The sequence below is a fragment of the Mauremys mutica genome, chromosome 7, assembly GCF_020497125.1.
Source record: "Mauremys mutica isolate MM-2020 ecotype Southern chromosome 7, ASM2049712v1, whole genome shotgun sequence".
Classification (NCBI taxonomy): domain Eukaryota; kingdom Metazoa; phylum Chordata; order Testudines; family Geoemydidae; genus Mauremys; species Mauremys mutica.
Genome location: NC_059078.1, coordinates 102,412,903 through 102,954,141, shown reverse-complemented (window position 1 = coordinate 102,954,141; position 541,239 = coordinate 102,412,903). Strand labels below are relative to the sequence as shown.

Sequence of the window (541,239 nt, the reverse complement as noted above, 5' to 3'; positions counted from 1 at the left end):
GGAAAAATTCTTCCATCGACCTAGTGCTGTTTACACAGGGACTTGCATCAGCTTGACATGACTTGGGTATGGATTTCTCCCACCCTTGACCAATGTAGTTAAACCAAACTCATTTTCTAGTATAGACCGGGACTACGTGTTCGTAAGGTCAGATCCTTAATTCAGAAGGACATCTCACCATATTGGATGACTGTAAATACAGTTGGGCTCTTATTATAGAGCCATTGTAGTTGTGCCCAGCAAACACTAAACCATAGGTGCGATTAGGAAAAAACTAAAGGATTTTGTAAGAGACATTATATTTGGCTACTTCATATAAAAAAAATTTTTTTTTTAATTCTTTGGTTAGACAGCTGGTGATTCAAGAAAAGCTTTCAACACGCATCTTACTTGGAAACAATTTTTCTTGTCCTTTTTTGGTGGGTGGGATTCTTCCACTCCAATTTTCAAATATTTGCATGAAAATAAAATGTGATTAATAAAATCAATTGTTTGGTGTCTGAAATCAGTTTGTAACACCACATTACTCTTTTCAAGTTAAATAGTCTTGATCCTGACCCAGTTGAAGTCAGGATGAAAACTTCCGTTGGGGCTGGTGGGAGCGAGATTTCTATTGTCTGTTTTCTAGGGAGGTTGTTATACTGCACCCAACACCATGGTATCTTAAGTACTTAAGGAGACAGGATTTCAAGTGGGAGGTATAAACAGGGGAACTATTGTTAGCATTAGATATGTGTAGCACTGGATGGATTGAAGTATTTATCAGTAAAAGCTGATAAATGTTGATTTCAGTGTGTACACCCAAACTGATTTAAAAAAAAAATCGATGATAGAAATTTACAGATAGGTAAAGTTAGAAAAATGCTCCTTGAACTTTTTAGTTGTTTTTTTTTTAAGGCTATTTACTTTGTGTGTGTTGGCAATTTTAACTTTTAACTTTTTGAATTTCAATAGTCTGACACCCCCCGTTGTGAAAATTTAAATTGATAAATTGAAAAATGCTTACAAATACATCAATAAAATGGGTCAACTTTTTTTTTAATTGAATTCTTCAAGCCTAGATGTGCTGTCTACAACTAGTGCAAGAGAAATTAAGTCCCAAGCTCTCATCTTGGCAGGTAAAAATGTTCAGTTTAGGAAAATAAGGATCCTTATTTTATGAAAACATTTCTGAGGAGGAGGATAAATCTTTAGGAGGGAGTAATTTTCAATTATGTGAGGAAATGAGAAGTGTAACTCCTGAATCTTTGTATCAATTTACAGATGTCAAAATTTCCCTTTTTGATCTATCCTTTGATACTTTCCCCATATAATGTATTGATGTTTAAATGCACCAAGCATATCCAAGAGGATCCTCCCTTTAGAACATTTGAAGATTTGTATGCTGTAATCAGTTGTATAAAATTCCATTTAATAAGGGAAGGCAATGTTGTCTAGTGGCTAGAGCACTGGACTGGGATTCAGGAGATCTAGGTTCTAATCCTGGCTCAGCCTGCTGGGTGACCTTAACAAGTCATTTCACCCTCTGTGCCTCTGTTTCCCCATTGTAAAACAGGGATAAAGTGCTTTTGAGAGCTATAGATGAAATGGAAAATTTCTTACTGATAATTTTCTTTCAGATAGCAGTGTCTTCTACAGTTCTGAACATCTGGGGTTACTTTGCTCTGTCTGCAGCTCACAGAGGCAGATCAATATGGTGCCATACGGTGTGGCTACACCTTCTCAACTCATCTGGCAGCAAGCAGGAGCAATTTCCAAGCTGTAAAGCTTGCATAATACAAATTATCAGAAAATTTCTGTTCTGCAGCCCAGTGTTTTTACAATTCTGGATTTCTGGGAAGTTATGAAACAAAAGTTCAATAGGAAAGAAGTACTATCTACTGTGCCCACCCACCGTCCCCCTTTTTGTGAGCTCAGTTAGAAGTCGGTTTTATTTCTGGGCATTACCTTCCTGCCAAAGGAGGCCTCTGCAGAAGATAGAAGGCCCACGCTGTAGTGCTTAATGAAGCTGGAGACCAAGTGGCCACTTTGCAAATTTCCAGGTGAATACATTTTGTTCATTCCACCCATGAAGTTGCTAAAGATTTCATGGAGTGCACTGTGATCCCTTCTGGGACAGGAACCTCTGAGTTTATAGGCTTGCATGCTACATAGTGGAATTCACCTAGAAATGGAGGACTTGGAAGCTCTGAGTCCCTGGCATTTCAGGTGGAAGGACACAAATAGGGAGTCCAATCTTCACATAGATTCTGTATGCTTGAGAGATTTTCAGCGCTCTTCTGACATGTGTGCGCCACACCTTTTCAGTTCGATGTGATTTTGGAAGGAAACAACCTCTTGGGAAGCGTGGCAGGGCAGTCTACCTTTGGAAGAAAGGATTCTTGTGCCAAAAGCACCACCTTGTCCTCATGGAACACACAGTAAGGCTCCTGTTTAGATAAGGCTACCAGCTCCAATGCTCATCTGGCAGATGTGACAGCTACTAAGAATCAAGTCATAATGGCTAAATAAAAGGCTGACTTTGAAGTCAGAGGTTTGAAGGGGATGGCTTGTCAGAGCCCTCAAAACTAGCAGAAGGTCTCATTTTGGGACGAGCTGCCTAACCCCCTGGTCTGGCTAATCGGACTGCTTGAAGGAAACTGGCTCCCTGTGGATTGTCTGTCAGGGAGCCAGAAAATCCTGCGAATAGCACACAACTAAGAGCAGACACAATGGTACTGGGCTGGAAGCCTCTGTCCGCTTTCTTGGAGAAAATCCCAGAATGGTTAGAATTCCTGGATTTCTGGAATTCACGTTCTCTTGGCAACAGTTGCTGAATCTGGCCTAGATAGAGTGTTTTTAGTCTGGATACTCTCTTAGAAAAAAGTGATGTCTTAACACTGGAGGACAGACTGAGACTGTCTAGTGTTTCTTCCTCACTAGCCAGGCAGTTAGTTGAAGCCACTTTGGATCTGGATGAAAGGAGGACCTTGAGAGACGATGTCTGGTCTCCCAGGATGCTAGAGTGGGGGCTCCAGTTTCAGCTCTATCAGGTCTGAGAACCAAGATTGCCTCGGCCATTGAGAAATAGCCAGTATTACCATCACCTATTCTCATTTTATTTTCTGGACAGTATTTGAAAGGGTGGAAAAGTATAAAGTATACCCTGTGGCCAACTGTGATAAGGCATTTGTACCCATGGATCTGGAGGTGATGATCAGGGTCCAGACCCCGTGATGGGAGATCGGGGGTCTGAACCCCAAAGAATAAGCAATTGAATCAGCTGGTTGTACACACTGTTAATATGTATAAAAATGTAAAGAAAGGTCTTTCATGAAAGCTTTTAATGTTCTGAACTAGATGGTCCTTAATGTTCATACATCAATAACCATAACATATACACTTGTGTGTATACATATGTTGAAAATTGTGATTGTAAACTGGTGCAACTTCATCACCTCAGAACAGTGAAGTAGTCAGGCAGGAAGGGGAACACCTAGTGTTGTACAACCCACAAAAAGCCTTTAGGGTTAATGGGAAAACACTGAGACATCCCAGCTAGAACTTCCCACTGCCCAATGTAACCATGAGTGTCCATGCCAGAAGGGAGGGAAAGGTTGGTTGGTTTAAATAAATAAATAAATAAATAAACTTTTAAAGGAGACTTAAAATTGAAGTCTTCATCCGGAAACTGAGGGACAGCCTCTCTCTACTATGAAACTGTTCAGAGGGAATAGGTAACTTTTTTATATTAGAAAAGTGAATGTCAGATATAGAAGTGTAAAGTCTGAAATAGCATCTTTGTTTTTTTGTGTAACTTGTATGTTTGCTTTACCATATTTCATATTTGAATCTGATTTTTCTGTTTGCTCTTTTTATTTTTACCCAAAACAGGTCTCTCGTGTGCAAACCGTGGAGTGTGTGCGCCAAAGTGAATTATAATGGGGGGCTGTTTTCACACGTTCAGGGGCGATGAACCAGAGGGAAAAGTCTGAGAGGCTGGTAGCTAAGAACTCTGGATAGTCAGAGTTGGGGAGACCTGTGACGGAAAGGGCTGTTGGGATCAGCTCGCAAGAAGAAACTAGGCTGGTGGAAGCCAAGGTGAAAGCTTTGCTTGTGGGCTGGCTACTGGTGTCGGGATTCTGAGCCATGGCAGTACAGCATTAAGGCACCCAGACTTACAGTGACAGAACCCCTCACTGGTCTGAGTGATCCCCAAAACCTTACAGTAGGGTCTGCCTCCTTTGTGAAATATTTTGACTTCTGCATTTTTATGATTTGCAAACAGTTTGGTGGGAGGGAGGCCAAACATCTGAACGATGAGATCAAAAACCTCCTGATTCAGGCTCCACTCGGTGTTTTTGTCCCTCCACCTGCTGAGCCACTCTGCCTTTTGATTCAGGTCCTCTTTGATGTGGATAGCTCTGAGGGAAAGGAGGAACTGCTCTGCCCACCTCATTATTTCTATTGCTTCCGTGTGTAGTGCTGGACTCCTTGTTCTCCCTTGGTGGTTTAGTCATACTGTGTTCTTGAAACAGGATGCAGTTTCTCCTTAGGATGGGAGGGAATCTTTACTGTGCTTGCTTGACTATTCTCAGCTCTAAGAGGTTTATGCTATGGCTCCACAGATCTTGGGCTAAGGTCACCAAGTGAGCTCCCCAGCCCTCCAGGCTGGCACTGACTGCAGGGACTAAAGGATCTGGAAGGCAGATGGGCATGCCTTTGTGGTCATTGTCATGGGCAGGCCACCACTGTAAGGAGCTGAACACCTGCATTCAAACCTGTACTTATCTTTCATGTGTTCCATGCAGCGATCCCACACCTTTAATATAATGGCTTGAAGACTTCTGATGTGTGATTGTGCCCATGGAGTGATGCACGACACCAGGCGTCCTGGCAGTTGGAGGCATAGTGCTGTGGTAGGCCTCATGTGGTTCTGAAGCAAGAAAATAACTTTATGTATTGAACAGGAGAGCTTTCCTTGGCCTTGATGATGAAGCTGTGCACCTGGAGAAGATTCCAATGTCCAAGATGTGGCCCTTTGCGCTGCTGACTGCGATGGAACTCTGATCATGTTGTCATTTCAGAAGGGGTACATGTGAGTTCCCTGCAACCTGAGTCTGGCTGTTACCATCACCACCACCACCACCACCATCTTTCTAAAATCCCCCGGAGCCGAGGATAGGCTGAATTGGAATGTTCGGTACTGGATTTGCTGCCAGGGTGAACTTCAGAAGTCTGGGGGAGGGAACCAGGAGCAGCTTTCTTCTGTGGGAACACTCTGACTCCTATATCTAGAGGATGACAAATTTTGTTCAGTCAGGTTGTTCGATGGGGTCATCGGAGCTGATTTTGTGAAGAACAGGTGAGGTGGAGCCCCCAGCTCGAGGAAGTATCCCTGGCTTGTTATCTCACTGACCCACTTGTCTGTGGTTGATGAAAACCATTCCTTTTGGAAATGGGAAATCCTGCCTCCTAGATTCAGTTCTGGGTGGAGGCCTCTGCAGTCTTTGTTAGGAAATGAATTGGGGTGGGGGTGGGGGGGAAGGGGAGGGACTGAGGTCCTTCTAGAGACTTCCCCTCACACCTGGACCTCGATTCTTCTGTTTTCCTTTGGAGAATCTGCTGGTACCTCTGTGCTAATGAGTGAAAGAAGCATCTCTCTTTGAAGGCCAATCTATATCCTCTCCAGAGGACTTTTTGGTGGGGAAGGCAAGGTTGTTTGGGTTTTTCTGTATTTTTTGCCACCACCTTATCCTGCTTTTCTCCAAAAACAAAGGAGCTTAGCACAGGACTTACTTAGAGTGAATATCTATCTTCCAGGGTTGAAGCCATAGACGATGCCTGGCTACTAAGCTGGAAGCCATGGCCTGGGCTGTGAGGACCTCATTGCATCCATTGAGGTGTCAGCTACAAACTGTTGCTATGGAGATTTTCTTTAAAGTGGAGCCAAAGTCAGGGTATCTGTCTTTAAGAGCTTTGAGATCTTTCAGGAAGGAGATGCTCCTGCAATGCAGGTAGCTGCAAAGGATGCTGAGAGGGTGGTGGTGGAGGCTTTAAATCCCTTCTTGAGAGTGGCTTCCATCTTTCTATCCATGGGTTCCTGAGGGGGAGAACTCCTCCTTTGCTATCAGCAATAGAGTCCTTGGATGTTGTAGAGCCTGAGATTGCTCTTGTTCATATACTTCCCATTATCAGTCTTGTTCCATTTATCTCTAATCACCTCCTCAAAGGACGAGTGAAGGGGTATGGCAGCCTCGGGAGGATTTTGAGAGGAGAAATTTATTCTGAGGCTTACTCACAGGAGCCTGCTCAAGTTTGAGAGCCAGACAGCTCACCTTCCTCACAGAAGGAGTCGTCATCAGAGAACTCATGACTCCTGGATTTTCGTGCTTTTTCTTTCCCTTTTTGACCCTTTTTAGATTTTTTTTTAACCTTTATTGCTTTAGGAATGTAGAAGTTCTGCTGCAATTTTGGTGAGTCCTTTTGTGGCTTGCCTTCCTTACAGCCTGCAGCCCTCTCGAGACAGCTGCCTCAGAACCTTCCAACTGGCTCCCATTCCCTCTGGGAGGGGGAAACTCATTTTCAGAGCTCTCCTGGTTGGCTGATTTGAAGCCCTGCTTCTCCAGGGTGCTGTGGACCTACTTTGACTTGAGTGGGGGACTTGTGGCCCCATAAGCCTCCTCTCTTTGTTATGCAGCTGTCTCCTGGAAGTTGCCCCCTGAGTTCATTGGTCAGGGTTCTCCTCGCTTTTGGAGCTTCTCTCTACTCTGCACTGGTGTTTCGGTCCATTTTCCCCCTCTTGGAGTCATGGCTGCCTCAGTGGATAGGGGACTCCATCTGCCTGTCCAACTCGCAGACCCAGGATCTACTGCAGTTTGGGACAGAAGGCTTGGGTGGAGCTGGGAAAAAATCGCCATTTGAAAAGCCCCCAAAAAGGTGGAAAAGTTAAAATAGGAGGAAGGGCGGCAGCAAAACACTGTCACTATCTGCTGCTGCAGTGGTAGAGAAACTGGCAGCAAGTAGAAGCAGAGAGGGCATGGCTGGACTGTGTAGTGCCAAAATGCTGACCTGACTCAGTGACTTACAAGAGGGGAAAGCAGCTCCAGACATTCAGAATTGTGGGAGATGCTGGACTGCAGAAAGCACTGTATGAACAGATATTTGTGTGGATCCAGAATGTGTATGCAGTGCTTAAATTTTCAAGTGATTTTGTATGCTTAAATTGAGGGCCTGATTTTCAGAAGGCTGCTGTTCAGCACTGAATGAAAAGCAGCCCCCTTGAAGGGGTCTCAAGTTGGTCACCTAAAAACGGAGGCAACTAAAATCTTTAGACCCTTTTGAAAAAGATAGGCCATAGTCTTCAGTTTGGAAGTGTGGTTGGAAGGATAAAAAGGACAGAGAGGAGGAGTTGGGTTTAGTCTCAACCATTTCTAATCACTACATGGAGAGAATCCAGCTACAAGTCGAAGAGTTGGTAAATAAGTTAATGGTGGGGAAAAAAAATCAATGGAAAACTATGGAGCTGAGCACGAGAGTAAGCTTGAGAATGAAAATCAATGAATTTCCTTTTGTATCTTTCTCCCGTAAGTCTAAGTAATATATATATATGTATATGTATATGTATATGTATATATATAAATATAAATATAAAAAACAGGGAGTGCTTCACTTTGTTGAAGATGCAGAGTATGATTCCTTGAAACATAAAGGTCATGCTCATGCAGTGTGCACTTTAAACTTCTAAAAATAGCTACATTTTCAGATAGGTGATTTTGAGTAAAGAGTTGTATCTTAGACTAATTGGTAGTATTGGTACTTTCTATTGCTAGGACAGACAGAGTAGAGAGAAAAAGACTATCACATTTTCATATAACTTGCAAAATGTGAAATTACGGTGTGCTAAAGTCATCTAGGAATCCTTGCAGCTAGATTGATAAAATATAGTATGAAGAGAGGATGAAAGCACTTGTGCTAAAAAGTTATATTAATGGTATTGACTGTGGAATTCTCAAATATTTAATTTCATGTCTTAATTAAAATACAAATTATGCATGATGCAATTATGCAGCTTTTCTGTGCTTCTCCATGAAGATATCCATAATTCAAACTGTATGAGATGTACCTAACTTTCTCTACTAGACCATGTCATTTCTTGACTTCCTCTTATCATTTCTATAAAAGTGTGAAAAGTGAAAATGTCAATTTTCTGTTGCCTAGCTTCTCTCCTCATCCACCACTAATCAGGAATACCTCCCACCTGTGAAATGTGGATGTAGTCCAGCATTGCTGGAGGCTCCAGGACTCAGCTCAGGTCACCAGATTTTCCTTCTCCAGCAATGGAACAAGTTAGCAGTTCAGTTTTTCCAGGCTGTTTTTATTTTATAACTTAATTTTTTATTTGTTTTCATGGAATATTAATTTATCTCAGCTGATAACTCCCCTCTCTCTCTCTCCTGAGGTTAGGAATTACCAGAATATTGATGCTCTAACCATCTGGCTTCTCTGGTACTGCACCTATTGAGTGGGCTCCCTTTGCCTTCCACCACTGCAGAAAGGAAGCTCTAGAAGCATTGAGCTAAGTCGAAGAGGTGCTGTAGGCAGCTTTTCAGGAGTATCAGAAGCCGAGCTGTGTCCTGTCCACCAGCCATCCACGCTCACTTTGCCAGGGCCTGGCTTGAGACAGCAAGCTATGCCCTGCTGCCACAAGCTGCTGACCCTCACTCTGCTGGGGAATGGGGCTTTGAGCTGGACAGCTGCGTAGGCCTCAACTCCACCTGAAGCTGAATCCCATAGGAGAGTTAACCAAGAACAGAGGATTCTCATGGAGAGGGGAATCCTCCACAGCTGGCTCATGGGTAAATCTTGCCAACTCAAGCAAGCACCCCCTTCCAAAGGCCATAGCTCATATTGTTAATGAGCATTGTTAAATCGGTTTAAACCCCTTGTCTTCTCCCTTGAGAGTCTCTCTGCTGGGGCTTTTCTCTTCAAAGAGGCTATCGCAGTATTCAGGGACAGGCTCACTACCTTTCCTTCACCTGCAGCATGTCTGGGTCTGCAGAGAAGTCTGTCATTCCTGTGACGCTCTGTCACAGGCTGCAGTGTAATGGAATATACTGGTCTGGTTTTCGGCCTGTGGACCCTCACTTTGCCAGGGAAAGGGGCTCTGAGTCTGACCAGTGGGAAGGGGGAGTCTCTTTGCACTTCCCTCTCTCCACAGGATGGCTCCACACTTAAGCACTGTTAGCACTTCATGCAGTCTGTGACCAGAACAGAGACAGGTGAGGACTCCATTCCTCACACGGCTGAACCATCACTTACAGAGAGGTAAGTGAAAAATCCCTTCCTCCTTTCATGAATCCTGTTTTTAATGAGTAAAGCCCAGAGAGGTGTCCCCTACAGTACTTACAGGTGTTCTAGGATCCTGGGGGAATAGACAGGCATCCTTTCAGGCTCCTGGGGCCATCACACAGGCTATTCCTCACAGTCAAGGTATTTGTACCATACCCCTTCTTGGCTGAATGGGTCCCCAGACCAGGATGAGCAGTGTGCTATCTCCCTCCTGTAAACAGCAACCCAATGTGGGTAAAGCAGCTACCCACCAATGAAAGACACAAGTCACAGCTTCAGCAGAGTACTTCCTTCCAAAAGACCCTATAGAAAATAAGATCAAGGATACACTACACACACATTTCAAGACTCAGCTGTAGCCATTCAAACCAAAAATTTGTCCTGTACTTGATAAGGAAAACCAACTGGGTGACAAGCAAGTGGGCTTATCAACTAGAGCTATAATCTTTGCCTGGATGAGAAGTCTCTGGGTTCTCTTTGAGTCAGATCCTGGCTATGACTTGTGATGATTTATTGCTCCTAACTTAGTGCACTATATGTTACTGTAAGGTAAGTAACCATTTGCTTTTTGTTTATTTTTTAATTCCCAGGATGTAATGAGTTCTATACCCATAATATATACACTAGCTGTCCACTAGTTATACTTGTATATTTGTAGTGTATTCTGAGCTCTCTAGGCTTGTATAAATGAACTCATAGTTGAAACAGGAAATCCATGTAGGAACTGCATATACGAAAAGCACTTAATTTGACCACAAGATAGAGCTAGTCTAGTACTTCATACAGTATATACCATATAATATTGTTAAATGCTCATATAGTAATAATAGTGCTAGATTAATACTGCTGTGATAATATGGTTACATTTATCCATCAACTTTTGCCTTTTTCTCAATCATGTGAAAAGGTCTGTGAATCTTTACTTAGTCAAGTTGATCTTCATTTTTCATTAATACATATTTCAGGTGCAGTATGAATGACCTCACTACAATCGCTGATCTTCTGCCAGCTAAGGATTTTATCTAGCAGAAATTTTGTGGCTGTGGTGCAGACTTCAGAAGGCTATGGGGTGGTCTTTGTGCAGCTGGCAAACTTAACACTCTGATACGACTACAAATTTAGAGTCTGGGGTGAGCCTGAAATCTTGGTCCTACAATCACTTGTCTATAACACTAGAAGTTGCCTGTAAGATGTCTTTTAAAATGACCTCCAAGTTTTTTCTTCGGAATACTTTTCGTGATTTGTATAGCATGTCAGAACAGTGAATACAAGTTTACTGAGTGAGGATCCTGAAATTGGGGGAAAACTGAAGTAGTAACATCTCTCATTTGACACTTAAAGTAATAAGTAATATAAGGATCTCCAATTATTTTGAACCCTTTATTATCATGGTTTTTACTCCTTGCCAAAGATCGTTGAATTGGTGGCCTAGTGTCCTGGATTAGCTACAAATAAAAATATATTTAATTATGCAGTTTGGTTTTTTTCTGTTGGCTTATTAGCTAGGTATATTTGGATCTCTTCTCTGTGGTAAGACTGGATTTTATTTTAATGAACCCACTAGTCTTGGCAAATATAGAGTACAACTTTCTTTTAATATTAATTGGAGATGGAAATTATTTAAACCCAGTCCTCTGCTGGCACAGGACTGTTCCCACAGAGTGTATTCTCATGCTGTTTCCCTGTGTTAGGTTTCTTTACTTCTGTTGTTAATATAAGAAAATGAAGCAAAACGTATTTCCTTCCTTTTATTAATGGTTAGTATTTTTCTTACAAGTGATATGTCACAATCTACTATGGTAATGTTTAATTGAGTATTACTTCAATGGTACCAGGAAGTCTCTCTTAAATGCATTTCACAGCTTCTGTTAAACTTCTTAAAAATATTGCTCTAATTATACCAGAATATATTTAAAAACAAGGAACTTCCAATGCACTACATTTTTAACAAGAAATATCAATCTAACACAATTGAAAAAGGGTAGTTCTACAAGCTTGTTACATAAAAATGTGACACACGTGCACACACTGATTATAGGGGGGGAAAAGCCAACCCTACAATTTGAAGAATATAAACATATTTGATATTTACTACTAAAAATTAAACCAAACCCTATTGGTGCTCACTTCTGTTTTTAAAAATTACAAAAAAAAAAATTGGTGTTTTACACTAAAATGTATGTTTTTCTTGTACACTTGATCTGACAGCCACTCAAACATCGAAATAATGGTCTATAATATTTGCCTGGGGGAAAGATGTTAAATAAAAAACATCAGTTATTACTCCTCATTACTCTGGCTCCCAGTCATGGAATGAACTCTGCATGGGTGCAGGCGTCAGCCAACGCAAAACTCATCTGGGGCTATATAGAGTAAAATTGTATAAGGATTTTTAGGCTTCAAACCGAATCTATTTTCAAATGCTTACAGTTTGATGGGAAAGATTATTCTGAAAATAAAGAAATCCTAGAAATCCACAGTTGAAAAACGTAAAAAATAAATACAGTACAAAACAGGTCTTGATCCTGCACGTACTTAACTTCATACACATGTAGAATCTCACCGATCCCCAAAGGACTACTCATGTATAAAGATAAACATGTGTCACTATCTGCAAGATCAGGGGCTAGGTGATGAGTGCCACTTCCTGCCTTTGCTGCAGCAAACTATCCCCATAACTGTGATGACATTGTTGGTGACGGGGCATAAACATAGTGAGATTTCACAGGTGCCCACTGTGTACAGTCATGGAGCTGCTGTAAACAGCCATGTTCAGTTCAGTTCCATTCCAAGAATAAAAGATAAGTCTATGTTTGCCAAATGATAAGGAGAAAATCAATGCTCAAAGCAAATTTATTTTTAAACAATGATGTTATCACAAAGCAACGTCAAATCTATGTACAGATATCATCTGTGTAAAATGAGACTGTGCTTTTCAATTGTTTCTACTTGAAAATTTCTTTTAATCACTTAATAGTTCAGACTTATTCATATCTAGGGATGAATCATGAAATCATTTTAAGCAAACCTTTCTTTGCTATTTGTGGTAAGACAGATGAATTAGGTATGAAAAAAACAGTGAAATGTTCCAAAAGAGAGCCCTTACCTTTTAAACAGCTTTCAGAAATTGGTTTTAAACATTTTTTTTAAAAGGGGAAACAACTGTGAATGCACAAATTTTATTAAAAAATACATAAGACCTCCTATGAATTTGGCAAAAAATAAAATCCTCCTTTTTCGTTATTATGATAAGATAAAATTCCTGAATCAAAATGAGTTCCATTAGTATACATAAGTAAGCAAGTTATGCTGTTCCTTCAGATTTATAATGGAAATAAGTAGGCCAATTTAGGATGGAAATGTACTTTTTTTTTGTCAAATCAAAAAACACTTAGTTTTAAAGCGATATTTTGCAAGAACAAGAGGAAGTTTAATTAAGCGACAAACAAAGAGCACTGCAAAAGGAAATCATTCGTTAGGCACTGAGGTCCAAATTTTAATTGAGGCTCTTGTAGGCCAAATTCTGAGCTGCTGTAAGTCAGCACAGTTCCACTGAAGCTACACTGTATGTACCAGCTGAGCATCTAGAACGTGTCTTAACATTTCGTGTCTCCCCTATGCAAAACTGCTAATCAAAATCTTAAGAAAATGATGAGTCACCTCAAATCAAGTCTCAGGATTCTCTAAAAGCATATATAAGGCCACACTTCAATAATGACAATACTCACTTTTTCAGAAATATAAAGAAATAATGGTTTAGATGAATTCCTAGCTGCATCACAACCAGTACGTGAAAGCGAAGAGTTTATTTTTTAACACTGAGGGGTTTTTAATGCTACCAAGCATTACAGCAGATATTAATCAATCTGAAACATGCTTTATAATTTGATCTAAAAAATTATTTATGATAGCTTGGCTTCAGTATTTCTTGTCCCCCATCTACTACTAAAGTAGGAACATGTTTACAGAACAAACAGCAAGGACATGTAGCTATCACAAGCTCAGAAGTTCCTGCCATTCACCATTTGTACTCCTAGATGGATATTCTCATTGCTTTGAGCCTGACCAAATTTTATTCTCCCTTTAAAAGGTGCTGGTTGTAGTTGTGGTTGTCAGACGTCTTCCGATATAAATCCTTGGGGAAGAGAATACATGTGAATAAGTGTTTCATTTTAAAAGGAATGTACAGCATGTAAGGAACGCTTTTTCCCCTCATCAGATTACTAGTATGTAATTTATAGAAGCAGTCGCAGCACCTGCTATAGTTAAGATTGCAAAAGAGTTTGTTATAAACACTTGCTTTCAGTTGCTCCTGATTTTGTGTGTACTCTTGACCCATAATTCACACCAGATTAAGAGGCAAAATAATGTGCTCAGTGTTAGCTGAGCTGTTTACACACCCACTCAGTTATTTGACTTAGTGTTTTCATCAATCACTTTTTATTTGTCTGTTCCTTATTTTTCACCTCAATATGATTTCACTATTGTTCTATGTTTTCATGTATTTGTTTGCTTTTCTCAGATGAAAGAAACGACCACTATGAAAATTAACCATTGTGACCACATTTAAAGGTAGCACTTCCTGAAGGTGTTGCAAGTTGTGATCTTGTGCTACTGTACCCATAAATCAGCTAGAATGTTGCAAGGTCAGAGAAATTATGGTGAGTCATTAATGAAGTACATATAATGTTAGGGTATTCTTGTTTGTACTTCAAAGGAAAACTTCAGTGTGTTTCTATCAAATCTTGAACAGTCAGGTTTTTTTTCATTTCTATTTATATAATCAACTTTGTAGACTTATTTTAAGTGAGTTTAAACATATTTAAGATTTGGTGGAAAGTAAAGATTGGTTTGTTTAAAATCACTTATTTTATTAGGTGGTTGGGGTCTGGGACTTGTATATGAAGATAGCTAATCTGTGCCCTCACACACTTAGGAGTGTGTGCCTTTCAGATGGTTCTCCCTTATCTGCAGTCTGATCTAAACCAATTGGATTGGGTGTGTGAACAGAGAGGAAATAAGGGACTCTCCATCAGGGAAGGAACACTGAAAACAAGCCTATGAGATAATTGTAAACAGCACTGGCAAGTTATTAAGCCTGATTCTTATCTCATGTTCAATAGTTTTACAATGGTCGAACCCCTTGGATCTACTGCTGATTTATGCTGGTATGAGACCACAGCAAGTCAAGCTGCCCTGTGGAATGAGCAAGCTTCACCTTGTTTGTTTATAATCCAGTGGCCTGCAACATATGGCAAACCTTCCCCTGCCCCCTGGAACTTCCAGAGGCCTTTTCAGAGGTCCAGGACCTACAGAGGTGAGAGGGCAGAGGCTGGGCAGATCAGGGAGAAAGGAAGAGTGGGGCTGGTGGGGGAAGCGGATCATCCCCCTTTAACATCACAGAGATTCCTAGGAAAAAACACGACAATCCAGAATTCTTTATCCTCTCCACAAAGCTCACTCATCTAGGGTTGTGGGAAGTCCCTAGTAAACCTCCATGGGGCCTTGATGTGGATGGGCCTGGCCTCCCACAGATTCCCTAACATCTGTGGGGATACATGGGGATCTTCTGGGTTTAGGGATGGGCTCTGAAGCACCCTCTACAGGTAGGGAAACCCCAGCCCCTGAATGGATGGAGTTGAGAGATTCTCTTCCTCCAGTCCCTTTCCTACTGGTGCGGTTGAAGGTCAGTATGGTCTGGCTCAATGCTAATTTGAAAAATACCCCTCCCATTGTTTTTATAGATGCTCACGTTTCCGAAACATGCAGAATAAAACCCAGTAACTTTTTTCCCTTTAAAGTTAAAATCCAGTCATGACAACAGAACTGAATGCTATGTCTGATGTATAATTCCTAACTTCAGCTTTTGACAGTTTTTTAGGTAAATCCTCAAGTAGTGAGAAAAACACCGAGGAAAGCTGACCCATGCCGCAATGCCACAAGCAACAGGTAGGATACTTGCAAAACAAGATTTCTGGTCACGTTTGGCCATGTTTTGCTTTGCTTCTGTGGTAAAATAGCTTCTAAGTAGTGGATACTAGTTACTGAATAACTGGTCAGTGTGGCAAAATAGTTGTACCATTTAAATTGTAGGCATATGAAGAACTACAGGTTGAAATGACACTAATCAGATAATAGATGAGAGAAAGCTACAGTAAAAAGACTTTTTTTTTTTTAAATAAAAGAACTTACCCTAGCCCTATGGCAAGCAAATGAGAAAGAAGCAGAGATGGGAGAAAAACCTTTAAAAATTCTGCTGAGAATATGCCTCCTTTCTTCATCATGCTTGTGTTTCTCATGCTGAGAGATGCAGTACGCTTAGGGTGTTTAAAGAGAAATTCCCTAATTTAGGAGAGGAAAACAAACATCACGTTAGCAAATATACATTTACCACCCATACAAATAAAAGCCCCAGTTGAAGGACTGCAGGATGCTGAGGACACTCACTTTGGTGGGATGTTCTCAGGCCTGCTGGACCAATCCCATATCCAGTCTGAATTTTTCTGCAAGAGCCTTTCTATTTCTTTTCTTCTTTCAAGAAAATCTTCTTCAGACTAAAACAAAAAGAGTCTTCATCAAACAGTGCACTGGATGGTTATCACTACACAAACCACCACCACCACCCTCCTTATAGAAACTGGACTGACTGACAGAACTTGGGACTTTCTCTGACTTTGCCCAACGTAAGCCCTTTTGGGTTGTACTGCCACAATGCGGCCCTCTCATCTGTCCCCCATGCTAATTCTCCACTTCATTTGGGGTATCCAAATGTTCCTGCAGCCCAGTATTCAATGCCTTCCCTCTATGCAGGGTGTTTACCTCAGGCTGCTTTATTTTATTTTATTTTATTAAATTTAAGTCAAAATGGTTCAATCACTTCCAAGAACAGGGCTAGGGAATAAATGTGGTGGTTTGCCCCTGACAAACAATGTGAAAAGCTCTCCTGACTCCATGCTTTGGCACAGGGATGTGATATTTGGCAAAGGGTGGCCTTTGTATCAGGGATGTGGCTTTGGCCATCCCTGTGAAAATGGGCATTGAGAAACCTGAGGAACAGAGACTGGGACTGAGATGAGGAGCCAGGGATGGGGAAGAGACAAGACTCTGACAGAGACAGACTGGCTGGAGGTGGATGGTTTAGAAGGTGTCAGACTTGGGGGGAATAGCAGAAGTGTCCATGAGCACCAGAGTACGCTCCGCTCCAGAGGGAACCCAAGATTCTCAGTCTCACCATTCCACAGCTGTCAGCAAATAACTGAAATCCCTGGCAAAACCTCTCATCTTCCTCTACTGATACTCCATATAGAGGATGAGAACCTGCAATCAGTTACTCGCTTAGCTCAATTGGCAGAAGTCTGTGTGCTGGATCTACAGGTTCCAAGCCTGTTGATGACCCATGTGGGTTTCAATATAATGCCACATAATGGAAGACTTGTGTTTTTAGTTTGTTTTTTTTTAACACATAAGCAGCCACACACAAACACTCACATCACTATGTTAAAAAAAACACCACCACATTATAAAGGTTACAAAATCAAGCACTCAAAAGTTAAGAAATACCTGTTTACTTCCTAACTTTTGAGTGCTCAGAAACTTAAAGGTTGCCTCTGAAATCTTAATTTGGTCCCCTTGTGCACATGCATTATGATACAACCTTTTAATTACATGTCCCATTCTAATTTTTCCATAGGATCCCCACTTCATTCAGTACATAGGGTGGACTTGCTTTGAAGATTAATCAGGGCTGAATAGAGAAGGTGGCTATTGTCTGTAGGATCCCTGCCTTGTATGTTGCAGAAGTTGGAAGGTATGTAGTAAATGAAGCAGGGGACTGCAGGAAAAAAACAACTGTATTGGTTGTCAGCAGTCTTCACAAGTATTTAAAAAGTAATATGTAAAAATGTTTTAATATATTTAACACACATAATATTAAGGGTAAATTATCTAAGTATCATGTAGAAATATACCTGCTCAACCCCAGTTATTACAGTGAATAGGGATCATATGGCTAAATACCAGATCATTGCTTTTAAAATTTACCTTTTGAAGCTATAATTTCTGTCAGACAAAATGAAGGTTTTGTTAGGCCTGAAGTTACTACTTTTAAATTCATGATACGCTCATTGCAGCACATTATTATTTAAAAATAAAACCAACAGCATAACATAAGAATGGCCATACTGGGTCAGACCAAAGGTCCACCTAGCCCAGTATCCTGGCTTCTGACAGTGGCCAATGCCAGGTACCCTGAGGGAATGAAGAGAACAGGTTATCATCAAGTGATCCATTCCCCGTCACCCATTCACAGCTTCTGGAAAACAGAGGCTAGGGATACTCTCTCTGTCCATCTTGGCTAACAGCCATTGATGGACCTATCCTTCATGAATTTATCTAGGTTTTTTTTGGCTTTCACAACATCTTCTGGTAAGAAGTTCCACAGGCTGACTGGGTGCTGTGAAGAAATATTTCCTTTTGCTTGTTTTAAACCTGCTGCCTATTATTTTCATTTGATGACCCCTACCTCTTATGTTATGAGGAGTAAATAACACTTCTTTATTTACTTTCTCCACACCAGTCATGATTTTATAGACCTATCATATCCCTTCTTAGTTGTCTCTTTCCCAAGCTGAAAAGTCCTAGTCTTATTAGTCTCTGTTCATATGGAAGCTGTTCCATACCCCTAACCATTTTTGTTGCCCTTTTTTTAACCTTTCCTAATTCCAGTGTATCTTTTTTGAGATGGGGCGATCACATCTGCATGCAGTATTCAAGATGTGGGCATACCATGGACTTATATAGAGGCAATATGATATTTTCTGTCTTATTATCTACCCTTTTCTTAATGATTCCCAACACACACCTGCTGGTGTAAGCCTGAGCAACGCAAAGGGGTGACAGTCATGTCAGGAGGAGGAAATTTCGGCCTTGCAGTTCTTTGACATTAGTGAATATCAATAATATTTGTATATCTACTGACCCTATTTTTGTAATATTTGAGTACCTCACAATCTTTAATGGCTTTTATTCTTCTAAGACCCCTGTGAGGTAGGGCAGTATTACCCCCATTTTAGAGATGGGCAATAGAGACCATGAGTAGATTGTATGACCTTGGGCAAGGTCACACATGATGTAGGTGGCTGTGCTGGGAATCAAACCCAGGTCTCCTGAGTCCCAATCCTGTAGCCTATTTAGTGAACCATCCTTCCTAATCACTACTGTAAATTCAGACGATGAACATTTTGACCTACATGTATGGGATTTTCAAAGAGGCCTAAGGGAGTCAGGCACTAAACTGCCATTAAAATATAATTGAGCACCTGACTCCCTTAGGCCCTTTGAAAGTTCCAGCTCATGTTTTCAAAAAAAGTGACTCTGCAACTCAGTGGCTTAGAACTGTCCAAACAATGGGGCCCGATCCTGCGAAAACTTAGGGTAATACTTAGTTGGGGTAATACACTGCAGTAAAACACCTGCAGCTGGCCCGGGTCAGCTGGCTCAGAATGCAGAGCTATAAAATTGCTGCGCAGATGGCTGGGCTCAGGGACCCAGGAGCCCAAGTTAGCCGATACTGGCCAGCTGTGGGTGTTTTATGCGTAGGCCCACCTTTAAATAAGTATCTTGACTCCAGAGAGAAATCCCTTTTACTCTCAGGATTAAAATTACTCAGTTGTTTAATCTTTGCAGGATCAGTCTCATCCTTTCTATGTATGTTTTCTTAGGCTAGTCTTGGAACTGTGATAGTCAAACACGTTCTCAAAGGAGAGGTGATTCGGCTTTTACCTGAGAGCTATTCTTTTCTCCACTGCTGTGAGTCTCCACTTCAGAAGCTCTGTTAATGTCCTGAGGTGTCTGGGAACGAGGAGGGCTTTGTAAACAGCACAAGGAGGGAAAAATCTCATTAAATTTTTCATGCTGATATTCTCTATATATGGAACTAAAAGTGTGCAAACAAACTTTGTTGGAGCAGTTGCAGTTTCTTCTACTGGACAGTTACAGCATGGGCAGCAACAGCATAGGCTTCTCCACTGCAACCCTGCCCTAATGGAACTACCTGTAGGGTTGCAGCATAACCCATCCTCCATGCTCATTTGATTACATCTGCCAAGAAGGAAGCCAGTTTAATGCGTGGTATAACCTTTTGCACATGTGGACATCTGTTTACAGGGTTACTGGACTTCCCCCACAACTTAGTTCATAAATATCACTGAGGAACAGCAGATAGATGATAATGGCTTTTGGCCTTATTCAAACCAGCCACCTAGAAATGGGAGCTCCCACATCCCCTTGCCCATTCCATTAGCCTTCCAGTTCCTTCAATCAAATTAAACTTTATAGTGCAGATCCTCCACTGGTGTAAACTGTCACAGCCCCAATGAAATCAGTCAATTTACGAGAGCTGCCTCTTATGGAAATTGTTTTTAATGCTGCTACTAGAAAGCTCTATGGTCCATAAATTAGATATAAGCTAAAATATCATTTTAGCAATTACCTAAGGTCACAAGCACACATTTTGTTTTTATCATCCCTTTTTTACCATTACTTTTCCATAAAGCTAATAAAGTAACACCTTACACCCTAAGAATGGCATTGTTTCCGCACAGACTGATCGTACAGTCTTAGGATGGCAGCCACCATGTGCAAGCCCAGGTTGTGAAAACATCAGATTTTCTTTTATTAGAGCAGGAATGTTGCCAGTGATTTAGCACTATATCTGCGCAAAGTGCAGCTGATGCTGATACGCTTCCCCTACAAAGTCACAGCATGTCAAAAACTTTGAAAAGACCCATTTACAATGTGTGATTAAAATTTTCCATGGCTTTTTCCCTTATAATTTGTTTATGGTTTCAGGATGGGCTGCTTCAGAAACAGTGTTCCTATTTTTAGCTATATTAAAAAAAAAAGTTATTTTTTATACAGATATAAATGTGTGTTTATATAAATAATCACACACACATTGTGTGTGTGTATTTACACACAAACACACACACACACACACACACACACACCAGGAAAACTGCACTATAGTAAGCACTTCTGTGTTTGTAATAATGTATTTATAGCTACCTATCACAGCGTGAGCTTTCTCTTGAACTGCTTCTCCCGGATTCATGCTGGGCATCTAGGAGTATTTTCTCCATGTCACCATTGTAAATAGAAATAGAGTCTGGTACTTGCTCTTGGCTTGATGGCTGGACAGGGTTACCATTGCCATTGCTGCTGAAGTGCAGCTCCACCCAGGAACCTGCTTGGCACAATTTAAAAACAAAACAGGAAAAAGCCACAAAGACAAATATTGAAAGTTGAAAAACAGACTAACACCCACTTAACATTTTCAGGTTAGGTCTGATACCTCACTCCTGCCTTCTACAACATGACTACACCTGGTACACACAGGTTATTGCTGGTAAAACTCTATTCTAACAAGACTTTCAAAGGGGTAAAAGTTGTAACCCTTTCAGTTACTTCCAAAATAGTTGTCTGAAGACCTTCGTCCCCCAGGGTAAATATACTGATACTAAGTATCAGAGGGGTAGCCGTGTTGGTCTGAATCTGTAAAAGCAGCAAAGAGTCCTGTGGCACCTTATAGACTAACAGACTATAAGTCTATAAGGTGCCATAGGGCTCTTTGCTGCTTATATTGATACTGTTCATATTGTTTGTTCTTTTTATTCCACTTTATCTGTTAAGGGCTCGATCTAAAGCCCATTAAAGTCAACGGGAGTCTCTGAATTGAGTTTAATGGGCTTTAGATCAGGCCCCCCCCCCCCTCAGACATTTGTGTAACATGGTTTGTTTTATAGCAACTGCACACTTGTGGACAAGCGACTCTGTGTAAAAGTTGCTGCAAGAGCTCGAATGTCAGACCTCCACCATGGGCGACTCTTCAGTGTGATGTAAAATGTACCAGAAAGTACTGGCTCGATGCCTTTAGTATTCCAGCTAATGACCGGGGGAAGAATGGCTACCAAAATGCTTAGATGCTTTTCTTAGAAAGCTAATTTGTCATGCAGTTCTGATTCACAGGAAACACGTGAAAGTACAAAGTGTCTGTATCGATACTCAGCTACAGAAACTTTTATTTTAATTCAGTGAGATAGGCCAGTTTACATCTTAATGGCTCAATGCGGTTGAAAAATATGGATTCTAATCTCGAGGATTGACTTCCTCTGCCAGTGTTCTCACTGTTAATTTATTCAATGTTCTAGGATCATCACTCCATAAAAAAAGTGCTTGTTGTTTAACTTCTTCATTAAGCACATTTTAAAGCATCACTGTTGGGCAATATAGGATGTTTGGCAATTGCTAGATCAGCTAGTATGTCCTAAAATATATGTAAGATCAGCTGACAGTGACATGTTTATTTGTCTTATCAAAATGTGTTCAGTGACAACTAACTTCTATGTTAAAAGCACCACCAGTATTTCAAAGGACCTAGAGTTGGTTCTTCATTTATAAAATCAGCTAAGTGGATAACACTTAAATACATATATACACAAAAAAAAATCAATGGAGCTTATTTATATAAAATGTTCATGTACACAAAGTTTTACAATAGTAAATATTGACATAAATAGTATCCCTACCCTGAACAGTTTATAATCTAAAGTCGAGGTTCTCAAACTGGTCCGTGGACCACCAGTGGTCTGCAAACTCCATTCAGGTGGTTTGTGGCTAGTTCCCTCTAAGGTGTGCGCCTGGGTGGCCGCACACAAGAGAAATAAAGGGCCACCCCCTTAATTAGTGAAGCTGCGCAGGCATGACTCCACTAATTAAGTGACAGGACACCGGAGAAAACACATGTAAGGTGAGGTGGTGGCTTTGAGGGGGAATAGTGGGGAAGGTGGGAGGGGGCAGGAGGTTGGGGAAATTTGGGATGTGCAGCTGCCAAAGAAAGACGCAACCTTCCCCAGCTCCAGGGCTGTGGCTGCCGGGCAGAGACGGCCCTCCTTCCCAGCCCCAGCTTGGGGGCTGCCGCGGTGAGGGAGAGAGGGAACCTCCATTGCATTACTGATATTAAAATATGAGTTGTGTGCTTTTATTTGTAAAATAAAAAAAAGTTTGTTTTTTTTATATTGCACTTTTATCCAAAGCGCTTTACAATACTTAGCTAACAGTACAAACAACATTTGGAAAGACCATTAAGTGGTCCACTGAGACACATGGCAATTTTCAAGTGGTCCGCGGGGGAAAAAAGCTTGAGAACCACTGAACTAAAGGCATTCCAGGTACAGTACAATTAGGTAAAAGATGACAGTATTTGCATTTTGGTGAAGATAATAGGTGCGACTTTTAATGAGAGAATGTGGAAAGGGGAGGGACCATTCTTACAAGAGATTTAAAAGAAGCCAATAAATCAGGACTAGGAAAAGGAACAGTTAAGAGAGAGGCTTGAGCAGAGTGTACGGAGCATGGCATACACAAAGAAATGAAATCAAAATAAATAATGCAGTAGCTTTAATAGAATGCAGAAAGAATGGAGCCAATACAGAGATTTGTGAGGTATGAAATGTAATCAGAGCCACAGGACAGAGAGGATTCTTGCTGGCTATGTTCTGAGTGGACAGAATGTTCATGAGATAAGAACAGGAATCCAATCAAGCCAATTTGTGTTGTGGTTGACTAAATGGACAATTTAATAACCTTCCTCTAAAATCTGAACTCCGTATGATCCTTTGCATGAAAATGACTTGGGATAACAAAGTTGGGGAAAAACACTTTACTTCACCACCACCTCTTGCCTTCCTACCTTTTCATCTGTCTGATTGTCTATATAAAAACTTTTCTTCGTCCTTCTGATAGAAATCCTGAACAGGCTCAGAAGAGTCATTAGTGTGGATGTTTAAGTAGATGTGGCCTGACTGTGGCCCTCGCTTTTGCACCTTCAGCAGTTTTGAGCCTACCATCTGGCTCCCATCCTGCCCTGCCTTGCTCCAAATGCCTCTTTCCAGCCCTCGCTCACCTTCTGCTCCTCCATTTACTAGGTGTAGGATATGAAAGAAATTAAATTGAAACTATGCCTGTCTGTTGTATACACCTTTACAGGAAAAAAATTATCTTGTCACTGGATGGTGCGTTGGTGATATCACATAACTCAGCCAACTGTCATACAGTACAGACTATATTTGCATGCTGCAATCCTGTTGGTGAAAGTACCATATGTTGACTTTTAAATAATTATAAGCCAAATATTTGATTTTTGCTAGCATGCCAGATACATATGAATCAAAAAACTCTTGTCCAAACCACACCAGAAATATAGAGGTAGCTTTTGTACATACATGCAGTGTACTGATTACTACCTTACATGCTTTATACCAAAATAATTTAACATGCTTTACTATTGTGAATCTGGACATGATTTTTTATAGAATTATTATTTGATTATTTAAATAATGTTTAAAGTGCTTTGAATTTGAAAAATGTTCTCTTAATACAAGGTTAATGTATGAACAGGTAACCTTATGTCTTTTAATCACAGTAATTACTCAGCATTTTATCCCTGTTGCAAATGGCTACTCATTGTCTCTGAGTTCTAGCAATGTCAGAATACTTATTCAAATTAAAGACAAGATAAACAGTGATTAAGTGCTCTCAGGACTGATTTTAGACTTTAAAGTATTCTGTATTCCTGCCATTATTAGAATGCACAATAATATGGGATTAGAGTAAATGGTTATATTAGGCCATCTTAAACAAGTGGAAATTACAAGTAATGCTCTGACACCTTAAAGACTAGCAGATGTATTGGTTAGTCTTTAAGGTGCCACAGGACACTCTGTCGCTTTTTACAGATCCAGACTAACACGGCTACCCCTCTGATACTTAAGTAATACTCGGTTTGCTCTATTAGCATGCTATGCTAACACCTAAGCGCTGTTTTATTTCTGCAGCCTTTAAGGGTCCATCTACACTACAGATGCAAGTGTCAGGAGCCTCCAGTTGCAACTGAGTTAAATCACAGTTCCATCTTTTACTCTTTGAACAAAATCAAACTATGTTCTTATGAGACCTGGACCTGATTTGTATGTGCTGTACAGAGAGAACCTCTGATAATGGCTAGTGCTGGTAAAGTGTCAAAATCCCAGTTCTCAAACCCATTATTAATGATCATTTCCTATTTATACAGTTCCACAGACATTTAAAACTGCTTCACATAACAAACTAAAGACAGTCTCTGGTTTAACACACAATTCAGACATAACACAGCATGTATGAGAGAATATGGAGAGGACAAGATTGACTTTAAAAGATCATGAGCTAAACACACATTACATATACATCATGTTTGTTTGTTTTTACATTGTATATTCTGGTGATTGGGGCTATAGCTAGATTACTATAAATCAGCTGTTGCAATAGTGATTAGATACTGAAGGTGTATGGTTTTTATAAAGAACAGGAACATAAACAGATAAGAGGGTGGGAGCTGGAAGGCAACCTGAATGGAATGAGTCATGGGGTGGGGGGGGGCGCTGAAGGAAAAAAATAAGGTTAACTGGTTCAGTGGACCAGGCAGGATTATGCAAAAAATAAGGACCAGCATGAGAAAAGGCATGGATGGAGTAACTAGTGGGATAGTATTGTATTTGTGAATATCTTTAGTATGATACAGTACTTTCAAAATTAGTCAGTGCCCCCAGAACATTTGCACAAAATTCTGATGTCTGAAATGACACATTGCTCAGAGAGCAGGCACGATTCAATTTGTACAGAGTAGAAGTCTCTCTCTGTATATCACAAATATATCAGTGAAAACCCCCTTTAAAACAACACATGCCTTAATGCTCAATCACAGTCTTACCACCTCCCCAACAAATTCCTTTGCACTTCCAACATATCATATACAAGGAAGATGTACAATAACACTGGAGCCTATTTGAATGCACAATCTCTTAACTCTGATTTAGTACTTTTTGGTTTGCAAATAACATATTCTATACTTTACCAGGGAGCCCATGTCTCTTGAGGATCTATCCTTGGCGGTGAAGCTGTGTGCGATTGAGATTTCAGTGCTTTTTGAATGTGTTCCATTCTTTCACGCTATTCAGAATTTCTTTCATCTCTATTGTCACCTAGACACTGAGCCAGCCTTGACTTCCCGGGTCTCTTCATGAGCTTTCTAAGAATTTCCTGCCAGAACTGCTATACAATTACAACTCACGATACATAAAATGGAACCTTATTTCCTAAGAAAACCTGATATTTATATCCCAGGTGTAAGTATGGGTTTATCAGGCAAACTTGTCTTAGTGTCCCATTCTAGATGTGGCACCCATATAAATGTTTGTATATAGTGTTTAACATCATTACCTTTCCAACCACACAAAGGATAAGAGACATACCAGGCAAAGTCCCTTTATGCAATGTGTGTCCTATCTGCATGTATCAGTGATAAAGAAATAAGACCATCTGAGTCTCTTTAAAAAAAAAAACGCACCACCACCACCAACAAAACCCTTCCAAGGCTCTGAGAGTTATGAAACATCCTCGTGTGGTTTTGCTACGTGCAAAACTCCTAAACTGGCATATATACCCTGGGCAATCAACCAAACCAAATTGCTCTGTCTGTCACATTGGCACAAAGGGAAATCCCAGAGAAGAGTGGGAATGTAAAGTAGATTTTTTTTAATCTTTATTTCCAAAACTCCCATATATACAGGAAATACCCACTTTCTCCAATTTGAGGTGAATAAGGGAGGATTTATTTCATATTTTCTGCAAACTGATTTCCATATTTAAGTATGGCAAATACATGCTGTGATTTCACTTCCTTTTTCAAGCTCAGTAAAACATGCATATCTATTATAATCCTAACTCACTTTGTTCCATTTCCATGCTGCCGAAGTATTTTGAAACAAATGTATATTCAGTCAAAGTATTATAGTTTACTGCAAGGGGTGGAGATGTCAAAACTAGAATAAGTAAATTTGAACTTAAAAAAGATGTTAAATGATAGATTATTATTAATTTCCAGTAGAAAATCAGTGTGTTAGGTACTTCCAAATAGACTCAAAGCCACCTTTCCTGCCCCATGGATTCTCAATCTAAGGAACTTGAATTGTATCAGGGAGATGGCAAGAATGTGTTTTTCTTTCTTAAACACACAGCTAGCCATCCATGCAGCCATAACTGAACCTGCCATGTTCCCATAACTGGATTGCTGCTAATGGCAACCTCACTGCTGGGGGAGTGGGGAGGAAGGCGGTGCGTGTAACGAGATCCCGCACTGACTTTGTGATTTTTAAATTGCTCACATTAACCCTGTATCTAGGCAAGCTACAATAAGCCCACACCCACTCACACACTAATTTGTGGCGTTAAGAACAGCCCTGCCTGTCTATTCCCTGCGCATGCAGTACTGATCACCATTCGCAAGTGCTGACATTTGCCCCTGGCTTGTCAAGTTTCATGTTTACTGCATGATTATTACTGAGCGTAACGGCAGACCTTGACTTGGGAAGACGTCACATGCCAGAAACAAAGGGAACCTGGGTCTAAACCAGCCCCCGTTCGGTGCAGCAAGTCCTTAGGTGAGAGCGGGCTGGTGGGGCTTTCCCCAGCAAGGCCTGCGAACTAGGGGGCCCGGGCACTGCTAGGAAAGGGGGGAAGGGCTGGCTCTTACCGTGCAAATTCTCCTCTTGGAGGCCGAGTCCCTCGCCCTGCGACATTGTCTCCGGTTTCTTGTAGGCAGGAGCGTTGCTATTCTCAGCCTGCCCTCGCTGCCCGCTCTCTCCCGACGCTGCTGGCGGGAGCAGCTGCTGCTGCTGACCGCGGCCACGTACGCACCGCCGACTGGCCAGCCGCTGGCACGGGCTGTTATTGTTATTGCTGCTGCCGCAGGTTCGGGGCTTTGTTTGCGATTATGACGTCTCGAGGGAACGGGCCACCCTGATTGGTTGTCATCACATTCCTCCCCCCTTTGCTCCTGTAACGCTGGCTGCTGCGCTGGCTGCCCGGCCAGCTCGGGAGCTGCTGGGAACAAAACGCAGACCCTGGGTGCCACGAGCGAGCGACAGCAGCTGCAGGTATTGCTCGATTCGAGCAGTCGCTGTCCTCTGGGTCCCAGTGGCGCCCGATCGCCACTGCAATCTGGGGGAACGCTGTTACTAAGCCCTTATGCAGCCCCAGAGTTTAACACCCGCTCCCCTCCCCTGGGCTTGCCTCGCCTCCTGATTGGCTAAAAATATGGTCAACAATGACTAGTTTGACTTTGCATTGGACACTTAAGTGTAGCTGGCCTCATTTCAGATTGGATGGGAAATGGGGAAGGTCAAAATGCTCGGTTCCTAGCACACTAATGGGCGTTGATTTCTAGGCATACATGCATGACCTCATGTTCTAGCACTAATGTCTGGATCACTTATTCATTCCTCCACTTGCTGTGTGTAAGCGGGGGAATGGTCCCGCTATCGTAGGGAACTTTCCTGGCTTATACACTACCCCGGTGAAGTGGGCTAGCGAAATGATCTGAGTCCTCGCTCTCACTCCCTTTACCCAGAAGCCTGCCTGACCTCGAGGGGTTCCCTTCCACTCTCCTGTGTAACCCCAACAAGGCTGGGTCCAAGAGTCCTAGGGGCTCGACCCCTACCCTTTTTGTGGTCACTTAGGGCAGGGGATAGGGTGTCCCCACTCCGGGATGCTCTCGCTGCACTGGACACTTCCCTGACCCACTGAGAATTACATACAGTTCAAAGCAAACACAATTTATTAAACAGCAATCAATTTTAAAAAAAAAAGGAAAACATGGGAAAAGTTAAAGGAAAACACATAACCCTGCTCCGTGGCACAGGGACATCACAACCAGCATCTCTGGAATGTAAGGGAAGTTCAATCTGTTCCTCACAAGTCCCAGGCCGCCTTTCTCAGGCCCTGGCTGTGCTGCAGGGATGCTGCGGGTCAGACACTTGCTCTGGCGGTGGCCACACACCTTCAGGCTCTGGGTGGCAGGACCCTTCTTCCCAGTGTCGCCCCCGCCCTGTCAGGGTTACGATCCCCCTCCAAGTCTGGCCTGCAAGGCCTCTTGGCTGGGGGCGTCTCCCTGCACTGGGCCCGCTGGCCAGGGTCCCCCTCGCTCTTCCCAGCTGCTCACTATACCCAGCTCTGGACAGCTCCAGCTCCCCTCTGCCTCCAGCTCTCTGGCCTGCTTTTCTGGCCCCTCTGGCTCTGTGGCTGCAGCCCTCCTCCCAGCACTGACCTGCTCCCTGGGCTGCTTCTCTGGCTTTTGTTGCTGTGACTTTGCTCCCCAGCTCAGCTTGGGCTCCTGCTTTCTCCTTAGCTTGGTCCCACTCTGTCTCAGGCAATTCCAGCTCACATGGAGGACGGGAACCGCCCCCCTGACTCCCTGATTAGCTTGCCTGCCCTGGATCATTGGCCTCCCGCCATTGTTCCTGGAGACTGTCAGTCTCAGCATCCTGATTTCCCATCAACTCTTCCCCTTTCTTTTGATACTGGGAGCTAGCCAACCCCCCCCCCCCCCGAGTTTTAGTCCCTTTACATATGCAACTTGTTACTGACCTTTGTGCCTAGAAGTATTACCTTTCTCTACTCTACTAATTGTAGTGGCCTTTAGCCACTGTGGGGCCTGGTTTACACCTAAAACTTGGGTCAACCTAGCTATCTCACTCAGCGTTGTGAAAAATTTCACACCCTGTGACACATAGTTAGGTCAACCTAATCCACATTATACACACTGCTAGGTCAAAAGAAAAATTATTCTGTCAACCTAGCTATTTCCTCTCAAGGAGGTGGATTTACTACAGCAATGGGGGGAAAAAACCCTTCTGTTGCTACAAGAAATCTCTGCACTACAGTGCTTCAGACATTTCTGATCAGAAGGGCCACAGTCAAATTTCAGGTTGTTGTTGTAAATTGCTTTTGAACCATCTTTGGTAAATAAACAAAATTCTATATTGATTTTTTTAAACTTTCTCTTTCAACACATTCTTGTTTTATTGGTGGCAAAAAGGGTTCATAATTATATGCAGTTACAACACCCTGTGAGCACACATTTAATAAATGCAATGTAATAAGAACTAGACCACTGCATCTCTGTGAAAACGCTGGTGTGTTGCATAGAAAAATTAGAAACATAGGTACACCTCTGATTTCAAGGCTTCTCCATGCACTTTCCTGGTACCATCATCTGAAACTCTTTTCAGAAATTCCAGGACCAGTTGAAAATAAAAATGATTTTAAAATTGAGTCTGAAACTGCTGCTCTTAACAAGCTCTTCTATTTTAACATAGATTTTAGCTATAAAATTGATAAAAGAAAAAGGTTAACCTTTTGCAAAAGTTCTATTGTGGCTAATAGGGATTAAACCAATAGTGTTCTATAGAAATTATTCTAAAATCTTATTAAGTGTAATAGGTTTTTTTCTTACCATCCTATCAAATTCTATAGGAAGGATATATTTCATTATTAAAGAAATGGGCATTGAAAAACCTATAGAAAGATTATCATTTTCTCTTAAATTCCATATAATCTTTCTCAGAGAAAACAGGAACCGTCTTGACTCATATTTTATCACTTTTATATAGGGCCTTTTGAGCTGATGCAATATGAATTGAGTGGTTACAATGCATTCCCTAATGACATAAGGAGCAATTCATGGTGTTCACTTGCTCACTTTTTAAAGAGACAACACCCTATTTTTTTGGGACACTTTAATTAGTAAATCATGGGATTACATCCCTTGCTATTCTATGAATGACATTAACAATAATGGCTTTATACAATTTCTGAATCAGGTAATTAGACTCCACCTTTTTCAATCTAGTTTAAACGTGTCAAACATGAAGCTTCTCCCACTTTATTTAGCATACTTTTCTGCAGGCTAATAGATCTCAGTGTCAGGAAATTTCCTCTCAACCTTAACTTGACTTTCAACCCATTATTCTTAAGTATATACCCATTTACTATGCCAAGTAAATTTTCTCTGTCACCCCAAGACCTCTTGATGTCAATTGGCAAATGGCACAGGGATAGGTAGGGGATCCTTGTACTCCTGGGTTCACCAAAAGAATGCCATGAAAGACCTCTAATAAAGCTTGTGACACACTGGTCATCATAACCACTGCAAGATTTATGTACAGAAAATATGTGAGGAGTTATGTATATATGTACAAAGGTCTGGTCTGGTCTAACTGGAGTGCAAATGAATCCCTAGGCATCCTTCAATTTGTGAAGCCAAGCCACCTGCAGGCTATATCTTATGAAAGGGGGGTTTTAGCCAGCCTGGCTGAAAACCCTGGGGAAAGGACTTGGGGTAAGCTATAGGAGATGAGGGAATTTCTTGTGAGTTAAATTTAGGCTCTAGAAAGCATGTTATGATGTTTTTATATTTTCCCAATATTCTGACTTACCATCACTTGAATCTCGATTCTTTGATGATAGAGTTATTCTTGTTTTCACTGTACATATATCTAAGTTCTCTGTGTTAAATGGAGTGGTGATCCTGAGTTAAAACTAGTTCGTTGGTGCATACTATCCCTTTGGGAGTAGCAAATCTGAGACTTGTGTGAGTTTTCAGTGGAAGCAGGGACGCTCAGAGGACTCTGAGGTTGGTGTGTGCCTATTGCTAACCTGCAGAGAGAAGATGAGAGCTGCAGAAGCGAGTGCTTGTGGTGCCACAGGCAGGTGGAGTCAGAGAGCTAATCCACAACAGGCACAGACAAGATTTCCTCACATTAAGGGCAGGTGATAGAGAGGTGCCTCACAACCCTGGGTACCCTGGCACTTGTGATGTTCTCCTTCATTGCAAATGTTGCAGTGTATTATGTTCCCCTGCGTATAGATAAATTATTTCCATGAAATCTCAACTCCATTGACATCAATGGCAAAAGACCCATTGACTTCAAGAAGGCCAGGATTTCACCCTTACGTATTTAACTCATAGATAGTGCTGGTTGGGAATTTTTCGACAAAATGTTTGTCAAAAACAAAACTTTCTGTGATAACATATCATTTCTGGTCAAAGTGTGGGTGTGTGTCCTGGGCTATCTCTGTGGTTAGGACATTCACCTGCCTGGTGAGTGACCCAGCTTCAAGTCACTCACCTGGCATGTGAGAGACACAGGGACTTGAACCTGGGCCTCTCATATCCCAGGTGAGTGCCCTAACCACTGGATTTCTTTCTTTGTGCTTTTTTGTTTGTTTGCAAAACTGTCAATGTCCCTAAGTGGAATGAGAATTGTTTGAAACCTTGGAAAATTTTCATGGGACAGGAAGACTACTTCATGCTCAGCTCTTCTCTTGTAATCTTTCCTTATCAGTCATTTACTCCAGCCTTCTAGTCATCTTTGTAATACTTCTCTTCTCCAGTTTGTCATTAACTTTCTGGGAAAGAGGTCCCCAGAACTGTTTGTGATGATATTCCAGGTACAAGGGAGCTTTAACCTCCTTATTGTTTGATGGAACAGCCCTGCATGTGCATCTCAAAATGTCCCTGGCCTTTTTCTGAAGCCATATCAAATTAAGAACTCATGTGTAATGTGTTCCTCACTATCATTTCCCAAGTCACTTTCAGTAGTTCTGATTTCCAGGTTTCTCCCTCTCATTAAATATCTGTGTTTTCCGATGTTTTCCCCAGATGGTTTGCATTGTTCTGTTCAGCCTCATTTTGTTGTTTCTAATCCCTCTAAGAATGCTTCTGTGGTGGGTTGGATCACAGAAACCCCCTTGGGATCTGCCACCCGATGGGCCAAGACTACTTCTACCCCTGCCTTCCCTGCCAGCTTGGGACCTCAGCACCCTGTTTTGCTGAGCCAGACACTCCTGTCTGCTCCAAGAAAGACCCAGGGTCTGAATTACTTGCCCCAGAAGCTGCAGGCTTACCTGAAAGCAGCTCACAGAAGTGTGCTTGTTTTTAACACCCAGATGCCCAATGGGGTCTAAACCCAGATAAATCCGTTTTACCCTGTATAAAGCTTATACAGGGTAAACTCATAAATTGTTCGCCCTCTGTAACACTGATAGAGAGATATGCACAGTTGTTTGCTCCCCCCAGGTATTAATACATACTCTGAGTTAATCAATAAGTAAAAAGTGATTTTATTAAATACAGAAAGTAGGATTTAAGTGGTTCCAAGTAGTAACAGACAGAACGAAGTAAGGCCTGGTCTACACTAGCCTGTTATTTCGGAATTAGCCGAGTTATTTTGAAAAAAAAAAGATTCCATCCACATGATCAAACATTTTTTTCGTTTTAAAAGGCTCTTTAATTTGATTTCTGTACTCCACCTCGGCAAGCGCTTAAATCAAGATCACAATCCTGGGTTAAAGGTACTGTGGATGCAATTCGACGTTTTGGCCTCCGGGAGCTATCCCAGAATGCTCCCTTGTGACCGCTCGGGTCAACACTCCCAAATCCAATGCACTAGCCAGGTGAGTAGGAAAAGCCCCGGGAACTTTTGAATTTAATTTCCTGTTTGGTCACCAGCAGCACAGGTGACCATCAGCACAGTCCACCATCACAGGCGACTATGCAGAGTCCACCATCACAGGACATCACGCAGTTCTGGATTCGCAGATGAGCCCCAACATGGTCCGAACGGGAGGTACTGGCTCTCGTTGCATGCTGGGGAGATGAGTCTTTTATGACAGAACTCCATTCCAAAAAAAAGGAACACAAATACCTATACTAAAGTCTCCAGGGTCATGACGGAAAGAGGCTACTCCAGGGACACAGAGCAGTGTTGTACAAAAATCAAGGAGCTCAGGCAAACGTACCAAAAAGTCAGGGAAGCAAACGGGGGTTCTGGGTCACAGCCCCATACATTCCACTTTTACCGTGAGCTCCATGCAATTATGGGGGGGGTGATTCCACCACTACCCCACCATTGTCTGTGGACACCTGCAAGGGGGGAGTTGCATGGAGTGAGGAGGAAGAGACATTGGAGGACGAAGAGGAGGAGGAGGAGGACAGTGCACAGGCGGCAAGTAGGGAATCCGTTTCCCCCCCCAGCCAGGAACTAATCTTAATGCTGGATCCAATAGCCTTCCCCGACTCCCAAGGCAGGCTCCTCTTCCATGACCCTGGAGAAGGTACTTCTGGTGAGTGAGAGCCTGATCGGAGCCACGCGGTGGGGGCAGGGAACCCAGTTGTGCTGGGTTGTTCGCGTTTAGAGTCAATGGCTCAGCTCATCCCTGCTCTGAGCCTGACCAGAGTCACGCGGTGGGGGGGGGTTGTTGTGTGCAGTGATCATCCCAGAGAGCCCGCAGCCCCTCCTTTTATATAGCAAACCCACCAGGCATTGCTTGCTGTGGGAAAGAGGGCCCAGCACTGAAATGAAGTAGAAGAAGCAGAACGCCGCATGCCCCTAGGGGCTGCCTGAAAGATGAATTCTGTTGCTCAGCCGTGTGTGATGGCCCCTTTATCCTCTGCAATGTATCTTTTAAAATACTACCCTCCCTTTTTCTCCTCCCGCAGGTGCAAATGTTTCAACAGGGCCCCTATCTACTCCGTCCCAGAGACTGGTCCAGATTAGAAGGCGGAAAAAACGAACTCGGGAGGACATGTTTGCCGAGCTCATGAAGCCCTCCCACACTGATAGGGCCCAGCTGAATGCATGGAGGCAAACAATTGCGGAGTCCCGTAAAGCATTACAGGAACATGAAGAGAGGAGGGAGGATGGTGGATCTAATGCGGGAAAGGCAGCAAGACCACAGACTTCCACTGCAGCCCCTGTATAATCAAACTCCCTCCTCCCCAGGTTCCATAGCCTCCTCACCCAGACGCCCAAGAACACGAGGGGGGAGGCTATGGGGACCCACCCAGAGGATCGCCCAAGCCACCAGAAAGCTGGCATATGCAAACTTTTGATTTGGTTTCGGGACTTGTCCTTCCCTCCTCCTCCCCTCTCACTCCCCCCAGTCTACCTTCTGATTTCTCTCAATTCATTGTGCATCAAATAATAAAGAACAGTTTTTAAACAATTTTGACTTTATGTCCTTTCATATATATAGGGTGCGAGTAACTTCAGGAGAAACAAACACAACTGTCACACCGTACCCTGGCTTTCAACTCTTCTATGATGAGCAGTGCACCCTGCTGCGTTCTTCTAATCGCCCTGTTGTCTGGCTGTGCGAAATTGGCAGCCAGGTGAGTTGCCTCAACCTCCCACCCCGCCATAAAAGTCTCCCCCTTACTCTCACAGATATTGTGGAGCACACAACAAGCAGCAATTACAATTGGAATATTGGTTGTACTGAGATCTAACCGAGTCAGTAAACTGCGCCAGCGTGCTTTCAAACGTCCAAAAGCACATTCTATCACCATTCTGCACTTGCTCAGCCCATAGTTGAACTTCTCCTTACTACTGTCCAGGCTGCCTGTGTATGGCTTCATGAGCCATGGCATTAAGGGGTAGGCTGGGTCCCCAAGGATAACTATAGGCATTTCAATGTCCCCAACAGTAATTTTCTGGTCTGGGAAGTAAGTCCCTTCCTACAGCTGTTCAAACAGACCAGAGTTCCGGAAGATGCAAGCGTCATGCACCTTTCCCAGCCATCCCATCTTGATGTCGGTGAAATGGCCCTTGTGATCCACCAGTGCGTGCAGCATCATGGAAAAGTACCCCTTGCGATTTATGTACTGGCTGCCATGGTGTGCTGGGGCCAAAATGGGGTATGCGTTCTGTCTATCGCCCCACCACAGTTAGGGAACCCCAGCGCATTAAAGCCATCCACAGTGGTCTGCACATTTCCCAAAGTCACTACCCTTGATAGCAGCTGGTCAATGATTGTGTTGGCTACTTGCAGCACAGCAGCCACTACTGTAGATTTGCCCACTCCAAACTGATTCCCCACTGATTAGTAGCTGTTGGTCGTTGCAAGCTTCCACAGTGCTATGGCCACTCGTTTCTCAACTGAGAGGGCTGCTCTCATTTTGGTGTCTTTGCACTTCAGGGCAGGGGACAGCAAGTCACAAAGTTCCATGTAGGTGGCCTTACGCATATGAAAGTTTCGCAGCCACCGGAAATCATCCCAGACCTGCAACACTATGCGATCCCACCAGTCTGTGCTTGTTTCCCGGGCCCAGAATTGGCGTTCCACTGCATGAACCTGGCCCAATGCCACCATGATCTCCCAATCGCCACATGCCGTGCTTCTAGAAACATCTGTGTCCGTGTCCTCATCAGTATAGTAATCGCACTGTCATTGCTTCCTCGCCTGGTTTTGCAGGTACTGAAGATGCTGCTGGATAATGCGTGAGGTATTTACAATGGTCAAAACTGCAGCAGAAATCTGAGCGGGGTTCATGTTTGCCACGCAATGGCGCCTGCATGGGTAATCCTTGAAAAAGAGCGCAAAATGAGCTGTTTGGTTCAAGATGGACGATAAAAGGCGGTAAATGGTTGTCTTCTGTAGCTTGCTTGGTGTCAAAGTTAGGCTTTGGCTACACTTACACTTCAAAGCGCTGCCGTGGCAGCGTTTTGAAGCGCCTAAGTGTAGTCAAAGCGCCAGCACTGGGAGAAAGCTCTCCCAGCGCTGTCCGTACTCCACCTCCCTGTGGGGAATAACGGACTTTGACTACACTGGCGCTTTGCAGCGCCGCAATTTGCAGCGCTGGAGAGGGTGTGTTTTCACACCCTGCTGCAGCGCTGCAAATTTGTAAGTGTAGCCAAGCCCTTAGACTCAGGACTCACAGTTTGTCAGACCACTCTGTTTTATTAGCACAGCGCTCTGCTAATAACACCCAGATAATGTGAGCACCATGCAAGACACAAACTATCTTATTTATACAGATAAAGGGTGAGAACTTAACAAGATAACAAAGGAAGCAGAATCAGATAAGTTTACCTGGGCTAGGCATGCATATCTTATTTCCTTACTAACTATTACCCATCTTCTGTTAATGTTTCGCCATTAGCACCATTGTTTATGCCTAATGTTTCTTTTCCTGGCACCTGTATTTCAACATTTCTTATTTCTGCTTAAAGGTACATACAACTTTTCTTTAATCCATTCTTATTTTTACAATATAATTCATTCTGCTTGTACAATGGGAGCCCAGGACAGCTTCTGCCGCTTTCTCCAGATTGTCTGTGTGGCTCTGTTCATGATGGCCGAGAAACAGCAGGGAATTGTTGCCTTCTGTAGCTTCAACGGGACCCCAGGACCAACAACATGGAAAAAGTGGTGAGAGCAGAGTTTGCGGTGGAAGCTGTGCAGCTCTGTTCACAATGGCCAAGAAATGGTGGGGAATTGTTGCCTTCTGTAGCTTCCATGGGAGCCCAGGACAGACAACATGGAAAAAACAGTGGAAACTGTGTGGCTCTGTTCACGATGGCTGAGAAATGGTGGGGAATTGTTGCCTTCTGTAGCTTCCACGGGAGCCCAGGACAGACAATCTGGAGAAAGCGGTAGAAACTGTGTGGCTCTGTTCACGATGGCCAAGAAACAGCGGGAAATGGTTAGATGAAAGAGTAGATAGAAAGAGGAGAGGACATTTGAAGTGGATTCAACATACTAGGAGACAGGTGGTGCACCGTGCTGCACAGTCTGCTGGCAGCATGGTGTCTGCCATAGCTTTCCCGGAGGGAGGAGCGAGTGACGGCACACACCCAGAAAAACCCGCGAGAATGTTTTTGCCCTATCATGCACTGGGAGCTTAACCCACAATTCCAATGGGCGGCAGAAACTGCAGGAACTGTGGAATAGCTACCACAGTGCAACGCTCCGCCATTCAATGCTAACCTCAGTACTGTGGACGCTCTCCGATGAATTCACGCGCTTTAGTGGGGACACATAACATGGAATGTATGAACTCGATTTAGGAAATTCGAATAAAATAACTTTGAATTAATTTCATACTATAGGTGTACCCTAAGTCACCAAGCAAAATAAAATAAAATGCGCAAATCTATGTCTAATCAAACTGAATACAGATAATCTCGCCCTCAGAGATGCTTCGGTAAGTTTTTTTCCTCAGACTGGACACCTTCTAGGCCTGGGCACAATTCTTTCCCCTGGTACAGCTCTTGTTCCAGCTCAGGTGGTAGGTAGGGGATTCTTCATGATGGCTCCTTTCTCCTCTTTGTTCTGTTCCACCCCTTTATATATCTTTCGCATAAGGCGGGAATCCTTTGTCCCTCTCTGGGTTTCCACCCCCTCCTTCTCAATGGAAAGACACCAGGTTAAAGATGGATTCCAGTTCAGGTGACATGATCACATGTCACTGCAAGACTTCATTGTCCTCTTGCCAGCACACATGTATACAGGAAGACTTACAGGTAAAACACACCCATCTGCAGTCAATTGTCCTGGTTAATGGGAGACATCAAGATTCCAAACCACCATTAATGGCCCACACTTTGCATAATTACAATAGGCCCTCAGAGTTATATTTCATATTTCTAGTTTCAGATACAAGAGTGGTATATTTATACAAATAGGATGATCACACTCAGTAGATAATAAGCTTTGTAATGATACCTTACAAGAGACCTTTTGCATGAAGCATATTCCAGTTACGTTATATTCACTCATTATCAATTTTTTATAAAATCATATAGACTGCAACATCACAGCTTCTATTTCTCTGTCTTCACTGGTGTTCCCAGCTTCTGGTACTGAACAGACTGGCATGGGGCTTCCATTCTGCAAGGGAAAGATTAAATAATGGGAAGAATAAGAATGCTCAGAACCAAAGCGAAGAAACATCTGCAGCACAGATAGACTTTAGCATCCTGATTTGGGCAATGACTCACATAACCTACAGGATCATGTAGGCTATGGGGATTAGATGAGTTGTAGACTGAAAGAGTTAACTCTGACCAATCAGCTATTAGACTTCTTAATTGTATTTATATACCCACATTATTATTTCTTCATATATTTCTTAATGCTCTTTACTGTAACCCCTTTAACTGAAGTAGCCAGTGTTCTAACTAACCTCTGCCTTTTCTCTCGTCTTACACCTTTTATCTCTGCCAGAAAAGGTCCTTTTATATGGCTCCTGAAGTGTCATTCTTGGGGGATGCCACACAATGGCGACTATATTGCTCTGATACTAGAAGTATCTATCACACTTGCCTCCAGGATTTGTAGTGTGGTGTGGTTGCCATGGCTATCAAAAGGAACAAATCTCTGTGTATGACTGCTTACACGGGCTCAAGATCCAGCCTACCTCAGACAAAAGAGGGTGAGTTACAATATTTTGCTCGTGTCACCTGTGAGACACCTGTGCAAAGTACAAATTAGCAGAAGAAGCCAAAGATCAGAAAGGTTGGAGGAAAAGATTTCCTCATAATAATGACATTGTTTGTGATTTTAAAATGTTGCAAGATGATGAAAGAATGAAAGAGCAAATAGATATACTTTAATGATAACACTAGATTCTGAAATTACATATTGCTCAAAAAATCACTTTTAGATCTAGCCCAACTAAAGTCTTGTAACAACTAATTTGGTGACTTTCATTTTTGTAATGATGTTAGAGTGGGGAAAGAGGTAATGTTCTCAGGATGATATAGTCTAAAAAAATAGATTAGCTCTGTATCTACTACAGCTGAATTAGAGCTGGTCAAAACAAACACCGTTTTCTCCATAGTGGATAAATCTCCATCCAATTTAGACATGACTGTGGGTACCTCATAGGAAACTTTATAAAACAAAAGAATCTGAAAAATAACCCAGACTCTTGTCCGATCACTATCTATTAATCTGTGTAAGTCAATTGACATGCCACTATCCCACAGGTACAGGTATTTGCTGATGCAATCAACTCCAATACTGATGCTTTCAAATGAGCCATTTACACAGGGGACGTGACTCAGTATGTATGTTGAAGCCTTGAAGGCTTTCGTAACAGGCTTTTTAACTGGTTACTCAAACAACTAAAAAAGGGGAGGGGGATGGAGAACCCTTGACAGATTTAGATCTAGAAGCTGAACTGTTTCACTATTATTCCTTGGAAACAGAAGAAGCAATCTGCATTGGACGGACTTTGTTAATGTTAAGAGCTAAATCAGACTGCTTATATCTCAAAGGGATAATAGACATGGGGACAAAGCAACCTTCCAATGAATATGAATAATAAATAAACTCCCTATTAGCTTGGCTCATATTAGCAAACCTCATTAGATTGTAAATTGTCTGAGGCAAGGATTAGGTCTTTCTTTGGGTTTCTGTGTGTCCTAGCAGAATGAGACACCAATCCTAATTTGGGACCTGTGAGCATTAATAACAATAGACTGCTCCTCTGTGAAATTAATAGACTGGATCCTAAGCCCATGGAATCTTTCCATTGACTTTAGGCTTTGGATCAGGCCCTAATACCTCATGCTAGTGACACACAGGGACAACGCTTTTTCATAGATTGAAAGATTAACAAAGTATTTGTCACTATTACTCAGGTGCATACACTTCTGAATAAATACAGAATTAGGAAGCCATAAGTAAAACTTGCTTAGGGCAGGTCTACACTAAGAATGGGGGTCGAACTAGGGTACGCAAATTCAGCTACGTGAATAGCGTAGCTGAATTCGAACTACCCTAGTTCGAACTACGTACCCGTCCAGACGCCGCGGAACCGAACTCCGCGGCTCCAAGGTCGACTCTGCTAACTCCAGCTGCCGAGGTGGAGTACCGGAGTTCGAACTAGCGCTTCCGGAGTTCGAACTATCGCGTCTAGATCAGACGCGATAGTTCGAACTCCGGAAAGTCGAACTCACCGCGTCGACCCGCGCGGTAAGTGTAGACTAGCCCTTATTGAGCTACACTGTTTGGTCAGTAAGCAATTAGAGTGATTCACAGTGCAACAATCTGTGATCTAACTGGCGTGTTTGCTTTGGAAACAAGGTACTAGGATCTGATAAATTTCCCATTGTTCCCCCTTGTATTTAAAAAATTAGCAACCAAATGCTTCCCTTTGCTGTTGGCAATGTACAGGGAATGTTTTGATAGGAACAAACCACCAAACTTCATGAATAAGGCTATGATCTCAGTAATAGTTAAACCAAATCAAGGTCCACTACAGTTTTCATTTTATTGACCAGTATCATTCCTAAATGATAAATTTAAGATAATTTCTAAATCATTAGCCAAAAGGAAAGAGTACCCTTATTTGGGATACGATACAGAGATTAATCAGGTTTAGTGAAGTCACCTGTATTTGAATCTGAGAAGTTGGTGACCTATAGATAGTGGCCTCACTTAAAGTGGAAAGCATCTTTGACTACATTGACTCTGCGCTTCCTAAACAGGATCAGATGAGTTTTAGTAACAGTTTTAGCGAATGTATTTCCACATTATATAGTGAAACTTCAGCCTGATTAATACAATTTGGTGATGGCTGGTTGAGACCTTCTTGTTTTCTAAGGGGGTTGAAGAGGACATAACATTACTATCCTTTTTTTTTCTGAAAAATTGTGTACCTTGACTGGGTGGTAGCAATAATGGAAGCACTGGTGTAGAGAAGGCATCAAGACCCGCTGACATTTTTACTAGCATATTGTGTAAACCTGCATTGTGCGGGTTTAGATCAAACAGTGGCCACACTGTTGTTAGCAAAACTGGAAAATCTTTCAGAAAAAAGGCTAGGCTAGACAGTCTAAAAGCCACAAGTGTGTTATCTACTATAATTAAAGCTGAACTGGAAGACCCTACCAATGATGCAATTCACTTAGCTTTTATAATCTGATGCAAATTCTTTAAATTCTGCAAGGTAACCCAGGGCAAAGCCTCATTCCAGTCACTGGTCTATAACTCCACAGAGTGTTGCAAGTTTTCTGGGTATCTGTGAAGGGGAAACTCATACGTTTTCTGAGAAGCCCACAGGTAGTTAGCATATCCCTAAATCACAGCTGTGCAGAGATATATTCTGCAATTTAAGCACTATATAAGGCATTAACCAACCCCAGACCAGATTCATGTAAAGCAGAATAGTCCTATTGAAAGCAGTGGAGCTATGCCACTTTGCACCAGCTCAGGATCTGGCCTGTATTTGTCCTTCAAATGTTGCTTATCAATTTTGCCAGATGAACACTAGGGAAGCCCAAGTGAGAAGGAGATATAGGAATTAAATATTCCAATGATTAATTAGTAAATGTGCTGTGAGTGATCAGATCAGAAATAAGTCTATAAACTCCTGGCATAGACTTGTGTATCTACATCTGTTAAATGTAACTAATCTACATCAGCTGAGGTTTTGGCCCAGAGCATACCTAAATCCTTGATAGAGGCATAAAATAAATTATATCATTGATATTGATGACAAATGTATATCGGCGTAAGATGTTGGCAAACTGGCATATCATTTGACATTGTTGGGCTGAGGAAACGATAGAATTCTTGGACACCTAGAATCTTCATCAGCTACAAGCATACCTCACAAGTGTCCTGCACTGTGCAGGACATCCTGCATCTGGCTACGATTTATAAAGTTGTCCCTCCATCCTACATTGCTATAGCAAATTCCTGATTCAGCTGCCCCAGTGCAGGTCATCGTGGCTGCTGAGTGAGCTCCAACCCACACGAATAGGGCCCTACCAAATTCACAGCCATGAAAAATGTGTCACGGACTGTGAAATCTGGGCTTTTGTGGGCTTTTACCCTATACTATACAGATTTCATGGGCAAGACCAGCGTTTCTGAAATTAGGGGTCCTGACCCAAAAGGGAGTTGCAGGGAGGAGGGGGTCGCAAGATTATTTTGGGTGGGGGGGGCTGCAGTATTGTCACCGTTACTTCTGCGCTGCTCTCAGAGCTGGGTGGCTGGAGAGTGGTGGCTGGAGAGTGGCGGCTGGTGGCTGGGCATCCAGCTCTGAAGGCAGCACCCCTCCAGCAGCAGTGCAGAAGTAAGGGTGGCAATACCATACCATGCCACCCTTACTTCTGTGCTGCTGCCTTCAGAGCTGGGCAGCCAGAGAGTGGCGGGTGCTGACTGAAGGCCCAGCTCTGCAGGCAGCAGTGCAGAAATAAGAATAGCAGTACCGCAACCCCACTAAAATAACCTTGCAACCCTCCCCTCCCCAACAATTCCTTTTTGGGTCAGGACCCCTAAAATTGCAACACTCTGTAATTTCAGATTTAAATAGCCGAAATCATGAAATTTACAATTTTAAAAATCCTATTACTGTGAAATTCACCAAAATGGACTGTGAATTGGGTAGGACCCCATGCATGAAGCAGTACCTGTTCTGAAGTGCGTTCCAGCACTGCACTTCAGGAAGCCTGCCATAAACGCCAGGAGCACCAGTGCCTATGGTAAGGTGCAGCTGCTGCTGCAGCAGGAAGAGGGGCAGACTCCAGCTCCTCTAAACCTGCTCCCAGAGTTGGTCCGGATTCCCCCTGTGGACACCTCTCAAGCTACCCCTCCTGCCAGCCCAGCCCAGCCCCCCGCCCCCCACCTGCCATTCTCATTCCTGCCAGGCTCAGAGGAATCACATCACATTCCTGCCATCTTCAGGGATCCTTCTGGCAATCCCAGGGACCCTTGTTGCATCCTTGCCAGATATATTCAGTAAAAAAATTGATGTCCTTCATTTGGAGGATCACTGCCCTCATTTCAGAGTCTGGGGGTTGACAGGTATGGCTGTAAGTCTGAGTGCTTAATGGTTTCCCTCAAGCTGAATAGAAGAAATATAACAACAGGTTGTGGTGTTTGGGGGTTTCTTGTTTTGTTTTCTTTCAATCACAGCTAAGAACTGTTTCATGCAGCACTAGAGATGTGAAATGGACTAACGGGATCAATAGATCCCTGCCACTTGTAAGGTTAGTTACAGGCCAGCATGTGAATTGGCCTAATTCAAAACTAGGGAGAGCCTGTTCTAACTCTGCAGAATGGAAAGAGCCACTTGTGGATGGGATTCCTTGCTTTCCCACAAAACATGCCTCCTGTTACTCCTGCCACGGCCCACATTTGCTTGCTCGGTGTTATTTGCTACTCTGTACGTCAAACTCTCGTTTGATCATATTGCTCATGTTAAGGTCTTAATGTTTTATGGAAGCCAATAATAATCCTTTAAAAAAAGATTATGCACAGCTAGTGGGAAGGTTGTGCTTTAATTTCAAAAGATATTGCACATCTGAATTTAAAAACACAAGCTCTGGCCTTGAGACCAATCCACAGCAACCCTGAGATGAACTGCCGTGGAAAGTCTTAACATTGTCAGACAGTGTGATCTCTTTCAAATATTGACGGAGGGTTTAATGCCATCAGTCTAGAAAATGAGCGGTCTCCAAAGATAGATCACTAATTAAAAAGGAGTGTAACCATCTGACAGCAGGTAACAGGTTACTGCAGTAACCAAGAAGAACAAATGAAGTATCTTTTGTGTGTGTGGTGGGGGGGGGTCTATATTTTGCTTGTTTTAAACAATATAATTCACTCTAGGTGAAAATCTTCATTTCAGATCTACAGCACAGCCAAATTTTCACTGAAACGCTCTGCTGGGAGTAGAAGACCAATCTGTGGCCTTCCTTTCAGCTTAAAGCCCTTAGGCCCTGATCCTGCCCAGACAAAGCCTGGCACTGATGCAGAGCTCCAGTGAATGGGGCTCCTGGAGGGTACAAGATTAGGGCCTTATTAGTTGTTCTGTTGTATTCAGAGTACACCACAAAGATGACAACACAAGTATTTATCTCAAGTATCAGATATTGGTTATTGCCAGAAACAGGCTATTGAACTCACAGTTGTGCTGAGTTTACCCTCTGAGCCATCTTTCCACTTTCCCAATCCTGGGCCTGCAGCACAGACTAACATGGGGTGTTATAGTAGAAGGTGGTTGCACCTTTAACTATGAAGAGGCTATTGTCCTTCCATAATATGTCACGTCTGATATGAATACCCAACAGGTGAGCTTAAAATTCAATTTAAATATCCATTCATGTGAGAAAAACTCATTCATTTTAATATTTAAGAAAAGGGAACACATAAGGGATACAATCTTTTAAAAAAAAAAAATCAAGCAAATACCACAAAAACATTGTTGTGTTATTTGCCCAGATCCTCACAGACTGAAGGCATTTCATGTTCCTTCATGCTGATAGATCTCTGGTGCAGCTACATGTGCTAGAGAGAAATACCAAGATAAATAGTAATGTACCATAAAGCAAAGATGCTTTGGGATCTGTATATATATATGTGTGTGTTAATCATTAGCACTCATTATGTAATGACCAAATTACTCTTAAATTATGCTGGTTTGTAATAAAAGTAGGTTAATTCATCATCTTGATGTATGCCTTCGGTTAGATCAAGAATCAGTATGCATATCTTTACAATGTTGCAGATATGTCAAACTACCTACCAGGTTTTTTACAAAACACTGATTATTCAGCTCTTTTGTAACAGATATCTGGCAAATGTTGCAATAAAAGTGGCACATTTGATGCAACACTTTCCCCTATGCTGGAATCATCACCTCCACTCTGAAAGTTATCCTCTCTGGTCTCAACCCTAGATGCTGTTCCACACAGGCGTATCTTGCAGCCCCTGTGGAGCCCTATTGATGGCAAGTGGTGAGAAAATCAGGTGTCTTGAGCTGGGTACCCAAATACTGAGGCACCTTAAATCATTTTGAAAAGCTTTCCATAGAAACTAAATTCTCCTCTCATTGACTCCAGATCACAGGTGAGGCACAGAGGTGGTTAGTGATGTGGAGAAACTTGTATTGAGGCAGACCATCTTCTGCATGTCAGTGGGTAAACAGAAGATGTTAGTCTCCAGGTGTTATTAATCTAACTCCAGCACTAATTCATTAAAAAAATAGAGGGGAAAAGTATTGTTAACTTTCCAGTGGGGAAAATGGAATCAAAGATATGGACCCAAGAGAAGCAAAAACTCCTAGATAGAACAAATGGAAGCTTTTATAATTTAACTTTTTAAGAAACAATCTTATCATTATTATAGATCCGTGTGCTGGTCACAATAGTGATTCAGATATTTTCCTCCTAAGAACTGAATATGCACGTAGCCCTGAACATGATAGTATTCTAAGGGTTAATGTACTCTGTGATTTACTGTATTAAGCCTATAGCTCTCCATTGCCCTCTACTGTTCATTAAGTCTGATACTAATATCTAGATGGGAAAAATATCCTCAGGAAATCTAAGATAAAACCCACAGCACTGATATGAAAAATATGTTTGAAAACATTCAAAATAGCAGAAATGTGTTAGTCCTGCTTAGCTGCAGATTATGTATTGACCATGACTCAGAATGAATGTGCCAGTGTTTCAAGAACCAAAGGCTAAATATGATAGCATGGAGGACGTGCTCCAACTGGTTCATTTGACTTGGGGGAAAAGAAGGACCATTAATGCTTTGTTTCACCTTTTCAATCCCCATGCCTACCAATGACTCTATGGGGGAGAAGACATTAGCTCTTATCTGTTTATTCACATCAACAGCCAATACCTGCACTGTGCTCACCCTGCAATCTTAATTCTGGGAACAAGCAATAATGTACTTCACGCTGTAGAAGAACGTGGAAAAATCAAACAGAAATGGGCACTAAAGCTTTTAAAAATCTGTCTTCTAATAAGAAAATCTGATAAATATTTTATACTTCAGAGCTAGTGAAACACCAAGCATATTCTGTATAAAACACAGTGCAGTCAGAATGTATTTCCTGTCTCACTAGCACATATATTACATTGTTTTAGAGCTGACTTCTTATGCTATCAGTGTTTAAGCCCCTATGGAAGGAGAGCTAGATATTTTCTTGTGAAACTCCTTTGTTATTCCAGTGGAGGGGAAAGGAGGCAGGGTGTTGCCCTTACCTGGCAGAATAGGACATGGTGCGCACTCCATAATTTGGCAGCAGCTCTCAAGGAATCTAAGCAGAAGTCTTGTGCTCTGGTGCCAATGAGGCTCTCCTTCCCCAGCCCCTTGGCAGCATGGTGTCATTGGACACTTCTGTTGTCCTAGGATGCTGGGTGGGGAAAGGTTTCTCAGCACAAAATATAATACAGACCTCTGCTCTATTATCTTTTCCAGAGCATCTATGTGGAGCTAGGAAAATAATCCGAGTCCTGCCTAGTGCTTCCGCTAGCTCATTCTGTCCCCTCCCTTACCCAGACCTGTAGAAGCCCTTCAAAGGAGAGGAGTAGGGGAATGGTGCTACAGAAATGTCTGAATATCTGTTCCATTCACCTGTGAGCAAATCTGAGTGGCCAATACAATTACAGAGAATTGTCCAAACATGCCCAGCCACTGTCACTCTCACACACTGCCTCTTGCCCTCCCCCCTTTTCTACATAGACTCTTCCATCCGTTTTATCCTACAGCAAAAGTTTTTACTACGCAGCTTTTATTTTACTTGTCCACACTTTTAGATAAAATCAAGTTGAGTATCAGATATGACTTTGGTGGTGGGGGGATATTTTCCATCTTTAAATTCTATTATCACTCTGTCCATTGGTGCAAACAAAACATTTAATGTTGATCCAAAATTCCTGTAGCTCACATGGTATGCTTAACTTTAAAATACAGCATAAAGAACTAAAATGTTAGACAAGGAAAGCAGAGGGAAATTACTCTGAAAAATCAAATTCTGAAAAAGGAAACTTAATCCTTTCAGCTGAAAACAGGGAGTAGCTGGTGTGGCCATAATGCTAATTTTACATAAATTCCAGGTGAGACTAAACTCTGTGGTAGCTATGGCTGTGTTATAAACTGTGACCTATGATGCAGAGGGGTTTTATTTATACAGGTTTATATACATTTTGAAATGAGACTTCATAGTCCACTGTCTTCTAATGTAGGGATTTAATTTATCCATTCTTTCTAGTTGCAGTATGAACAAAGTTTAATATTTATACATATGCTTGAGAATTTGTCATCGTCTCACTTCTTATTACATAGATCCATAAGAGAACAACAGGGATAGGTGTACATGTTTAGTGACTTAATATGCCTTCCTACAGGAAGTGATTTTACAGCCTTACACTGTGACTGAAAATACCATTTGATCATTAATTTGAATTCAAACATGATTCAATCATATGGAGAAAAAAATCACAAGTTGCCACAAATGGGATTTTATGTGTAATAAACTTTGAAAGGTTAAAACTAAATGCCTCTTCCTCATTAGTGAAATTTGCCAAAGTGAGCCAAGACATTCAGGAAAGGTTATAATTTAGCTGTCAAAATTTCCCTCAGTTTAAAGGTAATTTGTTTTGCAACCCATTGGCCAGATTCTGCTCTGACTTGTGCCCTCTGTAACTTATTGATTTCAAATTGATGGGGCAAATTCACTACTGTACAGCAGGCGTAATTACTTTCGTAGGTGCAGTGGTGCCTAAAATGTGGCATGAATATTCAAGAGACATTCAGTGATAGCACAAGGTGAGTGTCACCATTTCTGTGCTATGGAGGTGGAAGAAAGCATGTCAGGCAGTGAAGACAGACGTGTATCCAACAGTAGGGCAAGTAACCACAAGTGTGACTAAGGTGGGTGTAAACTGAGGCAGCTTGCCTGCCTCCTCCCATCTTCCACATGGTGTACAACTGACCTAAAATCCAGCAAGCAACTGACAGCAGGAGGACAACTCATACCCACCAACCTCTGTCCTTCCACTTGTGAAAAGTGTTGTTACACCCCACTGCTCAGATTGCTCACCATCAGTAGGATAAGAGTGTGATGGGCTGCAGGCACTGGGGTTCAGAAACCACTCCCGGTAGGTGTCAGTGGTGGTGGGTATTGGTAAAGGAACTTTGTTAATGACTGGATGGTGAACCTGTGTGAATGCAATCCATCAGCCTGTCCTTGGAAAGGAAGATATTAAAATGGCAAGTTGCAAGTTCTCAACCAGGGGTATGTGTGCCCCTCTGGATACTCAGAGTTGCATCAACTCATCTAGATATTTGCCCAGTTTTACAACAGGCTACATAAAAAGAATTAGTGGAGTCAGTACAAACTAAAATGTCATAGACAATGAGTTGTTTATACTGCTCTGTATACTATATACTGAAATGTAAGTACAATATTTATATTCCAATTGATTTCTTTTATAATTATATGGTAAAAATGAGAACACACACACTTTTTCAGTAATAGTGTGCTGTGCCGCTGTTGTATTTTTATGTCTGATTTTGTAAGTTTTAAGTGAGGTGAAACTTGGGGTATGCAAGACAAATCAAACTCTTGAAAGGGGTACAGTTGTCTGAAAAGGTTGAGAGCCACTGCCCTAGAAAATAAGCAGCTATGGGGCCACTATGTCACTATGGGGCCACTATGCCAACCGACAGCGGTGCTTTCCATTGCTCTGCAGTTAGGCAATGGCAAGGAGTAGCTCTGTGTAGCTCCCACACAGACACACTGATATGTGCCATGTGCCAGGCAGAGGGCCAGATATTTAGTTGGTGTAAAGAGATATGTTCATGGTCTTCAGCCTACTGTGCTGATTTACACCAGCTGAAGATCTGACTCATAAAATTGCTGCTTTTTCATTTCTGAAATCCACTTTCCTTTTACATCCTGTTCATCTCCTACTTGGGATGTAAAGATGTAATTTACACATTTCTTTTTAACATGGCCTAACAACTGAGTTCCAGAGTTGCCTGGGAGGAGAGAGGAGAATCTAACGATACGTCTACAGTACGAAATTAATTCGAAATACATCTATTTGAATTTTTGGAATCGATTTTATATGTTCAGTGTTGTGTGTCCCTACTAGTCAGGGTATAGTCCTGAATGGCAGAAGTCTCTGAAATGGGCAGAATAGAAGTTCTTTTGATGGCCGAACATTAATTCAGGAAATAGATAGATTATAAAATGGCCTTTCTCAGTTGGTCTTAAGACTGATTGAAATAAAAACATGTCAAATTAATTTTCACATGCACTAGGAAGAGTCACAGTACTGATATGTGAGAGGTTGCTTGTCTCTGGAGCCTTTTGTTAGCAATTGGAAGTCTGTATTTATTTTCATGTAAATCTTCATGGTTAATGCCCACAAGATAATGACACAGAAGCACCTTGCTGTTATCTCTCCCACTTGTACATTATATTGGACTAAATCCTTTACAAGCCTATTGATCTGTTAACCTGTGATCCTGCCTCATGCTGTAATCCATTAAAAATTCTTTACTTGCACGTCAACACAAACACCACGTGTTGTTTTTTTCCATTTAAATCTGAGACATTGACCCACCTCCTCCAGTTAGACCAACTAGATGAAAGGTGCAACATTTCAAATATTTTAAAGCCACAATTTTTTGTTTCAGATTCACTTTATTTGGTATTTAGTTTAAAGCGCATTTTTATTCTTGTTTTATTACAGACGTACCTATGGGGCTCTGATCAGAGATCCTTCATGCTGTGCACTGTACAAAGACTGTTCATAGTCTAAGATTTAGATACAATGGAATAAGTGAATAAATAAACCAATGGGAGAGGGAGGGAGGACAACGTTATATCATAAACATGACCAAATACTCAACACAGTGGTCTTAGGAGTCATAACATAGGGGGCGGGGGAGAAAGCCTGGTCACTTCGACTGGTCTCCATTGAAATTGTGCAGCTCAGACACTTCACACTTGCCTAAAAGATGGTCCCTGAATGGGTCTGAAATCTTTCATTCTCCCTCTGTTTCGTACAGCACATAAGTTGGCTCCATTGTTAAGCTTTTTTGTTGTTGTCAAACACTTACCTTGCCTCTCCAAATCGGTATAATTACTGACTACTTCCATGGCTGTGCAGTTCACAGAACAGTGTTCACACGTTAGCTGTCTAAATTGTCATTGATTGTGGTTCCTTTGAGTTATTCATTGATGAAAAGATCATGCATGTCTCTTACACATCTTATCTAGACAGTTGGGTTGCTCATAAGATATGGAAGACAATCTGTTGTTGTTTGTCTCCTTTATATCTGCAAATTAAAAACCAAAACAGCACTGCCACAGTAGGGTTACTGGTCTGATTTTACACCTACTCTGCAGAAATAAGAAAATGAAGGGGTTTGGTCTATACAAAAAAAATGGTACCTGTGAAACTAAATTTGTTTCTAAATTGATTTAGTTATATTGGTGCAGCCCCCTTGGTTTAACGGTGGTTAATATTGATTTAGCTTAATTTGGTTTGCTACTGCTTTAAGTCATTATCAGTAATCTACACCCACCTTGAGGTCCCATTACACTGCCAGAACTGTGTACCAGGGTCCTGGTGTAAATGACAATCAGACCCTTAGAGTTCAAATCATATTAATATAAAAATAAATAAATAACACATCTTGGCACCAACCAGATGTGTGCCAAACACAAGGAAACCAATTTGCATATAGTTCTGTTTTAGTGGTTTTATTTTAGTCTCTTGTACTCCTGGAAGCCCCATGTTAAAATTTTGCTACCACATTGAATGGGGATTCAGGATGATCTCCATGACTCAGAGAGTCAGCCCCTCTCTGGATATTAAATCATCCTGACAGAGAAGATTTACTTCAGAAGGGCTATATATTTATTTATTTACATTTGTGCTCACTAGAATGCACGAAGTCTCGTGTATTTACCAGGAATGTACCTGGGGAGGATGCACTTGCACAGTTTTCACACTCAGTTGAGCAATGTGTATAAACACACATTCATAGGGAACAGTCCTGAATATACTCGTTTGCCCAGTATACTGGTGGCTGTAATCGTGTTTTTAATTAAATGGAAAAACAAACAAACAGATTTGTCAGTCCTTGACTCTTCTTCTTTGCATAGCACTCTGTGCACTTGGTGTTTAATACAGACAGAGGAGGTAGGGGTTTTGTGGGAACTCCCCATACAATAATGTAGTACAACCTTCCCCACTTTCCTTTGCCTATATTAGAGCTGGTCAGAAAATGTCCATGTTATCGCCCCACCCCCGATGGAAAATATTGACAAAAATAGGGAAATATTTTTGTTGAACATTTTCCACTGAAATTTTCAGTTTTTTTCAAGAACGCCAGTGTTGCCAACTCTCACGATTTAATCACAAGTAATAATTTTGACGTCTGCTGGAGCTAGTTTTGTGACGGGACAAGAAACTTCTGCATTCATGAGAGTTTCAGTCTTGCCTGGGGGAACCCCTCTGATTGGCTGCCTTCCCTACTTCCCCATCTCCTGGGGAACAGCAGTCAGTTAGATCTGCTGCAAAAAGCAGGTAGGAGCTTTCCTCCTTTCCCTACCTAAAAACTTCACTGGCACCTGAGGGGAGTGGAGGACAGGGAGCAGTGGATAGAAGGAAGGAGGGAGCAGAAAGACCATGGTTGTACCCTCTTGTCTCCATCCCCATAATGCCAGACCTGGGAAGGCAGAAAGGTGGTGAAGAACCCTGGAGCTGTCCCCTCTGTCTGGGAAGATGGCAAGGGGGTTGAGGACCACTTGAGCTGCCCTTCCTCCTAGGCATAGAAAGGGGGAGAAGAGGACCCCACTGCAGCTGCCCCCACACCTGGGAAAAGGAATGAAGGACCCCTAGACCTGCAGCAGAAGCAGAGGTACACTGTAGGGAGGGGGGCAAGGGGCAGATGGGGAGAGTCACAATTGATGTGTGGCTGGTGGGGCAAACTTGATGTGGGAGTGAGGTGGTGCATAAAAAATAGTTGCGCTGGGGTCGGACAGATGTAGGGAAGAGAGGGCATAGAATGGGTTTGCAAAGCAACTGGAAGCTCTGCACCATCAGGCAACATGTTTTACAAAGCTGTGTCATTTGATTTTAGTTAGGTTTTCCAGTGAGAGCTCCAGTAGCAGGGCCCAAAATAAACTTACTGTATAGATGTGGAAGAGTTAGCAACACAAACAGGATGGGCAAGGGCAGTTCAATAGTCAAAACAGACCAAAAGGCATGATATACTGTCTTTGTTTTTTAACTCATTTTTTTTGGTGGGGGGGGGGGGCGCGGTTCTGATTCATAAGTTTTGTACTTTGGGGGTTGGCAATACTGGAAACCTAAAGCTCCAAAACTTTCAGCTGAAAACTGTAGGTTTCCAAAAGGAAAATCAAAATGAAATACTTGGTTTTGTGTCTGGTTGACCTGAATTGGACTCTTTTGGTTTGTCAAACTCCATTGAAATGTTTTGGTTTTGGGTCACTTGGACATTAAAATGATGCCTACATACATTTCTGTGGTGCCGCAAGGGAGTTATATTTTGGATGCCTCATGCCCCCTGTTCTCTCCATTGGCTGGGCACCCTTGCTGGACATATCCCATGATGCACCATGGTCTCCCCTTTTACAGACCTCTGTGGTATAAAATGGGAGTCATGTGGCTATGATGTATCATGGGAGATATAGTCCAGGTTCACCCTAAGGGCTCAGAAACTGGAAGGCTAATAATATAAATAACTCTGAATAGTCTCATGATTTTTAAGCCAAAATGATTTTGGAGGGCCTCACTTTGAATGTTTGGAGTTGCCAATACTGCAGACTGAAGAGTAGGCAACTGTGAGGCAAAAGGGAGGGAAAACAGAGGGGACATGAGAATTTAGGGGTAGATTGGAGATGTGACTGAGCAGCTATCCTGTCTAATTAGGGAGAAGGATACAGAGGAGGAGAATGGGAGTTCCCCACACCCCAGGGGATAGTAGAGAGCAAGGAGCATCTCCTTTGATCAGTGAACTGGGAAGCTTGCATTTGTGCATATGTATTTAAGGTTGAATTTTGAGATAATCTCACATCAGTTGAAGGGGGCTTCTGGTTAAAAGTGAAATAAAATCAAAAGGTGGATGGAAAACAATATGGTTTATTATATTTAAGCCAATCTCATGCATTTTTAGATTCTGTCTCATGATCCTTGAATGTTTGTGGTTATCAGTACTTTAACATCAACACTGAGTGTGGGTGTTTGCCTTTGTGTGAGTGTTATTTTTTGATTGCATCAATTTTTGGAGGTCTGGTGATGGTAATCTGGTGACTATCATCATCTATTCCTAAAACACCATAGGTGTGCTTTGCACTCTACAGAAGAGCAAGGCAACACGGCTCATCAACTCTAATTAAGAGTAAATTGTTTTAAAGATAAGATAATCTATTTTAAAGGATACAATACCTCAGGAGCTCCAAAGCAATGACAGACAGAAACCTCTACTCCTCTCCTTACTGGCAAGAAACTATATATATTTCAAAATGCAGAAGAGAGCATATCTGAAATACAAATAAAGGAAAACTCCTTTAGGACTACGTCGTATTAACTTGTTATAGCCTCCAGATGCTGTGATAGTGTTCCCTGGAAAGATGTGCAAAAGAGTCTATCTTGGCAGAAAAAACCTGTAAAAATAATAGCCATTAACTGTTCCCACTTTTTTTTTTGTTCTCCTTAACAGAGGACTTTTATCACTGTTCCTAAAAGTTATGTTGAGTTTTATACCCCTGTATTACAAAGTGTCATATCACAGCAATATTCTCTTGGCCAAGGGATCTAGATTTAAGTTGGGGAGACAAAAAGCTGCTCCTGGCTTGGCCACAGTAGTTCTGGCACAGTAATATGGGGTGCTCCTTCCTATAGGTTGTCTGTGCTACCTTTACAAGGATCTGAGTCCTTACTGGACAAGAGACCGGGAAAGGTGTTTATACCCAGGGACAGCAGAATGCTATCCACACAGCCACCAGCATGGCTTTCTGGTCTTCATCAAGGCTACATAGTAAATGGTGAAATAGTATAGAGAGAAGGGCTTAAAGATGATAACTTTAAAAAACAACTACTATTTTTTTGTCTAATATTTGAAAAATTTTGACCAGTTCTAGGGTTTATCAAAAACGTGGAAAAATACTATGGAAGTTTCATCAGCTTTCCTTTCCCCCAATCAGGGGCGGCTCTAGGAATTGCACAGCCCCAAGCAGGGCGGCGTGCTGCTTGGCGCGCTGGGGTCTGGAGCCGGCCCTGCCCCCAATATATTTTAAAATTTTCATTCAACTCTAATAGTAAGATTTCTGGTATGCTCGCTAAAGCTTACACAGAGTTGAAGTATAGATTGTGAGCCTTGTCACCAACTAGAAAAGCATGGCTGGAGTTCACTAAGTAACATGAATTGCCCAAATAAAGTTTTTCAGTGCAGTTAGCCAGCTGACAAGCCTAGAGTGATGCTTTCTGAGTGATGTAAATTTATGATGGCTTCTTGCTTTACACCAGTTTAAACAACTTCCCTCGTGTACATCTCTGCATTTTTCTCACTTTTCCCTATAGATTTTTCTGCGGGTCATCAGGTGAGGAGTTTTTCCTCAATATATTCCTCTTCTGATAGATAAAATGTAAAAGTGTTTGGATTATATATGAAAAGTTGGCAATATACCTCTGTCATAGGTCTCACCCCCACTTGGAGCTGTTGGGTTCACAAGATGGGGACCTGCATGGCTCCCCTAAACTAAAATCCTAGTTTAGATCTGGTAAAAGCTGCCACCACCCAATAAGGTATGTGTATTGGGACACAGTCCTTCCCCAAAATCCTTGGGGATCCCAAGAGCCCCAAATCCATGGAGTTCTTACACCCAGGAGAAATAAACCATTCCCCCCTGCTTCCTCCCCCCTCCCTTTTCCTAGGAGAGATACCGGGATCCAACTACAGAGGGATGCCTCCCTCCTCCCGTTTCCACCCAAGGAAAGATCAACCAAGTTCTTAACAGAAAAGATTTATTAAAGAATAAAAAGAAAGTAACTTGTCTCTGTAATTCAAGATGGAACAATACACAGGGTCTAAACTTATTAATCTCTGGAGAGAATCCCCCCCTCCTTTCTTTCTCAGTAAAAGCAAAGTAACAGCAAACAGGAATAAAGAATTTCCTTCAGCAAACACACCATTGCAAATGTAGAAATCAAATTATAAGACTAATCCGCCTTTCTAATTAATACTCACTATTGAATAGTAGGAACTACTCCAGGAGAACTTGGAGACATGTCTGGCCTCTCTTAGATCCAAAAAGAGAACAATCCAACAAAGAACACAGACAAAGGCTTCCCTCCACAGAGATTTGAAATTATCTTGTCTCTGATTGGTCCTCTGGTCAGGTGGTCATCAGGTACTGCATGTTAACCCTTTACAGGTAAAAGAGACCGTAACCCTTAACTATCTGTTTATGACAACCTCTAACTTCATGGAGGGGCTTGTCTTATGTCACCAAATCCTGCAGTCTCATCTCAGATTTCTATATAAGCAATTTCCATTATGTTTTGCTCGCTCACTTGTGATGTTCTGAGGTAGTTAAGGGTATTATCAAGACATATGTCAGAGGCGGAAAAATACCACCTGCATTTATGGTGACTGTAATCACGTCATTAACTGGTTTCCCAAACCCCCTCCAGGAATCTACCTCATGTTCCTGAGTGCTGGATTGTGCTGAATATGGTTATCATACTGGAGACCAATACCAAGCTTCTGAGGAGGCTTAAGCATATATTGTTCCTTCCAAAGTCAATCTTACTTACGCTCATTAAAATGACTCCCAATCTTCTTAAGAAACTAGCCCCCCTTTGTGCAACTACAGACTCAGACAATATGCGAACAGGAAGAACTGCACTTTTTGGAGAACAGCAGAATATCTATGGATTGTAAATTGAGCAAAGGGGTTTCTGTCAATCCTTCTAACGTGCACAATATTAACCTTTACTAACTACATGACAGATCATACTGGCACTAATGGATCAGATATTACAGCCTGAATTTCACAAAGTCCTCAAAGATTTATTTATATAAGCTAAGGCCTTATTTAAAGTGATTTCAGTGCTAGGGAAATATGCTGGTTTGCCATCCCTCCATACTAAAGGTCACCTTACTGCTATACCAGTGTTCCTCAGATCTTTTCTGAAGGGTTCTAGTTTAGGAGTTCTCAGTGTGGGAGTCATGACAGGTGTCAGAAGTCACAACCAACCTACCCCTCACATACTGACAGATCAGAGGAGGGTCCATGTCTAGACTGGGTAGGTGTGGGGCAGGGCAGTATGGGAAAAGTTGAGTTGTACTGTTGAGGAAGGATGAGCCACATTAAGCTATATTTGCATGATGAAGTGTAGGAAGAGCTGGGCAAAGCATCTAGGTTTTTTGTATGTAAAATCTTTTTTTGCCAAATCTAAAAAAAACTGTAGAATTTTCTGAAGTTTGCAACACTTTTTTCTGCTCTCAATATTATATGTAACAGCTTTAGTGTGTGAGTTTAAGGCACCGTTCCTACAATATGCTTCTTTTTGTATCCCACATGAGACCCATTGGCTTCAAAGTGACTCTGAACAGAGAGTCCATTTGCACAGAACTCATTGCTGGATTGGGGCTTATGACAAAACACTGCTTTCTTTGTGGTAGAACAGTGAGTGAGCAAGAGGTTAGGTCCTTCAATTGGATGGTCATCACTTAACTACTGTATGCAGTGTACAAAGGAATGGGGGGAATAGCTTCCAAAGGGTATCATAGCTTCCATCAGGCTTTTTCATTAGCAAAGAGTGCAGGGTAAGTTGAACAAGTGGATCTTTATTAAACCCTGTGGCCTGCTCTGTCCAGGTGGCTGAGTTGCTTCCAACCTAAGTCCACCCATTCCCTGTTCCTCTGGTTTCCCCTAATAACAGTCCCTCCAGTTCCACTGATCATAATACAAGGTTCAAGATCTGAGCCATTTTCTGTATATTTTCTGGATAGCTTTAATTTGATCTTTCATTTGGTCTCAGTGGGCTCTCATTTAATCTTTCATTTATTCATGGCTGTCCTCTTTTTTCATTAAAGTTGGTTTTAATTTGTTTTGTTTTGTGATATAAATCTAATCCTTACTGGATTTAATTCTGGCTACTTTTTGCTTCCAATCTAAGAAGAGGCTTGACAAAACTGAGAAAGAGGTAGAGTCAGGAGAGAAAAAGAATTAAAGTAATACCTTCCTCTGGAACAGATAGGTTATCTGGCCATTTGTCCTGCAAACCTCCTCCCAAAACCTGGTAGACACAGAGGGAGAATGGGTAGGGCACAAAGCCATATGAGCTGGTAGTTCATCATTAGACTTGTATGTAGTTTGGCTATAGTGAGATTGGTTTATGGTATGCTTTGATTTTATGTGTAGTTTGGTTGTGGTGTGGCTGCCTAATGCGTTTAGATGTAGTTGACTTGATACCCATGGGGTTGGTCTGTTTTATAGTGTTCCTCTTGGGCAGGCAACAGGAGTCTTTAAGGCTTTGGGGGCTGTGATGCTTTGGGATTCAATCAGGCCACTAAAGGCTTTATTCAACATCTGCCTTGCAACTCTGGCTCACAGCCTTGACACCAGCAGTAAGCACAAAAGCAAGAAGGTTTCACCCTGGCTTCCGCTGCTCAGTTACTCTTTGCAGGAGGACTTTAGCAACTCTTCCAGCCCCAAGTTTTCCCTTAGAATGTTTTTCTTGACTGAAACGCTCACAATCACTTGGTGGTGGCAGCGTCACTTAATCCTAGATATAAAAAAGAATTGGTGCCTTAGGATTTTTTAACCTAAGCTGGTAGAAATAAGCTTATGAGGTCTTCATGCAGGACCCCATGTCTGTAAAGTTCAAAATGGGAAGGGAACCCTGACAGCTTATATCTCCCCAAGTTCATTGACCATGTTGCAAGAGTCAGGAAGGCTTCCTGCTGTTCTTCTCTTTTTGTTGACTTCCCATCCCCCTGCTGATTTGTATGTATACAGGACTTCCATTGTTTTGTTTCTATAATGTTTAATTTACATTGGAGACAGGTAGATAGCTGCCTTCCCTCCCGTTTGAGAGAAAAATTGTTTCTCCCTTTATTTGGTCACAGACTTTAAAGTCTAGTATCAGTGAGTATTAATAATTTAGCATATAGTGTTAATATCTACATTTCACAATGGTATTAATCACCAGTGGGTCACCGGCTTTCATAAAATACCTCACTCAATACACTTTTATTATTACACTTTTATTACAGTAATGTTGTATATAATCAGTCAATCCAATTATTTATTCTTTTGAGGTTTAGGCCTCCTGTTCTCCTTTGCAGTGTCTGGGCCCTGATTGTCAGAGGGACACTATGGGATTCTGGTGGGAAACAGGACAGCTTACCTTCTTCCATACCAAATGAATAATACAATTGTACCCTCCACCTTTAATCTGCTTCATTTGCCTTGGCTCTCCCAAATTTTGGATTAAATTCAGAGTCTTCCTCAACTGGCTCCTCTCATGGTTTCCTGTTGCACTCCCAAGGACTGGGGGAAAGAGGAACTCACAGTGACAGGGCTACAGGAGGATTCTGTTGATGGTGATGAAGCAGAAATGGTGCCCTCATTGTCTGACTCCATTCCCAGAGTCACACCAGCCTCCTGCAGTGCCACCTGTTTGCACAGTGGTGGAATGACCCTGTGTCACATGGATAATGGTCATCAACCAGAACCATGGGTGAACAGTTGGCCTCTATATTAATAGTATTTTGCAGTCATTTTTCATCTTCAGAGCAGTTTACAAGCTAACCAGTCCTCACAATGTCTCTTTGCAGAATGTAATATTATACACCTTTTTCAGATAGGGAAATGGAGATCAAGAGTTTATGTGATTTGGCCAACGTTGCAAAAGGTCAGTGTCAGAGCAGGCATTAAAGCATGGGATTTCCTGGCTCCCAATCCTGTATTCAGTCCACTAAGCCCCGCCTCTATATGATATGGAATCTTTGCTTAAGTAAAGGTTTTACTTGGAATGTTAAATCTAAAAAACCTTGAACATTTTGAATCAATTTATGACCAGGGATTGAACAATTGTCAGAAAGAAAAAGTCTACCTTAAATCTTGCAAAGTTCTGATGCGGATCAAAATGTCTTGTGACCAAATCCACCTTTCCTAAGAGAGATTGAAACCTAAAAGGCACCCAAAATACAATTCATGCCACTCATTGGCCCACTTGTCTTTATTTGTTTGTTAGCATAGAAATAATGGGGGGAATGTTAGCATTGTGAGTGTGATTGCTGAAAATGCTCAGCTAGCAAGAGGCAGTAAATAAGGGGTTAATGACAGTTTTTTTCTGTCTGCAGTGCTTTAATTCTCAAATAATACCTTACAGGAGCTCAGGAAAGCACCTGCTTTTTTGCCAGTAAATTTTCATGTTCACATAATTGCAGAATGAAGAAATACTCAGTAATGACATTCTGAGCAAAGTTAAGTTGCTAGTACCTGGCCCTGCACTGGGGTGTGTGAGGATTTCTGTTTAACATTATGCACTTGAAGTGTCCCCTTTGCTATCATCAAGCTACCAGTTATAGTTAAATGTGACTATCCTTTAAATCGTGCGTATCCTGTTCAAAACCACAACCCTTGCAAGAGGAAGAGTTAAATCCAGATTCACACTGTACAGAATGCAAACTGTAGGCTTAATAAAAACAACAACAAAACAGGCGAGCGAGCCTTTATGATTTCTTCCTCTTTTCTAGGGACTTTTGATTGGGCTAGTTGTGAGATGCTCTAATATTACATCCCCGATTGTGTGTTTGACTTAGATTTCTAAAAGGGAGGGTTGTCAGTTTTATAAGTGAGCTCCTTTGATGACGTTCCTGCACTCAGCTGCTAGCTGCAGTGACACTGCAATGGCTGAGGGGCGGCTGTTGGATGTTCGCAATGAGCTCATTCTCCCAGGAGGGAGCAGGGCTTACAGTGCTTCACCCGGCAACTGCAGCCTTCCTGTGAAATTCATCTTTAGCTTCTCCTCAGTTAGGCTGGTCTGATTCTTCACTTTGGGGGTGTGAACATGGTGAGCAGATTTTACTGTATGGTTGATTCCTTTCCCCCACCCTTCTTCTAAATGCTTCCCTGGACTGATTGATGAATCATTCCTCATCTGGTCCCACTATTCAGAGGATAAAAATGGAAAATGTAATCTCATGCAGCAGGGATGGATTTTTTTTAAAAAGTCTTTTGCAATATGAATCGTGAAAAAATCCTTTAAAATCTGTCTGCTACGAACTGCCCACAGTTTTTAGAATGAAGTGCACTGCATACAAGGAATGGTACTATCCTCAGGTAAAGCAGACAAGCAGTGTGCATCATGATGGAGCGTGCCTGTAAGGTTAGTTTCTCTACATGTTTGTCAATATATATGTATGTAATAAATATACGGCTTCATATGTACAATTACATAAGAATGATCTATTTATATGTTTTGTCTAATCCATTTTCAGACATCCTGTTTTGCATGCTGTTTTGGGCATAATTTTTCTAAATATCTAACAGCTTTGGTATGATTAATAAATGCAGCTATGATTCCCAGCAGCTTTCACTTAGGAAGCGTGTAGGCCTTCCTAATAATGTAATGCCATTATATTTTATTATATAAGTAGCTGCACCTTCTTGTTGTAGCTACTAAATCAAAGAGACTTCATGGAGTCTGAATCAAATGTGGTTGAACTGAAATGCCAGAAACTGTTTGTAAATTCCGATCCCTTCTGCATTTGTGTATGTAGATGTTCCATTATTTTCTGGGCCTTGCAAGTTATGGATTATTGTAGCAGGGTACTTCTTATGTTCACTAAATTAATGATTTTGACATTTCCTATTTTCTAAACTCTGATAGGTGCACATACTGCATGTAATGAGAACCATTTCCTATTCTGTGATGTTTAACCTGTTAGATTAAAAGGGAAGCTGCCTTTTTCCAAATGTCTCCTCCTTTTTGGCTATAAATGTTGTTTATTCCCATTAAGCTTCTTTTCCTTTCAATAAATGTGTCTACCTCTGCCTGGACACTGTTTAAAATGCAGACAGAATCTATGCAGCAAAAACATTAGATCTGAGTCAGATTGGTTTTTGTCTCTTATTTCTCACATCAGGATACTTTCAGAGAATCCATGTACTGTACAACAGAGTCTACATTTATGGTATTATTCCTGTGCACCAGTCATTCACTTGAAAGATATAGCTGCATATTGCTACCAGCAGTTTGGACTCACTTCTCTTGGTTTACATACAGTGGGTAATATGTTGTCATAAATGCTGGGCTTTGTTTTACAGTGTAGGACTGTGAGTGTATTACAGGTGTTTGAAGTACATAGTACAGGAGAATTTAGGATGGGAGCTGTCTTAGTACTTTATTCTCAAAGTTTAAGTTCTGCTTATTTCATATTAGCTCTATTAGCCTTCTGGATTGGAAACCGATGACTATTCTCTGGAGTAAAATATCAATTGCAAGATGATACAAGAATTAATTCTGAGCAGGTCTTGAATTAAAAAAAATGTTAACAAGTCTACCAAGATAGGGACAGGCACATTCTTGGAACAGGAGAAACCTGCATTTCTAACTAAGACCCTGATTCAGGAAAGCATCCTTATTCAGGACAGCTCTTCAGCATAAGCTTAATTTTAAGCACATGCTTAAATCCCACTAATTGTTCTGAATAGGAAACAGACTTAAACATGTTTCCTGAATCAAGGTCTATCTCTGTTTCTTATTAAATATTTAGAAAGTGATAGTTGCTAACATCTCCTGCACTGTAAAACTTTCTAAAAAGTTTCTACATGTATTACCCATTTATGTGAGCAAGAGCACAATTTGGCTTTGCTCTTGTAAAAATATAATTTTTAAACATTGCCTTGTACTGCAGTGGTTCCAGATTCAAAACTAATTGGCAAATTAGTACTTACAGATGAATGCTTATTTCAATAACAGAATGCTTTTGAATAATGATTCCTTCATTTTAACACCTTCCTTCAAAACATCTGTGTTTATCCTTTTGAAGGAAGGTGACAAACATCTCAAAAGTTTGTAGGTGTGAATCTTATTTTACTATATAAGTAATTAACCACCCTGGTTCAAGATTTCCTTTCATGGAAGGTGAAAAGAAGAAATGCTCAGAAAGTCTTGCACAAGCTAATTGACTTGAATCTGGGATTTGAACACATCTTGATTCAATAAAGTAGCCGAAATCAGTCTGTCAAATAGTCATAACATAGTTGGATTTTAACAGGACTGGATAACTTTATGACAAATAGTAACATTTGTAGTCATGGATCTTGTGATAAGAATAAGCCAGATATAAGCTAATCGCTGTAAGGGACACTAGGGAATCAGTTTTGCCTTTGACCCTCATATCCATCTCTGTAGAACTGGCTAGGAACATAATATGTGATGAGGGCTGAAAGGAAAGGGGAGTTCACCTTCTTCTGAAGCATCAAGTGTTGGCCATCACTGGAGGCAGGATACTGAACCTGATAAATCAATAGTCTATCCTGGAATGGCAAATCTTATTTTCCTGTGTTGTCTCCTATGGTAAAGTCCCATAGGAGTGGATAGCGACAAGCCAAAAGTCAAAAGAAATTAGATAAGGTTCTATACAAATTACTCTTTAATAGGAATGGCGTCCTTCCTTTTGAACCATCCTATCCAATTCTAGAGCAGGGTCATAATTGTCTATTATGTTCTATAGATGGTCAAAAAATCACATTATCTTGCACTCTTAATTTGTCCAGGACCATTTCATAAGGGGTTCCTTATTAACTGATGACACTGAAGAAAGGCAACAGGTTCAGTAGAGTCCAGCAGTTATCCAGCAATTCAATTATTCCAGCAATACTCTTTAGTCTCCAAATGCAGCTCTCACTTTTGTACTCTGTACAAAAAGTATTAATAATTGAAGTGAAAGGGTTAATTAAAACATGAGAAAAATAGTTTGGGGGCAAATGATATTTCTTTAAATAAGTGCTTATGCTTTTTTTGGGGGGGGGAGTATGTTGGCATACTTTAAAACAACACAAATGGATGTTCTTTTATATTGTAATTGCCACGTTGTTCCACCAACCCCAAAATCAAGGGACCTTGACCAAGAGAATATGCAAAAAAGGGGAATTATCTTTCATAGGAACTGGCGTAAGATAATAGGTCAGTTTAAATTGGGAAATGTATGGATATTATTACTTAACTTGTTTTTTTCTGGATTCCCATTTTCTCCTTTTTTTAGGTCCCACCCAAAATCCTCATATTGTAATACCAACTATAAAGGCTGAATTGCTTTACTGATGAGACTGCTGGTTACTTGACAGCCTGTAAACTTGGGGCTACTTCGAGGTGCTCCAGAACAGTGCCCTCTGTGACTCTCCTACGCTTTCCCAGGCTAAGATGCGAGTGTCCTGAGATTTAATTCAAATATGGGTGACCCATGTAAAGCTAGTAACCAAGTCACATCTGTTGTTTCATGAGGATTATTTTATCATAAGTCATGGCTAGAATGTGCTTCATGTATTGCTGAGGTTGCTATGGAAGTAATCTAATATTAATTGAACGGCAGACCATTAGCTATGCAAACCTGATATGCTATTCAGTGATATTTAGACCTGCCATCTGTTTATGGTAGCCCTGACTTCTATTTCAACCCTTTGTGCAAATCTGTATAAATGTAATTAGCTGATGGAACTGGTACTTTGGATACACAAAAACTTCTCTTATTTTTGCTGATGCCGCTCTCTTTTGCCTCGCCTGTCCCTTGGTTTCATAATGGATGTGTCCCTTGGCACATGCCAGAAATAAAGAGCAGCACTAATAAACTCAAAATGGTATTACTGTACATTACTAGGATGTAAATCTGAATGAGATTCCACATTAATGGTGCTTAATTTTCTTTTAACAATTAAGCTTGAATGGCCTGATCCTACCTCCTCCCATTTGAGCCAATGGCAAAACTTCTATTACTTCAAAGGGAACATGATTGAACCCTAAAGGTGAGATTTTTTTCCCCCCCAAAAAACACCTAAGGCATTTATGAGCACAAGACTCACTGACTTTAAATGAGACTTGTGATCTTAAATCCCTCTGTCACTTTTAGAAATCTCCCTCTAATTTAACATTAAACTTATTTTATCAACATGGTCTTATTAGTTCCTGATGAATAATACTAAATAGTTTGAAAATATATTATTTTTTTTCCTTTCACTTGGATAGTGCCTTAAAAAGAAACTTTTACATTTAGAAAATAATGTTTCATATTTATTATTATTACCTGTATTAGTGTTTGTAATCGTAGTGTTTGGAAGGGTAATTAAGATGGTAAAAGATGCAAAGATAAAGATATTCCCTCTCCCAAAGAGTGTACAATCCAAGCCCTGATACTGCAAGGTGTGCAACACAGACAGATCCCTGTGCCCATGCAGAGCCCTGTTGATTCCATCCACATAGAGTTAGGGCAAGGAGAGTGCTTTTTCTTAGGTCCATGAAATTTCATTTAATTTTTGCTGAGATATAAGTTATTAAAATTTGCTATTTTCTTTCTCTTGCTTGTGTTCCTCAGGAATATTTTGCTTATGCCATTTCCAAAGCACCACCACCAGCTGACACTGAGAACTCCATTGAGCTGCCAGACCATTTGTAGTAGAAGAGGGCAGGGGGAGGACAGCTGCACTCACCCGGGCCCCAGGATAATTGCACAAGGGGGCAGAATCAAGGTTGCATGGGGAACTGTAAATCTGGTATTTCCCAACTTTCAAGTGCTTGATTTTGCAACCTAAATGATATTTTTAATATCCTTTTTTGGTATGTATTCTACAGCTGTAGCTAGCATTTCAGCTGTACAAAGGCCCACATCTGTAAGAGGACTTAGGCACCTAAGTCAAACATCTAGGGGCCTCTGAGATCCTCAAAACCCCTACTCAGCTGCCACCTAACTCTTGAGGTCCCCAAGGTGCCAAAGTTTCTGCCACTGGGCCTGCCACAGCCACTTCAGTCCCAACTCTCACGCTAGTCTCATGCTGAAACCCCTGCAGAATTCTCACACTAGGTGTACTCACTGCACACCGAACTCCTCACAAAATGGGAGCTGGAGGCAACCACCCTTATAATCTTTAGCCAAGTGGTTATAGTACCCAACAGGGATATGGGAAACCCAGGTTCAATCCCCCACCTTCTGACTGACATGGATGGGTCTTGACCTGAGGTTCCCCCTCCCCTGTGACTTGACCCCGCAGATGAGTGCCCTAACCCCTGGGCTATGGATATCCTGGTGTGGGTCTTTCTCAGTCTCTGCTGTTGAAGCTGTTCCACTGGGTATAAATAATGAAATATGTGAGAGAGAATGAAAATGACTCTATAGTCCGGTGGTTAGGTATAGAGTACTTAACCACTGGGTAAAGAATACGGGAGTCCGCTGTTTTGTGGGGAGTTAGGTGTGCTCTGCTGCCTTTCTTGCAAAAAATGGCTTAGGCACCCGACTTCAGGAGAGGGGTCTGGATGTGAATCCCAAGGGGAGATAGGGCCCTCCCTTCAGCCCAGATTAACTAGGAGAAACATTATCTGCTCCCGCAGTGGGTGTACTTACGCTTTGCATCAGGATGAAAGTCCCTCATTTCTTTTTATGATTACTATAGCATTTAGAGGCCCTAACTGTGTTTAGGACCTCATTGTGCAAGGCACTGTGCAAAAAGTGAGAGAGCGTCCCTGTCCTGAAGATCTGCCGTCTAATTAGACAACAGGGTGGAAGGGAAAGTAGATGTACGGAGAGAAGAAGTGACTTACCCAACTGAGAATAGGATCTAGATCTGCTGGCTCCCTGTCCGCACTCCATCCCCAGACCATGCTGCCTCTCCACTTTTTAAAGCTATTTAGTTGTATATCTGTGGAAAAAAACATTGAAAAATATCTTGAGGCTATACTCTTCTACAGTAACTGGACACACATTCCTTAAAGAACAAAACAACAAATGGATGTGAGATTTAAAAGGGGGAAAACGATATAGGGATGAATGATATAACCGTACTTAAAGCATGGGGACTGTGGCTTAAAGGTTTTAACTTGTCACTCTGGATAGATCACATTCTAAATAATGAACTCAGAAATTACTGGCCAGGATGGGATATTATTTTCTATGCAATATTAACAGGAGTAAAAATATTTTAAAATTACATTTTCCAGTATGCCACGGCAATAGATTAAAGCAATCCTCTTGTCAAATACTGCCATAAAAATAAAATATCAATATTAAAAGCTAATTTCAGTTGTTGGGTTCAGTGTGTGGTGCTGGCTGGTGTTGGTGACCTGTGATATATGTGAGGTCAGACTAGATGATCTGGTGGCTCCTTCTTGCCTTAAACTCTATAATTGAATGAAAAGCCTAAATATTTTTTATATAGAAACCTACATAAGTTGGTTCACTTAAAGCTGAGCATTTTACTAGCCCATTTGTTTATTTTTCATTGCTTATTAAATGCTTTCTTTTTCATAGAACTAGACAAAATAGCTCAAATTAAATAGGACATTTGGATGTTTTCTTACATTTTCTAATTTAGCAGAGAACATTTCTGAGAATGTTGAAAGCATATTTTAGGGGTCTAATCTCACTGGACAAAGATGTAATGAAAGAACTATTAGGACTCAAGCAATTTTTTTACTTTCATAACTGATGTGGCAAGCCCAGAGGTGCCAGGGCTATGAACTGCCAACCCTAGCGGTGCCAGGGCTCAGCCCTGGCAAGCCCTGGCACAAATTAAGCACTATCTTTCAAGTATCACTTGAGTTGGAAATGAGATTGTTTGTTTGTTTTCGCTTAGGTCCTCATAAGCAGTTGATATCCACATACTGTGCGCTTCAACATACAGTCATTTTTTGCAAACTAGTAGCCTCTGACAATTGTGTGAAGAATTGGGATGATTGATTGACAATAACTTGGATATACTGACCCTAGATATGAATTTGGTCCTAAATTCACTCTTGCCACCAACAAGGAAGAAGGGCCAACCTGAGAATAAGTGATCTAGTCCTAGGATAAGGGAAGCTATTACTAAGCACTGTAGGAAATGTCCTTTGGCTTAAGGGGTAGAAGCCTGTGCTTTCTGGAGTTGAAGGACCAGGACTCTGTCCTTGGCTCCACAGTGGTGGAAGTGATTTATTACTTATGTTGTTTGAAGACAGATTAATTACAGTAGGGTTTGATTATTATTGTCTTTTGCATCCTCAGTATTTTACATGAGGCCCTAGAAATATTGTTCCACCCTTTTCCGTTCTCTGGCATTATCCTGCTCATCTACTTACAGGAAGCACATATTTTGGGGTTTTGGTACCTTGTTCAGTGGGTTAGTCTACCTCTCTGCCAGACCATTTATTTATTTGCTTTTTTCCTATCATCAAGTGTACTTTAAGTGCTTTTGTTCCTTGATATTAGTTGCTAGCTCAAATAAGTGTATTCTGAATATAGAGAAAGATGAGCTGACTTAAAACTTCCAGAAAATCAGTATGGAACTTTCTCATTCCCACTTGTGAGATTGCAGAGTTAGAAGATTCTAGCTGTGTAGTTCCAATTCTACAGAAGATTCTGAAATCGCTCTACTTAGCTCTGTATTTTGCGAATGTACTAAATATGCATGGTTGGAACCTGCATTTGCACATGCATACTGAGCAATTAGTTATCTGATTATACGAACTATGCATGTAGATGCCCATTTGTATGTGTAAATGAATACAAGCACCGTGTTCATGTGTTCTCAAGACAGAGGCCTGCTGAAGACGTATCCCCAAAAGTCTGTCTGACAGGGTATCCACTAACCCATCAGGGATCAGGGGGAGACCCTAGCTGCTTCAAAATGTCATTGAATGGAAATCTCATTATCCTTAACTACTCCTGTGATACATTCAGGTTCAGCGGGGAATAGTTGAGTTTGCTGCCAGGTGTTCCTCATTATGCTATCAATTAACCCAGCAGGCTGAAACCTGCTGACCTCTTCTTAGGCAGAGGTCTCACATAATCGCACCAGAGAACCTGCAGAAAGGATTCTTCCAAAAATGGCTTGCTTGGTCTGTCTTGTAGATTTTTCACAAAAAGATCTGAGTGCACTTAAGATCTGGCCAATGGTTTTAGCCCCAGGATGTTTACAATCCTGATTGAGAGAGAAAAACACAGCAGATGGGAAAGCAATCTAGAAAAATAGCAAATGAAATCATCATTGGAAGACTTCATTAAATAAGTAGATTTTAAAGAGGAATTAAAAGCAGAAGAGTGCTTGAAGACACAGGAGATTTTTCTCAGAAGAAAGGTGGCAGGAAAAGGGGGTTTGAAGCCGAGAGTAAAGGAAGACAAGTAGAGCAGAAAGGAGCAGGGGCCAAATGAGAGTGCAGATGTAGGTGTGGACAAAATTATTATATATTCAGATTCAGGCTGCTTGCCCTCTTCATTAGGCAAAATACATAGTTATAAGGATAAATACATTAAAGCTTCTGAAGGTCTTTGAGATCTACTGATGACAAGCACTGTATAGGTATTATCATTATCATTATCTTATTATCATCATCAAGAGGTCAAGAAGCTGGAACCCAGATAGAAGCCTCTATTTTTTAATAGAAGCCTCTATTTTTGAGACTGTTTGTGAAAAGGAAAAAATATGTAAACAGAAAAGAAACTTCGCTAATGTGTGTGAAACTACTTTCTTCAGAGCTGTCTTGCAATCAGTAAGATCATATCAGATGGGTGAGATGGAATTTGGTATTGGGACAGGGAACGCATCCAAAGCAACAAAAGAGTAAATAAGAAAAAAAGAGAGTATTTTTCAGAACCTAAAATCTTCAAAATATATACATATCTATGTTGACTTGATTTCTCTTGCTTTACATTGAAATATTTTAATGAAAGATTTACAACACTTTGGGGGCAGAGTACTTGTATCCGATTATTTTTCCCTACTTTCTGTGGAAAAAAAAAGTCAAAATAACATAACATAAAAAATCAAGATATAGCAGAAAAAATCAGAATATATCTTATTTTAGAGACTGTTGGCTTGAAACTGGACTCTTGCACTGTAATAAATGTAGGGCACAAGAATAGATATGTATTTTTACTTTTGTATGCACGTGCATTTATTTAAAAAAATCTACATAGATCTGATTCAGATCTCCAGAGCTGGAGACTTTTCCAAGATGAGTCTTTAAGACTAAATGTAACATGGGCTGGTGATCTTCCAGTTCCTATTTCAGAAAACCAGCCACAGCAGTAGTCATCAACTGGCAGCCTCTTATCATGGTCAATGGATATGAGAGCGAATTATCATATTTTTTCATAAAGGGGGGCCCACTGCATCTGTCCACACTATAATCTCTTTTGTAAAAAAGCAGTGATGCCAACTGGGTATTTTTCAGATGCACTAAACTCACTTGAAAGAACAGAGAGAGAGAGATTATTACATCTCATTTACTAACAGTTCCAATAATAATTTCTTCCATTTGCCATTAAATGTGGGATTTTTCAAAAGTGCTCAGCAGAGTACAACAGGAGCAGATTTAGACCAAAGCTGAGTGTTTTTGAAAACACTCCCTAACGAGACAAAAAAGATGCCCACTAACTTAGTGACATTGAAAAACATGCAACAAAAGCAAATTAAGTATCATTAGTAAACAAACTAGACCAACACTGGTATCCCTTAAAAACAGGCCACTGAAAAGCTGCATTTGACATTTTGAGACAAAAATGTCAGAAATGTGCTTCTTTCTTTCCAAATCACGAGTGAAAGGTGGAAGTAACAAACAAAAGGATTTACTAAAACAGAGGCATCTTTAAAACAGAATTCAGAGGAAAATCTCTCAACGTTAATGCATTAACACATAGCAGCACTATACAGAAATCCAATCACTCAACCACTAATGGAAACTGGCCTGGAAATTCTGAAATGTACTGCTATCGCCCCCAGCCAAACCCACTTGTTCAAAGCCTCATCTTTTCATTGCATTTTAGCATTCATTGTTGTATTTTTATCACTGTCTCTGGGAATGTGACCCATAAGTGTAGCCTGAGATTTGTCAACATCTAAGGATGTCTTCAGTTCTCTCTAGTTTAGTTGCTAGTCATTTAAAGCCCCCTTTGAGTGTCACCACCTCAGGTCCACCTAGGTCTATGCCTTCTAGTATGGACAAATTCATATGATCAATTAACTGGCATTTTTCATTATAATTAATGGACATGGGAGTCCTAGAGGCCATATAAGTGTTCTTTAACAGCAGTCCTTTTGATAGCTGTCTTTGGCATACAAGAGATGCAGGTTTGAATCTCTGCCCAGGAGCAGGGATTGGAACTCAGGTCTCTCCCCTCTCACGAGAGTGCTCCAATCACTGGACTATGGGGTGGGTCTCTCTCAATCTCTCCTGTTGAAGCTGTTCCATTCTGTGTGAATAATTAAATAATCATTGGGCTAGAGACAGAGATTGAGAATGACTCTATAGACTAAGGGTTTGGGCACTCAGGGACCTGCATCCAGTCTCTGCTCCAATAACTGTCTAATTAGTTATACAAAGCAGAACAGCTTTAACAGGGAAGACTGAGAGAGATGACCCCCTCTACCAAGAATAGCCTATAGTTGGTAGTGAGGTATGCTCATGGGAGAGGGAAGACCTGGGGTCCAGTCTGTGCTCCAAAGTGGGGGATTCAGACATCTCTGGTGAGTGCCCTAATCACTGGGCTAAAGTTATAAGCAGAGCTCCACCTTGTCCTCCAATGTATAAAATCAGAATGAGACATTTATTAATGTGGACATGTTTTGTTTCAACATTTCCAGGTTTTTTGGTTTTGTTTTAACTGAAAAAATTCACCAAAATCAACACAAACTCAGAAATGTTTCAGTTGACCTAAATCTGCATTTTTCAGCAGCAAAAAATTTCATTCAGCCCAACTGTTTAGAGTTTAGAAGAAGGGTTAAAGTAAAGGAGGAAACTGGAGGAAACCACAGCTTTCCTTCTACTGGTAATAGCATAGGAAGACCGCTCATCTCCTCTCCATGAACATAAAAGCAGCTCTCCTCCTCTTCCTTGACTGGCACTGTGAGAGCTGTCACTCCTGTTTCAATGTACCATATCTGCTGAGTTAGAACATGTGACTGGTTGTTACTCCTGGCCATTCCACTAACTTCCCGTGTGCCTTAGGCCAGTTACTTAACTCTTTGAACTTTGGGTTATTAAAGTGTATAACAGAAATAACTACTACTGTTGCTACTTGAAGGGGTTGTTGTGGTTTCATTAATTGCCTGCAAAGTGATTTGTGATCATCAGTTGAAAGTTACTATCTAAACGCAAAGTGTGATTGTTAATGATTTTTACTTAGCATTCTCTCCCTGTCTCTGATACTGTCTAGGGCATTCGTTTTGTGTATGTCTACACTTAAAATGTTACAGCGGCACAACTGGACCACTTCAGTGTAATCACTCACTACGGCAGTGAGGAGTTTTTCCCATCGCTTCGTGAATCCACCTCTCCTAGAGGTGGTAGCTAGGTCAACAGAAGAATTATTCCATTAGCCTAGTGATGTCTACCATAGGCGCCGACTTCTGCTTGCACCAGTGGGTGCTCGACCCCCCCTCTGCCCCAGCCCCTGCCCCGATGCCATTCCAACCCCTTCCCCAAAGTCCCCACCAATTCCGCCCCCTCCTTGCCCATATTCCGACTCCTTCTTTAAATCCCCATCCTGGCTCTGCCTCTTCCCTGCCTCCTCCCCTGAGCGTGCCATGTTCCCGCTCTTCCCCCCACCCTCCCGGAGCTTGCCACGCTGCCAAACAGCTGTTTGGTGGTGGCAGGCGTTGGGAGGTAGGCGGAGGAGTGGGGACGCGGCACACTCAGAGGAGGAGGCAGAGGAGGAGGTGAGGTGGGACGGGGAGGGGAACTTGGCTGCTGGTGAGTGCAGAGCACCCACTAATTTTTCCCCATGGGTGCTCCAGCCCCAGAGCACCCACGGAATCGGTGCCTATGCTGTCTACACCAGGGTTTAGGTCAGCATAGCTGCATCTCTCAGGGGTGTGGATTTCACACATCTGAGAGATGTAGCTATGCCAATGTAAGTTCCCAGTGTAGACCAGCCTTCAGATACTGATCTTCCTCAATTCCTATTGCATCTAGTGAGAGTTGAGAGCCCTTAGCACCTCATGGAATCATGTTGCATAGTTGCCTACAGACCCTTGGAATCATTTTTTTAACACAAGGAAGCCTATACCGTGGTAAACTGAGTTTCTGAACTGCTTGCCACCATGGAAGGATTCCCCATTCATGCTTAATCAGTGAACTATACACAGCAATGTTTATGTGCTTTGGATGCCTTCCTCTAACTCTCCCCACAGTCCTCTGAGGTTCTAGTGTATGTGGAACTTATTCTTCTAACAAAAAATTACATATTCATCTAACAAAAAATTAAATATTTAACATTACAATACAAAAATCAGCCTAATATACAGTCATGGCTGGCTATAAAACATATACCAAGATTTTCTAAAATAAAGTAGAACACATCACAGCAAAGGACACTTCCGTATATGTGGTCCATGTTGCCTAGCAACTGCAGCCATTTAGATGAAGAAAGCTTTAAATATTCAGCAATTTTCATTTTTTAAGCCACTGCAAGTTCTCTGTAGATTTGTTTAAAAATCTTTGGTTCCAAGCCCTTTTGGGTGAACTTCTTTTTAAAAAGTAAATGGGCTGCAAATACACTAATCATACTGAAGAATGTGTTGTCATCTTTAAATCCAGGCAGCAACAAGTACCAGGTCAGTCCAAACAGTCTGAATACAGCTAATTCATCCCTTGCAAATAGTATTGTCTGGGTCTTGTCTTTAAATAAATGAATTAGCAAAGAACACAATACTGCTTTGTTTTATTGTAGTTGAGAAGAATGGGGGCTGTTGACATTCTTAGCTCTGAAGTGGGAAGTGGAGAGGGATGGAATAGGCATTCTAAACCAAGGATAATCCACAAACACTGGTGTTTTCAGCAGCCTGTGATTAAGTCAGTTACTGGGACAATCTGAGTGCTTGAGTCATATCACTTCAAATATTCTTAAATCCCTCCTCCCCCCAATATGTATACAGTTAATAAGGCAGAGAACAACTGGGTATAATTTTAAAAACAGGAGCAATCACTGATATGAAGTCTAAAGTATCAGAGGGGGAGCCATGTTAGTCTGGATCTGTAAAAAGCGACAGAGTCCTGTGGCACCTTATAGACTAACAGACGAATTGGAGCATGAGCTTGCGTGGGTGACACATCCTACCCTACATAGCATGGGTACTCCCTCTATAAATTTAAGTACTTTAGTATTCTGCTCTAGTGGTCCAAAGGGCTGCTACAGACAGTAGTGATATTTTAGTGTTTCAAACTATTGCTGTATTTCTTGATTAAAGGTTTCTAAATGCATAAGCATGAAATAGTCTGATATTCTATTGCAGTGTTTTCTTTTAAAGTCATTCATGTTCAAATTGTTCTTAAACCATACTGGTCCTGTTTTTTCTTTCATTAGCACCAATTACTTCATTAATTTCAGCAGATTTATCTCTGCTTTACACCAGTATAAGGGAGAAGGGAATCAGGGATTTGCATAAAGCCCTCAAACTATATGTAATTGTAAAATTCTGCAGTAGAATCAGTGATTTACATTTGAAATAGGCAGGTGTTGGAACACTCTAGACACCAGCTGTCAGCAGATGTTCTCTCTTCCCGTCCAAACCTGGCCTACACATATATACACTGGGCAACAGTGAGATGCAATGTTATGTTACCTCTAACAGACAGACATTAGTAGATGCAATAAGGCTGTTATGGGCACTTCTTCTGTTTTCCTTATTATTACTTGACCACTAAACCAGTGGTCCCCAAATTTTTTATCTTATGCCCCCCTTGCCTCTGTAACTCCCCCGTCCTCATGGAGCCAGGAGCCGGACCCCAGTTCTGGGAGGGGGGGATGCAGACAAGAGTAAGGGGTCTGAGGCTGGGGCCATGGCTGGGTGTGGGAACGACCTTCAGCTGCAGGCCGAGACCTATAGCCACGGCTGGGTGCAGAGCCCCGGGGCTGGGGCCAGGAGCAGATTTGGGCAGTGCTCTCTCCCCACCTGCTGTAGTGGCAGGTCTGGGCCTCAGCTGCGCACCCCCAAATGTTACTCCGTGTCTCCACAGAATGAAGACCTCTGCACTAGACTAATAAACATTTGAGCTTGGTGGTGTGTAGTGTGTGTGTCAATTAACCTAGAATTGGAATATGTCTGCTTCTAGCAATGCGAAAGGAGTGCTCCAGTACTCTGTTGCCATGTTAATCTATTAGCTGATAAGCTCCTCCTATCTGACAGTGAGAGTCTTTGTCAAGTGCTGTGAAAAGCATCCAGTATTCTCTCTCCTGATCCTTCTTCCTCCTGTTCATTTTAGCTGACCAGATCAAACCTTTTGATGTCTCTTCCCAAAGGGAGGGTTAAATGGCCTTTGTTTGATAGACCTCTGGCCACCTTGTTGCATTACACTTAATCTATTTTTTCGAAGGCCACCTATCACTGCCCTGGTCTGTCTGCAGTGCCTGGTGGCATTGAGTTGTCATCTCCACAAGTAATAGCTGATGTGGGTGATTGAGAGGAAGTACTGACTTTGAAAATGCTAAGTCCCTATAGTGGGAGATGGGCAGCAGGAGGAGGCTTTTGAAATCCATGGAGTTCTGTGAGGTTGTGTCCAGTCTCCGCCATGTGCTTTCTACTGTGCATTCAGGGGACGAGGTCCTTTCTTAGAACCTTTATTGAAGCTCACACTGGCAGCCATCTTCTTGCCAGGTCACTGTTGATGATCTTAAATATTGTAATTATTTTTAAAATATGTAATATGTGGTTATAGGAGTCACATAGGCATCTATTACGCACTTCTGAAGGCTGAAAATGGGTGTACTGTCCCATCATGGTGTTATAATGACTCTGTGATGGGTTTGGTCACAGAGACCCTTGTGGAACTGTCACCTGATGTGCTGAGACTACCTCTGAGCCCATTTTCTCTGCCAGTTTCGGCCTCCAGAACCCTGCCTTGTTGAGCCAGATACTTCAATCTGCTCCTACCCAGACCCAGGGTCTGAACCACGCACCTCAAAGCTGCAGACTTAATTGAAAACCACTTAGCAAGTGCTCTTGTCTCTAGCATCCAGACACCCAGCTCCCAATGGGATCCAAACCCCAAATAAATCTGTTTTACTCTGTATAAAGCTTATACAGGGTAAACTCATAAATTGTCCGCTCTCTATAACACATATATAGAGAAATGCACAGCTGTTTCCTCCCCCAGGAATTAATTACTATATTCTGGGTTAATTAATAAGCAAAGGTGATTTTATTAAGTATAAAAAGTAAGATTTAAGTGGTTTCAAGTAATAACAGACAGAACAAAGTAAGTTACCAAGCAAAATAAAACAAAACACACAAGTCTAAGTCTAATACATTTAAGAAACTGAATACAGGTAAATCTCACCCTCAGAGATGTTTCAATAAGCTTCTTACACAGACTAGACTCCTTTCTAGTCTTGGTCCAACAATCACTCACACCCCCATAGTTACTGTCCTTTGTTCCAGTTTCTTTCAGGCATCTCTTTGGGATGGAGAGGCCATTTCTTAAGCCAGCTGAAGACAAAATGGAGCAGCGTCCAGGGCCTTTTATATTCTTTCTCTTGTGGGTGGAAACCCCTCTGTTCTTCTGTACAAAGTCACAGCAACAAGATGGAGTTTGTTACATGTCCGTGAATGATTCAGCTTTTTGCAGGCCGACACCATTGTTTACATGTTAGTTTGAACGTTCCTGGGAAATCTCAGATGTGGATTGGCATTTCTCAAAGTCCATTGTCAGTTAAGTGTTTCTTGATTGGCGCTCTTGCTGAGAATAGTCCTTTCTCAAGAAGCTGGCCAAATACTTCACTGAGGCTACTTAGAATCAAACACATTGAGATACAAGTACATAGCCAATTCCTAACTTCAAATACAAAAATGATACACACAGCATAATCATAACCGGCAAATTACAACCTTTCCATAGACACCCCACTTGTCCTCCTCTGTACAACACCTGGTGCAACCATAGTACCCTGGTTGCAATAATGATCTATATGGTCGCAATTCATGTCAATAAGGTCACAGACTCATCATTGCATCTGTTGGATTCAGACATCCTTGGTTTCCTTGCATCTTAAAACATGCAGGCTTTAGCTTTAGCAATAAATAAAAAGATGAGACAAGACTAGATTTGTAACCTGTGGGACTATATTGATCACCATGTGCAATGTGCAAACTTCCAATGTGGAAAAAGTAAGGCAGTTATAACAATGATGCACCTCAGCAAAAGTTAGAGAGGAAACATGTATTGATGCAACTAGCCAGGAAAACAGGCACAACATGGTCCTTACAGTATATCATAGGGACAGTATTTTTTAAATTAATCCTAAAGCTGAGGAGGGAAATTATTTAAAAGGATATATAATACCCCAACATGGCCAGCATGTTTGCTATCTTGCCGCCAGCAGAGCTCTGGCACATTCTGGATCTGGGCCTTTCAGCCACCTTCTCCATAGTCTGAGTTTATGGACAGTAATAGTGATTTGTTATATTTTGATCAGTCTTTATGATGGCATATTTCCTCATTCACTGGTTTACATGTGAACTGGAAATCTACAACTGACCTTGCAAGGTGCAGAGCAACTCCGAAGTGCAGACCTCCGTAGGCTCTCATTGACTTCCACTCCATGCAGGATTGGGATCTTTGCGAAATCATGTTAGTGGTTACTGTAATATTAAACAGCATAAAAGAGTGAACATAGTTTATTTCAGGGTTGCATTTGGACAGCTAAGAGTTCTTCATTTCTAATCATTCATTGTAGAGGAAGTCTGAATCCTGATTTCAAATGTTTGATTTATTTATTTATTTTGAGACACAGATTTACATTTCTGGCTTGATTTTATGTTGGGTTTAATAAGCTAGTCAAATATTAGCCTAGACTTCCTTCTGTCCTTCAAGGCACCTACGTGATATCAAAAGTTAAAGGGGACAAAACTGCTTCATTTCAGAATCAAGTGTAAGTATGATATTTAATCTCACTTTATTAATAAGCTAAAAAATGACAGCAAGCAAAGAGGCTACAAAGTGGCAAGGAGGTTGTGGGGAAGGCACAGGAAAGCTAGATTAGAGACTGCTCTTCTGGCAACAGGGGAGAGTATTCTTTATGTAGCTGCTCTTTGTATTTTATGGTCCTGTGAATTTCAGCATAGTGTTTACATCAAATCAAGTTCTCACTTTACTAGGAAAATAAAGAAAGAAAGGAAAGGTTGTATTTCATGGGTCAGCAAGCCCATGTAGCTTATCTGTGGTTACTGGAGCTCAGACTTTCGCTTTATTATTCAGTTATTTGACACAGATACAAACTTGCAAATTATCCTAATTTAAACTGAAGGCAACTGCAGCTGGGAAAATACCAAGTCTGATTAATAATTAAGCCTCTTTCATGTTTTTAAAATACAAAGGGGCAAATCCTCAGCTGGTGGAAATTGACACAGCTCCAATTTAAACCAGCTGAGGATCTGGCTCTACATTCTGAAATGTTTGCGTAAACTGTTGGCAGAGTAAAAAGAGCTATAGGACTCAATATAGTAGGGTTAAAAGAACAGGAGTATAGTAGGGTTGGATTTTGAGAGCTCCTGAGCACCCATTGTTTCCACTGACTTGAAGTTGTGGAGTCTTGACACCTCTGAAAATCAGGCCTATAATGTCTAAATACAGTATTGTCAACCCCAGAGGTTAATGATTCAGTACCCAAAATATCATGACATTGCCTTAAATATTAAGAGATTAAAAAAAAACAATATGTTTTAGGTTCTCTTTCTTTGCCTTCAGGTTTCTGAGCCTTTAGGGTGCACTCAGGTCACATTTTCAAACTCTTCTCCACAATCACAAGGGCTAGAAACTTATTTGTTTTAAGTGAACACTGAGATTCATATGCAATCTCTTGATTCCAGAAGCTGGGTCATTAAGAAAAACACCAAATACCACAAGTCTCACAATAAATTTCAAGTGTTTTTCTTCACATGGATTCAGATGAATATAAAAATAATAATGTGACATCAAAGTATGCAGCAGTTTAACACAAGAAACAGCAAACAAAAGAATGTGCTTAAAGTTTTCCTGCCTTCCTTAACTTTCATATTATTTTTCTTTCTTAAATAAAAATGTTTGGTGCCATCAAAAGGATCCTCATTGGAAATATCGATCTGACATTTGTTTAGCAGTAACAAGCTAATTTTGCTAATGATAAAATTATGGAAAATATGGACATGTTTATAACACACCATGAGGGTCGGATGAAGAAGAAGAGTTAAGATTTTACAAAATAATTAAAAGTTTCAGGGCCAGATTCTTTTCTCTGATTGTCCTCTTTGCATTGCCTTGGCAGCACAAAGGGGCCAGAAATCAGCTAGATCTGGCCTGCTAAGAATCCCCTTGGCATGGGGAAGTTCTCAGCTGGAGTACCCAGCTACTGTGCCACTCTACATCCAGCCTTGTTGGTGGGGGGAAGGGAGGTGTTGTCAGAGTGTGGTGTGATTTGGCAATCACCGGCTGGAATAGATTCCCTTAGGGAAAGTTTTCAGTGGGAGCAGGTAAGAACAGTGCCAGGAGCAGAGACAGCTAACTGGGTCTCTAACTACATCATGCCTCTTCCCCATGCTTTGAGAGTATCTTGGTGCAAGAGAGAATTTAGGCCACTATTTTTATTTGCTTTAACTGTATCACAAACACTCACAAATCCAGACTGTCTGAATTTGCAGCATAACTCCTTAGACTATGATTTTCCCTTGGAGTTATAAGACTCTACCTTTTCTCTCGATACAGTGCAGATAAATGTTAGAAAAATATTATTTCTTAGACAATACTCTTTCCAAACAGGCTTACGTTTTAGTTTTCTGAAAGAAACTCTTCCCAGTTGTCATAATGTAACTGGATTGGGAGGGTTTAGTGAAGATGTCTCAGAGGACAGCAGAGAAATGGATCGTGGAAAGAGATCCTCCCCTTGATATAGTGACAGTTTGGTAAATTCCATCTGAAAAATAAAAGCTGATCTCTTTGCTGAGTCATAGACCCTTCGGAGCTGAAGTGCAATAGCTGGAGTTTAGACAAGAAAGGAAATACTTATGTTCTTAAATTAAAGCAAAGGTGAGGAAAACTTTATTCTGTAAATTTTTTATAGGTTAGCTTACTTTTGTCTTTAAAACCTTATTGTCAAACTGGTTGTCAAATAATATTATAAGGCTAATTCAATCTGTATAACTTCACATTGATTTTGATGTATAACAGAGCTTTGGAGTGCATAGCTCTTCTAAGGCAAATGTAGGAGGAATATTTGAATCATGATAGCTGGCTCCTAGGGTATGTCTACACTGCAGTTAAAAACCTGTTGCTAGCCTGTGCCAGCTGACTTGGGGTTGCGGGGCTTGGGCTATGGTGCTGTTTAATTGCAGTGGAGATGACCAGGCTCCTGGGCTGTAGGCCTTGCGAGATGGCAAGTTCCCAGATCTTCGGCTGCAGCTGCTGGAACATCTACATCACAATTAAACAGCCCCACAGCCTGAGTCCCGCGAGCCCAAGTCATAGAATCATAGAACATTAGGGTTGGAAGAGACCTCAGGAGGTCAACTAGTCCAACCCCCTGCTCAAAGCAGGACCAACCCCAACTAAATCATCCCAGCCAGGGCTTTGTCAAGCCAGGCCTTAAAAACCTCTAAGGATGAAGATTCCACCACTTCCCTAGTTAACCCATTCCAGTCAGCTGGCATGGGCCAGCTGTGATGTCTAAATGCAGTGTAAACGTACCTATGGACTTCATCCCTTTGCTAAGGCAGAATATAGTGCTACAACTGGAAATATCAAAAATTAAATTGCTACTAAACCTGATCCTGGGTACATTGAACACTGTTTTATTTGTGCTTATTTTATACTGTACCATTCTAGCCATTGATTGATATATAAGTTAGAGACTTGGTACAGAATAATATGGTTCCTAAAGATGGAAAATCTATCTAAGAGGCAGCTGCAGACGGAAAATGGGTACTTTGCCAACTGGGCAGACTGGGTAATTAGAGGAAATTTTGACAGAAGACATAGTTAATGTTTTTTGTTTTCTTACCAGATCTAGTAACCAGACTGAAGGGTCAAGTGGATAGTTTCCCCAGTGGTGGAATTCGCTAATACCAGAGGAACTGTCTATTCTATGCCTGTATTTTGCTTTTGGTTTACAATCGACTTCCTCAGTTTCTGTGAACTCTCCATGCCTTCCTTAACTCTACAAGTGTCTGTTTCAATCTAGTTGTCCTAGGGGTTTCTCCAGCCTTTGGAGCAGGTTTTCAGGATCTGCAGGTGCAATAGCTATATTTGTGCTTGAAGTTATGCTGTAGCAGTTCAGATAAGCATTTGACCTGTCTTATCTGAAGCTTGTCCATCTCCTTAAGCCTACAGAATGGGGTTTGAAATCGAAAGAAAAGGCTTGTTAACAGTATTTTTGGATCCATTTGAGTAATAAATTCAGGAACCAAACATTCAACCAGTGGAGTATAAAGATGGAAGGAGGGAGTTAAATTACTCGGTAGAGGGCATGTTTAAGCTACTTACTGAAAGGAAATTGTACACATTCAGAGTATGTCTACACAGGGATAAAAGCCCTGTGTTGGCACAGCTGTAGCTGGCCCAGGTCAGCTGACTCGGGCTTGTGAGGCTTGGGCTGTGGAGCTAAAAATCACTGTGTGGACATTTGAGCATGGGTGGAACCTAAGCTCTGGGACCCTTCACCCTTGCAGGGTCCCAGAGAGCAGACTCCAGCCTGAGTTCAAACATCTACACAATGATTTTCCAGCCTCAGAGCCTGAGCTCCATGAGCCCAAGTCAGCTGGCCAGAGCTAACTGCGGGTTTTTTATTCCTGTCTAAACATATCTATAATTTACAAGCACCTATTGATCACAATTAAAATGTGACAGTTACCATTTGAAATTTAACTAGCATTTTTGTCGATCTGCAGCTCTACCCTATGCTATATATAAAGAAATATTTGTCATGGTGAATACTTTCAAAAGAAAAATGTCAACCTTTTAAATTAAATGGTGATCACTTGTCTTTTGCAACCTTAATAATGTTCAAACTTCGTTAAAAGAACATTATTAAGGTTGCAAAAGACAAATATGCAAAAGATAGGAAATGCCAGAATTAAGGTTGCACAGTAGGTTTCTCTGGGGGTTTTTTGGTGTGTAATTTCTTGAAGTTTTAAAAAAGCAAACTGAATTAACAGACAATTCCCTCAGGTGTTGTCATGCTGACATTCACATGGTTGTCAGCAGGGTTGGAACCTTTAGCTCCTCTGCATAGACCTTTGTGCCTTGAGATAACAGAATCACTGATAGTAATAGGTTGTCATCCTCAGTGTTGGCCTGCACTAGAAAGCAATGGGGGACATATTTTGAGATTGGGTTTCATAGATATTTGCTGGCAGCAGAGGAGTATGTCTCAGGAATCTTGGGTGCCTTTCCATGGTGTGATCTAGTGGACATAGACTCTTCTGACCATTTCCCCCAAGCTTGAGCCATTCTGCCCTGGCCTCTCCAACCTGTCTCCACAGCATGTCTCTTCCCCACTCCTAGCTCCTTATCCTGGTTCCCTTCTCCTCTACTCGGTCCTGGTCTCCGTTCCGGAGGCTCTCATCCCAGTCCCAATCTCCTTGCCCGGCTAGTCCTAGTCTGCCCCTCTGGCTCACTGTCTAGTCCCAATCTTCCCCTTCCCACTGCCACTCTCTCTTCTCCCCACACCCCGTCCTAGTCTCCTTGCCAGTACTCCCAGTTCCCTCCTCTCAGCTCCTCATGTGACCTGTCTCTCTTCCCTCCCAGTCCTACTCTCCCTCCCCAGTCTCATTCTCCCACCCCCCTCCAAAGCTCTTTATCCCAGTATCTCCCTCCATACAAAGCTCCTTGTCAAACCTCTCTCTCTCCTCCTTGTCTCTGTTTCCCCCATATTGTTCCTAATCCCAGTCTCCTCCCTTGTGTGATCTCATATCTCCCTTGCCCTCCAGTTCTAGAACCATTAGACTTCTTGTCCCAATCAACTGCTTTCCCTCTCCTTTGGTCTGGCCTTTGTCTCCTCTTCATTCAATCAGGTGGCTTTCTCCTCCTTGCTGCCAGCAAAGGGCGGGGGAGGGATGTCATTGAGAGCACAGGAGAGACAGGATCCCTGCTCTCAGTTCTAGTGCTTGGCCCCACTCTGGCCTGGAGCAGCCATTACCGTGAAGGTCTGGCTTGGCCCCTATAGCTTGGGGCTGGAGCATACTCAGTTACTCTGTGGAAATCATGCATGCACAATCCATTCATCTTGAAAGCTGTGAGGGGATGGAGCATGCTCAATAAGGATTGAATCGTCAGAGATTTTAGTTGCTAAAATCAAAGAAGTATCTCCTGAGGATGTGTGAACTGTAATTGTTTTCAAATTGGCCAAATCTGGGTGGATTTTCACAAGAATAACAAAAGGCACATTCTTGATACAAAGGCTAACTCTGGCAAATTTGACGTCCTGCTAGATGCTAGAATATTTATAATAAACGATACAAAGTGTTTGAAGCGTCAGTTATTGTGTCATTGGAGGTAATATACAGGTTGTGGGGGGATGTTAACGTTTTGGTGTTAGGCAGCATATACATATACACAGTCTGTCATGTCCCCAATGCGGGGTATACGGTGGGTGAGTTCAAGGTACAGCCAGTAAACGGTGAGGGTACATCATTCATACAAACAGGTTACAGATAGTCATGGGCATGAATAAGCGGACTGAATAATGGGGCTAGGACGGCCCTCACATGGTGGAGTACGGTTTGGTGGGTTCATGGCTTAGGGGATAGAGTCCAACGGGGGGTCCACAGGTCTTGTCCCCCCTGCGGGTGCACAGAGTCACGCCCGATCACTCCTGGTATTGGCGGTGGCCGGTGACGTGCTCCGTGTAAATGTCTCTGGACCAGCGAATAGTGTCCGAGACCATTAAGCGTCTCATGAGCTGCGCGTAGCGACGGCCCACCCCACAGGTCCGAAGCACACGTTCGTTGCAAGGGTCCCAGGCGTCCAGGGCCCCCACAATCAGGGCCTCGGTGCAGACCTCGTAGCCCTTTGACTGCAAGGTGTCCGCCAAGGGGGCGTATTTCTCAAGCTTGCGGGCTTGGGCCTCGCGGAAGGCCGGGGTCCTGTTTTCGAATGGGATCGTCACGTCGACGAGGATGATCTTTTCCGATCCTCGTCCGTGACGACGATGTCCGGGCGCAGCAGGCTGTCGGTGCCGGGAATGGCGCGATTGACAGCGATCTTTCCCAGGTGCGGGGCGATGGCCTTCACCAGGCGGTCCTGGACGGCGTTGTGGCGCAGCTGCCAGGCTCTGGCGTGGGGCTTGCAGCTGCATAGGACGTGGGGCAAGGTCTCCATGGCGTACCCACACTTCCGGCAGCATTTGTCGGGGTTCCCGTGGCGGACGGCTCCGTTGAGAGGGACACAGTTCAGCCGGGCGCGGTGTATGAACCGCCAGTCAGCGAATCGGGTGAAGCTGCCTGCGGGGAGGAAGTGGTTGCTGGAGTCCCACTTGCTGGTCACCTCGAAGGCCTTGCCCTGGTCGGGTTTTTTCCTCAGGGTGTCCACATAGAGCGCGTGGACGGCGGCCTTCAGGGACTTCTCCAGCGCACCTCTGGCTCCAGTGTTGATGAAGGTGTTGCCCTCTGTCTCGATCCGCGGTACCAGGACTCCCAGCTCCCGCCGATCCTCGCTCCATACCCAGCGGCAGCCCAGTCGCTTTCCCAGCCGGCGTGTGGCGTTGCGGGTGCGGGACCACAGCGAGGCGATGTCGCCCCCGTCCCGGGCGAATTCTCCGTCCATGGAGCCGCTCAGGAAGGTGGCCACATCTTGGTCGGAGGGGGGTCTGCCGATTAGCTTCTTGACGATGTCACGCAGGGCAGTCATCGCGATGTTCTTAACCGTGGCGTCCGGGCACGTCAGGAGGCAGAAGGCGTGCGTGACGACCGCGATGTCGCAGAGGTCTCCCATGCGGGGGACGTTGGCGCCCCCGTGCCGGTGGGCGATGTAGACGAGCTCGTTGCTGGCTTTCTGGGGTAGGGACAGCCACTTCTTCACCAGCTTCTGGATGGTGTTGTCCGCTTTGTTGAGGGGCACCTTTGCCACGGCGGACCCTCTCAGGACAAAGGCGATGCGGGGGATCAGGAAGGTGTTGAGGGCGTTGATTTTCTGCCAAGACGCCAGCAGGGACGCGTCGATCTTGGCGGCGTCCTGCAGGATCTCCCGGATGGTGTCCTCGGGGGTCTGCCGGACGCGGAAGCCCGTCGGCGTGCCGAGGTGCTGGTAGGCCTGACCCTCGGCTAGGGGAACGACGGGCTCGCCCTGGACGAGGAACTCCGTCGTCAGCACCAAGTCCCCTAGATGCTAGAATTGTTCAAATAAAAGGTTATCAGAATTTTTAACATGGGCAAAGCAACATATTTTTCTCTACTCTTGTTCTTAGAAATGGCTGAACCATTTAGACTGGAATTTTTAAAAAGATTCAACTTGTGGCACACTCCCAGCGTGGAAGGAATTCAGCCCAAACTGTTAACATTTGGCAAAGTTATAAGCAACTGAAAGCAGATCTTATAATGGGAAGTATCGGGCAACCTTAATAATAGGCAGCACTGCCAGCCCCGCCTATACTGTGTTGGATATGCATTAATTAAGTCTTAGGGGGGTAAGATGAACTCAGAAAGTCATGGTAATGTTAATTCAGTGTAGTTTATTCAATATGTGTTGCACATTCTATGCGTTTTATGATATACACTTAAGTCAACAGGAGTTTTGTCATTGACTCAGATAGAAGCAGAATCAAGCCCTTAATGAAAACCATAGTAATATGTGACCTGACAGTTTCTAAAGAAAACAGGAAGAGGAAATACTGCATACCTGCAAAGTGGCTAAGTTAACATTGCCATTCAAACCTTTTGCATATCCTGGCTTTTGTGATTTATATCACTGTGTAACATTAATGTTGCATGAACACAGGGATTTTTTACATTTAATTTCTTAGATATTTAAAGAATAAAAAGGAGAAGCCAGGAAGAACAGAACAGAGAAATAACCATTTAAAATAAAAGGGGGGGGGACTGCACTAACTTTGCTTTAAACAAGGTGACTTCATTAACTAGTGATGCCATGAAAAAACTGCCTGTAATGCCAAAGAGAGGATGGGACTGGACTTGGACCCAAGATATCCAGTTCAGTTCCTGGCTCTGCCACTGAATTTCTCTATCACTCTGTGCTTCAAAGCCCCATTTTACAAATGGGGATAATATTTTCTTTCTCTCACCCTGGACTAGGATTCAGAGAAACACTTAAGTACATGCTTGGGCCACTACAGGTGTTTTACATCAGTCTGTGAGTATAAAAGGGCTTTAACATTAGTGTAAATTACATTTGAATTCATGTGTAAGCATGATCTGAATGAATGCTTCCCTGACAGCTAGCTGGGAGGGAGAGAGACTTTGGGTGCGTTTACGTAAATACAGTTTGCTACTGGCCTGCTTAGATATTTAGCAGATAGAGTGGTGTCAAAGAAATCAACTTTGGCTGGTGTTGGGTTACAAATCACTTAAGTACTGAATGTAAGGGTAGTGAAATACGGTTACCTATCCTGTAATTAATACAGGAAAGTAAGACTGTGCGTAATCTGTCCCAAATAAGGGGGTCACCCTCAGTTGAAAGAACCTCGTTAAGCCAGGGCTCGAATGCCAGAGCCCTGTGAAAGTAAGAGAGGTGGGGCCATATGTTCTACTCAAGAGACTGTGATCCTTCCCCAACTGTCCGCCCTGGACTGGTTAAACCTGTTCCTCCCCACTGATCAAAGAAAGAGCTAGATAGGTTTCATTAGGAGCCTCTTTGTTATTTTAAATACTCAATCCAAGCTGAAACTATGTTGTGGTAGGACCGTGTTTCTGCCCTGTCTGCTAAGAGCTAAAAATCACTTGAGATGGAGCTGTGTTTCTGTACAACTTGCAAAGAGCTGAAAATTACCAAGAGCTTGATGTGTAGAGGTCACAGCAGAGAGGCAGATATCAGCAGAAGGTGACTGACGGCTGGTGAATGAGTGGCTGGTGAGGTGGAGAGGCGCACCATGTGGCCAGCAGGGCGGCTGGCAGAGAGGGGAGGTGAGTGAGTGCTCAAGCAGTGGAGCGAGTAAGGTGCCTCTTTACCGCCTCCACCACCCAGGGTTGGAGGTGAACTCTGCAGATGCACCTCTGAACTCTGGGTCTGCACTGACCAAGGACAGCAACTGTGAGTGGGGTGAAGATAAGGGTCAGGCACTTGAAAGGGACGTTTGGGTTGCTGGACTTAAGAACCTCAGGGGAAAAGGACACTGCCCAACTTATTTTGGGGTGGGTCTTTTGCTCATGGTTTATGTTTATGAACCCTGTTTGTGGTGTTTTACCAAATTAACGCCCAGTTACTTCCAGGGCCGGCTCCAGGCACCAGCGCAGCAAGCAGGTCCTTGGGGCGGCCAACGGAAAGGGGCGGCACGTCAGGCTCTTCGGTGGCAATTCAGGGGCGGGTCCCTCACTTTTTTTTTTTTTTTTTTTTGCTGCTTGGGGTGGCAAAAATGCTGGAGCCGTCCCTGGTTACTTCCCTCCTTTTATTAAAAGTTTCTTTCCTACACTCAGAGACTGTGCTTGCGAGTGGGGAAGTATTGCCTCTCAGAGGCGCCCGGGGTGGTGTGTAATTTTCCCAGGTTACTGGGTAGGGGCTCAAGATGGTTTTGTGTTGTATCGATGGAAAGGAACCCTTAAATATTGAACCTGGCCCTGGTTGCTGCTGGCTCCACCTGGCAGAAGGGTTACACATGTTAATACCACTTTGCACTGCCAAAGTGATGGAAAGCACCTATCATGTAAATGAGAATCAGGCCCACTTAAGACCATCCCTTTTCAGCACAACACTTAAGAACTCAATTATTGCAAGGGAGTTTAAGCCTAAATTTAAAGTTAAGCACATGCTTAAATGCTGTCCTGAATAGGGATTCTGTCCTGAATTTGGGCCTTAGATTGTAAACTCTTCAATGTAGGGATTGTTCTTACTATGTGTTTGAAAAGTGTGAAGCACAATGAGGCCTCAATCTCAGTTGAGATTTAAGGGGCTACTGTGATACAGATTAATAATAATACGTATGAAGACACTCTAATGAATCTTAAAAATATATGATTTTGCTATTGATAATCTATAGTGGCATGTTAGCGCTAGACCTTACTGTTTAAATGATGCAAGTCTGGGGTTGATGTGAGACATCAGTAGAGGTAAGGACCGTCACAGAAATGCCTTTTCATTTTAGTGTGGGTGGACTCCAGAATACTATTATAGAACATATTATAGTTGAATATTACCTAGCAGCAGGCCCACAGACTAATATTAACTTGAGATGGAAAGGGCCAATTATCTGTACCCATGCATGCAGGGAAGTCTGTGGTTAATGTTCAGTGAAGAGTGGAAGTAGGAGTGAAAAAAAAAGCAAACAATGATAGTCCTGATAGAGAAGGAAAGTGAATACCCAGCTATGGCGCCTAGGTGAACCTAACATTCTGACTTATTTCCTTGTAGGAGAGTGCTATGTTTTAAGAAAAATCTGTGACCAATGATAGTGGAGAAATCAGGGTTCAACCTGACAATTGAGACTGGGCCTTACAAATTATTATTATGAAAGAAATGATCTTGCAAGCTCTGCAACTATTTTCTTGGTAAATGTCATTGAGGAAATTATGAACTACAAAGACATAGATTCTGTGACAGAAACCATGGCTGGCGGCTATCTTAGGCACAGGAAGGCTTTGCCTTCTCAAATAGCCTGATGTCCCCCACCCATGGTCCACCCCTAGGCCCCATCCTGTCTGCTGTTTCCTTTGTGCCAGAGGCTGGGGCAGGCAGGCTGCAATGCACTCCCAGGGCCACACCATGCCACTCGTCCTTTGGGGCTGCTCCAGCCGGGGGGCACCTTCAGAGGCAGGGCAGACGAGGGTCAGGACAGGCAGTGTGGCCCGGGGAGGCTGGGGCCAGGCTGCCTGGCTCTCTGGCGCTCCAGGGCAGGGGGTGGGAGGGTGCTGGGGCCATGCTGCCTGGCTCTCCGGGGCTGCAGGGGGCACTAGCCTGGGGCAGGGGTCAGCGGCCACAGTAGTGGGGGAGCTGGGAGCGCTGGGCAGGGGCCAGAGGCACAGTAGGGGCTGGGATCCAGTGGGCGTGGAAGGAGGCGGGGCCTCAGGTGGAAGGGGCAGGGCTGGGAGGCTAGTCTCCCCAAGCCAGGGGTTCACCCATCACCCATGACAGAAACCACAAAACAAACCTTTTAGAACTTTCCTTTGGTCAGTAGTCAAAGCACACACTAATGGGGATGAGAGGCGGAAGGAAAGCTCAGGTATTTTGGAGGAGGTGCCTGAGCTGTATTTGAAAATTCAGATATTTGCCTTGCTTCAATACTGTTAGTTCAGTTCATAGCAGCAGGACTTCTTGCCATCTTTAGAGTTTAGATTTTGAAATGTCTTATCTTCAACATAAAATGGCAAAGGCCAAAAATGATTGTGAAAATTCTGTTGCCAACAGCACATTGATCCATAGAATATAGTGTTCCTGACATGCAAAGGATATATGTAATGTACAATCAAAGCAAGGCTTTCTTTCTGATTAATTATTTACTATCGGTTTGCACTTGACAACACTTGGGAGCCATGTACAGCAACAACTAAAATAGGTGCTTTCAGCTTTGCTGGTTGTTGTTACTGAAATTGGACCCACTGTATAGCATTTTGATAGCATTTAGACATAATGCTGCCTCAGGCTATGTGCTGACTATTCCTGTCAGTGACGAGAGCAGTGGGCCTGCTTCTCTGATGTTCTGCACCTTGTGAACTCATTTACACCAGTGCAAAGTAGGTTTACCAATCAGAATGGTAGCATTTTACTCCCACTTTGCTCTCAGTTTGCAGTGCTGTAAATGACTGCATTAGGAGCAGGGCAGTGGAGAATCAGGCCCAGTATCTTTAAAGAAGTAGAGCAGAGTGTAATATTTCAGATCCTCGTTATGGAACAGGAGAGCAAAGCACAGTGGAATGAAGATCAATAGCCATACCAATTTGAGAACTTCGTTGGGTTGCCAACTTTCTGCGTGCACAAAATGGAACACCCTTGCCCTGCCCCCTGCCCTGCACCTCCTCGGAGATCCTGCCCCTTTTCCAAGGCCCCTCACTCACTCCGTCCCCACTCCTTCTATTGCTCGCTCTCCCCACCCTCACTCACTTGCTCATTTTCACCGGACTGAGGCAAGGGGTTGGGGTGTGGGAGGGGGTGAGGGCTCTGGCTGAGGGTATGGGCTCCAGGGTGGGGCCAGAAATGAGGAGTTCAGGATGCAGGAAGGGTGTTGTGTATTTGGTTGTCATGGTTTTGTTGCTATGGCAACTGAGTTAGATTATTATGGGTTAGCTCAACCGGTTTCAACCGGCTGAGGAGCTCTCTGTATATATGTAAATAAAATGGAGGTTTTGGTTAGTTGTCTGCTCTCTGCCCTCAAGTGATTGCTTCCTACACCGGCTGCCCCAAGGATATAACACTGGCGACGAGGGTGAGACTCCGGTGCTGCTCCAGTAACAGAAGGAAGTAGAAGTTAAGGTAAAGAACAAACAAACAAAAAAGCTGCTTGTTGCACTGACTGTGAAAGTGAAACTAAAAATCATGGCTACTCTGACCAGGCCCCTGGAGCCTTTTGATGAGAATACAGAGCAGTGGCATGTGTATACTGAGCGTTTTGAACTTTTTGGTATTGCAAATGACATTACAGAAGCAAAGAAGGTGCCAATATTCTTAACTGTTGTAGGGGCTAAAACCTACTCTCTGCTACGCAGCTTACTACACCCTGTTAAGCCTGAGACTAAATCTTACAGTGACATTGTGGAAATCCTGGGGTCTCATTTCTCCCCAAAACCACTGGTAATTGCTGAAAGATATAGGTTCCACAAAAGAGACCAAAAGGAAGATGAAACAGTTGTACAATTTGTAGCCATTTTAAAAAAGCTAGCAGAACACTATGAATTTAAAGAAATGTTACATGATGCCCTGCGTGACAGGTTAGTGTGTGGCCTGTACAGTGAAGCTATACGGAAGCGCCTACTGACAGAGGCTCAGCTTACCTTACAGAAAGGCTGTTGATATTGCTGTCTCCATGGAACTGGCTACAAGGGAGGCACAATACATCGGTGCACCCCCTAGGGTGCAAAAAGTGTCACAAGAACCGACCCACAAAAACTGTGCAGAGTCAAGAATGTTACCGCTGTGGTAAGCCGGGTCACCAGGCATCAGAATGCTGGTGTAAGGACCTGGTGTGTCGACACTGTGGCAAAAAGGGACACATTGAGTGTGCCTGTAAACAAAAGAAAAAGAGGCCTGTGGTCTGGCCGACAAAAAGAGGAACCCTGCATACCCTAGAGCAGACCCAGGATGATCAAGGTGACACCTCATCGCAAGAGGAAGTGCCACTGCATGTTTTGTCTTTGGCAATGGGCTCACATGAATACTGGGTAACCCTGTTATTGGATGGCAAACATATACACATGGAACTGGACACCGGTGCAGCCGTCTCACTGATCTCCGAGACTGTGTATAAAGAAAAGCTACAGCATCTTCCGCTTAAGGCAACAAAACTTGTTCTGAAGACGTATACGGGAGAAGCTGTGCCTATGTTGGGCACTATTGATGTTAAGGTGGAGCTCAATGGACAGGCTGCTAAATTGCCACTGTTTTTGTGGTGAGAGGGTAACTACCCAGCCTTAATGGGTAGGTCTTGGCTTGGGAAGATTCAACTGAACTGGGCAGAAGTGCACCGGATGACTAAAGAAGAAACCAGTCTAACCCCTATACTAAGGAAACATGCTGCTGTTTTTGGAGATGATTTGGGAAGTATGAAGGGAATCACTGTGACATTGAACATTAAACCTGGCAGTCCACCAAAATATCTGAAAGCCCGAACTGTGCCATATGCCATCAGGCCAAAGGTTGAAGCAGACCTGGAGCGCCTGGTCACCAATGGAGTCCTAATACCAGTTACCCATAAGCTCATGGGCCACTCCTATCGTTCCAATCGTGAAGAAAGATGGCTCTCTCCGGATTTGCGGTGATTTTAAAGTCACTGTCAACCCAGTGTTGTGTGCAGAGCAATACCCGCTTCCCCGCATCGATGACCTCTTCGCAGGCCTGGCTGGGGGACAAAAGTTCAGTAAGATTGATCTGAGTCAAGCATATTTACAGATGCACGTCGATGAAAAGTCCCAAGAGCTGTTGACTATTGTGACTCATAAGGGGCTTTATCGATACTGTCGTCTACCCTTCGGAATAACATCTGCTCCCGCCCTGTTCCAGAGGGCTATGGACCAGATCTTGTGTGGCTTGTCAGGAGTTCAGTGCTATCTGGATGATATCCTGGTCACTGGAAGAAATGAAGAGGATCACTTAAAGAATTTAGAGGCTACCCTACAAAGACTGGAAGAGTATGGCCTACGAGTTCGCAAAGACAAGTGTGAATTCTTCAAGCCCTCTGTTGAATAATTTGGGACATATCATTGATTCTGCAGGTCTTCATAAGGCCCCTGAAAAAGTTAAAGCTATTGTGGAGGCTCCCCCACCTCGAAATGTAAGCCCAGCTGCGCTCGTTTTCTAGGACTCCTGAACTATTATGGAAAGTTCATCTCACAGTTAGCCACACTGCTAAAACCACTTCATGAGCTCCTTGGGCAGAACAAGGCCTGGAAGTGGACTGAAGCCTGTGATGTTGCGTTTAACAAAGCTAAGGATGCATTGCTAAATTCTGAAGTTCAACGCACTTTGATCCATCCTTACCACTGCAATTGGCCTGCGATGCCTCCCCTTATGGAGTGGGAGCAGTCGTGTCACATATTATGCCTTCAGGAGAAGAGAGACCTATTGCTTTGCTTCATGCACTCTAAGCAAAGCAGAAACTAACTACGCCCAAATCGAACGTGAGGCATTAGGAATTGTTTTTGGAATTCGGAAGTTTCATCAGTACCTGTTTGGGCGAAAATTTACTCTTCTCACAGACCATCGACCTCTGACATCAATTTTTGGACCTTACACAGGCATTCCCCCATTAGCTGCTAGTCGTATGCAACGTTGGGCATTGTTACTTTCAGCACACACATATGAAATCAAATACCGGAAATCCACTCTACACGGCAATGCAGATGGCCTCTCAAGGTTGCCTTTGCCGGTCAAACACCAAGATAGTGCCCACAAGGAAATCTTCTACTTTGAACAGGTAGAGAATACACCCATCACTGCTACTCAGATAAAGAAGGCAATTCGCGTTGACCCAGTATTGTCCCACGTTATGGACCTGGTGATGCATGGAACATCTCGACAAACCTCTCCGGTCTCATCCGACCTTGTTCCCTACATGTCCAAGCGGACGGAGTTATCGGTCCAATCTGGTTGTTTGTTGTGGGGGAGACGTGTCATTATTCCACCACCACTGAGATCACAGATGTTAGAACAGCTACATTCCGGTCACTGTGGAATAGTGCGCATGAAGGAAATTGCACGAAGCTATTTTTGGTGGCCTGGACTGGACAGCGCTATTGAAGAGAAGGCAAAAGCTTGTATGTCATGTCAGGGTGTGAGGAATGCACCCCAGTGGGCACCCCTACACCCATGGGACTGGCCTGAAAAACCCGTGGCAACGTATTCACGTTGACTTTGCTGGCCCCCTTGAAGGAAGCATGTTCTTGGTGGCAATAGATGCCCATTCTAAATGGCCAGAAGTCCTCTATAATGCAGTCCACTTCTGCAGAGAGTACTATCCAAAAACTACGAGGACTCTTTAGTCGTTTTGGTCTGCCAGAACAACTTGTGAGCGACAACGGACCGCAGTTCGTTTCTCAGGAGTTTCAAAATTTTATGAAAGCAAATGGGATACACCACATCATGTCAGCACCACATCATCCGTCCACCAACGGATTAGCTGAAAGATTTGTGCAGAAAATGAAAAACGCTTTGAAATCAGCAAGGGGACAACACTCCATTCAAAAGCGTCTGGATACCTTTTTACTTTCCTACAGAAACACACCTCATGCTACGACCCACGCATCTCCGGCCTTTCTAATGATGGGACGACAGCTGCGCACTTGCTTTGATCTGCTGAAACCTTCTGAACCCCGACAAATTGTGCAACATCAGCAGCAATATCAAGTCATCAGACGGGCACCCAGAGCAAAAGACCGAACCTTTAGCCCGGGACAGCCAGTTTTGGCTCGGAATTATACTTCCAGAGCTAAATGGGTTCCGGCCACAGTCATCACTCAAACAGGACCTGTTTCCTACACAGTCCGGACTGCAGGGAATCTTACCTGGCGGCGACATGTAGATCAGCTGTTGCCAGGTCATGCCAGTCCTCAGGACCCATCTGCAGTTGAGGGGTCTGACTTCACCTCTTCTGGTGAGGGATCGAATCACGAGTCACCTGTTTCTGACTGTTCTCCTCCATTACTGCCGGCGGCTGAGATACCCCTTTGCCCAGCACAAGCTGATACCACCTCCTCACCTGTTCGTGCTGCGGACCCTGAGCCCCTAGTGCTTTCGGGTGCAATAACACCAGTAGTTCGCCGTAATCCACCTAGAGACAGAAGGCCTCCTCATCGGCTAGACCTTTAGCTAGGGCGAACCCATGGTTATGGGGCAAAATAATCCCCAGGGTTTAGCCGGGAATGGAGGCAGTCTACCCTCCTTCTCTAGTCTAGTGTGTGTTTTATTTAGGGGATGTTCTTATTAGGGGGGGAGGAATATGTTGTGTATTTGGTTGTCATGGTTTTGTTGCTATGGCAACTGAGTTAGATTATTATGGGTTAGCTCAACTGGTTTCAACCGGCTGAGGAGCTCTCTGTATATATGTAAATAAAATGGAGGTTTTGGTTAGCTGTCTGCTCTCTGCCCTCAAGTGATTGCTTCCTACACCGGCTGCCCCAAGGATATAACAAAGGGGCTCCAGGCTGAGGCAGTTGGTTGGGATGCAGGAGGGTGAGGGCTCTGGCTGAGGGTGCGGGCTCTGCCGTGGGGCTGGGGATGAGAGATTTGGGGCAGAAGGGTGCTCCAGGCTGGGATTGAAGGGTTTGGAGGGTGGGAGGGGGATCAGGGCTGGGGAAGGGTGTTGGGGCATGGGAAGGGGGTTAGGGGGCAGGCTCTGGGTGGCCCTTACCTTAAGCAGCTCCTGGAAACAGCAGCATATCCCGCCTCCAGCTCCTACCCAGAGGTGCGACCAGGTGGCTTTGTGCAGTGCCCAGTCCACAGGCACTGCCCCTGCATCTCCCATTTGCCACGCTTCCTGGCCAATGGGAGCTGCAGAGCTGGTGCTTGGGGCGGGGACAGCGTGCAGAGACCTTAGCTGCCCTTACCCATAGGAGTTGGAGGTAGGACATGCCTCTGCTTCCAGGAGACGCTGTGCTGCCGACTGGACTTTTAATGGTCCAGTCCGCGGTGCTGACCAGAACCACCAGGGTCCCTTTTCGACCGGGCATTCCCATCGAAAACCGGACACCTAGCAACCCTAGGTCTTTGTCAAAGAGGAAGTACTTCTGCTTTCATAGTAGGAATGGCATAGTGTATCTGAGAATCTGTAAACAGGAGTGACTACATGGGTAGGTATCATAACAAAGGCTACTGAAGGGACCAAAGTCAAATGTGAAGACTGTAGAGCAGGGATTGGCAACCTTTGGCGCGCAGCCCACCAGGGTAAGCCCCTTGACGGGCCGGGCTGGTTTGTTTACTTGCCGCATCTGCAGGTTCGGCCAATTGCGGCTCCCACTGGCTGCGGTTCACCACTCCAGGCTAATGGGGGCTGCAGGAAGCGGTGAGGGCCGAGGGATGTGCTGGCTGCTGCTTCCCGCAGCCCCCATTAGCCTGGAACGGCAAACCGCGGCCTGTGGGAGCCACGATCGGCCGAACATGTGGATGCGGCAGGTAAACAAACCAGCCCAGCCCACCAGGGGGCTTACCCTGGCGGGCCGTGTGCCAAATGTTGCCGATCCCTGGTGTAGAGGTTGCTTAAAATGCTGAATGAAGACTGATAGTTGTAGGAAATACATTTTTAAAAACCTGATTTAAAAGTTAAACAAACCAGAAGTCAAAATGTAAGTGGTGGCTACAGATTAGTAGAATGTTTTTCCCACAGCCTGATGTAGCCAGTTGGCTTGTCAGTTTAAGTGTTTTGTTAAAACAAAATTAGGAACATTAAGCAGGTGATTCAGACTCATGGCATTGATCTCTAGAGCTTCATAGCTGTGATTTCAGTGCACAGAACTGCACATCAGGAAGGGTTTTGCTGGAGTTGTTAGGGTTCTAATCTATTCTTGGAGTAAATATGTTGAGCCAAATTCTTCCCCCATGTCATAGCAGCAGGAGGAGGAGGATAGGAAAAACTATAAAGAATGAAGTGGGTGTGTGAAGAGGAAATAAACATCAGCAAAGGGGAAAATGAGCAACAATTCTATGTATTGGAAGAGGAAATAGATCTGGAAAGGCACAATCACATGCACATGATCCTTCTTTCCCTCTTTTCCTGTCCACTTCTATCTTGGTTGATTGGAAGTGGCATATATTTTATCAACAAAAAGAATATCATCTTTTGCATGAACTGCCATATGAAATCAGACCATCTGCAATGATCTAACTCAGTGGTCCCAACCTTTTTCATCTGGCAGGCGCCAGATGACGAGCCACCGAGGACCGTGGCAGCGGACAAGCATCCGCGGAAATGCCGCCGAATTTCAGCGGCATTTCAGCGGCGATGCCTCTGGATGACGCTGTTTGTCGGCGGCAAGCAGCGTCATCCAGAAGCGTCACCGCTGAAATGCCGTGTGATAGAGATAGGACACCGCGTTGGGGACCCCTGGTCAAACTAATCTAGCACATATTCTTTCAAAGCAGCAAATGCTGCATAGGGAGGAGGAAAACTTGTGAAATACTCTCCCAGATTATTTATTTTGGGGACAGAGAGAGAAAGAGCGGGAAAGGGTGAAGAAGGGATTTAATTCTAGCCTGCCGTTAGTGATTAGCTTATACCTAAAGCACAAGGATTGATATTGCTAGGTTAATTATGCATTTCATTTTAAATTTTCTTTTCTCTTTTTAAAATGTGTTGTCTTTTAGAGTCATTAGATTGTACCTTGGTCTTGTAAATGGGAACATTCTGTTGACCTGTACATCACTTATTAATTTATGTACCTCTGTCATCCATCTTTTTTCATCTTCTCTATCACATCCCCTATCTTTCCCCCACCCCATTGTTCTATTTATAATATAGTTCTTTCAAAAGCATGCAATATTAATATTGAGTATATAACATTTATTTTACTGTGGTATTATAATGTTTTTCTTCTCATTTCCTATCTCCTGCTCAATACAGCTTAACATCTTATTCATCTGTTAGGCTGCATATCCAACAGATGTTCACAATGATGGCTTGCTCTTTTCCCTACAAGTTTACAGATACCCTACACACAAAGGTTTTGGAGTATATCAAATTGTGCCTTCTAATTCATATTGTCTTGTACTAGTCAATACAGAATTACATATTGCCTAATTAGTTTCTTTTGCTAGTGTTTGTTTGACACTCCTACCTAGTCCTCACTGGCCTACATAATTCTGTGTTCCCAGCAAATTTTGACACCTTACTATTCATTCTCCCTTCCAGGTGACCAATAAATAGTTCATACACCACCACTCTTACTGCTGAGCCTTGAAGTTCTCTGTTATTAATTTCCTTGCACACAAATTGGCCATTTATTCCTACTGCTTGCTTCTACTCCAAGACAATTTCTCATCATATTACTCTTTCTTTAATAACCAATTAAGTACATATGCACCCAGCCTGTGAAATTTAGACCTGAATGAGAATTTCACAGCATCATGGTTTAGGATTATTTGGGTCTGCGGGTTGGTTAAAGATTATCTCTGTTAGTGATGAATTCCACCAAGGACCACAATGTGACCTCCTTACACCCATTAGTGAGCAGCTATTCATATAAGCTAGTCTCAGTGACATTACTGGATTTACTTGTGAATGTAGATGCTCACCAGTGGGAGGGGAGATTCACAGTACTTTACCTGTTTTAGAAATGTATTGTGAATGGTTTTCTGAACTATTGCTTCTTTTACTGGTAAAAAAAATTAAAAAGAGGCTTAGCTGTGGTATAATTCTTAAAACCATTTAAAAGGTGGACACAGCGTTCATTGTTCTCCACTATGGATGCTGGTTTTCATAATTAAAAACATATTTGTTCAGGTGCTTAAATATTAACTGGCAAAGCAGCTTGAAAATTGGCCTTTGCAGATTGGAGCCATTCCATACAAAGCAACCCGAAAAGTAATATAAAAATGAACTATCCTCCAAGATATTAATGGGTATTTAATGTTTACTGATAGAGTAATCAGTCAAGAAAATAAGAAGATGGGATGGAGATTTCCTTATGAGCCATACAATAGATAGATCAATTCTCCAATCTGGAATGAATGCAACTAATTTGCAATTACACATAGATAAGAAGATTTTCTATTGTAAAAACTCTATAGAACGACAATTGGGCAGTCAAGACTTCTTGGAATTTTTGGCCAGGCATTTTTAATGATACAGTTACACATCCCTTTTTCATGTAAGTAGTAATAAATCTAGGGGTGGGTCTTACTGTGTTTGTCTGTGGCTTTAAAATAATGGAGTATGCACTCTGCCTAAGGCTAATATACTATTCTTGATCTACACATGAACCTATTATTAATGTCACTGCAAATTCCATGCATAGTTCTAGGATAGTAGAGGGCCCTAAATGTGTTGGTATGTTAGCAAGACTGAAATATAGGCTGGAAACTTTTCAGTTGGTTGATCTTGTTCAGAAGAAATAATGGGTCAAATACAACACATGTAAGTGGGTGAAGCTCTTTTGAAGCTAATAGAGTTGCAGCTCCTAACATGGGGGCAGGATTTGGCTCAATGTATTCACTCCAAGAATCAATTAGAACACTAACAACTTCAGCAAATTCTTCTGGATATGCAGTAATTCTTTTGTGCACTGAAATCAAGCCAGACTTTGCTTTCACAAATGGAATTTAGTGTCCACTCCTTCACTCCACTGCCTGCTGTTCAGAGGAACAAATGAATGATTGCGGGTGAAAATAATGAACCAATCTGATATGTGCTCTCAGTTAAAGAGAAGACTGGCACACAATGATGCACATGAAAGACAGGGTAGTCTGGAGCAGGGGTGGCAAACCTATGGCCCTGGAGCCATGTGCGGCTGTTCAGAAGTTAATATGCAGCTCCTTGTATAGGCACTGACTCCGGGGCTGGTGCTTCAGGTGCCAACTTTCCAATGTGCCGGGGTGGGGGGCTCACTGCTCAACCCCTGGCTTTGCCACAGGACCTGCCCCTACTCCACCCCTCCCCTGAGCCTGCCATGCCCTCGCTCCTTCCCATTCCCCCCTCCGAAGCCTCCTGCGCATCACAAAACAGCTGATCGGGAGGGCGAGGGAAACGCTGATCGATCGGCAGTTCTGCCAGTGGGTGGGAGGCACTGGGAGCAGGGCGGTGCGGGGGAGCTGAGGAGGGGCTGCTGACGTATTACTGTGGTTCTTTGGCAATGTACATTGGTAAATTCTGGCTCCTTCTCAGGCTCAGGTTAGCCACCCCTGGTCTAGAGGAATTGGTATCAGATTAGGGGCCAGGAAATAGACATTCTAATCCCAAACCTGCCAATTACTTGTTGTAAGACTTTGGGCAAGGAACAGCTCCTTTGTGACTGTTTCCAGTCTGTAAAATGGAGATAATACCTACTTGGCTCCCAGATGCTTATGAGAATTAGTTAATGTTTGTACAGTGATTTGTGAAGTGCAACATGCTATCTAAAGGGGATCTACTGTTACAAGAGTGATTTATAAATATGATGTCTGAATATGTGAAAATAGTTAATAGATAAGGTGCTGGTAGATGTCACTCAAGAATATGTAGCATAGATCTTGGGTTTTGTAGGACAAATAAAACATGTTGTGTACTGCAAATGGCTTCCCTTTTATATTGGGCTCTTTCCCTTTACAACCCTGTGCAATGGATTAAGTGGCATAAAGCTTCCATTACACAGATGTCCTGGATCATCATTCTGTGCTTTGAGGAAAGAGCAGGCTGCATGGGGCCTTGGCTTATGCCAGCATAGGAGAGTGGAGAGAGGTGGTTAATGAGCTGAGCCAATGGAAGCGGGAGGTTAGGATGCGGGACTGGGGGGGCGAGGGAGGAATAAACATCCTGTAAATGGCTGTTGCAGATTACTTCCAACTCTGATACCACTTCCTTCCCTGGGCCATTCTTGTGACAGCACAGCTATACATAGTCACGTGTAGTCTTGCCCTAAGTGCATAATACACTGATACCCCGCTATAACGTGACCCGATATAACACGGGTTCGCATATAGCGCGGTAGCAGCGGGGCTCCGGCGGTGCTTTAAAGGGTCTGGGGCTCCGGCTGCTGTGGGGAGCCCTGGGCCCTTTAAATCACTGCTGGAGCCCTGCCCCCGCTACCCCAGGGCTGCAGCAGCGGGGCTTGGCAGTGCTTTAAAGGGTCTGGGGCTCCGGCTGCTGCGGGGAGCCCTGGGCCCTTTAAGTCACCGCCAGAGCCCTGCTGCTGCTACCCCCGGGCTGCAGCAGCGGGGCTGGGCTGGCAATTTAAAGGGTCCTGGCTCCCCGCAGTGGCCAGAGCACGGAGCTCTTTAAATCACCACCAGAGTCCTGGTATCCCGGGGCTGCAGCAGCAGGGCTCGGCCTGCAATTTAAAGGGCCTGGGGCTCCCCGCGTCCGGAGCCCTGGGCTCTTTAAATTAACCGCTGCAGCCCTGCCATCGCTACCCCAATATAATGGCGTTTCACTTATAACACAGTAGGGATTTTTGGCACCCCATTACCACGTTATAACAGGGTAGCGGTGTACTATTGCATATTATCTTTGGGGGGAGATAGCTCAGTGGTTTGCGCATTGACCTGCTAAACCAAGCATTGTGAGTTCAATCCTTGAGGGGGCCATTTGGGGAAAAAATCTGTCTGGGGATTGGTCCTGCTTTGAGAAGGAGGTTGGACTAGATGACCTCCTGAGGTTCCTTCCAACCCTGATATTCTATGAGTCATGCATAGGAACAATTTTAAGAATAAATAACTGTTGAAGAAGTTGAGGCAGACTCTGCAAGTTGTTTGTACCAGGATGCACCAACATGTGCAGAAAATAAAAAATGAAGTGGGAAAATTTGACAATCAGGGCAAGCCTGATTATGACATGGAAATAGTCAGCAGTTGGTGAGTATCTTCAATTAAATTATGCAGAAAGCAGGAAGTCAAGTTTATTGCAGTCACTTAGACCCTACTCCAATGAAAAGCACTTTAAAACCATAGTTTTTCATTCACATACACACTGAGATCTGGCAAGTAGTGCAGTTTTTCTTTTATTTCCATGACACACCATTGCTGATATGCAACTTCCTTCTCTGAGGTGTAGGTGAAGTTGGTTTTCTGTAAGAGGCCAACATACTACAGTCATGTAGTTCTTTTTATTCAATTATATCTTTATTTAAATATTAATTGTATGTGGCATAGACTAGTACTTTGGCTTATACTAAACATTATAAAACATAATATGAACTTTCCAATAACAACAAAATTAAACTGAAATTTGGAGAGAATACATAAATTGTCTTCTGACCTTTGCTGTCTAAAGACCCTGATAGAGAAAAAGTTTGCAGTTGATTGCAGGATTTTAAAAAATTATTTGATTTTTTTTTCCTGGTAACCCAGAAAATACAGGTACAGTCAAACTAAATGCAGTGGTGTTTTATGTCCTCATATGAATAGCAAAGATTATTGTAACTAAGGTTAAAGAATATTTTTAGGTGTGTGTGTGTGTGTGTGTGTGTACACACATGCCCTCAGATTTGCCTGCTCCCTGACAATCTGTTTTCTGGCCTTCTCTCTGACTGCTCTGTTGTGTTAGCTAACCATCTCCTTCCAATGGAAAAAGACCAGATGTCCATGCATATTCTTTTTGATTTGTCACTACCATTTAATTTAATTGGTCATGTGACTTTGTTGCCTTTGACTGGAATTGATGGGACCATTAGAAGGAGTTGATGGGATCACTCTTGAGTACCTAAATTCATTCCTGTCAGACTAGTGTTGGCTAATTGCTCATCAACCCGAAGGCACTTCTGTGAAGGCTACAAAAGGTTCTAATCTGTCTCCTTTCCTGCTCAACATGAATGTGAGGCTGCTGAGAAAGATAATGAGATAATCTGGTCTGTGTTGCCATCAGCATGTTGCTGACATACAGAACTACATCTAGTTTTCATTGGACCCGGAGTATGTGGTATCCTTGCTTTCGTGGTGCTTGGCTGAGATAGGAACTTAGATAAAAATGAGCTGAAGATGCTTAGTAATAGATAAGATGGAAGGATACTGGAGAGTTTAACTGAAATGGTGTCTGCCCCCATTCAGGTGTTGTGCCCGTCCTTCAGAAATTAGGCTTTCATTGTGGGGGTTCTTTGGGCCCCTTGTTTGATTCCAGAGACCCAGGGAACTTAAAGGGCTAGAAATGACTTTTTTTCATCTGCATTTGGTGCAACATTCACACCCATTTCTCATTCATACGGACATTGTTATAACAGTCCATGCTTTTGTGACATCTAGATTAGAGCACTGTTGACTCATATTTAGCTTGTGATCCACTATGACCCCCAGATCCCTTTCTGCAGCACTCCATCCTAGGCAGTCATTTCCTATTTGTATGTGTGCAATTGATTGTTCCTTCCTAAGTGGAATACTTTGCATTTGTCCTTACTGAATTTCATATATTTTCTTCAGACTATTTCTCCAGAACATTTTGAATTTTAATTCTAACCTCCAAAGCACGTGCAACCCCTCCCAGCTTGGTATCATTCACATGCTTCGCAAGTGTACTCCCTGTGCCATTACCTAAATCATTGTTGAAGATATTGAACAGAACTGGTCTCAGAACAGATCCCTGTGGGACCCCACTTGATATGTCCGTCCAGCTTGTCTGTGAACCACTGATAACTACTTTCTGTGAACAGTTTTCCAACCAGTTATGCACCTACCTCATAGTAGCTCCATCAAGGTTGTATTTCCCTAGTTTGATTATGAGAAGGTCATGCAAGACAGTATCAAAAGCCTTACTAAAGTCAAGATTTACCACATCTACCACTTCCTCCCTATCCGCAAGGCTTGTTACCCTGTCAAAGGAAGCTATTAGGTTAGTTTGATATGATTTGTTCATGACAAATCCATGCTGATTGTTTCTTATCACTTTATTATTTTCCAGGGGTTTGCATATTGATTGCTTAATTATTTGCTCCTTTATCTTTCTGGGTACTGAAGTTAAGGTGATTGGTTTGCAATTCCCTGGATTGACCTTATTTCCCTTCTTGTAGATGGGCACTATATTTTCCCGTTTCCAGTCCTCTGGAATCTCTCCTGTCTTCCATTATTTTCTAAGATAATTGCTAATGGCTCAGATTGCTAATGGCTCAGTCAAGTCCTTGAGTATTCTAGGATGTATTTCATCAGGCCCTGGTGACTTAAAGACATCTAACTAGTTTTAGTAATTTTTAACTTGTTCTTTCCCTATTTTAGTCTCTGATCCTACCTCATTTTCACTGGCATTCACTACGTTAGACGTACAATCGTTACTAACCTTTTTGGTGAAAACTGAAACAAAAAAGTCATTTAACACTTCTGCCATTTCCACATTTTTTGTTATTGTTTTTACCCCCTCATTGAGTAATGAGCCTACCGTGTCCCTTCCTCTTGCTTCTGATGTTCTTGATCAAGATCTTCATCAATGATTTCTTGTTACCCTTTATGTCTCTAGCTAGTTTAATGTTTTGTGCCTTGGCCTTTTAAATTTTGTCCCTACATACTTGTGTTATTTGTTTATATTCATCCTTTGTAATTTGACCTAGTTTCCACTTTTTGTTGGACTCATTTCTGATTGTCAGATCATTGAAGATCTCCTGGATAAGCCAGGATGGTCTCTTTCCATACTTCCTGTCTTTCCTATGCTGTGGGATAGTTTGCTCTTGTGCCTTTATAATGTCTCTGAAAACCTGCTAACTCTCTTGAACTGTTTTTCCCCTTAGACTTGCTTCCCATGGGATCTTACCTACCAACTCCCTGAATTTTCTAAAGTCTGCCTTCTTAATCCATTATCTTTATTGTATTGTATTCCCTCCTAACATTCCTTAGAATCCTAAGCTCTAACATTTCATGATCTTTTTCACTTCAGCTGTCCTCCACTTTCATATTCTCAACCAGTTCCTCCCTATTTGTCAAAATCAAATCTAGACCAGCCTTCCCCCCTAGTAGTTTTCTCCACCTTCTGAACTAAAAAATTGTCTCCAAAACATTCCAAGAACTTGTTGGGTAAGCTGTGCCCTGCTGTATTATTTTCCCAACAGATGTCTGGGCAGTTGAAGTTCCCCACCACCGCCAACTCCTGTGCTTTGGATGATTTTGTTAGTTGTTTAAAAAAAGTCTCATCCACTTCTTCCTGGTTAATCTTCTGTGTGATAGTTCTAGACAGAAATCTGTAGTGGTCTAGTTTCTTGTTTTTTATTTGTTCTTCCCCTCGACTCTTATATTGTTGCTTAAGGTGAAAATTTAGCAACTTTGGCTTTGGTTTGTTTGCTCCACTTCCCAGGGGGTTAGAGCTGTTGAGCCTGGGGAATGGTGAGCGTGTTTCCATTTGGAAACTCAACCTTCAACCCCCAACCCTGTCTCTTGCTAGTCCTTGGCTTAATGAAAGCATTAAACAAAACATGGCTCAAAAAAGGGATCATTGCATTTGGAAATTTGTGAGACCACAATGTTAAAGATGAGTTAAAATTGCCCTGAGACATAGTCTTTTTGTTCCTTTTGAAAACCTAGAATGTTTTAACCATGGATTTTTAGACTGGTTTCTGTGTTATGGACAGGAAGTGTTAAACCTGCTTATTGCTCTGCTGCTTGAAATTGCACAGAAGTTGGTATCTGAATATCAGCAAATTGACTAGAAAGGATGAAGCAGCCTCCAAAATCAGATCAGCTTTAAAAAAAATCAGATTATAGCTTTGAAATGTTCAGCTCTCTAGGTCTGGATATTGCACAGCCACCTACACAGAATAAAAATTACCCTGACAAGGTCAATAGTGACAAAACAATGCATCTACATATCCCCAGCCTAACAATAACTTCAGTTATGTGCTTCAGACATAAGAAGGCTCTGTTTCATACCTCACTGAGCATTTCTTGTTCTTCTTTTTTACTTGCTTTGAGCATTTTTCTCATTTTTTGTGGAAGCTTTCCACTACTGGCAATATCAGCTCCATCACAGCAAGAGATATCAGCCTCTCTGCTTTGTCTCTTGGAGGAGGTTTATCATCTACCTTTTAAAAAAAAAGTCTTTTCTCTATGGGTAAAACACACATTAAGAAACCTAACCAAATGAAAGGGACAGGGCATTCATATGCAAATATTGAGATTTTGGTGTGAAATAAGGGAGCAGTAAATGTGGACCATTACTTACTCAATTTATATAATATGGAATTATAGGAAGGATGGGCTCAAAATTCCTTTGGAATCAATAAGAGTTTTTCTGTTGACTACATTGGGCTTTGGATCAGTCCCGTTGTTTGCAGGACTATGCTTCCCTTCTTTTAAACAATTCCTCAGTTATGCTCTGTGTCTGAATATTATTAATCCAAACGAATGTTTTAAATGCGCAGCTACTTATTGGCATATGGCTGAGTATTGGCCAAACATGGATTAGTGTGTATATTTAAACTACTATCACAATACACAACCTGCAACCCTGTAAGAAAACTTCAGATCTTCTGGAAAAAGCACAACTTATATGATCTTCTTTAGCGTAATAAATACTTAGCCCTCTCATAGTGCTTTACATTTTTCAAAGCACAGTATCTATTTATATACAATGTCTGGCTCTCTGAATAAGAAACAGAGATAAATTTTAGCCTTCACAGCCCTTGTGCAGAAGGCTAATGCATGTTTGGAAAGTGTTTTTGTATACTCTGGAAATCCTAAGGAAAATATTTACTATTGAAATGCAATCAAAATTAGTAGAAGCCTAACTGATTTGCTGCATAAGCGCTTTGTGCAAATTGTCGCAGGCAGTGGATTAGCCCAGTTTGATAACACTGTTTTTTCAGAACAAGTTCATACTTTAATGTTCACATCCATGCTACCAAGCTCTGTCCCAAATTCCTCTCTTTTTTGTTTTGTTCACTTTATTTCTAGATTTTAAGAATACATTTTACATTTGAATGACATATAATAAAGAATCAAGGTGAGTGAGGTAATATCTTTGATTGGACCAACTTCTGTTGGTGTGAGAGACAAACTTTCAAGCTTACTCATAGCTCTTCTTTAGGTCTGGGAAACTTGAGTGTCACTGCTAAACACAAGTTTGAACAGATGGCTTAGAATGAGTAGTCAAGGGACTGGTTAAGGGGAAGTGGCCCATTAACACCCCTCCAGTCATAGGGAGGAATGGAAGTGAGGGGGGTGAAAAAGCAGCCGGGGGGGGGGCATTGTTAGTGAGTTACAGCCATAAATCCCTGAGTGAGAACAAGGTGGGTAGCAGGCACCAATATAGTACTGCTAGCAGCACTGAACTCCAACAGGGGCACATCTGGGAAGGTTGTAGTCACAGAGGTTGTAGTCACAGCTGTGTTCCCACCCCTACTCCTGCATACTAGCAAAATCCTTAAGAGCCATTCTTCTGCTCTATGCAGGCATAATGCCTCCAGCCACTGGCACTCAAGCAGTGCATGTCCTTTTCCTTTCCTTTCCCCCAATGCAGCTCTGGTGCAAGGGCAGGTCTACACTACGGCAGGGATGATGCTCAGAGACTGATCCACCGGCGGTTGATTTAGTGGATCTAGTAAAGACCTGCCAGATCAACTGCAGATCGCTCTCCAGCCGACCCCTGTACTCTACCCCCAACAAGAAGAGTAAGGTAAGTCCCCTCGACCCCCGCAGTAACTTGACGTAAGGTACATCAACTCTAGCTATGTTGTTCACGAAGCTGGAGTTGTGTAACATAGGTTGACTTACCGTGGTAGACATAGCCTAAGAGCCTTAATGGAGCCCAATATTTCCCAGTACACAAAAGCACTGGTATTAGCTTATACTTTTTACAGCTCTAAATACATTCTGTTTTTGAAGATGCAAACTCTGGCTATTCAGCTAAGGCTCCTGAGGAATTTTCCTTTTGGCTTACTAATAGACATATTAATGGTCTGATCCAAATCCTATTATACTCAAAAGTCTCCCATTGACTTGGATGGGAATTCACTCAGGCCTTAAGGCAAAAGTGGCTAATTCAAAGGAAAAGATGAGGACCTCAATGAGCTTTGAATCAGACTGCAAAGGAACACTGCTGTTCAAAGTCACATCACTGCCTTCAACTAATTCACACCCCTAGTTCTTTCACAAATGGACCATTCTCTGAACATATGCATTAGTGGTGGTTAAATTATGTGTTGTGAATAAGTTATCCAACAAAGCTAGCTCATTTCCCCACCATTCACAAATTGTTTGCAGATTCTGATTTCTATAGAGTATTCACTATTTAAAGGGTTTTACTAAATAGTTTATGCAAACAAATTTCAGCCTGGTTGTGAGTTGTTTGCTCTGATTGTGTCTACTTCTGTTCAATATTTATTATTCATGATGTGTGATTGGTTACCTAAGAATATGACCTCCATGAATAACAGTGAAGCAAATTCAGCAGCTTTTCCCACGCGCACACACCCACAGAGAGAGAGAAAATTAGGACAACTCTAATATGTATTCAGTACGCCACAGTTGTAGTGTATAACGTTGCATTTGATTCCTATATTAGCCATCCTGAATGAAGTCCAGGAAGTTGTAAAAAGTATTTTCTGTTGTATGATACTAAAAAGAATGCCTTCAGGTTTCTATTAAATCTTTGTCATAATGTGAAATATATATAACAGGTATAGGTGTTCTATGTATTTGTAACCTTTCCAGTGAAAATGTAGTAGCACATTGTAATAAACTAACTATTGATGAAGTTTTCTATATCCTTAGTATGGTTTATAAGTATTCAAAAAATAACAGCTTGCCTGGGATATCATTGCTTGTGATGTGAAGTTTAGGCTCAGCTGTAAATATTGGCAGTGATTCTTTTTTCTATGGCTGCTCTTTTCTGTTAGCGACGAGAACGTATAATACTATAATGCTCCCCTTTCTGTGTCCAGTTTGGGATTTGTACACAACACCTTGATGAAATGCAGAAGCATTACTCTCAGGAAGAAGTATTGTATTGTGAGTACAGAACTGGGAGCCAGACAACCTGGGTTATATTTCTAGTTCTACCACACGCTACCTGTGTGACCTTGGGTGAGGTACTTAGCCACTCGTTGCCTCAGTTCATTGTCAACGGGACTTAGGCTTCCAAGTCACTTAAGTGCTACTGAAAATGTTATCTAATGTGTTTAGCGACAGGGAGAAAAAGGTTTTAATGAACTTTGTTTGGTCAGACCCTTGTATGCTATCATGAAAACATATATGTAAGTGTTCAGAAAATCAGTGTCATTGTTTAATTATTAGCCCGATTATATAACAGAAGTAACTAGGTATAATTCATAAATGAAATATGTGAAACCTTGATGGAGGGTTAATCAATTAATGTAGTGAGCAATCTTGAACTTTGAGAGACCAAGACAGAAATCAAGCTCAGCAATCTATGTGCCAATGACTTGAACACCACAGTTTTTTTCCTACCTATTCTCATTTTGGTGTGTTAATCTCGAGGGCAGGAACTGGTCCGATATCAGTAGCTAGTCACTTAAATTAGCAATTAGACATAGTGACATATCAGAATCTTTGCATACCTGAACCTATAATGTAGAGATCTTTCAGTATTTCTGCAAAACCTATGGGATTTATACCAGTTTGCTTAGTTGCTTCTCATGTGGCTTTGCTCCTGATCCGTCTATCCACTTGAAAAACATCTTAATTCTTCATCTTCATTTCCTAGGGTAATAATAACGTAACTTTTTACTCACATGTAATTTCTATAATAGTGCCTTATGATAACTAACCTTGTTTGTATAAAATGTAATAAATGTAAGTTTTACTGTTGATTTCTGCTCAGTACCATTGAGGATGCTGGTAGATCCTAAGGTACACGTGTCATAAACAGATAGTTAAGGGTTAATGCCTCTTTTACCTGTAAAGGGTTAAAAAGTTCACCTAGCCTAGCTGACACCTGACCAGAGGAACCAATGGGGGAACAAGATGTTTCAAAAGGAAGGAGGTAAGTTTTCCTTTGTTTAGAGTTTCAGTTTCAGCCGGAGTGAAAAAGATCAAGGAACCAGCCTCTTATCAGAGTAGTAAGTTTTAGAAAGGGAAAAATAGGTTTATGTTTATTTTCTTTGTAACTTGTCTTGCTACCATTAAGGGAATTATCAAAATTTGGGTATTCTTATGTGTATTAAGTTTTTGCCCAGGGGAACATCCTCTGTGTTTTGAATCTGTTGTCTGTGAGAGTAGCTGATATGCTAATCTCTCCCAGAGGGTTTTCTTTTACCTTTCTTTTCTTTAATTATAAGCCTTTTTTCTTAATACCTGATTGATTTTTTCCTTGTTTTTAGATCCAAGCGGGTTGGATCTGGATCCACCAGGAGTTGGTGGGAGAAAGGAGGGGGAATGGTTAATTTCTCCTTGTTTTAAGATCCAAGGGGTTTGGATCTGTGTTCACCAGGGAATTGGTGAAGAGTCTGTCAAGGCTATCCAGGGAAGGGAATTAGTGCTCGGGAGTGGTGGCAGCGATACCAGATCTAAGCTTATAATTAAGCTTAGAAGTGTCCATGCAGGTCCCCACATCTGTACCCTAAAGTTCAGAGTGGGGAAGGAACCTTGACAACACGGTGCTCAGGAGAAGTTGTTGATATGACTTTGAATTGCTTATGATATGTTGGATTGCCATCATATCTTATTCTTGGCTTCTGAAATTGTTGACAATAATAACATGCTTATTTTCGTCTGTTGTGGTGACTATATGTTGTATCACTATCATTCATCTTTCCTTGCTCAGGTATTTTCTCTCCAGGCTTTATTTCCTTTGAAATAACAAAACCCTTTAAGTTGTTCATTGTGCCCCTGTCATCACCTTCCCAGTTTGTCTTGAAAGAACAGTATGAGTAGCTCATGGATCTGACCTAGTGATAACAAGAATTGCTTTTACTGAACTGTGTGCATCTCTGTTATATTCCTTTTGACATTTCATCCCCAGCTTCCTGGTAAGGTTTTATGGACAAGTTATTAACCCCACAAACATGTATATGAAAACTGCAGGTTGTTTACTTCTGCCTGTTGTAAAGCTGCTGTTTAAATACTCTGTAACAGTATGTATAAATGATCCTCTTGATATAGTCTATTGTGCTTCTGCTATGTAACATCTAGTTTTCTGTCAAATGTTCCAAATTCTTTTGGTTTATGATCTATTTTCCAGGCTTTTTAAAGTTGTGATATGGTTTTTTAAAAATATTTATACTGTCTGAGATCTTTGAATGACAGAGGAAAGATTCATAGATTTTTAAGGCCAGATGGGACCATTAGGATCATCTAGTCTGATCTCCTGCATAGCACAGGCCACAGAAGTTCACCTAGTGATTCCTGCTTCATTTCCAATGTTCATTAACCTCGCTGATGATGGACTGGGCTCATTATTCACTTCCTATACCAAAAATCAGTTGTATTTTGTTAACTGAAGGTCAACTATTGATATACTGGCTTTAAGCAAATATTATTTATGAGGTTGAGTTGATTAGAGGTCAGATGAAATCATCTGAAGTTAGTTTGGGTCTTGATATGTCCATCTACCTAACCACCTTTTTCCTCATCCAGTTTAAAATCCATCCCAAACTCTACTCCCTCAGTTTTATCACATTATAAAGTGGAATTACGTGCACAACAGAGATGCATCAGCAAAGCGCTTTGCTGGAGTACAGTTAAATGCAGATATTTAATCTTGATTTATGAGCTCCCAGTTGCTCCCAGTTGTGTGAGCTGATGCCATCCCCTGATTGCGATACATTTTCTGATTGTTATAAATGGGGCTCAAGGTAGAATTGCAGTGCTTATAAAGTGTGCTTGGTTGAAAGAGTGACATCAAGCACAACTATGCTGGAATAATTGAAGACCATTAAATTATTTTTTACAGGGAAATACAGTATAGTTCTACTGGTTTTGTTTTGTTTCTGCCTCCCATTAAAATAAAAAAACAAAGTAATTGCAAACTCTTAACAAAGGTACTAATATTTTCATAACACTTCCATTTACATGTTCATGAGAAATTGCAGAAGTTTGAATGTTGACCATTGAAAGAAACCATGAGCTTGGTAAATGAAGAACTATATTATGAGTCTTGACTCTGAACTAAGCACTGAAGATAAAAAAAGAACCTGGTGTTGGTATTGTGGAGGGACATAAAGTTGATTTTGTACATTATGCAATAATACAAGGCTTGAAAAAAAATGAAGATGGTATTTAACAATCCTTTCACACTCACTCAAAGTAGCAGATTAATAGCTCTGGAGTTTGTAATCCTTTAAACCCAAAGCAGGTATATTTTGTTGCACAGGCAGGAGCAATGTAGGCTTCCTCATATAGTCCCATCAATATGCTTCATTCCTGAATTGGAAAGGTCACTGGAACAGAGGAGAGGGGTCCTTTTGTTTTCCCAGCCTTTTAGCAGTTGCTGGAACCACGGCCAGCTCTAGGTTTTTTGCCGCCCCAAGCAAAAATTTTTTGGATGCCCCCCCACCCCATCCCTGGGCTCTCACCCCCCATCCGCACCGCCTGCCGCCCCAGCCCTGGGCTATCTCTTCCCCCCCCTCCACCCGCCCCCCGCTGCTGCCCTAGCCCTGGGCTCTCTCTTCCCCCCCACATCCCCTGCTGCCCCAGCCCTGGGCTCTCTCTTCTCCCCCCACCCACACCTCCCGCCACCCAAGCCCTGGGCTCTCTCTTCCCCCCCACATCCCCTGGCGCCCCAGCCCTGGGCTCCCCCACACCAGTGCTGACTCCGCCCATTGTCCCCTCGCCTCCAGCTGGTCCAGCGCTGGCAGGGTCAGGGTAAGCAGCGGGGCTCCCGGGCCGCACCTCGGCCCAGAGTCCCTCCAGCCAGGGCTCCTGCCTCCAGGTCCGTCCGGGACCCGGGAGGGCAGAACCGGGGGACCGGCCCGGCAGGGGGCTGAGGAGCCCCAGAGGGAGCGGAGCCCCGGAGAGCGGGACGCGGGCCCTGCACAGCAGCACCCTCACTCTATGGCCCCGCTGCTGCTGCTGCTTCTGGCCGCCCTGCCGCAGTCCCTGGGCAGCTCGGGCCACTTTGCCCAGCCCCGGCTGCTGCCACCCTGCAGCACCTGCCTGAGGCTCCATGCGCCCCGTGGGGCGGCCCCCAAACCCAAGTATCCCCCACTCAGATCCTGCCTGGCCCAGCCACAAAGTGCAGCGCTGCTCCCCCATGGAGCGAACCACAGCAGCCCCAAGGCACCCCCCACACAGACGCGCTGCAGCTGCCAGGGCCAGCTCTAGGCTTTTGCCACCAGAAGTAAAAAAAAAAAAAAAAAAAAGATGGCCAGAATGCCACCCTTGAAAATGTGCCGCCACAAGCACGTGCTTGTTTTGCTGGTGCCTAGAGCCGGCCCTGGCTGGAACCCTGCTTAGGAGCAGCAGGAAGATTACTGCTGTCTGACTGGGACAGATGTGGTTGGTTAGACACACTGATAGCGGGGACATGAGAATAGCCATGTAGAGAAAAGAGCTAGGGTTTTGGATAGTCAGAGCTAGAGAGAAGAAGGCCATAGACAACCATACAGAGATGATTTAGGTAGGGGACTATTTAGATGCATGGCCTGTTACTTTGGAATAAGATTTTTATTAATAAACCAAGCCCCAAGGGGAAGAGTTTTTGCCTGAGTGTGTAGCTTTTCATTCACAGGTGGGTGAAGACTTTAGCAATTTATATCTACTTTGGGGATTGGGAGGTTAGTTCGCTCTCTATGTCCATTCAAATTCTTGGCCTTTCTTCTGAGACTTTCAAGTGTGAAAACTGTGATGCTAGTTTATAAATGTGGTATTTGTCTACTAAGAAGTGGACTGAGCATACCCCAAAATCTGTCAAACAGCAATGGCTTTCATTACTCCCAATTTCAGCAAAAAAAAAATATTGCCAGTAACACTCCCCTGAGCCATCCAGTTCTTCAATGTCCAATTTTCAGGATGAGTCATTTGGGAAAGTATTATTATTATGGAATAGATCTAAAAACAAATGCTTTTTTAGCCACACTAAGGAGATCATTATTTATAAGCTCTTTCATAAATTGAATACATCCAAAGTACTGAAATTCTATAGATAATGTTCTGCTAAATCCTGTCTTCAGTGTTCTGAAATTCAGCTGTGTTGTGTGTTCATGCTGAAAGGGGTTGGGGAGGTAAATTTAAATAGTTATTTAGGCCTGTTAATAACATGCTTAAGAACAATGTCATAAAGAGCTTTTGGATCATCTAATGCCATCTGTGTTAAAGTTGATTATAGTTAATTATACAGGCATGAATTCCACAGTAAAATGGATGTCATTGCTAGAACAGTTTGTTTGTGTTCAAGACAACAGGCTGACATAAAGTTAAACAGATGGAATTAGAGTCGGAGACACAGTCTGCTCTGAATTAATCTAATGTAAATGAAAGAATCAATTGCATTTCCTTCCTTTTTACTGTTCCGAGGGAGGGGCATATTGAAACTGCTGAAAAGTTTAAGTAATGTTATATTTTCAGTCTCAGAATCTCAGTTTTTCTGTACATTATTCAAATGTGGCAATAACCACCACATCTTCCACTTGCATTTAATTTATTTGTGTAGTATATGCAAAATTCTATTAATATTTTCCATTTCCTTGATTCTGTGTTGATTAGAATGAGTAACTATGTAGGCTATACCTCCATCTGAGTTACATAAAAAGCAACATTTGTTCTATGTTGGAAACTCATGCTCTTGTATAAAACACAGAATAAATATATAAAGAATTTGTTATAAGAATTAAAATTATGCTCATGATTTCATTAACAGTCTGACCAGGAAGGGTTAATCTGAACTATCTCTGGGGGATTATTCTTTTGAGTAAAATCCAGGTCATCTAGGATTGAGCATGTCTCTGTTCAAGCTGTTGCTGAAATTGTACTAATCCAACACAAAAACTTTGGCTAGACTTTCATCAGAGGAAAATGACTACCATGTATCATTATATTAACAATGCTTACGCAGATCTACCCAGGAAATGGGCATGGCAAATTTATTTCCTTTCTCTTCCATCCCCAATCAGAACTTTCGGGGGTTGAGGGGTTGGGGTGTTACATACTTAATGTTGCACTGATTAGGCCATTTCCATCTGATCTTCACCTACTAATATTTCTTAGGTATTTCCAAAAAACCTAGAGCTAATATCATTTCCCTAATACAACGCCACTGTGCCCACCTCTCCATGGTCCAGGCATTTTTTTAAGGCACAGGGGGTTCTTGTGACATATGAAATCACGTTTCTTCATGAACAAAAGGTGCTTATTCAAGAAAACAACTATAAACTACAGACACTCAAATGGACTTCCATACATCTTGCCTCCTGGAGGAATATTGATGTGACAAGGGCCGAATATTTTTGTTCAGCAATGTTTTGAGTAATTGGTGAAGGGAGAAGAAGTTAGACATCATTTGAGCTATGAAATAAAGCCTTTTTTGTTTTTACTCTTCCATAACTCAGAAAGGTTCAAAGGATTTTCCTCAAATATGGAAAGCTTCAGCCCAAAAGGAGAATTTTTGAGACATTTCAGAGCATTTTAAAATGGAAGACTATAACAGCATGGATAGCCCTACCTAAAAGCAATAATAAGGTGTATATCTAGTGTATCTAGCTAGGTAAAAATAGCCAATCAGACTTTCACTTATCCATGAATTAATTTGATCCTAACATAGCTCGGTGGTTTGAGCATTGGTCTGCTAAACCCAGAGTTGTGAGTTCAATCCTTGAGGGGGACACTTAGGGATCTGGGGCAAAAATTGGTCCTGCTAGTGAAGGCAGGGGGCTGGACTCGATGGTCCCTTCCAGTTCTAGGAGATTGGTATATCTCCAGTTATCTTATCTAACAAAATACAGTCAAACATCAGGATAAAGGTTCATGAATCTCTCTTTCACAGCACACACGCTTACTCACATTCACTCCTGAAATAAAAACCTTTTTTTTTTTTCTTCCAAGCATACTGAACTTGGAGCCATCTCCACCCCAAAATAGCTTTCACTGGGGCACTGTTCTCACAGACCATCTCAGTGACAGTGCAGGTCATGTCTGCTAAGAAGTTCATTGTGCTGTCCTTGTGTTTTGCACAAGCACATACAAAATTTGTTCTCAACCTGAATGTTGTCTCCTGTAACTTAGCTGCTCTCTTATGCTTTAAACAGGTTGGATTAATAACAGGTGTAGGAAGGTTTGGACACTTTTGTTTGCCAGAGTTCATGTCCCAAGTGAGCAGCTCATTTTAACTACAGTCATGCCAGCTTTCTCATGTCAGAATCCATTAACCAAATTTGTATTGATTTTCGTTCAGTTGGAGCCAGATAAACTAATTTACAATTCAAATTCTAAGAGTTGCACAGTAATGTATTTTCTCTGAGAAATATGTGCACAAAAATAGCACACGATTACATTAGCAGAACCTTTGGTCTAATGTAAAACACACCCCCATAAGAAAACTCATTTTCTTGTGCTGGGATGTGCAGACTGTAAGGCAATCTTAAATGAAGAATTGAGATTACTCAAGAAGAAATCGCCCATGTGTAGCATCCTGGAAGTGAGGACTCAGCCATCGGCAATGCTGCCAGTCAGTTTTTATGAGAGATTTTTCATGCAAAAGACAAACATTTGTGAGTAAACCTAAAATTATAAACAAATTCTTCAGTAAAAAGGATGGAGGAAAAATATCTCACAATCCTTTGTCATGGTACTTGAAATTGCTAAACATTAATGGCGTGGGGTCTCTGAGACATATTTGTACTGTAGACACTGTTTTTTATTTTTTTTTAAAGTAATGTTGGAGTATTGATTTCAGACACTTCAATCTCAAAAACACATTTTCCAATGAAGCTTGATCTTGAATAACAAGTCAGGAGGCAAAATGAGTGATGAGTCTGACTAAAGATTGCCTATGGTGCATTATTAATGCCATCTTTAACATAATACATGCCAGGCATCGTATGCATAATATATTCTCCCAGTATCAGAAATATGAAGCGTTTACTATTCTATTTAGATGAGGTAAGCTGACTTGCCCCATTTGACTTGCATAATTCATTCTTATTGCAATAGGAAATTATAATAGCAGAAAAAAGCCATTTAAAATAAAGGCTATTAATGGACTGCCTCAGATAATCTCCCCCATACTGCCCATGTCTATGTATATGTGCTGTTCTGCTATGTTTTAATGTCATTCCTCAAAGAATTTCTTCTGAAAGGCTATTTCCAAGAGCGGCAAGTGAGCACCAGCTACTGTAACCAGACTATTGGGGCAAATGATGAACTACTTTTACTTTTTCGTGCATGCAAGTGCGTCTCAGGCCAGAGTTCTGCCTGTTAGGGACTTTTCAGAAAGTGATACACAGATTCAAAGCTCAGCTATTGCATTTTAACCAGTGTATCCTTATACAGACTTCCATAAAGACTGTTCTTGCCACAGAGTACTCTACAAAGTGTACATAATGGTGGAGGGTACGTTATTCCCTTTATAGTACCCACACGCACACACATACAACCAAATTCTTTCTACTATGATCTTTATCAATGATTTCTTTGTCTAGCAGGTTGCCTAAATGATAATGTTTTACCTGAAATGATAACTGCAGTGTTGCTCAGTTCACATATATATTATTCTATTTTGTTGGCAAACAGAAAAGTCTGGCCTGTGAATCCTTTTTGCTGGGAGCATCCAGTCTTCTCTGAGTAGCTGACACACTCTTAGTTTGTTTAATCGTTTCTATAGCCATTATGGCATAAGTATGAGATATCTGCAGATAAAATAATGCATTCTCAAGATTTCTACAGTTCTGTACCTCAGAGGACACTGAGTAGGTCCCACTGAATCAGATAAGAGATTTATAGCCTCTCATCTCATTAAGCATTACTGTTGTTGTTGTGTTCATTAACTAAGAGAAAATCCTAACTTTAAAGCATCTGAAATATCTAAATGTGCCTTTCCCAGCCTAAGGGGAACAATTCCCCCTGAAACCATTCCCTCCATGGTAAACCACAAAATCTTTGTACAAGGGCATCCCTAATAAGTAAAGGTTTAAAGTAACACTTAATTAGACTCAAAATATTGCAGGTATGTGATACAGCCATGTTTTCCTGGCTTTAATCTCCCAGCTAAGACTGATTGGAACTCACAGATGCTCCTGTATAAAACCACTCAGCAGCTCCCCTTCAGCTTTGATTGGTTCATCTCCTGTGCTGAGAATGTGCAAGACTTGCAAAATTGCCTGATGCTTCCTCTTCTAGATTTCTGTGGTCACTTGTAGCAGTGCGGTCTACTCTGCTTTGTACATGTACAAAGGGAAAAGCCACGCAAATTATTCAAGGGCTGGAAAAAATCCTTTACAGTAAGAGACTTAATGAGCTCAATTTGATTAACTTATCAAAAAGACCAATAGGTATCGTGTTTGTGGTATACCAACACAGGGAGAAAATATCAGGTGAAGGGCTCTTTAACCTAGAAGAGAAATGCATAACAATGGCTGGAAGTTAAAGTCATACAAATTCAAATTAGAATAAGGGAAATGTTTTAGCAATGAAGGTGATTAACCATTGGTACAAACTAGCAAGGGCAGCAGCGAATTCCACATCTCTTGATGGCTTCAAATCAAAACTAGATGCCTTTCCGAAAGATGTGCTCTAGTGAAACACAAGTTATTGGTCTTAATACAGGGATCACTTGTGAAATTCCATGGCCTGTGTTATACAGGAGGTTAGATTAGGTGACCTATTGGTCCCTTCTGGCTTTAAGATCTGTGAACAAATCCATTGCTCTCCCTTTGTCAGGCCATAGCGGAAGACAGATAGAAGGCAATGGATGTGTTTTAATTAGGCCACAACTTTATTCACTCAAATATCTGGTGACAAATTGTACAGTGCCAGTCGTTATCTCTTCCTTAATCTTTTCCACATAATCCCCAGCCAGGAGGGGCCTGCTCTGCTGCTGAAAGCCCACCACCCTTCCTTTCCATGAGGTGAAAGGGAGGCTATAAAAGGATGGGGTCAGCTCCTTGCTGTTCCAAACTTGGGACCCTCAAACTCTTGTCCTCAGCTCCCTTACTGGGTGCATTCCTTTAAATCCTGTTCCAATCCATGTCATCTGATAACTGTATCCTTTACATACTGAGTACCTGCACTGGCCATCAACCACAAGGAGGCACCAGCAAAATGCCTGGCTGCCTCCTCTCTCCCACATCCCACCAGTTCCCAGATATTCACTGATTCCTTCCTTTTTATTTTAATTGAGGTGAACCATATTTGCATCTAGTGTCCGCTCCCAAGCTGCCAAAGAGTGTACGAGGGGCATCAGCTAGTTCTTCCATGCCAATTCAGGATTGCCTCAGGCAGAGATGTGAGCTGGCTAATGACCTGGAAACAGGGGCGGCTCTAGGCATTTTGCCGCCACAAGCACGGCAGGCAGGCTGCCTTCGGCGGCTTGCCTGCGGGAGGTCCCCGGTCCTGCGGATTCGGCGGCACGCCTGCGGGAGGTCTGCCGAAGCCGCGGGACCAGTGGATCCTCTGCAGGCATGCCGCCAAAGGCAACCTGCCTGCCGCCCTCACAGCGACCAGCAGAGCACCCCCCGTGGCTTGCCGCCCCGGGCACGCGCTTGGCGTGCTGGTGCCAGGAGCCGCCCCTGGTAGCAATATTTATTAGGATAGAAATTATAGTGCAGGGGTGGACAAAGTGTGGCTCTTGAGCCAAATGCAGCTCTTTTACCATTAAAGTGTAGCTCGTGGAGTCCCCCCGCCCCACTCCCTCCATTCTCCACCTACCAGACTGGGGTGGGGGGAGCTCGGGACCTCTGCCTTGCAGTGGGGTGGTGGGTTAGGGGAGGGGAGTCTTGGGGCTTCAGCCCCACAGATCACACTGGCTGGAGCTTGGGGCTTCAGCAGGAGCGGGGCAGAAGCCCTGAGCCCTGACAGGCACCTCCACAGGGCTGAAACTCCGAGCCCTGGCAGGTGCACCCTGGCTCTCGAACCTCTGAAGATTGCTGTATGCGGCTCAGAGGATCAGTAAGTTTGGCCATCCCTGTTATAGTGGAAAGGGAGTTTATTTGTTAGTTTTATAAAGAAATATCAATACACAATGTTCTAATAAAATGCTACCAAGTTATTGAAGCTACAAAATTGATAACAATGCTAAATGTAGCAATGAAAATAAAACAAAAGCATTGAAACAAAATTAGTTTTTATAAATTGCTGAAATATATAAAGAGCAAGCATGTTCATTACATTTGTTAGATAACAGATATGTCTTTGGGTTTTATTAACTTCTTGGTCACCTTCTTGTTGCTTTTGTAGCAACAATTTTTTGATCTCAGTAAAATTTCACCAAGTGTAGAGTAACCCACACTAGGGGAAGTGTGAGTCTTTGGCCCCCTCTAGTGTCTGGTTCACATAAAATAAGAGACTACTACAGCTACCAGCTAGTGGAATTTTCCTTTTGCTCAAGTAGATATCTCATACCTTTCAGTGCTGAAGATCCTGGGTTCAAACCCTGCCGACAGCAAAAGAGGGCGTGTTATAAACAGACAGGTTTAAATATGGCCGGCTCCATGTGAAGTGGTAGTTTGAAAATGTAGGCCCAGATTCTGAGCGGCACAGTATAACTTTGCATCTCACCATTGGTGTGAACGCTGGTCCTGGAAATATCTCCCTCAAAGTAAGGGGCTTTTCTGATGATGTAGAGAGCTCCTATACCATCACCGTGTGGATAGTGTATAGAGGCTATGGCAGGGGCAAAGGGGAATGCCTGGGGCATCACGATGTCCTGCTGATTCCCAGCTGCCAGATGTCTTTGGGGGCATTGGCAGCTGGCACATTCTAGAGCATTAAAACAGAACCTGCCTGGTGCACAACCAATTCAGGATTGAGGGAGCAAAAACATGGTTTAAACCTGAGGTGCACTGTGCACTCCTGAGCTGCAGTTCAGCAGCAGGATCTGAATTCCCGCTAGTCAAATCAATATGTTGAACTGAAAACCTTTCCATACGCTTACATCAAAGCTGATTAATAGCCAGACTTCTAGTGATGTTTGAGGATCATAAAGGGAACAGATCTGTTTATTTAGTGAATGATGTGAGGCGGGATAAGAAGAAAGGGACTGCAGGGGGTAAGATTGGCATGGCAAGAGGAAAAAGGAGTGAAAGGAAGAGAATGGGGCAGAAGGGCTGGGAATGAAATAGAATGCAAGAGAGCAAAGAGTAAGAAAGACGCGGGAAAGGGATGGCTCCCTAAAACTATGTCTCAAATGTGAATTTTAGTGAATTTTTTTTTCACAAAGGAGAATTCAGTAAAGACCATGCTGCAGAATATAAGAATTATGTCCTTAAAAAAATAAAAATAAATAAAAGTGTATGTCTGTCAGCCTGGGGCACTCTAGGAGCTTTAAAAGAGAGAATGGGATTTAAGGACTGTAGATTGATCATTTGTGATGTGTTCCTTAATTATATAAATTCTAGGATTACATTCGTGCTCTTTGCTAAAACTACATCATTATCAAAGCAAAATATAGTTGTATTGCTCCAACCTACCATTGATGGCTTCATTCAAATGAGGAGCTGGCAAATGAGCTGCTCTTCATGTAAACTCTGTAATACTTGTATCAGAATTTTGTTCTATGGAGCTGAGCAATATGTTTCTGGAGTTTGATCATGGTAGGTCCTATCCTCTGGAGTTTGGAAGCAATATTCTTTTAAGACTGGTATTTATCCACTAATCCCCAGATGGTTTTAATTAATCAGCTGTGTGCACAGACATGCACCAATAGACAACACTCTTTTTCTTCGTATATTACAAAGCTATGACTCTTTAATACAAACCCAACAAATCTTTCATGATTTCCAACAGCAATGCTTTTCCTAGTACATACAAAGAATGTCATGGACATCACTAGAAAGCTGCCTTAATCTAGCCAGTATAACTTCCTGTTATTATCCCTAGGAATAAAGGCCTAGTGCACACCAGATGGACCCATTTCTGAGCAGTCTGGTGATGCATTTTTGTGCATCCTCTCTGTATTAGCATCTCTCAATACCGAAAACTACTTAATATGGATCTCCTCCTTGTTCGTTGTATTATATGCTGTATACTGATCTAGCCAGTCAGAGTTTTGGTTAGGGTCCTGAACTCTGGAGTTCACTTCCTCATATAATCCACCAGAACCCAAGTTTAGCCATTTTTAGTCAGCAATGTCTACTTTGACTTATTTTTGTCATTTAGACCTGCAGCCAAAGGCTATTATTTCCATTTTGTTTGTGTAGGAATAGAGCTGGGATTGTATTGGGCCCTGTCTCCATTCTGTGCTAGTCAATATTTTCCCTTTTATTCTTGGTAACATACCCAGATACCCCAGAGAGAGAGGTGCCGTGGACGGGCTAGATTGTCACAGCCCTCACGTGGTCGCACAATGGTAGAAGAGGAAGTAAGGCTCCACTTATTCTCCTACTTGGCCCTGCTCAGATTGTGACTCTGGCTGCAGCGTTGGCAACGCGGCTGCCTGCTATGAACATGTGGAAGGGGAGGGGCAAACTAGGAGGATAATTGGTTCAGCCCCTCCCCATTTGTTGATCAGAGTAGCGGAATGGGGCATTAGGGAAGGAGTAAGCTGCTCCATGAAAAGAGGTGAAATGATTTACTCCCCGCACTTGAGCAAGGGAGGAATTTAGACTCTGAATTACAGTTCATTCTCTGATCTGCTCCTGAGACAGAGGAGCTATGTACTGCCTCTTACTCTAGGCAGATTGTTAAATTAAAATCTATCCCTAATTAAATAAATAATTGTATTACAAAAAGCTGTTTTTCTTTCATCTATTTATTATTTCTGTAGCTTCTTAGCTCTGTAAAACATGTAGGGATACTAACATCTGTAAGATGCAATATCAAATGCTTATTGCTGCTTCTTTATTGTTTCTGATATAAACTCACTGATGGTTTTCAGCTAAACCCTGTTGGAGTCACCTGATGCTTCTATTTAGCTCCCAAAATATATTCTTGCAGATGAACATCAACTGATTATGTTTCTTGAATTGTCAGGAAAAAATAAACTTATCCCGTAGAAGTGCACGTTTTACAAAAAGCCACTTTTAAGCTTTTCAGCTTTCAAAATTCTCAGATAGATCCTCCGTTAGTGTAAATTGGTGGAGCATCATTGAAGTCAATGGAGCTACATCAGTTTATATCAGCTAAGGATCTGGCCCTCTCCCTTGAGTCTTCACATCATCCAGTCAATTTACAAAGAATAAGGTAAACTCAGAGCCGGGATTTAGTAATTGTGGAACTTTGAGTCCTCAAACCCAGGTGCTTTTTTCCATAATAGTGCATAACTAACTGCTTTGAAAGAAGGCTGATATTGCAAGGAAATTGCAATTAGCGCTCTTTGGAAATCCCAGTTCCCAAAGTTTCTATTCATATGATAGAATTATAAAACCACTGCAACCTATAGTTCAACCTGTGACTCCAGTATAGCATACTGACTCACTGATTATCCTTTGTAGTTCTTCAGAATTTGCTTCATTATAATGGAGCCTATTTATTCCCACTGGAGTTTCAACAAGTAAACCTGTTTTTAAAGGTTTATAAATCAGCTGTAAAAAAATCACTCATTATTATTATATTAGAGGGGAAGAAAAGTTTGAGATTAGAATAGTCCTATACGGTCAAAGGCTGATTGAACCATATGTGATATATTTTTGCTGTGCAGGAGTCCACCATTTTTACTGATTTCATAAAATGTTTGCCAGTGCTATCTGAATGCCATACAAATAAACAAATTACTGTGCAAACTTACTAAACTTCAAGGGCTTGACTCTACATCTTTATTAGCATTCTTCTATCATATGTGTATATAGACAGATAGAAAGGGGGGTGGGGGAACTGTTAAAAGAACAGGTCTTGAACTTGTCTCCTCTGCATTTGAATCAGGCAGCTTTCTCCTCCATGCGGCCATGGCCCAGCAAGGACATTATGGCTGTCGCAGAGAGATAGGCTCCCTGCTCTCAGTTCTGATGCTGGGTCCTGGCCGCAGCTGCACAGAGCTGCAATTTCAGGGAAAGTCTTGTTTGGCCACGGGCTGGAGCATGCCCAGTACAGACAAAATCTTTGGGGGATAGCTGTGAAATTCAGCAAGGATCAACGGTGCACGTTGGAACTGCAATTTTTTCAAAGGCTTAGAACTGGACAGATTTTTCATGGGGATGGCAAAAGGCACATCTCCGATACAAAGGGCAACCCCTGCCAAATTTCTAGTCCCTGCTCCAAAGAATGGGGACACTAGAGCTATCCAAAGAAAATGTCACCAGAATTTAACATGGGCAAAACAACATATTTTCCCCTAGCCTCATTCTCAGAAACAGCTGAACTATTTTGGCTGCTATTTAAATAAACAAATAATCAGCCTGAGACAGACACGTGCTATGGAAATTTTCAGCCCAAATGGGTTAACTTTTGGCAAAATTATAAGCAACTGAAAAAAGGTCTTATAATGAGACATATCAGGCAGTTTTAATAACAGGGGGTGCTACCATATATTTGGTTACAAAAAAACAATGTTTATTTAAGAATCATTAGCTTTCTTTTGCCAGGGGCGACTCTGTTTTTTGCCGCCCCAAGCATGGCAGTCAGGAAGCCTTTGGCAGCGTTTCTGCGAGAGGTCTGCCGGTCATGCGGATTCAGTGGCTGCTCTGCGGGTGATCTGCCGGTCCCGCGCCTTCAGCCACTGAATTGCCACCGAAGCCACGAGACTGGCGGACCTCCTGCAGAAATGCCGCCAAAGGCTACTTGACTGCCGCCTTCACGACAACCGGCACCCCCCACCCCACTCCTGGCTTGCCGCCTCAGGCACGCACTTGCTGCGCTGGTGCCTGGAGCCACCCCTGTCTTTTGCACAGGAGAGAGGCTGGAATTTGAGAGCCTGTACAGGGATGTACTCCCCTGTGTGACATGAAACCCAGCTTCACAGTGGCTCCCTTTGCAACACTTAGCAGCAGCTCTTTGGGTTCAAAACTGACAGGGGTTTGTGAGCTGGGGCTGTGCTGCTACATAGATTAACTATTCACGCCGAGGTACTGATTGTGGAATGGGTTTGGCTACATAGCCCCCATCATCACCTATAGTGTCCCACAGCTGTTAGGTTAGTCTGTAGTGCTCCTAGTAACATACAGTTTACAGTTTTATGTTTTATGTTTAGCTCATTGTATCAATTATTTGATTTTGTATCCAGGACCTAATTTTTAAAAAATTGAGTCTTTCACAGTCTGTCAGAAAAATATACCCAGCTGAATAAAGCTAATCTCATAAATACTAGTTTTCTTCAGATTGTTACATATTTGATATTCAAATTTAAACTGCTATAAGGTTGTTTTATATGCCTCTAATCTGCTCAGGATCTAAAACAACCCATGACCACACCTACTGTGTCCATCTTTGCAACATATGGCTTAAGCAAATTACAGTAATATGCATGAATACTTTGTTATTACAGTAGAATTCAGTGCCTGTGGCTACAGACTGTCCCAGTTTTGGTCTATATGAACTGAAGTTTTTCATAATGCAAATCCTCTGGCATATGACAATCACTACAGTAATAGATCTCATTAATGAAAGAAGCAAAAATTTTGAATGCTAAAGAAGGCTAGGTTTATCAAATTGTAGAATTTTCTTACAATATCAGCAGCTTTTGTTTGCTTTTTCTGTAAATTGTATTCAACCAAAAATATATTAAAAGAGCTTTAAGGTTGCAGAATCAAGTACTCAAAAGTTAGGAAATGCCATAATTAAGGTTGCTCGTACAATCTTAATTCAGCTCTCTAGTGCAGGGGTCGGCAATCTTTCAGAAGCGGTGTGCCGAGCCTTCATTTATTCACTCTGATTTAAGGTTTCGCGTGCCGGTAATACATTTTAATGTTTTTAGTAGGTCTCTTTCTATAAGTCTATAATATGTAACTAAACTATTGTTGTATGTTAAGTAAATAAGGTTTTTAAAATGTTTAAGAAGCTTCATTTAAATTAAATTAAAATGCAGAGCCTCTCAGATTGGTGGCCAGGACCCGGGCAGTGTGAGTGCCACTGAAAATCAGCTCACGTGCCGCCTTCGGCACCCGTGCCATAGGTTGCCTACCCCTGTTCTAGTGCATATGCAGTCTTTCATTACATGATCACATGCTATTTTTTCCAGTCTTCCACATCTCCCTCCAAGTTCCAGTCTCTCTCTGCAGCCAGTCCCAGTCTGTATACACACCATTCTTTCTCCAAGCTATTTTCCACTGCATCCAGTAGCTCCCAGTCCTGCCCCCAAGCCTTTTCTGCTCTCACAATCTCCTAAACCCAGTTTCCTTGCCAGCCCTATTAACTCATGTGCAATGAGTTGAAAGGTCCTGCAAACAATTACATGTGCTTAACTTTAAGCAGATGAGTTGTTCCATTCAAGTCTGTTGGACTACTCACATGTTTAAAGTTAAGCACGTATATAACTATTTGCAGGAGTGGAGCCCTAAAGCTGAACTACAAACAAAACAAAAGCAGTCTTTGTTTCTGCCCTTTATGTATAAAGATCTCCCCAGAAAGCTTTACAAAAAATCTGTTTGTGTTTTTCCCCATAGAAATATTGGAAATAATGGAACATTGTAATTGAAAAGCCCTTGCCTTCCAAGAGAGTTGGGAGAGAATGTTGAATCTTTCTTCTACATCCCAGGTAAAAGTCTGACCAGCTGCAGCTCAGGTTTCAGCCTGGAAACAAGATGTCATTATTCAGATTTCTAAGAGTTTTTGAAGTCCTTCAGGGGAAAATAAGGAAATCGGGAAATAAAATTATTGATATTTCTATTATAAAGAAGAAAAACAATTTAAAGAAATCTTTGTCATCTTTATGTATAAAGGAGCAGTAAAGATAGATAATGGGGTTGTTGCTTTGTGTGTGTGTGTTGTGGTTCACCTTTAAAGAAAGAAGGAAATGGGCTTCCTCACCCATAGTCCAAAGAGAGTGCAGAAAGAAGCATCCATTTCTTCTCTTTAAGACGCTATCTTGATCTCTCTGTCATTAACATTCCCCCATGGAGATCAAGTTGAACCACTAATACTCAGTAATAGATTGCTTGCTGCCAGGTTGTTGGCATTCTGCTGCAAACCTATCTGAGGGCCCTACCAAATTCAGGGTCCATTTTGGTCAATTCACAGGCATAGGATTTTAAAAATAATAAATTTCATGATTTCAGCTATGTAAATCTGAAATTTCACAGTGCTGTAATTGTAGGCATGCTCAACCAAAAAGGAAATGTGGGGGATCAGGTTGCAAGGTTAATGTAGGGGGGGTTGCAGTACTGCTACCTTACTTCTGTGCCACTGCTGGTGGTGGCGCTGCCTTCAGAGATGGGCAACTGAAGAGCTCCAGCTGCTGGTCGGGAGCCCAGCTCTCAAGGCATTTCTGCGCTTATTTCTGCGCTGCTGCCTGCAGAGCTGGGCCCTCAGTCAGCAATCGCCGCTTTCCGGCCACCCAGCTCTGAAGGCAGCACAGAAGTACGGGTGACAATACCGCAACCCCCCTAAAATAACCTGGTGACCCCCCCTGGAACTCCCTTTTGGGTCAGGATCCCCGTGAAATCTGTATAGTGTATAGTAAAAACACGCAAAAGACCAGATTTCATGGGAGGGGGGACCAGATTTCACAGTCTGTGATGTGTTTTTCATGGCCGAGAATTTGGTAGGGCCCTACCTATCAGCTATTACAGTGGGCCTCAGGTTCTTCAGGGCAGGACTTTCTAATCCAGCCCCACCCATTCTGGGGTGTGGGGTCCTCTGACCTTGTCCTAATGAGACTGAAAGTTACAGCCATATAATATCTGTTGTTGTTGCTGACCATGCTGCTAGAGAAAACAACTTTGATTCAAAACAACCTTTCATTGTGAAATTTTAATTAACTTATACTAAAAAGGGTTACATTTTAAAAGGTCAGAATCCAAATACAGTGTTTTGAAATTATCAAACATTTTGCCTGACCTGCTCCAAAATGTTTATTCTTTTCCGATTTTCATTTTGTGGGAACATTTGAGATTTTTGACTTTTTGTTCTGTTTCAAGATGAAAAAACAATTTTGAATCTCAAAAACTCTCCTGGGATGAAAACAAATGATTCCTGCCCAGCTCTATTAAAGTGGCAAGAGATATGAAGTACAATGGGGATTTGGCAATATTCAGACATGATTCTCACATCTAAGCAGCAGAGTGAAAGAGGAATAAAAGGAAACCTTGGCAGCAGTCAGGATAATTAGGAATCTTTAGTTCACACATAAATGTGGAATGGCTACAGTGTTTTAACAAGATACTTTTGTTATAAAAACAGCAGTTTCAGAAAATTTTACCTTGAGTGAAAGAAGAAACAGACAAACAGGGGCATTGACTTATAAGATCACACAATGTGTCCACATCCTCCTGACTTAATAAAAGACCATAAGTGGACTGAGTTCAACATTCTGAATAGTCTTTCCTGACAACTTTTTGTTGTTATGAAATGACATATGCTCAAGCTACTGAAAAATAGAACTGTAATTATAGATCATGGGGAAGAAATGAGGCACTTTGAGTGACTCGTTGATAACTTGTGTAGCACAGAGTTTTGTTCCCATGGCTAGATAAATAATTTTCATGGATTGTCTGTAAACTAAGAGTTGTGTGAAATTGGATCACATACAGACAAATCCTAATAACTGCTCTCCTTGGGTAAAATTTACCTTTGTACAGAAAGCACAAGGCTTATTCATCATGTAAGCTTGACGTCAGCCCCCAAAAGAGGGTATTGTACATAGGCTTTATGCTGTACCTTTCTGCACAGAGGTGAATTTCATCCAGTTTGACAAATATGTTTATTTTAGCTTTATTTTTCTTTGCCAGGAACATAGAAAAGAAATAATCCTACCAAATCTCTGACATGAAGAATGTGTTCAGCATTTCCCTGCCCTCCACCCCCCCAAAAAAGTGGGTGGTAACTGTTATTTTCAGTAACTCTACTGACCTTACCTCAAGAGTATTGACTTATAAGATCTTTTATTTTCATTGACAATTTGGCATCCTAATTTCTACACATACTCTATTGTACATTCTGAGTATGCTTAATTATGCTTTCCCCAATTTAGAAGTTTTATTATGGAACAATCTTGGGCCACACTACTGCCGGTGGGTGACATTAAAGTAGTGGAGAGACAAGGTGGGTGAGGTAATATCTTTTATTGGACTAGCTTGTGTTGGTGAGAGATACAAGCTTTCAAGCTTACACAGAGCTTGTCTTCAGGTCTCTTCTTCTATAGTTTAACATACAGTCCATATTACCTTTAAGGGGACTCTCCAAGGCACTGCCTGTCTTTATAATATCATTGTTGTAGTCTGTTATTTGAAACTTAATTCATCCTCATAAATAGATGAAAATTAAAAATTTTGTTCACGGTTGTTTATTATAATCTTACTGAGTTGTGTAAGTTGATACACTAGGGGAAAACTGCGGGCCACTAGTCACTGTGACAGATTTTATTACTCTGAAGTAACTTCTCATGAACTGCTTTGAAATCTTGTCTGAAGTCACTACAATGAATCTTGCATTAGTCTTATTTGCTAATTGTGGAGCCCGCTAAACTCTGGCACTTTCACGGCAGTTGTGATTTCCCTCTTTCTAGGTGAATAAGAAAATGTAGTGGACAGAAGCAAGGAAGAGAAACCTCAAGTGGTGGAACAGAGGGTTCTCTCTGCTTGGGATTTCACCCTCCCCATCACGCTTCCTCACAATGTCAAAGAAGAGTGCTAGCAGCCGAGCTAAGGGAGAAAAACCTGATGCCTTAGCTGCCTTACAAGCTGCCAATGAAGAGCTCAGGACAAAACTCACAGACATTCAAATAGAGCTCCAACAAGAAAAGAGTAAGGTGTGCATCTTTTTTCCCATTAATTAAAGAAAAGAATATCTTGTTATTTTCTAAACACCCCTCCTTCCCAGCCCTACACAATGGCGGGTGAGGAACAGTGTTATTTGATAGCCACTGTATAGCATTTTTTCATACACAGGGTCAGAACTAGCCATGTACTGCTGTGTTTTGTTGCTGTGCATTGTGTGCGCTCATCATCTGGGAAAAATTCATAATCTGAGTAAATTAGATTCAAGATTTGCAATACATCTCAATAAAATGTTGAGCATTTTTGTTAGAAGGTTGCTCATGAAATAGTGCAGTAAATTTTACATGGAGTTCCTTTAATTTTTACTTTTGGTATGAAACCTGCACTATATTTTTGCACAAATCCATGTCTGGATTAATTATTTAGTAGCCTCTCTAATTGGCCCCCCTGGTGGCGGAAGAAGCTGTATTATCAGCGGTACTATACATCAGAAAAAGAAGGGAGGATACCATCATTAATTTGTTAAAGGTACACATCAAACAAGCAGGTATGGTAATTTCTGCTCAGGACAATTTGTTCTTTAATTCTGAGCAATGGTAGCAAATTAGACTAAATGGTTGTGTATTCAGAAGCATGAAGCTTGAATTTGCTTTTAGAATAATTTACTGAAAACTATTTGTGACCTTTTTTAGGAGTGGTAAATGTATTTTGTGCCTTACATGGCAAAATTCTGAAAGAGATTCTGCATATAGCAAATTGTTAGAATATATGTAATTTACCAACTTTACTAGCATTCTGTGCAAGGCAGACAGAGAAGATCATGATTTTAAAAACTGCATCAGTTGTAATTCAAGGTGCGATATGAGCTAAAAGACTGTATTCCCTACACATGTTAGAATCCATCAGTTCATCATATTCATCTGGTACTTTCAGGGTTACAGCCTTTTGGTGGAAAAGCAAAGGAGTATAAATATCAAATTCCTTAGCAACCAGTGTCTCAGATGCATACTGAATGCTTGATACAGAAGGAAATGAAGTTGCAAAACAGTATAGCTAAATGCCAGCAAAAGCTACATGAAAATAAGCATCTATCCCAAACCCGACAGATGGGATGTTGGTAGCAGTAGGCTCAATGCTGTCCAAATCTTTTGTCTCTCTCGTGAATACTTTTCCACTAAATGTTTACATTTTTTATCTTCCTTGCAGATAATGTGCATGATACAGGGATTATTCTCATCCTTTACTTTTTCACAATTATAGCAATTGTGTCTGGGTTTTCCGCTAACAACCCATCAAGCCGGATGCACGTTACTATTCTAGATCAAGCTCCAAGATTTCCAATCCCCAGTCCCAAAACCAAGCCAGTTTTGATTTGTGCCTCTATAGACCAACAAGCCACGAAGTCTGGATCTGAATTTCAAGATATAAGGGTGTTTTGGAGCCAGGATTTGGCCAATCTGTTAATTATGGTTTAATGAATTTGCTACAACTAAATTCCCCCATCTCAATTAATTGGGTGTTAGTATTTACAAAGAATTAAATTTTTCAGAAGAGCTAAGATGCAATGTAAAGTACACCTACTTCAGCAGGAACAGATACGCACGTTGCATTTTACCATAATTTGCATCATTACTTGGCCATGTCGAATACAGACCTTATTCTCAAGGTGGTTTCAAGAGCCTGGTCTACACTAGGCGTTTAAATCGGTTTTAGGAGCGTAAAACCGATTTAACGCCACAACCGTCCACACTAGGAGGCACCTTATATCGATTTTAATGGCTCTTTAAACCGGTTTTTGTACTCCTCCCTAACGAGAGGAGTAGCGCTAGTATCGGTATTACCATATCGGATTAGGGTTAGTGTGGCTGCTGATCGACGGTATTGGCCTCCGGGCGGTATCCCACAGTGCACCACTGACCGCTCTGGACAGCATTCTGAACTCGGATGCAGTGGCCAGGTAGACAGGAAAAGCCCCGCGAACTTTTGAATATTTCCTGTTTGCCCAGCATGGAGCTCCGATCAGCACGTGTGGCGATGCAGTTAAAAATCAAAATAAAGAAAGAGCTCCCGCATGGACCATGCGGACGTGATCGCTGTAAGGGCAGGCAAATCTGTTCTATCAGCGCTCCGTTACAGAAGACAAAATTCAAAATCATTTTTTTAAAATCTCCAGACAGACGCCATAGCAGGGGCTCAGCGCACTGCTGCATGACAAGCGTAACGGAAAGCCAAAGAATCAAATGGACGCTCATGGACTGGAGGACTCAAGCTATCCCACAGTTCCTGCAGTCTCCGAAAAGCATTTGCATTCTTGGCTGAGCTCCAAATGCTTCTAGGGTCAAACACCGTGTCCGCGGTGGGTCAGGGCATAGCTCGGCAATTTACGCACCCCCCTACCCACCCCCAGAAGTGAAAGGGAAAACAATCCTCTCTTGACTCTTTTACATGTCACCCTATCTTTACTGAATGCTGCAGATAGACGCGATGCTGCAGCCGTCAACACTAACATCCTCACTCCCCCCCCCACCATGGGTGGCTGATGGTGCAATACGACTGATACCCGTCCTCGTCATCAGTCTATTGGCACATGGGGCAGTGCAAAAGGGCTGGTAACCATGCCGACTAGCATCAGTGAGGTCAATCAAGGGCGCCTGGCCCTAATTTTTCCTTGTAGATGGTGCAGTATGGCTGGTAACCATCCTCATAATAGCAACAGGGGGCTGAGCTCCATCAGCCCCCACCCTTCATGTGTAAAGAAAAGATTCAATTGCCCCTGGACTAGCAGAGGGATGCTGGGCTCCTCTTCTCCACACTCCTTACTGTCCTGTCTGGACAATCATAGCAGCTGGAAGCTGCCTTCCACTCATTTCTCACTAACAAGTCACTGTGTCTTATTCCTGCATTCTTTATTAATTCATCACACAAGTGGGGGTGCAATGCTATGGTAGCCCAGGAAGGCTGGGGAAAGAACGGAATCAACAGGTGGGGTTGTTGCAGGAGCACCCCCTGTGAATAGCATACAGCTCATAATTTCTGTGGTACTGACACAGAGCAGCTATGCTCTCTGGCTCTATGATACAGCGGTTCTCTAGTACACTTGCCCATATTCTAGGCAGGACTGATTCTATTTTTAGATACCAAAAAGGAGGGATTGACTCAGGGAGTCATTCCCAATTTTGGCTTTTGCGCCCCTGGCTGATCGGCCAGGGGCACTTATGACAGCAGCAAATGGCACAGTGCAAAAGGACTGGTAACCATGACCATCTTATTACCAATTTATGGTATGGTAGATGGTGCAGTATGGCTAGTAACCATCTCTGCTATCATGCAAAAGCAAAAGCATGCTTCTGTGTAGCGCTGCTGAATCGCCTCTGTGAGCGGCATCTATTACACATACGGTGACAGTCACAAAAGGCAAAACAGGCTCAATGATTGCCATGCTATGGCATCTGCCAGGGCAATCCAGGGAAAAAAGCCGCAAAATGCTTGTCTGCCGTTGCTTTCCCAGAGGAAGGAGTGACTGACGACATTTACCCAGAACAATGATTTACCCGCGACAATGATTTTTGCCCCATCAGGCACTGGGATCTCAACCCGGAAGTTCCAAGGGGCGGGGGAGGCTGCGGGAACTATGGGATAGCTACGGAATAGCTACCCACAGTGCAACGCTCCAGAAATCGACACTAGCCTCGAACCGTGGACGCACACCACCGATTTAATGTGTTTAGTGTGGCCGCGTGCACTCGATTTTATAAAATCTGTTTTACAAAACCGGTTTATGCAAATTCGGAATAGTCCCGTAGTGTAGACGTACCCCAAGATTATACATTGATTGAAAAACACATCTGTTCATCATTCTGTTGTGGACAGGAAAGCTCAGATAATTCAGACTGAGTACGGCTTTGTCCGCTTTCACTGTTTAATACATCTCTTTCAGCTAGGAGATCTGGTGAGTTCATACTGAATTTTTGAAGTGAAATACAATTTGGCTCTGTTTAGGCTCTTATGTGCTCACGGTATTTGAAAGCATTTTTCAATAATAGCTTAGTTGTTTGAGCATTAGCCTGCTAAACCCAGGGTTGTGAGTTTAATCCTTGAGGGGGCCATTTAGGGATCTGGGGCAAAAATCTGTCTGGGGATTGGTCCTGCTTTGAGCAGGAGGTTGGACTAGATGACCTCCTGAGGTCCCTTCCAACCCTGATATTCTATGATTCTATGAATTATATATTACAGTGACTGACCATGTAGGATAGCATGACAGTTACGTGTTCAACAGTTGTACACATACACACACACACACTCCCCTGTATTACTGAGAGAATAAATGCACTGTTGGACAGAAAATCTGGAGTATCCCCTGTGATTTTTGAAATGTGCCATGAAATCTTTCATTTCAGCTGGACATCCACAAAAGATGGGCAGAAAGGGCTTTAGTTTAACCACTAACGAACTGGCTAATTCCTAAATATTTAACACCTTGGACACTAGTTAATTTCCAAGGATTAAGAGGTGGTCACTGTGAGCTCTGAGGAGAGAGGGAGTGTTTCTTGTGTTGAGGCCAGTTTTGGAATCTTACCTTCATTAAGTCCTGACTAGTCCTGGCCCCATCTGCTAGAAGCATCTTCTTCCAATCCTGGCCTATTCTCCTATGTGCCTCACTTCCCTTCCCCTGCAGCCAATTTGTGTCCCTTCAGTTCGAGAATAAGCAGGAAGAGTTGGAATCATTTCAGAGTCAAATCAGGCATCTGGAGAGCACAAGTTCTTTTCATTTAGACACACCTCCATTTTCCAGTGTCATGACTTATTTTCATCTACTGCACTAGGACTGTGTGTATCCTTTGTTCTATTCCTATTGCCCTCTGCTGTGTACATAGCCAACAGTCTTTTCTTTGTAGCACGTGCCTCAAAATGGATGGGACAACTGAGGCCAAAATTTTCTGAAACTCTTCAGAAATTATGTTTTCACTGGCACTTAAGTTTGAGACAACAGAAAAATAGTTTGAAGGTTCGGATGGGAACAGAGAGAGGAAAATGATTTAAGAATGACAGGAGAGATGACTTGGAAGAGAGATGGAGAGGGAGAGAATACGCTGAGAGAGTGTTTGTAGGGGCCATACCTCTGAGATCTTCAGCTTTCTTCCTGTAACCCCAGGTGTAATGGAGCCAGAGTTTGTTGACTTTCAAGCATGGTGCAAAGCCTATTTGTTTATCCAAGACTTTTTTTCAGAGAGACAGGGTTGATTAGGAGATTTTCAGGTTAGGAGGGAAGATCTTACATTTTAGAATAAGAACAATGTTGGTGTTGGCAATGGGTAAACTATATAGATGTACTGTGTGAGTATAATGTAAATCGTTGACACTCAGAGCATTGCATAAGTATATTTTATGAAATAATCTGGTGGAAGCGTGTCTTTGGCCAAGTCACTTAACCTCTATTTTCTTCAGTGTGCCTGTCTATTCAATGTGGATGATAATACTTACCTATATATTTACATTGTATTAATTAATGTTTATAAGGCACTTAGAGATCTGTGGATGAAAGGTTCCTAGAATTGCAAAGGATTATTATTTGTTTGATTGATTGTGCTAAAATCAAGACAAAATCAGGATGTTGTCTTTCAGGCTTTTATCTTCATTACTGATCATTTACAAAGGGCTGTTAATTTTGTTTCTGTTTTTCCAAGCCTAATTATGTTTCATGTTGTGTTGACCTTTAGAGATGTTTGGTCTTTTCCTTTGGTTTACTGGTGTCCTTTCTCTTATTTTCATAAATTACCTTCTCCAATGAGGAATTATCCTATTTATAATACCACATGGCTATTTCTCAAGAGAGATGTATACATCTATCTGATGCAGATCTCCTATCTTCAGAGTTTCCTCCTTTATGAACTAGTTTTAGGGTCAACACAGTTACAACAACACTGTGAAGTATAGCAGTGTTTTCTCTACTGCTTTGGGGAGAATCTAGATCCCAAGAATCTAGTCTAGTTTACTTTGGAGAAGGGTAGATTCAGAGTGCAGACAGCTAATATATATGCTTTGGGTAATGTGGGCATATGTCACAAATGCTGTTGGATGGTCTTGTTTCATAGCCTTCAGGCTATTGGTGGGAACTTTGTAATAGGAACAGTGTAGTTTTGGAGTTAGAGTTTAAACATTCAATACAATTATATTTATGAGCGCTGCTGAAGGAAATTTGTTTTTTGGGGTTTTTTTTTGCAAAAATGAAAAATGCGAGTTTCCTTATCACCAAACAGCTCCTGGAGTCTGATCCAGCTCCCATTGAAACAAATAGGAGTCTATTGATTTCAATGAAAGTTGGATCAGGCCCTTGTTGAGAAATTGTAAAGATTGTTCTGAACGATTCAGTGACTTACCCGTATCACAAGGACACTTGCAGAAGCATGTCAGTTGGATTTAAACACCTACGTAAGTGTTATCCTAGATAGGAATCCTTTTTTGAACCTGAGCTATGGAGAGATGGTTGGGGTAATTGAACTCCCCTAATTTCATGTATATTTTAGTCTCCTGTTTCTTCATTCAGGCTCTTTTGTTAAATAAAAAGCTCTTCCATCACTGCTGACGCCTCTGGCATTCTACAGTTATTGTGGAGATGTGTGCCTCAGCTATCACGGAGCCCTTAGAGGTACTGCAGTTGTCACAAATTACTGTAGCTGTATAGTTGTGTAAAATTAATTTCAAAATGAAATTGGTCAAAACCAATTTAAATCAAATTTGATTTTTTTTTAGAAGTGTGGCCAGGTTAACTGTGTGTGGGGAAACTGCAGCCCAGGGTAATTTTTCATGCTATGTTATAATACTGAAAATCATGATTTACAGCAGTGGTTCTCAACCTTTTTGGGCTCAGGACCCATTTGTAAATGTCTAGGGCCTGTCATGATCAGTAAATAGTCTGGGGGTGGAGGCCCTGGGGTGGTTTCAGTCAGACTCTCCCCCACTCCCCTCTGAGGTTGGGTCCTGCCTGGCACTCACCCCACAGTGGCAGTTCCTGCAGCTCCTGTGCTGTGGGGCTGGCTGGGCTTGGCTCTCTGCTCTGGCCGTTGCAACCTCTGGGGCTACAGCACCACTCAGGTTGGCCCTGGCCCTCCTGACTGGACCAAATTTGTGTGAGTGGAGTTGTAACCTGGCTCTTGGGGTTGCAATGCCACTCACTCTAATTTGGCCTACCCAGAGTCCCATCATCATGACGGCTGGGCTAAACCTGAGTGGTGCTGGGACCCCAGAGACTGCAATGTCTGAAGCAGGGAGTTGAGCCCCGCCAGCCTTATGGGACTGGAGTGCACCCCACCACTGGCATGTCCCCGCATAGCTGGGCATGGTGTTGCAGGTTCTTTCTCCATCTGGCATCCTCCAGCAGTCTCTTTTCCTGTAAGAGAGACAATGTGGGTGAGGTAATATCCTTTATGGACCAACTTCCATTGGTGAGAGAGACAAGTTTTTGAGCTGCACAGAGCTCTTCTTCAGGTCTGGGAAAAGTACTCCAACCTGAAGAAGAGCTCTGGGTGGCTTGAAAGCTTGTCTTTCTCAACAAAAGAAGTTGGTCCAATAAAAAATATCACCTCACCCTCCTTGTCTCTCTAATATTCTGGGACCAACATGGCTACAACTACACTCTTTCCTGTAACTGAGCCCTCTAGCCCGGTCATATTTAAATCCACCCCATGGTCCATACAAAAATGTCTTTGGCCCTACTGCTAAGCCAAATGCTCCTCATGCCCTTAGTCTCAGGGTTCTCTGTCATCCTTGTTCTCTTCTCCTGCCTCATGGCACTTTACCAGTGGCTGGGAGAAGAACCCTGGTCAAGAAGATGTTCTGAGTTCAAGCCCAGGAACCCTATAACCAGCAGTCAGGGTCTTATCTGCATAACTCCTTGCTGCTATCTCCCTGGACTGCTTTCAATCTAGTCTTTCTTAGGCCTCCTCCCCCACAATGTTTCTAGCTTCACCCTTCTTTTAGGGGTGGGAATCACAGGACCCTCCCGTGGAATCACCCAGCAAACTCCAAAACATAAACATAAACTCACTTCTGCCCTCCTTGGTCTTGTCTTTACATCCATCTTTGCTTTCCCCTGCTCTGTTCCCCAACTGAGTGCATCCCAGATATGACATGACCTGATGGTAATGTAGTTTACACAGTGTTATTAGAGATGCATTATGGTTGCTCGTTGACTTGCAGGAAGATTTCTTCTCAATATGTAATAAATCAATAAAGAACAATGAACTGGGATTTTTCAGTTACTACTCATGCTAATCTTTAGAAAGCTTTTAAGATGTGGAAAAATAGGGAACCCCATCCACAGTTTAGTTTTGCAGTAATATTAATCTAAAATTAATAATGAAATAATATCAAAACCCCAGCATAAATATGCAAAAGAGAAGAAATTCATAGTTACCTTTCTAATCTTCAATGGAAGGTGCATACACAGCAGAAAACTGAGGGATAGCTGTGGGAACAACTGGCAGCAGTTGGTCACCCTAATTCTGAATGTTCTAGAAATTTGTATTGACACCATTGCATAGGTCTTCCATGACTGACAAAACAGACAGCTGATAGAAGTATCATGAGTATGGTCATGAGCATGGTTTAATGTATATGTGCACATGTGCAACTGTTTGGACTAAGGTAGGAGCCTATTAACACTGCTTCACTGCCTCTATAGCATTCCAGTTCATGGAAAGTGGTGTAGGCCATCTTCCTCACATTAGCCAGAACTTCATAATATCTAGTTGCAGTCCTGGAAGAGAAAGAGACTCCTGTTAGGTGTAGTGTAGTGTAGTGCTATTAGGATATCATTGATTTTGAAGGCATAGATTTACTTTTGTACACACTTCAGGTGAAATCACTGCTCTAAGCACAAGTAAATGAGCTAAGTGCAGGGAACTCCATGGAAGTTTAGGGAAATAGACTTCACCTTTCTCCACCTGGGAGCAGGCTACATGCCATTCTGTGCACTAGAATAGCAGCCACTGCTTCCCCACTCTTGTTACAGCATCTTGTTGGGCTGCTGGATTTGAAGAATCCATGGATTGACTTCCCCCTTCCTGGCTCACAGAGCATATGGAGGCCTCTCTGCTCTATATATCCGTGGGGCTTAAGTAGCATGGAGATCATTGCACAGGCCCTGCACGCTAGTCATTTCCCCCCTCTGTGAATATAATGTAAGCACTGAACCAGTGCAGTAAGGATAATATGGTGAAGCTGCAGCATTAACACCTCTTTTTCCTAGATCAACAAAGAAAACTCTTGTTTACAGAACTAGGGTACTTCTTATTAAGTGTTGCCAAAGTGATTTGATTGCCCATGAGAGGAGAGTTGCTTATTCTCCTTAAATATGGCTAACTCATTTTGCTCAAGAACTGCCTTGAAGTTACTAAAATAGACTTCATTTCAATCTGTATTTGTGGAATAAACTTCAGAAATAAGAAGCAGTTTTTAATTGAGAGAGAATTTTCAAGTACTTTATTTTTTGCTCTGTAAACATTTCTCATTTTGATGTGTTTCTTAGGGCTACTTATGTGTGCTGCAGTGATAGTCCATTGGCATTTCAAAACCTCTTGCTATCTCAAAATCTAAAGCACAGTGAGCTCGAGGCTTTTTTTGTTTTTTTCTTTAAATAGAAAAAAGAACAACTTTTGAAGTGAGGTGTTAAACCTGAGCTATTTTAAAAGGTTAGGATCAATTCCTCATCTGACGTAAATCAGAGTAGCTCCTTTGCAGTCAATGGAGCTATGCTGATTTACACCAGTTCAGGATCTAGCCCAGGGACAGGGCCGGCTCCAGACCCCAGCGCGCCAAGTGTGCGCTTGGGGCGGCGTCCCGCGGGAGGATGGCAGGCGGCTCCGGTGGACCTCCCGCAGGCATGCCTGTGGAGGGTCCGCTGGTCCCGCGGCTCCGGTGGACCTCCCGCAGACGTGCCTGCAGAGGGTCCGCTGGTCCCGAGGCATGGCTGTGTGAGATCCACCGGAGCCGTGGGACCGGCGACCTCCAGAGCGCCCCCCCGTGGCGTGCCGCCCTGCTTGGGGCAGCGCAAATCCTAGAGCTGCCCCTGCCCAGGGATCGGCAACCTTTGGCACGCAGCCCATCAGGGAAATCCGCTGGTGCCCGGAACGGTTTGTTTACCTGCAGCATCCGCAGGTTCGGCCGATCGCAGCTCCCACTGGCGGCGGTTCGCCGTTCTAGGCCAATAGGGGCTGGGGGAAGCGGCGGCCAGTACATCCCTCAGCCCACGCCGCTTCCCACATCCCCTATTGGCCTAGAATGGTGAACCGCCTCCAGTGGGAGCCGTGATCGGCCGAACATGCGGACGCTGCAGGTAAACAAACTGTTTCGGCCTGCCAGCGGATTTCCCTGATGGGCCGCGTGCTGAAGGTTGCCAGTCCCTGATCTAGCCTAACAAGCTAATGTCATTGGAGAAGGTATGTAATCACATCTCTGGAACAATGAACTCACAGAGGTCTTTAAATAGTTAAGAAATCGACAACTGTGTGCTAAACTAGTGTACTAGACTATATATCCTCCCTGTAGTTTTTAAGTGTAAGTTTATTTTCTAAATCATAACTGATCTGACAACCCAGCAGTACAAAGCATATTTATATTTATCCTCTTCCTCTTTGCAGCCTTTACAAGCCCTCATAGGAATGTGTTTCCACTCCTCCCTAATGAATATCCATTGTCATTGCAGGTGGTATTTACTGGCCATTTCTTCTTCCTTCCATGATAACACCAGTCATGACAAGATACTTTTCTTAACGGTTGAAATATACACGTATGCAAGGCAACAAAACCAGTAATCACTAATTAAAAAATAAGAGATTTTTGGCAGATGTAAGTGGTATAAATAAAAGATGTCTGCTATGGATGAGCAATTATATTCCAGAGTTTTGAATAGACAGCATATTTGTAATTCATTGCCATTTAAAATACATGTAGCCTATATTTAACGCTTGCTCCAATACGCTCTTGCAAATTAGGTGTTCAACCAGTTCAACATTGTTGCAGCATTGAATCATTTATGTAACACAGCAGCATTCCTGGAATGACATTATTAAAAACAAACTATTTGTGTGTTGTGTTAGGAAGTGTTTAAGTGCTAGGTACTATAGAACAGTGCTTCTACCTTCAATAATTTCATACCGGATGAATCTCCAAAACAGACAGCCAGATAGTCAGTAAAATGGCTTACATTTATTTTAATTTAACTGTTATTTTATCATTGTAATTGTAACTATTTTTTTAACCTAGAGAATCTTTATTTTCTTGCAACCAGTTTGTCAGTGTGTGTGCATTGATGTCCTCAATGACCTGGTTCTTTGTCAGGAGTGTTGTGGTGTATTTCATAGAATCATAGAATATCAGGGATGGAAGGGACCTCAGGAGGTCATCTAGTCTAACCCCCTGCTCAAAGCAGGACCAACCTCAACTAAATCAAAACTATTTAAAAGTGTGTTAAAATTATAGGCTGTCATTTTAAATTTCAGGTTTTTTGTTTTTTCTAATCCTGTTTGCAGGCTAGGGGGCTCTGTAGGGAAGTGTGTGATCTGGACCTAGCAACAGTCAGTTAAGTTTGCAGCCAGCCAGCCTGCCTAGAGTAAGGTGGAATGAGTTTTTTCTCACTGCTTTACAGAGAAGCTTATTTTGTCTCCTTCTGTTTTGGGTAGGGTTGCCAGGCATCCAGTTTTCGACTGGAACGCCCAGTCGAAAAGGGATCCTGGCGGCTCTGGTCAGCACTGCTTAAGTCTGGTTGGCGGTGCAGTGGGGCTAAGGCAGGCTCCCTGCCTGCCCTGGCTCTGCACATCTACTGGAAGTGACCGGCATATCCCTGCAGCCCCTAGGTGGGAGGCAAGCAGGGAAGCTTCACGCGTAGCCCCTGCCCCCTGTGCCAGCTCCACAGTTCCCATTGGCCGAGAACCGTGGCCAGTGTGAGCCATGGAGGCAGCGCGTGCAGGCCCAGGCAGCATGCAGAGCCCCCTGACCTGCTTCCAAGCCTGTTGTAGCCCTGCTGTGCTGCCAACCAGGAGCTGCCTGAGGTAAGCACTGGCCAGCTGGAGCCCATGCCTTGATCCCCCTCCTATACCTCAACCCCCTGCTCCAGGTCAGAACCCCCTCCCACACTCCAACCCCCAGCCCCAGGTTGGACCCCCCTCTCACACCTCAACCCTCTGCCCCAGACCTGAACCCCAACTCCCACTCAGAGCCCGCACCCCTGCCCCAGCCATGAGCCCCCTCCTGCACCCCAAACCCTTCATCCCCAGCCCCAGCCCAGAGCCCTTACCCATTCCATGCCCCAGCCCAGACCCCCTCCTGCACACTGAACTCCTCATTTCTGGCCCCATTCCAGAGCCTGCACCCCCAGCCAGAGCCCTCACCCTCTCCCACACCCCAACTACCTGCCTCAGCCCAGAGAAAGTGAGTGAGGGTGGGGGAGAGCGAGCAATGGTGGGAGGGGGGATGGAATGAGTGGGGGTGGGGCCTCTGAGAAGGGGTGGGGTGGGGCACAGTGTTCAGTTTTGTGTGACTAGAAAGTTGGCAACCCTAGCTTTGGGGCTCATGTGTGTTATCATTGTGAATTCTAAGAAATAAAGTACTGTTATGCTGCAACCTTCCAGCAAGTGTATTGTATGTTTATATTTAATTTCTCTGTTTGTATGCTGTGCTGTGAAACTTAACAGGTGCAGTAAATATCCAATACAGATACAATATCATTATTATTTGTATTACGGTAGTGATTGGTAGCCCCACTCAGATATCAGGGCTCTTTTGTGGTAGGCAGTGTATCAACAAATAACAAAGAAGTCCCTGCCCCAGAGCTCCCACAATCTGCATGTCAGACAGGACTCAGCACCAGGTGGAGGATGCAAGCAACAGAGTCAGAATGGATTAGGAGGGTAAAATAACCACTTATCTAACTAATGCCAGACAGGTTGGATTTGTAGGTATTGCAGCAGAAATAAGTTTTGAGGTGGGATTTAAAGAGGCTAAGATGGCAGCTTGATATATGTTGTTATTGCAATACATATTATTTTATGTGTAGGCATTTGGCAAAATGGGGCTTACATTCAACTTCCTGAAAGTACACATAGATAAGAGGAAAACATTCTACACATGAAACACATGCACAATATACGAACTGCTCTAGATGAGAGCTTTTGGTCATTTTATAACATGTATTAATATACTTCCATTTAACGTGTGTTAATTAACATGATTATTATACATGCTAATGTAGACACTTCAGAAACATTTGTTCCTGGAAACTTACATTTTTTCCCAGTTGTGGTTTATCCCTGTAATACTCATCCTGTCTACTAGAAGGGGACACAGTTAGGATACCTCTATGCCACACCAACCTTAAGCTTTGTTTTTTGGCTCCTTGTGGTCATTACCCACCAATAGAATTTATAATAGCCCCCAGACTGTTCTAAAACAACATCTAGTGGAAGAAATGCAGAAAGCAACACTAGGTTCAGTATAGTGCAGAGGTTGGCAACCTTTCAGAAGTGGTGTGCTGAATCTTCATTTATTCACTGTAATTTAAGGTTTTGGGTGCCAGTAATACATTTTAACGTTTTTAGAAGGTCTCTTTCTCTAAGTCTATAATATATGATTAAACTATTGTTGTATGCAAAGTAAATAAGGTTTTTAACATGTTTAAGAAGCTTCATTTAAAATTAAATTAAAATGCAGAGACCCCGGACCGGTGGCCAGGACCCGGGCAGTGTGTGTGCCACTGAAAATTAGCTTGCGTACCGCCTTCGGCATGTGTGCCATAGGTTGCCTACCCCTGATATAGTGCTTAATGCCACCTTCACACCCACCTTGAGCTGTATGTGTTTCTAGAGCTCTAGAGAATCTGGCCTATTATTTAATGGAGGGTGTGTCTCCATGATTCTGCAATGTACACTACGGGGGTGTGAGTTGCAGTGTGCACTATAGTATTGTGCTGTAACTGCCCTATTTAGGTACCTAGTTAGTTTTAACATCGTCCCATTTCTGTTAACGGTAACTAGATACATTTTAGTTTGCATTTGCAGAGTCTACACAGGGCAGTTGCAGTGCAATGCCTTAGTCCGTGCTGCAACTCATACCCCCATAGTCTGCACTGCAGTGCCATGTAGGCAACATTAGATATTAATACATTTTTTCTAAGATACATCCTGCTACATTAGACATGTGGCTATCCCCTGGATTTATGGGCATTTTGCCTTTAATTTCCCAAGAAATGTGTTCAAGTATCCAGTATTGTCGCTACACTTATTTAGTAAGTAGACTGGATATAATATAAACGAACACATCAAGAATACTACACAGTGCCTTGAGAGGATTTAGACACTTTTCTTTCTCCTTGAGTTCCTCTGCCAGAAGACACAATTGATTATAGGCTGGATTAATGACATACTACTAATAACTTGCACTGTTTTCAAGTTGCAGTAAGCCAAAATCCCCAATTTTAAATGGCACAATTAGTACCTGTACAGTAGTTGAGAAAATCTCTTAACTTTTGAGATAATTCATTGCAACTTGTAGCTGAATAAATGCAACCACCATAAATTGGGCTCAGTTATTGCTTACGATGAATTGTGCCTTGTTTATATATATATTTTACCAAAAATATTTTATAATTAGTTTGGTGGGGGAGAGAGGGGATATAGTGAAGTAACAAGCTGATTATTCTAGGTACCTTAATTTATTCCAGCAATTTTCGTAAGTGTTGCTGGTGGACCAAATACTATGATTCATGCTGTAGCTAACAAATATGTCAAATATGTCAAAGTAAGATTAATTACAAAGTAAGATTAAAAGGCTGACACAAAATAAAAATAGTGTATGATAGGAAATTCAGATATATAGCTTGTCCTCTGCTGAGGTCCCTTTGTGCTGCTGGAATGGAGCTAAAGCAGCCTTGTGCGACTGTTGAGAATCCCCTTAGCATAGCTGGCTCAACACTACATTTGCTCAGTAGTTAGTATTCAACAGTTTTGAATCCAAACTTTTTAATCCAACCAGTTTCGCTGCTTGCTAACTCTGCAAGTGTTGTCTAATGCTGTGGAGCAATAGCAGTTTCCCTTTCTAGGTCCAAGCATGCATTTAAGTGCTTTGTTGAATGAGGTCCCTAGATTGCAGACATAGTGCTTCTTCGGTGATCCAGACTCAATATGCTTGACCCTGTTCAGTTACTGTTTCACCCAAGCTAATGACAGTTCTGAGGAAAGCAGGTATGTACGTGTAGGGAAAACAAATTAAAGAATGTAGAGCCTGATTCAAAGCCCACTGAAGTCAACAAGAGTCTTCCCATTAGCCTTAGTGGGTTTTGGCTCCAGCCCATACTAAGCAGCAGTGTAAAATGCCTTTGCAGCCAAATCCTGGTAGCTTTCAGTGGAAATACTTATGTGAGAGAGGCCAGTGGGATTTGGTCTTTGATCTTATATATAGCAAAAGGTTTGCCTAAAGCACTGGTAATTCTCAACATGGAAGCATTTAGCTACTGATTTCTCTATAGATGTCTGACCCAGATGACTTTTTAATACTTTCTTCACAGAGTGAAAAATACTTTTCAAATGTGTTTCTTTATCATTTGATCACATATAATGTTTAATTAGCCTCCATACTAAATCTAAACTTTTTAATTGCCTTACTTAGGGTATGTCTACACTACCAGATTAGTTCGATTTAACTTAATTCGAATTTGTGGAATCGACCTTACAAAGTCGAATTTGTGTGTCCACACTAAGGACACTAATTCGACTTTGTGAGTCCACACTAACGGGGCAAGCGTCGACATTGGAAGCGGTGCACTGTGGGAAGCTATCCCACAGTTCCCGCAGTCCCCGCTTCCCTTTGGAATTCTGGGATTTCCCCACAATGCATGCTGGGGGGAAATATGTGTCGAGGGTGGTCTTGGGTAACTGTCATCATTCAACGTGCTTTCGGACGTCTCAAGGGGAGATGGAGGAGCTTACTGACTCGCTCGGATCTCAGCGAAACCAATATCCCCATTGTTATTGCAGCTTGCTGTGTGCTCCACAATCTCTGTGAGAGCAAGGGAGAGACCTTTATGGCGGGATGGGAGGTTGAGGCAAATCGCCTGGCTGCTGATTACGCTCAGCCAGACAGCCGTGCAATTAGAAGAGCCCACCGGGAAGCGCTGTGCATCCGGGAGGCTTTGAAAGCTAGGTTCCTCAGGGAGCAGGGTAACCTGTGACTGTTCAGTTTCTTTACAGAGAAGCTGAACCTGCCCCTGCTTCAGTTACTGTTGACTTTCTTCTGCGGTTACATACCCTGTTCACCACGTTTCCCCCCTTCCAACACACGTTTAAAAATAAAGTTAATGGAACATTGTTAATTAACAACGTTTTCTTTATTAATGAATTCGCGTTAAAGGGTTGAAACAGGGATGCAGACTGTGGTGGGTAGGGTGTGCAGTGATGTTAACACCGCTTCTACACTCGAGGAATGACAGGCTCCTGCTCCTAGAGCAGTCTGCAGTGCCGGACTGGTTGTTTCAACAGAGCCTGCCATCCCTCCTTTTCGGGACTCTGTGTGCGGGGGCTACGTGACCTTGTGGCGGGGGACGACGGTTACAGATTCCCCTGCTGCGTGGTTCTGTGGTCCGGGACAAGGACCGCTGCATAAGTTCTGTAACCACCTGTAACGGGTCGACTCACCCCTGCGGCGCCTCCTGCTGGTCGCCTTGGGGAATTTGCTCAATCCAGCCTTCAGAGCGCCCTCTGCAGGCCGGTGATCCACCTGTCTTCTCCTGGCCCCCGTGTCCCTCCCAGGACCCCGGTGCCCTCTTACATGGGGTGCTGCCCCCTAGCAGTAACCCCTTTCTCTCTGGGTTTCCCCTCCCCAGGAAACCCCCACCTTCTATCCCCACTTCGCCTCAGTAGTGGCTACTGACCCAGTCTCTATCTAGCCCCTGTTTGCTGGGGCAGACTGCAGTATCCAGTACTCATCATCAGCAAAGGGGGTTTGGACCTGCTGCCTTGGCCTACCCCTAGATTGCCCCCTGCAACCCCCAGTACCTTTTGCCCTATACTAGGCCGCAGCCTGGGGTTTTCTAGGCTGGAGCTTCCCCAGCTCCTCAGCCTTTCCCCAGCCCTGCTTCACCCTAGGTACCTTGTCTCAATTCCCTGCAGCCAGGCCCTTCTCTCTCTGAAGGCAGAGAGAGAGACTGTCTGGGCTTCTGGCCTCCAGCCTTTTATAGGGGCCAGCTGCAGCCACTTCCCCAATCAGCCCAGCTTAGAGCAGCAGCTCTCAAGCCCTGCCAGGCTGCTTTTAAACCCCTTAAAACCAGGAGCAGAGGTCCACCCTGCTACACCGCCCTCCCATGCCACAAAGTCACGTACTCCCCACCCACACAGAACATGGAAAACACCTCCCAGACCGACCAGGGTGCTACTGACTGCACTGTGTGTGTGACCTGATGTTGATCCTGCCCCCGTGTCTGTACCCTGGTAAAGGTGACTGTCCTATGCAATTAACAACCCCCTTCCCCGCCCCCTTCACAGACAGTCTTCTGTAGAAAAACTTGACAGAAATAGTAATTAACAGCAAACTACTTTTAATAATCAACTACACAGTTAGGGGATGAAACTGGGATTGGGGCTTCAGTGAGCCAGGAAGGGAAGGACTTCTCAACATTTAGAGAATGAGAGCCTTCTTGTATTTGTGCACTCTGCAGGGGTGCAGTGACAGTTTTCACGGCCCCTGTCGCCCCTCCTTCTTGTTACTTTGGGTGAGGGGGGGTTGGGACTTTGTGGCGGGGGAGGGCGGTTGCAGATACAGTGCAGTGGGGGCTCTGTCCTCCTGCCTGCGGTCCTGCAGAACATCCACAAGGCACCGGAGCGTGTCAAATTTTCCCTGGGCATTTCCTGTGTGGCTGGTCAGAACATCCAAGCTCGGACTGCTGTCCAGAGCGTCAACAGAGTGGTGCACTGTGGGATAGCTCCCGGAGCTACTAATGTCGATTTCCGTCCACACATAGCCTAATTCAACATAGCCATGTCGAATTTAGCGCTACTTCCCTCATCGGGGAGGAGTACAGAATTCGAACTAAAGAGCCCTCTAGGTCGAACTAATTAGCTTCCTGGTGTGGACGGGTGCACAGTTAAGTCGAATTAACGCTGCTAAATTCAACATAAACTCCTAGTGTAGACCAGGCCTTAGACTTCAGTGTTTCTTTGACAAGCATCTTCATTTATTTTTTAACCACCCCCCACTTTCTAAAATGTCACAAGGCTGGTTTCTGATGCAATTCCTGCTAGTAGGATGTTGAACTTAATTAGATTGTGATCACTACTACCTGTTGGTTGCACTTTTGTTAATTTTGAAACTAACTCCTGTGTGTTACCTAGCCCTAAGGGTTTGTCTCTATAGAGATGTTGCATTGTTTTAACTAAAGCTGTGATATTAAACCAGTTTAGTTAAATCCAAGCAATTTCTGTACGTAGGCCAGGCCTAAACTGAGAATAGCCTCTGCTCTTTTTTGCTCTACAACTAGATATGCCAAGAAGCACTCATTTAAGGTATGAAATTGCTTCTCTACAATTCGTTGTACTTGTCAATTTATATGTAGGTAGCTTGCTTTGTATGTTTGAGAACAAGCTAACTGAACATTCTTGTAGGGTAATTTGACCAAAGTAAGACACTAAGGTTAAGTAAACAATGTTGAATCCATTTTGTTTGCAGGTGAGTACTGAGGCAGTATTTAAAAGCAGTAATTGTAATTTCAGAGTGTTGTTTATGGGGATCTGTTAAGGGTAGCCTGCTGTCAATTCAAATTACTACAAACTGATTTCACAAGCTTTTTATTACAGCCTGCACTATGCCTACCAATGGGAGCACTGCAGAAAAAATACAAGCCACAAACTGTTTTATTTTTACTGTTTTTTAAATGGATTGCTAACATTTTAAAAAATCCTAGTTTTTAGTTAATTAATATTTTACCCACAGTGTGCTGTTTAGTCACCAGCCTTATATTTTTTGTCCAGATAATAAGCCATAACGTACATGCTCACATAATAATTTATTAATAAAAATAATTGATAATACTTCATTTTTAATGCCTTGTCATTAAATTTTTGCATTCAGTGGAGTGTGAATCATGTAACAGTTTAATGGATCATAACAAATGTATGTCATTTCTGTATAGTCTACTTCTCTAAAATTGTATTGTAATGCACCATTTATTAATGCATGGAAATCAAGGGCAATAGCTGACAATTAATGGATAATTATTACCAGTACAGTTCTAATTCTGTTGGTACTTCCTTGTATTAACTTAATCATTAGTATTAATCGTTAAATTACCCTCAAAGGCAGGTTAATAGAGTAACCTTTTATTTTTATTATTGTGATTTGTTTTAGTCATTTTCTGCTGGGATTCTTTCCTCTATTTCTACCTATGAAAAAAAATGACGCAGAGGCTTGAGTTAATAATTGCTGTAAAAATATTCTGATCCCTGTTCCTCAAAGCTATAATAGTAAATATTTATTATTATTATTACTTCTTTATGTTCACATGTAGAGACCCAACATTTTGCTTGTGTGTTGTCTGTCTATCACTGTTTGTTTGTCTTGCCCATGTAAGGTAATGGAAGTCTTTCAATAGATTTCAGTGGTGTTTGGTATTGAGACTGTAAGGTTTTCAGTACAGAAACCATCTAATATTCTGTGTTTGCACACTGGGCTACAATCCATTGAGATCTCTTAAACTAAGCCTAATTACTATGTGATAGGAATCCTTCTAGGAACCTCCTTTCTTCCTTAGCAACTCTTTGCTAGGAGAAGCCTCTCTTTTGTTTGCTAGGAAACTGCTAGTATTAAAGATTCTGGGATGCTTCCAGGCCCCTTAGTTACTAAGTTGATAACAGCAAGTCTGTTTCCTGACCTTATGTAATTTTAGACAGGGCCTAAACAGGCCTATATGAAAATTATTTTCAACCTCTAAGCTGGGAATTTTTAAAATGATGATGATGATAAACTCTGGCGTGATGCCTCGCTTTTGTGGGTATTATCTATTACTTATTACTCACAACCATAATTTTTTTACCCCAAAGCATGTCTGGTTACTGGTTTTAACAGAAATGACTATATGAACTGTAGTCCCTCTTCCAATTGCTCTCTTGTGACCTCCAGTAAAATAGGATTGAACTCAGCAGGTCTGCAAAGGTGAAAGGTTTGGTTCAGATAAACACTCCGCAGTTTGGGCTGCTAGCTGAATATTATCTCTTTGGGCTATGAAACTGGGCTGGAAATCTAGTTAGAATATGCTTTCTTGTGCAATCTCCAGCCCTTCCACCTAGAAACCAGAAATGCAGTGATATGCAATCTTGAAAACAGCAGGGAAAAAGAGAACAACCTTTTTGGTTAACCTCAAAATTGGTTGGGTCATGTTCTGGGTGGAAAGACTGTGCTTGAAATGGAGAAGTTGTTGCAGAAGTTTATGCCATGTCTGCATTTCGCACTCCTGATAGTTGGGAAAGTTGTTGATTCAGATCACCATGCTTGCAGGTTCGTGGGGATAATGCCATAACTCTTTGTTCAGTTTGATCACTGGCACTTTGGGAAGCAAGCGGATTTATTTTATGTGATGCAGTTTGTCCATTTCTACTCATAACAGAGTTTGTTGGTATCCCTGCAAACTTTTTAATAACGGGGCATTACCATTTTAACAATAGGAAGGAAATATTGTACTCTTAGAGTAAATATAGTTTTCGCTTTTATCAGCAGTTTATCACTTATAATCTGCATCAGTTTACCATATTTTAGTAGGCTGAGGGGAATGGAATACAAAGAGACCGTAAGAGCTTTTACAGTTTCTTTTCATACATCTAAGGATGAAATATTGCTCTTTAAAATTTTTGAATTTAGCATGAAGATCCAGCAAATCTTTAACATCACAATGTGCATCAGATATAATTTCTGTTCTGTAGCAGCAAGTTGGAATGCATTTTCTAAGGAATTAAGATATGATCCAACGAAGTGGGTATTCACCCACAAAAGCTCATGCTCCAAAACGTCTGTTAGTCTATAAGGTGCCACAAGACTCTTTGCTAAGATATGATTATGACATTTCCTCTTATTTGTTGTTTTTTATGTATTATTGGGTACACTTATGCCCACTGACATCACAGCTGAAAAACAAAAAGAAATCATTAGAATAGTTGCGGAGAAATTCACAGTGCAAGAAGCTAGTGTTGTTTTTTCTTGGGCTCTTTCTCCTTGTAAAAGCAGCACAATATAGAGGATGATGATAATTCTTTGCTCTTCTACAGATCCTATTATTTAAAGTGTTTAACAAACACTAGGGTGACCAGACAGCAAGTGTGAAAAATCAGGACAGTGGGTGGGGGGGGTAATAGGATCCTATATAAGAAAAAGACCCAAAAATCGGGACTGTCACTATAAAATCGGGACATCTGGTCACCCTAACAAACACTAACATGTCTGTGTCACAGTCCAGGGCAACTTCCCCTGTGTTTCCTCTAAGTGGTCCAGCAGGGGCAGGCACTCTCAGGCTTTCAGCTCCCCAGCTGTTGCCTTTCTTGAGTAGAGACCTAGGCCTCACTCCCTTCTGACCGGGGTATTTCCAGACTGTACAGTTCCTTGCCTTCAATGTGTTATTCCCAGCAGAGAGTGGCTGCCCAGCACACCTTCTTGCTTCCTCTTCAGAGATGGGGGGGGGGGGGCTTGTCTACACTAGCGAATTTACAGCAGCACAGCTATACCAATGCATCTGCGCTGCTGTAAGATCTCTCTTGTAGCCACTCTATGCAGACAGGAGAAAGCTCTCTCACTGACACAATAAAACCACCTCCACCAATGGCGGTAGCTATGTAGGCGGGAGAAGCTCTCCCGCCGACACATAGCGCTGTCTACACCCGCGCTTCTGTCAATGTAACTTATGTCGCTCGTGGGTATGTGTTTTTTCACACCCCAGAGTGACATAGGTTATACTGACAAAAGTGGTAGTGTAGACAAGCCCTAACAGAGTGATTGTCAACAGGTATAAGTTATCCACACAGCACTTCTTATGCAAGGCTACTTCATCTTAAGGTAAAAGCACTGAAGACAAAACCTATTTAAAGCAATGAATAAAAGAACCTGCATACGTGCTATGAAACTTACCAGACAGCATCCCAACTCTAACGTGGGCTCTGGCAGGAGCAGTCCTTCAGCACCCACCCCCGGGCTTTCCTTTGTGGTCACAGGTTCATCACAGGTTTGGCTTAGAGCAAGCACACTCATAACATGTTTAGTCCATTCTTTATACAGTTCAGGGATTGATCTGGAGTTTCTTGGAGCAGGTAATTAGTAGACAATGGGTTTTTTCTCTCCAGGGCATAGCTTCAAAAGGGTGAATTCAAAGGGGCCATTTGCATTTCCCTCACTCCCAAGGTATTTCCTTTACATGCATTGTCCCTAAAAAGTCCATTGACGTTCCTAACATTTACAAAAAGAACAGGAGTACTTGTGGCACCTTAGAGACTAACAAATTTATTTGAGCATAAGCTAAATTTGTTAGTCTCTAAGGTGCCACAAGTACTCCTGTTCTTTTTGCGGATATAGACTAACACGGCTGCTACTCTGAAACCTGACATTTACATTGGTCAAGTCCCTAGAAAAGTTGCATACAATCCTACAATAACACACAAACAATTACATGTTCAGTGCAATGGATCCCAGAGGCACCAAACCCAATTCAACATGGTTTAACTTAATTCTATAAAGTTTTATCTTAATTCCATAAGGTTTGTTCAGGATATAGCAGGATACTGTCAGTCTATCACAGTCAGCAACTAGTGAAAGGGAGCTATATCTCAAATGGAATACTGAGCTGTTCAGTAGTCCATTACAAGACTACACAACGTGTTAGGACCGGAGGTGAAAAATACTGTATCCAAACCGTGAAGGAAATGTAGATAGTATTTTAATTATATGAAGTTTGAATTTCACTACAACATCCCCCCACCCCACACACATTAATGATATTTGAAAATGTCCATGAAAATTGTTTTTGCAGACTATTGGGTTTTTGATAAAATGAATTTTTTTTTGGCTAAAAGTGTTTGTTTCTGAGAAAATTTAGACATTTTGATGAAAAACCAAACCCCCCAAACCCCAGAAGTTTTCAGTTTTTGGCTGCAAATTTTTGGCCAAACCCACAAACTTTTCAGTTCAGGAATGTTGACATGTTTTGACATTTCTGAATTAAGGTTTTGCTTCAGGTCTGTTCAACATTAAACCTATTCTCCTAAGCTTCTGGGAGAGAGTCATGGGATTTGTAGTTCAGATGTTTCATGTCTCTATTCTCCTCTATAGGCCTGGCTCCCCACTCATACTACATCTCACATGATGCACCACAGCCATGTGACTCCCATGATGCGCTGTGACAGGTCAGTAAGAGAGAGGCTGTGGTGTGTCATGGGGGATGTTGACCAGCCAAGAAGCCACAGCCCATAGGGGAGAATAGGGAGTCAAAGATCATGGAGAGCACCCCCTCCTGGTCACCCACTAGGACTGCTGTGAGCGGAATCCAAGCCTCTGAGCTAAGGATCCCCTGGGGTGTGATAAGCTTCTAGGGCTTCAGCCTTGCTGCTTTCCCTTTGCCTCTCTGGCACATTTCCTGGGCATTGAATCCCAGTTTGCTACTTCGTCTATGAAATGGGGCTCCTCAGCCCACCTGGCCTAGGCCCAGGACCAGGACCAATATTGACTTCTGAGATACCTCAATTACTTAAACACACCCCTTTCCCAGAAATTTACCACAAAGGTGTGAAAATTCTGGTTTAGTTTTAACTCTATCAAGGGCATGCGGCAGTTGTGAAGCAGTTAACATACAGAGAAACACTTTGCTCAGAGTCTAACCCAGTGGTCCCCAACCTTTTTCATCTGGCGAGCACCAGAGGACGAGCCATGGACGACCGTGGCGGCGGATGAGCATCCGCTGAAATTCCACCAACAAGCAGCAACGTCAATAGGCCACCGAAATGCCACCAACAAGCTGCATCATCCAGAGGCATCGCCACCAAAATATCGCCGAAAATCAGCAGCATTTCAGCGGCAACACCTCTGGATGACACAGCTTGTCAGTGGCATTTCGGCAGATGCTCATCCGCCGGCCAGTACGAAGGCGCACTTAGACACCCCGGCGGGCGCCATGGCACCTGCGGGCACCGCGTTGGGGACCCCTGGTCTAACCCCTTTATGCTCTTCATTACTTTATTGTGCAAAGCATAGGAGAATACAGATCATACAAAACAATAAACATCTGTCAAGTATCAGAGGGGTAGCCGTGTTAGTCTGGTTCTGTAGAAGCAGCAAAGAATCCTGTGGCACCTTATAGACTAACAGACGTTTTGCAGCATGAGCTTTCGTGGGTGAATACCCACTTCTTCGGATGCAAGTGGTGGAAATTTCCTGGGGCTGGTATATATAAGCAAGCAAGAAGCAAGCTAGAGATAACGAGGTTAGATCAATCAGGGTGGATGAGGCCCTGTTCTAGCAGTTGAGGTGTGAAAACCAAGGGAGGAGAAACTGGTTCTGTAATTGGCAAGCCATTCACAGTCTTTGTTTAGTCCTGAGCTGATGGTGTCAAATTTGCAGATGAACTGGAGCTCAGCAGTTTCTCTTTGAAGTCTGGTCCTAACGTTTTTTTGCTGTAGGATGGCCACCTTAAGATCTGCTATTGTGTGGCCAGGGAGGTTGAAGTGTTCTCCTACAGGTTTTTGTATATTGCCATTCCTAATGTCTGATTTGTGTCCATTTATCCTTTTCCTTAGAGACTGTCCAGTTTGGCCGATGTACATAGCAGAGGGGCATTGCTGGCATATGATGGCATATATTACATTGGTGGAAGTGCAGGTGAATGAACTGGTGATGTTGTGGCTGATCTGGTTTGGTCCTGTGATGGTGTTGCTGGTGTAGATATGTGGGCAGAGTTGGCATCGAGGTTTGTTGCATGGATTGGTTCCTGAGCTAGAGTTACTATGGTGCGGTGTGCAGTTGCTGGTGAGAATATGCTTCAGGTTGGCAGGTTGTCTGTGGGCGAGAACTGGTCTGCCACCCAAGGCCTGTGAAAGTGTGGGATCATTGTCCAGGATGGGTTGTAGATCCCTGATGATGCGTTGTAGGGGTTTTAGGGGGGAGGGATAGCTCAGTGGTTTGAGCATTGGCCTGCTAAACCCAGGGTTGTGAGTTCAATCCTTGAGGAGGCCATTTGGGGCAAAAATTGGTACTGCTAGTGAAGGCAGGGGGCTGGACCCAAGGTCCCTTCCAGTTCTAGGAGATTGGTATATCTCTTATTTTTTTTTTAGGGTGGTGAAGAACTGGAATGGGTTACCTAGGGAGGTAGTGGAATCTCCGTCCTTAGAGGTTTTTAAGGTCAGGCTTGACAAAGCCCTGGCTGGGATGATTTAGTTGGGTTTGGTCCTGCTTTGAGCAGGGGGTTGGACTAGATGACCTCCTGAGGTCCCTTCCAACCCTGAGATTCTATGATTCTATGACTGTATGTGATGGCCAGTGGAGTCCTGTTGGTTTCTTTCTTGGGTTTGTCTTCCAGTAGGAGGCTTCTGGGTACACGTCTGGCTCTGTTGATCTGTTTCCTTATTTCCTCGTGTGGGTACTGTAGTCTTGAGAATGCTTGGTGGAGATTTTCTAGGTGTTGGTCTCTGTCTGTGGGGTTAGAGCAGATACGGTTGTACCTCAGTGCTTGGCTGTAGACAATGGATCTTGTGGTGTGTCCGGGATGGAAGCTGGAGGCATGAAGGTAGGCATAGCGGTCGGTAGGTTTTCGGTATAGGGTGGTGTTGATGTGACCATCACTTATTTGCACCGTGGTGTCTAGGAAGTGGACCTCCCGTGTAGATTGGTCCAGGCTGAGGTTGATGGAGGGGTGGAAGCTGTTGAAATCGTGGTGGAATTTTTCCAGAGTCTCCTTCCCATGGGTCCAGATGATGAAGATGTCATCGATGTAGCGTAGGTAGAGAAGGGGCGTGAGTGGACGGGAGCTGAGGAAGCGTTGTTCCAGGTCGGCCATAAAAATATTGGCATATTGTGGGGCCATACGGGTGCCCATAGCGGTGCCACTGATCTGGAGATATATATTGTCAGCAAATTTGAAATAGTTGTGTGTGAGGATAAAGCCACAGAGCTCAGCAACCAGGTGTGCTATGGCATCATCAGGGATACTGTTCCTGACAGCTTGTATTCCATCAGTATGTGGGATGTTTGTGTAGAGAGCTTCTACATCCATGGTGGCCAGGATGGTGTTTTCTGGAAGGTCACCAATGCATTGTAGTTTCCTCAGGAAATCAGTGGTGTCACGGAGATAGCTGGGAGTGCTGGTAGCATAGGGTCTGAGTAGAGAGTCTACATATCCAGACAGTCCTTCAGTGAGAGTTCCAATGCCCGAGATGATGGGGCGTCCAGGATTTCCGGGTTTGTGGATCTTGGGTAGTAGATAGAATAACCCTGGTCGGGGCTCTAAGGGTATGTTGATTAGTTCTGGTGTTAGTGTAGGGAGTGTCCTGAGTAGATGGTGCAGTTTCTTAGTGTATAAACATCTGAAATCCCAATGTCTTTTATTTTCTATCTCACCCTTTTCTTGGGAGCCCTTGGGGAACTGTCTGGGTTTGGGAAGGCAGGCAGGCGAGATGTCCCCTCCTCACACAGGCTGTTGCATGCTAGCTGGTCTCTCTCCCTCCTGGAGCCCTTCTCAACTTCCGTGACTTTGCTTTGTCCTGATCCAGGCTTCCTCTTTCTGTTTGTTCCCCTATACCAGTGTGTTTCTTTATTTTAAACCCATCCTGGTTACCTGGCCTCTTTTTGTTCTCCCGGTAACTTTCCATTGCTTCTACCTTCCCCGCTCCCTCAGGGGAATCAGCTTAAGCATTCAAAGGATGCAAGTCATCCATTGTCCCAAATGTTTGACCCTGAATATGTTCAATAAGTCCCAAGCACCTTCTGTTGAATCTGTCTGGGGCATACACGCTACAGAACTTGTCAGCAGTAGTGGACCCACATACATATAGGCACTCATGACACAGCAGTTTTTCATAATACAACTTCATAATGTCAATCAGAATGCATAAGTTGTACAGACATAGCCCCAGTTTCATCACCAGGGGCACGAACTAAAACTCCCGTGAGGCACCTCAGCAGTGTAGGTGAACACAGTTTAATGTCAAGAAATGTTTTGATTCAGTTTCACATACTGAAATATTTTGACTTGGGTCTACCTGACCTGAAATAACATGTTTCATTTAGATTTTCCTGATGGAAACTTTCCATTTTCATCCAAACTCATCAGTTTTCAGGTTTTTGACAAAAAGTAAAAATTTTCCACTGGGGGAAAAAAAGAAGTGTTTTCCAACCAGCTTGTCACACCTGTCAAAAGTTTTAAATGTGCAAAAGTAATCAGCAGCCTGGAGTTTTCATATAATTTAAAAATAGTGGATGCCCTTTCAAAGATTTGTGGTCAATTTTAACTGTGCAGCTTCCATTGACTTTCACCAAGGGTAAGATTAGGGATGATTGAGTTCATGAATCAGAACCATTCCAAATATTCACCCAAAACTTGAACAGAAACCAAATTTAACTTAGTTTTTAAAGAAATGGGATATTTTCAAACACATATTTGTTTTTCTGTTCTTGGTTCCAGCTGGGACCAGTAGTGAAAATGCCAAGATCATACAAGAAAGGCTGTTTGCATGTTTCCAGCCCAATTTTGGAGAATAAAGATGTTTGGATAATTTAAATAAGATTCAGATTTTTAGATTCCTTATCTAAATTGAACCTCTAAACCATGAGGTTCACCCATCAGTAGTGTGTGTGCACACTCACAGAAACAACTCAATAGCACATTAGCATAAACTTAAGAGAAGGGGGGAAGAATGAAAGGAAGGAGGTTTTTAGCCAGTGCTTACTTCAGTGTGAGGACCAATCTCATTAGAAAGTACTGGTCATGCTATTAGCGGTCATATTCCTTATCACAACTGATTGCGATGATGATGTTAGATGAATATATAGGAATTACAAAGTAGACACAACACTTATCTGGGCTTCTGGATCATCTGCATGAGACAATGGATCTATGTGGTACTAAGATTAGAAGTGTTCACAAAGAAGTGTTTATGTTGCAAATAGAATTGACTATTATTAGCTGAGAGTCCCACTGACTAAGTCATCTGTCTGAATTTCAAAACTAGGACTGATTGCAATAAGCTCTTAAAACTCCTTAAAAGGATCGGCTATATTTTTAACCAAAGATTATGACACCGAAATAAAACATTTTCCTAAAATTCTGAAAAAGCCTTTTCCTCCCCAGGAAAATATTGTAGTGTAGATTTTGTTTAACATTATGAACAATTAGCTTGTGTCTAACCATTCTAAATATATTGTATTCCCTCATTTTAAGGCTATTTCTTGCATAAAGGTGTTTGGTGCAGTGAAGTCTATAGTAAACTAGTGGATATTTCTTCTGGACATCAAAGGAGTTAAGTACCTGAGTTCAGTAATCTGATTTTCATATGGAACCATTGGAGAAGGGAACATTCACCACATAATAGAGTGATGGATCATGAAATATGAACCAAATACCAAATAAAGTCTAATTCTATGTATGATCTATCACACTGCAGTAGGTTTGTGTTTTGAGCTAATAAACAATTATATAACTCTAAGTTACAAAATTATGAAATGACAACTCTCATTATATGTTGCCCCACATTAGAATACAGACTCTCCCACTGGAAGAATTATTTTGTTTGCAAAAACCTGTATCTTTTTTTTTTATTCTCTTTTTAGATCAGCAAGTTGGAAAGAGAGAAAAACCAAGAAGTTAAACAGATCAAAGAGCACGAACAGCATAAAAACACAGTGTTGGTAACGGAACTTAAGGCCAAACTTCATGAAGAGAAAATGAAGGAACTCCAGGCTGTTCGAGAAGCACTTTTGAGACAGCATGAATCTGAGCTTCTTAGAGTCATAAAGATTAAAGATAATGAAAACCAGAGATTACAGGGCCTTCTTAATGCTGTAAGAGACGGGGCTCCTGATAAGGTTAAAACAGTGCTTTTCACAGAAGCGAAAGAGGAGGCCAAGAAAGGGTTTGAATCTGAGAAAATAAAAATGCAGCAAGAAATTTCAGAACTTAAGGGGGCTAAGAGACAAGTGGAGGAAGCCTTAACTTTGGTCATTCAAGCTGACAAAATTAAAGCAGCAGAGATAAGGAGTGTGTATCACTTACACCAAGAGGAAATCAGCAGGATCAAGAGAGAGTGTGAAAGAGAAATTCGCAGACTGGTATGTGTCGATGTAAATATATATGCTTTTTGGTTTTGGTTTTTTGGCCGTTAAAAAAGAGCTCTGGGCTGGAGTAATGGTTCAGATGCACATGATTGATCATCAACATTTGGGTGCTTATTTAAGCAGGATCTCTGACTTTTTTTTGAGGTTCACCCATCACAATGACAATATCTAAAATGAGGTTTTCTAAATACATAGGCTAAATTTTTAACATGTTTTTACAGCATTCTTTCTGCCACTAAGGTGAGTGCTGCACAAAGTTGGTCAAATGCTTGGAACAAACATTCTGTTAATAAGATAGATAAGGGAAATCCTGCAAGATGATTGTTTCTCAGCTCTCAGAAATTTAGTTCAAGGCTTTTCCTTGTTGTGCTGCAGCATCATGTGTTTAAATTATAATTTCTGTTCCAGAAGGAAAGCTGCTCCTTATCACTGGTGAGCAATATATGGTGGCTTTGAAAACAGTAAGTTTCACAAAGCTGTGAACAGAAATGGGCTGAAATCCTAATACCATCTGTCTAAATTCACCCTTGTTATCTTTGTTTGGTGTAGATTTAACTACTCGGTGCTTGCAGAATGGATAATGGGTACATAAAAGAAAAGGGAAAAGCGTTATGCAAATTTCCTTGCACCGATCCACATTGCAAATCTTATCCACAATGTGGTTCTCTTATCTACTGAGTAAATGTCTGTTCTATTGAATAGTCTGCACTTCTTCCTCTTATGAAAGTCCCACTTATGTGAATGGGAGCTCTGTGCATGGAACAGAGGTGGTTATTATTATTATTTTATTATTTATTATTATTATAATGAGTATTAGCACTTAGGTCTGGTCTACACTGGGGGGAGGTGGGGATCGATCTAAGATACGCAACTTCAGCTATGAGAATAGTGTAGCTGAAGTTGACATATCTTAGATCGACTTAGATTGACTTACTTCGCGTCCTTGCAGCGTGAGATTGACGGCCGCCACTCCCTCGTCAACTCCACTTCTGCCTCTCGCCCTGGTGGAGTTCCGGAGTTGACATGGAGCGTGTTCGGAGATCGATGTATCGTGTCTAGACGAGACACGATATATTGATCCCCGATAGATCAATCACTACCCGATAGTGTAGACATACCTTTAGCCTCTAGAGCCCCCAGTATAGGTGGAGGACCCATTTTGCTAAACATTGTGTAGACATATGCAATATTCACAGTGCAGGTTAAAGATGCAATTGTTTTCAGAAGCAAACACATTTGCATTAATTAATTTTGTACTCTGATTCTCTTAATCACTTTTCCTCAGAAAAGCTCTTTTTGAGTCCCTTTATTATGTGATTAGCACTGGGTGGAATGAAGTAATTGCAGTTGATCAACTCATGGTATAGAAGCTCGGAATATTTCAATAGGTAAAAATATTAATCCCAGGTAGCAAAGTATGTATCTTTCTTCTCACAGTGTTGGAAGCACATCTCTAAAATATCTGTTTAATACAGCTGCAAAATGTGTTACTTTCCCCTGAAGAAAATCAGAGTTGAAGCCAAGTTGACTTCCAAAGGAGTTTGTGGAAAGAGAATGCTAACAACTAAGGAAAAATACAGGACCATTGCAATTATAGACAGATAACAATGAATTTATAAATTGCTAATAGCCAATGGGTGATATGGTAGAAAAATAAGAATTTCCTACTCCTTTTGAAGTTCTTGCAGTTATCCCACTAAACTTCAAATTGGGTTGAAAAATAAAGCACGGTCAGAGTAGTTTCAATACAAGGGTAAGTTTAGTGTCAATCCTTTTGAGGATCTCTTCATGTCAGTAGAGCCACAGCATGGTTACTTTGTAATAACAGACCATTTCTCCATCTTGTGTAACATAGAGTTTAAGTAGCTTGTTATGCATTATCAAATTTGTGCAAAGTTTCTTACATTGTCTGTGTCATTGTAGAGTACCTAAACACTATACCCATATGTTAGGTTAGTATTGTATTACCCAGGATCCTTTGAAACACCTACTTATGTGCCAGGTAGCTCAGATTTGCCATCTGAGCCCATCTCAATGAATTGTGACAGATCTAAAACTCATTTTTAATAATGATTGTTGAATTGATAGACTGTTGAATTAATACCTGAGACTATTGAATTAATACCTGAGACTGGGTATTAAAATGCTTTACCACTTTTAAAATGTGGTGGCTAGGTCAGATCTGACATAGATGGGTGATTCATTGGATTTTTTCAGTCTTTTAAAATTAGAAATTTTGAAATGAAAGTCAAATATAATGAAAATCAAATATTTTCATGTAATTAATGCATTTCACCTAACTTGGTGTAGTTAGTGTGCCCTCAGACTCAATCTTGTCTTTTTATTTATTTGCTATAATGTTGATAATGAATCCGAGTCAGCAAAGCAATTAAGCATGGGGCTAGATTGAGCATCTGGTTTAGTCCCATTGAAGTCAATTCTTAAATTTAAGCATAAAACTAGTGTTTTGCTGCATTGGAACCAATATTCTTAGCATTGTACAAGACACAAAAAAGGCATAGTCTTTGCCCTGACAAGCTCGTAGTAAGAAGTTAATGGGACTTTGAATGGAATTCTCATTCCTCAATACTGGAATAGAGATTTTTCCATGAAGTCTACTTTCTCTGCTATTCCTTGTGTCATGTGTCTAGATTACCCCATTGTAAGAAGGGCACCTTTCATGTGCTCCAAATATGGATTCCACAACAACAGATCCTCAAAACTCTCTAAAGGAAACAAAATCCCAATTCATCTTGTGCCATTCATCTCTGTCTGATTGTATGTTTGCACTATTGCTGATCAGCAGTATATGTCACATGCCAGCTTCCTCATTTGTGGTCAACTGGAAAGGAGGGTTTGTTTGTTTTTTGAGGGAAAGTAAAATGTTTCTAAATTTGTTATCAGACAGTGTAGGAAATATTTGCCGTAAAAATGGAGAGAGGTAAATAACGGCGTCCCCCAAGGATCTGTACTTGATGTATATATTTACGTTTAGCCAGATTAAAATGCAAGTGCTCTGTGTCAATGACCTGTCCTCATGGGTGAAAGCAACTTAAATGACTTACCTGTACGCAGGGCAGCTGGGGTCCTGGGAAAGGTGCAGGGAGGTTCTGGGCCCCCGGAAGGTGCGGGGCCTTGGGCAGAAGAGGCGGGGCCAAAGTACCCCAGCCAGCCCTTCAGCGCTGCCTGGCACATGCCACCCGGGGATTTGGCAGCGATTTAAAAATTCCTGGGGCTCCAGCCGCAGGCACGGTGGCAGCCCTTTAAATCACTGGGCCCCAGGACAGCCGCCCCTTTTACCCTTCCCCCCCACCATCAGCGGCCCTGCCAGTACGGTCGACTATGTACCGGCAGCCACTTTCTTACCAGTACGCTGGACCGGACTGGACCGACTTACTTTCACCTCTGCCTATCCTCTTAATCATTTACCATTCTCCCAATTTTTTTCCTGGGTGCAAAGTTTATCAATGATTATTTTTATGTTTTCTTCCAAGTCATTAGTAAAAATGTTAAATAGTGTAAGACAAACAGGGGCGGCTCTAGCCATTTCGCCGCCCCAAGCACGGCGGCACACCGCGGGGGGCGCTCTGCTGGTCGCCAATCCTGCGGCTCCGGTGGACATCCTGCAGACGTGCCTGCGGAGGGTCCGCTGGTCCCACGGCTCCGGTGGACCTCCCGCAGGCGTGCCTGCGGATGCTCCACCAAAGCCGCGGGATCAGCGGACCCTCCGCAGGCACTCCTGTGGGAGGTCCACCGGAGCTGCCTGCCGCCCTCCCGGCGACCGGCAGAGCGCCCCCCCTTGGCATGCCACCCCAAGCACGTGCTTGGTGTGCTGGGGCCTGGAGCCGCCCCTGAAGGCAAAGAACAAATCCCTGTGGGACCCTACTAGAAAAACCATACTCATTTGATAATGATTCCCTGTTACAATTACATTTTGAGACCTATTGGTTAGCCAGCTTTTAATCCATTTAATGTATGCTATTTTAATTCTGTTACTTTCTAGTTGTTGTTTTTTTCCAAATCAGACTGTTGTGTGGTCAAGTCAAATGCTTTACCAAAGTCTAAGGATACCACATCAGCAGTATTACCATTATCAATCAAAATTGTATTCTCATCAAAAAAGTTATCAAGCCAGTTTAACAGGATCAATTTTCTATAAACCCATGTTGACTGGCATTAATTACATTACCCTCCTTTAATTCTTTATTAATATACTCCCTTATCAGCTGCTCCATTATCTTGTCCAGGATCAACATCCAGCTGACAGGCCTGCTGTTACCCTGGTCATCTCATTTACATATTTTAAATATTGGCAAAACATTAACTTTCTTTCTGTCTTCTGGAAGTTCCCTAGTGTTTCAAGACTTTCTGAAAATCAACATTAATGGCCCAGAGAGCTCCTCAACCAGCTCTTTTAAAACTTTTGGATACAAGTTATCCAGATCTGCTTATTTTAAAATATCTAACTTTAGTAGCTGGTGTTTAACATCTTCCTGAGATACTAGTGGACTGTTATCATATGATATGAATATGTCTGTTTTTTTCCCCAAATGAAGAACAGAAATATTTATTAAACACTTCTGCCTTTTCTGTATTATCATTGATAATTCTACCATATTTAATAGCATTGTTAGGATTCTGTTTGTTCCTAATATACTTCTTCTTATTGTCCTTAACTCTGCTGGCCATAGATTCTGCCCTTTTGCTTTTCTTATCAATTTTTCCACAATTTCTAACTTCTGATTAATATTCATTACCATCAACTTACCCTATCTTCCATTTGGGGTGTGTGTGTGTGTGTGTGTATAATTTTTATAGCTGCCTTCACTTTCCCTCTAACATGGGTCATTTTTTAAATCAAGTCAGCCTTCTTCCTTGATTGTGGCTTTTTGGGCATCTAATAAAGTGTTTTAAACAAGTTTCTGATTAAATTTGACCTCCCAGCTGCCATGGCTCACAATTGTTTTCAGCTTTGTAAAACTGTCCCCTTTAAAGCGCCAAGTGTATGTACCACTGGTCTGGACTTGATTCTGTTTTTTACATTATAAATATGGTCAAGTCATGATCACTTGTACCTAAGTTACCATTACCGCCGAAGCGGGACCCGCCGCCGAAGTGCAGCCCGGTCTTCGGCGGTAATTCGGCTGCGGGGGGGGGGGTCCCCGCCGCGGGTCTTCGGGGCACTTCGGCGGCGGGTCCCGGAATGGAAGGGCCCCCCGCTGCCGAATTGCCGCCGAAGACCTGGCTGCACATCAGCGGCGGGTCCCGCTTCGGCGGTAATTCGCCACTGGGGGGTCCTTCCGCTCCGGAGCGGAAGGATCCCCCGCCGGCGAAGACCGGGAACGAAGACGCTCCTGCACCCTCTTGCCCCGCCCCCTCTGGGCGGCCCTGACCCTATCCACCCCCCCCCAGAACACCCACAATCCAACCCCCCCATTCCCTGCCCCCCGACCGCTCCCCCAACTTCTGCCCCCTCCCTGTGCCCTGACTGTCCCCAGGACTCCCTGCCCCTTAGCCAACCCCTCCGGCCCCGGCCCCAGCCCCAGCCTCTTACCCCCGGCTCCCTCCTCACCCGGAGTCTCAGCGCCTCGCCTGACAGCCGCAGCGTGTCTCCGCCGGGGCCCCTGAGCCCCGTCCCGCTCAGAGCTGCGTGGTGAGGGGGCGGGGCTGGGAGCTCCACGCCAAGCGGAGGCAGCTGAGCTCAGCCCGGAGCTCCCAGCCCCGTCCCCTCCCCACGCGGCTCGGAACGGGGCGGGGCTCAGGGGCCCTGGCGGAGACACGCTGCGGCGCTGTCTGAGGACAGCGCTTGATGCGCTGAGGCTCCAGGAGATGGGCGGAGGTGGGAGCCTCAGCTGTTCTCTTGGGGGCCCCTGCGGAGCCCGGGGCAAATTGCCCCCTTTGCCCCCCACTCTGGGCGGCCCTGAGACATTGTATGCTATATTATGAGCTGGATTTTTCACTGCTGTAAGTCAACAGATCTAGAGATTTCTGTGGAGCTATGCCACTTTACACCTGCTGAGGATGTGGGCCTATAAGTTTCAAGATTTTAAAACTAATACACATTTGTTCTGAAGGGTGTCCTATGGTGCAGGAAGCTATTGGTAGTTTGCTGTGATGGCATATGTTGCTTTACTGAAATAAGCCATGCATCATATTTAGGCATGGTTTCAATTCACCAATGAATAAGTATACATGTATTTTCTAATGCAATTCCTAGGTGATATTTTTCAATTGTTTTTAAGGGCTTGGTCCTGTTTAGTACTGACCAACCACAGCACTCACTGGAGTCAGTGTGCCATATTAAATTCTCAGCATCTAAATTGTGATTTAAAATAGATCAGTGTGTCAAAACAAGACTCCAGGGAAAGTATAACTTGAGAAGCACTCATCAGTGAAAGAATAGAATTCCCATAAGTCATGAAGGATGATGTTAAATGTGTATGCCATATTCTCTCAGCATTTCTTCCTCCAAGGGTTATATCCTGATTTTTCAGAGGCGCCACATACTAATCATTCCTGTCAATGTGAGATGAAGGTAACTGGACTTCAGAAAATTATGCAATTCGTGTATTAACAATATAAATAGCTAAGAAAATGAGAGTGTGAAGGCAGAATGTAGGTAGTTGTGGGGGTTAGAGGTACCAGCAGGGCTGCCCAGAGGGGGGGGGCAAGTGGGGCAATTTGCCCCAGGCCCCCACGAGACTTTTTCAGGGGCCCTGGAGCGGAGTCCTTCACTTGCTCCGGGAGCCCCGGAAAACTCTCGCGGGGCCTGGGCCCCTGGAGCTTCTTCCGCTCCGGGTCTTTGGTGGCAATTCGGCAGTGGGGGGTCCTTCCTTTCCGGGACCCGCTGCCGAAGTGCCCCGAAAACCTGCGGCGGGGGGTCCTTCCGCCCTGGGACCCGCCGCCGAAGTGCCGCCGAAGAAGTGCTGGGTCTTCGGCAGTGGGGGCCCCCTGCCGCTGAAGACCCCAGGCCCTCTGAATCCTCTGGGCAGCCCTGGGTATCAGGCAAATATTATTTATGATTTTGAAGCACTTGGAGGAGAGGAAGGTGATCCGGAACAGTCAACATGGATTCACCAAGGGTAAGTCATGCTTGACCAACCTGATTGCCTTCTATGATGAGATAACTGGGTCTGGATATGGGGAAAGCGGTGAACATGGTATATCTTGACTTTAGCAAAACTTTTGATATGGTGTCCCACAGTATTCTTGCCAGCAAGTTAAAAAAGTATGGCTTGGATGAATGGACTATAAGGTGAATAGAAAGCTGGCTAGATCGTGGGGCTCAATGGATAGTGATCAACAGCTCGATGTCTGGGTGGCAGCCCGTATCAAACAGAGTGCCCCAGAGGTCTGTCCTGGGGCCAGTTTTGTTCAACATCTTCATTAATGATCTGGATGATGGAATGGCTTGCACCCTCGGCAAGTTTATGAATGACACTAAGCTGGGGGGAGTGGTAGATACACTGGAGGGTAGGGATAGGATCCAGAGTGACCTAGACAAATTGGAGTATTGGGCCAAAAGAAATCTGATGAGGTTCAACAAGGGCAAGTGCAGAGTCCTGCACTTAGGACGGAAGAATCCCATGCACTGGGGACCGACTGGCTAAGCAGCAGTTCTGCAGAAAAGGACCTGGGGATTACAGTGGACGAGAAGTTGGATATGAGTCAACTGTATGCCCTTGTTGTCAAGAAGGCTAATGGCATATTGGGCTGCATTAGTAGGAGTATTGCCAGCAGATCAAGGGAACTGATTATTCCCCTCTATTTGGCACTGGTGAGGCCATATCCTGGAGTATTGCATCCAGTTTTGGGCTCCCCACTACAGAAAGGATGTGGACAAGTTGGAGACAGTCCAGCGGAGGGCAATGAAAATGATTAGGGGGATGGGGCACATGATTTATGAGGAGAGGCTGAGGGAACAGGACTTATTTAGTCTGCAGAAGAGAAGAGTGAGGGGGGATTTGATAGCAGCCTTCAACTATTTGAAGGGCGGTTCCAAAGAGGATGGAGCTAGGCTGTTCTCAGGGGTGGCAGATGACCGAACAAGGAGCAATGGTTTCAAGTTGCAGTAGGGGAGCTCCAGGTTGGATATTAGGAAAAACTATTTCACTAAGAGGAGGATGAAGCACTGGAATGGATTACCTAGGGAAGTAATGGAATCTCCATCCTTAGAGGTTTTAAGACCCAGCTTGACAAAGCCCTGGCTGGGATGATTTAGTTGGTGTTGGTCCTGCTTTGGACAGGGGGTTGGACTAGATGACGTCCTGAGGTCTCTTCCAACCCTAATCTTCTATGATTCTATTATTTGACTTTCCATAAGTAATTAGTTATGCAGCTGATTACTTTTTCAGTCTGACACTTTCCTCACTCTCATTTGGGTGAATAGATGGTACGGTGTGGCTGTCATCACTGATTTTAGTCTCAAATGCTATCCATGTCGTCATGGGTGTTCCACTCTCATACAGGGTGGATTATTCCTTACTTCACATATTGGATTATCCAGTTACACTTGCTCCAAATGTTTGTTTGATTTAGCACTGAGTATATTCAGAAAATGTAGAACTAGCAGATAACAGTCCCACAGTCCAGAGCAGCCCACAGCTGTGGAAGGAACAGACAGGATCATAGGATGCTCCACTGACACATATTTAATGTGTGGTTTTGTGTATGTGTGTATGAGTATGTCTACACTACAATTCAACACCTGCAGCTGGCCCAAGTCACCTGACCCTAGCTCATAGGGGCTTGGGCTGCAGGGCTGTGAAATTGCAGTGTAGGCATTCGGTCTCAGTCTTGTTTTTAATATGTTTTTTTTTCTGTAATGCTTTTTTACCTTCAGAATAAAGTAGGCTTGCATATGAAGAGCTGTGTGGTAATTTATAACTGTAGCAATTATAACTGTTAGCCGTCTCTGAAGAGAAAACAAACAAATGTCCTTGGGCACCCTGTCTGTGCTGGGAAATACAGTGAGGGCAGGGAACTGTGTATCCTGGAAATATCCTGCTCAGAAGGGAGAGAAACACACGTTCCACCCAAGAGAGGCAACAGCTAGGGAACTGAAGCCAGAGAGTGGGTGCCCTTGCTGGACCACTGAGGGGGAATATAGATGCTGCAGTTCCCCTGAACTGTGACAACTGCGTAAATGTGTGTATGGTAAAAGGCATGACCCTGTTGGAAGGGAGATGTCTCCTCTCTGCCAGTATGAGTACTAACGAGCTCCTCTGGGCCTGTTCAATACTAACGAGGTGCTCTGCCAGGTTTTTTCTGGCTGGAGTTTCAAAGAGAAAACCTGCCACAGCAAGTGGTGGTGAGCAGGAAGAGGGTTGCCCCACCTCAGACAGCAGAGACAGTTTAAACGAAGCCCAAAGGACTAACTCAGGAAGACTACCTGATATCCAGGTCACCCTTCCCTCTCTTTGTTTTCCTACAGACGCCCCTCTCTCATGAGGGAAGGAAGAGGCACGAGAACTTTTGTTTGTTTAAAGAACCCTTCCACCCCGGGCATCCACTCATGGGGAAGGGGGCGGGGAGGGGGTGAGAAAGACATTGTAAAGGAATGGAAGTGGGGTCTGGAGAAGACTTGAGGGAGCCCTTACCCCACACCCAGTTTGCATTTACTATGCACCCTTCTCTAACTGTACCCCCACACACACCTCCAGCTACAAGTTGGGTTCAAAAGACACTTATAGTACAGTTGTACACTCTCGTCCCTTGTACCTCCACAGTGAATTAGTTTCCAATGTATAAGTATTTGTCATATAGCAAGAGGGGTATATTCACTGGAGCTCATTTAGAAGTTATGGGAAAGTTTAGAAGGCTATTCAAAAATCCATTGTACCTGTGACTGTTCCTGGGGTTACAAATTAGCTATTCTAAGTGATGCTGAGTTGGGGAAGTCCTCCAGCTGTCTGACTTGTGTGACACTAGCACTGATTTTGTAAGCTAACATATTTTGCTTCAGGCAAGTCATAGCTAAGTCTCAGGCTGGATATCTGCACAATGTTCCTGCTGATCTTCTTCCCAAATAGCATATAAGTGGCTTCTCTGACCTCCACTGATTTATACCAGCTGGGGATCTGGCCCATAATTCATAAACATTGCAAATGCCCTGTTGCACATTTAGGGACTACATGTTTTTGTAAAGGGCATGGCAGGCATCCAGTTCTACATTGTTAATGGAATCATGACAGGACATTAAAAGCTCCTCAGTTTATGTGCAATTCATTGTTTAGTAATTTTAACAAAGGCGGTGTGATAAACCACACCAACAAACAACTATTTCACCCTTTGAAAAAATACTGTTTTTTGTAATTGTGGATGAGAATAGGTTCTACCCACAGACCAGTCAATAATTTTGCAAAGATATTAAGCCTTTTTAAATAAAAACCCTTTGAAGCTATTTATTGCTGAGATGTATACTTTTTAATTTCTAAGTCAAATTATTCATCTTTACAATTACTCACAGAAGACATCCTGCTGCATCATGGCAGGCTTAGCTGCAGAATGGAAAATAGATCCATACATAATCAGCTAAAATGTGCCTTAAAATGATAATTTTGTATTGTTCCTATATTCTCTTTTCAAATTAAGATTGATGTTATTTTCCTTTTTCATTATATGTAGATACGATATAGAAGATGATCACATCTCACTTTAGACCTGCAGAAAAATATAAAATAACCTTTTAAGCAATAAATATTATACAGCAACCTCAAGTTGAATAAATAATATATGACTAATTCAATAGTTTTAAACTGTGATCTGCAGGGTAAGCACTAGTTAATCAACCAAAGAGCAGCATTATGTGAAAGGGGAATCTCCAGAGGTTCAACTTAACCCTGAGGGGATGGGAATTAATTCTGGTCATGATCCAGTAAAGCATTTCACTGTGTGCTTAACTTTAAGCACCAGGAATATACCATTCTTGTGTAATTTCTTACCATAGGTGCTTAAATATTACATAGTCCTGCAAATAATAAAAGCAAATGGAACAAAGAGTTTCTGATCTCATAAATTTCACAGTTAATATTTACCACAGGGGAGTTCCAACCTATTACAGAGTGCGACAGGTTACTTACCAAGTGACAGGGGGGACATTTATATGTTAATACCAGTGATCCATGAAATCATAAACTTTGGACTCATTTGGATTCATCTGCCTTCATCTATGAACATTGCAGGAAAGAAAATTTTGGATTGAAAATGGGTATATTTGTCTTCTAACAGTGTATGTAAAAACATTCCACTTAATAGACTTCTCAGGCATTTTATATGAAAGAGTCATGAAGTTATGACTTTTATCTCTTGTATTTGAGCACTTCTAATTAGATCAGATGTTAATAAACCAGTGCTCATCACCTGCAGGCAAATTGTGCCCATAAAACAATATTGCTAGAATATAATGTATACGTTACTTTGCACACACAGTCAAAATGTTTCTTAAACATTTAATTTCAGAGTTTTACACTAGTAACATGTAATATAATTTTATTTTTCAGAAGCCAGTAGCAACTAGAGATGGATCAGACCTAGCAGCTTTCTTTTCTATCCCCATGTGATGGATTTTCAAATGGGCATTTTCTGATCTACTATTAAATGTCCTAAGTGAGCAGTCTTTTTTACTGCTTCTTTTGGGAGATTATTACAATTTCCACAACATAGCCATACTGTTAGAAATTTTTCCTTTACTCAACAACATCCCATTACTCTTACTTATACTTTCTTAGACCATGCTAAAAAATGATTTTCTCTTTTGTTTACTTCTTTGATATTTGTATATGCCCAGGGTTATCACATCACCTTTAATCATTGTTTTGCCAAGCTACAACTGATTCATAGATTAATATCCTTTATGGCCAGAAAGGACCATCATGATTAGGCCTGCGAGTTTGTCATGGAGGTCACAGAAGTCACAGATTCCATAACTTTCTGGGACTTCTGCAGTGGTCAGTGCGGCTGGCCCAGAGGCCACCTGAGCAGCTGGGGTGAGGGCTCTGTGCAGTGCTTACCTTGGGGAGCTCCTCAGACATGGCAACATCCCCCTCCCTCAGCTCCTAGCAGCCTGCTCTGCGCACTTCCTTCTCCCACAGGCACCACCCCCGCAGCTCCCCTTGGTCATGGTTCCCAGCCAATGGGAGCTGCAGAGCTGGCACTTGGGGCAGAGGCAGCGCATGCAGCCAGGTAGGGATCCTGCCAACCCCGCCCTCCAGGACCTGCGGGGTTCCTGGGCCGCATGACGCCCGCCCTCCCTATCACCAGCAGGAGTCCCAGGCCACAGTCCGCTGCCCACTACCCCCATGAGGACCCGCGGTGCCCCAGGCTGCTCCCGCCATGAGCACCTGCAGCACCCCCTGGAGTACCCCCGCCAGCACCCGCGACACCCTGGGCCGCCCCCGCCTCCAAGATTTAGTCAGGGGTATATAGTAAAGCCATGGACAGGTCATGGGCAGTAAACAAAAATTCATGGCTCGTGACCTGTCCATGAATTTTACTAAAAATACCCGTGACTAAAACATAGCCTTAATCATGATCATCTAGTCTAACCTCTTGCCTTGCACAGGTCTTAGAACATCACTTTGTAATTTGAGCATCAAGGTGACCTTCCTTTGCAACCTAACCATGCTTCACCTGGTGTGCTACTTTCTACTCATACAAAGAGTACAATTAGGCTCATAGGGTTAGGAACAATTAAATGTGTCTAGTATATAGCCTAAAATTGCCCTGGCTATTTTTCCCTCTTATCACTATATAAGTAATGGATTTTTCATGGAGGACCCAAACCCAGGATTTACCAGCATTGTTTAGCTTGTGAGACTAAATGAGATCACAGCCTTGATGGCATGGTGCAGACGTACATAAATCCAATATAAATTCCATGGTCACGTAAAAGAGATTCCATTTACAGCTGAAATAAGATTGAGCTCACAAGTGCATTTCAACATCAAAGGGCAAACACAGACTGGAAAATAAAAATTTTCTTTGTAAGTGTTGAACTTAAATTGAGTATTTTAGAAGAAAAGCATTTGCTGGAGGCAGAAGTCTTCAGAGAGCAGATGATGACATTGACTCCATTTCTTGTGTCAAGGAAGTTCAAATGCACAGGGCTTATTGTTTTTAAAATGTGACATCTGTTTTGAAAATAATACAAAATGTGATTTTGTAAGACTGGGATTTTACATATGGTTTTACAAATCATCCCTCAGTAACTTCTCTTTCCTGCTGGATACGACAGAATTTAAAGTAGCTTTTATCACCCCAACTTAGCATCTGGTATGTGATCTCTGATCACACTTCTGGTTTCTGTGATTTTTCATGTCTGTCATAATGCATTTCATCAAAGTCCTCCTCTATTGTCTGTCCTTATGAAAAATGTTAAAAGACTGTGTCCCACATTTAAAGAAATGGGAAGAGGTTTAGGTCACATGGAACATTATCTGTTTAATCAAGAGTGAAAATTGGAGCTCCTAAACCCAAGACATTTTTTTTTCTTTTTGCACATATGGCATGAGCTATTTATGTCTAGAAGGTTTGTATGTGGTGATCTCCGGAGAAGCACAACTTTAGCACAGTCAAGCTGTCCCTGGTTCACTAGCTTAAGTACAGTTATGAAAGATGAAAATCACATGTCATATTGTAACAAGTAGGCATATGAACAATGTCCTCTTAAATAGCTTGTAATTATTTAATAAACTTGATTTTTATTTTTTATTTTGTGGCTCTCTAAATATCATAAAACACTACCAAGGTGGCTTCAATTACATTTTTAGGGTCTAGTTTCCTTCCAGTACATGCACATTTTCTGTTAACATTAATGGGAGTTGTACATGCATGGTGCATATCAAGGAAAAATGGGCCCATTAGTCATGTTAGCATTATCAGATTAGTTGGACTGCAGTTTATGCACAGTGGGGACTAAAATCCAAGATAATGTAATATCAGTGTAGGTTTCATATAAGATGTATGTTGGTCAGAAAAGATAAACGATAAACAATAGGATAGACTATACTATGGACCAGATTTTTAAAAAGTACTGTTGTTGACAGTGACCATTTAAAAGATTAATAGCCCACCAGTGTAGGATCATGCAGTGTTCCAAATATCCCTGCTTCTTATAGAGATGCGTTAGCAACATAGGCAAAAATCTTGTTGATTACCAGGCACTACATGTTTACAGACACATGAGTCTGACACTTCTCACTTTCCCTAGGAAGCGATAACATATTGAAGAAATGTGGGCGTTAAAGCAAAGTGTCAGGTGAGAAGAGTAGGAAGCAAAAATCCTTCAATTGCCCATTTTACTGTTGATTGACTCAGTCCTTTATTTGTAAGTAAGAAAAGAATGGAAAATATGCTGGTTAAAAATTCCCATGTGCAGTAGTAAAGGTGATTTCTCAGTTTAATGGCATCTCCATCAGGTTTTGTATAGTCAGAGCAGGTCAAATTATTAATTATGAATAATATTAATTGAAAATATAGCTCATCTTTCCTGTTTGCAGTTTGATCCATATTTCTACTAACGTATTTGTTGTTCACATCTATCTATTGGATAGTTCAGATGAACGATTATCAGCTTATGGTTTGTTCTCAAACTAAGTTTTGGCCATTCATTATTTCTCTGTGAGGGTCACTTAAATCACATGAAGAACAGGAGTACTTGTGGCACCTTAGAGACTAACAAATTTATTTGAGCACAAGCTTTTCATTATGCTCAAATAAATTTGTTAGTCCCTAAGGTGCCACAAGTACTCCTGTTCTTTTTGCAGATACAGACTAACATGGCTGCTACTCTGAAACCTTAAATCACATGGTAAATAATAATAGGATGACTTAAACATTGTAAAATTCAAATGATGAGTAGTGAATAACAAATAGTGATACCAGTTCTTGTGTGTGTGTCTGTAAATGTGAACATTGTTGTTTGCTTGTAGATTTTCTCCCATCATTCAAACATTTTCTCCCCTTTCATGTGGGTGTTCCCAAATAGTGAATTACAAAGGAACAAAACATGATCTAATTGAATAGCAGTTTCAACAAGTGGTCACAAACACTGTTTTGTAATATTTACCTAGCTCTGATAGTTAAGAGTCTGTTGGTATCAATACTGGGCCAGATCCTGGCCCCTGCTACATTCCCTTTCCATCATTTTGGCAACACAAAGGGAATGGAAAACTGCCCTGTATAAAGCTTATGCAGGGTAAACTCATAAATTGTTCGCCCTCTATAACACTGATAGACAGATATGCACAGTTGTTTGCTCCCTCAGGTATTAATACGTACTCTGAGTTAATTAATAAGTAAAAAGTAATTTTATTAAATACAGAAAGTAGGATTTAAGTGGTTCCAAGTAGTAACAGACAGAACAAAGTAAGTCACCAAGCAAAATAAAATAAAATGCGCAAATCTATGTCTAATCAAACTGAATACAGATAAGATCCTCACCAGTTCCAGAATGCTCTCTTTTACAGACTAATCTCCTTTTAGCCTGAGTCCAGCAATCACTCACACCCCCATAGTTACTGTCCTTTGTTCCAGTTTCTTTCAAGTATTCTGGGGGATGGAGAGGCTCCCTCTTTAGCCAACTGAAGACCAAAAAATGGAGGGGTCTCTCATGGGTTTAAATAGACTTTCTCTTGTGGGTGGAGACCTCCCTCCTCACTCCTATGCAAAATCCAGCTCCACGATGGAGTTCTGGAGTCACCTGGGCAAGTCACATGTCTATGCATGACTCACAGTCTTTACAGGCAGAAGCCATTGTCCACATGGTATCTTGTATGTGTCCAGGAAGACTTCTTATGTGGATTGGAGCATTCCAAGATGCATTGTTCCCCAAGTGCTTCCTGATCAGGTACTTAACCTTGCAAATTCCTTCCTAAAGAAGATGACCAAATGCATCACAAAGCTTACTTAGAAATCAAGCAAGTATACAACCAATATTCCTAACCTCAAGTACAAAATGATATATGAATACAAATAGGGTGAATAGATATAGTAGACCGTAACCTTTAAAGAGATATGTTACATGGCATATGTAGCAAAACCCTATTCCAATTATATCACACATACATTTATAAGCACACCCCCATAAAGCCTTATAGGGGTGCACTGTCACAAAGGGATTGGCAACCTTTTGCATGTGGCCCACCAGGGTAAGCCCCCTGGCGGGCTGGGCTGGTTTGTTTACCTGCCATGTCTGCAGGTTTGGCAGATTGCAGCTCCTACTGGCTGCGGTTCGCCGCTCCAGGCCAATGGGGGCTGCGGGAAGTGGCGGCCAACACATCCCCCAGCTCACTCTGCTTCCCGCAGCTGCCATTGGTCTGGAGCGGTGAACCGCGGCCAGTGGGAGCTGCGATTGGCCAAACCTGCGGACACGGCAGGTAAACAAATCGGCCCGGCCCACCAGGGGCTTTCCCTGGTTGGCCATGTGCCAAAGGTTGCCGATTCCTGTACTACGTGTATAAAAATATTTCCCAAGGACCCAAATACATAAAGCAATCTTTTTTTCCCCTTCTCTTCTGAATAAGAGTTAACTTCTGCTTTACAAAATTATTTTTTTCTGTAAATGCATTTTACTTTTTAAAATATAACAGTCTTACAGTTGCTTTTGCTACAAATTCAGACTAAACTTTAGCATTTAGGGCCACATGTTCAAAGTGGACTTTATCTTGCCCTCTTCATCAGCGCCTGTAATTCTTCACACAGAAGGCCATACCCTCAAATGGTGTAAATTGGACTCATCTTCTGAATCTATGTCAATTCAGTTTTGAGAATCTGGCCCACAGATTTTTGTGAGTACAAAGGAAAAACTATCCCTTGTATTTATGTATGCAAATGGGCTTTCCACGTGTGCATGGACAAATGTAGGGTTTTAGGCATGAAAGATTCTCCACCCCCAGGGTTACCTTTTATTGCAGTTGAAGTATGCCACATTTAACAGTCTGTGGGAGAGCCTGTCGTTGCTCTCCCCATGGTCATGGAGAGCCTGGCTTCAGGCAGACAGGTGGCCTTTCATTTTTCTGCTATCTTTGCTTACTGTAGCATGGAGCCTTCAGGGAGCAAGGGAAGGTGGTGATGGCTGGTAGGGAAATGACGGGGAGAGTGAGGGACAGGCTTGGAGTAGGGGCAGAGAGGAATAGAATCGGGGAGGAGATTCTGGAAAGGGACAAAGGGACAAAATTTCAGAGGCCAATAGGCATAGGGGCAGAATAAGAGGCTGCCCATGATTCTTCCAACAATCGTAGTATGCTAACACCAAGAGGTCCCTGCTGTGATCAGAGACCCATTATGCTATGTACTATATAAACATTGGAAGAACAGTTCCAGCTCTGAAGAGCTTACAATCAAAATTGATGAGAGAGAATGGAGGGATTATTATCCCCATTTTACAGGGAACTGAGACACCAAGAAAGTTGGCCAAGGGCTCACAGAACTAGCAGAACTGGGAACCCAGATCACCCAAGTCCCAGTCCAGTGCCTTAATCATTACTACCTTGGTCATCCCTGGTTTCCCCAGCATACGTATCTGCCCCTTGTTCTCTCCAACTCCCCCTGGCTTCTGGAGTCTGCAGGCAATATGTTCCTGCCTCCTCCAAGCCTGCTGCTATTGATAGGGGCACCTGGGAGAGAAATCTGACATTTTTCACTGTTGAGAAATGTCACATACAAAGATGCACAAAACTTAGCAGCTGTGAATTGCAGGCACAAATTTAGTCTGTTTTACAAAGTGTAACCTATGATGTTTGAGTGCTTTTGCTCACATTCCCCAGATGTGCACTTCAGCGATAGTGGCTAGAGTGTTTCTGGTAAATTTTCACTAGAAGTTTATTTACCTTGAGAGTGAACTTTGTCCATTTGGCATTTGCTTGCTCATGGACCATCTCTGAGTTACATATAATTGGTTAGGACAGTTGAGGAAGGGGTGCTGTTCATCCAGCACCAGTATGATTTAATTCAATTTTGCATTAACATATGGATTGTCTGCAGATGCTACATGGATGGATGCCAGGCAAAATAAATACATACGAAAAATGAAATCAGTAAACAGAGACTATAGTTCTTTTTGTTGTTTCTGTATTGGATCTGGAGTGTGAATTGTTCAAGCTATTTAGGAAGATGGAAGGATATTTCATCATCAACAACAACAGAATCACCCTTTCACTGCTTGTCCTCCACTGCATCTGATGTGTTGCTATCATCTATTCATAACTGAATGACTGAAATCAATGTTGGGTTGATACAGCCCATATGCTCAGCTTAGATGTGCTTGGAATATTTAGCAGGAGTTAATTAACATTTTGGACTTTGACTAGTTGACAGTGTCCCTTCACTGGGAGACTGTCATACCCAATCTATTTATAAAATATAAAACATAGTATCTATACAATTGTGTAATACTGGTACAATGTTCTGAGTTCTTCCCTCCAGTGCAATTAGTTTGATAAGGACACAAAGTGGTTAGCTACTCCTCTGTAGTGACACACATTAGAAAAGATCCAAAGAGGCAAATATATTAATGTATTTCAAAACACTGAGAAACACCTTCACACTGAAAGAAGGAATATGAAGGAAAATTGAATGAGGGTAAGTGCTATTGCATATAGAGACGTTCCCTGGGTCTCTCCTTCTGTCAGATTGCAAGTGTGCATCTCCAAAAGGTCAGAGAGACTGACTTGAGAAGAGATCCCCTTTCTTTTAATCTAGCACTTTTAGTTACCGTTCCACTAATAAATGATTGACAGCTCATTCACCTGAACTTCTGAAACTGATCACTAATGCAGATTATTTTACACATTCTAATTGTTTGCTCTGACATACTGCCTATGGGGAAATGTTTATGTCATGTAACAGCCTCTTCTTTGGCAAGGATTTTCTCATTTGCAATTAAAACCTTTTTCTGGGAATAGCTTTGGCTTTTTGAGCATAGACATAGGAAGCTTCAAAAGCAGACTTCTGCTGTTTACAGTCATGTTAATGATGCTTATGGAGACTGCAGAGCTATAAATGCCCTGTGAACATTACAAGAGGAAATTTCTACAGCATTGAAGCTTACATATTGATTTTTATATTGTCCTAGAAATCATGTCATAGGGTTTGAAATCAACTTGATGAAAAATAATATTAGAAATTTCATTTGCTAGCACAAGGGATGGGGGGGACCCAACTTTTCATGCCTTTACATTTGCATAATTGGCAGTAGTTATGCGCACAGGCTGTTTATTAATTAGCACTTCAGCATAAAAATTCATTCTAGGTGGAGACAGCCTGCTAAAAATAAAGTGGGAATATCCACATTGGTAAGCAAGACATTCTCCTTTAGATGATTGGATACTATGCTCATATATATTCATTGATATTGTTTCACAAGTAGTCCTGTTATCTAAAGAAACCAGATACAAATATAAGGAAGGTAGCCACATTAATTGAAGACACTTCAGTGTTTCTATGTAGAGTAATGAAACAACTGTGTGCAATAGCTTTGTTTTGGACACACACCTGGAAATTCACAAAGATCTTTCAGTGAGTGGCAAATAATTTTCTTTTTTAACAGCACCTTAATGTTAGTAATGCTGTGAAGAAAAAAAACCCTGTAAAATAATTTTTAAAAATGCTTTCTTCATTTATTCAATACATTTTGCTGCTATAAAATTATATGAATATATTTATTTTTAAGAATGAACTGTATATATAAGAATATTGTATTTAATCCATAACTATAAACGTAAATAGATAGGAGGGATGTGTATATTAATGCTTTCTTATTTCCTCACTAAGCTAACGTTTAGTTCTTTTTTTTTTCAAAAATCAAAACCGTACTAGAATATAATTATTTTGTTGAATCTTTTGTAATTTCATGTTTTTCTTAATTGAAAATGTTGTCTGTGTTACAGAATTTCTTTGTGTTCACATCAGTGAGACTTTGGCTATATAGATATTTTTTCATTTAAAGTCTCTTAGTTTACTTTTTATGCCATGGGAACAGTTCATCAGACATCTCTTTGTTATAAGGCAAACTTTAGTAGATCGCTGCATTCCTAGGAATTCAATATTTTAAAGCATCTTTAATAAATGTATTTTATTTCCTCAGTTTTCTAAGGAGACTAACTTTTGCATACTTTTGCATAGAAAAAATATCATATATGCACGTATTTAATTTTTACATGTCCTTTTCACAAAGGTAGTTTACAAACAATACTTGTTTTTCCTGAATTAGACTCTATATTTACTTCTTATAATATTGTACATCCCACTTATGGGTTTATTGTTTTTATTTTAAGATGTGCAAAGCAGGTGAGGAATTGTGAATACTTTAGATAGTGCACATAACCCTCCATTATTACTGCAGGTGCTGCTAGTACTTTCAGATAATGAAAACTGAGTGTTTTGTACTTTGCTGCTCTTATCCCAGAGTCTGCACAATAGGAGGGCTCTGTATTTTGAAAGTAATCAGTGGACAAGATGATTGCCATTGCAAGACTAATAGATATATATTCCTCTCCTTCTCATCATAGATACATTTACGGGGGCTTTTGAGGAAGGAGAGCAGCTAGAGGAGGGATTGTGCTCAACTTCCCAGCTGAATTTTCAAATACATGGATTGAGGTTCTCAAACACAGAGGGTGATAGGGTTATTGGCAAAACTTCAGTGGGGTCAGAATTTCACAGGCTCAATGCAAGTAGATTTGCAGTTTAGTGTACATATTACGCACAGCTCTGCTAAACAATGACCAGACAGTAGATATTCCCTACACAATATGAAAAGTCTGGAAGTAGGAGTTAGGTGCCTAACTACCTTTAAAAATCTTGCCCTTAGGTCATAGTGTGATCTTAGGTACTAGGGATGGTGTGCCATATGTGGTGTTATGTATTGCATCAGCTACAGTATTTAGGCAAAACAGGATTGCTATGGAGGGAATATCAGCCTTGACTCTGAATTTCCTTATTTGCATCAATCTGTTTCACAGTCTTAAATGTCTGATACTATCTTTGTGTGGATACTGGTGCTAAGGATTGTAGTACTGAGTCCAGTACTAATCATTCTTATGAACAAGAATCACTTTGAAACAGATATAATTTAAGAAAAACTGTTTTTTTGTCTCAGTCCTGTGTTTGACCATGATATTAATAATTTAAAGCAAATTAATTCAATGAAATATTTGGCTAATTAATGCCTCCATTTTTATCTGGGTTTGGGAACAATCCTATAAAAAACAAAACAAACAAACAAAAAAACAGTAGACTACCCAGTTCTTACTGTCTGTCCCATTAAGGGGAAAGCATTCTGTCTATGAACAGCTCACTGTTAAAAAAGCTGCTTGTTTCATTTAAATATGTACTGTTTCAGGAGTATTTAAAGTACTACAAAGATTATACACACACATACATATAATATGGTGTCTGAAGTTAGGAACAATATGGTTGCTTTAGGAAGTTGACGTGATTAATTTTTTCCACATTGATTCATTATCTACGAGTATATTTGACAACCATGTAACTTGTGACTGTAGTATCTTGTATTTCCACATGTAGTGGCTGTTGGTGTAATCTAACTGGTGGAGATGCTGTGGTTCTATTACAGTAGTGTATATTATCACAGTGACAAAAGGACTATTTAGGCCAGGGGTTTCCACCTCTGGCACACGGCTTGCCAGGCTAAGCACCCTGGCGGGCTGGGCCAGTTTGTTTATCTGCCGCGTCGGCAGGTTCAGCGGACTGCAGTTTCCACTGACTCGGTTCGCCATCCCAGGCCAATACGGGAGGTGCTTACCCTGGTGAGCCATGTGCCAGAGGTTGCTGACCCCTGATTTAGGCTGCTCTTGGAGAATTGTTATTTATTAAGCAATGCATGGTTGGCCTTCTGCACAAAGGTGAAATTCAGACCCTTAAAATAAATAAGATTGTAACTGTCAAAATTCCAAATTTGGGGGGTTTAATCTTTTGGCCCCCCTCCAATCCCAAAATTTGGTTGTTTCGTGTCCAGGGTCAGCCCAACATTTAGGTAGGGTCCAGCTCTTAAATTAGCACCCAGATATACATTCCGAACCATTTGCTCTGCAAAGTTTGGGTGGGTTCTTAAGCATTGTTTTGGACCATCTCCAATTCAAAGCACCTGGGACCTGATACTAAGAATTCAATAACAATAAATAGATACAGTAGCTGAGAACCTCTTGGTGCAAAATGATCATTTCTGCTGGATGGCTCCCAAAGTAGTTAAAAGGATAGAAATAATAAGTGCAATATTACTGAAGCAATTAAGCAATTCTGTTCATATGGCCATTGTCAAACACTCATTGCTATTTTATTTTCCAAAGGGTGGTGTTTTTTGTGTTAATGAATGTCAAATCTGTGAAACTGACTGTGATATGGTTGCCTTTGGGTACAGTCCAATATGCTGTGCTAGTGTGATGCTGCCAGTTTCCATGGTAACCAGAGACCTGTAACATACATGCTTGTGTGATTGTATTTTGTTCTCCCTGTAGATGGAGGAGATAAAATTTAAAGACAGAGCAGTCTACGTGCTGGAAAGAGAGTTAGGGGTTCAAGCCGGGCATGCTCAGAGACTTCAGCTCCAAAAGGAGGCTTTAGATGAACAACTTTCCCAGATCAAAGAGTCTGATCGGCATCTGAGCAGCCCCAAACGGGAACTTCCTTATGCAAGTGGTGCAGGAGACGCTTCAGATCATTCAGGAAGCCCCGTAAGCACTTTCACGTGGTTTCACCTAAACAAGCAAACAAAAAATGACAAAATCTTGATGAGTGCACATTTTAAGCAACAGCTTTCCCATAGCAGTACAGAGCAAACCAAGGAGATTTCCTTTAATGCAGTAATTCAATAGCGGGATCTTTAAAACTAGAATCAAATCTGATCATGGGAAAGCTTTTGCTTTTTCGGTTTAGTTTGGTTTTTGTTAGCAAGGTGAAATATTCAATTTTTTAAAATGTATCATACGTCAAACACCTGCTTTAATTTGACAGTGTGACATAGTATCTGCTGACAAATTATGCAAATGCTTTTTTAGTAATGTGTGTGTGCTAGTTTTCCAGGCTACTAACAGTATGTGTTGTAAGCAAATGTAAAAGAACAATTTACAAAGGGAAATCAGTAAAGGTAGTGTGAATAACCAACAGCATGCAAGCTTACAGGGTACTGCTGTCTGACTAGAACATCTCTATTATTAATATTTACATGCTGCTAAGTGCTTTTGCTTTCAACAAGTGGTCTAGGAAGTGAACTAAATACCTACTAACCTATTCTCCACTGTTTCTTTCATATTATGCAATATCCTATGGCATTAAATTTTAGTCACCTTTTTATATTGGCTTTCTATGTAACTATGCCACCTTCCTGCTTCTGCATTAATTTGCTAATAGTAAAATTTTTCAGTTAACTGACCTCATATGTCTGCGACATATGTTAACTTTTTTCATTGTTGATTCTCATCAAGATTTATTTTGCAGTGGTTCCTAATTTTCTCAGTAAAAGTATAGATAATAGAAAACACAAACAAAAAAAATCTTTTTTATTCTTTATTCTGAGCCTCTCCTGCACCTGTTGAATGAGGAATCCTAGAACTTCCGAAAGTTCCATTAGGATCATGGACTTTAATTTGCTTGCTCTGATTAAAGTTCTGTACTTAAGTTTTATCAAACATTAGAATAATGCTAGTGAAAGAAAAAAATCCTATTACTTTTGTAAATATAATGTAACTGCTTTCTGATTTAGAAAAATAAAAACATGTCTTCTTATATTTGTATTCATTTACAATTTGATTTAAACATTTTCACTTTTTGGTCGATTAACCCATAAACCTTTGTAACTGACCCATTAGAAGCTAACGTAGGGCCACAGCTTCATAGAAGAGAAACTTATGCCATGGTATAATTGCATGGATTTTCTACATTTAGTTTTCAGTATTTATAAATATAATTTCCCTATAACAGACTACTTAGCGTGAGTCCCATGCCTGAAATACTGAGTTCAACAGTGGCATATACTGGAAACATTGCCTTCGTTTTCAATGTTTGTCTTTCATGTTTCCAAGTTTAACATTTGTGATTCTGTATTTGCATAGACATACTTTTGCATTTGCATACTTTCTTACATTTCTGCTCCTTCCATTTTCTGTTGGTCTCATGTTGCAGTTTCCAGTTCAAAGGCAGCGGTTCTCAACCAGGGCTCTGGGGCACCTGGTGGGCCACGAGCAGGTTTCAGGGGGGCCGACAAGCAGGGCCAGTGTTAGACTTGCTGGGGCCCAGGGGAGGAAAGCTGAATCCCCGTTGTGTGAGGCTGAAGCCCGGGGCTCCCAGCCCTGCCACCTGGGCCTGAAGCCAAAACCTGAGCAACTTAGGTTTGCAGAGACCCCTGTGGCGTGGAGTCCGGGCAGCTCTCCTGCTTGCTCCCCCTTAATGCTGGTCCTGGCTTTTATATGCAGAAAAGCAGTTGTTGTAACACTGGTGGGCTGCAGCGTTTTTATAGCATGTTGAGGGGGGCTCGGGAAGAAAACAGCAGAGAACCCCCGGTACTAAGGCACAGATTGCATTCTCCTGTGTAATAGGTTAGAAATGGTTGGATTCAGACAAGAACAAAGTTGGTGTCTTTGAAAAAGTTTGATCTTATGAACAGTTATTTGCAGTTGGTCTTTGTTTTAGGAACAGCAGCTGGATGAAAAAGATGCCCGGCGTTTCCAACTTAAAATTGCTGAGCTAAGTGCAATCATCCGGAAACTGGAAGATCGGAATGCATTGCTGTCAGAAGAAAGAAATGAGCTTGTAAGTAAGAACTACCATTACATTTTTAGGAAATGAATGCATATCAGAATTTGCACTGGCAGGTGGACACTCACTAGAGACATTAAACTCCTTTATCGTGGTTCATATGGTAACTGTTGCAGAACATATTCACAGAGTAAGAGAAGAACATCTGCTTTGGAAGATTCAAGCATTAGGTAGTGTCAGTTCTCAGTTGATCCCCAGAGAGTGAATGGGGACATTATCCAGGCAGCATGGAAGACCTGAAGAGCATAATGGAGGCTCTTGAATTTGTGAAAGTGGGAGCAAAAATGCACAGCTTCTTGGAGGTGCTTTCCTCCTGGCAGAAAATACCATGAGAAATGCTTATCACCATAAAATTCACTACTGCAAGTTGACATCAGTAACCCAGGTTTCTCTCCTCTGGCCTGTTGATGGACAGAGTGAAGAACTGTCCCACAATAACAACACAAAGGAACAAACAAAATACACCCAAAGACCAGAAGACAGAGAAGGAAATTAAAATGATTTATGCCTGTATTCGTAATGTTGAGTGACAGGTGCCATGTAAGAACTTAGATAGGTAAATCGAATTGACAGATACAGTTGAATCCCTGCACCTTCATGAGATCAGCAGAAGATAGTTTGATGGAGTGCCTTGAGGCAGGGGCGGCTCTAGGCATTTCACCGCCCCAAGCGTGGTTGCACGCTGCGGGGGGGGGGGCACTCTGCTGGTCACCGGTCCCACGGCTCCGGTGGACCTCCTGCAGACGTGCCCCCCGCGGCATGCCGCCCCAAGCACGCGCTTGGCGTGCTGAGGCCTGGAGCCGCCCCTGCCTTGAGGACATGATCTAAAGTTCACTGATATCTATGGTAGTTTTTCCATTGATTTCAGTAGGCTTTGGAACAGGCCCCAAGTTAGCAGAAGTAGTAGGGGACCTGATTTAAAAAACTGCTGCTGTCATACTGCCCCTGGCCCTGTTGCATGTTTTTTCCTGTACCCCCAGTACTTGATTGGATATGTGAATGAAGGGTTTGTGTGTGTAGTCAAGGGAGGGGGTTGGGTGTATGGGTGAAGGATCAAAGAGGTCAAGCGTCTTGCCCAAGGTCACATGGTGAGTCAATGGCAGAGACAGGAACGTAACCTAGGAATCCAAGATAACACTGCTTTGCATTTTTCAAAATTGGAAGTGAATTCTATTACTATGGTAGTAAAATGACTTTAGTTGTAATAAATTCTATCAATATGTTTTAAAGTGATAAATAGAAATAGCTATACTGTGTTAATGCATATTTTTAATATTTTAGTTAAAACGTCTAAGAGAAGCAGAAAGTCAGTATAAACCTCTCCTGGACAAAAATAAGCGTCTCAGTAGGAAGAATGAAGATTTATCCCATGCCTTACGTCGAATGGAAAATAAATTAAAATTTGTAACACAAGAGAACATAGAAATGGTAGGTTTCCCCCTTGCCACTGTCGTCTATAAGACGAGCAAATAACTTAATATATACAGGTTTGAGGAAATCAGGTATTTAAAAAAAATATCATCACAAGCTTGCAGGATATTAAACAAGTGTTTTCATTTTTCTAAGTGTTTTTATGGCATTATGTTATATATAATAAGTGACTTATGGCTTTTGCTTATTAACAGATGACATTCCAGTTATACAGTGGGAAAGTGATCAAGAAATAGTTTGCTTTTCAGGCATTGATATCCTAGTTCAGCAAATGTTTTACTTTTGCTTTTTGTTTGTTTGTTTGTTTTGTTTTTTAAATTCTGAGCTATAGTAAAATGCCTATATTTTGATCCAGCTGAATGCTCAGTAGTGCTCAGGAGAATATGGATGCAAATTATCTCACTTGAATTGTGATTTTTGTATCACAATTGCCTTGCTGTGATTTGGAAATTTGCACCGGTGACTCAATATTTTTATTTGTTTATGTTTACAGTTGAACATTAATGGTAACTGACTAAGTGAGAGATGACCTGCATGCAGCAGGACCAAAACCACTTTTTTATTAAAGTTCAGTTGCTCTCACACTCCCAGATCAAGTCTTGCTGAAGATAATGGGAAGAATCCAGAATGAATTAACCTCCATTTAGGATTCCTTTTGCCACATCTTTAAATTCCTCCTTCAGCAATGTAAATCTGAACAGACTGTCTTTTCTAAGACTGATGTTAATCTAAGTCCTTAGTGGGCTACCAGATGGCGCATGAGAGCTATGCAAACTGACTTTCCTCTCTGGTAACTATGAGCATGATGCCTTCCAGATGCCCTAGCTTCTAGCTTTTTCTAGCCTGAGGAGCTAGAATCCCAACCTAGATTTACTGTTTGGTGGTGGGGAGGCAGAGGGGGGAGATAAAGAGAGAATCACCATCAGTTTAGCAAATAGCCTAGATGAATTGCTGGTTGTAAAAAGGAAGGATTATATGCTGTGCTTTGGCAAAGACTTTTAATCCTTTGCAATTTTGTTCTGTGTTTTTTTCCCCCCAGAGACAAAGGGCTGGGATAATAAGGAGACCAAGCTCTTTAAATGATCTTGACCAGAATCAAGAAGAAAGAGAAGTTGAATTTCTGAGGCTACAAATTATTGAACAGCAAAATATCATAGACGAACTCTATAAGGTAATCAAATAGCACAGCCTTCCTAATGCTCCTGGTCATAGCAAAAGAAAAGAAAACACCAAGCAAACAGGAACAGCTTGTGTTGTCAACAAACATATGGTGATGATTTCCATGGGCTTCCCTTTTTAACGGAAGTGAACCTAAAGTAATATGTGGAACATTATTTGAAAAATTCCCTTCACTCAGCTCAGCATTTGTATAAAGGAGTTTCTTTCAGATTTTCTGAGCTTTCTTGGAAACACACTAATGACCAGATCCTATTTCCATTAAAGTCAATGGGAAAACTCTCTTTGACTTGTGGGACAAGATCAGGTCTAAAAACAGGAGACTTATGAAAGGGAATATTTTCCAATGTTTCGGGGTTATTTTAAGATGCTTAAATCTTTTAAAATTTGTTTTCCTTTTAATAATTTCCTTTTAATAATGCTTCTTGTGATCAACAAAGTTGAGGCTCCAGACCACAGGTATTTGGTGTAGAAAGTGAAATCATGAATGGATCCTTAAGCAAGCTTCCTAGTAATTTTTTTAAATAAATGCTATGCAGATTTTTCTTAAACATCCCAAAGCAAAGCCAGTTCTATAACAACTGTGGACCATAGGTCATCTACATGAGCTAATGCTGCTTTGGGGATTGTAAGTTCAGTGAGTTTTTACTCAGTTTTTCACTTTGGGCAGGGACATTAGGGAATTTCAAGTTAATAAAAATTTCAGATGAAATTATATTTCAGGGTTGAGAAGTGTTTTCCTGGCTCAGCCCCTCCTCCTCAGGGAAAGAGCAGTATGATGTTGTAAAGGCAGCACTTCTCCACACTTCCACATCCCTCCTCCTGGATCCACCAAGTTTTATCCCCTCTGCAGGCAGTGGTGAAGGGGATGATTTGGCTTTAAAAGATCCCAGTCCTTAGTCCTTACTTGGGTAAAATTCCAGTTACAGCCGAATGAGAGTTAAACCTAGTATGGACTGCAGAATCCAGTTAAATAACATTCTATTGCAATACTGATTACACCTTTAAAGTGGCACCAGCACAGGATGTTAGCCACACAGAATGGAATGTTCTAACTTGCCAGCATTGTCACATCCATTGTGAGGGTTTTTCCTGAATAAATTAAAGATTTCTTGTGTCTTGTATTACAACTAAAATAATTCAGACTTTTTTTAAAAAAAAAAAGATGGAAACGGGCTGTGCAATTAAGTAGAAAGCAAACAAAATGTATATACCCTTGCACTTAATGACATTCTCTAATTATTTTTATTAGACTCTTGAAACTGCTGGCTATGTGAAGAGCGTAATAGTAAGTAAGGCATATATTTAATTTCACTGTGTTCCTTTCTGTGTATTTTAGGCAGTGGTTCTTTGAGATCATGCAGGCCAGCTGCAACATCTCATAGTCTCTTGTATTAATTAAGTGTTTCAAAGTAATATTTGTTATGAATTTACTTTATATTCAGAAGTTAGATTTAACCCAGGGACTCTATCAATGAGGACCCTAGCAGCAGAAATTCCTTGGGATGGGAGCAGGATTGTAATACTGGAAAACAGTTTCAACTTCCCTTTCACTAGTGGGATATATGGAAAGACAGCACAGCCTAAAAAGTCAGCATGGGCAGTTGCCCAGACAATGCACCAGTTAGTGCATCCAGCCACTTGGCAGCCTCAACACTGGGGTCCTGTCGCCCCCTAAAATACAGAGCTGCTTCCTGAGCTGAAAACCCAGAGGGACAGTTTCCACCAAGCTGCAGTCATGATTTCTACAATGGACCTGAAAATAGTTTTGTCCTATCCATACTGGTGTATTGAGAACCTGTGCAGTGGGACCCATTGCTATCAGATAAGGATCCCTTTTGCTATTGTAGATGAGCATTTATTGAGTGCAAGTCACATCTGCTAACTTTTATTGACAAAATCCGTTTTCACTGCTGTCAGCACAACAAAGCCAATGACGCTAAGGAAAAGTGATTTATGTTCTATTCTGCCATTCACAAAACTATTAGCACTAGTTTTCTGACTGGACAATCTCCATTAGTGGTGATGATGTCAGCAGCAATACGAATATGTGATCAATTTATCCCATAATATGTTTTAAATCCTGTTAGGAAATGAATGAGCTGGAGGATAATAGGGATTGGTCTTTTAACCTATATTGTTTTATCAATAATGGGGCTTTTCTTTGTTAACCACCCAGAACAAAACATTTTTCATAATGTGTTAAAATTCAATACCACTAGTATTAGATATTTGATAATAGCCACTGAATAAAAATACTTCCCTGATAACAGAAAAAGATGAACCCTCATCTTCAGAGGTGCTGAGCACCCACAGTTCCTGTTAAGGTCAACTGAAGTTATGTGAGCTCAGCACTTTTGAAAATCAGGCCCTGAATTTTCTACAGTTGGGGCAGATAACAAGTGCCCACCGTTTCTTTTGAAAATAATAGAAGTCATGCACACATCCAAGAACAGTATTTACCCCTGCATCTCAATACTGCCAGGATATCCCATCTATCAGAAGTATCAGAGGGGTAGCCATGTTAGTCTGGATCTGTAAAAAGAGGCAAAGAGTCCTGTGGCACCTTATAGACTAACAGAAGTATTGGAGCATGAGCTTTCATGGGTGAATACGCATGCGTCTGATGAAGTGGGTATTCACCCATGAAAGCTTATGCTCCAATACTTCTGTTAGCCTATAAGGTGCCACAGGACTCTTTGCTGCCATCTATCAGAAGAGCACTATAACACAGAATTCAATGAGTGTTCTGCCCATGAAGTCTCTACTACAGTGTGTAGTATGGAGCAATCAGTTCTCCTTAGTTGTCAGGATTTTCATCTATATACTCAAGCAACTGATATGTTTTTACTGCAAGCTTGCCATATTTTGGAAAGCAATTAGCATTTGATTGATGAAAAATTGCCTATTTCTCATTGCATTACAATGCAATGGCTGGTACTGAAACTACTTTTTCAAATTTTTGCCAATTTGAAGGATAATGCAAACATTTACACAGAGCAATTAAAAGATAAAACACTGACATTAGCTAACAAATGTATCTAATTCATTTTTCCAGGAACGAGATAAGCTTTTAAGGTATAGAAAACAAAGGAAGAAAATGACAAAACTCCCTAAGGTAAAAAAAAAAGTTTATATCTATATTTATTTGTATAGAGCTGATGAGCACAATGTCTTGCTTAGTGACATCAATGGTCCATACAAGTGGTCATCAACTCTCAAAATCTGGCAGCACGGGTGCATGCTGGCTCTACTGAGGTCAATGGGAAAACTCCCATTTACTTCAGTGGGGACAGGATTTCACCTTAAGGATCTAGGGTTCAGCAAGCAAAAATTGACTCTCCAAATTAGAAGTGACTTTTGAGTCTTAGGTTTAGATCAAGCAGTTTAAGAGCAATCCTAAATAGATTTGTGTGGTCATCCAAAAGAAGAATGTGTGGATTGATTTTGTGGGTGGAGCACGGAAGAACGTCATCACCTTTCTCACCCCCAATTTCACCCTTGATGTTGGTAATATTCATTAGTGATATATAATGCATGTGCTATAGGAAGTGAACTGTTTAAACTACACATTGTTTGCTTTTAATATGTGTGCTTTAATATGTAAACTGTACTGTGTATTGTTTGAGCAATCCTCAGGAACTCAATAACAAGTGACAATTTGTGTAAAGAGTAGACAGCTTCTGTGAATTAGAAAATCATGAAGTTGACTCATTTTTACAACAATGCCTAAAAATGTATGTAAGATATAAATAATTCATTATAAAATTTAGTAAAATGTGCAAAAATTATTGGGCATAAGCAGTAGCAGCATTACAATTAGTGCTAAGTGAGATAGAAGAAGGAAATGTTAATTACAGAGTCTGTCTGATGGATAATTAATGTTCAGTAGTGAAATGTCAAGGAGATGTATTAGCAGTAAACTATACTCTACGTATAGGGTCAAAGCTTCAGTGGGGTTACAGAAGGTGTAAGTCAGAGCAGTGGTCTTTGTGTTTTATCCCTAACTACTGTGGGCCAAACAAATCCCAGACTAATTGTATGAGGCTAGGTGTGTGCTGGTGGGTATCCATACAGGTGGATGGGGGAATGGATGATGTGGCTAAAGAACTGCCTACTGCCTAAAATTTGAAGCAAACTAAATAAAATAAATATGACAAAGCACTTGTAAGAGAGAACTTCATGCTTCCAAATAAGAAATAAAATAATCCACTCAGCAAATTAAAGCAACATACAGTTTTACTAGAACATTATGAATGGTCTGAAAAAAGTTTAACACAAATTTACAAAGGAGCAACTTCTGTATTTAGAAATAAGTAACACATTGGAAACTCTCCTGATATTTTAGTATGAGAACAATTCATTTTCCCTTAAGAGAGTTCATTAAAACAAATAGAGGGAAACCACACTTTGAAAAGCATATCACTGTATGCTGAAGCAGAGTACAAAGTTTCGAATACAAATTTTCTGTTTAAGCCAAACTCTGCTTCAGAATTACTGGAGATACCCAGAGGGTTTTTCAGACATTTCAAGGGGCTCAGCTGGCTATGCCATATTGTAAGGTTTATTTGCATTGTTCATCTGCACTTACACATTGTCATTTGGTCAGAAGCCGGTTGTGGAGACATTTTTTGGCTATGATGAAGAAGCTTCTCTGGAGTCTGATGGTTCTTCTATCTCGTATCAAACTGACAGAACAGATCAAACTCCTTGCACTCCTGATGATGACTTGGAAGAGGTATTTTTCCATTAATCTAGAATATGTGACACTTAAATTTATCCTGTGTATTCTTATATTTAACTCAGAATTGTTGATCATATTATTAAGACAATTATCCTGCCCTTGTTTATGGAGAACTCCTCATTCATATACCCTTTAACTGGTAAACTTAAAATCTGGTGTAGTCAAATGATCATGAGCTTAATCCTATGCATGGAGGCTGATCATTTTGGGGCAAGTCCTTAGTCACCCCACTATTGTTGGCAAAAACCTGAAACTTTATGTAATTCCTATCCCTAAAAGTGTGGGGTTTAGCAGATTTTTAGGGGTGGGAATACAGAAAAGGCTGTGCAGACCTTATGAAGGGTTTTGGCTGGGAAGATTCATACTGGGATTGAATGCATATTTAGCTTCACATATAAACTGAGCTCAACATTCATCTTATCCAGTGACTTCAAATTTTGACCTAAGGGTTTGTCTACACTACAAGCAAAACAGTGCCACAGCTACGGCTTTGCAGCTACACCGCTGTAACACTGTAACATTCACATGATAGTGACAGAAGGGATTTTTTTGTAATTGCAGTAAATTCACCCCCTCGAGAGGCAGTAGCTAGGTTGATTAAAGAATTTTTCCATCCACTCAGCTCCGACTACAGTGCAGGTTATGTCAACCTAATTGTGTTGCATAGGGCGTGAAATTTTTCACTGCCTTAAGCAATATAACTAGGCCAACCTAAGTTTTAGGTGTATTCCAGGCCTAAGTACAGAGCACAGCCCGAATCCATATTGAACTGAATTGTCCAAATCCATGGTGTGAGCCAAGGCCGCAGAAAGACTCTGCAAATAATTCTGTCTTTTCACCAGCCCCTCAACAGAGGTCGCCATTCTGCAGCTTCTGATGTCAGAATAAGAAGAGGCAGCTGTTAAGAAATACTGCAGGCAGGCACCGGTGGCCAAATACCACTTGTATTTTGAAGATTATTCCCAAAAGTACATTCAGATAAAGTCAGTGCATGTTTTCAGAATCTCATGTCAGATCTATGTACCATTACCTGTCTCTAGGCTCCAGCAAGAACCTTGCTATAGAAAAAAATAAGCCCCATGATAGTGAACTATGTTTTGATAGCATCTGAGTCTTTAATAGCTGCATTGTTTCAATCAGCCCTTCACCATCTGTTTCACAGTTTAATTGCAGATTTCTAAAGAAGGGAGTGTAATAATTCATATCTGTGTCATAGCTGGCTACATAATTTGTGTGTGTGTGTGTGTGTGTGTGAGAGAGAGAGAGAGAGAGAGAGAGAGAAACATGAATCTGTTGATTCATTTTTAATACACGCATTGAGCAAATACTTCTCCCTGTCCCTATAACATGAAATTCACTCATGTGCAGGCAGTTGGCTCAAGTTCTGTGCATCACTGAAGTTGGATATAAGCCTTCAAAATAGCCCTGGCTGTTGCTTAGAGTGAATTTTATTCATATCGAATTCATTATATTGATGAACCATACTAATGTATTACAGCATTAAAGCAGGATAGGTAAAGAAGATCAACGAGACACGCTGAAGATCCACATCTCTCATTTGGTACATCTACACTGAAATAAAAGACCAGCAGCATAGCCAAGGTTGCCCCGGATCAGCTGACTTAGTCTTGCAGGGTTCAGACGGCGGGGCTAAAAATTGCAGTGTAGGTGTTCGACTCGGGCTGGAGCTTGGGCTCTGTAACTCCATGATGGGGGTGGGTCTCCGAGCCTAGGCTCCAGCCCAACTCCAAACATCTGCACTGCATTTTTTAGCCTCACAGCCCGAGCCCCGTGAGCATAAGTCAATTGACCCTGGCTCTGAGACTCAGTGCCATGGGCTTTTTTTTTATTGTAATGTAGACGTAGCCATTGACTTCAGTGGTATCTATGGATGCTCAGTGTCTCTGAAAATCAGGACATCCATTCACAATTCACTCCTTGGTCTTTGTCTCATTTGAAGAACATAGTACCAATGCAAATGTCACATATTAATTCAGAAATGCCATTGGCACATCACCAGTGGTGACTGTGTGTGGTGCAGTGATTGAGGGTCAGTTCAAGAGTCATAGTGCTTCATGGGTGACATACTCTGCATCTTACTGCAAAAAGGAGGAACTTTTCTTCATAATGGTTGTGATCAGCAGTGCTGGTGAGTAGTGCCAACTCTGATAGAAAGACACATCTTTCATTTCAGTGATACATGATATTTTCCTGGAAAGACTGAAATAACTAAAGAGCACTTAAACAAGACCTTATGAACAACACTTGCTAACTTGTATTTTAAAAGTACTATAAATTATTGGCTCTAATGCCACCAACTTCCTTCTTCAGAGAAAATAATATAGGTCTCTGAGATGCTTTCTTTACTTCAGTTTTGGAAGAATCCATTTTTTTTTCATTTCAGGGCATGGCCAAAGAAGAAACAGAACTGAGATTTCGGCAGTTGACAATGGAATATCAGGCTTTGCAACGAGCATATGCTTTGTTGCAAGAACAGGTCGGAGGAACATTGGATGCAGAACGAGAAGTTAAGGTCTAAATGGCTTATATTACATGAAAATAAAGGATTGCAATTATGTACATTTTTCTAATTTTACTTGCTCAGGTTGTTGTGATAACTGATAGGCCAGATCTTTGGCTGGTGTAAATCGGGGTAGTGCCATTGAAGGTCAAGAAGCTATGTCAATTTACACCAGCTGAGGATCTGGTCTGTAGTAGTTTAATATGCATGTATATATGATATAATCATAGGTTTGTAAAGCACCTTTCATGATGATAGGTTCCAAAGTGCTTTTGGACAAAGTAATACAAAGTAAACTTAGAGATTATGCCACCAACCATTTCTGGGCCAAAACACAGCAACAGTATACAGAAGTTTAGGAGAGGAAGTGAAGGTTACCTTCCAAATAAAATTGCAGATAGACTGTAAATTGAATGAAAGTAATTACTCAGTTTGGAATTTGACCAGGATGTCAGAGTGTACTGCACAGACAATTGTGTGTTAGCAGTAGTTGAAAAAGAGTTAAACTGGTTTTCAACATTTTTCAGGAGACCTCTCCCCCTCTTCTCCCCCCCGCCTTTATTTTCCTTTAATCCTCCTTTAATACCTGTTTGATATTCCTCATGGTAGTGTCTCTCCATAATATTGTCTGCTGTGAATAACTAATGCGTCTACACTGCTATCTCAAATGCAGTGTTGTAATTTATGGTCTGTAAAAGCAGTCAGATTTCCATTCTCTTACACTGAAGTGCTGATTGCTGAAGAAACCATGGCTAATGCATTTATATTTTTATACCACTGATCAGCTTACAAGAGTGTCAAGCAGAATATTTTATGGAAAATTAAGCTCCCTGTCGGTAAAAATCTATTACCAATATTCTTAAATAGTTAATGCCCAAAATTCAAACCTGGATTTACAGAGATTACATGATTCTGAATAACATTTTTAAAAGACTTATAGTTCAAAACGAGATTCATTTTCTTAATTGAATTGCAAAATGTACTATTCCATTGTGCCTTCCTATCTTTCTCCAATGTCCCCTTAGAAAGGCAGTTGCAGCTATCTAATTATCTTGCTTTAATTTACATTATAAATACATATATGTATTGTAATATGAATAAATTATACATTATAAAATGCTGGAAGGACAATTAATACAGTCACATTTAATTTTACTATTTGAAAATTGATGGAAAGGATTAGAATATATCCAGTTTGGACAAAGAACAAAATATGTACATATTAATTCTGCTCTGACCTCCACTCTATGCAATCTCATTGATGGAAGTGCACCTACAAGCTCTCAATTTGGCCCTAAATCTATTATGTAAGCGATGGATCAGTCACTTTCACTTTTCATAAGCACATTGTTCCAGGAGAATCCAACACAGTCTTAGGGTAAAATGGCCACATTAGCAACAAGTTTATTAAAATTATAAAAAGTTTTGAATATTAGTACAACCATGAATATTTCCTACATCAGTGTGGTAGTCTGATTGCTTTCCCAACCCATAGGCAATCCCTTGAGACAAATTAAACATGAAACAGATAACCCCACATTCCCCTGCTTGAGTTCTAAGATTGAATCAATATTTTGGCTTTCAAGACCTGGTCATCTAGCTAATGTTTCATTTCCACTGAATAACTTTAAGTAATGGATAGGTAACTCCACAGCAGCCTACACTGCTAGGTTTCTCTAATGTTCTTGCAAGTAGACTAATCCCTTGTCTCTCAGCCAGATTGAGAGAGAGGTATCTTCTCACTCTATTTGATCTGTGAAACAGTTTTAGAAATTAATCTTCTTTAAGGCTCGCTTGCTATCTGCTCTGACATAGTAGAAGTTGCAAACATTAAGAAAGTGATGGTAAAACAAGAAGCAATTACAAACATGAAATAATTCAATGTTTCCCAATACAAAACAAACAAGAAGGAAAATTCACCCAGATAATGCAAACAATTAAATAAGGCAATTTATACTGACAACAAAATATAATTACAAGCTTTCGATGTTAACTGGCTAACTACCTACCCTGGTGGATTTATAGATGGGTAAAGTTTCCTGGGGTGTAAGGTGCAAAAGGAGCAGAAGTGGTCTTTTCCTCATGCTGCTACTGCTGTCTGCAACCTGCCCAACCACATTTATAGGCCACCAACCTACCCTTGTTCTCATCAGAGCAATCCCATGATCCAAAAGGTACCTTGCCTGAAGTAGAGGTTGAGGGTACAATGAGAACCCTCAATGGCTTTACAATTGAGTTCCTCTTAATGGTAAACTTTTTTTAACACAGATTCTTTTATCTGCAACTATCCAGTTCCAGTTAAACAATATATTCTCAGTTTATACTTGGGTAATTTTGCTATTGCCTTGGGAAGAAGCAGTACAATATCCATGGAGATAAGTGCTTTCCAGAGTCCTGTTGCAAGTAAAATGGGCAACTTTTCTTTAAACTGAAAAACTTTTTGCCAACCAATATTTCAGTTCTGGGGTCTCTGTTGCGCCTGCAAGACCTGATGGCAATGCTAATATTTAGTGTTAGCAGCAATAGTCCTTGCTTTATTTTTTAACTGTTAGTGGGGACATCAACTGAGTAGGAAGAAGTGAACCCTGAACCCAGGTCTTGGCATTAAAGCAGAGGAGGAGTTGAATTTGGATCATTTTGTTTTCAGATGTGTTTCTTTATAGTTTTTAAATCTATATATGCTCTAAAATTCACTTACTCTGAAAATATATATTCTCAACCAAACTGAGTGCAGGAATAAACAAAAGAGTTGCCTTCATGTATGTTGAGAAGCTAGCAAAAAGTCAACTACAAGCTCATCTAATTAAAACTAATGTTCTAGACTTGGTACAATCTGGATTCAGGCCAGGACACAGAATTGAAACCATTTTAGTGGCACTGATGGATGATTTCCTCTTGTCAATGGTTAGAGGACAGATATGCATTGTCATCCTACTGGACCTCTCTGCAGCATTCTACACTGTTGACCATGAGAGTCTGCTGTTTCACCTAAGAGAAGTGTCAGGTATCCAAGGTAATGTACTAAAATGAGTTGTCTCCTTCCTGGAAGGATGGTGTTAACAAATAGTGATGGGAAACTGCAGCTCCACTGCTAGATCCCGTACTTGTGGAGTTCCACAATGATAAATTCTCTTTCCAGTCTTTCTCGACATCTGCATGCAACCATTAGGTGAACTGGTCCGATGGCACAAAGACTCAAGTGTCGGCAATATGCAGCGGATACACAATTCTGTCTATCCTTCACCACATATGATCACTACCACCAAGATGGCCTAGTGCTTGGATGAGATCAGCACTTGGATAAAGTACAGCTGCTTGAAGCTGAACCCAAGCAAGAGAGAGGTGATGCTGATAGGCAAAGTGAAGTATTCTGAAGAGCTTGTAACCACAGTGCAGTCTCCTTTGGTTGAAGATACACACCCACAATTGGTCAATTCAGTCCATAGTCTAGGAATATTCTTGGATTTCTCACTGACACCGAGTTCTCACATATCAGCATTTGCAACTAATGCTTTCTACCATCTCTGCTTGACTAGGAATCTCTGTCCCCTCCTGGTGGATGAAGACCTGGTCTCAGTTATACATGCATTTGTAATCTCAGCTGGATTACAGCAATATGATATAAACTGGGCATGAAGCCTTCAGTATTTAGGAAACTCCAAATAGTTCAGAATGCTGTAGTGCATCTTTTGAGCAATACAGGCTACCAAGAACATATCAAATCTGTGTTCTTCTCCCTACCTTGGCTTCCCATAGACTAGGGTTTCAGTCCTTATCTTCAAAGCACTCATTGGTATGTGCCCAGAGTATCTAAAATATCATCTAAAGCTCCAAGACAAAGAGTGTGGTCAACAACTTCACTCCTCAGGCACAATAGAATTCTCAACAATAAGAGTAAAGCTCATCTCTGCAGGAGACTTAACTTTTCTGGGGTAGTCCAAGATTGTGTAATGAACTCCCCTCAAAAGTAAGGACTGTCACAATCCTCGCCACTTTCCACTTCAAGTGCAAAAAGTATTTCTTTGGTCTTGCCTTCTCTAATATAAACACAGCAATGGATCTATTAAAAAAGACACGCCTACCAAAAGAAGACACTCAACTACACATGCTTTTTCCCCTGGAAAGAGAATGAGAGAACAAATAACATGACAGATGTGTAGTCATGTTGCTTAAGGCACTACTGCAAGCGCTCAGATACTATGGTGAGGAACACAGTATAAATATCTATATAGAATTGAATAGAATGCCATTGTGGTAGAATACACTGTTGTATTCATACCATACACACTATTGCAATCTTTGTACAAAATATGCCTTGTAAGGTATCATTTGAAAACTCATAATTTGCTGGTCAAGATTGTCCTGGTAAAATATGTGTGGCAACATTGTATGTGAAGTTATAAGATTCCCCGGTATGATGTTATTAATTAATACATGTTCCAAATGCCACAGCCCTGGCCAGGCAGAAGTCAGGTCTGTCCTAAACAAAGGAAGGAATGTGTGCTTGCCTTAATTTGCATTTCAGCAGTAAACAGAGTCATCAAGCAGGAAGGGAAAACAAAGGAAGTTCTAAGAGATGAAAAAAGCCATCAGGGAATATTCTTCCATATAGACTCTTTGTCTCCTGGTTCTCGGTTGGAAATGTTTTTCAAGAGGGTGACTGAAACTATAAAAAAGAAGGGACAATCACACAAGATATCCCTCTCTCTCTCCCCGCCTATCACATTCACTGCACTTGAAGAGACAAAGGAAGCAGCTGTTGGATTTTGGGGGAGGGGACCTGACCTAAAGAGTTTGGTCATAAGACTGCTGACACCATGTGGCGAGAGAACTTTTGCTTTGAATTTAATGCAGTTTGTTAAGTTAGGCTTCAGTAAGTGTTTTATCTTTATTTTTCTGCCTCATTTCTTACTTAAAATCTATCTCTTTGTAGTTAATGAACTTGTTTTATCTAATCCAGTATGTTCAAGTTGGTATCTGTGTATCTCCAGTTGTGGTAACAAGTTGTGTGTGTATTTTTCCTTTAAAGGAATAATGGACTACATATATTTTTACTGTCCAGGAGAGGGCTGGGTGGTACAGGAAATATGTTTCTGGGGCAAAATCCAGGACTGGGGTGTGTGTTGGGGTCACTCTGTAGCATAATCAAGGCAGGTAAGAGCCAAGGTGTGGCTGGCTGGTTGCAGCACACACAGAGACATAGCAGGGAGTGATTTACATTTTGAAAGGGATGATGCAGCTACTCATTAGCCTGGATTGTACCCTGGTATATCACACCCATACATCCATATTTTATGTATAAAGATAGTTAAGAATTAGAATTAGCTTTATTCTCCATAAAATATATACATCACATTTAAAGAAAGGTGTTGGACTGTGAAACTAGCTTTCCATTAGCCTTTGTGCTTGAAATCTACATATACTACAGTTAAACATTTGTGTACTCAAAATTATGGTCATAAATGTAGAGGCTGCTTTTGACAATTTGTGCCATCATATTTTTTGGTCTCTTTTAAATCAGTTTAAAACAACACAAATACAGGTAGAAATCAAGCATGCCCCTCAGCCTATTAATGTATCTTTCCTCCCATTCTTATGGGAAGACAAATCTCTGTTACTCCATTTGCTTTTTTAAACATCCTGTTTTGACAGAACTGGATAAGGGCAAAAACTCTTCTGATCTATGAACAAAGAGTGTAACAAATATTCTAATGTAAGAAGCAATTAATCTTTTGCTGTTTAAGTGGCTAGTTAACTGGATGACGTTCATTTGAATCTTAAATTATATCGTAACATTGCTATCCCATCATACAAGTTTTCCTTTTAAAATTGTTAATGATTGGCCCTATCATAAGTACTTCACTGCAAATTAATTCCCCCAAATGTCTTCAATAAATATTTGATATAAGTGTTTGATGTATCTACATTAGCATTTTGGCTTTTAGAGAAAGTTTGATGTATCTTTTCTCACATCCTACAGACGCGTGAGCAGCTCCAAGCAGAAATACACAGATCACAAGCTCAAATAGAGGACCTAGAAAAGGCACTTGCTGAGCAGGGACAGGTAACGTACTCTGAGAAAAATATTAATTACTGCCATCTCCAGCAATAACTAGCTGTTCTGTAAATTTTCTGCAAAAGAAAAATATACTCACATTATAAAGTTTGTCATATATGATAAAAGACAGTAGTATAGTTCAGTTATATACACACACACAAATATTTTAGGAAGTATCACTTTGATAATACTTCCTAAAATATTTGGCCCTTTATTTAATTACAAAACACATCTATCAAGCAGCAGTTGTGTGTCGTTATTGACACTCTTAAATCCATTTAACTGCCCTTGCATAATTATGGGAATCCCCTTCAAACTGTGTACCATTGGATTAGGAGAGATTAATATCACATTATTCAACAAATGAGTTGAATAATTCATTAGAACTGAACATTAAATCCATGCTGTCTAGGGCTGAGTGAATACTGAAAGAAAAATATGTGTGAATGTTCATTCATTTGCATAAAGAGAACTTCAAATTTGTGAATGTGAAAATTATACACTAAAAACCTGAATCAAAGAGTTATGCTCATCCACTCATGGAATACACTGTGTTACCTGGGGGCTAGACTTATTAAGGATTATTTGCCAAGCTTTACTATTGTCAAACCTCATTTTTATAACCACGGAGAACAACTTCTTTGCTCGGAATTTTAAAAATATTTTAGTCTCATACATGAGACAAACTCTACAACATTCAGATATGCATGATTCAGAGATAAGAAGCAGAAAGATACTCCAGTCTAGAACCTTGGAGACCCTGGTTCAGTTCGTATTTTGCCATAGTCTTCCTATGTGACTTTGAGCAAGTTGGTTAGGGCCAGGTATTTAAGTACCTAAAGATTCAGATAGGCATCTAGTGGCACCTACTTGCCTTTGAAAATCCCATTAGGTACCTATCTCTATTTTTAGTTTCCTAAGTATCTTTAAAAATCTGGTGCTTCATTCTTCAGGTCCCCATCAGTAACATGGGGATAATAGCACTTCTCTTCCTCACAGAACTGTTGTGAGGCGCTCAGATACTACAGTAATGGGGGCTATATAAGTGCCTAAAATAGATAGGTAAAATTTCAGAAGAGATACATAGCATGTATGGAACATTCTAGCATTTAACCATGGAGCTGCATGGGCAGTAGAACTAGCATGTGCATTCAGTCTCACTGGTGGTGCTTAAAAGCAAGGAAACTGTTGCGCACCTAACGGAGGGTTCCATTCTGAAGTCCTCAGGCAGCATAATCAGTCGTATAATTATGGGTCCAAATTTATTTTTATAACTGTTTATTTTTATTTTAAAAGGTATTTATGGGAAAGTGCACAGGTAAACTTACAGCTAAGCACACACGATAAAATTCACCCCTGAGCAACAGAACAGAACAGGGGCTATATACCACTTAAGTCCCACCAAGCACTATTAAATATGATTTATTTTAAAGCACTCTCTACTGCTTTTATCCTCCATCTCTCACAAAGCAAACTACCGAGGGATAGATTTGGTTCTGATATCTATTTGAAAATGTGTTTGTCATATGTACTGAAAAAGTCCTGTAGCAAAGATGAAAGATGATTATATCTTGGCAATAAGGCATACAGGAAAATAGTCCATGTTTTAAACTCATCATTTCAAAAAAATAAGTATTTTAGAGATTTTACATCTACCAGACTACCAGCATGCACAATGTCTGTGAAAAGAAATTCAAAGGACATTTGAAGGAAAAATGTTCACCTCAATACAAACTAAACAAAAATACCCTTTTGCCTCTAATGGTTTTCTTTGCAGAGATTGTTGCTTTGTTAAATGAAGGAGAAAGGTGGCTATTACATTAGAAAAGCAGTTCCTAGGCTGTTTAACAGGAGCAGTGAGCACACATGTTGGTACAGACTGTGTACATTATCAAGCAAAGAGACGACAATTAGTGTGCAAAAGCTTTTCCTCTTTTTTTTCTTTTTTCAAAATCTTACATGAATTTGTTCATGCAATAGAGCTGGTTTAGAATGCTTATTGTGCAACTATGTATAGTTTTGCACAAAATGTCTGTGTTTTCAATTCAAATAATCAGTTAAGTAGCTTTTACAAAAAGAGTAAATTAACATACAATTTTATTTTATATACACAAAGTTCCCTCCTGAAAATTTACCTCCAAATGATTTACATATTGTTCTTGTAGGATTTCATCAAGCTCTCATTGAAATCAGTCTTAATATTGCCATTGACTTTAATGGGACTTTAATGTACAGTCAAAACATGTTTTCAAATGTGTTATTTCTCTCTTTGATTTGCTAATGGGTACACTTAAAAATTTTTCACTTCTTGAATCGCTGCTGAATGTCTGGCCTTGTATGATTGACTTATTTAAAGAGAGGTTCTGTATTTACTATCTTTAGTCTAGCCTGGTGATTTCATCCTCCACACCCTCCATGATGCTTGGGCTTGGGTCTAATATTATTTCCATTGATTGTTGACATTCTAGTGCCTGGCCTATTCTGCATTATTAAATGAGCAGGTCCAGATAACTTACATCCAAGAGTTTAAAAAGAGCTGGCTGAGTAGCTCCCTGGACTGTTAATGCTGATTTTCAATAAGTTTTGGTGCACTGTGGAAGTTCCGGAAAATTAGAAGACAGCTAAGGGGTAAACAGGATGACTTGGGTAATTATAGGGTTGTCAGCCTGACTGATTCCTGGCCAGGTAAAGGAGTAGCTAATACGGGACTTGATTAAGAAAGAATTAGAGGGTAATGTAATTAACACAAATCAACTGGGGTTTATGGGCTAGATCCTGTCAAACTAACTTGATATTTTTTTGATGAGATTACAAGTTTGGTTGATACAGTGTTGACATAATATACTTAGACTTTACTAAGGCTATGGCTACACTTGCACTTCAAAGCGCTGCCGCGGCAGCACTTTGAAGCGCTAAGTGTAGTCAAAGCGCCAGCGCTGGGAGAGAGCTCTCCCAGCGCTGTCCGTACTCCACCTCCCTGTGGGGAATAACACTGGCGCTTTGCAGCGCCGCAGTTTGCAGCGCTGGAGAGGGTGTGTTTTCACACCCTGCTGCAGCGCTGCAAATTTGCAAGTGTAGCCATGGCCTAAGGCATTTGACCTGGTACTACATGACATTTTGTTTAAAAAATAAGAACGGTATAACATTAACAGGACATACTGTTATGGGGTGATTTGTTTTGTCAGCAGACCTATTGGTCTGGTCCTCTAACTCCAGTCCTTCTGTCAGTGTTTAGCAGGGACGTCTGGGTGGTCAGCAGGCCCCTCAGTAGAAGCTTCCTCTGCTGTCACTGTAGAGTGGTGCTCCTCCAGGAAATGGCTTCTTTCTTCCCACCCTTCTCACCCCACACCTGGGGCTCCTGAAGCTCCTTTGTCCTGGTTTTTTCCCAGGAGCATGCTGGGCAGTGCCTAAATGTGGGGGCTACATGGCCCACTACTCCTCCAGCCCTTACCCTGTCTCTGCCTTAGTGTGGAGTTTGTAAACCCCATCATAAAGACATTAAATGAATTAAAAACTGGGTAAGTGATAGGTCTCAAAATGTAACTGTAAATGGGGAATTTTCATTGAGCAGGTATTTCTCCAGGGAGTCCTGCAAGGATAGGTTCTTAGCCCTTGTCCCTGCCAGCAGGTATATGGGATCTTGGGGAGCAACTACCACACGGGTGGGGTGCAAAATAACCTTTATTAAGAAAATGCAAAAACAGGGAAAATTCAATAGTGAGGGGTATGGGGTTTGTTAAGGTAGACAATTGGGGAGGGGTTTCTTTTGGTGAACAGTATAGGGGGTTTCAATAGTGGCGTACAATACAGTTGGTAAACAATTAACACTGAAGTATAAAAGCAACAGGTAGCTAACAATTTCTATGTAAAAAGGTGTGTCACAGCAGCATATAACCAACTAACAGTTATGGAAAAATATGTTAAATAACAAACAATTTTAGAGGTAGGAATGTGTCACAGTGGGGTAAATGTAGAATGTGTGGTGTATCAGAGAGAAAAAGGTAACCAATGGGGTTTTATGCTAGATTGGGATGGGGGAAGAGAAGCACGTGGTGGAGCAGAGGGAGATTTAAACTTAGAGAGACACAGAGAACAGAGAGACTGTAAGGAGTGAGAGGGACACAGAGAAGCTTGCGGGGGGGTTGCAGTGGGAAGACAGACTTAACCACAATTATACAAAACACAGCAAAATCTTATCTATGATCTAACTTAACCAAGACTACACAAATTAGCAAGTAACAAAACACAATGCAACAATTCTCTAAGCCTAACTTACAGAGTATAATGCTAAACCTAACTTAACCTAATGAGTGCACCTTATACTAGGGGTGGTTCTCCAAGGGTGTGGCTGCAGCAGTGGAGCAACTGCAAGTGAGCTGCCCAGGATAGAATCCAGGGAGGCACAGGTTTATTTCTAGCAGCAAAGGAGCTGCAGAACCAGAAACAGATTACAGATGCAGACCAAGGAGTTAGTTTAGGTCTGTCTGTTGGGGAAAGAAAAGCCAGCAGCCAAGACAGGGGGGGGTTTGCAAGAGGGAGTTCTTACCAATCCCCAGGACAACAGCAAAGTCAGAAGCAGGTACAGTAGTTTTAGCATCAGAGGACGCAGAGAGGACTCAATTCGTTCACAATAATCAGGAGATCTCCAGGCAAAATTCGTTGTTCGTGGGAGGGGAGTTTAAAAATGGGGGTACGCTCAAAAACAAACGAGAGTGGGGAGAGGGCCTCCCAAAGACCCCTAGCTGATCAGACCAGGTGGCAAAGCAAGGACCTTCTCCGAGGTCTGATTAGAAAATGTCTGGTTATATAGGCAGACTTAGGCAGTTTCCCACCAGTAACTTTGATTGGTTCCCCTTCTTAGAGGGGAGGAGAGAAAGCAGGGAAAAGTCTTCAGGTGAGCACAGACATGTCTGGGCTAGTTCTAAGTCACAGGCATGACTTACATGCTCAGCTATGTGGCCATATAAGGTCTTGCTCTCCTGGGCAGCGCCCCCTACACCGAGCCCAGGTCTGAACAAAGGAGGCAGAGGCCCACCCCCACCTGAGCAGAGCAATGGCTCCGGTTAGTCTGCAAAGGCCATTCCACTGAGCAGGGCCAGGCTATGACTTTTGCTAGCCCCATGGCCGGGAGGGGCGGCCACACAGAGAGGAAAACAAAAAAGGAATGCAGCAGGGAGGCAGCTGTAACAGACAGCCCTATGCTATTTAACATTTTTATCAATGACTTGGAAGAAAATATTAAATCATCACTGATCAAGTTTGCAGATGACATGAAAATAGAGGAAGTGGTAAATAATGAAGAGGACATGACAGGTCACTGATACAGAGTGCCTGCATTTTAATATGGCTAAATGTAAATGTATACATCTAGAAACAAAGCATGTAGGCCATACTTATAGGACAGGGGACACTATCCTGGGAAGCAGTGACTCTGAAAAAGATTTGGGGATCATGGTGGATAATCAGCTGAACATGAGTTCAGAGTGTGACTCTGTGGCCAAAAGAGCTGATGCGATCCTGGGATGTATAACACAATCCAATGGCTGGAAGCTGAAGCTAGATAAATTCAGACTGGAAATAAAGCATACATTTTTAAGAGTAAGGGTAATTAATCACTGAAACAATTTAGCAAGGGTCATAGTTAGGGCTCCGTGTTTGTCATGGAGGTTGCAGAAGTCACCGATTCCATGACTTTCCGCGACCTGCGTGACTTCTGCAGCAGCCGGTGTGGCTGACCCCCAGGGCCGCCCAAGCAGCTGGCTCCAGGTGACAGCCACACCAGCCGTTGCTGCAGCAGCCCTAGGGCTAGCAGTGGCTGGTGTGGCTGGCCCGGGGACTGCCTGAGCAGCGGTCCCTGGGGTGGCCAAAGCAGTCACAGTTGGCGGCCCCTGGCAGCAGTCCCCAGGTGGCCAGAGCTTCGGCGGCTCCCAGCAGCTGTTGCCATTAGCCCCACCCCCCTCCCAGCAGCAGTCTTTTAGAAGTTCTTTTATCAGCTCAGGTTTGGCTTTTACAGCCTTTATTCCCTTCTTACATCCCTGGAGCTTTCACAGATTTTAAACCCCTCCCCATATGAAATAACCTGGAGAAACCTTCAATATACTGGAAATTCCACCCCCTAAAGCTCCCTCATCAATGTCCTGGCACACCTTTAGTGTGTGATTCTCCTCCATGTGGACTACCCAATGAGAATAGGTTCTCCATGTTCTGGCTCTTTAAAAGGTGCCTATGGAAAAAAGATAAATTACCCACTCCCAATTTTCTCCCCCTGCTGTTCAGCTTTTGGAATCCTATCTGCTTACATTTCTTCCTGAAAATGTTTCTGATGGATCTTCCAAAATTGGAGGACTCAGCAAACTACTGCCATGCCGTCCAACAGGGAAGGGAGAAGAGAACTGGCTACATCAGCCTAGGAGTAGAATTTCCATAATAGAATTTCCATTCAATAGCTCCCACCCCTTCAGGTAGGGCTGAAGGAGGGTCCCCCAGATATTAAAAGTGATGGAATATAGTGGGTCCTCCCTCATTATCATTCAGTTACAAACTTCTTCAAAAGATGGAATGAATCATTACAAAGAACTGAATTTTGTAGGAAAAAGAAATTTTGATTTCTATTTTCAGCAGAGTGAAAAATTAATTCAAAACATGCTCTATATATGGTTCCTTGAGAGAATAATTATGAAGATATTTATTATTATTATTAATCACTCACATAGGATTTTTCAAAGGGATTTACAAACTTTAACTATAAGTGATTACTTGCTTGCCAGCTCAGCCCAAAGCATCAATGATCTCAGTGAGCAACTAATGTTCCAATTATTTTTCCCCCATTTCAATCCAATAAAATAATTCATCCATCTAAAAATAAGATTTATCTTTGTTAATCTTGGGAAGCATGGAAATCAAAATACAATAATTGCTATTATCTGTTTATTAAATTATTGTAATGGAGGTGCCTAACTTCTCGCTTTTATTGCAATCATCATTCATTTCATTGATTGACAGGATTTTTCATGTTTATTTCTGTTAAATTGGAGTATTTATATTCCAATTACATTTTAAAAAACAAAATACTATGTAAAAAGAACTTTAAGATGCAAAGTCAAGCACTCAAAAAAGTAAGGAAATGTCAGAATTAAGGTTGCCTGTTAAATTTTAATTCAGCCCACTTCTGTGTATGGATTATGATACAGTCTTTAATTACATGATCATATACTATGGCAGCACTGTCAGTTTCTCCTACAATATTAATCATTTATATTTTAAGGACATGAAGTGGATTGAGGAGAAGCAAGCATTATATAGAAGAAATCAAGAACTTGTAGAAAAGGTATTTATTCTCAGCATTTCTATTCCTACATTTAATATATTTTTAATTATATAAATAAAAAGAGATTAAGGAAGGGTGAGGTTGGGCTGCCATGTACTGTGGCTGGGAAGGAGATTAAAGATCATCTAGATGTGGTTCAAAAACTATAAATGAATGCTTTGCCTCAGTTTTCAGAAAAGATGCTAATATGGTACATGTGCATTAAGGCAGTACGGCTGATGAAATGAGTGTCTAGAAATCAAAACGATCACATCTGAGATGGAAGAAAAGAGCATAATGTGCTCAGATCGAGGGGAACAGATCATTTCCATCCCAGAATACTGAAAGAACTGACTCAAGAGATTGCTAGTCTGGTAGCAACAATCTTTAATAAATCTGTCTGTCTCCCATATGATTGGAGAACAGCTAAATTAATGCCTATATTTAAGAAAGAGAAAAATGTGATCTGGGCAGTTACAGACCAGTTAATCTGACCTTAGCGGTATGCAAGCTTTTAGAACAAATTGTGAAGGAAAGAATAATTAAATCATAGAGGTAAGTAGTAAAAGGGATGCAATGCAACATGGGTTTATCAAAGGTCAATAATGCCAGGCTAACTTGATTTCCTTCTTTGAGAAAACACTGATTTTTTTAGAAATTGCAATAGATCAAATATACTTGAACTTCATTAAAGCATTTGACATGGTACCATATGGGAAATTATTTGTTCAGTTAGAGAAGATGGGAATCAATACATAATTGAAAGGGGAATAAGGAATTGGCTAAAGGAGAGAAGGTGATGGGTTGTGCTAAAAGATGAATGATCAGACTGGAAAGAGGTTACTAGTGGAGTTCTTTGAAGATTGGTCTTGTGACCATCCTTAGTCAATATTTCTGCACAAAAGGTAGGATGAGCTAATGAAATTTGATGGTGATACAAAGTTGGGAGGCATTGTCAATACAGAGGAAGATCAGAATATTGTATGGGAAGATCTGGATGATTAAATTCATTAGTACAAAGTGAAAGGTCATGCACTAAGGGCCTAATAATAAGAATTTTTGTTGCAAGCTGGGGGCTCATCAGTTGGAAGTGACAGAGGAGGAAAGAGACCTGGATGTGTGGGTCAATCACAGGATGACTGAGCCACCATTGTGATGTGGCTATGAAAAAAACAAATGCAATCCTAAAATGTACTAGGTGAGGCAATTCTAGTACAGATAGAGACATATTAATGCCATTGTACAAGGCGCTGATAAGACCGCATTTGGAATACTGGGTACAATTCTGGTCTTCCATGTTCATGAAAGAGTAAATTAAATAGGAACAGGGGAATGGAGGACCTATCTTCTGAGAGGATACTGGAAGAGCTTGGCTTGTTTAGCCTAGCAAAAAGAAAGCTTAGATGGGATATGACTGATTTCTATAAATACATTAAGGGAGTAAATACCAAGAAGGCTAAAGAGTTATTTAAGCTAAAAGAAAATGTGGGCACAAGAACAAATGGATACAAACTAGCCACAAACAAATTCAGGCTGGAAATTAGAAAAAGGTTTCTAGCCAGCAGAAGGGTGAGGTGCTGAAACACCCTCCCAATAGGAGCTGGGTGCAGGAACAGGGGCAAACAACTAAATTAGTTTTAAGAGAGAGCTGGACAAATGTAGGAATGCAATTGTATGATGGGATAATTTGTGATGGTAAAAGACAGAGCTCCAAAGCCCTGCATGCACTTCTGCTTTATGTCTTATGTTCCTAATGCTCATGTTTCAGACAGCCACTGGTGGGTTCAGGAAGGGATCCCCCCAGTGTATTCTGGGAGGGGTTTTTTTATCTCCTCCCTCTGAGCATCAGGGGTGGCCACAGCTGGAGATAAGACATTTGACCCGGTGGGCCAGGGCTCTGAAGTGACATCAGTCATTCTCTCTCTCAGGTGCCTGTCTGGCTGGTTCTTGTTCACATGTTCAGAATCTAATTGATCACCATATGTGGGGTCAAGAAGGAATTTTACCCTGGTCAGCTTGGCAATGACCTTGGGGAGTTTTTGCCTTCCTCTGCAGCGTGTGGGTTGTTGCCAGGATTATCTGGATTATCTCTGACTGTGACAAATAATAGTCTAGTTTCCTGTGGGTTGTAATACTTTGGCCTCATTTCAGTTGCTGGATTTAGTGTGTGGGTGTTGGTAGCCTGTGATATACAGGAGGTCAGACCAGATGATCTAGTGGTCCCTTCTGGCCTTATACTCTGTATTTGTAGAAGCTTAAGGAATGCATGTGATTTGTTAGTATAATTTAAGTACCACTATAAAATGTTTTTAAAGTATTCCACACAGCTCTAATTGGAACAATTTTCATACAGTAATATCTTCATCATTCCACAATTCAGAAAGATTGATAAGGTCATTTTATGGAGCTCTTCACCCGCTTTAGAACTCCTTGATAAGGGGAACTAAGGGGATGGTCACTCCGGGGAGTGGCTTCTGAATTTCCCACACCCCTGGTCTATTTACTCAGCAATCCCTTCATTTCATTCAGTGTATCAGGCTGTGCAGAGAATATTCCTACTGTGGACTTGTAATCGGGAGCAGCGCCAGAGTTTCTGGCGCCCTAGGCAGAATTCGAGGGGTGCACGGGAGCTTCCGGTTTCACTCCCATCGTGCCGCCGAAGAAGGACCTTCCGCCGACATGCCGCAGGCGACAGCGGCAGTCACTGAGCTGCTCAATTGCCTGCCACTGTTTTCCGCGGCATGTCGGCAGGTCCTTCTTCGGCGGCGCGACGGGAGCGGAACCGGAAGCTCCCGTGCGCCCCGTGGGGAGCGCACAAAATGCCGCCCCCTGAATCCTAGTGCCCTAGGTGACTGCCTAGGGTCACCTAATGGAAGCGCCAGCCCTGCTTGTAATACACAGATAGGTCTTGAGTCTGCATCCGTACCCACTTTGAGTAGTACTTTACACAGCAAGTCATCTAATTAAAAACAGTGTAAAGGTTGGAGAATTAAGCCCTTACTGATCAATCCTGTTCCACTGTGTCTAGGATCTAAGCAGAATGCTATCAGAGCTGTGGAATACAGAATTACACCTTGGGCCCAGATGATTTGTAGAGTGACCTTGAAGTGTCACTGAATCCAGAATGTTTGCTTTTAAGCCATGAGCATTGCCAGAGATGCTGAATTCTTAACAGATTTAGGATTTATACAAAAGTTAAATGAACCATCAAACTTTTTTTTTTAATATTTTATTTTATTTTTCAGATAAAACAAATGGAAACAGAAGAAGCTCGGTTAAAACATGATGTTCAGGATGCTAAAGATCAGAATGAACTCCTGGAGTTCAGAATATTAGAGCTTGAAGTAAGCAACTGTTATCTATACAACCGTTGTCACGCTTTCTGCATTATGTTGTCTAAGGCTAGAAGGCAGTCAAACTCGAGGAACCCCTTTGCTTTTATACTGAAGATGAGCTCTTCATTAAAAGTGACATCAATGACTGGTACACAGTGATACTAAATGAGGATTAAAAATACCCCAGAAGAACAGCATATCAAAATTGACTAATACTGATTTCTACCTGTCTTCCCGCATACGTTTTTAAAAGATCTTAACCTTTAAACTCTAGTTAGAGCCCAATTTATGTCACAGATGACTTTTTTACTCTGCTGTTCTTCCACTATACCCGTTTTAAAATTTAACAAGTGAAGCAAAATCAAAACTTAACACAGAGAACAATAATTATTAAGGAGTTTTTAGTTGTGATTTCTAAAAAACATTCAGCAATATATTGTTATTGTTCAACATGCAGATCAGGGACATTGCATGGCCCTTCACATTGTACTCATTCTGGTGAGCTTTTTTTTTTTTGGTCACACAGACTTTTTGCAGAATTCATGGAGAGCCTGGACCTTCAACCCTTGATCAACACTGCTGGTTTGCAGCATTTGTCAGACAGCACAGACAGTAATATCCCAAACAGATGTCACTTACATTCCTTTGGATTTAAACACATCCAGGCTACCCAAATGTAGCCCACTTACCTAGCCAAAATAATGACTAGACAGTCATGGTTGGTGAAAATTGATGAAGCAGTGTGAAGAAAGCTTGTATTATTACTGTGTAAGCTTGATTTATTCTCTCTGTGGCTAAATAGAGATCTTCACTGCCTGTCAGTCTAGTGAAATCTTCCACAAGCATTACAACTTCTCAGATAAAGAGCACTTTTCCCTCTGCATATTAGAATAAATAGCCATAAAAGGCAGAATGAAAGATTTCCCACCTTTTTGTACAGTAAATAGATTCTTATGGATAGTGATATTCTGTAATTTACTTATTTATGATGTATTACTTTTTCAGAGTTCGATTTATGGAATGCTCATATTTATAACATATTCTTAATGAAGCTGAAACTTATAGTACAATATGATGGTTAATTTAGAAATTAAATCTCCTTAAATATAATTATTTTTATTTTAGGAGAGAGAAAGAAGATCACCTGCTATCAACTTTCATCACATTCCTTTTACTGAGGGGAAAAGTCCTCTCCAAGTTTACTGTGAGGCAGAAGGTGTAACGGTAAGTAATCCCCTTTCTTAGGATTGCTTCCTCTGAATACCAGGGTAATGCTATATTCTGACTTCTTTTCTGTACTCTTTTCTCTTGTTGTTAGGATATACTCGTAGCGGAGCTAATGAAAAAGTTGGACATTTTAGGGGATAACGCCGTAAGTGTATGTTCCCTTAATAAATTGTGCATGTTTCTGTTAATTATTTGTGCTTTTATTAATGTAACATTAAGACAATCTAGAGCATGGGCTTTTTTTTTTTGGTTTGTTATTGAGGCACTGGGCTACAGGCAGAATGCTCGCTGCAACTTAACATAATGTGTTAATGGGCCTTTCAGGTGTGGCACAAAGCATCTTAATGTTATAACATGGCTCTTTGATTTTCAATTTCAAATGTTGGTAACATTCTTTTTAAAAATATGATTTTTCATGAAAGATACTATATCTTTCCATTGTTCATGTGTTCTTTGCTTATTTGCTTACTTGTATTTATTTGATTTTGCATTTTAATAACTGCATTTTAACTTTGTAAGGCACCTTGAGCCTTCGATATAGGCACTTCTAAACTGAAATACATGCGTACATACGTACATACATGAAATAGAAATAGTTTAAGTATTAGAAAGAAGAGAGGAGGTGGTACTTAATAGTTGGGAGGGGGAAGCCTTTGCCCACCACTTTACAATACTTTTCATTTATTTTTTAAATATTGTTCTCAAACTCCTTTTTTGATACGTTTTTGGATTTTTACATAAAGCCTGAGGTACAGCCTTTGTATGGGTTCAGAGTAAGGAGAATGGGGAGATGAAATTCACCCCCTTAACTCAAGGGCCAAGCTACAGGGCAGTTGCACAGTCTCCCACCCCATTTCTCCACCTGTTAGTCCAGTTGGGCTGAAGTAGCAGCCACACCCTCTTTGTTTGGTTGTGCTGGAAACTGGAGTCACTGGATCTGCATAAACATGGATGCATAGTTTCTCACCTGGCCAGTCCCCACTTCTCTGCTCTACTAACATTCTACACCAGCCCTGCAGAGACAAGGTCCATGGTGCAAAGAGGGTTTTTTTCAACTGATCAATATCTAGTACAGCCTCTATGTGGAGGGTCTTGTGCTGGTCCTCTGCACCAGGAGTGAATTTCTCACTTACCGACGCTGCATGTAAAAGGTATGCTTGTAGCATGGATGGGGTACCAGTGCTAGCGTTAATCTAGCTAGCACAAGTAACAATACTAGTGTAGATGTGGTGGCATAGGCTTCAGCACAGACTTGCAACCAGAATACATACTCAGGGTCCATAGAGGGCTTGTTTTTTGAGTTGGCAGCATGAACTGAAGCCCATGCCACTACATGTACACTGTGATTATTATCTGTGCTAACTAGATTAAAGCTAGCTAGGTTAAAGCTAACACATGTATGCCTACCTATATTACAATCACACCTTCATTTCCAGTGTAGCCATATCTTTAGTGCTTGTAGCCAGCAGGACTGCAGTCCTTTCTTTTGCGGAAGCTGAGAAAGGTTTGTTAAAGAAACCTCTATTTAGCTTTTGCAATAGAAAGTGAGAGTTGAATGTTGCCAGCCAGCCACAGAGCTCCAGCCAGGCTTACATGAAGGCACTTTAAAATAGCCTCTCTTTTCCTGTGAGGTTCTAATTAGGCCATGTGGGTCATAATTTCTCCATGGGCTGTTGGATCGTACATATACATTGTGAGCTACGGACGTGATTCCCAGTTCACATACTCTCACTTTAAAGACTAACAGATTTATTTGGGCATAAGCTTTTCTGAGCTAGCATGCTAAAAATAGTAGGGTAGCCACAGTAGCACGGGCAGGGTCGGCGCAACCCATTAGGCGACTTAGGCGGTCGCCTAGGGCACTAACATTTTGAGGGCGGTGACAGCGGCGGCCGGATCTTCGGCCGCCCCAGTTGTCGGGTATTTCAGGGGCGGCACCTTGCACCGCCTAGGTTGCCAAAAAAGCTGGCGGTGCTCCAGAGCACAGGCAGCAGTGGCATGGGATAACCGCTCCAAGTACATACTCACGAGGTTCAGGCTGGTTTGTGCTGCCCAGATCCAGGATCACAGAATCAAACAGACAGCTGAGATGAGTCAGAAGAGGAATAAGAATGATTATTATTAATAATGGAGTATCCAAGAGTGTATAAACAACTTTACAGACATACAAAAGTTTGAGTTAACTATCTAAGTGCTGATCCTACAACCATGCATGTGAGTAACTTTACTAACATGAATACTTCCATTGTCTTCAGTTGAACTACTCACATAAAGTTACTCACATACATAAATATTTCCAAGGTAGGGCCCTAGGTAGATATACACAGACAAGGGAGGAGACAGAAGGGCAAATACAAGCGAGATTTTTTTTTACCATTTTTTTGCTCTTATTCTTTCTTATTTTTCTTTATTTATTGTTAAACCCTGACTTATTTGCTCACCGTTATGATTGTTTCTTAATAGTACCTACTGATTCCTAGGTTGTTTTTATTTTGTTTCTATTTCTTGTTGATTTTTTTTTATTGGCTTTACTGTTACTGGTTTTCTTTTAATGCATAGAAGGGACTGCCAGATGTGAGCAGTCCCATTTAACTCAGTGAACTGCTTATGGGCATTGGAGTTTGCAGGACTGGAGCCTTTCCTGTTTTTTGTTCTTTCCTACAGACATTTCACTTATATTATGAACATATTGATATTCAGTGTGCAAATGAGTCCAGGCCCAAGATTAGATTGGTGACATCATTGTTGTGCAATGCATGGCCTAATACATCAATGTGACATCACCAGAATGCTTGGCAAAGAACTGAGATGCAGCTTTCAGCACTGGGTGCCCTGTAGCCTTTCTATAATGCTAACTCCATAATGCTGCCCGGCTAACAATGACAAAGAATGTGGTCTGTTAAGGCTTGTGCAACAGAGGCAAAAGCATACAAATAACATGCCAGCTAGATAATATGCAAAATTCTAACCATTTCAAATCCATGAATATTTTAGTTTTTATTTGCAGTTCATAAGTGTAGTTTTAATAATTTAAAGATTGCCAGCAATAAACACACACATGCATATTGATGGTGTGTTCACTTTTAATCAAAATCTGAAGTAAAAAGAAGTTTTTAATTAGACATTTTCAACAACAAAAACTTTTGGGACTTTCATATTTGCTTCTTTTCTTTTCTTTACTATGTGTTGTCTTGTGTAATTGTGCGGTTATCCCCAGTTGGGAAAAGAAAGGAAACAGTGCCACTTAAAAAAAATCAGCTGGTTTTTGATGTGCCAACAGTTTGTTGGTAAGTGTGAAGTTTTTAAGGAGAATTAGGTGTACTTACATTGTTGCATATGAGAACTTCTAGGAAATACAGTTTTTTACTGTAACAACTCAGCATTAACTTTAAAAATTACAACCATATTCTATATTAAAATATGAATTTTTATTTCATGCAATATTCAAGGAGAGTATTTAAGTTTGTATATATTTAATGCAAGCGCTGCCCAAAACCAATACCAAGGCATGGAGGTTTATTGTAATTATATTCTCCTTTTGGTGCAGAATCTGACCAACGAGGAGCAAGTAGTTGTCATACAAGCAAGGACAGTTCTGACACTGGCTGAAAAGGTAAAAACATATACATCCCTAGTAAGTGAAATAATGTTATACAAAGTTTTGCCCATCTCCGAATGAGTTGACTTGAGCATATTAGTAATGTAAATAATTGTTTCTTCACAAAATGGTAGAATTTTTTAAGCACAATTATGCTTCTGTAAAACTTAGTAATTTATGAGGGAAAAGATATATAAAGATAATACTCAGATAGTACCGTAATTTATATTAATGCCATTTGAGTTATAAAAGATATATTGCAAGGCTTTGGAAAAGTGTCCATCCCCCAGTCATCAATTTATATAATAATTATCTAATGTGCTTGATACCCACCCCTCTTAGTGGCTTTAAATTAAATGTATCTCATATGGTATGCTAGAGTTGTAATAAAAGTTTAGTAGAAGAACATGCTCTTTGGCAGAAGCTATGTGCTGCTATTTTGACTCTGGAAACTGATCCATCAAGATTTAGGACTTAATCTCTTGTTATCTTTTATATACAGTGGCTACAGCAGATAGAAGTGACAGAATCTGCACTACAGCAAAAGATGCTAGATCTTGAGAATGAAAAGGTACTATAGGGAGTGTTTTGACAATAAAAGAACAGTCATTCAAGTTGTTGCTAAAGTAACTGAGATAACCTAGTCTTCTTTACATCCTTAGGAGCTATTTAGTAAACAAAAGGGCTACTTGGATGATGAACTTGACTACAGGAAACAGTCTTTGGATCAAGCACACAAGGTAAGAAAAGTCAGTCTTGGTAGACCTATGCTACCTTTAACAAATTACCTTATATAATCCTACAGTCCTTCTGCATACAGAACTCCCGTTGAGTTCCAGTGGCTGGAAGAGTAGGTAAATTGAATTGTAAGCAAATTATTTAGACCTTGATCCAGCAATGAGCTACATATGGGCAAATCTCGTGCTTGCATGGTGCTCTTTGCAAAATCAGGGCCTTAGATATTCATGTGTTGTTATTATTTATTAATTTGTTTTGTACAAACAGTTTAACATAGCTGAGATTCTAGATTGCAACTGATGGAACAGTATTTTGTGAGTATTCTCCTTTCCCTCCAAAAATAAATCTTCTATCTCAGGGTTTGTCCCAGGAACCTAGTCTACAAATCACCTAGCTAAAATAGGTTTTCCCCAGCATCTACATTAGGACAAATGTTGAGTTTACGTCATGTTTACCTAGCATATATTAGCTAACCCTGACCCCTAAATTTGACCACTTTACTTACTCAGTAAACAGTTTCCTACAATTGTGGTTGTATTTACAGCTGTACTTATAGATTCGCACCACTAGAAAAACTAGCTAAACATATTTATGAAGTAAATATTTATACCAATATTTTGCACAATTATAGCTTTTTCCTGCGCTTTGGGAATTATGTGTATCTTGGACATGGTCATGTCTTCTAAGGGCTGAGAAGAATACTTCAGTCCTCCTTTAAATGTCTAATACATGCTATGGTGTGAGAACATTTGGAGGAGCTTTTATTCAATACACTTTTTAGTCCTCTAGGATTTTTTAAGAGCTTGATCTTACCAAGTACTCAGCTTTTCCTGGGACTAACTTCCATGCACAGCATGGAGATGATCCCTGTCGAGAACTGCATATAATAAGTAGTTCTAAACCAGCTCCCTATTTCTGAAGTATTCTGAAAGTGGGCATAGTAGTAAAGGGGAAGATTGATTGGCATTGTCCATTACTCCTTTCCCGTCACATATTCCTCAAACTTCCCACAGCATTAAACGAACTAAAGAAAGAATGTTGTTATGTTATCACAATGACACCACCCGCACCAGCTGCAATAGGAAGAAAGTTAGTGTGTTGGTGCTATTTCTGAGCACAGTTGAGCATATTGTGAGCCAGCTATTGCATTCTCCCAATGCAATCTGTCATAATATTAGGGAAGGAATATCTCAGTGATGGAAGGTCTACAGAGGTCATGGAAGGCCTATAATATTGCAAGCCTGAGAAGTCTCTGTAGTCGTCTCTGGAGAAAATAAATGTAGTTCAGCAACTAATTTATCTGGTGTCCACTATCCAGCTGGTCAGAGCTCATCTTTGCTCACTCTTGTGCCATATGCTGAACGCTATGTATCTGGGATTATGTAAATGATGCATGAAATGAAAAATCCCTGCAGACTGAACCTAATGTACACAGAATGCAGTGCAGAATTTTCATAGACAAAACAATGTTGGTTCACCTGTTTTATCTTCAGAGACTGATTTAAATATGGAAATCTTCCCAGATCAAACATTTACCCATTTAACTTAGAGAATGAAGCTTTACCAGGGAGTCAAAGAATACTTTTATTCCTGGTGAGTGCACCATTCCCTCTCCATTATCTGTGTATAATCCCACCACAAAATCTAGCAGTTGGTAGGCTGGCTACAGCAAAGTATTGTGTAGCTATTCAGTACTTCCAGCTTCTTAATACTGTGTGTTCAGCAGTTTACGTCCCATTGCTATTCATAAAAATCTTGACAAATTAGGGGAAATTTAGAGAAGAGCAATAATAATAACTGGTTGGCTGGAGAGATTGATTTCCCCATATGGCATGACTGGCAAACTACCGTGTGGGTTTTTTCACCTTTTATCCAACATCCAGCAGGTCTGGTTTGGGGATTTAAGTTACAGTTGTCTCAAATGTGTCAGTTGATAGGCTAGAAAGGGTCTGATGTCAGGTCCCATAACCCAGTGGGCTGCCTGGGCCTTGAATCTGTGCATAGCATTGCATGGTGACAGGATAAGCCGCTATATCTTGTGCAGCTTGTGGCACCCCTCATCTTAATTCTCCTGCCTCCAGTGCGGAGGAGGGGAGCAGGTCAGGATGCTGGTTTCCAGGAATGGTCCAATGGCAGGCCTGAGGGCATAAAGGGGCATGACCTTCACACTTATCCAGAGATTTATAGTCCACCGGGGCAGCCGGTGCCAGTTGAGAACTGCACGGGAACGACCCAGCTGGGTAGTTCCGGGTGCTTACCCTGGTTAGGTAATCATTTTTAAATAAAGTTGTACCCTCTGAAATTCATCATATTATGCTGTCTATGTCTCATTGTTTCTGTGTCCACACCAAATGTCTATGAACATGTTTTTCTGCTGGGATTTAAATAACTCCAAAACATGGTGCAGTTGTACTAGTGCAGGCATGAGAATGTGAAAGTGACAAGAAACAGAGGAGAGAAAAAAATAAAACTGACCAGTCTATTTTCTGTCTTCAAGCTGAATGAAATATTAAACGAAAGCAAACAGTGGGTGAAAAGTGAATACACCATCTCATGTGTTTATTAATTACACTTGTTCTTTTTATATATTGCTCCTTTAAGAGAAACATTTCCTGCTAGAATCAGTAAAGGAAATATTTTCCTCATAATGTTTATAACCAAATCTGTGTATGAACAACAAAAATTACATTTTAAAAATACATCATCAAGGCAGGAGAATAGTTTTTACTGTTTAACACAGGGTCATTTCCCAACCTTGTTTGTAATATTAACAACCCCTTAGAACCTTGAAACTGAAATGGAGATTCCATACGTTTGTTGTTTTCGTAATGTTACACTATGTTGTTAATGCGGTGGTGAGGATGCAGACTTTTGTTTTGTTTGACAAAGTGTTGAAGCAATTATTTAAAAATCACATATACTCATGAAAAGAATTAGAAGAAAATTATATGAAGGAAAGTCAAAGTTTGGGTCTGTCTGTGTGTCCTATAAAGGAAGATGTTTATTACAATTCTGATCCAATCCTGCAGTACTTAAACAGTTCCTACTGACTTCAAGCGTTGACATTAAGTGGAAGTTAGTTTTCATTATACATACAGTAATTTCCTTGTACTGGACTGTAACCTTGTGCCTTTCCTACTATATATTAGGGTTAAATTCTCCCTTAACTCTTTGTACCAAATTCTCATTGACATCAATGGAACATCTATACATTGGAAGAGGATAGAATATACTCATTTAATATCTGGAAACCTTACAGTGTTAAGTAATTGAATGTCAATTCTTATTTCAGGAATATGCTGTGGAGCTGATTGTGCCCAAGTCCTGGGTCCTGTACACCACTCCAGCAGTGTACAGAGACATAGAGGAGAGATAGAGTCAGGGACAATTCCGCTGGCTCAACAGTGTAAGGGGTATAGCACTGGGTACCCCAGTGTAAGGAGTAGTGCATGCCTGTAGTGCTCAGTACTACCATGATTCTGCAATGCACAAAGGCAGGTGAGCAGAGGCTGCTGCAAATGCAAGCAGTCCCTGGGGCTGCTCTGACTTACACTGGGGACCTTTTTGGCTGTCACTGCAGCCCAGAGTCCAGGCAACAAGAAGGTGGCTTAAAGGAATCTTTGTTCTCTTCCTGCTGGGCTATGCTTCTCAGGTGGTTCAGCACCGAGTCTGCCAGTATCACTTCCTATTGCGTCGCTGCATGGGACAAGCCATGCTCTCAATAATGCTGACAAAATCCTCGGCTCACCTGTAAGAGAAAAGGATAAGCTAACCGCCTTATTTTGGTTTTGTTTAGCAAATTCTGGAATTAGAAGCCATGCTATATGATGCCCTGCAGCAAGAAGCTGGAGCCAAAATGTCTGAAATTCTTTCAGAAGAGGAGAAAAGCAAGCTGAAGAATGCTGTAGAGCAATGGAAACGCCAAGTTATGAGTGAACTCCGAGAGAGAGATGCCCAGATTCTGCGTGAAAGAATGGAGCTCATTCAACATGCACAGCAGGTACACATTGATACAAAGAGGTTTGTCTCCTTCATTTTTAAGCATAATGAACAGGTGAGCTCTGTCCCTTTCTTCTTGGCTATGCTGCTGCTTTTACTTCTATATAAGAGGTAAGTATTATTTTATTATACTGAATGAGGATCAGTGTATATTTCAGCTTTGTGAATCAAATATTTCCTTTAGTTCTTGTCCAGTTCCTTCGCCAGCAAGCCAATGTATCTGGGTGAAGTTAAAAGTAAGGGCTGAGATTTTCAATGTCACCTGGGGGATTTAAAGACACAAAGTTTCAGTTTCCCGTTCATACCCTTCAGCTTTTGGGCCAGATTCTTATTCGCCTGGGCTATATCCCCAATATGAGCCCTGTGTTTGTTTTTTCAATGTCTTTTTCATACAGTCATTGTATTGGATCAGGACACATCTACAAATGAAAACACAAATCAGTTTGCAACCACAATATATCAGTTACAGTCTCCTTTTTTTTAAAAAGACTCTCTTTCCAGTTCAGAAAACTTTGTTACTAACACATTGTTTTATGGTTTACATCTTACAGAGAATTAAGGAGCTAGAAGAAAGAATTGAAGGTCAGAAAAGACAGATAAAAGAATTAGAAGAAAAGGTATGGTAATATAAATGAAACATCAATGATAAGATATACATATATGTGGCTATATAGGCATATATCTTAAGAAAATAAACTTATCAAGAAAGTAAAGTTGCAAATAAATGTTCTTGTAATGTTGATTCACTCTTGCGCTGTTGGTGTAGATGGTATTATTGCAAAATCTCATGTAAGAGCTGGACAAACCTCTAAAGACTGAGGTTTGCTTCAGTTAAACATCTGAAATGGTGATGCATTTCTGAAGTTTATTCAAACTTAGCCATGGCTATTTGGTCTGGAAAGCCTATTCTCACCAGTTCTCTGTATTCTGTTTGGATGGGAAGCACAATGACAGAGGCCTTTGCCCAGATATTTGAATACTTGGGCTTCCAGTCTTGGCTGAAAACAGGAAGTGCAGAAACATATGAGGATAGAAACAAACAAGTTTACTGAACCTTTTCAGATATTGGGATGGTTTGAGTTTAGGGCAAAGTTTCAAATCAGTTGTCATTTTATTGGAACTTGTGCCAATGTGAGAAAGATTTTCGATCATAAACTCTTTGTGGAAGACACGGTCTTTCTCTCTGTTTGGGAAGCACCTAGCACATGCACATTTTGAGTGCTACTATAGTGCAAATAAATAAAAAAATTAATAATAATTTCAAATAAACTTGTGAGTTTAAAAAGCAAGAAGATATTTGAGGAGATGCATTAGCACAGTGTCTGGCATGTATCACTTCCAGGCTCCCTCTGTGTATAGCAGAATGGAGCATGGAAAGGAGCATCTTGCATTTCAAAATAAACCCTTCTGGGAAAGAATGCTCCAAATTTGCAGTTTGATTTTTTCCTCTCTTCACCTCTTTTCACACAGACGTCCAGTACATGGGCTTGGTGTGGAGAACTATGCAGTTTTGGGTGGGGGAACCTATCTAATTTGGAAGCAGGTCAGGGGAGTGCAGAGCATCATCTTTACAGCCACTTCTCACGCCTTTGGTGTTGCTGTCCATATCTCCTATGAGAAGGTTCCAAACACACTGTTCTCAGCCTGTCCTCAGCACTCCCTCATCCTGACACATTTAGAGTTGCCATGAGGCTCATTTCCCAGGAGATTCAGAGGCTCCCCTGCTGACCACTTCACCTGTCACCCTTCCACTCCACCCAGCATAGGGGTTTCATGACATAGAAGGTCTTGCTCAAGTGTTGCACCAACTGATGAATTTTACCCTAGAAGTATAATAAACCACAGTAAAAGCATTTCTTTCTAGGAATGGGTGAATCTGTTCATATATAATAGCAATTTATCTGAACTTTCACCCAAAACTAGAACCAAACCAAAAAGAAAAGCTTTTTTTTGAAGGTTCAAAAGAAATAATTGCTTTCCTCCCACCCTTCATTTATTCCTGCCATTCTTGCTTCCAGCCAGGACAGGATGCATATGTGCAGGAAATCTCATGAGATTCTGCTCAGTTTTGCAGACTCAAGAGGTTCAGTTGAGCAGTCAGAGACTCTGAACCTTTGGAAGTTCACCCATCACTACTTATTTCTCTTCCTTTCAAATGACAGTTTTGCCTTCCTCTTGTCTGTAACCATGGCTTATTTCTCACTAGACACACTGTAAATTCTTTTTTTCTTTCTTTCTTTCCTTCCTTCCTTTTCTCCTTCCTCCCCTATTTCCTTTTCAGTTTTTATTTTTGTTTTTATTTTTCTCTTTAGCTTTCATTCTTTGGTCATAGTTCATCAGCCCACGTACGGATGGTAAGTATTTTGTTTGCTGATTATCTCCTGTTTCTGGTCCAATAATTGTCAACCTTCAGGGCCCCTCTTCACTATGCAGGCTGCATCTGTAGTGTTGTCAGGTCATCATAAAGTCACTTGATAATGGAAATATCTAAAGAATTTGAAACATATGGAAAAGAATAAGGCATCCTTAAATGATCTCTGTATATAGGCTGAACAAATTCTAATTTAAGATTTCTCCATGCAAAGGGAAGGACAAGGAAGGCACTAACTACTAAAGAAGTAAAAACAACCCCACTAAGCTGCTAGAAAATTGAAAAATAATGTCAGTTTATCGGTAGTCACATGATGGCAGATTATATTCTGGCATGAAGAAGTTGCTATAGCTAGCCATTATTCAGTAATCTTATTCAATATGAATCCATTATGTATTTTCAGTATCCAGCTAGGCTTGCATGATGCAGAGTTTGTTTTAGGCTGAGTCACTTCTGTAATCTTGTCATATTTTCAGATCTAACTGCCAGAAATTGTTTTCTTTAAAAGCATTATGTCTCAGGGAACCTTACATTGTTCAAATGTAAATTTTCTGTTCTGTTGAGCGTGACCGTGTCTTTAAGGAAATAATGGGAAATATTTGTTGGATAATTGATGGCATTGTATGGGACAATTCCTGCTGTACATAACAACGTAATGCAAATCCTCTATTATATGAATAGTCTAGTTTAAGTTATCATAGATTGTGAATGTGAACCTTATAGATATTTTATGCGTGTTATTTTTTTTTCCTGGATATACTTTCCTTTGATCCCATGTCTTTGAAAATTTTCTTGTTTCAGACTACTGAGGAAGCTAGAAATGCTTATATTCTTATTGAGCAAGACAGCATTGGTTACCAAGGTGAAATAAAAAAGAAGACATTACGATTTCCAGAAGCCCAAATATATATTTTGTCACTGAAGACTGGGAATATAATCTTTTTGACCCTTTTAGACAATGAATTAGGATTTATGGTAATTTCTTAAAGTGGAGTCTGCTCTTCTGATGTCTATGACTGTACATTTTTATAAGCTAGAATTAGAACTGTCTAAGAAGAAAGCCCAAAAAAATTAAAAAAAAATTAACAATTACAGGCTTCTCTACAGGAAGCCCCGTCTCTGCTGCTTGAAACAACTTTCAGCTTTACATAAAAAGCAGTATCCTAATTCAGATAAAGTGAATATATTTTGGTTCCCTGCTAAGCAGGTAGTAAACTTCTTCTGTAAAGAAGTGATCATGTCCTGTTTTATACGTCACTCATGTATATGTGTTACTTGTAGTTATATAAATACATGTCTTGAAGAAAGATTTTAAAAAGAGTTCCAGACTAATCTGTGATGAAAACATAAATGTGAATGAAATGAAGCATTGTATTCCAAGATGTTTTTCCTTCAGTTGAAATGGGAAGTAGAACTAATTCATCTGATAATTTCAGAAGAATGTATTTCTTTTCCATAGCACAGGGTATGTATAATGGTTTGTTGAATATCCCAAGCACTTAATGATGGTGGGGAGGTGTGTCTACAAAGTTCTGAACCTTTAGAATGTGAAGGTTTCATTTGGTTCTGAAGTTTCAGCAAACTATGCTCTGTAATACTAAGAGAAAAATGGCACAATAATGTATCATGCACTTAAGTTCCTCAATGAAGATGAAGCATTCAACAGTGTCCCATGGAAACTTTGAACCTGTAAAGGGAATAGAAGTGAAAATGTGTCGTCACTGATCTGAATGTCCAGAATGCTGGAAGGTGGGAATGTGTGTAAAAAGAGAAGATTTGATTAATCTGAGAAAAGAAAGCACAAGCAAGGACGGTGGAAATCCCTGATTGTATCTCTTGGATTTAAATGTTAGAAAAATGAAAAAAAAATTGTCTTCTGTAGAAAGATATACAAAGAAAAGACTCTGAAAGAAAGCACACAAATGTACTTCACCAAAAAGTAACAAGAGAAATTGAAACAAAGTGCCAAAATCTGGATTTACCAATGAATATATAAAAAGCATCTCATCTGGCCTTTTCCACAACTGCTGTGTATCTAAAATAGGGAGCAGAGAGATGATGAAGAAACTGTACCTATTCTTTGGGAAGCATAACTGAGAAAGCAAAACGAAAGAAGTTACTGAAAGGTAAGAAGAAATGTCTAGCAGATCATTGATTTGCTTACACTTTTGTAAGTACAAGAATAGGGTTTGATCCTGCAGTCCTCACTCAAGGCAACATTGTTTTAAGTACAGTATAGAGGAAACTCTGACCTGATCAGAATTTGTTGTAAATGTTATGTATCCACTTTTCATTTTAGGCAGTGGCCTCATGTATTATATTTCAGTATAATAAATAACAAATGATCATTTTATTCTCTAGATCCATGTTTCCTCTTAATCAAAAATACTTTTAAACTTATCAAAGACTATCAAATTTGTACAAACCCACAGACAATCATATACATGTAACGGGAATGAATAGTTGTTTCCTTTTGGGATATAAAAGACTGAAAACTTTCCTAAATAACGTATATCTGTTTAACACTTTAACATAGCTTTTCTTCAGTGGAGTAATTTATGCTTGTGCTTAGTTATCTGTATGCTTAGCAAGAAGAGAACTGTGCCTGTTGTTTAAATTCAACCACAAAATTATTTGAAATTGGTTTTGTTTCAAGTCTGTGCTGCATGATTCAGAGGAGGGACTTGAAGGGGGTGTCCCACATCTCAGGTGAGTGTCTTAACCAGTGGGCTCTAGAAGTCAATCTTTCTCTCTCTTTCTCACTTTGTCCCTGGCCCAATGAATATTTAATTATTTATACCCTGCATAGATTGAGAGAGAGACAGAGACTGGTTCTAGAGCCCTGAAAAAAATTAACTGTTTTTCAGCCAGCTCTACAGTTCATTAGTGTAGTAGTAAGCAGAGTAATCACAATAATGCCTATGTACTTCTTTTGCAGTTCCCACTAAAGTGGGAACTAACTCGTTATTGTTTTATATCCAGCTCACATCATTGTATTCCAGTTCTACAAGGTGAAATTTGTTTTCGTGAGTTCAGAGTTCAGTCATTGCATTAGAGCTAGTGCCCAGATTTTGGCTCTGCCACACCATTTAGAATGCATCTGAGTGAATATGCACCACTCAAAACCAAACCTTGCTTTTGGGTTCATAATGGGGAATGTCATGCTAATTCACACACAATCTATTTAGAACTTTGGATCCTGTGAACCGTGCGAACTCAGGGCCACCCAGAGGATTCCGGGGGCCTGGGGTCTTCGGCAGCGGGGGGCCCTTCCGTTCCGGGACCCGCTGCCGAAATGCCCCGAAGACCCGCGGCGGGCCCCCCCACCACCGAATTACCACCAAAGCGGGACCCGCTGCTGAAGTGCAGCCCGGTCTTCAGCGGTAATTCGGCAGCAGGGGGCCCCCACCGCGGGTCTTCGGGGCACTTTGGCGGTGGGTCCGGGAACGGAAGGGCCCCCCGCCGCCGAATTACTGCTGAAGACCGAGCTGAACTTCGGCGGCGGGTCCCGCTTCGGCAGTAATTCGGCGGCGGGGGGTCCTTCTGCCCCGGAGCGGAAGGACCCCCCCCCCCACTGCTGGCGAAGACCGGGAGCGGAAGAAGCTCCTGGGCCCGGCCCCGCAAGAGTTTTCCGGGCCCCCCGGAGCGAGTGAAGGACCCCGCTCCAGGGGCCCCGAAAAACTCTCGTGGGGGCCCCTGTGGGGCTCGGGGTCTGGGGCAAATTGCCCCTCTTGGCCCCCCCTCTGGGAGGCCCTGTGCGAACTAGGTTTTATGCAAAACTTTTCAAACCCATTTTGCACTGAGCTTGTCAGTTTGCACAGCTCTTATCAGATGGTCAGGAATTTTCTGATGAAACTTATTTAATCAGAAAAAATGCTGATTCGCTGAACCAAAATTGTCTGAGAAAGGGTCAGTTTCAGTCACTCTCCTGATTCAAAATATTTCTTAAAAAAGTTTTGAAATTGTGAAAACATCCTGTTTGACACTTTCATATATCAATTTTGTTTTAAAATTAGGTTATTTATGCTAAAAAGGGTTTTGTTTTAAAAAAAAAGTCAAAATCTGAATGAAATGTTCCACAATTATCAAACAAAACATTTTGATTGACCCAAGCCAGAAATGTTTCCAAGATTATCAGTTTGCAAACATTTTTGAGATTTTTGACTTTTTGTCCAGCTTTGGGATGGGAATTTTTTTGCTGTCTCAAAGTCTTTCAAAATTGGAAAAATATTTGCCACCCCAGCTCCATACAGAAGCATTAGAAGAAACTATTCCCTAATTATCATTGTTTTCAATGAGATTATCATGATAGATTATAACTCAATTACTGTGCAATCAATCATATCACCATTAGCAGAAGAGGACTAAAAATATAAGCATTTTCTCTTTCCATTTCACCCATATGTCCCTCCTCTTGTAATTTTTTTCAATTACATTTAGTTTTTTAATAAGAGTTGGAATCAAGGCAGAAAGATCAGATCTTGATTTGAATTTCCCCAAAGTTTAAAGGTGTTTGAATGCAGGGTATTGGTTTGTCCCATTTATTTAACTTTTTAAAAAATGTAAACAGATAAGGGAGAGTATGGACAGTTTGCATGGGACAAATAGGAAGTGTTATAAATGATCATTCTGAATTGGTACTGTCAGATTTAGTAATGCATATTGTTCTCATATAGTTACAGGTACATAAATTGCTGTCATGTTCATTCTTATGAATGTACCCTTCTTTGTGTCATTTTCTTTGAACCCACAAGACAGTCTAGTGTCCCAAAGGAGCTGATATGTCTCAAATTTAGCAGTCTAACATTTTAAAGACAGGGTGTGCACAGCTGCTAAATTATGCTCAACCAGCCAATGAGAGCAATGTGATTTATATGCTTGGCAGCACATGACAAGAAGCTCAATTAAATAAGATAAAGAAAAAAATTCAGATCTAGTGTAATCAGATTAGAACTACAGCTAACCAGGAAACTTGGGGTGACTGAGGTAAAAGGTGACAATGGAAAAAAACAACCACCACAAAGACTCCTAAAGACAGCAAAGATAAACTGGTTCCAGTCAACCCAAAACTTTGCATATTCCTCAATCTTTTCTGAGGTTTGTGCACTGTTGTGCTTCCTAGTTATTGCTGGCATGGGAATTGGATTACAGTGGAGAGAACTTGAAGCTAATGAAGGGTAAGAGCATTTATACCCCACTATATATTTAACAAGCGCTACGGTATAAGGATGTCAACGTGAGTGGCTCTGGCGCTAAATGAAAAACTGAAGGCTTCAGTCATAAAGTAACCTCAGCAAAAAAGTCTCTCTACCAATCTAGATTAACAGTGAATATTCTCAAATCATACATCTCCTCATTTATACATTTATATGCATTCCCATTTACATACTTATGGTTGTAGTAAAAGCTGTGTTATCCGGCACTTTATCAACCAGAAAGCTCTGTTAACCGGCATTTCTGGTATCTCCCAATACAAATCTTCAATCTAGTAACTGGGACTAGTATCCTGCCCAGGAGGTTATGCAATTGCACATTCTGCACTCTACTTTTATGCAAAAGAGGCAGAAGACAACTAAGCAAGCTGATATCAGGGATTTATTCAAAAAAGCAGCTTCCAGGGTATGTCATAGGGTCATTACAGATTCAGTCCAATCTCCTATACCTTCTAAATCTGCAATGATAATTAATGTTGATAATGATGACCCCGAGGCACTGCAAGATCCTGAAGTGCTTTCTGAATCATCAAAGAAAGATTAAATTATGCTTAGTATGGTTTTAGTGGTAAGTGTATTTTTAGTGAACTGGGTGTATGCCATGCATTGCCTATAGTGATATGTAGTGTCATAAGATAACCTGTTGTATAGAAAACTTTACCTGTATACACCTAAGTGCTTCAAGAAACCAGCCACTCTACAGTGCAGTACTACTATTGGATTGGTGAGTATCTGTATACTATTTTATACTTTATTCATTGTATTGTATTCTAATTCTTGGAAAATTGGTATTCCATTCATAGGTATAACTCTTAATTAACTGGAATTTTTGACTAACCGGCACCCCCCATTCCTCCGACATGCCAGATAACAAAGCTTTTACTGTACATTCTATAGCTATAACCATAAAATGTGTACTATTCTATCATCTCATTAGATTTGCATCTGTTGCAAATACAAGATGTCTCAAAAGGTAATTAGGGCTTCTTGAAAATTTTTGTTTGAAACTATTTTTCAACCGAAAGTTGGGTTTTCAAAACTCTATTTTTTTCTCCAAAAAGTATTTGTTCTTCATGGAAAATTTTGATTTTTCATCAAAAACCCAAGTATCCCAAACTAAAATGTTCTCAGATTTCTGCTGAAAACTGAAAAATTACTATCTGCCACTCTACTTCATTATCTAGCTTGATTTCCTAATATGTGTTCATTTTCAGTTTGGTAGAGAGCTTTGGTGAATAGGGCTTTTATGAGCTGAAATGAGCCTTTAACCACACATCATTTCTAAATTTCAGTGCACAGCTCAAACGCATCCCTTTTGGTTACTGAATTTAAATGAGGCCAGACAATTCTCCACAAACAGTGAGACATGTTTTGGTAGCTGGAAAGGGTGGGCGTCATTGGAGTAGTTTCCGAGACATAGAACTGATCATCAGAATCAGCCACAGGAGGGAGCTACAACCAAAAAATAACTAAACTGTACAATATTTTTTGCTTTTGTGTTTTGTCAGGTTGCTTGCTTTGTTACATAGTTTGGAGTTTTAGGATGATTGTGTTCTCTTAATTCTTTTGTATAATGTGTATTTTAAATTATACTTGAGATCTTAGAACTGTAAGGATAGGTATTGTTTGCACAAGTCAAAATAAGAAAATACCTTCAGGTAATACTACTCAAAAATCTAGCCATTGTAGTTCAGCCATAGAAAAACAATAATTCATTTTCCTACATTTCAATCTTATAAACCAGTGTATCTGTTGAAGTACCAGTTGGCTGACAGAAATCAATTACTTAGGGATACCTTTTCATTGTGATGTGCAAGTAGTTGCAGTCCATTCTTGTTAATAGTCAAAGGAAGTATACATTTCAGTGGAAACTTGGCCTTAAACACACTGAGCTGTGTGTGTATGTACGTACCTGTGCCTGTGTATTATATACAGAGCTCTATGTAGCTTGAAATCTTGTCTCTTTCACCAGTAGAAGTTGGTCCAATCAAATTTATCACCTCACCCACCTTGTCCCTCTATTATATATAACACCCACAAAGACACAGACACACACCCACACACAAACGCACATGCTTTATGAAATAAGACTTTCAGAGCTAAACCTCAGCAGTTGCCAGTAAGCTGAAATCACACTCACACGCACACGCACATGACCAAAATAGTACCTTCACACCCAATCACCTACCTGCAGGCCCGTGTTTTGTGAGTGCAATTACATATTTATGCATATCCACACATTCAGCAAAATCCTAAGAGGTGCTGAGCCTGCATCCCTGACCCTCTTCTGCACCCCAACCCCCTGCCCTAGCCCTGATCCCCCTCCTGCCCTCTGAGTCCCTCGGTCCCAGCCCAGAGCACCCTCCTGCACCCCCAACCACTCATCCCAGCCCCACCCCAGAGCCCACACCCCCAGCTGGAGCCCTCACCTACCCTGCCCTCATTCCACAGCTGAATTTTGATTATGGAGGCTTCATGACATTGGTTGGGGTTAGTTCCAGCTGGAGCAAAGCTGTGAACACTTTTTCAGTGATTTTTGCCTAGAAATGGGAGGTTGGAGACATCATAGTAATTTTCAAGGTCATTGGCATTCCTTGTTGGTTTCTTGAGAAGTGACTGCACTATTGCATGCTTCAGGAATATGGTTAGCTGAGTTTCCCCAAAATAATCATTAATAATTTTGATCAGTAGAGGTCCTAATTGGGTCCTGTCATGGGCAGGGATCCTACATGGCAGACTGCATGTTCCTCAGAGCTTCTAGTCCGTGTATTTGTTAGATAGGTCTACATTCTATTATGGATGTTGGTATGGACTCAGCTTTTTCATTTAAGAAAGGCTTTGAAAAGAAGCTATTTCATACAATGTCTCTAAATAGATCTTGGGCATAATACATTTTGCTATTTAAATTATGATCATTATAGTGAATATTTTACACTGTCACTAAATTAGGTGTATTACACTAAAGGTGATCTGAAAGCCAATGGATTGCATTCAGACCTAGTGAACACAGATGTGGCTACCATTGCAGGAGACCATGGCCATTTACACTGGAGCTTAGTTTGTCCCTATGACCCTATTTCTTTTTGTAGATAATTAGCTTTCTTTAGATTGGTTTGTTTAGTAGACAATCAAATTGCTCCTTTTATTGTTGTGCCTTAAGTTCCAGAAGTGATTATTTTGTTGTTGCTTTTAGGAAGCCAGGAAGACAAATTTTCCATAGAAGCTCCATGGGGGCACAGGCACTGATTTTTGTTTTTGCTGATGGGTGCTCCTGTCTGCCCCTCCCCTCCTTGTGAGTGGCATGTGGGGCCTGGAGGGGAAGAGACCAAGTGGGGCTGGGGCCACGGGGGAAGACACCGAGCGGGGGCAGAGCCTTGGGGCTGAGTTCAGGCAGAGCAGGAGCTGGGGCCGTTGTCTGGGCGCTAGGGCCCACAAAAGAATAATCCAGCCCCTTATTTTTTTCTGTGGATGCTTGAACCCTGGATCACCACAGAGTCAGTGCCTGTGCATGGGGGAATTTCTGACCTACAAGTGCTTGAGTTTCACTTTATTATCTTATCAGTTGCACTCTTTACATAAATTTCATACGTTTTGTTTTTAAAAATAGCTGTAACTGGCTTATTTTACAGGGGCAAATTCTGCTCACCTTTGCACTGGTGTAAATCTTGAGTAACCTTTTTGACCTCAACAGAGAGCAGAATTTGGCTCAAAGTATGTGAACTGTATTACTCTGAAAGCATTTTCCTACAGATAAAAAAACTGCCGATGTGTATAAAAGCAGAGGATGTCTGGCTGCACAATACTTCTGCTTCAGTGTTTCACCCATTTTAAACAAACGGAAATGCATTGAGATGACAATGCCGACCTGAATTTACATCTAGAGATGAGATTAGATAAAGGTCCTGAGGCAGGAATAATGACATCATTATTGCTTGAGGACAGTTTAAGCACAGTGCAGAATTGAAGCACAGCTGGGGAAACTATTCGGTCATGGAGAGGTTTCAGTTCATAAAATAAGAGGCTGCGATTTACTATTTTAGTGATTCCTACTGGCAGACAATTTGAAAAAGATCCTGCTGCATTTCTCCTTGTAATTTAAGCATTTGTTTTATTATTGTCATCATTTAAGATGCTATCTCAGTACCAAACAAACCCTCATGACAGGACAGTTTGTTAAATTGAACTTGACATATGTAAAAAAAACCAGAACATTTAAATGGCTACTACATGATTCGAAAGTTGAAAAATATGCAATTTCATACTTTAATTGACTATGAAATATAGTACTTAAAATGTTAAATATTATAAGAGTGGGACAGGGATAGCTCAGTGGTTTCAGCATTGGCCTACTAAACCCAGGGTTGTGAGTTCAATCCTTGAGGGAGCCACTTAGGGATCTGGGGCAAAAATTGGTCCTGCTAGTGAAGGCACAGGGGGCTGGACTCACTTGACCCTTCAAGGTCCCTTCCAGTTCTAGGAGATTGGTATATCTCCAATTATTTTTTTTTTAAGCAGCCAAGACCAAAAATTAGAAACAAAATTAGAAAAGACCATTCAATTAGAAACAAAGATGAAAACGGCAGCACATACTTTGCCTCTACGCTCTGTAGAGGCTGTGTCCAGTAGTTTGCACATTCTGCAGCAGACACTGCTAAATGAAGCTACTGGAAACTCAGTGATGTCACTACAGAGGGGCCAGTTCAGACATTTTCTTTGGGTTTTACCTGTTCAGTTTCTCATTCCATGGTGAATTTTGCTTTGAACTCCAGAGGTAAATGAGCCCAAAACATAAATGTAAAACTCAGTCTAAATGGTGCTGAGTTTTACCTGGTTTCCTATGAAAGGCACATAACACTATGAACTTCACACAGTTACAACACAAAACCATTATTCAGTCCAGGGTTTTGCAAAACATGGTCTGCATTCACTCAGAAAGAATCACAAACATGGTCTGCATTCACTCAGAAAGAATCGCAAATATTTTCATACCCTTAGTCTGAGTTTTGAATTGGTAACAAAACTTGAAACCAAGGAAAAATTCATGTCAGTTTCCAGTCACACTGTAAAGGTTTTGGGAAGTTCTTCTACTAGACTATTTTCAGCATTATTTCCTGAGTGTGAAAGCAAGATTGTGGCAAGATCATTCTTGCCTCATCTCTTTGGAAACTAAGCTGTTTAGACTAGAATAAAAGATCTGAAAAACTATTGTTACTTTATCTGACCTGAGATACAGTACTTTGAGATCCACACAGGAAAAGAGCACAACAAGAGAGGTATTATTATTGCTAGATTAAAGATAGACCTGGACTGCAAAGCTCAGATGCACACCTGGACTCTCCTGAAGTTCATTAGTGCTCACATCTGATATTTGGTTCAGGCCCATTTCTTCTTGTTACAGTGCTTGGGCAAATTAAGAACTACTAGACAATCCCAGTACAATGTTTTATTTGTATAAACATCTCAGTAGTCACATAGACATCCATTCTTGTTTGTTGCTAAGACTGTTTTGTATAAGACCAGTTTATAAATGTCCTTTCTCCTTATGATGGCATTAAATTCACCAATGAAAGCTTCCCTCCATATTAAAAGTTGTGTAAAACGTTGTGTATATCAATGGCACAGATTCTTTGCAGTGCCTACTTACCCTGTCGCAGCACAATAAGCGCCTATTGCCATCCCTCCACTGGAAAGACTCAATTTCGGGTGTGTCAGGCCTTCATAAAATACAGGGTTAAAAGCTCAATTACCATTTAAAAGGGTCCTTACATCTGTTAAGCTTCTTCACAGCTGTTGCATTTGAGGCAGTTACAGTATTTATTGGTAAAGAATTGATTGTTCCCATCTGCCAGTGATTCTCTGTGATGTCCTTGGTATGAGGCACATAACAGACTATTGTTTATTCTGTTTAGTCATATTTGTGTTTGTAGTCCAGAAAGCTTTAAATGGTTTCAGGATAGAGATTGTCATCGGAAGACGAAACCTTAGCTGGTAGAGACATTTTAGCATACCAAGAGACTAGATAACCTCTGCGTGACATGACTGATTCTTGACATGCTTTGTTGGTTAAACAAATGCTGCAGCAGTGGAAAAAAGTTTCCAAATAATAATAGAAGGGTTAAGGAGAATGGGTTTCCGGAGTTGTCTCAGAGAACAATAAAAGAGGAAGGTGTTCTGATCAGCCTGAGAGTGACTCAGTTTTCAATGAGTCACATTTTTAAAAAGCTACAATGTAATTAGATATGTCTCCCATCTGTCTCAGCAGGTTGGGGGAACTTGATGGGGCCAACTGTGATGGGGGAACACTCACTAAGGGACACGATGTAGAGCCTCTCGCTGGCACACATTGGCCAGCTGGAGGGGAGGGGTGCTGATTGGTCGCTATTCCCCAGCTCCCAGGACTATACCGTGCATGTGGGCCCGGTAGAGCCTCTTTCGGCTCCATTCCAACAGTCCCGCCTTTCCCACCCGAGCTAGGAATGGGAACCCGGACAGACAGATCCTGCAGGACTAGCCAATTGCCCGTTTGGGGGTCAGGAAGGAATTTTTCTCTCATGGGCCAATTGGCAGAGGACAGGGGAGTTTTTTACCTTCCTTGCGGCACCTTCAAGCCACAGTGGATTAAGTAGGAATGTGCTTAGTATCTAACTGAGATACTGGGCTGATTTGTTTATTCATCACAACTTGTGGTCAGATTCCAGTGTGGTTAAGAGAGTGAAATGAACAGTCTCCAGAGGTAAAAGACCTGGGATTTTGGTGATGAGTTAGGGTGAGACCTTGCAGCCTTTGCATGTTGAGGTCAGACCTTGTGGTCCTTGCAGGCCGAGGTCCCCACCCTTCTGTACCCTCTCTCCCCCTCGTCTGGGGGAGTGGTGCTTGGACTCAGAGAGAGCAGAGTCCTGAGGGGTAGGCTAAAGAGAACCTATCCAGCATTATTTATATGGTAAAGTGACCTGTAATACTAATTAAATGCCTGGTATAGGAGAGTGTGGGTGATGGGTGGGTAGCGCCCCTCCTCTGTGTTAAAGTTTAATAAAAGTTGTGGCCTGCCACTTAATTCCATGTATGTGTTTGTCCTTGTTTTGCTGCTGCGTCTGCCTCAAACAGTTTTCCTTCATGTGGGTGTTATTTTAGGGGAAGGAGTGTATGGTATTCTTTTCTGTAGTATAAAATCAATGGATTAGCATTTCGTAAATGGAATCCAAACTCATTCTTAGCTAAATACTGAACTGAGATGTGCGCCTCATGAATCTAGGCCAGTGAGTATATTTTTTAATAAGTACAGGCTTTTTACTGAATTCTTTAAAAAATAACCGTTGGCCCACAAGTCTTTAAATTTCAAGCTTTAAAAAAATTCTGCTTCTTAGCACTGGCAGTACCCTGTGACATAACAAGTAAAACCAGCATATTTTATGATTTAACTACTATCATTATGCAGCTGAAGGCCATACAGAACACAGCAAACTCAGTATTAGCCTGAAGTAAAGGTTTAATTAGCTATTAAAGCTGTTGTGTTTAACATCATACTCTGACTTAATTTTAAAAGCATTACATTTGTGAATCACTAGTGATATATTACTTATTTCTCAGTAATTCCAATTTTTAATCTTTTTGCTGAATATAATATTTCTTTCCAAGCCTTGCAACAATCAAAAGAAGGTTATTAAATTGACATGTTATAACAATGAATAGTAAAAAAATGCATAGATTATTGAGGGCTTTTTATCTGGTGGCCTTGGTCATCTAAGTAGCATTTTGTCATTGCACCCTCTAATTAGAACCAGCATTTCTACATTCCACTACACACTCCAATTGGAGTGATCTTCAGCTTTCACTGATCTCTTCATCACACTGAGATCCCTCTTCACAGAGCAACTATCACACAATGCATTTGCACTATAAACAACTCTTGCAAGGAAGCATATTTCACGTCAAGTTCTGAAAGCCAATGCATATTTTAAAGCTATAACTCCCAGTGCTCCCTGGGACATTAGACGTGTCAAACACACAATACTGTCCACTTCTAGCAACCTCAAGAGAAGATCCTCAAAGTGAGGATCCTGCACTTTCTACAACAAAACAAACTATAAGTATCTCTATATTTTCCCCAATGCTAACAGAATTCTACATTTTGTAGAAATTAGAAACACTTCTACAGGTACAGACATCTTATCTACTACATGGACACTTAATCCACCCCTTTTCTAAGAAGATATAATCATGTTTGATTCTCCTGTCCTGTTTTTTGGGTATTAAAACTTTTAGGGAACCTATTTGTATGGTTATTGTTTAAAAGATCATTGTAGTCCATATGAAACAGAAAAAGCCAGGGGCCAAATCATCAGCAAATATTTGAAATCTATGGAAATTAACTTACATTGTACTTAAACTTTTTTTAAAATAGGACATAATATTCATCTCTATAAATAAGAAGGAAGTGTGGTCAATGGTTAGATCACATAACTTTTATGCATCTTATTTTCCTTATCTGTAAATTGGAATATTAATGCCCATTGGTACTCACTTTTTAAAGCACTTTGAGATTTATTATTGATTTTATAGTATTACCTGCTACTCACTAAATGCTGGATTCAAACAAATATTTATATGGCTTCTAACCCTAAAATATTGTGGCTGTGTTGGTATTATGTGGGTAAGAGGAATTCAAGGGTACACCTCAAGCTACTCTCTTTGGATTTAGAGCAGTATAACTGACATCAGAATCTGACCCTAATGAAAATACAAGCCCAAATTCTAATTTCAGTTACAGGTATAAATCCAAACCATGCACTTCATAATTATATTCATTTATAATCAGCTCATAACAGCATTTTCTTTTTCTTTTCTTTTTCCCAACACATTAGCCACCTCATGCCGAGTGCTTGAGAGAGAATGTGTCTATATTTACAAATAAATATACCCTTTAACTCTTCATTCACCTAGTGCCTGATCCAAAGCCAGCTGAAGTGAATAGGAGTCTTCCATTGACTGTAGTGGATATTGGATCAGGCCCTGAGTTCACAAATTAAAATACTAAAAGACATTGTTTTAAACTACATATTTCCACATAAAAATAGGTAAAAATACCTATTTCCAGAGGACCAGATCTGATATATTGGTGGGTTGGGAAACCTGGCCACACTGAAGTCAATGCCAAAACTCCTGTTGATTTCAGTGGAACCAGGATTTCACCCCTTTACTCAGATCAACTGATGTCTTACTCCATGAATAGTTCAATTGACTTAACTGGGACTACTTGTAGAGTAAGGTACAATTCAGTGTGAGTAAGGATATCACTAACTGGCCTTGAGTTTAGGTGCTTTTTTCTAATCTAGGCAAGTCTCCAGTATTTTAGAATCTGTAATTGCAATGTCTTTAATATTTGCTTGTGACAGGTTTGTAGTGTCCTGTCTCCCTCCTCTTGTTAGCTCTCCTGCAATTGATTCTTACTCCTTTCACGTCTTAGCAGAAATCCTTTAAAAAGTTTATACAGTGGTCAGTCAAAACAAACCATTTACATAGCCCCCGCTCTCCTTTATTTGCATTTAGTGGTTATGTCAAGGTTGTTGGTTTTTTTAAATGAATTACTGAACTGTTCGTTTCCCCTGAATCATTTTAAGGGTCAAAGATGAAAGAGATTTGAAATCTCATTTATAATCTAATCAGTTTTGTCTCACTTTTGTGATGGGAATGGAGAAATATAATTTGTCAGTTTGCTGAGCCATTTAATTCTATTTTTTGTTATTGCATATGTCATAACTATGCATAACTAATGAGTTTATTTTAAAATCATTTGTTTTTTCAGTAGACTCATCTGTTTAAAGAGTGTCTTTTCTTTTTCAGTGCAAGACATATTTAAAATAAATTCCATAGTGGGGCAGACATTCTGGGTTAGCAAATATATATAAGAATCTCCTTAAACAATTGAATATATCTGATAAATGTTAGGGGCATTTTTTTTAAAGAAAAAGCATAAATTATACATGCAGTGAAATGAGAAAATTGCTTTAAAGGAAGTTCAAACACTGGTCTATCTTAATGGGCGTCCATAGGACTTCAGAGATTGGAAGATTTGTGTATGATTCTCTAAAGTATTTGCTCTGCCTGTTCATTCAAATCCAGATTATAATGAACAAATCCAATTTACTTTAACACAAACCATGAAGAAATAAATAATTAAACTGATACCTACATTTCAATCACTTTGTGGGGGTTTTTTTTGTTTGGTTGGTTGATTGTTTTGGAATGTTAACCATCTGTTTGCTAAGCAATCTCTGATCTCTCTTTTTTTTGTTTGCTTTGATTCTTTTCTTGGGAAATACAATTAGTTTGTTCATATTAACATACATAGTTGAACTCTGAAGTACAATTACAGTCAATGTTCTGATACTTTCTAATATAAATTTGATTTGGATACATTACCTCAGGGCCTGACCCTATAAACCTAACTCATGCGACTAGTCCCATTTAGCTCAACAGGACTAATTGTATGACTAATTAGTACTCATCATGAGTAAGGGTTGCAGATTCAGGGCTTTATACATTAACAGGTTACTTATGATGGATATAATGCTTTTGGACATATTAAAGATAATTCTGGCAGTGCTAGTCATTAGACCTGTCATATGATACATTTACAAACTGCTGCTAATATACCAAAGGAGCTTATGTATGGCTGTCACAACATGGTTCACCATGGAGCAGTAGGGGTTAGGAAACTCCTTCCCAAACACCTTCCAGAGTATAAGCTAGACTAGGGGTCAGCAACCTCTGGCACACGTCTTGCCAGGGTAAGCACCGTAGCGGGCCGGGCCAGTTTGTTTACCTGCTTCATCCACAGGTTCAGCTGATCACGGCTCCCACTGGCTGCGGTTTGCTGCTCCAGGCCAATGGAGGCGTCAGGAAGCTGCGGCCAGCAGATCCCTCAGCCTGCGCTGCTTCCCACAGCCTCCATTGGCCCGGAGTGGTGAACCGTGGCCAGTGGGAGCTGTGATCGGCCGAACCTGCAGACATGGCAGGTAAACAAACTGGCCTGGTTCTCCAGGGTGCTTACCCTGGTGAGCCACATGCCAGAGGTTGCGAGCTCCTGGCACAGACTTTGTAACATTTAAAATTGGACTTTGCAAATATAACAGAGGGGAGAAAACTAGCATTTAAGAAGGCCAGAGAGTATGGGTGTGAGGTGAAGACAGCATGTTCTCTCTATCTGCTTCACCCCAACAACACCTACAAGCCAGCAGAAGACCATCCATATGAGCTCTGCATAGTCAGGGTTCTGCAGATTTCTGGGGATTAACATAGAACAGGAGAAGTTGTCTCCACTGAGTGTCTGTTTTCTGTGGCTCACTTCTGTTGGACTCAGCAGATTTCTCAATGGAAATCTGTGCAACAGTTAATTCTGCTAGAATCAGCTTTCAGACTCCTCTCTGGCTATTAACCACCCAGAATGACTGCAAAGGGAAAGACCATTCCAAATATGGCCCAATATCCTTTGGGGAAAGCAGAGTACTTCCCCCTAGAATGCTGGTCTTCACACAGTTTTCAGACTATAAATGAAATGCTGGCCCCACTGAAGCCAATGGGAGTTTTGCCATTGACTTCAATGGGACCAGTTTTTCATCTTGTGTCTACTTCTCCCTCCCCAAATCCCTCCACTGTGAAGGAAGCATGCAGCTCCACCAGAGATTCTGGAGAAGTTTTGCTTCTTCGTGGGTTTTTCCAAAGTTTATAGTTAATTTTACTGTTAAATTGCTGTAAGTACGGCAACGTGTTTGAGACTTAGAGATGGATAAAGAGAGAGTTAGAATGAACAGCATGAACTATAGGATACTAGCATGTACTAGTAAAACTACTATGGTCACTGAGTTAGGAGCATTGTAAAATGGATGGAATTCATCAGGCCACAGTAAGTATCATGTTTCCCAGAATTAATTTCAAATTATTAAAAATGTGCTGTCACTAATTGGCATGGGGTATCTGTACCAGGAATGCCTTTATGGAGTCCTAGATTCTGTAAATCTATAATAAGGTTTTTAAAGGGTGTAATAATTATAAGTATATATTCTAAAAACTACCATTAAAAGGTTAGCTACAAAAGAGAACTACATATAAGTAAGATTAAGCGCTTGTCTAGAGGAGGACGGGAAATCCATGTTATGGCTGAAAATCAAGGCTGACACTTAGCCAAATGGCAAGAATAAGGGCAATTTTTTTCCTAAAAGAAGCGTGAATTATGGGCAGAGTGTCAGTCTCGATTTTCTGCATTTACTCTACATTTCTGGCTCGAGAAAGCTCTTTGCTGATTTACAGTGTAACTATTCTTGCTTTAAATGCCATACTTTAGGGCAGCAAATGTTCCTGTAGTAGTGACCTGGAGATCTGTAATAAAAAGAAATACATGTCAGCAAGAAGGTTCTTGAAAAGGATTGTCTTGCTTCTATTGTTTCATGGCTCACTGTACTTGCAGATCAGTTTAGACTGTGTATTTTTATTTTCATTCAGGATCAACACAATATACAAGTATCAGGTTTATTTTTTATGGCATTGAGCCAGAATCCAACTATAGTGGGTACTTTTTTCAAAGCAGTCACACATTCTCCATTAAAATTTAATGGAAGTGGTGACATCTGCTGCACTGTTTAGAAATTTCAACTTGTTTGCCCACTACGAAAATGCCCAGAGAATGAGTGATGAATGTATTCAGTTCCAGTTTTTAAAAGCTGATGCCTAAAATACGCATACAGATCCCTCATTTATGCATGCAAATACACATTTAGACGTGAAATTACTCATTGTTGTCACCAAAGGCCTCATTGTGCTCTACAGAAAGTTAATTCTGAAAGTTGGGCCCTTCATGAAATATACCAGAAATCACACTTTTTACACTGGTCCAGTGCTACATATCTAAGCAGGCTTGACCTTGGGGATTCCCTATCCAGAGTTTTCACAGTTTCCGTAATGTGGTTTCCCAACCCATGAATTTTCAGCATGTCAAAATGTAACATTCATTTTGTGCTATCTGTCAAAACTCTGTGCAGTTAGACTTGAGTGCCCTTTGGATTGGGGCAGCATAGGCAGCCATGTGTGCTACATAATGGGTTCTAGCTATTGTGACAGACCCAGGGCAGTGGGGTACAGGAGTCTGGTAGAGGGCAAATATACTGGTCACTGGCTGAGTAGTTTTCTGTTCCCTGAGTGACCAGAGCAGGGGCTGCACTAGAGTAATCAGGAATCAGGTTTTTCGCCTTCCTCCAAAGCATGGGGCAGGGGTCGCTTGCTAAAGGAGTGGGGGGGATCGGCTTATGTGGCCTGCATCTTGCAGGAGGTCAGACTAGATGATCATAATGGTCCCTTCTGATCTTGAATTCTATGATTCTATGATTCTATGAACCTGCTAGAACCAATTCAGGCAGACAGGCTGATTAGAACACCTGCAGCCAATCAAGGCAGGCTAATCAGGGCACCTGGGTTTAAAAAGGAGCTCACTCCAGTCAGGGAGGGGGGAGCCAGAGGAGAGGAAGTGTGTGAGAGGAGCTGGGAGCAAGAGGCACAAGGAGCTGAGAGGGAGAGGGTGTGCTGCTGGAGGACTAAGGAGTACAAGCGTTATCAGACACCAGGAGGAAGATCCTGTGGTGAGGATAAAGAAGGTGTTTGGAGGAGGCCATGGGGAAGTAGCCCAGGGCGGTGTAGCTGTCATGCAGCTGTTACAGGAGGTACTATAGACAGCTGCAATCCACAGGGCCCTGGGCTAGAACCTGGAGTAGAGGGTGGGCCCGGGTTCCCCCCAAACCTCCCAACTCCTGATCAGACACAGGAGGAGTTGACCCAGACTGTGGGTTCCACCAGAGGGGAAGATCACTGAGGTGAGCAAATCTGCCAATAAGCGCAGGACCCACCAAGGTAGAGGAGGAACTTTGTCACACTATGCACATATTGCTCATACATTAAAAATGAATGTTTCTGTAGAGCATAGAAGTTAAGAATTGATTATAAAGACTCATAATAGCCCCACAACCTCAATGATTATAATAGATAAACATTTAAACCACTTTTAATTTCTGAGGAAACAGACTAATGTAATGTATGCTACATATTACCAGAAATATACAATAAATTGTGAAGTAACATCATAAATTGCTTTCTATACACAATACCATTACCTTTCCCAAATACCATTACAAAGCCAATATCTTTGTTTCCTAGCAGAATCTATAACCCATTGCAAACTGATTTCATTCCAAAAAGTAATGAAGCCCCCATTATAATGACTCACCACATCATAACAATCAGCACCCATAAAAATGTTCAAAAATATTGTGTTGGTTATTAATTTTGATTAAAAATATTGCATAATAAGCTTCCATTTATCATTTTTGCAGTCCATATGTAGAGTATTTCAATTGATCCATCACCATGGAATTTTGGTTATGGGGTAATGGCATCTGGGATACTGTGAAATGTCTCAACAAAATTCAATGAAATTTTGAGTCCCATACCTGAAGTGGTGGGGAATTGTCTCAAAATTGAGCAAAATATGGAAGAAAGCTGAAGATGAGCAGCTGGTGAGAAAAAGGAAGGTGAAAGATAAACCAATCTGAATAGAAAGACCTTGGCCCCTGATTTTATTCCTAGAAATGCTAAGTTATTCTCATTATGCCCTGATGGCCACCTCTTGAGTAGTCATGAAGCTCATAGCCATAGATTCCCCAGTTTGAGTGGGTGGGATCCTTGACCAGTTTGTGTCTGTGTGGGACCTCATATCATCTAGTAAGTCACGAGCCTGCTAGCTGTCTGAAACTGAGCCATCTTCTTCTTTGAACTGCAAATATGGCCTTTAGGCATGAGGGGCCAGCTCAACAAGGAGCCAGATCAGACACAGACTCATGGCAAAGGAGGGAAGAGAAACCCAGGCATAATTAGCAAAGTGATTACAATGATTGCTTAAAGTTCCAGTTTTTCACCATAACCCTACTTTAGGGTTGTTAACCGTGACTGTGGTTTGACACAGACTTTCTGAGTGTTCCTGTTAATCATACATAATAGTCTAGATTTACCCCTGATATAATACCACTGACTTCAGGGGAGTTACAACAGGGATGAATTTGGGCCAGTGTTTTCTAAGCTGCAAAATTGCTATCTCAGTACAGAATTAGCCATTATTCTTGGAATGAAACATGATGAAGATGAACAGATCCAGTGAATCATGCTCTGGTACAAACATAACAATCCAAAACCATATTGTTATATTGCTGCTGTTTTGATGATCCTCAAACAGTTTTAGCCACAATTCTTTTTTCTGTTCCATCTTGCATCACTGCAAGACAGGATTATGAGTAGTATGACTGCTAAAAATATTCTTTAAAAGAAAATGTTATATGCTCCCTTTCTAAAAAAAAATTAATGATATGCAGTGTTAATTACTGAACCATTTTAACTATTTTTTTAAAAAATCAATGTTAATAGAACAAAAAATAGCTGTTAAAAATGCTACTGATGAGCATCAATGAATCAGCACTATGTCATTTTACCAAAGGCATTTTTATAGCATGTCTGCATTAGATTTTCTCAAGACACTATTAAAAAGAGGCAAGTAGGTTTAATGATGCTGCAAGGTCCTATGTCATTTTGCAGCTGTACTTTTCCTGGTGGTGTTGCTCATTTCAGAAACCCAAAGGCGTTGAAATTTATTATCTTCATTTATACATGGGTCCATTTCTGGTATAAAGCCTTAAGGATGACTGAATGACAATAGTCAAAAAGCAGATATCTTCATCATCACCCTTATTAGTAATCTCCGCAAAGTGCACAGTGATTGAACCTGGAGACAAAACTGCTCTCTCATCTACATCAGTATCTCATCTGTGGATTACAGAGAGGCAAGTGGCTTTCATTATAAAGCTCCATAGCCCCGATTCTGCAATCTAATGTGAGTGGCAGAATCTTGTTCCCATGTAGAGCCCTGATGAATTTGATGGCACTCCATTGGTATTAAATCTCCTTTAAAAATTAGTGTGCTAGCTATATATGAGAAAAATAGACTGACTTCAATGGGGTTTGGAGCTAGGGTGACCAGACAGCAAGTGTGAAAAATCGGGACATGGGGTGGGGGGGGTAATAGGAGCCTATATAAGAAAAGCCTCCAAAAATCGGGACTGTCCCTATGAAATTGGAACATCTGGTCACCCTATTCAGAGCTTGCATTTGACATTTAAACTCTGGTCCTACAGGTACTTATGCATGTAAATGGTAAACTTTTATGCACAAGTTGTCCCACTGACTTCAATTTGAGTAACCATGTGTGAAAGTATTGACAAGATTAATTGATAATGTGATAGTATTTTCCTATTGAAAGAAATATAAAAATATTTTCAAGTGGCAACAATTATAAGTAATTTACCAAAAAATGCTATAAATTGATTAACATATTCACTTATATTTGTCATGTAGCAGTATCCCTTAAAAGAAAATGTTTAAATACCAAAGTCAAGATAATAAAAATACACTCCAAACACCAATTCAATGGAGATTTAAGACAATTGTGTTGTAATGATACCTTTCTTTATATTTGAGAAGAATAACGTTAGTTCATTATGTGGGTAACATAAGATCTATTATGTCCTTAATTACTGATTGCCTTGCTCTTAGCTGTTTGGGTTTTGTAACTGATATTATCACATAGCATCCTTAACTGCTTTTTTAAAGTATTTTTGTTTTGGGAATTAGCAGACGACTTCAATCTCCACATGTCAATCTGCAAGCTCTGAATTGCAGAAATTTTCATGACAAAATGATTTACAGTACCTGCAGAGTTGGTTTGGTTTGATGTGGTATATTTTGGTCTATCCATAATCTTTGATTTGTTCCTTCTGTAGGACCAAATTCTGCTCTCATTTACACATATGCAAACTGTCCCCTCTCCATCTACCCTGATTTAGACCATACAAAACGCTGACTGAAGGCAATGGGAACGTTATCATTATAATCTACAGGATCAGTATACAATTTTGCTATAAACTAAATAAATTCAAAAATGTTCATCGTTGGACTAATTTTGCACCCACTGAAGTTATTGGGAGTTTCATCATTGTCTTTAATGAGAACAGTTAGGCCAAGTATAGGTGCTTTTAAAAATTTCATCCTAAACACCTTATTTATGAGAGTAAATATTAACAGACACTATTTAGAAGATACACAACTCTGGCTTAGTTATTTGTTTATTTATTTTAGTGCAGCATTGGCCAAAATATACAAGACACTCTGCAGCCATATCATATATGGCTCCTGCTACTACAAGTATATACTTATGTTAGTTTAAATGTGCAATATTTAGAACAAGATTGTGCCCTGGTCCTACGTGGCAGTGCAAGGGAGTAAGGCCATGAACCTTACCCACTGCATGTCCATGTAGGATTTTCTCCAACTGTGGCTGGAGTCCAAGGGGAAAAGCAACAGTGATGTGTCCAATATTGATCCCCCTGCCCACGAGTGAGTGGGGAACAAGTGGATCCATGGCTCTGCTCCCCATGTGTCATCCAGCAGAGTTGGCAGTCAAAGATAGGAGGGAGTAAGCTGCACCTCAGAAGAGGTTGTAGTAACCTACTAAGTGCCCTCCCTCTCCCCCCCCCCAAGAGCAACAGGAAACAGGAGAAGCTCCAGATCTCCTCCTGGGTGACACAAGTACACCCCACCCTGTGCTTGGGGCTGAGCTCTGAAGGTCAATCTATCCCTTAATGGATATGACCAAAAGTTAATGAAAAAAACCTCTCTAGATGGTGGAATCATGAAGGGATGGGGCTACAACACAGTCCATATAGTTTTCTATTATAAAAAATATCCCCCTGAACATGGCTTGCTTTTGGAGCAGCCCATTCCTATCTCAAAGAAGTTCTACTGCCAATGACCTATATATTTGTTCTCTGATGCCATTAGCTATATTTCAAACTTGGAATATAGTTAAACCTCTCTGATATCAGAGCTATCCAATACATCATTTTGTGTAAGTATCAGAGCAATATTTTCCCCTGACTATAGATGCCCTCTGTAGAATATCCATATAATAGTGTTTGTCTCTCAGTTCCTCTCCTTAGATTTTCTCTGGTCTAGCTAGTATGCCTGAGATGCAGAAAGTGCTCTACCCATTACTGTTTATAAAGGTGTAAAAGATTTATTTTCTCTAGAAAATTTTTAGACCAAATCCCCAATAGCTAGGCCCATTTACTTCATCTTGTCTGGCCCCTTATTTCACTATAAGATTAAGTAATGTGCAAATTAAAGTTTTTAATAAAAAAGAAAAAGTGAACCAAATTCTGCTCTTGAGAATGCATGCACAGGTACTAATTTCACCAGGTCACACGTAAATATCAAGGGGGGGTATGTAGCTCAGAGTTCTTAAATCTGAAAAATATTTGCCTTTAGTAATCAGTTGTGTTTTAGACCTGAACAGGATGATGCCGCAAGGCAGTTTCTTAATTTTCTATAGCTTTGTTTTGTTTAACTGGGCACCAATCCAGCAAAGCATTTAATTATGAGCTTAACTTTAAGCGTGTGAATAGTCTTCTAGTGCTCAGAAGGCTCAAATAGACAGATAGTAGTAGTAGCAAAGCCTCAAAAAGAGGATAAGGGAAATTCCTGCTGTGGATGGGCTGCAGTCATACTTCTACAAGCTTTAAAATACACATAACTGTGTGGCCAGATTTTCAACTGGTGTAAATGGACATACATAGCTCCTTTTAAGCAAATGGAGTAACGCCAATTTACACTAGCCAAGGAGCTGGCCTGCCATCTCCAGTGTCATATATTTAAACTTTGGCGGGGCTTATTTTGAGTTAGCAACCACTGTTGGTTTTTCTTTTTTGGAAAAAATTCAATTCCAAAACTACCTCCATATTCCTCTCCCCACATAATTCTTCCTCTTCTCATGTTGTTGATGACTCCTCCCCTATGTAAAATGAGCAATAGCTTATCTACGGGTGATAAAATGTGAGTTATACACATTATAAATTGACTCCTTTCACTTTTTGGTTTTCAATGACACTGTATAAGTTGCTAGTGATAGGGCAACTAGGAGGGTTATAAATTGGCAGCCTTGTCTGGTTTTCCTTTATAACGGAATTCAGTGTCTTCATTCTTGCCAGGACTGAAGATTGGGAAGATAGGACCTGAGACTCTTTCTGTTGAAGTCAACAGCAAAAGTCCTACTTACTTCAAAAGGAGTAGAATTGAAATAATTGTATTATTTAGATAATATTTCTCTGAAGCCATAGTTTCCCATTGTATATAATAAATAATCTCCCTCTCATTGATTGATCACCTCTTCTGTATCTAGGGATAAAGCAGCTACTGGGTTCCATCTCTTTTTATGCTTCATACTCTTATAACCTTCGTACTCCGCTGCTTTTCTCTCAGAAAGGATGAACCCTGCTTGGGCTGAATGTCTCATTGTTAGAATTACCTAATTCACAGCAAACATTGTGATGAATAGTTTATAGTCAGTGATTAACAGTGAAATTGATTAGTAGTTGCTATACAGCTGAGGGTCTTTTCTCAGGATTTCAATTAGCATTTTTATTTCAAAGACATTTCATGAGCAAAGCTGAAGAAAGCTACACTGGGTGACACCAAATGTGAGGCCAAGCGGTAGCCATAGGAACAAACATTCATGGTGAAAGGGGCCATGAATTCTGTGTAGGCTCTTCCAGTCCTACACAATAGCTGTTATGTCATGTGACATTGGGTTTGAAACGGTATTTAAGTGAATTCAGCTCATGAAAAGTATTAGATTGACAGGTTCTGGAGCCAGAAGTCACTTATTTATGCTCACTGTCCAGAAATATGCCTTGGTCCAGTTCTGGATAGACTACCTCCAGCTGTTAAAAGGTTGTTTAATCTCTGTGCTTATTCCATCCTTTGTCTCTTTGCTGAGACTGCTGTCAAGATTGCCAGTTAATGCCAGTTATGATACTGGGTTTGTTTTGGGGTGTCTAGCCCAGGGGTCGGCAACCTACCAAAGGTGGCACGCGAGCCAATTTTTGACGGCACGCGGGGCAGGCTGAGCCACTCTTCCTGCCGTCACTCTGGAGTTTCCGCTGCTGTCCCCTTGCCAGCCGGGGTCCCACCACCAGTCCCACTCAGCGCCCACTGCTGGCCTGGGTGAAGGAACCCCAGGCTGGCAGTGGGCTGTGACCCCAGCTGGCAGGATCCAGCGGCTGAAACCCCAGAGGGGGGCTGGCGGAGATGCTCAGCCCACCCCTGAAACGCCAGAGCTGGGCAGGCTGACCTGCTCAGCCCGCTGCCGCTCTGGGGTTCCGGCTGCTGGCCCCTTACCAGCCGGGGTCCCCGCTGCAGCCTCACTCACCTTGCTTCCAGCACAGGTCCCCTGCCAGAGAGGGTCCAGGCTTGGCCCTGCTCAGCCCTACCAGCCGCCAGCTCCACTCACCTCAGATGCCGATCTGGGGTTCCAGCCGCTGACCTCCTGCCAGCCGGTTAACAATTTATAACTCAGAAGCCTGTGTGCAGCTTAAAGTATCTAAATAGGTGCCACCAGACACTGGAAAACTCAGCCAGGGCAAAGATCACACTAAACTAATAAGATCTACATTTTAATTTAATTTTAAATAAAGCTTCTGAAGCATTTTGAAAACTTTGTTTACTTTACATATAACAGTAGTTTTGTTATATATTATAGACTTATAGAGAGACCTTCTAAAAAACGTTAATGTATTACCGGCACGCGAAGCCTTAAATTAGAGTGTATACATGAAGACTCAGCATACCACTGCTAAAAGCACCTGGTCTAGCCTTTTAAGTAGCTCACTCCCTCGCTAACTCACCAGATAGAGTAATATTTGGTATGGCAGTATATCAAATGTTATCCAGCTCTCCAGCTAAATTAAGTCCATACATGGATTTCACCTGGTTATCTCTTAGTTATTTCTTCAAAATATTTTTCTTACTTTGTGATGCCTTAATGTGAATCCATACTAACTATAATTAAATCAAAATGTCCTAGATGTAACTTTATTCTCTCCATGATATATTTTTCATCCTTGAACTCAGCTTCATAGTCCTTTAGAACTCTTCTTCCGGTGAATTTCTTACTAATTCAATAAGCCCTTCCCTCCTGTCCTGTCTCCAGTGAGGTTTTCAGTATATCTGAAAGAGTTTATCTTATGGCTTTGCACACTTCTTTCGTATTTCAAGGATAGATCCTGTCTAGTCACTGAGGGGATTTGTTTTTTGTTTTTTAGTCAGCTGATGACAGCAGTTTTTTAATTATCTGTTGGGACATCATCCTGACTTCATTCTGAATTTTTTTTCTTCCTCCCCTGAGAAACGTATGTCTGTTTCTGGCAGCTGTCTCATACCTTCCGCTTAGATCAGAGAGAAGACATTATTTTGCAGTTGTAATTCCCATCAATAAACTATCCTGTGATTGCTTATTCCCACTGTTTCCAACATTTCACCTAGTATTCCTATTACTTGTTTTTACCTTTCTTTAACTTTCTTTGTTAGCCTAGGATAACAGCATCACACAATTGAGTTGGTCCAAATCATTTCTTCCTTTGAAAAACTAACCAAATGAAAATTATATATCTAAAGAAGCAGAATAAAGTACTGGGAAGCATTAATTCAGCTGCTCAATGTAAGTTTTAATGACATTACATTCTTCAATATAAACTTCATCCTATTTTTCCCAAAGAATAATAAAATAACCCTCTTGCAGTGCTAACAGTGTCCGTTTCTCTAAGCCATATGGTGGCTTATGCTACTAATGCCTGGTTCAGCGTTGGCTGTAAGGACAGATGAACCATCTGCTGAGTGTCAATTGGGAATGGTCTTATCCATTAACAATTATCCTCCTGTCCTCCTACTAGAAGAATACTAAAGGCATGATCATGTGAAATGTGATTTTCAGCTCAGGGAGATGTGTTTAAGCAAACTGCTAGTAAATCCCTTTAGCTATCCTATATATGCCCTTGAATTACAGTATTTGTAGTGGGATATGCAGTAATATGATAACTGACTGATTTAAGTCAATCATTCATTTTCAATGTGAATTATTATCCATAATCTTTGATCACTCCCATTTTTAAGGTTGATTTTTAAAATGATATCGTAATGAGTCATCAATAACGAGCTCATTTACAGAGTTGTCATTGTTCTGCTACTATCCTCATTTCTGAAAAAGTTTCCATTATAAATTCTTTTTTCATATAATTATAACCTTCTGACAAAATCATCTCTTCAGATGAATTTTTCCATGCTTGGAAAGTGATTTTTTTTGTGTGTATTAAATTTTAGCAAAAATCCCCTCAGCTGTTTTTCAATTGAAGGGGGATGAAAACAATAACATTTAAAATGAATAAACAAAAAATCCTCTAGCCACTTCCATAGAAAAGTTAGCACAAAGCAGCTAAAGGATGACACTTCAACTGGTATGGACATGGTCCTCAGTGAACACAGTTAATTATATCATTTGGCTTTATGTAGAATTACTTCAATTATCTTGACTCCACCTCTGGTGCTTCCTGCTTCTCTTTGTTATTAGGTCCTCCAGTGGTTTTCAAACGTTTTTTCTGACAACCCAGTTGAAGAAAATTATTGATGCCTGTGACCAGACGGAGCTGGGGATGAGGGGTTTGGGGTGTGGGAGGGTGTCATGGCTGGGGCAGAGGGTTGGGGTGCGGGGATGAGGGCTACGGGGTGAGGCCGGGAATGAAGGGTTCAGGGTGTGGGAGGAGGATCTGGGCTGGGGCAGGGGGTTGGGGTGCAGGAGGGGATCAGGGCTCTGGGCTGGGGATGCAGGCACTGGGGTGGGGCCGGGGATGAGGGGTTTGCGGTGTAGGAAGGGGCTCAGGGCTGGGCAGGGGATTCGGGCATGAGGATGGGGCACAGGGTTACCTTGGGTGGCTCCCAGTCAGCGGCACAGTGGGGGTGCTAAGGCAGGCTTCCTTCCTGTCCTGGCATCATGGACTGGGCTGTGCCCCAGAAGTGGCCAGCAGCAGGTCCGGCTCCTAGGCAGAGGTGCGCAAGCGGTGCCGCGTGTCTCTTGCCTGCAGGCATTGACCCTGCCAGCTCCCATTGGCTGGTTTCTGGCACGTGGGAGTGTGGAGCCAGGGCAGGGGCAGTGCATGGAGCTCTGTGGCACCCCCGCCTAGGAGCCGGACCTGCTGCTGGCCGCTTCTGGGACGCAGCTCGGTGTCAGAACAGGTAGGAACTAGCCTGCCTTAATGAGGCAGCACCACCAACGGGACTTTTAATGGCCTGGTTGGTTTGAAAACCACTGCTCTAAGTAGCATGGTGGTGTTTGGATTAGAGTGCCAGTAGTTTAGACAGGAAAGTGATGATTAATAGCCACCTTTATTCATTTTGTATTTCTCTGAGTTTTGTATCTTTTTAGGGATTGCTTATTTTTCTTTTTGTTTTTATACCATGTCATATGCTATATAAATCCTGTCCAGAGACTGGCTAGGAAGGGGTTAGTTACCCTTTCCCTCTAAGAAATGAAGTTGCCTACAATGGCTACAGGATAGCAGGACTAGGGCAGCTGTGGGGAGCTGTGATTTAGTCTGCTGGTGCGAGTTCTGGAGGAAGGATCTTTACAAGGAGGAATGGAAAAGTGGCTGGTGCGGGGGTGACAGGGAAAGGGAGAATTCCTCTCTCTTTCTGGAGTTTTGCTGAACTTAGCCACACATATGTATTTGACTTGGCTAAAGCAAACCGTGCCTTGTACATTTCCTGGCCTTTGGTGAGAGAAGCCGTGTTGTATTCATGTTTGGCCTTTAAAGGGTCAGGACATTTTTTACAAATTGCTTTTGTTTTAAAATAAATCACATCACAAATGTGTTTAACTCCACCTCGGGGTGCAGAGTTGTTGCCTGCTCTAGCTGAAATACCACAGAAAGTTTTCAATTTTAATGTCTTTCCTGAAACTGACCAATAAAAGATACCCTCCAAAAAACAACCCTTACAACTCGCAGAACTTAAAGAATGAAAGCCTTTAGAACATGCTGCAAGAGCAGATAAAGCTCTCCATCTCTTGATCTGATATACAACCATAATAATTTCCTGCAATAGGGCACTTTAAAGGAAAAGGGGATGAAGCATGTGTCTTGAGGGAGCCCTACTTAAATGCATTTACTCTGTTCCTGCAAGGGATGTCACTTCTGTGGCACCTTTCCTTTCACTTCCAGGGTCCCATGGATATTCCTCAACTGAACTCTGCAGGATTATTGCTTTAATGGCCCTCACCATGATACAGTTCTTTGCACATCCCATTAACTCCATGTGAAAATTTCAGTGAGAGTTAATGCTGTTAATGCTGTGGCATCTCTTTGGCATCTTCTGCTGAGGAGCCATATGGTGACTCAGCAAATGGATCTTACTATTCGAGCAAAAATGTAGACCATCCTCCATTCATGCAGGACATCTCCTAAATCCATGCATCGGGGATGCATCTATGCATCACTTCCCCACAAATAACCAAACACGCTATAATAGTGACCTAAGGGTAGATCATCATTGCCATCAGCCAGACTCATAGTTCCTCCAGCTGTCATTGTCTTAATCATACCGCCACACATGCCAGATTCAGGAAAGAACATCTAATATTTGAGACAGGAAAGTGTCATACACAATGTTTGACATGGTTAACAGCCTTTTAGGCTAATATGACTGCTCAGCAATGTTTGCATTTTCAAGGAATGATATACTAAATACATTTTTGTGTGTATTTTTGAATGTGTTCATGCTTGGCAATGGCTTTTTGACTTGGGCTGCAAGGATGTATTTTTCCATGGTTTAGCATTATCTTGATGGGTGAAGGAAAACATATCCTCCACGAAGTAGTCACTGGATGTTCTCAATGGTTAGTTACATGTAGCAAATGTGTAGCTATATTTATATATCACTAGGGGTTCTACATCATAGGAGCTACTGTACATTAAAAAGTTATCCTATCTCAAATTCTGAAATTTTGATAGTTTTAAATAAGCCATAAAATGTTTGACACTTCATCCTCCTTAACTTCGCTAAGATTTTGTTAACATTTCCATTCCATCCCTTTCTCCAAATGGTTGTCTGACAGCCATCCATTCAACATAGGGCTGATCTTCTTCTCAACAATAATTGGCTCCTTCTCCTGAGTCTTTACCTTACATCATCTCATGTTTCCCATTTTTATATCACCCCATGTTTCCCTCTTACTTTTCATGAAAATTCCTACACTTGTGCCTCTGCCAGTCCCCGACTTGCACTTGTCAACATTTGAAAAGGGTAAAAGAAAATAAAGGAAGAATGTTAGGAATGAATTTACCCATTCTGCAGTGCTATTACATGGATTCTTAACCTGGTAGTCATGACCTTCAAGGTGGTTACAGACAGGTGTCAGGGACTGTCAACACCCTTGCCCTTCCTGTATTGATAAATCAATTGATAAATTGATCTTCCCAGCAAGATCCTGGCTATGTGGGAAGGCAGTCTCAGTATGGAAAAAGTGGTCCTGGCATGGGAAACCACTATGCTGCAGTACTCATGCGCTTGGAGGAAAGACCTCAAGTGTTGGTAGTCTACACTAGCCTTTTTTGTCCACATTTGTCTATTGTTGCTACCAATGAGTATGTTAGTACAGACAGGACTTCAGGTAGCCAGTAACATTTTTGCCATCATGCCAGCTTACCTTTCTCAGAGTGGGTCTACAAGATATGGTGTTCATGCAGATGACTGCTAAACTGAACCATAGCTTGAAATGGTGGATAATTTTGGTCAAAAAATGTCTAGCACAGACATTGCCTTGGGGTGACTTTAGGGTCACTGTTCATTCAATACTAGGGATGCCATGTTGCACAGCTTCCCCCCACAAAAATGGAAGCCTGTGGTACATTATGGAAGATGTAGTTCAGTTGGGGATCATGGTGCATAGAGAAGGATGGGTACATGAGAAGTAAACAACAATTCCCATGAGGCACTCCCACTCTCACTTTCAAACAAAATCTTTTTTTTTTATTTTTTTTGCTGAAAAGTTGAAATTTCCCATGGAAAAGTTCAATGAAAAACTAAACAGTTTTCATTTTTGTCTAAAATTTCTGTGGGGGAAAATTTGGACCTGCTGTATTCATGCTCTGTTGTCATTCCACTTGTTTCCTATGATCAGAAGATTCCAGAAGAGTTTTTCAAGTTAAAAAAGGTGATATATTTTTTATGTAATATGAGTTTGTATCTTTGCTTCCACAATGGTGTTGTTTAATGCCCTTTGCTTCAAAGTACAGAAGGTGATTCTGTGACATTGTGGGCTTCATGATTATTGTGTCTTAAGCTCTGATTCTGCAAACACTTATGCACATGATTAATTTTACACATTGTGAGTAATCCCATTGAAGTTAATGGTATTATGGTGTGTAGAGTTAAGCACATGCATAAGTGTTTGCAGAATCAAACAGTGATTTCCACATTAAAATATGCTTAGTATAGAAGACTTTTTTCTTGATGCCAGACCATCAGACTCAAACTGGCATCTGAATTATATTCTTTCTAGCTTGTACATCATCTCCAGTAATAAATATTCCACTGTTGCAAATCTGCCCTGGGTTACACCTGTGCAATCCGATTGACTTTTTTTTTTTTTGCATCTTTACATTGTTTTAAATGGGACTGCACAGATGTAATGTGAAGGCACAATTTGGGTTGATAATTGGAACTTAGTTAACCTTTCCTTTGATGAAGCACAAACCAGAGAAGAATCTAATTCATTCTCTCATAGTTTACTGGTTCTGCAGTACTAATAGATTTAAAGTAGTAAAAACTTATTTTTGTTGCTACAGCAAATTTATAGGTCTCCACATAAAAACAGGTCCTAGATCTGTCAAGTAAAGTGTGCCATTTTTACAGGCACTTTAATATTTTCCTTTTGCTTTAGTTCTTTTGTTAATTACGTTTGTGGATAAAAAAATTGATTGTATACTGCATGAAGAAGTCCACAATATAGCTTCAAATATTTACATTACATTATCTTTCAATTTTCTTCCAGTGAGAAAACAGCAAGTGGATGCAGCCAATTCTAACTGGTTTTAATTGATAGCTATCTAATACAACCTACTAAATCTCATGAAATACAAATACCCAAAACAGTTTGGACTATCATTACATGCTGGAAAGAGTATCTCTTTTTTAGTAAATACTTTTGTTTGTTTTCTACACTGCTTCCATACTTTTATTTTATAAATGAAGCTAAGAAAAAAATCTTCAGAATTTAAACTCTAGAAAGTCCTCCAGAAGCTGGCACATCTAGTGCCAAACTGAACTGGATACATGTATTGTAAGCAACCATACAAAATGAAAGGGAAATGAGAAAGAAAGATGAGGAAATGTGTTTCTCATCAAACATTTCTTATATTTGCATTTTGTTAGTGTGTTAAGACCTTTTAAAACAAGAAGTGTGAGTTCTGATATGAAAATATGACCAATTTATAGAAATAATTCAACTAATTCCAGTTGGATAAGATACAGATGCCAATATTAGGATTTGTATAGCTGATTTAATTGTTTTACCTTTGCATTTCATGCTTACAATATTGTTTAATTCTAAAAGTACAATTTAATTCTACTTAAACATATGTTGTCTTTAAATATTTTATTTACTTAGAATAACACATAATAATATAACCACTTTCTATCTGAGATGTTACTGAACTCTAAATAAGAAATTGTTGGATTAAAGTTTAATGGAATGTACTATGCAGGCATCTATAAAAATGCCTTAAATTAAATGCCTGACTATACAGACCTTATGTTCCAGGTGAGCTTAGGAATTCAAATGCTGCTACTCATATGGATATGCATGATAATAGTTGATGCACTGGTTAGGAGTTTAGAATGTAAAGGCAGGTGTATTTGAAACTGGCTTGAATACATTTATTTTTTGTTTACTTGGGCCATGGTTTTGCATGTTGTATATATGTCTAGAATTCAGTTCTCCTTCTCCCCATCCCCAAATTAAATATTCTTACACCCCACTTTAAAAAAAGCTAAATGTACAGTAAATAAGGATGATACTTATGGAGATGTTAATGTTTATATGTAAAAAAATGTTATGTACATAGAAAGAAAAAATGGCTCAGTGAATGTTTTTAAAATATTTCTTTTACACAGATGTTGCATTCACATATATGTGCTACATATTTTAAACACAAATTTTATTTCACTGTCAACTTTAAATCATTTTGGGCCTGATTCTACCAACCTAACTTATGTTGAATAACACTTCGCTCCAATTGCAGTGTCATTGAAGCCATTATGTAAGGATGGCAGTATCAGATCCTGTGATTGTTGCTATCTTTTTCTTTTATGGGACTTGTGCACCTTTTAAAAATCTGATCCTAAAAATATAGGATTACAGGGTGGGGCATTAGCCTAAATCTAGGTTTTTGTAGTAAAGTGTTTTTTTCATATAGATTTAATATAAAAATGAAAAACTTGGAAATTAAAAGATAAGGCTAGTTTGCACAACCATTACGTACACTGGTGAGCACTTACTATTCACACAAGTAAGTCTCATTGGGCTATTCCAGTGAATAAGTTTTCGCCAATGTTAGTAAGGGTTGAACAATCTAAACCATCATTTCTACATGTTTTCTTAGCATACCCCAAACCTTGCATGTTACTTTCAAATTATTACAAGACTGAGGGCCAGATAAAAATAAGTATAACATTAGATTGGTTATTAATAAATTATGATAGGTAAGTTTTGCCTATGAGAATTTGAAAATTATGTGTAAATGCATTGACTCATAATAGCAGAGATTCTGAAGAGACACTGAAGTAGTCATAAATGTTCACTGTCTAGGTAACACTAATTATACTGATTGATTAGACAGCATGCGCATAGAAACACAAATGTTTTTGATTGTCTAAACTAAAATCCATTTGAATTGCAGCTTAATTTGTTGACACCTGTATTTTGTGTATTTCAGGCCTATACCTATTGTTCAAGCTGTTGAAGGACTGTGGCTGTTATTTAAAGTGTTCAGCTCTAGTAATATCAGTAGCCTTCAGTATATCCTTGAGTGCCTTACACAGCTTGTTAACACAAACACTTGTTGTTAAGAAAAACAATATACCTGAGAGTCATTCTTGGTGGATTGATGCCAAATTGCTTTGCATCTATAATGCTACCATTAAAACCTTACAATAGGTAGTGTGTTTTAGCACAGTAATGGATTTAGTTTAGACTCAGGAAATCATATTGTGAATATGTGTATTAAACCATGTATTTATTTATTGTACATTTTATAAAAAGATCTATTGTAAATTTATGCAAAATATAAATTATATAAAATGTTTTCTCCTATGGCAAACATGCAGTGAGTTATTTGTGTTCTCTAATGTAATCTCTTAATAACCATATCCTAAATATGTAATGTTTGGTTCAGTGCTGAAATGGTAATTGACAGGCCTAAAATAGGACTGTATGTTGATCAACTACAAAATTTTACACATATTTTTGTATTGTGATTCATATGATATATATCGAAAGACTTTCTATTCATTTGTAAAATACATAAATTATTGTAAACTTTTAATAAAAAAGTCTGTTTTAAACCTTAAAAATAGAAAATGTGTTTTGTTATTCTTGTGGTGGTGAGAATGAAGACTTTGAATCTGTTATATTAACTATAACAATACTTACTCTACTGCAATATTGTGAAATTATCACCTGAATCTCCCCCATGGCTACATCATACATAAAGAATGATTCTACAAATCCATAAATATGTGAATAACCTTACTCCCATTGACTTCCATGAAACTGTTCACATGGGTAAAAGTTAAACACATGCTTACATGTTTGCAGGATTGGGCCCTAAAAGCCTGATCCAAAGCCCATTGACATCAGTGGGAGTCTTTCCACTGAATTCAATGAGTGTTGGATCAGGTCCTAAGCTTGCAGCACTATATGATGACCTAATTCTATTCAACATTAGATAGGACAATGCCTTTCAGAAACTACAAGCCTACCTCAACTCATACAAGCTAGAGAATAGTCTATGAAATGTGGTATTGCCATATGGCTGAGATCAGATGACTCTAGAGATAATTTAGTGCTTGTCTTTCTGAAATCCTTAATGGATTTAGAAATTATTCATAATTTTTCCCCAAATTTAATTATTATTCCAATTAGGAAAGACTGTTGAAATAAATTACCATCGCAAACTCTATCCTGGCATATGTAAATATTATTCCTTTTCCTGGAATAATAATGCAAGAGAGGAGAGAGGTTTTTTTTTTATTGAGGAAAAACAACTAATCACTGGAAAGAATAAAGAGACTGAAAATTAAAAGCTCAGTACCTAGAGAAGCCTGTAAATTTCACTCCATTAAAAGCGGGTGGCTTCTTCACAGTTGATAGTTTACATCAGGAAATACCAAGTTTCAGAAGTGGCATTCAGTGTTTATCACTGTAAAAGAATCATGTTGAATGTTTAACGGGCATGATAGAGTCACCATTGCATTGCTGTTCGCAGATTTCTAGAACAAAAAAACGGTGTAAAGGCCTTTCAGCTCTTGACTCCCAGCGTTAGAAAACTACAGGCACTGTCCACCCTCCTCATTATTACTTAAAGAAGCTTCTACATAGCTTCACTTTCAGTGCAGCTCAAAGACAGATTTGCTGCACTGTGATGTGGATTGGGGTGACACCAAAAACTCTGCATACATTTGCCAAAGGCCAGTTGATTTCCTTCGTGGGGGGGGAAATCACACTGAAGGTGGATTTAATCGGCTGAAACGTGGCAGGCAGAGGCTAAGGGAAGCGGTGACACTGTGGACACGGTTATGGAAAGGGGAGGTGACTGTGAAAGATTCAGCTTTTAGTAAAGCCACCCTGTCAGCAAGTTGCCACAAAGGTGCTTTCTAGCGGTTCTTTCCCTAGCCGATCAAAGTCCTAGGTGGGCTCCCCCTGGGATGGCCTCCCCATGAACTCCAGTGGCGCGGATGCTTTCAGCACCACCGCCTTGGACAGCTCCTTGTCTGTCGGGCTCACAGGAGAGCCCAAAGGCGTTACCTGGCTAACGAATCACCGGCCGGGCATCCACACGCCACACGCTGGAGCCAAGGGGACCAGGCTGAGCCCCTTCTCCCGCTGCCATTCCTCCCCCAGCGCTGCGTGTGCAGCCTCCCGCGGGCACCGCTCCACTGCCCGCTCCCAGGCGGGCTCCTTCGCCCGCAGCCATGGCAGAGCCGAGCCCGCAGCAGGAGCGGAGGGAGCCCGAGCGGCCCGCGTACTTCGCGGCCCTGGGCTCGGGCAGCCCCAAGCCCCGGCAGAAATTCGGGGGCATGTTCTGCAGCGTGGAAGGAGCCTTTGAGAACAAAACGCTGGACTTGGACGCGCTGAGCGGCGGCAGGCGAGGCGGCCAGACGCCGGAGCGAGGGGCGCCCCGCCAGCTCTCCAGCGACTCCCCAGGGCAGGGCGAGAGCGGCCCTGCTCTCACCCCAGCCGGAGCGGAGCCTTCCCCGCCAGCTGCTGGGGCAGCCGGAGACGCGCCCGATGGCTACGCTCAGGTAACGGGGAAGCGGCTGCGCTCTGTGCGCAGAGGCAGCGGCCCGCGCAGCGCGCACATTGCGCGGGGAACCAGCACTTTAGTTTGGAAAAGTTTATAGTCAGCGTTACCCCGCGGCGCCAGCAATTCAGCCCAGGGGGTGGGGGCGTCTGTAGGGGGCACAGCGTGGGCCCCAAAGTCAATGGGAGCGTCACCATTGGCTTCGGCGTGCGCTGGGCCAAGCCCGCTGCCCTACTGGCCGGTAGGTACCAGCTGCAGGTTGGGACAGCCCAGCTGGAAGCCGCTGCCCAGCCTGGCCGGTGATGTTATAGGAAACGGGGATCCAGGCAAAGGCAGCTGCCTTTCCGAGGCCATGCCAGGCTCCGGGGGCTCTAGGATCTGCTGCGCTGCTCCATTTCATCCCCCTGAATCAACAGCAGCCTCAGCGGAGGAGCGGGTGCCAGGTGCAGAGTGATTTGTTTTTTTCTCACTACAAAAGGATTAATGGGTTTGTCAGGCGACCCATTTGCCTCTGACTTTTAAGTGCAGCCCAGATGTGTTCCCATCCATGGCCCCTGGGCCCAGAAAACCAGCCCAGAGCTGAACTGCCACAGGTGGGGCATGCAGGGTACACACCAGGCTTTATACAGAGAGGGACAGACAGACCCACTGAGCCATTTGCCTGCTACCCAGTCACAAGAACATCAGTCTGGCCATACTCCGTAAATCTAGCCCTGTATCCTGACTTCCAATAGTGGCCACGCCAGATGCTTCAGGGGGAGTAAACAGAACAGGGCAATTTATGCAGTGCCCCTTCCCCTGTTGTCCAAAGGCCAGGGCGGCTTTCCAAGCCAAGGGGTCCACGTTCCACTTCATGTCCCTGCTGCACTGGAGACCAAACTAGTTCCACTGACGTCAGTGGGAGCACTGGGAAAGAGGCCCTACGAGTCTGGAAAGCAGTTGATGGAGGAGCTTGAGTGCTTTACTGGCAGCAGGGTGGAGCCCTCGATCAGGCCACTAACGGGGCAGAAGCTCAGGGTGCTGATGCGGACAAGCCCCGACTCCCTGTGACTCTGATGGGAATTGCTGGAAGGCGGCTTTGAAGAGGAAAGAAAGGCCTATTTGTGCTGACAAGTGATTTGTAGTAAATAACTGTAAAGCCTAAACTTGGTTTACCGGGTGACCCCCCACCCCCACCCCCCACACACACTCCGTGGGCACAACCCCAGCCAGAAGCCAGGGGAGTAAATGAAATCAAGCGGTTTAGAAATCGGCAGAACATAAATCTTCAGACTGAAGAACAAACTTCCCTGACCAAAGACTCACAGAAATATATGGGGCCAAAAGGGAGTTGCAGGATGGAAACAACGAGCCATTGGCACGGCTCCGTCTGACACCCACCTTCCCTGGCTCCCGGGGGCCCGGCCCAGAGAGCCCCGCCGGGCTGGGGGCGGCGCGGGGAAAGCCGGCTTTTGTTCGCGGTGCCAGGGGAGCAGGGAAGTGGCTGGTGCCTGGGGAAAGGCCCCGGCGGGCTGGCTGCATGGCTGCCTCTCTGGCGGCGGCTGTCGGGGAAGCATGAGCCTGGAATGCTAATCAGGCAGCTGCTAAGCGAGGCTGCGGGGCGGCCAGAGCAGGGGGAGCCACCGAGCTCTCCAAGAACAACAGGCAGCCAGGCAGGCACAGGCACAGCGACGCCACTAAAAGCCGCCCGCTCCGGCCACTCCGCCGCGGCGAGGCGTCCGGCCAGCCCCAGAGCCAGGCGGGACCCCGGCCCCGCCGCGCACCTGCTGCCCCTTGCGCTCGCTCGGCACGGGGAGGCAGCTGCGGGAAGATGTCGTACCAAGGCAAGAAGAACATCCCCCGGATCACGGTGAGAGGGAGGCCCAGGCAGCCCGGGGCCTGGCGGGGTGGCGGCTCCCCGTGCCTTTCCGAAGGGCATTGCTCTGTGCCGAGCCCCCGGTCGGCCTTTTTATTCGCACCCGCGCAGCCATCGGCCGGGCGCTCCGAGGCAGGAGGCGGGAGGGCGATGGAGCCGTACTAAGCTATCCAGCACCCTGGCAGCGTTCAGGGGACGGGGCAGGAAAGGACAAACGCGCCGCACCCGGGCAGCGCGGAGAAGGAGGCGCGGCCGGTGGGGTTATTTCATGCTCATTTTAAGATTGGGGACGGCAGGAGATGCCAGCGGAGCCGCTCTCTAGCGAGTCCTGTGCCTGCGTCTCAGCCATGGCGGTGCTGCGTGCCCTGTAATCCAGGCTCTGGGTCTGGGCGGCGGGGGGAGGAGGCCTGGCCTGGCCATAGCAAATATTTCTCTGCCGCATTCCCCAGATCTCAGCGGAGACAATCATGCCCCAGTAGAAAAGAAAGGAGCTCGGACAGTTAGGAAAACAGTGCGCGTGGTGAGGTTGCAGATACCTGCCAAGTCCCAGAGAAGCCTGAGACTAGGGGCTTTTCCCGACTCCGGGAGGAAGAGGAGGATGTGTGTTATCAGCAGCTTTGCAAATCATCCAGGCCATTGAATCTGTTTTATTTCTGCCAAGAAGCTGGCACTCCCTTGTTTCCTAGCTCATGCCTTTTCAGGCCGTAATTTCTCATAAAGGGTTGATGGGCCAAAGGACACAGCAGTTTGAATGGTTTATATTTCCCTGTCGTTAGAGAGCAACATCTTTTCTCCCAGCCTAGGAGTTCAGAAAATAAAAAATAACATGATTGACTAAGCATGGACTCTGGTAACTTTGGACTTGCGTATGTGCCTAAAATAAAGTGTCTATTCGAATTTCATATATTTAGTCCCTCAATTTAGGTTGCCGGGCCATATTTTTGCCCAGTTCTACAACAGTTTAGGGTGATTGGAAAAAAATATTAAAAATTAGTATTTTTGAAATATAGTTCTAAAGCATCATTTGTAGACACATTATTCCTTAAGCAAGATGGGATGTGGGTTTTAGTTCTGAAATGAAGTCAGACTGGGTAGAGCAAAACAGGAGTAGTTTGAGAGAGTATTCTTGAGGTTGACATTAGGCCTTTGTTACTACCAGCTTCCTATGAAAGCCCTTTGGAGAATTAGCATGGTCCTTTGTTGAACATAACCTGGCTTGAACTCAGAGAGGTTTATGCAGCGTTATGTTCTCAGGAAGAGGCCCTTGTACAACAATAGGCATCTGCTTCTCAGATCTTGTGTACACCTGCTTATTCTCTTTCACACACCAGGGCAGCCATGTTACCGAAGGAACTACAAACATTGCTTTTTAAAAGAAAGGCAAACACACATATCTTTGAGTCTGAAGGGTCTATTCTGCAGGACCACCACCTTATATTTGGAAACAGAAATAAAATTAAACAACATATGATTTGCTATATTTAATGGGGACTTAATGTTTACTGTCTTCTTTCCCCATCAGCCCCGATCCCCATAGGCTTCTTACTCCTGGTTCATAAACCCAAATCCTCTGGTCCAGCCTGTAAACCCAAAATACTAAAAAGCGAGAATTCTGTAGCTATGAGATCTCATGCTCATTCATTGCAGTGGGCCTCACTCCATTCTCTCTCTCTCATCACTGATGTGTTGTGGAGGAATGTGCCACCCCTCAGATCCCTATCACTGTTGTAATAGGAGCCTCCTTACCCTGATTGCCTGGACTTTTGTGGGGGTGAGGAGATACCTTTGGGCAGCATGTTTTCTTCTTCTTCTTGGCTGGTGGGCTCTAAAATGGAGCCACACACAGGGAGAAGAAATAACCCTGAGTCCCCTTTAAAAGTGTTCATTGAGTAAGTCACATTGAGTAAGCCAGAGAGAATCAGCCTGTTTATGTGACAGGTTGTAAGGGACTTGGTGAGTTCAGTAAAAGCTCGTTAAGAACATCTGGCATTTTGTGGTTGTTACAGAGTGGGTGTGCTCTCAGAGCAGGGAGTGGCTTGCATAGTGGAGGAGGCCAATAGAGCTCCCCTGGGTCAGTGAATGTGGTGGCTCTTTTTGACCTGGAAGCAAGAAAAATAGTTGAAAATAGATTAAGGGCTGTGAAATATAAATGAAATATGTTTTGGAGTTTTCACAGCAAAATTGCTTAATAGCTTTATTCATACCCCTTTGATCTATAGTAAAAAATCAAGGTCCAGAAGTGGTGTTATGTAATTAATTTTATAATTATACATTTCTCTGGTCCTGTAATCCACTCTCCCAGACTGTATTGTCACATGTTGTTGCATCCAGCAATTATTTTTAAATGTGCACCAGAATCCTTAGCAGTGGCCATTGTAACCTGGGAGTAAATTCTCTAGAGTCACAGTTGGAGGAAAAAATTGTAATAAACTATGCTGCAGTTTTACGTTTAAAAATATGAGCCTGATCCTACATTTTCTTATGCATCTAAAATGCCCAGTGCGGAAAATGACAGCGATTAGAGAAGAATCCTTTGACTATTGTCAGAATCCTTTGGGATCTCTGAAGCTCGTGGCTACAGGAAAATCTGATTTTGAGAACCTGGATATGTTATAGTTAATCTCCACTTTCTTTTGTAACAGTGGGTGCCTAGTCCTTTTCCTTGAAAAAGAGAACTTAGAAAATGTAAACTGCTACAAATCAATTGCTAGAGTTGAAAATTTCTCATTGATTTCCCAAAAGATCACAGCCACTCCATTAGCTCCTCTAAAGCTGGCCTTTCAGATCTGTGACACTCACATTGATTCCTCAGTTTCTGTGAGAACCTCAGACCAGTTGCCATGTGTACAAGGGCAGTACCACTTTGGATGCCCCTAATATTGCTAGGCCTGCTGCAAGCTGCCTCCCAGCCTGCTGTCTGCAAATATGATGGCTCCGCAGCTTAGCAGCCAAAGTGGACACTGGCCACAATGAGGCACCTCAATGTCATGAGAAGCAGCATGGTCTACTGGGCTAACACAGCACTGAGAGCAAGTAACACTTACATTCCAATGCCAGTTCTGACACTGACTTCATCTGTGGCCTCAGTCAGCTACTTAAACTTTCTGCTTCAGTTTTCCCATCAGTGAAACAGGGAGAGTAATAGTTACCTTCCTCAGAAAGAGGTTATGATAATTTATTGAACTGATATTTTCAAGTCCCTTATATAAGTGCTAAAATTCACCCGAATGCACAGAAAATCTGCCAGTACCAGCATTTGGGGGAGGCCAAGCAGCCCCACATCCATGGCTTAGGTGCACAACTGTCACTTGCAAACCCTTTTAAAAATGTTGGCACATATGCAGAGACTACAGCATAAATAACTGGTCTCCACATCTGCAGAAGGAGGCTGGTAGTGACCCTTTGTCTCTTACTTATATAAAATGAGTCAGTTAAGTGTAAGTTTACCAAAAGGGTCATCACGTCAACCCTCTCCAAAACCAGCAGGATGGCCTTGTGCTTGTTAATGTTGGGCAGGAGTCATTTATATTGGAGGGTGGAGAACAAAATGTTTTGCAGAGCTACTCAAAGGGAAGGGAATCGTGGATGTGCAATTAATGAAAAAATGAGTAATAAGTAATGTGCACTGTAGTATGTGAATGTTTTATTGTAACTTTGCCTTAATATATTATTTTTAAATTACTCCTTACATCTTCTATGCAGCATACAGTTTTCTAAGCTTGTGCTGTGAAAAATATAGATTAAATCCCCTTTCTGGTTGATTTAAAGATGTTAAAACATTCTTTATTTGTATGTAAAATATATGTTATTTTAGTTTTAATACTTTTTATACTTCTGTATGTGGAATACAGTCAGGCTTTGATATGAAATAGTTTGGGTGTATTTTTTAAACTAAATTGGACTAATAGACGTGCAAAATATTTTGTCTCAGATTTTAACTGCAGCAGGCAGTTATAGATTATTATGCATGAAGGCCTGTAATGAGTAAAACAACTTCTAAATAAAATAATCTTGGGAAACATATTTTTTTCCATTAGAGTGACCGGCTTCTAATCAAAGGAGGAAAGATCGTCAATGATGATCAATCATTTTATGCTGATATCTATGTGGAAGACAGTTTGATAAAGTAAGTTACTTAAGAAATATTTTGTATTACAATTTCCATACTTAACATTGTTGGTGCAATTTAATATGGATAATCATTTCCAGAGACTCCTTTAATTTTCTCAGAAATATGTTCAAAATATTCTTTTGGAAAAAAATCAATAGTTCATAGGGCATTGGAAGAAAAAGCTGAAAGGAATATTTCCTTTCTTGAGTTCTAGCTGTGTTCTTGAAGGCAACAAGTAAAATGATCTTAGTCCCTATTGATCTTACTTCCATAGTAGCTACTATCAAATTTACGGTCACTGTTAGTACTACTTGAGTGGTCTAGGACTACATGAATGAAGAGAGCTGGAGGTCACAATTGATGCCCTGAAATGGGCTGGCCTGTGGGGCTGGTATTGGTGGTCTGCACTGCCATCCAGGAGATGCAGATCTGCTCAATCCCATGCTAGAGTTGAGAAAGTTTTGGAGGCAGTGCTTTGCAAGTGGAGATAAGAGACTGACTCACAATTCTCAAGAGCAACAGCTATGGGTCTGAATGAAATTTCATCCAATCTTCCGTTGCCAGAAGGATGGTGACTGTGATATGAGGCCTCACAAGAGAAGGGGCATCTAAGTAAGGAGAAAATGGGAGAAACATAGAGCTCCCTTAGAGTTCTGAGGACCCCAACTATCCCCCATTTCCCAAAGGAGAGCAAAACTGATGTGCATTGGCAGCACAGTGTGGGAAAGCGTACAGAAACGGATATGGGCACACACACATACTCACTTTTAACAACAGGAAGTTAATACATTTTTGTTTAAATGTTATTTGAAGCTAGTAGAACTTCTTAATACTGTTTTTAGGCAACTTGGAGAAAACCTGATAGTTCCTGGTGGTGTCAAAACTGTTGATGCCTATGGCCAGTTAGTTATGCCAGGAGGAATAGATGTTCACACTAGACTACAAATGCCTGTGATGGGAATGACCTCTGCTGATGACTTCTATCAAGGCACAAAAGCAGCCCTAGCAGGAGGAACCACCATGATACGTAAGTAGCATCATTGCAATGACTCTAAGAAGTACATCTTTCAAAAAGCAAACAAGGTGTCCCACCATCGAAAAGATTGCTCAGTATCAGTTAACACAGGAGTGAGACTTTAGTTCTGACCAGGTTAGTTACAATTGTACCATGTATTAAGTTTCTTTTAATAAACTTTGCTTTCGTTATATGTTCCTTTTTAAAAGATAAAGATTCTACTTATTATGAGGCCCTTTCACGTGTATCATTGTAAGCAATACAGGGCACCTTTTTACCAGGGTCTTTTACCTGGGTCACAGAAAATTTATATTTATATACCATGCTTTTTGTAGGTGGAGAAAGAAAAGTGACTTGGTTATGAAATCAAGTATTGCACTAGTTTTCAGCTCTGGGGTTGTGAGAGCAAATACTTTTGAGGTTCAAAGTAAAAATTATTTTGATTTACTCAATCTGATCCCGAGTAGACCTTACAAAACCACCACACAGTTCAGTCCAGTGTTTACTCATTGGAGGCACAGAACTGAACTATAAATGGTCTCACAGGTTATTATTGAGGAGCGTAAGTAGGTGTAGTGGGAAATACAGTACCTATGCATGACTGCCATTGCTAAAGTCAAAGGAAGCTGCACAAATATCTAAGAGCAGAATTTGGCTCCTTGCATGTATATGATAGCACACACCATATTATCTAGACACAAGGGGATGAATTCAGGTTGTACTGTTAGCCACAACTTGGAATTGACTTGTTTTGCTGGTTTTTGTCTCAGTCTTAATGGTAGTTAAACACAGTTCAGAAGCTTTCATATTCCTCGTTTTTAATTATAGAATTATTTGCATTAAAATGTCTCCTTCCTACCATAGAAAACTGTTAGACAAATGCATATTTATGGGCATTATAATAATGTCCCTGTGTTAGCCCATCATATAAAGGCTGCTGACACTCTGCAATATTTCTTCAGTTGACCATGTATTCCCTGACTCTGGAATGAATCTGCTTGCTGCATATGACCAATGGAGAGAGTGTGCTGATAACAAAGCCTGTTGTGATTATTCCCTGCATATTGACATCACACGCTGGCATGAGAGCATAAAAGAGGAACTGGAAGCTCTAGTGAAAGACAAAGGTAAGGACAAAAAGACCAGTGTTCTACTAACCTAGTTACCATCAAGAGTGAAAGCTGACTCAAGAAAAGAGATCAGCTACTTTTTAGGGCAATATGCATCCCTCTAACATCATGAAGCTTCCTTTGGTAGTGCAAGACAAAATTATTGTGCCCAGTTCTGAAGTCCTTACACTCTGAAGACTCCCACTGACTATATTGGAGATTTATCTGTGTAAGGAATTTCAGGATTGGGCCCACAGGGCCAGATTGTGCAATATTACTTCATTTGTGTAATAAAGTGGACATCAAGGGGTTAACTGGGTTACTCAGAGTATTATGGGTTGGAGCCAGGCTCCATACCTACTTTACTTCTTGTTTAGTTAGTGGGTGCTTCCCCATTCCCCAGCCACTCTGTAATATAATAGGAGTAAATAATAATAAATAATATAATAGGAATAAAGCAGCACATTCCCAGCCCGCAATACTGAAAATAGAGTGTATTTCTTATGCACTGACAGCCCCTTCACAAAAACTTGTACCTCTAGTTCCCGTCTATAAGAACCTGTGGCTATCTACCCAGTGGACATTGTCTACTGAAGAACTCACCCACAACAGGATTAGTGCATTTCACTAATATGTCACATTAGTCACATATTTGGGGCTGTGTTTTGCGCTCAGATGTGCCTACACAAATCTAATTGGCTTCAATGGCAATTGCAGTCCTACATTCAGGGACAGAATTTGTCAGTTAACACAGAAATTTTTAATTAATCTTCCATTAAAATTCTCAGTGGGTAGCTAAGGAAGCAGCTATTCAAAGCTGAAACCAGACATTTTTCAAATTTACCCATATATAGTAATGAAATGGAGAGAATTTTATAGTGTGACTATAATTTAAAAACCATTGTGGTTTTTATCAACATAAAAACAGTGTAAAGCAATACAATAGAAATTAACATGCTAGGCCCCAACACTAAATGAATCAGAGTACACATTAGATAGAAATGAGTTATGCATTTTGCTATGCAATGCAGTATACATAAGTGTTGTATATGTAGTTCTATAACTAAAGGACATTGTTTTGAATGTAGTGCTTTTGGCTTTAATCTGTACTTTCAGCATTAATAAAATGATTCAGATATAGCACCTAGAAATGAGCCAGCATTGGAGCTTAGAATTCAAACCGGATTGTGGAAAGGGTTAAGATTCAGATCCATGTTCCAAGTTTTGGTTCCAAGTTGGATCTAAAACTAAAAATGGGTTGCTTATTGCTTCTGGCTTAAATGCATCCAAAACCCAATGTCAGTACAGCATCTTTCATGAACTGCAACATTTGGGGCCCAAATCTCATAAGAACAAATTTTCATGCCCTTTAGTCCAAATCTGAACCCTAGCCTTGAGTCAATCTCAATCCTCAACACTAGTCTAAAAACCTTACCTAGATCTGAACACCACCTTTTCAGTCCCTCTATAGTAGACATGAGTGATTTGTTTTCAGTTGTGACAATAAATACACATGCAATTTATTTTTTTAAAGGTGTGAACTCCTTTCTAGTTTTCATGGCTTATAAAGACAAGCTCCAGTGCACTGATGCTCAGGTAACACAGAATAACTGAAATGCAATAAAAGTAATCAACTACACTTTTTATAAACTGTGACCTATCTGACACTAGGAAATTCTTTCCTTCCTTCCTGACAGATGTATGAAATATTCAGCATTATTCGCGACCTGGGTGCCATTGCCCAAGTGCATGCTGAAAATGGAGACATAATTGACGAGGTATAGTAAATGTATCCATTTAAATTAAAAACTAGCCACAATATTAATTTAGGCCAAAATGCTGCCCTGAAATGAAGTGGCTGCACAACAGGCAGTAGGGGGCAGAGCAGTGCCAGACACACTTCCGGCATTTGAGTCATCCTGCCAACTCAGGAACAGGTGGTACAAAGCTGGCCAGGAGGCATACATTGCTGGGGGGCCCTGGCTACTTTTGTGAAAAGGATCAGCATATGTTCCACTAGTGCATGCTACCAGTCACAGTATCACCCAGACCATACTCCTATTTAAATTATTGGCAAAACTTTTCATTGACTTCAGTGGCTGAGTTAACGAAACATGAGAGCCCTGGAGATGAACTTCAAGGATATCTGCAAAAGGGAACATAGATGGTACAGAAATAAAAATTCCATACATTTTCCTGTAGAACAAACCTTCTTGGGTCTTCAGTGTAGTGGCCAGTGCAGAAGCTGGTCTCTCTCAGCGCTCCCTGCAGTGTTGGTATTCTGCCCTGCTAACGCATGTGGGGAGTAGGGGGAAGGTGCTCTATACATCTTCTTCCCATACACACAACTAGGCAGGATTTGGCCTTTAGGATAATCTGATTACCTGAGCTTTGGAGGGAGTGGACTGGCAGCAAAGCCTATTGTGACATTATATATTGGCAAAAGAGCTTGGAAGGAGATCTGGAGTCCTTACTAAAAGCAGAGGCATCATGCTGACTGTTTACATCCAGTTGGTTATCATCACAGGTACATTTATGGACAATGCTCGCTAAGAAGGGGTGTGGCCAAGACAAGCCAAGGAATGTGCTGATTCAGCATATCCCCTGAACAGCTTCTGCTGACGGGAATAATTAGCAACAGCAACTGCAATTTAAAGCTGTCCTTCCCCAGCAAAAACCCTGAGAGAGGGCAAACAATGGAAGTACTCCTGGGTGGCTCCTCATATGATGCAGACGCCCAAGATGGCACAAGGAGGGGTAAATTATACATGGTTATAACTATTTGATTAGTTGTGGGAAAATGGCATTTAACATGCACTTGCACTTGTCCACTAGTCCATCTTTGCCGGGAATGCCTCCAACATTCCATGCTGTGAGCAGCTTCAAACAGCCACATTCCCTCCTGCCCCTGAACAGCCTATTAAAGAAACATTTCCTTCATCTTCCCCCGCTCCCCGCAACATGAGATTTTCTTTACAAACATTACAGTGGCCTGAAGGCCAGAACAGGCAGTAGTCAGCCCTTCAGCAATGACAGGTTTAGGATCGTATATCTTCCCCTCTTTCAGAGCTGCCGGGGCTTCTCTACCAATAGGTAAACTAGGCAGCTGGCTAGGGTGGCAGATTTCAGGGCAGCTGCTTTGGGAGCAGATTTGGCCTGGCTGCCCCCCATCATGACAAAGAGGCAGCTGGGTCAAATCTGCCACCCTAAGCCTATGAAGAGGTGAGCCCCACAGTGAAGTTTTTCCTAGTGTGGCAGATTATCTTTAGCGGCCTCTGCAGAGCTGGCAAAGGGAGCTCTATATCATTGGTGGATGGCAAGATTCCCAGTTTACTGATGGAACATATAGCATTTGTTCCTAGCCCCAGAGATGCTTCTCTGGTATTACTTTAATGAGAGAGATCAGGCCCATGCTTTGGTCTAATGCTAAGAGAAAGGAACTGAACTCCCTCTACCTCTGTTGGCTTCAGTAGTAGTTGAGGGCAGCTGTGGATGTGCTCAGTACCTTATGGGATCAGACCAGTGTTTAATTTGTGCCAGGGCTTTCCAGTGCCAAGCCCCAGCACCCCTAGGCTTGGCGGTTCATAGCCCTGGCACCTCTGGGCTTGCTGTATCAGTTATGAAAATATAAAAATTGCTTGAGTCCTGGCAGCTAATTGCTTGAGCCCTGGTACCTCTTTAATTACAAATTAAGCACTGGATCAGGCTACAGAGAAAACTGGCTCCATACGTTGAGGGCTATGAAAAAATAATACTAATAAAGGTGATAACATTCCCCTGAAAGTGTGCGTGGGCGGGGATACACAGAATGCTGGCCAGTGCAGTGTGGAATAAAGTCTTTTTCGATGCTCATTTGGGATGACCTGCATAAATCATTGCCACTAGGAATGTGTGTGGGACTTCACCAGCCCCTCAAGATGACTGCACTTCTAAAAGGACAGGAATGCCTTGTGTGATGGAACTACCCAGCCTTCAGCCTCCTGTTCCACAGTGAGCTTGAAGTGCCTGAATGAATAGCCCAGGAAAAGCACATAGTTATCACTGAATATAGCTTAATTGTTCCTGAGCAAGTGAACACCACCAATCTGTTGTCAAATCACTAGAGTGTAGTATGCTGAGTAGTATGACCAATCCCACTGGAATGTCTTGTTTATTATTGTCATAGTCTCTGCTAAGATGCTGTAATTGTCATGGATATAAATGGTATTCCAGGATATTATTTAGGAATTTCCATAACCCTCAAGTACTTCTAGACATGATGTTCCAGTCCCACATTACTTTAGATTGTTCCCATCACTTACTGTTTTTCTCATTTTTCTACATTCACTTAGGAGCAAAAGAGACTGTTGGAACTTGGAATTACTGGGCCAGAGGGGCATGTTCTTAGCCACCCAGAGGAGGTAATATCTTAAGTTCTTCAAATGAACATGTTTAGAGCTTTAAAGAAGTCTCCACTCATGTCCATTCAACTAAAAGAGATGTTGTAAGACGTTGCCTGGTTGTGTTCTTGTTTCCCAAGGTTGAAGCAGAGGCAGTGTACCGTGCAATTACAATAGCAAAACAAGCCAACTGCCCGTTGTATGTCACAAAAGTAATGAGCAAAGGTGCTGCAGATGTGATAGCTCAAGCAAAGCGAAAAGGTAAAACACCACTTCACATTTACATACTAATAAAAACTGTTTACTTGTCTCCATGAGTATCTCTGCAATAAAAGGGAGTTAAGAGTTCATAATTAGCCAATTTCAGGTACATCTGAAAAGCACAAAACTTGATGTTAGCTTCAGTTTTCAAAATGTACTGGAGTTTAATTGCACTGAAGTGAACTCAAAAGAGTTGAAGAGATTGGCTGAAGACTTTGCTACACAAGTCTCATTAGGTGGAGTTGGAAAAATATGTCAAGAATTCATTTCCAATCTCTTGTCATGCTTTGAATGGAAAAAAATGAACCTGGGAATACCTGAGAACTCAAACTGCTGACACACTGGGAAGAAATAGAAATATTCCTCCAAGGAAACAAGGTAGCACAATACCTACAATATAGTAATTTGGACAGATCCTCAGTTGATGTATCTCCATTGAAACCAATGGAGCTGTGTTGATTTACACAAACTGGGGTGGGGATCTGGCCCACTGTGCATGGACGTGGGTGACAGAGGTGAAAGACAGAAATATCCAGTCATAAACATACAAGACTGAGTCTATCCCAGGTGTAAATCAACTGATTTAAATGGAGTAACATCAAGAGCATGCATTTTGCCCATAGTTTTTGTGTAATGTTTGGTATCCCACTGAGAGGGATTTTTAGACACTTTCCCTGCCCTGTTACAATAAGGAGCCATGTCCTGAAGTGTTTGTTCTGCTTTCTTTGGTCTTTCTCAGCAAGAAATAGTGCCAAATAGGACTCTGGGGTTTGGCCAAGGCTGTTTCCTGATTGGTACCTTGTAATTTTACAAGGAATACTGTTCAACTTTGTAGCAATCTGATTGGCTGAGAGAAATTCAGAAAACTGAAACACAGAGAAACTGGCTCAAACCATCTTTTATTCCTAATCTGAGCATTTGTCTACACTGTGGGAAAAGAGAGTTCACCATCAGGAGCATGTTACATATTTTCAGATTATGTATTAGGATTATTATTCTTTAGGCACAGTTGTGTATGGAGAGCCAATTACAGCGAGCCTTGGCACTGATGGATCACACTACTGGAGTAAGAATTGGGCTAAAGCTGCAGCCTTTGTTACATCCCCACCAGTTAGCCCTGACCCCACTACATCTGATTATCTCACTTCTCTGTTATCATGGTGAGTTGGCAAGGAGCGTAAATGACAGTGGCGTGCGGAACAAAACCCAATCCCTGGGGTTATTATTATTCAACCTCAGAGAGGGGCCCAAAGAGCAGAGTGGAGTTTTCATCCAATCTTCTGACAGTTCCACACTGTCTGGATCTGGGGTTTTGGCTTAGGGTCTTTGCTGGTCATCACCAAAAAGCTCACTGAGTAGAACCCTTCAGCAGGACTCCTTGTCGAGTAAAGTACTATTCAGTCTGAGTAGGGATGGAAAAATCAGGCCCCAAAGTAACACCTGAAGACTGTCTAGAGTGAGACTATTGACCTGTAGAAGGTTACCTATGGTAGTAAATATTCTGCCCTAGTAGGTCTCCTGATGAGAATTATTTTGTATTCTTTGAGATTTCACAAAATTCTTCTCTCTAGAGGTGTGACTGGACTCTAGGAAGCAAACAGATTTGATTTTATTTGATTTGATTAATCTTTTCCCTGTGGAATAGTGTCCGCAAACAGATAATAAAATATGCATATAATTCAATCTAAATACAGCCTTGACATAAATCAGGAAGGGTGTTTCAAGGCTCCATGAACAGATGTCGCCAGAGAGCCTCATTCTAGAAAACCACCTCAGCTCCCTCCTTTCCTTCTCCCATGTCCCATCCCTATCAGCCTGGCTCAGACTTGTTGAGTTATAATAGATTCTGGTATATAGAATCTGGTTTTGTCCTGGGTCTGGCCAGATCCAGGAATACCCCTGCTATAAAAAGTCCTTTAGAATCATTTCTTGAAAGGCTGTCAGGGCCAAAAGGATGGATCAAGAATCAAGACTGGGAGGTTGATTTAAGGAGTGCAATTACGGGGCATTTAAGGTAACAATTTTAAAAGCATCTAGGCACTTAAATCCAATGGCACTTAAGAACTTAAATCACCTAGACACCTTTGAAAATATTACCCTAAGGATGAAATTCACCGGTGCACAGAGGGCTAAGCACAAGACCTATGAGCCATTTATGTCACACGTAACCTGCTACACAGGAGATAATTTCACTCTTAAAGAGTATATAGTTGCATAGAAAAGGCCCTTGAATTATTACGCTGAACAATACAATCTGAGCTATCAATTTTGTCCATTAACTGCATTTTGGTTTGTTTTAACTCAGTGGGGATCTGCAGGTTGCAGGCAGTGCCCACTGCACATTTACCACCGCGCAGAAGGCAGTAGGAAAGGATAACTTTACCCTTATTCCAGAGGGAACAAATGGCATTGAAGAAAGAATGTCAATAATTTGGGAGAAGTGTGTGGTAAGTAACTAAATAGGTGTAAATGTTTGCTGAATTATCAATGCAAGTGCATGCAAGTGGCATTTTTGTCAGATATGAGGATTTAGAAAATAGCAAGATTTTCTTTAATGGAAAGGAAAGAGGTACATTATCATCTTACATTGCTAAATGCCTCATTGTGTGACATTATCTAGGCTGCTACTTAAAAAAGCTTTGCTAATGAAAGAAAATGTAACATTTGAACGTAAATGTCTTGAAGAGCTCCTTATTAGAAGAATATTCTATCCCAGTCTGAACTGTGATCAGAAATAAAAGTCTATCCAGAAGATTTTTGTAAAGGCAAGGAATGGAATTTCCATTTGTATACTTTTCCTGTAGGACTGGGCAAGCTATATGGAATTTGTTCATTTGTAATTTCTGCAAGATTATAGTACCCTCAAAATAAGTTGTGAGTCTCTGTGTTGACTTCAATGAGCTTTGGATCAGGTCCACAATGAATCTTGAGTGTAGTTTATTATTAGAGAGACAAGGTGTGTGAGGTAATATCTTTTATTGGACCAACTTCAGTTGGGGAAAGACAAGCTTACGAGCAACACAAACATCTTCTTCAGGTTTGTTATGTCAGCTGTATGTTTTACGATGCACTAAGTATTTAGCCCAGGGATTGGCAACCTTTGGCATGCAGCTTGCCAGGGTAAGCACCCTGGTGGGCCAGGCTGGTTTGTTTACCTGCCATGTTGGCAGGTTCGGCCAATTGCGGCTCCCAGTGGCTGCAGTTCGCCGCCCCAGGCCAATGGGGGCTGCGGGAAGCGGTGTGGGACGAGGGATATGCTGGCCGCCACTTCCTGCCACGCCCATTGGCCTGGAGCGGCGAACCGTGGCCAGTGGGAGCCGTGATTGGCCGAACCTGCCAACGCGGCAGGTAAACAAACCGGCCTGGCCCACCAGGGTGCTTACCCTGGCAGGCCACGTGCCAAAAGTTGCTGATCCCTGGTTTAGCCTATACTAACAGTGTTCACCTTTGAAAATATTCATCTTCACTGGAGCCCTCTTTCTCGGACTAGGTTCTTATACCTCACCCATCATTATACTATCTGAGAGCTTTATTCTGGTACCTTCAGTTTCTTGTATCCTTCTCCTAGTAGCATGTTGAGGATCAATAACACTAAGAAAGCTCTGGTTCCAATAAACATGATATTTTTCTATCTAAAGATTGACTGACTTCAGTATCAACTAAAGAAAGTTCTGTGTGTGCGCCCAATACTTGCTGAGAGAAATGGGTCTTGTAGGTGAAAGTGCTGCCAAATGAATGATAATGATACACAGTAGTTGCCACAGACCTTTCTGTCAGGGCCGCCCAGAGGGGGGGGCAAAGGGGGCAATTTGCCCCGGGCCCCGGGCTCCGCAGGGGCCCCCAAGAGAAGAGCGGAGGCTCCCGCCTCCGCCCCTCTCCTGGAGCCTCAGCGCATCAAGCGCCGAGTCTCCGGCCGAGCCCCTGAGCCCCGCCCCGATCCGAGCCGCGTGGTGAGGGGGTGGGGCTGGGAGCTCCAACGGGGCCTGAGCCCCGACCCGCTCAAAGCGGCGTGGGGAGGGGGCGGGGCAGCTGCCTCCGCTCGGCGTGGAGCTCCCAGCCCCGCCCCCTCACCACGCGGCTCTGAGCGGGACGGAGCTCAGGCCCCGCCGGAGACACGCTCGGGTAAGGGGCCGAGGCCGGGGCCGGGGCCGGGGGGGGAAGCAGGACCCGCCGCCGCCACCGCCGAAGTGCCCCGAAGGCCCGCGGCGGGGACCCCCCCCCGCCACCGAATTACCGCCGAAGACCGGGCTGCGCTTCGGCGGCGGGTCCCGCTTCAGCGGTAATTCGGCGGCGGGGGGCTCCCGCCGCGGGTCTTCGGGGCACTTCGGCGGCGGGTCCCGGAACGGAAGGGCCCCCCGCCGCCGAAGACCCCGGGCCCCCGGAATCCTCTGGGCGGCCCTGCTTTCTGTAGCCTCACTTCACCATGTGCATTTATTATTCAGTGTAGTGGGCTGCAGTGTCTGTTGTGTTGAGCAGTATTCGTGTCATAGGAGCACCTACATAGTGACTATAAAATGGGAGCTGTAATCAGTTTCCAAACATATGACATTATAACAGTCTTTAATGACTAGTCCTGCAGGGACAGCCAGTTTTTGAATTAAATGTGAGGCCCAAGATTGTGTGATCTTCTCTGTGTACAAATATCTTTAATTCTAGACAAAATTGCAAATTCATTTTTTATAAGAACTCATTTTCTGGTGATAGGTTTCCTTTCTCAATCTCCTTTCTTTCTGATTTCCAGGCCTCAGGGAAGATGGATGAGAATGATTTTGTAGCAGTGACCAGTACAAATGCAGCCAAAATCTTTAATTTTTATCCCAGGAAGGGACGAATTGCTGTAGGTTCTGATGCTGACCTAGTTATATGGAATCCCAAGGCTACAAAAATTGTCTCAGCAAAAACCCACCATCTGGTAAAATCATTTTGTGAGATTTAATTTCTTTTTTTCTTTATAGGATTTTGCAACCAGGTGTATTAGTGAAATAATGTATTCCTTTTAATCAGAGAGAAATTGAAACAGAGAGGATTTGGGTAAAATATTAGTATAATTGTTTATTAAATCTCAGTGGGAAGAGGGAAATAAATCCCTTTTGTTATTGGCATTTACTGCAATGGCACCAAAAATATGTAGAGTAATGCTGTCGAATATGCAGTAGCAAAACAATACATGATGACCATTCTTTTGCTGTAAATGTGATACTATTAGTATGTACTGTATAGGCATAGAAAAAAATGTACAATCCTAACCTGAACATTTTCCTGTCCCAGCATTTCTCCTGAATTCCACTGACTAACCTTGAATTGCTGAACATGTGGAATTTAAAGGGCTATGACTGTAATTAAGATTTAACAGAACTATTGAGATAAAAGTTTGTTTTAGTTAGCAAATGATTGGGACTGTTGATATATTCCCCGAGGGTTGGATAAATGCAAGGGCTGTACTCTTTCAAATGTAAAACTAAAAAGAGGAAGCAAGATTGATTCCATTTCAGACAGCTGTGTAGGGGCCATTCATACTGTAACAAACCCTGGGGTCCTTACTCTGTGTTTACTCAGCCCTTAGTGTGGCTGCGCACACTCGATTTTATACAATCTGTTTTGTTAAACCGGTTTATGTAAATTCGGAATAATCCCGTAGTGTAGACGTACCCTGATTCACCAGCTGAGAAACTACCCCCACTCTCAAAAGCCATTTGCCAAAGGGAATCTTTCAACAACACGAATCTTACTGGAGATCCAAACCTAGCTTTCCTACCCCATCCCTGGTCCCAAATAGGCATGTCACTCTCTTTGGTAATATTCCACTGGGGAAAGACTCTGTGTCTGTTCAAACTGTACCTTCTCTAGGGTTTCCCAGTTCATAGGTATCCCAAAATGAACTCCTACCTGGAACTTGAGAAGCACAGTAATATTTGAAGGGTTAGTGGTAAAACTACATGTAACATTAGTAAAATGTAGAGGGTAGAACTGGTTTAAATCATTTTGTTGAAATATTTTTGACAACAAATGAATTTTTGACCAAAATGAAATTTTATGGTATTTTGTTTGAACAGAAACAGATGTTTTTCAGTTAAAAATTGGTTTTCAGTTTGATTTTCAATAAAGAAAAAATTGCTTTTGTTCTTCAGAAACCAAAAATTATTATCTTTGTATCAAAAATTGTTTTTGAAAGCTGAAGAAGATTTTTCATTTGGAGGTGGGGAGAATATTTAAAAAAAAAGAGAGAAAAAAAACTCCATGGGAAGTTTTGAAAAATAAAATGTTTTCAAATTTCCCACAAAATATAACTGGAATTTTTCAACCAGTTTCAGCTAGAGAACTTGCTGTTTCCTGACAAACATAGCAAAAGATTCCGTGATGTCCAAGGTGAGTTTCAGCAGAAGCCTGCTGGGGATTTAGGTTAAGCAATTGGAACTTATCCATACCTATAATTGGGCTCTGGTTTGCTTCACAAGTAGCATAGTGTGTGGTTTAGCTAGTGCTAAATGTTCGTGAATTTTGTTTGTCCATTCCAGTTTGCTTTAGCTCACCAAATTGCTAGAGATCCTTATTTTTTCAAATCTAATCTAAAGGATTATTTAAGGAATGATTAATTATACAGGAAGAAAGTATTACACAAATGTGTGTGTATATAATTGGGTAGGCTGTGGGTTTATGGCTTTTTTGTTTTTAACCCTAAACTAACTCTGAATATCCTGGTTTGGATTTGTCAGAATGTGGAATATAATATATTTGAAGGAACAGAGTGTCGTGGTTCCCCTACTGTTGTTATAAGTCAAGGAAAAGTTGTGCTGGAAGATGGAAACCTCTTTGTCATCCAAGGGTCTGGTCGCTTTGTTCCTAGAAAGACATTCCCTGATTTTGTTTATAAAAGAATAAAGGCAAGAAACAGGGTAAGGAGAATTTTTATTTGCAAGAAAACAATGTCTGTTCTAATTTATCCCTTTTCTCATATTGCTATTAGTGTTGTGTTACAGCATCCCAGAGCCTCCTGGTAGGACAAAGAAGGGAAAGGGGGCCCTTTACAGAAGTAAAAATATTATTGATGTTATCTGCTTGTAGGCTTTGAAAAGGTGTAAAACTATCAAATAACTGCTCTTGTGCATTGCCTGGCTTATGCATAAACAATGTTACTGTTCAAATGACAATTCTTACACCTGATACCACTTAGTAATTCACATTCGTCTGAAAATAAAAGAAAACTGTATTAAATTTTTATATACAGTTGCATCAAAAATTTTGTATTGGATGATAAGGTATGGTGTGTCTCCCTGGGCAAATGGAATGTCTTCAAGGAGAATCAAGGGTAAACTAATCTACTAATTACAGGAGAGTAGACAGGAAAAGTACAAAGATGTAAGATGCATTATGTATCTAATTACATGGTCCTTCTAAATTCAATTTGAAAGGTAAAACATGTTAAAATAATATATTTAATCTGAATGACATGATACGTTATAATGAAACAATGGCAACATTTTTACAATTTAACTGTAGATATTCCTCATTAGAGATGTCCCGGGCTTAGTGGGTCTCTGATATTTTTATTTCAAATAGCCAATGCAGGAAACCACACTTGGGAATATATCCCATAATGAAATTAATTAAGTTCTTCTCACAGATCTTTTTAGCCATTGTTGGCAAACTCTTATTGCCTCCAATTGTGCAAATTGGTCATTAGTGTTTTCTGGACAAATACTTTAAATCTGTTACATGTATGTGATTGTAGTAAGTATGTGCTCATCCAGGAATGTTTAGACTGGAGAAAATTCTAAAAAATGTCAAAGTCAATGAGGATTGCAGGGGAACAGGGAGTTCCCAATACCTCTCCAGATTTGACTTATTCTTTAGGTTGCTCATTTGTGCCCTGGATTGCTCCCTTCCTGCTAGCCATATCCCGTGTGCTGGCAACTGAGAGAAGGGGTAACATAGGAACTGGTATGGCAATTCTGTCACATGAATGACTTATTTCTGTATGTAAGTAAATAGTTAATAGATAAGGTGCCAATACAAGAAGCTCAGAAATATTTTCGGTAGTTCCTTCATTTTATAGGACCAATAAGACTTATTCTACACTAGCTTCCTTTGGTGGCTCCTTATATCATCTCTTAGCTGCACCACGCCTCCATTTTTCCATGTGTTATGTGGATGTTATCTGAAGTATGGAGGGCAAGTATCAGTAACCAGTTCATTTCTCCCAAATACACCAACGCACATCGGCAACTACAGCAATAACCACCTGACATGATTTACTGTAGCTTTTCTTTTCTCTGTGAATTCATCGCTGTAATAGAGGCACAACAGTGGAAGGCAGAACAAGTCAAAGAAACTGACAGAGCCTTGTAAAAACTATAAATCCTGTTCATGGCAGCTAGCCTTATCTTTTAAAGCTGCCATCTCTGGTCATTTAAAACTAGAGTGGAAGCAATGATCTGTGCAGTGACCAAATTACCTGCCCTCTCACCCACCTGCACTCCTTCCTAACTTTCTGGTATGGCCATGAAAATGACACTTATCCTGTAATATGAAGAATTGCTCCTGTATGCTCTCCTACCTGCATTTCCCCCGCATATTTTGCACCCTTTTTTAACTTGCAGATAAGCGATTGCTAAGTCTGGTTGATCCCACTTGATGTGACAAAAGGCCTCCAGGCTATTTGCTACCAATCAAACTCCATCTATGTTATGTTTAAAAGTAAAAACATTGTGTCATTTTTCATCATCCAAGGAAGGCACTTTGCTAAATATAAACTTTTGCTCACATGAAGCTGGAGGTTCCTAGACTCCGAGTTAAATAATAATTGGGCATCAGATCAGGTGATCGCTGATTGCTTGTGAAATTAATTCATTTGGGCAGTCACATTTGATATTATGGGTAGTTAGTCTGCTTGTCTGCATTACATTTTTTTGGTCCCTTGTCTAGCATTGGCTTTTTGGAGAGAGAAAAGGGTCCAAAATGGTGTTGGAAAATATTGCACTGGATATCAACTTTACACAGGTTTCAGGATTACAGAGAGGAAGATCAGATGGCATGGCAGTTTAGCAGTGAAGCTGAAATGCTATTTTAAAATGCAGAATAGTTATTCTTTACAATTTGTATCTGTCCTGACTTCATTATGCTGAAACCCAAACCTTTTTCTATTTTCTAAATGCTCTGTTCTAATTTTTTATCATAAAATGACTGGTACATAGTGTGGCTTGGGATGAGAAATAGCTAGCCGCAGGTAATAATGTGAATGGAGTACTGGTAATTTAGCTATTTCTCTGCACTAGCTTCAGATCTTTCTACCAGTCGAGAAGATGGATGGTTTAAAGTAGCACCTGATGCAATAGGACATTGTAATCATGCCATGTCAGGTTCCGTTGAGTTGTGTCACATCAGAATTCACAACATACCAAAGGAAAAACAGAATGGAATGTCAGGTGGAAAAATGCCTTTTTTGTGTGTTCTCTGTAACAACAAATAAAAATACAGTAAGTCTTTTGCCAATAAGCCAAAATTATGCACTGCTTCTTTCTCATGGCCAGTGCCAGTCTAACCCTGGAGATGAAAATATTGAACTCAGTGTTAGGAGGTGAAGAATACTGGTTTGAAGAATCAACTGGATTGCAAGCTGTTCAGAGAAGGGCCAATATCTTTCTATGGTAGTGTACAGTGCTCAGCATGCACTGAGGCACTGTAAAAATAAAGACATTAACAGTATTAATGGTAATAAAATTAATGCTAGAACCCTGAAGACACACTGGGCTTGATTCTGATTTTTCCCTAAGGCATCTTTACACAATTCTGGCAGTATAAAGGGGCCTGAAACCAGGTGTTATTGTAATTTAAGGTGAGAGCAGTGTAGTGGGGCCTTAGTGTAAATGAGAACCATGTTCACTGTGTCCAAGATACATTGACAGCACACACTTCCTATTTCATCTCTCTTTATTATATTGTGGGGGAGTCAGGATACCATATCATCACCGGGTGGCCAATTTAATGGAAAGGGACCTTTGTATGGGAAACTGACAAGGATGATAGAGCCCAAAACTGACCTATGTGACTCCTTGTAAAATAATTTTCCAGAGCAAATATTTAATGTTCTTTCTTCTGAAACAAATAACCTGAACTTATGTGCAACCGTACAATAATAACTCAGGATATGTATGACAGCGCAGAACAATCAGTAAGGGAACAGATTTCAGCTTCAAATTTCTCATCATTTTATTCAGAAGCAGCTCACGTTTATCCTCTATCTCGCTACAGCTTGCTGAAATTCATGGTGTTCCCAGGGGGCTTTATGATGGGCCAGTTCATGATGTCATAGTGACTGCTAAAGCTGTAGCCCCCACTCCTACTTCAAGGATAGCTCCCTGCTCAGGCAAAATACCAACTTTTCCTGTCCGTAATTTGCATCTGTCAGGATTCAGCTTGTCTGGTAAGTTTGCTCAGTGGGTACAGTAGCATTTTGAGGTAGAGATGAACATGGGTAGCTTAGACTGACTGAGAAGTGCAAATATTGTTTACAAACCATACCCCAGTCTTGCAGTGAGCTCCCTGCAGGCAGACTTGTGCACCCATGAGGAACCCTGCTGAAGTTAATGCAACTCCAAATGGGTGCAGGGGTCCATTCAAATTGAGCTCAATGGCAGGGTCAGAGCTTATGTTATGTACTCAAGTAGAAGAAAAAGATCAAGTTATAGAATTGCATTAGTAATTTCTGCTAATGTAAAAGACAAATTGTATTAACAACTAAGTTTATGTGATGATTGCCTTGCTGCTTTTGAGAAATCACTTTCCCCGCTACAGTACAATTTGCAGAGCTATAGTATCTTACATACAAAGGCAACACAAAATTCTTCCAGATGGTTGAAAGCTATCCATTTAAATATATTAAAATATGTAGGTCACAAGATACCAGAGAGGATGCATGTCAAGTTTGAATTTAAAAAATGAGGTGGCCAATGGGTATGAAACAGAGAAGACAAAGGAGCCAAGGACAGGCATCAGACTGATTAGGTCTGACAACAGAGGTTGAAATCTTGGCCCCATTTAAATTGATGGCAAAATTCCTATTAACTTCACTGAGGCCAGGAATTCAGCCTGAGTTGTATCCTTTTCCGATTCCATAAAATAAGTGGTTGGATATGTAGGAATTCTATGAGAGGAAGATGGCTGAAATGCAAACAAACTCAGAAAAGGCATCAAGTAGTATTCTATGGTTAAAGCGCAAAGGTCAAGGCAGATGGGGAGAGAGAGAGTGAGAAGGAATCATAGTTACAGACGAGAAAATTACTAAGCACAGATACAGCAATGGACGAATTCAGTACTGTGGCTAGAGTGGAGGTGAGATGACAAATGCTCATGTACAGTAGCTTGTTTTAGAGAAGGTCAATGGCTAGATGAAAAGATCATCTCTCAAGATTTTATTTTAAAAGGGAGACTCACAACTAAACTAGTAGCTAAAAGTGGATATAAGGAGGAATGGTCACCCAGATCTTATGACGAATGCTCAGAACAGCAGTGCTTCAACCAATGGCTTGGAGACTGTCACATCTCTATAAAGGCATCATACACTCACATAAATGATTTACTGCTTGTGAATTTCCTGAATTGAAGATTCAAACCAGTTGTTATGACAGCCATTAGGAAAGGGAAGAGTACTGCATATCTAGTTGCACAATGGTAGGTTTACATTTATTTCATGTTAATTTTGATATAAATCCTGGTGTAAATAAATTTGAAATTTGACTTCTACATAAAAAAAATCATACAGTGGAATGCAGTTTCCACTGTTTTAGCCACAGTGATTCAATTTTGAGTTTTATTTGAATCACGGGAGTACCACACACACCTTCTTCAGTCATTTGGCATATATAGACATCATGCATGTGCTGCTCAGCTTAGTGTCACGCTGTACTTGGTGCATGAAAATGTTTGCCATAGCTAAGAAGAATTTTGAAAGCAAATGCCACATTATACAGTTACTGATAAAACTCTACACTTAATTGGCTGAGATCACATGGATCCTTGACAGCTCTACATGAAATGAAGTCCCAAAATGTTATTATCTGGAAACTATTTATTCATGGAGAAACAAATCATGACAAAAAATTCGTAGAATTAGTATGCTAAGGATCTTTCCAGGAAACCAGTTAGAATTTTCCAGTTCCTTCCACTTAGAATATAGTCTTTCATTGCATTTGACAGCATTTCCTATAATTAACCCTTTTAATTTGTTCTCATTATGTATTGTAGCATGTTTAGTTTCCCCACTACTAAGCTTGAAATATGCTTTGGTTATATCTCATTCTGAGCATGAAAACATAATAATATAATTTGATCTTCAGATTATCAGTATAGTTTGTAGCTTCAGTGGTGATTAGGAGGGTTGCTAAAATTCAAAAGCATTTTAATTAAAAATTACAAGATTCTACAGATTATACAGTTCATTGGTCATGTCACTGCTACATACCTTATTTATAAAGTTGTCCCAAAGTGTAAAAAGTGTAGGTATTTATTTTTGTTTGTATTTTATTGTTGAGTTTCCAAATCAATATGCATTAAGAACAAATAAATTGCTATTGATTACCTGTGTCCATATATATTGTTATGAACAAAAACATTTCATTTAATAATTCCTGTATTTAAATCAATGTGGTTGTCACTTGTTTGTAGCCCTTTGATTTCTATGCCATCTCTTCTAGGATCTCAAACAGATGACCATATTGCAAGACGCCCTGCTCAAAAAATCATCGCACCCCCTGGTGGACGTTCCAATATTACATCTTTGTCATAATGATTCCAAATGTGATGTATTGTATTCCCTGCCAATCAGTCTTGGTTTCCACTGAAGCAGGTAATCTGGGGAACTGCATTTTTCAACATCAGTTTCATATTTACAGAAAATGTATCTTAAAAGATTGCCTTGTTTACACTCACCCAGAATACCTTGCTTTATGAGCTGTAAGCAACAGAAGTGCAGCTCTAAGTAGCAACCTTAACAATTAATTATATGGGCATAATGTACACGGGCAGGGCAAGGGGCTTGGGTGGAGTGGACACCATGGAAATATAAAATTGATCTGCCATCAAGCTCAGGATAAAATTAACCATGCTTCAGTTTACCCAGCCCCCATCTTTCTCTGAGTGGAAAATAGGCTAAAAATACCCAAGATAATAGAACTCCCATCAAGTATTTTAAATATGTTTCTCGCTCAAATAGATATTCAGCAAATCTTTAACATGTGCATGTAAACAATAAGAAGTTAATTTAAAAATGTGTTCAGCAGTGCTGCTGGCTGTCTTGTAATCAGGACAAAGCTGTAGACATGTTTTGTGTTTGATAGGTTCTTTGTTTCCTTTCCAATAACAACTACTGCCCTTTGTACTCTAAGGAATTTTAACTGGTAAACACTCAACTCTGTATGTTTTTAATACAGTTAGTTATATATATCTTGTGGTTGAAATGATTAATAATCAGATATTTATACTATCTCATTGCGCAGGCCTTGAACATGCCTTGGGAATCATTGTCACTCTGTACCAATGTGACAGCATGAATATAAGAAATCGAAGTGTGTTCTGAATGTTCATGGAGTTAGTTGTCATAGTGTCGATATAGGCATACTAATGTATAGAGTTTTTTGGGTTTTTTTCATAGTTGTATTTCTGGAACACAGAGATGACAGTGGAAGTTCCAGTGTATTTTAGTCTTTTTGTTAGACTTGTTTTGTAAAGATTATTTATACAGTTTTCCAAGTACCTAGCAGAGGCACATTTGAAGGCCAGTTGCATCTGGTGGACTCTTTTATAAAGCTTAATACAACAGGTTTATTATATTTAAAGCTCTGTACAGTAAAGGTGAGCTTATATGCAGTATCATTCCGTAAAACTATGCATGTAATGTCAACAAAATCACTATTTTGTTTTTTTGTTTATTGCTTTCAATAAAGTTTGTTGGAAATCACCAAAATTATAAGGCCATTTGATTATTCTTTGTCTACTGTCTCCTACTAGGCTCTTATCCATAGTGAATCATCAAACTTACTTATACACTTTGAGTTTGATCTGATTCCCTTTATCAATGGAAAGAGGCCTATTGACTTCAGAGAATTTGGATGAGGTCTTGTATACCAAGGGCTCTATAACTAGACTGTTCATAGTTCCCAAACTAGTTTGAGTGCTTACCTCAAACTCTTTGAGCTGTAAATCAGGCTGAAATACTATAAGCTTAGTCAGTCTTCCCCATTAGATTTCCAGTACTTCCTGGTTTCTCCTAGACTAGTGAAAGCCTTGAGAATGAAATTTCTTGGACTATTTCTGTACTTCCATTTTTAGCCCCATCTGAAACTAGGAAGTAAAGATGCACATAAAAATTAAGGAAAGACAACAGTTCAGGATTTGCTACAGTGGCAAAGACATATGAAATCTTCCCATACTTTCATTTTAGATTTGTGTTTTAATAAAAATTTCATCTGGATGTAGCAAAATTATAGTCTTTGACTGGAGTGTTTCATTGTTTGGAATTATTTCTTCAGTTTATGGCCCTATTGTTATTTCACTAGTTCAGCTGAAAGAAACTCTTGAGCTAGTAAATCTTTTGTGGGGCTATTCTTTCCTCCCTAGCTAATACATTTTAGGAAAGTGAAAAATTTAGGAGTAAAAAAATGTGCAGTAAATATAAATACTGCCCTGAGTTTCAGAGTGTACATGGGATTAAGCTGGGCCAGAATAAAGCCCTAATGTTTTTTTTTCTTCTTCTTCTTCTTCATAAAAATGACTTTAAGTCTTCAGAAACTATACACACCAAGTACTTGAAAAAACAAAATGATCTTTCCCAGGGGTGTAATTACCTCAGCTCACAGCCTTCTAGACAACCATTCGCAAACACGTTGGCTAGAATGCCAAACTTCATTAGAGCACTGAAAAAGATCAGAGCTTGGAAACCTTCACCTGCCACACAGATAAGTGATGAGGCTATAAGATGTTGCTGTAACTGTACCTTTTTCATTTCCATATGGGTTTTCTGTACCAGACACTCATACTCCATTGATTCACAATAGGCAAATCTCAAAAGAATGGCTCGTGAAATTGCTAGTAATTCCTAGCTTTGGTAGAGCTTCTGTTCCTGTATGTCAATGTATTGCATAAGTGCCGGAATCCAAACATTCTGAAGTTTCTGCATTTTTTTAACTTCACAATAGATTTTGGGCCTGTAGGTTTTGGGCAATGACTGAGGCCAGTACTTATTTGTAATGGACTATTTTATCCGTCCTTATGCTCAGATACCATAGTGATGAGTTGCAGTATAAAACCCTAAGATAGATACAACTGGTAGCGACAGAGTGAGTTCCTTTCAATGAATTCAGCATTTGGAATAATTGTTGAGAATTTTTGTTGCTCTTGTAAAGTGTTTTGAGCACTGGATAGCATGTCCATTGTGGGACACATTCCTTTAATTGCATTAAGAGCTTCTAAAAACCCCAGACATTGTCAAAACTTATGCAATAGTTCCGCCTTATTTACAGATGTGATGATCATCCCTCTTTAAGCTGTCTTAAATTGGGTTCCCAGTAATTGAGGCACTCAATAATACAAGTCATTTGTGAAAATCTAGGCTGCTTCAAGCCCACATGAAATTATATGTTCAGGTCAACCTTCAATTTTATTTTATATTATATTTCAATATTATATTGGTGCACCTGTGCCATGGCTAGATTTTTAAATGTATTTACCTGTTTTCCAACAAAATGTATGAAGTTATGGCATTGGACACCTGAGACGGAATATGAAAGACACAAAGCTAAATTCCGCTAGTGTAAATCTATTGCAACTCCCCTGAAATCAATGGCTTTACCATGAATTCAGGGTTACACGGAGATTTTACAGGGTCTGGGGCAAAATTTGAAACTACCCCCCTAATTACCACTGAGAGGAGGCCTACAGGAAGGAGTTGGAGAGTGAGCCCACCCCGTACACACCCAGCCCCTCGCCCCCCAGGGGTGGCTTCCGTCCTATGGGACTGGGACTGGTTCCCCGTTCTGGGCATTGTGACTTGGTGCACAGGGTTGCAGTGTCACTCAGGTTTGGCCTGGCCACCTCTCCATCATGACCTGGTTTCAGCTCCACTAGTTTGGGGGCCCTCTCAAACAGGGGGCAAGCTGTCCCTTTTGCCTCCCTCACTCCCATCCAGGAGGCCCTGTTTGAATTTATACCAGTATGACGAATATCAGAATTGGGTTCTATGTGTAACAATTGCTGAATGGGGTGATGTGTCCCATACATTATGACCTTCTTTCTATTTAAATAGAGCTTTTCATCACAGAAACTCAGAAATCTTCACAATCACCATACAAATGAGTAGATGTGCACTAACTGAAGCAGAACCATCTTTGTAGTGGACCATGGCTGCTATTATGTACCAGCCCAACAGACTAAATGTTGTGCCAAGAGTTTACATGGCATTCTAAAGAGTAAATGAGCCATAAAACCCATTCAGAAGGAAAACATTAGGCGATCACCAGAATGAATTTCAAAAGGGCATCCCATGCCAGAATCAAGCCCAGATTCAATAGGGAAAGAAGCATAACAGCTAACCGCTAACTGCTACACATTCAGGGCATAACTTTCTTTTCTTGGGCCTCGATCCTCAAGGTAGGGTGTTCAGATGATACAGTTATCTTGAAATACTGTATTTCTCTCTTCCCTTTGTCTACTGATGTTTACTTGACCTGAGCTGTGAACAATCTGGTGCTAATTACAAGGCAAATAAAAGGAATAGCTACATATTATTGATATAAATGTCATTTCCCTGATGTCTAAGACTTGTAGGAAGAGGTGCTCTGCTAAATATTCTGTTCTGGTGATGAACATTTTGAAAGCCTTGTTTTCCAAATTCTTGAACACCCCCCCTCCCCTCCTAAAACATGATGAATCTATAGTACTAGAGTACCGCCCTGTTTATCTGGACTATTGTGCCAGTATCAAAAAAGGCAATTGGAGTTTTGGTTAATTGTCAAGTATCAGAGGGGTAGCCGTGTTAGTCTGGATCTGTAAAAGCAGCAAAGAATCCTGTGGCACCTTATAGACTAACAGTCTATAGTACTAACAGTCTATAAGGTGCCACAGGATTCTTTGCTGCTGTTGGTTAATTGTGAAAGTTAGCCCATGATTCAGCAAGCACTTAACTTCAAGCATGTGCTTCAGTCCCACTGAAGTGAATAAGAGTCAAGACCCAGTACACAAAGAGATTACTGGACATAGAAAAGTATCTGAGGTGCTCTGAAATGTTGTAAGGATCTCCAAGCATGTAAGATCTATGTAACTACTCAAATGTAGAGAGGGGGCATGACGTTACATTTGTCACAGTAGGAAAAGCAGCAAATACATTTTGGGGGTTTTATCTTCTGAATAAACAAGTTTTGATTTATGCAAATCTATCATACCTCACCATTTACAGTACAGTGGATGAAACTTTGGGGCTAGCAAAAGAACAAGAATATCATGATGAGGGATTTGAACAAAGCTGAGTGCTGGTATGATAACCGGCTGAGGATAAGAGAATCCCACTGAGAAATTAGGTCATTTTTGCCATCCGAGGGCACTAATAAATATTCTGTCACAATGAACATATCGTATATGAGGGAGTGTAGACTAATGGAGGATGACAGATTGTCTGGGTTCTAAAAGTCTTTGGATAAAAGCCCTCACTTGTGAAAATGTAGATGCCCCTAAAATCAACCTCCAAGTACCTCTGTTTTGCCAGCAGCCCCGCTGACCCGATAATCTATATATTACTCTTCTTGAAAGACGTTATCTATGAATTGCCAACAAATCAGTTTTTTTCTAGCACAGAAATTTTCAAAAGCACAAACGTAATCGTCATGATACAGTATGTCACTGCCTCCCAGACACACACTGCTAACCAGCCCTACACGCTGACACACAGAGAGGCACAGGCTGAAAAATGTAGCTGCGCTAGAAGCTAGTCTTTATCAGGAATGGGCCCAATTGTAAAAATGAGATCCCTGATTCTAAAGCAACAATATGTGGAAACTCAGCTCCTAAAATATAATTGGCACTGAAGATGCGCAAATCTTATCAAATAACACGGTTGTTGAGGATTCCTCCCACACATGTATTCTAACTGTTATACTCTGCAGTCTTGGCACATTTCCTAGAAAGCCTCATACCATGACCTTCGCTTCTCTTCTACTCACAGGAGGCACGTCCCTGTGTGGGTGAAAGAGCAAAGACTACAGTAACTGCTCTGCCCCTAAGTTTGAAGAGTGAAAGCACTTCACAGGCCCTCAAAAAACTTGGAAAAATGTATACAAAAACTTGATGCAAGACTTCGATTGCAGGGCCTGCCTGCTTCCCTACCTGACCTCTCATTACAGCACTTGAAAGCATCCTGCTTAGATTTGCTGAATATACCCCAGTATAATCACAAAGTCATTTTTTTCCCATAGGGGCCTGTGATTGTGGAATGTTCTCATGGTGCAGCAAAGCCCATTAGTCAAATCTTAGCAAGAGAAACTGAAACCTTTCCCTTTCCCCATCAGTGTGTGTTTGGTGATGTTAGTTTCTTTCCATTAGTTGATGGGTCACTAGGATTTTCCATGCTGGATCAGGTAATTTATTTGGTTACTGGGTCTTGTTGCCCTTTCCAAAATGTCTGACATCTTGTGTCATTTGTGTGACCCTCAGAGGTCTTCCAGCTGATGAGCAGCTTTTAGAAACATTCATGCCAAATGGTGCCTGACAAGGGAGGTGGGAGGGAAGGAAGGAGGCTGGTTGTCAGTGAAAGCTGCAGGGAACCTTCCTCTCCATTGCATTCCCCTCTGTGACAGGTCTATTATTAATTACATTTGCAGTCCCTGCTCCCTCTGGTTTCCCCCTGAGCATCCATCACCACAAAGAGGGAGGAGAGATATCCTGACCCCCATCTACACCTGCAGAGCAGACCAGACATGGTGGATATTGCAGTCGAATATATGTTCAGGATAATCAAAGATGTAGTAATGTGCAATTGTTAAAAGTCCTATCTCTGGTCAAGGAAGTGGGATTCACTAAACATTAGGGGCCAGATTCTCAGGTGGTTATAAGTCAGTATAGCTGACTTCAATAAAGCAACACTGATTTATAACAGCTGAGGATGTAGCCCTACATCCCTTACCATTGATCATTTCTCAGAGATCTTTTCACATTTACTTTTCACTTGTCACATGCCTGAGAAGGCCATTTCAGGGGAGAAATGGGGTAATCACCATCCTTAATGGTCATTGGTGGAAGTATCCACATATGGTAGCATATAGTCTTTGTCTGCTTCCTGACATGCAAATACACAGGATCTGTAAATATTTCTGCAGGCCTCACTATATAATGGAATATTAAGAAGAAAGTTCAGAATACTTGGTTATTTGTAAATGTGTTTGGTGCCTCAAGGAAATGAGGCTACAGACAGAAAGAAAAAGACAGAGAGTGTAGGGGACTAAGGCAACTATCAGTTTGTCCCTAATTTCTTTTGACACATTTTCTGCATGCTCCTGATCAGATAAATCTTGATTGTGGTTTAAAATATGAGATTCTGTGAACATTCTTTGTACACAGAGACATAATGCATACTCTGAAAGGTTTATATTTCAGCGTTTGGACATTCTGTGTGTATAATTACTAGCGTAGGTGCTGTCTTATAAAGTAGGCAATTCAGAAGTCAGGAGGCTGCTCTGTTGGGGCCACTGAAATCAACAGGACTTTGGCATTAAATGCAAAGGCAGCAGAAAAATGAGGGGAGGAGGAGGAGGAGGCTGAAATAGGAACAAATACAATATGACTCTTTTCTTATCTAAAGTGCTGGTAGCATCTTGTTTGTTGAAATTAAAGTGAACACACCAACAACAATAGTATAGGCCAATATATCAATACCAAAGAGCACGTAATGAGAATATGCTATAATATTCTTGAAATATATGCTCATTTATAGGTCACTGTATAGCACTTTATGCTAAATCTTGGTCTTTTTTGGCTAACATCAAGTGCATAACTAATTTAATATCATAGAGTAATAGAACTAGAGATGGAAAATAAGTAGTGGGTAAATTAATCCATCCCCCAAGTCGCTGCAAGCTTTTTCCTCTACAATTGCTTTCTAATTCTGGTCTACTCAATTTGACGTCTTATACAATACCCATCACTATGTTCTATAGTAACGCTGGAAACAGGATATATCGTCTATCCTGAAACTGGGTCCTGCATGCCCAGGGGGGGCAGTGGACTTCATCCCTAACTGCTATAGTTCTAACGCTAGTCACTTTTTAAAAAAAAAGGCAACCTGTTCAAGTTGTGATGCATGATGATGTATCCTGCTGCCCAGTCAGGAGGTGGCATTATTAGGCACTCATCCGAAAGGTTAGCCACAGAAAGAACTTAATATGTGATGGTTCAGGCAGCAGGGGAGACAGGCAAGAATTAGAAAGAGACTCTGCCCTAACCTGTAATTGGACAGCTGCAATGAATGCTCAGGAAAGAAATCTGATTTTTACAAAGGCTCCCAGCCCCACGACATCACTAAATGTCAACCAAAGAGAAAGCTGCGTGCAAGCCCATCTGATGATTTGTTTAGAAAGCTTCACAGCTACCTAGCTATCAGAGAGGTCAACAGATGGCTCCGAGGCTGTTTCTGGACAGCAAAAAGTGAAGGTTATGGCATATCGAGGTGGCAGAGTTGTAAGGATAAGGCACTAGCCAGATCCCCAACTTGTGTAAGTTGGTGTAGCTCTGTTGTCTATTCTGCTTCAGAACATCTGGGCAGGGCCGGCTCCAGGCACCAGCGTCCCAAGCAGGTGTTTGGGGCGGCAATCTGCAAGGGATGGCAGTCCGTGTGGTTTTGCCCCCAACCAGTGCACCGAATTGCCGCTGCGGACGGCGGGGGCAGTCCGTGTGCCGTTAGGGCAGCACGCACGTTTCCGCGGCGGTGGCAATTCAGCTGCAGCTTCTATCTTCAGCTGTCAGCAGCGGCTCAGCTTCTGTCTTCCGGCTGAAGACAGAAGCTGCCTCCGAATTGCCGCCGCCGTGGAAACGCGTATGCCACCCTAAGGGCACAGGGAATTGCGGCGGCAATTCGGCGCGCTGCTTGGGGCGGCAAAAACAGTAGAGCCGGCCCCGCAGCTGGGGATCCGGCCCATCATTCTTCTGTTACAATTAAAGTGACATTCACCCCTGTGTGTCATATAAACCCTGTGTTAAGGGCATAAGTGGGACTTAGATGTGGGACTGAAGTGGTACAAAGGGCCTTATGAGGGGACCTCTGAGGTTAAAATTCTATGTTTAAACTTGTCATGTTTTCTTTGGGTCTCTGTAGATAAGTAAGCATGGTAAAGATGTTGGCATTTTGGTATATTACCTTTGTATATAAACAGGGTTATTTAGAATTACTTTTCAACCACACCAACCAAAATAAAAAACAAGAACTGCAAAATGAGATTGTTGGCTTGTATTTTACTGACATTACACAGCAAGAACACTTTCCCCCTTAATGTAGCCTCTGCTGCCCTTGCTGATTATATGCCTTAGTCTCTAGCATAACAATGCATGGAACCCTTCTATTTCTCAGAGTATAATAGTGGGACCATAAGAATGTAAAAACAACTATACTGGGTCAGACCAGTGGTCCAGCTAGTCCAGTATCTTGTCTTTGGACTTTGGCCCGTGTCAGGTGCTTCAGAGGAAATGAACAGAACAGCGCAATTTTGAGTGATCCATCCACTGTCATCCAGTCCCAGCTTCTGGCATCTGGAAGTTTAGAGACATCTGCAGCATGTGATTGCGTCCCTGACCATCTTGGCTATTAGCCACCGAGAAGGCATCCTCCATGAACTTAACTAATTCTTTTTTAAACCTGGTTGTACTTTTGGGCTCCCAGGACAATGAGTTCCACACGCTGACTGCATTGTATGAAGAAGTAACATCATTTTGTTTGTTTTAAACCTGCTGCCTGTTAATTTGATTGGGTGACTCCTAGTTCTTGTGTTATGTGAAGGGGTAAATTAAACTTCCCAATTCATTTTCTCTTCACCATTCATGATTTTATGGACTTCTATAATATTACCCCTTAAGCGTCTCTTTCCTAAGCTGAACTGTCCCATCAGATTACTCTCACCTCATATGAAAACTGTTCCTTACTCCTATCATTTTTATTGTCCTTCTCTGTACCTTTTCCAAGTCTATCTTTTTTTAGGTAGGGCCAATGAGCGGCATGCAGTATTCAAGGTGTGGACCTACATTGGATTTATATAATGGCATTATGATATCTTCTGTCTGATTATTTATCCCTTTCCTACATTTTGTTAGCTTTTTTGACTGCTGCTTCACATTGAGTGGATGTTTTCAAAGAACTATCCGCAATGACTCCAAGATCTTTCTTGAGTGGTAACAGCAAATTTAGACCCCATCATTTTGTCAGTATAGATGGGATTATATTTTCTAATGCACATTATTTTGCATTTATCAACATTGATTTCATTTGCAATTTTGTTGCCAAGTCACCCAGTTTTATGAGATCTCTTTGTAACGTTTTGGATTTAACCAACCTGAGTAATTCTGTATCATTTGCAAATTTTGCCACCTCAGTGTTCACCCCATTTTCCTGATCATTTATTAATATGTTGAATAGTACAGGTCCAAATACAGATTCTTGAGGGACCCCACTGTTTACCTCTCTCCATTATACAAACTGACAATTTATTCCTACCCTTTATTTCCTATCTTTTAACCAGTTACTGGTCCATGAGAGGACCTTCCCTCTTATCTCTTCTTATCCAAACTGGCTACTTTGTTTAAGAACCTTTGGTGAGGGAGTTTTTCAAAGGTTTCTGATAGTCCAAGTACACTGAATCCACTGGCTCACCCTTGGCCATATGCTTGTTCACTCCATCAAAGAATTCTAGTACATTGGTGAGGCATGATTTCCCTTTATAAAAGCCATGTTGAATCTTCCCCAACAAATTATGTTCATCTATATGGTCTGATAATTCTGTCCTTTACTATAATTTGAACCAATTTGCATGGTACTAAAGTTAGGCTTACCAGCCTGTAATTACCAGGATCGCCTCTGGAGTCTTTTTAAAAAATTGGTGTCACATTAGTTATATACGAGTTATCTGGAACAGAGGCTGAGTTTAGCAATCGGTTACATACCACAATTAGTACGTCTGCAATTTCATATTTGAATTCCTTCAGAAATCTTGGGTGAATACCATCTGGTCCTGGGGATTGCATTATTTTTTAATTTATCAATTTGTTCCAAAACCTCCTCTATTGACATCTCACTCTTTGGACAGTTCCTCAGATTTGTTACCTAAAAAGAATGCCTCAGGTGTGGGAATCTCCCTCACACCTTCTTCAATTAAAACTGATGTTAATAATTCATTTTGCTTCGCTGCAATGGCCTTGTCTTCTTTGAATAATGCTCCTGTAGCATTTAGATCATCAAGTAGCCCCACTGATCGGTTGGCAGGCAGGTCTCCTGCTTCTGATGTACTTAAAAATAGTGTGGTATACTCTGATATTTTGACTTTCCATGAACATTCCGTGTTACTGCTTTCTTTTCCTGGTTCTCAAACAGAGTGTGCTCACTGCAGTACAGAAAGCAGCTGTGTTGCTCAGCAGTCATAATAGCAGCCTTCAACTACCTGAAGAGGGGTTCCAAAGAGGATGGACCTTGGCTGTTAGTGCTAGCAGATGACAGAATGAGGAACAATGGTCTCAAGTTGCAGTGGGTGAGGTCTAGGTTGGATATTAGGAAAAACTATTTCACTAGGAGGGTGGGGAAGCACTGGAATGAGTTACCTAGGTAGGTGGTGGAATCTCCATCTTTAAGGATTTTTCAGGCCTGCCTTGACAAAGCCCTGACTGGGATGATTTAATTGGGATTGGTCCTGCTTTGAGCAGGCGATTGGACTAGATGACCTTCTGAGGTCTCTTTCAACCCTAATCTTCTATGATTCTATATTAAAAATGCATTTTGTATTTTTCTGTCTGCATTCACTAGCCTATTTATCTCAGACATTTGATGCTATGAAAAAAAATGCCTGGCTCTTTACAGAAGAGTGTGCAGATCTGCTGCATCGGACAGCAATCAAATATGAAGCCATTTCTGCATTTTTTTTTGCTTCTTTTTTCCAGTTCATCCCAAACCTTGCCTTGAACTACCCTCTAGTGGATGAAGAAGGTAATTTATCTCTTTCGCTCCATGTTTAAAACCATCATTATGCATTCTTAGCAGCTACCACTCAATCAGATCTCACCAACCAAGAATATGGTACAATAAATCATAGCAGACAAAGATGGACAAGTGGGCTTATCTTTGAGGCCTGACAGTGTTAAGGAGATAAGAATACCATACGCAACCTATTTATATAATAGGACAACTATTAGAGATGCTTCATATCAGATTAGTGGCACCCATCCTGGAGATGGATTAAAGGCTGATGATTTAGTTTTAGTTCTGGCTGGTATTTTTGCTAAATATGAGAATATTAGTGATATGATGGTGAGTATTAAAAGCATTACACAGAAAAAAGGGAAATCAGAATGCCTGTGAAATTGAGCGAATAAAGGAATATGCCATATTCTTATTTTGTTAAGAAGGATTCAAGTCCTTCTGCTCTTAAATTAAATGCTGTGTTTGTTTGGAAAACAGCTGTTGCCTGTGTTATGGCTGACTTGGGAATAACCCCACTCCTCTATATACAGCAATGAGCAGCTATGCTTATGTATCAGAATATCCTGGTTTGCTTATTCTTAATTTTTAAGCACTAACAGTGTGCTTGGCTTTGTATAAAGAAGACTGTCTCTGAGACTAGGAACTTCAAGGCTAAAAGTGGCCTCTGCTATATTGATAAATGCCAGCCTAGTCTGAACCTTAGCTCCTACTTAGGCATGGCCAGCCCCTGGGAGTGAAATTAAACTGAGGGCCTTGCTCAGCACAGGTGAGCGGCATCACCCAATCAGGATCTTATAAAGAGGAGTAACGAGAGATCCCTAGGGGGAGGGGAAAGGGTTTGCCTCAGCTTTAGGACGAACCTGTCTAGTATTCTTATCTAGGCTTTGTTCTTATGTTTGTTGGCCACCCATGGTGGCTAGAGTGGTTTGAGCCTCCCTTGCTTTCTGACACAAAGCACAGCAATATGTCTGTAAACTCCTCACAGGATTTTTCACTCTCTTTGATAAAGACTTAACCGGGCTGCAGTATGACTTCACTCTCCTAGCTTCTCTCCCTTTCTGATTTATCTTCATAGCATTCTATACAATATACACATTTGCTTTTTAAAAATTTACCCCCACAAAAGGCAGGAAATGAAGAGATTAAGGTCCATGCAAAAGGCTTACTTCTGTTTTTGTGTGTGTAATCATCAGGGTCTTTTGTAACATGACCCCATGTAATGCCACAGAGTGAAGTTATTGCAGATGTGTATAGAGCATATATATACTCTTGTTCTATTTATAGGCCACATGTATGTGCTAAGTCAGTGTGCTATTGGTTGCAAACTCACTAAAACAGTGACACTGTCCTGCACAACCATTGACTCAGTGAATGACCCATTCTTTTGTTGCACTGACTAAACTGAGGGGGAAAAAACAGGAGCAAAATCTGCAGCAGAGCTACAGAAACTAAAGAATAGGCAATTGGTTTTGTATCTGCCACTGAGAGACATTGCACTGCTTGGGGAAAAACAGGTAAAATCAAACTAAAATATAATTGCCTGAGCTTTAGTTAATATACCATTCATGGCTGTTAATTGAAAAAACCCCTAGCGCTTCCACCTTCAGAATGAAGGGCCCAGGCAGTCAGAGGCAGCTGTTCTAGTACCCCAGCATTTTCACATTGCTGGGTGGGGTTTCCAAAGCACCAGCAGAATCAGAATTTCAGGCAGGACACCTGCACCACATTCTAACTGTCTAATAATCACAACAGAGATCTTAGAAGCATTAAGGCCAACTAATGAACACAGGTGTAGCTAATGATTTACTCCGGTAGAAGGGACTTCTAAAATATGTCTTAGACCTGACACTGGCTGTATTACCTGTGCCAATCTTAATCCTACCTAGATAGTCTGCACTGGGAAAAAGGAGAAGGGTGAGGTAGGCTAACAATCCAGGAAGGGGTAACTCTGGAAAATGGCTGAACTCCTTAATCTGGGTGAAAGGAAGATTTGTATTAGAATTAATGCCAGTAAATGTGGACAAATACTACTCTGTGTGTGCACTGCATGAAGAACGCCTCCCGTCTGTCCCCTACCGATCAAGTTGATCCTGGCTAGCCAATAAATACTATCCGAACAGTTTGGTTTGAAGCATTGTGTCTGATAAGCACCACAGTTGTGTGTGCTATCTTCAGAATGTGCTGTGTACTAGTGGCTTGACATGGGAAAGAGGAATGAAAAGCATTAGTAAGAGTAAGCATTTCCCCTGCTCTCTTTATCTTTTCTGCTTGTGGTGCTTTTCACACTTTGTGCTTTTGCTGCTGGATGGTAATTGGTCCAAACACAAGAAAATATATTTTTAAGTAACTAAACTACTGAATGGCACCTTTTTCAGGAACCAAATGGGCCAAGTTACTGGACTGGGATTTGACAGTGCTGAGAGCTGGGCAGGGGAAGTACATGAGTACTGGATCTGCAAACTTACAGCCTCAGCAGTGTCACTATCTATAAAATGATTTTAATGAGAAGAAATTAGTAAGAATTAGCTGTTTATTTGCATCTGTGCCCTTTGTCAAAGACAGGGAGAGTGGTAAGAGACCTTGTGTTAATATTTTGTAAATTGAAATAACTAAAGCTAAAACATCATGTAATGACTAAGTATGAGGAAAAAACAAACGCAAAAAATTTCCTCAAGCAGGGTTCTGGATCCTGTAAATGGAGAAGTGCCAGAGACTCTATGAAGTCTATTAGGGCCTTTGCTACTGAGATTCCATGGAAGGCACTCAGATATTACAGTGTTGGGTGGCAGTATAAAAGATAGATAAGAGATTCTTTTACTTCTCATATGCTATTTGAGATGTCTACTCCTGGCTCTGCACTGTCAATGATGCCAGTGTTCATTGCCTACTTGTTACATTTTCAACAAAGCATCTTCATGCTGCCCTCCTTCATAGGAAAAGTTCTCCCGTAACATCCACAAAGCTACAGATGCCCCCCAGGTTACGCAAACTCGACTTATGCAAATCTGCACTTACGGAAAAAGTTCCATAAGCTAGAAATAGGGTTTTTTGGGTTTGTTTTTTTTGGGGGGGGAGGGGGTAATGGTCTGGTATACATTTCTGACTTACGCAAAATTTGAGTTACGCAAGGCGTTCTGGAACAGAATGCTTGTGTAAGTCGGTGAGCGTCTGTATATCATTCTTTCTTCAAATCCCGCCTTTTAACCATCCTCTGCTGTGGTACCTACAAAGAATCTGACAACAGGCAACTAGTGTTCTGAGATGACTCCTGGTATTCTTATTGCTTTTTTGTGGTCCTTCATCTGTCTGACTATATCCACCTCTTGTTCTTTGTTTTAGACTGTAAGCTCCATGAGGCAGGGACCATTTTCTTGTTCTGTGTTTGTAAGTGCCAAGCACAGTGGGCTCCTGGTCCAGGACTGGGGCTGCTAGCTGCTACCACAATTCAAATAAATAACTGGGTGAGTGAACTGAGGCCCTACATTCAACTTTATGGCATTTCTGTGTCTGTTTGTAATCTGATAACTTTGGAACACTACATCCGATCACTTCCAAATTTCTGGGAATGTTCTAGGCATCAATGGACAAAATCTTATTGATTTTGGTGAAAACCAGGAAAGTCAGATTGAGAGGAAAATCCAGGCCTGTAGACTGTAGATATGTAGGAACAAATGGAGATTGTTATGGTGGACAAGCATTACCCATATTATATGCACTGGCTTTAAGAGGCCTAATACTGTATCTTTCCTGGAGCAACTTATTACCCATTTCCCCAGGCCTAGAGAGTCTCTACTTTACCAGAACATACTATCTTAGAGGAATACAATACATTCTGCATGTGTTGCTGGATGCTGCAAGTGCTCATTAAGAGAAGTGCACCCTGGGAGCATTCTCTTAATATTCTGGATGTACTGTGTAAACAATTGTGTTAACCTGGCTAAATTAGGTGTGCACTACCCCTAAAGATCAGCATCCTTAATTTCTGGATGAATGACCAAAACACCAGAATGGATAATATAATTTGCATTTTTTATCTTGGATGCAAATTACAAATACTTTTACATGGATTACTGATTAGCAGATTAATTGGGTCTAAAAATACTACTGAGCATGTCTTTAGAATACCCATGATCATAATAGCAGATATAAAATAGATTTGTTATATGTTTTGTCTGTTATACCTAACTGTAAAAATATCTAGCCTGGAAATATGTAAATAAGGAATGTGACTACTACATGCCCTTCTTACAATACTTAATTTTTTTCTATTTAACAATAAACCTAGAAATGATTGCAAATGTCCAGATATCTTAAAAATACACATTTATTACTCCACAAATGCAATGGCTTCTCTGCAGTATCTGCAAAACCACAAATATATTGCCATAACTTAAATTTTCTTGTATAATATGGTGTTATATTCATGCAATAAAAATTACAGAATTGTATTATCATAAAATACAAAGATATACTTACATATGTGATTTGCACTGAAATAACTTAAAAAAAAAAAAAAAAAAAAAAGGAGCCTGCAAGGCATCAGTATTTCAGCGCTGTTTTAAGTCAAGTTTATGGACTTTCTACTGTAGACAGTAGTAGACATTTCTACTGTTTTAAAAAAATAGTTATTATTACTTTTACTTTTTTGGACAAGGAATAGACCAATAGTTAGCAAAAAAAAATTAACCCTTAAGGGACAATTCCTGCATGCCTTTGTCATGCAAAATTCCCAGGAAAGTCAGCTGGAGTTCATTGGAAGGCTTTTAAAGTATTTTCAGAACTTTCCAATGCAACAAACTGAGAAAAGAGGACATTACTTATTTATAGAAATGAATTGATGATAATACTATTACAAATGGCATACGGATAGTACAATGGGTTGTGGAAAACAACAAAGATTGTATAGATGCATCATGAAGAATGATTATTACACAGAGCATTTGAATAGCTTATGCAGATTCAATATAGTATTGTGGTTCTGGTAGGAGAGCTAGAGATGGCAACCAGTGTTAGTGATCAGCTGTGGAAATAACTGCAAACGATAGCTGTATTCCATGAATTACACTGAGAGTTTTGCTTCTGTACCAAATACAGCATCGGGCTCTAAAATAAGAGATACAGTAAAAAGAGAAATGGTGCAGAGAGATTCAAACCAAAAATATATTGTTAATAGGAACCAGTCTGTTCACAAATAAAATAGAGCCCTACAATAACTTAATGTCATTCATTACATACAATGCAATGAGCAATGAACATCTTTAGTCTCATTTTTGCCACGGGTACAGTCAGACATAAGTGGCACATGATTCATATTTTATTTAAAATAAAGTTCCCATGCCACTACTGTCAAGAGCATTTCTGGCAGTAGGATTTACTAGTCACCTCCTGCCCATCATGCCATTATGTACTTCCAAAATTCCCACTGTGTTTTGAGGGGTGTAAGAAATTGGAATTGGGCCACAACACTACACAGTCACAAGTGTTCTTAAATACCTTACACTAAAGGGCCTGGCACGTAAACATAAAAGCCAGCGTAAAACATGTGATCTCCATTTTCCAGAACTCCAGAGGGTCTAAGAATTGCTTCTACTAACCTTTAGAATTGTTTAAATGATCAAATACTAAAATCTTTACCTAGGGCAAGCCCTATGGAATGTGAAAAGCACTATTTGAATTATAATAGAAAATGGATTTGTTTAGCTATGAATATAAATAATATAAACAACATCAGAAAAGAATGATTCCTTCCCTCAGTCAAGGATTAGCATTGATGACCTTGGCACTCAAGGTAAATGTTTGTTTAATATTCTTGGCTGCAAGGGTAGAAGAACTAGAAAGCTAGGGACTCTGTGATCTTACCCCACTTAGTCCTGCTCACCGAAGGCCTTAGTTATAAATAAGGGACATAAGTACAGACTAGAAAATACATTAATTTACTGTATAGCAGAAAGACTATGCATTAAACTCTGGATTTCTAAAGAGGTCTAACTGTGTGTGTCTGTATACATGGTATTGATGAAATAATTGAACAAAGAAAAAAATCCTATTGCCCTTATACGGTTTATACATATCAAATGAAGTTTTACACAGGGCATTATTTGAAATAGACAAAAAGGGCCCAATCAAATGTCTGCTGAAGTCAATAAGAGGATGACCATGGACTTTAAAGAGCATTGGATCAGGCCCAATTTGTCCAAAAGATTATACAGTTTTAATCAAAGACTCCTAAAAGGAACATAGAAATCAGGACAATGCCACCCAGTCAAGTAAAGAGCCAGCATTAAAATTATCACAATATCATCATTATAGATTCTACCACACCCCAAACAACACATACTCCATAGACAGCAAAGAGAAGGAGATCTGGTAAAATATGCTGGAGTGCACAGTCCAGAATCCTTTCACATATTTTTTTCTAAAGCAAAATCTACATTTTATGTTGAGAACATACAAACATAAATGCTGTAAAACATTCAGCGGAGTTATACCAGGGATGAATTTGGCCCATCATATTACACCTCACTTTTTTGTTTAAAACAATAAAGCAAATATGTATCCATGTCTTACAATCTGTCTTCTTTTTACAGTTACTGTATGCATGTAATCTCTTCTCTAGGGAATATGTGTAAATAGGCACCAGTAAAACTATTTCCCAGATGGGTATTAGAGAGGTACATTTGCATGCATTATATAAGATAGAAAATGAGTACTAAAATTATATTGTACTCAGGGTGATTCAAATACATGGGACAATAATTCTAAAAGTCTCTCTTTGTCATGTCATTTGCTTCTTGGAGATGAATATTTAGAAATGCATTTAAGCGAGGCAGAAATAATGGTGCACAAGCATTTTCCAGGTCTTGTTTCCTTAGGAAACAATATGTTGCACTTCAACAGTGCCTCTGGGTGACCAGACTTTGGCCCCTAATTACCTATAAGCAGTGTCCTCATTGAAGCTTTGCTGTTTAGTGCTTGGCACTACTGAAGACATTTCTGCTTGGTTTATATGGAAAAGATAAGTGACAAAAAGTGGAAGTAATGAGCAATAAACAAAGCCTGAACTGAAAAAGTCAGTTCATTCCTATACACTGTTACTTCAACTTCAGAAACCATGTACACCATGTGCTAACTACAGCAGTGAATGGGTTCTATTGCTTTTGCTATTACAGTATATTTTAATGGAGCTGCAGAGAGCCCCTTTAAATGCAGGGAGTTTCCAACATTAACTTGTTAGGAGTGCATCCACGCCTGCCAAACGTTGCTCGTTTCATTCCCATCGCTACCTAAGTTCCTCACAATTTTGGTGTGCCATCATTTTATTGGTGAAAATTATTTACATGAGAAATAAAGGATAATGAAACTGACACGAGAGAGCCATTTATACCGACAGACTGAGGCTCACAACATTTAAGTATCCTGCACTAATAACGTTTTGTTCCCTTCACTTTGCATCTTTGCCACACACTGCAACCCATATTTGAAGCTTGGCAAGTTGTGGTATGTTTGCACCTACTTATCTCAGAGCTATTTTTTTCAAACACAAGAAAGAGACAATTCCTGATGCAAATACTGAGTGCTCTGATCTGGCCATTGGAATGGGGGATGAGAGTAAATAGCTGTTATTTTGGAAGGTGCCTATGGCACTTATTATTAATTTTGATTCTTTTAAAAAGGTAATTTCCCTGCCATGGGACAGTGGGCTGGTTGGGAAGCTGCAACAGAAAGGGGGGAGAGAGAGCGAGAGAGAGAGAGCAAAGCAAGATGTGTCTTGGATCAAGACAAAAATGTGAGGCTTTATCTCCATTACCTTTACAAAAATAAAATGTAAGTGGAGGAGGGTGGAATCTGACAACAAAATGCATGAGTAGGGGGGCAAGGTGTTCCTAGAAAATGTTCACTGAACTCTTTCAAAGCATAGGGCCCAGATCATACATTCTATTCAAACATGCTTTAATAGGCCTTTGGCGGGAACAGCAAAGGAGGATGGCTGTGTGAATTCTTTTGCTAACTGGTAATCAGCTGGAATGTTACTGCAGGGCAGAAGGAAAAGGGAAAAAAATCTCCCTTTTAAAGTTGTTTGTGACTCAGAGCTGGGGAGGTAAATTTTCTTCTGTAGTTGGTAAGGAAGGGGCAAAAGGGAGGGGAATATTTATTTTAGATCTGTTTTACTAAAATAAGCCAACTCTTACTTCAACTATCATTAGAGCAGGGATAGCTTATAGTAATATCTAGGAACATGAACATAGTTGGATGGTATTTATTCTCTGAAAAGAGTTGGCGCCCCATGTTAGGACCTAATCAAGCTCACACAACTCTGATTATACTCTGAACGATAAGATGTGGATGGTCATGCTCTAGCAAGAACCATGGTCTTCTACAGTTTAATTACTAACAGGACCTACCATTTATCTGGCAGTGTCCTAAAAATAACTGTGCAACTGGTATAAAAGCTTTGGTGTCTTCTCCCACCCCCACCCCCAAGTTGTGCCTGCACACTTGAATATTTTTTATGAAAATTTGGTTCTGCACAATTTTCACCACTTACTAGTTTCCACATAAAACTGTGGAAAAGTAAACATGTCTTGTTTTACATATAAAATTGTTTTTTACACTGGTTGTTCCTTTTGTTTCATTCATGGACACTGAAAACTATATATCAACACAGCAGAAATTGCCTTGAAAGAATTTGCATTTGTTAAAAACATTCTCTATCCATTATGCTTCAGGAACATACAATAAAGTAAAGATGCAAACATGACAAATTTCTTAAGGTCTGGTAACAAACAGATTGTGATAGCTTTTGTGTGGATGTAATTGTAATGAGATATATGCACGGCACAATAATTGAATGGCGTAGTAGAACTGATGGCTTGATTTCAGTAATAGTAACTTAAAGCCACTATACAGTAGAATAAGCCACTAAGCCTAACATAGAAAAGGCTTCTGAAACAATTAGGCAATATCCACAGCTGGAGCAAAGTCAAGAGATCTCCTGTCCTAATGAAAAGTTAAGACAGGTACCAGTAGATTATGTACAGTACTTTATTTTACACTTAGAATAAAGTAAACAGAAGGGTAAAACTGACACCACCTTTCTTCTATTATTGAGCAGCATTTTATGGCTACCCACAGTGTATGTTTCCAGTAAAACCGAAATCCAATATAACTTATGTCCGATTAATTAAATGAGTTGAAAAAATAGAATAATTTCTGATTCATTTGCTTGTAATTTGCAAAGCTCCTTGCAGCTAAGCATAGCCATACAAGGAGATTAAATATTTTAAACCAGATCCTTTGGTGCAGTGCAACCACTTTGTGCCACTCCACTAACAGATTCTCTTTGTAAAGCCAGTATATCCAGCCCCTCAGGGATTGGCCCAGTGCAAGGAGAAGCATCCAGTTGCATTGAGTTGACAGAGAGGGTCCTACATGTAGCGTGCAGCCAGAAGAAAGAGGGTGTGGCTGAGGTGCTCTTAAACTGCATGCTCCTCAGCTATTTAGTTCCTTGAGGCTGTTAGCACCTGTCATTAATTAGAGCAGCCTGAGGGCTTCTCTAATTTACTCAAGGGGCCAATCCAGTAAACAGTTCTCCAGAGTGCAAAGGTGAGCTTTACATCATCTTCTCAACCTTTCCCAAACACACACTTGTGCTGCATGCTCCTTGCTCATATGCAAGGATTTGACCTGTTCACTTACCATCTTCACATGTGCCTGAGTCAGCAACCTGCCATTAAAAAAGAGCAAAGAAAGAAACTGAACTATTTTCTCCAAGGTGTTGCATAGCAAGTATTTTTCCTCATAGTAGGTAATCCAGTGTTCAGAACTGGCCATCATTTAAATCCACGAATTCAGTTCTTTAAGAACTATCTACCTCTGCTACAGCTTTACAATATTGATTTTGTGACTTTTTTTTCAATTATAGTACGCAGTGTACAGTATATATTCATCAGTGCAACCTGAGAATGATTTATTCAAGAGGCATGTAGGCTTTTGGCCCCTTGCCTTGAAACTGTAGTCCTAGCTGCTGCCTGTAGAAGAACATACAGAGCTACACATATTTAAATTGGAATTCTCAGATTCAGCTTCTGTCTCGACTTCATCTGTAGTTTCAGGAGGAGAAATAGATTCATTCATTTGATCTTGACTCCTCTTCAACCTGTGCAGAACATATGAGTAACATGTTACATGCTTTCTCTACACTTAAAATTTTGTAGAAACTATGGTTGAAAAAAACTGAAATGGAAAATGAGTCCTAAGGTGCCCCTACCATCCATATGTACTAATGTAGGGGTGACAGTCAGGCATCAGGGGGTCACAATCACCTGGTAGTTCTCGGAAAGCTAAAGGGACCCAGGATAGATTCTTCCTAAATGGGAGGGAAATCCCAGTTTTGGAAAAGTTTGATAACCAATGATTTGCCATTGCAGTGAATTCTCTTTTTTTATGTGCTAAGTATCAATTGTAATACATGAAACAAATGCATGAACAAATGTAATATATGAAACAAACACCCGAGTGTTTCTTCCATATTTGAGATCCACCTAACCCATATCCTAACATTTTCATAAATTTTTGTATAAGCCCCTGTGTTTTAAAGTCTTTTTGACTATAGGGTACCAGAACCCAAACAGCTGCAGGTGTATTCTTATATTTTAAACACAATGGCTTATTCAGTGCTGTACATGCTGCAAGGAGATATCTAGTAACCTACTGTGATGAGCTTACTAAGGAGTATGGTTTGTTTAGAGGCGGTTTCCTTATTTCCTAGCTTGGGAAGAATTGACTTCCATCATATTGTTTTAATTTAATAGCAAAAATGTCATGAATATCTTCAAGCCACAGGGGAAAGCAGATATTTTGATTGCAGTGCTTTCATTCACCCATTGTGGTGCATGGAGGGCATTTTACCATATTTCTTTCATTTGCCATATCGTCAAAAATACAGTGGATGGGTGGATATTGTGGGTGTACTCAAGACTCAAACTCATAAGTATTTTAAAATCCACATGATTCTGTAGCATATTTGATTTAACTACAGAGTTTAATAAATATTGGGGCTTTTGGAGTTGTTTTTCAGTTCCATATTTTAGATAAGCTTTAAAGAAAAATAGGGCCTGAGTCTGCTCCATTGAAGTCAATAATGCAGAACTGGACCATTGCTTTGATTCTCATATTTATGGCTCCCAACAATCTGTTTTTGTGAATCCCAGTTCTGCTAAGTAAAAAGAAGCCTCCTTTCCTTATGAAAACATACCCCCTCACTCACTTCTCTCTGTTAAAAATTACAAAGTCTTGCTGGATTGCTTCGAGGCATTCCTGGAGATAGTCATTTTCCTGTTTTGATAAAAGAAAAAACATCACGTTCATGAGCAGTCAATAGAGAAAACATCAGACTATATATGTGACTACAGTAACTCCTCACTTAACATTGTAGTTATGTTCCTGAAAAATGCGACTTTAAGTGAAACGATGTTAAGCGAATCCAATTTCCCCATAAGAATTAATGTAAATGAGGGATTTAGGTTCCAGGGACTTTTTTTTTTTTAACCAGACAAAACACTATATTTTTATATATATATATATACACACACGCACATGCACACGTGCACACGCGCACATGTGCACATGTACACACGCACATGCACACGTGCACATGCGCACACGCGCACATGTGCACATGTACACACGCACATGCACACGTGCACATGTGCACACACACAGTATACGTTTTAAACAATTTAATACTGGTACACAGTGATGATGATTGTGAAGTTTGGTTGAGGTGAGGAGTCAGAGGGTGGGATATTTCCCAGGGAATGCCTTACTGCTAAATGATGAATTACCAATTGGCTTAGCCCTCAAGGGTTAACTCTCACACTCTGCAAGACAGCAGGAATGGAGGGAGGGGAGACAGCATTGCAGACAGAGGCAGAGACACACACCGTGTGTGTGTGTGAGATATGTGCATTTCCCCTTTAAGTACACTGCCTTATTAATTAGATCAGCTTGCTGAGACCGCAGCTGCTGCCAGCAAGCTCCCTCAGTCCTGAGCCCTGTCGTATGTCCCCCCTGCTCTATGGAAGATGGGGTAAGCAGGGTGCAGGAGCAGGGGGGAGGGAGACACCCTGACATTACCCCCCCTTCCTCTCGCCCCCCCCCCCCGCCCCCAGCACAGCAAGCAGGAGTCTTGGGGAACAGCTCCAAGGTAGAGGACAGGAGCAGCACATGGCAGTGGGGGAAGGGACAGCTGCTGCACAGGGAACTTAGGGGAGCGGGGAGCTGATAGGGGGCTGCCGGTCCACCCTAGTTCCAAGCCCCCACCAGTTAGGTGCAACGGGCTGGTCTTCCTGCAAGCAGTGGACAAAGCAGGTGGCTGCCAAACGACATTAGAAGGGAGCATTGCACAACTTTAAATGAGCATGTTGCCTAATTGATCAGCAACGTAACAACGAAACGACATTAACCGGGATGACTTTAAATGAGGAGTTACTGTATTGTTGTCTAGATGCACATGAATATAATCTAATCAGGTAGTATGACTTTCAGCCTAAATTGATGATGAAAAAAAACCACCCTCATTTCTTTCACATTTTTAAATCACTGTGTTCTGTTTTCACTTCTGGTGCAATAATATCTCTATTACACAGATAACATGTTAATACGCACAATCCTTTACTATATGAATAATCAGTTTATAAATAGTGAAATTCACCCTGGTGCAGGGAGCAAGCATAAGGCCTATATACTACTCATTCACTTAAATCTCAAAACAGGTTTTATGCAGGATTTAAGCAGTATATAGGCCTTTAACTAGTCCTATATCTAGAGGTGAATTTCACCTATATTGACTATCATCCTGAAGGATCCCATGGTGCCTTAAGAGCTACAGGCATACAGCACCATCAAGGAGATTGGCAGGACACATAGAGATGCTGGAGAAAAATGTAGCACTGCCTTTAACTCACTTGTCAGTGAGTGCCTCTGCAGGTTATTGTTAAGTTTGCTTATTCTGGTTTTTGGCTTCCTGAATTATTCTTCCAATCTTTTATAGTAACCTTCATTGATTGTAATGTTAACTATTGCTGAAGGAGGAAATGATCTACTGCTGTTAATAGACTCAGCCCACAAGTCAGGGAGAATTCTAACAGATACTTCCTGCTGTTTATAAGATAAATGGTATTCTTAAAAAAATTGTTTATTTTTATTTGCGGGATAATTTTAGTGCTCATGAAATTGAGAGGCAAGGAGCACTGCCCTGAGTCCAGAAATAAGTGGTTAGATGTTGTGATTGCTTTTTCACCTAGATCTACCCATATACATCAGTTATAGCCTGCAACACCCCTTACGAATACTGGGTTTTCCCTGAGATGAAGCTACATACTATGCCAAATTATGTAATTGTTATTTTATGGGGACATGTCCACCATGGAGAAGATTGAGACTCCTGTATTCATTTTACCAGTGACCTGAGTCTAGCCTGAACCCTGGCTCCCATGATTATAAACACCTACATGACCTAGTTTCTAAAAGAATGGGTGTTTCCTAAATATTTTTTTCTTACCAACAACAAAACTATTGCAGCCAATGAAAATAATCATAGCACAATCTCATGGAATATTAGTGGGAATTCATGGGAGACACCTAGGATCTGCTTTTCTTACTTGATTGTTTCCAAAGCTTCCTGCTACCTCTCAAAGAAAGGGTACTGTACGGCCTACCAAGAGTCATCATGAACATCCAGGAGGGATCTACATGAAAAGAGTGATTCCCATGCACTACTGGGAATATTCTAAATTAGGAATATTCTAAATTAGGAATGGTTAGTAGTGTTGCAAAACTCAGTTGAGAATAGCTCTTGAGAATGGAACATGCAATATTTGAAACAAGCTGTGAGAAGCCAGCCTGGTAATACTGCAGAATTTTATTATTCTTTCCAGTGGAGGACTTAAAGCTTTGAATCATTAATATTAGTGTCATCAATATTTCTAACTTGCCACACATCTCATTTTACTAATAATTTTGTTCTCCTTTCACTAACATGAGGGTCAATTAGGAGTAAATCCATAGAATTCAAAGGAGTTACACAGGTGTAAACCTGTGTGACAGAAGACTCAGGACCTAACTGTGTAAATGATACCGCATCTGAGGTGAAAAATCTTTCTTCTTTATGTACATAGTGGATCTTCTGACGTTTATAGTTTCTTGATCAATGTTCATAGATCCCCCACTCATGTCACTTTAGGGATAACAGAAGAATGTGGAAGAGATCTGCCATGCAGATGGAAGAGGAGAATTTAGCTCTCAGGCAGAGTCAGTCTGACTGCCACTTGCCTGAACATTTTTATTACAATACGTATGAATAGAAAGCCTCCATGCAAAGTAACTGCTTTTATAACAAACAGATTTCAACACCTCAGCTTTCTGATTGTTTGAGCTATTCAAGGACGGACTTACTGACTGTGAGCTGTCCTTGCTGTTGTCCCTGGACTTGTTTTTTGCAAGTCTTTTCTTCTTTTTATGCAAGGGTCTTGACTCCAGGATCATTTCTTCTAGCTCAAAGGTGGGATCGCAATGCAGACGGCCTTTCTGTTAGAATGGTACAAAGGTACTAACTGAAAGCTTAGTTCTGTGATTTATGAGAATATGTTTCAGCTAATACATTTAGGAGTTATTTCAGCCATAGAAATCCTTTGTCTTATTAAGTAAACAGTGATCATTGTTCAATAAGGGGAAACTGATTAAGTCATCACTTTTGCTTACATTAGGAACAAAGCCTGGCTCCACCTTCTTCTCACAGACATCATCCCAGATGACATTTGATAAGTAAGCTGAAGTTTGAATGTCAGTGAGGCTGGCAAATCGATGCTCAGGATTCACTGTCAATAGCTGAAATAACAGGCACTGCAGTAAGGCATGGTCTGGACTGAGAAAGAACAGGCATACAGAATCATTCTGTCTTTAATCATGCTCTTATAATTAACTAAGAGAGAAAAAACCCTTTGTGGGAAATGACTTGTAACTTATTATCTGCCCAAAAAAACAAAACAAAAAATTATTAAGGTTGCAAACTCAAGCACTCAAACGTTAGGAAATACCACCATTAATTACGCTTGGGTTAGTTGATGGGAAAATTCCTCATTTGGGCCAAAAGGAGGAAACATTTGATTACTAGTCCTGATCTCTTGTTGCCTGGTAAGATCAGGAAGTGCTGTGTGGGTAACATGCTCAGCCTATGCTGGGAAAGAAATGCCCCACATTATTCAGCAATTCCTCAGCCAGCTGATTAAGGGCTAGTCTACGTGGCTTGTGTAGTCGTGGCAGAGCACAGGGAGAGAGCTCTCCCAGCGCTCTAAAAAAACCATCTCCACGAGGGGTGTAGCTGCCAGCACTGGGAGCCCGGCTACACTGGAACTTTGCAGCGCTGAAACTTGCTGAGCTCAAGGGAGTGTTTTTTCACACCCCTGAGCAAGAAAGTTGCAGTGCTGTAAAGTGCCAGTGTAGACAAACCCTAAGGAAAAGTGATACTGGGCTCTGAAGAATTTCTCATGCTGTTCTCCTCAACTGGACAATGTTTTAGAGCAAGAAAACTGGTGGGATTCTTGGAGGCCTGGGGGACTTCCTTGTTTGGGGGTGATGACTGATAACTTTTGGATTATGGATATGTATTATTAATTTCCATATATAATGTTCTCTTTAAAAGCATGCAATCTCTGAGTTAACCCAGTAGATGGCATATGTGATCTTGCAGAATAATTTTTATTGCAATAAGAACTAACAACTCTGCTTCTTACTAAAATAAAATCTAATTACGTAAATTGTCCACCCAACTCTAACTTATATTGGAGTCACTTATTTGCTGTCAGTTTATCTCTTTTATACTCTCTTGATCAGCCACTTTTCTGAATCCTTTAATAAACAGAAGCCAAGAAACCAACATCAGCTTCAAATCACCAGACTTTCTTAGATATTAACAATAAAATGAAAGTGACAGAGGACCCATTCCCCGGAAAAAAGAAAACAAACACATTTCTAATTACTAGACAAATCAGACTCAGATTCACTGACTGCAGAACTGGAGAAAGGGAAAAAAAGCATTATCACAGCAGGATATCCAAACACCTATGTATTTTATGCTGCAATCATTCTATGGTGAAAGGTAGTTATTTCAACAGTCAGCTATGAGTTTGAGTATTGGAGGTAATACATTTCCATACAGGCAGTTATGTTAACACTACAGTATCTTAACCTGAGCAAGTATATGATTATATCACTTAAACCAATCAAGTAACACACCTCACTTGCTAACTAACAGAAGAGAAGATGGATAAAGCAGCAAATGACTACTCAAATTATATTTTGGAGCAATTAAATTGTGCTAACCATTGTATAAAGACATAAAGGAGTAATATCTTGAAGCTGAACAGAAGATTAGTTTCTAATTAGCCCTGTACATATTGTAGCCAGTATGGAATTTGTGACAACACAATTGAAATTGTACTGAAGAAACAGTATTTACCTTTCTCAATAAAGCAACACTTTCTTTTGACCATACTGATGAATACTGCACACTTACAGTACTAAACAGCTGAATTAAAGACTCTACCGGGTTACTGGAGTGGATGTCATAGGGTCTCTGAGGAAAAGAAAATGGAAATATGAAAAAAATACAATTCTTCCCTTTGAAGATTATTAAGAAAAATATCTGTAAACATCATCATATAAGACAATAGAGGACACCAGACCCATCCACGAAGAAGTTCGTAAGCCATCACTCCTAAAGACCACCAATCAACTTCAAAGGAGTAGCCTGTCCCACCATTCAGAAAAGAGTGAAAAATCTCTGGAGCTAAATAAAAATAGAAAAGAAAACAATGTATTTACTCTGGCTGTAGTATGTTTACATCCTGCTGCAGATTAGATTAAGCGCCAGTTTATGGATGCCATAATTACTTTTATTTAGTGCCATAGATGGGATTAGGGTGACCAGATAGCAAGCATAAAAAATCGGGATGGGGGGAGGGAGTGTGTGTGTAACAGATGCCTATATAAGAATAAGCCCCCAAAATCGGGACTGTCTCTATAAAATCGGGACATCTGGTCACCCTAGATGGGATCCTACAAGACAAACAAGAAACTGAGTTCCTGTCCCAAACAGCTTACTGTCTAAAAGAGCTTAGTCATGCAAGGTGCTGAGTGCCCTCAGTTTCCACCCAAGTCAGTGAGAACTGCACCTTCCAGGAACAGGTCCTAAGTTAGTGCAGGAACAACAGGAACTGATGACAACATTGGGAGGCTGATGAGAGCAAACACAAAAGGTGTTTTGGGGAGAATAATTCACACATCTTGAGGGATAGACTGCTTGATTAATTAACTTTTCTGAATGACTAAGTTGCTTGCATTAATGTGTTAAATTAGTTCAATTACATTGTGTTAGACACAAATTATAAAATGGTATGCTGTAAGTAGCGTTTCAAAGTAAATTGTAGAGACAATTAATAAATAATATTTCTTACCCATATATGGTTTGGTTCCAGCTAACGCAGTTGCTTTTTCACCATCTCTGATTATTGTTGCAATATTAAAATCTGTTAGGTGTGCATGACCTTAGAAATAAAGACACATTTTTAAAGAGGTATTAATAAAATAGTCATAAATGGAACATTTTGTAACCTAGACACATATTAAATTATTCAGAAAACATTTGATGCTTGTTTACTCAAGGAGCAGGCAGTGTGGCACCTGGATCTCATTAAATGGTCATACTAGATCATGGAGGTATTCTTAAGGTCCAAGTCTTTTCAGATGGGAAAAAATCGTTATTTTTCTGCCTTATTAAATGCCAAACTTGAGGTGCTGTTTTGCAGTCATTAAAAATGTCCAATTTATTCTGGCTCATACAAGCATCTGATCAGAGCTAAAATGAGTTACATATGGGCAAATGAATATACTGCTTTCTGCCCACACACCAATGGATGCATACTTATCAACTGTAACTTAGTGGCTTTTCAAAGGACAAGAAGATGCCTTTTTGATTTCCACAGTATATAAATTAACTCCACATAAGGCAGCCATTATAATTACACATGCATTCATAAACACTTGTTGTCCTTTTTGTCTGCAATGAATTCTAAAATGTCTTTAATGCTTGTGTGGAGTGTTGGTTTGACAGACCAAGAATCAAAGATGATTGTGAGGGAAAAGACTCTTTGGATCTAAAAGCCTATTTCCTTGCCATTGTAGGATTCTGAACCAGAAACTTTCACAAAATAAATTTAAAAATTGGAAAATTTGATGAGGTTTTGTTTTGTTTGCCAATTTTTCATCATTTTTTGCAACCCAGTCATTTTCCAAAATGTAAAGTCAAAATTAAAAGAAAGGAACTGGATTCCTGGTTGGAAAGCAAGAGGACAAGAGAAACAGTGGTCAAACAAATTCAGTTTTTCAAATATTTAGATAACATTTTTCACTTTGTTGTTGTTTTGAGAAAGAGTGGTCCAGTAGTTAGGGTGAGAGCTTAGACATCAGGAGATCCACGTTCAACTCCCTGTTCTGCCACAGATTTCCCATTTATAAAAAATATATATTGGCTTACAAGGCGTGTGGGGAGAAAGACTTGGACCCATTCTGGGCACCACCAAAAATTATACAAACCTGCCGCCCATGCATTGCCCAAGCGGTAGAAGAGACAGTAGCCCCCCAGCTAGCAGCTCTTACTGCAAATAAAGAGCTTGCAGCATGTGTGTTTTATGAGCTCCACAAGTTTTATAATAAGCTCACTGTGTAAGAGCCACAAGTCCAAAGATGCTAATGTGCACTTAGGAACCTGGTTGTTCCCCAGCCGCTGTGGCAATTTTGTCTTTCCCCCATTATAGGGGATGGGCATTCCAGTTTGGACTTGTGGCTCCCAAGCAATGGGTAATAAATCTCTCATCTTCTGGTTGGAGAAAATCAGCTCTCCCAGGCAGATCCGGCTCTCTTTTTTTTGTTCTTTACTGCATGAACCCATGTATAAACCAGCATGGCTTAAGTATAAACTGGCTTATCCATGAGTATGTATAGCAAGTCTTCCAAACAGCTTGTGGTCAGAGTAAGCTGACAGTACCATTCTACCCTGCCATTTCTTCCTTCTTGTGAGAGGCTGTCTGATAGCTGTATGAATTATGCATATGAGACCAATGCTGCCTGATCTGAAAAGAGATGAAGACAGAGGGATATGTGGACAAACTGTCAAGAAATTGCTTATAAATCATCAAAAGCTCACTGGTCTGTTTGCATTCAAGTGTCTTCTCCAGAGCAAAAACATATTTTGAATGAAGGAAGATGCAGCACTCTCTCTTCGGTCCTTGAGAAAGATTTCAAAACAGCAAGAAAAGAGATGTCACTACAGTTAAGTATAGCACTGAAGGATGAGAATTTGGGTTGTAGTGAACTTCAGTATTCCTTAATTCTTTAACTCTGTTCATGCTTCCAATATAGCCAAGTCTGCTCTTTAAAAGAAGCTGGCTACATGCCAGTTCCATTTTTCATACTGTTAAGGTGGCTGTTCATAGATTACTTGTGTAACAGACACATCACAATAAAACTACATTAGGTGGAGCATATAAAATCTGTGGCCAATTCATCTACTCTGTCAAGGCAAACAAGAAAGAAATCCAACGTGAGTTGCAGCAGGTCAACCAATTATTCCAAAACTTGCCTGAGGGATAGTTACTTTCAAGCCAAGCTGGAAATCTAGTCCAAAGCAAACCTCTCTCTCTCTCCTTCTTCTGTAAGGCTATTTCCTGCCCTGTATCTGCATGTGGCTCCCCAATTGACATCTTTGGATGTTTCATGTCTGAATCAAGGGCTGAATAGCCCCTTTTCTCCTCCTGTTTTCTTCTCTCCTCTCTTCTCTTTCTATCTTATGCTCAGTAGTTTTTCAGTGTTCTGAGATCTGCACCAGCTTCCAGTAAGCTTTCAGGTGGAATTCAAGCTGTTGGTTTGAACCTATAAAAACTGAAAAGGATTAGAACTTGGTTGCCTGAGAGATTGCCTGTCTTTCCCAATGATGTACGGCAACAGCTGAGATCAGCAGAGGTGTGCAAGCTGGAACGCCTTCCATTTAACAGAGAGCTGCTAGTAGTACGTCCTCAGTGAAGAGTCCTGATCTTGTTTCCCACTTTGTTCCATCAGAGCCCAGATTTGTTAATCTTCCAGGCAAGTTGTAAAGCCCATTCCCCAACCCGCCCTCCCCTTCTGTAAGGTTGCTGAAGAGAGTATAAGCTGAGGAGATCTTTATGGGCAGTCCTTTGTTTATGTTCATGTTGTGATTTTTAATGTATAGCCCAAGTGCCCAAAGCACAAGTTAGGTGACTACAATTGTATTTTTAAAGCTCAAAGGAAATATATAAATACCTCTTTTCTTGACTCCAAAGTACTGAAGATGACAAATGATTATGATACCTTGGCCTAAGGTATTTGTGGAAACAGGTCCCCAACATTGTTTATCAACTAGCAGATTGGTAGGACACAAAGTTATTTTCTAATAGTTAATTTGATTGGAAGCTATCATATTAATATCTTTGAAGACAAAATAACACTGTTTAAAATCCCAGCCAGAAATATTATTTGTCCTAAAAATATAAGAGCTAGTAAAAAGAAGCTTTGGTTTATGACGAACGTACTTGAGACTTCATTCTCCCTTGCCTTGCATAACCTGTGTGCAAAATTAACATAAAATATTTCCAAACCAGAGCAGTAGTGTCTTGCTCCCACCTTGCCCAGGTGTAAATATGCACACAAGATGCATGGTAGTGGAGAATCAGGACCTAGGCTAGAAGGAGCTGCATAGACAGACAGATTTTGTTTTTTTCTTACCTTGCTCATCTAGGAGAATGTTGTCTGGTTTTACATCTCTGGGAAAAGAAATGAGGATGTATGTAAGAAGTTATGCAATTGGAAAAAAGCAACTCAAAAGAAAAGCAAAACTATTTCTTGTGACCCAATAATTAGGGTAGAAAATATAAAACAAAGTACCCTAGTATGAGAGAAATTATTCATGCATGTGCCATCTCTTATATGTGTAATAGATAAATATTTTTCCTGTGCAATCATGCAGAAAAAAAAGGGGGAACAAAATTCCCAGATCTTGCTCTTGCAAAACTCCCATTAAAATTAATACTTCAAGATTTGGTGTTTATTGTGAAGAACTTTATAACTTTGAATCAAATACTGGGCCAAATTTACACTGGGGCAAATTTAGAGTAAGTCTACAGATGGCAAAAGACCAGCTCCAGTATAAATGAGGGCAGAAGTTTAACCAAGGGGTCATATGGCCAGGTGCAGTTTAAATAGGAGCTGTTTACTGAATACCAACTGTTAATGACGTTGGGATACTCATTAGCGTACAACACAATGGGGACAACTCCAACTTAAACTCAAACATAGACTGCAATGGACCTAAGCCAGTTTGCACCAGCTGATGATCTGGCCCCTTATTCTCTAATGAGCCTGACCGTTTCATTTACCCGTGTTGGTTTATTTAGCTGCACTAGTTTTCAACAGCTGAGACTAACAGATTTTGCTGTTACCTGTGAATAATATGCTGACTTCGTAAATAGTCTAGAGCTAGTGCCATCTCACAAATATAAAGCTTCACTGTTTCCTCCGTGAATTGAACATTTTGCTGTAGATGATACCGTAGATCACCACCTAGGAGTAAATCCACTACCATAAACATGTCTTCTTCATCCTGAAAAGAGTACCTACAGAAAACAAACACAGGTGAGTAAACAGCATGGCATCTTGCAAATTTCACAGATGCTACAAAATTTAGGAGCTTTTTTTTATCCTAATTATACTCTACTTGTTAAATGATAACAACCATATGCTCTCCATTTGCCCAGGTAAAGTCACAGGAATATCCTGGCTTCAATATTTACATCATTTTAATCGTGCATGCATGATTCGATATACTGTCTCGTATTTTTTAACTTGTTACGGCTATGTTCCGTCTGGATGAATTAATTTGCTTGCTGCCTTCCTCATTTTGTAACTTACACAGGCTATCCCATGCAAAATTTCTGTGGAGGGGCAGCAATGCTCATTAATTTTACCCTACTTGCACAATCCATTGTTATATCCAGGGCACTGTCATTTAACTCCTATATTCTTAACAGATTTACTCTTCCTGATATAATCAATACTGTGCTGGAATAATGAGCAGCAAACCAAATGCAATTATCTGATAGCAGGGAGGTTTATCTGCTCTAATGAGTCACCAACAAAGAATATGATACCCAGAGCTACTGTTAGCCAATCTCCATTACAATTAAAATGTTGGTGCTGATTCTAGCCCCCTGACTGAGCTTCTATCCACTTCTCTGACATCTAGTGTGAAGGACCTATGATGGGCCAGGGGAGACTGTCCTTGCTTCAGCAGTAGCATGAGGTCAATGTGTGGGGTGCTATGCTGCACCCTCTCAAAGGCCCCATTGTGGGGGGCATACCTATAATTCTTAGTTGAGCTGGGAGAAAAATTTTGGACAAATAGTTTAGCTGCTGAAAAATGCAGTTTCAGGCTAACTAAAACTGTTCACAGATTTGACACCAATTTGCTAAATACTTTTGGCCCCAAAAAATGTTTTGGGGTAGATTCATAAAACCAGAGGAGGATCCTCTTGTTTACCTTGACAAAGCCCTGGCTGGAATGATTTAGCTGGGAATTGGTCCTGCTTTGAGCAGGGGGTTGGACTAGATGACCTCCTGAGGTCCCTTCCAATCCTGATATTCTATGATTCTATGATACCCAATGGCCCTGTGGCTAGACCACTGAGCTAGGATGGGGGAGACCCAGGGTCAAGTCCCCATTCTGTCTGATTCAGAGCAGGGAGCTGAACTTTGGTTTTCCACATTTTAGATGAGCGCCTTAACCACTAAGATATGGGATATTCTAGGCGGGGCTCAGTCTCGCCTGTTGAAGCTCTTCCTCTTTGTATAAAATACTTAAATAGTCATTGGAGCAGGAATCTGAACTTGGATTTCTCACCTCCCTGCTGAGCCTTAGGAAGGAAGAGTGAGAACCTGGTGGTTGGATTAGGTGACTCACCTGAGTTGAGGTGACACCTGGGTTCCAGTCCCTGCTCCAATGAACACCCAGAAAGCCAGTACAGGATCTGCACCATTTACTCAGTAAGCCAAATTCTTCTCTAACACCATGTGCAAATCCTTTGAGGTCAGTGAAATTGCACACAACATGCATCATGGCAGCCTGAGTCTCAACGGGATCATATGTTACAAAAGTTTATTGCTTATGTATTGTTTAAGAAAACCCTCATTATATATAGTATCAGCCAAACAAAATTAAAGGTCCCATCCCGTGTGGCGTTCAGTGGGAATAAAGGGCCCTTTGAGTGCATTTAGCACTTTATGGGAGGGGCTAAGCAACTCACAGGATTAGGCCCTAAATTATTTAGTTGAAAATAATTATCTGAGATTTCTAGGGCTTCAGATTCAGCCTGAGCTTAACCAGGCCTGCAGTTTTTGTAACCACAGTTTTGTCAGCAGAAATAATTACAGGTGAAATTTGGCACTCTCACTTCTTTGAAAGTGCAATTTAGTTCAGTTTTAGCCTAAGGCTGAGGTCCACAGTTCCCATTGTTTTCCAGTGGAGTTGAGTGCTTAGCTCTGAAAATCAGACCATTAGACATGCAGTTACCTGATTTGTGGCACTATCAGGAAAATGGCCTGAACTGTATCTACGGGGAGGCTAAGCTATGAAAATTTGGCCTCGAGTTTCAACACTTTGCACTAATGATTTTCACTGTGAGAAACATTGTCAGTCCCTGCTAACCATTCACTCCAGAGCTACATAGTTCCCTATTATCTTTTATGAATCACTCACCTTATTAACAGGTAAAGTTTGGGACTCTAGTAAAGACCCATTTCATTTTAACTTCAGACTCATTCTAAATGCAGATTTTCTGTATTTTTCATAAACTGATTTTTCTCTTTTTTGAAAATGAAGTAGGAGAACACAAGGGCTAATTTAAGTCATAGAATGTCAGAGCAGGAGCCTTATATCAATTACAAAATAGAAAGGTCTTTTTAAAATCTGAAACAATTGGCTTTTGTGAGAAACCCCACCACACTCTGGACATACCTCAAAAGAATTTCCAGTAGTCATTTGTGGCAACAGTACTACTTAGTGAATTACATGTGGGATTGTGTGATGCATGCATCACAAATTATGCATCATAAATTTCTGTTCTTATACTGAATGTGTGCTAGAAATGAATGTACAATTCTATTATCTGATAGTGCTAAAAGAAAACACTTTCTTAATAACCTCAGTAGAGCAATTGTTAAAATGGTTTGACAAACTCAGGCGGTTGTCTTGACTATACTGAAGTGACTTATTGAATGTAATCTTAAGGCATCATGCACTGACTTTATTTCATCATTTTATTTTAGTGCTATTGGGTTTTTTTCAATCTTTGGGAAATTTCACTGCCCATTAACATGGCTGGAAAATTAGCACTGGCTAATAGAGACTGACTCCTTGAAGCAAACATCCCTGCCAACTCTATCAATGCAGATTCAGCCTGTCCTGCTATCAGATTTGTTGATCTTTCCTGAGAAAAAGTGCCCGTAATTCCTGATGTGTCTTTGTGAGATCAAACAATATGCAACAGGGATTAATTTTAGACTAACAAACACATTTCATTTGTGATATAAACTTTGGAATCCAACAGGAAATTTGGAATCTATTAGAGAAAACTATGGCACTATCAATACACTTTTTTGCATTTTTTATTTTAAAAAATCACTTTATTTACCAGTTATTTTATGAACACAGCCTTTTTTTTTTAAATCATTACAACACACTTTTCTTAACAGTAGAGAAGTGATTGCATGAGTCTTTAGGTAATTTGAAAAACTGCTGGATTGGAAATATTGGCTACCTGACTCCATTATATTCTCCAGATTCCAAATGAGGAATTGGGGTTTTACAAAAAGCTACTTTATCATTCGAAATAATATACTACAAACTGTAACAAAGGATGCGTGAAGCCATTTGAAAAATATAAAAGCAACTCAAAATTTAAGCAGCCCAATGCCAATTTTCAGGTTGGATAAGGACGGTGCATCTCTCTCCCTCTCTCTCACTTTCATCCTCTTTCCCAGTATGGCCACATCACCCTCCCTCCTTGTAACCTTCTTACCTGTCCCCAGCTTCCTTCCACCAAGCTATAGAGATTTGACCTTCCCCACTGACTATAAATATGGGTCATGGATTCATTCCTGTATCTTCCAATATTACCTCTTTCCTAATGCTTTCTTTGAAGATTCTATCATGGAACTCAGTAGTTCCGAAAACCTGTTTGTTGGACCTGGCTGCCAATGAATCAGTATCTCCATACATAAAGTACAATAACGTATAAGCTCTTTCATTAAATACCGTGACTAAATTGTTTGACTGCATCAAGGTTCCTTTGCCAAACTTCACTTTAACATGTTGAATTGCAAAATTATTTTAAATTTAACTTGAAAAGTGTTAGCAGAAGAGTTATTTGATTTTCAGATTTGAAAGAAAACTTGTTTACCAATTAAAAAAACAAAATATTCCAAAGAAATCATGTAAGATCATTTACCAAATGCATTTCAAAATGTGCCTTAAAATGTAGACATCTTAGTTGCCAAGACAGATTCCCTGAGTTTTCACATATGCAAGAAATCCATTGATGACATAGAAACAACTCAATAGATTTCTTTCATCGCCCCTTGTCAAGTGCAAACTGACTGACTATGAGTGTTACTGTAAGGTGTTTGTGAATGCATGCAGTCACCAGAAGTGTACATCAGAAAAGAAGATATTCACCAGAGATTCACCAAGAATACATGCTCAATTTCCTGCAGGATCTCTAATTCTCTAAACACGTTTCGAACCTCATCTCTTTCGATGCATTGTTGTTTGTTCATGTACTTCATGGCATACATCTTCTCCGTATCTCTCTTTTGTACAATACACACCTAGAACCACAAAAATAAATAAATAAATAAAAATTAGATGACAGTGATATACCTTTAATTGATGTTTTATCTGACTGTAGCTGTATCATTTGGTATCTTGGGGCTCAAATACGTGTGGTATTCAGTACAGTGCCAATTAAACTAATGGGGAGGCGGTGAAAGAAACACTCGGCAAAATCAGGCCCATTTTAATTCAGGTGCTCTTTAGACATGGGCCTGTACAAAGTTATCAGTTCAAATACTTGTGGACTGTAGAAGATGTTTGAATTCTCAACTGGATCTGAATCAGAATTTTAGAACTGACCCTTTATCTTTATAATAGGCCAAATCAGAATCCCACATCCAAACATCCCCAAACTCTGGAGTGATCAAAATCTAGATCTGAATTTTGTTGACATCCTTTAAACTCCATTCCCTTCTATAGTCACTAGGCACTCCCTGTGCACCCATGTGACTGCAGCCCTGTGGGTGGCACACCTAATGGGTCAGGTATGCCCTTTTATTCATAGCAGTATTTGTTATTTTATGCCATAGCTCCTAAAAGCTTCCATCGGGGATCAGGGCCCTAGAGTGCTCCAGTCCAGCCACCCTTCCTTCGCTGCTGTTGCTTAGTTTTTTTCACCGCTCAGGGATGGGCTTCATGAAATTGCAGACAACTGACAAAGATTCAAGTGGTCTATTTAAAAAGCAGGTTCTTTAAGAATAAATTAAAAACGAGATTAAGACAAAATAAATAGACTGTATAACAGATCTAGTCTCACACTTGGAAAGAGTTAAGCTAGGCAGGTACATATTTATGCTTAGTTACAGTAAAGTAACATATTTCTAGGGAGCACTTTTTTCCTTTTTTCCCTAGTGATCCATTTGGCCACCAAGCCTATCAGTCCATGTAGCTTATATATTAGGTCTCTTTCACAGTCCTCTTATGCATTTCTGGCTCCTTTGATATGACTGGCTTATTATCACACCAAACATCTCCTTCCCCCGGCCTGGTCTACACTACAAAGATGGGTTGACCTAACTCGACTTGTTTCAACATAGGTTTGTATTATCCAAACCTAAATATGTCTCCCATCAGCTTAAGCACAGTTACAGCCCCCCCAGAACCCTTGCCAAATGATGCACAGCCAAAGTTGACTATTTTTATCAGCATAGTGCTAATGTAGACACTGCATCACCTGTGTCAACCCTAACTGTCCTCTAGCATCTCCCATGACAGTGGTCACTCCGGTCACAATTTTGAACTCTACTGCCCAGGGGTCATCGATCCTGGAAGCCTGTCCCATCCCGTCCGCTTTAAAAACCTCAACATGTTTTTGAAATGCCTTTTCCTGGTTGGCCACCTTGGTGAGCAAACCTTCTAGCCCACCTTTGCAAGCATCTGACCATGCCAGCTCTGCACTGACAGAGAGCTATACTTCAACATGCTCCTGCCTGGAATAGAGCAGAAGTCCAGGATCTCCTTGGCCTATGGGAAAAAGGGGCTGGGCAAGCCTAACTAAGGAGCAGCTGAAGGATTATAGCTATCTACACATAGATTGCATCGGGGATGCTAAACTTTGAGCATGACAGGGATGAGAATCAATGCCGGGTGAAAGCCAAGGAACTTTGGCAGGCCTATCAGAAAGTGAAGGAGAGCAACAACAAATCTGGGGCTACCCAGAAGGCCTGCCACTTCTACTGCAAACTGTATGTCAGACTTGGTGGGAACCCTACCAGCACCCAGAATGTCTCTGTGGACACTGCATTAGACCCAGGCATGATAATTCCTGCAGTGCACAGGGAGGAGGATAAAGAGGGGATGGGGGAAGTGGAGGCTGATTCAAAGCCTGCAGTGAGCCAGAAACTCCATTGTAGTTGAGCCAGTCCCACCAGGCAAGCACAGACAGCCTGGAGATCAAGGGGAAGGGAGCCCAGGTACATGCACATACACACCTATCCCATCTGCCCAGTTAGAGAACAAATTCATCAACTTTTGCTTCTTTGCTTTACTTTTAAAACCAGCACTGGAAATACAATTAAAGTTAATGCTTTAGAATGCATAATTAGTTGACACTTCAATCAACTATGACGTGTTAGAAAATTAATTAAAAAAATATAGTGTAGCAATCCGATTTACACAATCCACAACAGGTCACTGCCCTCCTCTGGATAGAGGTAGAATGAAGAGGTACAGCTGGTGTTCGCTTTTCCATTCTTTGGCTTGTTGGGCTAGACAGGGGGCCCAAAATTCACCCCCTGGGGAGTACTTGGCTTATCTGAAGAGGATCCCTCTATTATCTTCTTGAACAATCTCAAAACTTTCATGGAAAATGCTCTGCAACCCTCTCCAGAACATTTCTAGGGATGGCAACCTTGTGTTTTCCCAGGTGATAGGAGACAGCTCCATGCCACTCTGTGATGAGTTCTGCTGGCACCATTACAATAAGCAGGCTAGCAACATATGGACCAAGGGGCTTCGGGATGCCAGTAGCAGCAGTGTTCTCTGGACCTTTGACTAACATCTCACTCCTGAGGATGACAAAATCACCACTGCATGTGAAAATATTGCTAATATTTACTCCACTTTCCCTTTACTCATACCAAGGAGCAGCCAGCATCTAAACCTCCCATGCAACAGTTTCCACACCCCCATATACTCTGTACTAACCATGACTTAAGCTGAAGAGTGATGCTGTAACAAGGTACTTCAAAGCTAAAGTGACAATAGCATTTTTTATTAAAGGTTTTTATGGGAATAATGTAAGGGAGTTGTGAGACCTCCCTTTCCCTTTTGACTGTAAATATAATGCTGTATCTGTATGTTTTAATCAGCAGCCTCTAGCATGGGGGCCTTCAGAGGTGCCCCCTCCGTGTCCACTGAATGCCTGACCCAGATCGGGGAAGAAGGAAGCAGACCAGGGAGGACATCTTTTGTGCTATCCTCCAGTGCTCCACAGCTGCTGACTGTGAACATGGAGATTGGATGGGCCAAATGGCTAAAATCAGAAATGGAAAGGCTGGTTGTTGGAGGAGAGGCAAAGGACTGGGACGTAAGGCAGGAAGTGCACCAGGACATTATGGGTTTGCTCAGGCAATAAACGCAGATGTTGCAGAACATTATTGAGCTAAATGCCCAAAGACTGAATACGCAGCTGCCTTGCCATTCAATGGAAAACTCTATGATCACTGATCTCTATACCCCACAGCATACCAGGTGGCAGCAGAAGATGAACCCTTACCCCTACCACTCCAGAGCAGGGGTAAACAAACAGAACCATGACTACACTTATTCTGATCTGTGATAACTACAAGATAAGCCACAAAGCACAGTCCCCTACTTGTTTTTACCATGAATGAAACACTGTAATACGTTTCTGAATATGTAAACATGCATGTTTTACTCAGTTTTTATAAGGAAGTGTCGCACTCTTACAGTGCTGCTAAAATGTTTTTAACTTGTTTATTTGCACTTTAACTTTGTTTCCCATTATTTGCACACAATAAAGTTTTATTTTTTTGAAATGCAGAGTATATTTACTAGTTTGCAGCAAGCAGATTTGCCACATTACAAATCCATAACAGGCACACAAGTTCCCAAAAGCATTGTATAACACGACTATAGCTGACTGTTCAAATGATTGTTTTAAGGATTCCATCAACTGTATAGCTCCACAGCTGGCTCTTCTAATAGACTTTGTGTCTGGCTGTTAAAATTCAGCAAACAGCAGGTCCACCTCAGCCCTCCACTCATCCAGTAGCCTTTTCCATTTTCTTTCACAAATATTATCTAACAGACAACACGTAGCAATAACGATAGGAATGGGTGGCTTCCTGAGATCCAGTGTAGTTATTAAATATCCCCATCATGCTTTGAGTCTACCAACTGCACATTCAGCAGGCACCCTGAACCTGCTCAGCCAGTAGTTGAATCTTTTCTTGGTTCTGTCAAGGTAGCCAGCGTACATCTTCTTGAGCCACAGGAGCAAGAGATCGGCTGGGTCCTCCAGATTTCCTACTGGCATGTCAACGTTGCCAAAGTGAATGTGCCAGTCAAGGAAGAATATCCCTGCTTGCAGCTTTTGGAAAAGTCCTGTGTTCTTAAAGATGCAAGCATCAGATACCTTCCCTGCCCAGCCCACACTGTTATGATCAGTGAAGCATCCCCAGTGATCCACTAGTGGTTGCAGAACCCTGGAAAAGTTCCCCTTTCAGTTTATTTATTCACAAGATGGAATAGGTGCCAGAATAGGGATATGCATCCCGTCTATTGCCCTACCACAGTTCAGGAACCCCATTGCTTAACTCACAGTCCCATGCAGAAGGATATGCTTAATGACTTTGCACGCTTAGACGACAATGGCCCCCACTGCGGATTTTCCAACTCTGAACTGATTACCAACTGACCAGAGCATGATGGCCACTCCCTTTAGCAGTGTCAGTGCTGCCCTTCCTCTGGTATCTTTGTGCCAGAGTGCTCAGCACACACATCCAGGAATGTGGCCTTTCGCATCCAAAAGTTCTACAGCAACTGCTCATCGTCTTCAACCTGCATTACAATGCGATCCCACTACTCAGTGCTCATTTCTTGGGCCCTGAAATGCTAATTTAACAATTGGAATGGCTCTATGAATGCCAGCAGCAACCTGGCATTTTAATTCTTTTATCCATTCATCATCCTCATTGCACTGCTGGTTGTAGTAGTCACTGAAGTTTCACAGATATAGGAGAATTGTGTGTTGTGTATTAGCAATAGTCATAAGAATTGAGCTGAGCTGTGCAGCCAGAGAGATGCCAGAGACTGAAAAGCGGTGGAAATGTTAAAAATGGCATGAAATTATAGCATGGAATAAGCATTATGGGATGGAGAATGTGGGATTGTGGGAACTTGACCCCTAATTCCCCAAAAATCCCTGAGGGAATTGCTGGTATCCCACAAAGCACTGCTAAAACACCCCACAAGGCTTTGTACCAGAGGGAATATCTACCCATGGTGTATTACATTTTCTATTGATGCAACTACTTGTGATGAGGATATGCAGCACCAATGCAAGCAACCAACTGTGCACATACCTGAATGACATATAGAATCTGGCAGCTGTAAGCCAACATAACATATATTGACCAAACTTTGTAGTGTAGACATAGACCCAAATTCACAGAGGGTTGTATTCAGTTTTGTGGCTAAACAGTTTCAGGATCAGTTTTCCTGTGTCTCTTTTTACCTTAAATATGCTTTTGAAGGCAGAGCCACACAACTATGGACTTTCTGGCCACATTTGCAACTCCCTCACCCCACTCTTTGGCTGACTGTCTGTTTTTAGAAGATCTTTTTTGAGTATGATTAACCTCCTTGTCTGAAGATGTCAATTTATAGACAGCTCATTGTCTGCACTGTCTTTGACTTTAAATAGACGTGGCTTACAGAATTCTTAAATTTTCCTCTTGACATTAACTCTACTCTGAATCAAATGTGAATTGTTGACAGACTGAAACCAATCTGTCACATAGTTTATTACAAGTATTCTGTTCCTTATATTCTGAAAAGACATAATCATTTAGTTCATATCAGAGAAAGTGATTATTTGCACTATATTTATGATGTAATGAAAACCAAAGTCTTAACTGTTAAAATACTATATATATACACCGAAACCCCATATTATTTATATCAATCCCTCCCTTCAGAAGTGAGTTCCTCCACTAGACAGAAATTAAGTCTAAATGAGTTGTTTGCCACTCTTGTTTGACTAAATATTTCGTACACTCAAATCACACTACCACATTTTAAAGGTATAAAATAAGTTCCAGGTATAATTTTTAACTTACTTGGATCATAGTTGTGTTTCTCAGGCTACTTTCAGAATGGAACTACATTTTTGTTGTCAAACATTCTTATGGTTCAGGGTAGTTTTTTGTGTTTTCCCTGTCTACCACTGATAATTTACAATGTGTGCTAATGCATTCAAGTATTAAATATCACAAGGAATAGTGTCTGATCCCCAGAGCCCATTGAAATCAATGGGAGTCTTTCAATTGACTTTATTAGGCCTTGCATCAGACTGGATGTGAATAAACAGTAAATGATGTATAATAGCAATTAGCTGCAATAGTATCTATCTTTAGCCTTCTAAGGTGTTGGATTTAGTTGAAATTTTTTTAAAAACAAAACACCTCTTACAAATATAACAAAAGTTACAAAAGAAGTTGATTTTTTTTAGTTTAAAACACTGATCTCAAAGGAAAGTACAGAAAGACACTGATAAGGGCTTGTCTACACCACACAGCTTTTAGTGACAAGACTGTATCGACACAGGCTTGTCGCTGAAAGTCAGCGTGTGTAAACACTTTGTCAGTACTTTGTCAGCATGTTTGCCGACAAAATACTTCCAGCGCGAGTGGCATTAACTTTCTCTTCTCGGCAGGAGAGCGCTCCTGCTGATAAAGCTGCGTTCAGACTGCCACTTGCTTCGGCAAAACTTTTGTCTTTCGCGAGGGGGGGGGCAGCTTTTTTAAGTACCCGTGAAAGACAAAAGTTTTGTCAACAACTTCACAGTGTAGACATACCCGAAGATACACAAACAGAAATATCAAGTTAAATGAGACCCATAATGGGTATGTAAGCTGCAAACAGCCTTATTTTTCAGCACCCTACATAAAGTATCCTCACTGACTTGAAAGCACTAGGATCAGAGTATTTCTGAACCAGAATTTGGGAGTGATTTCACCTCAGAAAGCTTCACACATATATCACCTTTCACACATCAGACTACAATAGTGCATAACCTCTGGATTCCATCAGTAAAAATGTCAGTTTCCAATTAACAAATTAAATCCGTCACTGCCTTGAACATCAAGAGTCACAATGTCTTGTCCTTGATATGTTTATTCAGCAGCAGACATGATGGCAGCAATTGTTGGTATCAAAAAGTTAATTTGTTATTTCCCCCACCACCACCCTCAAGCACTATGAAATACTGCAAAATCAGTCAGCTTGATTGTGGATACTGGCTCATTTTTCCTTTGGAATGTCTTTCTGTGATTCTTCTGTGTACTAATGAAACTCTAATGATCAAGGTAACTATTTTTAAATAAGCTAATGAAAATTCTACACATGGTATAGTTATGTCTGTTCTCTTTTAATTATCAAACTTATGATTACAATGCAGTGCACACATTTTCTAAAAAAAAAATCATTCATATAGCTCCTCATCTGGAACAGCAGACTAAGACTGACCTCAAAGTGACTTCTCATGACTCATTAGAAAGAATCAATATCTTCCATTGTTGTATGCAGTGTTGTTGTAGCCATGTTGGTCCCAGGATATTGGAGACACAAGGTGGGTGAAGTAATATTGTTAGAAAGAGAATATTTATATGATGTGAAAATCAAACAAGATGAGTTTTATACATGGAGGGGAAAAAAACAAACTAACCCATTAAACTATTCCAAACTTCCAGAATACTTCCATTAATAACAATTTGCAAGTACTAATGGCAGATAATATAAAATTATCATGGATATATTACAGCTTGAAAGAGACGGCATAGTGGGTAGTTACTATTAGCTCGGTAAAAACATCCGATTTAAAGATACAAATTGAAATTGTGGGTATTATCTTGCAGTTACCAATATGATTCTTATTGAACAAGAATGTTATGGATTTAAATATTTATACACATACCTAGCTGTTGAAAGGTTTACTGTGAAAAGAGATGTTAAACCAAGATCCCATCTATCTGCTTCCTGTAGCAGCTGGTAGATGTTCAAGGTTATCATCACATTATTTTCTCTGATGATTATTTCTTTCACTTGCTACCACCACAGTTACTGGTTATATGCATAATGGTAATAAATATTTCCTAAACCTGGACACATATGACTGCATGATGAAATCTCTCTATTAACGCTAATCTTATTTTCCGCAATATATCTGCTGTTATTAAAGGAAACTGAAGTCGAAAAGCTAGTAGCTAACAGCTGCAACTGACACTCAGTTACTGATAGCTGTTCCTTTTTTCCATTTCTTTAGAAATAGAGGTCATGTTGGCAAAAGATATGAAAGAGATTATAGGCCTCACTCACCGCTATGTTATTCCATCTTTGCACTGCAGTAAGGCCATTAAGATCAGAACTGAAGAGAGGAAAAAGGTGACACCTTAACCTCTTGGTGCTAGCACTTGTTGGCATCATGTCCATTATTGAGAATGAATACTGATTAAATTATAGCAACTCTGATGTTAATCTGGAATAACACAACAGTGAATCAGGCACTATATTTTAGATAATGTCAACATTTATTCTATATTACATGTATCATAGAATAGTTATAGAGTTTAATAATTGTACCACAGCACTGATTCACTCAGTATCATAATGATTATTGATGCAGGCTGGTAAATTCTGACAATGTTTTGTTGGTTTCTTCTTTGTCTGCTTTATCATCCATCTTTCTTTTCTTTAATCATCTTATTTTCTTTGGTGCTATTCTTTTTCCTTCTCTGTTTTCACAAGATGTTGGTATTAAAACTTGGGGGAGGGGGGGGCATTTTGAAATGTTATCCTCTAACCTGGCTCATTTTATGCTACTTCTGGAACTCCCTTCTATCTTACATCTCCATATAGCACTTTTTAAACTGAAATATACTTGTCAATAAAAGATTAAGGATTAAAAAAAAACAATTATAAACAAGCGAGAACACACTAATAGCTTATTGTTGCTCCTGGAAATCACAATTCCTTGAAACAGAATCAGAAAACCTGCCAGCAGGCATCTAACTAAGAGTGGGTGTTAGAACTCATGCATCAAGATTTCAGCCTTTGAAAAATGATGGGCAAATGACTTGTTTATTAGTATAGAGCTGGTGGATGGGGAGAAAAATGGGAAGGAATCTTGTAAGGGTTTTCAGATGTCTGCAACAACACAAACCTTGTGCTTCATACTGCATTAGGGTACTATGAACTCTAGTGCAGTGATTCTCAACCAAGGCTCCGGGGCTGCAAGCAGTTTTCAGGGGGACCGCCAAACAAGACCAGCATTAGACTCATTGGGGCCCAGGGCAGAAAGTCGAAGCCCCATAGCATGAGGCTGAAGCCCAGAGCCCTGAGCCCTGCCATCTGGGGCTGAAGCAGAAGCCTGCAAAAATTAGCTTTTTGGTGCCCCCTGTGGTTTTGGGCTCTCGGCAATTGTTCTGCTTGCTATCCCTTAACGCAGGCCCTGGCTTTTATATGCAGAAGACCAGATGTTGTGACACAGGTGGGCCGGGGGGGAGGGCCTCAGAAAGAATATTGTTGAGAACCCCTGCTCTAGTGGAAATGAATAGGGTTGGCCTCATGGATCCAAATGCTTGCTACTCTTGTGATTCGGCTATGGCTACACTTGCACTTCAAAGTGCTGAAGCTTTGAAGCGCTAAGTGTAGTCAAAGCGCCAGCGCTGGGAGAGAGCTCTCCCAGCGCTGTCCATACTCCACCTCCCTGTGGGGAATAACGTACAGCGCTGGGAGCCGTGCTTCCAGCGCTGGGGCTTTGACCACACTGGCGCTTTGCAGCGCCGCAATTTGCAGCGCTGGAGAGGGTGTGTTTTCACACCCTGCTGCAGCGCTGCAAATTTGCAAGTGTAGCCATGGACTGATAAAAAAACAGTTTTGTGCATGCTGTTTGAGTGTGTGATGCAAAACCAATAATTCATCTTGAAAACAAAAATGTTGAGAATATAAAATGCACTCTACTTGCCCAATAAACCCTCCTCTCCACTATTCACATTAACTACATTGTAGCTGACATACACATCACGCCAGGTTCTATCCCGTGCCTGAGCGCCACTCAGCACAGAAGAGGGGGATACTGAGGCAGCTAGTCATGGCTCTCTGTTCTTGGTGGCTGGTATATGCCAACCCTGGTCTGTCTCAGTGATGCTCAGAAGAGCTGCTGGGCTATTCTAACATATGCCATTAATATGAGATCCTTAATGGATCCCGTGTCCGTGAAGAGTTGGTACTGCAGAGCCCCTCTGACATGTCCCCTTCCTTGCCTGGTATGCCACTCTCTTTCCTGGTACATCCCCTAAGCTGCAGCTGATGAGCAGAAGGGCAGAGACCTAGACAGGGAATTTTTCTATGCAGGGGGAATTTTCTGCTGCCCATTTGTAGCCAGTTGCTGACACCTTTGTGCTGCCTGAGTGATACAAAAGGGATAGATCTCAATAGAGAATCCAATCCTTACTGATTATATACCCTTTTGGGGGGAGAAAATAAACCTATTATTTTTCATTTATGCTGCTTTTCCCGATGAGGGTCATGGTAATAGCATGGAGAGTAGGGAGGACCAGACCTCCTTAACAGGTTTCAGCTCCTCCTGGGGGATTCCCCAGCATTCCCAGGCCAGACAGGAGATATAATCCCTCCAGCATGTTCTGGGTCAGCCTTGGGGCCTCCTCCCAGTGTGCCTGGTAGAGTTCCAAAGGAAGCCTCCCAGGAGGCATCCTTCTCAGATGCTCGAACAACCTCAGCTGGCTCCTCTCGATCTGCAGGAGTAGCAGCTGTATGCTGAGGCTCTTCCAAATAGCCAAGCTCCTCACCCTATCTCAGAGAGTAAGCCCAGCCACCTTGCAGAGAAACCTCATTTCTGCCGCTTGTACCTGTGATCTCGTCCTTTCGGTCATTATCCAAAGTTCATGACCATAGGTGAGGATGGGGATGTAGATCGACCTGTAAACCGAGAGCTTTGTCTGAGAACTCAGCTTCCGCTTCACCACCATGGATTGGTACATCGCCGCATGCCTGCCGCTGCCGCACCAATCCGCCAGTCAATCTCACGCTCCTGCTTACCTTCACTTGTGAACAAGACCCCTAGATACTTGAACTCTTCCACTAGAGGCAGCTGCTCCCCCCTCACCTGGAGAAAGCAGTCCACTTTCTTCCAGGAGAGGACCATGACCTCTGATTGGAGGTGCTGATTCTCATCCCAGCCAGCAGCGAAACATTTGAGTGCTCATTGGAGATCACAATCTGAAGAAGCAAGAAGGACAGTATCATCTGCAAACAGCAGAGATGCCAGCTCTGAGTCTCTATATTGGATGCACTCCGCAGATTGGCTGTGCCTTGATATCCTATCCATGAAAATCATGAACTGGAGTGAGATTCTCAGTAGAGAATCCGATCCTTGATCTTTATTGATTATATACCCTTTTGGGGAGAGAAAATAAACTCTTTTGTGAAATTCTTTGTAAGTGGTTATCACAAACCTCTCTCCAGCCTATCCAAACTCATGACTTTTCAAGCAGCCCCTCTAATTTCAGACTAAATCCAGAAGGGGCCATTATGATAATCTAATCTGACCTACTATGTAACACACAACATAGAATTTTACCCAATGATTCCTTCAGGTAGCCTAATAACTTGCGGTTGAATTAGAGCATATATTTTAGAAAGATACACAATGTTGATTTGAAAGACTCCAATGGAGAATTTACCACAAGCCTTAGTAATCTATTCCAGTGGTTGATTATTTGCATTATTTCCAATTTGAATTAATCCTATAAGAATGGGTTTCTAGCAGAGGCAGATGTAGCCTCCTGATTCAATGGATGCACTGTACTAAATTGCAGAAGGGGGCATCAAGAGAGAGGCAGCTTGGCCAAACCTGAGTGGGGCTGCAACTCCATGAATCAGGTCTCAATGCTTGCAATGGGGAGCCAGGCCTAGTACTGTGGGACAGGAGCTGCCACTGCTGGATGAGGGCTGGGCAAACTCACTTTCCATCACCCACCCCAGGGGCCTTCCATCTGCACCTGGCCAGGAGACATGTGTTTGCCTGCTTTTACACCCATGGTTTCATGATTTCTGTGTGTGCAATTGAACCTGTAAACCCCTTTTAAAGCCACCTGTGATTTCTAGGCTACAGGACCTGGTGAACTGTACCATCACCCAAATATCTTCTAGAATGGAAAAACAGACAGCTCATAACTACCATAGAATATTTTAAAGATAATACTTAGTGGATAAAAAATAATTACAAATTTGTAGGCACAAGTAACATTTGATTCTGTCTAAAACAACCTAATACACAAATCTTGCAGAAATACATTTTACAGACTATAAGAAAACAACTCTACTCTTACCGTTTCCTTGCTGCCTATACCACTCTAACCAGCAATGGTCATTGTGCTAAAGCTGTGGTTCTTAACCTTTATTGTAGCCTGCACTCCTTTGTTTCTCAAAATATGTTCTCGCACCCCTTATAAAAAATCGTTGAAGTAGGTGTTCTTTAAACCTAGATAATTTTTTTGTTTGTATATTACAGCAATTGTTAAAAAAAGTATACTGTTAATAAATACACACGTTTGATTAAACAAAATAGTTGTACTTATGTGCCTGTGCTTAATTTGTGTTTTTGAGATTTACCTTCTAAAGAATCTGGCATGTCTCACACCCCCAGAAAGGGTATCTCACACCCCCAGGGGGTGCGTGCACCCCAGGTTAAGAGCAGCTGCTCTAAAGCATCCCTAAAAATGGAAATGTTGTGTTATATTATGCAGTTCAGCTGGGGGCTAGCGATGACAATTGAACACCCACCCATAAACCCAAAAAACTCTTTGATTTCAGTTCATCTCATATTAAGGTTTGAAGACCATGGATTTCTCAGTGTGCATTTTTTAGGAGCAGGAAATGTATTCCAAGTGTCATGGACAGCTTTACATTAATGGTTTTGATTTGTAATAGCATACCATGTACTTTGTAGTAAACAAGAAGCAAAGGAAATTAATATACATGCGGGAAACCAGAAACACTGTAATGAATGAGAAAAGGATGAAAGCTACTTGTACCCTGTAATCATAATAAATAAGTTTTATGAAATGTAATTGCACCAAGAAAATACAAAATCATCCCAATTTATTCAAGCTCTCTAGAAATCTTTGTTCTCAGGCTTCTTGAAATTGTTAATGGGAGTACATGGGAATTATCTTCTGTTAGCCAAGAATTTCAGCATGTGGTTGGGGGATGTGTGTGCAAAGAGAAGGGGACACTTGAATTCTGACACCCAGAAGTGTTGATATAGTCCTTGTTTCATGCTTTGCCTGGAGTATGGCTATTACTTTGGGGTCTGATCTTGTGGGACCTAATCCAACTGGCATTAAAGTCAATAGGAGTCTTTCCGTTGACTTTTAGGGGGTGGGGGTTGGATTGGGCCCTAAGAAGCAAGAGGACAAAGTTTTCTCCAGCACTGTATGTACTGTTTTTATTATTATAATCGCTTTGTGGCTAATAGGGAGACCTTGACGCTGCTCTAATTTATGCCAACAACTAATTCAGTCACTGGAAGCTCCTAGGATTGCCATCTATGGCCCCCACATGAATCTGTTGCAAGATTTCTCTGGCCACACAGACATGTAGCATATACATAAATATATACACCATATACACACATTTATCTTTTTTTTTCTATTTCTCTGCTTGCCAGAGTCCTGTGTATAGTACCAGAATGCACAGTATTTACTTAGTAAAAAGTTAAAGTATAAAAGTAACTTATCTTTAAATTAATCTGAGATCTATTATTCAAGACTATCTTGGTTCTATTATACTGCATAGCATGGAAGACAGCAGAAAGAAGGGGGGTATTGTCCTAATTTCTCCAAAATGTAGTCCCTTATTGCATAGAAGAAAATTGTCAGCAGTTAAATATGGTCATTAGAAAAACTGTATTCAGTTCTGCCAGGTTTGGGATGCAGAAGACAGGGATCAGCTGGTAATAGTTTGCTCAAGACATTTCATATAAAAGATTTAATAGAGTCCCAAATAACCCGAACATTCAGCTGCTGCCAAATGGTTTGTATACAGCTGCCTTCACTTTTATTGCATTAAAAGCATAAAGGGTTTAGAAATGAAATTACATTTACTATTTAGGAAAGAATATATGAATTCATATCTCCCAAATCTCTCACTCTGAAACCCTGGACAATGTCTTGTATTCCCATCCACAGCTGACACTCCATTTTCAGCTGAACCTGGAGCAGCATAGATCTCTATTCTATTTACTGATATATGGGAAGAAACAGGGATCAGTGAGCCATGTAGTGTTTAAAAAAGTGGGTTGACTTCTTTTTGCAAATGATTCTATTTCTTCAGGCAAGTTACTTTTAAAATGTGAATGGGTCAGAATACATGGAAACCTAAACTTGTGGATAGTAGTTCTAAAGTCATGAAACTCACCTCTGCTTTCTGAATGAAAAGACAAACAACACTTGGTAGAGCCACAAAGAAATGTAATTGTTTCTTTAAACAGCTGCTACTAAAGTTTGTCAAAATGTTTCCAGAGTCCTTTATGCATCCTACCATAGTAGGACTAGAATGCAGTAATCATTTGCCATGTAGCTCTTAAATACTAAATTTAAAATACTGACTTGCAAATTCCCTTCTGTTAGGTTCTATGGAGGCCATAGGCCCTCCCAAGGTGCTCTGCAAGAACGAGGCCCACACACACTGTGAGTTATTGGCTTTAATGAAGATAAAGTGACACACCCGCAACGGGGACTCCAAGCGTTGCTGTCACAGAGGCGGGGAACCCAGCGCCCTGGAGCTCGGCCTGGTACAGAGTCCAAAAACCAGCACAAATCATGCTCATATTTATATAAACAGCAGCAAAGCAGCTCATGCATAATGCAATAGGGACTTTCCACCCTCCGGGGCCGCCCCCTTGGCCAACAGCCTAGGGGCTTTCCATGCAGCGGTTCCAACCGGTTATGGCAGGTTGGAACTAGCATGCCGTGCCCTACAATAACCGGGCGCTGAGAAAGCGGAACTGCCTAAGCTAGGCCGTAACAAAATCTTCCGTAATTCCCTGTCCTCCTACACCTTCTCTGAGATGAAAACTTCTTAAAAGAAATAGGGATCATATGGAAGGAAAATAAAACTTGGTGAGCATACGATACCATTGGCATCTCTGCTCCTGAGAGCCAGGAGATGCTATGATTTTGAGAAAACAGAACTAACGTGGGTTGAAAACATATTTTGTAATACCTGAGTATTTACACTGTGTAAAACTTCTCACAGAAGTTTGGTGTGATTTTTAACTAAATTGGCTAGTAATTTATATGGTTTGTCCTTTTTTGCTGGTTTATTTTGGGTCCAATAGAAAATTATATTCCAGTATTTCTAATACCAATCTTTTAGGAAAGTTGATAGACAAGTAATTCTGAGCAGCAGACTGTGAAATGAGAACATCAGAACTCTGTGTAGTCCTGGGCAAGTCGTGCAAACTCTTTTACTTAGTTTCCCTGTCTATAAAAGAGGGATAACACTGGAGACTAGGGTTATAATTAATTAGCCAAGTGTTTTGAACCTTTTTGTCCAAATTCCTCAGACCATACTCTAGTGAATCACCACTGACACCAATGGGCCTGCTCACTAAACAGCCCCTAAACACTGTCTATTGGGTTTGCCTTTATCAGCAGAAGCAGTCAAAGAGCAATATCTAATGTATGGTATTTATTTTATGCCGAAGAGATTTTAGCCATTAATATGATTTTATTTCTCTATTCCAAGAAAGACATTGCATTGCTTCTCTTTGCCACCTTTGATGTTTCACACAACAAAACAGGGCTAATTTTGCTGAGAAGCTGTCCCCATGGTTTCCACTATCAGAAGTTTCCACTCTTTGTAGTGCAGAAGGCAAATACATCCATTTAAAGTTTCTGAGATAATCAGCAAAATGTCCAAATGACAAGGAAATGGGTACACGGACTGATGTAGCTGGAACAGCAATCTGGATATACTTTAAATTCCAGGTGAAGCTATTGAACTTGCATGGAAAGGCTTTATGGTGGAGACTCCAGAATTATGAGGAAAATGTCAAGTCAATGCCATGGTCTAGATTGTGTTTTTGTCTCTAAGAGGGAGCACAGGGGAAGAGAGAGAGCTCCAGGAGCCTCCCCTACTATGTCCTTGCACACGAGCCCACTGCACTATCCCTAGGGAGCACAGATCATCATAGAATATCAGAGTTAGAAAGGACCTCAAGTGGTATGTAGTCCAACCTCCTGCTCAAAACAGGACTAATCCCCAAACAGATTTTGCCCCAGATCCCTAAATGGCCCCCTCAAGGATTGAACTCATAACCTTGGGTTTAGCAGGCCAATGCTCAAACCACTGAACTATCTGTCCCCCCATTCTCTGCACTGGCCAAAAGAGGTGGCTGAGAATGGAGAGGAACAGACATTGCACCCATTTAAGGTGAGCTGCCACTCCAGCATGCACTCCTTAGACACCAAGAGAAGGAATAGATGCTGAATCAGCCAGAATTTCTCCTGGCAGTCCCACCACAATGTGCCTATTTTTACACTACCTGTTGCAGGGCTCTGCCTTAGAGGAACAATTTAGTCCTGTTTGACTCCTGTACAGGGCTCTCCAGAAATAATTGAAAATTAGTGCATGACTCAGGGAAGTCTCTTAGAACCCCAGACAGAAAGCGCAGTGGAAGGCTTTCATTTTCTCTTGTAGCTTTTATTACCGTAGTACTTAGGAGCACTAGTCAAGGAACAGGACTCCATTTTGCTAGGCATTGTAGAAACACAGAACCCAAAAGACAACTTTTTCCCTAAAGAGTTTACCATCTAAGCAAACAACAGGAAACTGCAGATGGAGCTAGGCAGACAGACAGGAGAGAACAAGGAAATAATGAGATAATAACTATAAGGGGGAGGCTGTCTACTGGTACCCCCTTGGGGCACTAGACACCCCAGTGTATACAGGAAGGAGGCAGGATTATGGCTCTTCTCACCCCCGAAAAGCATCGCTGGGTGACCAGGGTAAGAGTACATGCTCCACCTTCCTAAAAATCCACTCCCCTTACATGCCAGTGAACCCCAACACTTTGTGTAGTTTCTGCTGCAGTAGTGAAGCTCCGGTACACACGCCCCCATATACAGACATGTACCTAAGAGATCCTAGATATCAAGCAGAGGGTTTGCCATCCTGAAATGCAAATGCAAATCAAGTTCACTTAGTTTTCTTTTAATATCTGGAAATCAAAAAGACAAACAAAAAGGACAGCTTTACCTTTTCTATTGTGGAAGAAAAAGAAAAGCCTTTACAGACTGAACAGCTGCATAATTATGAGTCCATTGTTAGTGAAATGAGCTCATTATTATTTATTTTTGCCAGCTGATGACTGATTCATGAACAACATACAGAATTTCAAACACCAGATCATAGCGTGGTGTACTAATCTGGGGAATCTATGTTCAATTTATGAATTCTGTTTGAGATTATGAACTCTCTATATGTATCTATATCAAACTACAAATTCCATTTTGATTGTAAGGCTGTTCTGCCTTCTCTGCTGTCTTTTTACCTCCACCTTGGTTTGAAATTCCCTGACATAGGGCTAACAACAGAAGGTCGTTAAACCTTGGTGATTGTTTATTAGAATAGAGGCACCCTAGGTCAATGATTTGGCTACCATCCAAAAGAACAAGTCCTTGCAGATGGGATAGTAACCAGGCAACTGATCACTGGATGGTGGGGAGGCACTGAGCCTGACTTAAGGGGTCACCTGACAAAGAGGACTGGAAATTATAAAAGGAAGGTTCTCTTACCAGCTGTTTTAGAAAGGAAGAAGAGACCAGAATCAGAAGGAAGCAGGCTGCAGGAGTGAGATCCATGTTTTGGAGAAAAAGCCATGAGCTTCCATGAGCATGGATACCATTGAGGATTCTGTCTAGATTCCAAAGAATGCTCAAGAATGATGAGAAAACTAAGGCAGGGGACAGCATACAGGTGTTTATCTCTTGTGTTATCTAAAGTGAAGGGTGACTGGGCTAGAAACCTTGTGCAAAGTCTGTGTCTTTTTGTTTCAACTGTCCTGTGTCCCTGAAGAGGTAAACTATAAAACAGAGTGCCCACAAGGTTGGAGCCTGGGGTATGCGTGCTTAAGCAACTAGGAAGTCTGGGGAGCTGGTGCTAGTTTGAGGCCCTATACAGCTGGGCCATGGAGTCCCAGCTCTCAGAAAGGGAGGCAGAAAAAGAATCTACATCCTGAGAGAGTGCCTAGAAACCCACAGCCAGAAGCAATGCATGTACTCTGCTTAGACTCAGGAAAGCTGCAAAGCACACAGGTCCAGTATGTAAGGCCCAAATACATCTGCCTGGTGAGTGTCCAGCAGGGGCACCTTGACAAAGTCTGTGACACTTGAAGTTCAAAATAAAAAGAAAACTAATATTAGGAGTAGATGAATGGACTGCGTTTGATAGACATGGATCTTTGACTGATTCAACCTCTACTGACGTATATAAACCTAGTCCTGCAAACTGTCTGTTGGTGAAACTTGCCTTTTTTCTGCACAGGTTACTCAAAGAGCTACTGTAATGGGTACAAGAATGTTTTCCAGCTCCTGCCAAAATCCTGGCATGAGTGAGGCTGGAAATGGAGTATTGGAATCCAGATGCAGATCCAGCCTTCCCCCTCATGAAAGCTTCTTGGAATTAGGGGAAAAGGGCCATCAGGTGCCCCAAAATGCATGATGAGTTATTTGATTGTCCTGCCCTTGCCTCTTTGGTGTGCTCTTTTTGTGGAGATTTTTGGAGGTTTTCTTTGGTTGTTTTCTTTTATTAACTCAGTGTTTTGTATCTTTTCTTTTCCTCAGTGCTTATGCTGGTACCTGCATTTTTTTTGGTCCAGTTTACCAGACACCTCCTTATGTAAGGTAGACTTTGCCTTTTTTTCCTCTAGAAATGTAATAACTCTTTTTTCTTGATGGTTTTGAATGACTGAAATGTGCTAAAATCCCCACTTAGATTAAAGGTCATCTAATCATTTAATAACATGTCCTGAGTTATCTCAAACTAATTATACTGGACAGCACAATTTGTCGATGGGCTGAAACAATAGCAAGTATTTTGTATTCTAGACAATGTCCATGAGGCAGATCAAATATTTGAGATTAATTGCTTATCTCTGCTGTATAAAGACATCTTTTTTTTCTTCTTCAAATTCAGATGTCATTCCAAATTAAGGCACTCATGATCCTGTACTTCTCTTGGATATTATTGTCACATTCAATGCAGAAATACCATTCTGCTCAAGGGATCTTCCTTTTCTTTCTGAAATCTGAGGGAAATTTTTAAAACTTCTTAATGGCTTCTACTTTTGAAAGGCTACATAAATGCACTGCAGTCCTTATACACATAAAACTTTTTGTCAAGGCTGATTCTCCACTCTGGCACTTTGAGTGCAGAAGGTGAGGGCCCGCAAGGATTCTAAAAATTAATACTGGCCACTCCAGGCATGTATTAAACTCCCACGGTTACAGCTTCTCTCTGATCTTGGATGGTAGATGCTGCCACCACCCAAGTGCAAAACCCCTTTGAGAACCCAGGAAGGTGCACTTGGGAATTCCTTCCTGTGGGGTACCCTCAAGCCTTTCACACCCCCACACCACCCTGCTCCAGGGAAGAGCTGAGAAAGAAAAATTAGTCACCAGCATGTACACAAAGCTCTTAAGACACAAAAATCCAATTCTGTTCTTTAAAAAGGTAAATTTTATTAATAAAATAAGAGAGAAAATACATCTGGGAATTTAGGCATTTGCTAGATTTAAAAAAAACAACTACAAGGATTAAGCATCAAGAATAGTTCTCTTGAGGTCCAGCTTAAAGGTTACAAGCAAAACAAAAAGCACCTGGGGTTAGCACAAAGGAATTCACAAGCCATAAAGAAATAAAAGAATTAAACCTAATCGCATCTTCCTAGCCATTTCCTGATCTACTTAAATATGTGGGGTTTTAAATGAGTAGTTTCTAGGTATGATAGTGATGATTTTTTCATACCTGGCCCAAGCTTCTCACAGCATAACTGCTGTGTCCCTTCTCTCTGGGAGAACAACCTCAGACAGACAAAAGGGGAGTCTTGTTTCAATTTTAAAAAGTTCTAATCTTCCCACTGGCTCTTTTGGCCAGGTGCCCACTCACTCCCTTTTACCTATGCATAGCAGAGAGTCTTTTTAACCCATTACAGGTAGAGCAATTAGGGAACAGTTACTAAGAGGGATTTTATAGCTACAGGTTGGGTGGGTGTCCATTAAAGAGAGCTGCTTCCCCCCCGACCCCTTTATTTATCACAGTTTTATTGACTGTGACTGAGAGCCATAAGCAATATTCAATATTCAAACTTGGATTTTGCTTATTTTGTTCTTAGAGCAGAGGTCAATAGCTAGCATTAGCCACTGTTCACCTCTGACATCAAACATCTCAAAGCTACATGATAATGAACCAGAGCCAAATTCTGTTCTAGCTTACAGTGATGTAAATCCTTGACACTTAGGTCAAGGAAACTGATTCACTCTTGGATTTCTACTGGCAGACTCCAGACTGTGGACCCCCAGATGCATAAAACCTACCCAGACCAGGAGGGATGCCACAGCAGCATAGATGTCACATTGCCATTCTACTGCAGGGCTGGAGCTGCACTGAATGTGGGGGATGCTGGCTATATAAGGAAATGGCCAGGATGCTTGATAACGCACTGATTCCACTGACAGATCTTAGATGTCACCTAATGATAATTTAAAACTGTTTTCTCCACCTAGAACCCCAGGAGGGAGCATCAGTGCAACATTTCTGTCCTTCCATAGGAGTGAATCCCCCAGGAGGCACAGCTGCCCAGGGGGCAGCAATTTTCATCCACTAAGGTTGAATCAAAGCCCAGTGAGGTTACTCCAGATTTATCCAGGTAAACGCAAAAACTAAATTTGTCCCTTGACCTTCTGTCCATTTAATGTGATGCCAAAGTCACCTTTGATATCAGTTGTTTTTTGAATTAATAGATTATCCAACCGATAACATGTGCAAATAAACCACTACAATGGAACAGAATTTACTCTGTTCTCTACCGCACAGTCTATACTATTGCTTTTGAGTGCCCCAGAATTCAGCCTGAAATGTCATAGTTGCTTATTTTTTCTAATAGAACATATGGAACCTTCTATATAGGCCAAAATACAGAGCCCAGCACCTTAGTCTAGATGTTGGATCAGGCATGGGAGATAGGAGAGAACAATCCTCTTCTCAAAATGGCCAGTGGTGGGAAGAAAAGGAGGATCCACACAGCAGTGGATTCTTCTGCACTTTCTCTTTTCCTGCCCAAGCCTATACAGGCCCCACTCCCTCCAACTGCACAGCATCCCTATATCTCAGGTCCACCACTTTGAACAGTGAAACCATACTACCTGGGGAGCCCAACCCCTCTCCACAAAGACTGGGGCTAGATTTTCCCTATACTGAATTCTGGTTTGGGTCAATATCACAAAGTATTGTCCCTCTGGATTAATACTGACCTTGATATATTTTGGGAAATTATTTTTCTATCAAGTTTTTGAATCCTGACTATTAGCAGAGCAGTGGTGAATAAATACTGACTCTACTATAGTCTGTTTACCTAAGTGTAATTTAGGTAATAGTTTGGGTCTATGCTACCTTAGCTTTATTCAACAGTAGAGTAAATGAACTTCAAAAAGTTGCCTTGTGTTTTCAAGATATGAGGAAGCACCAGTTTGCTACTCATTTATCACCATACCAATCAGGTTCATTCTAGAACATAAGAACAGCCATACTGGGTCAGACCAAAGGTCCATCTAGCCCAGTATCCTGTCTTCAGACAGTGGCCAATGCCAGGTGCCCCAGAGGGAATGAACAGAACAGATAATCATCAAGTGATCCATTCATCCACCCATTCCCAGCATCTGGCAAACAGAGATTAGGGACACCATCCCTGCCCATCCTGGCTAATAGCCAATGATGGACCTATCCTCCATTAACTTATCTAGTTCTTTTTTGAACCCTGTTATAGTCAAAAATCTTTACAGAATATCTTTCCATCTTTAAAATGTACACCCGGTGAGGTTAACTTTACATTATTACAGACTGCACAGATAGCGGCGCACATAGCTATGGTTGTCCAACACTTTCCATTATAAGAATGTGTAATAGGGCATGCTCCGCTCCACCCCACCCTGCGATGCCCTCCGACTCTTCAGTGAGTGGCACCTCCACATTATTTATTTATATTCCCACCAGCAATACAGTCTGGTGTAGCCAAGGGTTTACATTGGCTTCTGCCCTTTTCCACAGAGAGGAACAGAGGAGTTCTTCTCTGAGGATCTCAAAGCATACTGGGCTCAGCTAACTCAGTCCTCTCCTTCATTTCCTTCCTATGCCTTCTTTTATAGCCCTCAGCTGATGGCTTATTGGTTCATCAGCCCCTGGACTGATCAGTTAATTAGCTGCATATTTACCAATAATCTTTCTCCAGGGGAACTGTTACCTAAGGGTGTGTCTACACAGCAATTAGATACCCACAGCTGGCCTGTGCCAGCCAACTTGGGCTCAAGGGGCTCTTGGGCCATGGGGCTGTTTCATTGCTGTGTAGACTGCCAGGCACGGTGAGAGGGTCCTAGATCCCAGGCTCCAGCCCGAGCCCAGAAGTCTCCATAGCAATGAAACAGCCTGAGCCGCATGAGCCAAGTCGGCTGGCACGGGCCAGCCGTAGGTATCTAGTTGCTCTGTAGACATACCCTAAGTGATGCAGGGCTGGCTCACTTGTTAGCACAGGACTCTGTCACAGATTCTGTTTTCAGTTGCTTGTAACGGTGCCATACTTCAACCATTTGGGCTGAAATTTCCATACCACATGTCTGTCTCAAGCTGAATTTTTTAGAAAAATTTCAGGAAAAATGTTTCAACCATTTCTCAGAATAAGGCCTAAATAATCAGTCTACTTTTAACTGCTCAATTGCATAAAAAGTCTGACTCAAGTTAACTTGGATGATTAGGAAAATATGCTTTCAAATTCTACTATTCCTGAATTTCACTAAGCTTATTTTCATATTTTCTCTATATTTAAGTATAATTTTCATATGACTTCAGAAAGTCAATTTCAGATAGTCAGATCATGGTCAACATCTCTACTCTTCGGGGACAATGGAACTTTCTACAATAAGGGTAAAGCTCATCTGTGCAAGGACAGAGCTTTTCTGGAGGCAGGTCTGAGAGTATGAAATGAACTCCCCAAAAACTAAAGACTGTCAAAAACCCCATCACCTTCTGTACTAAGTGCAAGGCAGAGCACACTTCAACCTTGCCTGCTCTAATATAAACACACAGCAGTATGTACATTTTAAAAAAAACCACCAAAACAAAACACACAATTCTCCCCGTGGGGAGAGGAGGAGAGAAAGAACAAACCAGATGAGACAGATGTTAGTCACATTGCTTAATGCACTACTGGAAGATGCTCAGATATTGGACCTCTATACAATAGAATAGTATTTAAATTAATTTTCTTCTATTTTTCTGTGTTAAAGTTCAATTATTTGCTGACTCTCCTGGGTGAGTTGTGGTCTCCCCTTCGTAACAATAAGCTTCATTATCGACTTGAAAAATCTAGCCCCAAACTTCTCATGTATTGATGGGCTCTGGACTTGTGAGATCAACTCAGAAAAAGAGTGCATACTGGAGGAGTGAGTCATCTTGGAGATCTCAATAAAAGAGATGTGTCAGGGCACTGATCCTGCATCATTAAAATCAATGTGAACTTTTCCATTGACTTAAATATATGTAGGATCAAGCCCCCAGTGCTTAAAGATAGAAAATAATATAGAGGGTTTTAGAATGTATTCCAGCAAACCAGTGCATGCTTCCTTGGAGAACTGTGTCTGGTTTTGTTCATGAAACCCTTAGAAAGATACAGTTGAAAGTCTGGGAAGGGAGAATACTTAGTGGGTAATATGGCCCTGATTCACAAAAGCACTTAAGCATGTGCTTAAATCCATTTCTACTCAGCATAACACTTAAGCCTGTGGTTAACTTCAACATGTGTTTACTCTCCATTGGGATTTAAGGACATACTTAAGGGCTGTCCTGAACAGGGATGCTTTTCTGAATCAGGGCCTATGACAAGCTAATAGTAAAAGCTGAAATTACAAGGTGTTCCATAAATGAGTAGCAGATTTGATATAGGTTGCTGTAAATTATGCATTACACATGCTGTTATAAAACCAATCAGATTTTTGACTAGTTCTTTCTACTTGGTCCATCTTTAGCAGTTCAGCTGTTAAACTAAAACAAGTAGCAAATTGTTCCATTTCTCTGAATGCATTCTTGTCACACACATTTCTGTCTGATTGACTGGAATTAAATCAGGATTATGCAGCCTGCAAAGGAGAAGAGTTGGAGAGGACTTGATTGAGGTAATTAAGATTATGGAAGTTGGAATGGAAATGTATAATAAGACAGCATAATAATGAAAGATACAACACCAAGGGTTCACAAATGCGGAACAAATGATGGGAAAATACTTATCCTCTCACTATTAATGCTGGCCAGGATTTTTCTGTCAAAATGGTTTTTCAATGGAAAATGCAGTTTCTTTTCAATCAAAAACTTCAGTGGGTAACCTTCAATTTTTCAAAGAAAATTCCTATTTTCCACTGGGAAAGCTTTTTATTTTTCCAGTGAAAATTTGAAACACTATATTAGGTTTTGGGTCTGCTTGATCTGAATCAGAATACTTCAGTTTGTTTAACTAACCCAAAACATTTCATTATGAATCATTTCCATGTTAAACTGCATTTCTCCATTGTGGTGCAATGCATCATGGGAGCTGTTTTTCTCCATTCTCTCCTATTGGCCAGGTTCCCTTGGCTGGACTATATCTTTCATGATGCAACTAGGATGTCCTCCCCAGCTCAGTGATATATCATGGAAGTCATATGACTATAGGTGCATCATGGGAGAAGTAGTCTAGCCAAGGAGCCTGGCATATAGGGGAAAATAGGGGCATCAGGCTCCTATATCTTTTTTGAGATGCGGCGACCACATCTGCAAGCAGTATTCAAGATGCGGGCATACCATGGATTTATATAGAGGCAATATATTTTCTGTTTTATTATCTATACCTTTCTTAATGATTCCCAACATTCTGTTAGCTTTTTTGACTGCCGCTGCTATGTGAATTTACACCAGCAGAGGACCTAGCCAAAGGTGTTTCATAGATTCATAGTAGGGCTGTCAAGCAATTAAAAAATGTAAATCTGATTAATTGCACTGTTAATAATAGAATGCCATTTATTTAAATATTTTGGATGTTTTCTACATTTTCAAATATATTGATTTCAATTACAACACTAAAAAGTGTACAGTGCTCACTTTATATTTATTTTAATTATAAATATTTGCACTGTAAAAAACAAAAGAAATAGTATTTTTCAATTCACCTCATGCAAGTACTGTAGTGCAATTTCTTTATCATGAAAGTTGAACTTACAAATGTAGAATTATGTAAAAAAAAACAAAAAACACCTGCATTCAAAAATTAAACAGTGTAAAACTTTAGAGCCTTCAGGTCCAATCAGTCCTACTTCTTGTTCAGCCAATCGCTCAGACAAACAAGGTTTTTTTACATTTGCAGAAGATAATGCTGCCTGCTTCTTTACAATGTCATCTGAAAGTGAGAACAGATGTTTGCATGGCACTGTTGTAGCCGGTATCACAAGATATTTACATGCCAGATGCGCTAAAGATTCGTATGTTCCTTGATGCTTCAACCACCATTCCAGAAGACATGTCCATGCTGATGACGGGTTTTGCTCGACAGTGATCCAAAGCAGTGCGGACTGACATATGTTCATTTTCATCATCTGAGTCAGATGCCACCAGCAGAAGATTGATTTTCTTTTTTGGTGGTTTGGGTTCTGTAGTTTCCGCATTGGAGTGTTGCCCTTTTAAGACTTCTAAAAGCATGGTTCACACCTCGTCCCTCTCAGATTTTGGAAGGCTCTTCAGGTTCTTAAAACTTGGGTCAAGCGCTATAACTATCCTTAGAAATTTCACATTGGTGCCTTCTTTCCGTTTTGCCAAATTTGCAGTGAAAGTGTTCTTAAAACGAACAATGAGTGTTGAGTCATCAGCCGAGACTGCTATAACATGAAATATGTGAGAGAATGTGGGTAAAACAGAGCAGGAGACATACAATTCTCCCCCAAGGAATTCAGTCACAAATTTAATTAATGCATTATTTTTTTAACAAGTGTCATCAGCATGGAAGCATGTCCTCTGGAACAATGACCAAAGCACGAAGAGGCATTTGAATCTTAGTGCATCTGGCATGGAAATATCTTGCAACACCAGCTACAATAGTGCCATGTGAACGCCTGTTCTCACTTTCAGGTGACATTGTAATTAAGAAGTGGGCAGCATTATCTTCCATAAATGTAAACAAACTTGTTTCTCTTAGAGATTGGCTGAACAAGAAGTAGGACTGAGTGGTCTTGTAGGCTCTAAAGTTTTATATTGTTTTGTTTTTGAGTGCAGTTATGTAACAAAAAAACTACATTTGTAAGTTGCACTTTCATGATCAAGAGATTGCCCTACAGTACTTGTATGAGGTGAATTGAAAAATACTATTTCTTTTGTTTATAATTTTTACAGTGCAGATATCTGTAATAAAAAAAATATAAAGTGAGCACTGTACATGTTGTATTGTGTATTGTAACTGAAATCAATATATTTGAAAATGTAGAAAAACATCCCAAAATATTTAAAAATTTCAATTGGTGTTCTATTTTCATTTGATTGTTAAGAAACCAGTCCTTCAAGAAGATTATTACTTTGCCACAATCTAATATAATGTGAGATTGTGAGTGGATCTGACCTTCTCTGCCCCCTGCTGGAGGTGTTAGCACCCTGACAACCACTGCTCAGGCCACCAACAAGACTTAGTCCTCCAGATGTCTTGAAAGGCCGGGGGAGACACTGACTAACAGGAAGCCAGGAGTCCAGTTAAGAAGGCTTGTTCAGGCAATTTCTGGCAGAACCAAAGGCTAATGAACAACAGTCCTTAGATATCATTTGCTGGACGCTGCCTCCATTTGATGACAAGAAAACTGCCACTTGAAAACCCCCCTGCATTTCTGGGGACTGTTTAGGGATGATTTTTTCCCATCAAATATCATATACAGTACTGTTTCAGATTTACACCGTGCTTACATTGGCATCATCAGGAAGAGGGGGGCTAAATAAATAAGTACATTGACCAATATTGACACAGATATCAGTAAGATATGGAGCATTTTTGCCAGACAAACCAAAACATTCCATCCAAAAACTTTCTGCTGATAATAATTATATTTACACATAATTTTATTTTCAGTGCAATAGTATAGCTAATACAAGCATCCGCACCTTCTATAGTTCAAATGACTCCCTGAATATTATGTATGAACATTACCAAAAGCTGATGTCCAGTAAGTAAACTGTTGTCTCCATCTTTGAGAGAAAGTGGAAAAGGTCATGATGTTAACATATGGATAAAGGAGAAGATCAAAAGCATGGAATCCACCTATGCCTGCCCATGCAAACTCAGGAAATTAACTATGTTGAGTTGCCACCTGCTCAGGTTTTCCCAAGATGGCCCTTTTTCGAGGTAGTAGTCCTGGAAAATCTGTAAGGGTGCTCAGTACACACTGCCAGCTGTCCAGTTTTATGGGCTCAGGATTATCCCAGATGTCCCTGGTTTTTGTACCTCACAGATAGAAACCTTCACTCATTTTATTTTAGCAGCTAAAAACAAATAGCCAGATTGTGGTCCCCCCTGCAGTGGCTACCCATACCACAGTTAGCTGTTTAGATGGGATAGCAGCTTCTGTGGGGCAGCTACATTCCCCTGCCCCACTGTGCATGCTGGTAGGAGTGGAAGGAACCTTGACTCCATCTCCCTCATGCACCAGCCAGCACAGCTATTTCAGCATGCCAGGAGAAGTACACTGCTGCAGGTATAGGCTGGTATACAATATCCCTACTCCCCAACAGGGTGTGAGGACCCAGGAGGCATACTGGGATGATCTATGTCACAATCTGCTTCCTGGGCTACTCCTGAGTCAGAGCAACAACATACTGCAATTAATTAAGTAATGAAAGAGGTGCCAGGGCTCAAGCAATTAGATGCCAGGGCTCAAGCAATTTTTTATGTTCATAATTGATGCAGCAAGCCCAGAGGTGCCAGGCCTATGAACTGCCAAGCCTAGAGATGCCAGGGCTCTGCTCTGGGAAGCCCTGGCATAAATTAAGCACTGGCTGTACCATAAATGGGCCTTGTAGCAAATCCACAATGGAGCCCAAACCTTTTACTTACTTTACTGCACTTGTACTACAATTTTAAAAAACAATAGGTTCAAGTCTCCCCTCAGTAACACTGGGGACACCCCTCTGGCTTCTGCAGGGTTGCACCAGTAGCCCAGAGGATAATTTTACCAATTATGTCAAAACCATAAATTAAAAGCAATCACTAGCTGTTATTAGAAATGTAATGAATGGGTTCTTATTACCAAGTCTAAGGTAAAATCAAAGTGATTAGTATTGAAACAAATTGGCCATTACCTATCCTAATGCAACAGTTGATGTTGTTGTTATATGCAGTATCAGCTACACTGTTATTTTAAAGCAATCTATATCCACTATGTTTTATGATTGCATTAGTTGTAATTGATAGCCACTACTTCTTTGGTGATAAATAGCTGTGCTAAGTTTGTAATTAAAAAGATAACATTAAACTGTTCTACTGCTCAATAAATATTATGGAAAAATAGCTAATCAGAACCTTTATTAAGCAAAGCCAAGATAACGAAGATAAACTGCCTCGTACGTATCTTTCCAAAGAACTAATTAAAAATATCATTCATCAATTACACCAAGATTGAACTGTTATGGTCAGAAATCGGAAGCAGCTCTGTTAAAAATTCATGCATGTTTTTCCATAGACCTGGCTATTATTTTAGTACCTCACAGGGAAGTTGTCTGAATGGCTGAAGTTGCTCCCTGCAACATTTTGAATAAAGTTAACTCCTAGCTCCAACTGACATGTAAGAGATGGCAATTCTGCCAAGGTTGTAAATGTTTCCACTTGAAACAGCATTGCATTCCCTTGTTTATGCTATAGTTAGAATGCTTATCAATTACTGCCAGCTAACAGTTCCCAATGGACTAGTGTGGTGAAGGACATGATATTCAGTCTATAAATAATGTGCTTCTTCTGGAACCTGGAAACTTAATTGTCTAGGTCAGCCTTGCTCAATCTGTGGGTCATCACCCACAGGGGTCAGCAGTAATTGTCTGGATGGGATGATAGCTTGCTCCAAATTCATGTCCCACCAGTCCTCCACTGATGGGATTTGCTCAGTCACTCTGAGCTCCAGTTAATCATTGTGCTTATCCACAAGGTCTCTTTTTCTAAAAGGTGATGGAAACTAACACCTCCTATGAAAGGACATGAGAACCAGTGCAAAGAGTTATAGGTTTTCTGAGGAGGACTTGTGTCAGGTTTGAAAAAAAGTGAGATTCTCCTATTGTAGATCATCCCAAATTAAAAATCCTTCAAGGTAACAACTGTATTGAAGAACTGCACAAAGGAAGATACTCAGCTATGTTCACATCAATTTGGGTTCTAAAATGACACTGAGTTTTCTCTTGTCTTTCTTATGACTGTTTATAGCTACTTAGATTTATTTTTTAGAGGTGACGAAAGAGGGGAGGGAATGGAATGGAGAGGAAGGACAAAGAAATAGTAAAGGATGGTGGCATGGTGACAGGAGCAGAGCAGAGGACGGAGAAGGGAGGGTATGAAGATCAGGTGCATGAGTGGGGCAGGGAGGCAGGGAAAAACAAAGGGTACTGATAAAAACACTTTCAGTGAAGCAGATGGCAGTAAAGACAGTTGATGGTGGACTCTAGGAACTGGGCTGGAACAGAGGGCTGTTGTGGCCCACAAAGAAGAGAGAAGAGAGTTGGCAGTGGTGACTGACACTCCAGAAGGCCAGGGCTCTCGGAGATGTGAGTTGCTGGGAAGTCTATTCATAAAATTTCTATGGATAGAAATTCCATGCTTGAATAATCAGAGTATAACAGTAGGAATATACTACCAACCATCGGAGCAGGATGGTGATGGGGACTGCGAAATGCTCAGAGAGGTTAGAGAGGCTACAAAAACAGAAAACTGCATAATAATGGGGAATTTCAACTACCCCCATATTGACTGGGTACATGTCTTCTCAAGATGGGATGCAGAGAGAAAATTTCTAGGCACCATTAATAATTGCTTCTTGGAGCAGCTAATCTGGAACCCACAAGGAGAGAGACAATTCATGGTTTAGTCCTAAGTGGTGCACAGGATCTGGTCCAGCAGGTGCATTTAGCTGAACTGCTTGGTAACAGTGACCATAATGTAATGAAATGTAATAACCTTAGCGGCAGGGGAGGAATACTAAAGAAACCTACCACACTAGCATTTAAGTTTAAAAAAAGGGAATTATAAAAAAATTAGGAAGGTGATTAAATGGAAATTAAAATGAACATTCACAAAAGTGAAATGCCTGCAGGCTGCATGGCATGGAAACATTTTAACATCTCCGTAATCAAGATTCAAACAAAATGTATACCCCCCCCAAAAAAAACCAGAAAGAGGACCAACTCCCTCCCCCGCCACCACCATGGCTAAACAATCAGAGTAAAAGAGGTGGTTAGAGACAAAAAGACACCCTTTAAAAACTGGAAGTCAACTCCTACTGAGGAAACTAGACAGGAGCGTAAACTCTGGCAAGTCAAGTAGAAACAGACAAATAGAAAGGCCAAAAAAGAATTTGAAGAGCGACTAGCAAATGAGCGACAAACTAATAGCAAAAAATGTTTTAACTACATCAGAAGCAGGAAGCCTGCCAAACAATCAGTGTGGGCCACTAGATGATTGAGATGCTAAAGGAACACTCAAGGAAGACAAATCCGTTGTGGAGATGCTAAATAAATTTTTGGAATCCATCTTCACTGCACAGGAGGTGAGGGAGATTCCCCACCTGAGCCATTTTTTTGGTGACAGATCTGAGGAACTGACCTAGATTGAGGTGTCAATAGAGGAGGTCTTGGAACAAATTGATAAATTAAACAGTAATAAGTCACCTGGACCAGATGGTATTCACCCAAGAATTCTGAAGGAACTCAAATATGAAATTGCAGAACTACCACTGTGGTATGTACCCTATTGCTTAAATAACCCTCAGAACCAGATGACTGGATAGCTAATGTAAAGCCGACTTTTAAAAAAGACTCAAGAGATGATCCTGGCAATTACAGGCTTGTAAATCTCACTTCAGTACCAGGCAAATTCAAAGGGAGAATTGGTGGTGATAGTGTGTGACTGCATAGAAGCGCTAAAGTCCCGTAAATCAAAGCAGATTCCAGTGAAGATATAATTGGGCTGAATGAAGTGCTGGTTGTGAAATTGCATACATACTTTTCTGGTTTTAATGGCTTACACTTCCAACACGCTCAGAAACACGTTAGACTCACTAGATGCATAAAGCATGGGATAATGAAATATAAGATCACTTTAAAAACAATCTAAACATAAGAAATCTATTGCAAGATATGACAACTCTTTCATTTCACTTTTATGTACTTGAGCTAATCTGGAAGACTGTTTTCCTGCCAGGAGATGAAGCTCAGATACTGTTGCTGATGAGCTACACTCCCATTTCGTTGCAAGACTGAGAATTGTGCATGGAATTGTAAAATTTTATAACAACAATTCCTTAACAATATACAGGCCACATTATGACTGGCCCTGTGCACATGTGGAAAGGGGTGGGGAGACTGAACTCAAGATGCTGCTGTATGCCCCAAGGCCAGAAGCTCCAGAGGTGACTGAACTTTCTACCCTTCTATTGATGAACTGAGAACAATGCTGCCAACAATTCCTCTAGTGACTCTTGGGAGGTCAGTATAAGTACACCCTAATTTGGATTTTGGTGGGTAGTAGGCTCCCAGAGAGGCTCAAAGAGAGGAAAAAGCTCTTACCTGTGTCAGAGCACATTTCTAATCATCTAGGACTCTGCTCCAGGGTCCTAAGTGCTCTTGGTTCCCCTCCCATGCAGCCTTTGCTATGAGAGACAACATAGACTGTGGCAAGAGACAGTGCAGGATAGTCCAGTGATTAGGATATTAGCCAGAGACTTGGGTTCAGTTCTCTGCTCTGGTACAGACTTTCTATGTGACCTTGAACAAATCACTTAGCCTCTCTTTGTCTCAGTTCCCCAGCTGTAAAATAGGTATAATGGCTTTTCCTTACCTTACCAGGGCATTGTAAAAATAAATACATTAAAGACTGTGAGGCGCTCAGATACTGTGGTGCTGGAGGCCAAGAAAGTACCTCAGCTTGACAGACGGAGGCCTTTGGGTCAAGAGACGATGCAAAGAGCACCAGTAGAGCTGAGTGTGCTCCGGTAAGGCTCTGCCTACCCAGCATTTATTCAAGCTGAATCACTAAGCTGGGTTAGGTGGCAGCACCTCCAGACAGGACCAGGCAAGCAGCTTGCTTGGGACTGGAGAGAGACCAGCAAAGAGACACTTGAACGACTGCTACTCACCGATCCCAACCATGGGTGGGGTTTGGTGGATGGGTGATCTGAGGTATGGCCAAAGGATTATCGCCTGTGGGACATTCTCACTGGCATATAGGAAGGTAGTAAGATGGACTACTGCCAAAGTTACTGGAGAGGGGGGTATTTTACTCTTTATTAGCATATATATTCTGATGGTGGGTTTTTCCAAGTTTGAGTGTGTTCCCTTTCCCCTAAGAAGGATACCCTTGTTTGTTCATAGTCTTGGAGTGTTTGTGAGTGGGAAAGTTCTGCATGAGAACGAACCCAGGGAAGGTGTGTTTAGTTTTCCCAGGTTTCTGGGTGGGGGCTTGAGCCAATCTAGTTATTGTCAAGAGGGAACCTAGATATAGTGAATGTGACACTTGTTGCTGCCATTAACCACCTGGCAGAAGAGTTACACTGCTCCACTGCCCACCTGCACAGTGGGTAGCCACAATCCTGCCTGTGAGTGCAAGACAGGGCAGCGTTAGTGTCACCTCCAAGTGAAAGATGATCCAAAGGGGACAGGGTGATGGCTGGAACTGGTGCAAGGTAGGGCAGCACATGATACACACATTGCACTGCCCAAGTGTGGCTGCAGGAGCTGCTTTCTAGCGTGGAACCTCATCAGTCCCTGGAAACATTTTGTGTGCCTGCACCGGTGGGGACTCTTGGTGGTGTGGAGGCCCTCTGGACTCCCCTCTCTCCCATCAGACACGCTGTGGCTTATACAGTAACATACGATACATTCCTGTGTATTACATGCGCAGAAAGGAATAGGAAGGTTAAATTTGGTGCGAGACTATTTAGGAATAAATTGTGGTTGGATTGGAGGCAAATGAATTCTTTGGGCCAGATTCTCAGCCTCACTCTGATTCCTTTGTACTGTACTGTACAGCACAAAGCAGCTGTAAAGGCAGCTTAGCTAGCCACGGGTCTTCCTGAGGGGTATAGAGCCAGCAAAGCAGCTCTACACAATAACCCCTCCCATTCACCAGTACAGTGAGCATGTCCACGGAAAAGGTCTGTCAGCAGCTGGCATAATTTGTAGCAGCTTTGTGGTTACGCTAACTTGCATCAGTGCCCACTGGTCCCAGAATCAGTGAACAATGAATATGTCCCCTCCCCACCCAGGCCACCTGAGCATGAAGAGTGGAGGGGGAGGGGTTTCAACAGTACAGGTCTGCCCCAGTTTCCGCTGCAGACAAAGGCAAAACTCATTGGGAAGCAGGATTGAGTGGTATTGTGCAAAATGTACCCAATATCTTTTCCCTGCACATTCAGAAAGGGCACTCTACTGTAATAGTGTGCGATGCTGTATAGAAACATACATCAGAGCAATAACAAAAGATCCTACTTACTGTGCTTGTGCGTCTTATCTAGTCAGAGCTTTGTTCTGTGAGTAGTTTTGACAATAGTGTCACTGGCAGTGCTTTTGCCAAGAATTATCTTTAGTACACAAAGACCCATTGAAATGGATGGGACATCTGCAGCATTGATTTCAATGGCAATCTGCATAACAATACCATATATTGTGCAATGTTGTGGAGCAAGACATGGTAGTAAAAACACTTCCGTGACTGGTGGATGTGATAAGAACTTTGTTTCAGTCCATATTATTTTTAATTTGCAGAGTTCTTTTGGAACACACTGGACCATCAGCCACTGAACTGGACTTTGCAGAATCACAACAGAGGAATATGAGGCAGGCACAGAGCTAGATTTCAGCATGGAACCTAGTGTGACACAAACTGGTATAGACTCTGGCACAGGCGCTGATTGGCAGAAAAGCTATTGAGGGGAGAGTCTGCAATGAAGCAAAGTGGCTGCAATCTCAGTTGGACCTTGGGGTAGGGTAGGCAGCCAGCACTGCTCCAAATGGAGAGATGCTGGTCAGGAAAGAGACACGTCATTATGTGCAGGGGACCAGGGGATGAAATGAATAAATGTAGCTCCTCCATGAGCTGTCTCCAGCCCTTTAGAGGGAAAGTGGCAGCAGTATCCCATTTCCCCTCCCAGAGGGTGATTATCCTCAGAGATGGAATTCACACTGCAATAGTGAATCTGTCTCATATTAGGCATAGTGATAACATTACAGCGGTTGGTGCAGCATTCGGTGTAATTCTATAGGCCTGCACCTTTGTATATTCCCTATTTTTTAAAAAAGAGAGAATGAAGTGTGAGGCCTGTTTTAAAATAGGATTAATGGCTTTTAGACCAAAGCAGCAAGGAAATTAAAAGCTGTGGTTGCCACTCTTCTCTTAACTAAGTGTGCCTTATGTTGTAGCTCACAGGGTATGTAAGATGACCCTCTCCTGTGAGACCTCTTTACAGAGTACTAGGTATATGAGCCGTGCAAAAGGGTGACTCAAGGACAAAACTGCCCTGGTAGCTGCAATTGTGGATTTCCAGGCTTCTGTGGGTTGAAGTCAGATTGTTAATGTTTATTAAGCTATGTGTGTATGTATTCACTGGAAATCATTCACTACTTGCACATGATTAAATGCTTTCAAAGGATATAAATATTGTAGTGATACAATTCACTGTAGTTCTGTAGTTAATTCTTAAGCTGCTGCTATCCACTTTGCCCATCAAAGGAATGTAGTAGGAGGGAGGTTATAGGTGGTCTCAAAGGCCAGAGTGTAATTACAAAATAGAGCTAGTTTCAGAGGTTTGCAATTCAAGTCTGAAATAGGCAGTGGCATGTTATGTGGTGGTTTTGTGATGGGCAGATAATCCCTAGGGCAGCGGTGGGCAACCTGCACTCTGTGGGCCACACATGGCCCATCAGGGTAAGCCGCTGGCGGGCTGCAAGACAGTGTTTACATTGAGTGTCTGCAGGCATAGCTGCCTGCAGCTCCTAGTGGCCGCAGTTTGCCGTTCCCAGCCAATGGGAGCTGCGGGAAGCGGCAGTCAGCATGTCCCTGTGGCCCGTGCCACTTCCCACAGCTTCCATTGGGCTGGGAACGGCGAACCATGGCCACTGGGAGCTGCAGGCAGCCGTGCCTGCCGACAATCAATGTAAACACTGTCTCACAGCCCACCAGCGGCTTACCTTGATGGGCCGCAGGCTGCCCACCACTGCATAGGGACTAGGATAGGGTTGCTACCCAAACAAGCTTTCAGCCTGCCCATTCTTGCTTGCAAGACATTTAAAGGATCATACATTTACTATGGGCCTGATCATTTACTGATGTTGTATACCCTCAAAATGCCATACCCAAAGATTTTTCTTATACTGGACATAGATGTATTTCAAGATGAGATGCCCACAGACACAGAGCTGGATGTCCTGCTGGGAACAAGAACTACTCTTGGTGCAGCTAAGGAGGCTGTAAAGTTAGCTTTCAGTGGCTTTTGCTGCACCTCGGTCTTGGGGAGAGATCCAGTCAGGGATCTTTCCCAGTCCTTGGTGTAACGTAAAACATTCTCAGAACAGCTCTAAATTAGGTTCAGAGGCCCACAGCTCCAAGCTACCAGTCTGAGAGTCAGTGATCACTATTACTTTGGATACACCTCCATCCCTATGTAGCTCCAACTACAGCAGTTCTGCACCATCTGGTAATTATCCTCCACCAGGCTATGCAGATCTGCTGGGCTTTTGCGACTGTTTTGCACTACTGAAGTGGCACTAAGTAGACAGAATGGATCTGCGGACCTGCCCCAGAGTATTCTAACATCACAAGCAGTTTTCTAGCTGACTTCCTAACTGTTCCAGCTTCCTGTGATGTTTAAAGGTCCCAATTCCGCCGAATGCCTCTCACTCTTAAAGGTGCAGTATCTTTTCATACTTCCTAACACACATCCCTAACTGCTGACATAAGAATAAACAATCTCCTCTCCACTAGTGTTGTGAGCAGGTTACTAGAGCTTTGAAAACCTTATCTGGATTCCAGTGCCCCATCAGTTAGACCTACGTTATAGTTTAGTCTCAGCCAATGACACCAATAGAATGTCAAGAACCTGATGTTCCACTTAATTACACATGTGAAAATCAGGCCTTACTCCACTGGAGTCATGGAAGTTACAAATGTGTAAAACTGGGATAAATGGGAAGAGACCGTAGCCTGTAAAAGTCTACTGTCAGTTCCAGCTGGGGAAATATTCAGGTTAGCAGCATAACAAATCATCTTCCAAAAATCACTTTAGTACAAAAGTTCAATACACCATTTATTTCAAACATTTCACCATGTTTCTTCTGAAGTATTTCTCAAGAAGTCTCATGACCTCTATTTTTCTTGCAACAAATATTAAAGATATAACTTTGCTGAAAGTTATGCTTTCACACAAAATTGAAGGAGTGGTTCATCAGAATGATGAAATCATTAGTCTCGTTAACCACTCACTGTTGGCGTCTGTTGCAGTGAAATCATAACAGCAGCTGTAGAATTTTTATTATAGCAAGTCAGTGATGTGCATTGTTAACATTGTCAGTATTCCATTAGAATTCAATTTTTTCCCCAATGGTTTTTACCAGCCATAAAAATCTCTTCTGACCTAGAATAAAACTGTCATTCAAGCCTGGACTTCATTGTGTTGCACAGCAATAGACCTATGTTTTTACATTACTGAATGCAAAGCATACACAGTAAATGTATGTGTACAATTTCCAATCATATAAAAACTAACTTGATACATATTTTTTTCCAAAACGAATCTTACTAGTTTCCTGCTGTTTAATAAAATACCACCTAAGACGGGACCTAACCTGCAAGCTAAAGTCAGCTCAAAAACCTCTAACATTATCTGCATGCAGTGAGTTGGGAGTCCAATTCTTCTCTTTGGCACCTATAACAAAATTGAATTCAATTTTCTGGCAAGGATGCTTGAGGGGAAGAAACCAGAGAATCTGACTCTAAATCATATTCCTCTATATGATTTAGATTAATACTCTCTAGGTACTGATTAAACATCCATTGCGCAACATAACAAAACTGCTTGTGATATTATATATTATACTGAGCTATGAATGTTTAATCAGATGTTAAGAAGAGGTTGCTATAGTCCATACCTGGTTTACGTGATGATTTCACTTGCCAGGCAACAAATGCCTCCAACAAATATGCTGACTTCTTCAGTGCATGAAAGACATGTATAGCCAAATACACAGAGAGGAAATGAAGGATGTGTCTGCATCTACATCTGTGAAAGCTGAATACAAAAGAAAGTCCTTCCTTGGATTTTGCTAATATTTTCTCTCACACCCTCCCCTATTCACCTGCCTTCCATATTTCATTTTTTCATTTCATAAAAATTGGAAGCAATCAGGATTCCTGGAGACATATCATCTTTAAGATAGTCTTTATATAACTTTAGGGCTAGACTGTCCCTTTAGACACAACCTTGAGCAACCATCTTTCATCTGAAATTGCCTAAATTTGGTGACCCTCAGGACATGCTGCATCTGTTCGACAGGGATTTTGGAGGGGGCTGAGGGTGTATTTCCCATAAAGATGGAGTGGAAAGCAGGGTGTTTTTTTGTAGCTGGCAGGCTGGAATCATTACTTTAATGCTGCAGGAGTTTTTTAACTATTAATTATGTGTTAGAGCACCCAGAGAACTTGGATAGGCATTTCTTTTATTATTTAAATAGAAGTAAATAAATAAGCCTGAAGTAGTCCCAAAATGCACCGTGAGTCAGAATCAGTTCCTCCCCTTCTTCCTGGCTCCCACAGAGTAGTAATTTGATGCTGGTCTATACAAGTGTCAAATTATGACACTCCCCCTGCTCCAGTTCAGCTGAACTGGCCAGCAAACACAGGTGCAGCCAAAACTCTGCTCTTTTATTTCCCAGCTTACCAGCTCTGATTCAGTGGAGCTATGCTGATTTACACCAGGATCTGCCCCCCAATATACACAGTACAAAAACTAGTAGTGAGTTTTTCTCAGGTGCACACAGGAAGCTATCCGTAAGTACATTATCCCATTGCTGTTTTTCATAGCAGCAGTACACAGTGTTCCAGAAGGTTTTGGAAAGTCTTATATTCAGGTAATCTTTCATTATACCGATAATTAGCTTCTGCACTATTGTATATGCTTATGAAAGAGATTAGCCAAGCCATTTCCTAGTTACATGTACAATAAAACCTGTGGAACAGAGAGAAATCTAATTATTTTCAATGAAGAATGAAGAGGTTCTCTTTCTTTGAACATAAATTAATGTTGAAGTTCTCCATGATCCCAAGGCAATAAGACTCACTACACTATTAAGAAACAACTCAATTGCTCATCTTGAAAGGATGTTGCCAGGCAATGGCCTTGAGAGCTCTTAGTCTAGAGCTCTGGTTTTTGCATTGCAGCTGTAATGTGCCCTGAAGACACTGTGAAGGTTGCATTTTTATATTGAAATAAAAATAATAGATAAACTATTCAACAAGAAGGGAAAATAAGGCTGGGGAACCTTGGCTTTCTAATGTAAACCTTAGCAGGAATGAAATGCAATCTACACCAAATGCAATATCCTTCAGCAACAGAAGCTTACTATGGTATACCAACCTACATACTATACCCTGATCCTGCAAAGGAATCTGGGACATGAACTCCATCACAGAGGCTTGTTGTAATCAGTCAGTCTCCCTGTGTCAGTAAGAGTTTGTGCTTTCCAGCATCAGGTGGTCCGGGTAGTGCAGGGTACCCAGAACAACTATCATGCTACAGAAGGTTGCATATATGATGCCAGTAAATTATGCAGAGTGCCTTCAAGTTCAGACAAGCTTAGAAGCAGCTCCCTTTTGGCTCACCAGCAAGAGCTGCTGTCTGCAGACCATGAAGACAATCCAAACTTTATCACCAACTATTGTGTCTGCCAGCTGATGGTCAGAAATTAGAACAAGTGTAAACAATTATTACTGGAGTCCTCTAGTCAGTTGCTGAATTTTCTGTGCATATCCAGTAATGCTACTGCATTTGGGAATTTCTACAGGCACCTTCTTGGTCCAAACCAAGAGGGATTCTGGCCAGGCTACAGTTCTGTCTGCTCACATTTTCTCTTTACAATTACTGCATTATAATTCCCAGTTTCTCCTTCCCTGGTGGAAAATTTACTGTATATCCAGACCTTATAGAGTTGAACCAAACATAGAAGTATTTTCTCAGCTAATACTTTTATTCTATGCCAATAGCTGCATCACTGAAAATGGAAAATACCAACACAGAAGAATAGATTGAGGAAGTATCCCAGTGTAAAACCAATAAGAAAGTCATACACTGGGGATGGGGAGTGAACTGGGTTCTTTGGTTAGGGATCATTTAACATACATAATAATATCTTACTAGCTGTAGTAGAATTATGATTTTTAATAATTGTTTACCATCATTATAGAAAATAGTAAATACAATTCTCTGGGGTCAACACTGGGACAATACCTTAGGTCAGGGGTCGGCAACCTCTGGCATGTGGCTCACCAGGGTAAGCAGCCTGGTGGGCCAGGCCGGTTTGTTTACCTGCCGCGTCCGCAGGTTTGGCCGATCGCAGCTCCCACTGGCCGCGGTTCGCCACGCCAGGCCAATGGGGGTGGCAGGAAGCCACAGCCAGCACATCCCTTGGCCTGTGCCGCTTCCCGCACTCTGGCAAGCCATGTCCCAGAGGTTGCTGACCTCTGACCTAGGTGATGTTCTACCCAACTCCAGTATATAAACACATAACGACTCCATGGAGAAATCTGAGTTCTTAATCTATGTAATAACTCCTGAACCTGGTACCCAAGAATATATTTTTGTCATTGTTTATTATAGTGAAGTTAGTTCTCATGAAAGATACAAACTGAAGTATTTTTATTCACAGAAAGGCACAGCATAGTAGAGACCATTCAAGTGTCCCTATAGCATCCTACAAATGTGCCTCATTCTTGACATGAAGGGACCTTCTTTATAGGGAAGAAGGGAATTCAATCCCCAGACCTGTTCAGTCCTTAGCTCCTACTGATCCTCTTTTCTTCACTGTTATCCCTCTGGCTAGTCCCAGCTCATCTTCTGATTCTCATCAGACTCTGGTGCTCCTAGTAAACCCTTTCAACCTTTCCATTCCCTTCCTTTTCTGAAGCTCCTCCTACTTGGTTCTGGCCCTTTTCTCAATTCACTAGGATGCTCCTGCTAACAATCCCTAATGTTTTCATAAATTGTGCAGGCTGTTTCTGCACATGGGTCGTTCCGAACATTGCTGTATCCACTCTCAGGAACAGATGAAGGACGGATGTATTCCCTCCAGCACAACTTCATTTTTTTACAGAGTTAATGCATAAAGTGGCATAAAAGACTGCCACACCAAATCTGCCAAATAGTATTTAATTATACTTTATTACTACAGCAGTAAAGAAGAATGTGTAAATTAGCTTTTCAATGCTTAAAAAATATCCTGAATACTCAGGAAATGGGAAGGAGCACTCCACACTGGTGCCATCCCATTATGCAGCCATCCAGCTTTATGCTTTCATTAATTAACTCTCCTGAGTTGCCCATAACGACTAAGCAGTTTAGTGCTGTGGGATAGACTCTGCAACTCTTACGCATGTTGAATAGCACTGACTTGAACAACCTATATAATTCCATGAGACTACTCAGTGTGAGGAAGTACACCTTTACCCCGATATAATGGGTCCTCGGGAGACAAAAAATCTCACCGCGTTATAGGTGAGACCGCGTTATATCAAACTTGCTTTGCCCCCCCGTCCTGTTCCTTGTTCCCTGACTGCCCCCTCCAGAGACCTCCATCCCTAATCACCCTCAGGACCCCACCCAACCCCCCTACTCCCTGTCCCCTGACTGCTCCGACCCCTATCAACCCCCGCCCCCCCTCAGGCACTCACCGGCAGCGGCGGGAAGCAGAGCAGCCCGGCCCCAGCCTGCTCCACTCCACCACCTCCCAGCCATGGCGCTCCGTTTCCTGCCTCTGGTGAATGTGGGGAGGTTGGAGAAAGGATGCCCCCCTTGCACTCACCTGTGGCAGGAGGCGGGGCGACGCGGCCCCAGTGGGTATTCACCTGACGAAGTGGGTATTCACCCACGAAAGCTTATGCTCCAATACGTCTGTTAGTCTATAAGGTGCCACAGGATTCTTTGTTGCTTCTATTAAGTATGATCTTCATTCATTTGAATACCTGCTAGAGGAACAAGCTTGAGTACTGTACTCCTTGTGATAAACCAAGAGGTATTAATAAAGGCACCAAAACTGTCCCCTTTGTTTATGCTGAGTAGAACTTACTCATACAAACACTCCCATTGACTTTGCAATCTCATTTATTTGCTACAGCTATAGCAATAATTTAAAATTAAGTACTATTCATCAAGCTTCAGGCCTGATAGTACTGTTATGCTCCTTAACTTTCTAGTACATTGACTCCTTTAATGGGTCTACTTGCATGGGTAAGTTCCCCTCAGAATGAACAGGGATGGCAAAACCAATCCCCAAATTTCTTTATTAATGGCATTTATTAACATTAGCCCAGCTATTGAAGTAGTCCTTTAGCGGAGTACCATTCAGCCCAGTCCAGCTGAAAGGATGGTAGCTGTGATGAAAGGCCTTGAGGGTGAGGAATGGAGAAATTAAATCAGAGAAGAAAAATGAAGGGATTTTCAAGCTCACTGTTCAAGGACTCAGAAAGAGCAAACAAAATGAAGTTATATTGATCCTTGAGGTTTATACCTGACTTCCCAAATACAGATGTCCCTTTCACTAACCATCCAAGGAAATAGTCAAAGAGTGAGGTGACTTGATCTAAGGAATGTGACCAAGCCTATTTGTGGTTAGAGGCGATATTGTGCATTTATACTAAACTGCCAGCTTTCCCGTTTCTGTTTATACTGCAAAACAATGCTACAGAATTAGGCTGGGGGGAGGGGGAGCAGTATTGAATGAGATTATTGATGGGGAAGAACATTCCTTTTTATTCATTAGCAGTTTTTCTCCCAGAGAAAAGAAGTAATCACCAGCTGAGAAAGAGGGGGGGGACGGATACTAGATCGACAGGTCATACTGGTAGTACTGTGTCCCTACCGAGCGGGGTGAGAAGAGTGAGAGGAGCCCAACAGCAAAAGGTAGGATGTTTGTTCACCAATGCGAGAAGCTTAGGTAATAAAATGGAGGAACTGGAGCTCCTGGTCCGAGAATTGAAACCGGATATCGTAGGAATAACCGAAACATGGTGGAACGATAGCCATGACTGGAGTACAGGTATGGAAGGGTATGTGCTGTTTAGAAAAGACCGATGCAAAGGTAAAGGTGGGGGAGTAGCATTGTATATCAATAATGAGGTGAAATGTAATGAAATAACTAGCAATGCAATGGTTAATACGGAGTCTGTGTGGGCAATGGTCACATTAGGGAAGAAAACTACCAGAGCCTCACCCGGGATAGTGATTGGGGTGTGCTATAGACCGCCAGGATCTAGCTTGGAGACGGATAGAGAGCTCTTTAATGTTTTTAAGGAGGTAAACACTAATAGGAACTGCTTGATCATGGGAGACTTTAACTTCCCAGATATAGATTGGGAAACAAATGCTAGTAATAACAATAGGGCTCAGCTTTTCCTAGACGTGATAGCTGATGAATTCCTACATCAAGTGGTTGCTGAACCGACGAGGGGGGATGCCATTTTAGATCTGATTTTGGTGAGTAATGAGGACCTTGTTGAGGAAATAGTTGTAGGGGACAACCTTGGCTCGAGTGATCACGAGCTAATTCGTTTCAAAATTAATGAGAGGATAATTAATATTGCATCTGAGACTAGGGTTTACGATTTCCAAAGGGCTAACTTTACTAAATTAAGACGACTAGTTAGGGAAGTGGACTGGACCAACATATTTAGGAATCTAAAGGTAGATGACGCCTGGGGTTACTTCAGGTTGAAATTGCAGGAGTTGTCAGAGGCATGTATCCCGAGAAAGGGAAAACGGCTCGTAGGTAGCAGTTTTAGACCGAGCTGGATGACCAAGCGTCTTAGAGGGGTCATTAAGAAAAAACAGAAAGCGTACCGGGAGTGGAAAATGGGAGGGATCAGCAAAGAAACCTACCTTATTGAGGTCAGAGGGTGTAGGGATGCAGTGAGAAAGGCAAAGCGACGGGTGGAGATGGACCTAGCGAAGGGGATTAAAACCAATAGCAAAAGGTTTTTTAGCCATATAAATAGGAAGAAAACCAAGAAGGAAGAAGTGGGACCGCTTAAAACTTTAAACGGAGTGGAGATTAGGGATAATCTTGGAATGGCACAATATCTGAATGAATATTTTGCCACGGTCTTTAATGAGGCTAATGAAGGGCTAAGGAATAGTGATAGAGGGACCGATGGGAATGAAGATATGGGGGTAGACATTACGGTATCTGAGGTGGAGGCCAAACTTGAACAGCTTAACGGAAGTAAATCGGGGGGCCCGGATAATCTTCATCCTAGAATATTAAGGGAATTGGCGAGTGATATTGCTAGCCCGTTAGCGATGATTTTTAATAAATCTCTAAATTCGGGGATTGTACCGTTGGACTGGAGATTAGCTAATGTAGTTCCTATATTCAAGAAGGGGGAAAAAAGTGACCCGGGTAACTACAGGCCTGTTAGTTTAACATCTGTAGTATGCAAAGTAATGGAAAAATTTTTGAAAGAGAGAGTGGTTAAGGAGCAGGAGGCCGATGACAACTGGGATAGATTACAGCATGGATTTACGAAAGGTAGATCGTGCCAAACCAATCTGATCTCCTTCTTTGAGAAAGTAACAGATTTTTTAGACAAGGGAAATGCGGTGGATCTAATATATCTGGATTTCAGTAAGGCGTTTGATACGGTACCGCATGAGGAATTATTGGTTAAATTGGAAAAGATGGGGATCGAAATGAAAATCCAGAGGTGGATAAGGAGTTGGTTAAAGGGGAGACTGCAGAGGGTAGTACTGAAAGGGGAACTGTCGGGTTGGAGGGGGGTTACCAGTGGAGTTCCTCAAGGTTCGGTTTTGGGTCCTATTTTATTCAATCTATTTATTGCTGACCTGGGAACCAAGAGTAGGAGTGGGCTGATAAAGTTTGCGGACGACACCAAGTTGGGAGGTATTGCCAATTCGGAGAAGGATCGGGATATCCTCCAGGGAGATTTGGATGACCTTGTAAACTGGAGTATTAGTAACAGGATGAATTTCAATAGTGAGAAGTGTAAGGTTATGCATTTAGGGATGACTAACAAGAATTTTAGTTATAAGCTAGGGACGCACCAGTTGGAAGTAACGGAGGAGGAGAAGGACCTGGGAGTCCTGGTTGATCGTAGGATGACTATGAGTAGGCAATGTGATGTGGCCGTTAAAAAAGCTAATGCGGTCTTGGGTTGCATTAGGCGGGGTATTTCTAGTAGGGATAAGGAAGTGCTAGTCCCGTTATATAAGGCGTTGGTGAGACCTCATTTGGAGTATTGTGTGCAGTTTTGGTCTCCCATGTTTAAGAAGGATGAGTTAAAACTGGAACGGGTACAAAGAAGGGCCACTAGAATGATCCGAGGAATGGAAGGCCTGTCGTATGACAGGAGACTTGAGGAGCTCGGTTTGTTTTCCTTAACCAAAAGAAGGATAAGGGGAGATATGATTGCACTCTTTAAATATATCAGAGGGATAAATACCAGGGAAGGAGAGGAATTATTTCAGCTCAGTGCTAATGTAGACACGAGGACAAACGGATATAAATTGTCAGTCAGGAAATTTAGGCTTGAAATTAGACGAAGGTTTCTAACCATCAGGGGAGTGCAATACTGGAACAGCCTACCGAGGGAAACAGTAGGGGCGAAGGACCTCCATGACTTTAAGATTAAGCTAGATAAGTTTATGGAGGAGATGGTATAATAGGATAACGGGCTTAGTCAATAGGTCAATTAAGTGCCAAACTGGTACTTAATTGGGTCAAATTGGGTCAATAATATGATATTCTTAACCTCTTTCAGAGGGTGTGGCTGGAGAGTCTTGCCCGCATGCTCGGGGTTCAGCTGACCGCCATATTTGGGGTCGGGAAGGAATTTTCCTCCAGGGCAGATTGGCAGTGTCCCTGGAGGTTTTTCGCCTTCCTCCGAAGCATGGGGCAGGGGTCGCTTGCTAAAAGAGTGGGTAGATCGGCTAATGTGGCCTGCATCTTGCAGGAGGTCAGACTAGATGATCATAATGGTCCCTTCTGATCTTGAATTCTATGATTCTATGATGAACTGCCTCATCAACAAATGGGCACTTAGATTCATATATTCCAAGGCCAGACTGAAGAGCCCATTATCATATATTTGTTCCCCATGTAGGTACGTACAGACAGTAATAACGTCACCACTTTTTCTTCTCTTTGTTGAGCTACATAAATAGACTCAAGGAGCTTTATCACTATAAAACATGTTTTCTAAGCCTTTAATAATTCTTGTGGCTTTTCTTTGAACCCTGTCCAATTTATCAACATAATTCTTGAATTGTGGACACCAAAACTGGACCTATTATTCCAACATCGGTGGCACCAGTGCCAAAATACAGAAGTAAAATAACCTCTCTATTCCTCCTCAAGATTCTTCTGTTCATGCATCCAAGGATCACATTAGCCCTTTTGGCCACAGTGTCATCCTAGGAGCTCATGTTCAGCTGATTATCCACTCCCTCCACCAATCTTTTTTGGAGTCACTGCTTCCCAGGATAAAGTCACGGCTTCCCCTATCCTGTAAGTATGGCCCACATTCTTTGTTCCTAGATGTATACACTTACATTTAGCTGTATTAAAGTGCATATTTGCTTGGACCTAGCTTCCAAGTGATTCAGATCTCTATGAGTCAGTGACCTGCTCTCTTCGTTATTTACCACTCCTTCAATTTGTATGTCATCTGCAAATTTTATCAGTGATGATTTTGTGTTTTCTTCCAGGTCATCGATAAAAAAATATTAAATAGCATAGGGGTAACAATAGATATCTGCAGGACCCCACTAGAAGCACACTCACTCAATGATGATTCCGTGTTTACAGTTACATTTTGAGACCTGTCACATAGCCAGTTTTAATCCATTCAGTAGTACCATATTAAATGTATATTCTAGATTTTTAAATGAAAATGTCATGCAGTCCCAAGTCAAATGCCTTACAGAAGTCTTACGTATATTACATCAACGCTATCACCTTTATCAACCAAACTTGTAATCTCATAAAAAAAATACCAAGTTAGTCTGACAAGATCTATTTTCCATAAACCCATGTTGATTGGCATTAATTATATTACCCTTCATTAATTCTTTATTAACTGAGTTCTGTATCAGCCACTCCATTATCTTGCCTGGAATTGATGTCAGACTGGCAGGCCTATAATTATCTGGGTCATCCTGTTTACTCTTTTTTTATACACGGGCACAACATTAGCTTTTTTCCAGTCTTTTGGAACTTCCCCATTGTTTCAAGACTTACTGAAAATCTGCATTAATGATCCAGTGAGCTCCTCAGTTAGACATTTCTAAATAAGCAGATCCATATAACTTATGTCCAAGAGTTTTAAAAGAGCTAACTTTAGTAGCTCCTGTTTAACATCCTCCTAATGGATAAGAAGTATATGTTAGTTTATGGCAAATTATACTGAAACAGTGATGTATAGAGAACTAAAATTATTCTCAGAATCAGGCCCTAGGCTGTGTCAACACTAGAGAATTGAACCATTTGTAATGGAATTAGTTGGAGAGAACCAGTTTAAGCAGAAACGGTTCAGTGGATCCACACTAGGCATGCTGATGCAGTTTAAAAACACTTACACTTTTGTCCCACTTCCACTCCAGCACTGTTCTAAACTATTTCAATTGCAATGATTTCTGGGTTTCTGTCCTACAGTTCCCGGCATAGATCGTAAAGGGGAGTAGATTCTGGAAGATTTCAAAAGACCATTGGTGCACTGTGTCAGATGAGTAGGAAAACTAGTTCAGCTGTTTAACCCTGGCATTAAAACAGGTCTGAGAAACATTTTAAAACTAATCTGATTCTTATGCCTGCTGAAAAAAAAATCTAGTCTAAATGGTTCTTGGAACCCAGATAGCCCAGTTGGAGCACTCCTCTGGGAAGGCATAAATTCTAAGGGGTTAGAATGGTAAACCTCTTTAATGTGATATGGAATGAACAACTGAACTGATTGCTAACTGAGCCACTCTGACTGCTTTTTGTTTAATGTTATACAGTGCTCATACTGTGTTTCTAGTATGGTGATAGGCACTATCTATCTATATCATCTCTATCAGCACAGAATGGCAGGTGTTTAGACAGATATATATGTCTGTGTACACGCACATATCCACATGACCATGGTTTACTGTTATGTTGCACACAAATTATATTGATGAAATAGGGTTTATACGAAGATTAGAAATTGATTGTTTTATTGATCATAAAAAAATGTGCCATTGTTATATATATGTATAACGCCAGTGCAATGAAGTTGGGTCTTGAAATGATCCTGCAGTACAAATGGGGAAAAATAATATCCATCAAGTGAACCTAAATATGCATTCAAAACTTCTGACCACACACCCCAGATGAAATTCTGGTTTTGGTGAAATCAATGGGAGTTTTGTCACTGATTTCCATGGGCCAGGATTTCACCTTTAGTACATTTCACCTTTAGTACATTGTAGTCTCTTGACTCAAAGCAGCTGTTGTGCTACATTTAAACAGGAAAATGGGGAAATACTTTACCAGCTGAATAAAAATATTATATCTATTGTGACAAAGCTCCGAGTCTGTTAGATTCAGAACTATTAGAAAGTAGTTTCTTCAACACTGCTAGAAACACTGACTTCTCAGAAAACATGTACCAGCCCATCTTATATGAATCAATCATGGAATCTGCCTGACAGCAGGTACTTTCCCAGAGTTTGGCTGGGGTAGAAAGACCCCCCCTCCCCAAGACTATCCTCAAAGTGTGTAATATTATCCAGTTACTTGATGAACATTTTAAGCTGAGAAGCTCTGGTTTACACTGCTAAAATGACACAAACTCTGATCTTTTGTCCTCCTAAAATATTGCTTCAGTGAACCGCTGACGCATAATATGTAACTTATTTGACATTTAGAAGATTTAGGGCATAAGGTCTCTAATTTAATTGCAGAGCTGATATGACAATGTGACACTACCTTGGAGGAAAAGAAGGAGATGTCTGGTTTAATAAAAAATGCAACTTAGGATAGATGTTTCACTTTTGATAAGAACCACTATCTACCATCAGGGACACTGCTTCATATGGAAAAAAAACACCTTAAGTCAATTAAACAGATAAATTCAAACAGACATTCAGCAAGTAGCCTTAATTCCCAGCAGTAAGGTAGGAAAGCTTGAGGAGGAAGAAGCCTGAGGATAAAGTCCAGGAAGGCTTCAGTTTTTTGAGAAACAGCTGTAACCTATACCTGTGAGTTTACAGCTTGCTCCTCGTAGCCTCAAAGCAGGACTCAGGCACCTTAAACACTAGCCTTATCCCTCAGACCTTGCCATCTATATATCTTTTACAGCACTTGGGCCAATATTTGCACAGATTCTCAATGAACTCAGTGGGAGTTGCACATACATGACAGATGGTAGAACTTGCCCACTTTTCTTTATTTATCTCAGTGATTCTCAGAGTTTTCCAACCCGTGACTCCATAGTATAAGAGGAAAATGTTTGGAAATGCCAGTCCCATCTAGCCATAAAAAAAGAGTGGTTGGCCACAACCCCTCTGGACCTGCTCAAAACTCCCAGGTTGAGAACCTATGACCTATCTCTCTTCCTGTTCTCGACCTCATCTTTGTGAGAAAGTAAAGAGAAATCCATGTAAAAGACTCAATGGCTGAAGGAAGCATTCAGCAGAGAGATGTAACATCATCTTATAATCTTATACAAGGTGAATAATAGAGATAAAGAAAGGACAGGCACATCAACCATAGGAGTGAATACAGTCAAAGACCAATAATTCATCACTTCTCTCCCCTTCAACAAAGGCAATCTTAGCTAGAGAACTAAATGAGAGAACGAGGAAGCCTACTTTTTATGTGGACAGGCACATACAATTTTTGCTGGAGTATTTGTTTTTTTACTCTGTTAAAGGACAGGGTTTTGTACTGAATGGTTTGCAATATATGCTCTGATTTGTTTGAAATCATCAGATTGTCCCTCTGTGAATTCTTTATTGCCTCAGAACCTATGTTTGTCATGTGTTAAAACAAAGTGACCTGACTAGCATGTCTATTGCAGTAGATGCTGCTGAGAATCCATTGTGTTATGCGGTGAGTCTCTGTATAGATATTCGAGAACCACACTGACCTTTGCTAAATTAATTTATTATCCAGAAGCAGTAAAATAAATGTCAAGTTTCTGTAAGTTATGCCAAAGCAGCATTCATTTGCTACTGGCAAAATGCCACCTTTTGTGTAGCAAAATATGTTTCTAACCAGGCCCACGGTTGGTTACCTCAAATATGTTTTTCTCATGAATCAATGGCATCATAATTTACATTGTGGAATTCTGCAGATTTTTGTCATAACCTTGGTGGGGAACATATTGCTCTAAATGTACCATGGGTTTTGTAGTTAGCCAAAATATGTTAAGTTTTGAAAAATAAATTCAAATTTTGACCACAGTGCATGTGCCCCAAATGTCAACAGGTTGATGAGTCATACTGCAGCATGCGCAGCTCAGCAGCACTCAGGAGCAGATAACATCCTCTGAAAGCAGAGTTTCATGTGTACACAGACTCTGCATAAGAGCCTATCATATGTGTTATCAAATGCATTTAACAACGTTTACCTTACAAGCCTCCAGGATCCTAAAGCCTTTGCTAGGGCTGTGCTCATAAACCACGGTAAAGGGCAACATGCTAAAAAACACTGGCTAGACAGAGACATAGATACAGATATGAACCAAATAAAACAACATAAATCAAAGAGTAAAAATAGGTACTGAGTTTGACGTTAGTTGTCCTCAGTTGTTTCTCAGGGAAGCAGAGGTACAAATAAAGACTGCCTGGAAATGCACAGACCTGCTACAAGAGGTCACCTTATGCCAGCAGTACACATGCAGCTATTTTTTAAATAAATGTACCAGTTCAAGGGAATATGGCAAATTATATGGTTAAGAAATAACCCTATAGTTCAGGGTGTGCCGTTCCTGCTGCTGTTATCTCTGTAATGAAATGGCAACTGAATGAGAGGTGACCAGCCATCCTAGTTTCATAAAATCAACACCATTTCTTAAATGAATTCTAGTCCCTCAATGTCCTGAAATGCCACAGTGGCTAACATGCTCATCTGGCAGAGGAGCAGAATGAGTTACAAATCACTGGTTGAGAAGAAAGAAGGTATTTACAGAAAAGAAGGCATGTTTAGGGCCCTGGCTCTGGATGGAAGTCAGCCACCTCTGTGGCAGCATTACTCACTTCCCCTGGACCTCCTCAGCTCAGGGATCCGTACAGGGGAAGGGTGCAGGGCATATCAATAACCAACAGCTGCACAAATTTCCCCAGGTTAAGGTAGTAGAGGCAGAAATTATAGCACTGCACTGAGCCACCTCCCTTCTGCTAAGGAATCGCCTCTTTCATGTGATGCTGTGGCAGCTGCCAGTTGGGGACGCCCTGGTAGCCTGGCTCCAAAGGGTCGTGCTGCCAAATAGCACAGGGGCAGAGTCCAAGAGTTGATGCAGAGAACCAGACCTACAAATGTTGAACATTCACTGAAGATTTCACTGAAAACTTTGCAAAGGGGATCTCACTGAAGTTTCCTGGACCCTGTCCAGTAATATACTTGTGCATTTATCCTCTCCCTCCCCTCTAGCTGTTTGAGGGTAGAGGACCAGCCTATTCCAAGCAGAGAGAGGTTCTGTGCCTAACCCCGGTGGTTAGAATTTTCCACAGAAATGCCAGGCTTAGAAATTAATTTCATTTTCTTTGATGTATGCTCTCGCTTTGCCCTTTTAAGTTGGGGCTGCTTCACTGAGCATCACTTACAATTCCTTTTTATAGAAGCAGGAAAGGAGCAAAATTTTAACGGTGAAACACCACAGCAGAAAGTATCATTGAAGGTTTATGGCAGCCCTACAGTGAGTTACTGCATTTGCTTTTCCTCTGTAGAGACCACTGTCCAAACTCAGCTATTACAATGATGAGAGCCATATTACTATAAAAACAGACAGTGTAAGCAGGCATAACTCTACTAACTCCAATCGTGATGCATTTCCTCATGCCTGGGCTAAATTAGGGTCCACGTGTTCAAGTTCCGGTTTAGGTCAAGAGGGAAAGTGGATTGAATGGTTTCTGTATAAAACTTTAGAAGACACTTGTCTATATTACAAAGCCACCCTACAATTTGGTGCTACTGGCAGTATCTACTGAGGTGATCCCCAGTGCTCAGATAATAAGGATATTGCAGTTACACATGAAAAACGTATTGACCTTGTTAAGGTTCTTTGCAAAGAATACCTTTTCCAGAGGATTTTCAGTGATTTTCATAGAAAAGGCTACCTGTTGCTGTGGGTGTACCAGTTATGATAAAATTAAAATAAATTAAATAAACAAGCCCAGATATTATTTTGGAGGTTGAAATAAGCTGATATTGTAACACTGCCTACAGTGGGAAGGTTGCCCAATACTTCCTATTATCAGACCCTGTTTTCAGTCACTTATAACTTTGCCAAACTCTAACCATTTGGGTTGAAATTCTCTATGCTGGATGTCTGCCTCAGGCTGAATCTTTGTGAAGACTAATTAACAGTAACAACTGCAACTGAAATTGTTTGGAGCAGTGCTTTGAACACAGAAAGTACTATAAAAATGCTAAGCACTCTGAAAACAATCAGCCCATAGTATTTTCAAGTTGGGCACCCAAATTTAGTGGACACTTTTGACAATTTTGTCCTTCATCTCACTGTGCCTCAGTTTCCTGCTTGAAATGGGAATAATAATACCACCCAATCTCACAAGAGTGTTGTGGCGATAAATTCATTAATGCTTTTGAAGAACTCAGGTACTCTGATGACAGTACCAAAGAAACTTCCATGAGGAAATTAACAATTCTCTATTCAGTGCAGTTTGGAAGGTGTACATTTAAAAAGGCATGGGGCCACACAAGCAATGTGTAACATAAAACTAAATGTTGAACAACTACTCACTTGCTGAATGAGGCAGAGGACCTGTGGAAAAAATAGTATGTGATAATATAATTAAGAACCATATCATAATGCATACGCCCAAGGGGGAGGAATTAAGGTTGCACACATAAGCTTAATTCTGACATTTCCTAACTTTTGGATGTTTGGCTTCACATCCTTAATATTTGTTTAATGTAATGTTTTGAAGTTATATATAACAGCTACCATTCCTATGTTGCTAGTTTCTTGTAAGCCTTGAAGCAGAAATACCAAAAATACCCCACAAAAAGTTATCCTCAGGATATTCCTGGTCAAGAACCAAGGAGTGCTGCACATTTCATAAGATAACCTATTCTCATAAGATATTTCAAGAACTATTTCTAGATGAAGGAGTCGGTTAAAAGTCCAAACCTTTGAATGATCCCAATGAACCATCTTTTTAAGGTTTACCCCATGTTAATAATATTCTCTTTTGGTGACAGTTCAAAATCCATCAGCCTTGCTCACTTGACACACAATGGGTCATTCATCTACAAAATTGCTAGAAAACAGGAAAGGGGGCAAGTTCAAAGGAGAAAAAGAGCAAGGAAAATGGGGACCAAATGCACATGATGTGCTTTTCAGTGGAAGAGATGTTTTCTGAGAAGCCTCAATTGTGAGTAGCTTCTTCCTCTTAGGCAAGTCTAACTCACATACTGTAGCTGACATTTCTAGTACACAGAACAAGCTGAAAGTCTCCCTGACTATGGCAGAATTACATAAATAATATTATCAGAACAACAGCTGCTTTATGAACAGCATCTCCTATATGTTGGTTTGAATGTATTCTTTTATTTTTTCTGAGTCAATGTATTTTTATCATCAATGTACTGGAAAATCCACTATCTACTCAGTATGAGTTGCTTCTGCATGTGGGGACAGATTCTGATCTGCTTATTCCATAATAAATCTGGAGAAACTCTGATGAAACCAACAGAGCTACTCTGGATTAACTCTGGCATAAATGAAATTAGAATCCAGTGACAGAAAGCCATGCATCCTGGTTTTCTCTGAAGGCCGAGACCAGACTCTATGAAAAGAAATCATGAGAGAGGAAGAACGTTGTCTTAATGGATGCTGCAGATGCCATTTGATTATTTTGAAACTGTGGTGCTATCTATAGTGGCAGGAAGGGTGAACCCTATATTTACCCATGGAAATCCAGGCTAGAGTTGTTTTGAGGGTTGACTAGAGCCTAGAGTATCCTTGCTATGCTGTTAAAGATACTTAAAATCTCAAATAGATGACAGTGTCACATATTGCAATTTGTAATTGGACCATCCTGTTGCAGACTTTAAGAACATATGCAAAAGGCACAATCCTGCAAACACACAGGCTCAGATTTCCACAATCACCTACAAGATTTGGAGACCTGATTCTTGTTATGGGGCACTGAATCCTCTCTGTACCTTCAAGAATCCCACCCATAATCCTTACTCAGAGTCTTGATCCAATTAACCTCAGTGGAGCTGCTTGCATGAGTAAGTGTTGTGAGCACAAATCTACATGCATGTGCAGGCCTTCAGTTAGCACAGGTGTTAAAACTATCACATAAGGAATAATGAAAACTTTGCAGATATCGAATGCATTAGTGATCCAGCTCCAAATCCTGGTCCCATTCATGGCAATGGGAGAGTTGTCATTGACTGCAGTAGGATCAGGGTATGGCTACAATTGGGGATTTTGATAGTATAAACTGAGGTGGCTTTTTAATTACAGTTATAAACTGTTAGAAGAAAAAAATTCTAAAATATTTCCTACTTTTAAGAAACTCTGTTGTTGTGCTGCAGTGTGACATGGTGGTAGTGCTCATGATAACGCGGCTTTTGCCATTGAGGACTGATATACAAAATCCACTGATATACAAAATCCATTCAACCTTTTATCGATTATATAGTTGAACTGGACATTCCTATTAATGCAACAATTTAGGAATTTTCGGGCTAACAATTTTTTCCCTGTGTTATTGTTGACTGATGGGTTTTTCTTGCACTGGGAGTGATTAGAAAGGGACCCTCTTAGTCGGTGTGCCACATTACATTTCTGTGCCTTCTGTGGAGCTCACTGCTTTCAATCGCCTGTCCTGAAAATGCAAAGGAGCATCTTGCAATTAATACATTTTGTTCTTTGCTGAATAAAGAACAAATTCCTAGTACATACAGGATCAGATCACTGGCAACAACAGCAGCTGTTCTAATGTTACACGCTGTGACTGAGGTAGGAGAAAGGGGCTGGAGTTGGAGGATTCACTTTATGCTAGTCTTCTTAACTGTCAAAGAATAAAAGAAATGCAGAAGGAAATCAAAATAACAACAATAATTGTGGTTCTCAATGAAAAGATGTTACAGTGACAAAATGCCCTGCTCTCAGCTCCTCACAGCTGGAAGGTATCTTATTAAATTCAGTGATGCCTTTAGACCTGCTTTCTTTGTAGTCATTCCACTCAACTTGGTTATATCCTGCCATATTCCCACTGATTTTCTTGTGAAACTTTCCAAATTGACTTTTACAATTCATCCAAGAGTTGTCTCCCTCTGAATCTTTAGTTCTTCCTTTCACTGTCTCAGATTCTTGCTCAGCCCTTTTGATCCCAAACATTTATGTTTGCTTCAAAGCTATCTGCCATCCAACAGACAACACATTGCTAAATCCACAACAGGCCCCCATCAAAGGGCTGGAATGGAGGTAATAAAAGTGCCCACTGCAGACTGCATGTAAGAAAGATGATGCGAGAACTTAATATTGAAAAAGTTACTGTCTGAGGCCAGGAAAAATCAGACAGTCTGGTAGCCAGTTTGCTTTGATGTATATTTTGTAATATATGCAAAAAGAATTCTAGATGAGACAAGCTTAGCAAATCTCTTACTGCACAGATAGACAAAAGCAGCCAGCTGATTCACCTGCTAATGCAGCTTCTGCCCCAGCCCAAGGGGGTCCTGATTCAAGTCCCAGTTGCAGTAATCTCCAGAATGCACACACAGCAAGTCCAGCTACCATTTGGGAGATCGTGTTAATTGGTTAAGTCTGCATTAGTGGCTCCGTTCTTTCTCTCTAAGAAACCAGTAAAAGGCAACTGCTCATAGGCCCTGTAGTAGATTCTCTCACGTGGAGTATCACCGGGGTCTATTTTGTCATCTCTCTTCTTCAATATGTACGAGGCTGTTAGGGAAATAAGTAGGCAGTGGGAGCAGCACTGACTCCAGCATATATCTACACCACTTTCAGGCCCAGACAGTACAGTTGATGGGCTCTCCCAATGGCTGTCTTGGATCAGAGCATGGATGAGAGTTAGTGATGGTCAATCCAGATAAGATAAAGGTAATGTGGGTAGGGGGAGGAAAACAATCAGAGAATATGATGGAAATTATTTCCAGATATGTATTTCTTAATGGACTCGCTAGTATAAGTTATACACCTAGATGAGCATTTAAAAAAAATCACAAATGCTTATTCAAATCCTAAGTTTTCAGACTGCATTCAAAGCCAAATTAATTATCTGAAATGTGGCTCAGTAGCACATATAACAACTATGGATACGTTTATTTATGAAAACCATTTATATGTATTAAAGAGTATTCTTTGCTTTATAAGGTGCTGTGATAGGGTGCAGGGCACTACTGACTCCCAGTGAACAAGGGGATAATACCTACTCAGTCGTTATCCCTTTACACAGGTGCAGGGGTGAGGGAGCAGGCTAGAATAGTGGCTTTGTGGGAGGGAACAGAGAATGCCTTAGGAAAGTCTGGCTTCACATCCAGGACCCATCACATCAAAGGACTGAGCTGGATCCCGCGTTGGAGACTTTCACTTGTTTACTTTCTGATCACGTTAAATTATTTGACTTTCTTGTTACAAACACTAACCACTGAGGAAGAGGCATTGCTGACTGTGACTGTCTAGGCATTCCACCCACTTCTGCAAACATGATTTAACCTTTTTATAGATTTCACTGTATGAAACTACCAGGTACAGGATGCCCTCAAGTTCAGGCTTGTGGCATTGCGAGGGGCTACTTGGGCCTTCCTGAATCCATGGGCAAAGGTCAAAAGAAACAGTATTCTGAAGTCCTCCCTTTTAGCCTTTCCAGAATTGCTAGCTAAAAATTGTTTTAGAGAAGTTTTGCAGGATAGGTGAAATATAGAGGAAAACATCTTCCGGGTTCTTTAACAGATTCTTTAAGTATTAATAATTTTAAATAAAAATATGATTGACAATAGTAAAAGTGTTTAAAATATCTTGTTCTTAAGTTATGCCAGATGCTAAATGTTGTACAACAAAACATATTTTAAACAACCAATGGCCAGAGCTCTTTGCATGCAACTCCCATGTAGGCAGCAGGGTTACAAGTGTGTAAGAAACAGTCCAGACTCTCAGTCCCCTTCTCTAACCACTAAACTGTGCTGCCTCTCCTGTCTCCATTGGTGTATGGGACCTATTTTTATGCTTTATTTATATAAGCTGAGTGGTGTATTTAGCCAGAGCTGTTTAACCAGTTCAGTTGTCTAAGATTATATAACCCTGTTGCTATAGAAATGACTATGTTCTATTTTCTTGCTCTGCACAGGCACAAGGTATAAATATTAGGAATGTATATGCCAGGCATTAATTCTCTGTAACACCAAAGGTTTACACAAGTAAAATGTCAAACTCATCTTCCTAATTTACATCCAACTTGCAAAACTATTAATTGTATGTTCTGCAGTTAGGTTATGTTAGAGACAAACTGAATTTGTTGTTAAAGGGAAACTATAGACCTATAGAAACTTAGTTTTGGGGGGAACAAACATTATTTGATAAAGAAAAGGCTGATTCCCGAAAGTTCAAGTGCTGTACAACAGAAGTTTCAGGGTAGGCCAGCTCTCTGATCAGGGGCGGCTCCAGGCGGCAAGCGCGTGCCTGGGGCGGCAAGCCGCGGGGGGAGGCCTGCTGGTCGCTGTGAGGGCGGCAGTCAGGCAGCCTTCGGCAGCATGCCTGCGGGAGGTCCCCTGGTTCCGTGGTTTCGGCAGCAATTCGGTGGCACGTATGCCGAAGGCGCGGGACCAGCGGATCTCCCGCAGGCGTTCCACCGAAAGCCGCCTGACTGCCATGCTTGGGGCAGCAAAATACATAGAGCCGCCCCTGTCTCTGATTACCCAAACTGTTCTCCAAACTGCTTCATGGTGCCAGGAACTATGTCACTATTTCTTCAGCAGGGAATGTTCTGTATTGATCATTCAAGACGGTGACTGAAGGCTGGTACTTGTGGAGTTGGTTGGTATTTGTGGAGTTCCCAAAGACCTTTTGATGTCAGTGCTTACCCATTTTTAGGATTTAAGCAGTGGTATGCATGGACAACACATCTCTCTGGAGTTTTAGTACACTCCTCAAGCAGGAGGACCCTTGAATATACTCTAAGTTTCCAGTAAGGTCTTCTTTGGTTCCAAATTCCATTGAAGTCTACTTTAATCTTCTACTTACTAATGCACACTTCAGTGTAGAATGATTAATATTTAGTTCCTAAAGAAACATTGATCATGCACCACTGAAGCCAATGGCAGCTTTCTTATTGACTTTAAGCAGGAGCAGGATGAAGCCTTGGGTTCCTAAAGAGAGGGACTGGTAACACCATATCTGCTGCTTCTAAACCCTTTGGAATATGAAGGATTTTTTTAAACATCAGTGTCAAAATTGTAAAACTATTTCCCAAAGCCATTTTTTAATAACGCACAACCTTTTACAGTCCTCTCCTGGTGGGAATATTTTGATATGTTGCTATAACACTTCTCTAGCCCTCCAGTGACTGAACAGAACAGGAGAGAAACAACTTGTTAGTAAAGTGAGTTTTAGTGTTAGGGACAGGGAGATGATATGTGATACATTGACAGCCCCAAGGCTGCATCTCCACTGAGAATTTTCAGTGCTTCTGTCACTGCTGGTATTGTACTAATGCTACTCCATAGGTGGTAGCAATGGTGGAAGTATGAGTATACAGAGGGCACAGGAGTTTTACCACTTTGTTGACTTATCCTGGTCAAGTCTTGTTTTGAAATGGATTATAGGGGAAAGGCTCAGATAACATGGTGATAAAAGCACCTGTGCCCAGTCTAAGCTAGCTGCAGCAATGCTAAGCCAACCATGAGGAAAGTGGTAGTGCAGATGGAACAAGCACAGACAATCAGCAGCAATGCAGGCTTTCTCAGATTCAGCCTTCTAATGTGCTTCAACCCTCAAGATACTGGAGGACGCACTTGTAGGAGCAGGAAAATAATTCAGTTTCCCTGTTCATTCTGTCTCTGGCTTTCTGCTGAGACTGCCTACAAGGCTTTTGAATAAGCCAACCATGTGACAGTTTACACCTGTCTCCTAGGATCTGCAATGAGACCACTGACCCATTTCACATGGGCCACTGAGCAGTCCCCAGCTAACACTGACAGTTGGGCACTACTGACCTAGATCAGATATGAACCAGTGACCTAGAGGTGAAAGGCTCCTTATCCCATTACCGACCCCATGAGTCATTCCTTCCCCCCAAAACAATTTAAATTTCATATATTACTTGTTTTCAAAATGTCTCTAGGGCTAAAGAGATTCTTTTCTCTTTATTTTTATTTAATGTTAGCAGTTTAAAAATGAAAACAATTTTATATTCCATGCAGTATTTCATGTTTCATGTTTCATAGCTGTTCTAAGGCTGCCAGAAAAAGAAAGCTTGTTTTGAAATGGCTCCCAGAGAAAGCAGCTGGTTTTATTACCGAATGGCAAACATGAGCATTGGTTGTAAAGTTAGCCAGCAGCCAAACCTTTCTTCCCTGACATGAACAAAGCCCCTGGAAGACAGGGGCCAAAAAGAAACAGGATGGTGATGAGGAAAGAATGGAGAAAATAAGACACAGGATCATTCAAATATATATACTTGTTCTTCATTTTTCTGTCAGTTAATAATGTTACACATGCTAGTGACAGTTTATAATGCCACCAACATATGATATATAAATAGTATTAGGATACTGAAGCCAGCACATCCCGAGGTACCATTGTTAATACTATGACATTTTGAATTAGTGCATCCTATCAGGAAATCCTGACTCATAGTCCCTAAGGCTGCCATCCTGTTCCATCAGGAAGCATAGCCTGTTTTAAAAACCACATTGATGTTGCTGCTTTGCTCCTTGATCAGTGCAAATGACTGGCTGCTGAGATAAGAGAGGACAGCATTAGGGACAAAGCTATAAAATCACTCACAGTCACTGCTCTGCCCAAGGGTTAAAGAAATAGTTATTAAGAAAAGAGTTGTCTATTGTAATATACATTGTACTATCTTACAACGCAAGTGCAGGGCATTATGGATCAGTGTGCTGGACTGATTTCTGGATTTATAATATCTGCATTTTAATAACTAATACTGGCTGGTTTTCTTCTAGCTACAAAACACCAAATCTATTCCAGTGTTGGAGAGCTTTGATGGTGAATGGCAACTTGACAAGGGAAAATGACAGAGTTTCAGCAGAGAAGTAAAGAAGAGCTTCCCCTACCAGCTCTGCCAATAATATTGTGAAAAGGGCACATTTCTTAATTATGGGGGAATCAACTGAATGCAAATATCATATTGATTATTTTGTAATAACTAATAGAGATAGGTTGACACACCCAAATCTTGTAATCATTTATGCATATTATTCTGTTGTTTTTCAGAATTTAAGTGAATTTTTTAGCTACACAAATCAAGCTAGTGACAAAATTGAGCTACAGTGTGTGCTTTCCACACATGCTACATCCATGCTCAGCTTTTGTCTTTTGTGTCCATTTTCTATTATCAATAAGTGGTAGAGGAGGGAGGCAGGTAAACAAAGAGCATATGTGTGATAAGCAGAGAGAGTAACAGAAATACCAGGGCAGACTTACTCCAGGCGTAGCTTCACTGAAATCAACAGGAATGTCAGCCTGATCCAAAGCCCACTGAAGTCAATGGAAAGACGTGCATGGACTTTACTGGGCTTTCTATTTGAGGAGTAAGATATTACAAGAGTAAGGGTGCCAGAGCCTGGCCTATAAAGAACATGAAACTAGACTACTCAAAAGCCAAAATCTGGCATATCTGTTCCTTAATGTGACTCTGAACTAGACAGTACATTAGTGAGCCCTTTCTCACAGGAGGACTCTAGGGAACTATTCCTGTAAGTAAGAGCTCAACAATGTGAATAAGATGCACAGACTGTGTAGCCCCGGAGAGGGCCTGCCTGCTGCACAGTCTCCACTGAGTAGTGAGATTCTGCACCACACCTACTGAGGACATGATGTCCACAATCCAGCCCAAAGCGAGCGAGGATGGGAGAATCAGGCCCACTTCAATAAAAATGTAAATTTGGCACTGGATAATGAGAAAATCATTAGCTCTTGCTGTAAATCACTGACCTTTAAAGACCACCTGATATCTCAGACACTTTGAAACAACATTTTCTTGTAGGAACAGTTCCGCTGACTGCTGAGCAGTTGGATCCTCTTTAGTTGAAGCTTCTCTTCGCTTTTTCACTGTGAATAATTTAACAGCATTTTCTGCTCTATAATTTTACTCCAGCTCCTCTCAAAACTACAGCGCTCAATAGCAAGTCGGAGCTAGACAAGCTCCACACTCCTTTGTTTCGCCTGAAATTCTTTTAGATTCTCTTCTCTTTTGGCATTCATCTGTTGCATACTTACAGGAAAGCTCCATTCTTTGGGGCTTTGTCCTTTAACAGCTTCTAGTGAAGCAAAAGCAGAAAAGTAGTAACACCAGTAACTATGCCTGGGTGAAACTCTGCATTTAGGTCCTAATTTTGGTCTCTATGTCAAACCCTAGTAAAAGAATTTGGCACAGTGGGCAGGGGCGGCTCCAGGCTCCAGCACGCAAGCCGCAGGGGGTGCTCTGCCGGCGCTGCGAGGGCGGCAGGCAGGCTGCCTTCGGCGGCTTGCCTGCGGAGGGTCCACTGGTCCCGAAGCCGCGGGACCAGCAGACCTTCCGCAGGCAAACCGCCGGAGGCAGCCTGCCTGCCATGCTTGGGGCGGCAAAATCCCTAGAGCCGCCCCTGACAGTGGGGGGTTGCGCCTCTGGGATTCTGTCCCCTGGGTTGAAGAACCTACAGTGGCACCATTCCATTACCAGTATTTCAGCCTTGGGATGCTAGTAGTCTCCACTGTTGCTGTGCCCTCACCCATATGGGACTGGGGGTGGGGGTCTCTCCAGTGGATACATATTCAGTGATTGACCAGTCCCTCAAACTCACTGCAAGGATAGAGAAAGTCTCCGCTTAATATAGCTCATGGACATGAAAGGGATGCAGACACTTGAATGGACTCCCTTCAGCTTGCCCTCACATAGGTTCTGCTGCATTCAGAAACTTCTGAACTCATAGTTTGCACTTTCACATATTGTATGAAACTACTGAAGAGATCCTGACCTCAATGTAGCTGCAGTAGGTTTTATGCCAGCTCAAAGGAAGATGGTTTCTGAGTGTCCCTCCTCAGGAAGGCTCATCTTTAACATAATTTGCTTTGCAGAAGTAGTTTAACCTTTATTATTTCATTGTTTTTAATAATTCACATGGCCTGCATCTGTGTATGGTGAACCTTTAATCCACTTTGTAAAAGTCACAAAGGCCTACATTGTAGATGTGCTAAAAGTACAATTCCTTTAAAATAACTTTACATCTGTTCTCATCTACATCACTCTTTGACATCAAAATGTGTTTTCTTCTTTTGTTTAGGACTAATTTTAAATGTGCTGTTTTTTGGGGTAGGAGAGGAGAAGTGAGAGGATGGCAGAGGGGATAAAATTGAATGCCACTCTACAAGAAGCTATTGACCCATGGGGGAAAATATATTTGGAGTAAAAGCAATTCTGAATATGCCAACAATTAATTATAAACTTGGATAACTGTGTTCTATGAACCTTCAATGAACTCTAGATATTTGAACTTAGCTTCATCAGTACAAATGCGAGTAGAAAAAAATAGCACAGTTCCTTTCTCTTTCTCCTTTGCATTGCTTAATAAGATGGTTTCTGTTTGTTTATTTTGGTTATCAACATACTGGGGAAAAGTTCACATCTATTTTTAACCATCTCATCCTTAGCTAAGATCATTTCCTTTTCCTGCACTGGTTGGTTTGGCTGACAGCCACCTGTGACTACTGTGACCACTCAGGGTAATATTTTACGCAAATACATCCATTCTTATTGTTACCTTGGCTCCCATTTCACTTCACCTGTTGTGTAGATGATGATAAACCTAGTCTGTGACCTTTCCGGGGAAGTGACTGTCTCATTTGCACAGTTCTTAGCAGAATTTAGGCCTCTGAATGCTACCACAATATTATTATTATTGCAGTAGTAGTAGTAGTAGTAGTAATAATAATGCAACTGAAAAAAAAGTACACGTAGTAAATCCATATATTAAAAAATACATGTAGTGAATCAGAGAGAAATATGAACTGTTCACTATGCATGTATAGGAGATGCAACTGTATCTTTCCTGTTGAGTAGAGATCACAGTTTTATTTAACAGACAAAATATGTATTTCTGTCTGTTCCACAATATCTAATCTATCTATATACCTACCTAGCTACTTTTTTTTCTATAGTGTGTATAACCATAATATCAGAGCCTCACCATCATATCCAAGTATTGAATGGTACTTGGCGGCATGGCAGCAGCTTCATAAATGCCCATCGCTCTTTGAAAACATTAGGATTTCTTTTAGCCAATCTTCGTTTTAACCATAAAATAGGCAGTTTTAAAATATCACTAAACTTTCATTCTGAGAAGGAGAATTTTCCAAAGTGACATCAGCGCCTATTCTTATCAGGCTTTGTGAAGGAGTTAGAAAAGTCTGTCTAACAAACATTCAGTATATAAATATATGCACTGTAGGCCAAATTACGCACAGGCACATATGTGGAATCCCACTACAATCTATAAGGCTGGGTGAAGGTACTAAGACTAGAATTTGTTCCAATATCTATAGCTCATCATAAATAAGGTAGTTTCCTCTACTGATTAGAATAGGAGTCTATGAATCAGCCACTTCCCAGCAATGCCACTATCTCTGAGAGGTATTGGGCAAGACACTTACCCTCTCGGTGCTTCGGTTTTCCTGTTTGTGAAATGGTTACTATAATGACACCCTCTCAATGGTAATATTACTGAAATCCTGTGACATTTTGGACAAAAGGTGCTGCATAAATGCAAAGTACTATTAGAGTGGTTGCCATTAACAAGTGGGCATTATATCACACAATGGTGTTGGAGATACCATATTCTACAGGAAATAATTGCAGTAACTGTGTGAAATCTGTTGGCAAATACTGACATTTTAGTGTGACCTTTGATTGTAATTGGAACAGTTTAGGGCAGGTGAGAAAACTTACTCAAGGAAATGATACATTCAAAATTGTTGTGAATTAGTTTTAAAACTCCCAGTTTGCTCTGAAATGATCCAAGAAGGCTAATGTACAGATGACTAAATTATATCCTGCAATCCTCAAACAGGCATAACGTCCAGTGAAGCCACTAGTGTTTATACTCAAGTACGGATGGCAGAATGAGGCTCTTGGTGTTTTGAACTATAGAAGTCCAGCATGAGTGATAGCAAGGCAAATTCTGGATCATTTTATGAAATGAAAGACACGCCTGCTTTATACCAGTGTAAATGAGGCAAAAGCAGGCCCGAAAATCTTTAGGGAATATTAATACCATCTCTGCATTAAGTCCCTGACCTGTTTGTAGTCAATATTGTTTCTATTTATTAAGCATTTCAGTGAACTTAGTCAAAAATTACTTTATAAAAAGTATAGAAAATACTTTTGTGATATATGACCATATATGTCTGTGTGACCATAAGTGTCTGTATTAATTAAATATTTTGATCTGCATCTCAAAATGCAATTTATATGCTTGACTTCTTAGAATGACAAAGAGGATCAGACAATTTCAAGGGAGACAAAGCCATAAGGCCAGCGATTACAACCCACTGAGACTGAATGGGTCTAACTGCCGGACCAGTGGAGCAGCCATCTTGGAGGCATTCTCCAGGATAGGCCCTGTTGGATGCTCCAACTCACTGGGAAAAATCCAGTCTCAGGGCTTGGCTACACTTAGGGCACTGCAGCGGCACAGCTGTGCCTCTGTAGTGCTTAGTGAAGATGCTACCTATGCAGCCAGGAGGGCTTCTCCCCTTGGCATATGTACTCCACCTCCCCAAGAGGCAGTAGCAATGTCAATGGGAGAAGCCCTCCTGTCAACATGGCACTGTCTATACCGGGGGTTAGGTCGGTATAACTGTGTCACTCAGGGGTGTGACATAAAGTGATACTTCACACCTGGTGCCTGAAACAAAGAAACTAGTGAACAATTGGACCCAAACACCCACAAGGGAAGGCAAAGACTTTTTAAAACCCTCTTTTCCTCCAAGAGGGGAGAACACAGACTAACATAGAGGAGCATCTGGATTTATTAGAAGAATGTAAGGTTGGTTCTGTACTGTTCCTTTAACTTAAGAGAGAAGCCTATATAACTTAGCTTGTGGCAAAACATAAGGTTATTCATGTAGGCTGTTTGTTGTTTTAAAATCCTTTTTTTCTCTCATGCTTTGTTCTAATTGCTAAATAAAAATATGTGTTGTTCGCAGTCACTGGTCAGAGATTCCTAAGGGGAGGAAATGCAGGTGCCTGAAAGCAGCTGGGAGTCCAGGGTGCTACGGGTTGGTTGACACAGGGTAGTGGACTTGGATACCAGTCTAAGAGTGAAAGAATTGCAAGATTCCACCTTGCGGCAGATGAGAGAAAGACACCTAATTCCTGAGGGGGTGCTCTTAGAAAGACTAGGAAGGGGACTGAGGTGCAAATTTTGATCTGCATCCCAAAATGAAACTTATGTGCTTGATTTCTTAGAATGACAAAGGGAATCAGATAGTTTCAACAGCCTACAGGTGAAGGAAGCTTTCAAGTACATGGTATTCTACAATTGTAAATATGTTTGCTCTAACTCACAGAGGTGTGTGGGTTATAAAATGTCTGCCAAATGCCTTTTCCCAAAGACAGCACTTAAACTAAGTGAAATGGGCAAGCTGCTCTCCAGATATTAATTAATTTAATTTCAGGCCTATATTTATAGCAATGTAACTATCTTCTCTGTCACAACTCTCACATAATTGCATCTATTTGTATTTGTCATCCTGGATGACTCCTCTCAGTTTCCCCATAGATAGCACTTCTCCAACTGCTAAACTTAGTGCATTAAAAAGCAGGATTTTTTTCAAACTCCCTCTCAATGGGCCCTGTCCATTATAAAAATCTTTTTACTGCAACAATTTCCATTGTATCATAATGTAGGCTAAAAATTATAGAAATAGCCACCGAGATTTAAAAAAAAAGGGAATGAAAGAAAGAAATGTGCCCACATCCACGTGAAGACTGTCCATGAATGGTCCTCTATTATAAAGATATGTTTGTTCTCTCTGTAATATTTCATTTCAATACTGTTCCTCATTCCATGTGATTTAGCATCATGCTTCCAGCAGCAGACAGAGCGAGACTTCAATGTGTGTTGAGGAACTCCTGATACATTTTCCTTTCTTCCATAGCAGTAAATTCAAAGTAAAAAAGATAAATTTCCAATAGCCCTAGGCCACTCTTTTTCCATTTAAAATAAAGGAAGAGGCATAGGTTGGTTCTGACTGGCTAAGGGAGCTTGCATAAAGGGAATGCAGAGGAAAGAATAAATTAATCTTCAGTAATGTTTTCCCCACTGGTCTGGTATTAGGGAATATAAAACAGAGCCAGATTTTTAAAGGTATTCAGGTGCCATATGATGCAGAGGGGCACCTAATGGGCTTTTCAAAAGCACCCAGATACCTAGCTCCCAATGAGACTTGGGTGCCTAGGTGCTTCTGAAAATTCCACCAGGTGCCATCTCAAGGCACCTAAATATCTTTACAAATCTAGCCTTGAACCCTTAGGAAACTCACCACTTCCCAGGTGGACATAATCTGGGGAGTAGCTAGATTTCCAGTTTTAGAGAGGCTATGCAGAAAGGCTCTGAACCTTTTGGCACTGCCTCTGGATGGATAATTGGTACTGGATCACAGGCAAGCCAGGGAATGGCATGGCTCATGGATCTGCAACTACTCCCCCACAACCAAATCTACAGAAAGTATGAGTGCAGGGGCAGTGGCTGCCACAACAGCTCATGTTGCATCATACACAATTCTATTTCTCGCGTAGTCCATTGGTGCGACGATGAGATTTCCATGCTATCTCTTTTTATGGATTCCAGAGTGACCCTGAAGTCCAAAGCATGATGTGCCTGGTTGTGAGCAGATTGGGCAGACGAAGTCATTGGTGAGCGTCTTGGTAGCTATAGCAGTGGTATGACACTTTTCCTTTGCAGCTAACAGTCGATTATTTCTGTCCTCTTCAAAGGCTTGGAAAGGCTTCTGAGTGTTGTATGTCGCCAGGCTGATCTATTTGATGCAGCCTTCTCAAGACCATCCAGTTTTATTGTACCAAAGTGTGTGCTACTCTTGATGCTGTCCTTGTAGTGCTTTCTGGGGCAGCTTTAATTCCAGTGTCCTTGTGCCAATTCTCCGTATAAAGTTTTTCTGGGGAGTCAATGTTCAGACATCGTAATGATGTGTCCAACCCAGCGTAGTTCGGTTTTCAGCAGCATGGCCTCGATGCTTGTGGCATTTGACTTTTGGAGAACCTCCAGGTTGGTAATTTTGTCTTGCCAGCAGATCCCAATAATGGTGCACAGAGTCCGCATATGGAAGGCCTCTAGCTGTTTGATATGCCATTTGTATGGTGTCCAGGTCTCACTGAGAGATGTGAGCACAAAAGCATTGTAAAGTTTTGTTTTTGTTGAGAGGATTATGTTGTGGGATTTCAGGACTTTTCTGTGTAGCTTTCTGTGACTGAGAAGCTTTCTGTATCCTGTTTGTGATCTTTGTCAAGAGATCCATCATTGGAGATGTTGCTGCCGAGATAGGTAAAATTGTCAACTTGCTTTAGTTGGATTCCACTAATGTTTATGCTAGGGGTTATGGCATGTAATACAGATAGTAGTAGTTTCCCATTCCCACAGGGGGTCAGTCTCTCATATTCAATTCTAACTATCCTTTCATTGGTACCGGTGTATCTGCTTACTCTGAAGGTGGTGTCTGAATGCCAATCTGCTCAGAGGAGCGTCTGTGAGAAAGAAATCGAGTTGGTATACATCTGCTACATAAAATATATTATGCATATTTTAAAAGAATGTAATTTAGGCTATTTTTGTTATTTAAAAATCTATGGCAAGACACATTGTAAATTTAAACATGCCGATTTCAGTAAATATGACCTTATGCATGGTCACGGATCGACTCATAGTACCATAGTACAACTAAACTCATCCTCAACAAATATCACAAAGGTGATGAGAATGAACCCATTTGACTTAGGTCCTCCACTCTTCAAAAGAAAGGACATCTTTGGGCCCCCTTATGCTTCGCCCAGTACAAACAGCCCTTGTACTGAAGAGCTCACAGTCTCCAGAGAAAGAGACAAAGGCTGAGAGGAGAAGCAGAGGCACCGAGGGGTGAAGTGACTTGCCCAAAGTTGCACAGGTTAGTGACAGAACTGGAAATAGAGCACTGGTCATCAGATGCCCAGCTCAAGGTCCTATCACTAGAGAACCCTGCCTCAAATGATGTCACATGAACTGAAGCACAATTCACATATTAGCACGTGCATTGCATAAAATACAGACATAGTTAAAGAAAAATAAGTATAATGATATCACTTTTTAAATATCAGATCTAGGGGGTGGGTAGTTCTGCAAGGTACATAAATACATATTAGTACTGAAAGATATTTTCATGTAAAATAGCTTTGCTCTGTACCTTGGGCAATTCAGCATATTGAAATAATTATTAAGAAAGATGACATATGAATCAACATAACATGTTGTTAAAAATACATATAAAACTCTGATGACTGATATGCTACTTTAGGTTTGACTTATTTTTCCATTCAACAAGGAAAGCTAAAAAAGGAAGCTCCTATGAGTCGCTCCACAAAAGTCAAAGTGGTGTTGCCTGAGGATAACATTTTTATTTTATTTTATTACATTTTAAGTTTGATTAATTACTTTTACAATGCTTAGTGTCACTGCATGTCAGAATCAAACTCTGTTTCTTTGGAGGAGGCTAGATTCAGAACAGAGGGTGAGGTCTCCTCATGCAAACTGTGCCTAAGAGCTAGACATGATTCTTTCTCCCCCCCACATCTCCCACTAGGGCAATTACAATGTACATGGAAGTGTGTAGCGAGTATGTGGTCATGCAAGCCTGGTGCATGACGAAGCATGTGTGTAATAAGGAAATACACAGTATAAAATGTTAATGTTGCACTGATGGCTTCCCGGTCCAAAACAGATGGAAGATTCATGCTTCCCAGTATCCCCAAGTCTTTTTCCACTCCACGTCACCCATAAACTCTTTAATTATTTTAAATTAAGCCTTTTTCTTCCTCCCACCAAAAATTAACTAAATCTTTTCCCTTTTTTCCCCACACTGCTCCTGTATGTATGTATCACTTGGGTTAAGAATTCATGTTAGTTCTCACATAAGGTGATTGCAAATCAGAGGATAGGAAACTGACCTTGAAATAACAGATTGGCCCCCTCCCCAAGTTTCTTTTCTCTCTGTGACACTGACCCACCCCTCCACTTTAAAATGACTGTTATGTAATTTTGTAGCTTGAGTGTTTTTCCCTCCATTTTCTGCCTTGACTGCATTAATAAGTACCTTGAATACACAGTACTTCTTAACATTTTTCATTAGTTCCTTTAACTTCTCTATTCAGTAAAAATCAACTTTTACTAATAACAGACTGGCCCACACTTTGCTGGTGGGAACCAATGCTGGCACATACTGCTGCCTGTCCCCGCAGATTTTGTTTCACTGTCCCACATTCTGGGATGTTGAATTGAAAGGTTACACAGTCCTACTGGAAACAGAAGTCATACAATTAAGCCAAAGCCCATTCTATGACTCACAAATAGATTATATGTTGGGATCCTAACATTCCAAGATATTTGGAGCTTTTACTTTCATCTTTTGGATTATTTTTGGATTAGCAGAACAATCATGTTTTTAATTTTAAATCCACTAATTAATGTCCAGGACTAGATGCATGCTTATCAAAAATACTTTTAAAAAACTATGAGCTGTGACCTGATTATGTTTTCGAAATAGACAACGCTCTTCCTTCCTGCTTCGCCTGGTTTCTTGGCGAAGAGTATTATAGCTGCATTTCCAACATATATTATTTAGTATATCCTCTTTTCACTGCTGCTCAGAGAACTGATGTCTAATTGTATTTTACCCACTCATTGCTACAAGATCCCAAACCTTTTCTTCAGTTTTCTTGAACTGAATAATAGCCTTTTGAAGCCTCTGAACTGCAGCCTGGCTCCTTCATTTTTGACAGTACCCAGAATATTTACAACCAACTCAATAAACAAATGCATTCATTCTATTAGCTGCTCAGAGCTGGTCTAGCCAAAGCATGGCCCTATTGGGTAAGTGAGACCTCTAGAGTTCTACAAAGCACCTCACAGCCATCATTCAACATGGTGCTCTCTCTTGATACAAGTGCAAAGATGCTTGGATCAAGACAGACCACTGTGTGTTGGTACTTGTAGGGCCAGACTTTGATCTCAGTTACACCAGTATAATTATGGAGTTAACTACACTGTAGTGAGAGGAGTGATACAGATTTCCACTGGAATAGCTGAGATCAGAATTTGGCCTCTAGCCTCTGAAGGTCATGTTGTATGTTGGAACTCATAATCTCCATGGATCACACCTTCATATCCAAAAATGATCTGCTCCATTTAATGCAAATTACTAAAGGTGCAGCCCTCAGGCTCTAGACAAGTTTTCAGTGCAACCCTTTGCTGGCAAAGTCTGGGTGCTCCCTGCCCAGAACACATTGCCAACAAAAAAAGCCCTGAATGGAGAGAAACAGCTCCATTCTCATTTCAGATACAAGGGCACATATCACTGTGTAGCCTGAAAAACTCTCTAAGGAATGCAACCACACAATGAAGCATGGCTTCACATCTGAGATTCAAACCATGGCTAAAATTTGTGTCATGACCTGAAAGTGAAAATCCAGTGTCACCTAGCTGTGAAAATTCCTGCCTGTGTAGTTCTTAAAGATAGTTTTAGTAACACTATCTGGTAAACAACACTGAGCCAGATTATTGGGTGTAGCATGGCTGCTTGCAGCAAACTGCTAATGTCATGTGGCGGTAAACCTGGCTCCAGGAGAGTCATCCCAGTACAGAAGTGCACCTGCAATGGTATACAGTAATAATAGGTGTTTGTGTGCCACACTTCCTCCCTGTTACCAGCTTGTTGTTGTTATAATTATTATTATTATATTGTATTACCATAGCATCTAGGAGCCCCAGTCATGGACCAGGACCTCACTGTGCTAAGTGCTGAACGAACAAACAGAACAAAAAAAGACAGCCTCTGCCCCAAAGAGCTTCCAATCTAAATAAAGCAGAGGATGGCTACAGAAAAGGGTATATGTGATCAGGATGTTTCTATGTCACATTCTGTGGACATTAAGGCCAGCATGAACTGCAGTCTTACTGTACCTGGCCCTGGTAAGACTGCTATGCTGGGGCCTACTAGATGGGGCAGAGTAGGGCCAATTACATCAGCCCTTTGGTGCTTTCCCATCAGGGGAATACTTCCATTGCCCATCATGGGCTATATATACTGCTTTCACAAAAGCAAACTAAATTTGAAAGATAAGGACACAATGCATCATTTAGCAGCAGGTACTGATGTTATGCTGTTCATAGTCTCTAGAATTAGTAAATTGCTCTACAAGGAAAAATATCTGTTAGCAACATTACTTGATGTGCTCTTTAGGGGCAGAACTGAAGACACTGCCAGAGCCTACGGATCTAAATCACTGTGCATGTTATAGGCTGCAAGGCAGACATTTTGTTCTGCCTAGTTCTCTACGCAAGATAACATGACAGTCATCAGAGGACATTTATAATGTCTTTTATGGTCAAAGCATGTATAAATATTTCAGCACCTTCATATCTCTGATCTTTGGTAACAAATTGTGGGGCTATATTGCTAAATTTTGCACTTGTTACTAATTCACATACTAAGTGAAATCTAAATATTAAATCTATCTAGTTAGCAATGCACCCCAAACACATTTTAAAATTACAGGATATTGTTCAAGAAATTCAGACCTTTATGACCAAAGTAAATTGTAGGCCTCTCCTGTCACACTAAAAAAAATAAATCTCTTTATCTCAGTCATTTTGCCTTGATGGAAATTCTATTGTCGATATGTCTATAGTAATTAAATAGTGAAGGAGGGTAGATACAACAATAAAACAGTCATGCTTCAGCTTCTCTGGCACAGGTTTATATAGTTAATAACAGGCTTTTTTCACTTTATATATCCTTAAATAATTAAGAAAATTAAGTGTATCAGGTTAAGTTTGACAGGGGAGATTTTTAAAATATTAGATCTATTTTACTTAACACAAAGTAACTTCATATATTCTCAAAGACCATAATTAAATATCAGCTATAATCACCCAAAAGCTTAAACAACCATAATAAAGTAATATTTTTTCAAGATTGAGAAATGGAAGCTAATTAACAGGATTAAAATGCCTTGGTTGTAACATTAATAAGCACTCAACCTTCTGGACACTAATTTTCCCACTGTATGTGAGAGCAAGACATACTTTACATAAAACCTTGGTTAATTTATTATTAGTTCTTTATTTGTATTGAAGAATCACCTAAAGGTCCCAGCCCTGCTGTGCTGAACACTGTAACAAAAAGATGGTCCCTTCCCTGAAAAGTTTACAAAATAAGACAAGCGACAACAGGTGGATACAACAGGAGGATGCAACAGGCAGACTGCAGGAAACACAATGTAACAGTAAGTCAAGTATGATCAACATCATAAGCAGCAGACACAGCACTTCAGCTGCCTAACCACTGAAAATTTCAGAGGACTTTCCCTTAATGTTTGTACAAATCTAGGGACAGATCCTCAACTGGTGTAAATTGACATAGCTCCATTGACTTCAAAGGAGTTATGACAACTTATGCCAGCAGAGGTTCTTCCCTCTACAGTTTTTTATTCATTCTCCAATGTTTGTAACACCATCTTAGAAACATGACATTTTACTTCTTCACGTTTATTCTTCTCTGCTTGAGACATTAATTATTTTTTAACCTACGACTGAAAACATGGCTGTTTTCATTTTATAACAACCTCCTCTCTGACTTACGTAGTAGTTCACTATGATGATACATCATTACTAACCCATCCCAGGTAGACTCACAATGAATCCAGCAGGAGTCCATGTGAGTGGATCCGGTCCTTAGGCCTGGTCTACACTAAGGGCGGGGGTCAAACTAGGGTACGCAAGTTCTGAACTCGAAGTACCCTAGTTCGAACTACTTACCCGTTCAGACGCTGTGGAATCGAAGTCCGCGGCTCCAAGGTCAACTCCGCCACCGCCGTTTGCAGTGGTGGAGTTCCGGAGTTGACCGGAGCGCGCGGGGAGTTCGAACTATCGCATCTAGATTAGACGCGATAGTTCGAACTCCGAGAAGTAGAACTCACCGTGTCGACCCGCGCGGCAAGTGTAGCCAAGGCCTAAGTGTGACAGAATCATGGATTTGATAGCTCTCAGTGTTGGTCAATGGCCTGTTGCTGTGTATCCACAGAGGAAATACAAGATAATATTTTTGTTGGGAGGCATTAAAATAGTGGCTGTTTTGTTTTGTTGGGTCGATATAACTTCTGTAATTTTATGCAAGTTATGTCATGTCTCATCAAGACAAGGGTTGTTCTTTTTCATTCCCAATTGCTTCCTCTGTCTTGTCACTCTGTAGTTTTTAACTATTTTAAAGTACAGTTTTAAAAAACTGTATGAAAACATGGTCATATTGGCAAAATGAGACCCACAGGGCTTCAGGGAGAGAATTCCTCCCAGCTTTGCTTCTGTAGAGTTCCCTAACACCCAACCACATTACTGAAGCTTAGCAAGGAGGGTAGAGCTTAGTACACATTGAGCATTATAGTTCTGGTTATCCACATATAGTACCTGCCCTATATTACAGAGCGCAGATACCATGGTAATAGGTGGGTACAAATAATGGGAGAACAACACTGATTGCCCAGCAGGTTTCATCTTAAGGGCCATATTCTGATCCCTTTATTCACAATGAATAGAACTTAATTCTATTCCAAATAGTCCCACTGAGTTCAATGGAGATATTCATGGAGTAAAGTGCTACCCAAAATGAGACAGTCAGAATCTGGCCCTCAGTATTTGATGCATAAAAACAAAAAGAAAAAAATAACAGCTTCCTTGACAGTACTCTGATTGTTTCCTAGGTTATTACTAGGAGAAGGTGAAGTTGGTGAAAACTGTGTTGCAGCATTCTTTGCTCATCCGTTATGTGCTTTGCAACAACTTTAACATTTCATATTTTGCAAAACTTCAAGGACCCATTTCCCTGCCCTCACCCACAAGACACCAGCTTGTGAAATTCACCTTTGGCATAAAGCTTCAGACTTGCAAACTGTCAGGTAGTGGTGCTGTGGTAGCCATATTTGGCAATTTTTCCAATGTGTTAAAACCACTGCTATTACTGCTACTTTTTCTCTTAATTGTTCGCAGATGCCTCAGTTGATCAGAGATTTCAGAGGGCAGTTGCCCTTAGAACACGGTAAACTAAATGTGATGTAGGCAGCAGAAAAAATATGAAACAGTGGCACTGCAACAAGCTTCTGTCAGCCCAAAGTTAGAGGGTGGATGCCCTTAATGCAAAGACACACACATAGTGTACTTCATAGATGTGGTGAAAAATAAACTGTGCAGAACTTAAATATCAAAGACAAAAGCATAGTGGCCGAAACTCATGTCAATGTAATTCAGGCAACACCAGAAATGTAATAATTGTTCAGGAAAGAATGAACACACACACACACAATATTTTATAATTAATTTATATATCTTTTTCATCTATCTTGATGACAAAGATATATAAATTAGGAAAGAAAGCAAGCATCAAATATTAGTGCTGTTCTGATTTTTAAACATACCCCACACATATTTATTATTTCTCAAAAAAATAAACAAACAGCCCCCTGAACTAGTTTTTCAGAGAAAGGGAGTCCAAATGGCTTCTGAGAACCCTCCTGATCACATGATGTCAGCTCACCCAATTAAGAAACCAGATCTCGTACCACGGGACTTATCATAGAAATGTAGGGCTGGAAGGTACCTTGAGAAGTCATCTAGTCCATCCTCCTGCACTGAGGCAGGACCAAGTATACCTAGATTATAATGACCAATCACAACCAACAAACCCAGCTTGAAAACAAAAAATATAATACCTAGTTTTGCCATGACATTTTCAGTTATTCTAGTAGTTAAAAATGAATTGTGTGAAATTTGAAACTTAGCATCTCAAAAATGCTGCAAATTTACAGATGTGCCAATGTCAATGAAATATTTTCTTGACTAAAACTTTGCCCACCTCTACTTACCACCCATCATACAAGAAAAAAAATCACTTTCAGGATTATTATTCTTGCTACAATAAATAGTTTGTGGATAATTTGTTTTTAGTTACAAGGCACCGCACTGAGCTCATGAATAAATTCAACTTCTAACTTACCTTGCCAAAGCTTCCCTTCCCGATTGCTCGGAGTATCTGGAAGTGGTCAAAATTCACTACAAAGTAAAAACAAAAGAGTTTTAGTTTCTCATTTCCAGATATTTTCCTACTAACTTCTTAAAAAAAACTCAAAGAGAAAAAAAAAAGGAAAAGAGATGAGTAACTGATAACAAAAAAGTACGTTTTGTCAGTTGGACAAGTTGTTGCCAAAAGATCAGTATGTTCTAGAGAAGATTTTTATTTAAAGAAAACCAGTCGGATGGGCCCTTTGTATCAGCTTTAAAGTTAATTGCTTTATAGGGACTCAGTCCCTCTTACCCTGCTTATGGCCAGAATCTTCTAGTTTCTGACTCCTGAAGTTCCTTTTAATCATGGTTCCTGGATGTCTCATACCCTCTATCGACAAAAATAAAAGGATACAACTAGGACCCAACTCTGATACTCTTATAGTGAGCAATGCCTCACTCCAAGAGGAGTTGATTTCAATGAAACTACATGTGGAGTATGGTACTATTCTGTGTTGGTATCACAGAATGTGTTGGACCATAGTGACTCTGACTGGCCTCTGAACTGTCCTTTACCAAGTCCTCTTTCTCAGCTGATGTTGTTTGACTTTCACCCACAAATTGCACCGAAAATGGCTCTCTAGCATAGTTAGCAGTGTGCTTAATTTAAAAAATTTTTTAAATGTATATAGAGATTTTAAAAAACAACTAAAATTCAATTGATCAGGATAATGTCCACAGCGTATGAGGATAGGCACTTATAGACATGTATAGTAATATATAAATAACAGTTTGTTAAGTCACATACCAATATTAAACTGGTGTATCACAAGTTTAAAAACCCCCACAAAACACAAAAACGTAACCTATTACAAAAAGGAGACAGTGAATGAGTGGATGCATGTGTTAAAGGAGGGAGGGCTCAGGGACACAATACAAACAAGTCCCACTGCTAAAAATATCACAATGCTTTTGTAATCCATAGTTATAGATGGCTGCTGTTCTTGTACATGAAGAGCTTATTACTGTGCATGCAAGTGCTGCAGCCAGTTTGGCTATTACTTGCTCTATCAAGAAGCCAACATGTTAAGGATGGGCCATTGACTTCTATTCCCTGGATTTTTGTATCCATCCGTACATTAGCTGCTAGTGATTCCAGAGACATAACAAAAAGTAATGGTGAGTGGTGAGAGTGTTAATCTAATACTTTAATTAAGTGCAATGTTGCTATGTCAGCAGCCATAGCAACTATAAAATTATGATTACTAAATTACTGCTGTGATCTAATCTCTCCAAAAATTAATCTCAAATGAAAGGTGCTATGTAGTCCTTCTGTCTACCTAAGTAATGATATATCTCCCAGTACCATAGATTTTGAATACCTCAATGACATTAACAAACATTATCGATGATGATGATGATGGTCACCTCAGTTTCGAGGGCAATGTTGACCATCATAGTTTTGTACAAATGGGTTTTTGCACGACTCCATAGACCAATTCGGGAAGAACAACATTACTCCACTGACCGTGGAGCCATTTGCCTAGTTGTGTTGATTGACCTGCACATTGTTTCTGTGGCTGGCGCTGTGCTTCCTGCTGCTCCACATGATTTTTCTCAAAGTTGTGGATACCCACCCGTATGGTGTGGTGCCACACAATACGATCAATCGACAGTTGATCAAAGGTTGAATAGGAAATGTTCATCTTGCACAGATTTTCTTTCGGGGTGTATTTGAAGTATTTCATCTGACCTCCATGCTTACAATGGCCAGAGCTTAATTCAGAATATCAGACTTATTTTTATAGATGGGTCTCAGGCATTTGAATTACATGGCTAGTCCATCTCAACTGGGCACAGACCAAATGAGCCTCGATGCTGACCAAACCAGCTTTCACCAGAACTTCAGTGTTGGAAACCTGGTCCTGCCATTTGATGCCCAGCAATCGTTGTAGGTATTGCAAATAGAACCTCTCAAGCTTTTTAATGTGTCATTAAAAGTAGGTCCATGTTTCACACCAGTAGAGCAATGTCATGAGGACATCATAAACTTTGTTTTTAGTCTGGATACAGATTCCATGTTGCTTCCAGATTAAGTGATAGAAGCGACCATATGTGGCACTGGCTTTCTTAATTCATGGTCAATTGTTGCTTCATTGTTCAACATGCTGTTGAAATAGGTAAGGTGACAGCGTAGAGCATGGTACCTTCCATTCTTATTGACAGGTCTTGGTAAGGTTGTTGAGGAGCTGGCTGGTATATAACCTCAGTTTTCATTCAGCTGATGGTGGGGCCAGAGTTATGAGGCACCGCAGCAAAGCAGTGTGCAAGATACAGAGTGCATCATCAAGGCACAATCATTGGCATAGAGTAGTTCCTGGATCAATGTTCCTATCATCTTTGTGTTTGCATGTAGATGGGAAAGACTGAAGAGCCTACCAGTGCAGAAGTGTATAAGGACACCATCTGAAACATCACAAAGGGCTTCCTCTAGCAATGCAGCAAAGAAAAGACCAAAATGGCTAGCAGCGAGGACACATCCTTTCTTCACCCCATTCATGATTGGAAATAGATATGTTTGCACTAGCTCTTCCAGCCATGCCTTCAAGGAATTGCTGAATGATGGTAATAAAATTGTCTGGACATCCAAATTTACTCAGCAATTTCCAGAGGGCAGTGCAGCTGACCATATCAAATGCCTTAGTTAGACTGAGAAACAAGATGTTGGTGCTATTCACACCATTTTCCCTGCAATTGTCGAATGATGAAAAGCATGTCATAAATTTTCCTGTAATTGTCGAATGATGAAAATCATGCTTGCTGAGCATGAAAGCCACACTGTGACTCAGATAGAACATTGTCAATTATTTGGGTCACAAATCAGTTCAAGAGGATCTGTGCAAGAATCTTGCCAGCCATGGAGAGCAAAAAGGTACCATGGTAGTTACCATAGTCACTCTTTGAGCCTTTACACTAATAAATAGTGACAATGTTGGCATCTTTCAGTTGTGACAGTATAACTTCATGTAAAAAAATTCAAAGAGCTCGTCAATTGAGACAATTTCCTCCATGTTTGAAAACCACAGCTGGAATGGCATTGGGACAAGGGGATTTATTATTTTTCATTACTTGAACAGCTATCAACACCTCAGCTTGTGTGGGTGGATAGGCAAGTGCAGTAGATGTAGGCAGTTTATGGACACTATCCAGCGACTCCTCAAAAACAGTAGATGAATGATTAAGTAGTTCGCTAAAATGTTCACACCACCATTGGTGGATGGCAATACGATCTGTGATGAGAGATTCATCATCAGCATTTGTTAGTGGTGCTAAGGCAGATTGAGTGGACCCATACACAGCTTTGACCACCTCATAGAAACCTTTTAAGTCATGATTATCAGCAACGGCCTGTAGTTCCTCTGCTCTACAGTCAAACCACATATTTTGCATTTGCTGGAGTCTATGTTAGAGTGTTCTGTAAGCTGCCCTATATCTGGCCTTTTTTGACCCAGAGTGCAGGTCAGCTAAGAGTGCAGCATTCACTTATCACTTGACATCAAGGAGATTCAGTATTTCAGGGCCATTATAATTGAACCAGCCTGCATGACAGCATTTCATATACCCAACACAATCCACAAAGCTGTTATAGTGTCCCACAGGGATACCCATTCGGCAGATATGTTATCACTGATCACTGGATATTAATAAATGTATCATCACTACATCCCTGGGAGATGGAGAGGTATTACGAGCCTCATTTTACCAATGGGGAACTGAGAGCCCAAGTTCACACAGGAAGACTATGGAAGAGTCAGGAATTGACCCCAGATCTCTTGAGTCCCTGGTCAGTTCTTTAAACCAAATAAACATCTTTCCTTTCTGGGGCCCTGATCCAAAGCCCAGTGGCTGCAAAAGATTCTTGGATTAGGACCAAAATACAAAATACTGTTACAGGACCCAATCCTGAGGTCCTCACTCAGCTCTTTCTCAGAAAAATACTCATTGACTTTAGTAGGATTTTGAGAAATGAAAATGGATACATATTCTGGGCCAGACGCTGATTAGCCCTGGCCTCAGGGAAGTACTGAGAGAGAGAGGGAGTCAGTCTCCCCTATAGCAGCATCTCTTCTTTGTGGGAGCCTGCAGCAGGCTCGCTGAAAGTCAGGGTGGGGAAGTCCAAGGAGTATCATCCTTCCTGGCAACCTGCTGGGATTCTATGGGAATGTTCACTAAGTTCTTACTAAGCCCCCTTTGTGCTGAGAACCCCTTTTGTAAGCAAGGATCCAGGGTCTCTCAGCTAGAGGAAGCTCTGGCCATGCTTCCAGGGAGCTGGGGAAGGCTCAGTACCAATGGACATGCCCAGAGCCTCTATGAAGATGGCCCTGTGCCTCTTGTGGATCCATGAGAGCAGCAGAATATGAAGTCTAGAACCTTGCTCCTTCTGCGGTGTGACAAACCCTAATTTTTGCAGGAAGGAATTTGGAGCCACAAGAGGAGAATATTGCTGAGTTACCTCCCTTCCCATTAGCCTTAGAGGGAACACTCTGGCCCTGAGTAAGGGCCCAATGATTTGATTTAGTATTAAATAGTAATATTTAATAAATATTTGAGGTGAAACATACAGCTAGACTACAGCTCTAAGAGCTAGCATATATTTCTGAGATGTTTTTGACAACAGATCTAAATTTTTTACATACAGACAAAACTATTATATGAACCTCTGTCTATGAGAAATACACAAGGTTAGATTAAAGTGAGCACATTTTAAGCACAGTAAATTTGTTTTCTTGGCAATTAAACTACAGGGCATGGTTTCATGATCTGGGGAATTCCTAGGAAGTTTTATTCCTGAAGTAATATTATGGTTATTTATTACAAAGAGCAAAATTCTTATGTCTGAAACTGCATTGTTACATAAAAACAGTCTTTTTTTTGTATCCATGACTACAAATGAGCTAAAAGCACATTTTAGTCCATAGTCAAGATATAACTTCAAATATGCACATCAACTACATATGCCCTTAAGCTAATCTGTAAAGAAATGTTGCATTTAATAAATTAAATATACAGTGTCCATTTACTTCAGGTTCAACTGAAGTTATATGAGTGGCTGCTTATTTTTCTTCAGTTCCACCAACTTCTTTTAGAAAGAGCTAGGCAGCTGAGGTTCTAATAAGGTAAAAGCAAGTTGCAACATTTTTTTTAAATGCACTTTTTTGTGCACAATGCACAGTATTTCTAAAAATGACAACACAGTTCTACAGAATATGTGATTATCTCTGAAATAGAAATCCTAAACTTGCCTAGTACAATTATATATGCTCTGGAGATTTCACTTTTTTGCAAGTGACAAGACAAAGCTGTCTTTCCCTAACCACTCGAATATCTTATTATTTTTGGATGATTTGTACTAGCCTGAGTCATGTATAAATGCTAGTGAAGAATTCCATGACACATACTCCCAACAAGCAGGAAGATGACAGCTGTTGCATATTCGCAGGACCATATTCACCCACTACTTTGACTTCAGTGTGGCATAGTTTTGACAGTCACAATCTGTAAGTACAATAATGATTTGGCTTGAGGTGTCACTGAAGGAACCTAAAGGGGGCGGAGGGGGAACCTGAAAACTTTTATAAATTATAAATAAAATGGAATGTAGCAAAATAATCTGACATTCAATTGTTAATAAAATTGCCATCTTGTTTGGTTGAAATGCTCCAAGGGGTCCTTTGTCAGATTATTATGAAACAACTAAGTTAATTATTCCTACTGACTTTCTGAAAGCTCATTTGCAGTATGTCCCTTTTAGTGAGGGGATGGTGGGTGGGGGATTGCTGGGCAGAAAACAGTCCCTTTTGTCAGGAGAGATAAATATCCTCCCCTGGGATTCTTCCTGGCATCAAATAACTAAGTATGATTCATAACTGAGGATAACATGCCATGATTTTGATTTGTTTGGTTCAGATTGTTTGCTTTAAATTTCAAGGAATGCATGAAAAGCGGAAGAACGGCAGTTATTATGCTGCTGTAGAACTTCATTAGAACTCACACTTTGCAATCCACCTGAAAAACTGATGTTCACCCCCTACCCCCACAAAGATGTAACAGTAGATGCTGCAGCGAGCTCTCTATTAACTAAGATTTCATTGTTTTATAAAATGTACTACAATATATTGCCAAGTACAGTGGATTTACAGCTCCACTTAGCCAGCAGCTAAAATTCATTTCATACCATTTCTTCCTTCTTTTTTTTTTTTGCACATAATTTTTATGCAGGATTATTATGCTTCAAGTTACAATGTGCACTCTTTTTAGTCCCTACACCAGATATTTCAAAACTGTGTTTCTCCATAATTTTTATTTCTCTGTTTTATTCCGCAGTTATACAATACAACAGCTGAAAATGTGGCAAGGTAAAAATAAAGCATTGACACCCTGGTCCTACGAATGGACATATAAAAATACAAGGGTCTGATCTGAAGGCTTCATCGGGAACAGGATTGGGCCTCAAGTGTCTAGACAGAGATGTGCTTCAACCCTGATTACAAACCCCAGACTCTTGGGAAAAGTTCCAGCCCATATCTGGGTCCGGACACTACAGGTAGTTTTTATGTCTCGGTCAACCTAGGACAGCTGTCCACTGCTTGCATCACAGGATAGTGACGAGTTTACTTAAAGGATTGTGCCTCAGAGACATAGAATCCCTTCCTAAGCAGCCTGGTGTTCTGGTAAAATGAGTGTGCTGCATACGTTAGAATAGTGCAGCCTGCTTCCCCTGTGAAGGAAGGGGACAAAGCTATGGCTTCTCTGCTCCTCCTTGAGTTCAGTGACTGCAGTTGTGATTGGTCTTTGAGCAGGATCCACAAAGAGGGAAAGAGTAGCTTGGTGCATTTACCATAACCCATCCATGCACTTGCCCAACAGTTGGTTACAATCTATGACAATGGGCTGAGCCTTGCTACCATTTCCAAAGGCTTTGAATTTTGGAAACATTCACGCTAGGATCAGATTTGAACTTGGCAGCTCACACCCATACATAATTAGAATGTGACAAATCTTTCATGATGCAATGTCCAGTGAACTCCATCTGGAAGGCTCTGGGAAGAGTGAAAGGAAATGAAGAAGAAGATTTAGTTGGGGATTGGTCCTGCTTTGAGCAGGGGGTTGGACTAGATGATATCCTGAGGTCCCTTCCAACTCTGATATTCTATGATTCCATGATTCTAAGAAAACTCAGATCTTAAATATGGATTCATTTTTGTGAATATTTTGGTATATATTAATATATGCTTTGTAGGTAATGAGTCATTATATGCACAAAGCACTTAAAATGCACTTTAAATGATCTAACATAATGTTTGGTACTTTCTCAAACCAATTATGCTATCTAGAAAGATAAGAAACTATGCTAAGTATAAATTTTTCTCCACTCACAAATAAAATAATTAAAATATATCTCACTGTAAAAAAATCTTACTTTGTACCAACAGCTGCCAATGCTCAAATACATGTGTGCAAATGTTTTTGTGAATAAAGCTGCGTGCACACAAATGGAAGCCAGGATGAGAGTCATTTGGAAATTTGTCTCTAAATATCTCTTCCCAATTTTCACACTGTCAAATTAAAAACCATATTGAAAAAAAAAACTATCACAGTTTCCAATCTACATTACAGATAACACTACTGAAAATTAAAAATAGCAAAATTTTAAAAATCATATGTACATTTCACTGTTTGTATTATTCACTGTAAGCATGTCTCTCAGCTTGAACAATGAAAACAAGCTAGTTTTTGGGGACCGCCTATACCGTAATCAACATCATGTTCTGTCTACTTTGCCAGCACAAAGCTGCAATGATTGGGCTGTAAATAACGTAGGGTGAGGGTTATCATTGTTTACAAAATGACTCATTCCTGCTCTATTAAAGAAATGGGAACAATCTATTGATTTTAGTTTTTGTAAAAACGTATCTTAAAAAATCTAAGTGTTGAACCAAATTTGACCTGACAGTGCCTCTTCAAAACTGTATTATGGCTAAATTCCTATTTGGATAATTGCACTCAGCTGGCAGTACTTACAGTATATTTGTCCAACAGTTGCAATTAGATACAATATTTTTGATATATGCTATTATAATGTTAAAACAGCTGCTTAGTTCCACTCTACCAATGCTCTGCATTATACTAGGATGCAAATTGATTCCTATATACAGAAAGTTTCTAAAGAGTTAGATAATTCTTCTGACTGAAAAGCACTCAATAAAAAATTAAGGTAGTATTATTTCATAATAGAAAATATGGCTGACCAGCGTGACACCATCAAACTTTCTTTTTTACAGAGAGAATTCTGTATCTGGTAAAAAAAAAAAAAGTAAATGAATAGTTCTTTTCAACCTAGGATTATATTATATTACTGTTTGCTAACATAGTAAAAAATAATTGGTATAACAAACCCAACATTGTAATTATTGATTCAGAAACATTACTATATGGCCACAGTAAACCCAGAGGTGCTGCCACAAAATGTTAACAGTTTCTATTCATTGATAGAAAATTTACAGCTACAACTTAGAAGCAATTACCTGCTTCTACCTGGGTCTCAAAAGGGGGCTGTTTCTCCAATGCTTTGACCCATGCCAGTGGAAGAACACAGAGAGAAGGCCAAGAATGAACCCAGATGGAGGATGGCTAATGGAAGAACTTATGAACGAGAGGTATAGGAATGAGATGAGAAGAGTCATGAAATAACTCAGAGATAATGGAAAGAGACAACGACAGCCACAATGGATGCTGAAAGACTGAGATAAGACTGAGAGGAATGAGGATGGCGTGAGCAGGGATGTTAGGAGAAATGGAGAATTGGCAAGGAATGCGTGTGGAGAGACTGGAGGAAAATGTGGACTTCTGTGGAAGGAGAGAGAGAGAGACATTCACGATCTGAAGAAATGTTGCAAAAGAGAGTAGTGGGCCCACTAAAAAACTAGTGGAAGACGGAGGGAGGGGCTACAAAAGGATCAGGAAAGTATGTTAGAGAGCAGAGTATAAGGATTCCAAAGGGAGGAGGATTCCAAAGGGAGGAGTCTGGGGGGGGGGACAAAAGGATCAAGTAAAAGCCTGGCAGGAATGAAGAGTGAGCATGCCTAGAACAGAAGAGCTAGAAAACACCTTAAGTTGTGGAGAGAGAGGGGAGATTGGAGGTGACCTGAAAGGAGAAGGGTTTTGGAAGCACCCAACAGAAGTGGAGAAGAAGAGGGCCAGCAAGGGAGCACCATCTGGAGAGGCTTCTCTGAAAATAACAACGTACACTCTATGGTTAGATGTTCAGCTGCGTGTGTGTGTTTTCCCTGTGTGCTGCCCCAGCTTTGCACAGACAGCCGGCACAGCAGACCTTGAGCGAACCGCCCAACTACCACAAGATCTGTTAATGTACGAAGGTGCCAGGCCAGGTTTATTGTTGACAAAGCATGGTAATAGCACCTGACAACTCTATGAGGATGTATGCCCATAACAATGGACGCAGCTCAGTAAATGGTGGAACTTTCCATTCCCCCCTCAGCTGGACAAAGATACTCCCTCTGAGATACATTTACGAGTTAGTACTGCCTCTGACATAGTTAGTTACTGCCCCCTGATGTGGCGAGTTATTACCCCATCACCTTGAAATGTTAGTTCAATCAAAACATCTCTATTATGTACTGTCACCCTGCCCTTATCTTTTAGGAGGGGTCAGTGTGTTCCTGTTACCCTTGGGGAAAGTTTTTGTACCATCCTTAATATCGGAACGTTCTGGTACCACTTAATATCAGAATGTGTTTGCGTAAGTACTTTGTGCTTAGCACTTCTTAAAAATGTGTATTTCTGCATTATCAGCCCTGTTCTTGCCAAATTCTGCAAGCAGGTCCTGCGTCATACCAGGCCTCTAATACATAATACAAGAGCTTGTATCTCAGGCTCTCTTCCTACTACACTCTCTAATTACCAGACTTTTGTTCTCCTCTCCCCTCCTTATAGGCTGGAAATTGTTTAATATACGGCCTTCATTTCTGTGTAACAGGGTGGCTCCGCATTGTGTAAGAATCCCCTTGCTTTCTTTCATTTCACTTTCCTTTTATTTCTACTGAAAAAAATGTATTAGAAATGCACATTGGGTTTTAGTCCACACTATCTAATGCTGTTCTGTTTTGCCCATTTGCATCCACAAAGAAGAAGAGATAGGTGAGACTAATGGAAGTAAACTGTAGTCTGACTGACTGGCAACGTGAATGAGTATTAGCTGCCCAGGAATTCAGGGAATGCTGGCAGATAATAAAAGAAATTAAAGGTATAATATGAACCACTTTAAGCATTAAGGAATCACACATATTATTAAAAATACAGCTGTGAAGTCATCTTAAAAGAAGTTATTGGTACTAGATAGAATAATGTTTGCACTGGCCCATGACCATTCCCGAGTAGTGCATGGCTATTAAAATCATCTGTTTTTTTCAGCGAATGACAAGCGGAGTGCTACTAAATTGGATGAAAAGAACAAATACCTTTTCCACATAAGCTCTGTTTTACAAATTTTGCAAGTGCTATTTATGTGAGAAAAATTAAGCTTATTTGTGTTAGCATCCCAAAGAGGCAAATTAGCTATTCATTAGCAACTCAGCTGAGCTCCAAATATGTGCAGTTCTTGAAAGCATTAAACGAGAAGTCAAAATTACACAATGCAACTTATATATGCCATGCAACTTTCACAACAATCACAAAAAAAAACATATCACACAAGAAGCTGAAAGTGGGAGGGTTTTGGTCAGAGTCAGTCTTACACCTTTTGTCCGGCTAACTGTGATGATGTAAGGGTGTGATAATAGCCTAGCAGCGACCAAGCAACAAGGATTTATTCATGACCAGTTCTGTGGGGTAGCCAGAATGCAAAGTACTCACCAATGCCACTTGAGGGGAGCTGTAATGAAATGACGGAATAAAAGGTCAAAGATCAGCATTCAGGATATTTTGGATTTTGAATGCTCTTAGATGCTGTGCTAAATTTTGTTTAGAAGAGTGTTGGGTCAGCTTCTCTGCAAATCTTTTTCAGGAAATGATACCACTTGCTGAATAGTCATTAGACTGACTTGTCTTTATACTTTGCTAGGAGAATTTTCCGACTTTTACTACAGTAGATGAATAGATCACTCCACTGGTCAGTTTCCTGAATGCTTAGCCATCTTCTCCACACAAGTGCTAAGCCACAGAGTTGAACAGACCCTCAGTTTGGTGTCCCAAACTGCCCCAAATCACAGGCAAGGAAAAAAGAAAAGGTTCCCTCCTTTCCAAAGAAGGTGGGTGATTTCACACCACGGAATGGTCATGTAGCGGTCACAGCAGAGACATGTCAGCACTTCCCCAGGAAAGAAAAAAAAATAGTTCTAATGGTAGCTAGCAACTTAGATGCCAACAAATAGTGACTAGAGCTCAACACATTTAACCCTGGTATCTAGATTATATAGTTAGTAGTATTAATTTAAAGGACACCTGCAAATGTATAAAAATAGTGGGTTAGAAATTTGTCCTGTCTACCAGTGTGAATTTCATCAGTCTAGGTATATAACCTAGGTTGAAGTTTGCAGAGGCAACTTCATGGTGACCTAGCCTGATTTCCAATGAGTTCAGGAATATAGCTGAGCTTTTGGCCCAAGCACAGGTTGCTTTTGGAACTGAAACTATTAGCACTTAGAACTTTTAGTATCTGACACTTTATTCCTTTTCCTTAAAGAACCCCTTTCTAGAAGAGGTTATTGCTTTAAAACTATGGCATCTGGGGGCTTTCTATGATATTACTTGGAAGAATCTGCCCCACAGTATGATCAGTACAAAGAAGGGTTTTGGAGACATTTTTTTCTCCAGACTGGCATCATACTCTGATGAAGATGGGATGGCTTCTTAGTATTATTTGGTTATATTTCTGTGGCTTGTATCTAGAGTGTTGTTTATTCTGTTGAACCCAGCTGAATGCATGTATTTTGCTTTATTTTAAATACACTATTATCAATCTACACATGGAGGTTACTATTCCTAATAATAATTATTACAGTAAAGCAAATAATAATGTTTTATGTTAGAATTTCATTGTTAAAATGCAATACTGTCAGAATGTGGTTTGTACTTTATAAAAAGCTCCTTAATTGTGACTGTGTGTCACACTGAGAGTTAGGTTTTGTACTCAAACAAAAGCCACAGCAGATCTTAGGCACACAACACCTCCTTCAAACTACATGCTGCGTAGGGCCACAGGAAAAAGACCATGGCATTTGCTCACCATGTCATAATGCAAGACATGGGAGCAGAGGAGATAGGAGGCCTTGTACAAAGTAGACAAGGTAGCTAGTGATGACCCTTTTCTTGTTAATAAAGAAATATGTTAAACGATGTTTAAAAGGGGACTGGATAAATTCATGGTGGCTAAGTCCATAAATGGCTATTAGCCAGGATGGGTAAGAATGGTGTCCCTAGCCTCTGTTCGTCAGAGGATGGAGATGGATGGCAGGAGAGAGATCACTTGATCATTGCCTGTTAGGTTCACTCCCTCTGGGGCACCTGGCATTGGCCACTGTCGGCAGACAGATACTGGGCTAGATGGACCTTTGGTCTGACCTGGTACGGCCTTTCTTATGTTCTTATGTTCTTATGTGGGGAGACAACTGACCACAGGGAGGAGAAATTTGAGGCTCAAGAGAACACTGGGCCAAGGAAGAGAGACTATACAGGAAAAGAGAACAAGAGGCTAGGAGATGAGGGAGAAGGAAGTCGTGAAACAACTGCTTAGAGGCATAAGTGAGAAGAAAGAGAGCAAGGGGACTCTCACAGGGTGGCACTGGCTCTTTTAGAGGGAGCCGGGCCAGTGTAGCTGTGACTCATCAGCTCACTCTGAAGCCTGGTCTACACTACAACTTTAGGTCGAATTTAGCAGTGTTACCTCAATTTAACTAAGGGCTTGTTTGTGACCTGCTCTAAGGTGGCCTTGCAGGAGAGTAATCCCCTCTACCCTTGCCTCTGCTGATTGTGACTCTGGGCATGGGGAGGGAGCAGGGAGTGTACACCCTATACTCCCCATTGAGAGCAAGTAGGTGGGAGATGAGAGGAACTGTGGCTGTCCACCAATCCTCACATGCCAGTCAGCAAAGGAAATGCCCACTAGGGCAAAAGTGGAGCAGGAAGGCTCCCTTGACTGGACCCTTACTCTTAGCTGATCCAAAAGACTCAATCTAGCCCTAAGGGAGTACTCTATGGCATAGCCAGGCATAGGGTGACCAGATGTCCCGTTTTTATAGGGACAGTCCCATTTTTTGGGATGTTTTCTTATATAGGTGCCTATTACCTCCCACCCCCATCCCGTTTTTTCAAGGTTGCTATCTGGTCACCCTAGTCAAGCACCAAGCGCATAATTCTGGGGGATGCCAGCTGGGCATATCACAACCTGTGTACTATTGGCGATCGTTAATACTGTGGATTGGAAATTGAAGAAAGGCTGAAGTTTTTCATTATTCAAAACTTTTCTCACCTTTCTCCTACAGGTGGGAAAGTCCAAACTTAAAAGAACAACAACTTAAAGAATCGTTACTAGAAGGAGTAGTTATTTTAATCCTTATCAAACCCAAGGGAATTGATCTTGCATCCTTTATATAAATGAATGGAGTGCTGAGTATTAAATTACATGCATGGCAATATTATCTGTGTATTCCCTTCCAGGATGATGGGTGTTTTACATTATCTTCTAAAAACTCTTCTACTATATTTAAGCAGACTTTCCTGAGTCAGTCTGACATCTGTTTAGCAGCCACTGTCCATCGAAGGGCAGATGATGCCAACTGGGTGTGGCAAAAGCCTCAAGCAAATCTTTCATGCTGAATTATTTAAACTTTGATTCAGTGCCTGAGCAGACACATGCCAGTTTTATGTTGAGATAATTCCATTTGTAAGAGGCCCAGTCTCTGCAAGAGTTTAAGATACAGAAATTAAGACTGTGGAAATAGCCTCTGGACATGATTCTGCTGAGTTACACTGGTGACACTCTGCAGAAGTCAACGAGCCAGATCCTCCTCTCCCTTACATTGGAGTAAATCAGCAATTACACCTCTGAAGTCAATGAAATTACACCATGTGAAACTGAGAATCAGGCCCATTGGTTCTGAGTTTTGCCATTTTGCTGCTCTTCTCTCATACTCATTGTTAGCTCAACCACCTGGCTTCTTTTACATTTTAATCACCACTTTTCTTTACAAGGCACTAGTTATTATTTCTTTATGTCCTCATGCTCTTTACCCCAGAATGAAACAAAAGAAACAGGAAAGTTACTTAAACCATTTAATTCTGCGATTGTGCCATCAAAATTACAACGCTTGATTTTTTTTACCTCAGCAGCACAAGAAAAACTTTTATAGGAAAAAGAGGCAACAAAATTTCCATTCCCACCCCTCTTTCCTTGAGTTCATAAAGCCCAGCTTTGCAGCTCATCACCCTGAATTAATGATATTCTGCAGCTTTTCCTTGCCAACCCTATAACCATGTTATATAGGAGGAGGGCTACATTTTCAATGGGGAGAGGTGCCATTGTTGCTGCATCTTTAGGCACAACTGTGCCTCCAATATCTGATCCTGCACTATTTAAGCCAGGATCAAGCCCTTAGGATCTAAGGGTATGTCTACATAGCAGCTGAGAGCATGCCTCCCAGCCTGGCTAGACAGACGAGATCTAGCTCCACTCAAGCTAGCATGCTGAAAATAGCCCTGTGGATGTTGTGCCATGGGTGGTGGCGGACGCTGGCCACCTGAGCTCAGACTCAGGGAGTCAGCTGGGTCTGTGTTTGGGCAGCTAGTCTGAGCTGCTGCCCATACCACAGTGTTCCCACTGCTATTTTTAGCACGATAGCTTAAGCAGAACTAACGTGAGTCTGTCTGCCCAGCTTGGAGTGTAGACATACCTCTTACAGTTCAGGGCATCTGCCTCTATATTTCCCCTTAGTTGTCCAGCAAGGGCAGGCACTCTCAGGCTTCCAGCTCCCCAGCCACTGCCTTTCTGGGGGAGACTCCAGGGGTGCTGGAACAATTAGTATAGTAGGGGTGCCGAGAGCCATTGAATCAAACTATAGGCCCTGTATATGATGGAAACCACTTCAAGCCACAGGATGCAGCAGTACCCCTAGTTCCAGCATCTGTGGGAAACTCATGTCTCTTTCTCTTCTGCCTGGGGTATTTCCAGGCTGCCCTGTTCCCTGCCTATACTGTTTTATCCCCAGCACAGAGAGGCTGGCCAAGGACGCTTGCTTCAGAGATGGTTAGCAGCTGTGATTGCTACAGCTATGTTATTACACAGCACTTCCTACGCAAGCCTACTTTATTCCTAAGATAAAAAGCATTACAGAAAAAACACATTTTAAAAAAAGAAAAGAGCCTGACATGCCTCCTAACAAGCTTACCTGAGTTAATCCCAACCCTAACATGGATTCTGGCAGGAGCAGTCTTTCAAACCCCCAGGGGATTCCTTGTGGTTGCAAGTTCTTCACAGCTTTAGTTAAGAACAAGCACACAGTCTGAGACCTAAGTAGGCCCAGTCCTTCCAACCTTTCTCAAAGGATTGGGGCGTGCCATGGACCAAGGCTCCTGCTCATTTCCTGGATCAGGAAGGTGGCCACGAGCCACTTTAAAACAAAGCTATTCATTCAAAAACCCTTTCATTGTCTCTTGGACCCCAGAGAACCCAGTCTGAACTAGTATGTACAGAATCATAGAATCATGGAAGCGTAGGACTGGAAGGGACCTCAATAGGTCATCTAGTCCAATCCCCTGCACTCAAGGCAGGACTAAGTAATAACTAGACCACGCATAATAGCTGTTTCTCTAACCTGTTCTTAAAAACCTCCATCCTCCCAAGGCAATTTTTTTCAATGTTTAATCACCCTGACATTTAGGAAGTTTTTCCTTATGTCCAACCTAAACCACCCTTGCTGCAATTTAAGTCTATTGCTTTGTGTCCTATCCTCAAAGATTAAGGAGAACAATTTTTCTTCCTCCTCCCTGTAACAACTTTTTATGTACTTGAAAACTGTTATCATGCTCCGACCGCTCAGTCTTATCTTCCCCACACTAAACAAACCCATTTTTTCAATCTTTCCTCATAGGTCATGTTTTCTAGACCTTTAATAATTTTTGTTACTCTCCTCTGGACTTTTTACAATTTGTCAACATCCTTCCTGAAATGTGGTGCCCAGAACTGGACACAGTACTCCAGCTGAGGCCTTATTAGCACGAGTAGAGTGGAAGAAGTAATACTCCTGTCTTGCTTACAACGCTCCTGCTAATACACCCCAGAATGCTGTTTGCTTTTTTGCAACAGTGTTAGACTGTTGACTCATATTTAAGCTTGTGATCCACTATAACCCCCAGATCCCTTTCTGCAGTACTTCCTAGGCAGTCATTTCCCGTTTTGTATGTGTGCAACTGATTGTTCTTTCCAAAGTGGAGTACTTTGCATTTGTCCTTATTGAATTTCATCCTATTTATTTCAGAAGAGTACTCCAGTTTGTTCAAATCATTTTGAATTTTAACCCTATCCTCCAAAGCACTTGCAACTCCCCCAGTTTGGTAGCATCCACAAACTCTATAAGTGTACTCGCTATGCCATTATGTAAATACATACTTCTAATATGCACACTTCTATAGGGGGTGGCCTCAAAGGGTTGATTAGAGAGGAAGTTCATTAGCATCCCCTCTCCCTACTAGAGAAGGCACATACAGTGCCACAATAATGCACACACAATTGCATTTTTAATACAATGTTACCTCAAAGGTATTAATCCTAATTCAATACAGGTTAATTTAATTAAATCAAGTTAATCTTAATTCCATATGGTTTGTTCAGGATATTGTCAGTCTGTCACAATACTCTTAATGCTAATTTGCAATTACTGGTACACTTGCTATTTTCAATGTCAAATATTTGCAGAAAAGAGCTTTAGAACATTGTGAAGCTTCTTACTATGTACACCTCAAGCAAAAAGAGTCTTTTCTCATTCACTTTTCATTTTTAATCTTAGCCTGTCATTTTGTTTTTACTTAAAAAACAAAACAAAACAAAAACAAAAACAAAAAAGGGAGCTGTGTCATCTTTTAAGTTCAACCCTGCCAGGCAATGGGGAAAACACCTGTTTGTCAGACATATGGATAGTGAGGGGCAGACAAACCACACTGTAGATTATGTGAAAACCAGATTAGAGCACCTTGAGTTGTAGCAATGTAAGAAAGAGCAGTGAGGGAGTTGGGGGAAAAGGATTTGATCAGTTTGGAAAGTGCAGAGAGGATGGGAACTGTCAAGCTGAGCACAGTGTGAGAAAGGAAACTGTCAAGAAGTGCATGGAGAAAAGATCAAAACCACCAGAGGCAAAACGGAGAATGAATCAGCCCGGTCAGCAGGAGCCGGGAGGTCAGGAATTGTAGGGTGGAGCACTTGAAAAGGATCACAGTGGCCCTAGGGAGTACAGAGAAAGCATGCAGATAGCAGTGAGCACTCAAATAGGCTATCTAAGCGTCAGTGTAAGCACACAGGGAAAATTAGAGAGCATCAGCAACAGTGCATGAAGGTCTATTCACTGAAGAATAATAGCTGTTTTAAACAGGGCTTTTATAAAACTTTCATATGGGCCTCACGCGATGTACATTGATGTAGCCCTGTTGATTTCAATGAAGCTATGTTGATTTAACCAGCTGAGGCCTTCCCATCATATATATGGCGTACCTAATAGTGGAAACATGCTTGTTCAAAATGGACAGGCAGGAGGAAAAAGGGAGGAGGGGTTGCACTGTACACCAGGAGTATATACATTTGTTCTAAGGTCCAGAAGAAGGGGAGAGGTAGACCAGCTGAAAGTCTCTGGGTGAAGATAAAAGGGGGAAAACACAGAGGTGATGTCATGGTAGGATCTACTTTAGACCACCTATTCAGGCATAAGAGGTGAATCAGACATTTCTAGAACAAACACAAACACACAACCTGGTAGGGATGGGGGACTTTAATTATCCAGACATCTGGTGGAAGAGTAATATGGTGAAACACAATATCCAATAAGTTCTTGGAATGTATTGGGGACAGAAGTGGAGGAAGTAACCAGAGAAACAGCTAATTTAGATTTGATTCTGACTAACACAGAGGAATTGGTTGTGAATCTGCAGGAAGAAGGCAATTTTGGTGAACGTGATCATGAAATGATAGAAAGGAAGGAGCGAGAACAGCGGAATAAGGACAATGGACTGGACTCAAATAAACAATAAGGACAATGGTCTCAATGTGGCAATACAGCAAATTATCCCCATGCAAAGGAAAGAGGGAAAATGGGAAGAGGCCAATATGGCTACAGCAGAAGCTCTATAATGATCTGAAAATCAAAAAAGAATCCTACAAAAAGTGGAAACATTGCTAAGGACGAATACAAAAGAACAGTGCAAGTCTGTAGGGACAAAATCAGAAAGGCTAAGGCATGGAATGAGTTACCCCTAGCGAGGGGCATATAAGGCAATAAGAGGAGGCTTTTTAATATGGTAGGAGCAAGAGAAAGACAAAGGAAAGTGTAGGCCCTCTCCTTACTGAGGAAGGAGAGCTAATAACAGATGTCACAAAGGAGGGTGAGATGTTTAATGCCTATTTTGCTTCACTCTTATCTTTAAAAAGTTAATTGTGACCAGATACTCAACACAATTAATGTTTACAAAAAGGAAGAAGGAACCCAAGCCGGAATAAGGAAAGAACAGCTCCAAGAATATTCACCCTACAGAACTTACAGCACTAGCTAATGCAATCTCGGAACTCCTAAGTGATCACCTTTGAGAAATCATGGAAGATAGGTGAGGTCCTAGAGGGCTGGAGAAGAGCAAGCATAGTGCCTATCTTTCAAAAGAGGAACAAAGATTAACCAGGGTATCACAGACCAGCAGGAGCCGGGAGGTCAGGGTGGAACTTCAATACCTGGACCAAATTTTTAAACAATCGATTTGTAAGCAAACAGAGGACAACAGGGTTACAAGTAATAGCTAGTATGGCTTTATCAAGAATAAATCATGCCAAACTAACCTAATTTCCTACTTTGAGAGGGTTACTAGCCTGGCGGATGGGGGAAGCTGTAAATTTGGTGTGTCTTGATTTTAGTAAGGCTTTTAACACTGTCTGTCACGGGGTAGAAGCATGTCCAGCAGGGTCGGCGGGCATGGCTTCCTCAGCCTGCAAAGCAGAGTTAACCCTTTCAGGGCTGGTGCAGGGTAAGTACACCCCATCACACACCCTACCCCTCAAGACAGGACCCAGCAGTGGTCCGTCCCCATTGTCCTCTCCTCCTGCCAGCATGGGCCCTACCTGGGTGGTATAACACACTGAACTCATAGGTACCGTCTTATAATCCATGCATTTGAATCCTTCATGGTGTTGATCCATCGTAGGGGTGCATAGTCTGTAATAAAATGAAAGGAGCTCCCCAGTAAGTAATATCACAGAGTCTCTATCGCCCATTTTACCACTAGGGCTTTCTTCTCAATGGTGGAGTACTTGACTTCTCAGGGAAATATCTTCTGGCTTAGGTACAGTGCCAGGTGTTCCTCCCCATCTCGTTCCTGTGATAGCACAGCCCCATGCCCCACTTCTGAGGCGTCTGTTTGTAAAATAAAGGGTTTTGAGACATCTGGGTGGAACAGGATGGGTTCCCGGGTAAGTTGCTCTTTCAAGGTCCAGAAGGCCCTTGCATAATCCTCTGACCACCAGACATTCTAGGGCCAGGAGTTCTTTGTGAGGTCAGAGACAGGGGCAGCCATCATGGCAAAGTCTGGCACAAACCACACGTAGTACCGGGCCAAGCCCAGGAATTGTCTTACCTTCCTTTTCGTTGTAGGGACGGAATAGTCCCTCGGGGTCTGTACCTTGTGTACCAGGGACAGAGTTGGCCTGCCCCCACTATGTATCCCAAGTGGGGCACTTCTTTCCACCCAAGGTGACACTTGGCGGGGTTTGCTGTGAGTCCTGCTTCCTTCAGAGCCTGTAGGACCAGGGTGAAATGTTGTAGGTCCTGCCGGCTGTAGCAGCATCGCCACCTGCTTGACCAGGTGTTCCTGCTGGGTCTTGTGCTGTGCCACCAACTCTTGGAGCAGCTGCTGTTGTTGCTCCTGTTGCTGGATCATCTGCAGCTGCTGTTGATTTGCGAGCTGCTACATCAGTTGAGCCTGCTGTTGTTGCTCCTCCTGCACTGCGTGCTGCTGCTGACTTTCCAACATCCACTTAAGGAGCTTCTTGGTATCCATGTTGGGTTGTTGCAGGGATTCCCCTGTCTAATTCCCCTTGTCTGGACCTCTTAGCAAGTCCCAGTCAATGCCAGCATTCTCCACCAAGTTGTTACTGGGTAGGTATGCCCTGTTGTGGGGTGTCGGGTCATGTAGGGTTAAAAAGAAGGATGGAGGCAATTCTGCAGCTGGTTAGATCCTACGTTGACGACCACTACTGTAACATAGGGTAGCATTGCCTAGTGACTAGAGACAATAAACGGCCCTTCCCGTCAGGATAGCATGGCCCAATGGCTGGAGTCAGTGAGTGGTAAAGGGACTCGGGCCCTTCCTACTCCTCCGAGCCCCATCCCAGGGTCCTGGCGGTGATGGGGTGCTTACCACTGAGTCAGGGGATCCTCCCGAAGCATGCTGGCCGGTTCCCCAGTTCACTGACCGGCAAAGTGTTCGAGTCCCCTGGGCTGCTTCTAACACTTTCCCCTTGTTGAAAATCCCCGGTTTCCCTGGGTCTCTGGGGTCCTCAAATGGCCGGGCTCCCACCGGTGCCATCCCTTTTCTGGGCCGTAGTCCTGTAGTCGGGGCTTGTAGCAACTCCCTGCAGGGAGCTTGCAGCCTGTGTCATTTCCCATCAGCAGCCTCTCCCCATTGAGTTGGGCTGCTATCCTTTATACACTGCCTCCCACATGACATTCTCATAATCAAACTTCGAAACGTGTTATAGATGAAACTACTATAGGGTGGGTGCATAACTGATTGAAAGATTGTATTCAAAGAGTAGCTATCAGTGGCTCACTGTCAAACTGGGAGGACTTATCTAGTGGGATCCCACAAGGGTCTGTCCTGGGTCTGGTACTAGTCAATTTTTCATTAATGAGTTAGGCCTGGTCTACACTGGGGGGAGGGGGTGTCGATCTAAGGTACGCAACTTCAGCTACGTGAATAGCGTAGCTGAAGTCGAAGTACCTTAGCTCGAATTACTTACCCGTCCTCACGGCGCGGGATTGACGTCCGCGGCTCCCCCGTCGACTCCGCTACCGCCACTCGCTCCGGTGGAGTTCCGGAGTCGACGGGAGCGCGTTCGGGGTTCGATATATCGCGTCTAGATGAGACACGATATATCGAACTCCGAGAAATCGATTGCTACCCGCTGATCCAGCGGGTAGTGAAGACGTACCCTTAGATAATGGAATGGAGAGTATCATTATAAAATTTGCAGATGACACCAAGCTGGGAGTGGTCGCAAGCATGTTGGAGGTTAGGATTGGAATTCAAAATTATTGTGACGAATTGGTCTGAAATCAACAAGATGAAATTCAATGAAGATAAATGAAAAGTGCTACACTTAGGAAGGAAAAAACAAATGCACAAATACAAAATGGGAAATAACTGTCTAGGCAGTACTGCTGAAAAGGGTCTGGGGGTTACTGTGGATCACAAATAGAATGAAAACCAAGAATATGATGCAGTGAAAAAAAGATGAATATCATTCTGGGAGGCATTCACAGGCGTCATGTGTAAGGCGTAGGAGGTAACTGTTCTGGTCTGTTTGGTACTGGTGAAGTCTCAGCTGGAGCACTGTGTCCAGTTCTGGATGCCATACGTTAGGAAAGATGTGGATAAATTGGAGAGAGAGACCAGAGGAGATGAACAAAAGTGATCAATGGTTTAGAAAACCTGGCCTATTAGGAAAAGTTAAAAAAGCTAGGCATGTTTAGTCTTGAAAAAAGAAGTCTCCTTCATAAGTCTTCAAGCGTGGCAAGGGCTGTTATAAAGAGGACAGTGATCAACTGGTCTTTATGTCCACTGAAGGTAGGATAAGTAGTAATGGGCTTAATCTGCAGCAAGAGAGATTTCAGTTAAATATTAGGAAAAAACGTTCTTACTAAAATGATAGTTAAGCACTGGAATAGGCTTCCAAAGGGGGGTTGTGGAATCCCCATCATTGGAGGCTTTAAGAATTGGTTAGACAAATGCCTCTCAGAGATGGTCTAGGTATACTTCATCTTGCCACAGTGCAGGGGATGGACTAGATGACCTTTCAAGGTCTCTTCCAGCCTTACGTTTCTGTGATTTTATACAGAAGTCAGCACGCCTGGCTCTGATTGTATTTACATTGGTGTAAATCAGGAATAAAGCAGTTAAAATCAATGTGGTTACACAAGAACAAAACAGGTGTGAGTGAGATCAAACTTAGACCCAACGGCTTTCACCAATTCAACAGCACTCTGCTAGCAATCATAATGGCAATAAAAATGTATTTGGCTTATCCCACCATCATATCCCCCTTCCTGAGGCCTGATCCAAAACCTCATTAGATCACTGGAGACTATTTCCATATTTCTGAGACTGTTTCATAATGTTGTTCATTTGATGCAAGCACTTTAGCATCATCAACAGGGTACACTATTTGCAAAATGAGTTTATGAAGAAATCAGCAAGCTGAGAAGTACTTTAGGTGAACTTTAATCCTTGTGAAAAATGTCAGACTGCCTCGGAGAGTGACGTAATCAGTGTATCCATGTAAATACACACAGCGCAAGCAGAGAGTGCAAGTTTCACTTCTTGGAGATACTGCTCAGACTACCTATCTGTCTGTCTATAAGGGATTGTGAAGGTGGTTTGGGAGTGTAGATGTTTGTTGTCTAGCAACCAACATCTCCAACTCCTTTCTTATCGGCAACTGTAAGCCATCCAAATGTATTTTTTGGGTGGTACTTTCTTGCTTACTTATCAATCTGGGTCAATTTTGAACTGGTAACTTAAAGGTAAAGGGTTTGATATTCCATTACAGTGCTGAAAACTATCCATTCCTCTATTGCATGGTATTTTATTACAGAAAATGAGTTTCACTGAAGCAAGAGTTATGTGATCTTTCATCAGGCTTTTAAACTGAAGTTGAACTTTCTTGATGGCCAGCCATTTAAAAAAAAGGCAATATATTCCTTGCTTAGAAAACTTTATTTTAAGTCACTACAAATGATTTCCCAAAGATTGATTCATGAATTTATGGCACATGGTCGAGGGAGTATAAAATTAGCAATAAACATCTACTACGTTTCCTAATGTTTTTACAACATATGTTACAAGTGATAAATAGATGACTATAGGTGCCTGATAAAATATGCAGGATGCATCGTGGTTAGTGCTGTGCTACAACTGTTACAGAATTCATTGAAAATAATGTGAATGGAAAAGTAAAAATTGTAGGTATATTCAACTATGCATAATAAGGTTGAAATCATGACTACATTGAAGACAATGGCAAAATTCTCATTGACTTAAATACGGTAAGGGTTTCACCCTAAATCACTTACAATGAAAGAGCAACATTCAGCAAATTGTAGTAGCTGTTCAATAAGCCATTCATCACATATCACATAGAATACAGAGTACAGTAACTTCACATATGCCAACCTGCCATTTTTACTTTAAATATTTTTGGACTAGATTCCAATTTCTGGCCAGCATTTTGTACATCAACAGTTAACAAGGTGTTTTCCTATAATGCTTGCATTTGTAGGTTTTTCAGATTAGGCTGCAAAACCAGCTCCATAATACCAATTCGAATCTAGCTCTTGACTTTTTAACTGGAGCTGGTCAGGTATTTTCCATCTAAGCTATTTTTAATATGGAAACTTGGGATTTTGACTAAACATTTTTTGCAAAAAGTGTCTGCTTTCCATGGAAATTTTTGTCTTTTTATTTAAATATTTTAATAAAACTCAAATGTTTTCAGCCAAAACACAAACCATTTTGGCCAAAATCATTCAGTTGGTAGCGAGAAATGAAAATTTCTGTGGAAAACGTTGACAAAAAATTAACTTTTTTCATCAAAAATTTCGGGGGGGGGTTGGAATTTAAGACCAGCTCTATTTTTAACATATTACTTGGAACAAATTCATTCGCTAAGTGGAGCAAATCAAATCAAAAGGATACGCCTAGAGTCTAGGAACCAGTAGCATCAGCCTCAGTTCATTTTTGACAGCTAAGTACAATTCACATTTTTTATGTAAGTATTTTATGCCTTGTCATTGCAGTTGGTAAGATCTGTTTAACACAGGGGTCAGCAACCTTTCAGAAGTGGTGTGCCGAGTCTTCATTTATTCACTCTAATTTAAGGTTTTGTGTGCCAGTAAAAAATGTTAACGTTTTTAGAAGGTCTCTTTCTATAAGTCTATAATATATAACTAAAGTATTGTTGTATGTAAAGTAAATAAGGTTTTTTAAATGTTTAAGAAGCTTCATTTAAAATTTAATTAAAATGCAGATCTCCCTGGACCGGTGGCCAGGACCCGGGCAGTGTGAGTGCCACTGAAAATCAACTTGCGTGCCGCCTTCGGCACATGTGCCATAGGTTGCCTACCCCTGGTTTAACACTTTGCAGGGAATAATGGACTTGATAGCTTTCTAACAGATATTTGAAACCTACAGTAATCAGGAGTATGATTTAACCAGTGAAAAAATTCCTAGATTATTGGCAGAAACATAGTGCTGCAAAAAACCAGCTCCAACGCTCCAAGTTTTAAGAGAAGATGGCTAGTAACTCTGGAATGGCTAGTCTATGATGTGCTGTGGTGCTACCAGCAGAAAGCATGGGGGACAATAAAAGTTTCATAACTAAAATGTGTGTGGGGGGGTATTGATTCAAGAACACACTGCTCAGTTACATATATCACAAGGGTGACTTTTTTAAAGCTTTCATTAAATATACAGCACAGATTATAAACTCTTTGAGGCAGAACCAGTTTTGGGGGGGGGGTGCCAGTGTGTGTAAGAGTTTGAAAGAATAAAACCAGAAGTTTGTACATTTTTTCCAGGGCCGCCCAGAAGATTCAGGGGTTCTGGGGCAAATTGGGGGAGCTGCAGCCCTTGTACTCACCCGGCGGCGGTCCGGGTCTTCGGCAGCATTTTGGCAGTGGGGGGCCTTTCAGTGCTGCTGAAGACGCGGAGCAACTGAAGGGCCCCCCGCCACTGAAATGCCACCAAAGACCCGGACCGCTGCCAGGCCAGGGCTCATGGGGCATTTCGGCAGCGGGGGGTCCTTCAGTCACTCCGCGTCTTCGGCAGCACTGAAGGGCCCCCCGCCGCTGAAGACCCGGACCGCCGCCAGGCCAGGGCCCCACCTGCATCCCTCCCCAGGCGGCCCTGATTTTTTCTGCCTGCAAAATACAAAAACAGAGACATTTTAAAACAAACTTGGCAAATGATTAGTCCATAGTGTTACTTAATTGTTTAAGTATTTTGAAAATGGAAAATCAAGGCACTAAGCTGTATCACTCTGGAAAGTATCTATTGCACTTGTGCTTCCATTAGGCCTTGTATGTGGGTGTGTATTTAAAAATGAATATGAAAAAGATATTAAATGCAATACTAAGTTATGCAATTGACAGATCAACAACATCCCTTAGAATATGATACCGCACTGGAATCTGAGATGTTATGACATGTAAAGCATTTCAACTAAAAATAAACTAGATCTTAAAAACTGCTTTTAAATAACATGGAACTGGTCCAGAGGAAACTAACAATAGCCAGCTGAGTCAGGGTGAAATCATGGCTTCACTGACACCAATGGCAAGGTTCCCATTGACTTCACTGGGAGCAGGATTTCACCTGAGGGTCGAGTCCTGCCTCTTCTTCCTCCTCAGATATGTAGGGCCCTCTTTGCAATGGAACCAGTGCAGTTCCTCTGCACAACAGGTCATGATTTAAGGAGACCAAGCAGAGAGTGCACATATGTAGTGTGCTGATGAGAAGATGGTCAGATATTAAAGTGATTGGAGCCATACAGACTCACAGATAGATTGGATAAGTGTCCAGCTCCACAAGGGGTCATTGAGAAATAAGACATCCACCAGCCACCGTCACCTGCACAGGGGATGCAGAAGCAACACACAAGCTACTCCAGGTTGAGGGAGGAATACCAAACTCACAGCAACTCCACTGTTGGGATTCCAGATTCTCTCCTTTGATTGGCCGTCTGCATAACAGATTAATCTGGAGTCCAGATAAGCCCACCAGTACAGAGGTTCTGGTCCCTTTTGTGGAGTGCAGGCATGAAATTCTGCAACTATGAATTACTTGATCATGTGGCTTGTCCAGTATGTTGTGTCACTGTGGTTATTCATTACCAAGTTCCTGGCCACTAGCATCACAACATACTGCAGAATGAAAAACAGACACCTCAGGAAAAAGTATTGCCAAATTGATTTAGATTCTAGGAACACAGACTTCAGTAGTCAATTATTCTTTCTTCAGTAGGCAGAATTCACTATTGATTTTTAAAGTAGCCACTAACTAACTCTGCTCTTTAGCTAAAGTGTATTCTTGCCTGATATTGTACCTGTGTATCTAAAGGCATTTTTTGAAGATAAACAATATCTATGTGGCTTTCATATTTTCAGAAACATGTTGGCATGGTTATACCTTTCTGACTTTGTCCTTGTGTATGGAATGCAAGAAAAATGAACGGAATAAATGGAGGAGGCTGACAGATGGCAGATGAATTTGAGACTGGCACATTTTTATATAGTGCACTGAAAAACAGTTTGAATTGGAACCTATTTTTCATATTTTTTCTGTTTCAGGGGAAGAAGCAGCCTGATTTTCTTTCAGCATTGCTGTAAATCCAGGGCCGGTGCAACCCATTAGGTGACCTAGGTGGTCACCTAGGACATTAGCATTTGGGGGCAGCATTTTGGGTCCTTCGGCGGCGACCACGGTGGCCAGATCTTCAGCTGCCCCAGTCATTGTTGGCATTTAGGCGGAGGGACCTGGGGCAGGGGGGCGCGGGGAGGGCCAACTGCAGCAACTAAGGGCGGGCGCGGCATGCAGGGGAACTGCTCCCCACCCCAGCTCACCTCTGCTCCGCCTCCTCCCCTGAGCACGCCGCCCCGCTCTGCTTCTCTCCCTCCCAGGCTTGCGGCACCAAACAGCTGATTGGCACCGCATGCCTGGGAGGTGGGAGAAGTGGAGCGGCAATGGTGTGCTTGCAGAGGAGGCGGAGCAGGGGTGAGCTGGGGTGGGGAGCTGCCGCATGGCTTCCCGGGCCGGGGGGAGCAGCCGCGGGGGGGGGGGGGGCTCAGAGCGGAGAGCTGCCGTAGGGCTCGGGGGGGGGGCAAGGTGGAAGTTTCGCCTAGGGTGCGAAACATCCTTGCACCCGCCCTGTGTAAATCACAGTACTTTCACACCACTGCTGTGAAAGACGAAGGAGTTACAGTAGTGTAAAACTGGAGAAAAGGCTTCTGCTCCAAGTTTCTCTCATGGTGGTTTCCCCTACTTTCATATCCCCTATCCCAGGGATAGATCAGTGGTTTGAGCATTGGCCTGCTAAACCTAGGCTTGTGAGTTTAATCCTTGAGGGGGCCACTTAGGGATCTGGGGCAAAAATTAGTCCTGCTAGAGAAGGCAGGGGGTTGGACTTGATGACCTTTCAAGGTCCCTTCCAGTTCTAGGAGATTGGTATATCTCCAATTATTACCTTATTTTATTACCTATCCCCAAAGGAATGCAGTGGAGATTAGCAGGCTTCTTCTGCAGTTTCCCACCACTCTCACTTCCCTCTGCCCCACTCGTTATTCTCCTCTGAGCAACTTTAGTCATGAGAGATGTAAATCATCTCATACATTTCATCTTCCCTGAGCCAGGAGATGCTAGCCATCTGTGTAGCATTATTATTCAGATATGGTAGGAAAATATCTTACCAGCCTGACCCCATAAATATTTTTGATATTTTGGATTTTCAAATATTTTTTAAAATGTTATTTGACCTGATCATATAAAGAAACAGACTTGTCTCTCTCCAGGATTCTGCACAAATCTATCTAATTCATGTTCTTAGAATAGTTATAATATAGTACATAAAGACTGCATATTTTGAAGACTACTCAAGGGATATACATTAAAATATATGCATACAACATAAACCTATATTTATGCCACCTGCTACCCTTCAGTAACCAGATTGGAAGAAATTTCCTTGCTTTCTCATAATAACCTCCTACTCCCTCAAATTAAGCAGTCCCCTATGAAAATGCACTCCTGGCCACAGGATTTCACAGTGGCTGTACGAGAAGCAGCTCATCCCGAATCCAGAGCCTGAGGCCCAGTGCTAAGCTGCTTTAAGGCCTTGATCCAAATAGGAGCCCTTCCACTGACTTTAATGAGCTGTGGATCAAGCCATACAAGCCCAGCCCTGCAATCCTTTATTACATGGATTTCAATGGAACTATTCACGGGCCAGTTTGGTGCTGGCCATTTTGCAGAAATACAGGGAAAGAAGGAAACTACAACTTCCCTTCATTTCCCTTGCCTGCTCTGAACAAAAGGAAGGAGCAGTCATTGTCAGTGTGACCCCGTCTGGCCAGGAGTGCATTTCACAGGTGACTGCTTAATATGGGAGGATTTGTTATGGGAGAGGAAGGAAACTTCTTCCCAGCTGGTTACTGAAGGGTAGCTGGTGGCATAAATATAGATTTATGCTGCCTGCCTATATTTTATGTAACATATCACTTCCTCTGAACAGGCAGAGAGTGGATGGGGCTAGAGGCTTTTCCTCCCACTTTGTTTTGGCTGCTGGTGCACAATCCCTTCCCAGAACTACCCATAGGACAATATGGGACCGTCCCACCCCTATTCAGGGCTGTGGCTATGAGCCACAGTCTAGCCCTATTTAAATACGACTCATCTGAGTGTAAGTTTATAGGACTGAGTCCTAACTGAACTGCTAGGTCCCTGTAAACATACTTTAAAGATAGGGTTCGGCTAAACAGCATGCTAGGCAGCCATGTGCAATAATGGCCAAAAAATTTCATGTTACTACCATCTCTTCAAGAAAAACTTCCCTCAACCAACTTTCTAAAAGTCATCCGAATCGGATATACAGGCCATCCAACAAACCTTCAGTTTTATCTCATAGAGTTTTGACTCTGTTGTCTGTGGTATCATTTACTTTATTTGGCATCACCAAATAAACAAATTAATTAATCAATTAATAGCAGAGTCCAAAGCCAAGGTTTTCAAAAGTGCCTAGTAATTTTGAGTGCTTCCATCTTTGGTTGCTGAACCAGGACACCTTAAAAGTGTCTGATTTTAAGAATGGTGAACACTTGATGTGCCTCATGTTGGGTACCCAAAACATGAGGCACTCAAAGCCATTAGTCACTTATGAAAATCCTTCCCCAAGTACTTTGGTATGGAGTACAGGACATATATCTATTTGACAAAGCATTGGAGATATGTCAATCTGGCCAACTCTTTCCCTGAAATACAGATTCTAGGTCATGCTTATTAGAGAGGCAAGAGGCCAATCAATAAAAATAGATTCATTTACATTTTCTTTATTTGGGATTAACAGGTTAACAACTTGAACTAAAAAAGAAATGTATGAATATACGGGCTCACACACACATTTCTTGCACCAAAACCTGGTCCCAGTTGCAGCCACTTTGTGCTAGTCTGTTGGAACTAAGGAACCACAGAAACTGCAGAAAAACCTCTTAAACTTTATTGGGGAATTCTCAGGTGATGGGTGTACTTGTGTAACACTCACATATCCCTTTGAAGCTAATGGGAGTTGTGGGTGCTCAGCACCTCTGAAAATCAGGCCCTAGGTTTATGAAGATGTACTCCCAGAATGGAAGTATCCAAAATTAGAGGCCATTTTTTAAAAAGAGGCCTTTAACCTCTGTACCTTAGTTTCCTTATCTGTCAATAAGGGAGTAATAATATCTACCTACTTACCTCACAGAGTGCTGTGAAGCTAAATGTATTAGGACTCAACTGTGTAAATTAGAAAGAAATGCATTGACATTCATGGAGTTCTGTGGGTGTAAAAGTGGTGTGAAAGCAGAATCAGGCCCACCAATTACCAAGTTGCAAGTTGCTGTTATTATTTCACATTTATATTATGGTAGTACCTACAGGCCTCTAGATGCAAACCCTGTTTTGCTAGGTGCTATACAATCATATTGTAAATGATGTCTGTATTCATAGTAGACAAAACATAACAAAGAGATGAGTGAACAAGCTGGTGAGAGCTAAGGCAAGGTTACAGACTATTGCTGTAAGTGCAATTCTTAGCCAATCAGTAGCAATAATCACAACTCATTACTTATCCTATTTAAATTCATTTTCTAAGAAATTCACACGCAATTCTGCTCTCACTCACATCAATATAAACCTGACATAATTCCACTAACATCAATGGATTTACATTGTGTTTACCCCCATGTAAATGAGAGAAGAATGTTGCCTTAGCGTGTTACTTATATCATTGTTTACTTCACTACCAAATTTAGCTCAGTGGAACGACTTGAGTAAGCCAGGTAAGAAAGGCTGACCAATTAATGATCATTTTTAAGGATTATTATTCCTACTATTTTTGTGCTATGGGTTGTAAATATTTCATCGTTGTTCTAAGAAATCTGTTTCTTTGCAAACAAAATTAGTAATATATATTTATTAAAAAAAAATCTCCCATTGCATTAAGGGGGGAATTATAGCCTTAAAGTTATGTCCAGGGCAAGGTTCCACAGACCATTTCTGTTGTAATTGCAATCATTATCATAAGTATGGGTTACTCCAGAATTTTCAATCTCCTACTCTGAATTATACCACAAAGGTCTGACCTTTGTCTAAGCTGTATGCAGATTGCTTGTCTAATCCACCTCTTCCCCCAGAAGACTGTTAGGTTACAACAGCAAGGCAGCAATATTGCATGTTCTTAAAACTCCCCAGATAATTGTTTAGCCTTACTACTTGTCGAAATGGATGCAGAGGCCACCCACTCAAAATGGTAATTTTTTCCTGCTGCTTGTTGCTGTGGTTCAGTTTTAACTATCCAACTATACTAGGTACTTGCTGTTCAGTAGCCTTACATTTTCCAGTTCTTGCTGTTTTACTAGTTCTCTTAATTTTGTTTATCACATTAATACATCTGCCATCCCAGTTTAATCTTAAACCCAAAACCTCAAGGGCAATATTCCTTACATATAATCTTGAGATATTCTGGGCACCTGCATGTCCCCACACAGCAGAATTGTACTTCACTTCTGCCAGTCTTTTTGTTTTACTAAGCCAAATCCTAAGAATGACTCCAATAGGAGTTGCACAATGGACAAAATCCAGAGGTCAGAGGTGAAATCCTGGCCCTGTTGAATTCAATGAGGCCAGAATTTTACCCCCTGACCTCACTAGGACTGCTCATATGGATAAATTGCTCATATTCATAATTGTTTGCATGATTGGAGCCCATATCTGTACCCAGTCTAAAATGTACATTGATTAAAGTGAAACAGGAAATAACTTGGAGCACAGTAAGGATGTTCAAAAATGCAATTAAAATGCCATCAAAGCTTTTATGAAAAGGTCTCTTTTATATTTAAATCCAATTTTATTTTCTGTAACTGAAATAAATTTGAATTGGTTTCTGGGGAATATATTATATTAAGGGTATAACTGCATTGTAGCTAGGAGCATGCTTTCCAGTGCTGGTAAACAGAGATGAACTAGCTCTGCTTGAGCCTCAATGCTAAAAAATAGCAGTATACCAGGGGAGGAGGCTGGGGTAGCATGGGTGGCAGCTCAAGCTAGCCACCTGAGTGCAAACTCATCCAAACCCCTGGGGACATACTTGGGTAGCTAGCCCACGCTGTCACCTGTGCTACCCCCAGCTACACTGCTTTATTTAGTGTTTTTATTTATCACACATCTGTCTACCCAAGCTGGGAAGCAGGGTCCCAGCTGGAGTATAAACGTGCCCATAATGTTGAACAGTTCTTTGCACCATGTGATCACTCCCATGAGCTACAGAATGGACACATTATGCTATTAAACGATTCAGGATGCCAGGCAGTGAAGTAGGCTCAAGAAGTAATAATGCTGCTAACACTTCCTAACAACTGTCTTGGCAAAAATTGCAGTACACACAGAGAAAAATGCCCATATATGCAAACGTATAGGTGATGGACTGGCAAGTATAATGGCTCAGTCAGAGAAAAACTCTTGTCAAAAAGGAGTGTACAATAGCCATTAAAAAGCCAGGTGACTGAGATGTGTTCTGTGATGTGCTGCTTGTGCAAATGTTCAGAAGTGACGTTTTCTCTGCTGCAGTGGTGAGCATAGCAAAGAAGGGAAAACTGAACAAAGAAAAATGGACTGCAGCCTCCATCTAGGACCCTGCTTACCCAGTAGGCCTGCAGGCCACCCAATATATGGCAGCCTGCTTGTATGCTGGATGTGGTGCATAACTGGTCAGTTACAGGGGATAGATAAGGCACAGGATCCTCATGTAGAATCAGGCCCACAGCAGTAACAGCGGGGTGGGGTGGGGGAAGGGGGAGGGAAGAGGCTCCTTCTGGGTGAAAAGTCCTTCTGATTTTAATCTATCAGACTTTCTCCTTTCCTTTAATTTCTCACTCTTACTTTTGCTTTCATGTGTATACATGTACATTCTTCTTCACATTCTTCAATTTGTGCTTTTCCTTAACTACTTCCTCAGGCTTCCCATCTCTTTCAAAAAGAACAAGTAGGATAAGACAGCCCAAATGACATCACATACAAAATTGAGGATTATAGAAGAGGAGGAAGAGGCAAATTATAATACTGAAACAACTAATGGGGATGGTCCCAGGTGTTCTGAGCAAGCAGGAATGCAAATAGCCTGAAACCACATGAAATGATAGCTGCTGACAACTTCCCAAAGCAAATCAATTTTGCAAGGATGCAAAAGAACTTGGCAAACACCATGATACAAATCCCTGAGAGAAACAATCCCTGCCATTTCCCATCTGTGATGGGGTGGACATGCCCTACACTAATTCAGGCAGAGAAAGGGTTAATTCCCAAGGAAAGGAGCCACACAAAGGCATTGTCATGCCTTCAGAACCTGCCATGTTTGCAGTGTAGGCAACTCTCACAATTTTATCATGTCTTGCAATATCTGGTCTTTTATTTAAAGACTTAGCTCCTGGAGCCAGGTGATTACATGAGATTTCACCTTTAATTTAAAAAATATTTTTTTAGCTCTAATGGTTGAGGAGGAAAGCTTGAAAATGTAACTCAATTAAACCCTGAAGGCTCAAAAACCAGAGGCAAACAGAAAGAACCCTAAATGTATATTTTAATCCTTTGATTTTTTTTAATCGAGTCCCCTGATTTTGGGGGCCCTGACTTATGATTTTTTAATGTGAGGGGTCAGCAACACTGTTTGCAGTTGTGCTTGTCAGAGCACCTGCCTAGGAAGAGGAACTTAAGAACATAAGAACAGTCATACTGGATCAGACCAATGATCCATCTAGCTCAATATCCTGTCTTCTGACAATGGCCAATGCCAAATGCTTAGGAGGGAATAAACAGAACAGGCAATCACTGAGTGATCCTTCCCCTGTCATCCACTTCCACTTCTGGCAGTCAGAGGCTAGAGACACCCAGAACATGGGGTTGTGCCCATGACCATCTTAGCTAATCCTCCATGAACTTGTCTAATTCTTTTTTGTACCCTGTTATAGTTTTGGTCTTCACAACATCCTCTGGCAAGGAGTTCCACAGGTTGACTGTACATTGTGTGAAGAAACACTTCCTTATATTTTAAACCTGCTGCCTATTCATTTCATCAGGTGACCCCCTAGTTCTTGTGTTATGTGACGGAGTTAGTAACACTTCCTTATTCACTTCCTCCATACCATTCATGATTTTATAGACCTCTATCAAATCCCCTTTTCCAAGCTGAAAAGTCCCAGTCTTTTTAATCTCTCCTCATAAGGAAGCTTTCTAATATATATACACCGTTACCCCACTATAACTCGGTCATGGGGAGCCAAAAATCCCTACCACATTATAGCTGAAACCCCATTATATCGGGGTAGGGCCAACAGGGCTCCGGCGGTGATTTAAAGAGCTCTCGGCTCCAGCCCCTGCGGGGAACCCCAGGCCTTTAAAATCACCGGTGGAACCCTGCTGCCATAGCCCCGGGGTAGGGAGGCAGGGCTCCAGTGGGATTTAAAGGGCCCGGGGCCTCCCTGCAGCAGCAGGAGCCCCGGACCCTTTAAAGTGCTGCTGGAGCCCCGCTGCTAGCGTGCTATATGCGAACCCGTGTTATATCGGGTCGCATTATAGTGGGATAGAGGTGTGTATATATATATTTGAGCTGGGGCAACCAGAACTGCATGCAGTATTCAAGATGTGAGCATACTGTGGACTTATATAGTGATGCTATGATATTTTCTGTCTTATTCGCTATCTCTTTTCTAATGGTTCCCACCATTCTGTTCGCTTTTTTGACTGCTGCTGCATATTGAACAGATGTTTTCAGAGAAATATCCACAATAACTCCAAGATCTCTTTCTTGAATGGTAGCAGCTAATTTAGACCTCATCATTTTGTATGTATAGTTGTGATTATGTTTTCCAATTGCATTACTTTGCATTTATCAATATTCAATTTCATTTGCCATTTTGTTGCCCAGTCACCCAGTTTTGCGAGATCCTTTTGTAGCTCTTCGCAATCTGCTTTGGACTTAACTATCTTGAGTAATTTTGTATCATTTGCAAATTTTGCCACCTGTTTCCCCTTTTCCTGGATCATTTATCAATATGTTGAACCGATCCCTGGGGGACACCACAATCTACCTCTCTCCATTGTGAAAACTGACCATTCCCTCCCTTTGTTTCCTATCTTTTAACCCGTTACGGATCCATGATGACAGGACCTTCCCTCTTATCCCATGGCTGCTTACTTTGCTTAAGAGCCTTTGATGAGGGACTTTGTCAACAGCTTTCTGAAAGTCCAGGTATGGTATATCCACTGAATCACCCTTGTCCACGTGTTTGTTGACCCCCACAAAAAATGTAATAGATTGGTGAGGCATGGTTTCCCTTCACAAAGGCCATATTGACTCTTCCCCAACATATTGTGTTCATTTATGTGTTTGATAATTTGGGGTTTTTGCTACAGTTTCAACCAGTTTGCCCGGTACTGAAGTTAGGCTTACCGGCCTGTAATTGCCAAGATAGCTTCTGAAGCCTTTTTTAAAAATTGGTGTCACATTAGCTTGTGACATCCTGGCACCCCAATATTCACCACTGTCATGTAGTTAGGATATGTTTTGTACAAAGTGTGCCTTGTGAGGTATCATTCTAAAAGTCTTGATCTGCTAGACAGTAATATCTCATTGGATTATATGTGCTATTGGTATGTGAAGTTATGAAGTTCGTCTATGTATGTGTTACTGAAACATGTTGTGAGGTTGAAAACACCCACAAGCAGCCTTTCAGGTTCAACAGTAAAAAGGCCAAACAATGTTAATGGATTATTGAGGAAATGCACACAAGCACAAGGATCATCCCAGCAACTGTGTACAACTGAACCCTCTCAGGGAATAGCACTACATAATGGGAACTGTTTGACCCAGGTCACAGCAAAAGAGCTTTCCAGCAGGTGGGAAGAAGATATAAAAGTGGGACAATGACATCACGATGGTTCCTCACAGTCCCTGCAACAACACACCTGGAAACACCTGAAGGGCAAGGACTGAATTGTGGGAAGTGATGATCCCAGTCTAGAGGGATTTTTAGCCTGTGTATGAAAACCTGGAAAAGCCAAGGCAGCATGTGTCTTAATCTGCCAGCCTGTTTATCATGCAGGGTGAGAATTTGCTAATCCATATCCTACCTATTTAGTATGTTAAGCTCAGTTTGCAGTTTTGCTTTTTTTACTAAGATAATCTGCTTTGATCTGTTTGCTACCACTTATAATTACTTAAAATCTAGCTTTTATATTTAATAAACTTGTTTTTTTTGGTCTAAAACCAGTGTGTGCGTGAATTATAACTTGGGGCAGAAAGCTGTTGCATATCTTCCTCCACACTGAGGGAAGGGGTGAATTTAATGAGCTTACACTGTACAGTTCCCTGTGTAGTGCAAGATGGTATAATTTTGGGTTTACACTCCGGGGGGGGGGGGGGGCGTGCCTTGTGAGCTCCATTTGAACGTCACTATATCAATGTGGGAATGTACCACGCCCATTTAAAGAGACCTACCCAGAGTCTTCAGTCAGTATTGAAAGGCTGACTCCTGCCTTTGACTGGCCCATGATGCCAGCTTCCATCACCAACTTGTTAAATTTAAACAAGCACCTTTGTTCTTTCTCCTGTGCTGCTTCTCATGCTTGGAAGAAGTTTCCCATTAACATCCACAAAGCTACCTCATTACCCACCTTCAAAACCCTCCTTAAATCTCTCCTCTCCCATGAAGCCTGTAAAAAACTAGCGGAGACCATAGCCGATTGTGCTGACCAATATTGTCTTATTGTTTTATTGTACTCCCCCATCTGTTGTCTCTTGTCTTTTATTTGGGCAGAGACTGCACAATGGGGTGTTGGTCCCTGCTACAGTAATATTTTTCAGTCTGGAATTATTATTTATTATTTGTAATGCGTTATGTTTGGTAAAACATTAGTCATTGCATGCATTCTTATGCAAACATACTTGCTCTATTTTAATATTGGATTAGTCAACTTTTCCATTGACTCAGCTAGACAAGGGTATTTGTGCTCTTAATTTGGGGTTGGTGGCATTGGTTATGTTTTTTGCTGTTTTCACATAATTGGCACTTGCAGTACACCCTCCATTTGAGGACTGCAAAGTCCATTACATATATTAATGAATTAAGCCCCACAATATCCCTGCAGAGCCACATGTTCAGTATAGACTATGGGCAAACTGTGCTCTTAGTTTTCTGATTCATCGAAATAGCAGCTGCTAAATGTATTCCTGAAGCAGGTAAATCTGGAAAATGACTAAAAATAGCTTTGGAAAATAACATTCATTGCAGAAGTAGGTCAGAAATTCTGAGGAAAGCCAGCTTGGAGCCAAATGCACTGGTACCAGTACTGGCCTCTCCTTATAAATAATGAAGTGGATGTCCCCAATACAATGTTGGGTTATATTTTGTTTTCTTGCAGTACAATTTCCAAAGCATTAATTTTCAGTATTTTTTAATATAACCGGGACTGCATTTTGCATTGTTATGCTGTAGTAAATCCCTCTATAACAGAGTTTAACTTGAAATATTCTGCATAAGAGATAATGTAGTTTTTTACAAGAAGTAAATTGTATTACTTATTCTGTTTATCTTCTTTAGTTAGCTCTGTACTTCACATATTTCCTGCTGTACCCAAGAAATGAACACAAGGAGACAATATAAAGTGCTTGATAGAGTTATATACACTCATCACTATGCCTTTAAGTCAATTCACACTGGAAATTCAATCAAAGTAATAAGCAGCTGAGGAACCTCAATTCCCGTTGGATTCAAGGGAATGTGGGTGCACCAAACAGTGGATGAATTTCACCCCTGGCTTGGGGGCCATCACACGGCCTAAATTCTAACACTTAAGTTCTATTAAACTCTACTTTGAGGGCTTAAGATAGAAGAGCAATGATACATAGGTTTTGTGCTTCATTTTCTGCACTGGGGTGCATTTCAGACAGAAGATCCAGAGCACTTCACACACTAGAGCTCGTTGGCTATGTTAATCACTTTTAAGTTACTAAATTATTCAATGTTCAGAGAGCATAATTTCACTTACTGAGTTGGCAACTGAAAATCTTTGCTCCTACAAAAATATCCTTACCCCATATATGAATTATCAGTGGGGTTTTTTTCTACTATAGATATTATTTTTATACTCTGTTTCATGAGATGAGGGACTAAAATAAAACCTCCTGCATTCTTCATAGAGTTCCAATGCACCAAATCCATGTCCTCACAATTTGCCCTTGGTTTAATACATTTTAATAAGCTGTACCAGCAACAAAATTATTAGACATGCTCCCGTCTTGTATTTGAGTGGAGCCTGTTAGCAAAGCTACCTACATGAACAGCATCTACATTATGACCCTGGTTTTCTCAAGTTTCTAACTCAGCCACAAAAATTCACTCTAAGCTGGAATCTGCAATCAAAGATGCAATCAAGAAGCCTTTTTATTTGCTTATAAGTTTGCGACATAAAATATTTTTGTAATATTAATCTAAAAAATTAAGAATTGCTGGTTTTATTGGTGCTGTTCTTTTTGTACTTCTATAAACCATATGTAGCTGTACATTTTAAAGGCCGTCCTTCCGCAATCATTAGTAATAATGGCCCTGGGCCAGCTCCTATTGAAGTAAATGTAATTTTTTCCTTTGATTTCAACTGAGCAGGACTGGGCCCAGAGTAGAGCTAGTCCTTTTGTTATTTTAATACTTTGTATAGTTGTAGGTAGCATTTGTAAATGTTCTGTTATATGGAGATCCTATTGGCATATTCCTCCAGGAAACTGAATACAATTCAGAGGCGACTATGGTGAATGAAATAAAAGTACTTTCAGCACATCACAAAAAGCCCTCACCAGCTGTCAATGGGAAAGTTCAAGTTCAGGCTCAAAAAGAATTACACATAATTGGCAGAGAAACAACTAATCTGACAGGTGTGGTGAATGATGCACCAGTTAGGGATGGCAGTGTGGTCCAGAGTATAGGAATCAGGAGACCTGGGTTCTATTCCTCACTCTTACTGTATGTCTATGCTGCAGTTACACCTGGGTCTGGCTGCTGTCAGCAGACGGTCTTAGGCTGCAGGGCTGTAAAACTGCAGTGTAGACATCCAGACTCGGGCTGCAGCTCAGGCTCTAGGACCCTTCCCCTGTGGAACCCAGACACCTACACTGCAGTTTTATGGCCTCGCAGCCCAAGTCAGTTGACACAGGCCAGCCATGGGTGTTTCGTTGCAGTCCAGATACCCTCACTGACCTGCTGTGTGATCTAGGGCAAGTCACTTCACCTCTCTGTCTTGCCCCTTTAGAATGTAGCTACTTCAGGGACAGGAATGTCTCACTCTGCTGTATGTACAAAACCTAGCCCAATGGGAAACCCGTTCTCAGTTAAGGCCTCTTAGTGCTACTGAATTTAAAAAAAATAAAAAACTTACCAAAACCATAAAATAACAATTTTCCTAATTCTTAGAAAGATCCTGCAGCCTAGGTAAGAACAGCGGTGACACAGATATTGCAAATCCATGCAGTATCTTTGGGGAGCATTGTATTAAATGTGTGAATGGATTATGTATGATTGTGTTCTGCTCCATGCGGAACGGTACCATAGCTCCTCCAGGAACTTAAAATAGTATGGGGTGACTAAGGCAAGTAAGTCGCTAAGACTGTAAACAACTCCAGAAAGGTGGCTTGCGTATACTGGTTCAAACTGGGTTTTCCAGTGACAGAACACTTGGGATAGATAAAGTTTGAGTTTAAACAGACTCAAGGGGTCTTCCTTTTGATTCAGCAAAAGGACAGGACCTTTACCCTTAGGAGGATTCCAATATTTGCTGAAGGGTTGGAAGAGACATTGGCCCATCAGACTCCCCATGTGAAAGATAGGAGATTTCTGGTGTGTTTAATAAGCATGTAGGAACTTGTATTGTTTATTTCTTTTCTCTCTGATGCTTTTACCCTTAGAATAAATGTATGCAGCCGAGAAAAAGCTGTGTGGTAACTTGTAAGTGCTGGCACACAGTGGTCATAGTCTCAGCCCTCGGAGAGAAAGCAATGCACAGGCACAGGCCTTTAGGCAGACTGGCTTGCTGAGGAATGGAAGGAAGTGAGACAAGTGTCCCTGCTGAGAGACACATGATGGCTAGAAGCCCAAGACCTGACTGGGCACTCCTATTATGGACCATGGAGGGAAGGGAAGGAGGCGGAAACAGGTACAGTCACCCTTGAAAGTGTGACAAGTTTTTACCAATGAAAAATAATAGCAACAGAAGGCAAGTAAGGATAAAAGTCGTTTAAGTGTAAATATAGACTTGATCCAATATTTTAGAATTAGCAATTACGCATTCAATTATAACTACACCTCTACCCCGATATAACACGACCCGATATAACATGAATTTGGATATAACGCAGTAAAGCAGTGCTCCAGGGGGGTGGGGCTGAGCACTCCGGCGGATCAAAGTAAGTTCGATATAACGCGGTTTCACCTATAACGCAGTAAGATTTTTTGGCTCCTGAGGACAGCATTATATCGGGGTAGATGTGTATTGACATTTCAGTACTGGAGTTCACCGTTGCAAACTCATAGCTGAACGAGCAGTCCCCATGAAGTCAATTGGCTCCAATGCTACACAGGACTTGCATTTTTTTGAAAATTGCCAATAGGCATGAAAAAGAACTTGCATTTATGATGTATTAGTCACTGTGTGCTATTCTCCTTTTAAAATTTTCAGCCATCCAGTCAAGGAGTAGAAATACTATGTGAACAAATCACATGCTGCATAGAAACTTGAATAGATGTAGTCAGCAGTGCATGAACAACACATTGCATGAAAACTATTCACCCAGAATATTTGGTGAATAGCAGACACATTCCAATAAATCAGGAATGCTTCATAAATTATTTGCAAAATCTAAGAAGGCCCAACTTCATTGACCAACCCTATTTTAAAAGGGCATTTGCAAACTATGAAGGTGATGGTGAAACCCTGGCCCTGCTGAAGTCAACAGATGTTTTGACATTGACTCCCATCACATCAGGATTTCACCCTTTTAGGGTGTGTCTGTACAGCAACTAAACACCTGTGGTTGGCCTCGGCCAGCTGACTCAGAGTCGCAGGACTAGAGCAACGGGCCTGTTTCATTGCTGGGCTCGGGCTGAAGCCCCGGCTCTAGGACACTGTGAAGTGGAAGGGTCCCAGAGCTCGGGCTCCAGCCTGAGCCCAACAATGAAACAGCACTGCAGCCGAAGCCCTGCAAGCCCGAGTCAGCTGGCATGGGCAAGCCGTGGGTTTTTCTTTACTGTGTGGATATACCCATAGAAGGTTTTCACCTGAAAGATGAAGATAATGCATGTGCAGCTTGTGTGATGGTTTGCTCAAAATTTCAGCACAGTAAGCATAAGGTAATTTGCATTTTCTTATGCTTTTGCACAAAAAAAGAGTTAGCAGATGAATAGCTATTAGTATTAACTGCTAAAATCAATAAGTGTCAGCGAGCCAAGAAGCATTTCTTTAGGACAACTTTTAAAAACATTTGAGATGACTACAAAACCTTGAAGGGGATCACCAAGCTGATTGAGGTATTTTTACACACACACACACACACACACACACACACACACACACCTTCCAACTTTAGTTCCACAAAACATTTTGGATTGGACTCACAACTGGTTCACTCCAGTCTTAATTGGCGGCAAGCTGAGGTGTAAATCTGCTGCCGGCTAGCCTGCTGCACACTAACTGTCTGCATAGACCCTGCTGCTTGGCTCTACAAGTTCCCTAGTGCACAGACCCCACTGTGAAAGAGGAGTAGATTAAAAAGGACACTAGCAAACTTTTAGAGCATGGCAGCAGGCCCACATGGACAGTCAGTGAGCAACAGGCTAGATTTACACCCCAGTTCGCCACAAACTAAGTCCTTGTCTAGACTACGGGGGTAAGTCGGCCTAAGTTATGCAACTCCAGCTACATGAATAATGTAGCTGGAGTTGACGTAGCTTAGGTCGACTTACTGCGGTGTCTACACCATGCTGGATCGATGGGAGGCACTCTCCTAGCAACTTACCTTACACTTCTCATTCCGGTGGAGTACCAGAGTTGACGGAACAGTGATCGGTGGTCGATTTAGTGGGTCTTCACTACAACTGCTAAATTGACCCCCGGAGCATTGATCGCCACAGTGTTGCTCCCCAGTAAGTGTAGACATGCCCTGAGTGTTCACATAGAAAGACCTTACTTGGGTGTGTTCACACAGACAAGACCTTACTTGGGTGTGTAACTCCATTGACTGACTGATTTTTAAATGGAGTTACATCGGTACAAAACTGGTGTAAAAGCAGTGATGAATCAGGCCCTTCGAGCTTAAAATGTGACTGTGTGTCTAGCTGTCTTGTGCTTCATACCAAACACGGGTGACGCTGATCACCGAAGTGGAAGCTACACAAATGTATGCAGTAGATCACCGACTTGTTTTAATGCAGCAGGTCAACAATGATCATTATCATCTTAGCACAAAATACCACCAGGGTGCAAATAATAGTATCACTTACTACCAGAGTCTAACATTAAATTCCAAAGCAATTGTTTAGCTCAATAGCCAAGAGCTTACATGAATTCCTCCTCAGGCTTAATGTTAGGATAAAGGGAAATAGAGAATTCATACTGAAATAGCACATTCTTATAATCAGAGGGATTAACTCTTTTCCTCTAAAACTTTATTATTTGTAGTCACATAGCACTTGATGTTACTTCTTGCTTAGTTAAAGCTAACAATACATTTCTAATGACTTCAGTGTACATATGTTGATGGAGCTAATTAGGGCTCCCATAGTGCTGATCTCAACTTTTTTTCAGTCTTGTCTAAACTGAAAACACAATGTTCTGGAAGTCATATTGTGTGGTTCAGCTTCTGTACAGACAGCTCATTTCTGTACATCTGCAATAACTCAGCCTAATGTTTATAAGGAAAAAAACAGTTTTATCATCTCAAAAGACAAAGTAGACATTAAATGCTCTAATTATCATGGACACTTTCTAACGGTCTCACAAAGGACTCAGATGTGAAGCCAATCACATCAAATTGGGAACACACTCAAAATCTTACTTGCATGTATTGAAATGGATTATGCAAAAGACTGAATTAAATAAAAGGTCAATTTAAAATTACATGCTGGAAACAACTTTCTCTGTCTATTGCCCTGTCTTGAATGGGTGAAAAGAACTGCATGTTAGCACAGCTGAGTTAACCTCCATCTTAAAAGGATTTTTCAATCCTTTAAAAATTAAAATCGGGCCGAATTGTAGTCTAGATTTAGGAATTGAAGTCTACAGAGGAAATGTTTAAAGAAACTAAAGCCCAATATTTATGAACAATCTCTCCTGCTTGCAGTCATGCCTCAGGCAGACAGAGAACTAAATTCATTTGTTTCTAACTCCCCTAGGGATATATTGTGCTTTTATAAGAAGTCCAGGTAAAAGGTGATTTGTTGCAGCAACGCCTCAGGTGCACTCCAGGTACAGAATAATTTCCTTCCTTGCTCCCATGGGTGGGGACTGGGACTAATGGCTGGTCTATACTGAAAATTTAAATCAGCATAGCTACTGTCTCTCAGGATTGTGAAAAATCCACACCCCTGAGAGACATAGCTATCCCAACATAACTTAATTCTTCCATTGACCTAGTTGCCACCTCTCAGGAAGGTGGATTAACTGCAGCGAGGGGAGAACCTCTCCCATCACTGTAGTGAGTGTTTACACTGAAGTGTTGCTGTAGCATTTTAAATGCAGACATAGCCTTAGTAATCTTCTGTTGGCCCATCCCAGTAGCAGGTTACCACCTCCTGATCCAATTACACTATGCTGTTCTGCATGTTGGAGGGACAGAGACAGGGCCTCACCCAACCATTCCATCCACCTGCACAGGAATGAAAGTGCTGAGCACGCAGCATTTGTCTCAGGGATGTATTGGGGTCTAAGTCCCTGCTGCATTCCTGAGTGGCCACCTTGGCTGAGTTATGATCTATCCCCTAGTGGTCAGGAGGAGGTAGATGCAAATGAGTTACTAGTTCTTACTCCCATCATGTCCCTGCACAAGTCCAATTCACAGTGTATCCCTTAATATTATTTCAGTACCATTAAGTATAGAACTTTGTCCTATCAACAGTTTAAGGACTCAATCTAGCAGTCTCGTATTCAGCTGAGTAGTTTTATTGAAGTCAATGGGCTTACTTATGTGAGTAGTTACTGTTCAGGTGAGTAAAGGTTTTCTAAAGTGAGTCCAATATGAATATGGTAGAATATTTAGCACACTTCCAAGGGCTAATAAACGTGGAATTGTTTGGACCAATATAGTACTGCATGACAATGCTACTAAAAATGCAAACTTGAAAATAGCATTAGGAAATTCTGCTTTCTGGGTAGCTGATAGGCATGTCGTTACATCTGTTTTGAGGTTCTGTAAACAGAAATAGTTCAAACCATTGAAGTTATGCCAAAATATCTCCATTGCACTGACTAATAAGACAAATCTGATTACCAGATTTCCTAGTGTCCTTTTCACAAGACGTAACAATGCTTAGCACCATTAGTTATATTCAGGGCCAGCTCCAGGCACCAGCTTATCAAGCAGGTGCTTGGGGCAGCAACTCTGGAGCAGAGCAGCATTTTCAGGTATTCGGCGGCAATTCGGCGGAGGGTCCCTCACTCCCGCTCGGAGCAAAGGACCTCCCGCTGAATTGCCGCAGATCGCAATCGCGATCGCAGTGTTTTGCGTTTTTTTGGCTTCTTGGGGCGGCAAAACCCCTGGAGCCGGCCCTGGTTATATTAATTTTATATTCTCATTTGGTTAAGGTTTTACATGTTAAAATTATTTTCTGTTACTCATGTCAGGTTTGTACAATGTCCCAGATGTATATCTTTCTTTATTATACATTGTTTTAAAGAAAGGATATAATTAGACAACATTCCAATCTCCTCAGATAAAAGTTTACAATTCCCAGTTCCCATCATATGGATTTTTATCAGCTCAACTCCTTAAAAACATTTTTATTTATTTTGCTTACTATAACTTTATTACAATCTGAATTGTAAGACACGCGAATGAAACTGGAAGAAGAGAGTGAGTACACCAAACCCAAGCTTTGAGAGCATTTTTTTCTTTCAACTAGATAACATTTTAAAATTACCAGAATTCATGCCCCTCTTGTTTTGAAGAGCTTGGCAAAGAGTAATACCAGACCCTGTCAATTAAGCCTGAATTAAAGTGTTATCTTCCAAGTTCAGTGGAAGCTTAATGAAAGTTGACACATGAAAGGTTATGCAGCACAGGACATAACATTTTACAAAAGAATTGCTTCAGGAATGTAGCAAGTGACATGGTATTTAAGGGAGTTCCTTAAACCACAAAGTGATCAAAGTAAACAAAAAAACTATAATTCCCAGTGAATAATGCTATAGTCCTTTATTCCTAAAAAGAATCAACAATGTTATGTGCAAAATACATTATGGAAATAAATGAGCTGACCGGAGGTCAGGACATATAACAATTACATTTTACTCAAACCTATGTATTAAAAAAAGAAAATTAACTTAAAAATTGTTTTGTACAGGATTTATGTATAGGCACAACAGAACAGAAGGCTTTTTAAAAAAAAAATGGGAGTGAAAAATAAAAAAGATACAGTGAAATTGACTAGGTTCATGCAAATAAACCAAGCCATATTAAATAGCTTCTTAAGCACACGGCTATGCTGCAGAGGGCTTATTAAATAAAATTTAATAAATATGAACATAAGGTTCTAAGCCTTGGGGAAGTGGTTAATCTTGACGTGTATATGCCATAAGGACTAACTGTTTTTTTGAGGCTTTGGGAGGCCACTGTGAGGCACCAGACTGGGAAAACCTTTGGCTTCTGGCAGAAGGGGTGAATCAGGACTCATGGGAAAACTGAATCATGTTCTACCTCTGCTGTGCTAGGGGCAGCCAGGAAACTCTCCCCACAGTCAATGCTGTATGCACAGCACAAGCGGACACTCACTTCTTCTACTGGGCCCTGCCCCAAGTCCAGAAGTAACTAGAGGTAGATGGTGCCCAAAAGCAGGAGAGGTTGTGGGCAGAGATCCTCTGGCACAGAGCTGACAACCACTCAGTGCTGAAATGCAGGAGGGTGGCAGGGCCGAGATGTCCCCGCTTCATGCCAAACTGCTGGTCTGCTGGGGATTGGAGAGTTCCTTTTAATTCTTTGAGGGCGATTAGACAGAAGGGAGCGAGAGGTATAACTAGTGAGGCAAGACACCACTGTGCTCCCATTATTTCTTTTAGAACCTGGAGGATGAGTACACTCTAAGGCCTGGTCTACACTGGGGAGGGGATCGATCTAAGATATGCAACTTCAGCTACGAGAATAGCGTAGCTGAAGTTGATGTATCTTAGATGACTTAGATTGACTTACTTCGCATCCTCACGGCATGGTATCGATGGCCGCTGCTCCCCCGTCGACTCCGCTTCCGCCTCTCGCCCTGGTGGAGTTCCGGAGTCGATGGGAAGTGCATTCGGGGATCAATTTATCACATCTAGATGAGACGCGATACATCGATCCCCAATAGATCGATCACTATCCGCCGATCCGGCGGGTAGTGTAGACATACCCTAAGCTCCTGTTCTGCTCCCACTGAAGTCAATGGGAGTTTTGGCACAGGAGCCAATGGAAGTGGAACAGGCACTATTTAAAGTAAACTGTGTAAAATCTTTCGGCTCCACATCAAACAGGCTTAAACTTTCTTATATTTTTCTGTGTGGCTGTTCAGGGGCAATTGAGTCTCACTCCTGCTGTTGAACCAGCAGTATCTGAGGGCCACTGCTGCCTTATCTGGCTTCCAGCACTTTTTGCCAAAAGGAAAATTAAGTCCTTCAGCATTTTATAACTTATGAAAAACTGTTTTGATAATACTTAATAGAAAAGAATCCCCTATTAGCACAGCCTGTAATTAATAAACACAAGTCCCAGTAGTCCTTTTTCAAAGCTGATTTGACTATCCCGGCAGCACCATCTAATGGGGAGGTCACAGCATTACAATTATGATAATGAACATGTACCTGTTGACCTTTGTGGCACATGGAAAAGCCTACTTTTGGGGGAGGGGGTTGTGAAGTAGGATGACAATAGGCACTTGGTTAAGATGTGTGAGGCCCATATCATGTGTAGTACTCACAATGGGAAGAAAAAATGCAGAGGAGCGCATAAAAGGTGAGGATCAAGGGGGAAAGCACATCATAAGAGGAAAGAAAAATATAGGAAAGGAGGATGAGTTGGTACTACAGAACAGGTCCAATCAGAGCCTGATACTGAATTGTTCTCTCTCGTGTCATTTATCATTCCTCTCTTTACTTACTTTAATCTTATTTCAGTTTATTTTCATCCTTTTCACCTCTTTCCTCCTTCCCAACTACAAGAGAAACTGGTACTTAAGTCTTCCTAGAAAAACAGCATCAAACTCAGCTTGCTAGAGCTCCTACTGCTCAGATGTGTTCAATTCATGTGAAGAGCCAGCATCTTTCCCCTGATCCACCACATGCATGTGTCAATGACCCTTCCTCTGGGGTCCTTTTCACTTATTGAAAGAACAGAGGCAGAAGGAAAAATAGCATTGAAGCTTGTAAGAAATAACTACAGTATTCTACAGTAGTGGCCCTCAAACTGCAGTAACATTATTGTCATCTCCACCATTATTGGAAAAGACAGCTGGTCAAACTTTTCATTACAAATTTAGCTGCTTTCATGGCTAATGAATTGTATAAGACCCATTCCTGATTTCTACAAATGCATTCATAATTATCCACCAAAAAGTTTAAATGAATAATTTACAGCCTATTGGTTAATGCACAAACCTTCTAGGGTTGCAAAATGTGCATGAATGCCAACGGTCATCTGTATACTCCTAAATAATGTGACCCACCAAATTGAACTCTGTGCTTTCTATTGTGAAAATATTTATAACCACCTCTGTTGTAGAGTGCTGTGCCTTTTTAGGGAAGAGTAGAAAATACATTACAAGTGTCATAAAACAGTTAGTTAAGGGTTAAGGTCTCTTTTACCTGTAAAGGGTTAACAAGCAGTAACCTGATGAACACCTGACCAGAGGACCAATCAAGGGACAAGATAATTTCAAATCTCTGGGGAGGGAAGGCTTTGTCTGTGTCCTTTGTTTGATTTGCCGTTCTCTCTTTGGATTTAAGAGAGGCCAGACATATTCTTCGAGTTCTCCAAGGTTTCCTGAAGTATTTTCTTCTATTCAGTATAGTGAGTATTAGAAGGCGGTTTAGTCTTATAATTGATTTCTACATTCGCAATTGTGTGTTTGCTGAAGAAATATCTTTATTTCTGTTTGCTGTTACTTTGATTATTCTGAGGAAGGAGGAGGGGGGGGAAAGCCTCTCCAGGCTTCTAAGTTAGACCCTGTATTTTTTCATCCTGGTAATACAGAGATAGTGTACTTTTTTCTTTCTTTAATAAAATCTTTTCTTTTTAGAACTTGATTGATTTCTTCCCTTGTTTGGATTTTCAGGGGAAGAGGAGGGGGAAAAGTGAATCCCTCTTTGTTTGATTCAAGGAGTTTGAATCAAGGTATCTCTCCCAAGGACAAGGGGAGAGGGAAGAAGGTGGGGGGAATGGATTATTTCCCTTTGTGTTAAGATCCAAGGAAGTTGGGATCTGTGTTCCCACAGGATCATGGACATTCTTGGCACTGGGAGAACTTTGTAATTATTTCTTATGTACAATGATGGTTTTAAACATAAGCCACTGTATGTGTTTCTTCAAAGATTTAGCATGGAGAAAAGTACCAACATATATTGTACCTCTAAAAAGCATTTCTCTCCAATAGTGCTTACAGATTCTCTTCACAATAGGTTGTTTTTATTATGCGTACTCCAATGTGTGGCAGGGTTGTTTGTTTGTTCTTTCATTTTGTTTTAAACCTACAATAATTAGAAAACACTAGAAAGCAACTTCAAATTGTGATTCATTGAATGCTACCATGTGGCTACATTTTAATTATTTCTTTCCCTGTCTACACTCTGCAATATAACAATAAAATTGTTTTAGATTTTGAAGTCATCATTAATCCTGTGCATTTATATTAATCTTTCACATTATAACTACTATATGTTGGGTTTGGATATGAGTTGTTGCATAGCTACAAAAACAAAAATAGTCCTCTGAAAATGGATATGGCCCGATTCTTATTTATTCCAATGCCCCTTTACACTGCTCTGATGTTATAAAACAGAGCTGGGTGAACTTTTTCAGCAAACAGTACATTTGCCAAAAAATGTATTTTCAGGGCACCAAAACTACTTGTAAATTTGGGTCAAATTTGATGAATGGTTTCAGCTGATCATTTCAGAATATTTTTTTTTAAAGGCATGAAAAACAAAACACTACACAAACTTTGTTTTGGGTTTTTTCATTTTGTTTTGGGTATTTTTTTTCAATCCAAAAACCTTTTATTTTTTGTTTTGGCAAGAGAAACCCAAAAATTCAGCTTAATTTAAAAGTTAACCAATTTTTTTTCAGTTCAGCAGCTATCAAACCAAATAACCAATTACACCTCTACCCTGATATAACGCGACCCGATATAACGCGAGTTCGCATACAACATGGTAAAGCTCTGACATGCTGCTCTGAGCAGCATGCTAAGGGTGCCGGGCCAGGCCGGGGCCGAGGGGTTTGATAAGGGGCAGAGGGTCTCGGGGGCAGTCAGAGACCCTCCCCCCAGGGTCTGGGGGAAAGGAGCTGTGGGAGGGCACTTTTGGGGGCCCCGCAGCCCCAGAGTGACCTGGGGGATTAGCGGGGGGCTGGGAGCAGCCTGCTCTGTTTCCCTCACCCCAGCTGAGTCGGTCAGGGGTGGGGGCTTGGGGGAAGGGATCCCCCGCACTCACCAGCAGCGGCGGAAATGGAGCAGCCCGGCCCCAGCCCACTACACTCCGCCAGCTCGCAGACACAGCTCTCCGCTTCCTGCCACTGGTGAGTACGGGGGGCGTCCTTTCCCCAACCTCCCTGCACTCACCTGCGGCAGGAAGTGGAGCAGCCCAGCCCCAGCCAGCTCCACTCCGCCAGCTCCCAGCCATGGCGCTCCACTTCCCGCCGCAGGTGAGTGCGACACGGCTGGGGCTGGGGCAAGGAAAGCGAAGCAGGCTGGGGCCGCATCGCTCTGCTTCCCACTGCTGGTGAGTACGAGAGGCATCCTTTTCCCAACCTCCCCGTACTCACCGACAGCAGGAAGCGAAGCGCCGCAGCTGGGAGGTGGCGGAGTGGAGCAGACTGGGGCCGCACTGCTCCACTTCCCGCCGCTGCCGGTGAGTGCCTGTCAGGGGGGCGCGGGGGGGGCGGGGTGGATAGGGGGCGGAGCACTCAGGGGACAGGGGGGTTGGGTAGAGGGTGGGGTCCTGGGGGTGATTAGGGACAGGGGTCTCTGGAGGGGGCGGTCAGGGAACAAGGAACAGGGGTGGAGGCAAATCAAGTTTGATATAACACGGTCTCACCTATAACGCGGTGAAATTTTTTGTCTCCCGAGGACCGTGTTATATCGGGGTAGAGGTATATTTGCTCAGCTGTAGCATAAAGCATAAAGCAGGGGATGGCAGGGCACAGTGTAAATGAAAATGAGACTCTGTATGTTCATTTTAGACCTTTACTTTAGACGTGCTGCCATTCATATGTAGTTTAGAGCAGACTTTATACTTCTGGTATATTTGTTTCTGTTTGTTTTTATCTTAGAAGTTTATCTGATGTTAACATATAACAATTTTTAAATGCTTTTTTCCAGTCCATGACCGTCCCTTACATCTTCTCTACTTCCATATTTAATGGATTTTCAACAAATACACTTAACTGTTCCCCAATCTTAACAAGAATCAGGAAAGTGAATCTCATTATCAGGGAAAGCAGACGCAAATTAAATAATCCCTACTGTCCATGAAATAACGACCTCCTATTGTGAGATCAAACACTCACAGGAATTATTGCCAACAACACAAGAAGAGCAAAACAAGTCTTCATGGACTGAGGAAGTGAAAATAAGCATATTCAACAAGGAATAAAGCTTCCAATGACTCATATATACCACTCTGCACCATATGCTCTGGAATTTGGGGAGAAAAACATTTGCTGGTCACACAAAATAATTTAGGTTAGTCCACACTAGGGCGGGGTGTAAGGAACTCAACAAGAATCTAACAAAACAAGGGACTAGGACCGCACAAAGGAACAAGCTAATCAGCCTCAATGAGTGCAGTATAAAAGTTGCACACTGCAAGGAACAATTTAAACTACCTGGACACCAATGAGTTATAAATACGGCAATGACTATGTTTGCAAGAACCCTGTCTCTCATGGTACCAGCTCTCTAAACAAGGATGCTGCCCATGTAGAAAAACACACACACACACACACACACCCATTATGGCAATGGGGTGTCAAGAGTGCTTAATTTGTAATGAAAGAGGTGCCAGGGCTCAATCAATTTTTTTTACATTCATAACTGATGCAGCAAGCCCAGAGGTGCCAGGGCTATGAACTGCCAAGCCTAGAGGTGCTGGGGATCAGCCCTAGCAAGCTCTGGCACAAATTAAGCATTGGATGTCACGGGCCGACAGGCTCCTTTAAGTGATGTGGGGACAGTGCCCCTGTGCAGAGGTGGAGCCCCATCTGGAACTAATAAATTAGAGGAAGAGAGATGTAGTTGAGGAGAAGGTGTTTAGAAGGCCTTCCATTCAGAAAGCTGAAGACCAACAGAGGAGGTAGAGCCAAAGTGCTGTTGAGGACTAGGAAATCAGGGGAGGGACTACCTTGCTGACCTTTCCCAGGAAGAGGCTTGGCATCCAGAAAGAAGCCTGAGAAAGATCCTAGGCAGAGAAGCAGGGAGAGCTGTTATGCTAAAAAAACACGTAGGGATGGAAGGAGAGACCATGCGTAGCAGAAATTGCTGGAGCTGGGGGTATGATGTGTATTGATAGACTGTGTTTGGGACTTTGTGTGTAAATGGACTGCATTTGGGGCTTCCAGGGCCTATTTATATTATGTGGGATAATGTGCCAGCCCCAGCTCTGGGCTAATATTGGACCTAAGAGAACTTGTGTCGGAGTCTTTAAGGAGTCTGAGAGGAGAAATGAAGACAGTAATTACTGTGTCCAACCACAAGGGGGTGCTTGGGGCTGTGTGGGAATTATAGTAAGGGGTACATTTGGGGCATACCTGGCATCCTCCCATATGACTGCAGTGCTCAACACCACTATCTCAGAGCTGCTGCTGACCCTCCATTACCTTAGCAAGAAGGACAAGATTACCAAACACACTTGGTATATGAATAAGGCAATGTAGAAATACAGCATTTTGCTCCTGGTCAGAACTGCTCTCTCCCTTACATCTCAACCCTAGAAATATAGATAACCAAGATATCTAGAAGCCTGAATTATAAGATGAAACAACAAGCCAAAATGCAGTTATATTAAGAAAAAACAATCAGTGTAACAAGCATATCCAAGGGAAAATCACACCATCTGGAGTCTGCTGGATTTTCCATTTATTCATTACTGCATTTTATTTTCCAGATAATCTGGTTTGTGGGTGTACTGGATTTAAAGCAACTGTTTTAAAATTAGGATGTTTTCATATAGCAGCTACACATTAAAAAGTGTAAATTTTAAATTATAAAAAGATTCACAGAGGAAACTGAAAATAAGAAAGGAAAATAGGCAGTGCTGGGCTGTGTTTAAATGGCTAGTAACTGACTTTACTCAACTGTATGAGCAGAAATATAATATCTGGATCTTATTATGTCTCAATTAGAGAATTACAAAAGATACATTTGGTAAACTCTCTGCTTCCTGTTATCACCAATCCCACTCCAAGCCCTGGGTTCAGAAACTTTATATTTTGATCTGTAGAAGAAAATATAGCACAAAGAAACTGAGAAATGGATAAACCAACAGATGATTTACTTAAATGGCATCAGATGAAGAAATCATTCCTTGTGGAATGTCCTAAACACTGCCCTGAAATACATCTCAAAGATCTAGTGAAGTCCTGGCCCCATTGAAGTCGATGGCAAAACTCCCATTGACTTGAGCAGCTGACAATGGCAAGGTTATAGGTTCATTGAGCTTTGGGTTATCAGGATGTAGACAGTTATCACATGAACTTCTTACTTGTTTGCTACACCCTTTTCCCTACTGCCCCCTCTCCATTTCTCTTGAGCGCTGTGTTTATTTTTTTTTTAGAGTATAAGCCCTCTGAAGGCATGATTTTGCCTTCTTTTGTGTTTCTTGTGCCTATTACTCTGCAGCAGACACTGCAACCAGATGAATAATAGGACTGGATGGAAAAATAACAAATTTCCATAGACGTTTTTGCAGATTTCCACCCATTTTTCATCAACAAAAACTCTCCTGCCCCCTTGGGGTTTTTTAATTGAAATTTTGAATACTTTCCAACAACTTTTATAAATAGAAAGTAGTAATTTATTGCTTTCTCCCACTGACGCCGGTTACATCTCCTGATTCTGACATGACTGGTGAGCCATTGTTTGACAGTCTTTATAACAGCAATATGCTGGGACCATTGCAAAAACACAAACCTCCCTAAATGAACAGAGATAGACAAACAAATAATGAATTAAATATAGGAGAGCTGGTTATTGGAACCATGACATTAGTTTCCAGCTCCGGTGGTGATAACTCAGTCACAGAAATTAGAAGGAAAATAAGGTGACATAATCATGGTAATTCACTTCTATTCATAGAATTTCAGGGTTAGAAGGAACCTCAGGAGGTCATCTAGTCCAACCTGCTGCTCAAAGCAGGACCAATCCCCAGACAGATTTTTGCCCCAGATCCTCTCAAGGATTGAACTCTCAACTCTGGGTTTAGCAGGCCAGTGCTCAAACCACTGAGCTATCCCTCCCTTAGAAGAACTCCATTATACTGAGGAGAGAGACTAAAGAAGGTCAATCTAGTTAATTTATCCAAGAGGTGACGATCACAGTCTATAAGTATCTATGTGGAGAGTAGATTTCTGACATGGAGAGCTCCTTAATATAGCAGGTGAAAGTGTAACAAGATGAAGAAGCTGAAGCTAGATAAACCCAGACACGAAATAAGGTGTACTTTTTTTCACTGTGAGAATAACTAACCATTGGAACAACTTACAGAGAGATGCAGAGGATTCTCCATCATTTTAAGTAATTAAGATTGGATGTTTTTCTTAAGGATATGCTACAGCTCAAACAGACATTATGGGTTTTATGCAGGAAACACCTGGTGAAATTTTATGGTCTAAGTTATGCAAGCGGTCACAGATGGCCATAATGGTCCCTCTAGCTTTAAAAATCTATGAATCTTACAGAAGCCTAATTTTCATAGGAGTGATGCCTCTGTGACCCAGAAAGAAAAGGCTTAGACATTTCTAAAATTCCCTAATCCTACTTATCTTCTGCCTCTCCCTAACCTGCTGCCTCTCCTTGAAAAATTCAAAGCCTGGTAAGTCCTTTAGGCCATCCACTCGATTAACAGTTAAAGTTGTCCCGTCGTGGAATAAATCTATGTCATGTGACTTGTGTTACTAATCACTTGAATGTGGCATATGGATTCAAATACTGTTCCCAGTTAAGCAATAGGAAATAATTAGACGTATTCTCTGCTTGAATGCATCACTATTCAACACAGCATATTGTCTCATCACAGTGCAAGAAATTTAAATGTTATCTATCATCTTACAAATAACATTAAAATCCATACTGGCAATATAGTTGTCTTTTATCTACCTTACTTAGTGCCTCTCACTGTGGTATCTAAGTACTGATGTCACATAACCTCATTTTCTTAACAGGTTATTTTCTCCCCAAAACATTTTTTCAAGTCAAACCACCCACATGACATGAGGGGGAAATTCTAGGCAAAGAACTTTCAAACCTTCACATATCAAGAAAGACTTTTTTTTCCTTTAAAAAAAAATGTGGTGGTTTGATTTGATTGTGAATAGGTGTGTGGGTTCTGTTTGGGTGAGCGGAAATTTGTCTTTTGCTGCTGATGCTCTTCTGTTAAAAAAAAAAACCCAAAGTTTGTATCACAAAAAAAACAAATTTTCCCAAAGTTCCTGGGAATTCAGGGATAAAGTTTTGGTTCAGGCCTGTGTCTAAGTATTTTTGACTTGTCATAATATAAGAACATTTACAATATTGAACAACATATGCAATAAATAGCTATCAAATACCACAGGTTCAGTCAAGCATTTAATTACCTGAAGACATAACGTATAACCTTGGAAATCCCCCATGAACATATCCCTAAATAAGTCCAGGCCAAATTCAGTTCACGTTACTCATGAAGAGTGAGTAAGTAGGATTTGGTCCTTTCAACTGCAGTAGAGTGGATCACTTCCAAACTATGCTCTCATCTGACATTTCTTATATCCAAAATTTGACCTACCTTAAATAGGACGGCTGAGCCTTACAAGGTTTGGAGCTTGACTGTGACTTGGACTATACATCTTATATGGGCTGCCCACACCTTGGGTCTGGCAGTGTAGGAGTAAATAAAGTTAATCAGCTGCTTACTCCCTCCCAGGTTCAGGTGGGCAGGGAATGGGCTAGTATGGGCAGGGAGCCTTGGTTCCATCTCACCACTCCCTGGCGAAAGTAGCTGTGCCAGAGCAGAGTAGGATAGTGATTTACTGTTGGTATAGGCCACTTGTAAATTGTCTTTGAAAAGTGTCCAGGCAGCTTGCAGGGATTTCACTAGTCACTGTACCTTTTAATTTCTGTTTAACTAACCTCCTCATTTTTTCATAGTTCCCCTTTCTGAAATTAAATGCCACAGTGTTGGGCTGTTGAGGTGTTCTTCCCACCATGGGAATGTTAAATGTTATTATATTATGGTCACTATTTCCAAGCGGTCCTGTTACAGTTACCTCTTGGACCAGATCCTGTGCTCCACTCAGGACTAAATTGAGAATTGTCTCTCCCCTGGTGGGTTCCTATACCAGCTGCTCCAAGAAGCAGTCATTTAAAGTATTGAGTATCGGGGGTAGCCTGTATCCACAAAAACAACAAGGAGTCCGGTGGCACCTTAAATACTAACAGATTTATTTGGGCATAAGCTTTCGTGGGTAAAAAAACCCTCACTTCTTCATGCATCTGAAGAAGTGGGTTTTTTACCCATGAAAGCTTATAGCCAAATAAATCTGTTAGTCTTTAAGGTGCCACCGGACTCCTTGTTGTTAAAGTATCAAGAAATTTTGTCTCTGCATTTCGTCTTGAGGTGATATGTACCTAGTCAATATGGGGATAATTGAAATCCCCCACTATTATTGAGTTCTTTATTTTGATAGCCTCTCTAATCTCCCTTAGCATTTCATCATCACTATCACTGTCCTGGTCATGTGGTCGATAATAGATCCCTACTGTTCTATTCTTATTGGAGCATGGGATTACTATCCATGGAGATTCTATGGAACATGTGGATTCATTTAAGATTTTTACTTCATTTGATTTCAATGACTTTGCATCAGCCTTGTTTTATGGTTCAAGACAACCTTAGAGAAGCTTCTTTCATGTACTGGCTGGAATAGATCTACTTCAAATAGGCTCACCTGACAAAAGCCTCAAACAGATTTGAAGTCACTTGATTATTTCTTGTCTTAGCTCCTGATCCTACCATGCAAATTATACAGGAGCAACAGCAATCTGGACATGAATAGAAAATGCTTCTGAAAGAAGGCAGCTTGTTACTGTTTCCATTATTTTCTGTTTATAATTTTGTGTCTTAGGTTACTAGATTTTAAAAATTACAACCAATCAGTTACTACAAAGTTAAAAGAATTCTATGAAACCTAAAGGTAAACCATGATCTGCTAAACACTTAGCACCATTGACTTCCATGATCCCACTAACTCATAGCCACGCTTGTTGACCAAAGGGCATGATGAGCACTCCCATGGTACATGGACTGTGATTGTCACAGGTCAGGCTGACTTAAAGGGACTTGACTGCAGCTGAGAGGTGTGATTCCCAGCATGGGTAGATGGACTTGAGCTAGCTCTGCTCAAGCTACCACACTAAAAATAGTAGTGTGGACATTGTGGCACTGGCAGCAGCTCAAACCCACTGCAGCCCCAAGGTCCAAGCTCAGGTGAACCACTGTCTATACCACAACGTCCACACTGCTATTGTTAATGCACTAGCATGAGTCTGTCTACCCTCTGTGGGAACCACAGCTGAAGTATAGACATACGCTGTAGTGTCTTACCATCAGTGGATAGTCATTTGATGTATCAGGTCATACCAATCATGTATTTTTTATCTATAAGAATTCCTCATGTAGCTACAAGAAGTTGGATGTGTTCAGGCCACAGTGGCTGAAACAAGTGAGCATGAAGTGTTTGGTTCAAGACTCCATAAAATGTTCAGAGGAAAATGTCAATATGTGCAGACAGCTATCAGCAGACACAGTGAATCTGATTCTCCTCTCTCTGGGCCAAATTATTCTGTTACACCAGGGGAACTTAACAGATACTGGTGGGGTTCTTCCAGATTTACACTACCGTAACAGCAAGAAAACCTGGGCTTCTTATATCAGTGTTACTCCACTGCCTTAAATGGAATTATCCCTGCTTTACATATGTTTAAGTAAGAAGACCAAGCACACTTATTTTAATTGAGACTATTAAAAACCCCTGAGAAATCAAACTGATGACCTGGAACTGGGATTAAACCTTACTTACTGGTGGGGGAGGGACTTCCTCCTATGGAACACATTACTGGTAATACACAATTAGGGTGACCAGATGTCCCGATTTTATAGGGACATTACGATTTTTGGGTCTTTTTCTTATATAAACTCCTATTACTCCCCAACACCTTTCCTGATTTTTCACATTTGCTGTCTGGTCACCCTAACACAATGAAATTTCCAACATTGAAGGCCACATTGCTATTGGTGTGGGTTCACAGAGATTGTTCAAGGAGCATCCCCTTACTTGCTCATCTTGGTCTGTGGTGATCACTGTCCACGTACCAGGGGGAGGTTCATTATCCATTGGGAATGGGGAAAGTGAAGCAGGAGAGAAGGCTGGGTGCAGTGAGGGAGCCCTCTGCAATATGGTATAGTGCACTGCAGAATGTAGGCAAACAGCATAAATTGTGGGAAGTAAATTAGAAGCTTTAAATCTTTTCAGAATCCACATAAACACAGTGCAACAGATAATCCAAAACATAGGCAGGTAAGGATCAGCTGTGGCATTAACTACAGCATGCTCTCTGCCAGCCCTGCTCACATGGTCAATTCCATTGGCAAGTGTGAATGGGGTTTCCTCTGGGAAGGCTTCCTTTTGGAAGGTGAGTTTCCTTACGGGCACTGGGCTGGAGAAGTCCCTGGAAGGTCAAACACTGTTCTTTTGACTGGCCTTTAATTGCATGCATAAGGGAGGAGAACAGATCCTCATACTCCCTCCACCCTTGTACACCTTTACACAATGCAAGCCTATACACATTTTAAACAAACATTCACCACCGTTCATTATGGTTCTAAAAGAGCAGCAACTAAATTTCATTGAAAATAAAACTGGAATTGCACTGTAGAGGGATGTGTACTGTGGGGCACATGGAGAGGTGTTAGGCATAAGAGATGGTCAAACCTAGTTGGAGAGGAGCTGGATCTTCATAAAGGAGGGAGCACAGGTTCCTGGGAAAGAGGCCCAGAAGGGACTGCAGGAGAGGTGTAGCTGGGAGTTTCATCTCTTTGGCTAAAAGCAGAGATAAACCTGAGAGACCAGAAGCTAGAGCCAGAGGGCTCTGAGACAGGATGAAGCCTGGGAATGAAGGTGGGTACGTCGAAGCCAGGAGGAAGCTGGAGGCACAAAAGGCCAAGAGGAAGTGACAGTAAAGCCTACGGGGTGTTTGGGACAGAAGTTTGAAGGGCTGCAGGGAGAGAGAGGGGGGGAGGCTACATTCACTCTCTGGGGAGCAAGAGAGTGGAGACATTTGTGAGGAACAGGAGGGCCTGCAGGGTAAGGAGGAAGCCTGACAAGGGAAGATATAGGATTGGAGTAAGTCCTGTATCATAGAATCATAGAATCATAGAATTCAAGATCAGAAGGGACCATTATGATCATCTAGTCTGACCTCCTGCAAGATGCAGGCCACATAAGCCGATCCCCCCACTCCTTTAGCAAGCGACCCCTGCCCCATGCTTCGGAGGAAGGCGAAAAACCTCCAGCTGATCCTCCCACAGGGACAGGAACTGGACCTCTGGGGAGAAGCCCTAGAACTAGTTACTCATTACAAAGAGCCCAGGGAAATGGCTGGGGAAAGGTGTGAAGAAAGGCAAATGATAGGAAAGAATCAGGGAGACAGGGACAAAATGTCTGATGGAGCAGGATTAGCTGATAATCCTAGGGTCTCTGGACTAGAACCCAGTGTGATGGGTGGACCTGGGTTCCTCTATCCACCACTGGTAAGGTAAAGTAAAACCCCCTGACATAAGGGAATAAGGACAACTCAGAGCCAGGAGAGATGGATGTGATCATTGGGCCTGGAGTCCTGACACCAGGTCTTGAAAATATTTGTTGGACACTTATTGTTGCTGTTAACACTGAAGGGGTGGGACGAAACATGATCTGGCCAAGTCATGGGAAGAGGGGGACCACCACAAGTCCGGAGTGACTCTGAATAGGGGGTGCTTGAGAGGAGAGAGCTGCTACACTAAGAGGAGGTACACCAGAGGTGAGTCTACCCTTCCTCATGCATATTTTAATTATGGAGAAAATAACATTGTTTGAAAAGCTCAATAATCAAATACAGAACGGCCATGATAGCAAAGCCATTACATATCAATTACACTTTTCATATTACATATTTCATATCACAGCTACATCACAAGTTCTAGTTTACCCTGATATTAAATCAAAGACTGGCCAGTCAGAACCAGGGGCGGCTCTACAAATTTGGCCGCCCCAAGCAGTCATGCCCGGGAGGCGCCCCCGAGCCGCGGGAGCAGCGGACCTCCCGCGGGCATGACTGCGGAGGGCCCGCTGGTCGCGCGGCTCGGCTGGACCTCCCGCAGCTGCGGGCGGTTCGCTCGTCCGGCGGCTCCGGTTGAGCTGCCGCAGTCATGCCTGCGGGAGGTCCACTGGAGCCGCCGGCCGAGCGTCCCCTCCGCAGTCATGCCTGCGGCAGGTCCGCTGCTTCCGGGGCTCCGGTGGACCTCCCACAGGCATGACTGCCGCAGGTCCGCCGGCCCAGCCTGCCGCCCCCCCGGAAAAGGGCCGCCCCAGGCGGGTGCTTGCCCCGCTGGGCTCTGGAGCCGGCCCTGGTCAGAACATAATGCAGCCTGAGCAGTGGACTGGGTATTGGAACAGGTGACAATCAAATTGCCATCTGAGATTCATACATTTTGGAGCTCAGGTTCATAGTAACTAATTTGCGCCAGAGAGGCTGTATTTGGGTGCTAAACAAATCTGCTTCTTGAATTTGATCACATCCCTCACAGTGATCAAAAATCACTATCTTGTTCATTTATGGCATATGTGAATTTAGTGAATAATCTTTGTCCAGTTCTCGGAGAACAGGGTCTAAATCCTCAGCGGGGATCATGTGATGTACCTTGATTGACTTCAATGGAGCTATGCCAACTGACATCAACCGAGGATCTGACCCCATCCCAGTAATTATCACACTAACTGACATTCTGTTTTACAAAAGAAACCAAAAAGTGAAAGGAGTTTGGGGAGTCATTTACTTCTCTACTTAGTTTATGCCATTGTGCTTCTTTTCCAGCTTGAGGTTCATTAGTGGGATGGCACAAACCCCAACAACTAGTTTCAGTTCTCAAAGTCCTTCCTTTTAACTGAGTTTAAGGTGAACCCATAGGACTATATGTTCCCATTCATGTCTAATGAGACATGAATGGGAACATAAATATCCATCTAAAGATATAAAGACTAGAACATAACATTCATCAATGACTTAGATATTGGCATAGAAAGTACACTTATTAAGTTTGCAGATGACACCAAACTGGGAGGGATTGCAACTGCTTTGGAGGACAGGATCATAATTCAAAATGATCTGGACAAATTGGAGAAATGGTGTGAGGTAAACAGGATGAAGTTTAAGAAAGACAAATGCAAAGTGCTCCACTTAGGAAGGAACAATCAGTTTCACACATACAGAATGGGGAGAGGCTGTCTAGGAAGGAGTACAGCAGAAAGAGATCTAGGGGTTATAGTGGACCACAAGCTAAATATGAGTCAACAGTGTGATGCTGTTGCAAAAAAAGCAAACGTGATTCTGAGATGCATTAACAGGTGTGTTGTGAGCAAGACACAAGAAGCCATTCTTCCACTGTACTCTGCACTGGTCAGGACTCAGCTGAAGTAGTGTGTCCAGTTCTGGGCACCGCATTTCAAGAAAGATGTGGAGAAATTGGAGAGGGTCCAGAGAAGAGCAACAAGAATGATTAAAGGTCTTGAGAACATGACCTATGAAGGAAGGCTGAAAGAATTGGGTTTGTTTAGCTTGGAAAAGAGAAGACTGAGAGGGGACATGATAGCAGTTTTCAGATATCTAAAAGGGTGTCATCAGGAGGAGGGAGAAAACTTGTTCACCTTAGCCTCTAAGGATAGAACAAGAAGCAATGGGCTTAAACTGCAGCAAGGAAGGTTTAGGTTGGACAATAGGAAAAAGTTCCTAACTCTCAGGGTGGTTAAACACTGGAATAAATTGCCTAGGGAGGTTGTGGAATCTCCATCTCTGGAGATATTTAAGAGTAGGTTAGATAACTGTCTATCAGGGATGGTCTAAACAGTATTTGGTCCTGCCATGAGGGCAGGGGACTGGACTCTATGACCTCTCGAGGTCCCTTCCAGTCCTAGAATCTATGAATTTATAATGGGCCCAATATTACTCTCACTGGAGTCAGCATCACTGGATTTATTGGGAACAGAACTGGGACTACAGCTGGACTACAGATGCTAGTTTTTCATGGAATCATGCAGATTTTCAGTTAAACAAAAACTGAAAATTATTTTGTCTCAGGGTAAACAGGGAAGAAGGAGCGAAGGGGTAGGGGAGATAGTTCTTAAATACTCCCACTTTTGAAAACTATTTTCTGTTCCCTTTTTATCAAGAAAATTGAAAATTTATAACAAAAAAAATCTGTGAAAATTTTGTTACAGTCAACAAGCTAGTTTTCAGTTTTGATGAGAAATTTTAACCAGCTCTACAATCTTTAAATGTATATTTCAGATGTGTTGCAACTGAGCTGATTTTGCAAGTGCATTGTATTTCTCCTCTCTTCTATTCTGTCTAGGTGTATACTCTAATTTATATTGTAATTATTACATTTTGTATTACATTTTACTATTTCATTGTTATCACACATGTTTCATTACACTGCCAGTCAAAATTATGAAATCATGAAGATTCTTTCTTTAGAAAGGGTGCAAAATATCTACCAAAGTAGTTTTACTTTGAAATACAGGCATAGTCTGGCCAGTTTTCTCTCAACTCCATGCTACATTTAAATTGGTTTTATTAGTGGCAAATCAACTAAAAGTAAGACTGTTTAATGCTAACCATTTTAAAACTTTCTGGGACATTAAGTTCTAATAGGCCGTTCCAAACAGGTCTAAGTAGATCAGTCAGACGTCATCTGGTTGCTTATTAACTATTAATCCCAACTTCACTAATTCTATCTGCAGCTATGTGTACATTGCCACAGAAGCCAAATGTGAATGCATTTACACTACTACTTGCCCAAAGAGACATGAAGAAATAATTTATGCTTAAAAATGTTGACTTGCACTTGTTAAAAGTAATAGGCAAATGCCAGCTTTCCATCTGGGTACAACATATTTCTTTCTTAACAAGTATTGCTTTGTTTAAAACAGAAATATGGATGTTGAAATAAGCCATGGTGGAATCTACACTCTGTAGAACTAGTTGAGTGTTAATCCTGAGAAATATGCAGCATATTTAGGCAAATGTTGACAAGACTGCTAAAACGGGTCTTCAATGCTGCAGAGAAATTTCCCTGTGGATCACAAAAGTTGTTTAGCTGAAGGAGTGGTTAGTGAACTTCTTTATGTAAGAAAACAACATGGCTTGAAGTGCTATTCAATTATTATAAACAGTCAGCCTCTTTCATTCAAGAAAAACTGCACAGCAGTCCCCTAAAACAGTTATAAAGGCTATGATGTTCAAGAGCTAATCATGTCTTTGGAAGATTGAAGGCACAATGTCCCTGTATGTCATAACTTGTAAAAATGTCCTAAAGATTGGCACTTGCTTGAGAAATAGCTTAGTTTGATCAAAAGAACCCTGCCATAATTTATTCTGACTACAGCATACCAATGTTTATACATAAAAACTTCCTTTCCTAAAGTATAAGATGCATTCAGCCATGTTGCAGTTCTGGGGACTGAACTCGTGTGCTAATCACACCTCTCCTGCTAAAGAGTTGCCCATCAAAATTTTCATCACAGCTGGGTTGAAAATTATCTCCTTCTACTGATTTGATTCTGCCCAGCTAAGTCAATGGGGTGCCACCTCCATTCAAAATATTTTAGGGGTCCTCAAATGAAAAAAGTTTGAAAACCACTGCTTTAGAAAGAGCTCCCAATACAAATATTTACCTGGCTGATGTGCCTACTTCTTGGTGGCTCAAGGCTTTAATGCTCCAATAATTGCAAAGGATAACTTAACAAAATTATCAGTGATTACTACCATGTAAAGGGGGACCCAGTGGATATAGTGTACTTAGATTTTCAGAAAGCCTTAGACAAGATCCCTCACCAAAGGCTCTTAAACAAAGTAAGCTGTCATGGAATAAGAGGGAAGGTCTTCTCAGGGACCGGTAACTGGTTAAAAGATAGGAAACAATGGGTAGGAATAAATGGTCAGTTCTCAGAGTGGTGTCCTCCATGGGTCTGTACTGGGACCGGTACTATTCAACACATTTATAAATTATCTGGAAAAAGGGGTAAACAGTGAAGTGGCAACATTTGCAGATGATACAAAACTACTCAACCAGACTGTGAAGAGCTACAAAAGGATCTCACAAAACTGGGTGACTGGGCAACAAAATGGCAGAAGAAATTGAATGTTGATAAACGCAAAGTAATACACATTGGGAAACATAATCCCAACTATACATATAAAATGATGGGGTCTAAATTAGCTGTTACCACTCAAGAAAGAGATCTTGGAGTCATAGTGGATAGTTCTCTGAAAACATCCACTCAATATGCAGCGGCAGTCAAAAAAGCAAACAGAATGTTGGAATCATTAAGAAAGGGATAGATAATAAGACAGAAAATATCATGTTGCCTCTATATAAATCCATGGTGTGACCACATCTTGAATACTGCATGCAGATGTGGCTGCCCCACAATTCCAAGATATATTGGAATTGGAAAAGGTTCAGAAAAGGGCAACAAAAATGATTAAGGGTATGGAACAGCTTCCGTATGAGGAGAGATTAATAAGACTGGGACTTTTCATCTTGGAAAAAGAGATGACTAAGAGGGGATATGATAGAGGTCTATAAAATCATGACTGGTGTGGAGAAAGTGAAAAAGGAAGTATTATTTACTCCTTCTCATAATACAAGAACTAGGGGTCACCACATGAAATTAATAAGCAGCAAGTTTAAAACAAACAAAAGGAAGTATTTCTTCACACAAGGCACAATCAACCTGTGGAACTCCATGCCAGAGGATGTTGTGAAAGTCAAGACACTAACAGGGTTCAAAAAAGAATTAGGTAAGTTCGTGGAGGACAGGTCCATCAATGGTTATTAGCCAGGATTGGTGTCCCTAGCCTCTGTTTGCCAGAAGCTGAGACAGGGCGACAGGGGATGGATCACTTGATGATTACCTGTTCTGTTCATTCCCTCTGGGAAACCTGGCATTGGCCACTGTTGGAAGACAGGATACTGGCTAGATCAGGGGTCGGCAACCGGTGGCTCGCGGCTTGCCAGGGTAAGCACCCTGGCGGGCCGGCCTGGTTTGTTTATCTGCCGCGTCGGCAAGTTCGGCCGATCGCGGCTCCCACTGGCCGCGGTTCGCGGTCCCAGGCCAATGCGGGAGGCAGGAAGCCGCGGCCAGAACATCCCTTGGCTCGCGCCGCTTCCTGCCTCCCGCATTGGCCTGGGACCGCGAACCGCGGCCAGTGGGAGCCGCGATCGGCCGAACTTGCCGACGCGGCAGATAAACAAACCAGGCCGGCCCGCCAGGGCGCTTACCCTGGCGAGCCGCGAGCCACCGGTTGCCGACCCCTGGGCTAGATGGACCTTTGGTCTGACCCAGTATGGCCATTCTTATGTTCATATCCCCCTAATATCCCAGCTAGCTTGAATTTAAAGCACCACTTAACCTAGAGATTTTTGTATATGGATGGGAGTTGGGTTAGGGGCAACACTCACGAGATACCTTGAGCTAACACTGCATTAAAGACAAACCCTTTGGCTTATCTGAGAATTGAACCCAGGCCTCCTCAGCCCCAGCCTAGTGCATTCTTCTTTCTGTTCTTTGCACTCATTTTGGATTTGTGTAAATTACTACACAAGGTGCAGGGCAATGGAAGATCAGGCCTCTTGGGCTTAAAGCCTTTAATTACAATTCACCATGGAAAAATATTGTCTTCAAGTTTATGCCCATTTTTCCCACACCTACTCTAAAGCATCTGTTGATGGACTAATTGATAAGTGGGAAACATGGACACAGACAACATCCCTACAATTTTCAAGAGAGATTGATGACAAGGGTAAATTATCTAAATTGGTACAAGTCAAGAATTTCTCTTTAAAAAAAAAAAGCACACACACAATATGTACCTTGACTCTTGCATAAAAGATGTGTACCAGAATTGCATAATTTCTGCTTAAATCTTCTATTTAAGGAAGGGAGCTTTCATCTCATTTTCATTTACAATGCATTGAAAGCCTGTGATTACCATTTCAATGTGCACAGCTTTCTTAAAAAAAATAAAGCAAGCAAGAGAGAAACCATACTACAAATGTTTGTTTTTAAGTCCAGTCTTTTAGGACCAGAGGTCATGACTTGACCCAGATCACACCTTTTACAGAGTTTCTTGATGTTTCTTTGTAAAAAGCAACCCTGATATATGCTAGAAACTCTTTAATTCAGGTTAATGACTGGATAGTTCACATTGGCAGAAGGATGGTTAGTCCCCTGTATCACACAATTTATGCATGGGGGTTGGGGACTTCAGCAGAGTGGCTGTATAGGAAGCTTCAAAATGAACTCTTGGGTGTAAATATGGAATTAGGCCACTGAGTATGTCTACAAAAGGTCAGGAAACCCAACATTTAGAGTTTGGTGGGAGAGACACCACAAGTCTACAAGTACTTACATGGAGAAGAAATTTCTGATAGCAGATGGCACTTTAATTTAGTGGGAAAAAGGCATAATGAGGTTCAGTGCTTGGAAGCTGAAGCTAGACAAATTCAGAAGAGAAATAAGGTGAATATTTTTAATAGTGAGGGTAACTAACCATTGGAACAATTTACCTATGTAGGTGATAGATTCTCCATCACTTAAAACCTTTCAGTCAAGACTGGCTGTGTTCCTAAAAGATACAGTATAGTTCAAACAGAAGTTGTGGGTTTCATGCAGAAATTATTGCCTGTGTTACATCTGCAGAAGGTCAGACAAGATGATCATAGTGGCCTCTTCTGGCCTTAAAAAACTATTAATATTAACCTGTACATCTATCCCTGACTGGGTGTGGTCAATTTCTTTTCATCCAAACTCCACTTAATTTTTTGAACAAAACCCAGCTAGGATATATCAACACTGCACAGTTAACCCAGGCTCTTACCTGAGTTTTAGTCTTAGCACCCCTACCATTCATAAAGGAACCTCTGACCTGGGTTTGGAGGTGCTTAAACCCAGGTTAGCTGGCTCAACTGGGGATGTGGGTTAGAACAGTCTCTGTTTTAACTTGTGATGGAACCTGCCCACGCTGCAGTGAGGACCCAGGTTAAATCACTCAAGTGCTGATAGTCCTCCAATGCCCTTCTCACAATTCTTTACAAAAGACAGACAAGTTCTCCTAAAATTGACTAGGAAAGAATTCTAGAGCATTTTAGCACAAGGAACCCTGGGATATGCCCCCAGACACACAGGTGAGTGCAGAACCATTGAGGACACAGTCAATCAGGTAGGGCTTGGCAGTATGGATTCTTGTACTCAGACTAGGCTAACCCAGATGCTGACCTTGTAGATTAATTCTGTAGTGTAGATATAGCCTTGCTCCAGGTGGGAAGGTGTGTTTCATCCATTACAAATTACTGAGTTTGCAGTCACAAGTGAACAACTTAATAAAGATATAATAAAGGATAATGCATCACCAATATCATAATGTTCTACAACTGGCAAAATAATTGTACAGTTTTAATTAATGATAATACTTCCTAATGTATTAGGGAATGTTCTGTTACATTTTGTGTAACCAAGGAAGTTTCAGTGATCTGAAGCACTCTGATATAAAAGGGTGACATCAATTTGAAATCTAGTCAATTTTTAAAAACTAGATTAAAAGTCATTTTCAGGTCCTATGCTTGCTAAAGAGTCCTCCTGCCAATTACGGTTGTTTTTTACAATCAAATTTTCCACTTTTTAAACAAGTCTTTCATTTCCACCTAGCTACATGGAAAAACGCACACACAGAAAAGGGGAAACTCGTCTATGACTAGATATGCATGGTAATGGTGACACTGATGAGATGCAAAGATCTGGCCAAAGCACAAACTAAACAATTGAAGGGATGGGGAGGAAGAACCAGAGAAAAACAGATCTGTTTGTCTGATATTTAAATTACAAATTCTTCTAAATTGTTTGAGATTAGAATTCACAGGTCTCATATAATTTAGCATAATCTACTTTAAATCCAGACACTGTCATGCATTTTTTTAGAAACTAACTTTAGGGAAATATTGGGTTTAGATTAAAATATTATATCATCTGCATGTAAAGCTATTTTGATGTGTTCCTGCAAGTTTTATTCTGTGATAGAGTCATTGTTCCATATTCTCAGTGCAAAAGTTTCCTGGCTAGTGTAAAAAATAAAGTAGACAGTGCACATCCCTTTCTAGTCCTTCTATGTAATTCAGACAGGGGAGACTTAACCCCATTAACTCAGACAGCTGCTTTTGTGTTGGTGTAAAGAGTAGTTACCCATTTAAGAAACTGTGGGCCAAGGTCCATATGGGACAGGACATGGAACAGAAAGTGCCACTCGATAAAAGCTTTTTCCACATCAGGTGATTTTAAAAAATTGATCTTTTCTGCATCTGGCATTATGGATGATTCCAAGTACTTTCCAAATATTGTCTAACATCTATTGATCCTTAACTAAACCAGTTTCATATGGATTTATATATACTGAGAGTATGGACCGCAGTCAGCTGGCTAGTACCTTTCCTAAAAAAATGATTTTACAGTGATACTAGCCTACAAGAGCTGCATAAGGTAAAGTCTTTTCCCAGCTTTAGGGAGAACAACCACAGTAGTTTCTTTCATAGGGCAGGTCTACACTAAGGGCGGGGTCAAACTAGGGTACGCAAATTCAGCTACGTGAATAGCGTAGCTGAACTCGAAGTACCCTAGTTCGAACTACTTACCCGTCCAGACGCCGCGGGATCGAAGTCCGCGGCTCCAAGGTCGACTCCGCCACCACCGTTTGCAGTGGTGGAGTACCGGAGTCGACCGGAGCGCGCAGGGAGTTCGAACTATCGCGTCTAGATTAGACGCGATAGTTCGAACTCCGAGAAGTCGAACTCACCGCGTCGACCCGGCAGGTAAGTGTAGACTAGCCCATAGGTTGTGGAAGTTCCTCCCCTAACAGAACAACATTGCAGGTGCCTCCTAAGGGACTCAATAACTTCCCTTTAATATCTTGTAAAATTTAACTAGAATTTTTAGCTGGAGTTTTACCACTTTTCATACTTGCTATTAGTTCTAAGATTTCTTTATCTAAAAAAATCTTTATCTGTTTTTATCTTTGGCAAGCCTGCTTCTTCCAGATATCTTAGAATACATTTTAGAGCTTGGAGTATCTGAGGTATAGAACTTTTAATAATATGTACCAAAAGTAGCATGCATCCATTGGAGTGCATAACTAGTTTTTGCAGCTTGTTTCTGTTTGGTGGAATAATATATTGCTCTTGAATCCCTTTAAGCTTTCGAGCTAAACGTTTATCACATTTATTTCCTGTTTTCATATAAGGTCGGCATTGTAAACCTAAGGGCTTCTTTGGTGGCATTTGTTATCAACATATTCAACTTCCCCCTAATATTAGGGAATTGTTATACTTTTTTAACCTGTTTTTATGAGTGTCTTAACCTTTTTCTCCACTTTCTAGTTTTATTTTATTCTTGAGTTTTGTCTCTTTTCAGTTGAGAGGCTCTATTTATCAATTGGCCCCTTGTAGCGGGGTGGTTACCCCGCTCCTGCCCTGAAGGGCTTAAAACAGCCCTGAGAGAGGGCTGTGGCAGGGGAAAAACTGGGCTGATGGGGAAGCGGCCATAGCTGGGCCATGCCCCAATCAGGCCACAGCTGGCCTGTATAAAAAGGCTGTGAGCCAGAGGCCCAAGAGTCTCCCTGTAGCTGAGGAAGGAGATGGACCTGGCTGCCTGAGTGCTAAAGGGTACTGGAGTAAAGCAGGGCTGGTGAACGCCAGAGGAGCTGGGGAGCTCCAGGCTGGCAACTCCCAAGGCTGCAGGGCCTGGTCTAAGGCCCCTGGGGGTACTGGGTTGCAGGGAAAGACAGCAGGTCAAAACCTCTTTTGCCTATGATGACTAGCTTATACAGACTGCAGTTGGCCCCAGTGAAAGGGGGCTAGATGGTGACTGGCAGTAGCCTCAGGCAAGGTAGGGATAGAGGGTTGGGGGTTTCCCAGGGAGGGGAGACCCATAGAGACTGGTGGGGGTATTGCCAGGGGGCAGCCCCAGGGTAAAGGGTCCTGGGTCCTGGGAGGGACCTAGGGAGCAGCGGGACACCGGCCTGTAGAGGGCACTCCAGAGGCTGGAAGAGCTAATTCCTGAGACGACCAGCAGGAAGCGCTGCAGTGGTGAGTCCCGCACGCCTTCACCCCTCTAAATATTGCTTTATCTGCCTCCCAGAGAAGCTCTTTTTATATTGTTCAATCTTTTAAAAAATGATGTCCTCTTGAATTGCTGCAGTCCAATCTCTGTCTTAGAGAAAGAAGTATGCAGTTCACTTTCCAAAAGTGTGCTTTTTAGGACACATCCCAACTGTCAATATTATTTCCAAAAGTGCATGTAATGGTGTCAATTTCTGCAGATCTCTGTCTGCTTCATTAAGGATTTAGAGATTAACATACAATCTTTTCTAGTATGTAACTGATGATGGTGTAAATAAAATGTGTAAGCCTGTTCTCCCAGCAGGGACGGCTCTAGGATTTGCGCCGCCCCAAGAAGGGCGGCACGCTGCGGGGGGCGCTCTGGCGGTCGCCGGTCCCGCGGCTCCGGTGAACCTCCCGCAGGCATGCCTGTGGATGCTCCACCGGAGCCGCGGGACCAGCGGACCCTCCGCAGGCACGTCTGCGGGAGGTCCATCGGAGCCACAGGACCAGCGGACCTTCCGCAGGCATGCCTGCGGGAGGTCCACCGGAGCCGCCTGCCGCCCTCCCGCAGGATGCCGCCCCAAGCGCACGCTTGGCGCGCTGGGGTCTGGAGCCGGCCCTGTCTCCCAGGTGCAATTCTCTCCAGCGATCTGAGCCTGAATTGTTGGCTCAGAAAAGAATGCTGCACCTGCTTCCCTATCCACCTTATTTTTAATCCAGTCTGTACCAATAAGGAATAAGAGTGCAACTAGAAGTCTCATCCAAGTATAAGTTCCACTTACCCAAAGTGTTGCAGTATTTTAAAGAAGTCTTTATTTATTTAGTTTTCTTTTGCTTTTGGTTGGGGGTATACACCGAGACCACTGTTAATAACTCAGCATTTGTGCCCTTCAATAAGATAAAACATAGCTCCTTATCCTTAAACTGATCATTAACCTGAAAAGTTATGTTTAACAAATATTATGTATGCCCTCTCCTCTTTCTTTTACTGTGTCGGCGGAAAAAAAAGTAATCAAACTAATTACCCATCATGTCTAGAATATAATAGAATCACAGAATAGAATATCAGGGTTGAAAGGGACCTCAGGAGGTCATCTAGTCCAACCCCCTGCTCAAAGCAGGACCAATTCCCAACTAAATCATCCCAGACAGGGCTTTGTCAAGCCTGACCTTAAAAACTTCTAAGGAAGGAGATTCCATCACCTCCCTAGGTAACCCATTCCAGTGCTTCACCACTCTCTGAGTGAAAAAGATTTTCCTAATATCCAACCTAAACCTTCCCCACTGCAACTTGAGACCATTACTCCTTTTTCTGTCATCACGTACCACTGAGAACAGTCTAGATCCATCCTCTTTGGAACCCCCTTTCAGGTAGTTGAAAGCAGCTATCAAATCCCCCCTCATTCTTCTCTTCTCCAGACTAAACAATCCCAATTCCCTCAGCCTCTCCTCATAAGTCGTGTGCTCCAGCCCCCTAATCATTTTTGTTGCCCTCCGCTGGACTCTTTCTAATTTTTCCACATCCTTCTTATAGTGTGGGACCCAAAACTGGACACAGTACTCCAGATGAGGCCTCACCAATGTCGAATAGAGGGGAATGATCACGTCCCTCAATCTGCTGGAAATGCCCCCACTTATACAGCCCAAAATGTTGTTAGCCTTCTTGGCAACAAGGGCACACTGTTCATATCCAGCTTCTCATCCACTGTAACCCCTAGGTCCTGTTTTGCAGAACTGCTACCTAGCCATTAGGTCCCTAGTCTGTAGCTGCGATTCTTCCATCCTAAGTGCAGGACTCTGCACTTGTCCTTGTTGAACCTCATCAGGTTTCTTTTGGCCCAGTCCTCTAATTTGTCTAGGTCCCTCTGTATCCTATCCCTACCCTCCAGCGTATCTACCACTCCTCCAAGTTTAGTGTCATCTGCAAACTTGCTGAGAGTGCAGTCCATGCCATCCTCCAGATCATTAATGAAGATACTGAACAAAACTGGCCTCAGGACCAACCCTTGGGGTGCTCCACTTGAAACCAGCTGCCAACTAGACATGGAGCTGTTGATCACTACCCGTTGAGCCCGACGATCTAGCCAGCTTTCTATCCACCTTTTGTAGTCCATTCATCCAGCCCACACTTCTTTAACTTGCTGGCAAGAATACTGTGGGAGACCGTATCAAAAGCTTTGCTAAAGTCAAGGAATAACACATCCACTGCTTTCCCCTCATCCACAGACCCAGTTATCTCCTCATAGAAGGCAATTAGGTTAGTCAGGCATGACTTGCCCTTAGTGAATCCATGCTGACTGTTCCTGATCACTTTCCTCTCCTCTAAGTGCTTCAATTTGCCCCTCCTGAAAATCAGTTTCTTGAAGTAAAATCAGAGTGGGTTTAAAGGTGTTTTCCCCACTTTTTAATGGCATTTATTTAGCCTTTTGACATTCAAAGATCTTACTTGAAAAGGAAGAGGCATGGAGAATAGCTACTTAGCTTATTGGAAAAACTTGAAATTATTGTGATTCTTTGGCTGTTTGATGGCATGAACCCTTGTATGGTCAATGCCTCTTGCTTCTAATTATGTTGTATGCATAACTGTGTGCTTGAATATGGCTTAATTTTCTGTTTGTATACTTCTGTTTGTATATTAACTGGTTTTAATCTCACCAGTTCCTCCCCAGTCCTCCTTTCCTTTTGGTGTTTTATTTTTGCATTTAAACTAACATAGCATATAAATCAGCCCCCCAAATGACTATGCTTTGTTTAACCCTTATCCCGAATACTTCCCCTTGCCTCTCAAGAACAATTGGACTACATATCTTGCAACCCAAAGAAGGTACATTTCCCACTTATGGGACTTTAAGCTATCCCTATGGGTGAGGGTTATCACCTGATCATTTGAGTTACATTGGGAGGATTTACACAACCCCCATACAGGCTCCTCCCAACCTCTCTGTATTTTCTCCAATCTGATACAGCTTTCCCCCTCCCACACCTCCACAACCCACTCCCTTCCCCCCTCCCACTTCCTTTATTGTCAGTATTACTTAAGATACAGAATACAGCTATCACCCCACTTAAAGTACAGGTCATACTATTTTCTTTATAACACTAACATAATTACTGTTCATTCTTGGTGACTCCCCAGAAGTCCCTTCTGATTAATCTTTAGGTTACACCTCCACTTTGTTCAGCTTCACCTCTGCTTTTACCAGTGTAGTCTCTAGAGGCATTTGTCTTGTCTTATCTTCCTTTTCCTGCGTTTCACTATCTGCCAGGAGTTTTCCAGCAGCTTATCCTTCATTATTACCTCTGGAGTATCCTCTTGCATCTGAGTTTTGCCATTCTATCCCAAGCGACTGGAGTGTATTTTTCCTTGTTTAAAGTCTCTTACTGTACAATACTTATTTTAGAAGCTGAATGAGAGTTGGAATGGGAATCTGCTTCTATAGCAGAATCTTCCCTCCTGAGTGTGGCTGTAATTTCTCCCAGCCCTATTTTTTTTTAAGTTAGGGCAGAGAGGTCATGGAAATGTTATTGCTTCTGGCCTTTGAGTAGGAGCTCTGAATGTTCTCTGGCTTTATTCATAATTAAATTTTTCTGCTGATTATAAAATTTCAAAATTAGATCTCTAGCTCTCTGTCAAGGCCCTAGCAGGGCGAACAGCACTTTCTCCACTGTTGCCTCTGCCAGCGAGCTCTGGTGTAACAAGTCCACAACGGATTTTTTTTTTATTTTATTTTTTTACATACTGGATTGAGCCTCCTCCTGCAGCATTTTCAGGCATTCCATTAATTCTGATGTTTCTTCTCTCACTGTGTTCTATGTAATCTGATTTAAACTGCACTGCTCTCTGTTCTCCATCAGCACCATGGGACTCTGTAGTTCAGCGTCTCTCGCTTGCTTCTCTTAGGCCAGTCTCTAGCACAGTGACTCCCTCTTCCAAGTAAAGAAGGAAGTTCCTGACTACTAGAAGCTTGATCATCTCTCATGGCCTTAACTACAGAAATAACTCCAAGATATCCACTTTGGTAAGCAGGGTGACCAGATGTCCAGATTTTATAGGGACAGTCCCAATTTGGGGGCCTTTTTCTTATATAGGCTCCTATACCCTCCGACCCATCCCGATTTTTCACATTTGCTATCTGGTCATACTATTGCCAGGTGGTCTTTTTCAGCCCTGGCATTTCTCCCTTGGAGTCTGAGAGGTCTCTCCATATTGTGCTTTTTTTTTTTTTGAGGTTTTTTTTGTGTGTGTTTTGTTTTTGTTTTTTTTAATTCCCCTGGAGAATCCATCCTCCATATTTCACGAGTAGTGCATGGAGTCAGAAGGCCCATGGATCCTGGAGCGACTCCATGTTGACTGGACACCAGGGGAACTTGGAACATGGGGAGTTAGGCTGGAAGCAACTCAGCCACACAGACAGAGCAGTGCACAGAGTTTAATGAAGTTCCACTTGTTCAGCATAACCTGTACCCAAGCCCTCTCGTTGCCAGTGAAATACCCTGTGCTGATGTTTTTTGTTGCGGGGGGGGGAGTTTAATAGGTTTTTTGACAGAGGCAGATTATTCTGCTATCCCCTCAGGCTGCAGGCACCCATGTTATTCTGGCCCCCTGCTGATCTCCCCATCTGTGGTTTATAGAGGGAACAAAGGGTTAAGCACACAAGGGTAAGGATATATGTAAAACTGGCTGAAAGCAAGGGAACCAATTTGGAAAGCAGATCAGAACTGCACAACTGCTACATGCAACAAGAGTCACTTTTACTCCTGTAGGTCTTGGGGATAAAATAATAGGCACAGATCGCTCTGCTATTAGATAAAGTTGATTTATCAGCCATCATCTCTGAAACAGTAAGGACCTTGTCATAGGCAGCATTTCCCTTTTCCCAGCTCATTCCATCACAGTGAGTGCAGTGGGTTGTGTTGCTATAGTAACAGTGAGTGATAGCTCTTAGGGTATTCTCTAACACCCTCCACAATGTCTTCCAGCTCCAGGCTTTAGACACATCAATGTCACTATCTGTGAAAATGAGCATCCTAACAATGTATTACAATTGGATCACTAGCTGATAAATAAGAAAAATAAACTAATCCGTGAAATCTTTAATAGAGATGGTAGCATTTCCCACAATCAACCTAATAGTACCTCTGGACTCCCCTCTGCAAACACTCCAGGACACAGAGCATACATACTATAAGTAGCCCCACTGACTTCAGTGGGATTCCTCTCGATAGCTGGAGCTATGTCCAGCAATAAGTATTTGTATTCCTTCAGCTATGTCTGGGCTCCCAGGGCTCAGCTGTACAATGTGTTGAGCACTCTGACCCCACTCCAACAACTCTTTAAGCATGTGCTGAACTTCAAGTCATGGAGCCTACTCAGCTGCTTAAAGTGGGAATCCTCATGTGCTCACACATAAGCATGTGCTTAAGTGCTCTACTGTTACGGGGTCAGACTGCTCAGCACCCTGTGGAACTGAGTCCCCCAAGTGCTAACAATCTCCTCCACTATTGGCTTAGAATGGGGGCAGGCAAACATTTTGGCCTGAGGGCCGCATCAGGTTTCAGAAATCGTATGGAGGGCTGGTTAGGGGAGGCTGTGCTCCCCCGCAAACAGCCAGGCGCAGCCAGGCCCCTGCCCCCTATCTGACCACCCCTGCTTCTTGCCCCCTGATAGCCCACCCTGCCCCCGGGACCCATGCCCCATCCACATCCCCCACTGTCTGTTCCCTGACCACCCCAGACCCCCACCCTTATCTGCCACCCCATCCAACCTCCCTCTCCTTCCTGACTGCCCCCCAGGAGACCTGCCCCCATTCAACCCCCCTGCTCCCCACCCTCTGAACTCCCCTGCCCTCTATCCAACCACCTGCTCCCTGCCCCCTTACCGCTCTGCCTGGAGCACTAGTCACTGGTGGCACAGCTGCACCAGGACAGACAGCTACGCTGCCCGGCTGGAGCCAGCCACGCACTGCACAGCACAGAGCACCAGGTCAGGCCAGGCTCTGCAGCGGCGCTACCCTGGGAGCTTGCAGCCCTGCTGCCCAGAGCATTGTGCCAGCGGCGCAGTGAGCTGAAGCTGCAGGGGAGAGGGGACAGCAGGGGAGGGGCTGGGGGCTAGGCTCCCAGGGCAGGAGCTCAGAGGCTGGGCAGAAAGGTCCTGTGGGCTGGATGTGGCCCATGGGTCATAGTTTGCCCAGCCTCTGACTTAGAAAGTCAAAGATCCAGATCCTCAGAATTATTTAGGTGCCTAATTCCCATTGCTTTCAATGGGAATTAAGTGCCTAAATAACTTGGAGCATCTCAGCCTTAAAGTAATTTTTTTTTCTCATCCTACTTTCTTTTAACTCCCAACCCTGCAATGGGAGACTTTCAGGTACATGCTTTAAAATATTCATCTGTTTTCACATTAACTGAAAATGCATGTGTGATAACTGTCCCTCAGAAACACTTGTTCATATATTGACTGTTTTAAGGAAGGTTGCATACCAAATCATGTGTTGTATTATTATTTTACACTAGAGTAGCCACTAAAGGCTCAAAGAGATTGGGGGCCCATAATATGCTAGATGTTCAAGCACATAAGAGACAATCCCGGCCTTAAGTTTTACAATCTAAATAGGCAAGACAAATGAATGGTGGAGTGGAAACAAAGGCATATGGAGGCAAAATGGCTTGCCTAAGGTTACATAGCAGGTCAGTAGCAAAACCTGGTCTGCTGCCTCCCAGTCCAGTTGGCGATTTCCTTCTTAATAGTTCAGGCAATTTTACTATAGAGAAAATATTCCAATCCTAGCCAGTGAATCCAATGCAAGAGAGACTATTGAATGTAAGAGTTTAATACTAGCAAGAAACTTGTTTTCTTTGCCTATGACAAAGGGTAACTCTTCTTATTAAAAAAAAAAGAGTTAAATAGATTGGTGTGTGTGTTGGTTTTTTTGTTTTGTTTTTGTTTTTTTAAACACATGCATGTGCTTTCCAGAGGGGAATCTTTGTTCAAAGAAATCACTGTTGGTCTCACCTCTTGTAGTCTCATCAGGTCACATCAGTGCCCATCCAATTTACCTTAACGCTCACTTTCTGATGTGCTCTATAATCTTGAGCACCAACAGTCTCCCAGTTTGCCCACTTACTTCAAAGATCACATTTCACCTAAATATCTCAAACTCTTCTGCAATTTTCCTTCACTTTGGACCCAGTACTGCTCCCACTGAAAGCCACTGTTAAAATCAATAGGAGTTGATTTTACAATACTAAAACAGTTTTTACAGGAGGATTGGGCCCTTTATCTCCTATCTTTCTACTTCCAACCTCTGCATGGTTACTTTGACTTTGCTCTCCCAGTACTATAAGCCTGAAGTCCTCCATCTGGAAAGAAATTCCTCCTTTGCCTCTGAAGGAGGTTTTTTTTTTTTTGGTGTCATATCTAGGGCATGTCTACACTTGCCATTTAAAGCACAGAAGTTTCACCGCAAAAAGAAAACCACCTCCATGAGAGGCATACAGCTCTTACCGGTGATGTGCAAGTGAAGACACGTTCTTCCTGTTTACAGAGCTTTTAGCCTCTGGAGGATATCCCACAGTGCCTAGGTGACCACTCTGACCAGCAGCTCTGCTCCTCTGACAAGACATCCACCCCTCCCCAAGTAAAGCCCTGGGAACTTTGAAACTCCCCTTCCTGTTTTCTTGGCAAGTGCTCACTTATCTGGCCAGGTGACAATGGCTGTTCCATGGAGCAAACGATCCCCTGCTTGGAGCAATGCTGAGCTACTGGCATTGATCAGTGTTTGGGGAGAGGTGGCTGCGCAGGGACCCAGGATGCCCTGTGATCATTGCCTTCCCCCCTACACACACCCCATCCCTTCCCACAAGACCTATTATCCCACAGTGCAGCTCTCTCCATTTTGACAGCTGCCCTCGGTGCGCTGCTCTCATCAGCAATGGAAGTGCTGCTAATGTAAACACTCTCTGATGCCTGAGGAAGCGAGTACACAAACCAGCGCTTTACTTTCACTGGTTCCCTATCACCGTTGAAACTGACAGCGCAAAAACTCAGCAAGTGTACACATAGCCTAATCAAGTCACAAGCCAACAACCACTATTCATCATCCTGACTCCTGCACAAGTGACAGCAATTGCAATACAATTTAAAGGGCAGCAAGATGAGCTGAAGAAATAACATAGAAGGAAGAAGCATCAGGTTTTTATCCTGAAAATACAGCCAAGAGTCTGAGGCATTGTAACTTTACACAATCTATTCTTGCAACTCTGCAATTCATTTCCTCTACCCATTTTGCTAGGGGTGGGGGAGAGAGGGTGAGTCACTTCACCCCTTTTTAAAAAACAGAAATTTACTACTTTTCTTCCTCCTAGACCTGGACAGTTTCCCCCAGCCCACTCCCTAGCTGGAATGAGATGGAGCTAGGGCTCCTGCCACTCCATACCCCTCCCACCCACTTGTTGGCAGGGGGGAGCATCAAGCAAGAAATCTCTGCTTTCTCTATTGTGAGCAAAGTTGTATGTCTGAGCAGGAAGGGCTCCGAGAATCTAGCCATTAGTAAGTATTGGAGCGGGGTGGCTCCAGGCACCAGTGCACCAAGCGCATGCCTGGGGCAACAAGCTGCAGGGGGGCCGGCCTGCCAGTTGCTGTGAGGGCGGTAGGCAGGCGGCTTTCAGCGGCACGCCTGTGGGAGCGGCACGCCAGTCCTGCGGCTTCGGCGGCGGGTACGCCAGAGGCATGGGACCAGTGGACCTCCCGCAGGCATGCCTCTGAATCCACATTACCAGCAGACCTCCCGCAGGCATGCCACCGAAAGCCGCCTGACTGCTGTGCTTGGGGCAGCAAAATACATAGAGCCGCCCCTATACTGGAGGACCTTTTGGGTAAGCCCAAATGTAGATTCCAAAGATTGTGATATGTATAAGACTTGAATATACCTGATAAGCTTAGGATATGATAGAGAAAAGAGGTGTCAAAAGCTGTTGTCCCAAAGAAACTAGTTGCTTTATCGGGAAATAGAAGAGATTGTCATGAATACTAACATCAGCCCTGTGGAAATGAAGCATACTATTGCTTACTAACTACAATACTAAAACAGATTTCATTGCTATAGAAGTGCCTTAACAACTGTGACCTTTTGTAAAACAGTATTACTGAGCCATATTCTACCCTCCAGGACATAATGGGATTGCACTCACGTAACAGAACAAAAATTGGCCCCACATTTTTCTCCCAGCACTTGTTAATTGGGTTTTTGGTAATTATTTTCTGGGACTCTTCATGCTGAGGTCTGCCTCAATGTACTCAATTATGCTGAGAAGTAAATATGTTAGAAGTTAAACATTGTGTATTAGCTGATTAGAAACAGATGTAAGTTGGTGTACAAAGCAATGCAGAGTTACTTACTTGAACTGATTTGGTATATTGTGAGTATGCAAAAAGAGTAACACATATCCCGGGGGGGAGAATGCATAAGGAAAATCAGCCTAATCATGTTAGTTTTCTTGCTGCCCCCACTCTGTCTTAGCTCCCTTGGAATGTATTAAATTTTGCACATCCACTGCATAGTGAAAGTTTCACTACTTTACTATATACAGCCACTTCCAGTACACTTGTTTCCTTACCAATTTACACCTGGTGTGTAATTTCTACCACTATTTATGTCTCCATAGAATTGACTGACATGGAACTTTCACCCAGTTATTCTAACTATGAATTCGGTTCAATGACTGCCAAGTGAGGAGGACCGGGGGGTGGGAATCAGTTTTGGGGAGAGAAATTACCTCTTCCACTGTGCTCAATGGTGATGACTTGCTGAGCTCATCAGTGTCCAGTTAGTGAATGTTGCTATGCAGCCTGTTTTTTATTTTAAATTGTACAGGACACTTGGAACTGTGTGGTTTTTTTGTTTGTTTGTTTAAAAAAACAGTCTGTCATCCATTATATTTCAATATTTAGAAGTACAGGATCCCATGCTTAGATCTGAACTTTGGATGGTGACAGAAACTGCTCTTTTTCAGGACCTTAAGATCTCTATTTATTTTTAATAATTTTGAATATTTCCTGATGCAGCATTTTATTCCAACTTTGCCTTGTACAGCCTGCTATAAAAATTGTGATCACCTTAATAAAAAAAAAATTCAACAAGACTTGCTCATCTTATGCAATCTACCATAGACTTTTCTACACACGAGTTAGAATATGATCCATAAGATGCCAATGGACAGCTACATGTCTGTGCTGACGGTACATCAGAGCATAAGCTAACATCTTCACTATGAAGTGAACAGTTTAACAATGGATGCTAGAGCTAAATACAAATCTTTCTACCACAAATACAATATTGATTATTTGGAATGGAAAGATTGCTACAGCTGTCCCTACTGTCTACTACTATGAGTGGAGTGTTATTTTAAATTGATTATAAGAGTGCCACCCACTCAACATGCTGTATCTTCTTTATTTTTCCGTATGAATTTATTGGGTGGTGCCTCCATCTCCCCTCCGCCCTCCCTCCCCCCCACTCCTTCCTAGCAGGGTCACCAGGGCAGCTTGGGAAGAAAATTCTAACCACATTTGTAACCCCCACTTACTTGCCAGATAGTTGGAAACTCCCAAGAAATAAAACATACAGATGCTGTATTCAACATAGTAATTATATTAAACAGGAGACAAATATAACAGGGTAAAACACTATTCTTAGGGTCGCTGTGCCCAGTCACAGGACCTGATGTAGCAAATGTAAGATTTGTGGCCCGTTGGTACATGTACTTTTTTGGGGACCACACTATCTTCTATGCAGTGATTTAGCAGTGTGGCTGACTGGGTTCAGTATAGCCCAAAAGACTCACAAGTGGGAGGTAAGTCCCTCCAAAGGCTTAATAGGCAGCAGGTTATAAAATTCCCCAAACGCTAACTCCCTGGCTTGAGGACACAGTTCAGGGAATAGGGGGGGGGTCCCTCCAAAACAAGTTCCCTGACTAACTAAAAGATGGTGCAATCACAAACTCCATGAATGATCCTCAGGTTCAGAGATGACTCTGGACTCCTCAGTCACTGCAGAGGGGCTGATCTCTGCTGGCAGGGATCCTCTTCAGGCAGGAGTCAGGCTGCTTTTGGTCCCAGGATTTCCCCCGACCACAAAGCGGTGCAGGGCTCAAAGTGCAGATTACAGTTTGGATTTTAGTGTAGTTGTGTAGTCTCCTAGCCCAGCGTCCAGACACACACACAGCAGGCAGCAGCCCTGGACTAGCAGCCAGAGCACAGCTGACCAGGTGGTGACTGGTTTCACCTAGAGAGCTGGACGGCCAACTCAGCCTGGCTGGGGAAGTTTCCCAGCAAAATTCTACAAACAGAGTCATCAGTGGAGAAGGAAAAGCCCAGCTGAGGGATCTTGCTTTCAGATCCCTAGAGGCCAGTTCTCAGGGGGAACCCTGCATGCAAGCCTGGGACCAGGGCCAGCTTTATGACCCACGGGGCCTGATTGGAAGGGGGCCCCGCTCCAGAGGTCTTTAGCAGCATTTCAGTGGCAGGGGGTCTGCTCTGGGTTTTCTATGGCACCAATGGACCCCCCACTGCCAAAATGCCACCAAAGACCCCCAGAGCAGACCTCCACTGAAATGCTGCCAAAGACCCCCGGGGTGGGGCCCTCTTCAGCATGGGGCCCGATTCCAGGGAATCGGGTGAATTGGCTTAAAGCCAGCCATGCCTGGGACTCACCAGCTCCCCACACAGCCAGTCCTTCCCTTGCCCTGGCTGGCTCCAGACCGACTAAATAATGGCTTCTCCCCTTTCCTGAGCTCCCTGGGAAGGGCATCTCACTCCCTATTGGTTGCCAGACAGACTCTGAGTCTGCCTTGGCTCCCCCTCACTACCAGGGACAGTGTGCCTCTCCCTGAGCTTCCAGCAGACAGAGCCCCAGGAATCTAGGTAATCTCCTTGGGGGTTACATACAGAAATCCAAATCATGATCATGCAAACAATTCATGTTCAGTTTTGTGAGTAGCACTATTGTAGTCCATGAAAACTACTAAGATAAGTGCTCACTGTAGTAAATAAAAATTCCAAATCAGTCTCGATATCTTTTTTCCTTAACATGCCACTACTCTGTTTTACAACCATTGAATAAAGAAAGTGAAGTCATTAATATAAGTGATATTGAATCTGCTGCCCTTGTTCCTAGTGAGTAGTATGTTACTGCATGAACAGCCACATTGAATTCTAAAGCCAATTGAAGGATAAGGTATTTCTCAAAAGGTCTGAGCCAATGCTGATTGGAATCATTGGTAGTCTTTCCATTGACTTCAGTGGGCACTGAATTAGGTCCATTTGAGTAAATGTTGCAGGTAGATGTATAGTAAATATGAGGCCCTGATTTTGAGAGGGCACAGAAAAGAATAAAAATCTAGATTACAGATTGAAGTCTCAGAGACATGATCAAAATGTGGTGGAAGCCAAAACATTTTGGCAATACAAAGCAAGTTGTAAAACATTAATTTGCTTCTAAACCAGAGAAATTAGTCCTGATCTTTTTCCTCTTTGCTGCTTAACTGAATAATAAAAACTATATATAAACAACTTTAGAGATGAAGTACAAAGATGCTTAAGAGAAACATAAACACATGCTACTCCTCATACCGTGTATATATGCAGGATGCCAGCTATACCATATGAGGTGCAAATATCCTGTCACAACAGTGTGAGAGGGATAGATAGACAGCTTTATCTCTGGATTTTCTTCCTTTCATTTCATTTGCATCTCATCATCATTATTCTAATACAATAGTTCTAGTTATTTTCCTTCTTCAATAATGATAAAGGTCAACAGAAAATAGTGGAAAGCATATTTTAAATGTCAAGAAAAATACTGCCAAAACCAAAAATAAGCCCAACATGCTATTAAATCAGGAAAAATGCAAATTGACTGAATGCACCTCAAATATATAGTTAGGAATAAGATCCTATAACAAACTCTGGGCTTGTGATTTCTCATGAGTGTGCATTCAGGAGGATAACAAAAAGATTCCTCACTGTCAGAATGAAAATGAAAGTGCTACACACCTGTGTCTGAACCAAGGCTACTCAATGTGTACCCAGCTGGCCACATCAGCCCCTCCATTAAATAAATCTGTGGTTCCTAAAGTCTTTTGGAGTGGGATTTTCAAAAGCCCTTAACATTGGCTTAACTTTGCTCCCATTGATATTAATTGCACAACTCAATGGGAGCCAATTTAGGCTAGCACTGAGCCCTTTTGAAAATCCAAATCCTAATGAATAGGAAAAAATCAAAATATCTGTATAAATTCTCTTGATTTTAATTATATATTTAAAGGCTATTTACATAGTAAAAATATACTAATTACACACTAATTATTAAATGCAATGTCATCACCAGTATAACATTACAAGAGAGCACCATAATTGTTTTCATGTTAGAACAGCAGATTTACTTTTTTTCCCCCCACCAATTAAATCTTGAGAGTAGGTACTTATAAAGCCAGGGACTGACTGACAGCCAAAAACTAAGCCTCTGTTTTGGAAAACAGTGACATGTGGCAATCCCCACTATTTTAAGGCAGCTCATTCTGAGCTTTAAATTTAACATAAATATTGTATTTCTTCTTGAACATCTGAAGTTACTATAACTGAAAGATTTTTTTGTTTGTTTACTTTGTGCATTTCCCAACATTTTGTGAATAGTGAGTTTCATTGTTTTCACTGTATGATAAATCAGACACTAAATTTCCCCTGTTATCTGAATTCAGGGAGAGACAAACTTGTTGTTTTAATAGGAAAAACTGATTGCAAAACCACATAAATTGGCAGGGGGACTTTTGAGTACCTGAAACTACTTTTAACTTACTTTTTTAATGCCTATATTTCAATTGGACAGTGTCCCTTTACGATCGGTGTCCCACATTACTAAACATCCTTGTTTACGCAAAATATACTACAAAACATTCTCCAGCACATTAGAAAGTTATTTCATAAATAATTAAAAATTGTAAAACAAATAAACTATATACACACACACAGATTGAGATTGTTCACTCACTACTGGAAATTTGCAACAGAGAAGGAAGGGGATCTGTTGTTGGATGGTAGATGTGACTGGGGTGCTGTGGAGAAGGCAAAGTTAGGGTTGTGGATTGCAAGGGTTGGGTGATGGCTGATTTTCTGGCTTTGATGGTGGTATCTGCACTCGAGCAACCTTAACTGGTTTTTAAAGAAGTTTTCTGTAAGAAACTCATGCAGGCTTTGTAATTTATTCTGTTTGTAAGGAGCTCATGCAGCCTATGCATTAATTGTAATTAAATTAGTACCGCTTACCCCCTATTGGCTATTGCTTACCAGAGACCGCCCACACTAGCTATATATGAACTCAACATGTGCCAGTCAGTACCTACCCAATGCAATGGTTACTTAACTCCTTATCTGCTAGATGCTGTTCTAGGACTAAAGCAGTGGTCTCCAAACTGTGGGGCATACCCCCCATGGGAGTGCAGAGGAACATTCAGGGGGCACATGGAGGAGTCTGGACCAGCCCCCATGAAATGGGGAAGAATACCACCCAGTCCCTCTCTGCCCCCAGGCCAGCTCTGTCTCTAGCGCCAGTTCCATCTTCAGCACAAGATCCACTGCTGAAGAAGCTTTGGCTATGCAGGAATGGCGGGAAGGGGGGGGGGGCATGAACAGATTCCGTTACTGGTAAGGGGGGAGCCACCGAACTAAAGCCTGATGCCGCTTCATCTGAACCAGAGTCCGTTGTGTTATATTGTCCCAGGACATTTTTTGGCAAGGAGCTCCATAAATGTGAGAACTCACGTGAGAATGAACAGAAACTCAAAATGGTGTGCCTGTGGTTACAGCTGAAGAATTTTAGTGGAAATAAAAAAGCACCTTTACTGAAGTGCTTGGGAGAACCTTCTTAGTTGTGGAATGCTTTTATCCACCCACTGGCTAACTAGTATCAATCAACCTTAGAAGAATCATTTCTTAAAGACCTCTTACCAACCTCTGACCATAGTAGACTCTGTTTTATTTACAGACTGACCCATGATGGAACACTGGGACTAAACCCCCTCTGAATGTTAGGAAAGTTCAGACGTAGGTCTGACTCCAACCTGAACTCTGGCTTTGACCCACAGGTGAAACAGATGCATTTTCTTATTAAAACTTGCTACGTAGTATTGGTCCAACTCTCATGCGACTACTGTTAAAGCAGCTCTTCCTAATTGACACACATATTATAGAATCATAGAATATTGGGTTTGGAAGAGACCTCAGGAGATCATCTAGTCCAATCCCCTGCTCAAAGCGGGAGCAACCCCAACTAAATCATCCCATCCAGGGCTTTGTCAAGCCAGGCCTTAAAAACCTCTAAGGATGGAGATTCCACCACCTCCCTAGGTAGCCCATTCCATTGCTTCACCACCCTCCTGGTGAAATAGTGTTTCCTAATATCGAACCTACACCTCCCTCATTGCAACTTGAGACCTTTGCTCCTTGTTCTGTCATCTGCCACTATTGAGAACAGCCTAATCCATCCTCTTTGGAACCTTCCTTCAGGTAGTTGAAGGCTGCTATCAAATCCTCCCTCACTCTTCTTTTCTGCAGACTAAATAAGCTCTGTTCCCTCAGCCTCTCCTCATAAGTCATGTGCCCCCTAATCATTTTCGTTGCCCTCCACTGGCCTCTCTCCATTTTGTCCACATCCTTTCTGTAGTGGGGAGCCCAAAACTGGATGCAGTACTCCAGCTGTGGCCTCACCAGTGCAGAATAGAGGGGAATAATCACTTCCCCCGATCTGCTGGCAATGTTCCTACTAATGCAGCCCAGTATGCCGTTAGCCTTCCTGGCAGCAAGGGCACACTGTTGACTCACATCCAGCTTCTTGTCCACTGTAAGCCCCAGGTCCTTTTCTGCAGAACTGCCACTTAGCCGGTTGGTCCCTAGCCTGTAGCAGTGCATGGGATTCTTCCATCTTCAGTGCAGGACTCTGCACTTGTCCTTGTTGAACCTCATCAGATTTCTTTTAGACCAATCCTCCAATTTGTCTAGGTCACTCTGGACCCTCTCCCTACCCTCCAGCATATCTACCTCTTTCTCCTTCCTTCCTCCCCCGCTTAGTTTCACCCGCAAACTTGCTGAGGGTGCAATCCATCCCATCAGCCGGATCATTAATGAAGATGTTGAACAAAATGGGCCCCAGAACAGACCCCTGGGGCACTCTGCTTGATACCAGCTGCCAGGTCCAGGCCAAGGCTTTCATATACCTTCATTCAGCTCAGCAAGAGAGGTGACACATCAACGGCAGCCAACAGGAGAAGCAGCACAGACTAAGTGGTGCTTTCAGAGAATTTGCCATATTCATACAAAACTCCCATTCAAACTTGGTAAAAGGGTTGCCCGAGGGAACACTTGAAGATTCAGCCTTCTTACTAATGTTGGAACGATGAATCAGACTATGGACAGCAACAGGGATGGAAGAGATGAGGAGAAAGAAGAGAGGCTGAAGGAAGAGTGGGGAAAAGAGAATCAAAATATTATATTGGGCCTAATTTTCAGTCAAAATAAAACCTGTAGGGCCACTCTGGCAGTGTAAAGGGGCTTTAAAGGGGTCAGAAATGGCCACCTGAGAATGCTCCAAGAGCAGGGGCCATCCCCAGTCAGTGCACAGCTAGAGGTAGAGGTGTAAGGGCTCTGTGCTAGCCCCACTCCTATCCAGTGGCATTGGGGGCTGTGAGGAAACAGCTATTTCCTGCTTCCCATGGGCATTAGAGCATAAATTACAGCAGCCTTAACACTATAACTTGCACTGGGGGCTGGGCAGATCTCCTGCTGCCCCAGAATACAGGCAATACAAATGTGGCTTAAAGCTACCTTTGCTCCACCCCCACCTGCACCCACACTCTACTCCTGCATCAAGGGAAACAGAGTAACGGATAATCAGGCTTGTTGAATTTTTAGAAATATGTGGCTACGGTATCTAAGATCTTGACAGAAATGAACAACAGCATAATTTATCACAGCTAGAAGAACCAGCCCAGCTAAATCCAAGAGCAAGAGCACAATAAACAATCCAATAATAAAGACAAACTGAAAAGGAAACTGTCGTTTTGGGGATCACCCAAACCAGTGAGGGATTCTGTCACTGCCTTCCTTGTAACTCTGGGTGCCTTAATGATATGCTGCTATGGCTGGGAGCTCTGACAAAAGTAACCAGCCTATAAGCATAAAGGTCTCAACCCTGGGTTCCACCTCCCTAGTTACTGCTTGCAGGGTGACCTCACTAGCCCTTTTGATCACAAGTCCCCACAAATCTGTCTCTCTCTGAGTTCTTAACTACCAGACACTTGGGCTTTTCCCCTCTGGTTCATCACCCTGTAGGAGTGAAAGCTACCCCCCATTATCAGTTCATTTTGGCATATACATTCCACACAATTTGCACACCAAAGACCTGCATGGGGTAAAAACAAACAAAACATTTTATTTTAAAAAATCAGATTCAAAGATGAAATAGTAAGGGAAAGCAAATGCATACATGTTACACCGCAAATAAGCCTAAAGATACAATCTCAGACTTTACACTTCTATACTAGCTAAATTCTCTTTTCTAATACAAGTTATCTATGGTCTCTGAACAGTTTCCCAGCATGCCCTCTGTCCTAGAGGGGATCCAGTGTTTCATGGACAGCACCCTGCTTAAACACTGTCCTCAGTTTCGGGATAGCCTTCACTTCAACCCCCTTCCCTTTTAAATAGGGTTTGGTGTCCGTTTACACACACACACACACACACACACTCTTTCTCTCAGACTCTGGTAAGTCATGGTTACACAGAACGGAGGGGGGAAATGACTCCTTCCTTCCTTATTTTTCCAAGAGTGGGGTTTTCTTTTGAGTTTCAATTTTTTTCCATTAATTTTAAATGGTCCACCATTGTCTTTCGCTAGATTGTACAATGCTAGGTGCATTTAGTTTCATGTAAAGGTGCCCCTCCCTACCTGATTACTTCACCCCCAGTTGTGAGGTGATGCTGCAGTTGCATCATAAATACAGTTATAATGTTCTACACATATACATATGTATACATTCATAACCTGTATACATATGTCTAGTGCCCTACCAAATTCAGTCCATTTTGGTCAATTTCACGGTCTTAGGAATTTAGAAATTGTAAATTTAATTATTTCAACTATTTAAAGCTGAAATTTCTGAGTGTTGTAACTGTAGGGGTCCTGACCCAAAAGAAATTAGTGGGGGGGAAATCACTGCTGGTGGCAGTGCTGCCTTCAGAACTGGGCAGCTGCAGAGCCATAGCTTCTGGCTGGGAGCCCAGCTCTGAAGGCAGAGCCGCTACCAGCAGCAGCACAGAAGTAAGGGTGGCATGGTATGGTATTGCCACTCTTATTTCTGCACTGCTGCTGGCAGGACTCCCAGCCAACAGCCACCTCTCTCCAGCCACTCACCTCTGAAGGCAGCACAGAAGTGAGGGTGGCAATACCATAACCCCCCTAAAATAACCTTGCACCCCCCTGCAACTCCCTTTTGGGTCAGGATCCCCAATTTGAGAAACGCTGGTCTCCCTTCTGAAATCTGGTAAAAGCACACAAAAGTCCAGATTTCACGGCCCAGGACGTGTTTTTCATAGCTGTGAATTTGGTAGGATGCTATGTATCTCCTAATGACCATCAAGTTCAGAACATTACAAGCTTTCATAAAAGACTTTACCTGACATATTTATATAAAACAACATTCTATACAACCAGTTGATTCAGTTGCTTATTTGTTGGGGTTCAAACCCCCTACTCTCCCTTTGGGGTGTCTGGACTCTGTCACAGAAACAACAGTCTCACCCTAAAGGTGTGTCCCAGATATATGCTGGTAAATAGTTATGGAAGAGTGAGCCAGAACTTGCTTGAAAGAGAACACTGTGCCTCCCAACCATTTCGTAGTATAAACCAGGACTCTCAGCAGGTCCAGCTTCATCTCTCTAGCTGCCACACAGAGACCCAAGGCAAAATGGTCCCTCAAGAAGAAAAGAGCATGATTGTTTTCTTGCTCCCATGCATACCAGAAGACATTCAAGATGCACCCTTTGTATGATTGCACATCCAACAGTATTACAGAAAAGAGCTTAAAATAATGGACTCTTTTGGTTTACCTTAAAATTGAAAATAATCATTTTTATGGAACCCATATAAACCAATATTTTGTTCTGGATCTAACTGGTTAACTAACAAACACTGTTTCCAGAGAAGTGCTGACAACATTTGATGCTGCTAATGCACAAACATGTTTTCACAGAAGATGCTTCAAAAGCTTAGGAAGCCATTGCTGTTAAAAGCGATATACATTTTGGACAATGTCCTCACATATTTAATCACAAAAATGAATATCCCTTAGGACTCCAGAATTAAAGTTGCAGACTCGTAGACTGGTACATTTGAGCCAAGCAGCAGTTTCCCTGGGTTAATGCTTTGGATCTCGCAGTACATCTCTGCCATGCAGGAGAGAGCTTCAAGAGCAAACTCATGCTGTACACTATACAAGCTGGCAGAGGATGTGTACATCAAAGAAAAGATGCACTTGACCTGATTGCATTACTTAGAGAGCTTTCCTCTACAAGCCAACTTAAATAGCAAGAGCGGGACTGGATCCAAAGCAACATGCACTTGCCTTCCTGCCTGCAGCTCATTTACAGGAATGGGAAGAAAGAATGATGAAACAGAAGAGAATAGGGGAGGATGAAAGTAAATGAAATGAAATCTGATGTCAAAAATGAATGGAAAGCCAGTCCACAGAACACAGAAGGAGTGGAATCCCATCTCGCTCACCACCCTTCCCTCCTAGTTTTCTCTCCCCCTTTTTCCTTCCCAATTTTTCTGCATAATCCTTTGAGGGGTTGGGCCTTAATCTCTCTGACTCAGTTCTCAGTGTGTGAAATTGTGATGGTGGTAATGCTTCCCTAACCCATGCAGCTAGTGGGAAGAGAACTTTGTGACTAATTGGAAGGCACTCTAATATTATGGTGATAGCAGCCATATATGTAGACTCCTCATATACAGTGGGATAAGATCAGAATCATGTCCATAGTTTCCTTCCAGATCCCTATTCCCAAATCCTCACCTTTCTCCTCCTCTTTTCCACCGTGTCCCTCATCTGAAATATCACGTGAAGATATTTCACTGAAAATACCAATAGCATGATGTCTTCCAGGGGGATCAAATAACTCTGCTGCTTCAAAGGGAGCTGCATGTCACTATAGAAAAAGATAACGGAAGCAAGGCAGACCAGATGAATACATAATTGTTAAAGAGATGCTCTGCGGAATACACGTACACTGTTGTATAAGTACACAACTGACACTGGCCTTACCGAATTAAACAATGTCAGGAAATATTGCAGATAAAAATATCATTTAAGAATATGACTGGACATGGATGCCAGAATCTGTAATGCAAATTTGTGATGTGTTCAGATAGCCAGGGGAAATGATCTAGTTTAATTCACCTTCCAATGGGTGTATCCTTCTGCTTGTGTTGTTTCAGTCTAGCATTATCTTTCTGAGAGGCATTTGTAGGAAGAAGAGATTTACATTGGTTGGATACATGTTAAAGGACAGGGGTAGTCAATAGGCAGATCAAGGGCCAAATCTGGACTGCTTTTGAATGAACCCTGAAATATTTTTCTTTACTTTATTATCATCATCGTTATTTTAATTATTTTCTGGAGTCTGAACCTTGACTATACCTTGACCAAGAAATTTGGATTTGATACAAAATAATTGATTACCTTTATTATAGGGGGCTGGATGGCATTACTATTATTTATTATGTGTATTACTACAGCACCTAATCACAGATGAGGACCATATTGTGCTAGGCACTGTACAACAGAAGAAAAAGACAATCCTGGCCTCAGATGGATGTGGGAGAACAAGGAAACAGTAAGACAATATTGGTCAGCATGATAGGCTGTGGTCTCTGCACATCAGTAATCTAAATGTCAAGGTTTTTTGTAGCCTCATAGCAAAGAAGAGTTTTGCGGAAGGATTTGAATGTGGATAATGAGGTAGCCTGGTGGATGTTTATAGTGAATGCCTCCCAATGTGAGCAGAAGCATAAGAGACAGCACAAAGGTGCTTGTTTGAAAATTTAACAAGTGGACCCTAGAGATCGTACCATGGGACAATCTGATGTGAGCATTGACAGCCTGATAGAGAATGAAAGACGATAGGTAGGGTGAGGATTGGCTGTGAAGGCCTTGAAAGTGAATACTAGCAGCTTATATTTGATGCAACAGAGATGGGGGAGCCAGTGAAGGGTGACATGATCAAAGCGACGGGCTGGGGAATGATCTTTACAGCAGCATTCTGAATGGATATGAGTGAGGCCCAACTGCATTTGTTAAGATCACACAGAAAAATGTTGCAGTAATTGATACATTAGAGTCTGTATGAGAGTTTTAGTTGTGTAGATAAGAAAAGAAGGATCTAAGAGATGATATTCAGAAAAATCAGCAAGATTTAGATATAACCTAGATATGAGGACATAGAGAGAGGTCCAAGTTGATGCCCAGGTTACAGCTTACAGTGACTGTGACATACCCAGAGTACAATCTAGACTGATGAACAGTTGTGTCACATCAGCCATTTTACCTGGAGCGTCCTTTACACTGCTTTGCTGCTGGAGCCACCACTTCTAGTCTGCTCACACACAGTCTCCGGCATGTAACTCACTCTCACCTATATTATATGAGTGGTGCAAGTCAGCCCCTCTTGAATCACACTGCACGGTAACACCAGCATACTCCCAGTGCCAGATTTTCCCCCCAGAAATGTGTGTCTTGTACAACCAGTCTTCTCCTGCTCATAAAAAGTCTGTCATTTTAATAGAAATTATATGCACAAATCCTGTTATCCCAAATACTCCAAGTCAAGCACACCGGATTAGATAAACTAAAACAAGTTTATTAACTACAAAGAAAGAGATTTCAAGTGAACACAATTAATGAGGCATAAAAGTCAGAACTGGTTACAAGAAAAATAAAGGTAAAACACAACTAATACCCTAGTTTATTAAGTTAGGCAAGTTCAAAGCAAAGTTCCTCTCACCACATGTTTCAGCAGTTCTACTGGCTGAACTTCTTTCAGTTAGGATCCTCCCCCAGTTCAGCAGTGCTTCCTTTTTTCTTCAGGAGTCATGAATGCCATGGGCAGAAAGAAAGAGAGGGATCCTTTAGGGTCTCTCCACTTTCTTTTTGTAGTCCTCTGCCTCCTCTGAAAAGCTTCTCCAGCTGGGAGCAGAGTTCCTGGCAGTCTCCCAGGAGAGGAACTCTATGCTGTTTCTTTGCTAAAATGTCAATTTTTCACCCATGTACCTTTTCCTGCCAATAAATAGCCACTTAGCAGGTGACAGCCTATTTGGCCTTGTTTACACCTGACTGAGGTGTCACCTTGCCCTTTATCTCTGAGGAACTGGTTGGGCCACTTGGAACATGTCTTAGAATACCATACCATGGAATCTTATAACTTTATATGCAGTGTTGCCATGCACATTTTATCAGGACCAGCAAATTAGGAGTTTTCAAATGATACCTCACAAGGCATACTTTGTAAAAAGATTATTACATTAGTGTGCAAGGGGTGAATACAAGGGTACAGACTGTCACAGTGACACACAGAATGGTAGTTTTATCCACGGAGATTGAAAAAAGTAGCTGCAGGAAGGGCTTGAAGTGGGGAAGATTAGGAGCTCTGTTTTAGCCATGTTTAGCTTGAGTTTTGAGCCTACATAAAGTTGGTGCTTATAGGTTTACTTTTGTAATAGGCTTTAAACATGGTGCATACTGCATTTTAGGAAACAAAACTCTTGAAGTGTTGAAGTGCCATGCAAAACTTTGAAAAACAATCTCATAGGAACATTTCTGCTTATATGTCTGTGACCTATCAGATACCCAACAAGTGCCTGTGAGAGACCTGGGTGGTTGGATCTACCTGGGTGGCCCCAGTTCAACCTTCAGTTTCCTTCTCAATTGTGGAGGGCCATAGAAGGATTAAAGAGTGTTAAGAACATGCTGCTGGGCTCTGTAGCTCATCAGGCCTAGCTGCTGGGTGTAAAAGAAAAAGAGAGCTTTGATAGCCTGGTAGAGGAAAGATCAGACAGAGGAAGGAGCAAAGGTAGTTTGAATACCAGAAATATTTGGTGTTTACCTGGACTATTACACCCTAGCAAGGGGAAAGATATATTGGATTGATTAAGGAAAGGAATAAACAATGAAAAATTTTGAGTGAGTGTGTCTGGGTGGGTTTGGCTGCCTGTATCTCTAAAGATGCTATAATAAATATTTTTATATTTTTTCATGGTTGAGAGGGCTATCAGCAGCCACTTTAAAGAATGAGAAGATTGCAGTCTGGCATGACAGGTCAGGGAAATGAATGGAGCAGGTATAGTTTTGACATTTTATTTTGTACACCTGCTTTTGTACAGTTTAGATTCTACACACCAGCACACCTCAATGCTGTCTCACATTTCCCTTGGAGCACCTTGCAATGTGAAAAAAGAAAAGTGATTTGGATTTGGAGTCTACCCTCCCATCATGTTTAGGGATTACTGCTAACCACAACCTTTGAAACAGGTCAGCAAAGTGGAGCGCAAGACTTAGTACTCCATATTTTATTAATTCTAAAAAAAAGAAGTGACTCACATTAAGTTCTAAGAGAGAAACCATTATTAAAGTCAGTGCTGTTTACTTTTTGGAAGGGCACTGACACAGTATCTGATTATCTAAGGATATCCAGGGGAACCTCCATGCTAATTAAGAGAGGTGAATTAGCAATGTTAATAGTGAAGAAGTCTTTTCTGAGAATAATCTGAGTTGGTTACATTAAATCCAGTGACAAGAGAGACAATGTACTGGCTGTAATGGTTAGAGATCTGGAAGTAGCTCTGTACCTGTTTGCAAGAACAAGAACAAAACAAAAATAGAGAGGGATACTAATTGCTTAAGGTCCATCAATGGCTATTAGCCAGGATGGGCAGGGATGTTGTCCCTTGCCTCTGTTTGCCAGAAGCTAGGAATGAGCAACAGGGAATGGATCACCTGATGATTACCTGTTCCGTCCATTCCCTCTGGAGCCCCTGGCATTGGCCATAGTCAGAAGACAGGATACTGGGCTAGATGGACCTTCAGTCTGATCCAGTATGGCCATTCTTATGTTCTTGTAATCTGTCTTGTTGTTTAACTGAATATTTAATTTAGAAAATTAATGATGCGGTATTGTGAAGAAATAAGGTAACTAGTCTTACAATGATGATATTGTGATTGATCATATTTAAAAGGGGAAAATATCCCTTATTTTTAAAATAGCTAGCCCTTCATCTGTTAACACTCAGGCTCAGATTCACAGAGGTATTTAGGCTTCTCACCTGCATTGATCTTTCTTTTTAGGCTTCTCACTTCCATTGATTTTCCACTGATCTTTCTTTAAAGTGCTGTACTATGGTTTGAACCCTATAGGTAGAATAATCTGTACCTCAGTATACAGCTCTGGGAGATTAATTATCCTGATCAGGGCTGGTGATGATTAAGGCCCTGGTGATCCAAACTGGAGACACAGGTCATTTCCCATACTTGCATGGAACTTCACTGACTTCAGTAGGGCTCTGCAGAAATACAAGGATCTGCTTACTTGGAACTTATCAGAGGAATGGCCTAAATTTCCCAAATCTTCTCCCAGTGAAGCTCAACAACTCTAGGAAAGTAGATGATTGTCCTCTGACCTTAACTTAGTGCTTGAACTGGCAATTAAAGCAACCATTTCTAGATGATACTGACACTGTTTTAAAAAATGTACCTAGCTACATGATCTGGAAATATTCTGTGATCAAAAGACATTAACATTGTATTGCACTTTATAAACATAAGTTGTAAGATATGATCCTAAATCAGACTGTAGCTGGATGGATTGTCTAATCTAGATGTCAGAAGTGTTTACTTTAAAAACTCACCCCTTATTGCTGTATAAAATGTCAGGAGTTGGCAATGGCAAAAGGGCACAGCTGACATACATGTTAAAAATAAATAAATAAATGGAACACTAAAGAAATCAACCATGTGCTATTTTTTATCTGTGCTCTATTGTTATTTGAGAAAAATCAGACTGCTCTTTCATTCATCTTCTCAGCCGATGAAGATGTGCTTCTATAAATATCCTCACTGCTGCTGACGAGGGTGGAATATCTAATAAGGCCAACATATCATTTGTTAGCTTTAAAATAGAAATCTGTGCCGTCCAGATGTGAAGATTTGCTGAGCACCCAAACGAGGTAGAGAACAAAAATAGCCAAAACCACCATTTTTTTTAATACTTATTAAATACATATATTCTGTATTAAATTCAAAGGGCAAAACTTTGAACCCCGATACATGTATACACTCTCACAGATTAAAGTATTAGATGGGATCATCCAAGGGCAGACTTTTACCCTTAGTCTTGTGACTAGCACAAGTTTCACTAATGTGGTTATAAACAATACATGCTGGTCTGAACATATTTATATTGATGTATTGACAAATCTGCAGTTAACTCCAGTGACGTCAAAATGAGGAAAGGCAGGAAGCTTGAAGTCAGTGGAGTCACTGTTCATTTATACTAGTATAACTAAAAGCAGAATTTATCACAAAGATCAGTTTGTGTGTAAATGCCTTTGAGGATTAGACCTGAATGAACATGAGCAATGTGATGCCATCTATTTTTTGGCAGATCTTTCAACTAATTGAAAAGTGTACTTCCTGAAAATGTATGGTCTAATTTGGCTTTCAGTTGATGGTGTCTAATGTAGTGGCTCTAAACTCTAACTGTATCTCACTAGTTAGAGGAACACTGCACCCCTTAGCTGAATTTGCTGTTTGGTTGGAAGATTTTTGTGAGTACATCACATTTCTATAGATATTTTTTACAGATGGAACCGATGAGTGAAGTGAGAGTCTACCAATATCTGCCTCTCTTGACTCCACAACTTCATCAACAAAGCTCTTCAGCTTTGCATTTCTTCTGTAGCATATACTTTGTATGAAGAAGAGCCATTGCCAGACATATCTTTCTAAATAAACAAGCATGGATACCAATTAATGCATCAATTAACAGCTAGTGAGACAACAACTTGAGTCCCTAGGCGAGTGCTCCAACAGCTGAGCTCAAAGGCATGCACTTCTAGTTAGAAACCAGCAATTGCTTGGCTCTGAGTGCCTAGTAACATTGAGCATTGTTAAAGTGTGTCACGTGACCAGCTGTAGCCTAATGCATTCATCACATGGGAACTGTGAAGTAAAAATACTTCTACCACCCCCTTCCTGTGGGCAGAACTGCACACAGATAGTGAAACATCACAGCTAATTGACAACTAGTGGGACATCATGATTGAAAGGTGGTAGTGCATAACATAGTGCAACATGACTGGCAGTTGATGTTGCATAACCAAAAGGCAAGTCTTCCAAGATGCTCTGGAATGGGGGAGGGCAGGAAAGTAGGCAACCACAACAGTAATAGCAGGGTGGAGAATAATAGCACAGCTGAAGTTGGTTTAAAAATAACTTTCAGCAGCTCTACACTTATTTAAAAAAAAGCATTTTGAACAATATTTTGCATGATCTTCTGAGACCCAGAGAGTCCCCTCTTTTCCCCAACTTTACACCTTCCCCCTGCCTCATGGCTCCTGGCCTTGCCACATAGAAGTATTAGGCAATACTCCTTTCCACAAAAGGAAACCCAGCATCCAGTACCCCTGCTCTAATCACTCTTCCATTATTTATCCACCGTGAAACAGCTTCAACAAGAAAGACTGAGGGAGATGCATAACAGAATATCCCATAGCTCAGTGGTTAGAGTACTTTGTGAGGTTGAAGACCCCCTATTTAAATTCTTTCCCCCTCTCTGGCAGAAAGCGGGGAATAGAACCTGCATCTTCCACATCCAAGGTGAGTGCTCTAGCCACTTGACAAAAAGCTATAAGGTTATCCCCACCAGCAACTGTTTTATGCGGCACAAAGCAGATGCCTAACTCATTCCCACAAGAAATGCCTTGGGCACTGAAGCCACCTGACTCCAGAAGACGGGTTCCCATTTGTGGATCACTAAGCAGAGCTAGGCACCTTTCAGCAGCTCAGACTGAGGCATCTATCCCAAGAAAGGGGCAGGGCTTAGCACACACCCCTCTCATCATCTCCCATTGGCTAGTTTAGGCAGCTCTCTCTCTAAATGCAATCCACAAAACTCATTATGCTAAGTCACCTATCTCTACCCATGTGTTGTACAGGGAGTTTAGGTACATAACAGATTTGTGGATTGCAGTGTTGTTCCGGTGAGTGATTTTTCCAAGTTAGGTGCCATGATACTCAGGACTGCAATATCTAAATCCTTTTGTAGATCCCACCCTAAGTGTTTTGGGGTAGGGATTGCCTCGTGGTATATGTTTGTACAGCACCTAACACAATGGCGCCTTGATATCAGTTAAGATACCACAATGCAAATTAATAATAACAAAGTTACATTAGTGGCAGTCTAGTCAGCCTTAGGTTCTTGCATCCAACATTCTTTTCTGCTGGGGTCTAACAGTCCTGTGTAAAGGGTTGGAACACTTGAGGTTTAGTGAGAACAGTTGATCCTATAGACACTGCCAGAGCTATTAAGCATTTAAAAAAAAGGACTCCTGCTTGGGGTTGGAGCACAATTTCTCTTGCTCAAATATTTACATTAATAAATTGGTCTACTGAATATAGTTTGTATTTAGTATGAGATTTAGCCTGTGAATTAGGATCTTTGTTATGTTTTCCCAAACAAGTTCAGTATCCTTAATTATAAGTTAGCTAAGGGTTTTAAGTGTGAAACTAGTGAGAAAATAACTGTTGAAAAGGCTGCCTCAAATTCCAAATTTATGCTTTCAGTAACTTCAGATCCAGCTGGCTCAGTCTGTAAGTCAAAAGATGTTTTTACTACTTGCCATCACGGCAAATCCTGGGATGTGAAAATCAGCCTAGGTTCTTTCTGCCACTTTCACTGTTGCAAGTAATAATAAATATCAGCATTTAGATAAAAATGTTGTCAATCATGTACAAGTAAGATTAGAATCCACCTTTGTTTGCCATTGCTCTATTGAATCTGCAGAGCTAAGCGTGCAAAATGTGTTGGGTTTATATTAAATTAATCAGTGTATAGTATAAAAATGATACATGGAAGAGAGATGCCATTTTATATGGTAACTTTTCTGACTGTGAGCAACCTTTTGAGACATATTTTCTTATCTGAGCCAAAAGGAATGCAATGAAGGAAGTTTTTTTTCTGAATTTAAAAACTAAATTTGATTTGCTTGATTCCCATTTCTTTAGGTATTCACTATAAATTCAGTAAAGCTGTGAATAAAATCAGGAACTCTCTCTAATAAAACCAACCATCTCTGCAGTGGCAAGTTGCAACACACAGAACCCCGAAGAACATTGTAACAAATATCTCATGAACAAACTGGGTTGCAGTAATAACAATTACCACAGTACTGCCAAACATTGATAGCGAGGTAGATTCATATATCTGTAGTTCATACAGGACAATTTTGAGTTATCTAGAAGGTTACTTACATTGTGTTTGTAAAATGGCTGTGTGTTTAACAGAAGGAGCTCTGTCCTGCACCCACTGAAGTCAACTGCAAAACTACTATTGACTTCAGTGGGTTAGGCGTAGTTCCTAGGGCCCCAAAAATAAAGATTATCTTGACATGCTAATCTTCTGGAGCTACTACCGTGATAGGGGAGGTATAAAAACCAAAAAGAAATTTGTTGTTGTTATGATTTATATTATGGCCATGCCCACAGATGAGGGACCCATGGTACTGGCCATTGTACCTAAATATAGCAGGATATATTCTATATGCTCGTGACACAATATTATCCTTCAAAAAATATTGTAAAAGCAAGACACACACTGAACTAAAATCAAATACGCTTTTTGTGAAGGAGTGTATTCCCCCTTTAAGGGTTAGCCTGGGGCTCACAAACAGATCAGCCTGGGTGCAATTAAGGAGACTCCCTGCTCTGCCTTGCTGACCTAGTTAAACAGAAAGAGGAAGTTGAGCAGTGGGGAAAAGGCTAAAAGTTGAACAGTCTGTAGAAGGAGATGCTCTCTCTCCAGCTGCAGAAGGCTAGGTGTACCAGGCACAGAGACTTTGTTTGGGACTTCTAGTTTGGCAAATCAGAACCTGGGTCCTGAGGTAAGGGCCTTTGATTTGTTATTACATTTGATCGTTTCTTGGGGCTTCATTAAAGGAGACACACTTCTTTTGAGTAGCTTGGTTTGGCTTCTCATTGCCTTGATTTGTGCAAGTGGATTGGTTGACACCCAGCTGGAGGACAGAAAGGTAAGGCTCACTTGAAGTGACCTATTGGGCCAAAAGGGGGTGCTTAGGATGGCCCACCCTCCTGGGGGGAAGGGATAGCTCAGTGGTTTGAGCATTGGCCTGCTAAACCCAGGGTTGTGAGTTCAATCCTTGAGGCGGCCACTTAGGGATCTGGGGCAAAAAAATTGGTCCTGCTAGTGAAGGCAGGGGGCTGGACTCAATGACCTTTCAAGGTCCCTTCCAGTTCTAGGAGATTGGTATATCTCCTATTATTATTTACGTTCTTCCATTTCAAAGGGTGGACAACTCTCCAAAACACTAATGAATCCTTGATTTACGTACCTTCTCTGTGATAAAACTAGTGTGGAGGGGTGTGTATCCTGTTAATTAACTTGTAGTTAATTTGTATGTAACTGACATACAGCTTTTTTGTGTGACAAACATATCAACACAATTATGATATTTGGAAAACAAACACCAATTCATTTTTTTATTCAGGTGCCATTGGTGCAATTTGCATTGCTAATAGATGGCTCTAACATGCTATCTTAAGCACAGTCATTTCTTGATCCTGTAATTCATGAGAAAACAGACATGAACTCTTAAAATACTTTTAGCTTGCATAAATGAATGGCTGTTCTGACAGAGGTGGCTCAATATTTTAATGTCCCTGGGGAATTCTGCTATTCAACCGACTTACAATTTTTTTGGCATGTACAATTTAATGGAGGTTACACAAACTGGAGGCTGTGCAGTGTCCATTGCTTGCAAAGGTTTTAAAAGGAAGACAAATCATAATAATTAGACATCTGCATGACAATCTTGATCGGTTCAGCCACAGTAATTCTTTCTTAGTGGAATGAAACAAAACAGTTTAGGTTAAAGAGAAAACATTTCAACTAAAGTCAATCACTTGCTCTAATTTATTTAATTCTGACCATTAACATGACCAACTCACTTTCCTTCAAAGAAATGAGTAAGCTGATGTAAACCAGATTTGAGAGTGTAAATATTAATGGTTATGCACTCAACTTTCCCTTAATGTGGCTAATCCTGAAACAGGAAGACAAAACAAGGCCTCAGTGATTCCTGTGCATTTGAAGGATGCCCTTTGAATAGTACAGATATGATCTTGGGGCTTGGCTACACTTACAAATTTGCAGCGCTGCAGCAGGGTGTGAAAACACACCCTCTCCAGCGCTGCAAATTGCGGCGCTGCAAAGCGCCAGTGTAGTCAAAGCCCCAGTGCTGGGAGCGCGGCTCCCAGCGCTGTCCGTTATTCCCCACAGGGAGGTGGAGTACGGACAGCGCTGGGAGAGCTTTCTCCCAGTGCTGGCGCTTTGACTACACTTAGCGCTTCAAAGCGCTGCCGCGGCAGCGCTTTGAAGTGTAAGTGTAGCCAAAGCCTTGGATAAGAGCAACGGCCCAATCCAGCTCCCCTTGGCATCAATGGCAAAATTCCCATTGACTTCAAAGGGAGCAAGATCAGGTCTCATGGCGTATATCTATGCAGCCTGCAGCAGCGAGTCTCAGAGACCACATCAAAAGATCCAGGCTTGCACTGGGGCACTAAAAATAGCAATGTAGGTGGTAAGATTAGGACCTGAAGCTTAGGGAAGGGCTTGGATTTCAAAACCTGAGCCACAGTGTCTACAAGGCTGTTTTCAGAGTCCTTATGCAAGCACACATGTGTTGACATAGGCTCTAAGACTCGCTGTCGCAGGCTGTGTTATGGGAGGGAGGCATTGCTTACTCTTGCTTACCAACTCGGTTTATTTGTGTTCGCTCCCCTTGCTTTTTGTTTATGGACTACCCTGGAAGGGGAGAGAGACTTTTGAAGTGACTTGGATGGAGGGGCAAGTCACAAGAAGATGCAGACCACCGTAGTGGTGGAGCAACCATCAGTAGCAGACCCTAGTGGGCAGAGAGCTGCCACACCACACCCAGCCACAAGGAGGCACCAGAAGTGAGTTCACCAATTTACGCAGTGATTTTCTTTTACAAAATTCCCTATTAATATTTCTTACTATTTTGGATTTAGGAACATAGGAATTGCAAGACTAGATCAGACCAAAGCCTGTCTAGTTCTGCGTCCTCTCACTGACAGTGGCCTGTATCAGGTTTTTCAAGAGTTAGAGGCAGGAAACTCTGCAATAGGGTGTGGAATAAACTGCTTCAAGGGGAAATTTCCTCTAAACTCCCAACAGTTAAAGGTTGGCATAAACCTTGAAGCATGAGATGAAAATAGGACCTTTCTCACTAGAGCTTAAAATCCCACTACACCTCTACCCCGATATAAATCTGTCCTCGGGAGCCAAAAAATCTTACTGTGTTATAGGTGAAACCACGTTATATCAAACTTGCTTTGATCTGCCGGAACATGCAGCCCCCCCCCACCCCTTACTATTGGAGGTCATCCCAATTCCTAGATGGTATTTCCTGACTTCTCAAACTTGCACATGCCAGAAGGACCTGGATATTTTCAACTGATTCAAGCTTTAAGACATGGACCTCACCTAGCAATCTAGCTGGGGTGTGCATTTACTAAAAGAAATAATGCTCTCACACCAGTTCCTGAGAACTTCAGTCTCCAGAGCTGTTAATCTGCTCTTTTTCCACCACCATTAATTCACACTCTCACACAAATAAAATCTGCATACACAACCTTAATAAAGAGAATGAGAGAAATCTTCAGTCATTGGATTTCTATCTTTATAAAGTCCAAAGCCCTTTATGGGGGGGAAAGAGACCAGCTTAACAGGTAAGTTTTTCCATGCAGTCAGTTCACTAAGTCACTCACAAATGTTCAACCATTTTTATACCTATAACGGCTAGTAAAGTCTCGGTTGATTGTTGATCTTACTCAACACTTTCTGAGAAATAGAAGCAATTCATCTTGATCAAAAAGAAACTTGTTGCTTTAATGTAATGTCACAAGAGCAGTATTTTTATGCAGAAGGTTTTGATGAAAAAATCAATATGTTGAAAATGTTCACTAAAATCCCTAAATTTGCCTAATAAATGTACTTGTTTTGACACAATCCATAGGTAACACTTGTACACAATACTCTTGCTGTGACATTCAGTATGAAGTCAAGATCAATTGAACAATGAATAGAGAAAGCAAAACCCTGTTTTTTAGCCCCTTGCAGCAAATACTACACTAGAACTGATGAAAGCTAAAAAAATTCTATCATTGTCTTTAAAGTACTGCTGAAGGATCCATTTTTAATTAATCGCCTTCTAATATATTAACACCCTACAAATAATTAATGTGCACAAGTCTCAATGCCATCATGAAATTTTCATCAATTTTCCTAGGACTATGTAAAAATCAATGAGCCAAGTTGTCCTCACCAGCATTAAAACTCAACAGGGGAGCAAGGAGGATCTTTCTTTGAGCAGCCTTTTGTGGTGTTCGTTCCCTATTGTTCTGTTGAGGCGGGAGGCTGCCTTAATCCTATGGAAGACAACATGGGGCCTACTCTGCATATCCTAGTCTGTGGGAGGCCAGGGCCTATGACCTTATTAGCTTTGCTGTCTGTTAGCCAGGCTCCAGTGGACCCACTCCTTTGGAAGAGGTTTTGGAACAAATTGATAAACTAAATAGTAATAAGTAACTATTCACTCAAGAGTTCTGAAGGAACTCAAATGTGAAATTGCAGAACTACTAACTGTAGTCTGTAACCTATCATTTAAATCAGCTTCCGTACCAAATGATTGGAGGATAGCTAATGTGATGCCAATTTTTAAAAAGTGCTCCAGAGGTGATCCTGGCAATTACACCTGACTGCATTACCGGGCAAACTGGTTGAAACTACAGAAAAGAACAAAATTGTCAGACATATAGACAAATATAATTTGTTGGGGAAGAGTTAACATGGTTTTTGTAAAGGGAAATCATGCCTCACCAATCTACTAGAATTCTTTGAGGGGGTCAACAAGCATGTGGACAATGGAGATCTAGTGGATATAGGGTACTTAGATTTTCAGAAAGCTTTTGACAAGGTCCCTCGCCAAAGGCTCTTAAGCAAGTTAAGCTGTCATGTGATAAAAAGGAAGGTCCTCTTATGGACTGATAACTGGTTAAAAGATAAGAAACAAAGGGTAGGGATAAATGGTCAGTTTTCAGAATGGAGAGAGGTAAATAGGGTGTCCCCCAGTGGTCTGTACTGGGCCCAGTTCTATTCAATATATTCATAAATGATCTGGAAAAGGGGGTAAACAGCGAGGTGGAAAAATTTGCAGATGATACAAAACTACTCAAGATAGTTAAGTCCAGAGCAGACCGTGAAGAGTTACAAAAGGATCTCTCAGAACTGGGTGACTGGGCAACAAAATGGCAGATGAAATTCAATGTTGATAAATGCAAAGTAATGCACATTGGAAAACATCACCCCAACTATACATATAAAATGATGGTGTCTAAATTAGCTGTTACCACTCAAAAAAGATCTTGGAGTCATAGTGGATAGTTCTCTGAAAACATCCACTCAATGTGCAGAGGCAGTCAAAAAAGCAAACAGAATGTTAGGAATCATTAAGAAAGGGAAAGATAATAAGACAGAAAATATCATATTGCCTCTATATAAATCCATGGTACACCCACATGTTGAATACTGCGTGCAGATGTGGTCGCCCCATCTCAAAAAAGATATATTGGAATTGGAAAAGGTTCAGAAAAGGGCAACAAAAATTATTGAGGGTATGGAATGGCTGCCATCTGAGGAAAGATTAATAAGACGGGGACTTTTCAGCTTGGAAAAAAGACAACTTGGGGGACATGATAGAGGTTTATAAAATCATGACTGGTGGTGGAGAAAGTAAAGAAGGAAGTGTTCTTTACTCCTTCTCATAACATAAGAACTACGGGTCACCAAATAAATCTGCTGTCCATTAATTTCAAAACAAACAAAAGGAAGTATTTTTTTCACACAACACACAGTCAATCTGTGGAATTCCTTGCCAGAGGATGTTGTGAAAGCCAAGACTATAACAGGATTCAAAAAAGAACTAGATAAGTTCATGGAGAATAGGTCCATCAATGGCTATTAGCCAGAATGGACAGGGGTGGTGTCCTTAGCCTCTGTTTGCCAGTAGCTGGGAATGGGCGATGGGATGGATCACTTTATTACCTGTTCTGTTCATTTCCCTCTGGGGCACCTGGCACTGGCCACTGTTGAAAGACAGAATACTGGGCTAGATGGACCTTTAGTCTGACCCAGTATGGCCATTCTTATGTTCTTATGTCATTGAAGGGATATTCTCAATGCAGAACAGGCTCCACAGAAGACATAACAGTACTGCCCTATGCTGTATTATCTTCCACTTAAATGCTATGGGGCCAGAAGGGAGACAATGTGCATCAGCACCACCCCCCACTCTGGCTACTCCTGCCCATGGAGAGTACTTTTCACATACACATTTGGGGGCCTAATACCCACCATTAACCCACACACTCGTATATTATATGGCTGCCATTGAAAATATTTACTGTACCACACCCATTTTCCCATAAATGCTATGGTGATTAGGCACTTTTAAAAATACCTACATATAGACCAGGCATGCCAAACCTGTGAAAATATGCAGAAATTGGACTTGGTTTTGGCTTAATTGGCTTGCGAGTTGCTTGTTGGCTAGTTTTTGGCTTGTAGCTTGTTGCTTCTTTTTTTGATCAGCTCCCAGCAAGCAGGGGCAAAGTGGGACAAGCAGGGGCAAGGGGTGGAGAGAGTCCGAGGCACACAGCAGGCCCACCACAGTCCCAGACTGCACGCCGGAGGAATCTAGTCACATAAAGTGTTGGGGCTCTTAGGGGTTGGCTTGTTTTGGCCTTGTTTTGAAATAGGATTAGCTTGATTTTTTGGCTTATAGTGAAAGTTGGGATGCTTATTTACCATGTGAAAGTTGGCAACCGTGATACAGACTGTGTATTAGGCATAACAACTTAGGAAAAACTGTGCTCTGTATGTTGCCTCAGGATTCCTGGCTCTTTCATTGACTTACTAGGCATACACACCAAAAGCCATTAAAGTCAGTGGAAAGATGCCCAATCATTTCAACAGGCTTTGAATCAGCCTCTGTGTGAATTTTTGTCCCAGTCACTTCAGAAAATGGAGGCACAGAAAAGTTATGTGCAAAATGGGAAAAGTAATGCTCCCTGTACCTACATCACAGGGGTGTTGTCAGGCTTACTTTACATAATTAAGGGCTTGGATATCATTAGTAAATAGCTGTATAGCAAGCACTTGTGCTTTTATTTTGGTTTACACATACTGTGCCTCATTTACACTAACACCCATTTACACTGCTTTTTAAAGGCCTCTTTGCAGTAGCAGAGTAGTGTAAATGAGAATCAGGCCCACTACTTTTGGAAAAGATGAGGAAATCCCAAGATAGGATATATATAAGTTGCACTGTATGATCCGGCCTAATGAGAGTAAAGCAAAGCTGTGGTACGACATAGCATACCACAACCAATAAAAGGAAACTTGGAAATAAAGAGGATTGGCCGTATTGGTGCTGGCAAGATAAGCCAAGCACACCATTTATCGGGAAAAAAATGAGGATGCCAAGTTGATTTTGATCACATCACTGCTATCAAAATAATTCAATATACAGTGTATCTTCGGTGTTCACTATAGTATGAATTTAATATCCTTGTATAAGTAAATTATTTCACTACCACTTTTTCTTTTCTTTTGTAACTGCAAAGGCTTGTACTAAGCTAGTAGTAACAGCACAAACTCATGTTGACTTTTCTGGCAGGGTTTATCGTCAGTTAAAAATGCAGTGATGTATGAAAGTAAAGGAAAACAGGTCAAGGACAAAAACTCCAGGAAGTTTAATTACTGTGCTACAGACGTTTTCAGAGCAAGCAGGTAAAATAAATCCTGAAGTGATGTTGTGATAATTGGGCCTACATATTTACCCTAATTATGTGTCCAACCATAAAAAGTGAATGAAAGTTTATAAATGTCACAATGACCTATATAAACAAATGTTGATGGTAGGGGGGAGGTGGGGAAAAGTATGAAAGGGAGACAGAGACTGAATAGAAAAGGCTTGTTGTTATAATTCAAGGACTGTGTTAAGACCTACCTGATAAACAAGAATAGTGAGAGACTGAAAATCAATGAACCAAAACTGGTGTGGAAAATTAGGGCTAACTGATGGACAAAATAATGAGGGGATGGGCTATTCTACCCATAAGTCTCAAAAGAGACTTTGGAGAAAAAAAACTGGCTAGTGGAGCAGGCTTCACCATCATGGCTGCCATACCCACCATCTGGGACCCTGAACCATCTTTGTCCTAATCCTGAGAGAGATCCTGACTAGATTGTGCTGGAGAGAGGGGCCCAGATGATATCACCACCTGGCTCCAGCTAAATCCTGAATACAACCTGGAACATGAGACTATTTCCCCTCTCCCCCATGTGTCCTTTTCCTGATTTGATGGATTGGGGGAACATTGTGGACATATACCTGGACTTCAGCAAACTTTTTGACACAGTCCCACGTGACATTCTGATAAGTAAGCTGGAGAAATGCAGGCTCAGCAGAACTACCTTTAAGTGGATACATAATTGGTTAAATAACTGCAAACAAAGAATAACTTAATGGAATGATGTCAGATTGGAGGGGGTCTCAAGTGGGGTTCCATAGGGATCTGTTCTGGGGCCAGTATTGTTTAATATTTTATTAATGACCTGGATGTAGGTAGAGAGAGAATACTGATCAAGTTTGCAGATGACACAGTGCTCCAGGTGGCTGCCAATACATTGGAGGATAGAGATAAAATTCAGAGGGATCTTGATAAATTAGAGAACTATCGACAACAATAAGAAATTCAACAAAGACAAGCATAAGGTACTACAATTAGGGAAGAAAAAACAAATGCACAAATACAGAATGGAAAAAAACTGGCTTGGCAGCAGCGCTGCTGAGAAGGATCTGGGAGTTGTGGTGGATCACATCCTCAACATGAGTCAGCAACGCGATGCTGTTGCAAAAAAAGCAAATGCCATTTTAGGTTGCATTAACAGTGCAAATCATGCAAATCAAGGAAGGTGATAGTACAGCTCTACTTGTCACTGGTTAGGCTCAGCTGGAGTACTGTGTTCAGTTTTGGTCACCAAGGTATAGAGAGGATGTAGAGAAACTGGAAAGGATCCAGAGGTGAGCAACAAAGATGATCAAGGGAATGTGATGCAAGCCATATGAGCAAAGGCTGAAGGAACTGGGTATGTTTAGTTTGGAAAAAGAGGAGATCAAGGGGGGGATACAATAGTGGTCTTCAGATAGTTGAAAGCCTACCACAAAAAAAGATGGAGAAAAGTTGTTCTCTTTGCCACAGAGGAGAGGACAAGAGGCAATGGGTTCAAACTACAGCATAGCAGATTTAGATTAAATCTCAGGAAAAACTTTGTAACTTTAACAACAGTAGGACAATGGAACAGACTGCCTAAGGAGGCTTTGGAAGCTTCTTCACTGGAGGTTTTCAAAAGGAGGCTGGATAGCCACCTGTCTTGGATGGTTTAGACACAACAAATCCTTCATCATGTCTGGGGGTTAGACGAGATGACCCTTGTGGTCCTTTCTAATCCTATGATTCTGAGATTCCTTTCTCACACAATTTCTTCTCTTTCCTATTCCTCTCCCTTTTTTCTTCTGTCTAATAAGAGACTGTCTTAGCCAGCCAAGACTCTATAGTCTGCAACACTGATGTAAGCCTGTGAACAGAACGAGGCAACTAAAAGCAGTGCCCTAAACAACTTGATGCTAGTACAAATTTGCCACGTTTTGAAGTGTCTGACAAGACCCTCTGCTACGCCTGTGTTTTTCCAGCAGTGAGATTGCATGTGACTGTCAATACCAGAGACACCAGCTGCTTTTTCCATCTTTGCTGTTCTTTTCTCTTCCCTTTTGTGTGTGTTTGTCTTGATATTTCTTAAAAGAAACAGGTTCAACTTTAACAATAACAGCAACAAAACAGGTCCAGCCCATTTCCGTTAACTTCTCCTCTGTCGAAGAGGCTGTCGAGGGTTTTTTTCCTTCAAAAGTTTTTATCCAGCTAAAGGAAAAGGGATGGCGTTAAAATGAAAGCCTTACTTAATAAGTTTACATTTCAAATCTAACTTTTTTCCCCCTTTTCTGCATCCTTAATAAAAGTTTTAAAGGATTTTTAATCGTGTGTTTGCCTGGGTACTAAGCAGCCTGAGCATTCTGTATACCAGATCTCAAACCTTGTTTAAAAATGTTTAATGTTGGACAGTGACTGGGTTATATTAACAACTTTGTCCCATATATTCCATCTTAATTAACCCCTGAGTGGCTAATGAGGAGTGCAATGACTGCTAAGTATACAGATGACGTACACTGTATCAAGAGCTCTCCATTTAGTTTTAAGTTAGGGATGTCTCCTGATCACTTGTGCTGGAGCAGTTATCAACTAAGATTGGTCTTTAAATGTGAAATGATTGTTTTGGGACTATCTGAATGAGTAAGGATTATTCATGTGATTTAAAACCTGCAGCATCAAATCTTTAAATCATAAACTCTTTGGAGCCAGGACACAGACTTATTTTCTATAAAGTGTATGGTATCTAATTTGTGTCTTTACCACTTACTGTTTTCTGCCCATTTCCTTTTAGACTAAAGAACAAATACAATATAACAATGTACAGTATATAGTTTCTAACTAATTACATTATGTTCTCTTTACACGGTAATTTAGCCTGCTGTCATAAAGAGAATTTGTTGTTAAATTCCATTGTCACAACTGATATAATGTTACACTGCACAGTACAAATGCAAGGAGATGATTCAGAAAAGTAATGTCATGTTTGGAATAAACATTTAAATGGCTCTTTATTGGATGGTTGCCATTATTGGCTGATGATTGTTTTCAAGAGACAACTGTGCCTACCTCAGCCAAAAGGTTGAACATTAATATACACCCAATGTATCCCCATGAGTACACTTGGACAGATTTCAGTGTTGTTCAGTTGTCATAGTATTAGTTTGTGGGTGTTTGCAATATGTGCTGATGGCGAGTGTGAAACTTTTGTAATGTGTTTGGCATACAATGCTTTGAAAGTGTTCATGCTGTACTTGAAGCAGTACAGAAAGGATACTAGTAGTAACAAGCTATTTGTAAAGAGAAGGAAAGAAAATGTACATGTCCAGAGTTCTTTGCACTGACTATTTAAATGACACTTATTTTTAAGTCTTTGGGAACTGTGTGTCCTGTCAGATCCTTAAAGTACTCCAGATGACTAATTAGCATGTAATCAATATGAGTCTTGATAACTTTCCTATCTATTACTTCATTGAAAACTGCAGTTACCCTCAATCTTAACCAAATTCTACTATTGTCTCCTTCTTTGTAATCCTTATGGAGAACTGCTTACTCAGGAGCTTGATAAATTAATTGGATTATATGAGGGGGTTGCGTGTGACTTCACCTGGCATTTGACTGGATCCTCACTGTACTGGATGACACTAAAACTTGGAGTTCTCCAAACAATCTTGAAAAGAGGTCTACATTAATATTTTCCAAATGGCTTTATATCGAATATCCTGTTAATACACTATCAACAAAGTCCTGCAGATGTGAGATGTCTTGGGTGCTAAATTCTTAAATACCATAATAGTGCATAATCAATTAATTTTTTTTAACAGTTTTACTGTTCCAAGTACTACACCTTTTTTCAGTTTATTCATAATTCCTTTGTCTTTCTGCGGGTGTGACATTTACACAATGGCCTTTTCTGGCAAACTCTTGGAAATCACAGTTGCCCCCTCAAACAAGAGAGGCACCATGAGCGAAGATTACAGGTAAAGTAGAGTCAAAATATAATCATAGAAAAGTAGGGCTGGAAGGGACCTCAAGAGGTCAGTTAGTCCATCCACCCTGCTGAGGCAGGACCAAGTATATCTACACCATGCCAGAAGTGTGTCTCTCTCACCAACAGAAGTTGGTCCAATAAAAGATATTACCTCACCCACTTGTTTCTCTAACCTGACAGGTATTTGTCTAACCTGTTCTTAAAACTTCCAGTGACTGGGATTCCACAACTTCCCTTGGGAAGCCATTCCAGTATAGACTATCCCTATTGTTTGGAAGTTTTTCCGGATTTCTAACCAAAATCTCTCTTTCTGCAGAGTAAGCCCATTACTTCTTGTCCTACCTTCAGCGGACATGGAGAACAACTGCTGATTGTCTTCTCTATAACAGCCGTTAACATATTTGAAGACTGCTGTCAGGTCCTCCCTCAACTTTCTTAAAGTGTAACTCCTAGAACTGGATACAGTACTCTAGCTGAGACTTCACCAGTGCGGAGCAGAATTGAGCAATTACCTGAAGGTTGTTTTGAATTCCAATCCTGTCCTCCAAAGTGAATGCAACTCCTCCCTTGTTTTTACCAACTCTTGTTTAGGAGCAATACTTTTAAAACTTAGCCCAGAAAATCCCCAGTTTCACTAAAGTTTTAACCCCTCCATCCCTCTGCACATACACCATAGGCTTGCAATTTAATAATATTAACAGTTAATAGCATTCATTCTCTAGCTTTAGTATATTCCTTCAGGATCAGTTCAGTGACCTGGTAAGATTTAGTAAATTACATACATCCCTGGTCAGTGGAGTTACACCAGGAATTAATCTGACCGCTTATCTTAAAAAAAAAAAAACATTGTGCCTATAAGGCCCAACCTTGAGCATATAGGGGCTGTGATTGTGGCTTCTGCTTTCACAGACTATGTAGGGATGAGGAAGGCCTCAGATGTGCTCTCCTCTCTTGCGCAAATGAGTAGGGGTGAGGCACAATTTGGCCCTTTGATTTCTTTACTCTTATCCCAATGTCTTACAGTCTACTTACTTCAGAGTTACTCAGTGGACTTCTGTGATGTGTCCTGTAACTAGAGTATAATTGCTAGTATAATATGACCCCATTTGGCCCTTGTGCTAGCTAGTCCATAAGGAAAATAAAACCTTGCAGGGGCACTGACCAGGCTATAAGGTAACCTGTTATACTGGAATAATTCTTTTTCATATAGAGTAGCTTGAACTAGAAGCTCCTCAGCCGACAGCCCATATTTTATATTTCTCTTGAAAGCAAATTAACCTTTTATCATGGTGTTACATACACTCCTTGTATGAATAACAAACAAACAAACTTTGGCCTCCAGGGCTGTCAATTTGACACTTTTCATGAGCTCTGAATGAATTATTTAATTCAATTAAACAGCAGGACCAAACAGCTACCCCTAAAGATTATACATACACACTCAAAGCAACAAAATGTTGAGTTAAAAGATACTATTTCACGTGTGCACCTATCCACTGAGCCTAGGTAACAGAGAGTCTCTGAGCAACACACTAGATGTAAATTAACACATCAAAATTCACACTCATATCTTATTGCTTAAACAGTGTTCAGAACTGTCTGTTCCCACACACATTTGAACCACTTTTAATTTTCCATAACTGTCACCTAAAATGGGGGGGGAAGGACCTTGATATATTTATCTTTCTTTGCTAGAAGCTAAGATGCTCAAGTTATCCCCTCCCCATACTTGGGAAGATAAATACAAACTAGCTTTTATTTGTTCTTTTCTCCCCATCTCTCTCTTTTTCTGTCTATATATAGGCACACAGGACATTTTATTTTTGCATAGCATCCCTCTATGTTTTTTTTAACTGGCTTTTTTTAAATGTCTGTCTTTGTGCTCATGAGATTACTAAAAACACATATTACTGATCTGTATCTGTTTTATTAGTAGTATTCTAAAATATGTTGGAAAACACAGCATAATACGTAGGATCACAAAATGTTTCACTGAGTTGACTGTAAACTAAACAGGTAAAAGCAAGTCTTGCTACAAGAGATTTTCAAAGGCACAGAGGGAAGTTAAGCAACTAAATCTCAGAGCCTCAAATATATCCAGGCTTCTGCACCCCCATCACCTCAGTGTACAGAATGCCTTCTCCATTCCAATTTGGCAGGCATTACTCTCTCCTCATTCAAGACCTTCTTAAAAACTCATTTCTAATCAGTGATGCCACAAGAAGTGAGTTTATATTTTAAAAGAAATACACTGCATCTTCCCCATGTATGGATTTCCTAGCGAGGTCCATATCATGTCTGTCTCTTAGAATGTAAACTGTATGCCTCTGACCCCACTGTCAGCACTAAACAACCGAACAATCTATCTGCAATTTTTCAACCTATTGCTGTGACACCTAGGTTTTATGTGACCATGAAATCAAATCACAAAAAGAAATCACTTTCTTCTTTTCTAGGGCTCTGCCATTTATAAAATGATATGAGCTGATTTGTATTCAGTCACAAGCTTAAAATTATCAAGATGCTGCAACTATCTTCTGAAGCTTTCATAAGCCCATATACTCACCAAACATGTTTTTTGTTTGGGAATACCTGGGTTTGGAGTCTGAAAGCCATCTGAAACAATATGTCGTGGCATTCCAAACATTTACATTTTGCTCCACTGAGACAGTCACTGCAGGCATCTGCTGAAATGATGGCAAACTTGGAAACTTTATAATGCCACAACAGGGAATGTGATTATTTAGAACTTCAAAAGCATGCTCTGTATTTTATTCCAGATCTATAGACCTTCTGTTCTCAACAGCTTGTAGAGTGGCCTGTGGAGAACAGATAAGGTAGGAATTTGTTAGGACAAATTTTATCAAGGAAGCCCATCAGTTCTGAAATATTTAAAGTGACATTTCAACTCTATTTCTGACTTTTCTGGGTGTGCCCTCACCCCTCTTAATCAATGAAATGCCTCAAGGATTGTAGTTGGGTTGGTTACAGCATATATTTTCTCTACTTAATGTTAGGCAAGCAGTCTCTGCTGCCTTCGGGATTTGTTTTAACCTTATGTTCTTTCTTAGACTACCCATAAACTCAATTGTCCCTCTAGGCCTTGCAAAATCTCTCTCCTTTTCCTTCAGAAGATGTCTGGGGTGTTTGTGATACAATTAAAGGAGGTGACAAAAACAATATCAGCTGAATGACATTATATAAGTTGTCAGCATGAAGCAGCAATTGCCAGAATCCACTAACTGAGTTTAGTGAGCAGAATATTGTTGCTCAGTTAAACTATGGGCCAGATTCACCACTATTCTCTGGCTGCTTTGTACTGCTGCAGTGAAGCAAAACAACCATATTCCTGATTTAAATGGCAAGTCACTGGAGTGGCACAAAACAGCCGGAGTAAACCAGTGAATCTAACCTGTATTTTCCCTCTTTACTGCTTCAGTCTTTAGGTCTATGCAAAAAAAAATGCTCATTTTTCCCATAGTAGATATCATAGGGGCAACCCCCTCCTGCATATTAGTTCAGCAACACACTACTGCACCATTTTTTCATCCTTTCCAGCTCTTCCTTCACTCTGGGAAGCAGCAAGATCAGCCTTTAACGGTATCCACACTGGTTCTCCTTGTCAGCAATCCACTTTAGCTGAACACCATCCCAACTTCCTCTGTGCATTTATAAGGCCCATCACAATGGATGCAGGTCAGTCTAGCTGGTTACCCAATGTCCTTGCATTTGCAGCACATGATTCCACCGGCTGAGCAGACTTCTGTCCTTTTCCCATCCCACACCTGCCACAATTCTCCCCAGAGAATTTAGGGCCTGCTCCTATTCCCACTGAAATCACTGGCAACTTTCCTATTGACTTCTATGATGGAGGATCAGAGCCTAAATGCCCTAAAGTAGCATTTTTATGGGGCTGTCCATTTCCCATGGGGAATTTTTCTTTGCTATTACTTTAATTATGCTTCCTTGCTAGATGGCTTGCAATTTCACTAGTTCATACTGCTGTTGCTGTTCCAGAGTTAGCGCCATATTTTTTCAGAAAGTTCCTGGTTAAAATCCCAAATGATGATGATTTTCTTACTGATAAAGTCACAATGCTTTCCTTATAAATGCTCTTATAAATGCCTCTTTATTGTCAATGGATTTTGTGCCCTTTGGTAAAAGCTCCCTTTTCATATAGTACATTCCTTTTTGGAGTGGAATGGAATGCTTATCAAGCTTCATAAGACTGATGGCACAGTTATTCTTAACTCCTTCTTCAATGATGGTAAGTGAGTTATAAAACACTTTCAACTTCACTCTCCATTGCATAAATTAATGAATTGACCTGTGCTTCAGTGCTCTCTATCTTTTAAGCTTCATTGCAGTTCAGAGTCTGGTTAAGTTTTGCTTCCACTCAGTCGATTCAATGGACATATCAAACTGAAAATAGTGTGGAGGGTTCAACATTTGTATCTTATCTTCCTCTTATTTAGATTCAAAAGAAGGTAATTTCTGATCCTGGTAAAGAATCAGTCAGTTTCTTTTAACTCCCAAGAAGAAAGGGGTTAGAATAAGGAAACCAGTATTATCCATAAAACTTCTCTTTCTCTACCTTAAAGTAGAGCTTCTGCTTAGAACTCTTCCCAGACTTCTCCTGCCAGGCTTCCTTTCACAGATTTACAGAAACAGTTTAGACATTCTTGCACTAGGCACTGAGTAATGACTCCAGCACCAGGCACATTGTATGGAACACTTATTTTAAAGGTCCTAACGATACAAACTCTGTTTCAAACAAATGGCACATTAGAATCACTCATCTGAGAAAATTAGTATCATGAGAACATTTCCTATCTAATTATTCACAGTGGGAAAGTATCTTTACCTCACTTCTAAAAGATAAGAGAATTACTTCAATGTTGAAATGTCTTGAAGTTCCAGAAATGAACCCTTTAACCTCCTTGGAAAAGAAGCACTAAGTCAGTCATAAAATATTTACTAGCAGCTCAATCCTTCTCTACCTTAGGGAAAGGCAGACGTGAAAACTCACAACTTTCTTAGTCTTGGGGGTGGTGTGTGTTTTTAAACAGCTGAACACTATTTTTAAATGTACATTCTGTGTGCATTGTATATAACTTACACTGGATTTTTTTTAAATGGATAAACTTCAGCCTCCTGGTATCTGCACACATTTAATTCCCACAAAAGAATGCATTTGCCTTTTTTGTCCCCAAAGATGAATTCAGGGTACCAGTGATTACACATCTAACTACTTTATTTGCACCTAGATCTAGTAATTTAAAAATAGAAATACTGAGGTTTGCACATGCCGTTTATGGCAAGCACAAGCAGAAAATGACATGACAGATAACAGAGGATAGATGCCCTAAAGGCATTTGATTAAAGGTCAGATTTAAAGATCAAAGAGCTAGGAAAACAATGCTGATGCAGGATTGGACTGAAAAGAATTTCAAGGTAGAGAGTAGCTAATATGCAGAGTTAGAAATACTTTTTTTGTAAGAGTTATATAAGTGTTTGGAAGAAAAGGATAATTAGTGAGCAGGCCAAGTTCTGAACCCAGAGGTATCCAGAAGGTTGCCAATGAAATCAGCAACAGTATTGCCTGAGAGCCTTGCATGTGCATCCAAAAGCACAATTTGGATCATTGTGGGAGTACAATTGCTTAATAGGAGGTATCTGGATACGTTTTTGGTCAATTAATAAACCATATGTGCAGTCAGATGGACTCTACAGAATTCTAAAAATCGTTAGATAGTATTAACTGAGAGAGAAAAATAGCACACCCAAAAATATGAAAAATATATTTGAATATAAGATGTATATGTATGTTTTTTAAATGTATTGCAATATACATTTTCCAGTCCCTATGGTGCATACTGTATGATTCATTTAAAAGACAATCTACTTCAATACTTTTTTTTAAAAAGGATTTCACTGAAAATGTATGTATCTAAACTGAAGTTAGACGAACATAGAATAACCAAAGCATGGCCCTAGAAAAAGAATAGTGTCTATTCTCATGCCTAGGCCCTAGTCATGTTTACAAAATGATAACTTAAGTTAATTCTACTCTTATGCTCAAAACTCCAGATTTGGCTCTGTTATATCAATGTAAATCCAGACTGGTGTTTCCCCATATTCATGTTGGTCTGACTGAGATAAAATATACACATTGTCGGCTATAATCTAAGTCAACCAAAATGATTGATTTTTTTCCTGGAAGAAGAAAGGAGAGATAGCACAAACATGTTTTAAACTCTGATTAGTGGTATGCCAGAATGATTTTCAATTACCAAACCATCTGCATGTAAATATTTCTGCATTATACAAATCACTCAAAAGAACTCCCTATTATTTTTAATTGATAAAAGATAACGCTGAAAAGGAGTAGAACGGGTCATTTTTAAAATATGCTTTTCTCAGAGAGCTGTAGCCATTTTATAAGCCCATCAACTGACTCCAAGGGATATAGGCCTCCATTCACAAAGGTACTTGGCACCTAAACTGCACATTTTAGTGCCTAAATTCTAGCTGTAGGCTCCACTGCAATCCACAAAACTCCTGTGGAACCCTGTAGGCTCTTCATCTCACTTGGTGCCTACATTTCTGCCACTTCTGGGAATCTAAATGCCTGTCTCCCATCTAAGCCCCAGAGCTATCCACAAACCAGGAAGAGACAGGCATTTGCCCACCTATCTTGCGTGTAGGGCCTGATCCAGTAGATGTGCTCAGTGGCCATTTACTGGATTGGCTCCCATTCAAAATCTAGGAGGAGAGTGGTGCCGCCACCACCTTATACAAACTTTTAGCACAGTGGTGAGACCACTCAGCTGGGACTTAGGGGAGAATTAAACCAGCCTCTCACATCTGCCAGAGGGCAGGGAGAGGGGATTTGAACAGAGGGTCTCCCACCTCTGAATGCTCTAACCACTAATCTATGGAATATTCTGATGTGCAGCTCCCTCGGTCTCTCCTGTTGAAGCTGTTCCACTGTGGATAAATACTTAGTAATTAGGCCAGAGAGTGAGTGAGAGTAACTGACTCTGTAGCCTACTGGTTCAGAAACCCAACTGCAAGATAGGTGATCCAGCATCTACTCCCACTATTTCAATCAGGTGTTCACTCATTCTCACAAGAAATTATTTAGGCACCTAAGCTGCCTGACTCCAGGAGAGGGGTTCACTTTCTTGGATCACTAGCAGAGATAGTATCAGAGGGGTAGCTGGGTTAGTCTGGATATCTAACAAGCAACAAAGAGTCCTGTGGCACCTTATAGACTAACAGATGTATTGGAGCATAAGCTTTCGTGGGTGAATACCCACTTCGTCAGACGCAACGTCAAAGTGGGTATTCACCCACGAAAGCTTATGCTCCCATACATCTGTTAGTCTATAAGGTGCCACAGGACTCTATTGCCTTTTAGCAGAGATAGGGGCCTTCCTGTAGCCTGAACTTGAGCATCTCTCTCTCTATCACAGGGGAAGGGCTTGGCACACGCCATTTGATACCCTCATAAGTATACTGGGAGCTTAAGAGACTATAACTTAAAAGTGAAAGGGAGGGTAAGGCAAATCAAGGCATTGTCCTTTCCTTGATAAGTAATATAGTTTGATTTTTCTGGATTATGCCTTACCTTTACATACCTGTGTTGTTTTCACTTAAATATTTTTTCTGATGGTCTTTAAATTAGACTGAAAAATACATACATCAAGCTACACAATTAAACACAAGCCTAGCCCACCAGAAATTACCTTTTGGGGCTGTTTCACAGTTGTGGGAATTCTTGGCATTCCACACCATTACCTCTACAGAAGAGTCTCTGCCTACAGCTGGCTTCACCATCATACCAAGCCTATGTGAATGATGTTGAGGTATTATACTGAGGGAACTGGAGAGAGTCCTCCAATATTTGTCTAGACATCAGTTTTAAAAGCTACCACTCAAAGACTTTAAATTATTAGTCCCACCTATTGGCCTTTGCCTCTTCTAACCACTTTAGAAGGTAGCAGGCAATAGATGCTATAAAAAGCTATAAAAAGCTCTCTGGATAAGTTCCAGAAAAGAGTAGTCAGCCAGGAAAGAATGATGTTTTAACTTTAGTATTTTACCTAAGTTATTTTAATGCTTATGATATCTCCTCACAATCCCCACTTCTTACTCCTCTGCAGCATTTATGGACTTGCCATTCCAATACAGCCAGGGTTATTGTTCTGCTTTGAAATAACAAGCAAAATTATCTGTACTCCCAACCCACAGCCATTCAAGAAGGTCACAGTCAGAAAAATAGATTGCAGACCAAACTGATAAATGTTTTTAAAGATTAGTAATTATCTGGACCTGGAGATGCAGCAGCTCTGCTGATTAGAGCAACAGGCTTATTTTTTCCCCTCCTCTTTTTAAACAAATCTTTTATCAAGTAATTTACAGCACATGGAAGCTTAGCGAATTCATCTTTGACCTTAATAAATAGGATTGTGGATTTTATGGCAGCCTTACTGGGCACCAGTCCATAGTTTTCTAATCAAAACCCACAATATTTCATTCAACAGAGCTGGCAATTCCTGCTAAGCTGAGGTCAAAAGGAATCATTCTTTGACTCCGTCACAGGGTGAGCTGTCCCTTTAAGGGTGCTAGGGCTCTGCCTCAGCTGGGCCAGGTTTAGCTCACCTCCCCAGCTGAAGAGAATGAAATCAGGGATCACCTGATGGGAGTATAGGACTAGAACCTAGGCTTCACAGGGAGTATATGGGCAGCCTAAACTTAGTCTGAGAGAGTTTAGGAAGGGAGTCGGCTTAGAAAAGGGTAGTTGAGAAAGTTCTGGAGTTCCTAGGAAGGAGAAAGACACCTGCAAGAAGCAGGAGTCTATTAAGGGATAAGCCTCTGGTGAGATTCCTGACCTGTAGGGAGAAAGAGCCTGCTTGGGGAGAAACCCGAGACTGGGAGGTTAGGGAAACCTATTATAAACTGAAAGGACTAATGCAGCCTAAGTAGATGATTTGTGTTTTGAACTTTGGTCCATTCTACTCAGGTATTTAGGCTCCTAATTTCCACTGAAATCAATGGAGCCTAAATACCTGAGTGGATCTGGGTCTTTGTCAATACAGCAGACTTCTAAAAGGGGAAACTGATCAGAAGAGACACACAATATGAAATCTGATTCTGTAGCAAAGAAAGGGAAACTGAGACCACAGCAAGGCCTGATGCTGGATGGCTAAGGGGAAGTAAAGAAATTGAAAATCAAGAGGTCACTATATCACCAGATTTAATGACACAAAAATCTTTGGAAAGAATTCTTGATATGTATGTAATCTTGTATAAGAACTTACCAAATAGTCAATTACAATAATAGAATATCAATGCTAGTTGTTCTCTGCACATAAGGTCTGATTCTGCTCTCAAGCTGGAGTAAATCAAGAGTAACTCCATTGATTTCAATGGAGTTATACAAATGTTAACTCAGTGTAAGTGCCATCAGATCCACAAGATATGGAGCTTTCACACTGTACAGAGACACCAGGAAAAGAATAAGACCCAAATCAATAAAGTCTTGTATTTTGGTGAGTAATCTTCAGTCAAGGGAGTAGTCCCCACTGAGATCAGTGGAATGACCTATGTGAGTAAGGAATTGCAGAATCAGACCCATAAAAGAGCGCATTGCTATACATGTTGCTTATAATTTTATAAAGTTCTATTTTTTGTATAAACTACTTTTTTTTTTCCCCCCCAAAGCCCGCTGTTGCTGCTCTGGTACACCTTCAATAACTTCCTCCCTCTCTGACAATTTAATTTTTCAATTGGAAATGTATTAATGATTTTGATACAGTTCACTTGAACTCAGTAATGATGAGGCACAGCCGAAGATGATCATCCTTCTGCACCTGTTTTTCTTTTATTCAATTGGCCATTGGTTATTACAGTCTGCAAATGAGGGGCTATATCTAGACTTTGTGTAGCACCATTGAAGTCAATGGAATTTACACAGGGATGAACTTGGCCCCATCTGCCTTAGAAGATATTTCTGTGAATCTACAGAACTAGTGGAGGGATTTTCAATTTGATCCAAACATCTACAAAATAAACCATTTGGCAGGTTTCCAGGTAATAAACCTGTCAACTAAATTATGTAAAAAGATTTTCCCAACCAAGAGACTATATTGCTACCTAATAAAAGCTTCATGCGGCTCCTTCAAAAGCCAGCTTATCACCCTAAAGGGAGGGAAAATGCAACCTCTTGCAAGTTAGCAGAATATAACTTTCAGAAGACTATCTTCATTTTCGCTGATACTTCATTTACTACATTACACTAGGGCCCATCCCTGCATGCAAAATGCCCACTGGGACTTCGATGGGAGTTAAATGTGCATAAAAACTTTGGGACTAGGACTAACATGTTCAAAAGCACATCAGCTCATAAGTCACTTATGCCCCAATCTCAAAAGTGACTAAGGGACATGAAGCCTAAGTGTCACTGACTTTCAATGAGACTTAGACTCCTAACTCACTTCTGTGAATTTTGAACATTTTACCTTAGGCTTACCTTGAAAAGGACATGAACAACACTGACAAAACAGATAGATTGATCCTCTCCCTTTACAAAATTAGGTTGTTAAAAAAACCTCTGATGCTGAATAAATGCCAAACCCTCCAAAATGAGGGCTACGACTGATGGCCAACCCAATCACAGTAAGATTACCAGGATAAAACTCAGGGAATATATGCCCCTGACTCTGCTACATCCATGTTGGTGAGATGGGAGAAGATTGAAAATGTGATTCCTGCTCTCCACATGCATCACAACAGTAGAACTGACATACAGAGCAGCAGAATAACATGATGGTCGCACAGGGACTCCACATTGTCAGCAGATCTTAAGGCTGGGTTTATTGGTGTCTAGCCACTCAAATAAAACTCATGCTGCTGAAGTGCTTATTTTGGGGGTGTGAACATTTTTGTGCCAGTTAACATTGAAAGTGTCCCTTTTTAAGTGCATATTTTTTCTTGTTAATGAATGTACATTATATACACTTTCACAACAAGAAAGTATAACATCCCAAAATGTTGTTTCCTTTGCATTACAACCACATTTGAAAGGTAATTCATGTTTTCTTCACTTTTTACTTTCATCATGTCTTTTTTCCTTATTTGGCAGAGACCGGCTGGAAGGGTAAATGAAGGTGGGCATCAGTAGGCTGAGCAAAGGAGGTAGACAGTATACCCATAGGTACTGTTATAGGGCAAAAGTTTCCCAGCAGTGGAAACAGTGCTTTTAAAGTTGGTAGGAGTTCAGCTTGCAGTGTTACTGTCATTTCCCCCTGTTATGGAGACCAGTAGAATTACACTGGTGTAGATGAGTGGAGTATCAGATCCTTCTTGGTTTATTCAATGGGAGGAACACCTATGCAGCAACTTAATCAATCTGGGTAACTGATATAGTGAAAGCATTATCTGACTCCTGTGGATTTGTGTGTGTGTGTGTAATTCAGATTGTTTTTTTCCAGTGTTGATATGTGAATTGTGCTCTACAAAATATGCTAAAGGCCAGGTTCACTGAATATACTGGGGTTGAGCAAGGTGTAAGTCAGCAAAGAATTTAGGCTGATATTTCTAAAATGAAAAGCCAATAAAATAGCCTTGCTTCTTGCATATCTGAGCTGGTTCTGTTTCTGCAGTTGTCCAATTAGTCATTGTATTAAACTGTATCAGAATTCCCTGCCTGTAAAAGAAAAAATAATTACTCATTACATATGCCCTAACCTTTCTTTGTGATGGTGCATTGCTTTAATATTTCACTCTGATTACACTTTAAAAAACAAAAGCATCTGGCTCTTTACAAAACTTAACTTAAATGATGATGGCGAGAAAGAGAGAACTACTGCATGGCAGTGATGAGCTGAAAGATTGCATTACAAGTGTAATAACGTATTAATTTACTGCCCAATATGGGCTAGGAGCTTGCCAAACAAATAAGGAGACATTCCCCCTGCCCAAGTGACATTACAACCCATCTAGGTGAGATATGGAGGTGGAAGACAATAAAAACAAGTGACTGAGTGGAGATACTCAGTATGGGACTTGTAAGTCCACCTTCATTTTTTCTTCCCCTCTGTGTCTTTCTCATCATGATGACTTCATACAGGTCAGGATGGGGGCAGAGGGAGGGCTAGGATGAATGTGCCTACTAGAAGAAGCACATTTTAAGCTGAAATTTGAAAGAGGTGAGGTTTGAAAGAGGTGAGGTTGGAGAGATGGCAGACCATGTCAGGAGAGAATTCTAGGCACAGGGGGATGCATAGAAGGAAGCATGAGAAAAGAACGGGAGAATGGTGTGCAGTGGCTATGATTTGGGTGCTTATATTGGTCTCAGGCAGTCTGATTACATCCTAATAATATTCATGCCCCTATAAGGTCTCCTACATATGGGGAAAAAATAATTAAGAAACTCCACCACATTCCTGTTGCAGAGTTCTTGATTCATGTTCCCAACAAGGTAGGGGTCAGGGTCTTACAGAGAATATAAGAGTTATGGCTTTAAATCCTTGTGAAGCCCAAGGGTCCACAGAGAAATGAGGCTTTGTTCCTAGACCCCTTTAACAGCTGTTCCCCAAGAGCAGCTATATTGCAGAATAAGAGGCGTAGAACTAGAACTATTAATGTACATTTTAAAGTGCTTTGTGGTGTTTTCAGACCCTTCTGATTGTGTGAATTGCTTTATTCTCAGTTTTCCTTAATTGTGCTCCAAATATCACAATGTTTTAAAAAGAAAAAGGTCTCGTTTTCATGGAAACCTTCTCCAAAATGTTCCTTTCTCCACCTTATTCCTGAATTTTTCCAAATATATTTTTGAGACATATAGAAGTGACAAAGTCTGGAAAACTGAAGAAAATATATGTAGGGCTGGTCTACACTGGGAACTTACATCAGGCATAGCTACATATCTCAGGGATATGAAAAATCCACACCCCAAGAGACATAGTTATGCCGACATATCCCTCAGTGTATACAGCGCTAAGTTGATGGAAGAATTCTTCCATTGACCTAGCTACCGCCTCTCAAGGAGGTGGATTACCTACGCCACGGGGAGAACCCCTCCTGTCCGTGTAGGTAGTGTCAACACTGAAGCACTACAGCTGCAACACTTTAAGTGTAGATATAGCCTTAGATTGCTTCGAACTTGATTCTGATTCCAAGTCAGTTATGAACAGCTCAGCTCTGGTTCTGTAGGATTAGGACATCAGAGGAAACTCAGTCAATTATCAGACAATTCACTTTAGTTTATCTGCATACTGCAATCTTATTGGTAAAAATGTGGTAAACATCCTTTTGGATTTTTCCCTGTACTCTGTCATCTAGTGAATCAGACTTATCTCCTGGCTGTCATATAAACAGCAAGCTAGATTTTATAGCTGAGGCAGCTTACCTAGCCTTGACATGACATTTTAAATTGTTAAGTAAAGTAAAATCATTTTTGTGCTATGCCATCCTTAACTGGAGTTTGTTGATCTCAACTAGCTCCTTTAACACTGATTTTTTTAAATGAATATATCCATTAAATATGTATGTAAAATGAACATTGCAAAAACCCCATTGTCTGGTCTAGTCTTGGCTGTAGTCATGTATTAAGCATATTTCACAATTATTGAAGTTTTGAAGTACACATTTTTAAAAATTATGCATGTTACACTTTATATTTCATGTTGATAAATCAAATACATTAAACACACTAAAAACCGCATGATTGGATCATCATCTGTCACAATCTCTCCACCTAGTCCCATAGTCCTCCACCAAACATTGTTCAAAACTGTCCTGAAATCAAACCATAGTTTTGAAAAGCACCTCTGAAATGTTTCTCCTGTTTTGCTGTTACTTTTGTGTTTCATTAGTAAGCAGAAGCAAATAATGATATAGAATACTAGGCATCTACCTGATAGCTGCCCTCCACTTATTTCTGAGCATGCACAACTGACAAACAGAAACATCAATGTTTGTAGTAGTAGTAGTTAGAGCTGTAAGCAAACAGCGCTTTTCACACAATGTAAAAAAGCAAGGTCTATCCCCAAAAGGCTTCCTATCTAAGAACCTGATCCTGCAAGGTGCTAAGTTTCTTTGCCTTCTGGTTCCTGAGCAATTAGGATGCACTTGGATTACATTTTTGCAGCTTTTCTCCACATCTGTGAGGACCAGAAACTTAGTTTAAAATGCCATGATCAATTGACTCCAGGAGCTGGGGCTTTATGAAAAACACCAAATATCACAATACTCATGATAAAACTGTCAGTTGACAACACAGCATGATGTAGCTGCTCTCAGGACAGAGGTGTTGAAGGAGTCCAGGAACAAAGCCTGATTTAATTGTGGATCCGCAAACTCCACAAGGATTTAAAGCTACACCTCCAGTGGCTTCAGTTTCTCAACACCTGGCTGGAGCAGACAGGATCAGCTCCAGAGGAGGAGTTAGAGAGCATATGGAGGTGTGTAAGGAAGAAGAGTGGAGATAAAGGTAAAACACTTGCAAACATGATTAAATCTACATACACCCTTGATGACGTCTCAAACCACTTGAGTTTTTCTCCCAAGATTACTACAAAGATAGAATATGCTGATGCATATATAAACCTATAGATCATCAGTACCTTGTTCAAAGTTAAAACGGAGATTATTTTAAGCACCTTACCCCATGTTTTGCAATTTCATGTCTGTTTCCATGGGGACTGGAGCAGCACTGTAGCAGCTGGCAGCAGGGCTGTTAAAACTATTGTAAATTTCAGCTGTGACTGCCAGTGAGAAAAGTAAATGCCATTTTTTTCCAAACACTACTTTACAGACTTTAAGCACCGTTAGAGTCCTGTAGACTCCTAAGTGTTATAGCTTTTACTAGACAAACAGTCAGGAAAACACCATCAAGATGTAGCAAAGAATCCTGTGGCACCTTATAGACTAACAGACGTTTTGTAGCATGAGCTTTCGTGGGTGAATACCCACTTATTCACCCACGAAAGCTCATGCTACAAAACGTCTGTTAGTCTATAAGGTGCCACAGGATTCTTTGCTGCTTCTACAGAACCAGACTAACACGGCTACCCCTCTGATACTTGACACCATCAAGATGCTTAATGCTGCTTCCCTTTACATAGAAATAATTATTGTAGAATGATGATATTTTTCAACCAGAGCACTCATAGCAGTCTTCCATGCAGCTAGACTTTTCACAAATTAGATTTTTACTGCAATTTTATATTTCTATATAGATATGATGGATACAGGAGCAAGGATACGTGGTGTGGTATAAAGGTTTGACTGCCAGAAGTTTCAAATGGCTGCCTTCCTCAGGAGAGGAGAAAACCATATTTAAATATTGCATTAAGAAGTTAAATCTAAGTAAAGTTACTAAAGCTGAGATTTTCAAAGGAGCCAGGCACCCAACTTCCGTTGCAATTCAGTGAGATTTGGGAATCTAACCCCCTTGGTCTTCTTTCAAAATCCAAACCTATATTTTTCAATATTTAAAAATGGTTTAGCTATTTCTGTGATAAGGAGAAAAGGCTCATTCTCAGTCATCCCCAACCCCACATATTTATTAAAAAATCTGTACAATTGTGGTAGACAGCAAAGATCTATAATGTTCAGAAGGAAAGCTAGCCTCTAAGGAGATGAAACAGGCTTAGAAGCACTGCTGCCTCCCACTTCTTCCTCCACCTACAAAGGCAGGAAATCAAATATACGGGATATGCTCACCAGCCTGACATTTCTAGCTTCTTATCCTAATAGACAATCCTTGGTCATTTCTCTTTTAATTATTCCAGTAAGGTGGATTCTACCAGTACTTCCTGGCTTAAGGAATTAAAATACTGATTGTCCTTTGGGGGGGGGAAGCCCTACATTCTATATAACCTAATTTGAGGATTATTCCTGTAGTATTGACTACAGTGAAAGCTTTTCTGAGAAGACAATAAGAGTTGTGCCTGTGGAGTGCATGACTGAGCTCTTTATTAGACAGGTTAATTTTGGTATAAATAAGATGAGCTGGAGACAAACCCGATCTTACCCCCCATTCAACTATAAAAGTCCTAGGGACTTCAGTAGATCTGGGATCAGACTCAAGAGCAAGGCAATTCCCAAGTGTAACAGAAAACATTAGACATTAAGGGCTTTAAAAGCCCTTAGACCAGTTACAATTTCTAATTTCAGTTTGTATTCCTCAGATGTGGTACCTAAAAGACAAAAGCCTTTATACCTAATAATTTCAATTTAAACAAAGGAATGGACAGCTAAATCCATTACACCAAATGTACTGATATGTCCCTGACTTTCTTTTAGTTAGCCATTTTGATGCTATTAGAGAAGCCAAGCCGGTTCTTGTTTAGTTCATTTTTAGATAACTTTATACTAAAACACTGTGACAGTGTGGGGAGCTAGCACTCTGAGCACTTAGGCTTCAGTCAGTGCCCCTGGAGAAAGCTGACAGGGATGTGTAAGCTAACTGGCTAATTAGTGTGGGAGACTGGGTGAGCCAATTAGGCCATCAGCTGAGGGGTATAAAGGACATAGGAAGGGTGCAAGTAAAGCTGACTGAGCTCAGTGTGAACAAGAAGCTCAAGAAAAGGACACTTCTGTTCTTCCCTGGCCTTGTGGGAAGGGGCTGAAGGTAGAGAAACATGGTAACAATGTTGTTGAATGGGACTATACTGAAAATGGGAATGTAACTAAATCACACACAGTTGCTACTCTACACAGTGAGTCTGAGAGTAGTTCCTACAGCATCTGAGAATGGAGGTGGAGTGTGCCCTGTTAAACACAATAAATACTGTTAATTTTTATATCTCATTCTGTTATAAGTACTGCAGGCAGCACCTCCTATAGTCAAGGTTGCCCAACACTACTACTTATAAAAACCTCTCTTTAGTTGCTTATAACTTTGACAAACTTTAAACATTCAAGCTAAAATTTTCCTGTCTGGCTCAGCCATATATAAAAATTAATTTATCCAATTGGTTCAGCATTTCTAAGAACAGCATTAGGGGAAATTATGATGTTTTGTCCATATTAAAAATTCTTACAACTGTTTCATTGAAAAGCACTAGCTCTTCTATGTTTTGGAGCAGACTCTCCAAACTTGGTGGGCGGGCAGTGAGTGGTCCCGAGGTTAAGGTGTGCATATTGTTTTTCCATAGGAAAAACTTCCCAAATTTGGTCAAGTTATAAGCCTTTGAAAACTTCTGATAGGTACAGATAGGAATCTGAAGCACAGAGAGGTTAAGGTCAAAGTCAGAGGTCTTGTAGAAAAATGTGATCGTGTAATTTTAAAACTGTATCATAATGCATGAGCACAGGGAGACTGAATGAAGGTTGTACAGACAACCTTAATCCTGACATTTCCTAACCTCTGTGTGCTTCATTTTGCAACCCACAATGTTTTTTTTTAACACTTTAATGTTATATTTTTTCCTGTTTGTGCATGCTAGGGAATGTGGAGTCCCATGTATTTTCTTGTAATTTTCTTTACAGTAAATCCCATTGGTTTTGAAGTAAAGGATGGAAGACTCATATTGTGACAGTCTGTACCCCTATGCTCACCCCTTTTATAGGACTAAGGTAAAACTTGTACAAAGTATGCCTTATGAGGTGTCATTTGAAAACTCATGATTTGCTGATCATTATTGTCTTAGTAAAATACATGTGGCAACATTGTATATAGTTATAAGATTCCGCTGTGTGATATTATTGAGGCATGTTCCAGCACTTATGCCTCCAGAACTTAAGAAGCAGTGGATGTTGCCGCAACCCCTAGCTTGAAGTGATTTCCATTATATACAGGGTTTACAGTTTGTTTCAATGGCTCTCAGCACCCCTGTCTGGGGGGCAATCACAAACCTGTTCCCCAGAGACAAAAGGCTAACCAATGCCTCAGTCAGGTGTCAATGAGATCAAATGGACCATCACCTGATTAAGTGACCACTCTTTGGCAGGAGAGATGGTGTGGGCCAAAAAAAAAAATCTACATTTTGACAAAAAAGCAGCTTGAGGTTCTGTCCACACAGACTTTCTGTCTCTTGGGCCTCAGCTGGAGATGATTCTTGGGCAAGAGAAATGACTATAAGGGGAGAGAGCAGATGTCCCAAACCATCTCTCCCTTTCTCTCTACCCACAGAATCAACACTTGAAGAACAAAGGAAGCAGCACTGGACTGGGGAGGAATCCTGACTGAAAAATTCAGCCAGTAAGACTGTTGGAACTTGTGGTGAGAAAGACCTTTGTTTTGAATTCACTTAGCTTGTTAAATCAGGTATTAGTTGTGTTTTACCTTTTATTTCTCTGTAACCAATTCTGACTTTTATGCCTGATTATTTTAAATGACTTAAAATCTATCTTTCTGTAGTTAATAAACTTTTTTCATTATTTTATCTAAACCAATATGCTTGGATGAAGTGTTTGGGAAACTTCATTTGGGATAACAGGATTTGTGCATATGAGTTTCTGCTAATGAAATGATGGACTTGATATGAGCCTGTATTGTAAGGAGGGTTCTGAGCAGAACTGGATGCAACATTTCTGGGGGAAGTTTGGGACTGGGAGTTTGTGTTGCCCTGCAGTGTAATTCATGAGTGGCTGGTTATAGCATTCATAAAGTATAACTGGGAGGAGGCTGTGTGTGAGCAGGTCAGGAGTGGTTGTTCTCATGGTGAAGTAATGTAAAAGGCATCCCAGATTAGAGAATTGAGGGGACACAGCTGTTCATCAGTCCAGATTGTACTCTGGATAATGTCTCCCACACCTCATTTTTTAAAACAATTTAGAGGGGGGGAAAGCATTTGCACCAGATTAGCTAGAAATCCTGACAATGTTGAGTTCATGTCAGATATAACTATGCCAATTAATAACCTCTGATTAATCTAAAATATACTATATATGGTGCAGTTCAATTTGGGGAAGACCTTGTTTCTTGTCAGAAAATCATTGAAAAGCATCTCCAGATGGAAAGCTATAACAAGTAGCTAAAGCTGCTACATTTTTAGAAAACATCGTAGATGCCAAACCAGTTTTCTATACAAATAATAGCTCTTAAATCTAACAATTTCAGAGCAGTGGGGAAAATTGCTCTATGGATGTGTTCTGTCTGTTGGCTTTTGTAAATAATCACAAAAGCATGAGGAACACTTCTTTCTTTTCAAGACCAACTTTACAGATAGCTGGAGCATAACACTGAAATGCTGTGAAGCATTTCAAAGGTTAAACCAGAAAACATGAAAAGGGATATGTGTGTGTTGTAATCAAGGGCAAAACTAAAATGTGGATTTATCAAAAGCAGTTGCCTTATCACTTCTATATCAGTTTGGATTAAATTCAGCAACATTTTTTCTTGGGCTACACACAAATGTATTAAGAAATATTTGCTGATTTTCCTACTTGGGGGACAGTATCCTGGAAAAAGATTTTGGGGTTGTGGTGGATAATTAGCCAAACAGGAGCTCCCCGTGTGATGCTGCGGCTAAAAGGGCTAATGCAATCTTTGGATGTATGAACAGGAAAAACTCAAGTAGGAGTAGGGAGCTTATATGACCTCTGTATTTGTCACTGGTGTGACTGCTACTGGAATACAGCATCTAGTTCTGGTATCAACAATTAAGGGAAAATATTGGAAAAATTGGAGAGAGTTTTGAGAAGCACCACAAGAATAATTAAAGGATTGGAAAATATGCTTTCTAATGAAAGACTCAAGGAGCTCAATCTATTTAGTGTATCAAAAAGAAGGTTAAATAATAACTTGATCAGTCTATAAGTACCGACGTGGAAAACAAATACGACAGTCTAGCACACAAAAGAATCACAAGATCTAGTGACTGGAATCTGAAGCTAGACAGACTTTCAATACAGCATAATATTTTTTAACAGGGAGTGTGATTAACCACTGGAACAAATTACTAAGTGTTGTGCTGGATTCTCCATCAGTGGACACTTTGTAAAATTAAGAATAGATCTTTTCTAAAAGAGATGCTCTGGTTCAACCACAGCTATGGGACCTGAAGCAATAATTAATTCAAGGAAGTCCTATGGCCAGTGTTATGCAGGCAGTCAGGCTAGATGATCACAATGGTCCCTTCTGGCCTTAAAATCTAATATTCAGGTTTCATTGAAGGAAAAATTTGAACTTTGTATTAACTGGCAGAATGTACAATGGAGGGAGGACTAGCTCATTGGTTTGAGCATTGGCCTGCTAAACCCAGGATTGAGAGTTCAATCCTTGAGGGGGCCATTTAGGGATCTGGGGCAAAAATCTGTCTGGGGATTGGTCCTGCTTTGAGCAGGGGGTTGGACTAGATGACCTCCTGAGGTCCCTTCCAACCCTGATGTTCTATGATTCGATGAATGTTTTTGTATTTATAGTAAGCTTTCACCTTTGATTTGTAGACAACTGTGTCTTTAATTCATTTTGTTTGTCATATATATAATTTTGTCATTAGAAATGTATGTCTACTTTTTGCTTTTTTTTTTTTTTTAAATAACCCTGACAATTGTGATCATATATGAAGAATTACTTACGACATCTCATATCAAATTGAAATATTAATTGACTCTTTATTTCAGGAAGTAATTGGAATGTCTTAAGAGATCTCCATAGCAACCATGCTGTGCCAGTAAATATGAGTGCACCAGAACAACACTGTAATTGCTCTGAATATACTAACAAACAATGATGGAAAAAACAGGCAATACTAAAAAAAAAAAACTTGTAAATGTTTATACATCTATCCTATTATAAAAACACTGCTCGTAAGTACCCTTTTTATTTATAAACATTCTTTGGCAATGTTTCCTCACTTGGAAAGATTACTTTTCTCTTTAAACGTATAGAGTCTGTTCAGAAAAAATGCCTTCTAAACTATATTGTGAGGCTGACTTTCTAAAGCATTTTACAATTGTCTTACTCATTGCTCCTGTTACCTCTTAACATTCAAAATGGGGCACAGTGTTTTTCTATGGTTCCAATCCTGCAGCTGCCTAAATCAAAAAATTCTAGTAGAGTTCATGGGAGTTCCATGGACATAGCAGCCACATAAGCAGGCCCATATTCAGCTAATCGGTTGAAAGTACTAGGTTTTACTGGATTTTGCAATATCAGTCCCAACACCACTCTTACTTTACATTCCAGTCACATCACAACACTGCTTAGTAATTAGTTGTAATGTTGTACCTGTAGCATTTAATAGTTATATTCTGTACTCCTTAATAATATGAAAGAGATGCCAGTGTTAATAATTCTTCAATGTTAATTACTTTGAATGGCTAGTAAAGGCTTGTTAGCCAATAACCACTAGCTACCTTTTTAATATAATTTTCTCATACTTGGTAGATCTTATAGAGCAGTGGTTTTCAATCTGTGGACCATGGAGCCCTGGGGCTCTGCAGACTGTCTAAGATTTCCAAAGGAGTCTGCACGTCCATCTGAAATTTGTTAGCAGTATGCAAATGAAAAAAGGATTAAAAACCACTGTTTTAGAGCAAAAGTAGAGCCTCAATTTTGACCTCACTTACACAGGTGACATCAACAGAAATTCATAGAATCATAGGACTGGAAGGGACCTTGAAAGGTCATCTAGTCCAGTCCCATGCACTAATGGCAGGACCAAGTATTATCTACACCATCCCTGATAGGTGTTTGTCTAACCTGCTCTTAAAAATCTCCAGTGATGGAGATTCCACAACCGCCCTAGGCAATTTATTCCAGTGCTTAAGCACCCTGACAGTTAGGAAGTTTTTCCTAATGTCTAACCTAAACCTCCTTTGCTGCAATGTAAGCCCATTGCTTCTTGTCCTATTCTCAGAGGTTAAGAATAATATTTTTTTCTCTCTCCTCCTTGTAACAACTCACATAAATAAAGGCAAAATTGTGCCCTGAGGGTTCACAATATATACATCATAATAATCTGAACCTAATGTATCTAATGTGAAATTCTAGCCCTGCTGACGTCAGAAGGAGTTTTGCCATTGACTTCAATGAGCCACTATTTCACCCTGACAACTTTAGCAGTTATTGACAAGTTTATAATGATGTAAAACATTGTCACGTACAAGGAAACAACCCTTGCTGGTGTGCTTGAAAACAGGGAGTAAAAGAAAATTAGGGTCATATTCTGGTCCTGATTAATCAAGATACTTAAACATGTGCCTAACTTTAAGCATGAGCGCTCGTGCTCAAAGTTAGTCATGCACTTAAGTACCTTTCTGAATCAGGACCTTTGTGCTGCCTCAAACCTATTAAACTTCATTGGAGCTCCATGAGGTGTAAATCGGTGAAGAATTTGGCCGCTAAAAATTCTTTGAGATCAACAGTATTAAGATCTGGAACAACATTAAACATATTAGTGATGAACACAAGCATACAGTACTTCAAGATGACTTAACATTCAAACTTATTGTCCCTCGAGGTAAAGAAGTAATGTATGATCATCTTAACAGAAGTGAATGTAATTTTATGATATTGCACTCTAACTTATACTCGTCCAATCTTCTGAGCTTTGCTCTTGTCATTCTGCGACTACCATGAATGTGTCACCAGAAGCTGAAGTTTCATATTTTTAGTTATAGCAAAGAAGCATCATCATTAACTTCTGTTTTCCTTCTCTGTTCTTTTAAATGAGGCATTATTTCTTATTAACAACTATCCTATCTTTACAGAGGGCCTGCAAACCCTCTGTGTCAGTCACTCCAATTGAAATCAATAGGATTTCCATATTTGAATGACCATGCAGGATTGGGTTCTATGTATGCTCATTCTTGCTTATCACACTGCATGCAAATAGCAATGGTGAAAATCACATTGCCCAGCTACTTAACAGAATGTGTTTATCAGATGTGTCAGCTTTGAGTACTTAATCCATCCTTTTATCTGTGAAAGCTGAGATAACAAGACTGAAATTAGACAGTACTCCTAGATCCTGTAAATTGGAAGTCAAACTTGTTCACGCTTTGGTCCTAGATTGAAATGACAAGGTAGTGCTGGCCCTCTCATTCTATCCAACCAGATTTCCAGCAATCTCTGCGCAAGACCTTCCTGACTGTGAATCTCCCACTAGGAGAGCTCCTCTTGTGATGGGGGTGAAGGAAGACCAAATTACACTCTGTGATTCAATACTGTCAAAATAGCTTTTCAGTTAGAGACTGCCCCCAAACCAAATCACTGTAAGATAGCGGAGGAGGGATGGGGGGGGTATCTAGATAAGAAAACTACTCAGATGAGGTGTACAAAGCACACCCCATTCTGCCACCTATAATGCATATGTATGTACTGGAGGCATTGGTTTAACAAAGGAAACATGCATGTTGGTGGCTTTGTGAAAGCCGTTCTCTCATATGTCAAAAACTCCAAGAAGATATTTCCTAATATTCTAACATCCAAGTTCATGACACTAAAACTGCATCAAAATGCTATCTTGGAACTATATTTCAGGTTGATGAAGCATATGCAGGGGTTTTAACATCTTTAGTGTGTTGTCTGTTACATGCACACTTCCTTTTAACTTTTGATTTTTCCATTTAAATCTTAAAATCGCTGTGCCACCTACCCTCTCCTCAGACAGGTAAACATGTTCTGCGTGCTAACGATGCAAGAGGAAAAAGCACAGCACCAATATGAGACTTTCACAATCTATGGACAGAAGGCTCAGACAGCGCACAGGTGAGAATTCGGGTTGGGGAGCAGTCTATGATCCACACAGGTTAACTTTCTCCCCGTATCCATGGGTCTACTGCAAGATGATGTATAAATTATAGGTTTACACATTATAAATGACAAATCCAATTACCGCTAAAGCAGAACTGCTCTCTCCAGCACCAGTCAGGCAACTGGAAATTCAACAGATGACCCACCACGTGTGTGCACGCTAGGAATTCTGTCGTATCAGCTGCATACATCTTTTGATCATCTCTCAGCCCAGAGAAGTAAAGTGGTGGGGTTGTGACACTTTCAACAGTAGACCTTATTTTAGTGTGTTTGCCTTCCCTGTTGTCCATTGTGCACTTACTGTCAAACCATAAGCAGAAGTTTGCTTTACACAAACACCCCCTCAATAGAATTTAAAATCGTTTCGTTCACACACACACCTCTCACAACTCTCTCTCCAAGTTCCTGGAGCCTGTCTCTCCCCCCAGACAGGTGCCTGCAATTGACTAAAGAATGTCCCGTCAGAAAGGATCCGTCCTAGCTCTCTTCACTCCCAAAGCAGAGCTGATCCCTGTGAAATAAAAGTTGCTTTCCTCAACCCTCGGCTGTGACTTGCAATCACCCTCGGCGCCTGGGTGCGGGCCGAGCCGGGGGGGCTCTGGGGGTGCACCCCGCTAGGCTCTGAGCGGCGGGGGCAGCCAGGAGCGGGTGCGGGACCGCACGGTACTCACCATCCTCCTTCTCATCGAACACGGGTCTCTTGGAAGAAGAAGTGGTCGCTCCCATCCTTTTCTTCCACTTGCCCCAGTGAAACATTGGAAGAGGAGGCGAGCTGGCATCCCCTGGCGCCCGGTGATCTCGGCGAGCCTGGCGCGGCGGCGGCGGCAGCAGCAGCAGGCAAAACCCCTTCAAGATGGATCTGTGCGTACGCGCCTCCCTCTCCTCCCCTGGGCGCCTTTCCTCACGCCTCGCTCGCCCAGGCTTTTGTCTGTCCGGCACGCATGGCCCCGGCCGCGGAACCTGCCGCTGGCTGCACACGCCCAGGCGCCGAGGGGAACCGCTGCCTCTGCTCCCCGCTGGGTCCTGCCCTATCGGCGGCTACTGCAGCCGGAGGAGCCCGCTGGCGCCAGGGGATACGAACAGCGGCAACAGAATCAAGCGAACCCCTCTCCTCCTACCGCTCGGCAAGGGCAACGCAGCCCCAACCCATGGGCAGCCCGAGCGTCGGGGGCCGGTGCCTATGTGAATGTGCAGGGCCCTATTTTCGGCTAGGTGGCGCCCGAGCTGTGCGAACGAGGAATTACCTTTAACCTTTTGAGCTCATCGAGATGCTGACTTCTGTGGGTGGCTTCGATGTAGGGAGAATGTAACGGGAGCTGAGCGCATCTGCCCCCCCCCCCATTGCGATTTGAATGGTAGTCAGGTGTTCCATAGGGGGTGCGAATAACAGCTAAGGAACAACATTTTTCTCCAGCATGGTGTTAACAAGGAAAAACAAGTAATGGTAATACAAACATGAGCATCACCACCACCACCACCACCACCACTCTTCAGACTTACCACTAGTAACTGGTGCTGGAAAGTCATTGGGTATTTTGGTCATTCGCTTACCTAGCTTTCACACCCATCAATGACTCCACTCTTTTTTTTATGGTGTGCTGTGGAAAAAAATACACAAGTTCAGTATGGACTTTTCTTCCCTGCAACATAGTATCATACTGCTTTACCGTCAGAAGCTACAGTCTGCTCAGAAATGCAGCAAAAGGTCCTTTAATAGGAAGAACAATGTTTAATCGCTATTTAACAGGCTAATTTTAGTGGTACATTACTATCAGATAATTGTGTATTTCAAGCAATTTAAATGTAGTGTGGGGCCGGTGTGCTCACATTGCAATAATTCCCCCAGTATACTATGTAGATACAATTTTTAAAAGGCTGCATTGTTCTTAATTTTCATTGCTAATTAATTCACAGTGGTTTTCTAGTCTCTTGTTTAACTGTACATTTAGGTTGCACTCTGCATAGCAAAAATTTGTTCACAATATTATGGGGAAATTGTACTCGGCATGTATGTTAGACAAGTTTTTAAACTTCATCATTGTTGATTTTCAGAATATAAAGATATTGTTAGATGACTAAAACCAAAAATTAATATTTTCTGGACCTATAGGAACACTCAGATATCCTCTTTGTCTATTTCTTTCTTTCTTTCTTTACCCTATACTTGTAATTTGGTGTACACGTTCTGAACTCAGTTAACTCTCAGAACAATCATATCCATTTGTTTTTTCCTGCATTTAGATGATTAATGTTCATCTAAGCCCTGATCCAGCACAGCTTTTAAACACGTTTAATTTTAAGCATGTGAGTAGCTCCACTGAAGTCAGTGGGACTACTCATGCTGGATTGAGACCACAGAGTCTAATTCTTTCTACTTATACAGACCCATCATCTACTGACGTCCAGGAGAGTTTTGCTTGATAGGTCAGAAGTACAGGATCAGGTTTATAATGAATGTCTCCCGTGCCATAGTGTACTTTAAATGCATATTCTCATTTACTTTGTTTAGGCCATTATTAACATCAATGTAAGTTTTGCCTTTGATTTCAATGGGAGGAGGACTGAGGGGTTGGTTGTTTTTTTTTTGCACTTCTGACTCACACAAAGCTCTCTCTGGACCTGATCAAGCATTTCTTATGCACTCAAAATACAACTGGTTTCAATGGGACTATTTCTTGAATAAGACTACAGGATGAAGGTGATGGTCCTGCTCTAGTATTATCAATTGTGCCAGGACCAACTTCATTATTAGCAGATATGGCACTATTTCATTATTTTTAAACTCATACATAAATATTACAACAAATATGAAAGGCAATTGGACTACGTTATTAATAAGTTTGTTGCCAATGTACAGTTATTTATGAAAGCTCAAAAGTAGAATATCTTATATTAGTCACTACTGATTTTTTTCCACCCTATTAAGGCAAAGACAGATACATTGATTTTTTTTCTTCAAATTTTGTGATAAACTAAGGGCTTGATTTAAACCTTTGCATATCTCAGAAAATCAATGTTTTATTTTATGTGGCTTCCACAGCCTCTTACAGATTTCTTTTGTAAGGACATATTTATTGAATTGGGTCTGAAGATATTATATGGTAAGTTTCAACAAAGAGAAAAAAATGCAGGCTGAGGTTAGGGGTATAGGTTTGAAGCACTGTCACTCAGATATCATGGTGCAGTACAAGAAGCTGAATAGAATAGGCTGCTACTGAGTGGCAAAATCCCCAATTCACTTTGGTTGTGTAAAGAGGGGAGTTACTCCACTGTGCACATTTGTAGATACATATTGAAGAGAAAAATGGGGTTTCTGTATTCCAGGCATATGTGATAAGCAGCATGCTGATTGCTTAAACTAGTATGAGAATGACTATGGGAGAGTCTTTCTGCTAGAGCAGCAGTTCTCAAACTTTAGTAACCCAAAGACCCTTCCCCCCATTTTGATTTAAAATTTTGCTGTGGACCCCCAAGCCCTCTGCTCAGCCCCCGGCCCCACCCCCACTCCACCCCTTCCGCCAAGGCCCGGCCACCACCTAATCTCTTCCTGCCTCTACTCCACCTCTGCCCCTCCTCTTCCCCACCTCTTTCTGCCCCCTCCCCCAAGTGCACCCCATCCCTACTCCTTCCCCTCCATCCCAGGGCCTCCTGCATGCTGCTGAACAGCTGTTCCCCGGTGTGCAGGAAGCACTGGGAGGGAGCGGGAGGAGTTGATCATTGCAGCCCACGGACCCCCGGAGTACCCTTGCAGTTTGAGAAACGCTATGCTCGAGTAAGAGGCCACTCTCCATGCGCATGATTCACAGCCAACCAAATGCAAGTGCTGTATTGATTGGTTCTGCTGGGTAACCTGCACAAACCATTGTGAGATAGAGAACTGAGAGTAGTAGCTTGGGAGTACTCCTCTCTCACCTGCATGTTCTGTAGGTTTTGGAGTTGCATGAGAGGGAGCACAGCAGCCATGTAAGGAATACACAGTAAGAGTTTCTCTCAAATTATTCCTGGATACCACATGCTTTTGAAATGCCTACAGGGTTTATTGTTTTTATTGTTGTTCATTGTTCCTTAGTCCACAAGACAATGCTCAGACTCAGGGGTTCCCAAACTTCTTTGCACCACAACCCCCTTCTGACAACAAAAATTACTACACGACCCCAGAAGGGGGGACTGAAACCTGAGCCTGCCTGAGTCCCGCTGCTTTTTGTTCTGTGGATTCCAGGAGGTTGTTGTTTTTGTTTTGTAGGGGATAGACCTCAGTATTGATGCAAATATTGTTATTCAAAGAATTATTCTAATTTTAAGTTATTACAAAATTGCCTGCACCTTTTCTGAATTTTAGGAGATACAATTATTTCCATACACATGATGCATGTAGAATATGATAGCTCATGTGTTTAAAGGGTATTTGTTTTTGTCATATGAAAATAAATGTTCATGCTAATTAAGGAAATTCCTAGGAAATCCTTGCTTTCTGTCAACCAATAACAGGTACCCAAAGTATCAGAGAAGATGACACCACCTCAGCTGTAAAACCATATTTATTACCTCCAAGTGTGTTTACACTGATTCTAGGATGCAGCTTTTGCTTTAACATTCTGTATTATTTTCTTTTATGCTATGTTATGGAAGTTGTATGTAATTGTTGGTTATTCTGTTTCATGCTTTGTACAAAATATTTGATAGGCATATTTAATTGTAAGTTGTAAATATACTGCAAATGGTAGGTTGTAAATTTGTTTGCCTTTTGACCAAATGGTTTCCAATTGACAAAAATGTCTTCTCAAAGAACAGGATACTCCCCTCTTTGTACCAGTCACCTGTAATGGTTAGTTTTGTTTTACAGTAAATTATATATCTGAGTGCTCAGTTCTTGCTTTCACTGTCTTACTATTACATTCTGTGGGGGGAAATGTCATTTTGGGGTTCAATCCAGGTCTCATTAATTGCCATTTTTCTCTTTCTCTATGCTGCTTTTTAGGCAACCAGGACATCAAATGTTCTTTGAATTGATTCCATGATTCCCAGCCCTTTTTCTACCTCAGTGACCCTCACATTCTTCTCAAAAACATGTTTAGAATGAAACTGTGATCATATTGTGAAAACTGCCTCATTTTTTCCCCCAACAACTTTGTTAGTTCTTTCTCCTGGAAGATTTAAGACTTTCTGCCAGCTTCATGGAGCACATTTTCGACAACCATTTTCATCTTACACTTCATTGCAAGACTAATGGGTGCTTTCAGTATTACAAAGAAAAGCAAACCTTCTAGGCAAGAAGTAAGCAATGCTTGTAAGTTTGTTCAGTACCATTCAGAACTCTGGGGAATAATAAACCCTCATTAAAATTATATTATGGGCTCACTCCTGCTCTCAAGAAATCAGCTATACATATGCATGTATGACTCCAGCTCATAAACACAGAGAGATTCAAAAAAGGCTATCAGCCTGTCATGCCAGAATTTCAACTCACAGGGGGCCTGATCTGACTCTTATTTAAGATAATGGGAGTTTTGCTATTGTCTTTAAATGGAGCAGGATCAGATCCCATATGTGTAAGATCTGCCAGCATAATTATAGAGGTTTTTCTTTTTGCAGAGTGAAATAGACATTGCTATAAGTGTTACAAATCAGGGCTTCACTCCTGCACTCTTTACTCAGCCAAAACATCCATGGATTTTCTACTGGGAGTTTTACTTGAACATGGTGTTTAGGGTTAGGTTCCAACCACTATTTTAATTGCTTTATTGATGCTTTTAGGAAAACAATTCAATGGCTTACCTGGAATAAGATTATCCATGCCCTGAATGGTTGTTGGAGGGGAGAGGGAGATTGTTTTTGTTTTTTCTTTCATTTTGATTTGGAACATGGCATTCTTCGCTCTTTGTACTTCTATCCCGGAAGTAGTGCTGTGCCATGGCAGTGCCATCTTTCAAATCAGATCATTGTCCTGATGACTATGGTTATTAAAGATAAAAATGTGCCATGAGATAAGAATAGGAGGAACTGAGTTTAGAAGAGTTACTCCGGATTGACACTAATGCAGCTGAGAGCAGAATTTGGCCCATTAACCTTGCCATATTCCAACTTGATAATTATGTTTTGCTTATAAAACTTCCTGCTACAGTTTCAAATGGCAAAACAATATTCTGTGCTTCCTGCCCTAAACTAACATTTGAGAGAACTACTTGGAGACTAGAGATGTGATTTATTTATTTTTTAAAGCTCCATTGAGAGATATTGGATTTAGACAGCAATTGAGAGGGACAGAGTAGAAAAATGTCAGATTTTGCTACAGTAACAGTACCACCTAAATAAAGCAGTTGTCATTACACTTTAAACTGTTCTGTAGTATTGCTGTTTTCTTTTAGACACAAGTTCCTCTTACAGGTGAGTTCTGCCGCTAACAGGTGACTATATTTCACTAGCAGGTGAAGTGATGCCTATGTACATGTAAAGCACTTTGGGATCAATAGTGTCATATAAAAATTATAGTGACTCACTCTGTGGTCTTGAGCAACTGTTAGATGCTGATTCTTATTAACCTCTGGTTTTACATCAGTGTAGCTCTATTGACTTCTGTGGGGTTGCTCCTGATTTTTACCCTAGTATAAGTGAGAAGACAATCCAGACCTCAGTCTTTTGTCTCAGTTTTCTCACTTGTCAAACAGATGATAAGGAGTTTGATTCTCCACTGTATACAGCTTGTGTGGTCATTTACACCTGTGCAAAACTTGATGCAAAATGCATTAATGCATCAATGCATTCTATTTTCTCTGTTTTTTGCAGCTTTGTGGCCACATATTGCTCTCAGATTATATATGCAAATATGTCAATTAACTTCAGTGAGACCTGTGCCATGAACCATGACCATAGAGAGCAGGGGTGGGCAAACTTTTTGGCCTGAGGGCCACATCGGGGTTGCAAAACGGTATGGAGGGCTGGGTAGGGAAAGGTGTGCCTCCCCAAACAGCCTGGCCTCTGCCCCCTCCCACTTCCTGCCCCCTGACTGCCCCCCTCAGAACCTCTGACCCATCCAACCCTCCTGCTGCTTGTCCCCTGACCACCCCCACCCGGTACCGCCCCCTATCCAATCCCTCCCCTCCGCTCCCTGTCTCCTGACTGCCCCAACCCCTATCCAACCCCCCGTCCCCTGACCGCCCCCCCCAGAACCTCTGCCCCATCCAACAGCCCCATCCCCTGACCACCCCCTATCCAACTGCCCCCTTCTCCCTGTCCCCTGACTGCCCCCCAGGACCCCCTACCCCTTATCCAACTCCTCTGCTCCCAGCCCTCTTACCATGCCACTCAGAGCGGGAGGACTGGCTTATTGGAAAGCCTGGGAGCTGAGTGGGGCACAAGCCATGCAGCCTGGCACAAGCAGCAGGCCAGAGCGCTCCCCGCGTGGCAGCATGGCTGCAGGGGAGGGGGGACAGCAGGCGAGGGGCCAGGGGCTAGCCTCCCCAGCCGAGAGCTCAGGCGCGAGGCAAGACAGTCCTGCAGGCTGGATGTGGCCTGCAGGCCATAGTTTGCCCACCTCTGGTATAGATCTTTGTTATCTTTATAGTGGGACAATATTCATTCTTTGTTTCTATTTCTAAAAACTGCAGCTAGGTGCCTTTCCTATGTGCTGGACACCCATGCATAATACTAAAATTTACAACTAGTATAATAATGTAAATGAAACAGCTCAATTGCCCCTCAACTTAAATACCATAAATAACAATCCTAGTAACAAAGGATAATAAATATATGAAAATGTGTATTATAGTGATTATTATAATCAGAATGGAAGTATGCCTAAAAGTTGCTTAGAATTCTGAGGTGACCTGCCTTCTGGTAGTCTGGTCTCCAGGGAAACTGGAATATATCTTGTTTTTGAAACACAGGAGTTTAAAAAGCAGTTGGGAGGAGGGATTCAACTCTGCAGGTCACTTTGAAGACAACTCTGAATATACTGCTCAGAGATGGGTGAGCTGTGCAGGCTTGGTGACTGAATGAGGAGTAGTAGTTCTCGAAACCACTCAGAATTTCTTTCCTCCTCTCTGGTTTTATACAATGTGTAAATACAAAGAATGGAAAACAATGTTAAAGGAAAAGTGGTATTTTTCTTTTTAAAAAATGTTGATACCAGAATCCTGTGGTACGTGTTTTGTTTATATATGAAACCCTGTGAATATGGTGTAAATAATACTCCAAAACTGAGTGATCTTCTGAAGTAAGAAAAGAGGAAAGATGTATGAAGCTGCTTCTCTTTCTGGGTGAAGTTGAAAAAACCCTCAAAAAACATAGGAATTGCCATACTGGGTCATACTTGAGGTCCATTTAGTCTGGTGTCCTGTAGTGGCCAGTATCAGATGCCTCAGAAGAAGGTTTAAGAAGAGTGGGATAATTTGCTCAGCCCACCCCACCCCCACATACACATTGACTCAACCTGGTCTCTAAGAGTTAGAGATTCGCTTAAGTCTATTTATTGTGTGAAAAAATATTCCTTTTAGCAGTTTTGAAGTAAGCACATTTTAATTTCATTGCATGTTCCCTTGTGTTTGTGTTATGAAACATGAACAGAAGATCCCAATCTACCTTCTCCATAAAATGTCATTGATGGCATAAAATATTAGCAGATGTTAAAAGAACTTATAAGAGCCGTACACATTTATTGGAGAGGAAATGATAAACTGACAGCATTTTTGTTTGAAATTCTGATTTTTGGGTAGTTCTGTATGTTTAAAGTTGGCACTTTGAGATAAACACCTTCCATCTCTGCAAAATTGTATTTTCGGAATAGCACATGTGAGAGCCCAACGGAGTAGCAATTATTTTTCAAGAGAAGGAGGCACAGTGTTTCATAGGGCTCTGTAACTAGGCCCTGGGGTGGCATGCACTCATCCATTACAGTCCTTGGGCCCTTAAAAGTGGGGTGGCTGGAAGTTGTGGTCTCTGGACAGGGCATATGATGGTGAGGGGTCACCTGACCAAATGACATGTGACTGCCTGCAGGAGACTCTGTAAAAGAAGGTTCCTAGTTTAGTCTTGGGAATATGAGGGCTGGAGAATGGTTCTATGGGAAGGTGTTTTATAAGGCAGGAGGCTTAGGGGACAAGCACAAAGAGTTACTTAGCTGGAAGTATGTGTCCTTTTCCTTCCCAGCTTGCAAACAGTGCACACTGTTACATAATGTTTTATGATATTTTAAGACTCTTGCATCTTCTGTTTATTAATAAAACTGGCCCTGAGGAAAGGAGTGTGTAAATGAACTGGAGAGTCTGGACTTTGACTAGCTCAGCTGGTGAGTCTGCCTAGTGGTTTACACGCGTAGCCACCCTAAAGTGAAGTCTGTGTCACACACCAGCTTTCCATCTGTTTCATACCATAATAGGCTGTGTCTTGTCAAAAATCCTGGTGACACTATACAGTCAAAGAGATGACTTGTCACTTGCCTTTCACTTCTCTAAGAGGCACGCCACATGTAACAAAAATGCTGTAATCCCTGTAGCCAAATTCTGCAATATAGACTGGGCCATATTAATCCCTGTGTATAATTCCACTGATTTTAAACTAGGGAAGATTTTGTCTAATTACTCACAAAGGGTCTAGTCCTGCAAACTGCCGAGCAAATCCTTCAAGGTGATGAACATCCTCAACTCGCACTGATATTCAAGCACCTTGTAAATCTTTATATAGTACCATCTCTTTTGATTACAGAAGTATTGATTAGTATAAGAGAGTTTGAAGCAAATACTTTGTTTCCTAAGATCAACATGTTAGTTAAGCAATTAGACACTGTACCTTCAGTTGAAAGTTGTTTATTCCTCACATTATATTAGTGTGATAGTAAACTCTTGACCATTTTATGATGTTTGAAGTAGCACAGGATTATCTATTTCACTTAGTTGATGAAAACTACTTCATAACATAAATGCTAATAATATCATAAAACTGCAAAGAACACAAATGTTGTAAAACACTCTTAATTTGGGGATAACACTATAAGGATAGCACATTCTGAATGTTGTGATTCCCATTAGAAAAACCTATACTGAATATGAATGGATTAGGGAATTATGAAATAAATGTGCATATTATCTGTTCATGTGCTTTTTGTCCATAGGATAGTTTGCTGAGATAAGCCTAAATTTATTTCAAAGAATCTTTTAAAAGAACATGTAATTCCTTTGATAACATTACTTAAAAGGGGACATTTCCCACTCCATGTTCCTATCATTAGTGTGTCTGTAAATAGTGCCAACTCTATTTTAAAAGATGCTAATAGTATTAGCTCTTCTCCAGCTGTTTCCCAGTATTTTTACATCAGCACAGTTAACTAATAATATCTTTCTGTTATGGTCATATGCAACAATCAGCATAAAAAATGAGCATTTGCCAACAGCTGCCACACATCCTTAAATCTAAGGTCTTGCCTAGATTGTAAAAAATTGGATGCATATTTCAGTGTCAGTGCAGCTCTACTGGTGGTAGCAGAGTGGAAAATGTAGTGTAGATGGGGTACATGTATTTTTACCACTGTTACTGAATCCTACTGGATGGTAAAAAAAAAGACTGTGCCCTCTCTATGCTACTGCTTACACCATTTTTGCCATTGATGGAGTTACACCAGTTGTGAATTACACATTTGACTTTTATTTTTCAGGGTACAATATGGGCAAATCTACCATCATGTTTAATGTTACCAGTTCTATAGTTCCCTGTGCTGTGCAAGATTAGCTCACCCCTTTAACTTCTTGTTCTTTTCACCAGCCTTTTGTTCTCTTATTTTTTTCTTTTTGTTTACATGTCTGTCAACTTTTTTTCTGCTTATAGTCATCTATTTATATAGGTTGTTATTCAAATGTCTCATTAGGAAAGTGAGGACATATGTTACCAGTCTTTAGTCAGACTCATTCTTAAAGCCTGCTCATTCATTTTGTTCATTTATTCATTTATATGGAAATCTGTATAAAGCTGGTTTGAGGTAGAGGAGTTTGATTTTTTTTTAGCTTAATTTAACTAGCTTTGCTTTGGAAATTGGAGAAAAACAATCTTGCCCTATGTGTCCTAAATGAAGAGTTAATTTATTTTTCATAGGAAAGTAAAATTTCCCTGTTACCTAAGCCCTGTAAAACTAGACAGCAAATCGGGGGCGGGGAGAGAAAGGGAAGATTCTCTTTGAAATTTGACTGCCATTGCTTCTCAGATAGTGGGAGAAATACCATAGGCCAGAACATATAGTAGATATCTATGAGAGGAGTCTAGTTTATGCAGATCTCTCCTGCCTTGTTTGTTGTGTCAACTGTCTCAGCCAACCACAATGTGCAGATATGTCAGATATCTCTGCAGACATTATCTACAGCAGCGAAGAAAATGTAGGGCATTCCAACCCCTCTTTGA

The 541,239-nt window shown here is 41.4% G+C and overlaps 4 protein-coding genes and 1 long non-coding RNA gene across 8 annotated transcripts; 3 read left to right on the top strand and 2 right to left on the bottom strand.

Moving 5' to 3' along the window:
* Positions 1-12,165: 12,165 nt before the first annotated feature.
* BNIP3 (BCL2 interacting protein 3) lies at positions 12,166-27,410 on the bottom strand. The gene is made up of 6 exons (XM_045024396.1): positions 26,954-27,410; positions 20,395-20,572; positions 19,111-19,195; positions 15,778-15,884; positions 15,523-15,672; positions 12,166-13,465 (listed from the first exon to the last, which is right to left on the bottom strand). The coding sequence occupies exons 1-6, from the start codon at positions 26,997-26,999 to the stop codon at positions 13,414-13,416; spliced, it is 618 nt and encodes a 205-aa protein (XP_044880331.1). The 5' UTR covers positions 27,000-27,410; the 3' UTR covers positions 12,166-13,413.
* Positions 27,411-128,214: 100,804 nt separating this feature from the next.
* On the top strand, positions 128,215-255,617 carry JAKMIP3 (Janus kinase and microtubule interacting protein 3). The gene is made up of 22 exons (XM_045025746.1): positions 128,215-128,349; positions 157,145-157,642; positions 180,124-180,339; positions 182,294-182,413; positions 183,701-183,847; positions 184,890-185,021; positions 186,279-186,314; positions 188,085-188,144; positions 189,639-189,764; positions 192,175-192,303; positions 198,272-198,355; positions 205,614-205,676; positions 208,901-208,999; positions 210,116-210,214; positions 210,309-210,362; positions 213,765-213,830; positions 214,318-214,386; positions 214,478-214,555; positions 218,350-218,553; positions 219,104-219,169; positions 221,725-223,049; positions 253,156-255,617. Exons 1-21 carry the CDS (start codon positions 128,215-128,217, stop codon positions 221,908-221,910), a joined length of 2,667 nt encoding a protein of 888 aa, XP_044881681.1. The 3' UTR covers positions 221,911-223,049; positions 253,156-255,617.
* Positions 255,618-259,158: 3,541 nt separating this feature from the next.
* On the top strand, positions 259,159-284,349 carry DPYSL4 (dihydropyrimidinase like 4). 2 transcript variants are annotated; one of them, XR_006581320.1, is made up of 15 exons: positions 259,159-259,532; positions 263,576-263,664; positions 264,492-264,676; positions 265,627-265,791; positions 267,308-267,369; positions 267,471-267,551; positions 270,105-270,173; positions 270,293-270,413; positions 271,417-271,573; positions 272,719-272,860; positions 275,155-275,325; positions 277,127-277,306; positions 280,662-280,833; positions 283,103-283,254; positions 283,904-284,349. XR_006581320.1 is itself a non-coding variant. In XM_045025799.1 (14 exons), the coding sequence occupies exons 1-14, from the start codon at positions 259,494-259,496 to the stop codon at positions 283,192-283,194; spliced, it is 1,725 nt and encodes a 574-aa protein (XP_044881734.1). In that variant the 5' UTR covers positions 259,159-259,493; the 3' UTR covers positions 283,195-284,348. The 2 variants fall into 2 exon arrangements, 1 of the variants encoding a protein (XP_044881734.1); XM_045025799.1 differs by having other exon boundaries at positions 283,103-284,348.
* Positions 284,350-303,374: 19,025 nt separating this feature from the next.
* On the bottom strand, positions 303,375-530,876 carry STK32C (serine/threonine kinase 32C). 3 transcript variants are annotated; one of them, XM_045022789.1, is made up of 12 exons: positions 530,529-530,876; positions 395,913-395,968; positions 320,480-320,631; positions 316,191-316,364; positions 315,478-315,515; positions 312,135-312,224; positions 311,364-311,467; positions 311,138-311,254; positions 309,382-309,507; positions 309,076-309,207; positions 305,888-305,955; positions 303,375-304,777 (listed from the first exon to the last, which is right to left on the bottom strand). In XM_045022789.1, the coding sequence occupies exons 1-12, from the start codon at positions 530,611-530,613 to the stop codon at positions 304,639-304,641; spliced, it is 1,281 nt and encodes a 426-aa protein (XP_044878724.1). In that variant the 5' UTR covers positions 530,614-530,876; the 3' UTR covers positions 303,375-304,638. The 3 variants fall into 3 exon arrangements, with proteins under 3 accessions (XP_044878724.1, XP_044878721.1, XP_044878723.1); XM_045022786.1 differs by lacking the exon at positions 530,529-530,876 and adding an exon at positions 415,302-415,653; XM_045022788.1 differs by lacking the exon at positions 530,529-530,876 and adding an exon at positions 415,335-415,653.
* On the top strand, positions 522,713-536,030 carry LOC123373707. The gene is made up of 6 exons (XR_006580835.1): positions 522,713-522,796; positions 523,644-523,730; positions 524,287-524,376; positions 526,722-526,907; positions 529,715-529,812; positions 534,836-536,030. It is a non-coding gene; the product is annotated as an uncharacterized LOC123373707 (long non-coding RNA).
* The last annotated feature ends 5,209 nt before the right edge of the window (positions 536,031-541,239 follow it).

Bases quoted from the DNA above. Each gene is read 5' to 3' on its own strand.
- DPYSL4 (XM_045025799.1), top strand. From the start codon at position 259,494: ATGTCGTACCAAGGCAAGAAGAACATCCCCCGGATCACG. The intron at 264,677-265,626 runs GTAAGTAGCATC...ATATTTCTTCAG, and splicing joins AGGAGGAACCACCATGATAC to TTGACCATGTATTCCCTGAC. The intron at 271,574-272,718 runs GTGAGTTGGCAA...GTTTTAACTCAG, and splicing joins CTCACTTCTCTGTTATCATG to TGGGGATCTGCAGGTTGCAG.
- STK32C (XM_045022789.1), bottom strand. From the start codon at position 530,613: ATGTTTCACTGGGGCAAGTGGAAGAAAAGGATGGGAGCGACCACTTCT. The intron at 320,632-395,912 runs GTAAGTTAGAAG...TTGTGGTTCTAG, and splicing joins GGAAGGGAAGCTTTGGCAAG to GTGTGTATTGTACAAAAGAG. The intron at 309,208-309,381 runs GTAAGCAAAAGT...CCATTCTAACAG, and splicing joins AGCCAGGCTTTGTTCCTAAT to AAAGGCCGTCTGCATTGCGA.
- BNIP3 (XM_045024396.1), bottom strand. From the start codon at position 26,999: ATGTCGCAGGGCGAGGGACTCGGCCTCCAAGAGGAGAATTTGCACG. The intron at 19,196-20,394 runs GTAGCTATAAAT...CTGTTTACAAAG, and splicing joins GAAAGCTCACGCTGTGATAG to CCCTCCTCGTTCCCAGACAC. The intron at 15,885-19,110 runs GTAAAAGCCGAA...TTTTTGTTTTAG, and splicing joins GAGAAAAGAATAGCTCTCAG to TCTGAAGAAGATTTTCTTGA.
- JAKMIP3 (XM_045025746.1), top strand. From the start codon at position 128,215: ATGTCAAAGAAGAGTGCTAGCAGCCGAGCTAAGGGAGAAAAACCTGAT. The intron at 214,387-214,477 runs GTACTATAGGGA...TTACATCCTTAG, and splicing joins TAGATCTTGAGAATGAAAAG to GAGCTATTTAGTAAACAAAA. The intron at 218,554-219,103 runs GTACACATTGAT...TACATCTTACAG, and splicing joins TCATTCAACATGCACAGCAG to AGAATTAAGGAGCTAGAAGA.